The sequence below is a fragment of the Oryctolagus cuniculus genome, chromosome 10 (assembly GCF_964237555.1).
Source record: "Oryctolagus cuniculus chromosome 10, mOryCun1.1, whole genome shotgun sequence".
NCBI lineage: Eukaryota > Metazoa > Chordata > Mammalia > Lagomorpha > Leporidae > Oryctolagus > Oryctolagus cuniculus.
In genome coordinates this window covers 480,532-1,043,543 of record NC_091441.1, presented here as the reverse complement: position 1 = coordinate 1,043,543, position 563,012 = coordinate 480,532, and the positions used below count along the sequence as shown (strand labels likewise).

General features: G+C 56.8%; 3 protein-coding genes, 1 long non-coding RNA gene and 2 other non-coding genes across 19 annotated transcripts; 3 read left to right on the top strand and 3 right to left on the bottom strand.

The window, feature by feature from the left end:
* The first annotated feature begins 62,860 nt into the window (after positions 1-62,860).
* On the top strand, positions 62,861-79,472 carry SALL3 (spalt like transcription factor 3). Of its 3 annotated transcripts, XM_070049846.1 has the most exons (5): positions 62,861-63,838; positions 73,671-76,562; positions 76,779-77,110; positions 78,019-78,273; positions 79,092-79,471. In XM_070049846.1, the coding sequence occupies exons 1-5, from the start codon at positions 63,757-63,759 to the stop codon at positions 79,164-79,166; spliced, it is 3,636 nt and encodes a 1,211-aa protein (XP_069905947.1). In that variant the 5' UTR covers positions 62,861-63,756; the 3' UTR covers positions 79,167-79,471. The 3 variants fall into 3 exon arrangements, with proteins under 3 accessions (XP_069905947.1, XP_069905946.1, XP_069905945.1); XM_070049845.1 differs by having other exon boundaries at positions 78,019-79,467; XM_070049844.1 differs by having other exon boundaries at positions 73,671-77,110; positions 78,019-79,472.
* Positions 79,473-92,738: 13,266 nt separating this feature from the next.
* LOC138843937 (uncharacterized) lies at positions 92,739-107,573 on the bottom strand. Its single transcript, XR_011379150.1, has 2 exons — positions 107,302-107,573; positions 92,739-92,975 (listed from the first exon to the last, which is right to left on the bottom strand). It is a non-coding gene; the product is annotated as an uncharacterized lncRNA (long non-coding RNA).
* On the bottom strand, positions 104,364-104,468 carry LOC127489266 (U6 spliceosomal RNA). The gene has a single exon (XR_007917237.1). It is a non-coding gene; the product is annotated as a U6 spliceosomal RNA (small nuclear RNA).
* A 16,272-nt stretch (positions 107,574-123,845) lies between the features above and the next one.
* Positions 123,846-369,662, top strand: ATP9B (ATPase phospholipid transporting 9B (putative)). 4 transcript variants are annotated; one of them, XM_051840449.2, is made up of 29 exons: positions 123,846-124,077; positions 143,204-143,377; positions 157,687-157,837; positions 160,783-160,896; positions 172,063-172,171; positions 189,332-189,390; positions 197,747-197,798; positions 209,253-209,347; positions 225,038-225,118; positions 237,148-237,223; positions 242,892-242,968; positions 281,286-281,446; positions 296,025-296,167; positions 314,330-314,442; positions 317,592-317,840; positions 335,888-336,049; positions 337,274-337,366; positions 342,210-342,293; positions 342,433-342,603; positions 344,014-344,112; positions 346,376-346,465; positions 347,858-348,002; positions 348,526-348,590; positions 349,052-349,207; positions 349,840-349,904; positions 355,047-355,155; positions 364,585-364,642; positions 365,532-365,735; positions 369,276-369,662. In XM_051840449.2, exons 1-29 carry the CDS (start codon positions 123,956-123,958, stop codon positions 369,410-369,412), a joined length of 3,414 nt encoding a protein of 1,137 aa, XP_051696409.2. In that variant the 5' UTR covers positions 123,846-123,955; the 3' UTR covers positions 369,413-369,662. The 4 variants fall into 4 exon arrangements, with proteins under 4 accessions (XP_051696409.2, XP_069905943.1, XP_069905944.1 ...); XM_070049842.1 differs by lacking the exon at positions 225,038-225,118; XM_070049843.1 differs by lacking the exons at positions 237,148-237,223; positions 242,892-242,968.
* A 15,976-nt stretch (positions 369,663-385,638) lies between these two features.
* On the top strand, positions 385,639-497,515 carry NFATC1 (nuclear factor of activated T cells 1). Of its 9 annotated transcripts, none has more exons than XM_070049841.1 (10): positions 385,639-386,037; positions 396,088-397,186; positions 414,182-414,341; positions 430,047-430,249; positions 432,015-432,187; positions 433,278-433,418; positions 443,861-443,916; positions 447,558-447,690; positions 459,192-459,556; positions 495,798-497,515. In XM_070049841.1, the coding sequence occupies exons 1-10, from the start codon at positions 385,911-385,913 to the stop codon at positions 495,798-495,800; spliced, it is 2,460 nt and encodes an 819-aa protein (XP_069905942.1). In that variant the 5' UTR covers positions 385,639-385,910; the 3' UTR covers positions 495,801-497,515. The 9 variants fall into 9 exon arrangements, with proteins under 9 accessions (XP_069905942.1, XP_069905936.1, XP_069905935.1 ...); XM_070049835.1 differs by having other exon boundaries at positions 459,192-459,845; XM_070049834.1 differs by having other exon boundaries at positions 459,189-459,845.
* Positions 497,516-518,154: 20,639 nt separating this feature from the next.
* LOC127489262 (uncharacterized) lies at positions 518,155-524,985 on the bottom strand. Its single transcript, XR_011379149.1, has 3 exons — positions 524,867-524,985; positions 524,203-524,258; positions 518,155-518,923 (listed from the first exon to the last, which is right to left on the bottom strand). It is a non-coding gene; the product is annotated as an uncharacterized protein (transcript).
* Positions 524,986-563,012: the final 38,027 nt, after the last annotated feature.

Sequence of the window (563,012 nt, the reverse complement as noted above, 5' to 3'; positions counted from 1 at the left end):
GCAGCTCTCCGGAGCCTTGGAAACCCCCCGCTCAGAGCAGAAGCTCCGGCGCCTGCTGCCAGGGCCGGGGAAACGCGGCACCAGCCGCGGGTGCAGTTTCTTTGGGTGGAGAGAATGTTCTAGAAGCGACTCCAGTGACAGACTGCACAGATCTGCGGTGAACTGACACCACTGAACTGTGTACTCCCAGGGGGTGTCCTGGGTGCTGTGTGCCTGCTGGCTCAGTCACAGCTCTCCCCCCTCGCAGGCCTGTCCGTGTCACTGCTGTCCACAGATGCAGAATCCACACGGCCTGCCTGGGATGCTGGCTGACAAGTTTCCCTCCCGCGTCACACGTTGGAGCTCAGTAAGAGCGCCGGGTGCTGGGCAGAGGGCTGCACGCACATCGCCGGGGGAGGAGACGGCACCGTGACCACAGGACGGCTCGCCGGCAGACACGAGGACGCTCCCAGGTCCCTGCCAGCTTAGCGACAACGAGGGCACTTTAGGCGCTCTGAAGACAGCGGCAAACTGCGGGGGAGAAGCCTACGGCTCGAACGCACGCCGAGAGGCAGGCATCGGCCGCCTGCAAGTGTGTCAGAGGGCAGAGGCTGCAGGGGACACCTGTCAGGCACCACACGCATGTGCACGCCCACACGTGTCTGTCCACACAAGCACAGCTGTGTCAGAAGGCAGAGTCTGCATGGGGACACCGGTCAGGCACCACACGTGTGTCTGTCCAGGCGAGCACGGCGGGCACAGGCTGTGTCCCTGCATTGCCCACGTGTGTCTGTCCGGGCTGTTGTGTCCCCAAGTGCCCCTGCAGCCAGCTCCACGCCTCGCATTCATGAAAGCATCCTGAACAGCGTGCAGGGCAGGAGCGTCTGAGGAACCCCTGTGGGGGGCTGGGCCGAGCACCTGCGGAGCTGACGGGACGTGAGAGCGAGCGGTTTGCGTGTCGGGACTCCATCCTGGAACCCAGAGGTTTGTGCTGGTCTTGTGGGATCTTCCCCACAGGGAGGCTTTCTCAGAAGAGCTCCTCGCTCAGCTGCCCAGGCTGGCAGCTCGGCGGAGCTTGTGAGGGGCTCGGGGCAGCAGCCTGTGCTCGGGGAGTGCAGAGACTGCCAGGAGCTCCGTCTGATGGGAGCCTAACCCGGGCGCACTGTGGGCGCAGGCAAGGCCAGAGCCCCGGGCTTGAAGTCTCCGTCTATCGGGACGTCCCTCTCCCCTAGACCTGACCACAGCTCTCGCCTGCAGCTTCCGGGGTCGGGCCCCATCTGCCTGGGCCCCATCCTGCCTGGGCCCCATCCTGCCTGGGCCCCAGGACCTGGGAAACAAATCACCTTTTTCCAGAAGCGGCCATGACACAGAGAAGCCAGAGAGAGATGCACAGCCTGAGCCGCTCCTAGCATCCACACCCTGGTTTCCAGTGTAGACGAGACAGAGCCCTGCCCTCTACCTCTACCTCTACCTCTGCCCCCTGACCCTGCCCCCTGCCCCCTGCCCCCTGCCCTCTGCCCTCTGCCAGGCCATGCTCATCAGAGTCCTCCGTCCTGGTTCAGGGGGTTGTGAATGCCTCCAAACCCTCTTGTGGCCAGAGTTAAAAATCAGTCATTTCACGATTTAAAGAACACACTTAATTCTATTCGCTTTTGGTCTCTATAGGAAAGGATACATTGGTAAATGAGCCTTTAGCTTTGTCAAGTACGAACAAAAAGTGATAGATTCACCACCACGTTCTGGAAACGCCAGTCTGCTGCTCTCACTCAAGTCGCTGGCAGAAGGACGCAAGGCCCAGCGAGGTGACCCTGAGGCCACCGCGGCAGAGCCCCGAGGGCACAGCTGGGAGCGGCGACAAGGGCGGTGCCAGCAGTGACGCGACCACAGGCTGAGCAGCTAATGCACACGGCCTTGGGTGCTTCTACCCTATAGGTGCCTGGCCAGCCTGCACAGGGTGAGGCCCCACCTCCACCCAGGAGGAAGACAGCGCCAAGGCCAAGGCTACGGCATCCTCGGCAGCCAGCGTGAATTCCAGCTCGGCCCTGAGGTCATGGCCACAGCTGACTAGGCACAACACCAACACCAGCGTCTGTGACCAGGGACAACACCAACACCAGCGTCTGTGGCCAGGGACAACACCAACACCAGTGTCTGTGACCAGGGACGACACCAACACCAGCGTCTGTGGCCAGGGACGACACCAACACCAGCGTCTGTGGCCAGGGACGACACCAACACCAGCGTCTGTCTGTGACCAGGGACCACACCAGCGTCTGTCTGTGACCAGGAACAGCACCAGCGTCTGTCTGTGACCAGGGATGACACCTACCCGGCGTCTCTGTGACCAGGAGCGGTAATAACGCCAGTTCTGTGAGAAGGTGACGGAATTGAAAGGCTGCTTTATGTAGAGTCTGGCGTTTTAGGAACATGCAGGAGCCGGCATTTGACCCAGCCCCTGGACCCCTCATGGCAGTACCTGGTTCGGCTCTGCTCCAGCTCCTGGCTCCAGCTTGCGAGCAGGCAGACCTGGCCAGGTCAGGTAACCCATGTGGGAGACCTGAATCGAGTTCCAAACGCTCAGCCTTGGCCATCGAGGGCGCAGGCATCTGGGGAGTGACGCGATGCATGGGAGTTTTCTCTCCCTGTCTCGGTCTCTCTGCCAACCAAATAAATCAATCACATATTTGAGAGACGTGCACCGTTAGCTTCTATCGGAGAGAGCGTCTCTGAGCCCAGTTCCCGCAGACACGGCTTCTCCATGATGGCAGCATGGCGATGGCCAGGAGGCAAACGCATCCTCGTCCTCCACCAACTCCACCCGCCTCCCTGCTGAGCCCAGCCGTGGGTGGCGCCCGTCTACACGGGGTGGAGGCTGCCACCATCTCCACCAGGGCTTTCTCCATTCTCAGCCATCTCTGAACGCGTGTCCAGGTGCTGCGTGCCGGAGAGCTGGCGACAGCCAGCAGGGACCGTCAGCCGCTGCCTGCCCCATCTCCCAAGGGAAGGGGTGACAGTGGGTGCCACAGAGCACAGTCCTCCCAGCCACCAGGGTCCCCTCATCAAACAGCAGCCCGGGGACCTGGGCCCCTGCTGCCAGCCACGCTGCCACCAGGCGCTTGGAGCTTCAGCACCGGGCAGCAGCAACGGCAAAGCAAGCCCACTGAAGCAGTCACGGCCAGGACCCCACCCTGACCAGGACCCAGCCCCTGCTCGCTGGCCTCCTGCAGCACCCCCAGCTGCCCCTGCTGGAGAGGCCCCAGCCTCTGGAGGGCAGCTTGGCCGTCAGCTTCCCCAACAGAGCCTCCTTCTGGGACATGAACGAGGCAGGTGCTGTCCCTGACTGGCCCCCTCTGGCCCTTGCAGGTGCCACTGTCCACTTGCCAGGCTCACCCAGGTTGCAGACCAAGCCACGTGGAGTCTCTGGTCTTGAGACACCCGTTCTAAGCAAGCTGGCTTCTTCCGAGGTCCCCCCAGCTCACTTTTCTGCAGTCTAAGGCATAGCCAGCAGGGAAAGTTCTTGCAGCAGCTGTCTGAGTTCCCTCCGTTCCTCTCGCAAGCCCCGCCCCAGTGCAGATCGTGCATATTTCTCTGCCCCACATTTGGCCCCGTAGACGCTGCTGTGCGTGCGGATGGCACGGGTAAAAATGGTTCGCTTTCATTTCTGCGTCTTTAATTTTATGTTTGAGCTCTGCATAAAAATAGCTTGTAATTGCTTTTTGACAGTAATAAGCCTAAGATTGTAACTCAAAATTTTGAGATATTATGTTCTTTTGTAGTTGTATTCAATGGAAACATAGTCCAATATGGAACTTAACAAAATAACTCCAGCTTGTGCAGTCGCTACATTCCACGGGGGCCATGAAAGTTACAGCGCACCACGAGAACTAACGAGGACTCACTCTTATTTTTGACAAAGCTCATTGTTAGCATGGGAAAACCGTGTTTGCCCAAGCTGCCGTGGCAGGAGACAGTCCCACCCCACTGCCCCCTGGCGCGCACAGGACACGGGCAGCAAGAGTCCCCTCCGTGATTCATCCGGGAACTCGGCCAGAGGGTCCGCAAAGCGTACCCGTGGATATGCGTAAAGAAGTCAGAAGGCAAGAGCCGAAAGTGTTGCTGGTCCCCAACCAGGAGCCGAGCCGGCGCCGCTCTGCGGTGCGGTGCTGAGGCTCGGCTCACACGTTTGTCAAGGACACAGACCCGCAGGGGCTCCAGAGACCTGGGAGAGAACTCTGAATGACGCGTCACAGCACCCAGTCCGCACACGTCACTTGTTCAGCCTGAATTTCTGCCACGGACGCCCACCCGGCATCTCAGTCACAGCCAGGAGGGAGCCACCCGGGCCCAGGGAGCTACTGCTCCATTTTGCTGAATTCGCACGGCTGCCATTGTCCCCAGCAGCAGCTTAGAACGTGTTTCCAGATACACGGGTGATCATCCGAGCGCTGGCAGGGGAAGGCGGCGTGAACGGCGGAAGTCCGGGGGCATGGAGTGGAGTGGAGCCGAGGACCCGGAGCGAGCTCGGGTCCAGAGCGGCTCCAGGCTGCAGGCCGGCCGGTGCTGACAGCCAGTGACAAAGGGAAAAGGCAAGGCTTGGTGGGGCGGGACTTCCTGCCAGGCGCCAGAGCACCAGACTCACCACGTTCCGACTTGAAAACAACTGCCGCCTCGCCAGTGCGCATGTGCAATTTGCCCTGTGAACTGAGCTACCTTTGGCACAGTTCGGCCAGCACAGGGCAGCACTCAGCGTCCACCCAGCCCTGAGGGTCGGGACAGACCCTGGGCACCACTGCACCCCGAGCCCCAGAATTCAGGCACCCAGGGTTCCTTGCAGCCCTTGGGCCGGCCACAGTGCACCCGAGACCCTGGTTGCCTCGCGGCCTTTACCTTCACGCGTGTGCACGGGAGCGCCCGTCGCTGTGAGAGCGCAAACCCAACATTTGAGTGACACACACTCAGCGTCCGTGTCTCTGGCCATCGAAGCAGGTTTTTCCCCTCTGCGTTGGCCGCAGGAGACCTGCGACTGCAGGAAGCCCTAGGTGGGGCAGCGTCAGGGACCACGGCTGGCCGTCTCTGTCCTCCCCTTCCGTTTACGCCTGGCCTGAGGGCTCAGTCCTCCAGATGGCGAGAATTGTCCCTGCACCAGCTCTGAGCTCAGTTAGAGTCAGGTTCTCCCAAAGAAGGAATCCCTCGGGGCACCCAACACTTTGGGACCTGTGTTCAGGGTCTTGTGCTGGGGCAGGGGCTGTGACGCAGGGGTGAGCCATGGCCCGCAAGGCTGGCATCCGGAAGGAGCACCAGCTTGAGCGCCGGCTCTCTGCTATGGCCTAGGAAAGCAAGGGAAGACGGCCCAAGTGCTTGGGTCCCTGCACCCTCATGGAAGACCCAGACAGAGTTCCGGGCTTCAGTCTGGCCCAGCCTGGTCATTGCAATCACTGGGGACTGACCAGCAAATCAGGCCCAGCCTGTCCCCGTCCGGCCACCGTGACCTCACTCCCCACAGTCCTGGAAACCCCAGAGTCGGAGGGACCAGCCCTGGGCAGAGCCTGGGTGCCCTGACAGATGAACCCGAGGGTGGAAGCTCGCTCTCCGTCTCTTTCTGTCTCTCCCTCTCTCTAAATCTGCCTTTCAAATATATAAAGTAAATATTTCTTAAAAGATTTATTTATTGACTGGCGCCATGGCTCACTTGGTTAATCCTCCGCCTGTGGCGCCGGCATCCCATACGGGCACCAGTTCCAGTTGCCCCTCTTCCAGTCCAGCTCTCTGCTGTGGCCTGGGAAGGCAGTGGAGGATGGCCCACGTGCTTGGCCTCTGCACCCACGTGGGAGACCTGGAGGAAGCACCTGGCTCATGGCTTCGGATCAGTGCAACACCGGCCGTGGTGGCCATTTGGGGAGTGAACCAACGGAAGGAAGACCTTTCTCTCTGTCTCTCTCTCACTGTGTGTAACTCTACCTGTCAAATAAAAAAAGATTTATTTATTATGTATTTGGAACACAGAGTTGTGGAGAGAGAGGGAAAGGCAGAGAGAGGTCCTCCTTCCGCTGGTTCATTCCCCACAACGGCTGCAATAGCCAGGACTGGGCCTGCTGAAGCCAGGAGCCAGGAGCTTCTTCCAGGTCTCCCATGGGGGTGCAGGGCCCAAGCACTTGGGTCATCTTCCACTGCTCTCCCAGGCACATTAGCAGGGAGCTGGATAGGAAGTGGAGCAGCCGGGACTCAAACCGGCACCCTCATGGGAGGCCGGCATCACAGGCAGCTGCTTTATGCTACACCACATCGCCAGACCCAAAATAAAATTAAAAAAAAAAAAAGAAAGAAAAGCACTCTGGAAGCATCCGGAGCGTGCACACAAGTGCCTGCCTGTTCCTCCCCACCCCTCCTCGCGCTGCCTGTCCTGTGACTGTGTGAGCAGCCCCTCCCACTGAGGGTCCAGACGCCCCAGCCTGGGGCCGGGCGGGCACAGAGCAGCATCCCAGGGCCTGCGTTTGTTCCAGGGCATTCTCCCCTCCCCGGACGATAGAAAGACACGCAGCAAGCACTGCTGTAGCTGACCCAAGACTGGACGCTCAGGGAATGAGGAATTTTGTAAAGCAATACAAACTCTAACCTGCTCTTCTCAGATCAACGTTTCCCATTATTCCTGCCACACTGCTAGCCTTTTCTACTGACTGTTGGGTTTTGATGATATTAAAGAGTTGAGAGCATGTTTTCCACACTAAGAAAGTAACAGAAATAGAGGTCTGTGCATAGCGGGTAAAGCCACCATCTGCAGTGCCGGCATCCCATACAGGCACTAGTTGAAGACCCGGCTGCTCCACTTCCGATCCAGCTCTCTGTTGTGGCCTGGGAAAGCAGTAGAAGATGGCCCAAGTGCTTGGGCCCTGCACCCGCGTGGGAGACCTGGAAGAAGCTCCTGGCTCCTGGCTTCAGTGCAGCTCCAGCTGTTGTGGCCAACTGGGGAGTGAACCAGCAGATGGAAGATCCCCCTCTTTCTCTCCCCCCTCACCGCCACCTCTCTGCAATACTGCCTTTCAAATAAATAAATAAATCTTTTTAAAAAAGTAACAGAAATACATTGTGATAATGTGCCCAATTGTTTCACGATTTCAATGTTACTTAGCTATATATATATATACATATATATATATATATATATATTTGACAGGCAGAGTGGACAGTGAGAGAGAGAGAGAGACAGAGAGAAAGGTCTTCCTTTGCTGTTGGTTCACCCTCCAATGGCCGCCGTGGCCGGTGTGCTGCGGCTGGCGCACCGCTCTGATCCGAAGCCAGGAGCCAGGTGCTTCTCCTGGTCTCCCATGGGGTGCAGGGCCCAAGCACTTGGGCCATCCTCCACTGCACTCCTGGGCCACAGCAGAGAGCTGGACTGGAAGAGGGGAAACAGGGACAGAATCCAGTGCCCCGACCAGGACTAGAACCCGGTGTGCCGGCACCGCAAGGCGGAGGATTAGCCTAGTGAGCTGTGGCGCCGCTAGCTATATATTATAAAACCGAAATTTTATGGTTTTCTGATACAACGTAACTTATAAGATGAAAACATACCCAGAGACCAGGATAAGTACCTGGCTCCTGCCATCGGATCAGCATAGTGCGCCGGCCGCAGCGCGCTAGCCGCGGTGGCCATTGGAGGGTGAACCAACGGCAAAGGAAGACTTTTCTCTCTGTCTCTCTCTCTCTCATTGTCCACCCTGCCTGTCAAAAAAAAAAAAAAAAAAAACCATACCCAGAACACCTATAGTGCATGTGAGGTCTAAGGTTTAAAAGTCATTGTTCCAGCAGGTGTTTGATCCGCACGCCACGTCACAGCGCCTGTGCTCTGTTCCTGGTTCACACACGGCTTCCCGTCAGCACGTGGGACACCTGGATCCAGTTCTGGGCCTTGGCTCCAGACTGGCCTGGGCCCAGCTGTTGCGGGCATTTGAGGAGTGAGCCAGCACATGGAGGATCTGCCTCTGCCTGTTTTCAGAGAAGTTTTTTTTTATTTAAATGTAAAAACAGGGTCAGGGACAGCAGCATCCCACATCAGAGTCCTGGTTGCTCTCAGCTACTGCACTTCTGGTCCAGCTTCCTGCTAACGCGCAGCCTGGAACACAATGGATAAAACCCGAGTGCCCGGGCCCCTGCCCCCACGCGAGAGCCCGGGTAGAACTCCCGACTCCAGGCTTCAGCCTGGCCCAGCCCTGGCTGTTGTGGGCATTTGGGAAGTGAACCACCTAATGGAAGACGTGTGTGTGTGTGTGTGTCGCTCTACCTTTCAAATAAATAAGTAAAGTTTCTTTTAATTGAAAAATACAAAAGCAGACAGACCGGACTTTGAGGTCCTCTCCCGACTACTGCCTGCCGGCTGCCCCCGCACCCACCCTGCCCAGGGCCGCTTCTCCCGAGTGGAGTTTTGTGCCCTTCTTTCCCCAGCCCGTGGGCCAGAGCACGGTGAGCCCCTGGGTTTGCAGGCCAGTGCCCGCCTCGCCTGTCGCGGCCGCTCTAGCCCAGCTGGCGACGCTGTTCTGAAACCAAGCAGAGGATGCTCAGGTCAAATCCTCTGTGAGAACGTAAAACGTGAAGCAGTTGGAAGATGGCGATAGTCCAGAGAAGGCGCTTGCAGCATGCGTGACCGAAAAAGCTGCTCTTCGTGTGCTTTATACGGCAACGTCCTTAGATCAGAGTTTTAAATTTTAAAAAGACGTGAACGAAAAGCTGGGGCACTGAATTTGCTTCGCGGTCATATTAAAGGTCTACGTGCATTGACGTAAAGAAGTCTGTGAGCTTAAAAATGGCTGTTTCAAGAAACAAAACAGTGTTACATAATAGACGCTTCTTCATTTAAACTTGCACCTGAAATACAGCACAGCGCTGCCGCCTCAGAGCCAGCAGCATCTCCCTGCATCTGCTCTTCGTACTTTTCTGTACGAATTCAACGTTTTGCAAACGGCAAAGTCAAAAGTTGACTCACAGGCAAGACCCTGAGAATCAAGTCAACTCACTCTTCACAAACACCCAACATCCCCTCCAGAACAGGGCCGGTTCCCTCTTTAAAAAAATTCATTTATTTTATTTTAAAGTCAGAATTACAGAGAGTGAAGGGGGGGAGAAAGAGAGAGAGAGAGAGAGAGAGAGAGAGAGAGAGAGAGAGAGAGGTCTTCCATCCGCTGGTTCACTCCCCAGAAGGCTGCAACGGCTGGAGCTGCGTTGATCTGAAGCCAGGAGCCAGGAGCTTCCTCCAGGTCTCCCACATGGGTGCAGGAGCCCTAGCACTTGGGCCATCTTCACTGCTTCTTCAGGCCATAGAAGGGATCTGGGTCAGTAGTGGAGCAGCTGGGACTCGAACTGGTGCCAGTTGGATGCCAGCGGCGCAGGCCTTGGCTTTACCCAGCAAGCCACAGCGCCGGCCCTGCGGGTTCCCTTGGGAGACTCCTGCCGGCCGCCCCACGTCCTGCAGCCGTGAGAATGCAGTGTCAGTGACCCACAGCAGCGGCTCTGCTCTCCCTGCAGGAGACCCAGCTGGGCATCAACCCCGCACGCCCCAGGGGAGCGGGAGCAAGGACCGAGCCCACCTGCCGCCCCCTGCCCCACGTTGCACCTTGCACATCACAGGTGTCTGGTAAGTTAACTGAATATGACTGCTAATCTGGTTAGCTACTGCCGCAAGCACACAAAGCCAGGCCATGGATTAGGAAACCCCCGCGTGTCCTAGGCCAGGGTGCCGCAGGATGGGCCCTGGGCCCTGCCTGGGACAGGCCACGGGCAGATGACTCAGGGACCCCGCCCCCAGCAGCACTAACCGCTGTCAGTCTCCCCTGGGAGACAGAATGTGGCTGGGACCCGGGCAGGCATGGTGGTGGCTGGGAGCAGGGAAGGGCAAAAGCCACAAAATCAAATGGGCTCAGACAGCGGCTCCCTGGGACTGAGCAGCGCTGGGTGGGGGCAGAGCCCTCGAACCCCTGCACTGCCCCACACGCTGAGCTGCCCCATCCAAGAGTGGCGGTCCCAGGAAGTGCGGCTGGGGCCAGGCGGGGGCCTAGAACCTCTCCACCCTGGATCCCCCTGCCCAGGCACCCCGTGACCGCCTAGAGCAGCGTCCACTCCAAGAGCGCAGAAAACGAACTCCCAGGAGAAAGTCCCAGATGTGTGAGACGCCCGAGACCGGGAGGGAAGACGGCAAAGCCACGTGGGGAGGAGCGGTGGAGTGGGGCAGGGCGGCGGGACCCTAAAGCAGGCACCGTCTCAGCCTTCAGAGAACCACGCAGGACGCTGCAGGACGGAGGGAGCAGGCAAACACAAAACGGAGTGACCGCAACACGGAGAGGAGCTGTCGGCCGCTGAAACGAGGCCTCAGTGCAAGGGCAAGGTGAGGATGTCAGAGACGCCGCGAGGGAGGGAGCACCCTCCAGGAGATGCCACGAGGGAGGGACCACCCTCCAGGAGACGCCGCGAGGGAGGGAGCACCTTCCAGGAGACGCCGCGAGGGAGGGAGCACCCTCAAGGAGACACCACGAGGTGGACCATCATTGTGGGTACTAATCCAGGCCCTGTGTCATCCCCAGTCTCACACCAGTGCTGGAGATTTAAATTTTAATTCAGATATTCTTACAATTCCGGTATACAACACAACCTAAGAGAACGGTTGTCGAGAAAGTGCCGGACTTCCTAAACACATATTCTGGTGGTTCCTAACTTCCTGTTTCCAATCAGGTGTTGAAGAATACTTCCGTTCTTCACACACAAATATTAAAACTTTCAAAAGGCGTATCTTCAATAAATGTTTCTTCAGGACAGAACACGGAGGGCAGTCAGACTGAAAATGTGTGCAAAATCTGAGGCCACTTTTCCCGCACCGGGCGCCTGGATTTCATGACTGCCACCTTCGGGCTGAAAAGCCAAAACTACAATCTAGTGTTCAATTTCATTCAAATCGCAGGTTTAAATGAGAAAGTAAGACTGTGTTCTGCCGTCCTAAACAGCACACCTTCAGCAAGAGACTGACAAGGCTTTTGTGATCTAAGAATCCCCACCGTGCCATGTCCTCGTCATTTCCAGGGAGACACCCCACACAGGTGAGGCCCAAAGGCTCAGGGACCCTGAGCAAACCGGCGAGAGGTCTAGGGCAAAGCCTCTGGGCACCAGGACCAAGCTGCACACGGCCTCGGAGACCAGGGAGGGAAGGCGCCTTCCAGGACACACGCAGTCCCCGTGCGCCCAGCACCGGACCTCACCACCACTGCGCGACGGCGCGACCTTGTCCACGGAGCTGTGAGACCCAGTCTCCAAAGAGGTAAAGAGTGTAAGGTCATCCTCTGGGCACGTGGACCACGGACAAGACCGCGTGACCCCCGCAGGCTCTGCTGGGAACCCAGGTAAACGACCTGTAGAGAGCTCCCAGCTCCTCGCGCCCCATCTGTGTGGCCCTCCCCACCCCCTCCCCACTGCTCCCCCCCACGCCTCCCCACCCCACTCCACCTCCCCGCACCCCCTCCTCCTCATACTCTGACCCCCCCACTCTGCCTCCTCGTCCCCCCAGTCCCCCTGCCCCACCCCACCCTGCCCACAGCCCCACACTCTGCCTCCCCACCCCCATCCTCCCCATACTCTGACCTCCCACCCCCCACCCCACTCTGCCTCCCCACCTCCTACCCCATACTCTACCTCCCCACCCCCACACTGATATTCTCTTTTTCCTATGTTTTGTTATTTTACCTACAATCTCGAACCTTTTTGGAACAAGCCATGCGCTAAATATGTATTTGTGTACGCCATATATGTAAATGAGGTGCAGAAGCTGCAGTGATCATCACCTCATCATCTCAAGCACGCATACTAGGCCTGCAGACTTGCGGATCTGCTGAGTTTCTTATGAACGCGATGAGCTGGGTGTTTCCATCCCTCAAAAAGTACAAAATCAAAATTAGCAAATGTTGACAAGGACGCCTATAAAACATAGTGTTAAGTGTACATATATGTGCACACAAACACAGGGTCGTTGCATGTCTAATTGCTCACTGGGCTGTTGGTGGAATGTCCTTTGCTTTGGAGAAGAGCTTGTCCACTGGCTGGACATTTCCACGCCCAGGAACACGAGCCAGTTACAATCGAGAAGAGCTCCCCTCAGGTACTGGAAAGTTATACTTCATTATTTCTAGAAACCAGAACATGACACTGGAGAACAAGCCAAAGAAGAGAGAAATGTGACACTGGCGACACCAGCAAATCAGGGCATAAAATATTTACACGCCAGGAAGGCGATGTGGACGCACCTTCCATACTACCCTGCCTCTGCCTGCAACCGAGGTCTCCTAGTGTCGCCCCGGGTGCCCCCAGCACTGCAGCAGCCTCTCCTGGGGCTGCCCCAGGCCCCCAGGTGCTGCCTCGGGTGCTCTGGGTACTGCCTCAGGTGCCCCCAGTACTGCCCCAGGCCTCCAGGTACTGCCTCGGGTGCTCTGGGTACTGCCTCAGGTGCCCCCAGTACTGTCCCAGGCCTCCAGGTGCTGCCTCGGGTGCTCTGGGTACTGCCTCAGGTGCCCCCAGTACTGTCCCAGGCCTCCAGGTACTGCCTCGGGTGCTCTGGGTACTGCCTCAGGTGCCCCCAGTACTGTCCCAGGCCTCCAGGTGCTGCCTCGGGTGCTCTGGGTACTGCCTCAGGTGCCCCCAGTACTGTCCCAGGCCTCCAGGTGCTGCCTCGGGTGCTCTGGGTACTGCCTCAGGTGCCCCCAGTACTGTCCCAGGGCTCCAGGTGCTGCCTCGGGTGCTCTGGGTACTGTCCCAGGTACCCCTGGTACTCCCCCAGGCCCCCAGGTCCTGCCTCGTGTGCTCTGGGTACTGCCCCAGGTACCCCTGATACTCCCCCAGTCCTCCAGGTACTGTCCCAGGCCTCCAGGTGCTGCCTTGGGTGCTCTGGGTACTGCCTCAGGTGCCCCCAGTACTGCCCCAGGCCTCCAGGTGCTGCCTCGGGTGCTCTGGGTACTGTCCCAGGTACCCCCAGTACTGCCCCAGACCTCCAGGTACTGTCTCAGGTGCTCTGGGTACTGCCCCAGGTACCCCCAGTACTGGCCCAGGCCTCCAGGTACTGTCTCAGGTACTCCTGGTACTGTCCCAGGTACCCCTGATACTCCCCCAGTCCTCCAGGTACTGGACCAGGCCTCCAGGTACTGTCTCAGGTGCTCTGGGTACTGTCCCTGGCCTCCTGGTACTCCCCAAGGCCTCCAGGTACTGCCTCAGGTGCTCTGGGTACTGTCCCAGGTACCCCTCCCCAGGCCCCCAGGTCCTGCCTCGTGTGCTCTGGGTACTGCCCCAGGTACCCCTGATACTCCCCCAGGCCTCCAGGTACTGCCCCAGGCCTCCATGTACTGTCTCAGGTGTTCCTGGTTCTGTCCCAGGTATCCCTGATACTGCCCCAGGCCTCCAGGTACTGTCTCAGCTGCTCCTGGTACTCCCTGAGGCCCCCAGGTACTACCTCAGATGCTCTGGGTACTGTCCCAGGTACCCCTGGTACTCCCCCAGGCCCCCAGGTCCTGCCTCGTGTGCTCTGGGTACTGTCCCAGGTACCCCGATACTCCCCCAGTCCTCCAGGTACTGCCCCAGGCCTCAGGTACTGCCTCAGGTGCTCCAGGGACTGCTCCAGGCCTCTAGGCTACAGCTGGGCTTGGAGCTGAATTCAGTTATCAACAGTTGGCTCCGGGGATGAAGACTGAATCTCGCTCAAAATATGTTTTAAACAGTGAAGACACATTTCCCACAGCAACCCCACAGTTATAAACAGGCGGCGACAAAGCTGGCCAGGAAAATGTCCTCCGACATGCTCAGCCAGCTTTTCTGGGCTTTGTAGCTAGGGACGAAGTGGCTAAGTGGCCTCCACCCTCTGTGTGAGGGAGAGCAGAGCCGGAGGGGCGGGCGCTCCTGCGGAGTGCAGTCGGGGTCGCCCTGCCCCTGCCAGAGGGGGCGCCGCGTCCAGACACAGCTGGGGCAGCCCTCACCAGGGCACCGGGAGGCCCTCCACGGCCACTGGTGAGTCCCAGCTCACAGCTCTGGGGCCCTTGCTTTGGAACCCACAGTCTCTGGCAGAGCTGGGCCCCGAGCCACGGAATCTGCCACGGACACCGACTGCCTTACGTCCCCACAAACCACGGATGGCAGAGACAGTGCGACCACAGGGCGGGGGGGACCTGGCAGTGCCACATGAGGGCCAAGCTGTCTCTGAGAACCCAGGGTGGTGGTCAGTGCCCATGGGCTTGCCAGAGCAGCCCACCCCCACAGCGACCCACAGGAGCCAAATGCAGTCTCAGCCCTTCCCGCTGCAGCCCCGCCCAAAGGCACGGCGAAGTCTCCCGTGGCCAGCCAGCGTGCAGACCACACGTGGCCCGCAGAGCGCCCAGTGCTGCTCACTGGCTCGGTAGCCCCACTGCTCCAGACACTGCATGGTGAAGCCCCTCTTCTCCGGCGGGCACTGGAGTCCAGACACACACCTGGGGGCCCTATAGACACGGCCTCCCTGTCATGCATGGCATCAAGACACCCACGGACCTACCCTGACACAGCCACGGCACACTGATGCACAGCCGGGCACACTGAGGGCACACTCAGCACACTGAGGGCACACCCACAGCACACAGGGCACACCCAGGCACACTGAGGGCACACCCACAGCGCACAGCACCCGAGTCCCGTGTCCTGGTATTCCTCCCAGTACAGGGAAGACAGACTCTTGCCTTTGCACTAAATTTTATTTTGTTTATTTGAGCAGCAGATACGCAGACAGACAGACAGAGCTCTTATCTGCCGGCTCACTACTCAGATGCATACACTGGCACCTGGCGGGGCCGGAGCCAGGAGCCAGGAACTCAACCCAGCTCTCCCACGTGGCCGGCAGCAACGCGGTTGTCAGAGTCGATGCTGCTGCCTCCCAGGGTCTGCACCGGCAGGAAGCTGGAGTCGGGAGCCAGAGCTGGGAATTGAACCCAGGCAGTTCGATGTGGGATGAGGGCGTCTTAACTGCTAGGCCAAGCACAGCTCCCACGGGGCCTCTGATTCTTCAGGGAGAGGTGCATGCCTGTGGTCTCTCAAGAGCCAAGTCCCCCACCCAGTGAGCCACGCCCCCACCCCATGAGCCATGCCCCACCCATGAGTCATGCCCCCCACACCAAGAGCCACGCCCCACCCGTGAGCCACGTCCCACCCCGTGAGCCACGCCCCCATCCCATGAGCCACACCCCCACTCTGTGAGCCACGCCACCACCCCATGAGTCATGCCCCCCACACCACGAGCCATATCCCACCCCGTGAGCCACGTCCCACACAGAGCTCTGACCACTACAGGCCGCTGGCCTGCAGCAGCTGCCCAGGTCCTTTGTCCTTTTCATTCCAGATGAGTGCACTGTGGCTCTGCCTCTCCTATCCTGAGAAACGGAGTCCAGACTTCTCGCTCTCCTGCAAGGAAAGAACCAGGACTCCACACAAAGCCACGGGCGGGGCTCAGTGTTCATTCCCTCTCATCGGGGACTCCCGTGCCTCCACGCCCACGGGGCTGCTCCGTCCTGCTTCTCCCTCGCTCCTCCCCAGGGCGTCCCACGGGTGCTCCATCCTGCTTCTCCCTCGCTCCTCCCCAGGGCATCCCATGGGTGCTCCATCCTGTTCTCCCTCGCTCCTCCCCAGGGCGTCCCACGGGTGCTCCATCCTGCTTCTCCCAGGGCGTCCCACGGGTGCTGGAACCAAAGACGTCTCGGCCTGAACGGATCTCCATAGCAGCTCCAGCGAGGGAGCCTGAGCCTGGTTTAATCCTCTGTGGCCAGTTAGGAAATTATCACCATTCAAAACACTGCAAACCAGGAATTGCTATCTGCATTTTATAAAGGAGGAATACAGCCCGAAGAGGTGCAGGAACTGCCCTGGTCTTGCCAGCTCTAGGCCTGAGGGGGTCACATCTGGGCCCAGGTCTGCCTCCTGATCTCCCCTGCCATTCAGCGCCGCACTGTGGAGACCAACGAAGGCTGGGCAGGGTCAGCTGAGCTGGAGAGTGGAGAGCATCGGTCAGCGCAGGTGGTCACTCAGTTACATGCTAGGGGCTGCAAGGGTAGACGGACGGATGGAGGGGTGGGTAGATGAATAGATGACAGGTGAAATGACAGAAGGGTAGACAGCAGGTAGATGATGGATAGATGGTCAGATGATGGTAGATGGGTAGATGGGCAGTTAGATGACAGATGGTTACAAAAATGATAGACGAATGGATGGATGGACAGACGGCCGATGATACATGGATAGATAGGTAGTAGATAGATGATGAACAGGTCGATGGATGATGACAGATGGTAAGATAAATCATGGACAAATAGATAGTAGACGGATGGTGTATAGATAGGTAGGTGGATGAGAGATGTATGGATAGACAGGTAGGTGGATGGATATAGGACGGACTTAGATGAGTGATAGATAGTAGATAGATAAGGTAGACAGGTAGGTGGATGGATAGATGACAAATGCATATAAGTGTTGGATGATGGGCGGCTAGATAAGTACGTAGAGGGGTGGACAGAGGGAAGGGTACACGGCAGATGGTTCAATAAATGGTACATGGACAGTTAGAGAGATGATGGATAGACAGGCAGGAGGAAAGGTACATGATGGCCAGATAAGCGATGGATGGATGGATAGACAGCAGGTGACACGTGGGTAGGCGGGTAGCAGATAGATGGTGAATAGGTCGATGGATGCTGCACAGATGACAGATGCTTAGATATGTGACAGGAAGGTAGGTAGATGGATGGATAGATGACAGACTTAGACCAGTGATGGATGATGGGTGGTAGGTAGGTAGGTAGATGGAAGGAACATGACAGGTGGCTAGATAAGAGATAGACGGATGATGGGAGCTCGTCAGATGGCAGATAAGCAAAAATTCCATTTTATCAGTCTCCGTTTGTGCTCGCTTCAGTGGTGGCTTGTGTTCCGCACACCAGCTTGCTGACATGTGGCCGAAACCTTCTCTGCAGAATGAGGAGTGGTGGCGCCACCGTTTGCACAACCCGCAGGCCACGAGCACTTGCAGGGATTCTCATTTTCGGTTTCTTCAGAGCAAAGGAGGAGTCTGCCTGCAGAGAACCATGCTGCTGGTCGTTCTGCCGCTGGCCAGCACGCAGCCCAGGGAGCCAACGTCACCCCAAAAGCACGCGATTTTCCCAGGAGCGAGGGAGACACCTCCCACCCACAAGCGCAACACAGCGCTTCTTCGGAGACTTAAGAACACTCAGACTTGCCCTGGGGATCGCAGGCGTGGCCGCCTGTCTCAGCTGCCCTGGAACACGGAGGAGCAGCAGGTCGGTGGCCCAGGAAGAAACCGAGCAGGAATCGTCCAGGTAGACACGCTTCCAGTCACCTGCTCCGTCTCCCTCGGCCCAGTGTGGATGGAAATACACCACTGGGAATGAAACCTAAATCCCGTCTCCAAACACGGCCTCTCGTGTGACAACCAGGCCACCTGCGACACCGCACACGGCTGTTACCAAATCTTACAACGAAACCACTTCCAAACCCCAGAGCACTCACGGCTTTGGCTTGACTGGGATTAATTTCATACAACAAGAACGCACACAGAACAGGTGTTCCGTCTGAACCTGCCAACAAACGGCCACTTCCTCCCGCCTTGAGTGGTGGGAGGGACGCCAGGCGTCCCGGCACTCTTTGCTTTCTTTCGATCTTCGTGCGAAGGAGCAAATGCTCCGGTTCAGCTCAAGCCGATCACCTACAAGCCCCTGAGCCTCACCAGACCACGGGACAGGCAATGCCCAGTCGCCCCTGGAGAGGGGAGAAGGCAGGAGATAACGGGGTACACTTCAGACCTGCACCCACCCCTCCCTGCATCCTGTCAGGGGAGAGCACCCCACGCTCGCTCTCCCAGCCGCTGGCTAGCAAGCGACAACCAAATGTCCCCCGAGAGCATCACCAGGGCTTCTGCCAGGGACCCCTGAAGCCGTCCGTGGGACATCAGCCGGTCGGCGATGTCAGTGGCGATGAGGGAGGCGTGTTTGCAGGGTAATAAGTCACCAAGTGGTCCTCCTCCTGCCCGGCGCGGGTGAGGGTCCATGGGAGCCAAACCAAAGCGAGGCGGAGCCCCCTCCAGTGGGTGTAGCTTAACCGTGGAGGGGAAAACCAGACTCTGCCCTGTCAATCAATGACCCTGGGTAATGAGTGATTCTGGTTCAACAGTAGCTGTTCCGCCGGCCACTTTCCCTGTTCAAACTTCCCAAGCGCTTGGCTAAGTGGAGCTGGCAGATAGCACTCGGCGAGCTGAATTCCTAACCAGAGGGGAAGCAGGTGGAGGGCAGGCGGGCTTCTTCAGGTTCTTGCCCAGAAATCGCCCAGGTCCACAGTCCGCTCACTCACCAGCTTTGCCCATTCTGACCACAGCGATTCCCTGAGCCGCAACCTGGCCAGGTCCCCCCCCAGACCCCCTCCCTCCAATTCTTCAGCCTTGGGAACAGCAGGTGCCTCTGCCTCGGTCCCAGGCCCTCTGCTGCGAGCCCTGCTTGTCCCAGGAGTTGCACATCACGTCCACTCTGCCACGCCCGGCCACCGTCCCCTCCTGAGTAGGGGCAGCCACCTTTCCCACCAGGTCCCTCTCAGTGAATAAACATGGCAGTCACCACCCATGCAGAAATAAACCAAAACAACCCCAGAAAAGGCGGGCTCGTGGGGAGCAGGTGTGGCTGCCACAGCGCTGTCAGGAGCCCTGCCGGGCCAGCTCCCTGCTGGTGCTCCCGGGCAGCAGCAGAGGACGGATGCCTGCCTGCCCGGGCCCTGCCGCCCACACGGAGGCCAGGATGGAGCGCCAGGCCCTACCTTCAACCTGGCCCGGCCCCATGTGGTCCCCATGGGGACTGAACCGCCCAGGGACGACCTCCCCCGGCCCTGCCTCTCTGCCTTTCCCATACGTGAATACATAAATCTTTAAAGCGGCTGGCTCCTCAGCCTCCCTGCCACAGAGCCCTCTCGCCCCGCCACGTGCCCCTCTCCCCGGCCTTGGCCGCCACGGTTCTCACCACTGGCTTCCTGCTTCTCCTCCAGAGATCTCCGGAGTCTTGCCTCCGCCCAGGCTGCCGTGGGCTTCTCTGGGCGCCGGTTCTGTGGGCCTGTGGCTCTGCTGGACTTCCCAGGCTGCCCTGCTGCCTCATGACCCCGTGACCCCTCTGCGGATTGGAAAGCCCGGATCTGAGCCTCGGCCCAGCTTCCCCCTCTCCGAAGGCCGCAGCTCTGCCAGGGGTGGGCCAATCTCTCACCTGTTTGCCGAGCAGCTCTGCCTGACGTGCGCAGGGGCAGGAAACCAGGCGCCCCCGACAGCCGTCCTGTCCCTGAGTGTCCGGAGGGGGGTTGCCACGCTGGAATCTGGGGCCCTCCCGGTGGCTCCCTGCCCCGACCTCCCCCACTCGCCGGCTCTGACCCCTGACTCTCATTCGCTTCCCCTTCGGTCTGAATGTTCCGTCAGCGTCCTCCCAGCGAAACGCTTGGTCTGTTGGCAGCCACAGAGAGACGAGCCTGACCACACCGCTCCCCTCCACTCCTCCCTCAGGAAACACTGCAAACCCAAGCACAGCCCAGAGTGCTCCCTCCCCGGCTGGGACACTGACACTGAGTGCTCCCTCCCCAGCTGGGACACTGAGTGCTCCCTCCCCTCCCCAGCTGGAACCCTGAGCGCTCCTTCCCCTCCCCAGCTGGGACCCTGAGTGCTCCCTCCCCTCCCCAGCTGGAACCCTGAGTGCTCCTTCCCCTCCCCAGCTGGGACCCTGAGTGCTCCCTCCCTGGCTGGGACACTGAGTGCTCCCTCCCTGGCTGGGACCCTGACACTGAGCACTCCCTCCCCCTCCCCAGCTGGCACCCTGACACTGAGCGCTCCCTCCCCCTCCCCAGCTGGCACCCTGACACTGAGCACTCCCTCCCTGGCTGGGACACTGAGTGCTCCCTCCCCGGCCTGGACACTCTGCTCCTGGACCTTGGTGTCCAGCCAAGGCAGCTGCTGGGCTGGCCGGTGGCTGGGGACCCCGACCTCCCCCTCCCCACTGAGTGTGCACACCTTTCTCTGGCCACTCAGCAGGTGTCTCCTCCCTCCCCCCACGCTGAGCTGGGGCACCGGTCTCCCTGCTGCGCTCAGAGAAGAGCCGCGCGTGCGCCTGGCACTCAGTCATCACTGAGGGACGTTTCTGGAATAAAGCAGCAGAGAGACTGAGTAGGTGGACGGCTGTTGCGGCTGAAGGGTGAGTGGAGGGGATGGCTACAGCTCTTTTCTGGATGGTGGGGGGCTTCCCCTTTAGGGCTGCCTCATTAGGGGAGGGGTCTCCGCACCCCTGAGACAATCAGCCGAGTTCAGGAGCTTGGCTGACAGCTCTGCCCTGGATAAAGGCAGCAGTTTGTCCCAGGCCCTGCCCAGGGCTCGCCGAGCGCCAGCTGCTCTGCGGTGAGGGTGGCCTGGGAGCTCTGCGCTTCACCAGGTCCTGGGGGTGGCTTCCAGGCCTCCGCTGAGCTGCCCTGAGAGGGACACCAGGCTTCGCACCTGCCCAGCACGGGCGTGAGGGCACCTGGAGACCACAGAGGGGCGGAGGTGACAGCTGGCTGGGGAGCAGCGCCCCAGGGAGACTGAGGCCGCATGCAGCCATCCGGCATCCGGCGCTTCCCCAGGGCAGGGGCGGAGCCCTGGGCCCCCAGATCTTTAACAGCAATTTCTGCAGCGATTGATCGCCACGCAGTAACTGGCACAAACTCCGAGGAGTTCGAGATAGCGACGTCTTCGATACCACACAAGTCCCTCCCATCTGTTCGCTTCCAGGAGGAAGTTTCTCGGTGTTCACATCAGCGGCAGAAGAAAACCGGACGGCGCTGAGGACGGACACGCTGCAGGCGGGGGTCCACGGCCCCAGGAGGGGCCTCCTTCCCACCAGGCCCTACTAAGATCATTGATCACTGCTCATAGCATCATAGCATGCAACCATGGGGTCAACTCGCACTGTGGCCATCACAAGGATAAAGCCAAAATATCAGAGCCTTTTTTAAACAGATATATATTTTTTAAAAGATCTATTTATTCATCTGAAAGGCAGAGTTACAGAGAAGCAGAGGCTGAGAAAGAGAGAGAGAGAGAGAGAGAGGTCTTCCATCGGCTGGTTCACTCCCCAGGTGGCCGCAGCAGCCAGAGCTGAGCCGATCCAAAGCCAGGAGCCAGGAGTCGAGACACAGGGGCAGAGAGCAAGGAGGCCTAGTGCGCTGTCCAGTGGGGCCTTCAAGGGAGCAGCCAGGAGACGCGCCCAACGCACCCAGGACCAGCACCACAGGGTCCGGGCGAGAGCAGCATCTGAGCTCAGAACCCAGGAACGTGAACTTGACCTAAAGTGCCCTGGGAGCCAGCGAGGGCGGGGGGGGGGGGGGTGTAGCACGGTGGTGGGGAGAGAAGGGGGGGTTAGCACAGCGGGGGAGGGGGGTAGCACGGCCTGGGGCTGGGCGGTTTTACAGAGGGGCGCACCAGTGCCAGCCCTCCTATGTATCTGACCACCAGGAAGTTCAGGTTCAGGGAAGCCGCGTCCTCCGGGGGCACGGCTCCTAGGCCCTAAGCAGACGGAGTTCTGCGGTGCGGGTGGCACCAAGGGAAGAAACGCTCACCTTTCCTGCTCTGGGGCTGCTGTTGGGTCCTCACGACCTGCGCTGCCCGCATGACCGGGAGCTGGGCTCCTCCCCCTCTCCCGGCCTCGGTCACCGCTGCCCTCCGACCCCAGAGGAAACCGTGGGAACCGCTGGCCGTGACTGTGTGGACATTCGCCTGTTCTGGGTGTTTCCTGGCTGCTTGGCCCCCGAGGCCGAGCGTGATGTCCTGAGGCCTGCGAGCTGCAGAGCGCCCTGAGTGAGCTTCACTGCTTCCGTGGCTGAGCCACGTCCACGCAGGCACGGGCCACGTGGGGCACCCGTCGTCGGCTGGCGTCCCCCGGCTGTCTGCTGCTTGGCACTGTGGGCCCCGTGTCTCGGCCGGCTGGCGCCCAGCAGCGCTGTGGCTGCCATCTCCACCTGCATTTTTGCTTTGCACCTGCTCCCTGGAGGCCGCTGTGACAGGCGGCGGTACTTCCTGTACCTGTGACAGGCGGCGGTACTTCCTGTACCTGTGACAGGCGGCGGTACTTCCTGTACCTGTGACAGGCGGCGGTACTTCTGTACCTGAGCTTGGAGGGGCCCTGGAGGCCCGCCTCCTGGACAGTCCCCAGCTCTGGATGTGGCAGACACAGCACCGCCCCACTCACCCAATGCTGCTGTTCTCGATTAACAACGAGAAAGTACTTCAGTTGTAGCTCTCTGAACCCTGCACCCTGCAGAGACGTATCCTGGAGCTCTGGGCGTACTGCAGCGATGAGCTCCGCCAGCTCCGTCTGTCCACGTCCAGCCTGAGGCTCCGCCTGGCCCTGCCCTCGGTGGACGGCCTCCCGAGAGCATCGGATGACCCCGTGGGGCCGCGGCTCTGTCGGGGCACCTGGCAGGTGCCCTGCTGATTGCGTCACTTCTGAAACTCTGGCCCTGCCCGGGGTGCTCCTCCTTAGCCAGGGACCCGCTGCTCTGCTGTCTGGGCCGAGGTGTGGTGAGGGCAGGTGCTGTGTGGGAAAGCCCCGCCCTTGAGTAAAAGGATCCGGGGCCCTGTCGGGGGCTCGCGCTCCCCGCGATGCAGCTTCTCTCAGATGAGGTCCCTGCCAGGCGGCAGAGCAGTGCTGGGTGCCAACCCCTGCCTGCAGTCCCCAGGGACCTGCTGGAGGGCGAACGGAGCCCTAGCTCTGAGCTCCTGTGCTCGGCAGCCCCGACTGCCACGCGCGGCCCAGGAAGCCCTCAGCACAGAAGGGCAAGCCCGCAGGCACCCTCTGCCGTCGCCACCGCCCACCCAGGCACTCGTCTGACCCAGACGGTGGCTGGCGCTCTGAGGCCACAAAGGCCAGCTCACACACGTGTTTAGCTTGGCTCCCAAGAAACAGCCTTTCCCAAGGCTCCATGACAGAGCAGGCGTCACGTGTGGAGAGGGACCCTGTGGAGGGAAGGGAAGGGAAGGGAAGGGAAGGGAAGGGAAGGGAAGGGAAGGGAAGGGAAGGGAAGGGAAGGGAAAGGAAGGGAAGGGAGGGGAGGGGAGGGGAGGGGAGGGGAGGGGAGGGGAGGGGAGGGGAGGGGAGAGGAGAAGAGAAGAGAAGAGAAGAGAAGAGAAGAGAAGAGAAGAGAAGAGAAGAGAAGAGAAGAGAAGAGAAGAGAAGAGAAGAGAGCATGTGGTACGGAAGAAGCCAGGCAGGAGAAACATCGTGGGTGACACCAGGTGTGATAGCTGAGGATAGGCAACATGGGTCTATGGAGTGGAAGTCACAGGGAAGGAGAGGGCATTTTATTTACTTATTTATTTATTTGAGAGACAGAGGAAGAGAGAGAGAGAAAGAGAGAGAGAGATAGGTCTTCCACCTGCTGGATCACTCCTCAAATGGCCACAACGGCCGGAACTGAGCCGATCCAGAGCCAGGAGCTTCTTGTGGGTCTCCCACGTGGGTGCAGGGGCTCAAGGACTTGGGCCATTTTCTACTGCATTCCCAGGCCATAGCAGAGCTGTATTAGAAGAGGAGCAGCCGGGACTAGAACCAGTGCCCATATCAGATGCCAGCACTGCAGGTGGTGGCTTTACCCATTGAACCACAGCACCAGCCCCAGGAGATTGCATTTTGAGACAGCCAGGCACAATAACATTTTATTTTTGGCTAAAAACTTCACCTTCAATGAAGGAATACAATTAACAGCCAAATTCCCAGCTTGTTTCTTAGAGCTAGAAGCTACAAATGTAACATAATAACCTAATTGTTGCTATTAATCTCACCTCTGGTTTTCTTCAAGTTCTAGGTAGAGTAACTTCCCATAGATGGGCTGGAACATTGTCCCGTGGTCAGGACGCCCGAGATGGCGGTAACTGAGCACACCCCTCGCCTGCAGAACAGACCGTGACTGATGCCGCACCCAGGGCTCGCATGGCCACAGGCCACTCGGCAGGGGGGGCCGCAGGGACACAGGCCGCCTGGACGTTACAGCGGGCGGAATGACTTTCCCGCTACATAGATGCAAAGATTGAGAGACATGGAGATGACAGCTATGGATAAAGATACAGTTCAGCCAGAAAGACTGACACAGACCAGGTATAGATTCAGAATATTGATATGGATTAGACGTAGATAAGATATTGATACTGATTATATAGACAGAGATATTGATATGGCTTAGGTATAGATACAGCCTACTGATATTTGATACAGATACAGATGCAGATGTTGATATAGGTTAGGACAGATGTAGATACTGAATAGATTATAGACACGGATTTTGATAGAGAGTAGATGTGTAGATACAGATATTGATATGATTCTATACAGCTACAGGTATGGATATGGATATAGACAGACATGAGTCTGTGTAATGATTCCGTTAAACCTTGTTTTTGCTAATGTCTGTCTCCTACACAGCATTTTCCTTCCTTGTTAGGCGATTCCTATGTGGCACCCCCACACTCACCCAAGGTCTCACCGAATTCTCAAGCAGGATCAAGAGGCACGCGGGGCGGCGCCGGCTGAGTGACCGCCCGAGCCCGAGCCCGAGCCCGAGCCGCCGGCCAGCCAGGGTGCACGCCATTCACCCTCGAGGCGCTTGGCAGCTGCTGAATGGCTGTCTGTGGCAGTTTGGTGGAAACAATAATAATACATTATAAATCAATGAAAATGAAGTTTTTGCTGTGATAATCTGATATAGATTTGCCGACATTTGTATGAAATTCAATTCCGTCTGATTGCATCAGCATATGTTTCATAGCACTTCGAGCGCTATTGATCTTGAAGGCTCTTATCCATATGTCTAAATTATTTCTGCTGTGCCTCTGCACCACTGTTTAGAAACAACCTGGGTAAACCAGAGCCATTTATTCCATTCCCAGTTGTTTTTCCCCGGTTCACTCCAGCTAAATGCTCAGGTCTATATTTTGAGTGGAAAAAATGTCTTTTTAAGAAAATCTTCCTCCCTTTAACAGCAGCTAATGTTCAGCTATAATTGTAATGTGCCTATTTCCATTTTTAACATTTATTGTTGTCATTATTGTTATTATTTCCATTGTTATCATTTTCCGAGAGCATCTGACTGTCACGAAGGGTCACGTTTGCAAACAGCACTTTAAATGATTCTGGAATCCACAGCTACATATTAATCTCCTTCCTGAAGAAACGTCGTGTTTATGCATCTTACCGAGAGCCAATTAGTAAGTGAAAATGCCCCATTTCCATCACAGACCCGAAAGGAGAAGCAAACCCAAGCGGGAAGCCCCCGCCCGCAGAGCGCCGCACGTCCTGGAACGCAGGCCGTGGACTGCACCGGCATCTGGGGCTGGGACGGCGGCTCACGGCTGCAGGCCGGCGCCCGGGACACCGCAGAGCCAATCCCCTCCTCCAGGGTATCTGGTTAACTTCGCCTTTTGTGGCGGGAACATGTGGGGAGGGAACGTTATTATATTCATTTGATGAGGCATTTCCGCTTTCAAATGCAATCGATTTCTAGGCAAATGCACCAGGCAGGTAGCAGCCATATGGCCTGAAAGCACGTCTGGGGCGTCCACGCTTCCAGCGTGCGAGCGGCCGCAGCCTGAGCAGGGACACGCGCTCCGGCACAGCTCGTGTCTTCCACCGAGCGACGCATGGGCTGTGGGCGGAGCCCTGGCTTCAGCCGTGACGACAGCTTCTGCCAGGAAAAGAAAGTGCAGTGCTCAGTCCTGCACCAGGCTCCAGTACTCAGTACTGCACTGTGCTCAGTACTGCCCCAGTGCTCAGTCCTGCCCCAGTGCTCAGTGCTCAGTCCTGCACCAGAGCTCAGTCCTGCACCAGGCCCCAGTACTCAGTACTGCACTGTGCTCAGTACTGCACAGGCCCCAGTGCTCAGTCCTGCACAAGTGCTCAGTGCTCAGTCCTGCCCCAGTGCTCAGTCCTGCCCCAGGCCCCAATACTCAGTACTGCACTGTGCTCAGTCCTACCCCAGTGCTCAGAGCTCAGTCCTGCACCAGGCCTGGAAGCACCACGCTCTACCTCCAGGGGCGATTTCCGACTCCTTCCTGTGAGACAAAACCCCTCCGGGTGTCACAAACCATCTCCGACCGTTCCCACGCTCCCCTGGACACATCCGGCTGCAAGCGTGGGGTTTCCACTGCACAGCGCAAAGAGCGAATCTGATTCTATTTCCCACCGCACCACGAGTTTGCCTTTTCCTCCGCGGCCCCTAATTTTTAAGTGTGTGGTCTTACGGAGGACAGCCACGGAGACAGTCACTGGAAGTCAGCTGGTGCCCTCTGCCTCCTCGGGGGCAGGGTCCAGGCACCCACTTCCCCAGGAGCACCCAGGGAAATGCAGAGGGGACAATGGACGGGGCCTCGAGAGGCCGCCACGCCCGGCCGCCTCCGACTGATTCAGCCGAAACAACCAAGACAGATGGCGGGCTCTGCCAGCCCCCCTCCCCCCGCACGTGTTCCGAGGTTAAATAAGCCCTGAACTGAGGGGAGAGCACGTGGGAGCCCGCCCCGCTCTCCTGTGGGGTTGGGGTGGGAGCCACTCAGCGTCACTGATGCTAGGACGCAATTTCTTTGCAAAATAAACAGACAGCTTTGGCAAGCCACCCGTTTCAAAGTCACACGTTACAAATGCACGCACCTCCCCAGAGCCGCCATCCAGAGCTGCTTGGCCAACAACAGGCCTTTGCTGCATCGCATCAGAGCCGATGGAGCTGGCAAAAGCCTCGGAGGGCACGCTCAGATCAGGGTCGGAGGTGTGCGGGCAGCGTCGCCAGCCACCCCCTCTCCGCAGGCACAGGCCGGCCCTGAGGATTTGAAGCAAAGTTCTGGTGGAAAGCCTGTGCTCCACCGGTCTGACTCAAGTTCTCACCTTTACAAAACGCCCTCACAGCGTGCAGCCACGTCTGCCAGACGGCAGCTCTGGGACGGCCACGCGACTGTTAGGACGATGGCGGCAGAGCGAACCTGAGCGCGCTCCTCCTGGGAACTTAAGAACTGAAGAAATCAGACGACCAAAAGCCAGACCGCGTCCAGCCACCACGCGGGTGCGCAGCGCCAGGCGTCGCACTGCCGCGTTCCAGGCATCCTGCTGCCAACCTGCGCGCTTCTGTCACCTGGCCCTGAAGACCAGCACCTGGGTCACCATGGTTACGAACAGCCTCCGACCACCACTCCGGCTTTTTGGGAGGACTCGGATGGCTCTCAAGCTAAACATTGCACATGGGAGTTGTGTGCGGCTGCTCTCGGAGTGTCTCTGAGCTGGTCCCTCTCTCCACTGCCCAGTTCTTCGGGGCCTCGCAAGCCTGTCGCTCTGTTCTGTGACCTCCAGGACGTGCCGGAGCCGGGTCTCTACTGCACGAATATTTCCTCATTTTAGAACCCGTGCCAGCCCGTGTCTCGGTGCACACGCCCTGTGCCGCCAGCAGGCTGTGTGCCCGGAGGACGGGGCCAGACCCGCCCCTGACGTGGAAAGCTGGGGCTCCGTGACGTGTGTGCTGAGGACCTTGCCTGCCCGGAAGCCCACCAGCCCACGCGTGCACTGGACACTGAGCAGCTGCTTCTGCTTTCTAAGACTTGTTGATTGAGAGGCAGAGTTACAGAGAGAGAGAGAGAGAGAGAGCGAGAGAACTTCCATCCACTCGTCACGCCCCAGATGGCTGCATTGACGGGCTGGGCCAGGCCCAACCAGGAGCTTCATTCAGTCTCCCCTGGGGCGGGAGGGGCAGGGGCCCGGCACTTGGGCTGTTTCCTGCTGCTTTCTCAGGGAGCAGCAGGGTGTGGGTGGGCCGCCAGCATCCCAGGCAGCGGCTCAACTGGCAGTGCTACCACCACGTGTGTCGCGCAGGCGTGGTGGCATCCCCGGCACCTTGGTTTTCCATGTGCGGCAAACCCAGCAGAGAGTGTGAGATGGCCACAGGCCCGAGGGACCTGGCTTGGATCTTCTGTCTGAGGCCCAATCCACTCCGGGGGTCCTGACACGGGTGGAGTCCGGGTGGGCAGTGGGGAAGCCAGCTCAGCTCAGCTTTCGGTGAAGCAAAGTGGCGAGGAGGAGTGTGGGGAACACAGAGCTGAGCTCCCGGGCTCGCGCCTGCTGTTTTCACCATCCCCACCCTGTTATTAAATAGCCTGCATCCGCCTCTGCCCGCCAGGCCGACCCTGGGGGGAGCGTGCACTCGGCCTCCCTGGAGACTCCGCGTCTGCTCCCAGGGTGGACAGCGCGGCTGGGACCGACCCACCACAGACACGCTCAGAAGGGCACGCGTGGGCGCGTGCACACCCACCCACACCGCGGCCTCACACTGGCTGCGCAGCTCCTGGGGCTGCTGGCGCGTGCCTCCTGTGGGGGGTGGGAGCGTCCTTTGTCGGTTTCCAGAAGAAAATAACACGCAGGCGACCCTCTCCGGCCACCGCACACACCCGGCAGCAGCTCCGTGACTTCGCAGACCCGACGCGGGGGCTGCCCCGCCACGCTCGCCTCCCTCCACCCCTGCGCACCCCCGCTCCAGGGCTGCCTCTCTCCCCACTTCAATCTTCCTCATCGCGCCCTCCCATTGTTATTCACTCTGCTCACTGCTCCCAGCACCCCTGACACACTGGACGTCGTCTGAAACTGCAAACGACAGGATGCAATAAGCCAGGGGCAGCAGCAATCCAGGAGAGTTCTCCATTCACTCCCGCGCCTAACTCTCTGTCTTCTTATCCTACGTAGAAAATAAAAAAATCAATACCCCTCACAGGCTTGATAAAAGCGCGGGCCGCGGACAGCAGGCGCGCTGGATATAGTAAATTAAAGGCATCAAAATTTTCCAGCCAAGTCTGCCTGCAGCCTACGAAAACTAACAGCGCTGTCTGCCGGGCGTCCATCAGGGCGCGCTTTATCCTATCTGTGCCCCATCATCTGGGGGAGGAACACGCAGCCATGCCCGCGCCCCGGCCTCGCAGTCTGCAGGGGCGCACCGCCGGGAAAGGGGCCGGCGCGGGAGCAGAGATGCCAAGGTCGGCGCCAGGGCGTGGACAGCAGCCCTGGGCCTGCTCTGCCCTCCTGGGGAGCCGACCACAGCCCCTGCACCCATGCCTCATGGAGAGCTCCCGTCTGAACGGCCCCGCTGGGCGCTGTTAGCAGGGGTCACTCCTTCCCTCTACCAGCGGGCAAGGGTGGGCACAACACACATGGACCACATATGCATCACATGGACCACACACATCACACATGCACTGTACATGCACCAAACACAGCACACACGCACCACAAATGCATCACACACATACTACACACGCATCACACACGCCGCTCACACCACAGATAGCACTACACCACTCACCACGAGCCCCCGGGGGAGGTAGGGAGTCACCCACCAGAGCCTTCATCACTGCCTCTCGGGGTCTGCACTGCAGGCTGGAGCCAGAGGCCGGGGCCGGAGCCAGCATCGACCCCGAGCCCTGTGAGGTGGGCGTGGCCACCCTCACCGCCAGCCAGCACCACCCCATAAATGCCATTGTGTCGCGGGTTAACCCGGGTGGCAGCAGCACCCCCCAGGGCCTGGGGCCCGAGCGGCCTGAGCTGAGCTGCGCCCTCTCGGCCGTGGACGCCTCCCAGTCCCCAGGAGCCCTGGGCTTCTCCGCACACAGCTGGGGAACACCTACCGCCTGGGTGTGGGTGCCAGCAGACTCCAGGCCCTGCACAATTCCCCGCTGCGAACGGCTCCTGAGACCCAGAACCCTGGGCCATGTGGGAGACGTCACTCCCGCAGCCGGCCCTTCACAGCTGGGGGGAGAAGACAGGGCAGGGACTGGCCATGCCTTCCTGGGAGTGTCCCAGGCAGACACAGGGCCCTGACGTAGCACACACCTCTGCCGCCTGTGAGCTCTGTTCTCAACTCTGCTTCCCAGAAAGCAGACTCCCCCAGAACGTCGGCAGGGCTCAGCCAAGCTTCCCTGCTTGCTCCCTCTCTGCCCCCCCCTTTTTTAAGATTTATTTATTTGAGAGGCAGAGTTACAGAGAGGCAGAGGCAGAGAGAGAGAGAGAGAGGTCTACCATCTGCTGGTTCACTCCCCAGATGGCTGCAATAGCAGAGCTGCGCCGATCCAAAGCCAGGAGCTTCTTCCGGGTCTCCCACGCGGGTGCAGGGGCCCAAGGACCTGGGCCGTCTTCCACTGCTTTCCCAGGCCATTGCAGAGAGCCGGATCTGAAGTGGGACAGCTGGGACAGGAACCAGCGCCCGTGTGGGATGCGGGCACTGCAGGCGGAGGCTTAACCACAGCACCACCGCCCTTCCCCCACCGTTCCTTGCTCCTGTCCTCGTCCTCATCCTCACAGCCTTCCCTCTGCTGCAGATCTGGCCGTCGAACTCTCTAGGGAGCCCAACCCCAGGCCTGGGGCAGGCGCCGTGAGGCAGGCCAGGGGGCCGGGCAGCTGCAGAGCCGGCTCTGCTCCCAGGTGCACTGACACCCCTGCCACAGGGCCCACACGTGTGGCCTGCAGGCGAGGGGCTCCGTCAAAGGAACCTCAAGAACGACCACACCTCGCCTCCCTCTGAGCCATGTGCATGAGGGCGCGTGCGGTGGGGAAACACGCAGAGGAAGGCAGAGGAAGAGGAGGCGCAACAAGGAACTGAGTTGAAAGAACGGCATGAGGCCAGCACTGTGCCAGAGCTCCTGGCTCCTGGCTCCTGGCTCCTGGCTCCTGGCTCCTGGCTCCTGGCTCCTGGCTCCTGGCTCCTGGCTTTGGCCTGGCCCAGCCCTGGCTGTTGTGGCCATCGCGGGGGGTGAACCAGCAGATGGAAGCTCTCTCGCTCTCTGTAACTGTCTTGCAAAACAGACAAATAAATCTTTCCGAAAGTGAATCGCTGCCTCTGCAATGGATTCGCCCTCCAGGGCAGGTCACGGTCTCCAGCGCTCACTTCCTCACTTGTCTTTGTCCCTTCGCTGTGGCCTGAGAGGGCGAGCGCACGGGGATGCCGATGGCTGCGGCACCAAGAGCACAGTCACTCCCGCGGCCTCACCGTGACGGCCGTTGGATTCGAGGTGTCGGGCGCTGGGGGGGCAGCCACGGCCGAGCTGGGGTTGCCGATGTGCAGCCAGGATCTCAGAAGCAAGCCACTCCCCTCGAGATGAGAGAGGGAATCTCTACCATCCACTTCCAATATCAGCTGTAATAAGCATGTCACTCACACGTCAAGGAAACAGAAGGAAATTGAAAGCATCGCTGACTCCAGCGCGGAGCCCCACCCCGGCACTGTCATCAGTACTTTCTCATCAAGGGAAGACTTTCATCCAAACCTGCCATCAACAAGAACGGGGGGCGTGACGGCGTGGTGAGGGGCCCTCACGGGAGCCCCTGACTCTGATCCTGCAACACAGCACTCGGTGCCCCCAGGATCCGGCCTGCACCTCCCCTGCCTCACCCCTGCCCGGGGCCCCTGCCCTCCCTCTCCTGCACCCGGGGGAGCCGCTTCCCGGCCAGCAGGCCCACCACGCTCTGTTTTTGGTGCAGTCCGTTTCACCCTCTTGTCTGGTTGTTTCAGGGGCTTTTAATCACAACTCCTGCAGACTGATCAATGACAGATATGAGCAACAACTTTTGCATGCTAACAGTGCCGGATTTTTTATCTGAGATAATATTTCTCTCTTAAAAAGCCTCTGCACGGCTATGTATTAATTAAAATCTAAATACTAAATATTGATTGATGCGTTATCAGGCCATAGCAGTTGGGTCCTGCCACATTGATTTTTTGCTGTGATTTATTATCATATTTAAGAAAAATCATTTTGTGTGATTATACGAGGAAATGGACTTCAGGGAGGGTGTAATTCTTTTGTATCACTCCTGTTGTGTGGAGGACGGGCCAATTCCTCAGCGTGGCCGAGATGGCTGATAGCAGCGAGGCCTCCACGCTAATGCGTTAAGCCTGCTTGGTCTTGTCATTAGGAAGAATGGGCACGAGGATTACCTCCTTAATCACCGCGGAGATTAACAGACGGATGAGCCCAAGTTCGGAAAATCATCTAGTTATTAACCAGCGTCGCCTGTTATCACATTAATAACGGTGCGGCAGGCTCCTGTCGCGACCGGACCCGGCACAACGCCCGGCCAGCCGGGGTGCGGCCATCATCAGCCAGTCCTCCTTGCCGGGCAAGGGTCAAAGCCAGGGCGATGGGGAACAGAGGCACACGTCTGTGTGAACACAGGAGCTGGACGTGGTCACAGGGCACCTGGGCATGTGGGGTGAATCATACGTGAACATAAACACACGGGCACTGGGCGTGGTCATGTGTGCATCTGAGCACATGGGATCATACCTGAACATAAACATGCTGGCACTGGCATGGTCATGTGTGCACTCAAATGTATAGAATAAATCATACATGAACACAAACATATAGGCACTGGATGTGGTCACGTGTGCACCTGGACATATGGGTTGGATCATACATGAACACATGTGTATGGAGTGGATCATACATGAACATGAACACACAAGCCCTGGGTGTCATCATGTGTACACCTGGGTTTATGGAGTGGCTCATACATGAACATGAACACGTGGGCACTGGGCGGGTCACATGTGCACAGGAGTACATGGAGTGGTTCATACATGAACATAAACATACTGGCACTGATGTGGCCATGTACACACCTGGGTTTATGGAGTGGATCATACATATACATAAACATACCAGCACTGGGTGTGGTCACATGGGTGCCTGGGTTTATGGATCATACATGAATGTGAACACATGTGTATGGAGTGGATCACACATGAACACGTGGGCACGGGGCATGGTCACATGTGCACCGGGTGTGTGGAGTGGTTCATTCCTGAACAACAGTTGCCATCCAGAGAGGAAGGTCTGTGGTTGCTTCGGACGCTGCGGTTCACGTCACCCCCGGCGGCTTCTGGGAGAGAGGCGACCTCGGGTGCGGGAGAACGCTTGTCCGTGCGGATCCGGAGCACAGCACGAGCCCGACAGCCGCTCTGGAGTCCCTGGGACCTTCCGCTCCGTCTCTCCCCTCTCATTTGCACACTCCGTGGTGACAAAGTTCACTTTTATCTTTCCTTGCTCCCCAAATGTCTCCCACCCATCACCTTCTCTTTCTACCCAAATGAAGAAGAAGAAGAAGGAGGAGGAGGAGGAGGAGGAGGAGGAGGAGGAGGAGGAGGAGGAGGAGGAGGAGGAGGAGAAGGAGAAGGAGAAGGAGAAGGAGACACACCACCTGCAGCCTGTGGCCACCCGAGACTGGTTTTCCGCAGCTGCCAACTCTGTTTCAGCAGTAAAACCTCCCTCATCCCCGACCACTGGCGCTGCAGAGGCTCTCTCGGGTGCTGGGGCCTGAGCTCCTGCCCGGCCCCCTGTGCCGCCCCAGTGCTGCTGCCGTTACGGGATGCTCTGCTGCCAGGCTGCCAGATCCAAGCACCAGGCTTGTCGCAGGTCCCTAACGGGGTCATGAAACCAACACCAGGGAGCTGGAGGGGAACAGGGGAAAAGGACCACCGTCAGGGCAGCACATCACCACCACACTGAATCCACCCTGCGCCGTCCGAATTTCTCTCCAATTCCCTGGGTGTCCAGCAAGTAGACGTTAACAGCATCAAAGACAACTTGGGAAAACTTTCAAGTGCACTAATCTTGCACATGCATAGCTTGCATCCAGAAGAATGAAAGACTGAGAATGACGGCGGGAGGGGAGGCACGGCTGCTCCCAGTGAATGCACCCACCAGGCGGGCATTGTGCCCATCAAAACGCTTCCTGAACACAACAGGGGAGGATCCAGAGGTGAATCCAATGCCACCTGAAGTGCTGGGAGCCAAGGGTGGCGGCTAAGGTGCCAACCCCCTGGCGGCAGCAGGGCTGGGGAGCACACACCTGCTGAAGGGATGAGCAGAGCCGCACCCGGCAGGCCAGAGGGCGGGGCCTGGTCTCCCAGGCAGAGCACAGGTGTGGAGGAGGCAGGTGGGCAGAGAAGGCAGGTAGCAGGCAAGGGCCTGGAGGGAGGCAGCGGGCAGCAGGGCCAGAAGAGGTGGGAGGTTCATGTCAGTCACAGGGACTGTGCACTTCATACATGTCCCCCACAATGCATTCGAGTCAGGCCTCCTGTATCAGACAACGGGAGCCTGAAGCTAACTTGTGGGATTCTTCCATTGGAAAAGCACTAACCTCAGCCCACCGATAAGAGCTGCTTGTTGCGGCTGGCGCTGTGGTGTAGCAGGTAAAGTCGCCACCTGCAGTGCCAGCATCCCATATGGGCACTGGTTCGAGTCCCAGCAGCTCCACTTCCAGTCCAGCTCTCTGCTATGGCCTGGGAAAGCAATAGAAGATGGCCCAAGTCTTTGGGCCGCTGCACCCACGTAGGAGACTGAGAAGAATCTCCTGGCTCTTAGCTTCAGATCGGCTCAGCTTCAGGCATTGCAACCAACTAGGGAGAGAACCACTGGATGGAAGACCTCTCTCTCTCTCTCTCTCTCTCTCTCTCCCACCTCTCTCTCTCTCTCTCTCTCTCTCCCTCTCCCTCTCATTCTCTCTCTGTATAACTCCGACTTTCAAATAAATAAATAAATGTTTTAAAAAAAGCTGCTTGTGTCCCCTGTACCATGAGACTGGATCAGGAACCTGGGGTATACAAACAGACAGCTCCTGGATACATCTCACATGCACAGAGCCCAGGTGGGCAAAGGATACTGAATGGCCATGGATGGGACCTATCGTACCCAGGGATCACTGCTTCTACAGGAGTCCCCCTCACACCCATGCATGTACCCAGGGAGCCCCCCTCACACCCGTGCATGTACCCAGGGAGTCCCCCTCACACCCGTCATGTACCCAGGGAGCCCCCCTCACACCCATGCATGTACCCAGGGAGCCCAGCTCACACCCATGCATGTACCCAGGGAGCCCCCCTCACACCCATGCATGTACCCAGGGAGTCCCCCTCACACCCATGCATGTACCCAGGGAGTCCCCCTCACACCCGTCATGTACCCAGGGAGTCCCCCTCACACCCATGCATGTACCCAGGGAGCCCAGCTCACACCCATGCATGTACCCAGGGAGCCCCCCTCACACCCATGCATGTACCCAGGGAGTCCCCCTCACACCCGTGCATGTACCCAGGGAGTCCCCCTCACACCCGTGCATGTACCCAGGGAGTCCCCCTCACACCCATGCATGTACCCAGGGAGTCCCCTCACACCCGTCATGTACCCAGGGAGTCCCCCTCACACCCGTCATGTACCCAGGGAGTCCCCCTCACACCCGTCATGTACCCAGGGAGTCCCCCTCACACCCGTGCATGTACCCAGGGAGCCCCCCTCACACCCGTCATGTACCCAGGGAGCCCCCTCACACCCGTCATGTACCCAGGGAGTCCCCCTCACACCCGTCATGTACCCAGGGAGTCCCCCTCACACCCGTGCATGTACCCAGGGAGTCCCCTCACACCCGTCATGTACCCAGGGAGCCCCCCTCACACCCGTCATGTACCCAGGGAGTCCCCCTCACACCTGTGCATGTACCCAGGGAGTCCCCCTCACACCTGTGCATGTACCCAGGGAGTCCCCCTCACACCCGTCATGTACCCAGGGAGTCCCCTCACACCCGTGCATGTACCCAGGGAGCCCCCCTCACACCCGTCATGTACCCAGGGAGTCCCCCTCACACCCATGCATGTACCCAGGGAGTCCCCCTCACACCCGTGCATGTACCCAGGGAGTCCCCCTCACACCCGTCATGTACCCAGGGAGCCCCCCTCACACCCGTCATGTACCCAGGGAGTCCCCCTCACACCCGTCATGTACCCAGGGAGCCCCCCTCACACCCGTCATGTACCCAGGGAGCCCCCCTCACACCCGTCATGTACCCAGGGAGTCCCCTCACACCCGTCATGTACCCAGGGAGTCCAGCTCACACCCATGCATGTACCCAGGGAGCCCCCCTCACACCCGTCATGTACCCAGGGAGTCCCCTCACACCCGTCATGTACCCAGGGAGTCCCCCTCACACCCATGCATGTACCCAGGGAGCCCCCCTCACACCCGTCATGTACCCAGGGAGTCCCCTCACACCCGTCATGTACCCAGGGAGTCCCCCTCACACCCATGCATGTACCCAGGGAGTCCCCCTCACACCCGTCATGTACCCAGGGAGTCCCCCTCACACCCGTCATGTACCCAGGGAGCCCCCCTCACACCCGTGCATGTACCCAGGGAGCCCCCTCACACCCATGCATGTACCCAGGGAGCCCCCCTCACACCCGTCATGTACCCAGGGAGCCCCCCTCACACCCGTCATGTACCCAGGGAGCCCCCCTCACACCCATGCATGTACCCAGGGAGTCCCCCTCACACCCGTCATGTACCCAGGGAGCCCCCCTCACACCCGTGCATGTACCCAGGGAGTCCCCCTCACACCCGTGCATGTACCCAGGGAGTCCCCTCACACCCGTCATGTACCCAGGGAGTCCCCCTCACACCCGTGCATGTACCCAGGGAGTCCCCCTCACACCCATGCATGTACCCAGGGAGCCCCCTCACACCCATGCATGTACCCAGGGAGCCCCCCTCACACCCGTCATGTACCCAGGGAGCCCCCCTCACACCCGTCATGTACCCAGGGAGCCCCCCTCACACCCATGCATGTACCCAGGGAGCCCCCTCACACCCATGCATGTACCCAGGGAGTCCCCCTCACACCCGTCATGTACCCAGGGAGCCCCCCTCACACCCATGCATGTACCCAGGGAGTCCAGCTCACACCCGTGCATGTACCCAGGGAGCCCCCCTCACACCCGTGCATGTACCCAGGGAGTCCCCTCACACCCGTCATGTACCCAGGGAGTCCCCTCACACCCGTCATGTACCCAGGGAGCCCCCTCACACACGTGCATGTACCCAGGGAGCCCCCCTCACACCCGTGCATGTACCCAGGGAGCCCCCCTCACACCCGTCATGTACCCAGGGAGCCCCCCTCACACCCGTCATGTACCCAGGGAGTCCCCTCACACCCGTCATGTACCCAGGGAGTCCCCCTCACACCCGTCATGTACCCAGGGAGCCCCCCTCACACCCGTGCATGTACCCAGGGAGCCCCCCTCACACCTGTCATGTACCCAGGGAGTCCCCTCACACCCGTCATGTACCCAGGGAGCCCCCCTCACACCCGTGCATGTACCCAGGGAGTCCAGCTCACACCCATCATGTACCCAGGGAGCCCCCCTCACACCCGTCATGTACCCAGGGAGCCCCCCTCACACCCGTGCATGTACCCAGGGAGCCCCCCTCACACCCGTGCATGTACCCAGGGAGTCCCCCTCACACCCGTCATGTACCCAGGGAGCCCCCCTCACACCCGTCATGTACCCAGGGAGCCCCCCTCACACCCGTCATGTACCCAGGGAGACCCCCTCACACCCGTCATGTACCCAGGGAGCCCCCCTCACACCCGTGCATGTACCCAGGGAGTCCCCTCACACCCGTGCATGTACCCAGGGAGTCCCCCTCACACCCGTGCATGTACCCAGGGAGTCCCCTCACACCCGTGCATGTACCCAGGGAGTCCCCTCACACCCGTCATGTACCCAGGGAGTCCCCTCACACCCGTCATGTACCCAGGGAGCCCCCCTCACACCCGTGCATGTACCCAGGGAGCCCCCCTCACACCTGTCATGTACCCAGGGAGTCCCCTCACACCCGTCATGTACCCAGGGAGCCCCCCTCACACCCGTGCATGTACCCAGGGAGTCCAGCTCACACCCATCATGTACCCAGGGAGTCCCCCTCACACCTGTGCATGTACCCAGGGAGTCCCCTCACACCCGTCATGTACCCAGGGAGCCCCCCTCACACCCGTCATGTACCCAGGGAGCCCCCCTCACACCCATGCATGTACCCAGGGAGTCCCCTCACACCCGTGCATGTACCCAGGGAGCCCAGCTCACACCCATGCATGTACCCAGGGAGTCCCCTCACACCCGTGCATGTACCCAGGGAGCCCAGCTCACACCCATGCATGTACCCAGGGAGCCCCCCTCACACCCGTGCATGTACCCAGGGAGTCCCCCTCACACCCGTCATGTACCCAGGGAGCCCCCCTCACACCTGTGCATGTACCCAGGGAGCCCCCTCACACCCGTGCATGTACCCAGGGAGTCCCCTCACACCCGTGCATGTACCCAGGGAGCCCCCCTCACACCCGTCATGTACCCAGGGAGTCCCCCTCACACCCATGCATGTACCCAGGGAGCCCCCTCACACCCATGCATGTACCCAGGGAGCCCCCCTCACACCCGTCATGTACCCAGGGAGCCCCCCTCACACCCGTCATGTACCCAGGGAGCCCCCCTCACACCCATGCATGTACCCAGGGAGTCCCCCTCACACCCGTCATGTACCCAGGGAGCCCCCCTCACACCCGTGCATGTACCCAGGGAGTCCCCCTCACACCCGTGCATGTACCCAGGGAGTCCCCTCACACCCGTCATGTACCCAGGGAGTCCCCCTCACACCCGTGCATGTACCCAGGGAGTCCCCCTCACACCCATGCATGTACCCAGGGAGCCCCCTCACACCCATGCATGTACCCAGGGAGCCCCCCTCACACCCGTCATGTACCCAGGGAGCCCCCCTCACACCCGTCATGTACCCAGGGAGCCCCCCTCACACCCATGCATGTACCCAGGGAGCCCCCTCACACCCATGCATGTACCCAGGGAGTCCCCCTCACACCCGTCATGTACCCAGGGAGCCCCCCTCACACCCATGCATGTACCCAGGGAGTCCAGCTCACACCCGTGCATGTACCCAGGGAGCCCCCCTCACACCCGTGCATGTACCCAGGGAGTCCCCTCACACCCGTCATGTACCCAGGGAGTCCCCTCACACCCGTCATGTACCCAGGGAGCCCCCTCACACACGTGCATGTACCCAGGGAGCCCCCCTCACACCCGTGCATGTACCCAGGGAGCCCCCCTCACACCCGTCATGTACCCAGGGAGCCCCCCTCACACCCGTCATGTACCCAGGGAGTCCCCTCACACCCGTCATGTACCCAGGGAGCCCCCCTCACACCCGTCATGTACCCAGGGAGCCCCCCTCACACCCGTGCATGTACCCAGGGAGCCCCCCTCACACCCGTGCATGTACCCAGGGAGTCCCCCTCACACCCGTCATGTACCCAGGGAGCCCCCCTCACACCCGTCATGTACCCAGGGAGTCCCCCTCACACCTGTGCATGTACCCAGGGAGTCCCCTCACACCCATGCATGTACCCAGGGAGTCCCCCTCACACCCGTGCATGTACCCAGGGAGTCCCCCTCACACCCATGCATGTACCCAGGGAGTCCCCCTCACACCCGTGCATGTACCCAGGGAGCCCCCCTCACACCCGTCATGTACCCAGGGAGCCCCCCTCACACCCGTGCATGTACCCAGGGAGTCCCCTCACACCCATGCATGTACCCAGGGAGTCCCCCTCACACCCGTGCATGTACCCAGGGAGTCCCCCTCACACCCATGCATGTACCCAGGGAGTCCCCCTCACACCCGTGCATGTACCCAGGGAGTCCCCCTCACACCCGTCATGTACCCAGGGAGTCCCCTCACACCCATGCATGTACCCAGGGAGTCCCCCTCACACCCGTGCATGTACCCAGGGAGTCCCCCTCACACGCGTGCATGTACCCAGGGAGCCCCCCTCACACCCGTGCATGTACCCAGGGAGTCCCCCTCACACCCGTGCATGTACCCAGGGAGCCCAGCTCACACCTGTGCATGTAACCCGATCCCCTGTTGCAAAACAGCCATGGAGAAAAATTAACCTGGCCAAAACGCAGGTTGCTCCCATGAGCCCTCCCGGGGCCCCACCTCCCACTGCGCAGCCGTGGTGAGTTGATGGTGACTCCTGCAGAGGGTGTGTGTGGCGATGTTCACAGAATGCGAGAAGGCAGGGGCAGCCCTGTCACTCACTGGGAGAGCAGCATTTGCCCTCCTGTCTCTGGTGGACCCTGAGCGGGGTTTGAGGACTGGCTTGCCCCTCACCGGGCCAGTTCCCTCTCATCCTCACCCGCAGTCCCACCCGTGTGAGCGAGTTCTGGCTGCCGGGTCCATGGTTCAGTCTTCTGTTTGGCACCAGAGCCTGCCTGGTGCCTGGTGGCTCTGTGCTGCTTCCCAGCCAAAGTGGGCTAAGTGTTTGTCCCCAATGTGTTCACCTATTGAAATTCTCACCCTTGGGGCCAACACTCTGGCGTAGTGGGTAAAGCCACTGCCTACAGTGCCCGCATCCCATATGGGCACCAGTTCGAGTTCCGGCTACTCCACTTCCGGTCCAGCTCTCTGCTGATGGCCTAGGAAAGCAGTGGAAGATGGCCCAAGTGCTAGGGGTCCTGTACCCACATGGGAGACCTGGAACAAGCCCCTGGCTCCTGGCTTTGGCCTGGCTCATTTATTGCCATTGCAGCCATTTGCAGAGTGAATCAGCAGGTAGAAGACCTCTCTCTCTCTGTCTCTCTCTCTCTCTCTCTCTCTCTCTTTCTCTCCAACTCTGCCTTTCTTTTTTTTTTTTTTTTTTTTGACAGGCAGAGTGGACAGTGAGAGAGAGAGACAGAGAGAGAAAGGTCTTCCTTTGCCGTTGGATCACCCTCCAATGGCCGCCGCTGCAGCCGGCGCACCGCGCTGATCCGATGGCAGGAGCCAGGAGCCAGGTGCTTTTCCTGGTCTCCCATGGGGTGCAGGGCCCAAGCACCTGGGCCATCCTCCACTGCACTCCCTGGCCATAGCAGAGAGCTGGCCTGGAAGAGGGGCAACCGGGACAGAATCCGGCACCCCAACCGGGACTAGAACCCGGTGTGCCGGCGCCGCTAGGCGGAGGATTAGTCCAGTGAGCCGCGGCGCCGGCAGGGTTCATTTTCCACAGACCCTGTGCAGTCCCTCACACATGGGTTTCCCTGTCTGTGTGGTGGGTTGCAGTGTGTGTCTTTCTGTGGGGTACGTTCAAAGGCAGCCCAAGGAGATGGAATCGGTGGGGGGGGGGGCGCTGTGGGGTGATGAGGTCAGGAGGGAACAGCCCTCAGGGATGGGGTCAGCGCCTGGTGAACCCCAGGGAGCCCCTCACCCCTTTCCCACCATCAGAGGGCCCTCACCAGAACCCGATCTTCGGGCTCCGGGCTCGGGAGAAGCCGCGGTCTGCCTGGCCCTGCGGTGTAGCCACTGCAGCCAGGACACCAGGTTAAGCACACTGCTGGGGAGCTGCACGTCGGGCGGCGAGGGGCAGCCGCGGCCACTCCTGTGCCCCCGGGCTGTGTCCACCGAGACCATGCCTTTGCCCACAGCCCCTCGGGCGTGGGCGTGGGCGAGACCGACGTCTGCTCAGCGTCCAGATCACCCACGTGGGGACACCGCAGCACAGCGCCTGCCCCAGCTGGAGCTCTCCACGTCCCTAACCAAAGTCGCCGTTGGGCGACCAGGACCCTCCGCGCTCCGGGCCCCCAGCCGGAAGTCGTGGACCAGCAACCCGGGCCCTCCATGGAAACAGACCCCCGGGCGTGCACATGCTTTCCCGCGGGACACGGCCCCGCTGAAGCCTGGAGCAGAGGACTCTGCTAGGCCCGGGGCCGTGCTGCCGTGGACACGCCCACAGCCCAGTGCCGTGGCTAGGGGACGCGGGCACACAGTGCCAACCTGCCGCCGGCTGCTGCTCCACCCTGCAGGGAGCCCCCAGTGCCAGCTTCCGCCCCGTCCATGGGAGCACTTGCAGAGCAGGACCGTGGACAGTCCTGTCACACACCTCCATGGTCCGGCTTCCTGGTGGGCGAGGGCAAGCTGATCAGAGCAGAAATAACCGCCCCCAAGATCTCAGCCTTAAACACCAAAGACCATCCCGGTGTCCGGGTGGAGACGCTGGACAAGGCCGTCCTGGCCCGGCCACGGCCCTCGCAGCCACATCGGAGGAGGGGGACGGCCTCTCCTCCTCCGGGTTGGCCGGAGCGCTGCCCGGTGGACCGGGTGAACGCGTGGCCTCCGTTCTCACCCTGACACATAGAGAAGATTTACAAGCTTAAGGGGAAAAGAGAGCTTGAGACGAAACCATGTTTTCAGAAACACAGAATCCACTGCTGCCGCTGGGGTGCCCAGCCCTCTCGGCGCCTGTGCCCGCGGCGGAGCTCGTGCTGTTAGCCCGCTCTGGGCCGAGACGGCCTCGTCCTCGACCTACCCAGCGAGCACCGCCACACCGGGGCTTATTCAAGCTCTTTCCCAGCCGTGAGCAGGGAGCTGCAGCAGAAGCAGAGCAGCTGGGACTCGGACTGGCGCCCACACGGGAGCCGGCTCTGCAGGAGGAAACAACCCACCACGCCACAGCCCAGGCCCGGGAGGGGCGTTCTGCTTGTCCTGCACCACCCGGGAGACCCGGATGCACCTCCAGGCTCCTGGCTTCAGTCTGGCCCAGCCGTGGCCACTGAAGCCATTTGGAGAGCAAACCAGTGATGAAAGATCTCCCTCTCCCTCTCTCTCTCTCTGTCTCTCTCTCTCTCTCTCCCTCTCTCTAACTATGCCTTTCAAATAAATAAATAACTCTTTAAGAAGTAAAAATAAAAAGGGGCAGAAACCCAGAGGTTTTCTCAGCAACCAAAAGAAAAGCTGAACCGAGGCTGGGGAGAGCTGGCGATCCAGGTGGGAGGGAGCCTGCCCCCCCCAGGCCAGCGCTGAGACCCAGGACTGCACACCTGCCCCCCCAAGGCCAGCACTGAGACCCAGGACTGCACACCTGCCCCCCCAAGGCCAGCACTGAGACCCAGGACTGCACACCTGCCCCCCCCCCTCAGGCCAGCACTGAGACCCAGGACTGCACACCTGCCCCCCCAGGCCAGCACTGAGACCCAGGACTGCACACCTGTCCCCCCCCAGGCCAGCGCTGAGACCCAGGACTGCACACCTGCCCCCCCAAGGCCAGCACTGAGACCCAGGACTGCACACCTACCCACCCCCTCAGGCCAGCACTGAGACCCAGGACTGCACACCTACCCCGCCCAGGCCAGCACTGAGACCCAGGACTGCATACCTGCCCACCCCCAGGCCAGCACTGAGACCCAGGACTGCACACCTGCCCCCCCCTCAGGCCAGCACTGAGACCCAGGACTGCACACCTGTCCCCCCAGGCCAGCACTGAGACCCAGGACTGCACACCTACCCCCCCCAGGCCAGCACTGAGACCCAGGACTGCACACCTGCCCCCCCAGGCCCGGGAGGGGCGTTCTGCTTGTCCTGCACCACCCGAGAGACCCGGATGCACCTCCAGGCTCCTGGCTTCAGTCTGGCCCAGCCGTGGCCACTGAAGCCATTTGGAGAGCAAACCAGTGATGAAAGATCTCCCTCTCCCTCTCTCTCTCTCTGTCTGTCTCTCTCTCTCTCCCTCTCTCTAACTATGCCTTTCAAATAAATAAATAACTCTTTAAGAAGTAAAAATAAAAAGGGGCAGAAACCCAGAGGTTTTCTCAGCAACCAAAAGAAAAGCTGAACCGAGGCTGGGGAGAGCTGGCGATCCAGGTGGGAGGGAGCCTGCCCCCCCCAGGCCAGCACTGAGACCCAGGACTGCACACCTGCCCCCCCTCCAGGCCAGCACTGAGACCCAGGACTGCACACCTACCCCCCCAAGGCCAGCACTGAGACCCAGGACTGCACACCTGCCCCCCCCAGGCCAGCGCTGAGACCCAGGACTGCACACCTGCCCCCCCCAGGCCAGCACTGAGACCCAGGACTGCACACCTGCCCCCCCCTCAGGCCAGCACTGAGACCCAGGACTGCACACCTGCCCCCCCTCCAGGCCAGCACTGAGACCCAGGACTGCACACCTACCCCCCCAAGGCCAGCACTGAGACCCAGGACTGCACACCTGCCCCCCCCCCCAGGCCAGCACTGAGACCCAGGACTGCACACCTGCCCCCCCCCAGGCCAGCACTGAGACCCAGGACTGCACACCTGCCCCCCCTCAGGCCAGCACTGAGACCCAGGACTGCACACCTGCCCCCCCTCCAGGCCAGCACTGAGACCCAGGACTGCACACCTACCCCCCCAAGGCCAGCACTGAGACCCAGAACTGCACACCTAGGACTGCACACCTGCCCCCCCAGGCCAGCACTGAGACCCAGAACTGCACACCTAGGACTGCACACCTACCCCCCCCAGGCCAGCACTGAGACCCAGGACTGCACACCTACCCCCCCCCAGGCCAGCACTGAGACCCAGGACTGCACACCTGCCCCCCCCTCAGGCCAGCACTGAGACCCAGGACTGCACACCTACCCCCCCCTCAGGCCAGCACTGAGACCCAGGACTGCACACCTGCCCCCCCCAGGCCAGCGCTGAGACCCAGGACTGCACACCTGCCCCCCCAGGCCAGCACTGAGACCCAGGACTGCACACCTACCCCCCCTCAGGCCAGCACTGAGACCCAGGACTGCACACCTGCCCCCCCAGGCCAGCACTGAGACCCAGGACTGCACACCTGCCCACCCCCAGGCCAGCACTGAGACCCAGGACTGCACACCTGCCCCCCTCAGGCCAGCACTGAGACCCAGGACTGCACACCTGCCCCCCCCCCAGGCCAGCACTGAGACCCAGGACTGCACACCTACCCCCCCTCAGGCCAGCACTGAGACCCAGGACTGCACACCTGCCCCCCCCCCAGGCCAGCACTGAGACCCAGGACTGCACACCTACCCCCCCCCAGGCCAGCACTGAGACCCAGGACTGCACACCTGCCTCCCCCCAGGCCATCACTGAGACCCAGGACTGCACACCTGACCCCCCAGGCCAGCACTGAGACCCAGGACTGCATGCCTGCCCACCCCGCCAGGCCAGTCCAAGCTGTCGGCCCAGGGCCAGAGCCACTCTGAGAAACACAGCAGCTTTTCCCAGTTCCTGTTGCTGGACCCTGCAGTTGTAGACAAGACAGCTGCCCAGCTCCAGCCCCGTGGCCAGGAGGGCGGCACACACGGCCTGGGAGGACGGGATGGGCATGGAGCTGGGAGCGGAGCCACGTGGTAGCCAAGCGCAGCAGCTGCAACCAGGCTCAAAAACTCATCACTGACGCTTGGTGCAAACACACGTGAGGTTTGGTGGAATAAAAAAATCAAGGTCCTGTGATTGCGTTCTTTAAAGATTCCTTTATTTATTGGAGAGGCAGAGTTACAGACAGAGGGAGGGACAGAGAGAGGGAGAGAGAGAGGTCTTCCATCCACTGGTCACTCCCCAAATGGCCACAGTGACCGGAACCTGGCTGATCTGAAACCAGGAGCCAGGAGCTTCTTCCAGGCCTCCCACGTGGGTGCAGGGGCCCAAGCACTTGGGCCATCTTCTACTGCTTTCCCAGGCCACAGCAGAGAGCTGGATTGAAAGTAGAGCAGCCAGAACACAAACCAGCACCCATATGGATGCCAGCACCACAGGTAGAGGCTTAACCTACTGTGCCACAGCACCGGTCCACATGGTTTCATTTTAATTCTCTTTAAAACGGGTGCCTTGTGACAAAATAACAGCAACTACGATCCCTCTGCGCCGATACCCCGTGGGCTGGGAGGCATCTATGGAGGCCAAGATTCCGTGCCACGTGAGGAGGCAGGAGCACCTCCGGCTGGTTCCCGTGCCAGTCATAAGCACGGTTCTCGGCAGGCCGTGCTGGCGTAGACACCAAGCAGGGGCCTCCCTGACCCGGCCCAGCACGGCCTTGAACTCCACAAGCACTCCAGCCGCCTTGGGCGTCAGTGCCCCAGCACAGAAGTACAACCAGCTCAGTGCAAACACGTGAGAGCGTCTACACGGCGTTCCTGTCTTACCACATCTACACCGCGTGCATTTCACATCATAAATTCTGTCTCTACATTTTTTGGCCAAAATCTGCTTTTTCAAAATGAAATCAACAGTGTGAGCAAAACCAAACAATAAAGTGGGAAACACAGCAAAATAAATTTTGCATTTTTACTTTTCAAAGATATGAAGGATGTGTGCCTCAGTATAAGACAGTTTAATATTTTGCACACACAGGTGCCGCCCAATTTTTTGAAAGATTACTATGGAAGCAAGGATTGGGATTAGGGAATATTGGGGTATATAAGTCAATTAACAATTCTTCATTTATCCATCTCATCCAGCGGCCTCCCTTGGGTAAAAGACTAATTACTTGCCTTCCAAAAGTTCAAAGACTAAAGAAATCGACCAAAAAGTGAATTACAAGGGTCTATACTCTACAGAAAATATTAGTCAATGAAATGTGCTTTTCACAAAAACATGCCGAATCAGCCCTTTTAAAAAATACCTGTGGACTACAAGAGTGAGCAGACCAGCTGCCGCAGGATGCTTGCGGGATGCCTGGGGAGTCAGCCGTCTGTCCGTCCGTGCGTTCCACTGCGCTGCTACTTCCTCCTCGCCTGTTCCGTGCTCCCTCTCCTGGTGTGTCCTGCACCCCTTCCTAGCCTGCTCCTGCCCGCCTGCACCCACCAGAGTACGTTTGCTCTGGTGTTTCCTGTGTTGGTTTGCTGCGTTGTTGGGTTGGTTTCCTATGTTGCTTTGCTGTGTTTGTTTCCTGTGTTGTTTTGCTGCATTGTTGTGTTGGTTTGCTGTGTTGTGTTGTTTTTCTGTGATGGTTTCCTGTGTTGGTTTGCTGTGTTTCCACAATCACCAATGACAGCTTGCTTCTGTCCTGTAATTCCAAGTTCGCCCTCCATTGCTGTGGTCCTGGGTACATAGCCCTCACTAACAGTACCACTGCTTCCTGTGTGTTGCTGACAGTCAATAACCATTTATTCCAAATGTTATGGGAATTAGCACCCTCAGCTTAAAACACTGGTGTCCTAATATTACAGGAAAAATGTCGCACCTGGAACCAGGACCGCACTAGCTCGGAACAAGGTTAAGCAACCTGTATCTATTTTCCAATCGGGAAAAAAGGATTTCACATGTGAATACAGATGGGCAAAGGCACAGTTCCACCTGACAAGAAACTCTGACACAGGCTCCAAACACGGAGTCTTAATGTGGACACGAAGCGGCCAGGTCCCGCCCCCGACTTAGGAACTGGAAACTCTGCCACGGGCAGCACCGCTCACCCCTGCACGACACAGAGGGCACATGTCCACCTACGCCAGCCTGCGTGTGTGTGTCCACTTGGTAACGAACAAGAATCATTTCCTGTCCAGCGCCAGCTGTCCACATGGGCACCCCCTCGAGTGTCCTGGTTCAGTGCCTTTCCGTCTCCCAAGCACGCGGACAGCTCGCACTCCCTGGGCTGCGCCCCGCAGCTCCACCTGGAGCCGCGGAGTCGTAGCTGGGGTTCCGCTGAAACAGGGCAGGCAGGCGCGCCACGTCCGACAGAAGTGACCCCACGATAGCACTGCTGCTCCCTGGGGCTCCCGTCTTTCTGAGGGACAGCAAACAGCAGAGACAGGTCGGTGAAAGGTGATTACGGGGGACCCTGGCCGCAGCGACAGGAGACTCGCTTGGGCAGAGCCCTGTTCTCCACCCTCACGGTCCTCTGCAGCACAAGATGGCCTGGAAGCCGGGGTGGCTCCTGGGCGCCACCCGTTTCCGCTTCGAGTCACAAACGCAAGTTTCACGGGCGAGGATGGAAATTAAAACTCTCCATTTCCATTTACGTAATTCCCCCAAGACCGAAATTTAAAACACAAAATCCATACAAACCCAGTAATCTAACCGTGAACTCGGACAGTCGTCTCATTATCTCATTAACTCTGGGTCTGCAGCCCCAGAACTTTTATCTGCTCCTCCCACCTTCACGCTGCCCAACTCGCACTCACGTGACACAGGCACCTCGTTCACTCACACAGTGGCACACACGCTGTCACTCTCACATCCACTCGCATGCACCCACACTCACACGCACACACCATCCACACATACACTCATACTAACTCACACTCACGCCTTCACACACTCATGTCCACACATCTTCATACACACACTCATATACACTCACAGTCACACACATTCACGTACACTCACACACTCATGTACACACATACACTCACACACATGTACACTCACGCTCATGCATTCACTCACACACCTGGTCACCTACATTCACATGTCACACTCACACATCCCTTTTACATTCTTACACACATATTCTCACCCACAAACGTACACATGCACATATACTCATGCACACGCTGCTCACACATTTGCACGCACACACCTACACTCACCAAAACTCACACTCATTCTCACACTCACACTCATACCTACTCCTTTGTGTTAATCAGACAATGATTTTTCATCCATCAGTAGAGTTCATTTTATATAGTTTCCTCTTGGAGGCCGGTGCTGTGGCGTAGACGGTAAAGCCACTGCCTGCAGTGCTGGCCCCCATGTGGGCACTGGTTCAAGCCCCGGCTGCTCCACTTCCAATCCAGCTCTCTGCTGTGGCCTGGGAAAGCAGTGGAAGATGGCCCAAGTGCTTTGGCCCCTGCATCCACATGGGAGACCCAGAAAAAACTCTGGGCTCCTGGCTTCAGATCAGCCCAGCTGTGGCTGTCGCGGCTATTTAAGCGAACCAGTGGATGGAAGCTCGCTCTCTCTCTCTCTCTCTCTCTCTCTGTGTCTGTAACTCTGCCTCTCAAATAAAGAAATAAATCTTTAAAAAAAGTTTCCTCTAGAAATATAAGTACACTTTTAATAATATATAAATTTTCTATTGTTCTTAAAAAATGTTAAACTGGGGCCAGCGCTGTGGCTCCAGTGCCGGCATCCCATATGGGTACCGGTTCTAGTCCCGGCTGCTCCTCTTCTGATTCAGCTCTCTGCTATGGCCTGGGAAAGCAGTAGAAGACGGTCTAAATGCTTGAGCCCCTGCACCCACGTGGGAGACCCAGAAAAGCTCCTGGCTCCTGGCTTCGGATCGGCGCAGCTCCAGCCGTTGTGACCAGTTGGGCAGTGATCCATCGGATGGCAGACCTCTCTCTCTCTCTCTGCCTACCTTCTCTCTGTGTAACTCTGACTTCCAAATAAAAATAAATAAGTAATGAAATTTTGAAAATACTAAACTGAATCTCCACCAGACTGTAACCCTAAAGTGAGTTTCGAAGAAAACAAAAAGTGCTGTTTAGATTCTAATGAAAGGGACATAAGTTCCTTTGACGGAAGTTTTTTTTGTTTGTTTGTTTGTTTGTTGACAGGCAGAGTGGACAGTGAGAGAGAGAGACAGAGAGAAAGGTCTTCCTTTTGCCGTTGGTTCACCCTCCAATGGCCGCCACTGCCGGCGCACTGGGCCAGTGCACTGTGCTGATCCGATGGCAGGAGCCAGGTGCTTCTCCTGGTCTCCCATGGGGTGCAGGGCCCAAGCACTTGGGCCATCCTCCACTGCACTCCCTGGCCACAGCAGAGAGCTGGCCTGGAAGAGGAGCAACCGGGACAGAATCCGGCGCCCTGACCAGGACTAGAACCCGGTGTGCTGGCGCAGCAGGCGGAGGATTAGCCTAGTGAGCCGCGGCGCTGGCCCCTTTGACAGAAGTTTTGCTGTTGTTGGTCTTCCCATGACATTTGTCAATTGTATTTTTTTAAATGTATTTGAAAGAGCGACAGAGTCAGACACAGAGGGAGGGAAACCTCTTCCACCTCTGGTCACTGCCCAAACACTGCCAGGCCAGACAGGAACCAGGTCTCCACGTCGGGGCAGGAAGCAAGAACTGGAGCCCTCGCCTGCTGCCTCCCGGGGTGTGCAGCGGCAGGAGGCTGGATGGGAAGCGGAGCCAGGACCCCAAGCAGTCCGAGATGGGACACAGGTGTCTTAACCACTGGCCAGACACCAGCACCACACCCTCGGCATTCTGAGTCGGTTCCGCGAGCCAGTTCTCCCCCAAGTCCATCACAACCACCGCGACCCTGGGCCCCACAGGCTGCAAGCACCTACTCTGGCCCCTCTCCCCCCTGCACAGACACTTCGAGGCCTTCTTGCTGTTTCCGCCCTCAAACACTGGCGTCCATCCTGAGACGGACGTACAAGTGAACGCTTGGTGGGATTTCTTGGGTGATTTGCAGCTGCCGTTCTGTGGCTCTGGACCTGAGAAACAAACTCTTACCAAGGAGCCTGGCCACAAAGCAAGTTCCGTTTAGGCAGAAGCTGCCCGGTCGTGGTGGGGTGGGGACAGTCTTCCCCTCGGGAGGGGGGTCCATGGAGCAGAGAGAAAGCCAGACTTCCCCTGCCTGGGACCCCCATCAGTGCCCAGCGGGGCTCAGGCCAGCGAGGGAACGGCCTGCAGGCCAGGCTGACCCCCCCGGCACCACCTACATGTCTTGTGCCGCCCTCAGCAGCCTGGCCGGAACCAGGGTCCTCCCACCAGGGCAAGGCCTGAGCGCACAGCTGTCCCCCTCTGTCCCTCTCTGCCCTGAGTGGCTCAAGCCAGAGGCTGCAGCCAGTTCCCCTCCCCCTCCTGGACACACCCAGTGCAGCCAGCAGCCTGCAAAGCCCCCTGCGCTTGGTGACGAAGGGGTGCACAGCCGATCGTGGCTCCGCTCACTCCACAGGGAAGATTTCTTGAGAATCCCACCCTCACACGAGAGCAAAGTTCAGGCCTCAGAGGGCGCGGTGGGGCCTGAGGCCTCCCCAGTGTGAAACCCAAGTGTCCTATACTGGCAGCAGGTGCCACAGCCGCCCTCCCCGGCACCCTCCCCCTTCCTCCCCCACCGGGTGCTGACCAAGCAAACAGGCCTGTGCCCTGCCTCATCCACACTTGTTTGCACTCTCGACCCGCTTCCCTGGGGCTGGGGTCCCCCGTGACCTGCCTCCACGCACCGGAAGCCAAGCAGCCTCACACTCCGCTCCCCCTGAATTGAAGCCCCAGTCTCCATCCGCCTCGCAGTTCTGAGCCAGCACGGCCAGCCGGCAGATCCTGCACCTGCTGCACCCCCGCCCCCGCCACCATGTGGCTGCCCTGCCTGTCTGAGCAGCCCCTCTGCCCGCATTCCAGCATGGGGCCACCACCCCCACCGCCACGAAAGGGCACTTGGCGACGTGGGCAGACGGGGGGTGCTGCGGCGGCCCAGAGAGCAAGCACAGCCCCCACCGCCCAGAGCTCCCCTCTGTGGGGGCAGAGACGCCTCCCCGTACTCCACCCAGAGCACAGGAGGCTTGGGGGCAGGCAGGGTCTCTGCAGACAGGCGCCGAGCACTCTGCACTACAGCAGTGACCCCCCCCGGACCCCAGGCACTCTGGCCAGCACCAGCGCGCTGGACACAGATGCTGCCCGGGGACAGTTCTTGCAGCCATGTGGCTGTGGGAAATGCCGCCTCACACTGACCACAGGCTTGTGGGACCGCAGGAAGTTCCAGGCCCTTTAGTAGGTGAATACGCACGAGACAAGCCCAGACAAGATGTCTCGGCCATCGGCTGCACCGGACACCGGGCCAGCCTGTACCTCTGCACCCCGAGGAACGCCTCTGCCACCCAGCGCACTGGGGCTGCTGCCCGTCAGCTGCTTGGTTGGCTTCTGAGAGCTCCGTCAGCAACAACAGCACCAGGGTGACCCACGTAAGCCACACACACAGACCAGTGCAGCCAACTGGAACCCACGAGGCTGCGTCCACGACGGGGCGCAGGGTGTGGGAGCACCCTTTGGGAGCACCGAGGGTGCGCTCCAACTTGGTCAGCTTCATGCTGTGCATTTCGCCCGAGACGGGGAGAGGGAAAACAGGCTTCCACGCCCACCGTCAGCCTCTGTACCCGCCTGCCGTCAGAGGGCACCACGTCCCCTCTCTGCTGAGCACAGTGCGACAAAACCTCAGAGGGTGACCTCGGCCAGGGCGCCCGGCAGTGCCTCCAGGGCATCCTGACACCAGCATGTGTGATTTTCCTAACTCGGATGACCACCCTCGCCTGCCTTTGATGGCACTTTTGTTTTAAACAATGTGGGTTTTTTTGTTTTGTTTTAAAGATTTATTTATTTATTTGAAAGTCAGAGTTACACAGAGAGAGGGAGAGAGAGGCAGAGAGAGAGAGAGAGAGGTCTTCTGTCTGCTGGTTCACTTCCCAAATGGCCACAACGGCCGGAGCTGAGCCAGGAGCCAGGAGTTTCTTCCTGGTCTCCCACGTGGGTGCAGGGGCCCAAGGACCTGGGCCATCCTCCACTGCTTTCCCAGGCCACAGCAGAGAGCTGGATTGGAAGTGGAGCAGCCGGGTCTCCAACCGGCGCCCATATGGGATGCTGGCACTGCAGGTGGAGGCTTTACCCACTACGCCACAGCGCCAGTCCCTCAACGGCACATTAAAATCCCAGGGACCGTTACTGTGGCACAGGTGATTAAGCCCCCACTCCCATATGTGACTGTGGATTCGAGTCCTGGCTGCTCCACTCCTGATCCAGCTGCCTGCTGTGGCCTGGGAAAGCAGCAGAAGGTGGCCCAAGTCCTTGGGGTCCTGCGCCCACGTGGGAGACGGGGATGGAGCTCCTGGCTCCTGGCTTCAGCCTGGCTCAGCCCTGGCTGTTGTGGCCATCTGGGGGGTGAACCAGCAGATGGAAGACCTCTCTCTCTCTTTCAAATACATAAACATTTTAAAATTAAATGCATATTTATATATGAGTGCACACACCTTTACACAAATAGGTATCTGTGTCCTGAGTTTGTTTCCTGAGGAAAGTGATTCCTCAGCACAGAAACCTGGTCTCGCCCGGTGACCCTCCTGGTCTTCCTCCAGCCTCCAGGGGCAATGATGGCGTGCAAAGATTAAGGGTGGGATATTCCGGAATATTCCAGAAACAGTTCCTCTGCTGTACACTGCACACCATGCTGACAACGCGCTGAAACCTCACAACACCTGGCCTGTCCTGTGCAGGTCAGAACTCATCCCTTGGCGCAGTGTACACCGGCCGCAGGCCCCACCCACCAATGAGCCACTCTGTGGCCTGTGGGTGCTCAGATCAGCTGTCCCAGTACCCCAGTGCTTGGGTTCAAGTGAGCTTTATTCTACTTAAAAATGGCCCCGAGGGGCCAGCGCTGTGGTGCAGAGGGTTGATGCCCTGGCCTGAGGTGCCAGCATCCCATATGGGCACCGTCTAGTCCCGGCTGCTCCACTTCCGATCCAGCTCTCTGCTGTGGCCTGGGAAAGCAGTAGAAGATGGCCCAAGTCCTTGGGCCCCTGCACCCATGTGGGAGACCTGGAAGGAGCTCCTGGCTCCTGGCTTCAGATCGGCGCAGCTCCAGCCATTGCAGCCATCTGGGGAGTGAACCAGTGGGTGGAAGATCTCTCTCTCTGTCTCTACCTCTCTCTGTAACTCTGTCTTTCAAATAAAGGTAAATCTTAAAAAAAAAAAAAAAAAAAAAAAAGTCCCCAGCACAAGACAGCACTGCCGGCGACCTGGACACACCAAAGAGCAGCGGGAGGCACCTCCTTCCGGTGAGAGCTGAGAGCTCCTGCTTGAGCCGGAAGGCAAGCGCAGCACACAGGTCCCGAAGACCCGCAGGGAGCTGGGCCCTCGGTATCTGCGCAGGAGCACGGGTGCCTGTGCGGGGCTGGGCACTCGGGGTCTCGGCTGCTGCTGTCCACCCGCTCTGTGCACCTGCGGCTGCTGGAACGAGCACCTGTGATTCCCACAAACACCCACAATCGTGCAACCACATGGAACACCATGCAAGAAGCACGTGGCACAAAACTGTGGCTGCTGACGCCGTGAGCCTCTGTGGGGCAGAGCCACAGCCTTCCCGCCATTTTGTCCCCTCTCTGGACACACAGGGGCTGATGCCTCGGGCCGATCCTCACTGTGGCACACGCACTGCAGAGGCAGCAGACACACATCCTGTGAGGCAGACTGTCCACGGGTCCCGGGGGAAACACCAGGGCCCGGGGTGGCACCAGGGCTGCGAGGAGGCCGCGTCCACCCTGGCACTGGGCGGTCTCCCCAGCACAACCCACCCCTCCCCGACCCGCCCACTTAGGCACCAGTGGCTGTCCTCACATTTGTGCAGTATCCCCAGGTCTCAGCACCCCTCGGAGCGAGGTCCTGACCATGTCCAGTGTGGCCACATGGGGTCCCGGGTCAGCGGGTGGCCCTGGCTGTGCACAGCTGGCCCCTTCAGGCACTCTGAGAACCTGCTGGCTCCCTCTTCTCTTTGGCTCCTCTGGGCCTGGCCCAGGGCCATCTTCCCGCCCCACACCCTCACGTGGCACGTTCAGTCTGCCCACAGGTGGCTGGTTCCAAACACGGCGTTCTTACCGGAGGACCCCTGAAAGGCTGGGAGACAACCAGAGGTGCTTTGTGCAGAGCCTGAGCGTGGCCCCCGTGAGCCCAGATGCAGCTCTTCCCACGGCCACCCAGGGTGTCCACGTACAGCCCCCGTGGCCGTGCATGAGGCTGGGACTCCTGTGGCTTCCATTTCCTCCTCCATCAGGGGCTGAGGGGGTCCTTGAGGGTCCAAGGGGACACAGCACAGGGCCACGGACAGCAGTCAGGGCCACGGGTCGGGGTGAAGAACCATTTGGTGACAAATCACAGAGAGCTAAGATTCTCCCTTGGGATTAACCGTTCTAAAAAAACGCAGAGAGAGGAGCCGTGGGGATGACAGCCAGAGAGCTCCCCCTGCAAGCAGGAGAGAAAGAAAGCAGAGTGGAGCCCGGTGAGCTGGGTTCTCAGCAAGGAGCAGGGGGCCGGGTGGCTCCCACGGCACCCAGGGCAAGGAATGGCATCGCCGGCACAAACTCGGCTGCAGAAGAAAGCCGCTTCTGCTAGGAAGCCAAGCCACGGGAACCCTGCAGGAGGCATGGAGCCCCGGCCCTGCTGCTCGGAGCTCCTGTGCAGGGGGGGACCGGGGGTGGAGGGGCCGAGGGAAAATGTGGAGCAGAGCCCTGGAGAGCTGCAGCCCCAGGGCTGGGCCCTGCTCCTGGTGATGCACCTGTTACAGCGGGCACACAGCCCCGAGCTGACACACCCTGGGCACTCCAATGCCACCACCGAAGCTATGCTGCTGCGTCTGTAACACAGGTTAGCAAGAGAACGGCCAGAGTGGGAGAGAGGAGAAGGCACGGGGCAGTGCCTGCCACGGGGTGGGCAGGAACCAGGAACCAGAACACCTGGAGGGCCCTCGGCACCACCACCCTGGGTACCCCCGGGAACTGAGCAGACGCTAGAGGGTCGTGTGCAGCTGTGTGCAGCTGGCCCGCCCGCCCCGCACCCCATCCTACACGGGGGTGCTCGGAGCCGCCTCCCTGGTGTCCACTGCAGCTCTGGGGCCTCCACCGTGCTTCCTGACCTGCGTGTTTGAAGCTAGTTAGGAAATGAACGTTTCTTTTTAAAATCTATTTCTGTTTCGGAAGGCAGAATGACAGAGAGCGAGCGAGATTTTCTTTCATGCCTTGGTTCACTCCCCCAAATGCCTGCAACAGCCAGAGCTGGGCCAGGCCAAACCCAGGAGCCAGGAGGTTCCTCTCCGTCTCCCACTGGGTGCAGGTGCCCAGGCCCTTGTGCCCCTTGACAGGGAGCTGGATCAGATGTGGGGAGTAGCCAGGGCTCCAACCAGGCGCCCGATATGGGATGAGGGTGTCCGAAGCTGGGCTCAGCCCACTGCGCCACATGCACCCCAGGCGGTGAGAGCACAGCCATGTGGCCTGGCTGGGGCTGGGCTCAAGGGGCGCACCAGCTGCCGCCTTCGGGGTTCACAGGACCAATGTGGGGGTGCGAGCTCAGAGCCGTGCTGAAGTCTTCCCTCAAGGCTGGCTGCCCCGAGACACAGGCAGTGCCAGGGCGCAGCAGGTGAGGCCGCAGTGTGCAGCTTTGTGTCCTGGCAGCTCCACTTCCAATCCAGCTCCCTGCTGATGCACCTGAGAGGCAGCAGAAGACGGTCCAAGTGCATGGGCCCCTGCACCCACGTGGGAGACCTCATGGAGTTCCAGGATCCTGGCCCAGCCCTGGCTGTTGTGGCCATTTGGGGAGTGAACCAGCAGATGGAAGACTTCTATCTCTATATCTCTCTTTCTCTGATGTTCTGCCTTTCTCATAAATAAATAAATCTAGAAAAAGGAAGAGGAAGGAGAGAGGGACAGACTCCTTCGACCTTCGACACACAGTGGACAGCTTCACAGCAGACAGGGCTCTGGCCACTGGGCTCCGGGGACCTCTGTCACTCACAGCCCTGATGCCACTCCAGCCTCCGATCTCCCGGTAGCCCTGGGAACCTCCCGGTAGCCCTGGGGACCTCCCAGTAGCCCTGGGGATCTCCCGGTAGCCCTGGGAACCTCCCGGTAGCCCTGGGAACCTCCTGGTAGCCCTGGGGATCTCCTGGTAGCCCTGGGAACCTCCCGGTAGCCCTGGGGATCTCCCGGTAGCCCTGGGGATCTCCCAGTAGCCCTGGGTACCTCCCGGTAGCCCTGGAACCTCCCGGAGAAAGTTTGGGTTTGGCTCACCTGGTGCTTGCCTGCCTCCAGCCCTCGGTCTCTCTTCTCCAATTCTCACACCTGCCCACAAGTGTCCATGGCCTCCATCCCCTCGCTCTCCCTCTCGCCTACCACACCCGAGCCGCCTCTCAGCTTCCGTCCCCCCACCCCCCTCTCTCTGGTCTATTTTCCATCCTGGTGGATCTGATTTGCAGGGAACAATCTGTCCTTGGCCACAACAGCCATGGACACATCCACCGCCCTAAGGACACCTTCACCAGCTGTGCCATCAGGACACCAATGATCTCCCTACACCCACACCCACACAAACACACCCACACAAACACACCCACACAGACACACCACACACACACACCCCCACACACACACACAACAGCCATGCCCAGGATGCCGGCACTTCACCAACTGGGCTACCAGGAAGGCACACACACGTCCTGCCTCCCAGGGCCACTGGCTAGGGCTCCCTCCCTGGTGGCAGGAGAAGCTTCCCAAAGCACAGCCACAGCCTGGCAGCACTCACCGAGGACGCCGAGCCCCCGTGCCCCTGGAGACCTCATGAGCCTGGCTGTGAGACAGCGTGTGGCCTTGCAACGGCGGCAGAATCGGCCGCTCACGGGAGACCTGCACTTACTGCCCTGAAAAGTGCAAGGATCCTCTCTGAGGCCAGCGACAGCCCAAAGCGTTCCACGGACGAATTCTGACTTTCTCATTTATTTATTTGACAGATAGATTAGACAGAGAGGGAGAGACAGAGAGAAAGGTCTTCCTTCTGTTGGTTCACCCCCCAAAGGGCCGCTATGGCCGGTGCTACACTGATCCAAAGCCAGGAGCCAGGTGTTCCTTCTGATCTCCCATGCGGGTTTGGGCCATCCTCCACTGCACTCCCTGGCCACAGCAGAGAGCTGGACTGGAAGAGGGGCAACCGGGACAGAACCGGCGCCTCTATGGGATGCCGGCGCCGCAGGTGGAGGATGAATCAAGTGAGCCCCGGCGCTGGCCCTGACTCTCTCAGTTCTTAAGGCAGAGCACGCCTCTGAACGTGTCAGAAGTCAGAAGAATCCACATTCTACCCAGGAGTCCAAATGTTTACAAAGAGGGCCTGCATTTGGCACAGCAGGTTAGCACCAGCATCCCAGACCAGCGATGGTTCAAGTCCTGGCTGCTCCACTTCCCATCCAGCTCCCTGCTGATAGCCTGGGAAAGCAGTGGAAGATGCCCCAAGTGCTTGGGCCCCTGCACCCGCGTGGGAGACCTGGAAGAAGCTTCTGGCTCCTGGCCTTGGCCTGGCCCAGCCTCAGCCATTGCAGCCATCTGGGGAGTGAACCAGCAGATGGAAGACCACAGTCTCTTCCTCTCTCTCTCTCTGTAATGCTAAATAAATAAATCTTTGTAAAGAGTTATAAAGAATTCCTGTGTGTGCATGCGTGTGCACACTTTCCTTGGCCCACCGTGAGGTAGGTGACCTGATTCTAATCCCTTTGGCTTTTGCGGCTCCTCTCCTGGTCTGCTGGGTAAGGACTCCCAGCAGGGTCCCGCCAAGACGCTCACCCCCACCCCTAGCGCTCCAGGGTCTTGCGCCCCCTTCCAGGCCTCTCCTGAAACCCTGGCCTTCTGCAGAGCCTGGCGCCAAATCCAGAGACCTCGTCATCAAGACAAGGCTGCGTCCAAGTTGTGCCCACTTTTCTGAAGACCGAACAGGTTAGGAGTCCGGGTTGCTCTCCAGCCATGGCAATGGAGAGGGGGTGCCCAGTCTGCCGGCCTCGCCGCAGTGTGCGCAGGGCCGAGACCCCTTCTGCAGCCACATTCACCTCCCACACCCACACCCACGACCCCAGCCCCACAAGGACCCGGCGGCCGTCTGGGTCCTTGCCAGGCCTAGCAGGGCTGCGAAGCCCTGGAGGCCTCCACCGAGGTCCAGCCCTGGAGGGAGGGAGAGAGGGCGTGACGGGGAGCAAGCTGGACGCTGGCCCCAGGGTGCCCGAGAGTCTGCCCTAGAACCTGGACAGCACCCCGGGACTGGACCGATGAGGGTGGACGAGGTGGCTTCCTCCGGACACAAGAGAGCGGGGGCGACCAAGGGCCCCTGCCGCCCCCACCCTGCAGCCGAGCTCACTGGGACACCAAGGCCCCATCCATTGCTCCTCATGGGCAGGAGCCATTGGGTCTTTACTTCGAAGGCCCGGAAGCTCCCTGCACGCAGACTGCCCATGGAGGACAGAGGCGACGCTAGCAGGTGCAGGCACTGGGGAAGGTTCGAGGAGGCGCAGGTTGGGGTCCTCCGCTTGCCCCGAAGCCCCCTGGGCCAGAGCGCACCCGAATCCTGGCGCTGGGCCCGGCCGCATGAGCAGAGGCGCCCGCGCGCGGCCGCCCGCGCAGTCACACTCGCGCCCGGCACCGCGCGGCGCGGGGGCGGGGCAGCCGCGAGGGCAGGAAGCGCCTTTAATTGGGGGAAATGCACACGAATTGCACGGGCCGCCTTTGAAGTGTGCCGGCGGTCGGCGTGGCCCCTCGGCGCCGGCCGGCCCACCCGGCGAGCGCCCAGGGCAGCGCGCATCTCCGGCGAGCAGGAGGCCCTCCTGCGGCTCCCGCGCCGAGGCCTGTCCCGGCAGAGGCGGCCTCGCCCGGCCAGGCGTGCGTCCGCACCGCGGGGACAGTCCGCTCCCCGCCCCCACCCGCCTTTCTGCTTTCCATCATCAGCAAATAAAGATTAGCCGGAAGATTATGGAGAGCGTTTTCGGGCCGGCGCTGATCTTTATTCCACAGGCTTTGTGATGATATTGATGATGATGATGGTCAAGTGGACAGTTTGATTTTTGTGTTTGGAGCTAGTTATAAAGAATCAATATTATATCAAGGGGTAACTTTCGTGATAAAGGACTTTAACCACTGCGGCTATTCATCATAAGTCTGTAGCAAGCAGATAGGTCAAAAGAAATTATATTGCACTAAACAGAGAGGCTTCTTATCTCTCACCTACCAGGGGAATCAGGGACAAGCGGATCGATACAGTAGCTGCTGTATACTTCTTGCAATTATCAATAGCTGATTTCGCCTTTTGAGGCCTGCATCTATTAATGCAAGCTAATAATAATCGTTTGAGCCTCCCTGTGGCGCTCGGGGCCGGCGTCACTCGTGGCATCCCGGGAGGCGCGGCGCCCCCGCCGAGCGCCGCGGGCACCAGCGCTGGAGGCCGCGCGCGACGACGGCTGCACCCGCAGAAAACACTTGGGCGTGTTTATGGCTTTGCGGGAGCCAGGGCAGGCGTTGCACCGCTTGGGCAGGGCGGTTCGGAGCGTTAGGGTCCTCAGCAGGGCACTTCATTTTTCTGGAGAGCGTGGTGGTCAAGAGGAACCACCGAAGCTGGGAAAAGGCATTTTCAGAAACCCGTACCTGCAATTTTTGGCTGCATGTTTCCCAGCCGCCCCCGCCCCCGCCCCCGCGTGGAAGAGCAGCATCTTTGTAATTGTCACTTGGCATGCTGTTTGCGTCGGGCCGTGGGACACCAGGCACAGATTTCCGGCTGATGGAAACATTTATCATCGTGACTGCCCCGGAGTGGCAGGTGGTGTTATCAATTACCTCTTCTTACCAATAATAATATTAGTATGGTAATATCTTTGCTCCAGTGAGAACCAATTAGCGGTCACTTGTCACGGCATTAAAGACACAAAAAACACGCTGGACTTAACCCTAAGGATCTGAAACAAAAGTTAGGGGCGGGGAGGAACAGAGAGAGAGAGCGCCATTGAATGGAAGAAAGGGACGGGAGGGAGGGGGAGGGGAGGCGCAGGAAGCCCTAACATTTGGGCACTTTTTGCATCAGGAGCCAGGGAAACGCACGCCCGGCGCTGAGAAGCCACTGCACCGGCGTGAGCCGCTCGCGGCCGCAGCCAGGTAGCGAGCTCCGCGCGCTCTGCCGCCGCCTCTGGTCCAGGCGATCTTGATTTCTGATGTATCTGAATGAATGATACGGATTAAATCAAACCTAATTACACGTTCCACTAATGTAAAGCATACAGTATTAATCGGTAAAGAATATTATTAAGCAGGCAAAATGATAACATGTCGCCTGTTAAGAAGGAACCGGCGCTGGGAGAGGGAAGATGACAAACAAATTGGATGAAATTGCTGGGCGCCGGAGACAAGGTACCACGGTCGTCGCCTCGGCAGAGGTCACGTGGTGATGGCTCGTGCGCCGTGCGCCCAGTGCCCCTGCCTCGGGGCGCCCGAGCCGCGGCCCGCGTGGTGCGTGGACGCGTGCGGCCGGCGCGGCGTCCCTTCGCAGGACGCGCGGACGCTTCCCGCAGAACTTTTCGTTTCTTCCAGAACGACAAAGTTTCGGCCGTGGGTGCGGGAGGCGAACGGACAGCCTCGGTTTCCCACCTTTGTTTTTAAAAGACAGCCCGTTCAGCCAAGCCCGCCTTTTAAAAGGCGCGCAGCTCGGCCCGAGAGACGCACGCAGGCTCCCGCCGCTCGTGCGGCCTTCCCAGCCCCTGGCTCCGAGTCTCCTCTCCATCTTCTTCACGCAACCCCGGCGCTGCCTGTGCCTGGGGAGACGCGGAGCCCGCCCCTCGTGAACCTGGGACGGAGCCGCACGGCCGGCCGGGCCCACGCGGCGCGCCCCGCGCGCTGGGGTCCACGACGACCACGCAGCGCCCAGTGGAGCCGGCAGGACCCTGACCCTCGCCACCGCTCCCGCGGCGCCTCTGCAACCTTGCTTGCTTCTTGCAAACACAGGGCCCGGGTCTCCGGTTTGTCTGCACTGGAGGGGCATAACAGATCCGCCCTCGACCACACCGCGTAGGAAATGCAGAGCAAGTCCACGAATCCGAGCGTTCACCGGGAGGCCCCAGGCACCTCGCGCCGGCCTGCCGCAGGGAGGGGCGGGGTGCGGCCGGGCCTGCCCCGAGCCGCGGGGAGCCGGGCAGCAGCGCGCGCAGAGCGACCCTGGAGGCGCTGGGGCCGCGGGGCCAGGCCGCTGCGGACGCCGCAGGCTTCGGCGCCGTGGGAACCCGCGTGGGCTGCTGCTCCCCGAAGTGTGTCGGCAGAGAGAGAGAGGAAGAGAGAGAGGGAGAGTTAGCCGGGTCGTCCTGACGATGGCATTCAGCAGCAGCCGCCCGCCCCAAGCGCCTTCCCTTCCAGATGGCCCTTCCGCCGCTCGCGGCCACTTCCCCAAACTGTCGGCCCCGTCGGCCCTGCAAGGGGCCCCGGCCCCACGGCCCCGGCGCCCGCTCTGCCTCGGCCGCGCGCGGCGTCCTCCAAGTTCGCGGCGCGCCTGGGACGGACGCTCACGTCCAGCCACTCTGGAGGCACTGCGCTGCGTGTGGGACAGCTCCAGATCCGAACGGCTTTTTTTGGCCTTTCTTTAAAAAGAGCAAGCGTCTCCATGAATACGCCCGCCGCAAAGGCACAGCAAAACCAACCTGCAGGAGTTTTTTTTGTTTTTGTTTTCTTTTCTTTTTTTTTTTTCCCAGAAGTGGCGCTGGGGACTTCCCCGAGGCGACTCCAACCTGTGCGCTTCCTTCCGCTCCGGGCTGTCTGAGCTTTTCCCGAAGCCCCGGCTGCGGCTTCGCGGGACTCACTCGGGAGCGGGCGGGAGGCCGCGGGCTGGGCAGCTAGCTAGAGGCCGGCGCTGGCCCGGGTCCCCAGGGGGTCGGGGGGTCTTCACCCGCCCGTTGGACCGCACGGCCGTGCAGGAGGCTTCGCGGCCCACTGGTCACTGCTGGCCTCCCAAGGCCAGCGACGCCGGGGGAGGCCGTCAGTGCCGGAGCTTCGCCCCAGACAGCGCAGCGCACAAGGGAAAAATAAGAAATTTAGGAAAGGAGAAAAGGCAGACTGGGGCCAGGGGCACCGGCTCGGGCGCGGCGGCGGCGGCGGCGGCGAGGCCCGAGGCACATCCTGGCGGCTGCTCGCGGTTGGAGGACACGCGCGGGCGCGTGTGCGCGGCTGCGGGTGGAAGGGCGCGCGGGGGCGCGCGCGAGGGGGCGGGTGCGTGTGCGGGGCGCGTGCCGCGTCATCTGCTTGAGTGTGCGGGGCTGCTCCAGAGGCGCGCGACTCCCTCACCTCCCCCCCCCCCACGCAACCCGGGAAAACCCCAGCACACGGTGGGCCGCGCGCGGGACTTTTGTGCGGGCTCGGAGAACTTTGTGGCGCTCGCTGCTCACTCCGCAGGCTCCCGGGCTGCGCGCGCCGCGGTTACCAAGCCCGTCGCGAAGGGGAACTGGGGGAGGGGGACCCCAGGGCCCCGCCGTCCCCGCCCTTCCCCGGATTTCAGCTGCAGACCCCGGCGGGCGCGCGCGGGGGCCCGAGCGGCCCTGGTGGCGGCGGCGGGCGGGGCGGGCGCTCCGGAGTCGGCGGGGCCCGGGGGGCGGGGAGAGAGGGGGTAGCGGCGGGGAGGGGAGGGGAGGAGCCGCGCGGCCCGCGCCGCTTCCGAACCGGAAAGTTGGTCTTGCCGAAGTCCCGCCGGCTCGGCGTGCTCACTCCGCTCCGCTCCGGCCGTGAGCCTCCGAGCCCGGCAGGCCGCCGGGGCAGCCCGCGCCGGAAACACGAGCCCGGAGAGCAGGTCCCGAGAGCGCGGGCACCCGAGCCCGACCGGGCGGCCAGCCGAGCGACGCCGCGGCCCGCCGCCGAGGAGCGAAGGCGGCCAGTCTCCCCGCGCGCCCGGAGCGCAGGCGGCGCGGCGCCCGAGCGGCCCGGGCGAGACAAAGGCGCCGGGCCGGAGCCCTGCCCGCGGCCGCTCGCTCCGGGAGGGGCCGGCGGCGGCGGCGGCGGCGGCGGGGGGGCGGCGCGGGGCGCGGGCGGCGGCGCAGACGCTCTATAAAGGGGCGAGCCCCGCGCGCCGGCGGAGACGGCGCCGCGCGGACGCCGCCAAAGTTTGCTGCCTGCGCCCTGCGGAGGGGCGGCCCCGCGCCGCAGCCGCGCCCGCCGGAGCCGCACCTGGGCTGCCGAGCCGCGCGGCGCCGGGGCGCGGGCTGCGGGGCCCGCGATGTGACGCGGCGCCGGGCAGCGCGCGCCCGGGTCCCGCAGGCGCCGCGGCCCCTCCTTGCCGGCGCGGCCGCTAATTGCGAGCGCGGCCTCATTTGCATAGGCCGCCCGAGTCCGCTGGAGGCCGGCCAATCGGCGCGGCCCTCGGCTAATGGCCATGCATTATTCACCAGCCTAATTGCTCAGCCCCATGCGCGGCCCGCGCAGCCGCCGCCGCCGCCGCCGCCCCGCGCCCCGCGCCCCGCGCCCGCCCGGCCGCCCCGCGCCCGCCCCGCGCCGTCCCCGCTGATGCCGCTGCCCCGCGCGGGGTCCGAGCGCCGCTAGCAGCATGTCTCGGCGCAAGCAGGCCAAGCCCCAGCACCTCAAGTCGGACGAGGAGCTGCCGCTGCCGGACGGGGCTCCGGAGCACGGTGAGGCCCGGGGCGCCCATCCGGGCTGGGGGCGGGGTGGGGGGCGCGGGAGCGGCTGCGCGCGTCGCCGCGTGGGAGAAAGTTCCCAGGTGCCCGCGCCGCGCGGGGCCCGGGCCAGGCAGCCTCGGGGACCTGGGTCCGCTGCCGAGCGCGCGCGGCCGCGGGAAGAGTTCGGGCTAAGTAAACTTGCTCGGCTCCTCGGAGTTGGGGAGCTGAGCGCGGGCGTGGGGACCGCTTGGAGCCCGCGGGCCGGGGTGGAGGGTCCGAGCGGCCGTCCCCGTGTCGCCCCGGGCCCCTGCGCCCTGACGCGGGGCTGGACCGTGGAGCCCCCAGGGCGCTAGCGCACCCTGGCCGGGCTGAGGGCCGGGCGCCCCCCCTCCGCCCCGGGGAGGCGCAGCACCGGGGGACGCATCCCGGACTCGCCTTCCGCCGCGCGCGGGCCGGACGCTGCCGCCTGCCAAGCTTTGTTCTGCGCCGCGCGCCCTGGCGCCCCGGGCGGTGCACGGCCGGAGCCGGCCCGGGGCCTACGCGGCCTCGCGACCCCGGAGCCCCGGTCCATCGTGCGGCCGGCAGGGCGCCCGGGGGACCCGCGTGCCACGCGCCGCGGTGACAGATCCTCCGCGGGCGGAACGCAGCGTGCCTTGGCCTTTGCCTCGTGGCCGACTGGAGAGTTCCGCCGAGGCCGGCCCCGCCGCGCAGCGCGGCTCTCGCGTTCGCTTGTTTGTTTTTGCTTAGTTTTGTTCTTGTTTTTTTTAGTGGGTTCCAAGGTTGTTTCTCAGTCTCGCCTGCCTTCCCAGATGCACCGAAATCGGGCGCCGGCGGCTCCCGGGCCGTGGTTTCGCTCGTAGCGACGCCCGCACACGTCGGACACGCAGGGGAAGGCGCAAGTCAGACCCGCAGGGCTGGGGAGGGGGCGGCTGTGGCCGAGCGCCCCCCTCCAAGTGGGCAGCGTCCGCGGGGTGCGCGGGGAAGGGGAGCGAGCGACGCGGTCCCTAGAAACAATGGCCGGGTCGCGAGGTCGGAGCCCCCGCAAGTTGTTCCCAGGCCCGCCCGGGTCTTTGTCCCGCGGGGAGTCGGGCCCTGCGAAAGCGAAAGTTGCGGGCTCGTGCGGTGGCGGCGCGGGGTCGCGCCCGCGCCCGGGCGCCGGCGGGAGGAGGCTCGCGGGCCGCGGGGTCGCGGGGCCGGCGCGGCCGAGGCCGGCCGCGGGCGCGCTGAAAAGCAGCGCTTGCATATGGTGGGTGGATTACGAGAAAGAGCCTTTTTGTCATGGAAATGGATTTTTTCTGTTTTGTTTACTTCATCACACAGAATTTCTCACACTTGGTTTGTTTTGTATCGCCCTCAATGACTACACGATCAAATGAATGGATTTATTTCTGCCGAATGAGAAACACAGTCTCCCCTTCAAAAGAGGGACATTGCATCCCAGCGAGGAATTTTAAAGCTGCATTATTGTGGCTCCTGAATGGCTGAAAATCGGCTTTCACAGCCGCCCCAAAATGCAACAATGTAAATACTTCTCGGCTTTGTGGGGTCGCGATCGAATGTGCGATGCCTCCTCCTATTAGCACATATTTTAATTAATAGCGCGGACCCCCGTATCTCCTGGCGGGCGGGCGGGCGAGGCTCGCGGCTCCTCGTGGACCGCAGCCCAGGAGTGCGAGCTGCGCGCAGGCGGAGGACGCGCGGCCTGGGCGGGCCGGGTTCACCTGCGCGCGCCGCGCCGGGGAGGCCCCTGCTCGCTGCTCGGGTTTGCGGAGCGGCGCGGCACGGGCAGGCTGTTTAGTTATTCATTTATGGCTCCTCGCTGGAGGAGCCGAGTTTTTGTCAAGCTGTGTTTCTCGGGACTCTGCCTCAGTCGCTGATGGTGTCTTGCGACAGGCCAGGCACAGCCCCGCGTGCAGCTCAGCTGTGGGCTCGTGTCCAGGGCGGGCTGGTGGAGCTGCGATTCCAAGTTCTTTCTGGTTCGGCGGCTGGAGGCTCTGCTTCTGTTGAGTCGGGGTGGGCTGCGTGCCTGGGGCTGGTCCTGAGTCTCAGCTCACCAGACCCACTGAGTACCCGTTCTTGCAAGACGGATGGTGGTGGCCACGAAGTCAGCCCAGCAGCAATGCGATCTCCCCCAAAGTTGTGTTGTGAAGTGCGGTGGGAATCAGCGGCTCCCCCAGGAAGCCAGCTGGAAGTGAGCGGAGGTAGTGCACCCTGCTCCACAGGCAGAGCAAATCCTTGGCCTCGCTGGGAGCAGCAGGTCGCCGGCTGTGGGAGACACCCTGTGCACGCACACGGGAAGCCAGGCGGCGCGCTCTTGGGGGGCCGAGGCGCACACCCCGCCAGTTCCCAGGGAAGCCTGCCCTTCAGACAGCATCGCGACCTGTTTCTGTTGCAGGCTCGCGATGGAAAGGCGCTGGACGCAGCTAGCTTGAGGGCCATCCAGACCCAGAACCGGTGATTCACGGGAAGTGCTGAAGTTACCCTCCTGGTAAAAATTCACTTCAAGGCTTCCCCCACCGAAACTGTCTTTCAAAATTATTCGCAGGTTATTTCATTCTTAATCTTAGCAGTAAATGTGATACAGTTTTAGGGATTCACTTAAATGTGTGTCCCCAGTGATGAAATCCCTGGAGCCAGCTGAATATTTTTGTCCAGAGGAAAAAAAATTAATTAAAACTTCCGGTGAGAGTGCAGTGCTTCACAGCCCCGCTAAGAACTTGGGGGATGCGTTGCTCTCCCCAGCAGATAGAATCCCGTTTAAGCTGCCCTGTTCTTAGAAAGAAACTGTGCCTCTGAGGAAAAACAAAAGCATATTATGATTTAAAGCAATTTACCATCCTAGATTTTGTTGGCAGGAACTGCATCAAAGAGTTTTTATTTTCTGCCAGTTTACAGTACTTGGCTATCTTTAAAAAATCCTTTTAAACGTGGCGAGCGAGCGATTGAGGAATTTGCCAGTGGAGTTCACAGACTGTGTTTGAATTAAGGGGAAGGAGGCCACCCGTGCTGGGGAAGAGGGCTGTTCTTTTTATCTGTCTATGCATGGTTTGCCCTCACTGCTCCACACACATGGGCAATTCAGCATACCAAAGGGAACAATGCAAGGAGCCACTTTCCAGCTCTCACAGGCGCATTGTTTTCTGGGAAACGCGAAAGGTAAAGAGTGAGTCGTGGGGGCAGGGTGGGGGGAGGAAAAAAGAACTTGCAAACGCCCTTTCTAAAATAATATTTAGAAACTTAAGTTACTTAAAAATGCACCTCGGTGCTCAACAAAACGGCGTGCCAGTTCTTTCCCACCTCAGAGAGAGAGCAGATTATGTAACAGAGTTAGGGGATTTTTATGTACATTTTAAACTTCCGCAGCACGTGGATAATCCAGTATTTTTAGATGTGCTCAGAGCCAGAAGAAGGTATGGCATTAACAGCAGGAATTACTTAGCAAGCTGATTATTTTTTGTATACAAGATGATGGCCAACGCAGGCAGAAGTGGGTCAGATTTCATTTTCAGCTGCAACCCGTAAGCAGCTTTCTTCTACCTCCAGGTAGCTGGAGAGCGTGCGCCTCGCCTCAGCGTGGGTGCCCGCGGAGCGGCGGCGTCTCTGCAGCTTGCCGTGTTGGAACCCAGCACTTAAATGTGAACATTGCGCTGGCGAGGACCCTTCTAACTGCCAGTGAGGTTATGCAGCATCTTTCGTGCCGCAGAATAATTTCAGGAAGCATGATTTCCTAAAGCAGTGTGATGGCGGGGAGGTTTTCGTCGTTGCTGGCTTTTGATTTTTCCTCCGTGAGTTCTTGACTGGTTGCCAGGATGAAGTCGGGGGCTCTTTGAATCTCGTGGTTCTGCAGCTGGGGCCAGTGTTAAGTTGTCACACATTTCACACGGAATCAAACAGGTAAAAAGCTACGTAGAACTGGAGGCTTTGCTATCACCTGAAATAAACTTTTTGGGAAGTTCGAGCTTAGGTTCTTCTCCCGGAATCCATCACAAGTGTGAACCCAGGCGGAGCTGAGTCAAGATGGGATTTCCTGGCAGAGGAGAGAGGCTGTCGCTGCCGGCACAGAACGGAGTGGGCTCTCCTTGGACAGTCAGACTGTTTTGCTTTAATGAATTAAAGGGAAGCCTTCTCCGGGCGGAGACAGCGTCCATCCGCGGGCGCCATGGCGGCAGTGAGCGCGGGCAGCCAGGCAGGCTCGGTGTGGCACAGAAAGCCTTTTTGTCTGACTCTGAAAAGGTAGTGTTGCCAGCTTCCGGCCGGCTCTCCCTGAAGGTGGGTGGTTCCGAGGCTCGGGCCAGCCTTGCTGACCTGACCTCCCGCGCTTAGTCCTGCCAGCGGCGGCCGCTGCATGTCAGGCTCCGAGTGTGGTCGCGCCTCTGTCGCTGACCTGGGCCACCGGACTGGCCACCGCTCTGCGAGGTCAGCCACAGACTGTGCGGGGCCGCCCAGCCGATCAGATGCCTTTGGAGGCTGGCAGCAGCCTGGATAGTGCTGGAAAGGGGCTGAGAGAGCCGCTTCTCCTGTCCTCGCCGCAGCCTGACCCGTGTAATTAACCCTGCAGGTGCCGGCACCTGTCTCAGTCCGTCGGCAGTCCCAGTCTTCTGGGGTGACCCTTGCTGCGCTGTCTCCGCAGTCTGGCCCCCGTGACCCAGAGCAGTGGCAGGACAGTATTTTGCAGGTGTGCAAACTTCGCCCATAGCAATGAAGCAGTGCCTGCGTGACGTGCTGGCAGATGCTGGAAGTGGCCTGGCCAGCCGACCCCGCGTGAGCCTTGCTTCTGGCCTGCCTGTGTCTGGACACGCATGGTGCACACAGGCCTTTGCGTGTCTACATGGTTTTGCTCAGGTATTTATTTCTGTGCATAGTGGATTTGAAGAACAGCCAGTCACAAAACAACACATTTAATTTCACATTCTCATCTCTGCACCCGCGTCCTCTGAATTTAAACTGTCACAGCTGAACTAAAGTGACTCTGCAAAACCTTCTTCTGCCGAACTCGGCGGACTGGGTGCGGTCTGTGTGGCTCTCGTTAGGCGCGGATGGGGGACCTGTGTGCTCCGTGTGAGCGTGGCCGCTGCCGCAGCCGCCGGGGTCGGAGAGGGGACAGCCGCACATCCTCCTGCGGGGATGCCTGGGAGGGCGGACAGCAAAGCTTAGCTGAGCCGCCCCTGCCCCCGCCCCGCCCGCGCCCGCGGATGCCCATAAAGGAAACAGTGCCCCCTCCCCCTCCATACTTCACCCACAGATTAAAGGCTGCAAATGTTTGAAACAGAAGACAGTCGGTGCCTGTGCCACAGGTGGTCCTGACTTAACAAATTTGAGATGTGGACCACTGAGGAGAGGAGAGGGAGGATGTGGGGGCCGGCGCTGGCTGAGCAAGGCAAGAGTGCCCTCCACCGTTCAGCTCGCTGCACACAGGCTCCGAGGGCTGGGGACAGGGACAGAACATTTTTCTATTGCGTCTGGAATTTCTTCTACATTGTTAAACACAGTAGGGGTCTCTATTTGTCTCCTCCTGCTTCACAGCTTGGGCTCAGTATGTGATAATTCATCTTTCTTTATGGGATTCAGAGCTATCATAAGGAGTTAAAAAGAATTAATTTGCAAGAAAAAAAAGTGTCTCCTAAGGATCTAGCAAAACCTAAAAATGCTCCCTAGATTTTTGAGAGCCGGAAAGGCGAGAGAGGAAGCCGAAGTCCCGTTCCCAAAGACCCACGTGGCGCCGAGTTGCTGATCAGGTGGAGAAGTTAACCGGCCCCATCGCCTGGAAACAAGGTTCCCCTCGTGTGTCAGTTGCCATGAATTAAAGATTAGCAACGAAAGTGAAGCCGTAGGAGCTCTGAGGGGGGGAGCGCAGTCAGAGGGCCCCCGCCTCCTGCCTTGCGATGTCCTTGTGACTCGTCGGCGTCCCTGCAAGGCTCCAGGAAAGAGGAGGAGGAGAGGCCTTCGCCGGGACCCGTGTGGCTGTGGCTGTGCCAAGATCGCCGCAGCTGGAAGCACTGCCTGTCCCTGTCACGGCCGGCATTGCTGTAGGGACAGGTGTACCCGTCAGCCCGCCCCCGGGAGCTGAGGCTGAGCGCACAGGCTGGGGTCCCAGGGCGGGAGAGCCTCCCCTTGGGGGAGGGGAGTGTTTTCCCGAGCAGTCGGAGCCCACAGACAGAAAGTGCACCTGTTTCTGAGAGCCGCCCCTTCCTCAGGAGCCCTTCCCTGCACCTGGCCCCCGCCCCCAGCCTGAGCCCACGGAGCCCTCGCTCGGGAGCTGTGAGCGCTGGTGGAGTCAGGAGCCCTGAGAATCCCAAGTACAAACCACAGATTTGGAGTCCTGCAGGTTAAGCAGAAATAGTGCGTTAGCCTCTGCAGTGCAGGTGGCCGTCGGGACAGCGTGGCTCGCGTGGGCTCCTGCCAAGCGTGGCACACACGCGGGGCCGCTCTGGGGGAGACCAGGAGGGCGGCGTGGGTGCTGAGCAGTGTCACCTGGTGGATGGGTTGGCACATTTCTCGTCTTGTTCTAATGTGACCTCATGGGTGCTAAGATTCCTCCCCAAGCCCTGGCCTATTTTTTATGTGCAGGTTCAGGTAGCTCCGTTGTTGAATAGTCAGTGCAGAAAAAGAACCCCCTGGCTTAACGATGGTGTTTGCGGTGCTCTGATTCTCCCGCGGAACCCGAGGGAAGATGAGAACCGCGTTAGAAATGCATTTCCCGAACTTGCTCGAGTCCTTAGGGTGCCTCTCCCCAGACTCGCTTTGTCTTGGACTGGGTGTGGTAGCTCAGGTTTTGAGCTGGTCCCTCAGTTTAATGAACAGATGGTTGGATCTTTTGAATCCGACACAATATTGGCTTCCAAGATGGCAGGATTAAAGGGCCGGGCAGGCCCTGTGACAAAATGCGGAGGCTCCGGGGGCGGGGGGCTTCCTGGTGTGGAAGGCGTCCAGAGCCCCGTGAAGCCGGGGCCAGCGGGGGTGTGGTCCCTTCTCCGAGTCGCAGAAGGCATGAAGTCCAGCGCGGTGTCGGCCGTGCCGACCGCAGCGTGGAGACTGGCCGCCGGGCGGTTCCACGGTGCTCGTCCTCATGGCCAGGCGGAGTTCTCGGTTCTCCGCTCCGCCCGTGAGATGCTGCGTTCCCCGCGTTTCCAGGCTGTCTGGCGGAGTCGTGCTGCTGTGTGACTTGGGGCTGCTTGTGACATCCTGACCTTGGGAGGCCACGGCGGCAGGGATCGATCGTGGACGTGGTATTGGCGTTTTGCAGAAACCCGGTGGCAGCAGAGACGGCACTGGTCCTAATTTGTGTTTGGAAATATGGACTGTATTGAACCGTTCCCTCACTACTGCAGTTCCTGAGACTTGCTTCAGTCAAAAGTCAAATTATGAAGCTTTGCTTATGGAACCCAACACTTGTCTCGCCCAAGTTCATTCACACCGTGGACCGGAAGAGTCCGGGTGGTCGGAACGGGACGCCTTTCCTTGCAGAATTTCCTCCTCTAGCTTTGGCGGAGCATGCATGGAGGAGGACTGCGCTTGGACAAGATCACCTCCTTTGAATTGAGGTGATTGTCACTCATGATCGCGTTAAACAAAATGATTTTTATTATTCAGCAGCAAGTGCCTAAGTCTTCTAGGCAAAGTGAGAAACAGTTATGACCTAGAAAACCCACCAATGGGAACAAATGAGATTACCTGTGGGAGGGCCTTCCCAATAAATGCGTTTGTAAAAAAAAAAAAAAAAATCCCTAGGACCTAACAAGGGGATGGGAAATGTAACCCTTGAACGTGCATGGGAACCAGTGTGTTTGGGTCCGGGCCTCTGGGAAGACAGCAGCCTGTCTCTGTCCATGCAGCACAGAGAACCTGGGGAAGGTGCCGTGTGCACTGGCGGTCTGCTCCGGCCAGCGCCCCGCCCACGGTGACCCAGAAGCCAGCCTTCCCAGGGCGCTGGCCCTCCGCGCCCTCCGTGCAGTGAACGGCATTCTCTTGATGAGCTGTAAGAATGTACGTTTACATGCAAGTGGTTTTGTGTACCACATAGGCTGTGCCTCTTTAAGTGGCTCTGTGTGGAAGCTCGGGACGTGAGCGGTATTTGTCAGGATGTCCTCCTTCAAAAAGGCACTGCAAACAGGCTTTTAAAAGTCACGCTGGGAACCAGCGGAGGACGCCTCTTCACCTCCTCCTCGGGGGCCGCGGCAGTGGCTCATGCATGCCACAGGGCCTTCCAGTGGCTCTGGGGACTGCGTGGTGTGGAGGCCCGGGGAGCGTGTCGCTGTGACGGACGAGCGTGGCCACGCCGAAGCCCTGCGTCCTCAGCAGGCACTGACCGTCTGCGTGAAGGTTTAGCCTCTTGGGTTTGCGCGGGCTTTGCTTTTGGTCTTCGCCCTGTCCCCTGACCTTAGCACCTTTGCGATGAGACTCGGCGCAGGGGGCAGCCTGCAGGACTCTGCTCGTTTATTTTGTTAGTGCGCCCGTCAGTCTAAACCAGCGGTGCCCTTGCTCCCGGTCAGCGCCCTGCTGCCCACCTTCCACCCAGGCCTCAGACCGCTGGCCCCAGCCTGGGCCTTCACGGCCAACTCGGGCTGCAAGATCTGACAGCTGTCCCCTTCCAGGGCCGCAGCCGGGGAAGGGAGCGCTAACAGCACTGCTGATGGCCGAAGGCATGCATGTGTGTCACTGGTGACGTCCTCAGGACGGCAGCAGCCTGGCCCCGGATCCCTCTGCTCTTTTCCAGTAGGAAGACACTGGTGCCTTCACAGGAAATCACACATCTTTACTGAACCCGGTGCCCAGTGCCTGCCCCAGAGCCCCGGAGAAAAGCCGTCCGCTGCTGTGACAACGGGGTGGTGACGGGGGTGCGGGTGAGGCAGCTTTATTCTCACCCTCGGCCACGCACCCTGCGCCAAAGCGCTGATTTCCGGCTGTCGCTCGCTTCTGTTTGAACTGATTCAGTGCTGTCCTCGCACCTGAGTCGGCGGTACCCCAGCAGGTGCAGAGGCTCCGGGATACTCAGAGTGGTGGTGGGCCCTGCGTTTCACCCCAGCAGCCCAGACACTGGGGCTCGAGGTGCTGCTGTGCGTTGACTTTATCTGAGCAGGTGTGGGTCATTCGGGAGCAGGTGTGGGGGCAGCGGCAGGGGCAGGGGCTCCCAGTCGGAAGGCTGTCCGCCCCCCAACCCCCACCCCGTGTAATTCGCTGCGTCTCTCTATGGGAACGGGTGAAAACAGGTACAGAAAGTGTGTCTGACTGCAACAGTGCTCATGTTAAACATGTCAACATAAATGAACTTTAAATGTTTAATTTCTAGTTTGCTAACAAACCGCTGAACTCGATTGGCTAATAACAATAGCGTGTAATTTTAGTTCATTTTGCCAAGAAATATTGCATCTGACGGAGCCGATTCATTTATTAAACGTGATTAATTTTAAGCCCAAGGCCACACTGCTGTTCCCTTGGCACAGCCTCCCCCCCCCCCGGGGCGGGGGCCTGAGGCTGCCGGTGGATCCTGCACCGAGGACCCAAGGCTGCTTTCCTGAGCAGGGGGTGAGGCACGCTGGGTTCTGTGCCGCCTTTGCAACCAGAGCCTTCAGCTCAAGTTTGCTGGGCCACTGAATGCCTCCCAGACCGGCGTGGCTGGGCGAGGGCTGGCCCAGGGCCTGCGCGGCCCCGTGCAGGCCCCTGGCTTTGTGGGAGTCACAGGCAGTGTGGCTGCCGATGCTATGGCGACATCAGCAAGCCGTGGCGTTGTGGCATTTCGCGGTGGGCAGGGCCTCGAGGTCCCATCCAGGGCGCTGAGAGAAGCAGGGGCCATGCGGGAGGCTTTGCGGGAAGCAGACGGGCACTGACGCAGTCTCTCCTTTTGCAGCCGCGGGGGACGGCGCCGAGGGCGCGGACAGCGGGACCGAGAGCCGCGGCGGCGGCGGTGGCGGCGGTGGCGGCGGCGGCGAGGACAGCAACGTGTGCGCCAAGTGCTGCGCCGCCTTCTTCCAGTGGGCCGACTTCCTGGCGCACAGGAAGGCCTGCACCCGCAGCCCGCCCGTGCTCATCGTGCCCGGGGATGCGCCCGCGCCGCCCGCCGCCGACGGCCCCGCGCCCTCACCCGCCAGCTCACCCGGAGACCGCACCGACAGCGAGGCCGCCGACGAGGTGGCCGCCGAGGGCGGGGATGGCGCCGACGTGAAGGCTGCGGCCCCGGAGGACGGGGATGAGCCCATGGACGCCGCGCCCTCGGGGGACGCCCCCAAGGTGCCCCTGCCGCCAGCCCCCGAGCCTGCCCCCGCCGCCGCTTACGGCTTCCCCAACACCAACGTGACCCTGGAGACCCTGCTGAGCACCAAGGTGGCCGTGGCGCAGTTCTCGCAGGGCGCGCGCACAGCTGGCGGCGGCGCGGGCGCGGGCGCGGGCGTGGGCGCCGTGGCCATCCCCATGATCCTGGAGCAGCTCGTGGCCCTGCAGCAGCAGCAGATCCACCAGCTGCAGCTCATCGAGCAGATCCGCAGCCAGGTGGCCCTGATGCACCGCCAGCCCCCGCGGCCCGCGCTGAACCCCACGGCGGCCCCGGCCGCCCCCACGTCCACACCGGCGCCTGGCCCGCTGCCAGGGCTGGCGGCGCCCCCGGCCCTGCAGCTGGCGGCTGCTGTAGGCCCCGCGCCTGCTGCTCCACCCTCGGCCCTCGAGGCCGCCGCGCACCTGCCGCAGCCCACGTGTGCGGCCGCTGGCTCTGGGGCGCCCACCGAGTCGGTCGGGCCTTCGGCCTCCGGGCCTGCGCCCGCCTCAGCCACGCCCACCCCGGTGTCCAGCACGGCGGCCAGCGCCTCGCAGCCACAGAATGCCTGCACACCGCCGGCCCTGGGCCCCGCGCCCCTGGCAGGTGCAGCCTCGCTGCCAAGCGCGCTTCTACCTCAGACCTCCTCGGGCAGCGTCATCTTCCCCAACCCGCTGGTCAGCATCGCGGCCACCGCCAACGCCCTGGACCCGCTGGCGGCCCTCATGAAGCACCGCAAGGGCAAGCCGCCCAACGTGTCCGTGTTCGAGCCCAAGGCCAGCGCCGAGGACCCCTTCTTCAAGCACAAGTGCAGGTTCTGCGCCAAGGTCTTCGGCAGCGACAGCGCGCTGCAGATCCACCTGCGCTCCCACACGGGCGAGCGGCCCTTCAAGTGCAACGTCTGCGGGAACCGCTTCTCCACCAAAGGCAACCTGAAGGTGCACTTCCAGCGGCACAAGGAGAAGTACCCCCACATCCAGATGAACCCCTACCCCGTGCCCGAGTACCTCGACAACGTGCCCACCTGCTCGGGCATCCCCTACGGCATGTCGCTGCCCCCCGAGAAGCCCGTGACCACCTGGCTGGACAGCAAGCCCGTGCTGCCCACGGTGCCCACGTCCGTGGGGCTGCAGCTCCCGCCCACGGTCCCCGGCGCCCACGGCTATGCCGAGTCCCCCAGCGTCACCCCCGGCAGCCGCTCCCCGCAGAGGCCCTCCCCCGCCCCCAGCGAATGCACCTCTCTGTCCCCGGGGCCGAGCCACCCCGAGCCGGGCGTCCCCGGGACGGCGGCGGCGGTGGTGGCCGCCGAGTCCCCGCAGCCGCTCCTCAGCGGGGCCTCCCTGAGCAAGAGCGAGCCCGCCAGCCTGGGCCTGCCCTGCACCAGCGCCAGGGCCGGGGACCCCGCGGCCGCGTCCCCCTCCGCGGCCGGCGCAGACGGCGCAGCCGCCAGCCTGGGCAGCCCCGGCCTCCCGGGCGTCTCCGACCCATTCAAGGCGCAGTTCCCTTTCGGAGGCCTGCTCGACTCTATGCAAACGTCCGAGACCTCAAAGCTGCAGCAGCTGGTGGAGAACATCGACAAGAAGATGACCGACCCCAACCAGTGCGTCATCTGCCACCGCGTGCTGAGCTGCCAGAGCGCCCTGAAGATGCACTACCGGACGCACACGGGCGAGCGGCCCTTCAAGTGCAAGATCTGCGGCCGCGCCTTCACCACCAAGGGCAACCTCAAGACGCACTTCGGGGTGCACCGGGCCAAGCCGCCGCTGCGGGTGCAGCACTCCTGCCCCATCTGCCAGAAGAAGTTCACCAACGCCGTGGTGCTGCAGCAGCACATCCGCATGCACATGGGCGGGCAGATCCCCAACACGCCGCCGCCCGACGGCCTCCCGGACGCCATGGACGCCGAGGAGCGGGGCGCCGAGGCGCTGAGCGGCTGCGAGGACGAGCTGGACGACAACTCCATGGAGGAGGACGCCGAGCTGAAGGACGCGGCCAGGCCGCTGCTGGCCTTCGCGGGCTCCTGCCCGCCCTCGCCGCCCTCCGTCATCTCCAGCATCGCCGCCCTGGAGAATCAGATGAAGATGATCGACTCGGTCATGAGCTGCCCGCCGCTGCCCGGCCTGAAGGCCGTGGAGAACGGCTCCGGGGAGAGTGACCGCCTGAGCAACGACTCCTCGTCGGCCGTGGGCGACCTGGAGAGCCGCAGCGCGGGCAGCCCGGCCCCGTCCGAGTCCTCGTCCTCCCAGGCGCTGTCCCCGGCCAACAGCAACGGCGAGAGCTTCTGCTCCAAGTCCCCGGGCCTGGGCAGCCAGGAGGAGCCGCCCGACATCCCGCTCAAGACGGAGCGGCCAGACAGCCCCCCGCCGCCGCCTCCGCCGCCGCCACCATCGGGCCCCGGGAACGGCGGCGCCCTGGACCTGACGGGCCACCCCGGCCGGCCGCCCATCAAGGAGGAGCCCCCCTTCGGCCTGCTGTTCCTGAGCCGCGAGCGGGGTAAGTGTGCCGGCGCCGCGTGCGGGATCTGCGGCAAGCCCTTTGCTTGCAACAGCGCGTTGGAGATCCACCGGCGCAGCCACACCAAGGAGCGCCCGTTCGTCTGCGCGCTCTGCAGGCGCGGGTGCTCCACGCTGGGGAACCTCAAGCAGCACTTGCTGACGCACAGGCTGCGCGAGCTGCCTGCGCAGGCCTTTGACCCCAACTTTGCTCTAGGTCCCGGCCTGGTCGCCAGCGCCACACCCGCCATGGTCAAAATGGAAGTCAACGGCCACGGCCACGGCAAGGCCGCCCCGCTAGGTGAGGGCCCGCCGCTGCCGGCCGGGGTGCAGGTCCCCAGCGGGCCCCAGGCCGTGATGAGCCCGGGCCTGACGCCCATGCTGGCCCCCCCGCCACGCCGGACGCCCAAGCAACACAACTGCCAGTCGTGCGGGAAGACCTTCTCCTCGGCCAGCGCCCTGCAGATCCACGAGCGCACCCACACCGGCGAGAAGCCGTTCGGCTGCACCATCTGCGGCAGGGCCTTCACCACCAAGGGCAACCTCAAGGTAAGAGGGCGGCGGTCTGCAGCCACCGCGGCTCCTCACCCAGGCCGTGCGCGCAGCGGCAGGGACGAGACGTCAGGGTGCGTGTGTGTCACGTGCTGCGATGGCTGCCATGCTTGTGCCGCACGTGCCGGCAGTGTGCTCTATGCATGTGTTGTGTGTGTGGCCCATGTGCGTGTGTGTGCAGGTGCACACGTACGAGGCACGCGTCCCCGTTACCTGTCAGGGAGAGGAACGGGGCTCTCGCCCTCTCCCGGGGACTCCCAGCCTGTGAGGGACGTGTGCCTGCCACTTGACAGGCCACGGCAGGAGGCTGGCTTGACCTGCACCACGTGCCTTTAGACCCCCTGCGCAATACCTGATGCGAGGTGAGGCTTGCCCGGAAACTTCTGGAAGCCCGTGGCAGGGGCGCGCGGTGGGCAGCTGCGCAGCGTGCAGTCCTCGCGCACCTGCCCCGGGAGGCGGTAGGCTCACCCCGCCCAGCATGCCCAGGGAAGTGCAGGCTTGCAGGGCGGGCTCTGGAGACCTGGGCTCGGGCACCGTCCGATCGCCAGGCCACAGTGGCCCCAGCAGGCCTGCGCTGTGAGGCCTCCTGGTTTGAGAGAAGCGCGTTAGGGTGATGTTCAGGGTGGGGTGGAGGCGGAGAACCAGCGGACAAGGCCTCCCCGGGGAGCCCTGCAGGGTTCTCTGCAGCCGGAACCATTCTGCTGCTGAGTTGGTCACTGGGCAGGTCACCTGTCAACTGACCATGGGCGCCGCCCTGGCCTCTGTGTCCGGGGGAGTGCAGTGTTGTGCCTCAGGGGCGCAGGAGACACCCCGTGTTTTGTTGCCCACAAACAGAGCTTGGGCTGGGGCGGCCCCGTGGACCGTGCCCGGACTTGCTTACCTGTGGGCCATCTCTGTGTCACCAGGTGCACATGGGGACACACATGTGGAACAACGCCCCCGCGAGGCGTGGCCGCCGCCTGTCCGTGGAAAACCCCATGGCCCTGCTGGGCGGCGATGCCCTCAAGTTCTCGGAGATGTTCCAGAAGGACCTGGCAGCCCGAGCCATGAACGTGGACCCCAGCTTTTGGAACCAGTACGCTGCCGCCATCACCAACGGGCTGGCCATGAAGAACAACGAGATCTCCGTGATCCAGAACGGAGGCATCCCCCAGCTCCCAGTAAGTCTCGGTGGGAGCGCCATTCCCCCGCTGGGCAGCATGGCCGGCGGCATGGACAAGGCGCGCACCGGCAGCAGCCCGCCCATTGTCAGTTTGGACAAAGCGAGCTCAGAGACGGGGGCCGGCCGCCCGTTCACGAGGTTCATTGAGGACAACAAGGAGATTGGCATAAACTAGCCGGAGGCGCCGTGACCCGCCCCACCATCCCGCCCCCGTCCGCACCCTGACATTTGAGCAGCAGGCCGTGGGCCCTCATAGCAGAAAACAGTGTCGTGGCAGCTGCCAGGAGGCCGGCCGGGCTGGGCCGTGCTGGACAGCTGTGCCGGCTCGTAGGTAAATTTCCGTCAAAGAAGTGCTCGGAAAACCGCTGTAGGAGCAGAGTGCACAGCCCGGATCCCCCAGAACCTAACAGCCCCGCAGGGCAGAAAGGGGGTCCGGCTGGCGGGCTGGAGACTGGGACTGTGCTGCGGGAACCCTCCACCCTCGGCGGGGGTAGGTGGGGCGGGGGGTCCTTCCAACGCCCCGTGTTGCGACAGTATCTTTGTCCGTAGTATTTATGATGTTAAGATTACGCGGGTACCTGACGGTATAACAGCCCCAACCTGAAATGACGCTTTTGTACTGCAGAATACATCTGGCTATGTGATTTTTTTTTTAAAGCAAGATTTGTTTTACTATAAATAAGTGGATTATCTCAGTGCAGGCAAAATTGTGAAGTTTCGTTGGGAAAGATAGCATGCCTTTTGTGTGCAAGCACCTGTCAGTAACAAACCTTTTTTTTTTTTTTTTTTTTTTTTTTTTAACTTAAATGTCTGTAGCTGCTATGTGGACCGTTGTTCTCGAGTGTGGTCTTAGCCCAGGGACTGGGGAACAAGTCACAAACATCACCGTAAATTATTCACAACATTATGAGCCGTTGTGAGTAAATATTTCACATTATCAAAGCTGTACAATAAAAAGGTAATGTTTGTATAATGTGGTTGCAAACTCTTAATTTACACTACTGCACTGTTAGTATGTTGTATTAGGGAGGTTTGTCTGTAAGCTCAAAATCTAAAAAGATGTCAAGTATTTACTTTGGTTTCAAGAAAGTGGGGAAAAAACCCTTGTAGTTTCCTGCTTTGTCTTAAGGGCAGATGCTGGGAAATCTGCCACTCGCAGGGCACTTGTCAGCCGCTCTGTCCCTTGATGATTTCACATCAGTTTCCCACGAGCCCCAAGTAGAACCGCGACCACCCCTGGGGAGCATGAGCACCCTGGGGCTGTGACGTCAGCACAAGCCAGGAGATGTGGTGTAGGCCTGGTCTCCCTGGAGTCCCATGCCTCTGTCTCCACCGCCAGGAGGCACTGGGCGTCGCCCGGGGACCTGAGGGTCTGTGCTAGGTGCGTGCCAGGCTCAACTTGGGGGTCTTCATTCCGGCCTCGTGTCGACTTCTCAGACGGAACCAGAGCAAGCACACTGTCTCGTGGTCGCGCACCACCCGGCCCGACGCTGACCGCGGCTTTGCCTGCGTGGAGTCGAGGCCTGCCTGGAGTCGGTGCCGGGGGCGGCATTGTGGGTGCCACCCCATGGCTCTGACGCCAGGCACTTCCGATGGCAGAACTGCTCCAGAGAGAGCATGGGCAGCTGGGGCAGCGCGAGGAGCGGCGTGCCCAGCAGGGCGTTCCACAGCGGGGGCCGCCTCTGAGGCACGCGCAGAGCGGCCTCCGGCTCACGCAGCCACACCAGCCCAGGCACTGCAGGAGGATGGCGGTTTCTGTCCGTGTGCCCCTGAAGGAAGGGCCCCCACTGCTCCCCACTGCTCCCGGGCTGGTCGTCTGCATCCCACCACTCCCCACCGCTCCTGGACTCTCATCCGCCCCCTTCCCACCCCCTACCACTCCCTACTGCCCCCCACAGCTCCCCAGCCGCTCGTCTGCCCCCCCCACTCCCCACCACTCCCTACTGCTCCCCACTGCCCCCGCCCCCCACCCCCTACCACCCCCTACTGCCTCTCACTGCTCCCCAGCCGCTCATCTGCACCCCACCACTCCCTACTGCTCCCCACTGCCCCCCGCCCCCCCACTGCTCATCCCCCCCACCCCCTACTGCCCCTCCCTGCTCCCCACCGCTCCCCGGCTGCTCGTCTGACCCCCCCACCACTCCCTGGCTGCTCATCCGCCCCACACCACTCCCTACTGCCCCCCACTGCTCACCGCACCCCTGCTGCTCTTGTCGCCCCCCCACCCCCTACCACCCCCTACTGCCCCCCACTGCTCCCCACCACGCCCTGGCTGCTCGTGTCGCCCCGTCCCTCTGAAGGGGTTTTGCCCCACCACTGCTCATCCGCCCCCCCCACCCCCTACCACCCCCTACTGCCCCTCCCTGCTCCCCACCGCGCCCCGGCTGCTTGTCTGACTCCCCCACTGCTCCCTGGCTGCTCATCCGCCCCCACCACCCCCTACTGCCCCCCACTGCTCCCCACCGCGCCCCGGCTGCTCGTGTCGCCCCGTCCCTCTGAAGGGGTTTTGCCCCACCACTGCTCATCCGCCCCCCCCACCCCCTACCACCCCCTACTGCCCCTCCCTGCTCCCCACCGCGCCCCGGCTGCTCTTGTCGCCCCCCCACCCCCTACCACCCCCTACTGCCCCTCCCTGCTCCCCACCGCGCCCCAGCTGCTTGTCTGACTCCCCCACTGCTCCCTGGCTGCTCATCCGCCCCCCACCACCCCCTACTGCCCCTCCCTGCTCCCCACCACGCCCCGGCTGCTCTTGTCGCCCCCCCACCCCCTACCACCCCCTACTGCCCCTCCCTGCTCCCCACCGCGCCCCGGCTGCTTGTCTGACTCCCCCACTGCTCCCTGGCTGCTCATCCGCCCCCCACCACCCCCTACTGCCCCCCACTGCTCCCCACCGCGCCCCGGCTGCTCGTGTCGCCCCGTCCCTCTGAAGGGGTTTTGCCCTTCCTCTGGTTAGTATCTCAGTGCACATGGAAGTCCTCTCGGCTCCCAGGGACGCGTACGTGATGCAAGCAAAGAGTAGCGTGAAGTGTTACAAACGAGACAGCTCCCGCAGGCGCCCCAGGCCAGCCCCGTCCTGTGCGGGGGCTGCAGGGGCCCTGCCGCTGGCTGGGAGAGACCTCGTTTCCATACTGCAGCCTGCTGGGGGCTGGGGCTCCGGGGACAGCTGGGGATGGTTACCTGGGTCCAGCATTTATTAAATCTGTGGCTTCACACACCCACTGGTGCAAACGGGTGTCTCAGTCCAGGTTACTGTGTTTGTCATGGAATTGAATGAATGCAGGCCGTGGTATTTCTGAATCGCATTCCGCAATGGAAGAGGGCATTTGCGGCGTTGCTCACCGAGGGCCCTGGGCAGCCTGCAAGCAGCAGGGTCTGAGCGGGTCTGCGCCTGAGCCTGAGCCTCCGGGCCATGGAGGAAGAGGGCACAGACGGCGCCAGCACACCTGGGACTTGGTCACGTGAGAAAGTGCACAGGTGAGGCAGGAGCCGGCCCCGCAGGGGAGGGCAGCAGGGGGTGGGCTTCGCCTCACGGGTGATGCGGAGGAGGCGGAAAACTATAAATGATTCTTTTAATTAAGTGCCACGACCAGAGGCCGCGGCGGCTGCTTCCTCTGCTGGGAAGGGCTGGAGGTTTCCGCCCCGCGGCACGCGCCGTCCCCAGGTGGCATTCAGAGCTGGCGTAGCCATCGGGGCACAGGAACAGCTAACTCAAGAGTGGAAAGGAAACAGCAAAGACGCCACAGCATTGACATGGATGGCAAGGAGAAGGCAGGAGAGGGGCCTTCGCCTCTTGACTGTCGAAGATGTTGGTGTTTCTTTTTAAAATGTATGTATTTGAAAGAGAGCGAGAGTGTCCATCCACTGGGGACTGACCCAGATGGCCGCAGGAGCCAGGACTGGGCAAGGCTGGAGCCAGGAGCCAGCAGCTTCACCGGTTCTCCCAGGCCATCAGCAGGGAGCTGGATGGGAAGTGGAGCAGCCGGGACACAAACCAGTGCCCACACAGGATGCCGGCAGCAGCACCGGCCCCTGCAAAGGTGTTTTTCTGACGCCAACTTGGTTCCTGAGCCTGTGTATGACGGAACCAGAAACGGCCTCAGAATTGCGATTTGGGCGCATCTCCAAGTTCACCGGATGTGATGACGTCGCCGCTGTCTGATGGCTCCTGACTCCCCGGCCACGTTGAACCGGCTTTGCCGGATGCTGCCTGCACCGAGCGCAGCCAACGTGGGGATCTCTGTCCTCCGTCCCCGCCACCCTCCCCTCCTCGTCCGTGTGTCTCCAGGGAGGTCCAGAGCCCGGACAGCCGCATGTGCCCCCGCGGGTCCTGAGAGGGAACCGGCGCTCGCTCATTCCTTGGGAAGTCTCAGACATGGCGTCCACTGAGAAAGCGGGCGTGAGGTATGTGGGGGCGGGCCTGGGGCTGATTTGTAACCATGAGAAAATGTGGCTGGCAAAATATTCTTTAACTCCAGGTGGAAAACTAAACTCCCCCTCTTCACGTAGGAAAGGAGTAGTGGGTGCGAGTTCTCAGCGCTCCCACCAGGAAGGACACTTCCTGCTCTCCTTCCAGCATGTTCCTGATGGTCAGCGCTGGTCCACAGGTCCTCCCGGGGCCCAGGGCTGCCCGCTGGAGTGAGCCGGTGCTCGTCACCCTGGCTGTGCGTGCAAGGGCCAGAGCCCCAGCCCGCCTGTACCCTGCCTCATCCATAGTTTATGATACTCAAATTCTTTCCTTTTCTAAAATTCTATTGAAAAAAAACTACCACTAATACACACCTTTCCGTTCCTTGTAGAAATCCACTAGACAGACCGATGGTGGTATTTATAGAGACAGGAAATACGAGTGATTGCCTGAGAACATTCTTCCTCAGAAATGAAAAATATATTGTAAGTGACCTTGCTAGAGTCACTACGTGGAGTCATCTCTGGACCAGGAAAAGTGTGTTTGTAGCTTTGTCTTTATAAAAAAATTACAAAGCACTGAATTCATTGACATGTGATGTGTTCAAGGTAAAATAAACCCAGTTCTGGAATATTATGCTTGCTGCACTTGCTGTTAGAAAAGAGACGTTTGAGGCTGCGTTGCGTTTTCCCGGTGTTGCTGCTCGGCGAGACGACTGTGGGCGGCAGAACGTGCAGCCCACAGCAGGCGTCTGCCTGCTCCCCGTGCACGTGGAGAAGCTCCCGTGGTGACGGTGCCGGCGGGAGCGCCCCCATGTACACCCGGCCTGTATCTCACTGGAGTTCTCTGGAGGGGTCACCGCTTGTCGTTGGGACAGGTGTCTGGCTCGCCCGTGTGTGACTCCGCTGTCACTGAATGCGGTGAGGGGACGAGAGGAGGAGGCAGGCGCGCTTGTGTCCAGCAGTCAGTGCAGAACGAGCGGTTCAAGGGTCAGGCTCGCTGTGCGTGGGTCAGACACGGGAATAAACGCATTACGCCGGGGTCCAAATGCGGTTATTTGTGAAAACGGGGAACTCTCCTGTTCTGTAGCCTCGTCCGTCCCCCTGCTCTCTCAGCCTCATCCGGTGGCTGTTCCGGGGAGGAGTGCAGAGCAGTGCCTGCGGCCTGCGCTTTCCGGGGAGGCTCGCGTGGGGCTGCACCTGGCCGGCTGCAGGGCAGCCCGCGGCCTGGGAGAGCGCCGCGCCTGGCACAGCCTCCGATGGGGAAATCCTGCATGGATTTCACATTGTTTTGCACCAAAATGAATTCATCTTTCCCTTCCATTTCTCCACAAAGTTCGGGCGCCCCCTCCCCCGCATCCCGGTGTCTTCTGGCTGCGCATGTGCTTGCGACTTTCAGGGGCAGAGTTCCATTCTGCCAGGAAGTCCCCGAACAAGGTGCCGACCCACGCTGTACCACTCCTGCAGGCGGGCTCGGGATGCGCGCAGTGCAGTGACCCAGCCGTCTACGTGGCACCTCGCAGAACTGTCCTGGTAACAGGAAGCCGGTCCTGCCGAGGCCTGAGTTCTGAAGGCGACATCTGTCTGCAGACACTTGCTGGATGATACGTTGAACCAGGCTATGATCCCACCCAAGAAGCTACCAGATCTTTAATAGCAAGGAAAGAGCTGTGTTGACCTCCCAAACTGTGTGATTCAGGAAAAAGAACTTTATCCACAATTTTTTAAAAAGATTTATTTATTTGAAAGGCAGAGTTACAGAGGGGCAGAGAGAGAGAGAGAGAGAGAGAGAGAGAGAGGTCTTCCATCCACTGGTTAATTCTCCAGATGGCTGCAATGGCCAGAGCTGCGCTGATCCAAAGCCAGGAGCCTGGAGCTTCTTCTGGGTCTCCCACACGGGTGCAGGGCCCAAGCACTTAGGCCATCCTCCACTGCTTTCCCAGGCCACAGCAGAGCACTGGGTCAGAAGAGGAGCAGCTGGGCCTCGTTCCGTTGCCCACATGGGATGCTGGCATTGCAGGCGGCAGCCTCACCCGCTACGCCACAGCGCCACCTCCTTATCCATAAATATTTCTGAAGAGTTTCTTTCTTAGCAGAATGCTAAATAAACATTTTTCACACTCTGAGAACACTGCAGGATCTGACTCAAGCGCCCCGAGTCAGCAGGGAGTCCCCAGCACATTCACAGTTCTCCCTGAGCCACTCAGCGACCCTCGTGTCCTCGTGTGCGCCGCTGCCCTTAGCAGAATGTGGCTCCCGTGTTTCCAGTGAGGCTTCAGCCTCGTTGCTGCCACCTTTGTCACCTGCCTGCGCAAGGCGGGGGGACCAGTTCTGACTTGCAGTAACGGTTCTGTTGTTTCCAAGGAGGGCCTCAGGCTACGCTCCCACCCCCGTTGTAGAAACGTGCATTTCATGGCCGGACTCGGTATGCGATGGAAGACAGCCCGGGAGTTTTTCTCAAGCCCTGAAGCAAGCGGACGCAGCCTGAGACAGCCGGTGTGAGTATGGCTTGGTCCCCACACCCTCAGTGGTCAGCCCAGCGGGGCACAGGCGCGAGCATGCTGCCTTCGGAGGCCGCCAGTGTGCCTGAGAAGGGTCCAGGGCTCGGCCCACACGTGTGGCCTGCGTGGCGGTCCGGGGCTGCTGCAGGTCTGAGCTGACCACAGTCTGGGCTCCCAGGGACTCAGGGCGTGGGTGGTGGATGCAGCGAGCGTGGCTTCAGGGGCATTCAGTGAACAACGTGGTCTCTGCAAAACATTACTGCGGCGTTTGCAGTCAAGAAGGGTCTACGCACGAGAGAGCAGCAGAGGACGGTGCGAGACCTGCAGAAGGAGCCCTGCTGCCTGGGGTGAGCGCTCACTCCCGGAGACCTGAGCCCGTCTTCCCCTGCACGTGGTAGGAAACAGTTCCAATGGCTTCCTCTTTATTCTCGTGGTTAGGAGACATCTCCGTCGTCCTGATAACAGCTTTATGTACCTGAAGCTGAAACTCCAGAAGGCGAAACTCGATTCAGGCCAGCGAGTATCCGTCCAGCAAGATCTGTCCAGCTGCACTTGGGTAGAGCCTGATGCATTTTGCCTTAGATAAGAAAATGTTAGTTTTTCTAAACTTGATAGAAAACGATTGGTGTACGTTTACAAATCTGGCCTAACTGTTGGATCGGGGACTGTCAGTATTTCACAAGGATTTAAACGATCGTACCCTCAGTGTTGTTTGCTTCCCATGCCTTTGTAATTAGCTAGTCGAGGGCTTTTGCTCTGTGCTGGAGTTCGGTTAGCAGGCACTCACAAGGTCAGGGGCTCACGTGGTCATAGACACGTGGCCAGAGGCACTCACGTGGTCAGAGGAGCCTTGGTCAGTGGTTCTCATGTGGTTAGAGGCACTCACGTGGTCAGAGGGGCTCATGTGATTAGAGGAGCTCTTGTGGCCAGTGGTGTTCACATGGTCAGAGACACATGGTCAGAAGTATTTGTGTGGTCAGAGGCATTCACGTGGTCATAAGTGTGTGGTCAGAGGTGCTTACATGGTCAGTGGTGCTCACGTGGTCAGAGGCATTCACGTGGTCAGTGTGGTCGTGGTCAGAGTGTGGTCAGAAGCGCTCACATGGTCAGTGGTGCTCACGTGGTCAGTGTGGTCAGAGTCATTCACGTGTTCAGTGTGGTCAGAGGCACTCACATGGTCAGTCATTCACGTGGTCAGAGTGTGGTCAGAGTCATTCACATGGTCAGAGTGTGGTCAGAGGCGCTCACGTGGTCAGAGCACTCGTGGTCAGTGTGGTCCGAGGCGCTCCCTGCTGTGGATGTGACCCCTGGGACACTGATGAGTCCCTGCCATGCGACAGCTCCCTTGCTGGCCTGTTCCTGAGAGCTGCAGGCAGTGCCTCTGATTTTTAAACAGGAGTTGGCATCATTTAGAAACCAAATGTAGAGTGTTCCCAGCTCTCTAGATGGGGACTCCCCCAACCAGGAAAAAGAGGGGACGTGACAAAGCAAGCGCCCAGGTGACACAGGGAGGATTGTGCAGAGCACCACCGCTTCTCCCTGTCCCCTGCCCCTGCCCCTGCCCTCCTGGGGCCAAGGTCTGAGCCAATGGCAGATTCCAGTCGGCTTCTGCAGGTAAACCCTCCCCCCTTGCTTCCTTAACTCGTCCACATCCTTGGTGAAGGGGTTTTCACGTGCATGTGACTTTGCACAGGTCCCGGGCCATGCACCCCGGGTCTCCGATGGAGGAAGGGCAGCCGGGGGTCACACAGACGTTCCTGAGCCCCGGTCTCAGCCGTGTGCCCTGGAGGGGCCTGAGTTCCAGATTCTGTAGCTCGAGCCGTGTGGAGCAGCACGAGGACCCTCAGCCAGCCCCTGTGCCCCACCAGCTGCTGGGGATCGGTCCCGGCAGAGCAGCCCTCTGGGGTCCCGGGTCTCAGCCCCTGGCATGTGAGAGGGCAGTTCAGCCGTTCCCTGTGTGTGGCCGAGTGCAGCAGAACTGAAGGTGTATGACCGTGCACCGGCTGGTTCTGCCACCTCCATGAGAGCTGGAGGGGACAGAGTGGGTGCCCAGGATGGGAGACCTAGCCTGGGAGGCAGGATCCTGCTCTGAGAGGGAGGGCCCCTTCTAGGGCCCCGGGGACTGATGGCCCACAGCGCGGCCTCTGTCACCCGCAGAGAGGGTCCTAGGGTGGGCACGATGGCTTACCCCCAACTAGAGGCAGACAGCCGTGCTGGGGCAGCGTATGGGGGTGTCTGCAGATGCAGGCCCTGGGTGGGCCTGTTGCCTAGTCAGGCCAGAGCAAGTGGCAGGTGCACCTGGTCCAGCTGTGTGGTCTCCCTCGTCCCACATGGAAGTGGGTGTCCCCAGCCCGTGTGCCACCGCAGCCACCGTCATCCTTGGGAAGTGAGGACCGCGGTTTCCTGCGTAGCCCCACTGTTGTCTCCCGTGCTCCTTGTCAGGCTCGGGACACTGCGGCCCAGGGTACCGGCCACGGTCACAGGGAGCTCGAGTCCCGAGAGCCAGCTTGCCGCCAGCCAGAGCTAGTGCTGCCTGCTGAGCACACCTGGAGAGCTTAGTACAGGACCAACGTGAAAGCCAGCAGCACCGCCGCCTCCCGCGCACAGGGAGTCTGCAGCGGGGACACCCAGGGAGGACCAGAGAGGACCACCGCTGATTCCCACACCATCCCATCCTGCCCAGCCCGTGACTGGGTGAACAGATGGTGGAACGAGAGGTCGAGGATTGACTGGCTGATGCTGCTAGCTCTTCCAGGCCTCTCCCCGGAGCACATGCCAGGTAGGAGGCGACAGATGAGCCGGGTGCCCACCCTCAGAGAAGCTGCGTTTAGCCAAGTGACAGCCCTCACCGGGGCCTGGGGTGTTCTGTCCTACAGGACGGCACTGGAACCCCCTGGGCCCTGGTTAAGCCACACTGGCCCGGGGAGCTGCACATTTGCTCTCAGAGGCTCTGCCGGCCACTCCAACAGGTGGGATCAGATGCCCAAGGGCGGAGCCCGGGTGCCGGCGGCCACCTGGAGAGCCTGTTGGAGCGCAGGTCCTGCCTCACAGGGCCTGCACAGGGACTGCCCTGCAGTGCCAGGCGTGGGGGAGGGGAAGGCAGTCTGTCTTCAGCACCACCCCCGGCCTCCACTGCCCCGGGGCCCCTTCCCCAGGCCCTTGTTCTAGCACGGAAGTTGGCACTGGGCTGTGGATCACAGAAACCCCACTGAACACTTACATGGGTTCTACTGTCCCCCGCGACCTGCAGTCCAGAGCTCGTGGCTGCTGGGGAAGACTTGGTGGCTTGTCCTCACACTGCTCCCTCGTGACCCCAGGTGGCTGCGGCAGTCCCAGGTGTCACACACATGCTCCACGCGGGAAAGGAGGGGAGGGCACGGAGCCTGGAGCCCTGCCTCCCCACCCCGCCATCTCGGTCACACAGTCAAGGCTGTCTGAGAATTCCCCTCTGCAGACTCTGCCCAGGTCTCTAGGCTGCCCCGGGGGAGTGACGGGGGTGATGGTTTGGGGACCAGCAGCTCCTCCACGCGTCTGCCTGCTGTGCTGGGCAGGTCTCGCTGGTCCCTGGCCAGCAGGATCCCCACCCCCACCCCCGCTGCCTCCGCCCCGCCCTGAGCGGGTAGTGGGCGCCACGCCGACCCCCGAGGAGCACAGCTGTGTGAGAGTCTGGGGCTTGAATCCCGTGTCCTTCCTACATGTGGGACTGTGTGGCCACAGGCGTGACTCGTGGTCTGTGCACCTGAAGATCAGGGTTTGGGAACAGGGCCCAGGGCACCCCCTCACTGGGCCTGTAGGGATGGCCGCAGCGGCCGCGGGCCCCTTGGCAGCGCCGTATCGCCCCGCTGAGGTCTCCCATGGCGTCTGCAGAGCCCTGAGGTCTGGTGTGCAGCCTGGACACGCTTCTCCAGCAGCCCGGTGACGGGCTGGAGGTCGCCAGGCACAGCAGCTGGTCAGTTTCCTCGTGATTCCTAGCAGGGCGAGCTGAGCGTGAGGGCGCGGGGCCCTGCACACTGCCCCCCAGGTTCAAGCACCTGCACACCCAGGGGTCAGGCGGGCTCGGCCCTCTGAGTGGGACAGGGAATGTTGGAGTCTTTGAGGAGGATTAACCCTAAAATGTGGGTGTGGAGCCAGGGGTCCCCACACTCAGCCCCAACACAGGTGCTGTCAGTCAGGACCAGAGGATGCCAATCAAGGTGGCCTCCCCACAGCCTCGCCTCTGGCACCGAGCAGCTCTGGATCCAGGAGACCCCGGCACCAACGTCCGGGGTGTCACCTGCAGCTGGCTTCAGGCCTGCGTCTGCTCATGGTCTGTGCGTTCTGGTTTCTCCATGAAAGGGACACCCGCATGGCCCATGGCTGCCGCTGAGCCAGGCGCCTGCTGAGTGTCGAGCTGCGTGAGGTCCTAGGAGGTGCTGACAGCGCAGGCCCGCGGGCAGCTGAAGTGTTCGTGGGAGATGCTAAACCCCAGTGAGAGTCCTGCATGCACAGGGCGGCCTCGCTTCTCTCCCCGTCCTGAGCCAGCCCCACCCTGCGTGGAGCAAGTGCGATCACTGCCGATGCACTCACAGCAGGTTAGATACGCGGGCCGAGGGGGCCTCTGCTGGCCGGGTCTGCGGAGGAACCGCTTGCGCCCGTCCCTTCCTCCCTCTGCCCTTCCTGCAGGGAGTGGAGTGGTGAGCTGCGTCACATCTCTGTGCCTGGTCTAACGGTAGGGGAACTGCAGGTGGAGGTGAGGATAACTTGAAAAGAAAAGGATATTACTGGTAAATGTGCTGGAAGCCTTGCAAATTTGAGAGGATAAATTGAAATTTTACAGGACTAATGAGTTTTTGAAAACTGTTAGCCAGGCTTGTCCAAACCATTCTCTCCCTATTTAAGATTTTCTAAATTAGAAACTCAGAAATTTCAGTAGCGGTTTTGGTCCTAGAATGGATAAACAGCCCCAAGTAGATGGTGTGTTTCCATTTATTAATCTTACATTGCATCTCGCCTCCACTGGAATCATAGAGTGCTGTTCCCACGGCCCTGGATGGTTTGCTCAGAGCTAAGATCCAGATACTTTGTAACCATCGCTGGAATTCGGCTGTCAAGAACTGAAGTCTAGGCACTTGCATTGAATTGTGGAGGTGTCCTGGATCATTTTCATATAAACCTAAAATTTTGAATAAATGCTGTATATGTTTTAAATCACTCTTGGTTATTAGGATCTTGACTTTGATATTAGGCTTTAGTCTGTGTCAAATCTGAACTCGAATTCGTCACTGGGAGCTATTGTGATCTGGAGCCAAGCCTGCTGCTGGTGGTGCTGGTGGTGGACCATCGTACGGCTGGACTGTTGTGCAGGTGGACCGTCACACAGGTGGACCATTGTATGGGTAGACTGTCACGCAGGTGAACCATCATACGGGTGGACCACTGTACAGATGGACCATTGTATGGGTGGACCATTGTACAGATGGACCATCGTACGGGTGGACCGTCACACGGGTGAACCATCATACGGGTGGACCGTTGTACAGATGGACCATTGTATGGGTGGACCGTCACACAGGTGGACCATCATATGGGTGGACCATTGTACAGGTGGACCATCGTACGGGTGGACCGTCACACAGGTGAACCATCATACGGGTGGACCGTTGTACAGATGGACCATCGTATGGGTGGACCGTCATATGCTTTGGGTTGTGTAGGCAGCCCTCGCCCTTGTCACAGCTGTCCACCTGTCCTGCCCAGCCTGTGTGTGCCTCCATGGTGGCGCTGTGTGGCAGCCTGGGGGCAGGAGCTAACTGGCCTGAAACACGAGTTTCTTGCCAAGGACATGGGAGACTAGTTAGTCCGTTCCAGAAACTGGGTGTAAAATATTTTTCTCCTCCTGGAAATGTTCTTAAGTGAAATACAGATAAGTATTTATAAGACTAGGTTGATCACAGTGTATATGGGAAATAACTTGACAAATAATCAATTCCAAATTGTGCATTTTTGCCTTTTGTTCATTTGTTGCCGTGTGAGAATCGGCGGCGGGCCGGGGCAGGGCAGGCATTTGGCTCAGTGGTTGGTGTGCTGGCTGGGATGCCCGCAGCCCACGTCAGATCCCTGGACTTGATTCCTGGCTCTGGTCCTGACCCAGTCTCCCGAGAGGCCGCAGATGACGACTCGGGACGTGGATCCCTGCCACCCGTAGAGGAGACCCCAGTGGAGCCCTGGCTCCTGGCTTTGGCCTGGCCCAGGCCCGATCACTGAGACCACTGTGGGAGTGAACCCACCATGGGAGATCTGCTTCTGTCTCTCCCTTCCCTACTCCGTGTGTGTGTTGCTCTGCCTCTCAAATAAAAATAGAATTTTAAAGCATTAAGCGTATCTATTTATTTTTATTTATTTGAAAGGCAGAGACACAGAAAGAGAGAGCTCTGTCATCCTCTGGTTCAGTCCCAAAATGCCCACAGCAGCTGGGGCGGGGCTAGGCCGACGCCAGGAGGCAGGAATTGAGTCGTGTCCCACGTGGGTGTGGCAGGGACCCACGCACTTGAACCACCACCTGCTGCCTCCCGGAGTGCACAGCTACAGGAAACAGCAGGGCTCAGTCCCAGGCACTGTGATGCGGGACGCAGGTGTCCCAGTGGAGGCTCAGTGCACCGCACCTCACTTGCTCCTAAGACATGTGTTTAGTAACAGAGCTATTTTGTTGATGTGTCAGGAATCTCTCAGATTCCCATCGAGTCCTTCACCCAGACATTCTTCGTACTGACTTTAAAGCTGGGATAACCTACCCTGAAACGTGCCGATCATCTTAGGAATAAGCAGTTCGCACAGATGCCCCCTCCCTCTCTTTAACTGAGGCTGTGGACTCCTTCCTTCCCCAGAACAGGTCATAACCCATTTGTGGACCAATTTAGTGGCTCTGAAGTCACTTTTTCCTGTTAATGACAGGAAAGTGAGCAGAAAATCCTGGACTGCAGGGTAGGTTGAGCTGTGGGTCCCTTCACATCACACACGTGTGCACGTGGGTCGGGGTCCCATCTGGAGCGCTTGTGTGGACGGTCTGCTGCCTCTCACTTGCTTCCTCGGCTCTGTGGTTTTGTTGCAGTTGCTAGTTTGTGTAGTAAGGGCTAAGAGGCTGCAGATATGGAGCCAACGGCAGATTTGGGCTCCATCACTTACAAGCTGTGCAATCCCCAACGAACCAACGTTTCTGCCTCAATTTCCTCATCTATAAAGTGGGCACAACACTGGCACATCCTGGACAGCCTCCTCGTGAGGACTGCATGACGGAGGCCAGAGCAGGCGTGCAGTACCACAGGAGCATGAGCGGTTGGCCCCTAGTCACTTCTCAAGTGATCTATTGCTCCAGTATTTGCTTAGTTATTTTTTCCACCTTTTAAAAATTTTCATTACTATTTGCTTCATCCATTAATTATGTCTCATTTTTTTAGCATTGTGTTTGGAGTTTGTTTCTAGAGGAAAACCTGTATTCCTTGATATTAGAATCGTTTGTGCACTAATGAAAACATTTTGCAATTCTTGAGATAGAAGCTTTATAAGGTATGAAGAGGAGTCATTCTCATTTGGATTGAAATATATTAACATCAATGTAATGAGATTTTCAGCTGCGGAGTCGTTCACTGAGTGCACGCATTGTTGAAATAGTGGCAGGGGCTTTCACGTGTTAGCTGGGCTATGAATCTACGTGGAGAAAGGCCGTAAGCTCCTTGGCAGCGAGATGATGAGATCAGTCACTTCTAAGGTGAGACATGGAAGAGCGAGCAGTGGATCCGTCTTGACTTTTTGAAGTGATCTGTAATTGACACAGGGAATTTAAAGAGCTGGAGTAGCTATACCAGAGAAATACAAAGGCATGATGCTCTGTCCAGCCGGAGGCAGCACAAGATTCTGAAACAATCACAGATTCTAAGAAGGCGAAAATGGAGGAGAGTGATGTTATTTGCAGCATCTGTCGGAGTGTAAGCTCCAAGTAGGTGAAAACCGTCGGGGTCTTACTGTTGCGGGTCTCGCCCAGCCCGCAGCGGGGAGGACCGTGACCTGCCCGGAAAGGACGGCTGTGACTTCTAAACCCGGGCCTGAAGGAAGGAGGGAGGCACGTTCTAGAAAACTCCAAAGTTTAAGGACCCAACACGGAGCAATCGCCTTAGCACACACGGCAGCGCTGCAGACCGGAGCTCCTGGGCAAGTTCGCACTTTCTGAGGCCCCAGGAGAGGCCCGACCTCCTGGGAGAGGCGGGGCAGGAGGCGTGCGTGCTCTCTCCGTGCACTCCGCCCAGGAGGAGGACCCACCTGCACAGTGGTACAATGCCTCTCTCAGCAGCACGGGCAGAAAATTACATACGGGGTTTTGCGAAGGTTTGCGTGACTGAAGCACTTAGGAGTGCTCTGAGGAGCAGAAGCCATAGCAGAACAAAACCCCTGCCCCTGACTCAGCTACTGTGGTTCCCTCAGGCAGTGACAGTGATGCCGCCCGGGCTCCCAGCCCAGCAGGAGTGACGCTGCACCCGGGACCCTGCGACAGGAGGGATGCATCTCTGAGGCCCCCGAGAGGACGGATTTCTGCCCTGGCCGTGGCCTCAGAGGCACCAGGACAAGCACCCGGCGCTCTCCTGGGGTGGCTGGTGGCAGGACCACGCCTGCAACCACTTCAGAAATGGATGACTTTTCTAAACATACAGATGCAAGAACACTGAAAGTATTAACGACTGCAGCGTAAGAGGTTGGATCGACGATGACGACGTGGGGCTGGCGCTGTGCTGTAGCAGATTAAGCCTCCGCTTGCAATGCCACATCCCATGTGGGCACCAGGTCGAGTCCCAGCTGCTCCACTTCCCGTCAAGCTCCCTGCTAATGGCCTGGGAAAGCAGCAGAGGATGCCACAAGGGCTTGGTCCCTGCACCCACGCTGGGGACCCAGATCAAGCTCCCGGCTCCTGACTTCAGCCTGACCCAGCCCTGGCAGTTGCAGCCATCTGGAGAGTGAACCAGTGAATGGAAGATCTCTGTCTCTCCCGCTCTGTAATTCTGACTTCTAAATAAAATAAATCTTTTCTAATGGTAATGGTATTTGCATTCACAGATATCTCTTGTGCTTACCAAAGACATGAAGCAGCCACATTGACCTTGCAGGGCTCAAAACAACTAAAGCAGTAGACGTCGGTGAGCTGCCTCCCTACTCTGTGACTACTGACGGGGAGCCCCGCCTTGCCATGGAAGCACTGCCAGCTGTGTGTGACTCCCCTAGCTGCTGCTTTTCCAGTTGTTGGGAGTCAGGGGTCTCTGGCTGCCCAGGAAAAGCGCATCTCAGGGTCTCTCACTCTCAAGGAGGCTGCGAGTGCTACTGGCACCGGCCACGCTGTGTGGGGAGGACCTTCCCCGGGTGCTTCCGCACAGGGCCTCCCTGCCTCGGGGAAGCCTGGATCTAGTCCACACCAGGGCTGCACCTGCCCTCCTCCCCCAGACAGGGCTCAGCTGACGTTGGATTAGATCAGATGACCCTTGAATCAAAGCAATCCTTCTCTCAACTCTGAATTTCAATATTGGCCTTGTCTGCTTTAGTCTTTTTCAGCCCTCGTGTAAAGACCCCTCATGCCAAAATGGCTGCACCCCACGTAAGTGTGGTTGGTGTCTATTTACGGCGTGGTGGAGCCATGGGTGGAGCTGCCACCTGGAACCCCAGCATCCCACGTGAACACTAGTCCACATCCTGACTGCTCCCTGCTGAGGAGCCTGGGAAAGCAGCGGAAGATGGCCCAAGTACGTGGGCCTCTGAACCACCTGGGAGAGCCAGATGCAGTTCCAGGCTTCTAGCTTGGGCCTGGCCCAGCCCCAGCCATTGCAGCCATTTGGGGAGTAAACCAGAGGATGGAAGATAGCTCGCTCGCTGGCTCGCTCTCTCCCCAACCCCGCCACCCCCATAACCCTGCCTTTCAAATAAGTCTTTGAAAAAGTGTGTGGTGCAGGGGGAAGCACGCCGTGTGCAGGACCTCGGGCGGGGACCCAGTGACCCAGGACAGCGTGGAAGACAAGCACCATGCTGATTCTCTGCTGCAGAACGTCTCGGAGCCTGAGCAAAGCGGCGCCCGCAGTCCCCAGAGACAGCATTGCAGCTGCATGTTCACAGAGCCGCACCTGGAACCCCACTTGGCCAGGCCGGTGCTGTCTGGCTGCCCCAGGCGAGGCCACACGCGGACAGGTGGGTGGGCAGAATCCTGCTCTGAGTCACCTCCGTGTGCTCCATTCACGGGCCACGCTCAGACTGGCCTGTGCGAGCACCCTGAGACTGGGTCGCAAAACCCCACACTCTGGGGGCTGAGGCAGCAGCACCCAGAGGCCAGAAGTTCGAGACCAAGTTACCTCCAGACCACGCCCCCTCGAGGCTCTGAGAGGACCCTCCCTTGCCTCCTGTAGCTCCCGAGGTGTTGGCCGGCTTGTGGCTGACCCCTCCCACTCCTGCCTGCATCTTCCCCAGACCCTCTGCTCCCTGGTGTGTCTGTGTGCCCCCCTCTCATCTCGTCATCACCAGGCACTGGGTTGAGGGCCCCTGCTCATTCTCACATCTGCAAGACCCCAGAGGTTAGCATTTCTGCCTTATGGGGAACACAGCTGGCCACATCTCTGCCCAGGTCCTGGTGGGCAGCAGATGGAACCCTTGAGGAGTCTCAGAGAAGCGACTGTGTTCAGAGTCCAAGCAGGGCGGTGGCCAGCCTCCGTGGAGCCCCAGGAGAGCTGTAGCAGGAGGGAGGACCGGCAGGAGCCGTGGACGTGGACAGTGCCCAGACCACACCTGGCAGAGTGGCTGAGGAAACGCGTCCCCAGCCTCTCCTCCGCCCAGCTGTCTGTCTGCTGGCCGGCTCAGAGGGCATCCCCGGCGGGCAGCTACCCAGGGCCCCGAGCGCGACAAGAGCAGGTTGCAGATCTGTGCCAAGAAGGGCAGCTCCAGCGTCGACCTCTGGGGCAGAGCTGGGAACTGATGGCTCGCAGGCACACAGGCGCCTTTGTCAGTTGTCCTTTGGACTTAGGTTGGCTGTGGTTTGTCACCCCCAGACCTAGACTCCTAGCTCCTATGACACCCTGGACCCCCACGAATCCTTGAGGCTGTGTGCCGGTCTGAGCATTTGTGTCTCCCGAAAGCTGGGTCCCACTGTGATGGAGCCAGCTGGGGTGCCTCATCGAGGGGCCTGTGCACACATGGAAGAGGCCTGTGGTGCCCGCTCGCCCTTCTGCCAGGTGAGCACACGGGAAGAAGGCGCCACGAGGAAGGCCCCGGCGGACACTGGGTCTGCGGGAGCCTCGGCCTTGTGATCTCTGAAACCGGGAGAATGACCTCACTGGTTTGGACTTGCCCAGCCCCGGGCTCGTGGCTGTAGCAGCCGGGGGCCTGGGACACGGTGCTCAGGTGCTCGCAAGTTCCATAGCAGCATCTGTGACCCACGCACGCCCAGCGCACGGGCCTGGCTGCGGCCACGCAGCCTTCTTGCTGGGGCTCCCTCTGAGAGCTCCCCGCGCTGTGGACGTCGGCCTGCCCGCGATCCCCCACCCTCACCCCACCTCTCCTGGGTGTAGCGGGGTTAGAAAGCCCACTGTTCCCCTCATGCCTGGGTTCATTGTTCTACCTGCACACTGACTTCATAGGCAGCAACGGAAGAAGCGCCTGTGGTACCAAAACAGACCTGAACCTGAGCTCCCAGGGAGGCCCCCCTCCCTTCAGCATTGCGGCTCCCACCCACAGCACACAACAGCCCCGGGAAACCAGGACGAGACTGGCCTGCAGGGCGCTGACCGGGCCGAAGCTGTGCAGCAGCAACGCGGGGCCTCTGGCCCTTCCTGGCTTAGGACCTGCAGAGGCCCCTGGGCCAGGCATCCCAGCAGGTCCAGATCCTCTTGCAGCCCTGCTGTCCTGAGGTTGTGAGCAGCTGAGCCTGACACAGACACTCCTCTCTGATGGCCCGCCGTGCCTGACCCTCTCTCGTTAGTGCTTCTGTCCCCAACCACGCCATGGAGCAGGCGCCCCTGCTCAGGATGCCCAGGGCTGAGCAGTCAGGGCAGTCGGCTCTCCCTGTCCCCGTGTAGCCCTTGGGGGGCCACCCAGTGCTCCTCCGCTGGTTTTCCCCTGGGTGCAGGAGGAGCAGTGACTGCCAGTCTACTGTTACTGTCTTGGCAATGACGTCGGGGGTCTTGCTAGTGTCTGGGACACAGTAGGATCCCTGCCGTGGCCCATGCTGACAGGTTGGCCCCCAGGTTCGTGGATGCTGGCAAAGACGGGAGACTCAGGTCACAGACAAAGCAGTCTGCTACTGGCATCGACTGAAGGTAGCCTGAGTCTCAGCGTTTTACACCAGTTCCAACAGGGCAATGCAAGAGGGCCAGGTGTGGCCAGGGCACTGTCGCATGGCAGGGCAAGGCCAGGTGTGGCCAGGTCACAGTCACGTGGCAGGGGAGGAGCCCTGAGCTTAGGGACAGTGATCGGTGAGCCAGCCTGCCTGGCCCCAGAGAGGACAACGGCTGGCCACAGGGTGCCCACTGCCCTGAGGGAGGCACTGTCTCCACCTGCCATGCCCCCTGCCAGGCCCACCTTCTTGAGCAGAGGGTGAGTGAGAAGGGAGCCCGCGGCCCATGGGAGCCAGCAGCCCCCATGCACAATGCCCTCCTCCACACAGGCACAGCTCGTTCAGCCAGGGGCGTGGGGTAAATGCATTTCTAGCGCTGTCAGGTATTTAGCTCGTTCAGCAGTTGGGGGCGGGGTGGTAAATGCATTTCTAATGCTGTCAGGTATTTAGTTTTGTAGAAAATCAACTCTCACTCCTACTAGCTGCAAAGACAAGGCCTTCCATCCAACACCCTGAATAAGGTGCAGGGCCCAACCCTTCCCTGGTGAGACGGACGTGGAAAGTAAACCAAAAACGATGCCACCCCTGAACCCTGCGGATGACGGCCCCAGCTGCCGTAATAACGGCATTGGAGTCTCTCACGATCGTCACTGCCGAACCCACCGCCTCTGAACGACACTGGTGGGAGATTCCTTCCAGGTGGACTGAATCCGTCAGCTTAGTGAGGAAAAGCAACGAAGCCTGATGCGTTCCCACGCCACCACTCTCCCTCCCGGTGTGAGGGGAAATATCCCCAAAGACGCGCTCCTGGTGAGCTGTGGTGAGCGCAGAAATCGAAAGAGAAACCAGCTGGGCTAGCCAAATCCACCTCCCACAGGGACGCCCTGCCCTGGGGCCGCCATGTGTGGAGTGGGAGGGGCTGTGCGGCCAGCTAGGGCAGGTGCAGGTCCAGGCACCCTGCGGTCCAGAGCACGGCTCCCTCCTGCCCACCCAGCTCCCACCTGACTCCTGCCCACTGGGAGGACCCCAAGGCCCCTCAGAGCTGCTGCAAGCTGTACGGCAGCCGTGACAATGCGGGCACGTTTGTGTCAGCGCTTTCTGCCACATGAAGTTACCTCTCGTCACAATCTCCCACCCAGCACAGTGACCATTGTCACAGTCCCACTGACTTCATCATTCAGCGTGGAACCATTTTTACCAATAGATACCAATAGATACGTGTCTGCGGAGGCACTGTGGGTACGTTAAGTGATACGTGTCTGCGGAGGCACTGTGGGTATGTTAAGTGATACATGTCTGCGGAGGCACTGGGTACGTTAAGTCAACTTCAGTCAAAACTCGACTCCCGCTGTGCGTGCAGGTGGAGGAGGCTCAGTCCCGGCCCCCCGGTCTCCTCCCAGAGCCCCCAGCAGCAGGGCAGCCTGGTGTGCTGGGGCCAGCAGGCAGCAGGATTCTAACACAGGACGCAGACAGAGGAAGACTGTCCTTGCAAGGGAACTGACACGGGAAGAGATCTGCGCACAGACGGCCGATGCCTGCTAGTTCCTGGCCGTCTTGAACAAGTTTAAGAAGAGGGCCATTCGCTTAGCAACATTCCTCTCATGACCAAAGACAGGGGCAGAGCCAGGGGGGCCTGCGAGCTCGGGAGAAAGCAGACGGGGCTCTCTGTACACCCGCAGGCCGCTGGCGTCACCTCCAGGGGCTCAGCTCCGCGAGGTCGCTGACCACACCAAGTTCTCACTGAAGGCGACTGTGGATCAGGGTAAAAATCATTGTCCAGCGTAATTCCCCTGCTTTCCCAGAGCAGTTCTGCTGCAACTAGAGCTGCCGTCTCCCCCTTGCTCCGAGGCTGCTGGTTTGCAGAACTGCCACTGTGAAAACAGAGCTGCTTTTAATTCAGTTGCCACGCTTCCCACCGGGTTATCTGCAAATTGTGCTGTTTCTGTTTATGTGACATGAGCAGTGTTCGGCAGGAAACACCATGAAGTCCAGGGCCGGGTCAGCCAGTGGCCTGCAAGGGTGTGGCCACAGGGATCCCCTCAGGATCCTGGCAGGAGGCAGTGCCCCTGGAACAAGGGGCAGGCAGTGCAGAGGAGGGCAGCTGCCTCCAGCAAGGTGACCCCACAGCATATACCTTGTACATTGCAACTTTGTCACCTCAGATCGCAGAAGCAAAAGCACAGAGCTGTCCTAGAGCAGGTCTACAACACATTGTCCTTAAGAAATTTAGGATGTATATATATATGTACAACCACATTCACAGATAAAACCTGTTAGGATGTGTGCACATGTACAACCACATTCACAGATAAAACCTGTTAGGATGTGTGTATATGTACAACCACATTCACAGATAAACCCTGTTAGGATGTATACATGTACAACAACATTCACAGATAAAACCTGTTAGGATGTGTGTATATGTACAACCACATTCACAGATAAAACCTGTTAGGATGTGTGTATGTACAACCACATTCACAGATAAAACCTGTTAGGATGTGTATACATGTACAACCACATTCACAGATAAAACCTGTTAGGATGTGTATATATGTACAACCACATTCACAGATAAAACCTGTTAGGATGTGTATATGTACAACCACATTCACAGATAAAACCTGTTAGGATGTGTGTATATGTACAACCACATTCACAGATAAAACCTGTTAGGATGTGTGTATATGTACAACCACATTCACAGATAAAACCTGTTAGGATGTATACATGTACAACCACATTCACAGATAAAACCTGTTAGGATGTGTGTATATGTACAACCACATTCACAGATAAAACCTGTTAGGATGTGTGTATATGTACAACCACATTCACAGATAAAACCTGTTAGGATGTGTATATGTACAACCACATTCACAGATAAAACCTGTTAGGATGTGTGTATATGTACAACCACATTCACAGATAAAACCTGTTAGGATGTGTATCTGTACAACCACATTCACAGATAAAACCTGTTAGGATGTGTATCTGTACAACCACATTCACAGATAAAACCTGTGAGGATGTGTATACATGTACAACCACATTCACAGATAAAACCTGTTAGGATGTGTGTATATGTACAACCACATTCACAGATAAACCCTGTTAGGATGTATACATGTACAACCACATTCACAGATAAAACCTGTTAGGATGTGTGTATATGTACAACCACATTCACAGATAAAACCTGTTAGGATGTGTATATGTACAACCACATTCACAGATAAAACCTGTTAGGATGTGTGTATATGTACAACCACATTCACAGATAAAACCTGTTAGGATGTATACATGTACAACCACATTCACAGATAAAACCTGTTAGGATGTGTGTATATGTACAACCACATTCACAGATAAAACCTGTTAGGATGTGTATATATGTACAACCACATTCACAGATAAAACCTGTTAGGATGTGTATCTGTACAACCACATTCACAGATAAAACCTGTGAGGATGTGTATACATGTACAACCACATTCACAGATAAAACCTGTTAGGATGTGTGTATATGTACAACCACATTCACAGATAAAACCTGTTAGGATGTGTGTATGTACAACCACATTCACAGATAAAACCTGTTAGGATGTGTGTATGTACAACCACATTCACAGATAAAGCCTGTTAGGATGTGTGCACATGTACAACCACATTCACAGATAAAACAGGTTAGGATGTATATATGTACAACCACATTCACAGATAAAACCTGTTAGGATGTGTATATGTACAACCACATTCACAGATAAAACCTGTTAGGATGTGTGTATGTACAACCACATTCACAGATAAAGCCTGTTAGGATGTGTGTATATGTACAACCACATTCACAGATAAAACCTGTTAGGATGTGTGTATATGTACAACCACATTCACAGATAAAACCTGTTAGGATGTGTATACATGTACAACCACATTCACAGATAAAACCTGTTAGGATGTGTGTATATGTACAACCACATTCACAGATAAAACCTGTTAGGATGTGTACATGTACAACCACATTCACAGATAAAACCTGTTAGGATGTGTGCACATGTACAACCACATTCACAGATAAAACCTGTTAGGATGTATATATGTACAACCACATTCACAGATAAAGCCTGTTAGGATGTGTGCACATGTACAACCACATTCACAGATAAAACAGGTTAGGATGTATATATGTACAACCACATTCACAGATAAAACCTGTTAGGATGTGTATATATGTACAACCACATTCACAGATAAAACAGGTTAGGATGTATATATGTACAACCACATTCACAGATAAAACCTGTTAGGATGTGTATATATGTACAACCACATTCACAGATAAAGCCTGTTAGGATGTATACATGTACAACCACATTCACAGATAAAACCTGTTAGGATGTGTACATGTACAACCACATTCACAGATAAAACCTGTGAGGATGTGTATACATGTACAACCACATTCACAGATAAAACCTGTCCATGCACAGACATACCTGCATCACACATAGCTAAAGATACGTACACGAGACTTACAGATGCTACATATATACACACTCACATGTAACATCTACACATATCTCCTCCTGACTATATATATAAACATATACACACATGTAAATATCAACACGTGTGAGCACATGAATACATGCGCACACACATGAAAGATCCCGGGAACATGTGAGCATCCGTACGTGTGCACAGAGTCCACAGGGAAGCATGGTCAAGACCAGCAAGACAGTTGTGAAGAATGTCTGAGTTTGATGCTGTGTCGCTGAATATCAAGACACAGTGTGAAGCTGATGAGGACGGCGCCGTCCCAGTGGGACGATGGAGCAGCGAGGCCAGCACACAGCTCACTTACGACCAGGTCAGGTTGCAGAGCAGCGGGTTGGGAGTGGTCACGTACCCACCCGTGCTGGCCAGTGGAGGTCCCCAGGACAGACTGGGGATGAGGCCACAGCACCTGCCAGGACTCTGCCCCCAGGGCGATGAGGAGACGCGCTTGCCCTTCCCCTTCCTGCTCAGACAGCTGAAGCCCTGGCTGTCCCACAGGAGACAAACACGGGCACTCTGCAAGGCCAGGAGAAGACAGCCAGGCCAGCTGGGACGCCGGCACCTGGTGTCCCCGGGGCGAGGCAGTGAGCCCACCCACAGCAGAGGGGCGGCAGCACACAGGATATGCTTTAGCCACTCCCCACAGAATGGCGTCCCTGCCCCTCCCACCCGGCAGCTGCTCTCACTGAGGCCCTCTGCAGCAAGGTCGCCCCCAGTGGGGGACTCAGGACAGCCATCGTCCCCCAGTGGCAACATGGCCATTCCTGCAGTAGCATCTGCTGTGGCCATGAAGGAAGCTGGGACCCCCACAGCTACCCAGCAGTGCCGGTGACAGGTCCTCCTCCCAACCCAGTCTCAGAGGTCCACGGAGGCCAGGTGAGGGACCTGGATGTCTACGCCCACACTGCTGCTGCAGCCGTGCCGGTCAGTTCTAGATAAGACCCAGGAGCTCGTGGTTTCAATCCGAATCACGAGTCACACCGAGAACCAGGAAGCTGTCAAACCATGAGAAAAGGACTCCAGGAGGTGTCAACCCCAAGATGAAAAAGTTCACGGAATCACCTGACCCAGATTTTAAAGCATCCGAATGCGCCTGGCAAGGCTGCGGAAGATGGTCCGAACAGTTGGGCCCCCGCCACCCACACGCGAGACCAGGATGGAGCTTCTGGCTCCTGACTTTGTCCTGGCCCAGCCCTGGTCACTGCGCCATTTAGGGAGTGAACCACAGGATGGGAGATTTTCTTTCTCTCTCTCTCTCTCTCTGCCTCTCCCTCTCTCTCTGCCTCTCCCTCTCTCTCTGTAACTCTGCCTTTCACATAAATAATCTTTAAAAAAAAAGATGTTAAAGCATCCGTGACAAAAATGCTTTAATGGGTGATTACAAATACGCTTGAAACAAATGAAGTAATGGAAACAGAAGATATAATGAAGAACCAGATGGAAAGCTTAAAATTGAAAACTATGAAAATCAAAATAAAGAGCTCAGTCAATGGTCTCAGTGGAGGAATGGATGACACAGAATAATAAATCAGCATGCTGGAAATGGAAAATAGAAATTACCAAATCTGAAAAACAGAGAGGAAACAGAAACATTCACTAAAAAAAAAAAGGAGCCCCAGAGACCTGCGGAAGTGTAACCAAAGATCCAGTGTTTACCAGGAGAGAGGAGAAAGAGGAAGAGGCTATAGAAACACTCAAAGAAGTAACAGCTGAAAACTTAAACAAATTTACCAAGAGACGACCTGATAGAGTCAAGAAGTTAAGCAAATCCCAAACAGGATAAACTCAGATCCATACGAAGCCATGTCATAATTAAACTCCCGAAAAATACAGACAGAGAAGAAAAATGACACCTTACCTGCAGGGGAAAACGACGACAGGTGCCATCAAAACCCACGCAGGCTGGGGAAAGCGGCAGGATATTTCCCAGGCGCAGAGAGAACACAACGTCACAGAAGTGGCCCCCAGGCCCGCAGGGAGCTCGTGCCAGCTGCCGGCCCACGTGCTGTGAGGGGGGGCTTGGCGCAGTCCTCCCAGGAGGGAAATCCCAGGAGAGATTTCTAGAAACCTTTTATTGAAGGTACACCAACTTCATGCATGTCACACACACAAAACTTCAGGACACAGCGATTCCCCCATCCCTCCCTCCCTCCCACTCTTCTTCCTCCTCCCTCTCCTATTCCAACTCATTTTTTACTAAGATCTATTTTCAATCAGCTTTATACACGTTATTAACCCTACACTAAGTAAAGAGTTCAACAAACAGTATGAAGAAAAAAAAATGTTCCTTAACCGAAAAACATGGAACAGTTCCCGAATTTGTGTGCCATCCTGGGCACAGGGGCCGTGCTAATCTCTCTGCATTGTTCCAGTCTGTTGTACACGCGCTGCCGAAGTGAAACAAGAGAAGGGATCTCAAAACGCTGAGGAGGAGGAAGGACAGGACAGCGCGTGAGAGAATGCACGGGGCTTTCATGTTTCTCTCAGGTTGACCAAATTACATCTGACAGCCCAGGAAGCCTAACACGGTCAGATGTGGCTGTAACAGCACAGACATGCTGGAGAAAATCATATTCTACCCAGCAGATGCGAAGGGATGCGTGCTCCATGATGCCCCGGCGACAGTCATGCTAACGTTAACGGCTCCTGCGGGGTCCTTTGCGGCACAGGCGATGGGAGCAGGATGCGCCCACCCTGTGGGGCTCCCTGGGAACTGACTGCACTCACGGAGTTAGAAATACGCTCACGCGGCTCGCACCGGTGAGGCGGGGGAGCAGGGCAGCAGTGACCCAGCATGCTCTGGAAGACTGTGCCGCCTCTGGGGACAGAAGCTGGGATTCACACCTCGAGCATGGGGCCCAGGACAGTGCAGCCAGGCCCACGTGGGGCGACTCAGTCCTAGCAAGCGTGTGTTAGAATTTCCACGTTTAATTATTATTTTTCTTTTTTATTATTGATTTTAAATTCACAAGACAGACCTTGTGAGGCAGTAGCACCCGAGTTCCTGTGAGGCCCTCGGTGCGTCTCCCCCATTAACTTCCTGACTCAGTCTCTCACCACGCTTCCCCCGGTCTTCCCTGAACTCATTTTATCTCTGCCACCCTCACGGCCTGTGGCAGTCAACCCTCTGTTCACCCTGCGCTCCCCCGTGCAAGGGAGAACATGCAGGATTTGTCTTTCTGTCTGGCTGTCACTCAACAGACTATCCTCCAAGTCCACCCATTTCCCTGCAAATGGCAGGATTTGGTTCTTTGTTGTCACTTTAAATTGTAAGGCCTCTTGCAACTAGACATGAATCCAGCTTTCCCCGGGTCTGCAGTGTTATTCTGCACACGCCATCTCCTGACACCATCCTTTCTTTCCTCTTGAGGAGGAGAGGGCTGTTAGCAGCGGATCTCCCGTGACTGATGCTGCAGACGGGCTTGGAGTCGGCCCCGTCGGGCCCACCCTTCCCTGCTTCGGTGCGTGTGGCTTCCTGGGAAGGGCCCGGCCAGGCTGGAACCCCTATTCCTAGCCGCGCAGCTTCTGCTTAATGGAGCAATCATTTGTACGTCTCAGTGGACAGAATCAAAGGGTGATCTGCGTTTATTCCAGGCAATTTCTCCTGTTGTTTTTCTTAATCCAAGAGTATTAATATTCTCTAACGAGGATTTTTTTTATTTTGAGATCTGCTGTTAGGAGGGTGCTCACCCTCCCTTCTTTCCTGGAGCGCCCAGCAGCCGTGAACAGCTCACTCCAGGTCGTAACGCACACAGCACGTGAGCAACTTCCTGTAAAGGGACGAGGGTGAGAGGGCATGTGCATGTTCTCAGGACGGTGGAGCTCTGAGGGTCGCAGGGCCGCCAGCCCAGCCCAGTGACCGGGATGGCCTCTGGTCTGTCGTCCCGTGCAGGCCAGCCCTGCTGTGTGACGGGGCCCCGGTATTCCAACGCCCATGCGGAGGGAGCCACGCATCGTGACAGGGCGGTGTCTGCTCTGAGCTCGGTGCAGGATGTGTCTCTCCCACACACCTTGTGAAGTCAGTACCGTCACTACCCCTTCTTCAGGTTAGGAGATGAACACTCGGCATTTGAAGCTGCCTTCAGCCTCGTGGCACTCCCGAGAGCACCATGGGTTACCACGGCTCTACTGGAGTCGCCCTGGAAGGCAGCCAGGGTCCCCACTCTCACTGTGTCTGCTCAGACTCACGCGGTCCGCTCTGGAAACACGGCCTCACGTGCAGCACCAGCGTCTGTCGGTGCATGAAGGACCTCGGCTCCGTCATGTTGGACGGCCTGGTTTCCCTTGGAGGAGGGACTGACCAAGATGTCATCACCATGGAAAATCATGCTGGCTCTTTGTTCTTAAAATATTCAATTAAAAAAAATATCCTAGAGCTGGGGAGCGGACAGTGAGTGGTGCTCAGGTATCCCGCTGCACAGCGTGAACTTTTTTTTAAAAAAGGATTTTATTTATTTATTTGAGAGGTATAGTTACAGAGAGAGGTCTTCCATCCACTGCTTCACTCCCCAAATGGCCGAAATGGCTGCGGCTGTGCTGATTCGAAGCCAGGAGCCTCTTCCAGGTCTCCCATGTGGGTGCAGGGGGCAAGGACCTGGGCCATCTCCCACTGCTTTCCCAGGCCATAGCAGAGAGCTGGATGGGAAGTGGAGCAGCCGGGACTCGAACCTGGGCTGCTGGCAGCAGAGGCAGAGGCCGAGCACACTACGCCACAGCGCCGCCCCATCATTAACTCCTGAATACCAGGTGATGTCGGCTCCCCGAACTTCGTGAGGTTTCATCTCCTTAAATACAGCTGAAAGTCAACCTGCCGTATTCTCTGCTGTGTATTGTTTGGCAAAACTTCGCAGTACAGTGGAGTTGTTCGTTTTAAAAACCAAAGATGTTAAAATACTGCTGCACATCTGTGTGGCCTGCTCTCAGAAAGCAATTCAACATGTCTGGAAAATTAGAATCGCCAGCTCTCTCCTAAGGAAGGGCCCGGGGGGCGGGGCACGCAGCCGGCCAGCTGTTCTCAGGTCCGGCAAGGCCGCGGGCCGGGACACCGGCCGTGCGTCCGGAGGGGACAGGGGTGGGTGCCTGGGTCTGCGGACGGCTTCGAGGGCCACAGACGACCACACACCTCTGGACACTCCAAGGGCAGCAAATTGCCCTTTGCAGCAGCCCAGAGGGAAGACTGCTGAGCGTCTGGTTTCCTCCAGCGGAGTATTAAGAACAGAAGTCTCCCACTCACCCTGGAGGCCATCCTGACGGCTCAGGCGGGAGACGCCCGGGCGAAGCAGCAGCAGCGCCCGCCGCCTCGCAGCCAGCACGCGCGGGGCAGCCTGGGAGCGCACAGCCGGCGTCGCGCGCTTCCCGCCAACACCCGCGGGCCGGCCCGTGCCGCCGCGGGGGAGCCTGGGAGCGTCCCGCGAGCCGGCCCGTGCCGCCGCGGGGGAGCCTGGGAGCGTCCCGCGAGCCGGCCCGTGCCGCCGCGGGGGAGCCTGGGAGCGTCCCGCGAGCCGGCCCGTGCCGCCGCGGGGGAGCCTGGGAGCGTCCCGCGGACCGGCCCGTGCCGCCGCGGGGGAGCCTGGAGCGCACAGCTGGCGTCGCGCGCTTCCCGCCAACACGCGTCCATGGCGCGTCCCGCGGGCTGGCCAGCAGAGGCGTCACCAGAGCGGGCAGAGAGCACCCCGAAACTCCGACGTGCCCGCACTGTGAGGAGACGGCTGTGCACCGTGGTGAGGCCACGCGCACCCCGAAACGCCCACGGGACCTCAGGGCGCGGCGCCCCACGAAGGGGCAGGAAGGGATGTCTAAGGGAGAGGCCCCGGAAGCAGTGAGGGGCTGGAGTCGCGATTTCCGCGGCCACCGAGAGGAGTGGGGGCGCGGAGTGGACAGGGCGGGCGGCCGAGTCTGGGGCAGTGCCGAGGGCCCCGCGCCCCTCGCAGCCCCACGGCCGCAGCCACTCTCGCTGGGCGCGTGGTCGGAGAGGCGCTGACTGGGCGGACGGAGCCCGGCCTGTGCGGGGGCTCAGGGCTGGGGTCGTCCGGGAGAGAGGGCGGAACCCGCGCAGCAGCCCCGCCCGCCGGAGCCCCCGCAGGATTGGGAGGTGGGCCGGGTTGCCGGACTCCTCTTGGGAAAGCCCACCTTGGCCTGTGACTGGCACCCGAGCCCGCCAGGGAGACAGGAGTGGAGTGAAGGCTCGTCCCGCCACAGCTCTGGGCCCAGGCCGCGGCGCAGCCGGGTGATGCCGGGTCTCACCCAGAGCGCCAGCGCCGGGGGCAGCTGAGAGTACTGAAGCAGGCCGCGGCACAGCCGGGTGTCTCACCCAGAGCGCCAGCGCCGGGGCACGGCTGAGAGTACTGAAGCAGGCCGCGGCGCAGCCGGGTGATGCCGGGTCTCACCCAGAGCGCCAGCGCCGGGGGCAGCTGAGAGTACTGAAGCAGGCCGCAGCACAGCCGGGTGGTGCCGGGTCTCACCCAGAGCGCCAGCGCCGGGGGCAGCTGAGAGTACTGAAGCAGGCCGCGGCACAGCCGGGTGATGCCGGGTCTCACCCAGAGCGCCAGCGCCCGGGGCAGCTGAGAGTACTGAAGCAGGCCGCGGCACAGCCGGGTGATGCCGGGTCTCACCCAGAGCGCCAGCGCCGGGGGCAGCTGAGAGTACTGAAGCAGGCCGCGGCGCAGCCGGGTGATGCCGGGTCTCACCCAGAGCGCCAGCGCCGGGGCAGCTGAGAGTACTGAAGCAGGCCGCGGTGCAGCCGGGTGATGCCGGGTCTCACCCAGAGCGCCAGCGCCGGGGGCAGCTGAGAGTACTGAAGCAGGCCGCGGTGCAGCCGGGTGATGCCGGGTCTCACCCAGAGCGCCAGCGCCGGGGGCAGCTGAGAGTACTGAAGCAGGCCGCAGCACAGCCGGGTGCAGCCGGGTGTCTCACCCAGAGCGCCAGCGCCGGGGCAGCTGAGAGTACTGAAGCAGGCCGCGGCACAGCCGGGTGATGCCGGGTCTCACCCAGAGCGCCAGCGCCGGGGGCAGCTGAGAGTACTGAAGCAGGCCGCGGTGCAGCCGGGTGATGCCGGGTCTCACCCAGAGCGCCAGTGCCGGGGCACGGCTGAGAGTACTGAAGCAGGCCGCGGTGCAGCCGGGTGATGCCGGGTCTCACCCAGAGCGCCAGTGCCGGGGCACGGCTGAGAGTACTGAAGCAGGCCGCAGCACAGCCGGGTGATGCCGGGTCTCACCCAGAGCGCCAGCGCCGGGGGCAGCTGAGAGTACTGAAGCAGGCCGCGGCGCAGCCGGGTGATGCCGGGTCTCACCCAGAGCGCCAGCACCGGGGGCAGCTGAGAGTACTGAAGCAGGCCGCGGTGCAGCCGGGTGATGCCGGGTCTCACCCAGAGCGCCAGCGCCGGGGGCAGCTGAGAGTACTGAAGCAGGCCGCGGTGCAGCCGGGTGATGCCGGGTCTCACCCAGAGCGCCAGCGCCGGGGGCAGCTGAGAGTACTGAAGCAGGCCGCAGCACAGCCGGGTGTCTCACCCAGAGCGCCAGTGCCGGGGCACGGCTGAGAGTACTGAAGCAGGCCGCGGTGCAGCCGGGTGATGCCGGGTCTCACCCAGAGCGCCAGCGCCGGGGCACGGCTGAGAGTACTGAAGCAGGCCGCAGCACAGCCGGGTGATGCCGGGTCTCACCCAGAGCACCAGCGCCGGGGGCAGCTGAGAGTACTGAAGCAGGACGCGGTGCAGCCGGGTGGTGCCGGGTCTCACCCAGAGCGCCAGCGCCGGGGCGCGCCTGAGAGTACTGAAGAGGCCGCGGTGCAGCCTGGGGTCTGACACGCGGCAGCTCTCAGGGCTACACTGTAACCCGGCTACACCGACACAGACAGCACAGCCTACGCTGTCGGCTGTCGCCCTTTCTCCCTCGCAGTCACATCGCAGCACGCAGCATCTGGCCTAAGTAAACACTGCGCTTTCTGTCATGAAATATCTAAAAACAACATACCAAACCTTTTAGTTTTTTTAAAAAACCATGAAGCCAGGAGAAGCATTTTTGCATTCTGACACAAAGGAAACTGCTAATGCAGCTGTATGTCCTTGTACACAATTAATAGGAAAATTTAATTTTGCCTCATGTAAACTTGCTCAGCTGTAAACAAACAAGCCATCATGGAGATTAGATCAAATACGAAGCGCATTGACTGCGCGCTAAAGTAAATAATGACATCAGGGCAAATCAGAGCCCGCAGATGTTGGAGAGGAGGACGGCCTTTTGCATCTTTATTGAGATATAAATTACATACCGTAGAAGTCATCCATTTAAAGTGTACGATGCCGTGGCTGGAACATATTTAGGGAGCTGTGCGGCCCCCACAGTCCAGCATCAGAGCTTCTGCCTCCCTCCCCAGCAAGGCCCCAGCCCCTGGCTGCAACTCAGCTGCATTCTGCCCCCGCAGATTCACTTCTACCTAACTGGAGTCCTCCAACACGTGTTCTGAGACAGAAGGGTTTCCACTGTAATTTCAATAGCTGCATACCCATGGTAAGAAACAGGTTAGCAACATCAAGTGTGTTCTTAACGAGAAGCAGTGGCTAGGAGCCCCATCAGATGTCAGATGCCTGGGCGAGATCTCAGGAGGCCCCTGTCTACCACCCGTCCAGAGCTTCAGAGGGGGCGGGGGAGCTGTGTGCCCATGCCCCAAGGGCATGCTGGGATCTCATGTAGCCTCCCCTGACTCAGCAGTCACGAGTTCCTCGACACATGCTGCTGATTTTCTGAAGACTGGCACGCTGTTTTGATTTAAGATGTGTCTATGGACGCACACACACCCAAACACACCAGTTTGAATGTCTGGTTGCCGCCTCTGGTGACCCCCATACCTACATGCAAGGTACTGCATTGGCCTCATTGCAAGGATATTCTGTCTCTCATTACATGCATCTTAAAGTCTGGGAAATTTTACTCAGCCTTGGGGGAAACTCAGGAAAATAGCCCGTTTTCCCACCAGCTGAATTCTGACGACAGACCTCTTCCGTGTGTGCTGTGGTTGCATCTTGCTCTTCCAGGCCACTGGCTGGCCCTCGCCCATCAGCTGGTGAGACTGGGACCACTGACCATTCAGCGTTTCCTTTTCTCCCAGTAAAGACAGATCAGAAATTTCCCGTAAGGCAGTCTTACACACGATCAATTTATCAGCCCAGGCAAAGGCCGCGCGTCATGGCAACAGCTGATTGCCACAGGCACTCCTTTGTCCTATGCTTCCACTGCAGCTCTAACCCCCTAACTACTCTCGGGAGTGTGGAGAACATACTGACCCTGTCCTCCCTCTCTGTCGTTCGGCCTTTCAAATAAATAAGTACATATTTAAAAAAACATACTAACTTTTCATTCATCCAATTTGGAAAGAGCTTTTCCTTTTTTAAAACCAAAGAAGAAATGATGTCTGCATCTCAGTGGAACAGTGTTGACGTCTGTTGAATGAGCCCAATGTGTGGTACTGAGTACACAGTGAAATGATGGGGGATGACAGCAGAATGGCTGCCACGTGGCCCGCGTGGCTGCGTCCGCACGGAAGCAGAAGGGACGCTCCTGTGGAGCAGCCGGTGCCGGGGCTGCACGGACCTCTCCCCGGCCTTTCCCGCTCTTCGTCCTGTAAAAGGCGGGAAATGTGCTGCGTTTCCTCTTAGCGCCGCCCTCATGGGCGGCTGAGCTGCTCGCACTCACTCATCAGGGCGGAAGAGCCGGCCTCTGACACCGCCAGGTCTCCCAGTGCTTCGGGGAGCAGCGGTGCTTTTGGCTTTTGCCTAATTACAAAAAGGGACTAGCCGTCCACTGTCAGCAAAGACTGTACCAGGCGTGGGACTGAAGGCACTGAACCTCGGACAGGCTGGCGAGGCAGACGTGCAAGCCGAGGAGCGCCCAGGCAGCGGCTCCCGCCCTTCCCCTCCGCTGCGGAGCCGAGCGAGCGCAGAGCCGCCTGCCTTCCGCTCCAGTGCGGCCCTTGCTGGCTGAGTCAGCAGAGGTGAGGTGTGGGCTGGAGAGGGCCAGCGGCCCTTGACACAACCTGTCCACTGGCCCACCCATCCGCTTGCTGACAGAACCAGGCGCTGAAAAGGTGCTAAACGCTTCAAGTGTAATCCAAGCGGTGAGAAAGCCCCGGAGGGGCGGCTCACACACAAGGCGGCGGAAATGCTCTTCACAGGAAGCGGGTCTGTGGACACTGACAGCCCAGTGCTAGTGCTCACACACACACACACACACACACAGGCAAAGGTGCCGAGTACAATTCTGGAATGCGCATTTCATAGAGAAGAATGAAGATTTTTATGTTAGAAGTTTCACACCTTTTAAGAATAAAAATGTCCATCATCCCACTTTATTATAAAAAGCACACTCTGTGTAGACAAAGAGAAGGATCCCACGTCTGCAAGCAAAGGACGTCTGCAGTTTCAGTCTTATCATTTTACTTCTGCTTTATGCTTTTCTACAATATGCATATTATTCTTGTGTGGAAAGTTCTTTTTAAAATAATGTGGCCGGCGCCGTGGCTCACTAGGCTAATCCTCCACCTGCGGCGCCGGTACTCCCGGTTCTAGTCCCGGTCGGGGCGCCGGATTCTGTCCCGGTTGCCCCTCTTCCAGGCCAGCTCTCTGCTGTGGCCCGGGAGTGCAGTGGAGGATGGCCCAAGTGCTTGGGCCCTGCACCCCATGGGAGACCAAGAGAAGCACCTGGCTCCTGGCTTCCGATCAGCGCAATGTGCCGGCCTCAGCGGCCATTGCGGGGTGAACCAACGGCAAAGGAAGACCTTTCTCTCTGTCTCTCTCTCACTGTCCACTCTGCCTGTCAAAAAATAAAAATAAAAAATAACATGGAAAGTGCTGCTTCTGTCCACCCCCAGATGTGGCTTCCTTCGCCCTGCAAGTGTGGTTCTCAGAGGTGACCCTGCCATGCTGGTGGTGACTCTTCCAAAGCTCTTTGTCACCAGGCTCCAGGCCTCCCGCTGTGCCCACCTCTGCCCTGGGATGGTCAGGCTCCAGGCCTCCCGCTGTGCCCACCTCTGTCCTGGGGTGGTCAGGCTCCAGGCCTCCTGCTGTGCCCACCTCTGCCCTGGGGTGGTCAGGCTCCAGGCCTCCTGCTGTGCCCACCTGTGCCCTGGGGGCTACCAAGAAGAGCAAGGGAGACCTGGAGCTCAGGTTTCTACACACACTACCTACCCCCACCCCACCCTGCCCATAATGCAACAGGTGCCAACTGGTTGCACACAGAGTCCAGCCTTTATCGTGGAGTGCAGTTATGGCCACGTGCAGTCAGAATTGTCTCTCTGCCCTCTGTGGACAGGTGTCCGGTCCTTTCAGTCTCAACTCAAACTAAGGTTTGCACAATATGAATCCTCACAGACACTGCCTCGGGCATAATAAGTGCATGTGATTCTTCGGCTAAAAGACTGTCCACAGCGAGTACATGTAATTTGTGTGGTGACAACTCGTCCCTATCCTTCCTGGGAAGAAAGGGACACTGCTGTGCAGGGAACGGATCTGGGCAGGGTCAAGTACCCGTGCTTGTGCTTAATATGCGGCTCCTTTCAGAAGACAGATGCAAATTATACCCAATAAAGTTATTATCAATAATTGCTGCTTCTCGTCTCCTGCGTATTCAGTGACTTGGAATGGGAGGAGAGGCAGAGGTGAATGAGATGCCTGTGAATTATGAATCAGGGCAGTCGGATGCCCACTGAAGCTGGAAATGTATTTTCAAAGATTAGTAATAGCAGCTATGAAATCCAGGGTTGATTGACTCTGAGCTTTCGCAGGCGGGAGTGAGAAACGCAGCATTCAATACTCTGTGGGATTCTCACACCATCCTTGTGGATTCACGGGGGTCTCAAAGGAGAGGCAAATGAGGCGTTTGGTTTTCATAGATTAATGGCCAAGAAACAGGAGCCGGCTCAGGTCTTAAGAAGGGGCCAGCGGTTTTCTGAACGCACCTGCTGGAGGAGTGAGCGGGCGGCTCGTCCACTGCAGCAGCGTTGGAGAGCCCAGTGCAGGGAGTTACCTGGGGGAGGTTCTACCAGGCGCCAATAGGCAGGATGGCAGGAACACCGACAGTGCCTGGAGCACAGTGCGCTGGGCTCGGGGCCTGTGGGTCTCCCAGGAGGGTTGCCCAGCAAGAACCTAGAACCCCGCTAGCCAGGTTGTGCGGAGGGCAGCTCTGAGAGCCTGCAGTGCCAAATCTCAAAGGCTTCACTCAGGGCACAGAGCAGGGCCAGGCCGTGAAGCCAGGCCATCGCGCTTTCGTCCTGGGGCCCTCTCACTGCAGGTGAGCCCTGGGAGTAGGATGAGCATACCTGCAGGGCACAGGGAGCTGTGGAAAGAGCAGGGTACACAGAGCGCAGGCTTGGCAGCTGGCTCGCCATGTCCAGCTGGGGGAGCAGTGACGCAGCGCGCCCATCTGTAAGCATGCACAGCCTGACAGCCAGATGGGGAGGCTGAAACCTAGTCAGCGACTGGCCCGCAGGCGGCTAGACTGGAGGAGATTCCAGCCCTGGAGTTTGAAGGAGCAGGGTGGCCGGGGGCCAGGCTCAGGGAGTGGGCAGACACCTCCTCCAGTGGGTGTAGAGTGTCAGTGTGCAAGGGGAAGCCGATCTGGAAATCTGACACAGCAGTGTGCCTTGCGTCCCTAAGTGGGTACGTCTGTGCTTCGTGTCTTCGCCCAGGCTGGACTCCCACCCCCTGGTTTTTGCCAGGGCTGTGCGTGGTGCTGTGCTTGGACTCAGCCTGCCAGTGGCATCTCAGGCCCTCACTGCCGACTGGGTGAGAGTCCATCGAGTCAAACAAGCCAGAATTTGGCCGTAACATTTTACATTTCTGTGCATGGCCCAAACGATCAGGCATGGGTGCCATGTGCAGCAAGATTTAAAGCAAAAGCGGGAAGCAGACTGAGCATGTGTGAACTCCATCAGCCAGGCAGCCTGCACCCTTCCGCAGCTGGTGGGCAGTCGCCTCATCCGTTAACTCTGAGGCCCCCAGCGACAGGCTCAGGACAGACGTATCTGAGCTTGTCCTGGGCTTGGGGTGGTGGTGTCACGAGACACCCACAACAGGGAGAATGCACACAGAAGACGTCTGAGGACCGGCATGCCTGCAGGGCACAGCAGCCTTTGCTGACCGTTTACAAACCCTGGAGGTTGTCGGGGATTCGCCATCACATCCTCACCGTGAAGGTGAAGAGAAGCCAAAGGAGGCCGGGATGGCGGGCTGGGGTGGAGGTGGGAGAGGGCAGGACCTCGGCCCCCACAGTGCCTGTTGTGTCTGGGCTGGGCCCTGCTGGCTGATGCCTCTGCTGTGGTTAGGCCAGCCTTAGACTTAGATGTTGGTGGATGACACGGTGTGGCTGGGCATGGGCAGGGGTCCCTGCTGGCAGACGCAGGGTGCGTGACAGTGGTGGATTCAGCGGCTGCAGCCAGGGTGGCCACCGGAGCGCCCGTCACTGCTCTGCTGCTGCTGGCACCGGTGGCCACGACCTTGATGTTCTCTGAGGTTGCTGGCATCAGTGACCATGACCCTGATGGTCTCCGTGGTTGCTAGGGTAGTTTCCTTTATTCTTCTCTTGGTTTCCTTGCCAGCTTCAAGGAACATCTTAGAAGAAGGTTCACCGCTGGGTTGGCTGTGGTGATCTGGGCCACGGATGGAGCCACACTCAGTCCCAGGTGAAGCTGGACAGGCCCAGGCACCCCACACGCTGCATCCGACCCCTGGCCTTCAGAGCCACGTCCATCTGCCGACACAGTCAGGGATGTGGGTCCTCGGGACAGCAAGGAAGCATCGCAGTCGTGCCCTATGGGGACACCGCATTGGCCTGGGCAGGGAGACAGGAGTCTCCCAGAACCCTGAGGGAGCTTCACTCAGGCCTGGCGCCCCCTTGCCCTACCCACTCCCTGGTCTCCGAGGCCCACCAGGAAAGCATGGCAGCCCCAGTTGTAGTCTCTGTCCAGCTGTGCATGGCCAGTGGGGGCCAGGCAGCTACGATGTTCTGTTGTGGCTTGAGGCAAAAGCTCTTGCTTTGGTTTTGACCTCCAATCTCCGTACCCCTTCGGGATTTAGCCCTGGGTCTGACAAGAGCTGGGCCGTGGACCACGTCCACATGCAGCATGCTGAGCTGCCAGGCCTCCCCGACAGAGCCCACTCCTCCTCCTGGGCTGGACCCCCTTGCCTCCTCACCCAGGGCCCCCTCGGGTCTTCTCCGTTCTACACCTTTCCTGGAACACAATGTGCGTGCTGCACAGTCCACTTACGTGGTGTTTGGTGGCTCTGTTTATTCAACCTGTTGTGTAACCACCACCACACTAACCCTTAGGACCCTGCACCACCCCCAAGCCCGACCCCCTCCCAGCTCCCTTCCCTCACGCCTGTGCATTAAGTCGGGGTCTCATCACTAAGAGACCCAGGAGGGGCTTCTCAGGAAGGAGGAAGGTGTCCCTGGGCTCCCCATTGTGGGGACAGAGTCCAGTATCGGGTGAACCATTAGTCTGGCATCTGGTGAGGGAAGAACCAGAAGGAGGACCCCACAGGGGGCTAAGGAGCTGAGAGAAGCAGGAAGAACCCTCTTCCTCTACTCTGTAAGAGACCTCTCCTGGGAACGCCATTGCGGGTCCATCATGGGCTCTGGCCCAGCACCCTTGGCCAATCTCATGCAATCCCATGCCAAAGCACTACCTTCAGACCCTGCAACTGGAGTAAGTTCCATCCATAACCCCTTAACCACAAGCATCAGACTTTGGGGGACAAACCCCCGTACATGAGCCTGTGAGGGATATTTGAACTATTATCCAAGCCATAACATCGAGGCAACCACTAATATACTTTTTATTTTTTTAATATTTTATTTTATTTATTTGAAAGAGTTACAGAGAGAGGTAGAGACAGAGAGAGAGGTCTTCCATTCCCTGGTTCACTCCCCAGATGGCTGTAACGGCCAGAGCTGTGCCGTTCTGAAGCCAGGAGTCAAGAGCTTCCTCCGGGTCTCCCACGTGGGTGCAGGGCACAAGCACTTTTGGCATCTTCTACTGCTTTCCCAGGCCACAGCAGAGAGCTGGATTGGAAGTGGAACGGCCGGGACTAGAACCAGCGCCCATATGGGATGCCGGTGCTTCAGGCCAGGGCTTTAACTCGCTGTGCCACAGCGCTGGCCCCTATACTTTCTTATTTATTTATTTATTTATTTATTTATTTAAAAGGCAGGATTACAGAAAGGTTGAGGCAGAGAGAGGGAGAGGAGAAAGGAGAAAGGAGAAAGGAGAAAGAGAGAGAGAGAGAGAGAGAGAGAGAGAGAGAGAAAGTCTTCCATCTGCTGTTTCACTCCCCAAATGGCCGCAGCAGGCGGGGCTGTGCCAATACGAAGCCAGCAGCCAGGAGCTTTTCCCAGGTCTCTCATGCAGGTGCAGGGGCCCAAGGACTTGAGCCATTTTCTACTGCTTTCCCATGCCATAGCATAGAGCTGGATCAGAAGATGATCAGCTGGGACTCGAACCAGAGCCCATATGGGATGCCGGCAATGCAGGTGACAGCTTTACCTCTACGTCACAGTGCTGGCCCCCACCAATATACTTCTGGCTCTAAGGATCTGTCCGTTCTGGACACTTCGCAAAAGTAGAATCATAGGGTTGGTGCTGTGGGGCAGCAGGTTAAACACCACTTGGGACGTGCATGCATGGCAGGTGAGGGCGTCCATTTGAGTCCCAGCGCCTCTGCTTCCAATCCAGCTTCCTGCCAATGCACCCAGGGAGCAGTGGGTGATAGCTCAAATACTGGGGTCCCTGCCACCCCCATGAAAGGCCCGAGTGGAGTTCAGGCTCCTGGATTTGATCTGGTTCTGCTGTTGCAGGCATTTGGGGAGTGACCCAGCAGAGAGAAGATACCGCTCTCGCTCACGTCTCTCTGCTGTTCTCTCAAGTAGATGAAAATAAGCAAATAAACATTGATAAACAAAGACACCAGCATACATGATGTGGCCTTTTGCGACTGCCTCTTTGACCTGGCATCAGGCTTTCAACGTTCGCCCATGCTGTGTACCCGGGTGCGCTTCTTTCCTCTTGTTCCCCAAGAGGATTCCTCATGTGGACATCACCGTTTGGTTACCATTTGCCAGCTGGCGAGCACTACCTTTCAGCCGTGGTCCACGTGCTGCTGGAGACGCTGATGCGCAGGCGTTCGTATGTGGATTGCTGGGTCAGACGGTCGCTCCACACGTGGTTTTCTGGGGAGCCCTGCGACTGTTTACAGTGGCTGCACTGTCTTACCCAGTGCTCTTGCAAATAGACTTGTGGCCCATTCCCCCCAGACCATAGATGTGTCAGGCATGTCCACAACCTGCTACGGCTGCAACTAGAGTGACTGTAACCGTATGGACACGGTGTGCTTGTCCTGTTTTCCCTACACTTCCTCTCTGCCTGGCATGTTATTTTCTTCACAAGATATTCATGCACCCGGGTATTTTTGTCTCTATGAAATAATCACACGGAGGTGGGCATTTGGTGCAATGATTAAGACGCTGCCTGGGGGCCGGCGCTGTGGCGCAGTAGGTTAATCCTCCACCTGTGGCGCTGGCATCCCATATGGGTGCTGGTTCTAGTCTCGGCTGCTCTTCTTCCGATCTAGCTCTCTGCTACGGCCTGGGAAGGCAGTAGAAGATGCCCCAAGTGCTTGGGCCCCTGCACCCATGTGGGAGACCTGGAAAAAGCTCCTGGCTCCTAGCTTCGGATTGGCGCAGCTTGGGCTGCTGAGGCCAGCTGGGGAGTAAACCAGCGGATGGAAGACCTTTCTGTCTCTGCCCCTCTCTCTCTGTAACTCTACCTCTCAAATAAACAAATAAAATCTTAAAAAAAAAAAAAGATGTTTCTTGGGACACCCACATCCCTGTGGAGGGCCTGGGTTCAGTTCTTACCCCTACTTCCAGTTCCAGCTTCCTGCTAATGTGGACCCTGGGAGGCAGCAGGTGGTGGCTCAAGCACTTGGATTCCTGCCACCCACATAGGGGAGACCCAAACAGAGCTCCAGGCTTCAGGCTGGTCCAGCCCCAGCTGTGGCAGGCATTTGTGGGCATGAACAAGCAAGCAACGGGAGATCTCCTCCCCCCCATATATACATATACATATACATATACATATACATATACATATACATACACATACACATATACATACACATATGACTATCTGTTTCTCTGGAGGTTTTCAGTGGCTGAGCTACGTAACAAATGGCTAACCTGGGAGTTGTTTCTGATGCTGTAAGTAACATGCTTGGACATGGGCTGGAGTGGAACTGTTGGCCTCACACTCAGGTCGGAGGCTGTGCTAAGGTGCAGAGGGAGGCCGGGGATACCACGTGCAGTTCTAGTGCTGCCGGCTGATGGGTGGATGTTGCGGTGCCACGACATTTGTGCTCGTTCTTGGGTGTCTGGTGGGTTTTCACTTCAGTGATGAGAGGCAGATGTTATCTTCCTCTCCTCCAACTCCCACTTGCGGAAGAACCCACAGTAGCAACCCCAGCCCTGCTGCAAGCTGGAGCTCCGTGGACCCACTCCTGGCCTTTGCCGCTTGCATTTGTCCAGAAAGATCTTCAAGTTACTTATGCTTTAGTAGCGCGTGTGTGTTCTCTCTCCCCATATAAACTAAAACCTCACTTATATGATACTCTGAGCAGAAATGCTATGCTCACAAAGCAAACAGGTGACTTCTGGTTTTCCCAAATGCAGTGTTTTGCACACACCTCAACATACAACATGGCAGTGCCGGTTCCCTCTCTCTGGAACTCTTCAGGAACGCTTCACTGTGGAGTGTCCTGTGCAGGGTCTGTGGGCTCCACAGTTTGCAAAAACTCAGCTTGGCAGCAGTGAGTGATTCTGAGCATTTTGAAGTGATTAGCTTGCTCCGCTTGGTGCAGCAGAGGCAAAAATTAAACAGTAACCTAAGCATGTCCCCCTTTTAGAGCTATTCTGAGAGATTTCCTGTTCTTGTCATTGCCAAGGTTGTGAGTTGTGCCTAAAAGAGACTCTGACGTGCTGATCTCAAAGGCAGAACCTCCTGCTGACCACAACTTTGTGACCCTGATTGGCCGAGTGACCCCAAGCCCCAAACACAAGCACATGTACACAGGAAAGTGGGATCCCGTTCATTTAGCCATCAGAGCGCCACTGAAACTCCACGGCAAGCTATTAATTACGTTCGTTCACTTTGAGAGGAAAGTTGAATCATCTATGGCACATTATAGATTTTATTTATTTATTTGACAGGCAGAGTTACAGACAGTGAGAGAGACAGAAAGGTCTTCCTTCTGTTGGTTCACTCCCCAAATGGCCACAATGGCTGGGCTGTGCCGATCCGAAGCCAGGGGCCAGATGCCTCTTCCTGGTCTCGCATGCGGGTGCAGGTGTCCAAGCACTTGGGCCATCCTCCACTGCTATCCCGGGCCACAGCAGAGAGCTGGACTGGAAGAGGAGCAACTGGGACTAGAACCGGCGCCCATATGGGATGCCAGCGCCGCAGGTGGAGGATGAACCTAGTGTGCCACGGCCTGGTGTGTCGGCCCCTGTGGCACATTACAACGGAGAAATGACGGAGCTGTTTAAAGGAAATTATGAGCCCTCTGGGAAATTCTACTAAATGCACTTCACCGGCCTGGCACTGTGGTTCAGGGGGTTAAGCAGCCACTCCCAGCACCGGCATCTCATATAAGCACCAGTTCAAGTCCCAGCTGCTCTACTTCCAATCTGGCTCCCTGCTAATGCCTGGCTCCTGGCTTTAGCCTGGCCAAGCCCTGGCCGTTGTGGTCACTTGGGAATTGAACCACCACATGGAAGATCTCTGACTCTATCACTCTGCTTTTCAAATACAGAAGAATCTTTTTTTAGAATGTACCTCATCTAGACCCAAACAACAGGAAGGCTCTTTCTCAAGTCCTTGGGTATTGTGGGATATGAAGGAAGTTCCATCAGTGCCACCTGCACACATAGACTGTATTTCACTTAAATCCCTCCTTCAGAAAAACGAGACACTAGAATAGGATCACTGGCTAAAAATAATTTGATTTTAGATTATGAACGAGCTATAATTAATGTGTGATCATTATGCGGTAAATTAAACTCTTGTCCTATTGTAGTTAAGTTTTTCTTCCTTAACAATCCAGGCAACATAAACCTAGAGGGAACTGTCTTCCTCTTTTGAATGTACTTCTATTCAAGGAGCAGACATGATGTTGGAAGTCTGGTATTTCGGTCTGTCAGCAACAGACTACTAACCAACCAAACCAACCCATAAAACCAGTCAAGCAACCAATCAAATCAACCAGCTAACCAAGACACTAACAGCTAACAAAGACCCTCTTGGTGATTAAAAAAAAAAACCCTGCAAATTCTTTAAAAATATATTTATTTATTCATTCATTTATTTAAAAGGTGGTGTTTACATAGAGGGAGGAAGGTGCAGAGAACGTCCATCCGCTGATTCACTCCCCAAATGGCCACCACAGCCAGGGCTGGGCCATGCTTATGCCAGGAACCAGGAACTTCTTCCCGGTCCTCCACATGGGAAGATGCTTGGGCCGTCTTCCTGCTTTAGGAGGGAGCTGGATCAGAGGCGGAGCAGCTAGGACCGGAACTGGTGCCCACAGGGGATGCCAGCACCACAGGCAGCAGCTTAACCCACTATCCCACAACGCCAGCCCCAAGACCCTGTGCTGACAGCTGCCTGAGCCCTTCAGCAGGCTGTGGGCCCAGAGGCAGGGGTGTAGAACCAAGAATGAAGCCAGCTGCCTGCAGATTCTGGGCCTGCCGGGCCCCCTCTGAGGGCCTGAGATGCCCAGGAAGCCTGGGTTCTGGTGGCAGGTGGAAGCGGCAACTACACTGTTGAGGTAGGAAGATGGTGATGAAGGCAGGGGAGCACCGGCACCCCTTATCTCTCTCCCAACTAAACCCTTCCTGCCAGCCTAAATCCTAAAGCTAAGAAAGACGACTAACAAAGTCAGCAATCAAATCTTTCTACCGCAGAGAAATCAAAGAACAGATGGGGATGGGTAAGAAGGCACTGGGGAGGAACCTCAAAGACAAACCAGGGCACTATCGCTCCCGCCGCTTATTCCCAAGTTGGAGCAAGCGAACCCACACGCAGGAGCTCAAGGGGGTTCGAAAGCAATGCTAAGTTGTGTGGAGGAAGGGGGGGTGGTGCGGGGGCGGCCCTGCGGCCACACCTTCCTTTTAGGTGGGAGCTGTGCCCAGCAGGAGGCGTCCTGGCTGCTGGGAGGGATCTCTGGCAGCCAGCAGCTGGCTGAGGGGCAGGTGAGCCTCCCGGGACCTCCAGGCAGGAGGGCTGGGCGTTGGGACCGCAGGTGTTCTGGGGCAAAGGGAGTCCTGTGATGGTCAGTTTCATGTGACAGTTTGACCGTGGGATGCCCCCATAGCCTGTAAACCTCCTTTCTCTGTGTGGCTGTGAGTCAGTGGGCTGGGCCAGCAGATGGCCCTCACCAAGGTTGTGTGGACACCCAGCACACAAGGAGCTGGACAAAGCCACAGTCTGCCTGGCTGCTTGTGCTGGGCCCTGAGCTCCGTGGTTTCTGCGGCCCTGAGACCAAGATGCGAATCTACACCACTGGCTCGAGCCTCGGGCCTAGGAATGACACCACTGCAGTGGGCAGGCGGGGTCTGACGGTCACCGGGGTCAGCAGATGGTCTCAGCCCTCACAAGCAGGTCAGCCAGGCCTCACAACGCCTTCACCCCAGGGAGCTTCAGAAGGTTCACGGAAAGCGTGTACTGTGACAACGGCTTTGCACGGAGTTCAGATTTCTCTTGCACGAAAATGAACTTTTAATTGCATTCCCACGGACTTTTCGGAGCGCCCTCGTCTGTTGGTTTTCTCTGGAGGCCACCCCGACCCGGGCTGTGGGTCTGCTGCCCCGAGGCAGGCGGTGGGGAGGAGCGGTCAGTCCCATGTTAGGACAGCACCCACGAGCTTCTTATAAAAATCTGAACACGTGTCCCGGCTGCTGCACTTCCCAGCCAGCTCCCTGCTAACAGCTGACGAAGACGGCCCAAGAGCGCCCACGCGGGAAGCCCCGGTGAAGCTCCTGGCTGTGGCCTGGCCCAGCTCTGGTCATTGTGGCCATCTGGGAGCGACCAACGCAGGGTTGGCCAGGAAGTTTGAAGCTGCAAATTCATAACTTACATCATTAGTGTACACACTGAACGTTAGCAGTAAACCAACCAAACAGCGGAGCCCGAACCCCCGGAGGCGCAACTGGAGCCTCCGGAGGTGCCCTGGCGGAGGGAACGCCCTGTCTAGAACAGGACAACCTGATTACGTTCACATCTACGAAACAGGCCAGGACGCGGGAACGGAAAACGTTCGAAATGCAAGAATGGGGGCGCAGGGCTGCAGCCTGGACGCGGGAGAGGAACCGGCCCGGGGGCGCGGGCCACGCCAGGAAGGCCCGAGAAGCCCGCGCCCGCAGGCCGGGGGCGAGTCCACGCCCGAGGAGGCCGGGGCACGGCCTGCAGAGCCTGGAGCCCGCAGAACCACCGCTCCCCGCGTCCAGCGCGCCCGACGCACGGCTCCCGGAAGTCAGCCGTCGACGCGCGCGCTCCGCCCGCGCCGGGGGCGGGGACAATCGGAGCCACGCCCAACGCTCGGGGCGGGGCCCCCAGCGCCACGCCTCCCACGCCCGGCTCTCGCCCCCGGGGACGACACCGAGCACCGACGCGCGGCGCCGAGGGCGTGGCCTCGTAACGCCACGCCCTCGGCGCCGCGCCTTCGCCGCTCGCTGGCGTCATCGGGTGGCGACGCGCAGGGGGTGGGGCAGGAGCGCGGGCGGCTCCTTGGCCCGGCCGGAGTTGAGGGGAGAGTAGGGGAGGACGCGGCGGGTACGAGGGGGCGGCCCAACATGGCAGACCAGATTCCTCTGTACCCGGTGCGCAACGCCGCGGGGGCGGCGGCCCCCAACCGCAAACGCGCGGCCTACTACAGCGCGGCGGGGCCCGGGCCGGGGGCCGACCGGCGCGGCAGGTAACGGCGGCGCCCCGGGAGGGAGGCGCGGAGAGGCTGGGCAGTGAACGGGGCGGCGGCAGTGGAGTGGTTCACGGGGAGCGCTCTCACACCTGGAGCATCGCCTCTCGGCGTTGGCAGGAAAGCTGCGCTCTGCCCCCGCGTAACTGGAAGACCCGACGGGGAGGGCAACGGCACATCCACCCGGCGTGCGGGAGGGAAGCGGGCTCGTGCTCCACAGCCGCCTGGCCTAGCTGCCCGGAGCCCCGACGGCTCACCGCCGGCCAGTGGGTGCTGTGGGGTCCCTCACGGCGGGGCCAGTGGGTGCTGTGGGGTCCCTCACCTCTGGGGCCAGTGGGTGCTGTGCGGGGGGGTCCCTCACCTGTGCTTGGTGGGTGCTGTGGGGTCCCTCACCTGTGCGTGGAGGGTGCTGTGGGGTCCCTCACCTGTGCGTGTGGGTGCTGTGGGGTCCCTCACCTGTGCGTGGTGGGTGCTGTGGGGTCCCTCACCTGTGCGTGGAGGGTGCTGTGGGGTCCCTCACCTGTGCGTGGAGGGTGCTGTGGGGTCCCTCACCTGTGCGTGGAGGGTGCTGTGGGGTCCCTCACCTGTGCGTGGTGGGTGCTGTGGGGTCCCTCACCTGTGCGTGGTGGGTGCTGTGGGGGTCCTCACCTGTGCGTGGTGGGTGCTGTGGGGGTCCTCACCTGTGCGTGGTGGGTGCTGTGGGGGTCCCTCACCTGTGCGTGGTGGGTGCTGTGGGGGTCCCTCACCTATGTGTGGTGGGTGCTGTGTGTCCCTCACCTGTGTGAGGTGGGTGCTTTGGGGTCCTCACCTGTGTGTGGTGGGTGCTGTGGGGGGGTCCCTCACCTATGTGTGGAGGGTGCTGTGGGGTCCCTCACCTATGTGTGGTGGGTGCTGTGTGTCCCTCACCTGTGTGAGGTGGGTGCTGTGGGGTCCCTCACCTGTGTGTGGTGGGTGCTGTGGGGTCCCTCACCTGTGCGTGGTGGGTGCTGTGGGGTCCCTCACCTGTGCGTGGTGGGTGCTGTGGGGGTCCTCACCTGTGCGTGGTGGGTGCTGTGGGGGTCCTCACCTGTGCGTGGTGGGTGCTGTGGGGGTCCCTCACCTGTGCGTGGTGGGTGCTGTGGGGGTCCCTCACCTATGTGTGGTGGGTGCTGTGTGTCCCTCACCTGTGTGAGGTGGGTGCTTTGGGGTCCTCACCTGTGTGTGGTGGGTGCTGTGGGGGGGGGTCCCTCACCTATGTGTGGAGGGTGCTGTGTGTCCCTCACCTATGTGTGGTGGGTGCTGTGTGTCCCTCACCTGTGTGAGGTGGGTGCTTTGGGGTCCTCACCTGTGTGTGGTGGGTGCTGTGGGGGGGTCCCTCACCTGTGTGAGGTGGGTGCTGTGGGGTCCCTCACCTGTGCGTGGTGGGTGCTGTGGGGTCCCTCACCTGTGTGTGGTGGGTGCTGTGTGTCCCTCACCTGTGTGTGGTGGGTGCTGTGGGGTCCTCACCTGTGCGTGGAGGGTGCTGTGGGGTCCCTCACCTGTGCGTGGAGGGTGCTGTGGGGTCCTCACCTGTGCGTGGTGGGTGCTGTGGGGTCCCTCACCTGTGTGTGGTGGGTGCTGTGGGGTCCTCACCTGTGCGTGGAGGGTGCTGTGGGGTCCCTCACCTGTGCGTGGTGGGTGCTGTGGGGTCCTCATCTGTGCATGGTGGGTGCTGTGGGGTCCCTCACCTGTGTGTGGTGGGTGCTGTGGGGTCCCTCACCTGTGTGTGGTGGGTGCTGTGGGGTCCTCACCTGTGCGTGGTGGGTGCTGTGGGGTCCCTCATGTGCGTGGTGGGTGCTGTGGGGGTCACCTGTGGTGGTTCCCAGGGCTCCCCGTAGGAGCAGCTGCACTGGTAGTTCTCTCAGTGGCTACCTGCAGGGGGTGGTTATTTGGAAACGAGGAACCCATTCCAACGCAGGTTTCCATCGCAGTCTGAATTCACCTGTTTTTGCTTTATGTACTTGAAGCTCATGTGTGCACACGTTTAGGGCGCTTTGGCTTCTGGGGGTTGTTCCTTGCGTTGCGGTGTAATATCCTCTCTGTCTCTGACACTCTTCTCTGAAATGTTTATTGGATGTTATTGGATGTTAGTGTAGCCTCTCACGCTTCTTTGGATCAGCGTTTGTGTGATGTGAGCTTTGAGCTCGCCCATGTTGAAATCCAAGTGAAGAAGTTTGCTGGTTTGTGTTTGTATGCACTGCCAGCATCTTCTGATGGTTGCGTCTGGGCCATGTGTATTTATGGGGGTTACTGAAGTGTTAGAACTTCTTGTGCGTTTGTTTCTCCTGATACTCCTGTGCTCCTCTTTGCGTTACTTGGTTGCCTTCTTGGTTTCCGTGCGGGGTGTGTGTGTGTGTGTGTGGTGTTTTCAGGGGTTTGCTCTGTATCACAGCAGGCCACTGTGAGGTATTGGTTCTCGGGTGTGTCACAGCACACCTAACTCCCCCAGGTGCCTTCTGCCCAGGCCCTTTTCCCTGTGTCCAGTGTGTCCACTTTCAGGTTCCCTGATTCTGCACGTGCATCCATCCAGTGGGCTTTTATTTCTCAGTGTTTTCTCTCTCTCTCTCTCTTTTTTTTTTTTTTAGTTTTATATAATTTGTTTCAAGATAATTTATAATTGATGGCTGAAGCATTTTTTTTTTTGTCAGCTGCTTTAAAATGGGTGTCATTAATCCCGGTGTCTGAGTTATTACAGTGTTGGTGACTGTTCTGGTTGTTTCTGATTGTGTTCTTGGCATTTCACATATTTTGTTGGGGGACCCTGGATTGACTTATGTCCGACTTTAGCTGGTGACCACCTGTTGATGCTTAGCCAGTAGACCCTGGCCTGTAGTTGCGGGCGTGTTCCAGTGACAGTGCACTGTTATCTCAGGTGCTCAGTCTGTGTCCTCGTTCTGCAGGAGTGAGATGGCGGGCTTTCCCAGCTTGGTGTCTCTTGGCAAGAGATGGAAGCAGGCCCTGGGGATGAGGAGGCTTCCTCGGTTGGGCACTGGCTGTGGCTGTGTTCCCTGTGCCGTGTGCCTTTGGCTCCTGGTGTCTGGGTAGGAGAGGAGTCTCAGAGTGTGGATGAAGTGAGGTCTCTCGCATGTCTCCTGGCTGGAGAGATGAGCTCGGGTTTGCGGGTACACAGGCCTGCTGGGCTGGCTGTGTTGTGGCAGGATTCACCTTACCAGTGCTGCCTGTGTGCAGCCCTTCCCATCCCTGGGGGGAGAGGGTCGTCTCCTGCCGGGGAAGGCAGTTGCTCCTGGAGGCTTCTCTGCTTCTCTTGCAAGTAGTGCTGCTTCTGTCCCATCTGGGGGCGGGGATGGGACTTCCATTGCTAGGGCGGGGATTAGGGACCTTTGGGCCCAGGTGGCTGCCTGCTGTGAGCTGTGCTGGGCCCCAAGCTGACCCGCCTTCCTGCTGCTGTTGCCTTCTTACCCCCAGTGAGTACTTCTTTGTTTAGCTCTTGCTGTGTTTCCAGAGTTCTTAGTTGGACTTACTGGGGAGGAGCAGGGAGTAATGGGTCTCTGCCATCTTTTCTGTAAAAAAATATGACCAGAAGTTGTGCTTCTATGTTATTCTTTGAAATTGAGTTTTATTTTTGTCAGGGTAGCACACGTACATACATAGCTACAAAGCTAAAAGGTGGTGACAGGCTCCTGGTGAGACGCTGTGACTGTCCCCCGCGCTCATTCTCCGCCCCAGCCTTTCAGGCCAGACGCCGTCATGGGACCTCCCAGTTCATCCTGGCGCTCAGCCTCCACGTTTCAGGGACTGCGTTGCTGGTTCACTGACGTCCCGAGCGCTGTGCGTGGGAAGCCTTCCTGGCTGCTCGCCTCCTGTCGAGGCTGTGTTCCTGCTGAACGTTGCATTCCGAGAACATGTGGCAGTGAGGATCAGATTTTGTGCCTGGTCCTTGGCCCCTGGAGGTGGGTTGGGAAGTATGCTCTCCTCTCCTGCTTTTCTGGAAGACAGCTGTATGGATGTATGGAGTTGGTGTGAATGTCCTATCCATGTTGACAGAGTTTCCCAGTATAACCACCTGGGTCTCCAGATTCCTTTTTTGAGTGTTTGAAATTCGCAAAATCAGATTCTTAATCGTCACTGGGCTTTTCAGGTACTTTCTGCTGGGTGTGTTGTGGTAGTTTGTGTTCTTTGAGGAATTGATCTATTCTTAGTATTCCTTTCGTATCCCTTTGAAGTTACTTCATTCAGAAGTTGATGATTTGTGTCCTCTGTTGATCAATCTTGGTAAATGTGTCATCTTTTCAAAGAGTCATCTTTTATTTGCTTATATTTTGTGATTTTTTTTAAAGATTTATTTATTTGAAAGTCAGAGTTACACAGAGAGAGGAGAGGCAGAGAGAGAGAGAGGTCTTCCATCTGATGGTTCACTCCCCAGGTGGCCGCAACAGCCGGAGCTGCGTCAATCCAAAAGCCGGGAGCCAGGAGCCTCTTCCCAGTCTCCCACGTGGGTGCAGGGGCCCAAGGACCTGGGCCATCCTCTGCTGCTATCCCGGGCCATAACAGAGAGCTGGAGCAGAAGTGGAGCAGCCAGGACTAGAACCAGCGCCCATATGGGATGCTGGCACTTCAGGCCAGGGCGTTAACCCTTGTGCCACAGCGCCGGCCCCTGTTTGTGATTTATTAATTTCTGTTATTTATTTTTTTCCTGCCTTTTGCTTACTTTAAGTTTGCCCTTTTTCTCAGTGGGAGCTTACATTATTGATTGGAGACTTATTTTCTAATGTGTTTAGCGCTGTAAATTTCTTTCTCAACATTAATTTAACTGTGTTCTACAAATTTTACTTTTTCCTTTACGTTTCTTTTTTCATTTGAAAGGTAAGGAGACAGAGTTCCCATCCACTGGTTCATCCCCTAGTTGCCCACAATGGCCAGGTCTTGGCCAAGGACAAGGCCAGGAGTCTGCACACAATCCAGGTCTCCTATATGGTGTCAGGAACATAATTACCTGAGCCGTTCCCACTACCTCCTAGGGTCTGCCATTAGCAAGAAACTGCAGTCAGGAGCTGCTAGGCTAAAGACCTTCAGCTTTTGACATTTTGTTTTCCTTATTGATCTGTGGATTATTTAGAGTGTTGTTTAGTTTTTAAGTGAAAAATTACCACTATCTTTCTGTCACTGAGTTCTAAGCTGAAGCAGTTGTGATCAGGGAACACACTGTGTGCTTTCAGTTATTTTCTGTTTGGTGGTGGTTTACGTGTGGCAAGGACATGGTGTATGCTGGTGTATGCTGGTCAGCATTCCTTGGCTCTTGAAAACAGAGTGGCTTCTGCTGTTGGGGGGGTGTTCTGAAATGGTGCTTAGATCCCGTTGGCTGATGGTCTTGTTGAATTCCCCTGTCCGTACTGGTTTCCTGTCTGGTTGTCCTGTCAGTTGAGTGGGTTGTTTAAAGCCTTCAGCTCTAATTGTGATTTGTTGATGCCCTCTTGTCGTTGAATCTGTTCTTTGTGGATTGTGCAGGTCTGTTTGGAATTCCTGTGTGTTCCTGACAGATTGCTGCTTTCATCCTTCTGTGGTCCCCTGGCTGTCTCTGCTGGCATTTTAACTCTGCAGTCTGTTTTGTTGGAGCATGCGGCCACTACTGCTTCCCTTTGGTTACTCTCTGAGCACTGACTTCCCGTTCTTCTGCTTTCAGTTCACTTACATGTGAAGTGATTTCTTGTAGTTGCCATGTGGTTGCTCCAGTGTCTGCCTCTTGCCTGCGGTATTTAAAATACTTCGTTCATTGTGCTATTTTTAATTTTAATTTTTAAGATTTATTTATTTGAAAGGCAGTGTTAGAGGTCTTCTGTCCGCTGGTTCACACCCCTAAGGGTCATAATGGCTCATGCTGAATCAGGCTGAAGCTGGAAGCCTGGAATTCCCTCTGATCTCGCAGTGGGTGGCCGGGTTGGTTGGCCCTTGTCTGCTGCTTTCTCAGGTGCATTCTCAGAGAGCTGGATTGGAAGAGGAGTAGCGGCACTCAGACCACTGCTCAGAGAGTGCCAGCGTTGCAGGCAGCAGCTTAAGCCGCTGCGCCACAGTGCCGGCCCCTCTATAGCGCTTGATGTATCGGGCCTCATGTCTGTCCTTTTATTGCTGTGTTGTGGGTTTTGCTTGCTTGGTTCTGTTTCTTTTTCCTGTCCCTTTATGAGTTACTTGAACATTTTTTTTAATTCTATTTTTGATTCATTTGTATGCTAATTGTTGTATTTCTTTGTTTAGGTACCATTGTGTAATAGCTCTGGGAATTACTGTATGTATATGTATAATATATATAATATATGCATATATGTGTGATATATATACATATATGTAGTTACATATATACATAAAATATACATATATATAAAATTCATCACAGTATACTGTTGATATTTTCACAGTTTGAGTAAAGCGTAATATCTTCACTTCTTTACATCCCTTCATCCCCTTTGTTGGTAATATAATTCTCTTGTAAAATTATATAAACTGGGCATGCGTAGAGGCCTCTAACTGTCTCTCTTATGTGCAATTAGAGCCACCAGATTTTCGCTTTGTCCCTCACACGAAGGCTGTCGTATGGACTCACATTTTGTCCTGTTTTCTCGTTTCCTGCTGTCCACCGCCTGATTTCTCTTCTGTTGGGTGACTCAGAAGAAGCACACGGTCTTGGTTTCCCTTCATTCGAGGCTGCCTCTGGGCCCCTTCATGAAGGGGAACGTCACCAGACACAGCAGCCCCTCTCCCTGTGGGTTGCTCTCCTCAGCGTCTGTCCCCTGCATTAGGAAATGTTACGTGGGGAGTTTCAGACACAGTTCACTTGTTATGGGGAATTGCACAGGTCAGCAGTTCCTAAGTGTTAGATGGGTAGTGTGGTGACAGTCACGCTGTCTGGGACCCTGGCTGCTGTGTTCGTCACCCTGTTCTGGTATTGACTGTCGCGGTCTCACAGTGTTCAAGGTGGTGTTCAGGTAGCTTGCGTCTTAATCGTGGTCCCAAAGCTCAAGAGTAAGGATGCTGGCAGTTTCATTACAATGTATTGTTAGAGTTCTCTTTTATTGTTAGTTGTTGCTGATCTCTTACTGTGCCTAATTTATGAATTAAACCTTGTCTACGTATAAGAAAGATGGTGGCCGGCGCCGCGGCTCACTAGGCTAATCCTCCGCCTAGCGGCGCCAGCACACCGGGTTCTAGTCCCGGTCGGGGCACCGGATTCTGTCCCGGTTGCCCCTCTTCCAGGCCAGCCCTCTGCTGTGGCCAGGGAGTGCAGTGGAGGATGGCCCAAGTGCTTGGGCCCTGCACCCCATGGGAGACCAGGAAAAGCACCTGGCTCCTGGCTCCTGCCATCGGATCAGCGCGGTGCGCCGGCTGCAGCGCGCCGGCCACGGCGGCCATTGGAGGGTGAACCAACGGCAAAGGAAGACCTTTCTCTCTGTCTCTCTCTCACTGTCCACTCTGCCTGTCAAAAAAAAAAAAAAAAAAAGTAAAAAGAAAGATGGTGTACATAGGGTTTGGTTTATCTGTGGTTTCAGGTATTCGTTGGGGGCTCTTGGAGTGTGTCCTGCATGAATTAAGGGACTGCTGTCTAGGATTTGGGGATGAAAGTTCTTTCCGCACTTGAAAAAATGTAATGGCCCTTATTTTCTGGCTTCCGTGGTTTCTCTGGGAAGTCCACTCCCACTGAGCTGTTCTCTTCCTGAGATGAGCTGTGGCTTCTCTCAGCGCTTTCAGGCTTCTTGTCTGTGACCTTCAGTCGTTTGATTATGGATCATGATGTGGATTTCTTTAGACTTATTTTGTTTGTGGCTTACACAGCTTCTTGAATCTCTAAGTTGGTCTTGTCACATTTGAGATGTTTTCAGCCATTGTTTGAATACTTACTGAGCTTCACCCTCTCTTGTCTCTCCTGTCACCCTGATACACCCTGTGAAGTCTTTCCTGTAGTCCTATGGGGTCCTTAGTTTCTGCTTAGTTGTTTCAGATTCATTTCCTCTCAGATTAGGCAATTTCTGCTGCTCTGTCTTCAGGTCACTGATTTTTCCCCCCTTTTGTTCTGTTGTTGGGCCCATCCTTTATATATGCTTATTCTTTTAAAAATTTATTTATTTGAAAGGCAGAGAGACAGAGCAAACGAGAAACAGAAAGGTCTTCATCCATTGGTTCACTCCCTTGATGGCTACAACAGCCAGATCTGAGTCAGGCTTAAGCCAGGACCCTGGGACTCAATTTTAGTCTCCCAAGTGGGTGGCAGGGGTTCAAGTACTTGGGCCATCTTTCACTGCTTTCCCAGGTACACTAGCAGGGAGCTGGATTGAAAGTGGATCAGATGACACTTGCACCAGTGCTCATATGGGATGCTGGTGGCACAGGCAGCAGCCTGACTCACTGTGCCTTAATGCTGACTCCTATTATGTATTTTAATTTCGAAATCTCCAGCTGATTCTTCATATTAGCTGTGCCTTTACTGAGACTCTGCTTCAGTTGTTACAGTTGTGTTCTTAGATCTTTGTCAGATAATTTAGGGTTCTGAGTACTTTTGAATTTGGCATCTGTTGCTTCTCTTTTCTTATTGGTTGAAATGTTTCTGGGTTTTGCTCTACTGAATCTTTTGTGTTCTCTATGTTTTGAGTATTATGAGGCTCTAACATTATTTAAATCTTGTGTTTTATTAGCCCTCCTCTGATACCATGCTGGGGGACGCTGCCTTGTGACTTGCCAGAGCTGAATGAAGGGCCAGGTGCTCTTCAGAGCCCCTTGGGCGCTGGGGGCGGAGGTGGAGTTGGGGCCACGCTGGTCTCTGCTGCCCTCTGGCTGGGAGGGCAGGCGTGCGTGGCAGTCACACTCCTTAGACTGCACTGGCCTCATGTGGGGGTTGTTACCTCGGGAGGGAGTTTCTGCTGCTTGCTTGGGCTCCTGTGACACTGGTAGGAATGGGCCTTAGTTCCTTGGATTTGGGTGGGGGCAGGGAACATCTGGCCCTTGAGTCGTATGAGACCCATAAAATCATTTGGTCTGGCCAAGGCAACCACAGGTGGGGCTCAAAATTTAACAGCAGGCTAATTTTTATGTCAGTAATTTTGTATAGCCTGTGAATGCTGTTAGAAATATCTAGACGGTCCTTGGCGAAAAGAGGTTCCCCATCCGTGGTTCAGGGTGTTAGTAACTTTTTACCAGAGGCCATTGCTTTAGACAGAGCGCCTGCACACGGCCCAGCAGACCAGGTGTGAGTCACACAGTAGAGTCACTAATGCTTGGTGCCGTGCCATCGAGCTGAATGGGAAGACCCGTTCCCCAGGTCAGCCTGCGCCGGCGCGGCACGGGGCAAGTTGAGAAATGGAGTTGGTCTGCTCCTCTGGCTCTGCTCCTGCAGCTTGGTGCCTGTGAGGCCCCTCAGGGCAGCCTTCTCAACCCTCCTCACCGGAGTCACTGACAGTGCTGTTTTGTTTGTTTTGTGTGGAATAGGAGTGAGGCTGTAGCATCCTTGTGCCTGTGTTGGCTGGAGGTCCTGCTCCCTCAGGCTCCTCTGGGCCCTGATGAGGAGGGCTGTCCCTCCCTCAGAGCCGGGGTGAGGGAGCCCAAGGGGCGCGTAAGTTTTCTGTCCTGGTGGGGTGTCCCCTGTCTGCTGCACCCATACTTTCTCCTGCTCATGGATTCTGTAGTGCAGTGTGGGCTGCTCGAGGCAGGAGGAGGCACTAGGGCTCGCCGCTGCCTCGCTCCCTAGCACTTCTCCAAGCCCCAGCATCTAGATTTTAAAGATTTGTGGTAGAATACACCTAACATGGGATTTACCATTTTAACTACTTGTGAGTGTACTTTTGTCTTAATATATGACACACACTCCTTTTTGTACTTTGAAATTCTAAAGTGAATAAAGTTTTACATACAAATTATGATTTTTCTAATATTTCTGTTTTGGGAAGTGCATGCTATATGATATAACTGATGCAGCCTACCGGTGCACAGTGGCAGTTGAAGCTGAATGACTGTAATTAGAGAAGTAGCTTTCCTCAGGGCTGGGCTTTGTCTGGTGAGCTTCAGAAGCAGCTTTCCTTGGTCATGTGAAGTGACATTTTGTTCTTGTGTACGAGGAATTGTAGTGATGTATTTTTTAAAGAAACATTTATTTATTTATTTATTTGAAAGAGGGGTGTGTGTGTGTGTATGGGGGGAAAGGGAGAGCAAGAGAGATCTTCTGTCCAGCTGAGAGAGGGAGAGGGAGAGAAAGAGAATGAACATCTTCCATCTAGCTGCTTCACTCCCCAGATAGCCACAATGACCAAGGTTGGCCCAGGCTGAAACCAGGAGCTTTTTCCAGGTCTCCCACGTGTGTGCAGGGGCCCAAGGACCTGGGCCATCTTCCACTGATCTCCCAGGTGTATTAGTGGGGAGCTAGATCAGAAGTGGAGCTACCAGGACTCGAACCGGCACTTTAGTGGGATTCCAGCATGGCAGGTGGTGGCTTTACCTGCAGTGCTAGCCCCTGCAGTGATGTATTTGGAAGGTTCTTAGGTTTTCCTTGAAGTGAAAATATTTTTATTTCTTTATAATTGTACCAGTTTAGGATACAAAATACTTGAAGATAGTTTTGGTAAATTATTACTAGTTGCATAAAAGTTTTCATCACTGAGTTTGTATTGTGTGGAAGTTTACAAGAGAAAAATTAGATGTGGCTTGAGTATGGCCAGGGAGGAGTGTTGTGTTGTCATTTGTCCGAAGGTGAGTGAGTTGTGCATACACACAGCTCACAGCTCCCTGGCAGTTCACGCTCAGTGGGACTGGTTTCCCAAAGTCGCGTGACATTGATTGCTATTTCACATGTGGATAGCTGTATAAAAGTATCTGTTAGTGTGGCATGCTTCATTTCTGCGTTTAACATTACCTTTGCAGATGAATGAAGGATGAGAGCCATTGGCCATCTCACTGTGTTTATCCATGTCCCTGCCTTTTCTTTCCTTTTTCCGGCAGTGTGGCTGTTGGCCCTGCCTGGAGCCATTTTCAGTGTTATCATTAGTTAAACTATAGTGTTTAAAAAGCCACTCATGCTGAGAGCAGATGGCTATTGTCTCATTATCTGTAAAATATTAGTGTTTCTTAGTAGAAGCAACACAAATTTTTTAAATGCTAGTTTGTTCGCTCTGAGAGTCTATACACAGTTTTCTCTGATTCTTAAACATTTACAATTATAGTGACGACCTAACAATACTTTATTAGTTGTAAAAATGCAGCTTTCTCTTTGCTGTGATGGTTCACAATTGATTAAATTTTTATTTTTTAATTTATTTTAATTTTTTTTTATTTGAGAGGGAGAGATGGAGAGTTAGCTCCCAGGCGTTAACCAGCTCTTCAGGTTAACTCCCCAGATGGCTGCATCAGCTAGGGCTGGGTGAGGCTGAAATTGGAGCCAAGAACTCAACTCTTAAGTCTCCCACATGGGTGGCAGGGACCCATCTGACTGAGTCCACTTCCCAAGGTGTGCATTAACCAGAAGCTGAAATTAGGAGCATAGCTAGGACTTGAACCCAGGCACTTTCTATAAATGTGGCTTCTCAAACATTTGGCCTGAAAAGCTTTTTATTTTTTAAAGGTTTAAATTTTTTTTTAAAGATAAAGAGATATCGTTCATCCCACACACTGGATCATATGGCAGCAACGGCTGGAGATGGGCCGATCTGAAGCCAGGAGCCAGGGGCTTCTTCCGGTTCTCCCACGTGGATGCAGGGGTCCAAGTTCTTGGGCCATCTTCTGCTGCTTTCCCAGGTGCATTAGCAAGGAGCTGGATTGGAAGTGGAGCAGCTGGGACTCAAACTGGTACCCTTACAGGATGCTGGTGCCACGGGCAGCTGCTTAACCTGCTATTCCACAGTGCTGGCCCCCTAGAAATGGTTTTTTTTTTTTTTTTTTTTTTTTGACAGGCAGAGTGGACAGTGAGAGAGAGAGACAGAGAGAAAGGTCTTCCTTTGCCGTTGGTTCACCCTCCAATGGCCGCCGCTGCAGCCGGCGCACCGCGCTGATCCGATGGCAGGAGCCAGGAGCCAGGTGCTTTTTCCTGGTCTCCCATGGGGTGCAGGGCCCAAGCACCTGGGCCATCCTCCACTGCACTCCCTGGCCATAGCAGAGAGCTGGCCTGGAAGAGGGGCAACCGGGACAGAATCCGGCGCCCCAACCGGGACTAGAACCCGGTGTGCCGGTGCCGCAAGGTGGAGGATTAGCCTATTGAGCCACGGCGCCGGCTTGGTTTTTGAAAAGCTTTATTTATGGGACCAGAGCTGTGGCAAAGTGGGTAAATCCACCACCCGCAGTGCCGGAATTCCATATGGTCGCTGGTTTGAGTCTCAGCTGCTCCACTTCCGATCCAGCTCTCTGCTATGGCTTGGGAAAGCAGTAGAAGATGGTTCAAGTGCTTGTGCCCCTGCACCCATGTGGGAGACCCAGAAGAAGCTCCTGGCTCTTGGCTTTGGATCCGCCTAGCTCCGGCCATTGCAACCATTTGGGGAATGAACCAGTGGATGGAAGACTTCTCTCTGCTTCTGCCTCTCTGTAATGCTGCCTTTCAAATAAATAAATAAATCTTAAAAATAAAAGCACTAAAGAACTAATACATATTAATTATATGCCTGTTGAAGGAGTAAATGATGCTTGAAGCCTTTTTAAAACAATAAGCTTTATTTATGGCGTTGGCACTGTGGCATAGCTGCCACCTGTGATGCTGGCATCCCATGTACGTCTTGGCTGTTCCACTTGCGATCCAGCGCCCTGCTAATGTGCCTAGGGAAGCAGCAGAGGATGGCCCAAATGCTTGGGTCCCTGAGCCCTATGTAGGAGACCTGGATGAAGCTACTGGCTCCTGGCCAGATGGAATATCTCTTATTCTGTCTCCTCTCCTCTTTGTGACTCTGCATTTCAAATAAAATGAATCTTTAAAAAGAAAAAGTCTTATTTATTTATTTGAAAGGCGGAGTGACAGAGAATCGGTGGAGAGGGGCGGCAGGGGGAGAGAGAGCTCTGTTGACTGGTTGACTCCTCAAATGGCCACAACAGCCAGGGCTGGGGCAGGCTGAAGGCGGGAGCCAGGAACTCCGTCTGGGTCTCCCAAATGGATAATAGGAATCCAAGCACTTGGGCCATCATCTTCTGTCCTTCCAGAACATAAGCAGGGAGCTGGATGAGAAGTGGAGCATCCAGGACTCGTAACCAGCACTCGGATACAGGATGCCAGTGTCACAGGTGGCGCTCACAACCTGCTGCACCACAGTGCAGGTCACAACGTTATGATCCTTCGAGATTCATCTGAATGCTCAGGCCCACAATTTCTTGAAATCAGACATTTTCTGAGGGATCTATAAGCATTTCCTTTAAAAGGAATCTGTAGCCATTTGAGTGTAAGAAATTCTGTACACTTGCAAGAATGGAAATGTTTTACTTCAGATTTCTGCAGCTAACAGTATGAGCATGAAGAGAGTTGTTAATAAGGAATCTCAATTTTAGGCAACTTGAGAGTGTGTCCTGAGCTAACTAGTGGAGCAGCTTCAGATTCCTGGATTTGTGCTAACGTGGTGTTGACTGTTGTACCCTGAACTCTGATTTAAAAATTTCTCAGTTTATATGTGGCATTGGTGTGACTTCTTGTTTCATCAATTGATGTATTTTATAGAACATTTTAGAAACATCTAGCTCCAACCTTACAGTATGCATAGTTCACATAGAGGAAATCACTTCTCAGCCCAAGGACGGACTCCTCCTTGTGCCTTTTGCTTGTTTTTGCAACTCTGGGCAAGGCATGTTATGCAGGCAACATTTCTGTAATTTAGTTGCTTTGTTTTTCTTTACTGTTTTATTGTTTGTTTTGTCCTGCTGGCACATTACCTGAGAGTTGGTAATTTAAAAGGAACAGACTAACTTTGTGGATGTTGGAATTCCAAGATACAGGTGCTAGTGTCTGGGAGGCCTTGTTTGCAAGTGCTCACATGGCAGAAGGCAGAAGGGCAAGGTGTGTTTGATGAGGGGTGTGCAGGTTTGTTTATAGCACTTCTTCCTGTTGCTTTATTTTTTATTTTATTAATATGCAGGCAAAGGGGAAATGTTTTTATTTTCTTAAGGTTTGAGTATTAGGCATATTTTAAACTTATTTCTCTCTTTAAAATCAGTGGCTGCTCAGAAATGTCTCTCATCAGAATGGAAACAATGTAGCTGTTGGATACTTAAGACAAAGTGTGAATTTAAGCTAGCTGCTGTATTGACCTCCTCTTCCTTAGATACAAGTGAATCACAGGGCTGCTGGAACTTGAGTGTGCTGTGGGAAGTTGCTGGTGTTCGGAGTCTCTGGCAGCAGGCAGGTAGCTGGCTGTCCCTGCTCCTCTCAAGATGGCACTCCTGGCTTTGGTATCATCTGTTCTGTCGTCTTTGTTCACATTGTTTTTACTCGGTTCAGAAATATGTTTCCAGAATTATACTTAATTGCTGGAAACGTTGATTTTTCTTGAGTGACAAACCAATTAAGTGTATGTGACACCAGGCAACAAAGACACTTAGGATTCTGTGCTTATCCTGTCTCTGAAAAATCCATTATTCATCATCTTATTGTTTTTAAATACTGAGGTAAAATTTTCAATACAATAGGAAAATTGCTTTGGGAATGGAATAAATTGCTTGCCAGTTGAAAGGCTGCGTTTCTGAAGTGGAGGTGACTAAACATGATGCTGCTGCTCTCATTATCTTCCAGAGCTCATTGTGTGCTCGTCCAGCCTGGAGCTTGATGAGAATGTGACTTCTGCTAAAGTGTGACACTGTCGCCAGCCTAATGAGAAGGACTACGAATCTCATCTTGTTTATTATATTAGAATATATTTTGAATTTTAATTGTGTCTTCTGTAAATATTCATTTTCTCACTGGCTATTTTAAAAGTGATTTTATACAGAGATATAAGGAAAAATAACTTTTTAAGGGAAAATATTATTTGTTTTTAGGCATGTTACTTCATAGATCATGCAATTTTTATTTCTTCATTGTAAATTATCTTTGCTCATTTGTGAAAGAAATGAACCAAAAGCGCTTGTTTATTGATGTGCTTTCCTGTCCTGCTGTGTGTGTTTCTCTTCACTCTTTCTGGACGGTGCCCAGCATGCAGGCATCAGAGGGCAGGCTCTGTCTGTCTCAGCATCCCTTCCACGGCGTCCTTCCCCGTGGTCTCCAAGTGGAGGCTTCCTCAGCAGCTCTTTCTTGTTCTGGCTTTGGTCCTAGTGACAGGTATGTCCCCTGAACGATACCGAGCTTGTTCCATCGCTTGCAGCCAGTGGGAGGAGGGGCGGGGACTCGCATGGTGACAGCACTCCTGGAGTTGCCTGGTGGGTCAGAGTCAGGGGGAACGGAAGCGATCGTGATTCCTCCAGGTGCACACCAGGGAGCGGAATATAAACAGCCTTTACTCCGTGTTTTCCATTTTTTTATTCAAAAGATTGTGGTAAAGTATACGTAACAGCACTTAGCACGTGTCAGTGTGAAGTTCAACAGCATTAAATGAGTTTACACTGAACCGACAAACACTGCCGTCCATCTGCAGACTCCCCACTATCCGCCCCATCCAGCGCCTGGTACCTCCTCTGCTCTCCGTGGGTTTGGCGTTTTGGGCACCTCACACAGGTGGATCCATCCAGCAGTTATCTGTGTCTTTCTATGTTGTGTCTAATTTCACTCAGCATGATGTTTTAAAGGGTTATGTTGCAGGATGTAGACTGTCCGATTTTCATTTTTAAGGCAAAATAATATTCCTTTGTATGTTTATCCAGTTATGTATGGTTTTTTAAAAAATGTGTATTTGAGAGGCAGAGCAGTTCTCCCGGCAGGTACTCTTTTTTAACTTAATCCATCCAAGTTTGATATGTGCTATTTTTATTTTAATTCACTTAGAAATAGTTTCAGGTTTCCCTGAGACTTCCTCTTTGGTGCTCAGATTATTTAAAAGTGAGATTTCTTTACCCAAAGTATTTGTGGATTTTCAAGAAATCCTTTTGTTACTGCTCCTTTTTTTTTTTTTTTTTTTTTTTTTTAATCCACACTTCCTGTGGTTGTAGTTCTTGTATATTTGTTAGGGTAGCACTGTGGTCCATGATGTGGTCTGTGGGGTGTACTTGAAGAGTATTTTCTGGTGTTGTTGAATAGAATGTTCTGTGGATCTCAAGAAGTTTAAGTTAGCTGACAGTGTTGGTTTATATCTTTCAGTTTTTGTCTTTTTTCTATCGGTTATTCAGGGGAGAGTTTTGAAGTATTCAAGCACTATTGTGGATTTGTGTATTTTTCCTTCCATTTGTGTCAGTTTTAGAAGCTCTGGTAGTAGGTACAGACACACTGAGGGCTTTGAGATCTTACTCATACTTTATTATTATTATTTAGTGTCTTTTATCCTAAGAAATTATTTTTTAATGTTGCCTTTGTCTTAAACTACTTAGTTTTCTTTTTATTAAGTTTGCATTCTTTTTCTATGCTTTTACTTTTAATCTTTAGTATTATGTGCCATGATAGTTAGAGAGTGATTTTTATATTCCAGTGGAGACATTTTTGATAGTAAAACAAGCTGCTGTCATCAGGTGGGTAGAGGCTACAGATGCTGAGGAGAATTTTCCATGCATAGTGCGAATCCCCCGCCCCCCAAAATAAAGGAATTATATGGCAAAATATTGGTGGTGCCTTGCCACCTGTTTCTTGGGAAGCAGGATTGATGGTGACTGCGTTTGTTGGAAACAGTGAAGATGGTGATGCCTGTTTCTTAGAAGCAGTGTAGATGATGACACCTGTTCCTTGGAAGCAGTGTGGATGGTGATGCCTGTTCCTTGGAAGCTGTGTGGATGGTGATGCCTGTTCCTTGGAAGCTGTGTGGATGGTGATGCCTGTTCCTTGGAAGCAGTGTTGTTGGTGGGCTGCCTGTTCCTTGGAAGCTGTGTGGATGGTGATGCCTGTTCCTTGGAAGCTGTGTGGATGGTGATGCCTGTTCCTTTGGAAGCAGTGTTGTTGGTGGGCTGCCTGTTCCTTTGAAGCAGTGTTGTTGGTGATGCCTGTTCCTTGGAAGCAGTGTGGATGGTGATGCCTGTTCCTTGGAAGCTGTGTGGATGGTGATGCCTGTTCCTTGGAAGCAGTGTGGATGGTGATGCCTGTTCCTTGGAAGCAGTGTGGATGGTGATGCCTGTTCCTTTGGAAGCAGTGTGGATGGTGATGCCTGTTCCTTGGAAGCAGTGTGGATGGTGATGCCTGTTCCTTGGAAGCAGTGTTGTTGGTGGGCTGCCTGTTCCTTGGAAGCTGTGTGGATGGTGATGCCTGTTCCTTTGAAGCAGTTTTGTTGGTGATGCCTGTTCCTTGGAAGCTGTGTGGATGGTGATGCCTGTTCCTTGGAAGCAGTGTTGTTGGTGGGCTGCCTGTTCCTTGGAAGCAGTGTTGTTGGTGATGCCTGTTCCTTGGAAGCAGTGTGGATGGTGATGCCTGTTCCTTTGGAAGCAGTGTTGTTGGTGGGCTGCCTGTTCCTTGGAAGCAGTGTGGATGGTGATGCCTGTTCCTTGGAAGCTGTGTGGATGGTGATGCCTGTTCCTTGGAAGCTGTGTGGATGGTGATGCCTGTTCCTTTGGAAGCAGTGTTGTTGGTGGGCTGCCTGTTCCTTGGAAGCTGTGTGGATGGTGATGCCTGTTCCTTGGAAGCTGTGTGGATGGTGATGCCTGTTCCTTGGAAGCAGTGTTGTTGGTGGGCTGCCTGTTCCTTGGAAGCTGTGTGGATGGTGATGCCTGTTCCTTGGAAGCAGTGTTGTTGGTGGGCTGCCTGTTCCTTGGAAGCAGTGTTGTTGGTGATGCCTGTTCCTTGGAAGCTGTGTGGATGGTGATGCCTGTTCCTTGGAAGCAGTGTTGTTGGTGGGCTGCCTGTTCCTTGGAAGCTGTGTGGATGGTGATGCCTGTTCCTTGGAAGCAGTGTTGTTGGTGGGCTGCCTGTTCCTTGGAAGCTGTGTGGATGGTGATGCCTGTTCCTTGGAAGCAGTGTTGTTGGTGGGCTGCCTGTTCCTTGGAAGCAGTGTTGTTGGTGGGCTGCCTGTTCCTTTGAAGCAGTGTTGTTGGTGATGCCTGTTCCTTGGAAGCAGTGTGGGTGGTGATGCCTGTTCCTTGGAAGCTGTGTTGGTGGTGGGCTGCCTGTTCCTTTGGAAGCAGTGTTGTTGGTGGGCTGCCTGTTTCTTGGAATTACAAGAGGATTGTTGAACTCTGAATGGTATGGTGGTTTTTGAGAAGTTTTTCACTGAATAGAAAGTAAGGGAGTAACAGACAATTAACAGAACTTAAGATCATTTCCTATATGAATCATTATATCAACTCTGAATACAAACCACAGGACAGGTTCATACTTTTCAGTATAAATTCAACTGTGTTTTATCAAAGTCCCTTGTGCATTTTGACTGATAACTGTAAAGTTGTATATCGCAGGGCATTTAGATGTTACTTGAAGGTGTTACTTTTTTCTAGTATTAAATTCCAGTTGTATACTGGCCTGTTGTCCAGGGCTGGGGGATTTATAAAGAGATTTGTTTAGTTCACAGTTTCAGAGGCTGAAGCTGCAAATGCCATGGTGCTGGCTGTGGCGAGGGCGCCGGGCTGTCGCATCCCAGTCGCAGGCATCCTGGCAGGAGCGTTTGCGGGAGAGCTCACCTGGGAGGCAGGGGGCCAGAAGAGCTCACGGTTCCTCCTAGGGGCAGTGCCCTCGGTGACCTGATGAGTTCCCCCAGACCCCACCTTCAGGGTCCCAACACATGAACGCCGGGGGACTCAAAGCCACATCCAGACCACAGCAAGGTGGTTGTTTGTTTCTGTTGTTGAATACGGTGCACGGTGTTTTGCCGTCTGGGCCTGCGTCCCAGAGCTGCCTCCAGGATTATGTTCACAGCACTTGTAATGCAGGCTTTCTTTGGCAGCATTTCCCAACTATTTACCTGAGCTAACTGCAGTGTGGTCACTCTGAAGTGTTATTCATAGTTGTTTGCTTCAGCTGAATTCAGGCAGCTTAGTTTGAGGAAAAAAAATATGTAATTAGTAAAATTAGACCTGCTATGTTCTCAATGAAACATCTACTGTGACACAAGACTGGCTGACCTGTCTCAGTGCTGTTTCTGCCTCTGACTAGGTACCAGCTCGAAGATGAGTCTGCCCACTTGGACGAAATGCCTCTAATGATGTCTGAAGAAGGCTTCGAGAACGAGGAAGGTGATTACCACACGTTACCACGAGCTAGGCTGACGCGGAGAAGAGGAGGCCTGGAGTGGTTTGTCTGTGGCGGATGGAAGTTCCTCTGTAGCAGGTTGGTCACCGTTGCTACCCCATTTCCTACACAGCTTAGTTCCCAGGGCGTTTGTCAGCAAGGCTGGTGTAAAGCCAAGGAGGCCGTAAACGATGTCACGGAGGGCATTAAGTGGTTAGTCAGAATCAGACGGTGCTAGTCCAAGAGGAAGGGGAAGCCAGAGTCTTTATTTTATGGGAAGTTTTAAGTGGTAAAAAGCTGGAGAAAATTAGTGATTTTCTAGTTAGTGCCTAGTAGAATTCTGGCCACTGTTTCAATATTTACAGATGATGTTCCCTTGTTACTCAAAATGGTAGATTTTGGACCTATAAGATGCAGTTTAATAACACTGTAATTATGTGTATGTGACATGGAATAAGCCTCTTCTGTTAATGTAACTAGCTGGATATCAAGGTAAGAATTCCTCATGCTTGAGACAAATTCTCTGGCGGTTGAGGTACACTGGTGTGGTCTGCTTTGATTCCATTCTGCCCAAGAAGGCTCATTGTGCCCCTAGGTGCCTCCCCAGTGACAGGCATGGAGACAGGCAGTGGAGCCAGGCCTCGGACTTGGGCAGAGGATATCGAAACAATGTCTCGAGACTGATGGTCGTACCTTTGTTGCTAATGTGAATTTATATCCCTTTGTCCATATAAGCAAAGTAAATACCTACAGAAAAGTAGCTTCTCCATCATCCTTTGCGTTATCAGTTTAGAAGCTACAAAAAGATGGCCTTATACCTGATCTGATTTCTGGTCCTCTCACAGGGGGGCATTCAAGCCGTCTGTGGAACTGGAGGAGTTCTGAGGAATCAGGTGGAAACTGGCTGCACAGGAATAAGGGGCTGAGACTGAGCAAGGTTGAGTTCTTGTCCTGCTCAGCTTTTAATCAAATAGCAACCTTTATCTGGTGTAAGCTTCATATGAAGCAAACGTTTCATGGCTAAGCAATGTCTGAGAAATTTCTGATAGTGATATTAATTGCTAAGTGTTTTGATTTATTGAAAGGATTTTCTAGGTTACGTAGCCAAAATACCCAGAGTGTTCTTTCTAGGAAATTTTTTTGAAAGATTTATTTATTTGTTTGAAAGGCAGAGTTACTGAGAGAGAGGGAAAGACAGAGAGAGAGACGGGTCTTCCATCCACTGGTTCACTGCCCAGATGGCTGCAACAGCCACAGCTGGGCCAGGCAGAAGCCGGGAGCTTCCATGTGGGTGGCAGGGGCCCAAACACTTGGGCCATCGGCAAGGAACTGGGTTAGAAGTGGAGCAGCCAGATCATGAACCAGTGCCTACCAGGGGTGCTGGTGTCACAGGCGGTGGTGTTACCCGCCCTGCCATAGCACTCTGGCTCTAACTTCTGATCTTACCTTTATTTTCTTACTCATATTTCCTTTGAGTTTAATTTCCAGTGCTTTTTGTAGCTTGCTGAGGTGAATGTTAAGATCACCAGTTGTTAGAGGTTTAGTAGGGCTTGTTTGCCTCCAGCTCAAGTGGACGTTGAAACTGATGCCTTGGGGCTGGCACTGTGGTGCAACGGGTTAACGCCCTGGCCTGAAGTGCTTTCATCCCATATGGACGCCGGTTCTAGTCCCGGCTGCTCTTCTTCCGATCCAGCTCTCTGCTGTGGCCTGGGAAAGCAGTAGAAGATGGCCCAAGTCCTTGGGCCCCTGTACCCACGTGGGAGACTCGGAAGAAGCTCCTGGCTCCTGGCTTTGGATTGGTGCAGCTCCGGCCGTTGTGGCCATCTGGGGAGTGAACCATCAGATGGAAGACCACTTTCTCTCTTTCTCTGCCTCTCCTCTCTGTGTAACTCTGACTTTAAAATAAATAAATAGATCTTTAAAAAAAAAAAACTCTGATGCCTTGATATTAACAGCTGGTAGACTAAGGTTGGAGACTTGATCTAACCATACGTCTGGGAGGGAGGGCCAGTGGAGGTCACTGGGGGTGGTTCCTGCAAGAAGTTGATCTTTGGAGTTCAAGTTTGGACTAGGTCCTTTGCACCTGCCATGACCAGTCTCCGCGAGACCTTAGGACTCGAGCTGTTGGATCCTGAACTGTGACCTCTGAACTGTAAACTCAAAAAAGCTTTTCTTTCTCAAGAAGTATTTGTTGGGTATTTTAGTTAACGTACAAGAAGTGATTAATATACCAACTTTTCTCCCATTTTCTTTTCTAAAAACAGCTAAAAAAAAAAAAAAAAACAAAAAAAACAGGGGTGGGCATTTAGCTTACTGGTTAAGCTGCCTGCTTCCCGTATTGGAGTACCTATGTTTGGTACTCAGCTCTGGCTCCCAATTCCAGCTTCCTGCTAATGCAGACCCTGGGAAGCAGCAGTGATGGGTGAAATACTTGAGTCACTGACGTCTGCATGGGATTGCTGAGTTGGCCGAGTTCCTCCCAGCCTCATCTTGGCTCAGTTCTGGCTGCTGTAGGCATTTGCACAGTGAACCACCAGATGTGAACTCTCTCTGTTTATCTCTGTCTTTTATTCTGCCTCTCAAATAAGTAACGATGTAATTAAGTTTCAACAAATGAGCGTATGTCAAAACGTTTGTGGAAAATGGAGTTAAAAGATACATTTATTTTGGTACAAAATAATTGGGAATCCATGCATTTTTTCATGTAGTTACCTCCATGAACTTTTGAAACTCTTCAAACAGTATTTTATTATCATTCAGTTAAAAATATTTTCTAATTTACATGACATCCTGCTTCAACATGTTCAACTTACCATTATATTGCTTAGTTTCCAAACAGTTTTGATTTTTTAGTTACCTTTTTACAGTTGATTTCTGTTTTAATTCTATTATGGCCAGACAACACAATTGGCCCTCTCTGTCCAGATTCTACCAATGTGGATTGAAAATATTCAGGAAAAAAAGTACAGATTTTTCTTGCCCTTATTTCTAAAGCAATATAGTGTTAACAACTATTTGCATAGTGTATTCATTGTATGAGGATTGTAGGTAATGCAGAGATGACTTAAAGTCTATAAGAGGATGTATGTAGGTTATGGCACATACAGTGCTTTGTGTGGGGGACTTGACCTGCCTATTTTTGTATCCCCAGGGATGGAAGGAGTGTCGAATGTGTGTGTTCTGGAACCCATCCCCTGTGGATACTGAAAGATGACTGTACTTACAACTTAAGAGAAAAATTTTCTTTCATCTTTGTAGTGTGTTAAGGTTTGCTTTATGGACAACTTGCAGAAAATTTTCCACATCTAAAAATAATTGGGGTTTTTGATTGTTGAGTGCATTGCCCAGCATGTTACTGAAGTCACATTTGTTAATTATATTCATAGTTTGCTTGTTTACCAGATTTGGGTTCATTTCTGAGCATCATTATGAATGTGTCTACTTTCTTTGATTTTGTCAGTTTTCAAGAGATGTATGTATATATTTAAAATTAATTTTCACTTTATTTGAAAGGCAGAGAGAGAATTGATCGAGCTATCTTTCATCTACTGGTTCATTCTTTAAATGCTTGCAACAGCTGGACCTGGGCCAGGGCAAAACCAGGAGCCCAGAGCTCCATCCAGGTTTCCTACATGTTCTCTTTAAAAAAAATTTTTATTAGCAATAATTTTACATGTTTATGGGACAATTTTTTATTTTAGCTATTTTAATACATGTGTAGTAATAGTCCATTTTATTTATAATTTGCATTTTCCTAATGACGGGTGAGGATGAACATCCTAACTTGCTATTCAGAGATCCTTATCACTAAATGTCTTTGTGTGAGACCATTGTTGAAAGCACATATTATAATAAACACATGAATTTTTTTCCCGTGCATATAAAAGTTATGCTTATAGTACATGTTGGCTACTAGGTATGCAGTACATGCCTTAATTTAAAAATACTTGATAGCTAAAAGAGGCCAACAGAATGTCATAATGTTGCTTGTTGGAAGGTCTTGCCTTGGTTGATGGCTGCTGACTGGTTAGGGTGCTGGTTGCTGAAGGTTGGGGTGGCTGTGGCAATTTCTAAAACGAAGACAGCAGTAAAGCTCACCACATCAGCTGACTCCTCCTTTTAGGAAAGATTTCTCTGTGGCCTGCCATATTGTTTGATCTCATTTTACCTCCAGCAGAACTTCTCTCAGAGTTGGAATCAGTTCTCTCAAATGCTACCGTGCTTTGTCAACTAAGTTTAGATAATATCCTGAATCCTTGACGGTTGTTTGAGCAGTGTTTACGTCATTTTCACCAGGAAACATCCCCATCTCAGAGAGACCCCTTTCTTGCTCACCTGTGCTCTTCATCTGTTTTAAGTTTTATTGTGAGATTGCAGCAAACCAGTCACATCTTCAAGCTCCACTTCTCGTTCTTGTTGTCTTGGTATTCATGCTACGTTTGTGTGACTTCCTCCTCTCAAGTCTTGAGTCCCTCAGAGTCCATGTGAGGACTGGAGTCAGTTTCTTTGAAACTCCTGTTGATGTTGACGGCCTCCCATGAATCATGAAGTTCTTAATGGTATCTATGATGGCGCGTCCTCTCCAGGTGTTGCAGCTTCCTTTGCCTGGATCCTATAGAGAAATCACCATCTTTGTGTTACACAGTCTCTTCTTAAATACTGAGACTTGAAAGTCAAAACCACTCTCGGATGCCCACACTATGGAGCAGGTGTGCTAGCAGGCATGACCCTGCCTTCGGCATCTCCTGCCTTCTGGAGGGCAGTGGTGTTGTGAGAGGCAGCTTGTTTTGTGAGCAGTGGTCTCAACAGCGAGCTTCACCGCTCCGGCAGACCTCGTGGTGCAGACGTGTGCTGTCGTCAGGCTTTGGGTGCCACTGTGCGTGCAGGCGGGGCAGGTCTGGTTGAGTTCTTCAGTGCCCTGAGCTTCTGAAGTGGTGAGTGAGCACTGGCGTCTCCTCAGTCGCCCGCTGCGTTAGCCCTGATGAGGGCCAGGCTGTCCTTCGCAGCATGGAAGGCAGCCATTGTGTCTCCCTTTAGCTAGGAGAGCCCTAGATGGTTTTCTTCCAGCGGAGAGCTGTTGTGTGTACACTGAAAGTCTGTTGTTGTGTTGTGTTGCCTCTTCACCCGTTATCCTAGCAGGACCTTCCGCAGAGCTTCCGGTAGCTTCTGTGTCAGTACTCGCTGCGTCTCCCTTGCACTGTGAATCACGGAGATGGCTTCTTTCCTTAAAACGCATGAAGCAGCCTCTGCTGCCTCCACAGACTTCTACAGCTTCCTCTCCTTTCTCAGCTGCAGAGAACTGAAGACAGGTAGGGTCCTGTCCTGGGTTAGGCTTTGGCTTGAGGGACTCTTGTGGCTGGTTTGGTCTTTTGTCCGGACCACTAGACTTTCTTCCTATGTGCACGAAGGCTGTTTTCTGATCATTCTTGCATGTGCTGGAGTAGCACTTTTACTTGCCTTCAAGAACTTGTCTGTTGCAATCGTAACTTCGTTGCCACGAACCTTCACTTTGTAAAGCCACATTATTGACAACATGCGATAGAATGTTTCCTGTGTGTGGTTTGCCGTTGTTCTCTTCTGTCACTTGCCTTTCGTCCTTTGAAAGTGTCCATGGAAGATCCAAAGGTTTTAAATTGTGAGGTGCAATTTGTGGCTACATTTGAGGATTATGCTTATGGTGTCACATCTAAGAATTTTTTAAAAATCTATACATTCCTTTTTCCTTTTTTATTGAAGATTTTTTTATTTGTTTATTTAAAAGGCAGAGTGACAGAGAGAGAAAAAAGAGAAAGAGAGAGCTCTTCCATCCACTGATTCACTCCCCAAATGGCCAAAGCCAGGAGCCAAGAGCTGCATCCTGGTCTCCCATGTGGATGCAGGATCCCATGTACTTGGCTGTTTTCTTTTGCATTTCCAGGCCGTTAGCAGGGAGCTGGATTGTAAGTAGAGCAATGGTATTCGCACTGGTGCCCATATGGAATGCTGGTGTCGCAGGCAGCAGCTCAGCCCGCCTTGCCATAACACCAGCCCCACCTCTAAGAATTTTACTAAGTTCAAAGTATCAAAGATTTCTTCAAAAAGTTTTACAGTTGTAAATGTTACATTAGGATTTTTAAAGATTAATTTTTATATAAGGTAGGAGGTTGAGGTTGAGGTTCATTTTTGACAATGTGTGTCCAAATGTTCCAGGCCTGTTTTTTGTGAAGACTCCTTCCGCCACTGAATTGTTCTGTGCCTGTGCCAGCCGTGGGCTGTATGTGAGCGGAACCTCTCTGGGTCTCCTTTCTGTCCTCTCCTTGTGGTCTGTGTGTCTCTTCCCTGCCAGTACCACACAGCCTGGGCTGTTGTGTCTTCATCGTAAGTCTTAAATGGGGTGGACTGAGCTCTCCTACTTACTCTTCTTTTCCAAAATTGCCTTAGCCATTCTAGTTCCTTTGCCTTTCCATAGAAAGTTTAGAATAATTTTGTCCATATCCACCAGATTCCTGGTGAGATTTTCACTGGAATTGTTGATACTGTCTGTTACTGTGTGTGGGAATTGGTTCTTTATGAGGTTAAGTTGTCGTCTTCATCATGATCTAGGGCCTCCTCCTCCTTTTAGATAAGTTTTGATCTCTTTTATCAGCATTTTGTAGGTGTCCGTATGCAAATGTTCTTTCTGCTTCTAAGTATTTCATTGTTTTGAGTGGTTGTAGGTAGTATGACATTTTCAGTTTTTGTCCAGTGCATAAAAATACTGTTAGTTTTTGTGTATCTTTTATCCTGTAATTTTGTGAACTCAAGTTCTGTTTTCTTTTTTTAAAGACTTATTTTAGGTGTTTGAAAGGCAGCATGATAGACAGGGAAAGACAGAGATCTTCCATCCTCTGTTTCATTCCCTCAAATGACTTCAACAGCTGAGGCTGGGCCAGGCTGAAGTCAGGAACCTGGAACTCCCAACTGGGTCTCCCATGTAAGTGACAGGGGCCAATGTACTTGGGCCATCTTTCATTGCTTTCCTAGGCAGATTAGCAGGGACTGGATTGGAAGTGGAGCAGCCAAGGCTTGAACTGGCACTCAGATTGGGATGGCATCATTGCAGGTGGCAGCTTAGCCTGCTGTGCCACAGGTCTGGCCTCAGTGCTGAGTGTTTTATAGATTCTTTGGCATTTGCTGCACAATCATGTCCCCTGCAAGCAGCGGTGGTTTCAAATCCTCCTTTTTGCTTTGCCTGCCTTTTCTCCTCTGGCCTCATGGAGCTGTCTGGAACACAGTGCTGTGTGGAAAAAGGAGTGACGGGTACCTCCCCTTGTCTGTCTTCCGGTAGGAAAGCTCTTGATATTTCACTGCGGCATGTGGGGTTCCGCATCTGAATGTATCTTGTATTCAAAAGACGTTGGTGGTAGGGTTGGTGAGATAACAACGACGCTGCTATAACTGAAGACTCAGGATGGTGTGTCAGCTCTGTCAGGAGGTGCAAGTGCAGGTCTGTGAACGCTCATAGAGGATGGTGTGTCAGCTCTGTCAGGAGGTGTGTGTGCAGGTCTGTGAACACTCATAGAGGATGGTGTGTCAGCTCTGTCAGGAGGTGTGTGTGCAGGACTGTGAAGATATTAAAAGAAAGCCTTTGAAAGAGAATGGTTTTGGGGAGAAAAAGTAGCATTCTTTTTAGTGGAGGAAGTGTGGAATAGTGATCAAGAAGACGACTTTGCCTCTTATGAGAACGTGGGTCATTCGAGTGAAGACGTGGTTAGCACACAGAGGTGGACGGAAGAAAATGGGGAAATTTGGTCTTTCTTGGTAAAGATCATCCATGATCAGCAAAGACTGCTCGACAGTCCTGAATTTGTAGTGAACTTGGCATAGCCTTACGACTCTTACCCCAGGGAAGAGCCTGAGCAGACATGTGGGTGGGGAGTCATGGTTGAGGGTGAGTTAACAAGATTGTGGTGGGCAGAGGCTTTTTGGGTAGTGTTTCTTTACCTGTTAGCACAACCTCTGTGTTTGGGGACATTGGTGAAGCTCATGGGGCACACCTGGGTGTGTCCTTGTCTTCATCTGCGCGAGCTGTGCCTGGCAGGCCTTGGTCAGTCTGTGAATGACTTCCTGCCACACCTTTCACTCTCCTCATTCAGGTGGTGTCTGAGACAGGGGGACGTTGTTGCAGAGTTTAAACAGTGCACCTTAGGGAATCGCACTATCTATTTAGCAGCTAGATCGGTCTGTGTTTATGAATTTTCAGTTTTGAGGTTTGCCACTTTTTTATTTCCTAAATACCAATCATTATAAAATTCTGTGTTAATGACATTGGATGGTAGTTGAAAGATTAGAAAATACGTAAAAATAGTTTAATTATAGGAAGGAAGTGTTTGTGAATGTTGCAGTAAGTGTCGATTGTAACTGAGTTGTAAAGATTTCGATGCATTTCTGTTTGTAGATTCTGTGAGTGGTAAGAGTTATTTGAAAATTATTTTTGCCAAAAAATATTGTTATCTTCTTGAAAGACAGAGATGGAAGAGACTGACAGATCTTCCACCTGCTGATTCAGTCCTAGAATGTGTGCAAGCGCTGGCCGTGGGTCAGGCCAAAGCCAGGAGCCCAGAGCCTAATCCAGGTCTCCCATGGGAGTGGCAGGGGCCCAGCTGCTTGAGTCAGCCTGTGCTGCCTCCCAGGGTGCACGTAATCAGGAAGCTGGGATCTGAAGCAGACAGGGGACGCACACCTGGGCACTGAGACAGGATGTGAGTGTCCCAGTGTGTCCTGACTGCTGTGCCAGAGCCCGCCTCCAGTGTCACTGTGCGGAACTTCGTAGATTGAATAGGCTTTAATTTCTTTATACCTTAAGACTTTCTAATTTTTATTACTTGGTAAAAGTTCCAGCTTGGGCACTTTTTTTTTTTTTTCCCCTTATTTGAATGGCAGAGTTACAGAGAGGCAGAGGCAGAGAGACAGAGAGAGAGAGAAAGAGTCTCCATCCACTGGTTTACACCATAGATGGTCGCAATGGCCAGAGCTAAGCCAATTCAAAGCCAGGAACTTCTTCTGGGTCTCCCACGTGGGTGCAGGGGCCCAAGCACTTGGGCCATCTTTTACAGCTTTCCCAGGCCATAGCAGAGAGCTGGATTGGAAGTGGAGCAGCCGGGACTCGAACCAGCACACATATGGGATGCCAGCACTGCAGGCGGCAGCTTTACCTGCTAGGCCATAGCGCCAGCTCCAGCTTGGGCACTTTGGAAAAATGTTCTGGAATGTATCTTTTTAAACTTTTAGCCCCTTTCATACAGAGCCGAATCTACCTTTCTGTAAGTTGTGAGTCACATTGGTGTGTAATTCTCTGATCTGGGCTCATGTTACTTCTTATCAAAAGGCATTTTGTCTCCAGGAAGGTGGAAGCTTAGCATAGCACTTCCATATGCGAGATCAGATGGGATTGTCCCTCGTGCCCCTTGCCCTGTGCTTGTAACAGGGTCCTTTAGAGCACTGGGGGGTGGCAGCAGGAGGAAGCAGAGACACGATTATGTGGTAGAAAAATTGTCTAGTTTTGGGAGGCAGGAGAAGGAGGCTATCTAAATTTTAGGAGCTATTAATTAAGGCTGGTTAAAATTTTAGAAGACAGGATCTTGACATAGGAAAATGCTTTATTTACTTCAGAGTACTACTTTGCTTATACAGACATTTGTGAAAAGCTACTAATCTAAAACATTTTGAGAAAAAGGATAATTTGTGCACGATTGGATTTAGTTTCAGTTGAACCTGACAGTGTCAGACAATTTATATGTAAGAAGAGAAGGGATGTGGTTTTCTGAACAATCATTAGTTTAGAAAATGTTCAGCACACATGAAAGTGTTATTAAGTAAAACTTTGTTAGCTGGCACTACGCCTCAATAGGCTAATCCTCCACCTGCGGCGCCGGCACCCTGGGTTCTAGTCCCGGTCGGGGCACTGGATTCTGTCCCGGTTGCTCCTCTTCCAGGCCAGCTCTCTGCTGTGGCCAGAGAAGGCAGTGGAGGATGGCCCAAGTGCTTGGGCCCTGCACCCCATGGGAGACCAGGAGAAGCACCTGGCTCCTGGCTTCGGATCAGCGCGGCGCGCTGGCCGCGGCAACCATTGCGGGGCAAACCAATGGAAAAAAAAGGAAGACCTTTCCCTCTCTCTCTCTCACTGTCTAACTCTGCTGTGGCCCGGGAGGCAGCCATCTTGGGAGTGAGACGGTGGTCATCTTGGGGGGTGAACCTACAGAAGGAAGACCTTTCTTTCTGTCTCTCTCTCATTGTCCACTCTGCCTGTCAAAAAAAAAAAAAAAATAGAACTTTGTTATTTTCTTCCAAGGACCTTCCTTTGGTTCTCGCTCTGGTTTTTCAGTTTTGCCAGTGTTTTACAGGTTACTTTGCTCTCAACAACTCCTTCTGTTTTCCTCATTAGCGCTACTTCAATCAGGAATATGCATGCTTCTTATGTTACAGTGTTTTCTCCCTTCCTTCCTTCCTTCCATCCTTCCATCTTTCCATCCATCCATCCATCCATCCATCCCCCCTCACTCCCAGCTCCCTCCCTCCCTCTCTCCCTTCCTTCCTTTTAAGGTTTATTTTATTTTATTTGAAAGACAGTATTACAGAGAGACGAAGAGATCCTCCATCTGCTGGTTCACTCCCCAAATGGCCACAGGGACTGGGACTGTGCCGGACAAAACCAGGAGTCTGGAACTCCATCCACGTCTCCCACATGAGTGCCAGGGGCCCAGGCACTTGGGCTATCTCCCACTGCTTTCCTAGGTGCGTTAGCAGGGAGCTGGATCCATATGGAGCAGCTGGGACTTGGATCGGTGCTCATTTGGGATGTCTTATCACTGGCAGAGGCTTAACCCCCTGCGCCACAATTCTGGGGCCCCTGCAGTATTTTTTTATCTCTGGGTTTTCTGTCCTTCAATGTTAGCATGAAAGCTGTCTCTGTTCCCCTCTCACAGGATTCCATGTCTGCATAATCCAGTGCCAGATCCAGGGGAGCCCCAGCCTTTCAGACCTCCAGCCCGTCGTGAGTGTCTCCATCCACTCACTTGGGAAGCTGCCTGCGGCTTGTTGGTGGCTCCCTCACTGCCGCTTGACTCTGTCTGTAGCCAGAAAACTCTCATTTGTTAAAAGGTGTTGGTATCAAAGTAATGTGAATAGCTTTATTATACCTTGAAAGTCTAAGACTCTCATTGATGTGTGTGTAAGGCTCTGGAGAAAGCAGGAACAAGATGCAGAGTGTTAGTATTTCGTTGGCGTGAGGCTGATCCCGGGGAGGCCTGGGTCCCTGCAGCTGCTGAGTGCTGCTCGGGCGTGTTGCGCTGTGATCGCGGTGCCCGGGCCCCGCCGGTGCAGTGGTGCTGCACTTACAGTGTCTTGCTGTGAAAGTACGTGTTGCTGTCAGGTACACTCTAAGTTCCCCATGTCCTGGATTTTATGTGTTTTTGTTTTTGTTTTTGTTTTTGTTTTTTTCAGATACTTAGCCTCGCCTGTCCACTATTGTGTCTTAAACTTGTTTGACTTTTGTGAATTAAAACATCAGGTTAGATAAGTACATATCACAAAACCACAGTTCATGTCTGGGTACATCCCTGAGGAGTCGTTGCTGTCTTTGGTATGCTGAGGAGGGGTGTGTACACAGGGAGCAGGGGTTTCCCCTGTGGGACCTGCTCGTGGTGAGTTCTGCATGTGGCAGGGCTGTTCCGAGCCAGCTACGAGTGATGGGAATAGCCTGCCTCGGAGCCTGAGATGCACTAGTGTGGTGGAGGAGCCAGGACTCCAGTCATCTTAATTGCTGAAAGTTCATAGCCACGGGTGCAGCGGCTGCTCTGTGCGATGTCTGGGAGTGGCTGCTGTGTGCCGAGTGGTGCTGAGTGCTGAGTGGGTAGGATGGGATGCTGGGAGCAGGGAAGGCCTGCTCTGTGCCAGGTGCCATGCTGGCTCTCACGCTGTGCACAGAAGTGGCAACAAAGGCCACCTCCCTGCACTTATGTCTGGAAAGGACGTCAAGTCCGTGTGTTTCCCATGGAGTCATGTTGCCTGCTGATAAATTGTGTATCTGCATGAGCTGTTAGATGGCCAGGCACTGTGCTGTGCACACGGCTGACAAAGGCCTTGCACACAGCGAGAGCTGGCCACTGCTAATGTGGCCGGAGGAGTGCCGTGGCACCCAGGATCCAGGCTCTACACCGAACTGTGCCATGGACAGTTAAGTTGTTCAGTCTTAGAAAAGTCCCTTTCTTGTCTGGCCTCCAGTTTTCTCTATCACATGTGGGGGTTGGCGTGGGGATGGTGCAGTTGGGGGTGTCTGAGATGGTGATTAAGTCTGAAGTTTAAGAACGAATACCCTGGGGGGCCGGCACTGTGGTGCAGTGGGTTAAATGCCTTGGCCTGAAGTGCCGGCATCCCCTATGGGCGTCGGTTTGAGTCCCGGCTGCTCCACTTCCGATCCAGCTCTCTGCTATGGCCTGGGATAGCAGTGCTAGATGGCCCAAAATCCTTGGTCCCTGGCACCCATGTGGGAGACCTGGAAGAAGCTCCTGGCTTCAGAGTGGCATAGCTCCAGCCATTGCAGCCATCTGGGGAGTGAACCATTGGGTGGAAGACCCCTCTCTCTGTAACTCTGTCTTTCAAATAAAAAAAAAAAAAAAAATCTTTTTTTTTTTTTTAAAAGAATCCCCAGATACTTGTAGCACATGACACTAGGAGTGTATGCTGTAAGCAGATAAGGGTTGATAATTTAGGGCTGAGGTGTGTGGTGAGGGGTACGGCACGGAGGAGCCCAGGAGAGCCCTCAGCTACAGTCTGCATGGGCACAGGAGGGAGAGGGCTTGTGTGGAGGTCCAGGTTTCACAGTGGGAGCAACAGCAAGGGAAGCTGGGCATCTTGTCCTGTTTGTTTGAAGCCTTATTTAATGTTTGCTCCATTTAAGCATAAGCAAGATCAATGTTCAGTCTTCATTGGTATGTGTTTGACCACTCTGCTCCCCTCCCCCACCAAGAGCAGCCATGATGGAGATTCTCTGGCCGTCTCCACTAACTTCATCCATGCCCTCCCTGGCTTGCAGCTGTTGGGTCCTTGAAAGCACTTTAGTGAGAAGTGTTTGGGTTTGTGGCTTAACAAGCGATGGTAGGCAGTGCTGAGGAAGTTCCATTCTTACAGAGTTTGGTCGTCTTTGTCTACCCCAATTATGTCAGGGAGGTGGTGTGGGTAGGGGTGTCACCGGCTCGCTGGGCTGTCCCTGTAGCTGTCTTTCATGCCATCCCAAGGAAGGTCTCTCAGGCTAGTCTTGTGACAGTGTGCAGACGGGCTGCCCCCTGCCCAGTTTCTCAGATGGGATTGGAGCGTAGCTAGGAGTCAGGTGGGTACGCTGTGGTGACAGTCCTGGTGTCCCTTCACACACTCGCTGCCCGTTGGGAGTGCTCTTGTGGGGATGCTGTTTTTCGTGCCTGTGAAGTCACTTGTGCAGAATGACATCAGCATGGAAGGCAGCGTTGCGGGTGGGAGTTCCTGCATGGCAGCCCCGTCTTCCAGCCAGAGCTCTCTGCTGTCACTTGCTTGCATGTTGACTTTTCAGCTTGCCTTGTCACAAAGGTGGAGGATTTCTGTCTTCCAGAGCTGGCTGGACTGCATGCACTGGTAGAGCAGGGTCACCAGCTTCCCTTGTAAACCACTCTGAGTCTTTCTCTGCATTTTGGGAATTTGAATTAATCCAGATTCCTAATTCTGAAGTTCAGTTGATGGTTATTTTGTGGCTAATGTAGATGAATTTGTTACCTTTTCATTATTTTCTGAGATTTTTTTAAGAACTTTCCCACCAGAACCTTTATATTCTCCACCCCAGAATAAAGAGCTGCACGGCCAGCAGAGGGAAGAGTCTGCTTCTGACCCTGGCACTGTTGGAACCAAGCAGACTTAGAACCGGCACATTTGTGGACTAGATGAGCACTGCTGTGTGGAAACGGGGCGCAGCTCTCATGGCCACTGGACACCAGTGTCCTTGTTCAACACGGAATTGAGCCACGAGTCTTAATCGCCATAGTTAATGCTCCAGAACAGACGTTAATCTTAAGAGTGGAGAAAAATGATTCTTAAAGGAGAGAGAGAGAGCCACTGCCTAGATGACCTGACGTCTGCAGACCTTGTCCACGCGTCCCTGGGTGGTGTGTGGAGAATCACCCGTCACCCCCAGGTGTGCGTTTCTCACCTGGGAAGATAGTGCTCTGGCCTTCCAAAGCCATTGCATGTTTACACAGCGCTCTGTCAGCACAATTATGTTATGAGGTTTGTGTAACTGGTCTGTCTACAGAGAGCCTCTAATGATTAGCATCAGATACTGCTAGTTTCTGGTAAGTAATCAATAGTGGAATTGTTTTAAACTTTTTGAGAAAGCATACCCAATATGTATCTTTTGTTTTATGCAGTTGCTGTGATTGGCTGATAAATATTTGTCAAAGAAAGAAAGAACTGAAAGCTCGCACAGTGTGGCTTGGATGTCCTGAAAAGTGTGAAGAGAAACATCCCAGGAATTCTATAAAAAATCAAAAATACAATGTATTTACCTTTATCCCTGGGGTAAGACCATCCTGTTCTTGACGGGTTTTATATCAGAGGTTGCTGGGTTCCTGTGTCCTGGGCAGACCCCACCTGTGTCCACCTCAGTGTCCTTGCTTTCCCACCGTTGCTGCTTTGAATGGCTGGGGCATAGAGCCTGACTCGGGAAAACCTGCAGTTAAGCTACTGCCTTCAGTTCTTGATGAGTATCGTTTATATTATTGAAGCATGAGTATAATCCTATAGAGCTCATGAAGAAAAGCCAAATGAAGCCATCAGAAAATAAGGCATAAATTTTGTCTGGCTGGGAATTTATTTAGAGGGAAAAGTGGAATGTAATGTTAGGGCCTTCTAATCAAGTTCACAAAGAAAGTTAAATAATTGTTTTTTTAAAATAACACAGTAATTAAGTATTTATCATATAAGTATTTAAATATAGATGTCTGTGTTACTTCACATTATAAATTAGATCACTAGTTAACTTTAGTTAGATGTTAGGCAAAGTTTGAATACTGAAGTTTAAATATTTTATTGCCTTTTTGTTATTACTGATGGTTCTGGCTCAGATTATAAAATTGACCTTTTATATGTTTGGAATAGTTGAATAGTTTTGCATTCTGTATGTCAGCTGTTTTAATACATTTATTTCTCTTGCTGAAGGCAAGAAAGCTCATACTGCTATTTCTATATCAGGTTTTTTTTCTGTGTTCTAGGTGTTGACTTTTATTCTGTTGTGCAGGAAAAACTTCTGGTTATGTGGAATGGGGTGGTTTTTATCTTGCATATTTTAATTTAAGCATCATGCTGACTTTATATTGGGCATTGGTCCTGTTCTCCCTACCCCTAATCCCTGCCCATTCATTGGTTGGCAAATGCTTGGTATCTAATGTGCTTTTTTATTAAAACACAGAAAACTAACAACCCCATAATTAAAAGACAGATCTTTTGTCAGGATAATAAAGATGTAAACTGTCTTTCAAGGCAGATAAATATTCTCCTCTCTGTTGAATGAAGTCCCTGTTTTCTCCTTTGGTTTAAATTATTAAATACTCACAGGTTGGCTAAGCAGTATACAGTTTCATGAAGGTCGCCGGGTTCGTTCAGTAGATAGTAGAGTATTGATTACATAGTTTAAAGCCAGAAGTGCAGCTTAACTTTGGTCAGCATAAATCCACACAGCCTGCAGACCAGCTGCGCCTTGGAAATACCTGTTGATGTTTCTGTGCACTGATCCCCGTGTGCACATTTTTTTCCTTAGATTGTCTCTGAAATTAGTCTTTTCATCTAAAATGTAGTATTTTAGAAACATTTGGTAATTACACAGTAGGAATTCTAGCCATTTTTAGCACGAATGGCAGTTTCTGAATTGCTAATAGATATAATTTATGCTGAGATTTTAAAGAAATCACTGAGGAAAAAGGGAGCCTTCTTTCCTGCTGAGATTAATTTATGAAATAATACAAAACATTTTTAGACAGCAATTGAACATATTTATGAATATAAACATGTTATCAACGTAACTGATTTTTTAGCTTCACACGTAACTATATGATGGTGTGTATAACTTTGTTATGGAAAAAACTGGTTCCAGACTCTCAGTCAGCAGTAAATCCCCATGCTCTGTAGGACCTCCGTGCTTGCCAAGCACATCGATAGGCCGTCCAAGGGGATTCTGATTTCAGGCTGCAGGTTTGCAGGTCTGATTATGATTGCAGTGTGCTGTTTGAATTATTGATGTCTGTAAACATGAGTTTATTCCCTTGGTTTTCAATTAAAATTTCCTAATTTGAGGCATTTGTAAGTAGAAGTCTGTTAATATACTAGATTTTGGGTTTTAGTCTTTAAAGATGACTCTTTGAATTAAAAGTCAAAGAAAAACTTTCAGTGTTGGTATTCGTAAGATTTTTATTGAATGATGAGACTTGAAAATACTTTGAAGACAGCTGCCAGAAGACTAAAGAACCTGATAGGTAGCTGTCTTCCTGGATGTTGGTCTGTGACTTTACATGTTTTTATCTTACCATTTTACATGTTTCCAGGTAGATACACACTCTCAGGAGGTTAAAGCAGCTTGTCCTGTGATAGCACATCTGTGTATTTGGCTTGCACACTCAGGCTTTGTAAAACCTGGGCATCCATCTTAAAAATGTGACTAGTATAGCTGACTTTTTTTTTTTTTACCATTTCATATATGTAATGTAAATATGATTTATATGACTTTTTGATTGTCAGATTTTTCTAAGTTATGAAGATGTTTGTGTACTTACTGACTTGCTAACCTTGGGAAGGTTTTGCTGTTAGTGGCTTTGATGTGCATGTAATGATTTATAGCTGAAATTTATGAAAATGTCATTAAAGAAAAATAGTTTTACAAGAGGACACTTTTTTTTCTTTAAAAGACTTTAAAAGAGTTTTAAAAGATTTTCATTTATTTATTTGAGAGGTAGACTACAGACAGAGAGGGAGAAACAGAGAGAAAGGTCTTTGATCCGCTGGTTCATTCCCCAAATAGCTGCAACAGCCAGAGCTGAGCTGATCTGAAGCCAGGAACCAGGAGCTTTCTCGAGGTCTCCCACGTGGGTGCAGGGGCCCAAGCACTTGTGCCATCCTGTGCTGCTCTCCCAGGTGCATTAGCAGGGAGCTGGATTGGAAGAGGAGCAGCTGGGACTCAAGCCAGCTCCTATACCGGGTGCCGGTGCCACAGGCAGAGGCTCAGCCCACTGTGCCACAGTGCTGGCCCAGGAGAACATGTTTGACATAGTTCAGTTTATTTTGAATACCATTGGGGAGTGCCTTACTTTTCTTTCTATGTGGGATAGCTGCTGGAAAGCCACCTTCAAAACTGGTCAGAGCATATCCCCCCCTGTCTGATGGAAATGTAGTTGTATACTGTGCTGATTCTAATTATTGTGATGCTAATTTTTTGATTGAAAGGCTCATGTTGATTTTCTCTTTTTTCTTTTTAGGTTTTATATGAACAATTCAAGTTTTTCTTGAATCTCTATTTTCTGGTAGTATCCTGCTCCCAGTTTGTACCAGCATTGAAAATAGGCTATCTCTACACCTACTGGGCTCCTCTGGTAAAAGACAAGACTTAAAATTAAATTAAATGTTTTAAGTATGTAGAATATGATTTTAAGCTTTGAAATGGTTAAAGGGTGAATTGACCAATATGTGGTGTTGTAGCTGTAGGTCACTGGACCTTGTGGCTGCATTCTGCCGAGTGCCCGTGAGCCCTGCAGCGGGCAGCTGCTGCCTTGTGTGCCTCTAGGATCTGGGGGTCTCCTTTGCCCAAGAGGCTGCAGGTGTGCTGGCTAGGGAGGACAGTCATCATTGGCCATCTTGTCCCTGTCCTAGGGTCCCAGGTCATCCACACTGGCCAGCTCCCATTTGTATTGACGGAGCTGTTTGGGGGTGGTGCGGGGGTCGAAGGGTCTGTTGGGATGGGCTCTAGACCGCCGTGCATGGAGATGTAAACCTGAAAGTATTGGAATGCAGTTCAGAAAATTTCTCTCTGAAAGGCCAGTGATTCTGACGGATGAGTGTTTCCATTTAAAACACCCTCCATTGATGGTTTTATGCTGTGTGTTGGTGGTTTTCATTGATTTTCAGCTTGTCTAGACTGTAGAAAATGTACTGAAGAGTCTGGGTGGGAAATAGTGGCTGAGGCAACTCTGAGTGCAGTGCTCAGGGTCCCCCTCAGAACTGGCTCTGAGCTGCTGGCCTCGCTGTGTGTCCTCTGCATGCCCATTGCTTTCCCAGATAAACAGGAAAACAGGCCATGCTGAGGACTGTCTCGTGACTTCTCACTTCAGAGGGTACATTTGAGGAATGAAGATAACTGTATGTGTAATTTCAGTACAGAGTTACTGAATAAATGAGTGTGTGTGTCACTAAGTCTGTGAGACGGAAGGAGACGCTGTTGCTGAGTCTGGGAGAACGTGTCCCAGCACAGATCTGGAGGGTCTTTGGCGATGCATTCCAGGTCCTTCAAAGCAGAGTCAACATTTTTCTTTGAGGGATTTATTTCAAAATAGGGACTGATCAAAAGGACAAAGAATGTCCATTATGTCTTTTGATGATGAAATTATTTAAAAAGTCAAATGTCTAACAACACATTTTTTTAAGCTCTGCTGTGTTTGATGCACATGGTGGAAATCTGTATCTTTATAAATATTTAGAAAAAGTATTAATACTAAAGACTTTTATACTAGAGTCAGTGAAACAAGTGGGTTAAAATAAGTGTGGAATGAAACACGCACTCTGTGGCCTGCCAGTGTTAGTGGACAGAGACCAGGACGCTCGGATTTGTGTTCTGAGGGAGAAGACAGTCAATAAACAGAGTCACATGCGGAGGAGCCCACTGTGGCCTTGAAGAACTTAGAAAGTGGGTAAAATGGGGTCGGGGTGTAGGGGGTGATCAAGAAAAGCTCTCCATGGGGGTGATGTTGAAGGACGTCTGAATGAGACAGAGCTGGCAGGTTCAGCACGGGGAAAGCATGTTGGCGTGTTCCAGGAGAGCTGGCGTTGTCCCTCTGGGGTGCTGGGTACAGGAGCTTTGGTTGGAAGGAGGTCAGGGGATCGGGGATCGGTCCCTGGAAGGCTCTTGGACTTTATTCTGGTTGGGATAGGAAGCCGTGTGTTTGTGTTGACACAGATAAAGATACCTTGCAGTGTAGACAGCAGAGCTTGCAATTGCTGTTACAGCTGGGTCAGTATGGAGATAGGCTGTCTTCTCTCTCACGTTCCAGCCTGCTAAAGGTTACTTCTCTGCTGAATGTGAGATGATAATTGCTGTCTATCGGTCAATAATTTTACTAGTTATTTATGTGCCATTAAAACAATATGCAATATTGTCTTACACGTTTGAAAATTTTTCCAGTAGTTAAAGTGCTCTGTGTGTCCTATTGCAGCATGCGTTTTGGCTTTTAAATTGATCCATGTTGACACATGATCTACTTTGTTCATTTTTCGCTTTGCTCCAGTATTCTGTTGTATGAATGTTCACAACCGATTTTTCCTCACCCTGGGAAAGCGGACATTTAAATTGTTTCTAATTTTTCACTATTACAAACTTCTTGTAAAGAATAATTTGCTTGTAGATGATTCCTTCGCCTGTGTGGAAGAAATTCTACATGTTGTATCCTCCATGGAAGTCTGATTTGCAAAGTGCTATGTGTAGGGTTAAGACGTTGCTAGAGACAGCTTCGTCCCATATCAGAGAGCCTGGGATTGGGTCCAGGCTCTGCTCCAGCTTCCACGTTCCTAATGACATGCACCTTTGGGCGACAACCATGGTGGCTCAAATACTTGTGTCCTTGTTACCCATGGGGAAGACCTGGGTTGAGTTCCCAGCTCCTGGATTTAGCCTAGCCATGTCCTGGCTGCTGTGGGCATTTGGGAAACAAGCTAGCAGGTGGGAATCTGTCTCTCTGCCTTTCAAATAAATAAAATAAATAAAAAGTGTTTAAAAAATTTAAAAAGTGTTGATTTTTAGTTTGTAGAAATTGTAGAACAAAGGAAGAAGGGTGAGAATGTGGGTGGGAAGAATCACTATGTTCCTAAAGTTATATTTATGAAATACATGAAGTTTGTATACCTTAAATAGAAGGTTTCTGGGGGAGAAAAAAGAAGGAAGGGTAAAAGCCTATCCCAAAGAGGGAAAAAAGAAATTATAGAACAAGACGATATTTACTTATACTAAAAATACAACTATATTTGATTTTTATGTGCATATTTTAGCCCCTTTTTTATATCCATAGCTTCACCCAGTTGTTACTTACCACTTAAATATTATCTGCAAATTGCATTAAAATTTAACTTACTGATAGTCTGAGAACAGATTCTTAAAAATCTAAAGGAAAATTAATTTCATTTGCCTTTTGATTTTGTCTTTTGTCCTCATTAGTTCTGATTTAACTAGCTTTTGACCAAAGAGTACTTCAGATGGAGTCTTCATGAATTTTATTTGATTTGCTTACAAGATGAATTATCTGGCTATACTTGGATTGAAGTGTGAGTGTCTCTGTTCATGTATGCAGTCACACACAAGGTCTTTACACCAAGGCAATAAAACATTTCTCTGCTTTCTCCATTTTCATATGAGCACACATTTCCAGCTCTAGCTTCAGTTTTACGTTCTTTAGCTTAAGTTTTCAACCTCAGATTTTATTTTTAAAGATGTACTTACTTATTTGAAGGACAGGGTTAGCAGAGAGGGAGGGGGAAGAGAGAGCACAAGAGAGAATTTGCATCCTCTGTTTCACTCCCCAAATGTCTGCAGTGGCTGGGCTGGGCCAGGCTGAAGCCAGGAACCCAGAACTCTGTCCGAGTCTCCCACGTGGCTGGCATCTTTGCTGCTCTCCCAGACGTATTAGCAGGGAGCTGAATCAAAAGTGGGACAGCCAGGACTTGAACCAGGATGTAGGTGGCGGCTTACCTCATTGTGGCATTTGGGTGGCCCCAACCTCAAAATTGAAAACAAAAATTATTTGTGTATCTGAAGGGCAGGTACACACATGGCGTGCATACACACACACATGCACACACGCACACGCAGAATTCCTTTCCGCTGATTCATTCTCCAAGTGCTTCAGCAGCAGGAGCTAAGCTAGGCCAAAGCCAGGAGCCAGGATTGCCGTCCAGGTCTTCCACCTGGGTGACAAGGACCCATGCCATCGCCAGCCACATCCCAGGAAGCTGGAATTGGCACCTGGGCTGGGACTGAAGCCCAGGCACTCTGATAATGAGGTTGCCAGCATCTGAAGTGGTATCTTAACTACCACATCAAATGTTCACCCCATGTGTCAGATTTTTTGGAAGTATTTGATCATTTTTTGTTTTTTAAATGTAAGAATTGCTCTTATTGTATTTTTTGCTTAAGCACCTCAATAAGAAACTATTTCAGTATTCACATAAAGAATACTGTTATTGTTACTAAGACAAGTGAAAGATCCTCTCTCCTCTTACCATTTTAGAGTGCCTCCTGGTGCCTTGTGACTTACAAGGCTGAGTTCTCATACACCACGTGTCATCCTGTTAGATTTCAGAACTGGTTTACTTTTAAGAAGAATTTTCTTTTGTTCCTTGGTTTAAAAACAGCCCCCAATTTATGCCTTCTCTCAGATAACAAATGCTGAGTGTTGTTAGTCTGTATGCTTGCACTGTTAATAAGCCTTTAAACGTTGGATTGAACAACACTGTTAAAAAGTTGGTGTGCGCATCAAACTTGCCTTCACATCCCAGAACCAAGCTTAGGTTATTTGGCCCTTTGATCCAGGGTATTTTTAAGCTTCACAAACCTACAGGCATCTAGTACAGAAGATGTTTTTATTAATCTAGGCACAGTGAAAGGACTTCTCCACATACATTGAGTCTGAAGAAATGTCTTTAAGGAAGACTATTTAAAAGGATGCAGAATCTAAAACTTAAACAGTTTTAGAATCTGTGTTTAAGTCTGTTAATGGAAGGAAATATTTTTCAAGGATTTCTTTTTTCACAAGCTCTTGAGTTCTTGCTCTCTGTTGTGGCTCTTTTTTCTTTATTTTTTAATATTTATTTGAAAGAGTTACACAGAGAAAGGAGAGGCAGAAAGAGAGAGAGAGGCCTTCCATCTGATGGTTCACTCCCCAGATGGCTGCAATGGCCAGAGCTGTGCCGATCAGGAGCCAGGAGCTTCTTCCACGTCTCCCACATGGGTGCAGGGGCCCAAGGACTTGGGCCATCTTTTGCTGCTTTCCCAGGCTATAGCAGAGACTGCATCGGAAGTGGAGCAGCTGGGACTAGAACCGGTGCCCATATAGGAGGCTGGCGCTTCAGGCCAGGGCGTTAACCTGCTGCACCACAGTGCTGGCCTATAGTGGTTCTGAAGCACAGTTATGTAACAGCGTGCAATGTTGCTACATGCGGTTATGTTTTTGACATCTTTTCTTTGCTGCTTCTTCGAGTCTATAAAGTTGTTCATGAAAAAGGGATCAGTTGACATTTCCAGATGTATTTTAGCCAAAAACCTGCCATTGAAGCAAAAGAAAAAAAAAAAAAACACAAAAAACCCCACCTTACAGCTGATGTAAAATCATGTCTGTTGTCTGTTAATTTTTTCAAGGTTACTTCAAACTTATTCTGTTAACTAAAATTGAGATTTTTTTTTTAAAAAAACAATGGTTTATTTAATCTCTGTTCCTCTGGGCAATATTGTTGACTACCCTTAGCTCTCAACTAACTTCTGTTAAACTTTCTCATAATAGAAAAATTGAAAAGGAAGTGTTTCTTCACATTGTCATCATGTCTGAATGAAGATTACTTTTCATATTGTTCAGCTTTCAGAACAGTTCTTGCAAGAAAGGCAGTTGTATTTGGAATTACAGGTCTAATGCTTTCTCAACATTAATAAGGTGGAATAGATCTATCCATGCAGAAGATTTTTACATAAAGGAAAATCTGATTGTGGTTTTTTTAACACTGTCTTCCATACAGAGCGTGAGACTTTGTTCATACACAGTTGGCACATAAACACTCTCAGATTTCCAATCTGATGGTGAAATCTTCCCTGTAACCACCCGTTTTGTGGGTGTCTCTGCTTTGGGGGAGGGGAGTGGGTAAGGTGTGAAAGGACAAGTGAGTCCTATTTATTACTTGAGCCTGCTGTCCAGAGCCAGTGCTGTCCGCGGCTGTGCAGAGCTTCCTCATTCCTCAGGGAGAGGGGCAGGCCTGCATCTCCTCAGGTTTTTGTGATGTTTAGGGGAAGTAACTTGTTTAAAGTGCTTGGGACAGTGTGCAGTGTATGATACACACTCAAAGATGAACTGATAGCGTACCGATAGGCTTTCTTCTCCTTTCACAGAAATGTGTATGGCTTTGGCACTTGCCCCACGTGGCTGCTGGGGTGTGTGCAGACCCTGGAGAACGGCTGTGGCACAGCCCGGACCAGCCAGTCTGACCAGCAGCCTCAGGGTAGCCGTGTTTCACTGTGGCCTTTTGTTTCCAGAGTTGGTTTTTCTAGGGAGCAGTGCTACCGCTTGCTTAGATCTCTAACCTTGTTGGTACTGAGGTATCCATGGCAACCGGTAACTGGCGGTAACTGCCTCTGCCTAAGAGCTGCTGTGATCCCATGAAGGATTCAGGAGTTGCAGACACCTGAGGAGGAGACCCTCATTGTGGACTCTGGGGGTGAGCAAGGAAATGTGACGTCAGCTTCCTTCCCCTCCAGTCTCTTGTGCTCAGAGGTTGCCTGTAGGTTGTTCCTGGGGGTACATGAGCTGGGAATGGGTGTGATGGTAGTGACATCTCTTGGCTGCTGTTGATCCTACGTGTGAGTTACTTATTCAGATAAACCTTGGACTTGGAACTGTGTGCTAAAACAGCTCCTCCACTCCAGCAGTCCTTGACCATGCCGAGTGCACGAGTGCAGAGTGTTTCACTCTGGTTTTCAGAAGTTGACACCTGCCCCTGAATTCCGTCTTCGATGATAATACTCTTTTAGAAGCAGGAGCTTATTTTCATGGACTCTTTGAGTTCCAAGAAACACTACAAAATAGCACATTTTTGTGCTTTGTAATTAATGAATGCAGAGTTTAACACTTGCTATCTTTAAGTCATTGGCTTGAAGGGGTGAAAACTTGACTCACCTAGAGAGTTTAAATAACATTTATATCTGTGGCCTGTTCTCTGGAGATTAGGGATAAAGGTATACATTCCAGGTAAGACCTGAGCAGATCTGGGTTGTAGCAAATCTTCCCAACTGGTTATGATATACTTAACTGATTAAAAGCTCATTTAATGTACTATGTACGATATATAGATAAAATAGTCTTGGCCGTTGTACTCATTCTCTTGTTGCTAGGTGAGCTGGTGATTACTTCCTCTTCATGAACATAGTCTGTAATATTCTAATCCATGGGAATGGCTGTGTTTTCTGGATGTGAAGATGCGTGTTTTTCATGTGGCTGAAGTGGACTTGTGATTTATAAACAATTTGTATATACACAGTGGTGTTGTCTGCCGACCCAAGACCATTACAGTAATATAAAATAATGGAGCATCTTGAAAACCAGTGGGCTATTGAGTCAAGGGAACACAGTTCCTAGTTCTTCATATTTATGCTGGGATCTTTGATTCTTTTCCTTTAGGATATTTCAAGCTGCTTGATTAAATGTGTGTGAATTTTAAGTGTTCGGAGAATACTGAATTTCTTAAAGCTGTTTTTGGAGTATCTGTTACTTCGTCTTTTAACATTGATTTTGTTTGTTTCTCTTGCACTAGCTCTAGTTGTGATAGAGTGATGAGACGTGCTCAGGGTCTTCCTTATCTCCAGTAGTTTCTTTGTGTCTCAGCGGTCTCCCAGTGGGGGAGCCCCCATGATTCCCCAGAGTGTGCTCTTCCCTGTGTCCTGGTCATAGTGCAGAGATTTGCTTTGTCCTTAAAGTTGTGTGCTTCTCTCAACTCTCATCACCCTTCCTGGCGATGCCTTCCCCCAACACCAGGAACCGACGGGCTGCTCCCGCCATTTGTATTCAATGTTGAACTCAAGACAAAATAAATAGGACAGTAAGGCAAGCAAGAGAAGCAGAAGATATGTAGGCCCTGTACACAGGAAAACCCAAGGAGTTCCCCGCCACGCCCCCCGATAGACAGGCTGAAAACTGGGTTAGCAAGTATGTGGGACACAAGATAAATCTTACATGGTTATTTGTGTTTTGTACACTTGCAGTGACCCTCTGAAAGTGAAGTTAGGACAGCAGTCCATTTACAGATGCATCAGAAAGAAAAAAATACGTAGGGATATAATAGCTAAACTGCATAGTTATAGACTGGAAACACAGAATGTTTTGAAAAATGAAATCTGAAGAAATGGAAAATCATCCCATACTCATGAGTGGAAAGACAGTATTGTTAGGATGGCAGGGCTCTCCAGGCTGATGTGTGGCTCAGTCTAATCCTTATCAAGTGTCAGCAGGCTTTTTGTCCCCCCGGAAATGGACAAGCTGATCCCAAAATTGATATGAAAATAAAAGGTACCCAGAGTAGTAAATACATCCAGAAAAAATAAATCAAAGTTCTAATACACATACTTACTGTAGTAATCAAGACAGCACAATAATGACACAAAGAAGAAGACGTAGACCAGTGGAATATAATGAAAGAGTCTTTAAAAAAAACTGGTGCCGGCGCTGTGGCTCACTTGGTTAATCCTCCGCCTGCGGCGCCGGCATCCTATATGGGCACTGGATTCTGTCCCGGTTGCTCCTCTTCCAGTCCAGCTCCCTGCTGCGGCCTGGGAGGGCAGTAGAAGATGGACCAAGTGTTTGGGCCGCTGCGCCCACATGGGAGACCAAGAGGAAGCACCCGGCTCCTGGCTTCAGATTGGCGTAGCTCTGGCCATAGCGGCCATTTGAGGGGTGAACCAACAGAAAGAAGACCTTTTTCTCTGTCTTTCACTGTCTAACTCTGTCAAATAAATAAATAAAAATAAAATAAAGTTTTATGGCAAATAGATTTTTCTTTAGAAACTTTGAGAGACAAAGTTACGGAGAGGGAGAGGGAAAGACAGAGAGGTCTTCCAACTGCTGGTTACTCCCCAAATGACTGCAATGGTTGGAGCTGGGCCAGTCCAAAGCCAGGAGCTTCTTCTGGATGCAGGGGCCCAAACCCGTGGGCCATCCTCCACTGCTTTCCGAGGCCATTAGCAGAGAGCTGGATTGGAAGAGGAGCAGCCGGGACACAAACTGGCGGCCATATGGGATGCTGGTTTCACAGCAGGAGGCTTAACCAACTATGCCACAGCACCAGCCCCTGGCAGATAGATTTTTGATGAGGACATCAAGGTGACAAAAGAACAGTCTTTTCAATTCATGATACTGAACAACTGGAAACCCACTTAGAAAAGAACAGCGTTGGAGCTTCCTACACACATGCATACGGAGTAACAGAGTGGACTGTACACGCTCCTCTGAGGACTGCAGCTGGGGAAGGCCTGGGAGACAGATCTTCCTGACCTTGAACGTCAAAAGCCCAGTGAGAAAAGAAAAAATAAGTAAATGAGATTTTATAAAATAAAAAACTTATGCGTCTGAGGACACCATCAAGAAAGTAAAAAGAGAACCAAATGGGAGAAAATATTTGTAATGTTGTACTTAAAATTCACATAGCTAACAAGCTGTTTGTTCCAGAATAAATAGCTTTCCTGTCTCAGTGTCAAAAAAGCCCAGTAAAATGTGGGTGGAGGCTCTGAATGAAGATGGACAGATGACCCACAAGCACGTGAGAAGATGCTCAGCCTTGCTTGTCATTAGGGAAATGCAAATTAAAACCACCAGATACTACATCACACCCACTAGGCTGCTTTAATAGAGAGAGCACATTCAAGTGTTGGCAAGGTTGTGGGTAAATTAGAACCTTCATGGGTTGCTGATGGGATTGTAAAGTGGTACAACCATTTTGGGGAACCCCATGTGGCAGTTCCTCAAAGTGTTAAACACAGAGCAAACCCAGACACAGAAAGTGGGTCCCTCATTGCTGGGTCCTGGGAGGGGAGGGAATGCACAGTGACTGCCAGTGAGCATGGGAATTTCCTTTTGAGTGTGAAAATATTCCGGAATTGCATGTGGTGCCAGTTGTACAGCTGTGTGAAAGACTGCAGAACCGGAATTGTGCACATTCAAAGGGTTAATTCTGTGGCTAGTGCCTTATCTATCAGTAAAGCTTCCGTTGGAAAAACAAAATGTGTGCCCAAGGATCTAAGTGAGCGTCAGACTCTGCCCGTGAGCGATTGGTTACCTTCCAAAGGGCCTCTGGCAAATAATGGGGCACATCACCCATTTCTAGGCTTCTTAGTGAGCCCAAGAATGGCTTAGGGTCCTTCTTACAGCCATGCTTCCAGGAAACACAGGAATCCATGGGTTAAATTCAGATCAGCTGCACCCTGGTGGTTAAGGAGACTGCTGGAGTGGGAGGCACAGCCCGGTTTGTCTGCTGAGGGTCCGGTAGCATTGTGCCTCAATAAAGAGTGTAACCCAGGGGGCCTCGGGGGAGGACACCGATCCCTGGAGGACTGAGGTTGGAGTGTAGCATGCTGGCACAGTGGTGATGGGAGAGCTGAGGCGGGCCTGCATCCTGGAGGCTGTGGGAAGGAGCTGCTGCCTCGGGCATTGCCATGATGGCAGTAGCAGTGGGATGTGTGGGGACCTGGGCCACAGGCCCGAGGTTTGAGCCCCATCCTGGCAGTCTGGGGATGACTAGAGAAAAGGAAGCAGCCAGAAGGGGTGATCCTGGAGGCCTCGGGGCAGAGCATTGAGCAGAAGAGGGAGGTGAGCAGTGCTGCAGAGCCAGGAGGAGGTGGGGGGTGCTGAGGAGAGCTGGGCGGTGTAGTGAGGGCAGTCACAGTAATGGGGGGCCGTTCATGAGGGCTTGGGGCTGAGGAGACGTCCGGGGCCGGGTCGGGACGATGACACAGGCTGTGAGGCTGATCTTGGATGGGAAAAGGAACTGTACCCTCTGAGACCGCGGAATGGATGAGATAGCATTCAAGGGGCTTTTAATTAGTGAGAATACTGTTCTAGTAAAACGTGACACGCCCTCTCCACTGGCCCACTGAATTCCAGAAAAGGGGCTGAGATAAAAGGTGGTCATCGTTTCCCTGGAAGCAGACTGGATGGAGCAGGCCATTGTGATGGGTCGTGGCACATTGCTGGGACATGTCAGGAAATACACGCGTACCCTGAGAGACATGGTAGATTGCAGATGCGCAGAAGAAAGCATCAGGTTGTGAAGATTTTGACTTGAAAGTGAGATGGAGCGCTCTGCACTCAGCTGTCCCTCCTAGCGGTTTGTGAGCGAGGATCGTACCTGCGGATTGTTCTGTTCCTGAGTGCTTTTATTCTATCGGATTTAAATGGAGCAATTAAGTGTAATATTTTTATGTCAGTCATGGCTAATTTGATACTTGAGTGCCTCAGTGTTCTAAATATAATTCAGGGTTTATTGAAGACTGTTAATTTCCTTTTCTTTGGGTTACTAAGTATCTTCTGATAGGTCCCTTGATGTACATATTTTGGTGTGAACTCACAAAGTTTTCTTAGGTAACTAAGAGTTGTAAATCTTTCACAATGTATCATATTCCTTTTGTAATCTTTAATTGTTACTCTTTTTTTCATTTTGTTTTAGATAGTAATACAATTTGAAAGAACAGAGTAAAGCTAAGTAACAGAAATTTCCTTGTGGTTTTCTAAAATCCCTTGTTTGTTTTGCAGGGATTTGTCTTGGCTGTCACTGTCGTGCGGGAAGCCATTGATGAATTCCGCCGTTTTCAGCGTGACAAGGACGTGAATTCCCAGCTCTACAGCAAGCTTACAGTGAGAGGTTAGCACGCCTTTGCAGCCCTGCTTAATGCGATGGTCGTTTTAGAGTTAACAGGTGAACATCAGAATCCTGTTATGAAAACACTATGCAGCAGCATATGCATGCAATTCAGGTTGTTTTCTTTTTTAAGGGAAAGGTTTATTGTCGGGTGGGGAAAGCCCGAGTGGGGTGGGGGGCGAAAGAGTAATAAGAGAGAGAGGAATGAGGACACGTCTGGGAAGCAGGTCCTGTTATACCTTTGCAGGGGCAGGGAAACAGGAGCAGCGAATCTCATTAGGGTGGGGGTAGAGCTGGCACCTGTGGTTGGGCCATCTGGTCACCTGACTTGTAGCAGTGGCAATAGGCCACAGATGGTGCCACTGATAAGACTGAGCCATGGTACCAACATTCCCCTTTTTGTGTTTTTATGAAGCAGGCGTTGTATAGGATTACATTGGCCCAAAAGTCCAGGAGGGGCGGCAGGACGATGATCTGTCTTTAGAGCTACTTCCTGCTGCCATGGGGCGACGAGTTACTCTCTGCTGCCACGGGGCGATGTCTCAAGCTGCGATCTCCTGGGTGGGGAGCTGCGTGTATCCCTGGAGCAGCATTTGGTTGACTGCCTGGTTGGTGAAGGCTCTGGATTGTTCCGTTATCACCTCCTGTAAACACTTAAACAGACAAGGTAGTGTAAAGGCCAGGGTGAGAATAGCAGCCAGTGGTCCTAGGAGTGTCATTAACCAAGTGAGGAGAGGAGTTCATGGAGGAGAGGAAGTGAAGACTGTCTGATGGCCTGATTGGTTAACATAACAACACTGTTAAGGGCCATCTATCCCATAGTACCACGCCTCTTAGTGAGGTGATATGGTTTTGGAGAACTCAGATGGCATCAGCTGGGGTCTCAGGGGACCTAGTGACCTCCTCTTGAACTGTTGAGTTGTTTTGGAGTTGGTTGAGAGAACATTGAGGCCCAGAGCTGTTCCTGAGATCGCCACTGAGGAGACCGAAGCTGCAGAGCTGGTCCCAGCCAAGACTGGGAGAAAGGCCGCGCGCGTCCTGTACGCAGAGGGGTTGGTCTGCAGCAAAATTCTGAGCAGTCCCACAGTGGTAAGTGGGGGAGAGGACCATCAGTACACAGGTGTCAGGAGCAAGCCATTGATGTGAGAGTAAAGGCTATGATTACAAAGGAATGAGGCCCTGAGTGGGCTAGACAGGGTCTAGAACAGAGGACAGAGTCATTATTGAGGACCTAAGAAAGCTGCTGTCTAGACGACGAATAAGTTTTCCAGTTGAGAGGCAAATAGAAACAGACAGAGAGGCTTGATAATTATCAGGGGGCTTTAAGGCCTTGCCAGTTACGAGGCCCAGACCTGTTTCTCTTTTCACATGGGGTACATAAGGGAGGTGTGAACCTCCTTGGGAAGGCACCTGGTTGACTTCCGTTACCTACCTGGCCTGGGAGGAGAGCTGGCCAGGTAAAGGCAGGTGGCATTTCTAACAGGAAACTCACAGTTCTGCCTGCGATGTTGCTGACCCTACGTGGCCGTCTTTGGAAACTGGGCCAGATGAAGGGCTTTTCAGCTTAGAGCAAACAAGCTCTGTGGCTCTGACCTGAGCGTCCTTTGACTCCAGGGCAGGTCCATTTCCAGTGACCCAACTTTTGGTGGCAGAGCTGCCAGGGCTCTTCATAAGCTGACTTCTGCTGAAGCCCAATGTGGCTTTCAGTGTGGAAAGCCACTGCAGTGGACTGGCCCTCAGGGTAGATTTTTATTCATTCTCTAGATACTTGGATATATGTGTGTGAATACTCACATTTATATAGTTATGCATGTATATCTTTTTATCCACATGCATACACAGGGACACACCTGAATATGAATCGATATTAACAACTAACACACACTGTTACACTGCTTAGAGACCTGTGGACCCTCACTGATGGCTCCACATTTTCTGTGAGGCAGAGTAGTGCTTTATGTCAAACACATTCTTGATGTCACAGTCCTGCACCATGACTTACCGTAGCTACATAAAGAGATCTTTGGGGCCAGCATTGTGGTGCAGTGGGCTAAGCTGCCACCTGCAATGCCAGCATCTCATGTGGGCTCCACTTCTAACCCAGCTCCCTGCTAATGGCCTGGGAAAGCAGTAGAGGATGGCCCTGTTGTTTGGGCCCTGCACCCACATGGGAGATGCAGATGAAGCTCCTGTCTCCTGGCTTGGGCCTGGCCCAAGTTCTGGCCATTTGGGGAGTGAACCAGCAGATGGAAAATCTCTCTCTGTCTCTCTCCTCTATCTCTGTAACTCTGCCTTTCAAATAAATAAGTATTTAGTAAAGTGGGGGTGATGTTTGAGCATTGAAAGTGCATGCCTTGACCCAGTGTGGCAGCTGACACATGCGCCTGAGGGGCCTTCATCCCGGACCTGGACACCTGTTTCTCTGTCTCTCCTGCTCCCCTCCTCTCCCCTCCCCTCCCCTCCCCTCCCCTCCCCTCCCCTCCCCTCCCCTCCTCTCCCCTTCCCTTTCCTGTCCTCTCCCCTCTCCAGTCCTCTCTTCTGCTCCACTCCCCTCCACTCCCTTCCCCTCTTCTCTCCTCTCCTCCCCTCCCCTCCTCTCCTCTCCTCTCCTCTCCTCTCCTCTCCTCTCCTCTTTTTTTTTTTTTTTTTTTTTTTTAACAGAACTAGAGAGAAAAGTTACTGAAATTTATATGGTACTACAAGAGACTTAACCAAATCTTTGAAGTGTCACCTGTCTCTTGTAACACTGCTTTTCATTTGTATCTGTTAGTTGATAATATAATTTATCCAGTGAATAACATTGCTGTATTTTATCTTTAATTGTTTCTTATCATGGTGTAATATTTCATTATTTCAGTGTTCTTTTAAAACTGTCTAGTTCATTTTCTTTAAAAGATTGATTTATTTATTTGAAAGGCAGAGCTACACAGAGGCAGAGGCAGAGAGAGAGTCTTCCATCTGCTGGTTCACTCTCCAGGTGGCCACAATGGCCAGAGCTGAGCTGATCCAAAGCCAGGAACCAGGAGTTTCTTCTGGGTCTCTCATGTGGGTGCAGGGGCCCAAGGACTTAGGCTATCTTCCTTTTTTTTTTTTTTTTTCTTAAAGATTTATTTATTTATTTGAAATTGTTACACAGAGGGGGGAGGTCTTCCATCCACTGGTTCACTTCCCAGGTGACTGCAATGGCCGGAGCTTCGCTGATCCAAAGCCAGGAGCCAGGAGTTTCTTCCAGGTCTCCCATGTGGGTGCAGGGGCCCAAGCACTTGGGCCATCTTCTACTGCTTTCCCAGGCCATAGCAGAGAGCTGGATCGGAAGTGGAGCAGGCAGGACTAGAACAGGCGTCCGTATGAGGTGTCAGCACTGCAGGTGGTGGCTTAATCTGCGCCACAGTGCCAGCCCCTCTAATTCATTTTTCCTGATAGGGTTTAGAAGAATTGATTGTGTTTGATTTGAGTATTGTAAATTATTGTGGTTGGTGCTACTGAATGTTTAAGGCATAAAATTTCGTATTTTCTGGCAGTTGCTTTATAACCTCCCACTCCCCCAGGTTTCAGTGTTTCTCTTATTTTTTACAATCAGTTTGTTGATACTGTTTCATTCTGTCTCATTGATGTCACTAGAAGGTGAGTTTCGTGAGTGTCGGGGTCCTGTAGGTTTTGTGCCCACTTCCATCTCCCAGCATGTGTTAGCTCACACCCTCTGAGCAAATCCTACATTCCAGACTTCTTCAGCTGTCACCAGCAGTCCAGAGGGAGCCGGGGCTGGAGCTCCACCTGTGCCTCTGCCCACCAGCAGCACGTGTTGCCATGGACACACAACACCCTGCCAGTCAGTGTGCCGCGTTCAGTTCCTTTCATCAGTGTTTCTACATTTTCAGGGTAGTAACCTCTCATCTCCCTGGTGGTTTAGTTTGTAGCTATTGTGAATGCACTTGTTTTGTTGATTTCTTTTCAGCTAGTGTGTTATTAGTACATGGAAATGCTATGGAGTTTTGTGTGTTGATTTTGTATCCTGCAGTTTTACTGATTTCTTAGTTCTGACAGTTTTTAGTGGACTCTTGAGGGTTTTCCACATACCAAACCATGTCACCTGTAAGCAGGAACAACTCCGCTGCTTTTCCAGTTTGGAGGTCTTTTATTTTTGTTTGCTGCCTGATTGCTCTGGCATGGGCTTCTGGCCTTATATTCGATGGAGGTGATGAGAATGGACTTCCTTGTCTTATTCCACTTCTTTTTTTTTTTTTTGACAGGCAGAGTGGACAGTGAGAGAGAGAGACAGAGAGAAAGGTCTTCCTTTGCCGTTGGTTCACCCTCCAATGGCCGCCGCGGCTGGCGCGCTGCAGCTGGTGCACCGCGCTGATCCGATGGCAGGAGCCAGGTGCTTCTCCTGGTCTCCCATGGGGTGCAGGGCCCAAGCACTTGGGCCATCCTCCACTGCACTCCCGGGCCACAGCAGAGAGCTGGCCTGGAAGAGGGGCAACCGGGACAGAATCCAGCGCCCCGACCGGGACTAGAACCCGGTGTGCCGGCACCGCTAGGCGGAGGATTAGCCTAGTGAGCCGCGGCGCCGGCTCTTATTCCACTTCTTCGAGGAAGACCTCGCAGTGTTTTTCTCGCTGGTGTGGTGTTAGCTGTGAGTTGTAATCTAGTACGTGACTTCTGAGCCCTCTCAGGCTCCATGAGCACAGCGTCAGCCTGACAAGTCTCACGGTGACGTTGCTCTGTGCTCATGTCGCCTCACGTGCAAAGCCCCAGCCTGAGTCCATGTGTCGGTGACGGAAGGAGGCGTCTTGTGCCTGCCCCTTGCTTTGTTCCCGGGTCTGCAGAACTGGTTGCCTTTGTGTCTGCAGACTCCTTGCTTCCCTTGAACGTGGCTCTTGCAGGTGCCCGTCCTCCACAGCCTCTTTACTCCCGTTGCCGTGGTGCCAGTGCACCTGCCGTGGCTGTTCCTACGGCCTGTTCCCTTCTGCATCTGCTCGTCAACTGCTTTTCCACGTCCAGTCATTGGGCTGTCCCTTGTCCTGCTGATCTTCAATTTGATGAAGTCCGGTTTCAGTTTTTGTTTTTTTGTGCTTTTGGTGCTGTGAAGACTCTGCCCGACCCAAGTGCACAGGCTCTTCTGCTGCTTCTCCCATGCTGCTTCCTCGAGGTTGCGCAGTTTTAGGTTTTGCACTTACATGTTCCATTGTGAGTTTGGTACAAGATGAGGGTGTGAGTCCCTCTCCTGTGTGTGGATGTGGAGCTGCTCCCAGCACGTGGCTTGAGAAAACGCTCCCTTGCTGGTTCGCTGCCTTTGTGCCATGTGTGTTCCTCTCTGGAGTCTGCTTCCTCTCCATTCAGTCTGCTCATGTACCTTGAAGATAATGCTATGCTTTCCTGGTGACTGTTGCTGTATAACATTCTGGACATCAGGTAGTATCCACATTCCAGCTGCGTTCTTCACTTCTAGGATTGTTTTGACCAGGTTAAGGGTATTTCTGTGTGGCTGTTGAATCAGCTTGTCAGTTACTACAAAAAGCCTCATGAGATCTTGATAGGGTTGTGCTGAGCCCAGGTGCCCGTCTGGGGCATCCTGACATCTTCATAGCTTTCAGTCCTCCAACGAGCCATGTGGAGCTCTTTTTTTAAAGGTCTTATAAAATTTCTTTATTTGGCACACTTCGCTACTCTTTCAGCGTTAGCTGCCTTCTTTATGTCTGCTTTTAAGATTTTCTTTTTGTCAATGTTTTTTTTTTTTTTTGACAGGCAGAGTGGACAGTGAGAGAGAGAGAGGGAAAGGTCTTCCTTTTGCCGTTGGTTCACTCTCCAATGGTTGCCACGACCAGCAAACCACGCTGATCCGATGGCAGGAACCAGGTGCTTCTCCTGGTCTCCCATGGGGTGCAGGGCCCAAGCACTTGGGCCATCCTCCACTGCACTCCCTGGCCACAGCAGAGAGCTGGCCTGGAAGAGGGGCAACCGGGACAGAATCCGGTGCCCCGACCGGGACCAGAACCCCGTGTGCCAGCGCCACAAGGCGGAGGATTAGCCTAGTGAGCCACGGCGCCGGCCTATCAATGGTTTTAAACAATTTGATTATCACATGCCTTAGCTTAGTATAATTTTATTCATATTTCTAATAGTTGGAATCAATTTTACATCTTGAACCTTTGGATTCTAATTTTATTAAATATGGAAATTTTTTAGCTTTTATTTATTCCAATAGTTTTCTGCCCTCTCCAATTTTAGGGGTTTCAGTTATAGCAGCTACTGGGCTGCTTGTGGTTGTCACACAGCTTACTAATATTTTTTCATTTTTCTTTCCAATTCTGGTCTGTTGCTCCTGTGTGAGCTCCCCTGTTCTTTCCTTCTGGTCTGTTGACTCCACTTGTGACTTTCGGAGCACTGTAGTTTGTATGCCTGTTCTCATCTTTGTTTACTAATTGTAGCATTTGTGTCAGGTTCACTTGAACCATGGTTCTCCTCAGAGGGGTCCTGCATCCCTGCTTCTTTGCATGCTTGGTGTTTAAAAAATAGTTTCGATTCTGCTCTTAATTATTTTAAAATTTATTTGAGAGGCCAGGAGACAGATACATATGTATGTATGCATGGTGCCAGAGGAAGAGGTGGTTGCTTAGTCAGTTACCAGCTGGTTTATTCCTCAGGTGCCTGCACCTGCTGGCTCTGGGGCAGCCAGGAGCCAGGGCCCCAGTGTGTGCTCCCAGTGGGTGGCAGGGATGCAGGCACGTTAGCCGTCCACCACCCGCAGCCTCTGAGCATGTGGATTGGCAGGGAACTGGAATCGGTCAGGGCTGGGACTCAGACCCACGTGCCCCAGGTAGGGTTGAGGTGTCCTAAACAGCATTTCTTTTTTTAAGATTTATTTTTTTATTTGAAAGGCAGAATAGAGAGAAAGGGAGGAGGGGGGAGAGAGAGATCTTCCGTCTGCTGGTTCATGTCCCAAATGGCTGTAATGGTCGGAGCTGAGCTAATCCGAAGCCAGGAGCTTCTTCCTGGTCTCCCATGTGGGTGCAGGGGCCCAAGTATTTGAGCCATCATCTGCTGCATTCGCTTGCTCATTAGCAGGGGCTGGATTAGAAGTGGAGCAATCAGGACTTGACCTGGAGCCCGTATGGGATGCCAGTGCCACCGGCAGTGGCTTCACTTGCTACTCCACAGTTTCATCTCCTCCCCCCGCAACTGGCATCGTAACTATATGCCAAACACCCACCCTCAGAATTCACCCCTAAGAGTGTATAATTCATTGAAATTAAAAAGACATGCATAGTTGTGCAGTCATCACTGTAGATGAATGGGATCCTGCATGCCGTGAGTACTGAATCCTTGTTTGTTCTTTCCTACTTTTCCCTCTGTCCAGGCAGCCACAGCTCTTATCTCTGTGGAGGTGCCTTTTTTGGACATTTTATTTATGTGGGATCACACAATATAAGGTTTTTTGTGTCTTAGTATAGTATTTTTGTTCCTGGATTCCTTCCTGTTATGGCATACATTATGCTTGGTTTGCTTTTTTGTCTGAATAACATTCTGTTGTATGGGTAGACCATAGTTTGTTTATTCATTTATCATTTGTTTGGCCCCTGGAGTTTTGTAATGTGTGAGTTAGGAGAAATTAACATCTCTGAGTTTATTTCATGTATAATACAGAGAATAACAAAAAGCTGTTTTGTGTGTAAATTTTTTTTTTTTTTTGGACAGGCAGACTGGACAGTGAGAGAGAGAGACAGAGAGAAAGGTCTTCCTTTTGCCATTGGTTCACCCTCCAATGGCCGCCGCGGCCGGCGTGTTGTGGCCAGCGCACCGCGCTGATCCAAAGGCAGGAGCCAGGTGCTTCTCCTGGTCTCCCATGGGGTGCACTGCCCAAGCACTTGGGCCATCCTCCACTGCACTCCCGGGGCATAGCAGAGAGCTGGCCTGGAAGGGGGGCAACCGGGACAGAATCCAGCGCCCCGACCGGGACTAGAACCTGGTGTGCCAGCGCTGCAGGCGGAGGATTAGCCTAGTGAGCCGCGGCGCTGGCCATGTGTAATGTATTTTTTTTTAAGTAGGTTGAGATTATTCTAATCATTATCACATTTCCACATGTGGTGGATCAGCAGGTAATGTAGAAACTTTAGCTGTAAAGGGATTTTTTGTTGAGATATTATTAACTAGAGAGGGACAGTGTTTCTCTTGAGGAATTCAGTTTTTCCTTATTTTCAAGGGTGTAGTTTTCAGATAGTGGAGTGCGTTGTTTAAAGTTACAGTCTAATCAGTGTGTCTAAGCACATGCCTCCTGTGACGCGCTTGCACCAGACAAGGTGGGGAGCGCTTGCGTCTTCCCGGGGCTGCTCTGCCTCCCTTTCTCAGGCTCCTCCCCGTACCTGAGCCCTTGCTGCTTTGACTTCTTCACTGCAGATTGGCTATGCTTTTTCCCCCCATAAATTTATTTATTTATTTGAAAGAGTTACAGAGAGGGAGGGAGAGAGAAAGAGAAAGAGAGAGGTCTTCCATCCATTGGCTCACTACCCAAATGGCCACAACAGCTGCCAGGAGCCAGGAGCTTCTTCTGGGTCTCAAATGTGGGTGCAAGGGCCCAAGCTTCCCAGGCACGTTAGCAGGGAGCTGGATAGGAAGTGGACAGTCAGGACTCGAACTTGTACCCATATGAGATGCTGTACCACAGCAGCGGCCATGCTTTGCCGGGGGAGTGTGCACTCTTCCTTCAGCACGCTCGGGCTTCACACCCAGGCGCCTCTGCTTTGGTGCCGGGTGGCTTCTGTTGCACTCTTGATTCCAGTGTCCTCGGTTCCCTCTGCTCCTGGCGATGGGAGCTCAGCTGCTTGGAATTTGTCATCCATGGTCTTTTGTAGACATAAGGGATTCTTTTTAGGAAGTTTTTTCCCCCATTTTCTTGAAAGGTTGAGAGAGAGAGAGAGAGAGAGAATGCGCGTGAGAGCGTGAGAGAGAGTGAGAGAGAGAAATTTCCTTCTACTGGTTGCAGCAACTTCCCAGTTGGCTGCAACAACTAGGGCTGCGCCTCGCCAAAGCCAGGAACCCAGAACTCTGTCTGGGTCTCCCACATGGGTGGCAGGAACCCAAGTAATTGGGCAGTCACTGCTGCCTCCTCCCAGAATGCATTTGCAGGAAGCTGGATTGAAATAGATGGCCAGGACTCAAACCATCACCCCAGTGTGGGATGGGTGTGTTCCCACGTGGCAGCTCGAGTTACAGCATCATACACCTGCCCCAGGTTTTTATTTCTGTTGGACAAATGCCTAGAGATGGAACTGCCTGGTCCCAGGCAGGGTGACAGTTAATGTCTTTTCTTTTTTCTTTTTCTTTTTTTTTTTTTTTTTTTTTTTTTTTTTTTTTTTGACAGGCAGAGTGGATAGTGGGAGAGAGAGACAGAGAAAGGTCTTCCTTTTGCCGTTGGTTCACCCTTCAATGGCCGCCACGGCTGGCGTGCTGTGGCCAGCGCACCGTGCTGATCCAAAGGCAGGAGCCAGGTGCTTCTCCTGGTCTCCCATGGGGTGCACTGCCCAAGCACTTGGGCCATCCTCCACTGCCTTCCCGGGCCACAGCAGAGAGCTGGCCTGGAAGAGGGGCAACCGGGAAAGAATCTGGCGCCCCGACCGGGACTAGAACCTGGTGTGCCGGCGCCGCTAGGTGGAAGATTAGCCTAGTGAGCCGCAGTGCCGGCCGACAGTTAATTTCTTGAGAGCTTCCTGAGTGGTCCCAGCACTCTGACCGCTGCAGCAGTGGGTCACGGTGACTGTTGTGTCTCCCACGTCTGGTCCTCGCTGAATCGGGAGCTGTCATGCTGCCCTCAGAGCATGTGTGAGTATGCCCTCGAAAACTGTGAGGCATGATGGAAGCTGAATGCTGGATACTAGCACAGTGAACTTTTTCTTTATTGGCTATTGTTACTCTTGCTGTGGTTAAGCTATGTTACAGATAGGAAAGACAGACAGTGTGAGTATCTGTGAACTTGTTTTTGTTTAGTATATCGGGCATGTAAAGGTCTTCTGTTGCAATTGTCTTCTGTAAGTGGGGTTTTGGGAATTTTTGCTTAACTACTTACTATCATGACATTCAGAACTTTTCAAGAAATGGTAATTTCCCATTGAGAGCTACTGAGGGTACACTTTTATAACCTCAGAAAAGTATACAGTGTCTTTGTAATGTCAACAGGCAGATCTTGCCGACATGAGATAATACTACCCATTCAAAATTCTTGGCTAAGGTGATTTTGTATTTAACAGTTCTCCAAAACATCTTGAACAGGAATAGTGAGATAAATGTAAATCTGTAATAGTTGAAGAGTTCTGAGCTTTTTTAATTCATGATAAAAGAAAACCCTCATAGTAATATTTAAAAATCTCTGTGGAAAGACATAGTATATGCCCTCATGGCTTAGTGGAGTGTGCTTTAACTCTGTGGAGTGCGTGTTTTTTTTTTTTTTTTTTTTTTGTTTGTTTGTTTTTTGACAGGCAGAGTGGACAGTGAGAGAGAGAGACAGAGAGAAAGGTCTTCCTTTGCCGTTGGTTCACCCTCCAATGGCCGCTACGGCCGGCGCGCTGCGGCCGGCGCACCACGCTGATCCGATGGCAGGAGCCAGGTGCTTTTCCTGGTCTCCCATGGGGTGCAGGGCCCAAGCACTTGGGCCATCTTCCACTGCACGTGGAGTGCGTGTTTTAAATGCACTGTGTTCCCGTCTTAATTGTGTTTTGCTGCTTTCATACTGTGCTATGAGACTTCACATTACATGTTCTAGGCGCAAGTCCCTTGTCAGATGTGTTGGCGTATTCTGTCTGCTGATCTGTTTTCTGTGTTCACCAACGCCACACTGTCTGGACTCCTTGAACTTTTATAGTACGTCTTCGATTCTCCACCTTGAGTTTAATATTTTGGTTATGTGAAGTCCTTCATATTTCTGTAAATGTTTGAATCAGCATGTCAGTTTCTACAAGAAATCCTGCTTGGATTTTGATGGAGATTTTATTGAATTTGTGGATCAGTTTTGGGAGAATATTCCTTAATTTCTGCAGTGTTTTATATTTTTCTGCATAAAAATATTTCATGTTTTTCGGTGCATTCCTCCTAAGTAATATTTTCTAATGATATTTTAACTGGTATTGTGTATTAGTTACACTTTCTGGCTGTTCATTGCTAGTATGAGGGTATATCCAAAAGTTTGTGGAAAATGAAATTATGAGTTTATTTTGGTGCAAAAATCTGAAGCTCATGCATGCAAGGAGTTCACAGAAAGTCCATGGAAAAGGTATGTTATGAAAAGCTCCATGAATTTCAAAAATTTATGCGCCTAAATAAACTTATCTTTTAATTGCATTTTACATGGAACTTTTTTTTAAAGATGTATTTATTTAGTTGAAAGTCAGAGTTACACAAAGAGAGGAGAGGCAGAGAGAGAGAGAGAGGTCTTTAATCCACTGGTTCACTCCCCAATTGGCTGCAACACCCAGAGCTGTGCCAATCCGAAGCCAGGAGCCAGGAGCTTCCTCAGGGTCTCCCACGTAGATGCAGGGGCCAAGGAGTTGGGCCATCTTCTACTGCTTTCCCAGGCCATAGCAGAGAGCTGGATCAGAAGTGGAGCAGCTGGGTCTCGAACCAGTACTCATATGGGATGCCGGCGCTTCAGGCCAGGGCATTAACCAATGGTGCTATAGTGCCGGCCCCATCTGTGAAGTTTTTGAAGTTTGTTCACACAGCTGCATTTGATTGTCATGGTCATCTTTGTTTCCTGTGACATTCCAAAACCATGTTTTTTACTCAGGTATGTAGTTTCTTGATAGATCTTCACCAGTTTCTCTGTAGGTGATTAAGTCTTGCATTGCAGGCGGGAGTGAGGCTTCCGATGCAGTGCTGTTGAGAGGCACGGCCCTGCCCGGCTGAGAGGTGACCCCAGGCCTGTGCGCTTCCCTGCCTGGAACCTAGAGTTTGAGCCCCTGCTGAAGGCTGTTGGGGGAAGAGCCGCTGGGCAAGTGCAGATCTTCTCGTCAAGGCCTGCGTCCGGCTGTCTTCGTTTCCCCTTGTCATCTCTGGGGAGGCCTGCCCTGCTTTTGGGGTTCAGGTCATGAGTCTTCTTTGTGCTCAGCTCTCCAGTGGGCTGGAGACTACTCCCACAGCGTATTCTGGTGGGGAGGACACGCTCGCCTCTCCCCGCTAAGCTCACTTCATGCCAGTGAGAAGCGACAGCAGGTCCCGTGCCGCAGCCCAGAGCCCGTGCGTTCAGTGGGCTCTCCAGAGGTGCTCACTTCCTTTGCACCACGGCTGACCTGCTTCCTCCTCTTACACTCTGTGTGCTCGGTTGGGATGTAAGTAGCGACCACATCTCTATCCCTAGCTGGTAATGTCTGTGCTCGTGGGTGTGTCTTCTGTGCTTGTACTCTTTAAACCACTGTGATGCTGTCTCATTCTAACTGATTAGAGTGGCAGGCGTGCATTCCCTGTGTGTCGTGACATGGGTTAATTTTAGGTGTTTTTCAGAGTACACACTAAGTGTCATGAAAGCTATTTCAGTTATGCTTTGAACGTGTCATGGGATCTGATATTTAGAAGATACTCAGATTTGGATACTTGAATATTTTAGTGTTGTAAGCGGCTGGAGGCTGCTTCCATGTGTAGTCAAGGAGGTCTTCAAAGGGAGGGTTTCGTTAGAGCTCCTGAGCAGCCAGGGTGTCCTGCAGGTGTGGGGTGTTGTGAGCTGGTAGGGGTAGGGCAGATCGGGGAATGGTGGGCAGGAGAGGATGCCTGGCAGGCAGTTCGGGGTCAGTGCTGAAGAACTTGTGTATGATACAGATTTGAGTTATCCTATTTTGTTTTAGATTTATTTATTTATTTGAAAGGCAGAGTTACAGAGACAGGGAAAGAGAGGAAGGGAGAGAGATTGATGTTCTGTCCACTCGTTCATTCCCCAAGTGGCTGCAGTGCCTGTGGCGGGCCAGCCTGAGGTCAGGAGGCTGCAACTCCATCTGTGTCTCCCATGTGGGTGGCAGAGGTGGGAAGTGGAGCAGCTGACTCTGACCAGCACTCATGGGAAGCCAGCATTGCGGGGGTGGGGGGGGGGGCTTAACCCTCTGTGCCACAATGCAGGCCCTGAATTATTTCCCAAGTAATTATCAAATAATGGAGAGTTTTGGATGGGGATGAGCAATGATCCTTGGTTCTTTTTTTCCCCTGTTAGTTCATTTGGATTGAATGAGGGACATGATCGTCACAGATTCAGCGGAGAGGAGAGTGGCAGCTGGGTTGGTGGGCAGGAGTGTGTGTGAGATGCTGTGAGTTGCTTGTGGATGACTTCAGGAGAGCTCAGGAGAACACATCAGTGCTTGCTTTCTTTCACTGAGAGGGGAAACACCCGTGTTCTTATGCATTTGAGCCAAGGGTTATTTATTGCCAGAAGAAGGGCATAAGGGAAAGATTTAATTGGAGTAGCTTAGCGGTAAGTACTGTTGTTCCCTTACTTGGTAATATTCACTATTTCGTTAGAAAGGAAAAAGCTGGGGCCGTGGTTGTGTAACAACCACATGGACACCAGCATCCCTGTCAGAGCACTGGTTTGAGTCCCAGCTGCTCTGCTTCTGACCCAGCTCTTTGCCGACGTGCCTAGGAAAGCAGCTGAGGCTGTCCAGACACCTGGGCTCCTGCCACCCATGTGGGAGGCCTACATGGAGTTACGGGGTCCTGGCTTCAGCCTGGCCCAGTCCTGGCCACTGTGGCCCTCTGGGGAGTGAACCAGTGGCTAGATGGATCTCTCTCTCTTTCTCCCTCTCTCCCTCTCTCCCTCTCTCTACCCCTCCCTCCTCCTCTCCCCCTCCCTCCCTCTACCCTCCCCCTCTACCCTCCCCCTCTCCCTCCCTCTCCCCCTCCCTCCTCCTCTCCCCCTCCCTCCTCCTCTCTCCCTCTCTCCCTCCCTCCCTCCTTCCCTCCCTCCCTCTCTCCCTCTCTCCCTCTCTCCCTCTCTCCCTCTCTCCCTCTCTCCCTCTCTCCCTCCCTCCCTCTCTCCCTCCCTCCCTCTCTCCCTCTCTCCCTCTCCCCCTCTCTCCCTCTCCCCCTCCCTCCCTCTCTCCCTCTCTCCCTCCCTCCCTCCCTCCCTCCCTCTCTCCCTCTCTCCCTCTCTCCCTCTCCCCCTCTCTCCCTCTCCCCCTCTCTCCCTCTCTCCCTCCCTCCCTCCCTCCCTCTCTCCCTCTCTCCCTCTCTCTTTCTCCCTCTCTCTCTCTCCCTCTCTCCATCCACTCTCGTTGCTGTACCTTTCAGATAAATAAATAATTTTTTTTTAAAAGTAAAATGCCAATATATGATTCTGAGTGAGTACCTGACAGCAAATGGAATGGGTTTTGTTTTTAAGTTTATTTTCGTCTACTTGAAAGATAGAGTGACACATACAGACAATACACAGAGAGAGAAAAAGGTCTTTCAGCTGCTGGTTTAGGCCCCAAATGGCCACGGCAGTTACCCGGAACTCCTCGTGGTCTCTGACATGGGTGGCAGGAGCCCAAGTATTTGGGCCATCATCTGCTGCCTCCTGGGGCGTGAATCAGAAGTGGAATAGCCGAGACTCCAGCCACGCTCTGATACGGGAAGCGTCACGTGCTGTCCCGCAGGCCGGCTGCCGAATGTTGCAAGAGAAGGATGGCATCAAATGCATGTCCTGCGTCTTTCTCACTGTTGCAGTGTCACCCCACACGCGTGTTGCTGAGCTCTGTCTTTTGTGAGGGCAGGTGGCATGGTGTGTTGGTTGTGTGCTGTGACTTGCAGAGTGGCTCTGTTGTGTCTTTCTGTGGTCTCACAGCTCTGCCTGCAGTGTGCACCTTGGGTTGGCTCTCAGCCCAGATCCATCTTTTGGTTTAGGCTTAGGCTGTTCACGTGAGGAGAAGGTCGCTGGATGGGAGCCTTCCCAGAAGTCAGGTTTGTGGGGGCAGGGCTTCTCTGTCTTCTCTGCTTGCTGCCCTGCAGGTGCTTGGGCCGAGGAGGAACAGCAGCGTCCTGCGTGCAGTGCTGAGCTTGCTCAAGAAGTCAGGCGCTGTGGAACGTTCGACCAAGTCCTCAGCATTTAAAAACGTGTGCTGTCCTGCTCACATGCGTGAGGCCCGTGGTCTCACTGCCTTGTTACCATACTGTGTTTAGTCTCGTTTGTAGCATGATATTAAAGTTTTGAGAACTTTTGCTCCTGCATTTTACCATAAATCTTCTTTTCTTAAACACAAGTAAGTTCTATAAAAATGGAATTAGCGATCACTACATGAGGGTGCTTCAAAAAAGAATGGAATTGAAGATGAGCGTAGGGGTAGGCATCTAGTGTTCATTCAGGATGCCACTCAGGACACCGCGTCCCGTGGCAGAGCGTCTGAGTGCTGATCCCAGCTCTGCTGCTCACTGCAGCTTCCTGCTGCTGTGCGCCCTAGGGGGCGGCAGGTGACTGCTCACGCAGCTGGGTCCCTGCCCATGTACAGGACGTGAATTGAATCCCAGCTTCAGCTTTTGGCCTCACCTGGCCTGCCTGTTGCCAGCGTTGGTGGAGTGAACTAGCAGATGGGAGAGCTCTGTCTGTCCTTCCCTTTCAAATAAATAAAAATAAACGAAAAGAAAAGTTCATTTTGGCACAAAAGCTTTTGAAATTCATGCAGTTTTTCCATGACACACATTTTCTATGAACTCTTTTAAGTACCCTCAGGTACATTATGTCTGTACCATGTGACAGAATAGTAACTCTCTTAGGAATCTAATTCTTGATACAGGAATCAGAGAAAGAAGATTGGTTTTCTGTATTGCAAAATATTTAAACACTTCTAACCACATTACATCGTATGACAGTAGGTGTTTTTCTTCTCTTTGTCAGCTGTTCTATAACAAAGAATGTAAAGGAAGCATTATCAGATAGCTAGGAGAGAGAGTAGTGATAGAGCAGGGATCTGATCAGTGGCGTATCTCTACTGTTGGGGCTTAGGTACCAGCCTCATGATAGGGACAGTGTAGGCGCACAGCTAGAAGTGACAGGTAATTGAAAGATATCCTTTTGTCAGTTCCCTGTGTGGCTGAGTGTAGATGTATATTTAGTACCACAAACTTGGCTCTAAAGAGGAGGGCTGTGTGATTTTCTGAATAAAAAGATGCTCCAGCCCTTATAGGCTTGTGTTTGGGGAACACAGAAAATAACATAACATACAAAAGTTTGGAATCCTCAGAACGTAACTTTATGAGCAATATGATACCACTGCAACTCAACTTCAAGAGGTATTTTGGAAAGGTTTTATAATCAGTTGAATATGGGTATAAAAGTCAGTATAATGACTGGTAGTGTAGGGTTTTGATAAAGTGATTTGAACTCTTCTGTGTTAGCTGTCAGAGTAATCTGAATGTAAAACAGATGAACCTTTCCCCTTGTTAGAACAGGAGTTACAGGAATGTGAAGCAGCCGGTCCTGAGAGGGAGTAGGGGGCCGGGAGCGAGCCCTGGAGGAGAGGGGCAGAGACAGAGGGGCTGGGTGAACTGTGGGCCCTTTCACTCTCTGAGGCCGAGGTCTCAGGTTGTATCCTAAAACTCATCTACTTACTCTGCGTTTCATAGATTTAGTATATTATAAGTTACTGTTCTACATTAGATGCTAGGTGTGCATAACTTAAGTTTTTTCTCAGTATAATAATTGAAGAATTACTTTCAGTAGTAAAGCTTTAGTTTTTAGTCCTATTCTGTGTTGGTAATGCTACCAGTGGAGGGTGATTTTTACATGAGTTTATAATTTTCTTAATTGCTGTTTTCTGTGAGTTATGTGCCAGTCAGTGCCATTCAGAAATAGTAATGCATGTATTGTTACATCTTCAAGTTATTCAGTTATTAGATTCTTATACCTGATATTTCTGATTACTGCTAATTTATTGAAAACTGGAATTTTGAGAAAACAGGGGCTCCAAATGAGGGTCCCCTTCTAACTTCCATGAAGACATTCTCTCTGAGGTTCCACCAGGGGAGAATAGATTACTTGTGTTTGGTAGTTTACTAAAGAAATTAATTATTAGTGACTGTATCTACTTGAAATCATATGTGTAGAGAAATTTCTGATTTTTTTCCTGAAAGTTGTTTTTAAAGTCAGTATTTGCCTGTGAAAGTTGAAATCTGCTGTGCTGTTGTTTGTTGTTGTTGATTATCCTTCTTCTTCTTTTTAAGGTAAAGTGCAAGTTAAGAGTTCAGACATACAAGTTGGAGACCTCATCATAGTGGAAAAGGTTGATGCATTTTTAATATATTTTAGACCTTTATATACCAGTTACTCACATTTAGCCTGAATGCAAGTACCTTGAATCTGAAGGAAATTGAGAAGGTATTTGAAATCCTAATGTCCTCATGTAAGACTTGATGCACATGAAGAAAACCAGAGTTGTGCGTGTCCTCTCTGTTGCTGGCGCCTGTTTCGCTGCACGCAGGTAAAGCCCAGTGTTGTCTGACAAAGGACTTGGTGACTGCCTAATGGTGCCACGTCAGCATTGCTTCGTTTGACCAAGCGGTTGGGTTAGAACCTATTTATACTGCTACAGTGTTCAGAATTTTGTTTACAGATAGTTTTACTGGGCGTAGTTCTTGGATGTGATTCTTAGAGCTTACATTTAAAGATGGGAAGGTGGATGGAAGGAAAGGAGTTCTAGAGAACAAGAAAGGAGTTCAAGTCAGCCTGGGAGGCCACTGAGGAAACAGCAGGGCAGGGGTGGGCTGGGTGCTCCAGGGCTGCGGCCACTGGATGTGTGCGAGCGCCTGCCGCCTCCTACCGCTGATGACCAGTGCTGTGCACGCCGCACACCTGTGGACGCAGGAGAGGCTTTCTTCTTCTTTTTTTTTTTTTTTTTTTTTTTGACAGGCAGAGTTAGACAGTGAGAGAGAGACTGAGAGAAAGGTCTTCCTTTTTCCGTTGATTCACAAACCCCCCCCAAATGGCCGCTACGGCCGGTGTGTTGCGGCCGGCGCGCTACACTGATCCGAAGCCAGGAGCCAGGTGCTTCTCCTGGTCTCCCATGCGGGTGCAGGGCCCAAGCACTTGGGCCATCCTCCACTGCCTTCCCAGGCCACAGCAGAGAGCTGGACTGGAAGAGGAGCAACGGGACAGAATCCGGCGCCCCGACCAGGACTAGAACCCGGGGTTCTGGCGCTGCAGGCAGAGGATTAGCCTATTGAGCCGCGGCGCCGGCTGAGAGGCTTTCTTCTAATGTGAGCTCCTCCACCTGTTGTGACATGAGACCATCATACGTGCTGCACACACGCCTGCACGGAGAGAATGCACTCTAATGTGTGCTCTTCTGCCTCCCCCTGTGAGTGATGTGAGTGCTGTGCACACTGCACGTGTGTCTGTGTGTGAGACGGTCATTCTAATGCACGTGTGCTTTTCTTGAGTGTATGTGCTGTTGATATCTCTTCCTGAAATGACCTTATTTGTGTACTATTTAATGTCTTTTTTTTAAGTGTTACATTATTTATTTGAAAGACAGAATTACAGAGAGAGGTGAAGCCAGAGAGAGTGAGGGGTCTTCCATCTGTTGGTTCACTCCCTCTGTGACCACAATGGTCAGAGCTGTTTTTTTGTGTTTTTTTTTTTTTTTTTTTTTTTTAAGATTTATTTATTTATTTGAAAGTTTGAGTTATGTAGAGCGAGAGAAAGAGGTTTATCATCCACTGGTTCACTCCCTAATTGGCTGCATCTGCCAGAGCTGTGCTGATCCAAAGCCAGGAGCCAGGAGCTTCTTCCAGGTCTCTCATGTGGGTGCAGGGGCCCAAGGACCTGGGCCATCTTCTACTGCTTTCCCAGGCCACATCAGAGAGCTGGATGGGAACAGTTTTTCCACTCGTGTACATAGTGTTCCCATGTATGGGGACCAGAAGTCAGTAACCCTTTCACCATCAGGTTTCTGGTGGCTCCTTCCTGTTACTGTCACAGGACACACGGTTAGCATGCCTCGACACAGATCTCTGCACACTTGCTGTAGGTGTGATTCTGACGAGAGGTAACAATAATTACACCTCTTTTATTTTTTAAAACATCAGAGTTAGCTTCCCGCTTGTGTACAGACATCTTGGGTCCAGCCATTGCAGACATTTGGAGAGTGAACCATCAGATGGAAGACCTCCCTCCTCCTCGCCCTCCCCCTCCCTGGGTAGTGACTGCGCTGTGTCTGAGAGCAGTGCGTGTGGAGGTGTAAGGTAGGCGTACAGTGCTCAGTCTTCCTGTGGACATGGGATCTTCTGGGGGCTGTAGTTGCAGTGTGTGGAGGGAAAGAATCTAATCCTGGTAGATGACCCATAGTCCACAGTTCTCCAACAGTTGATCCTAGGCTTAACTAAATTTCTGTAAAGTCTCAGCAAGTGTTTTTTTTTTAAAGACAGATAGTTTTTTTTCTAAAGCTAATTTGAAAGATACAGGCTGTAGAACAGCTGAGGTGAGCTTGACAGTTAAATAAAAAGGGTTCCCCCTGCTGTGCTGAAGCTCTCACACATCCCCACTTCCCATCAAGGCAGTGTGGCTGGAAGGGCATGTGACCCGTCGGTCCTTCCCGACAGCATAGTGTGCATGGAAAAAGAGGAGCAAGGACTCAGCGCCACAGAACCCAGAAGTTGACCCCCCCAAGTATACACGCATGACTTTTGACAAAGTTGCAAAGTTCTTCTCGGAGAAAAGATTTATTTATGTATTTATTTTTTCCACAAATGGGGCTGGAGGATCCATAGGTTAAAAAAAAAATCATGGAATTAATGAAAAATGTGAAACCCTAACCAGTTTGGTGAAGAAAAAAAGAATGGATATTCAGAGCATAGGTCTAGGAAAATAGTTCTTAGACTTGATACAGAGAATAACACATACAAGAAAAATTGATGCATTTCATCTCATTAAAATAAAAATGTGTACTTTGTGGAAAACCATGTAAAATGATGAAAAAGCAAGCTACAGATTGGGAGAAAGCATTTGCAAGCTATGTATCTGTCAGATGCCTACTGAGAGTATGTAACTTATCAGAACTCAACAGTTGAAGAAAATTAGAAAATGGGCACAAGATTTCAAAAAGACTTTTTGCCACAGAAATGTATAGATAGAAAATAAACACAAGAGAAGAAAATCATCATTGTTCATCATGGAAATGCAGATTAAAACCCTGAAGTATCATTACACATGTATCAGAATGTTTAAAAATGGGGCCAACATCCAGTGTTTGCAGCGCATTTCTTGTGGGAAGATCAGTTGGTGTAGTTATTCCAGATAAGTATTTGACACTTTTTTTAAAAAAACATTTTTTATGTTTATTTGAAAGGAAGAGTGAGAGAAAGAGAGATCAAGGTCTTCCACCCGCTGGTTTGCCCCCAGATGGCTGGGCTGAAGCCAGGATCCAGGAACTCTCTCCAGGTGTCCCACATTGGTGCCAGGGGCCCAAGCATTTGAGCCATCCTCTTCTGATTTCCCAGGGCATTAGCAGGGAGCTGGATCAGAAGTGGAGCAGCTGGCACTGGAACCAGTGCTCCAGTGTGGGCTGTCAGTGTTGCAGGTGCTTCACCTGCTGCACCACAAGGCCAGCCCCTTGCTACGTTTCTCAAAGAAAGTAAGTGTGTAGCTGTCACATGGCCCATCAGTGTGCTCCTGCCTGCTTACTGCGGACATGTTCATTTGTTTTGGTACCTCTGCATTATTCCCAGAAGCCAGAAGCAGTGCAGATTCCCTGAGTGGGTGACAACGGAACTGCTGTATATCCATGCCGTGGTACCAGCAGGACAGCGCAGGCTGCTCCGTGCCACCTCAAGGAAGGAAGAACGGAGAGTAGCCAGTACTAATAGAAATTCTCTTGTTCACGTGGGACTGCCTCATGGAAGATCAGGCGGAGTAAGAGAATAACGAATATGGTCTTACAGTGAAACCCAGGAAAAAATCCCATGTATAACCTCATCAGGAAGAAAAAAATATTTGAGTAAATTTAGCAAAAGAAGAGTGACCCTTGTCCTCTGGATGCTGTGAGCACGCTGTGGGCCCCTGGGAGGCCTGAGTAGCTGAGGACATCAGAGGCTCTTCCCCGGCAAGGCAGCCCGGGCAGCTGGGGCCTGCAGCCACTGATGGGCTGAGGAGGAGCCTCCTACCCAGACGGAAGGACCCAGAACAGCCAGAGCAGGTCTGCGAATACACAGGTGCCTGCGTCTCAGACCGCAGTGCAGAGATGCAGCCGTCAGGATGGCGTGGAGCTGGGGCCAGCTGAGGGTCCCTGAATGAAGCCAGAAATCTAGGGTTAATGGCGTTTTGATAAGAATGCCTAGACACCTGGCCAGATACTGTTTCTGAGGTTCATCCCTCTTGCTGCTGGTTTTCTGCCTTTGACCCATCCCGCTGTCGATGTGATTTGGGTTGGTCTGACCCTTGCCTCTTCGGAAGGATCTCTGGGTGTCACTGACTGTGCCCTTTGCACACAGTGACTGTTGGATGCGGGGTGTAGGAGCACATGTCACTGTAGTGCACACTGTGCCGTATGTAGCAGTACCTACCTTCACATGTTTGCCACACACTGCGTTCTCTGTCGTTTCAATGTGGCATTTCTAGTGTGTATGTAGTAAGTGCAATTTCAGTGAATATTTCTTTTTATAAGACATTTATTTATTGGAAAGTCTGAGTTACACAGAGGAGAGACAGAGAGAGGACTTCCATCCGCTGGTTCACACCCTAATTGGCCGTAGCAGCCAGAGCTGTGCCAATCTGGAGCTGGGAGCCAGGAGCCTGGACCCTCCTCTGGGTCTCCCACATGAGTGCAGGGCCCAAGGATTTGAGCCATCTTCTACTGCTTTCCCAGGCCATAGCAGAGAGCTGGATTGGAAGTTGAGCAGCCAGGATTCGAACTGGCACCCATATGAGATGCCAGCACTGCAGGTGGCATCTTTACCCACTATGCCACAGCGCCAGCCCTTCGGTGTATATTTCTATAAATTCTAATAATTGGGGCATTTACCACATGATTGTGTGTGTGTGGAGCCTGTTTTTCTTCTTGTTAATTGGTAGCTTTTTGTGTGTTGCAGTTGTCTTTCCCCTTGCTTCCTGGGAGGCTCTGTTGAGCAGAAATGAATTTTGATGGAATCTGCTTCATTCACCTTCTTGTTTATGGTTAATTTTGTTTTTTTTCAGTTGTTGGTGTTGGTTCAAAAATTTGTCCCTACTCAAAAGTCTAAAAATATTCTTACAGTGTTTGATGAGTGACAGGACAAGTCCTTGAATAAGAAAAGGTCCGTATTACCTGTCAGGCAGTTGTTGTTTTAAGATTTACACTTGGAGCTGTAATTCAGATGGTTTTCATCTTTCGATTGAGTAGATCTAGGCCTCCGTGGACCCCATTTTCTTAGCAGTGTTTATTACAAAGACCTTCATCTCACTGATCTGCAGAGCCGTCTTCCCACAAATCTGTGTCCGTATACCTGTGGGCCTATGATTAGATTCTCTAGCTTTGCATTGTTATCAGCCTATCGTGTCTAAATCACACTCGTTTAGTCTAACAGTTCTGATAGGTTGTGAGGTCAATCTTGGTCATTCTTAGCCTTTGTGTTTCCCTATATGCATGAGGAAAACTTTGTCCTTTCCGTCAAAACACATGCCAAGAGTTAAATATATTGATTAATTTATGGGCATTTGACATCACTATACTGCACATTCTAATTCCTGCACTGTAAATGTGTTCTATTTAAGTTTTATTTGCCAGCAATGTTTTATGTAGTATGTATTCTTTTAAATATTTATTTTACTATTTGAAAGAGTTAGACGGAGAGAAAGAGGTCTTCCATCTGCTGATTCACAATGGCCAGGGCTAAGCCAGGCCAAAGCTAAGAGCCAAGAGCTTCACCCGGGTCTCCCACGTGGGTAGCAGGGGCCCAAGCACTTGGGCCATCTTCCGCTGCTTTTCCCAGGCCATCAGCAGGAGCTGGATCAGAAGTAGAGAGGCCAGGACGTGAACTGGATCCCATATGGGAAGTTGGCATCACAGGTAGCAGCTTTATCTGCTACACAACAATGTTGGCACCTGATGTATTTTTTAAAATAGAGATGATGCACAGCTTTTGTTAGGCTTATTCCAATGTTACTTTTTTCTGTTTACTGAAATAGGCATAGTTATTTATTTACTTGTTTTTTAAAGATTTATTTTCTATGAAAGGCAGAGTTACAGAGAACGAAAGGGAGTGATGGAAACCTTCCATCTGCTGCCTCACTCCCCAAATGGCCACAATAGCCAGGGCTGGGCCAGACGGAAGCCAGGAGCCAGGAGCTCCATCTGTGTTTCCCATGTGGGTACAGGGACCCAAGTATTCGGGTCATCTGCTGCTGCCTTCCCAGGCACATTAGTGGGGAGCTGAATTGGAAGTGAAGTAGCGGGGACTTGAACTGGTGCCCATATGGGATGCCTGTGCTGCAGGTGGTGACTAGCATGTTACACCACAGTGCTAGCCCCTGAAATAGGCATATTCAAGAAGAGACTTATTGTATTGCTTTTTGTTTCTGGTGTGTGTGTATATATATATATATATATATATATATATATGTATATGTATGTATATATATATATGCATGTGATTGTGTGCGTCTTTGCGTGTGTGTTTTGTTGTGTATTGTGTACATACGTGCGTGTGTGTTTTCTGTGTCATTTAGTTCTGCCTTCACATCTGCTTCCATAGTGTACTTTCTGGTGGGTTCAGTGGCTTTTTTCCTTTTGTGTTCAAATGTTTGTGTATCTGTTCTGTCCTGTTGTATGCATTGAATTGTGTGTGTTTTCCTGACTTTGGCTGTTCCACTCATTTTTGTATGTCACATCTGTATTACCATTCAATGAAATGTTCACTAACTTCCTTGGTGGTTTCTTCCTTGGTTTGAGTATTCTTTAGTCTTTTTTTTTTTTTTAAATATATTTATTTATTTGAAAGAGTTATAAAGAGGCAGAGAGAGAGGTCTTCTATCTGCTGGTTCACTCCCCAGTTTTGGCTGCAGTGGCAGGAGCTGAGCCAATCTGAAGCCAGGAGCCAGGAGTTTCTTCCTGGTCTCCCATGCAGGTGCAGAGGCCTAAGGACTTGTGCCATCTTGTACTGCTTTCCCAGGCCATAGCAAAGAGCTGGATTGTAAGTGAAGCAGCCAGGACTCAAACTGGCGCCCATGTGGGATGCTGGCACTGCAGGCAGCAGTGTTACCTGCTATGCCACAGCGCTGGCCCCTATTCTTTAGATCCTAACCCATCACCCACCATTCCTAGTATGAGAAAGGGAGTAGCCCTGTGCGACAAGTGTTTCTTAGCTTTCATAAAGCAGATTTTTTTTTGTTACTGTCGACAGGTAATCTTTGTTTTAATCATGTGCAGTTAAATTTTTGTTTAGATCCCTCAAGATATATATATTTCACGAAAATTATGTGAAGTATTGTTATAATTACACATTTTTCTTTAAATTGATAGATCTTTCACACTTGATATAATTATTTGCAATGATGATTAAATGTATGAGTAAAAGTTTTTATATGCCATGTAATATGTTTGAGTTTTTCATTTTTTCTCTAATAAGAGACTGTTACCACAGATTGATTGTGGGACTTTTCTTTTCAGCTTAGTCATGCATTTACTAGTTACTCACATTTATGAAGTGCGTTGTTTTTGACCTGCTGTGTTGTGTGCCGGGCACTGGCTCACTGTCCTCGCATTCCAGGGCAGCATAGTCCAGTGGGGAATACAAAGTTTTTATCAGGCTGTATTTTATATGTCAGTTACAATGCAACAAAAGCCACAGAAGTGCCAATATTGAACATTTTCAGACATGAAATATTCTTTTTTAAAGATTTATTTTATTTATTTGAACGGCAGAATTAGGGGAAGAGAGAGAAAAATCTTCAGTTTACTGGTTCACTTCCAAAATGGCTACAACAGCCAGGGCTAGGCCAGACTGTAGCCAAGAGCTTCATCTTGGTCTCCCATGTGAGTGCTGGGGCCCAAGCACTTGGGCCATCCTCTGCTGCTTTCCCAGACGCATTAACGGAGCTAGATCGGAAGTGGAGCAGCCTGGACTCAAACAGGCTCCATATGGGATGCCAGCACTGCAGGTGATGCTTTACCTACTATGCCAGAACACCAGCCCCAGGAAGTATTCTTTTTTTTTTTTTTTTTTTTTGACAGGCAGAGTGGACAGTGAGAGAGAGAGACAGAGAGAGAAAGGTCTTCTTTTGCCGTTGGTTCACCCTCCAATGGCCGCCGCTGCAGCTGGCGCACCGCGCTGATCCGATGGCAGGAGCCAGGAGCCAGGTGCTTCTCCTGGTCTCCCATGGGGTGCAGGGCCCAAGCACCTGGGCCATCCTCCACTGCACTCCCCCAGGAAGTATTCTTAAAGTCATAAGTGAGTGCTATTTACATGGCTTATATATGGGAAAATTCATAGGATTTCCATTAAAGTGTGATTTAGTATACTAATTTTTATATATAAATTATAAATTGTAGTTATTTCATTAAAAGTTTTATTATAACCTTAGTTTTTGCTAGCTATTTCTACTCTGGAATGGAATAGAGTTAATATGTAGGCCTGCACATAATTAACATTTTATATTGTTGTTTGCAGAACCAGAGAATTCCATCAGATATGGTGTTTCTTAGAACTTCAGAAAAAGCAGGTATTTTTTTACTTATTTACTATTTTACATTGCTGATGATTTAGTAATTTGACAATTTAATTTTCATTTTAAAAGGTAAAAGTAAAATTTAAACTTACTGAAATTTCTTTCATTGAAGTATTGGTTTCTAAATGACTTTTAATCGCTGATATTTGAAAAGATGACTTTACCATATAATGTGTACTTAAAAATAATCCTGTCAACCTGTCCATCCGGTGAGAGCATCCACTCAATATTAACAGTGACACATGACCAAATAAGTAGCAGTGTGGCTCACCATTTGCTCTCTCTGCATCCACCTGGGGTTGCTGGGCTGCAAGAGGGAGGGAGACTTGGTTGCCACTTTTAGAGTACATAGGTTCTGTAGTAAGGAGAAATGTCAGGGCCCCGTGGGAGGGGCGACTGCTGAGAGCTTCATAGGAAAACGACGCTTCTGTGAGCTCCCCAGAGTCGCGGGGCTCCAGAAGGGAGTGCCGAGCTGGAATCCCGTGCGGTCTGGCGGAGCTGTGCTGGGAAGCCGGAGCCCTCGGATCAGGTCTGCACAGGTCTCAGGCCCCGGGCGGGCGGCGCTGCTGAGAGGAAGGCTGCAAGCCGAGGCGTGGCCGCAGCTCCCTGCCCGCCACAGCTCCGGCTTTGATGAGTAGATGAGCCATGTTCTACAGGAAGCTAGCCTGCGCTGGTACATGGTTATTTCTAGTATGAAGACCCTGGAGAGTTGTGCGTGAGATCTCTGGGCATTGCTTTACTGTTTCTCCGTTTTTAAGCAGTATACTTGAATGGCTTCCCTCAGACAGAGAGCGTCCTTTCTGCCCCCAGAGCCTGTGCCGCTGAGGGGGCCCCAGCTCCTCCAGCTCCATTGTCGTCTGGCTAGAGGTGTTTACACACCACCCTCCCCACCCCTGGGGACTCCTTGCAGCTCTCTGGCTGCCATCCCACCCCTCTAGAACAAGTGGTTTGTCCGTGATTTCACCATAGTCCTCTGTGTCGGTCGGTGTGAAATTTGAATGGTCTTGGCTTTCGTTGTCATTGTGTGCTAATCATCCTTTGGGACCTGCTGGGGATCTGTGGCACACTCAGCAGTTCAGTTGCTGCCTTTTATTGGAGTCTTTAATCCATTTCTACTTAACATAATCAGTGTGAATGGGATTTATCTCTCTTTGTTTTCTACATATCTTAGAATATATTTTTTTAAAGATTCATTTATTTATTTGAAAGTTACAGAGAGGGGCCGGCGCCGCGGCTCACTAGGCTAATCCTCTCTCTGCGGCGCCGGCACACTGGGTTCTAGTCCCAGTCGGGGCACCAGATTCTGTCCCTGTTGCTCCTCTTCCAGGCCAGCTCTCTGCTGTGGCCCAGGAGTGCAGTAGAGGATGGCCCAAGTCCTTGGGCCCTGCACCCCATGGGAGACCAGGAGAAGCCCCTGGCTCCTGGCTTCGGATCAGTGTGGTGCACCGGCCGCAGCGCACCGGCCGCGGCGGCCACTGGAGAGTGAACCAACGGCAAAGGAAGACCTTTCTCTCTGTCTCTCTCTCTCTCTCACTGTTATAGTAAGTTATAGAGAGGGAAAGACAGAGACAGACACACACATGCACACGTGTGTGCACACACACACACACACACAGAATCTTCCATTCGCTGACTCATTCCCCAGATAGCTGCAATGGCCAGGACTCAGCCAGGCCAAAGCCAGAAGCCAGGAGCTTCATTTGGGTCTCCCACGTGGGTGCAAACACTTGGGCCATCTTCTGCTGCTTTTTCCAGCTCATTAGCAGAGAACTGGATTGGAAGTGGAGCAGCTGGGACATGGGCCAGTGCCCGTATGGGAAGCCAGTGTCACAGGCGCCGGCTTTACACTACGCACAGCCGTGGCCCCTGTTGTGTTTTCTCTTGTTACTTCAGCACTGCCTTATTTTGTTTTAAATAAATACTTTCTAAGGTACTGTTTTAATTCTCATCGTTTTATCACTATATATAGTTATAGTTGCCCCCAGGATTATAAATAACACAGCCTATTCTTAGCTAAATTTAATGTTTTTCTTGAGTACGTGCTCCAGAGACTGCTAGAGTTCTGTGGTTGTTTGCTGGGGTTCTGGTGATCTTCTCCTGCAGTCGTGGGGAAGTGGATTTTCATATTTGCTGGGGTTCTGGTGGTCTTCTCGTGCAGTTGTGGAGAAGTGGATTTTCATATTTGCTGGGGTTCTGGTGGTCTTCTCGTGCAGTTGTGGAGAAGTGGATTTTCATATTTGCTGGGGTTCTGGTGATCTTCCCCTGCAGTCGTGGGGAAGTGGATTTTCATATTTGCTGGGGTTCTGGTGGTCTTCTCGTGCAGTTGTGGAGAAGTGGATTTTCATATTTGCTGGGGTTCTGGTGATCTTCCCCTGCAGTCGTGGGGAAGTGGATTTTCATATTTGCTGGGGTTCTGGTGATCTTCCCCTGCAGTCGTGGGGAAGTGGATTTTCATATTTGCTGGGGTTCTGGTGGTCTTCTCGTGCAGTTGTGGGGAAGTGGATTTTCATATTTGCTGGGGTTCTGGTGATCTTCTCGTGCAGTTGTGGAGAAGTGGATTTTCAGAGGCTTTGTTCCACCCTCCCTGCTGACGTCAGCTGTTTGCTTGTTTGTGCTGTCTTTACAACAAAATATTTGCATTTGAGAAATGCCCTTTTAATGATTTTGGGAGAAATATATGTGAGATTACAATCACTATTCCAAACATGGAAATGGTTTTGGGTAACTGGCTTAAATGGACAACCTTCTATATGGTGTGTTAGAGGTGAGTTATGGACAGGGCCCAGCCTGCCGCAGGTGGAGATGCTGAGAAGTGTGCATTTTACAGGGAGCAGTCTGCGCATTGGTGAGCTCAGTGGCCTGGTGTACGATTTTATGACTGACAGCCGTTTTGGAAACTTGTCTGCTCAGTAGTCTTCTCACTGTGTCCTTGCTGTGGAAGAGTGGGACAGCACAGCATAAATGGAATATTAGCGCAGTAGGCCAGTGGGATGCTCTCCATGGTGCTAACCTCAGATAATTAAGATAATATCCCAGTTGAGCATGTCGTAAATAATCTCTAATTATGCCTTGCAGTCCACTTAATAGTGAGAATTACTCTCTGTAGTGAGAGTAATGGTCATTCACTATTTTGAGGGTCATGGATTCCTTTGAGAGTCATAAGAATTACCACCTTGTTCCCCAGAAAAATGGACTTTAAATGCACATATGCTCAATTGTGGATTGTTTTAATATTCTAGAAAGTAATTTATGGATTGTGGGCTTAATTGTCTGTTTTAACTTATAGTTCTCTTATAGTCCTTCGTATTATTTTTTCTATCAAATTTAAGTTGTTAAAGTAATTACTAATTGATCACATTAGATATTATGAAATCAGATTACTATTTCATACCATTCTTCATCTTTTTTAAAAAAGATTTATTCATTTATTTATTACTTGAAAGGCAGAGAGAGATCTTTCATCTACTGGTTCACTCCTCAAATGGCTGCAATGGCTGGGGCTGGGCCAGGCTGAGGCCGGGAGCCAAGAGCTCCATGCTGGTCCCCCACGTGCGTGGCAGGGAGACGAGTGCTGGGCCATCCCCCACTGCCTTCCCAGTGCATTCAGGGCCTGGATTGGAAGGGGAGCAGCGAGGGCTCAGTCGGAGTTCCATTGTGGCTGCTGGCTTTGCTGGCGACAACTTAGCCTACTGTGCCAAAACATTGGTCCCTGTTTCTCTTCTCTTTAAGAAATGCTCTAAGTAGCACCCAAGCTGTACATGATGCGTCATAATATTACTTTCAGTCAAGGTTTGTTAGCTTTCAAAACTGTTTTTTTGTGATTTAATGATTTCAGATTTTCTTACTGCCTAGCTTTGTGTTTTCCAGAGTGCTGCACCGTGTTCAGCATCTGTGGGTGTTCTCGACTGGCACTCTGACTGTTGTGGATTGCTTTCCACTGTCAGGTTTAAAAACCTCACAGTACCGTGTTTATCATCATGGAAATCTTCACACTGTAGGCAGCGTGGAAGTCCTAAGTGCGTGCAGTGTTCGCGTGCGGGCCGTGGCCGGCTGTGTTGGAATGGTTGGTCTGCGGCATCGTATTGACTGCATCCATACAGAGTGTTCTGGGCCAGGAGCTGACTGTTTAGAATGTAAATGAAGCTGCTGAAGACTCTGGTGACTGATGGCTTAAATTCCAATTAATCAATTTCTTCATCAGTTTCTTAATTCAGATCAAATATTTCCTGAGTGCACACAGTTCTTTTAGAGGTATTAAGAGAAATTAATGCTTTGGAACTAATTTTCATCAATCTTTTATAAATGCCAATATCTTTTTCGCTTGTCTGCTAAGTGATGACATAAAGGTTTAAGTGTTGGGACATTTTATAGTAGCGTAGCTGTCACTGGTTAGTGGGATGAACCGTAGGTAAATGGCACTCTGCTCATCTCATCCACATCATCTCTGTTGCACTGTTCATCTTGCCGCCAGCTTAAAAATTTCATGAAGAAGTTACTAAGTCATATAAATGCTTTAAAAATTGAGTTTAACAGGAAATGATGTGGTATGATTGAGGCCAAGTCGATGTTTCTGGAGCGTGCGCTGTGGCCCATCTTCCAGTGCTGTTGGGGCTGACAGTGCAGGCGGGCGGGGCGCTGTCCCCTGGTGGCGTCCGCCCCGTCTTCAGCACTGCCGGCGTGGTGTAGACACTGGCTGATCTTCATTTACCCGCCATAAACCTGTCCTTCCCCACAAACTCTTGTCAGTTATACAAAATAAGATGAAATATTCATAAGAAGTCTGTAATGGGATCTGAGCAGGCCATTGAATAATTCACTCTTGGCGAGAATGACTGGCATCGGTTGTAGCGGCGCTCTGTTACGGATCACCAGAGTCCCATCCGACGGTCAGGTTTGCCAGCCTGATGTTGCTGCAGTCGTCTTTTCTCTCTATACTGGTTAAAGTGAAGGTAGTAATTTTAACTGTGCTTGAGGAAAAATAATACCGGATCATTCCCCCATGTGTCAAAGTAGCATATAATTATTTAACCTGAAGCATGTCTTTTTTTGGTAAAGGAAATAAACTTCATTGTTTCCAGAGCTAGTTAGTCTGACCCTTCTGAGACACTGTGAGGTCTCACCTGTTGCTATCTTGTGTGTTCCCGAGTAGGTAGCGGCAAGCCAGGCCCTGGGCGTGTCAGCATGCAGCATGCAGAAACTGCAGACTAGCCCGTTTTCAGCTCCCTTTGTATTCTCTGTTAGAATACATACACACATTTTTTTTTCTAAAAGATTTATTTATTTGAAAGGCAGAATTAGAGAGAAGGAAAGACAGAGAAATCTTCCATCCACTGGTTTACTCCCCAACTGACCACAACAGCCAGCTAGGCTGAAGCCAGGAGCCTAGAACTCTGCGTCTCCCACGTGGGTGCAGGGGCTTGAGCACTTGGGCCATCTTCTGCTTTCCCAGGCCATTAGCAGGGGGCTGGACTAGAAGGGGAGCAGCCAGGACTGCAACCAGCACTCATGGAATGCTGGCATCACAGGCGGTCACTTACTCTGCACACACAGCACTGGCCTGTACATGCACACGTACTTAAGTGAAAAAGTCAGTCTTGAAAGAAGATTCAGGGCTGGCGCCGCGGCTCACTAGGCTAATCCTCCGCCTTGCGGCGCCGGCACACCGAGTTCTAGTCCCGGTCGGGGCGCCGGATTCTGTCCCGGTTGCCCCTCTTCCAGGCCAGCTCTCTGCTGTGGCCAGGGAGTGCAGTGGAGGATGGCCCAAGTGCTTGGGCCCTGCACCCCATGGGAGACCAGGAGAAGCACCTGGCTCCTGCCATCGGATCAGCGCGGTGCGCCGGCCGCTGCGTGCCGGCCGCGGCAGCCATTGGAGGGTGAACCAACAGCAAAGGAAAGGAAGACCTTTCTCTCTGTCTCTCTCTCTCACTGACTACTCTGCCTGTCCAAAAAAAAAAAAAAAAAAAAAAGAAGATTCACCTTTAAATGAGTGTGTGCTGCAGATTGTCTCGTGCTGCTTCTTACACCATCAGCCCTTGCAGATTGTTCACATTCCCATTCTTTTTTTTCTTTTAAAGATTTATTTATTTAATTGAAAGTCTGAGTTACACACAGAGAGAGAAGGAGAGGTGGGGCGGGGTGAGGGGTCTTCCATCCACTGGCTCACTCCCCAATTGGCTGCAACAGCCAAAGCTGTGCCAATCCAAAGCTAGGAGCCTGGAAGTTCTTCCAGGTCTCCCATGTGGGTGCAGGGGCCCAAGGACTGGGGCCATCCTCTACTGCTTCTCCAGGCCAGAGCAGAGAGCTGGATTAGAATTGGAGCAGCTGGGATATGAACCGGTGCCCATATGAGATGCTGGCTCTGCAGGCTGTGGCTTTACCCACTACGCCACAATGCTGGCCCCACTCATTCCCATTCTTTTGACAAATAATACAGAGCTATTTGTTTAGCTGTAATTAGGTGTGTTTTTCATAGTGTGTGTAACCAGACAAAAGTCTTTCGGATGTATCTTTAATTGATAATGCAGATGATTAAAAAGTCTTCATAGTTCTCCCTGTTACTATTAGTTCATCTTTCTGAATTTCCCAGGCCTGTTTTTGTAGTGGTAATGCTCATGTCTAAGATAAATTGCAAGAATTGGTAAGGTTAGATTATGTGGGTAGGCCACATTTTGGGCACTGAATTGCTGATGGCAATTTGCTGACAGTGCATCAGTCAGGAGAGAAATGATTCGTGTTCTGTTCTGGGAGAGTGAGAGCGAGGGAACACTCCGCAGTGTGCAGAACTGCGAGCTCATTGTGGGGCAGGGTCCTCACTTAGCCCCTTTGCAGGTGAGCCCCCTGTGAGCTCTGGCCTTGTCCTCACCCAGCTGTACAACAGAAGCATCCCCGTCCTTCCTCTTGGGAAAACCAACAGTGACTCCGGAAGTTGTCAAGTGTGAATTGTTCCTGGTTGAAAACCAGGAGAGGACTTTTTTTTTTTTTTTAAGATTTATTTATTTACTTGAAGACAGAGTTACAGAGAGGCAGAGAGAGAGAGAGAGAAAGTCTTCCATCCACTGATTCACTCCCCTTTTGGCCGCAGCGGCCAGAGCTGAGCCGATCTGAAGCCAGGAGCCAGGAGCTTCTTCTAGATCTCCCATGCAGGTGCAGGGGCCCAAGGACCTGGGCCATCTTCTACTGCTTTCCCAGGCCACAGCAGAGAACTGGATCAGAAGTGGAGTAGGCAGGACTCGAACCATCGCCCATATGGGATGCCAGCACTGCAGGCTGCGGCTTTACTCACTTACGCCACAGTGCCTGCCCCATAAATGAGTCTTAAAAGGCTTCTGCTACCCCCACTTTGCAACATTTTTGTATTGTAATTCCAGCTCCTCAGTCCACCCTGACAGTCAGGCAGAGGCAGACCTGAGTTGTTGCTGTCAAGCACATGGCTTTGCAGTGCAGTGGACTTCGTCATGGTGTTCCAGCTGCAGAGCGTGTGCTAGGACGTTAGCACCTCCAGGGACCTGGTGTCTCCTGGGTAGACTGTGACTGGCCCTCGGGTAGAAGGTGCTCAGGAGCAGCAGTAACTCTCTGGGCAAGCGTTTGCATGCTGAGTCTGTGATGACCACTTCCCGGATGTGGAGTCTGATGTTGGTTTCTCCTTCTGGGACTTCTAGGGTTTCTTTCTGAATGGGCCAGGCTCCCAGGAAGTACCCGTGTGTTAAATTCCTCCTTGTCCCTCAGGCTTCTCCTTGTCACTTATCCCAGTCCTTCTCTCCCTCATCTGTTTCCCCTGGGCCCTGCCCTGGAGGTTCAAGGGCAGGTGAGAGCGAGGAGGTCGCGGAGGCGGTCCTCGGCCTTGCCCAGGAGACCTGGGAGATGGTGCGCTCTTTGTCTGTGTTATTGGTGTTTCTCACGTAGTCCTCCATCAGGATGTCAGGATGCGTCTCTGCCCTCTCTGGAATGCTCCCAGTGACATAGAGTTACATATAAGGGTTATGGGTGAATGGGATAATCAGCTCCATTCTCCACGCTTCTTCCAGAACCTCTTTTCCCCATTTATTGTTCTCTCTCTGTGTATTCAGTTACCCCATTAAGATTAGCAGGAGCCTTGGAACCTGGAAGGTTCCAAGGTGTTCAGTACGCACTGACACACGTGCAGAAGCAGTGCTAGTGTAAGTGTGCTACAGAGCACAGCCATCTGTCTGAAGTGCATATTCCCAGAGTTCTTACTGAATGTCTCCCATAATTCTTGTAAAATCTTCCTCAAGTCTTCATTTACTTTTTTTTATTATTATTATTTTATGTATTTGATTGAGAGGTAGAGTTACAGACAGAGGGAGAGACAGAGCGAAAGGTGTTCTGGTTCACTCCCCAAATGACTGTAATGGCCAGAGCTGGGCTGATCCAAAACCAGGAGCCAGGAGCTTCTTCTGGGTCTCCCACGTGGGTGCAGGGCCCAAGGACTTGGGCCATCTTCTGCTGCTTTCCCAGGCCATAGCAGGGAGTTGGATCGGACGTGGACCAGCTGGAACTTGAACTGGTGCCCATATGGGAGTCCTGCACCACAGCTTTACCAACTAGGCCACAGTGCTGGCCCCTGCTCCTCTTCTAATCCAGCTCTGCTATGGCCTGGGAAGGCAGTGGGAGGCGCTCCAGTGCTTGAGCCCCTGCACCTGCGTGGGAGGCCTGGTGGAAGCTCCTGGCTCCTGGCTCCTGGCTTCAGATGGGCCTGCTCTGGCTTTGGTAGCCATTTGGGGAGAGAACCAGCGGGTGAAAGGCCTTTTCTCTCCCTCCCTCTGTCTATAACTCTACCTCCCAAATAAATAAAATATTAAAAAAAGATTGAACAATAGCTTTTAAAAATGCTCTTATTTTGAAATAATTATTGACTTCTTGGAATCTGCACAGATTGTGTGTGGACATGTGTGTGCCCTCCCCCAAGGCCCACAATAGAATGGCCTGGCCCTGGCCCCACGTGCCCTGCCTGGCTCAGTCGCTGGTAACACAGCAACTGCCCTGTGTTAAGCCCGAGGGTCTTGTCCATCCCTTGTCTCTTGTCCTTGGCCACTATTAATTTATTGTCCATCTCTGTAACACTGTCATTTCTGGAATGCTGTGTGAATATTTCAGCAAGTCTGTGTTGCCCTCATGGCTAGTGTTGTTGAGTGTTTTATGTGTGTATTTCTCTTTCATGAAATGTCTCTCTGTGTGTTTTGCCCATTTTCTAATTGGATTGTTTTTTGTTTTTTCACTGTTGAGTTACAAGAGTTCTGCATGAGTCCTTAGTCAGATACACGACCTGCAAATGCTTTTCTGATTTGAGCTTTGTCACTGACCATTCTGTCTTCTGCCAGCACCTTCAGAGAAGCAAGATCGTAATTTTGTAAATGTCCAAGTGGGTTTTTTTTTTTTTTTCTCTCTCTCTCTCTCAGGAGCTTTTCCACCAGGCCAGAGGGGAGATGGTTCTCTGCTTATGTTTTATCCCAGCTGAAGGTGGGCAGAAAGCTGAGCGACCACCCTCTGCACCCTCTGTGAAACGACAGGTCCAGGAACTGCTGTACACATGTGTACACATGGCTCTCCAGGAGAGCAGAACCTGCCCAGGCGCCACTTGGGGACGCTGGGCTCCAGGAGCCGCAGTCTGAGGCGCAGAGCCGGGCCTCCGTGCAGACAGTGGCAGGGTCGGGGGTGCAGGAGTCCTGCAGGTGGACGGTGCAGAGAGGTAGTGTAGGGCATGGGCGATCAGCTGAAGCCTAGCCGGCGGTGGTGGTGCCCTGGCGTTGGTCAGGAAGAGGCCGTGACCGTGTGGGTGTGTAAGGAATCCCAGTCATTCACAGTGTCTGCCTTGGGATAATTCATGTTGTGAGTGTGTGTTCGTGTGGCTTTTTGTACCTGTTTTATTTTTTAAAGATTATTTTATTTATTTGAAAGAGTTACAGAGCAGTAGAGACAGAGAGAGAGAGCTCTTCTATCAGCTGGTTCACTCCCCAAGTGGCCACAATGGCCAGAGCTGCGCCGATCCAAAGCCAGGAGCCAGGAGCTTCCTCCATGTCTCCCACATGGGTGCAGCGGCTCAAGGGCTTGGGCCATCTTCTGCTGTTTTCCCAGGTCATGGCAGAGCTGGATTGGAAGTGGAGCAGCCGGGACTTGAACCGGTGCCCGTATGGGATGCTGGCACTGCAGGCGGCAGCTTTACTCACTACATCACAGCATCAACCCTGTACCTATTTTATTTTACAATTAAACTTTTTTCAAAAACACCAAAGTAGGTTGAATGAGTTCTCTCTATGTTTAAACTTTGAATTTTTTATGCTCTAATCACTCCTTTTGTTTTTTAGGAATTGCTTTTTTTAAAATTGTTATAATTTGGCTTTCTAAATGTTGTGAAATAAGTGTGATTTCCAAGTGAACAATATAAAATAAGTTATATTCAGAAATATCTAGCTTCTATTCCTATCCCTCTGCTTCCAGTGTTTTCTCTGTAGGTGTTATGCACGTGCGTAGCTCTGTACACGTGCACCCAGATGCACACACCCACACATATACAGAGATATGTGCCCGTGGAAACACATGTACATGCAGATACACAGTACAGACATGCGGATGCACATGCATACAGATGCACGTACACCCGTACACGTACACACCCATACACAGATAAACATGCACACACAGACCCAGAGATATGCAGTCACACACGTGCGTGCACACACATGCATCCTCTGTAATGGTTAGGTATCATGCTGCACATAATACTGCTCACCTGAATTTCTCCCTTGAACAGTGTGTGTCCCGGAGACTGTCCCACTGTAGTGCGCTGGGATCGCTCTGGTTTCCTCGATTTCCTTTTTAGAAGGCTGCTGCCTGTGCCATGTTTTCCTCGCTGGTTCTTTAGTGCTGCCGTGAGTGTCTGGCACCATGTCCCCGTGTGCTTTACTCTTGTCCTTCAGATGGGCGCTGAGAAGCAGGGGGAGACAGTGTGGACACAGGGTAGATGGAATCTTTTAATTTAACATTTTCACCTGTTTTAAACTTGATAGGGGTGTGAGTAGGGCTGAACTTTTGTCCTGGAATGTGTGGTGTGTAGTGGAAAGACTAATTCATGATTAGCAAGCTAATATCATGTGCTCGTGGATATTTTATGTGTATACTTTTTAACTTTACCAACATACATATTAGAGGTGAAAATCGCCTATTTAGTCATTGTAAAATAAACTATGAGTTGATATTAAATTTTAATAGACAAGAACACCAAATAAGAAATAAGTGATCAACTTAAAAATCACATGACCTTTTTCTTTTCAGCTAATTGTTCTGTGAGTGACTAATATCACCTAAAATAAAGACTTCCAGGGTTTCATTCCGTGTCTCACTGTGTCCTGCTTGTGCTTTGGGGGTGCCTGTGGCTCAGGAAGAGCCTCTGTGACAGAGCAAAATGGTCACTTCTTCTTTTCTGCCCCCAAGGTTCGTGCTTTATTCGGACTGATCAACTGGATGGCGAGACCGACTGGAAGCTGAAGGTGGCAGTGAGCTGCACGCAGCGGCTGCCTGCGCTGGGGGTGAGCAGCTCTCTGGTACCCATCTGCCCTCTCGGTGGTGGCTCCTAGGCGGTGAGCGCAGCGCGGTTTGTGCCCACCAGTGAGACCTGGAGAATTTGCTTTGTGATTTCTTGATTCCTAGTGAGCATCGTCACAGATGGTGCCAAAGTCATTTCCAAGGTGCCTGAGTACACAGCCCGTGGTAGGTGGCTCTGAATGTTCCTGTTGGCTTGATACTTGGGTTTCTTTCCTTCCCTTCCTCTCCTTCCACCCTCTCTCCCACTGATGAGTAACGTTTAAATGGAGAATTTTGGGTGGGGATCTGGTGACTGAGATGGGATGTTACCGTGGAGGCTGTAGAATCGACACTGGCTCAGCCTGGCCTGGGACGTTCACTGCGTTCTCTTGGGCAGGATAGGGAGGAATGTGTCACCAAGCCTCTGAGCTGGGGAGGAAGGAGAGGCTGACGGTTCCTGAACTTACAGGGCTCTCGAGAATCTCTCCCCAGTGATAGAATCCCCTCAACTGGGACATGTTTTTTTTTTTTTTTTTTAAGAAAGCCATAGTTGAAGCCATTTGGTGTTATCTTGTGTTAGTTCATACATAGCACTGCTCTGAATGTGAGAGCTTTGTCTTGCATATTTAATGGAGAGAAAAGAAACACTGAGATTAGGCACTTGGATCCAAGCAGTTGTTGGTCAAGGAAAGGGAAATTGGTTCTCTAGACTAAGTTACTCTCTTTAGTTTGGTTGAATTGGTAGACATGGCCTCCTGTGTGCATATAGCAGACGATTAACTGCCGTCACAGCAGGAGCCTCCTTGTTCATGTGTAAGACTCAGACATATTTTGATTATTCATGCATTTCAGCGATGCTTGTATATCTATAGGTCTAATTCATTCTTTTATGTGTTGTATGTACCTTTTCTGGTTTTTTTTTTAAGATTTACTTATTTATTTGAAAGGCAGAGTTACAGAGAGGCAGAGGCAGAGAGAGGAGTTGAGGGAGGTCTTCCATCCACTGGTTCACTCCCCAAATGGCCATAACAGCCGGAGCTATGCCCATCTAAAGCCAGGAGCCAGGAGCTTCCTCCAGGTCTCTCAGATGCATGCAGGGACCCAAGGACTGGGTCATCTTCCACTGCTTTCCCAGGCGTAGCAGAGAGCTGGATTGGAAGTGGAGCAGCCCGGACTCAAACCAGCGCCCAGATAGGATGCTGGCACTACATGTTGTGGCTTTACCCACTTCACCATAGCGCCGGCCCAATGTGTACCTTTTTTTTTTTTTTTTGAAGATTTATTTATTTATTTGAAAGAGTTACACAGAGAAGGAGAGGCAGAGAGAGAGAGAGACAGAGGGAGAGAGGGAGAGAGGGAGAGGTCTTCCATCCCCTGGTTCACTCCCCAATTGGCCGCAACGGCCAGAGCTGCGCTGACCTGAAGCCAGGAGTCAGGAGCTTCTTCCGAGTCTCACACGTGCTTGCAGGATCCCAAGGACTTGGGCCATGTTCTACTGCTTTCCGAAGCCATAGCAGAGAGCTGGATTGGAAGTGGAGCAGCCGGGATTTGAAGCGGCGCCTGGCGGCGGCTTATCCACTTCGCCACAGCGCTGGCCCAGTGTGCACCTTTTCTAAAGCCCATTGGAGACTAATGAGACTTCGGTCTTTACTTGTCCACTTATTCATCCTCACACGCAGCATGGGCCATGTGGGTGCTGTCATGCAGTCAGTGTCCTCTTCTCTTCCTCCTGGTTTTTGGAACCCTTTAAAAATGTAAAGTTCTGGCCGGTGCCTTGGTTCACTAGGCTAATCCTCCGCCTGTGGCGCTGGCACACCAGGTTCTAGTCCCAGTTGGGGCGCCAGATTCTGTCCCGGTTGCCCCTCTTCCAGTCCAGCTCTCTGCTGTGGCCCGGGAGGGCAGTGGAGGATGGCCCAAGTGCTTGGGCCCTGCACCCCATGGGAGACCAGGAGAAGCACCTGGCTCCTGGCTTCGGATCAGTGCAGTGGCGGCCATTTCGGGGGTGAACCAACAGAAGGAAGACCTTTCTTTCTGTGTCTCTTCTTTCTCTCACTGTCTAACTTTGACCAAAAAAAAAGTAAAGTTCTTGCCTCTCAGATTGTGCAAAATGAGTACAGGCTTTGGACCACATGTCACAGTTCTCTAACCTGAGCTAGAGAGTGACTCCTCTGAGGCCACCAGCCCCCTCCAGCCCCTTTTATGGGGGGACAGCAAGCAGGTTCTCCTTGGTCGACAGAGGATGTAGCACGATGTCTTCCTTCACACAGCTTCTCGGAAGTGCCGTTGTTCGGTAACTGGATGCCACAGTTTCAGGGAGGAGTTGTGACAAATATTTTATCACTAGCAGTGTATGATTGCTAACCCTTGTCGTGTAAAATATTTGGTATAGATACTGAAGAACATACCCCCAGTTGGGGTTGGCGCTGTGGTTCATCACGTTAACCCCCTGCCCTGAAGCACTGGCATCCCGTATGGGCATTGGTTCGAGACCTGGCTGCTCCACTTCCGATCCAGCTCTCTGCCATGGCCTGGGAAAGCAGTAGAAGATGGCCCAACTCCTTGGCCCCTGCATCTACGTGGGAGACCCCGAGGAAGCTCCTGGCTCCTGGCTTCGGATTGGCACAGCTCTGGGTGTTGCAGCCAATTGGGGAGTGAACCAGTGGATGAAAGAACTCTCTCTCTCTCTCTCTCTCTCTCTGCCTCTCCTCTCTCTGTGTAACTCTGACTTTCACATAAATAAATATATCTTAAAAAAAAAAAAAAAAGGACATGCCCTCATTTAGAGGAGCAGTGCGCCGTGCTGGTCTGCTTTGCTGTCCTCTGACTGCTGGTGGGGTTGCGGTCCCCACCACATGGTCAGGCAGAGGCGGAGAGGCGGGACTCCTGCCCTGCAGCTCACCATTCACTTCACCTGTGTACGGGAGCTCGCCGGCTGGAGGTGCCACGTGCATGACCGTGGTGTCTTCCAAGTCAGTAGAACCTGACCTTGCAAGCCTGTGTGTGTTTGCAGCTTTTCCTTCCTTGTTCTTTCTTCCACTTCTACTCTGTACACCATGCGGTCTCCTTCAGTCCCCGGCCAGAAGTGGTTTTTTTCTTAAGCAGGCAGACTGCCGTTGTGGAGCAGGGTTTCTCATCAAGGCATGTAGCACGTAGCGTCCCAGCCAGTTTCTTTGTTCTCTTGGTCTATTATGTCTTCATGTCTTCTGACTGTTCATTAAAAATCTGTAGGATGCTCCATATGGTTTATATGCTCTGTGTTGCTGTAACATTTGAGTGGTTGGCAAGTGCAGAAAGGCAGGTTTTCCTGGATCAGCCGATGTGGGACAAGGAGAATCGGGCGTGGTGTTGACTCCTTGTTGACAGTGGCCTCACTCGTGCCCATGATGGGGATAATGGGCAGCTCCTAAATCGTGGTGTTGTGAGCCTGGTGCAGCGCTCGCCCACCTTGGGGCACATGGGGCGGGTGCAGGCGGCCGCTGCTGAACCACAGGGCAGTTTTCCAGGATGGCAGAGCTGTGAAACAATCCCTCAGCCATGAAAAAGTGCTTCATGCTGTCTATCCTGGCCGACATTCACTGTTGCCATTGTCATTCTGACAGTTGTGGTTTTGAGTTTCTGTAATGTCTGCTAATGCTGAATACTGTTTTGTGTGCTCATCTGCCACCTGCATGACCTCTGGGCCAAAAGGTTTGCTCGTGTCTTCTTGGTGGCTGCCAGGTAGGATCCCCATGCTAATGTCGTGAGCTGAGAACACGCTTGGGCTGTGAAGCTGCAGTTTGCGTGGGCCCTGTCTGTTTCTCACCTGCAGTGCTGCACTGGCTGACACCTCTGATGCAGTTGGAATGGAAGTGACACTCTCTGGTTTACATCAGGGAAGCACTCAGTGTTCCTGTAGGCCAGCAGTGGTGGCCTTTCACAGTCCCCTGCACAAGTTGAGGAAGGCTTTTCTGGCACTGCATCGAGGAGTGCGTTGGTCATGCCTGGGTAATGGGTTTCAGATGTTTTCTGCATTCACTGAGAGGACCCTGTTGTTCCCCCCATATCTCTGAGTGTGCGACGTGCTATGGGGACTGATGCAGTGTTACACCCACCTCATGTTCTCGGGACGAGCCCCATGTTTTCATGTCGTACTCAGGATTGAGTTTGCTGTTGTTCCATTAAGCATGTTTTAGGCTGATGTCCATGAAAGGTGTTATGGGTGTGGTGTGGCTTTTGTTTGTGTCTTGGTGTGATACCCAGGGTTGTGTTTCCCTCATAAAAGGAGTGGAAGATCTTTTTGCCTCTTGTATTTTTTAAATAGTTGGCCTAAGATTGTTGTTATTTCTGTTTTATGTTGGACAGATTCACCTTTAACCACCTGGGTTTTGTTAAAGATTTAATTATTTATTTGAAAGACGGACTGATAGAGACAGAGTGAAAGGTCTTCCATCTGTTGGTTCACTCCACAAATGGCCACAGCAGCCAGTACAAGGCCAACCCAAAGGTAGGAGCCAGGAACTCTATCCAGATCTCCCACATAGGTGACAGGGGCCCAAGTACTTGAACTGTCTTTTACTTTCCCAGGTGCATTAGCAGAGATCTGGATTGGAAGTGGAGCAGCTGGGGCTCAAATTAGCACTCCTGTGGGCATTGGGATGCCAGTGTCATAAGTGGCAACCTAACCCGCTGCACTACTGTGGTGGAATGAGAAGGTCATGCCAAGATGGCCGCTGGCAAGCGAATCCAGCGCAGCACACCACGACTCCCACCACTGGCTGGTACACTTTGTTATGAAATATGACTAACCATTTGAGTAAAATAACTATGCTTAATGAAAACATTTTAATTTTTTTTCAAGATTTATTTTATTTATTTGAAAGAGTTACAGAGAGAGGTAGAGACAGAGAGAGAGGTTTTCCATCTGCTGGTTCACTCCCCAGATGGCCGCAACGGCTGGAGCTGTGCCGATCCAAAGCCAGGAGCTTCTTCTGGGTCTCCCATGTGGTTGCAGGGGCCTAAGGACTTGCTATCCCAGGCCATAGCAGAGAGCTGGAAGGGAAGAGGAGCAGCCAGGGCTAGAACTGGTGCCCACATGGAATGCTGGTGCTTCAGACCAGGGTGTTAATCCGCTGCGACACAGCGCCGGCCCTAAGCCTTTTAATTTTTATAAGATTTATTTATTTATTTGCATTTCATAAGTACTACTTTAGGAAAACAGTGATTCTTCCCAGCATACCCACCCTCCCATCCACTCTCACACCTCTCCTTCTCCTCCCTCTCCCATTCTCAGTCCGATTTTCCATTAAGATCCATTTTAATTAACTTTATACACAGAAGTCCAACTCTATACCAAGTGGAAGGTCCAACAATTTGCATGGAAAACAAAACAAAACAAAAAACTGTTGCTCAACAGTCGAGACAAGGGCTGTTCAAAGTCATTGCATCTTGAAGTTAATTTCACTTCTTCATTTTTTTTTTTTTTAGAATCTTAATTAAGGAAGCACTCAAGAACTTTTGCAGTTACTTAGACATAATTATAGTACAACTCTTTGAGGACAGAGGTCCTGCATGGAAAGTTAACGCACAATAATTCTTGTTGTTAATTAACAATTAACACTCTTATGTATGATGTCAGTGATCACCAGAGGCACTTGGCATGAGCTGCTTAAGCTATGGAAGCCCTTTGAATCCACAAATTCCCTCAGTGTTTAGACAAGGCCATAAGCAAAGTGGAAGTTCTCTCCTCTCCCTTCAGACAAAAATATATCCTTCTTTGATGACCACTTTTTTCCACTGGTGTCTCACCCACTGAGGTCTTTCATGTAGGACATTTTTTGCCACAGTGTCTTGGCTTTCCATGTCTAAAATGTTCTTGTGGGCTTTTCAGCCAGACCAGAATGCCTTAAAGGCTGATTCTTAGGTCAGAATGCTACTTAAAGTGATTGTCATTCTATGAGTCCACTGTGTGGACTGCTTCCATGTTGGTGCATTCAATCATTTTTGATTCTATCTATTACTATTACCAGACCTTTAATTCTAGCCAGATGGTCACTTTAACACTTAAGATGGTATTTTTACAACCTAGCTTAAGGGGATTTGGGGTCCCATGGCAAGTTTTTAAACTGTACCCTTAGAAGTAAATCCATAGGAATGTATGCAGAACTGTACAGCTTCACAGTTACAGGCTTTATACACTTCATAATTACAACTTTAGGGACATGGTGATTCTTCCCACCATGCCTGCCCTCCCAATCATACTCCTACCACTTTTCCTCCTTCCCACTCTTAGTATTTTTTTTTTTTTTACTGAGATCTATTTTCAATTAACTTTATATACATATGTTTGGCTCTATGTTAATAATTCAGCAAATAGACTATATATATAACAATGCTGTTCCTCGACAGTAGAGACAAGGGCTGTTCAAGTCATTGCTTCTCAAAGTCCGTTCCAAGACTACAGATCACCTTTTAGGTGCTCTGTTATCACAGGTCAGGGAGAACATGTGGTATTTGTCCCTTTGGGAATGGCTTATTTCACTAAGTATAATATTTTCCAGTTTCATGCATTTTGTTGCAAATGACCAGATTTCATTTTTTTAACCACTGTGTAGTATTCCATAATGTACATATCCCATAATTTCTTTATCTAGTTTTCAGTTGATGAGCATTTGGGTTGATCCCATGTCCTAGCTGTTGTGAGTTGAGCTGCTGTAAACATGGGGGTGCAGATAACTCTTTCATATGCTGATTTCGTTTCTCGTGGGTAGATTCCCAGGAGTGGGATGGCTGGGTCGAATGGTAGGTCTATATTCAGATTTCTGAGGGACTCCATGCTGTCGTTCCCCAGCAGCGTCCCTCACCAGGAAATCAGGGAGCCCTGAGCTTGTCGAGCCTCCACAGTGACTGCCCAAAGTCTAGCCACAGCCTGAGCCTTCCCACACAGCCTCAGTGCTCTTACAGTCTCGGCATTCTCACAGGTCAGGCACACGAGCCTCCCACATCACAAGCACCCAGGTCAGGCACACGAGCCTCCCACATCACAAGCACCCAGCCCCCGTCTGTTCTCCCTGCCAGACTCGGAGCCTCTGCCTGGCTGGTTGCTGAGCATGGACGCAAGCAGCTGGTGCGGATGTTCGTATGTCAGCAACGGCTCCCACTCTCTCGGCTTGTTACAGGACACTGTTGCAGGGTGATCAGAGAGAGAGAAACGCCCTCCCCCTTCTCCTCTAGTTTGTCAGGTACAGTATCCCCCACAGGGCTCCAAGGCAGATTTCCTCCTGGCATTTACTGCAGCTTTATCGCCAGTGGCCTGGGCTGCTGCAGTGTGGTCTCACCTCACTCTCCTAAGCTGGTGCGGAGGCTCTCAGCTACTGGGATCCTGATTGTGCGTGTCCACACCCTCCACGTAGGTCTACTGTGTCCCTCCAACCTGCATGGACTTTCCTCTGCCGTTTTCCCCCAACTCTTCCCTGGGACTGTACTCTCTCCACTTTTTTAAACTATCTTTTCCTAGACTAGAGTGGTACGCTGTCTCCCTACTCTGACATTGTAATCCAGTATATTTATTTAGCACTTTAATTTTTATATGAGCATAAAATCAAAAAGCAGTGTATCCTAGAAAAAAAAGGAAATTTAAAAGTATTCTGATTCATTACTCAATTCAAATTTGTGACTTTATATCATTTTGTTTATTTGATATTGATCTTTTTTTCATAGACAGGAAACTAGTTTTACTGTTTGGTTTGTCCTGTTTCAGCCATGTGCCTGAAGTTGTGTAGTTGTCCCTCCTTTTTCTTCTGTGTCTTGATGTGATAGATGCGGAGCATGTTCTGTGTCCAGCACTATGTGTCGTCACAGCGTGGTCCATTCAGTTGTGGCCTTGTGCCTCCAGAAGGCATCCTGAAGCTGTGAGGTCACCACTCTTGGCACTTGGTGGTCAGAGAAGGAAGAGTTGTCTTCTTGCTGCTTTGCTGCTGGCGAGAGCATGTGGACGTTTGGGAAACGGGTTTCTGTCTTTTGTGATCAAGCAAATTTATTAACAACCAGGAGGCCACAGTAATTTTCAATAAATCATGACTTGCTGATTTATTTCAAAAGATCCATATAGCAGTAAACAATACCATTTACATTTAATTAGTTTTATTGAACGAAAGGCCATTTTATTGGTAATGAACCACATGTTATGATTAAGGGTGTATTTTAATGACCTTTAAGTAATGCAAACAAATGTTGCCCTTGACCTAATAGCACAAGCTTTTCTGCCTTATTGAAAACTTCAGAATGATTTCTAAATTATCATGAAAAGCTCCGAATGACATTCTCATTATTGTGCCATTATTCTGGCATTTGATGTCTAATATGCTAGATGAAATGTTTCCCTCTCAGTGCCCCTGTGCGCAGACCTGAGGGCTTGCTGGCTTTGCTTCATTTGCATGTGTCAAAAGGCAGCTGCTAGGTGAAACTTTCTTGCTTTGAAAATCACTGTGGCAGTGAAGTGCGTACTTGCTAGGTGATTCTCAAACGTGCCTTGTCCGTGGGGTCCCTTTGGCTCCTTAATAACGTGCTAACAGTATTTTCGTAAGTCTCAGACGTATCTCCACTGGTGTAAATGAGCCTGACTCAGTTAACTTGGAAGTCCGTGGTTGTGGCCTCCTCCTGAGTCTGAGCAGCACCAGTGCCAGGGAGGGGCTAGTGTGCTCCCTGCCCTGTTCTTGGGGGGTGTGGCTTAGCTTTCTTAAGCACGGGTCCTCTGGCAGGTGGTGGGGCAGGGGCAGGGGAGTTTCCTTCCCAGCAGCAGGGTCTTTGAGGAGGCTTGAGCGAGAATCTCACGAACAGTGGTCTCTACACCCACGGGACAGCTCCGCCGGCGTCTTGAGCTCCATCTTGCATCAGCATCTTCCGTGGACGAGAGTAATCTGGGGGGACTCAGCACTGCACCTCGTTCCTTCCTCTGATGTTGGAAGCATCATGTTCTATGTTTTTTCTCTTTACTGTCAAAGACTAGAATGGGAGGGATTGCGTGGCGTAGCAGTTGAGTCACCCCTGGGTGACCAGCATTGTGTATTGGAGTGCCTGGTTTGAGTTGTGGCTACTCTCTTTTTTATTTGAAAGTCAAAGTTACACAGAGAGAGGTCTTCCATCTGCTGGTTCACTCCCCAATTGGCTGCAATGGCCGAAACTGTGCTGATCCGAAGCCAGGAGCCAGGAGCTTCTTCTTGGTCTCCCACATGGGTGCAGGAGCCCAAGGACTTGTGCCATCTTCTACTGCTTTCCCAGGCTATAGCAGAGAGCTGGATCAGAAGTGGAGCAGCCAGGACTTGAACTGGCACCTATATGGGATGCTGGCACCGCAGGCAGCGGCTTTACCCGCTACGCTACAGCGCCAGCCATGGCTACTCTCTTTGAATCCAACTTCCTGCTAATGTGCACACTGGGAAGAGCAGGAAACCCAAATTGTGTTCCTAGCTGCTGGCTTCAGGTTGGCCCAGCCCTGGCTGTTGTGGGCATTTGGAAATAAACCAGTAGATGGAAGATCTGTGTGTGTGTGTGTGTGTGTTTGCATTTCAAATAAAATGGAGTTGAATAAAGACTAGAGTGATCCTCTTTACTGAAACTTGATTGATACACCCCAAGTCAAGCAGAAGTTTTCCTCCTCCGCTCGTCAGCCAGAGGTGGATGTCCCAGACATGTCCTCTTCAGTGTGTGACTTTGCACAGCAGGCCCAGTGGCTGCTCTGCCTCTGTGCTGGCCAGCAGCAGAGGGGGAGGAGGACACAGTGAGTGCTGCAGCCAGGTGTGGCCTCCCCCCAAGCCCGTCCACTCCGTTTTCCCTAGTTGGTCATGTGGTTGTGGCCAGCTGTGGTACATGTTGAAGAAGGTGTTCTGGTGTGAAGACCCCTGCCCGTCTGCAGCTTAGAAGTTCTCATTGGCGGGGAGCCGGGGAGACAGGTGGACTGTGCCCCAGCAGGCCCTCCGTTGCCCTGCCTCCTACATTGCCTACTGAGCAGGCTGCACTGAAGCTGCTGGGTCTTCTTGCCCTGAGAATACGTGGCTCTCCTGGCGGTTGCCCTCGGGGTTTCCGTTCTGGTGACGTCATTTACTCTAGGCTAGTTCTTCAGGACACTGAGCTCTGGATACATTTGTGTGTTCCGGACACTTACGCTGGAGAGATTGTAGCAAATGGAAAGCCCTTCCATTTCCCACCACCTCTACTAGTGACTGCTTTCCACTTTTTCTTCCAAAGCCTGGGCTGGTCCTGTCCCTCCGAGCTTTCCGGAGACCCTGATAGCTCTTCAGTCCCTCCCCCTTCCCTGACCTTCTCTTCCACCTGGTCGCTTCCCGTCGTCCCCTAAGGCTTGGAGCCTACTGCGTTCCTCAAGTCTTCCTTCAGCTAGCTGTTACTTCAGCTTTGGCTTAACTGAATATTTTTGGAGTTCTGTTTTAATTTAGCTGTTGACTTTGTAGCTCTACCTTTTTCTGTAGTTTCCACAGGTTGTAATTTGCTTTCAATTTTAAGTGTTTTGTGAAAAGTTAAAATTGTATCACTTCACATACAGTGTAAGAACCTTGTCACTGAATAGATCTACTGTATCCTGCATCTCCTATGTGCTATACTTCTAAATATCTCCTGTATTTGTCTGTGTTATAAAGTGCTGCATCACAGGTTCATCTGCATTTTAAAGAAATCAGAGGAAAAATAGAATTTTAATTTCCCTCCTGATATTTACCCATTTCTGTTCCCCTCATTGCTTTTTGAAGAGCTGAGCTGCTTCTCCCTTAGCCCAGCACGTCCCTGAGCATCTGCGTCATGCATGTCTGCTGGAAGTGAGACCGCGTCTCGCCTGTGTTCTCAAGGATAGTTTTGCTCAACATTGACTTCTTTATGGCCAAGCTTTCTCTGCCTCTGTAACACTTTAAATGTTTATTCTGGGGCTAGTGCTGTGGCATAGCAGGTGGGGCCGCCTCTTTCGGTGCCGGTATCCCATGTGGGCACCGGTTCGAGTCCCAGCTGCTCCACTTCCGATCCAGCTCTCTGCTGTGGCCTGGGAGGGTAGTGGAGGATGGCCCAGGTCCTTGGGCCCCTGTGGCCATGTGGGAGAGCCCGGGGAGACTCCTGGCTCCTGGCTTGGGATTGGCACAGCTCTGGCCATTGCAGCCATCTGGGGAATGAGCCAGTGGATGGAAGGACCCCCCCCCCCCCCGCCTCTCTCTGCCTCTCCTTCTCTGTGTGGCTCTTTCAAGTTAATAAATAAATCTTTAAAAAAATGTTTATTCTACTGTTTCCTGCTTCTTTTCATGAGAAGTTAGTGGTATTTTGATAGTTGCTCTGCTGTATGTAACCTGTCATTTTTCTCTAGGTATTTCTGGAGTTTTCAAAATCTTACTCTGTCTGAGGTTTTTCTGAGCTGCCTGAGTCTGTGCATTTTTGGCTGTCTGCAGAGTTGGCGTATTTCCAGTCACTATTTCTTCAGGTAGCCTACCTTCCCGCCTGCAGGAAGAATCACAGAAAGAGAAGGAAGCAGAGAAAGAGACCTTCCATCCTCTGGTTCACTGCCCAAATGGCTGCTGGGGCGGGGCCCCGTTAACACCAGGAGCCTGGAGCTCCATCCAGGTCTCCCACATGGGTGCAGGGGCCCAAGCACTTGGGCCATCTTCTGTTCCTTTCCCAGGCCATAGCAGGGAGCTGGATCTGTAGTGGAGCAATGGAGACTTGAACCAACAATGCCCATTTGGGATGCTGGCATCGTAGGCGTTGGTCTCCCTGCCAGGCCACCGCACCAACCCCAGAGAGCTCCCCTTTCCTACTCTCCCACCCCCTTTTAAGCCCAATTATGAGCCTGCTGGGTGTCTTGAGATTCCCTCCCTGGCTCTGCCTCCATGTCCATCTAGAGATCGTTCTTCCTGTGCTCTGGCAAACCCCCTCTGCACCTGTCTTCGGTTCACCACCTCTACTCTGCTGGCTCCACTCTGCTGTTGGATCCATCTGCACGATTCATTTCACATACTTAGCTTTTGCAAGTCTACAATTTGCATGTGATTCTTTTTTTTTTGTTTGTTTGTTTTTCTTTTAAGCGTACTTTCTCCTTCTCTGCTGTGATTTCTTGTTCATACTTTCAGGGCATATTTTTGAGAATTTCAGTCTTCAGGGTGTCATGAAGCTGCTTTGACATTCTCATCCCTTACCTTGGATCTCTGATCCTCTCATGACTGGTTTCATTGACTTTATTTCTAGACTTTGGAACTTGTGGTTTGATTGATTGATTGAAAGACTGAACGACATAGAGGATGGAGGGGTACTGAGGAAGGAGAGAGAAAGAAAGAGTGAAACCAAAACAGAGACAGAGATACGGCTTTTCACCTGCTGTTTCACTCACCAGGTGGTTACAACAGCAAGTCTGGGCCAGGTTGAAACCAGGTTCTCACGTGGGTGGCAGGGACCCAACACTTGGGCCATCATTTGCTGCCCTCACAGGCACCTTAGTAGGGAGCTGGATTGGAAGTGGAGCAGCTGGAACTTAAATTTGGATTTTATCTTCAACTTTATTAATGACGCATGGATACTGGATTCTGTTAGGTTTTTTGAAGAATGTTGGCTTTTTGTGCGTTTGACTTTGTTGTAACAGGTTGTTACTTGGATGGAAACTTTGTTGATGTAGCTGAGCTGTGCTGCCTGAAATCCGCCCTGACCAGGAGTGCTTCATGCTCAGACTGAGATTACACTCGCAGGGGAAGGCCCTTGTCCGGTGCCGGCCTTCAGAGAGTTCAGTTCCATTCTCGCGTTCCTGCTCCTGAGGCCACCCTAACCTCTGACCTCTGCTTCTTCATGTCTGGGATCTGTGGGTTTCCACCTGAAGCGCGGCAGTCACACTGGCACATTCCCACATGCTTCCCCACAGAAAGGGAGCCGTGACCCTGCAGGTGGCAAGCCGCTGTGGCTGTGGTCCAGATGTGAGGACTTGTCCTAGGACGTGCAGGTCTCAGAGTCCCTCCTCTGGGCTGTGATGTGTCACAGCAGAAGGGCTGGGTGTGGAGTCCAGAGGAAGCCAGCGCCAGTGTCCAGGGCTGCTCTCCAGTGGAGTCACAGAGGCGCCAGGTCAAGACCAGTGGGTGACATTTTCTCCTTCTGCTGGGGGAACTACTTAGAGCTTTATCCCTTGGGAGCGTTGCTGGGGGCTGGTCACAAAAGCACCAACCAAGATTTCAGGATCCCAGGAGGAAAGCAGCTTTGAGGATGAACCACATTGCTGTGCACGGCTGTAGCACAGTGAGCCTGCCTCCTCTCAGAAGGCTGGGAGCCCTTCCTGAACCCCCATTACCGAGCCTCCTCCTCAAGGGCCACCTTGTGCAGGCCCTTCTGAAGGCCAGGGCCCTGGACCTGCGGCGGGAAGTTGTCTCTGCGTGGCCTGTCACGCTGGCCTGTGTGTCTGCAGCCCAGTTGTGAGTGGTATTGTTGCTTGTGGGACCTCACGGCACCGAGCGAGCCTGCCCTGTAGTGCTGGTCTCAGGAGCACCCGACTGGCAGGTGGAGCAGGGCCCGTGCACCAGCAGTTCACTGAGACTGGTGCTGTGGCGTGCGAGCACAGAGAGCCCGCTGCCCGTCTGAGTGGATGTGCGCACAGTGGCAGCAAGGGGAGCTTCTAGAACAGTTCTGAGGGACAAAAGTCATTTAGGCTCCCTTCTTCAAACTGCCCTGTATCAAAATTTTTTTTTAAAGATTTATTTATTTTTTGAAAGTCAGAGTTACACAGAGAGGAGAGGCAGAGAGAGAGGTCTTCCATCCGCTGGCTCACTCCCCAGATGGCCACAACGGCCGGAACTGCGCCAATCCGAAGCCAGGAGCTTCTTCCGGGTCTCCCACACGGGTGCAGGGGCCCAAGGACTTGGGCCATCTTCTACTGCTTTCCCAGGCCATAGCAGAGAGCTGGATTGGAAGAAGAGCAGCCGGGACTAGAACCAGTACCCATATGGGATGCCAGGGCGTTAACCCACTGCGCCACAGTGCTGGCCCCAAAATGTTTTAAAAAAAAAATTATTGGAAAAGTAAAGTGACGTGGATAGATAAGTCTCCTGTATACTGAGTCACTCACTGCTCAGGTGCCCCCAGCAGCCAGGGCTTGGGCTTGGTTGGGCTGAAGCCAGGAGCCAGGGACTCTGTCCAGGTCTCTCCCATGGGTAGCGCAGGCCCAGGAACAGGGAGCTGAATCGGAAGCAGAGGTAGAGCTCCACCCAGGCCCCCAGGACGGAACGTGGGATCCCACACTGTAGCTTAACCCCACACGCCCCGCGTCTGTGACCAAGTGTCGGGTCCGTTTCTTCTCTGTGTGACAGAATCTGCTGCTCTGCTTGGCAGCCATGTGCCTTCACACCCCTTCTTTCCCCAGATGTTTCTTTCATCTGGAAGGATTCTGTATGCAGGAAGTACAAAATTTCTTTTTTCTTTTTTAAAGGAAAACATTTTTTATACACCTTAACCAGCACTGACACATCATGTTTAAGAATCATTCAAGAAGAAATTCTGAATGTTCAAACATTTTCAAAATGCCTATATAATCTCCACCCCTTTCGTCCTAATGGTTTTTCCTGGGAAAGGCCCTCTGCTTTCTGGGTCCTAGCACCCAGCCCTCAGGCTGCCTCTCTGGGAAGTGAAGGTGGAAGTTTGGCCACTGCTGCTGCCAACTGCAGCTGCTCTGGGTGGCCATGCACCCCGTTCCCAGCACTGAGACTCCCCTGGGACATGTGGGGCTCCCATCCCTGCCATGTGCCTTCTCAGCTGGCTGCTTTGGCCAGGGCCGCAGTTAGGACCCTGGGCTCTGTGACTGACAACAGCTCAGTTTCAGGTGCCTGGCCCCGCAGAGAAAAGCCCTGTGTCTGTGGTATGTTCTGGTTCCTGGCTGCTCAGGGGTCTGACACTACAGCCACCCTGCTCTCTGAGCCATGCGTGGGAATCTGTCTGCTCTCAGCGTGGCCACCACAAGCCAAGACTGAGACGGCCTCTGGCAGACAAGACCCCCCCTGAATCAGGTCACTGAGCACTTGGTGTGCACATGACTCCAGCCTCGTCTGTCTTGGTTGCACCTCCAGAGTGAGAACCACGTGGAAGCCCGGTGACGGGCGCTTGCAGAGCACCTCCCCAGTGGTTGGTGCAAGGCGCTGCCAGAACCAGGAGAAGGCGCCACACTCTGCTGAACTAAAAAACGCTTTCTTTAGTTATCTTCTGGCCTAAGTCAGAGTGTTGGCACACAAAATCTAAGAAAATCAGGGGTCACTTTTGGTAAATGTTATATGGGTATGAGAAATATTTTTTTTTGACAGTCAAGTGGATAGTGAGAGAGAGACACAGAGAGAAAGGTCTTCCTTTTTCCGTTGGTTCACCCCCAATGGCCACTGCAGCCGGCGCGCTGCAGCTGGCGCACCGTGCTGATCCGAAGCCAGGAGCCAGGTGCTTCTCCTGGTCTCCCATGGGGTGCAGGGCCCAAGGACCTGGGTCATCCTCCACTGCACTCCTGGGCCACAGCAGAGAGCTGGACTGGAAGAGGAGCAACCGGGACAGAATCCAGCGCCCCAACTGGGACTAGAACCCGGTGTGCCAGCGCCACAGGCGGAGGATTAGCCTAGTGAGCTGCGGCGCCAGCCGAGAAATATTAATTAACATTAATTTGCAACTGGAAGTGTAATGTGTGGTGACGTTGTGATTAACTCCAGCGTTCTGTATTGCAGGACCTTTTTTCTATCAGTGCTTACGTTTATGCCCAGAAGCCACAACTGGACATTCACAGCTTTGAAGGGACTTTTACCAGGGTAAGTCACAGCTGTTGTGCGCTGCAAACACATTTGCTGTATGTATAAGTTGAAATTACTGAACCTTTTTTTTATTAATTTATTTTTATTTTACTCACAAGGTAGAGAACAGAAAAGAGAAAAAGTGATACCCCATCTGCCAATTCACTCCTTAAATACCTGCAACCACCAGGGCTGGGCCAGGGCCGAGCCAGGAGCTCACTCAGTTCTCCCTTGTGGGCATCAGGGATCCAAGTACCATCACCACCTACTGCTCTCCAGGGTGCACACTCGCAGGAAGCTGGTTCAGAGCCAGGGCTTGAACCCAGGCACCCCAAATGGGGTGCAGGCATCACAGAAGGCCCTTCGGGCCCAATGCCTGTCTCCCCGCCTGCTCTGGAGACAGTAAGAGTGATGCAGTCAGAAGCTGCTTAATTTTTTTTAATTTTAAGAGATTTATTTATTTCATTTGAAAAGTATAATGAGAGGGAAACAGAGAGAACCATCTTCCATCTACTGCTTCACTCCCCAAATGCACGTGACACCTGGAGCTGGGGCTGGGCCAACCGAAGCCAGGAGCTAGGAGCTTCATCCATATCTCCCTCGTGGGTGCAAGGACCCAAGTACTCAGGCCGTCTTCCACTGCTTTTCCAGGGACATAAGCAGAGAGCTGGATCTGAAGTAGAGCAGCTGGGACTGGAACTGACACCCATATGGGATGCTGGCATTACAGGCCACGGCTTAACCTGGTGCGCTACAGCATTGGCCCCGGAATCTTTCTTTTTAAAGCTGTATTTATCTGAAAGGCAGAACGATAGGGAGAAACGGATCTTCCCTCTGGTGGTTCACTCCCCAAATGCTGTAAATAGCTGAGGTTGGGCCACATCAAAGCCAGGAGCCAGGAGCTCCATCTTGGTCTTCCATGGGTGGCAGGCACCCATGTACTTGGGCCATTATCCACTGTCTTTGTAGACAACATCAGCAGGAAGCACATCAGAGGCGAGGCATCTGAGACTCAAACTGGCACTTGAGGGCTGACCCCCTCGCTGTTGGGAGGAAGTCAGTTGGCAGCAGACGCTCACACTCAGCACAAGCAGCAAGAAGAGAACAAGGCCATGTTCTCGGGCGCTGCAAGGGAAGAAACCCTCAGCCTCCACGGAAGCTGCTTCTGCAGGTCAACAGAGAATGGTTTTCAACACACACAGTTCAGGGCGGCTGTGCTTGGCCAGCAGACAAGATGGGACTTCCAGGGAGGTTTCCTGGCCAGCACTGCAAGTGGTCATCTAGTCTGAGAGTTGGCAGAGGTAGGAGACTGCATCGAAGGCAGTGCCTGAATGTCCAAGAAGCAACAGAAGCACCTCACCGGCTGTTGGCTTGGTTCAGGGTAGTCAGAGCCTTGGTCCACATCTGATGAGTTCAGTGGTGGGAGCGGAAAGAAGGTGGGGGCAGGCCAGGAGACCCCAGTGCTGGCAGTAACATGTACAGACCTTACTAGGAACCAAAATGAACTTTTTAAAAAAGAGATTTATTTTATTTATTTGAAAGGTAGAGTCAGAGAGAGGTCTTCCATCAGCTGGTTCACTCCCCAAGGGCCCCAGTGACCAGGCCTGGACCAGGCTGGAGCCAGGAGCTTCTACTGAGTCTCCACTTGGGCACAGGGGTCTAAGCACTTGGGCCATCTTCCACTGCCTTCCCAGGCCATTAGGGAGCTGGATTGCAAGTAGAGCAGCCGGGACACGAACCAGCCCCCATATGGGATGTCGGCATTGTAGGTGGCGACTTAACTGACTGCCACAACGCAAGCCCCAAAGTGAACTTTCCAGCCCTCAGTTCAAGCTGATCAGCGTGTGCAGTGAGAGCGGCAGCACACGCAGTTGTTTCTGCGTTTAAGAAATGTTTTCACGTAGTCTCCATTGTATCTAAAACTAATTCTCTCAGAAAGCTAAATTAAAGAAAGGCAGAGATACCACAAGAAAAAGCAGAGAGAAAACACGAGTTACAGCCTTGGTATTTAACAGAACAGAATCTCGGTGGAATTTGGAATGAGACAGAGATGCTGTGGAAATGAGAGCCGTTAGAAGGAGACTTGAAAATCTGTTGGTTGGAAGTGGTCAGGTAGGCAGACAAGCTGAGGAAGGTGCGGGTGGATCTGCCGATCTGCTGAGGAAGGTGCGGGTGGATCTGAGCTGCAGTCAGGAAATTGCTTTTTTTTTTCAACTTCTGCTGATGTTCGTTTCTCGGTGTGAATGGGACACCAGAAAACATGGATTGTGCGCTGTGTACTGAGAAAGCCACGGGTTCCATGTGCAAGCAGCACCGCACTCTGGACAGCGATGCAGCACAACCAGGAAAGCAAAGGCTGCACGGTTGAGTCCGCCTGCTCGTACGCAGGAGAGCATGGGGGTGCTCACTGGCGCTGCGGCTCTCCCTGCTGCAACAGGCCTCTGTTCCTAGAGCTTCTGTCTGCTTTTCCTGCTTCCACTCTCTTCTACTCTGTTCTGCCTTTCTTTGCTCTCTTTTTTTAACTTTACTGAAACTGCATTTATTTATTACTGAAGCTACTTATTATCTCATAAAGATATTTGAGCCATGTTGTCTCTAAAGCCGTTTTCATACTGTGTCTGGAGTGGTTGCTGAAGGTCCATTTTTTTTTTCTTTTTAATTTTATTTTTTGACAGGCAGAGTGGACAGTGAGAGAGAGAGACAGAGAGAAAGGTCTTCCTTTGCCGTTGGTTCACCCTCCAATGGCTGCTACGGCCGGCGCACCGCGCTGATCCGATGGCAGGAGTCAGGTGCTTCTCCTGGTCTCCCATGGTGTGCAGGGCCCAAGCACTTGGGCCATCCTCCACTGCACTCCCTGGCCACAGCAGAGAGCTGGCCTGGAAGAGGGGCAACTGGGACAGAATCCGGCGCCCCGACCGGGACTAGAACCCAGTGTGCCAGCGCTGCAAGGCAGAGGATTAGCCTAGTGAGCCGTGGCGCCGGCCCTTTTTTTTTTTTTTTTCCTAAATATTTATTTATCTGAGAGAGTATGGAGAGAAGGAGAGAGAGAGATTGAGATCTTCCATCTCTGGTTCACTCCCCACATGGCCGCAGTAGCTGGTCTGGGCCAGGCCAGAGCCAAGAGCTTCTGGGTCTCCCATGTGGGTGCAGGGCCCACACGTGTGCCATCCTCTGCTTTCCCAGGCCATGGGTAGGGAGCTGGGTCAGAGCTAGAGCACCCATAGTGGGTGCTGTCCCTGCAGGTGGTGGCTCCACCCACATGCCACAGTGCCGGCCCCTCGGTTGGTGGGTTTTGGAAGGGTGTCAGCTGTGCCGCTGGCTTTCTAGGGCCAGGGCTGAGTCTTCCAAGGCATCCTCCCCACGGCCTTTGGCATTGTGTCCCCAGTGGTGGTCCCTCAGCGTGTGATGGCCCGGTATTCTCTCACATACGCACCCCTGTGACCACCTCAACTCCACGAACAAGTGGACTTCTGTGAGGCTTTCTTGAAGGTGATGGTAACCATGCCATTTCCTGGAAAGTTGCAGAAGTGCCGAGATAAACCTGCGAAGCCGTTGCCATCCCTGTGCTTGTCTTGGCAGGGGAGGGAGGGGAGCCCCTTACTGTGCAGCCGCCCCTTGGTGCGTGTGGGGCCTGGAGACATCAGAGTCTGCACACGCTCCAGGCCCTGTGAGACGGCGTCCTGTTTGCTTATGCCTGCATGTTGGGATCGTTCGTCTCTGGATTGCGTGTAATGGCTAACAAAGTAAATTCTGGACAAATAGTCTGTTGTTTAGGGAATAACGTCAAGAAAATAAACTGCATAGGTTCAGTACCGCCGTAACCATAGCCTTTGAAGGAGACAGGAGGTGACGGTGCTGTGGCAGTGGTACTGCAGCAGGAGCCCTGGGGGTGGAGTCAGAGGGCAGGGGCTGCAGCAGGAACCCTGGGGGTGGAGTCAGAGGGCAGGGGCAGCACAGGTAAACGCCAGTTTGGCTTTCTGGAGCTTCCTGGAATGTGTTTTTCTGAACGTTTCTGGCTTGGGTGGTATAGGTACGAGGGCTGGGTGTGTGCATTGTGATTTTGCACAGTGGGCACAGTCGCCTGGGTCTCGGCCAGCTTTCTGACCTGATCATCCTCGCGAGGAGGAGGACTGCTCAGTCTCTGTGGGAGCCCCAGACTGTGTGCACTCCGCATCTCCTCTGAGTGGAGGGTGCTCTGGCGAGCCCTGCTGTGTTCCTCAGTGGGCGTGGGAACTGCTGGGCCCTGGCCACATGTAGTTCCCTTGGTGCTGGGGTGTGACTGTGTCCCCTGGGGTCCGTGTGTGGGAACTTGATCCTGAGGCTGCAGTGTTGGGAGGTGGCACACGGACCGGCAGGGGTCTGTCCTTGTGAGAGTGGGTTCCTGATAACGGTGACTTTGGTCCTCACCGCTTCTCCCCTCTCCTGAGTTCCCACCCTGTGACGCTTTCTGCCATATTTGGACCCTCAACTGGGTTTGCCCCTTGATCCTGGACTTAGCTGCAGCGCTTGTGTTCAGTGGCACCAGCAGGCGGGAGCACCGCACGCGCAGCCGCCTTCACTCGGGATTTGAATGACAGCCTCACGGTCCGTTGGGTGGGTGGCCCTGGTGCAGTGCAGCCTCCTCCTCAGCCTTGCTCTTCAGGGGAGTCAGGTGCAGTGCCGCCTCCCCTCGACCTTGCTCGTCAGGGGTCACCCAGTGCCCCGTATTGCTTGTGCTTCCCTTTTTCATATGTGGGCCCGCTGTGAGGCTTGGGCGAGGTGTGCAGGCGTAACTGGCTGTGAGTGGGACTGGCACCGGCCCAGGGTGGGTTGAGGTCTGTGAGGAGCTCTCGCAGCCCCTCCCAGGGTAGGGTACCACCCACACACAGTGGGCAGCCTTCCGTGGCTGGTCCTTTCATTTGTCTTTTCCCAGCTCAAAAAAGCCAGAAACCCAAGCTCATCTTGTAGTTTTACTTTTGCGCCTACCTGCGTGTCTGATTTTTCCTTTTCCCGTGCTTTAGAGTGTGTGAGCATCCCCTGAGGATGAGCAGGCTTCTACTTTTGAGTGCTAGGCACTGGCTGCTTCAGGCTGAAGCAAGGGTTCCCTCATATGGTGGCCACGCAGGCCCGAATCTTGCCACAGAGGGAGAAGGTGGCGCCTTAACCTAGGGCATGGCTGCGCTGTTTCCACAGAGGGGAGCCTCTGCATCAGAAGCGAGATGCGGGGGAGGGTGCGCAGTGACCTCCCAGGCCCCAGTGTAGAAGGAATCTTGGGGAGGCGTGGTGCCCCCTGCTCCCGATGCAACCCTGGGAGCAGCAGCGGCTCCTGCACTGACCTGACCTGCGGGGTGCAGACACTAGGCCTGCCTGGTGGTGGGGATTTGGTAACTGGAACGGGGAGAGAGACTTGCTTCGGGCTCTTAGTTTAATAACACTAGGAGTTACTGCAAGTTCTTAATGACTGAAATTCAAATGAATAGCCTTTTGTTGCCTTCATTTGATGGCTTGTTACAGTTTTGTTTTTGTTTTCTTAAATAAGTCAGTCTGTAGGTCTGGATTATTTAAGATGCAAAATCTTCATCTTTGTGCATTTATGAAAAAGGGAGAAAAAGACATGTTAAATAGTTAGTTTCATAACTAGGAAATGGAACTCAGTTATTAAAATTTATCAACAACTTTCTTATAAAATGGTATCTTTATTTTTTAAGATTTATTTGTTTATTTGAAAGGTAGAGTTACAGAGAGAGAACCTTCCATTTGCTGGTTCAGTCCCCAAATAACTGCAATGGCTAGAGATGGTCCAATCTGCAGCCAAGAGCCAGAAGCTTCATCTGGGTCTCCGATATGGGTTCAGGGGCCTAAGGACTTGGGCCGTCTTCTGCTTTCCCAGGTGCATTAGCAGGGAGCCAAATCAGAAGTGCCGCAGCCAGGACTCGAACAGACACCATATGGGATGCCAGCACTGCAGGCAGCAGCTTTACCTCCTACGCTGTAGCACCAGCCCCCAAAATGGTATCTTTATTTTCCGTTTTTATGTTATAATAGGGAAAAGAGAAAGTATATCTTTTCATGTCAGCTTAAATACTAAATAAAACTCAGGAAATGAATTCAAAGTTCCTATGGCAGTGTGCAGAATCCAGTACAGACACACGCACCAGGGGTGATGTCTGCTCTTGTTTGCCTCCTGAGGTCGGGGCAATCCCAGGTACTGACTGTCTCATGGTTCAGCGTTGTGAAGATTCCTATTCTTGTTAAACTCACTGTTGAAGACCTCAGCAGGTGCTCTCTGGGCGTCTGGAGTCTGAGGCTGTAGCAGGTTTGACACTTGGTGGTGTTGGTAGTCTTCATCACATCCCACTCGCTGTTGTGTGTTTTCTGCTGTGATTGCTTTTGCAAATCGTAGGACACGCCTCATTGTTCATGAGTTTCCAATCAAAATTCTCTTAAAGTACAACTCTTATTTATTAAACTTTATTTATAAAAGTATACACTTTCAAGAAAACAACTTGAAGTTGTGACATTTTGTGTTCTCCCTACAAAGCAGATTTTATCTTTTCTTTCTTTTTAATTTATTTGAAAGGCAGAGAGAGAGAGAGAAATTGATTGATTGTCCACCTGTTGGTTCAATCCCCAGATAGCTACCACAGCTGGGGCTGGGCCAGGCTGAAGCCAGGAGCCAGGAGCTTCCTCCAGGTCTCCCATGGGGGTGCAGGGCCCCTAGCACTTGGGCCATCTTCCACTGCTTTCCCAGGGACGTTAGCAGGGGGCTGGATCAGAAGTGGAGCAGCAGGGACCCAAACTGGCACCTTTATGGGATGCTGGCATCACAGACAGCAACTTATCCTGATTTTCTCTCTTCAAGGGAGAAGGAAGCCCAAAGAGGAAGTTATTTAGAGACTTCCTATTCTGTACGCCCTGGGTTGGTAAAGGGCTACCTTTCTGGGTAGCTGTCAACACTGGAAGAATGTCGCGTGGTTACTCTGCCGTGGCCACTGCAGAACTGAGCAGGAAAAGCATGCGTGCAGTGCATTCTTCAAGCTCCGTGTGCGGCGCGAACACGTTCCCAGGATTCAGCAGCCGCAGCAAGGCGACGGGAACCGGCTTGCATCTCTGAAGCTGAGTTGTGGGAATCTGTTCGGGCAGTTCTAGAGTGGTACGCAGTGCTTGTATTGCTAATGCCTCGATTTCAGTTGGAGGTTGCTTGCGGCTCGACAAGGGGGAAATCCTAGAATCAAGGATGGACGTGCTCATCAGTTTTTAAGGGGAACCACAGGAAAGGTGTGGAACTAGTAAGATGCTACCATGTGTGCCTCTGTGGTAACCTGGTAGCGGGCGGCCGCAGGTAGGGCTACAGAGAGAACTAGAGGAGGCACGCGGGTCACGGGCTGGCTCCCCAGAACAGCAGACCCTGAACCTCAGGCAGAGTTCTCGAAAGGGCCTGGCCTCTGCCCTGGGCACTGCGACTCAGCGGGGCGCCTGTGGTAGGTGGAGGCAGAGTTGCAAGCTTGTTCCTTTATTTCTTGATTTACTGGGCAAATCTGCATGCCTGTTCTGTGCTGGGTACTAGAAGGTAAAGTCAGTCCCCTGAGTACATAGCTTATGATCTTAGGGGTTGAAGAGTACAGAAACTGCTGAGATACAGCGCAAGTAACTCAGAGCACGTTGTGGACAAGAATTCCGCGTGCTCCATACCTCACACCTTACATGCCCGAGTCAGCGGTTAGCCTATCTGGGCCCCTGGTGTATGCAGTTGGCTGGAACTTCCAGACAACATAGGATGCATCATAGTTCTCTAGGTCTATCTGGAATCCATTGACGCTCTGGCACGGTAGCTGTCTTCAAACACACAAACACCTGTGCGTCGTGCCCAGGTGCTTCACACTGTGCTACACTGACCAGGCCAAGGGGCAGAAGCACTGTGTCTGGGAAGCAGGAGTGAGGTTGTGTAGAGTTTTCTGGCCAGCAGTTGTCAGAATTAGACTCTAAGGCCATCTGTGTGAAAGCATCCGACTTCGATGCTTCCACTGGGTCCTGCCATCCAAGCACACCGGCATCTAAGCCACAGAAGCTGCTCGTTTCTCTCTGCTAATAGCTGATGTTTTTGTCCTGTGAACCACAGAAGTCAAGGAGAACGCCTGCTTTTTCTGGATTACTTTTTCTGGATTAGGCAGTTTTTTCTCAAGAGTACGCACAGATGCTTGTGTGTTTATAAAGGCAGCTGCTGTGTCTGAGCTTCATTGGATTCAGACAGACTTAGAAATTTGTAGATACGTTATCACCCTAAGTATAAAATTATATAAAAATAAAGTGGTTAGAGCTCCGTCATCCTAATATAAACACTATTATTATTATGATTTGAAAGGCAGAGCAACCGAGAGAGAGAGAGATTTCCTCCATCTGCTGGGTCACTCTCCAGATGGCTGCAACGGCCAGGGCTGAACCAGGCTGGAGCCAGGAGCCAGGAGCCTCTTCTGGGTCTCCTACATGGGTGCAGGGGCCCAAGTATTTGGCCCTCTTCTGCTGTTTTCCCAGGCTGATTAGCAGGAAGCTGGATCGGAGTCCTGGAGCAGCCAGGACTCAAACTGGCACCCATATGGGATGCTGGCGTCACAGGGCAGTTTTATTCACTATGCCACAGCACCGGTCCCTATTTTTCTTTTGCATTTCCTATTCAAGTGTTTTTCCTCATAAACAGACATTTGTGTTGGGATCTGTAAGCCTCAGTTTTTTTTTCCACATAAAAGTATATTTCCTTTAGAATTTTTCATATTGATAGGCTGTTAATTTTCAATAGATTTAGAAAACTAAAACGACTGAAATGCATGAAAGTATGTAACATGTAACTGAACAGAGTGATTCCAAAGGGACGATTTGGTTGAAAGTGTTGTGAATCTGCAGACACTGACGCTGCTCGCACCCTGGGTTCAGCGTGCCGGAGGGCGAGCTGTGCTAATCACGCTGTGTGTACACCGTTCCTACCTTCTCTGGCCTCGGTCCACTTCCCTCGTACAGAACACTTGTTTGAATTGCTTGTGGGCTCCCTGCACTTCTGCCTGCCTTGACGTGCACCGTCAGTGCCCTGCTGTGCTGGCTTCCGTACACACCGAGCTCCCACCTGGAACCTGTGTCTTAACTCTTTATCACCACGGTTTCTAGCGTAGGGTGGGCTGTCAGTCAAGGTCCTGAACACGTGTTTGATGAGTTGAATGAACTCCCTTGTTCCCAGGTAATAGGACCCGGGCATTGTGAAATTACATCTAGTGTAGGTTCTTGAAAGGATTCTTTTGTTTTTGTTTGTAAAAGCAGCAGTACTCCACCCGCATCTCAAACACTAGCTGGCGTCCCAGTCTTCATGCCCACCAGTTCCGGGAAGCTCAGGTGATGCTGTGGCAAGGTAGGGATCTCTGCAGGGCTGAGTGATCTGAACAGAGTCCCCGGGGCTTCTCGTGGCCGCTGGTCCTGCTGTCTTTGCACAGGGGTTAGGATCTCTGCAGTGCTAAGTGACTGATCTGAGTACGGTCCCTGGGCCGTAGAGTGACTGCTGCAGACAGGGCGGCTGTGCACCGCACCCCTTTCGGAAACCATGACCTTCATGATTCTTGGCAGTCGCAGTAGAGAGAGGTTGAAAGCTGTTGGAATTGGTTTAGATTCTGTGCCTCAAGGTGAGTCAGGACTCAGTGTCAGCAGGTGTCTTCCTAGTAGTTAGCAGCTTGCACTGGACTCAGATCTTTTGCAGATGGCGTAAGGAGTGAGGGACATGAACCGCTGTTTCTGACACGCAGGTTACTGTGGAAAATGCGTTTTTAGGGTCTTCTGTCCTTTCCTTCCCAAATTTGATTTCTTTATTATCTTAGGATACATCTGGGTAGTGAACTACCAGTTAGTGATGACACAGAGCTGTTACCCTGGGTAGTGAACTGCTGGTTAGTGATGACACACAGCTCTTACCCTGGGTAGTGACTGCTGGTTAGTGATGACACACAGCTCTTACCCTGGGTAGTGAACTGCTGGTTAGTGATGACACAGAGCTGTTACCCTGGGTAGTGAACTGCTGGTTAGTGATGACACAGAGCTGTTACCCTGGGTAGTGAACTGCTGGTTAGTGATGACACAGAGCTGTTACCCTGGGTAGTGAACTGCTGGTTAGTGATGACACAGAGCTGTTACCCTGGGTAGTGAACTGCTGGTTAGTGATGACACACAGCTCTTACCCTGGGTAGTGAACTGCTGGTTAGTGATGACACAGAGCTGTTACCCTGGGTAGTGAACTGCTGGTTAGTGATGACACAGAGCTGTTACCCTGGGTAGTGAACTGCTGGTTAGTGATGACACACAGCTCTTTCTCACAGACAGAGCAGTTGTTTGCCACGTTGCTGTCCCTCTTTTTAGTGGTGCTTTTGTATGCAAGGTCATGATCTGTGGTATCTTCTCTTTTTTTTGACAGGCAGAGTGGACAGAGAGAGAGAGAGAAAGGTCTTCCTTTGCCGTTGGTTCACTCTCCAGTGGCCGCCGCGGCCGGCGCACGGCGCTGATCCGATGGCAGGAGCCAGGTGCTTCTCCTGGTTTCCTATGGGGTGCAGGGCCCAAGCACTTGGGCCATCCTCCACTGCACTCCCTGGCCACAGCAGAGAGCTGGCCTGGAAGAGGGGCAACCGGGACAGAATCCGGCGCCCCGACCAGGACTAGAACCCGGTGTGCTGGCGCCACAAGGCAGAGGATTAGCCTAGTGAGCCGCGGCGCCAGCTGGTATCTTCATTCTACCAAGATTTCCAGAGCCAAAGTAGAGACATCAAAAATTCTCGGATTTTACATGACAATTTTTGTACCTGAATTTGAACATTAAAAATGTGTGTGTGTTTTGTCTGTGCATGTAATGAGCAACATGCAGTTTGTATTTGCATTTTGCTTAGTGGATAGTATTCAAAGCAATACTTTTTACAAAAGATTGATTTATTTTATTTGAAAGGTGGAGTTAGGGATACAAAGAGCAAGAGAGAGGGAGAGAGAAGAGAGAGATCTTCCATCTGCTGGTTCACTCCCCAAGTGGCCACAACAGCTGGGACTGGGCCAGGCTGAAGCCAGGAGTGAGGAGCTTCATCTGCGTCTCCCACCTGGGTGACAGGGACGCAGACACTGGGGCCGTCTTCCACTGCTTTCCCAGGGACATGAGCAGGAAGCTGGCCCAGAAGTGGAGCAGCCAGGACTTGAATTGGTGCCCATAAGGGATGCCCACATCACAGGTGGCAGCTTAACTCGCTATGCCACAATGCCAGCCCCAAATAACATTTCGTAACAGGAATTTGAGAAGAATTACATCTCTCTTGACATACTTAATGCATGTGTGTGTGTGTGTTTTGTAGTGCTAACTACACTAGCATGTTCCTTTGTTTCGAGAGCACAGCGTGTCCTAAACCAAGGGCCAGGAGGAGAGTCCACCATGCCTGGGATGCAGTGTGAGGCACTGGTTCAGCCTCAGCTGTACTGGTGTTTTCCACTTTGCCAGGAGTGCTTTTATGAAAATTTGAAAATCATTAAAGTTAAATACTGAAACAGCTGAGTAAGAACATGTTCATACTTATAATATCTTTACTTTTTTAAAAAAATTTAAAGATGTATTTATTTATTTGAAAGACCTAGTGACAGGGAGAGAGAGACACAGAGAGAAAGGTATCTTCCTTCTGCTGGTTCACTTCCCAAATGGTTGCCACAGCTTGGGCGGGGTCAAGCTGAAGGCAGAGGCCAAGAACTCCATCATGGTCTTTCACATGGGTGGCAGGGGCCCAGGTGCCTGAGCCATCATCTGCTGCCTCCGCAGGCGCAGTAGCAGGCAGCCAGGATGCACACTGGTGCCCACGTGAGGTGCTGCCATCACAAGGGGCGGCTCCACCGCTGTGCCCGACGTCAGCAGTGTGTTTTTCATCCTTCCCTCTTAAGCTCTGATTTTGCATTGCATTTTCATTGCTGTTCAGTTGGATCTAATTTGTGGCCATGTCTCTAACACTGTAGGTATCTTAAGTGTATATAATTTTAAAAATAGCTGATTTGAAGTTTTTTTTTTCTCTGAACAGGAAGACTGTGACCCACCTATTCATGAAAGTCTCAGCATAGAAAATACATTGTGGGCAAGCACTGTCGTAGCCTCAGGTAAGAGTTTCTCCCGTGAGTGGATTCTCCTACGTACGCAACACTTGGTGTTTCTCAGAGTGCCCTGAATCACTTCCTTAAGGACCTCGTTAAACCAGACTGCCATTCAGCAGAGAGGGACAGCAGAGAGGCTGTGCTGCGGGTCACTTGCTGGCGTTGGGAGCAGGCAGGGATGGTGGAGCCTCCGATGGACACGGGTGCATTTGGCTGATTCTTTGACAGGCTTGTCTGTGTACCTTAATGAGATGTGGCACAGCAGCACTGGGGAATCCGGTGGTAACTACGATGGCTTTTCTCCCCTGTTCATACCCCCGGAGGGACTGAAAGAGGACAGTGTGTTTGGGGTGACCAGGGGAAGAGCAGGCCGGCAGGATTGAGAGGTCACGTCCAGCCGGGGCAAGGATGGGCATCCTGAAGGTTAGGGGAGTGTTACTGGAAGACGCTGGAGTGACCCAGCAGTTCAAAAGGAAGGTCTCTTAAACTGGCAGATTCAGAGGTAAATTTCTCTGGTGGTTACCACCTTATCGGAGATTACTCGATGCTGTTGATGACACTAGGACGGGTTCTTGGTGGAAGTTGGTTGGCGCTGGTGAGACAGGAGTGACACCTGGTGGGTATCCCCTGCTGGTGATGACACTAGGAAGGGCTTTGGGAGAAGTAGGCCAATGCCAGCCTGACAGTAGGATAGACCGTCAGCGGAATTTGGCTGAGCCTGGTCTGATACTGAGCAAGATGCCTGCTGGAAGTTAGTTGACAGCTCTGTGTCCTCAGAGGTGGGCAGGCCAGGTCCTTGGTTCAGGGTTCTGGGGGAAAGTCTTCCCACTCACACCCTCGAGGGGGCTCATCGTGCCCAGGAAGCCTCAGACTCAGGCCCCCTTCTCTTCCCACCCCGGAGGCCGTGGAGCATCCAGCCCGACAGCCGGTCAGGGAGATGGGCAGTGGCCAGCCCTGCCCCCATGAAGGATGCACTCAGATGCTCGTGTCCGTGGGCGATGGCAGAGCCCGGCGGTGCCTGCACTCTGGGGTGCGTGGTTCATCTCCCATTAGAAAGCTGATGTTTTTCTGTCGGCCTTGTGTTCTGTTTTGTTTCTAACTATTGATATTTAGTGTTTCTAACTGATGACCCGTGACTAAGATACTGGAGGATGCTGTGTTTTAACTACTTTTTTTCTGTTCCTGGGATCTTTGAAGCCCATGAGCATATTGGCCTCTGTCCCCAGTAGCACTCATTCTGTGGCCTTTCTCTCGAAGGACACAGAAGCAGCTGAGCCGAAGGCTTCCTGGACGTCCTGACTTCCATTCTGTGGAAGCTGCTGCTTGTGTCTGTTGGCGATGCACAGATCCGCTCCTGGCCTCCTAACAGCCGTGTGCCGTGTGGTGGCCCTTGCTCCGTCTTAATGCCACGGGACTTCTGGGGTGCGAGGGCCTGGGCGCTGCCATGCACGCTGGGAGTGCCTCAGGGCATCTGCTCTGGAGGGTAGCCAGCGCGGCTGTGAAATGTCAGGTGTCTTCAATGCAGACTGTTCTCTGTCTTCAGACCTTTTCAGTTGTGTCTGTCTTGATTTGAAGACACTGTTGCGAGCGAGCACACTTCCAGGCTGTCGTGTCCTGTGAGGCCTGAGAGACCTCTGAGGTGTCCCGGGGCAGCACAGGCTGCCGACGTCTCTGCGGATAAGTTGAGATCTTTCTTTTGTGGTTTGAAAGTGACCTCAGCTGAAGTCAGATTGGCTGCCCGGGTAGCATGAACTCGGGCCTTCCTTCCGGAGTGAGGACTTGAGCTAAACCCAGGGGACATTCAGGCAAGGGGAGAGCCCCTGCGGTGCCTGGCTCAGCGCAGGTCGCTGCGGAGAGCCCGGAGCTGAGCCTGCTCCTGGGCAATACAGCAGTGGGAGCAAGCCCTTGTCCAGGTGCTCCGTCTGAGGAGCTCCCCTCTGGACAGAGGTCAGAAAGCATTCGGTCTGGTGGTCACCTGAGGGGTCACTGCCAGCCACGCCGGGCTTAGGAACGGGCAGTGCAGTCGGGGGCTGGGCAGACAGGCAGTGCTGAGAAAGTTAGAGTCCAGGACAGAGTCTTGGAGCAGCGTCCCAGTCAGCCTGGGTGGGGGTCTCCTCCAACACCTCGACTCCCAGAGAGGCCCTGGGGCTGGGCAGGAGGAACAGATAGGAGCTCACTCCAGACCTGCTGTTCGCCTCGTGACGACTTTGATATGAGCACTTAGTGGGCCCAGAGCTGGGCGCAGACCCCCCGTGCCCCTCGTGTGCCCCTCGTGTGCAGTGCAGACTGGCTGCAGGGCTCCCATCTCTCCCTGTGTCTCTGGTCTCATCTAGTTGTTGACTTTCCGTCTTCATCAGACTGTTGTAGGCCTGGTACTGGGTTGGTGGTTAGCGTGTGGTACTCTGCCTTGTCTCTGTGCTGCCTGTGTGTTTTACTCCTGGGCCCAGGATGTGCTCTGGCAACGTGGGTGCGGCGTATACACTGAGGTTTGCTGAGCTGGGAGTTGTGTCGGTTCCCAGGCTGGTATGCGTGGGCCACTAGCATCTTTCTGTCCCGTGGTCTCGTGGGTTCTGGGTGCAGAACTTGTAGTTGTTAAGTATTTTGTTTGGCTTCTCGTCTGTCGCATATACATGTAGACTATGTATTTATTTATTTTAGTTAATTTTAAATCAGCATTTCATTGTCTCTTTGATTTAATAGCTTAAAGACATTAATGATTTTGGTAAAATGTTATAGGTTTTGTATTTTGTGTGTGTGTATAATTTTGGAGGAATCATTTTAATTATTTTGAATTTGTGGAAACTGGTTGATAATCTGCAATTAAACGAGACATCTCATTGATTAAAGAGGGTTGGAAAGTGTTGCCCTGTGTGGCTCATTTGAACTATGTGAGCTTAGTCTGCCTTGCTCTGTTATGCTTTCTAAGTCCGAAATATTTATATAAAAGAGAACGGAGAATACCTTTGTCCTCTGAATTTGACCTTATTTGCATTTTTTTGCTATTTTGCATTAGGATCATCGTTTGCTTAAAATGCAGCCATACTGTTTGTTAGGTGTTGATAGGATTTGGTAGTAGGAAGTCACAGTAGCTAACAGATTAGTCTTTCACAAGAGCAAAATTGTGATCGAAAGGGAGTTGGAAGTGCAGAAATGGACAAATGCTGACTTTGAATTGGGCAAAGGCATGAGTGTCCCACTGCACCTATCCCACTGCTCTACTCAGAGTGTGCGGGCCTCAGGTTCATGAGCTGGAATCAGCAGAGCTGTGGGCAGATCAGATCCTGTCCAGGCCCCCTGTTGTGGACATGAAGCGTCTGACTATTGCTTTTGGTTTTTAGCCAGTGTGACATGCGCGTGCGGGTCAGGCGAAGTGACTGACTGTACAGATCCAGTGCTCACAAAACTCACAATGTTGTCTTGGTATAAAGTGAACTAAAGTGCTTATTTAATTAGGAATATTAGGTCCCCATCATCCTTGGGGATTCTGTGAAAGGGTATCTGTCTGTCTGTGCTTGTGGTTTTAATACACAAACATATTCCAGAATTTGTCTTTCCCGATACGGAAGCTTCCCATGTTGGACCTAGTGGGAGGGGAGCTTAGTTTTATATTTAAAATATAGATAAAGTTTCTAATTATCCCATTCAAGTATTTCATTTGCTGGGAAATATTTAGTAACACCCATGTTTGTCCTGTGCTGCCTTCTGAACTGGTGCACACTAGAGGGTGTTACGTCTTGTTCCCTCCTATGGCTCAGAATCAACAGGTGCTCCTCTCCTGTTTCTGCCCTGGCTACTCTGTGGGGCAGTCCTCCAGCCCCTGCTCGCCCACAAGCACGTAGTCTTTGTCCGGGAGGGCAGAGTGCCCCAGGTGTCCCTGCACTGCCCTTGCGGGCTGTGGAAGAGCGCGCCTGTGCGCTCAGTGCCTGCCGTGCTCGCCGCCAGCAAGAGCCAGCGGGAGAGAGTGTGTGGGAGCCTTCGCGTCCTGGGCCTCAGGAGCTCTGCTCAGTGCCCCTCCCGTGTGCTGCGTCTCCTGCTGGCTGTGTGGGTGCTGGAAATGGCAGCTTGGACCCTGCTGACTGCAGTCTGCCTCAGCGTTGAGGACGACGGTCTGCAGCCTGATGCATCACTGTGAAGGCTTCTCTGAGACTTGTTCATTCTGCTGATATTAAAACATGAATTTATTTTCCAGTCCGCCTTGTTATGTTACTGGGATGGTTCAGCATTCATGGTGGTTTTGTGTTTGACTAAGTTAAACTCCCTTGGAAAAATAGGAAGAAACTGTTGATCAGTACATATTTAAAATTTTGCTGCATGGATGTAAAAGAATTTTACAATCTGAGCTTTTTGAAATCTTTATAGTATGACTGCTTTTTGTACTAGTTTTGAATGCTAAGGGTAGTGATCCCATGTAGCAAGTGTCTGTGGATGATAATACATAAAGGCAGTGTTCATGCACTTCGATGTGCTTATATGCCAAATGTGGGCTGACCACACCTCTCAAGAATGTGGTAAACCAAAGCTCACAGCCTCTGCCAGGGCGGGTTGAGAAGAAAAACATGGATCCTCTAGATTTCACTAGCACCTGAGCTGCTTCCATCTTCCTCAGCTTTCTAGAGAGGAAGCTGTATGTCACGTGACATACACAGTGTGTGCAGGTGGTCTCCACAGGAAGCCGGGAGATACCAGGCACGCTTCAGAAAGCTCACGGTGGGGTGGGCACTTGGCCTGGTGGTGAAGATGCCACGTAGCAAGCCCATGTCCAGTAATGGAGTGGTGAGGTTTGGTGCCTGGTGCTGACTCCCAGCTCCAGCTCACTGCCAGTGTGGCCCTGGGAGGCAGCCAGTGATTAGGTTTCTTCCACCCATCTGGCACACCTGGGTTGAGTTCCTGGCCCAATCCCAGCCATTGTGGCCATTAGGAAAGTGAACTAGAAGACAGAACACTTTTTCACGCACGCACACGCACACACACCTAACACACTCCCTCTCTCTTGCTGTCTCAAGTTTTTAAAAAGTTCATGAAAAATGGAACTAAAAGATAAGTTAATTTTGGTGTAATGTTTTTTGGAACATGCTCAGTTTTTACAGAATACAGATTTTCTATGAACTTTCTGCACTTCATAGTCTGCCTTGTTAGCATGTATGGCTAGAAAACCCATCTTTCACAGGCACACATGAAAGAGATTAACACTCTTAGATGCAAAATCAGGTATTTTTTAGTATCTTTATTACTGGTTTTCTTGCATACATCCTGAAGTGCCAGCAACCTTAGGATCCCGAGGGACACCTGGGTCCTCACGGAGGAAGTGGACACCTGTGCACATGACTGATGCACTTGCTGCTGCCTTGGTGTGAAGGTCACATGATAACGTGGTCTCTTAAGTCACCGTCAGTGGTGAGGTCACCGTTTCAGGAGACATCAAGGAGTGCCCCGTCACTGCTGTGTTCTCAGCGTAAAGGATACTAGCACAGGTTGTGAAGTTCTGTGTTGGTAGTTTTGTATTTGCTTAGTAAATCATTAGATTTTCTTGAAGTAGCTAAATTGAATACACTGTTGGGTAAATTTATGTAAAATCAGATAGTATAATATTTTCCATAAAACAGTTAACTGGAAAGTGTATCTCTTTGCTTACTTTTAAAATATTTCTATAAGGACCACTTTCGTATCTTTGCAGGTACTGTAATAGGTGTTGTCATTTATACTGGAAAAGAGACTCGAAGTGTAATGAACACATCCAATCCAAAAAATAAGGTAGGCTAGATGAAGGGGTGACTGCTCCGATGAACTGCTTTTCCTTCCTGAAAGAAAGTCCATGTAGCCCTGACTAGCTCTCCCACTCTGGCATAACACAAACGTAAAATAAAGTGACTTTCAAACATAATGTGATGTAAGATGGGGATTCTCTGTATTTATACAGCAACATTCTCCTAATTGTCTTGTCTAATCAGAGTTTTATGTGTCTTAAATTTGCATTGTTAGATACATAATTTGACAGTTAATTGTGGGTCTCTGATTTCTTATCTTCAATCTACTTATTTTACAATTTGCACTCTTTATTTTTATGTTGATGGTTCATTTTTAAAATAAAGTAATCATTATTAGTGTTTTATAGTATTTAATTGGATGTTAGTTATAATGTTAAACCAGCTTTATTTATTTCCATTTCAGAAGAAGCATATTAAAAACCAAGTTTTAGTTTTAAAGATGGCTTTTTTATACCCCTGCGATGGTTACTGACGCAGTCAGTGTGTGTGTCTGTAACCTGAGTCAGCAGAAAGCCACTGGGTGTTCTCCAGAGTCACTGTTCAATGGCACATTTCACATGATGAAGCTCAGTATGTGCCAGTGTGCTTCTCTTGACCATTAATTTTCCTCATTTTTATTTGAAATATAATTTATGTGTATTTAAGCAGAACAAAAATCCTCGTGCGGATTCACGCCCTGACTCTGTGAATGATTGATAGTAAGGGTTGCCTTTGGCTGGAAATTTTACTACAAAGCAGGAGTGAACTAATTCTTCAAGAAGTTACATCTAGGACAAGATGTACCCATTCTTTGTTAGGCTGAATACCATTTGAAAACAGTTAATCTTCACAGTTGGGAAAGCATCTGCAGCGGGTGAGCCCCTGCCTGGGCCTCTGGCCCGCCTTCCCGCAGGCGTGGGCTCGGCGGAGGGTGCTGCCGCACACGGGGCCACCGGTGAGTCCTGTGCTCAGCACAGCTCCCTGTGCATGTCCGTGTGTGACCCGTGTTCGCTACACCCAGGGGAAAATGCTCTTGTCACCTCGGTACAAATACTGATTGCACTCATGGGGAGACCTGTCTCTAGAATGCTGTTGTACCTTCCTCTTGCTTGAATATCAGCTGTACCTGTCACTAAAGTTAAAATTATCATAGGGAAATTATTGAACTAATACTGAGTATTAACCTAGTTAGAATCTTATCTGTATTAATGTATGTTTTCTCAGAAGTACAGTGACCTTTTTTTCCCTTAAGCGAGCAAACTAGAATGTTCTACAGAATGTACAAGTTCTAAGTGTTTTTTCTTGATCTTTTTATATTTACAATTATGTTATATTTGTGAATAAATTTAATTTTAAGTATTAAATTTAAAATATTAAAAACTAATACTGAGGCTTTTTTTTTTTTTTAAAGATTTATTTATTTGAAAGGCAGAGTTACAAAGAGGCAGAGAAAGAGAGAAACTTCTTCCATCCGCTGGTTCACTCCCCAAATGGCTGCAACAGCTGGAGCTGGGCCGATCTAAAGCCAGGAGCCTGGAGCTTCTTCCGGGTCTCCCGTGCAGGTGCAGGGGCTAAAGGATTGGGCCATCCTCCACTGCTTTCCGAGGCCACAGCAGGGAGCTGGATCTGAAGTGGAACAGCCGGGACTGGAACCGGCAGCCATAAGGGGGCCGGCCCTGCAGGTGGCAGCTTTACCTGCTGCAACACCATGGCGCTAGCCCTGTTTTTTTGTTTCTCTTTTTTTTTTTTTATAGAGTTATTTATTTATTTGAAAGGTAGAGGTACAGAGAGACAGGCGGAGAGAGAGAGAAATGCATACTGACTTTTAATGTGGCTCTTTTTTATTTCATCTTATTTTTCACTTCAATTTCTTCTTTTTTTTCTTTGATTCATTCTTTGCCTTCTCACTTTTCTTTCTGCTTCCTTACATCTTGGCTCACTGCACTCTTTACATAGGGTTTTGCTTTTTTTTTTTTTTTCCAAGATTTATTTTATTTGAAAGAATTACAGAGAGAGACAGAGACAGAGACATCTTCTATCCACTGGTTCACTTCCCCCAGATGGTTGCAATGGCCAGCACTGGGCCTGGCTGAAGCCAGGAGCTTCTTCCAGGTCTCCCACATGGGTGCAGAGGCCCAAGCACTTGGGCCATCTTCTGCTGCTTTCCCAGCTGCTTAGAAAGGAGCTGGATCAGAAGTGGAGCAGTCAGCACTCAAACCCGCACCCGTATAGGGTGCTGGCACCGCAGGTGATAGCTGTACCTGTTACGCCACAATGCCCGACACAGTTTTCATTTTGAGTTATTTGAGCGACTTGTGGCGTGTGGGACCACAGGTAAGGATTCTGATGCTGGAGTTCTGATTGCTGGGTGGGCACCCAGGCTTTGCCACTGTTTGACTGAGGCTGCTTGGCCTTGGGCAGGTGGTTCAGTTCTGCACCTTAGTCTCCTCTTGTGTGAATGGGAATGATGCCCGTATGTGACTGTTGGCGGTGCCATCACACATGCATTGCTCTTAGAAAAGACCTTGCCGCGTGGCAGATTCTTCATAGCTGTTAGCATGATTCTTTTCTATAAAATGAAATGTTTTCAGTGCCACGGATTTTCACCTCATGCATCCCTCGTGGCCAGTTGAGAATCCTTGCTGCATACCGAGTGTGGACGAAGTTCTGTGGGTGCTCCTGCATAGCCAGACGGACTCTGGGTGGCGCTGTGTCCTTCCCTTCCTCTTGCTGTCTGCTCGAGTGTGTGTGTGTGTGTGTGTGTGTGTGAGAGTGTGTGATAGATGTCTAGATTCCTCGGCGTTAGCGCAGCACAGTGTGTCTTGCAGTAAAGAGACCATCGCTGGACTTACTGGATTGCATTTGAACCCTGCTGTGCTCTCGCCAGCTTCCGGGCCTGGCATACAAGGCTTTACTACAGCTGACGTGCTGCCCGTCATCTGCGTGTGGGGCTCCCCTTCCTGTGTACTCGTGGCAGCCGTGGTCGCTGGAGGTTACGCTGTGAGTCTGTACCCCGGCCCCAGCGGGAGCACTGCAGCCCTGCCTGCAGCACGGGCAAGGCGTGGTTGTGGGGCTGAGCTCGTCCAGAAGAGCCGGCCTGGGGCGTGAGTGTCCGTGACAGCCCTGCTGCCGGGCAGCTCCATGGCCATTTTTCTTACCCTCGGTGACCAGATATTGCTGCAAATGAAGGAGTGATCTGAGAGAACTGATAGATAAATGTGCATATCTCATTAAATGTTTAAGAGTGCTGAATGCTAGTTTTATAAGAATAAACTTTGAACAAGGTTTGAGGCGAGCTGCGATGGGCAGACAGCATCCAGGACAACACCGATTTGGCCCCGTGGTGACCAGAGAGGCCGTGGCGTGTGCCTCCCGCTGAGGGGGACGGCGCTGCTTGCTGTGAGTCGTGTCTCAGGGCTCTCCGGCAGCTGCGTGTCCCAGCATGCTCTGGAGTGCTGTGCAGCCAGTATTTAAAGGGAAATCTAATTATTGACCTGCATTTCATTGGCTTTCTTCGGGGTGACGCAAATGTTCCTAGCACTTGGCGTGGACAGCTGGTACATAGACTATTGGGGGGGGCACTATCCTACTGCAGCCGGCTGCAGTTCTGTTTCGGAGTCCACCGTGTGGTTTGACATGGAAATGCATACTTCAGAGTGAGTACTGGCGCCCATTCAGGAGAAGCTGGGCCGTGGTGTGGTGATGAACTGCTCTGAACCACAGTGGAGTTCGCGACAGCAGTCTTTGCCTTTTGCCCAGGGGAGACACGGGCTGGCTTGTACTGCCCCTGCCTGGCCCCCTGTGGACCCCTGACGTAGGGAGACTGGCTTGGAAGAGTACATAGACTGATGCATGGCTTCTGCCAGCCAGCAAGATACTGGGAACATTCCATTGACTAAAGCCAAGCTCAAGGAATCAGGGTACAGCCCCGCGCCTGGCACTGGAGGAGGGAGAATTGGACATAGTTAATGAGCAGCCTCCGTGAGCACTTGGTCTCCGGGGTCTTCTGCAGTGTGAAGACGAGAGCCAGCGTGTGAGGAGTGCAGCAGCAGAAGCGCAGGGAGAGGCAGGGGGTGGAGGGGTGTCTCGGGAGGTAGTTGGTGAGCAGTGTGCAGGCACAGTGGGGGCTATTGCAGTGGGAGAAGAAGTGCCATTGGTACATTCGGCCAAAAGGAAAATACTCATAAAATAAAAGCCTTTGCAGTGGGTTTTTAGGGTGGAATTGAGGTGCAGGGTAGCAGTGGAGACTGTGTAAGGAGTTCGGAGGCAGAGAGAGTGAGGAGGTGAGAGCTGGGGTCACGGGCCAGGGAAGGGCGTATGGAAGTGTTTCTGTGGGCAGATTGCCCCAGCCACGGGGGACAATCAGTATCACACAGCTCGTACTGCTTTCATTAAAAAGAATAGATGGTCTTGCTTTATAAGGAAGAAAAGTGTTGGTTCTGTAGAAGAAAACGTTTAATGGCTGTCCAATCCTACCACACCCTGTGAAGGTGAGGTTATCTCAGAGGAGATGACGGAGCCTTATGTGGCTTACCTGGTGGGCCGTCATGGCACAGTGGGTCAAGCGTCCCATATCCGAGTGCCAGTTCAGGTCCCAGTCGCTCTACTTCTGATCCAGCTTCCTAGTAATGTGCCTGGAAAGAGCAGATATCCCAAGGTCTTGGTCTCTGCCACTTTCGTGGATGGAGTTCCAGGCTCCTGGCTTTGGTGTGGCCCAGTTCCAGCCATTTTTGGCGGGCATTTGGGGAATGAACCAGAGGATGGGAGATCTATATCTATATGTGTCTCTCTCTCTCTTTCTCTACTTTTCTCTTTGTGCTCTGCTTTTCAACTAAATAAATAAATACTTTTTTTTTTCCAGAAAAATGAAGGAGAAATAAATAAGTCTTTACAAAAATAAAATGCTACATGGGGCTGGCGCCATGGCTCACTTGGCTAATCCTCCACCTGCGGCGCCAGCATCCCATATGGGCACTGGGTTCTAGAACCGGCTGCTCCTCTTCCAGTCCAGCTCTCTGCTGTGGCCCGGGAGTGCAGTGGAGAATGCCCCAAGTGCTTGGGCCCTGCACCCACATGGGAGACCAGGAGGAAGCACCTGGCTTCTGGCTTCGGATCGGCGCAGCACACAGGCCACACGCACCGACCGTAGCAGCCACTTGGGGGTGAACCAACAGAAAAAGGAAGACCTTTCTCTCTGTCTCTCTCTCTCTCTTACTGTCTAACTCTGTCAAATAAAAAAAAAAAAAAATACTGCCCACATGACTTCTTTGATTTGTAGAAAATATTTATAGTCAATTTACATCTGTGTCTCCCTCTCCCCTCCCTCTTTTTTTTTTTTTTAAGATTTTGTTTATTTGAGAGGTAGAGCTACACACAGAGAGAGGGAGAAGGGGAGAAGTCTCCCATCTTCTAGTTCACTCCTCACAGGGCCAAAATGACCAGAGCTGGGCTGATCTGAAGCCAGGAGCTTCCTCCGCGTCTCCCACACGGGTACAGGGTCCCAAACACTTGGGCCATCTTCTACTGCTTTCCCAGCCATAACAGAGATCTAGATCGGAAGAAGAGCAGCTAGGATTCGAACTGGTGTCCATAAGGGATGCCTGCAGCGCAGTCTGAGGCTTAGCCCACTACGCCACAGCACTAGCCCTGCCTCATCTCTTTTCTTTACTTCCCTCCTTCCTCCTCTCTTATACTTAATATCTGCCTCCATTAGAGTGTGAGAAAAGGCCTGTGCAAAGTGCTTTAAGTTCTTAAGATTAAAAGATGTTGCAGTAAAGTCAATGCTGACTTTAGAAAAAGTCCTGATAACAGCTGAGGGAGTGAAATCGATTTGCAGACTGCAGGTCTGGGTGTGAGGCAGGTGCTGAAAGCACCAGTGAGGATTCCAGCGCCAGTCCAGGCTGGCCAGCTGCTGTGGGGTCACGAGGATGGCTGTCCTCAGGCTGTTGCTGAGCCACAGGGAAGCAGCCCAGCGGTGGGCCCAGGTTGGCAGGGTTGCATCGGGAGATGAGGCTGGAGAGCAGTGCAGGCCTGGCCCACATGACCACCACATCAAAGTGACCACAGAGCCAGTCTGAGCTAGAGGGAGCGCTGGAGCTTGTGAGGAGACCGGGGGACGCTGGCCAGTGACTTTGTCGAGTGTGGCAGTGAGAATGAGCAGCTGGATGGCTGCGTGCCGAGCCTACGGGTTCACAGATTCCACATGTGCTGCTGGGAGAGTGGCCTTCCCTTCCAGATACCATGCGTGCTGCTGGGAGGGTGGCCCTCCCTTACAGATACCACGCGTGCTGCTGGGAGGGTGGCCCTCCCTTACAGATACCACACGTGCTGCTGGGGAGGGTGGCCCTCCCTTAGATACCACGCGTGCTGCTGGGAGGGTGGCCCTCCCTTAGATATCACGTGTGCTGCTGGGGAGGGTGGCCCTCCCTTAGATACCACATGTGCTGCTGGGGAGGGTGGCCCTCCCTTAGATACCACGCGTGCTGCTGGGGAGGGTGGCCCTCCCTTAGATACCACGTGTGCTGCTGGGGAGGGTGGCCCTCCCTTAGATACCACGCGTGCTGCTGGGGAGGGTGGCCCTCCCTTAGATACCACGTGTGCTGCTGGGAGGGTGGCCCTCCCTTAGGTACCACGCGTGCTACTGGGGAGGGTGGCCCTCCCTTAGATACCACGCGTGCTGCTGGGAGGGTGGCCCTCCCTTAGATACCACGCGTGCTGCTGGGGAGGGTGGCCGTTGCTTCTCTTGGCCACACTACAGAGCAGGTAGGAAGGCAGATTGAGTGTGATCCCACATGTCCTAGTCTTCCCAGCACTGTGTCTTTTTTTTTTTTTTTTTAAGATTTAATTTATTTATGAGGCACAGTTACAGACAGAGGCAAAGACAGAAAAGTCTTCCATCCGCTAGTTCATTCCCTAAATGGCCAGAGTTGAGCCGATCAGGAGCCAGGAGCGTCCTCTGGGTCTTCCCACAGGATGCAGGGGCCCAAGCGCATCCCAGGCCACAGCAGAGAGCTGGATCAGAAGGGGAGCAGCTGAGAGGCAGTCCAGGGAGCACGCGGGATGCAGGCGCTGCAGGCACCACAGCCCCGGCTCCCACAGTGTTGTCGTTCCAGGAGCCGTGTTGACGGCCTTAGAGCCCGCTGTTGCTGTGGGGCTCAGCTGGTGTGAGTTCACCTTCCCAAGTGCCGTGGCCGGACGTTGACTTCCTGCTCCCCAGCGCAGGTGCAGCCGTGAGGACGGGAAATCTGCCCTGGAGCTCTTACTCTGAGCCGCCTCTGCTGCTTCCTCACATATTGCCCCTCCCTGAAGGCGTGGTCCTGGGTGTCTTTGCCTTAGAAGTAAAACGAAATTATCTAAATAATCCCTGCCACATAGAAAGGCTGATTGAGGGGCCAGCGCTATGGTGTCGCGGGTAAAGCTGCCACCTGGATACCGGCATCCTACGTGGGCGCCGGTTCGAGTCCTGGCTACTCCACTTCCAATCCAACTCCCTGCTACTGGCCTGGTAAAGCAGCAGAAGATGGCCCAAGTCCTTGGGCCCCTAATCCACATGAGAGACACAGATGAAGCTCCTGGCTTCAGCCTGACTCAGTCCTGGCCATTGTGGCCATCTGGGGAGGTGAACTAATGGATTGAAGATTTCTCCCTCTGTCTCTGTAACTCTGGCTTTCAAATAAAATAAATCAATTTTTAAAAAATAAAAATTAAAACCTTCATAAGGGGCTGCTGAGACTCTGGCAGAGACATAAAACAAGGTAGATATTTCTGCCCGGCCCCAGTCCTAGTGCACAGCGACTGTCACCAAGTCAGGTCCATACCACACCCTGTCCCCCACAGGACAGCCCAGCACAGCACCTGCTCCCTGTCCCCCACAGGACAGCCCAGCACAGCACCTGCTCCCTGTCCCCCACAGGACAGCCCCAGCACAGCACCTGCTCCCTGTCCACCACAGGACAGCCCCGGCACAGCCCCTGCTCCCTGTCCCCCACAGGACAGCCCCGGCACAGCCCCTGCTCCCTGTCCCCCACAGGACAGCCCCAGCAGAGCACCTGCTCCCTGTCCACCACAGGACAGCCCCGGCACAGCCCCTGCTCCCTGTCCCCCACAGGACAGCCCCGGCACAGCCCCTGCTCCCTGTCCCCCACAGGACAGCCCCGGCACAGCCCCTGCTCCCTGTCCCCCACAGGACAGCCCTGGCAGAGCACCTGCTCCCTGTCTGTCAGCCCCTGGGGGCTCCTGCTGGACCCCTGAGCTCACACCTTACCAGCAGACCCCAACCACACATCTTAGCGCCAGCAGAGGTTCGTGTCTGCAGTGAGGCTGCCTCAGCCCATCCTCTTTTCCCCTGGAAGAGCCCCCCAGGCCCCTCACTGCCACTCCCACTGTTCTAGGCCTTGGGGTGGTCTCCCCATCAGGCTAGACTTCCTTGAGGAACAATGCTTTGTACTTTGAGAAATAGCCTCCCACAATTGAGCAGGTGGTAGCTACTTAATCAGTTTTGTTATCTACTTCATAATGTATATCTTTAATTTTTTAAAAAATTCCTGTCTCAGAGATAACCAGATATAGTGAACTTCCATAGCTTCCAGCTGCAGGTTCATTCCCCGAATGCCTGCAGTAGCCAGAGCGCAGGCCAGTGCAGGTGTCCCGTGTGGGTGGCAGGGACCCAGTTAGTCACTTCAGCCATCACCACTGCCTCCCAGGATCAGCGCTAGCAGGAGGCTGCAGTTGGGAGCTGGAGCTGGGTGTTGAACCCAGACTTTCCAACGGGGTTTGCAGGTGGCCTGAGTCATAATGGCTAGGCCAAACGCATACCCCACAACATTTGTGTTCAACTTGCTGTCTGCCTTGGCTTATAGCCTCAGAAGTCTTTTGGCTGATTCTCCTTTTTATCTTTGTTTTGACCTTGTGTGTTCTGTTCTAGCTACTTCTTAAAAAGAAAAAAAAACCTCATGAAAGATCTCAGACATACAGAACACTGGGGAGGTGGTGTGACCCCTTCGTCCGCCCGCCCAGGGCCTCAGTCTGACAGACCTGTGCACATTCACCCTCTCTTCTGCTCAGATGGCATGCCACTGTGTCCCTGAGTAGGTTCTAAAAACAAAAACAATTAGGGGACTTTGATTAGCTGCTGCTCTGACATGCTTCATTCTTTCTGTGGCACTGGGCTGTCACCATGCTGCAGCTAGTGGAGGTGTGAAGTGAGGCCCCAGAGTCGGCCACGCCAGCATGCCATCTCCCTGCGCTGCTCCGCCCTGGAGCAGGACCTGCACATGCAGACGCTTGATCCCCAAACCCCCTCCTGCAAGATGAGGATGTCTCTTGTCTCCAATTCTATTGTTTCCCTAGCAGTCACTAAAATCAGAGATTAAAAATAAATCTTGGCCGGCGCTGTGGCTCACTAGGCTAATCCTCCGCCTGCGGCACCGGCACCCCGGGTTCTAGTCCTGGTCGGGGCGCCGGATTCTGTCCCGGTTGCTCTTCTTCCAGTCCAGCTCTCTGCTGTGGCCCAGGAGTGCAGTGGAGAATGGCCCAGGTCCTTGGGCCCAGCACCCGCATGGGAGACCAGGAGGAAGTACCTGGCTCCTGGCTTCGGATCGGTGCAGCGCCCGCTGTAGTGGCCATTTGGGGGGTGAACCAACGGAAAAAGGAAGACCTTTCTCTCTGTCTTTCTCTCTCACTGTCTAACTCTGCAAAAATTAAAAAAAAAAAAAATGAATCTTACGGGGGCTGGTGCTGTGGCATGGCAGGTAAAGTTGCCACCTGCAGTGCCAGCATCCCATATGGATGCTGGTTCGAGTCCTGGCTGTTCTATTTCAATCCAGCCCTCTGCTATGACCTGGGAAACTAGCAGAAGATGGGGCAAGTCCCTGGGCCTCTGCACCAATGTGGGAGACCCAGAAGAAGCTCTTGGCTCCTGGCTTCAGATCGGCCCAGCTCTGGCCATTGCAGCCATTTGAGGGGTGAACCAGCGGATGGAAGATCTCTCCTTCTCTCTCTCTCTCTCTCTCTCTTTCTCTCTCTCTCTTTCTCTCTTTCTCTTTCTCTCTTTCTCTCTTTCTCTTTCTTCTTCTGTTCTCTAAAACTGCCTTTCAAATAAATAAATGAATATTTAAAAATAAATTTATGTAAATCAAGATTTAATTAAATTCAAAGACTCTGAAAAATGCCTTAATTCATTTTGGATTTGGCCATGACATTGGCGCTTGAAATCCAATTATCAAGTTTAAATAGCTGGAACGTACAGCTTTGTGTCTGTTGTAGAAACGTATTAGATGTTTGTGTGTATATAAAACATGTTTTTTTGCCAAAATGGAGATTAAGAATAAATCCTGTAATTTTGTGAAATGGAGGAAATTTCAAAGATAATCAAAATCTTTATTTTTTAAACAATTTATTTCCTTGAGAGGTAGAGTTACACAGAGAGGGAGAGACAGAGAGAAAGGTCTTCGAGGGGCCGGCACTGTGGCATAGCAGGTAAAGCCACTGCCTGCAGTACCAGCATCCCATGCAGGCACCAGTTTGAGTCCTGACTGCTCCACTTCCAATCCAGCTCTCTGCTATGGCCTGGGAATTGTGGCCAATTGGGGAGTGAATCAGTGGATGGAAGACTGACCTCTCTCTCTGCCTCTCTTCTCCTTGTAACTCTGACTTTCAAATAAATACATAAATCTTTAAAAAAAAAAAAAGGGCAAAAAAGAAAGGTCTTGCACCTGCTGGTTCAGTTCCCAGATGGCCACAATGGCTAGAGCTGGACTGATCCAAAATCAGGAGCCAGGAGCTTTTTCCAGGCCCCCCACATGGATGCAGAGGCCCAAGCTCTTGGGCCATCCTCCACTGCTTTCCTAGGCCATTAGCAGAGAGCTGGATCAGAAGAGAAGCAGCCGGGACATGAACCAGTGCCCATGTGGGATGGCGGTGCCCAGGCTGAGTCTTAGCCTGCACCGCAGTGCCAGTCCCAGTAAACAAATTCTAAAGCCAGATGAAGAGTATTCCTCCTGACAGTGCTTGCTGAGGGTGGATCTAAAAGGAGATAAGCTCTACTCCTAGATTGAAGTTTGTGTTTTAAAACTGACCAAAAGTTCTAATTTCTCAGCAGTTACTTTTATAATAATATTTGGCGAAAGTTTAAATGACAAGGACTACAACTTGAGTAATGGACTGCTTTATAAAACCTAGCCTGAGACATATTGAATAAGATGATACTTGATTACATTTAAGAGGGAAAAATTTCTTGCAGGTTAAGAAAAATCAATCATGACAGGTTGCCATTTTCACGCCATTCATAATAATAAGCTGCTTAGCACCAGAACATCAAGGATAGGATGATAATGCAGACTGCTCCCAGTGGTTATTGTGATCCCTTGGGTGTATTGATTTGTGTGCTTTCAAATGTCTCATTGACAGGGAGACAGGTGACAGGTGCCATTACGTGAATTAGAGCCACTTGTCGTCGTCTGAATTGTTGCAGAGGCATTTCCAGATAATAGAACAAAATAGAATCCACTCTAGTGTTCTTTGCAAGTTGAAATATCAAGGCAGTTTTGGAGAATAGCTTTCTTATTTATAAAAGGGACAGTTTATTAATATTTTAAAAGTTCTGATGGTTGGTATTAAAATATTACAATAGAAGAACTAAATACTTTCCTCTTATGATTGCACACCCATGAAATTTCTCTAACAGTTGACTTCTTGAATAATAAAAATATTTTGGGTTTAAATACTTGTTTAAAGATGGGCTCGTAGGCTTTCCACAGAGCTATGTGCTGTAGAATATAGTGTTACAGTCAATCCACAGAGTTAAAAATACTCCTGGGATGCCTTTTTAGGCAGCTGCCATGACTGGACAGACGATGGTGTAAGACGAGAGGAGGGCCAGCCTGCGTGCGTGGCCTCGGCAGTGGGGACGCGAGCCTCACCCCCCACTTGCTAGCCAGCCCACTTTGCTATTGTAGCTGCTCACAATTCAAGGCTGTATGTCTTCATCGGCAGTGCGAGCATAAATAAACTTGTAATTTCAAGGAAGCAGTAAAGAAGCAAAATGGTAAATGTTGAGAAAGCAAGCCTGATGATAGCATCTGGGCCATAATGCTCTATCCATATACAGCAGGTATCTGGACTAGAAAACTGGGAATTCTGTCTGGAAAAGCCTTTTAAATATGAATTTGTTTAAAAAGCAGGAATTCTCAGTTGGAAGCACAAGCATATTTATGGTTTACTGTAAGAACTTTGTATCACTAGTAAGACTTTTTTTTTTAAGATTTATTTTCTTTATTTGAAAAAGTTACAGAGAGAGGTAGAGACAGAGAGGTCCTCCATCTGCTGGTTCACTCCCCAGATGGCCACGATGGCCGGAGTACGCTGATCCAAAGCCAGGAGCCAGGAGCTTCTTCCGGGTCTCCCATGTGGGTGCAGGACCCCTAGCACTTGGGACATCTTCCACTGCTTTCCCAGGCCATAGCAGAGAGCTGGATCAGAAGTGGAGCCACCAGGACTCGAACCGGTGCCCATATGGGATGTCAGCACTGCACGCCAGGGCTTTAACCTGCTACACCACAGTGCCAGCCCCAATAAGACTTAGTTTTACATAAAGTCCTAAATAAGAAGAGCTTACTAATAATTTGTTGCATGTTAAATAATTATATTTGACATTGTTCCTCACTTCTAAGCACTGCAGCTAAGCTCTGTATAATCAAAATTCTTAACAAAAAGTATGATACATTCAATAAGCAGGTGAGGTTTTTTTTTTTTTTTTTTTTTTTTTTGTTTTTTGTTTTTTTTTTTTTTTTTTTTGTATTTGACGGATAGAGTTAGACAGTGAGAGAGAGACAGAGACAGAGAGAGCAAGCTCTTCCTTCTGTTGGTTCACTCCCCAAATGGCCACAACGGTCAGCGCAGGTGAGTGTTTTGATAACTACTTTTTGGACTCCATGATCCCTTACCCTAAGACCATAAACACTTAAAGATTTATGGAGCTTTGTGCCTGTGCTAATGGCTTACGTATCCTGACATCTTCCTCAGTCATCGGGCAGTGTTTCTGAAACACTGAGAACCCCGGTGAACAGGAAAGCCAGGCTCCTTTGGGCAAAGTGAGGATAGAGAGGGAGGCTGTGAGCTTCGCTGTCACTTTTCAGTCCTGAGTCGGTGCCCTGCCCGGGAGCATTAGGGTCAGGGTCAGGGCCAGCAACCTTGGAAGGACCCCCATCAGAGATGCGCCACATGGTTGTGCAGATGGGTCCTGGTGGTCTCGCGGTACCAGCCGCCTTGTGCGCTGTGGGTGGGGAAGAAGGCCCTGTGGTTCCCTTACGGCCCTGCAAGGTCTGTGGAGCAGGATGGCACGTGCTGCCCCCTGCGCCCCTGTCATGGTTGTGTGCAGCCTGCGGGGAGAGGTGCACGAGGAACTCAGGACTGAGGGGAGCACACAGGAGCAGGCAACGTGGTCCTGGCACTGCAATATATTTTTAAAATATTCCTCAAAAACAAATCTTGCATCTGGTTTCCGCTTACTCATTCATATATCTGAAAGTAGATTCTAGATTCTAGAGTTTTGTTTACTTTGATTTTTTTTGACATTTGAGTAGCAACTATACCAAATTAAAACGTGTATGATAAACTTGGCATGAGTTAAATCAGTTGTTCTGTGCAGTCAGCGTTGTTGATAGCTAATAATTACTTGTTGTAAAACTGTGAAGCAGATCCTGGGGTCTGGGTTTCCCCTGTAGTGAGATGTTAAGGGCCAGTGCTGCACCCGAAATGTTTCTGAGAGGTCTGTGTTTAAACTGCTGAACACCCTCATCAAATTGAAATGACGTTTTTGAGGCATGTATGTTAGAATGAAATTCTTGGAACTCTGCTGTTTGAACAAATTAGAACACAAAAACTATCAAGGGTTAGACATTCCTCTGTTAGAACTGCAGTGTAAGTTGGAGTTGATGGTCTGGCTGGTATATTTTTTTCTAAGATTTTCAGAAGGCAACAGAGAAGGTTAAAGAACACAGGGCATGTGAGTGGGGGCCCACCAGTGCCTCCTCCAGGGCACAGACCCTCCCAGTCCCAAAAGTGTTGGCGAGTGTTAGTTGAAATATCAACTGCTTAATATCCTTGAAACCTTCATGTGTGTTGGCATCATGGAAAGCCCCAAGTCTGGCCCCGCCCACTGCACAGCTGTCTGGTCCTGAGCCTCTGCCGTCAGGCGCCTGCTGCAGCTGGGCCACGGTGGTACTGCAGGTGAGTGTGAGGAATTCAGGACGGCGGGTGCTGCAGAACTGCTGCAGGTGTCGCTGGTTCTTGACAGCTGCAGCCTACCCAGGGAGGCAGTGTAGCTGAGTGGTAGTGTCAGGTGTCTTACCGGGGGTGGGCTGGTTGGGTCAGCAGGCTGGAGCCAGTGGCCTGTTTGGTTGATGAGGCAGAGGTCGAGAGTGCTTATCAGAATGCTGGCAGGTGACGACCCTCAGTGAAGACTCGCCGAGCTGTTTCCTACTCCTGGACGAGGCCTGAGTGCTGGTGAGAGTGAGGTCTGCACAGTGGGGTGACCAAGGCACTTGTGTGAATCGGCTCTGGTTTCTGAAGTGCTGTTACAGACAGTTTGGGAATATTCTTTTTTAGTTCTTATTTTTTGAAGCTAATATAGTACAGAAAAAACCATAATTTTGAAACAAGTGACATTAACAGTTAATAACGGGTGGGCATCATGGTCACATCCCATATCTGGCTTGAGTTCTGACTGATCCACTTCCCATCCAGCTCCCTACTAATGCTCGTAGGAAGGCAGCAGACGGTGGCCAAAGTGCATGACCCCTGTCACCTCTGTGGGGGACCAAGATGGCGTTCCTGGCTCTTGTCTTTGTCCTGGCCCAGCCCTGTCAGTTGGTGGCAATGTGGAGAGCGAACCAGCAGATGGAAGATTTTTTTCTTATGTCTTTCTCTGTCACTCAGCCTTTGAAATAAATAGATCTTTAAAAAAGAAATAAAGTACAAGTTAATGGCGCTGGGGTTGGCATTGTCATTCAGTGAGGTAAGTCCGCACACTGGCATGCCGTATGGGAGGGCCAGCTGGAGTCCTGGCCGCTCCGCTTCTCGTCTGGATGCCCGCTGGTGCACCTGGGGTGGCAGTGAGTGATGGCCCGAGTGCTTTGGTTCCTGCCGTGCGTGTGGGAGACCTGGGAGTCTGCCTGGCTCCTGGCTTCAGCCTAGTCCAAAGCTGACTGTTGGAGGTATTTGGGGAATGAGCCAGCAGATGGAAGATATCTCTTTTGTCTTTTGAATAGATGAATAAAACTTTAAAAGAAAGCTAACAAATTTGTATAAAAAGTTTTCCCCCTAACACTTGAAGAATTTAAAATGATTTAGGTATATAGATACACAGATACTTGTTCATATAACTTTTTTTATTGTTGTTTATAGAACTTTGACAATGCAAATATGTCTTTTCACTCCTTTTTGGTAATGGTTTCTTTGGTGAGAGGTAGAATGTTAAAAACTTAGGTAAATTTACATGCCAGCTTACCTCTTTCTAAATGCGTGCATCTCGAAAATGCCCCACATACCTGGTACCTGTTGACTTGGAACTCCTCATTCCCATCTGTCCCCACCACACCTCACACCAGGAGAGCAGGCTGGTGTGTGTCTGTCCCCACCACACCTCACACCAGGAGAGCAGGCTGGTGTGTGTCTGTCCTCCCACCACACCTCACACCAGGAGAGCAGGCTGGTGTGTGTCTGTCCTCCCACCACACCTCACACCAGGAGAGCAGGCTGGTGTGTGTCTGTCCTCCCACCACACCTCACACCAGGAGAGCAGGCTGGTGTGTGTCTGTCCTCCCACCACACCTCACACCAGGAGAGCAGGCTGGTGTGTGTCTGTCCCCACCACACCTCACACCAGGAGAGCAGGCTGGTGTGTGTCTGTCCTCCCACCACACCTCACACCAGGAGAGCAGGCTGGTGTGTGTCTGTCCCCACCACACCTCACACCAGGAGAGCAGGCTGGTGTGTGTCTGTCCCCACCACACCTCACACCAGGAGAGCAGGCTGGTGTGTGTCTGTCCTCCCACCACACCTCACACCAGGAGAGCAGGCTGGTGTGTGTCTGTCCTCCCACTACACCTCACACCAGGAGAGCAGGCTGGTGTGTGTCTGTCCTCCCACCACACCTCACACCAGGAGAGCAGGCTGGTGTGTGTCTGTCCCCACCACACCTCACACCAGGAGAGCAGGCTGGTGTGTGTCTGCCCCCACCACACCTCACACCAGGAGAGCAGGCTGGTGTGTGTCTGTCCCCACCACACCTCACACCCAGGAGAGCAGGCTGGTGTGTGTCTGTCCTCCCACCACACCTCACACCCAGGAGAGCAGGCTGGTGTGTGTCTGTCCTCCCACCACACCTCACACCAGGAGAGCAGGCTGGTGTGTGTCTGTCCTCCCACCACACCTCACACCAGGAGAGCAGGCTGGTGTGTGTCTGTCCTCCCACCACACCTCACACCCAGGAGAAGATCTCTCCACGATGTCACTGCAGTGAGCTGCCCCACCCCGTGCTGGGGGCTGCTAGCTCCTTCCTCCCTCCTACCAGCCTTGAAATGTGGAACAAAATGCAATAATCTGTGTCCCTTCATTGCTCCTACCCAGCCCTGAGCCCCATGAGACCCCTTCCTGGGTGTTGTCACCACCAGAACTCTGTGCCTGAGCGTCACACACTCTGGCCCGCTACCTTCAGTCCATCATGGTAACCAGTGTTTCCTGTGGTGGCAACAGAAATCCTCCCAGGTCTCCCATTCACCCGCGTCCTTTTCTTCTGCTTCTGTCAAGGGTCAAGTTGTAGATTCAGGCTGCCCCCGACTCTCCACCAGATAGCTCAGCAGCTGCTCTCCCAGATCCCACCACACCCAGCCACACAGAGTCTTGCTTATGCAGTGTGCAATTGGTACAGACACTGGTCGAAGGAACTGTGCTGCTCTTTTAAAAAAAAAAAAAATATATATATATATATATATAGAGAGAGAGAGAGAGAGAGAGATTCATTTTGAAAGCGTTAGAGGCAAAGACAGAGATCTTCCATTCACTGGTTCACTTCCCAGATGGCCACAAGGGCTAGAAGCTTCATCCAGTTCTTATGTGGGTGAAGGGACCCTAGCACTTGGGCTGTCTTCTGCTGCTTTTCACAGGCCATTGGTAGAGAGCTGGTACTCGAACCGGCACCCTTGTGGGATGCCACTGTCGTAGACGGTGCTTTCCCTGCTGTGCCACAATGCCGGCCCCGTCTGCTGCTCTTACATGGGCCCCAGTATCCTCCCTGCACCCCACCAGGCCCTCTCTCTGTCCTGCATCCATCATGCTGCTCGGCTTGCTCTGCTTGGCCTGAGACATGTGTGGTCAGTGAGGACCCTTGCCTATCTTTGGGAGTCTTCCTCCTGCCTCTCCCACTGTGCTCCCAGTTCTTGAGTCTGGACTCCTGTTCTGAGTGGTGCTCAGTGAACCCTGGGGGACAAGCTGAGTCAGCTCAGGATGGCTGGGTGTCCGTCTCTGCTCCTGCGAGGTTTTAGCTCCCTGGTCCTGTGTCACAGGCCCCTCACACAGAGTGAGTGTAGGCCAGCCCAGAGGAGGAGCAGGAGACGTGGATATGGTGTGTGGAGGAGGTGACAGTTAGAAGTGCTCTGCAGAGCGATGTGAGCGCTGCAGTGTGTAGAGAGGGCAGGGAGTGCCCGCTGCTGAGCCGACGTCCGCTGTTTTCTGGGCATCTCTCCTGCATCGTCTCTGTCCAGGGGTTCAAGTCGGTTACTTTCTTCAGTTGATGCTCATGCTGTTCCCTCGTTGGCCTCTGGGAGCCCCTTTGAGCTGGTTTTCTGTGAGCTGTTATGTACTCATCATTCTGTGTGTGTGCTCTCTTTCCCCAGAAAGATATGTCAGGCTCATTTGGTCCTTTTTTGCCCTTGTCCTGGGATCAGCCCAGGGCTCCTTTTGGCCAAGAATGGTATTCAGGAGTGGGGTTCTGGGAGCTGGGCATGCTCGTTGATGTGAGCGTGTGGTCGTCCTGCCCTCGCAGTGCATATGCAATGGGACACATGGACACACGGGCAGTGGGGCGTGTGGGTGAGTGGCAGGCAAGGTTTATGGGTGGGGATATGGGTGGGTGGGCCGGGCGGATAGGTGAGTGTGTGAGCAGGTGGATGGATGAATGTGCATACAGAGATTTAAAGCTGTACTTATTTTAATTGTGATGTTGAGCACCAGGAGTTCAGACACTTCAGTTCCAATTCAGGTTCACGTGCTTTTGTGTAGTTCTCTTCCCACGTTGCAGCTCCTTTCCCTGACAGTGAGAACCGTGTGTCAGTCCTTGGTGGGCTAGCGTGTCGTTACCTGAGCACCCCTTCTCCGGGACTAGCGGGCTCTCTCCCTAGGAGCACCCCCTTCTCCGGGACTAGCGGGCTCTCTCCCTAGGAGCACTCCCTTCTCTGGGACTAGCGGGTGTCTCTCCTTTCTCTGTCTGGGCTCCAGCATCCTTCCCCAGACCCCCACTTGCCGTTCCTCCTTCGTCCATTTGTGCGGGCTCCGGCACCCACCTGGGGCTGTGCCTTCTCAGCACTCCCTGGACCTTCCTGCCACGGCATGTGCAGGGGAGCTGTGTTTCGGAAGGAGTGTTCTTACACCTGTTCTAGCAGTGTTGTCTCTGCTTCACTTCTTGAGAGCTAAACCACTTCTTTGTTCACTTGGTATGCTTTAACAGACCTTGCAGTATGTTCAGGCAAACATGTTGGGTGTTCAGTAACTGCTGATTGGCTGAACGAATAAATTCACCATTGAGTGAATCAAAGGAGGACATATTCGAGCTGCTGGAATCCTCAGCTCTGAAGATAACCTTTCAGAAGGTGTGGAATATTATTTGTCCTCAATTGACTTAAAGCATCAATGTGTATAGCATTCTCACCTTGTGTTCTAATACAATTGCTTGATGAGCAGTATTATTTTACCCTGTGTTTGGCAGGTGTCTGCCAGTCTCACAGGCTACCCTCCCCTGGAAGGTTTGGATCCATGATTCACCATCAGAGACCCTTTGCTTTCCAGAGAAACCCTGGCTGCATGCAGGCGCTGGGAGATTGTAACTGTGGACTCCATCCCTGGTCTACCACAGCCTCCAGACCGCGGGTTCCTAGCAAGGAGCTTACTGAAAGCTTTTCCTATCCCCTTTCTAAGTGGCAACATCTGTGCTATCTGTCCTTGTCTGCATCAGAGACAGATCTGTCCTGAAGATATTTATAGTCAAGAGGGAATTCATCCTGTGAATTACCTCAGTGTTTTTCATAAACTCTTTTTTTTAAGATTTTTAAATTATTTATTTGAGATATAGTTAGAAAGAGGGAGAGACAGAGAGAAAGGTCTTCCATCTGCTGGTTCATTCTCCAAATGGCTGCGATGGGCGGATCTGGGCCGATCTGAAGCCAGGAGCCAGGAGCTGCTTCTGGGTCTCCCATATGAGTGCAGGGCCCAAGCAGTTAGGCCAACTTCCACTGCTTTCCCAGGCTATAGCAGAGAGCTGGATTGGAAGTGGAGCAGCTGGGACTCGAACTGGTGTCCCTATGGGTTGCCAACACTGCTGGCCAAGGCTTTAGCCCACCACACCACAGTGCTGGCCCCTAGAGTAAACACTTAATAAAATGACTTATTTTAGCTATGCTGATACTAGATTTTTTTTAATTAATGTTTCAAGGTAAACAGCCTCACAGTGAAAAGATTGAGAAGTTTGGCCTAGAACTCGAGTTTCTAATTCTGAAGCGCACAGGCAGATTCCTGTTGACTCTGGTGGTGCAGTGTTTCTTCGCTGCGCTCGTCATGCCGGCTCGTGCTGTGCGGCACGGAGTCACGTGATTGCAGAATTGTGTGTGTCGTGGACACTTTTCCACCCCCACAAAATAAATACACAGAGATTAGAAATGGAAAACATAAAGTTCATTAACCTGTGAAAATGAGCAAGTTCTGCGTGTTATAATTGAGAGATTTGTTTTCATTGAATATTTAGTCATTCAAGCATCAATTTCCTTAAGTTAAAGTCAATAATTTGTTTTGTTACAAAAATTGTTTCATCGCCTTAAGATACAGACATGGTCTGAAATGTGCAATTTAGAGAGCAGAATTTTCATAATGGATCAATTTAATATGTTTTTAATTTCAAACAGTATAAAGAAAAATTACTAGTTCCAAGGCTCAGTTGCATCCTGTGATGATGCGGTTGCCCATCCTCCGGAGGAGGCTGGCACCGCATCACGTGGGCGGAGTGTGGGCTCAGACGCAAGGAGAAAGCAGGCAGCAGTTTCCTGTTGGGAGACATTTTCTGAAACTGTGTTCTGGATAAAGGGTTGTAGCCTTCTTAAGGGTACTTTATGGGTGCTAGCCCACTGAAAAATGAATGAATTCCCTGACATTGTTAAATGTCCATGCTATTTGTGTTATTTTCATGATTTAATTTTCCTTACTTTAAATCATTTTAAGGTATATAACATGCCATATTGTAATATATGTCCCATTTTTATTTTAAGACCAAGTTTAGCATATTAATGACTAAAAAAACCTCAAGATCTGAATATATTTTATATATAAAGTACATTTTGCATTGTACAGGCGAGATATATCTGTGTAGTATTGTAAGGGTTGTTTTTTTTTGTTTTTGTTTTTTTGTTTTTTGTGTTTTTTTTTTTTTTCTTTTTGGTTTTTTTTTTTTTGACAGGCAGAGTGGACAGAGAGAGACAGAGAGAAAGGTCTTCCTTTGCCGTTGGTTCACCCTCCAATGGCCGCCGCAGCCAGCATGCTGCAGCCGGTGCACCACACTGATCCAATGGCAGGAGCCAGGTGCTTATCCTGGTCTCCCATGGGGTGCAGGGCCATCCTCCACTGCATTCCCGGGCCACAGCAGAGAGCTAGACTGGAAGAGGGGCAACCGGGACAGAATCTGGCGCCCCGACCGGGACTAGAACCCGGTGTGCCAGCGCCGCTAGGTGGAGGATTAGCCTAGTGAGCTGCGGCGCCGGCCTGTAAGTTTTAAGAGTAGTTTGTTTTCCCCATTAAAATGAATGTAAGTAGTCTGAGTATAAAATGTGTCGATTTGATGTTTGATTAATGCTACAATATTAGTTGATAAATTTTCCTTGGCCAGTGTTTTGTCATTTAAAGAAAATATTTACTTGAAAGGCAGAGCGACAGAGAGAGTGAGAGGGGAGAGAAAGATCTTCAGTTTGCTGGTTCCCTCCCCACGTGTCCTGGAGACAGGAATTCCATTCAGGTTTTATGGGGGGGCGGGGGCAGGAACCTAAGTCCTTGGGCCACCTTTGCAGACACATTAGCGGGAAGTGCAGAGAAGCCGGTTCTTGAAGCTGGCACTCCGATGCGGGTGTGGGTGTCCCTGCGGCATGTGACCTGCTGTGCCACACTTGCTCTTTTGTCACCATTTGAGGGTTGGAGCCTTCATTTGTCAGTGGTTCAGACTTCTTTGACTTACTGTTGAATCTGAATTTCTGTGTTTAAATTGTTATTGCAAGGAAACTGTGTAGTCTGATACTCAGCTTTTGAGTTTCTGAATAGTTTGTTAAAAACGTTCTGGGCCTGGTGCTGAGGTGCAGCGTGTTCCGTTGCTGCAAGTGATGCTGGCATGCTGTGCCAGAGCGCTGGCGCCAGTCTTGGCTGCTCTGCCTGCGATCCAGCTCCCTGCTAGTGGCCTGAGAAGGCAGCAGATGATGGCCCAAGTGCTTGGGATCCTGCACCCACGTGAGACACCCAGCCATCGTGGCCATCTGGGGAGTGACCTAGCAGATGGGATCCCTCTCCCTCTCCCTCTGCCTCTTCCCCTCCCTCTCTCTGTAACTTTGCCTTTCAAGTAGAGATCCTGCAAGAACAGACAGGCATTGCAGACTGTAAGAGCATGAGGAGGTGCTGGAATTCAGCAGCACGGAGCAGAAATGAGAAAGGCCCTTGATGGGCTTACTGCTAGACCAGAACCATGAGCTAGAAGATACTAGAAACTTCCCAAACTGAAAAGCAGAAAGAAAACGGAGCTGGAGGCAGGGCAGGGAAGGGACGAGCAGGCTGTCGAGAGCGCCAGCTCTGAAAGGCGTGCGCTGCAGGTGCAGTCCGAGCAGGGCGGGGGCAGGAAGGGAGAGGAGTGCGGGCAGTCCTTGGAGTGATGAGTGTGACGGACACCATCCACAGGCAGAGGAAGCTCGGGAGACACCAGAGCCTGTCTGCACACGTGTGGCCCGCAGACTTGAGAAAACATCAGGAGGAGGAATCTTGAAGGAAGCCAGAGGAAGTAAGAGCAGGGGCCTGCAGAAGGCGCCTGGCGCCACGTGACGTGGTGTGCTGGCCACAGGCTGGCTGTGGCTCTCCAGTGCCGGGAGGGGGAGAACGGTTGTTGACCACCTGAAGCCGTAGTGCACACAGGAGGCTGAGATCATCTTGGAGCGGGAGGGGTGCTGGGGAGTGAAGGGGAGCACAGGGGAGGTTCTGATCGGACCAGGCTGGCGGAGTCCAGAATCCAGAAGTTAATGGGCTAGTTTTTTAAAACCTGAGGGCTGCGGCGTGGCATTGCAGCATAGCCGCTTAAGCCACGGCGTGTGACACGCTACTGCAGCCATGTTGGAGCACCCGCTTGGGTCCTGGCTGCTCTTCTTGCCATCCGGCTTCCTGCTGATGTGCCTGGGAGGGCAGCAGATGAGGCTCACGTACTCGGTCCCTGCCACACGTGTGGGAGACCCTAATGGAGCTCCTGCTTCAGGTCTGCCTGGTGTGGCCGCTGGGGAAGTGGACTCTCTCTGTCCCTCCCTTCCTCTCTGTCAGTTTGCCTTTCAAGTAAATAAGTAAATAAGTCTTCAAAAAAAAATGGGAGTTTAAATTTCAACACTTCTAGGTTTAACACGTTCAAATCATTTAGAAGTGGAATTCCATTTCATGGAATTAAGCAACGTGCATCCTTCCTGTTTGATTTCTTGTGTGGTGGTATGCAGGTGAGACATTCCCCAGGGGCTGTGCGCCATGTGTGAATAACCCGTCACTGCTCCGATCTGCTGTTAGGAGCTGCTCTGCTCCAGCACTGTGTACTGTGTCTCCTCATGTTCCTGCACGCTCTGGGGAGTAGTGTCGCTGGATCACGTCACGTGTCCATATATGTTTCGCACAGCTCCAGTTTCCCAGGGTGATTGCAGAAGGTTTTTCTCTTCTCAGCTGAGCTGGAGAGCAAAGTTTCTCTTCAGCCGTGTGCACAGTGCCTGCTTTATTCTACTGTTAGATTTTAGCATTCTAGTGGATACTTAGTGGTTTCTAAAATGTATTTTCATTTTTGTATATGTGAAAGGCGGAAAGACTCAGAAAGAGGGATGGAGACAGATGGATCTTCTGTCTGCTAGTTCACTTCCCCAAATGCCCTCCCCAGCTGGGACTGAGTCAGGCTAAAACCGGGAGTCCAGAATTCAGTCTGAGTCTCCCAAGCTGGTGTCAGGAGTCCATCACCTGCTGCTTCCCTGGTGTGCTCGTCAGCGCAGATCCAGGACTCCGACCAGGAGCTGCAGCAGGACGAGGGTTTCCCAGCCAGCGTCCTAACTGCTCTGCCAAGTGACTGCCCTCCCCGTGTGTGCAGTGTTCAGTTTTCATTCAGTGATGTCTGAGGAGGTTGAGTTTCCTTGGTGCAAATGTTGGCATAGTTGTCCAGCATCTTGGTATGAGAATCCCCAGGCCAGTTCTTACCTGTACTGCTAGGGGGTTTCCTGTCAGCCTGTTGGGCAGGAGTGCTTGCTGGTTGTGTGTGTCTGTCTGTCTTTTTGGGTGGTTGCTGTATGTGGCTGATGGGTGGGAGCCCTTGCTGGTTGTGTGTGTGTTACTTTCTCCTGATGGGTGGTTGCTGTATGTAGCTGATGGGTGGGAGTCCTTGCTGGTTGTGTGTGTGTTACTTTCTCCTGATGGGTGGTTGCTGTATGTGGCTGATGGGTGGGAGTCCTTGCTGGTTGTGTGTATGCTCTTGTCCCCTACTCTGTTGCTTACCTTCTCTCTTTGTGGTGTTTTGATAAATAGCAATTCTTAGTTCTTGTGTAATCTAATTTACCAGTTCTTTCTCTTTTGGTGAAAGAATTCTTTTCTAACTTAGGTTGTGAAGATACTGCATTATGTTCTGAATCGTAGTGTTTGCCTTTCTCAGCCTTTGAACACCTGGGTTCGTTTTTTGTGGATGGTGTGACATGATGACTAGGTTTCCATTTTTCCTGTGTCTGTGTGCAGCTCACTCCCGCTAATCGTGGACAGTTTGACCGTTGCCCTGCAGTTGTAGTTAACCTGGGAGCCACAGTTTGTGCACCACGGTTTCTCTCTGTGCTAATGCTGTTTTAGATTAGGACTACATTTAATCTCTGCATGTCTCTGGAGAGAGAAATTTCTAAAAGATCAAGTCTCCTGGGGACTGGCTTTGTGGCACAGCAGGTTAAGCCTCCACTGTGATGCTGGTGTCCCGTGTGGGCACTGGTTCAAGTCTAGGCTGCTCTACTGTTTTGTTTTTTTTTTTTAAGGATTTATTTATTTACTTGAAAGTTAGAGAGAGGAGAGGCAGAGAGAGAGGGAGGGAGAGAGGTCTTCCATCCCCTGGTTCACTCCCCAGGTAGCTGCAACTGCCAGAGCTGTGCCGATGCGAGGCCAGGAGACAGGATGTTCTTCTGGGTCTCCCATGAGGGTGCAAGGGCCCAAGGGCTTGGGCCATCTTCCACTGCTTTTTCAGGCCATAGCAGAGAGCTGGATCAGAAGTGGAGCAGCTGGGACTGTCTTGAACTGGTGCCCATATGGAATGCTGGCACTGCAGGCGGCGGCTTTACCCCCTATGCTGGCCCAGACTCTGTGCACACTGCTCAGGCCATTATTGGCAAACAGGAAGATGGGGTGTGCTTCTGGCTGTTAATAGGGATTTAACATCCTCTTTGAAGAATGAGTTCCTTTAAATTCTACTGTCTTGTCATGTGTAAGCTGAGAGGAAGTGGGAGACACGTGAGCCCCCTGCAGTGCACCCCTGTTGCAGTCTGGAAGCAGTGTGATTCCCTGAGGGACACTCTCCCACCTCTGCGTGCTCTTGAGGGTGGTGCAGGGGAGGGTGGCCCATCACGCTTTCAGCACCACGGGGCCACGCTCCTGGAGGGTTCCTACAGCCAGCTACATCCTCAGGGCTGTGCCACGCACGGGCCTGCGGGCCAGCCTGGAGGGAGACCAGGGCATCTGCCCTTCAGCTGCTTTGCAGGATGTCCCCGGTGAAGTGCTGGCCTCGCGGTGGGCCATGTGGGTTACAACATTTAATCATTTTATTTAGTCTGTTCTTTTCTTGAAATGTAGTCATTGATGTCAGTTCAGCAAGTTTCACATTTAAATAAAGAGAGCAAAAGAAAGCGTTTTGATGAAGCACATTTGAGCAGTGTTTATTGCATGAGCCGATGGAAGCTTGAGTAGTTAATAGACAGTCCAACCAAAGACATCACACTAAGAAATGAAAATGGTTTCATTTCCATTTTGGACCAGCGGGCTCATCAAACCACAGCAGTTGGCAGTGTCAGGCCAAGGAGGCAGAACCCACGGAAAAGCTGTTTGGGGGGTGCACACACTGCGTGCTTGTTGGCCAGCACCTTGCCTTAGGAGTGAAATGCCGAGGGCGGTGCTTGGGGCAGGAGCTCGCCATGGAGGGCCGCGGGCCCCAACTCACTGTGGTCATTGGGGAAAGAAATCAATCCATTATCAATTAATTTGCTGAAAATTTGGATCAAAAAGTAGGCCATTTTGTGTGTTAATTATTAGTATGGGAGTAATCTCCTCAAAGTATAGCCATGAATGCATTTATTTTCTGTTCATCTTGAGCATTTCTGCCTGCATTTCTCTGCACACAGAACATAGACAAATGGAAAGTGAACCCCCCACCGCGCCCGGCCGGCCTGCCCCAGCGGAAGCTGCGGTCCAGGATGCCTGTGCACTCCTGTCCCGGTCGCTTTGCTGTGAGGGGCCGTGAGAGCGAAGGCTGAGCTTGGATCCCCAAGGCCTGCACCGTGGCAGCTGCCTGCCCTGTGCTGCTCCAGCCCCAACAGCGTCCCTGTCACTGTCTGTCCTCCTCCAGCCTCCCAGTCCCTCCCTGGGAAGGTGGCTGTGGGAGGCCTTCCTATAAGCCATGTTTGCCCAGAGCTGGCACTTGTTGACTCTGTTTTGCCATAAGACGATTCACTGATTACTTGGATTTTAGGTCTTTCAGCTCAGGGCCACCTTTTTGTCACTGTGTGGCGTGCTTGTTTTTCACAGCTAACATGTGTAATTACATTTGAAATGAGTGCGCTCCAAGTGCTTCCACAGCATCTTGATATCGGTGTTGTGACCTAGCAGTTGTCTTCTGGTGGCTGAATAATTAACTTGCTCCTGAGAGCTTTTGAGTCTGATGGGGCCTCGCACAAGGGCCTCCTTGTGGAAGGTCTGCTGTTTCCAGTGACCCTGGCTACCATCTGGTGCAGTTGCGAGTTTGCTGCCGTCCGCTTGTCTGCTGGCACCTGCATGCCACCATCCCTTGTAACCAGGCTCTGTGAGCAGGGCTCAGCCTGCCGCGGCTCCTCCGTGCGCCCTGGACAGGCCTGCAGCAGAGGCGCTCCAGGCTCGTTTGTGCTCCAGCACCTCAGGTAGCTAGAAGGGTGACATTTTGTGAAGGTTATCAACTCCCTAAATCCAAGAGCTTTGTCTGTTTTATGATGGTTTTAATGGTCCTGGTGCTTAGGCTTGCGAGACTGTTTCCAGGACGTCTTAGGGAAAATGCTGTAACCCTCTTGCCTGAGCTGAGCTTACTCAGGGTGCGAGCCTGTAGCACCGTATTATATTAATGTATTTTGCTTGTCCTGGTCTGCAGTCTACACTGTCCCCTGTGGCACCCGCACAGCTGACGTCCTGTGCGAGGAAGATGTGTGTATCAAACAGTTTGCAAGATGCAGCAGCTGTGTTTCCCTACACCCCGGGCTTCCTGACATGCATCATTAAACCTTATTAGCCACTTCCTTTACAGAGATTCTTGTAGTCTTGAACGTTGCATATTAACATTTTCTGCCCCTCCAACTGGAAATTATTTGCTTTATTGTAGAGTGTCAACTTGCTCTAGTTTCTGATGCGTTCTAATTGGTACTTTAGAGTATAATCATCGTGAGATACCACGCCATGCATTTCTTTATTTGGAAATTAATACAGACCTTTTCACTTTATCTGTCAATCTGAGCAACTTTTCAGACAATTCCCAACTCTCGGGGTTGCTTACAAGCCATTAAGTATGAAATGGCTCATACAATGTCTCTGAAGACATAAAGTAGCACAAAAATTTTAGGTGGTTTGAAATAGCATTACATTTTGCCAGGATACCAGCAATAAACCTCTTAATAGACAGTTCCAGTAATAAAAGGGTGACGAGGCAATGTGAAAAGTTTATTTAACCATTTCACCCTTACGATAAAAATTTTCAGCAAATCTGTGAAATTCCATCTTCTCTACAAAACAGAAAAAGAATGCAAGTGATGAGCTCTGTGGCTTTTAAGGACTAAGTCGGTGACTCGGGGTCAGGTAAGACCCAGTGAGGCTCCCCTCATGTGTGTTCACTCTCTTTGCGGTTGCGTCTGCGTGTGCTGTGCTGCCGTAGGAACCTCACATCACCCACACTCGCGGGTGGTTAATAGCTAGTTAGGCAGATGTGTGCGTGGGGTGCAAAAGGTGCAGGACCTGGAGATGTTGTAATTCTCGCGTTGGAACACTGGTTGGCATTTTTATATCTTCACCTATGTTTTTAATGTAAGTAGGTGATAGGATTTCATTACCAGGGAATCTAATGAAGTAAATGAAACAGTAACCACAGTTTGGTTTCCAGCAAATACCTCAGTCACATATCGAGTTGGAAAATGACTCTCAATTGAAAAATACTCAGGAGTGGTTTTATGCAGTGACAGGTGCCAGAGAGCTGGAGAATGGCTCCTGGGTCCTGCGTGTGTACACAGTAAGCCAAGGGTGCTGGAGGCAGGGGCACCATCCCGAGACAAATGCAGCTTTTGTGTCCTGTGCCACGCTTTGTGGTACAGTGCTACGCGTGCTACCAGGATGTTTCAGACAGGCTAAACGGAACTCCACAAGAATTGAGCAGATAGAAATTGAGGAATTTTCCCATTCATTGGCATTTTTTGTTGCTGCTCCACAGATGCTGGTACCTTGAATTAGCAACGTCAAATGCTGTTGGCTAGTCTCTCTAGTCCTCAGTGGACAGGGCTGCACAGAATCTCACTGTCAACAAAAATTTTAAACTAACGGTGTTTCATGAATGCTCTTGCACCAAGTGTCTTATACTTAGTGATGTGCCAAAGAGCAGATTTAGATGACAACACTCTGAAATTAATCACTGTGCAAATGTCTGGCTTTATTACAGAAACCCATGTCCCATTACCTCTTAGGAAGAAATGCTGGGGCCAGAGATTAAAGTTTCACTGGTAAATCAATGACTTCGTTGACTCATAGAAATTTAACCATTCGCTTTCCTGAAATTTCTTTTTTTTTTTTTTTTTTTTTTTTTTTTTTGACAGGCAGAGTGGACAGTGAGAGAGAGAGACAGAGAGAAAGGTCTTCCTTTGCCGTTGGTTCACCCTCCAATGGCCGCCGCGGCCGGCGCGCTGCGGCCGGCGCACCGCGCTGATCCGATGGCAGGAGCCAGGAGCCAGGTGCTTTTCCTGGTCTCCCATGGGGTGCAGGGCCCAAGCACCTGGGCCATCCTCCACTGCACTCCCTGGCCACAGCAGAGGGCTGGCCTGGAAGAGGGGCAACCGGGACAGAATCCGGCGCCCCGACTGGGACTAGAACCTGGTGTGCCGGCGCCGCTAGGCGGAGGATTAGCCTATTGAGCCGCGGCGCCGGCCTCCTGAAATTTCTTAAGAAAGATAAGCAGGTGGGAAGCTGTGCCCTGGGTGCTTCTGCACAGTGGGGCTGCTTAGCTGTCACTCGCTCTCTGCGTGCAGATTGCCAGAGAACTTTGGAGGAGAAGTGATCCGATCGGTCCCTCTCCTCTCTGGTGCAGCATTTCCAAGCCACGTGCAGGAGTCATGCCTTTGGCACCTCGCATGCTGAATGCCAAAAAGGCATTGAATAATTGTTTTTAGCTTTTTGAAGAGTTCACTGTGCTTGGGAATTTCAGAAGGCATGAGAGCGGAAGCCCTGGCCATTCACTTATTATATATGATTTGGAAATTTCCTTCACAGTTGTGTGTGTGTGTGTTTTTTTTTGTTTGTTTTTGTTTTTTTTTTTTTTAAAGATTTGTTGATTTACTTGAAAGTCAGAGTTACACACAGAGAGAAGGAGAGGTCTTCCATCCACTGGTTCATTCCCCAATTGGCCGCAATGGCTAGAGCTGTGCCAATCCGAAGCCAGGAGCCAGGAGCTTCTTATGGGTCTCCCATGCGGTTGCAGGGGCTCAAGGACTTGGGTCATCTTCTACTGCTTTCCCAGGCCACAGCAGAGAGTTGGATCGGAAGTGGAGCAGCCCGGGTACGAACCAGCATCCATATATGGGATGCCAGCACTGAAGGCCGTGGCTTTACCTGTTATGCCACAGCACCAGCCCCTCCTTCACAGTTTTAAGTGGAGCCCAACCTTTTAACATTAATCTGCTCTCTATTCAGTAATAAATTGTGTAAATTAAGCAAATATTTAAGTGCTTTCTGCCCTCCCACCCAGCCCCACCCTCACCCTGAGAGGAAAAAGCCTCCCTTGGGCACGCTTCCCAGAAGGGACTTTGTGCTGAACAGTGTCAGCTCCTTAGGCTGTGCGGGAAGTCCTGGTCTTCCCTTCCTTGCTGTCAGTTTCAAACTGCGGGTAAGAGCCTTTCTTTTGTGTTGTTGGTATCAGTGTTGTTACTAGAAAAATCTATTTTGTACCTCTTGGGTTGGGGTGGGGTTGGGGGTGGGGCAAGATGGGGCACTCCCATGCTGTGTGGCCTCATCATGTCGTAAAGAACTCAGCAGAGATCCCTGTCCAGGCGCACTGAGGTCCAGTGGCCCAGGTGGCTGTGTCGCCTGTCCCGGGTTTGTCCAGAATGCCCCACCCCACTTATAACAGGGAGGACTTGAGAGTAGCTTAATACTATTTATTGAATATCTGTTACAGTAAATATAAAATTACCAAAGTAAACTGCATGTTTAATTAGACTAAGTTGGAAACCAAATGCCTGACCTCAGATTGCACTTAGGTGAATGATGTTGAATTGTCTCGGTCTCTGGTGTCAGTGGATAGCCTCAGTTATTGAACTGATTATTTCAAATTACTGGGTGGTCTTGGCAAAACCACTTAAAACTGATAGCTTTCTACCTTGTCCAAAAAAATAAAGTAATACATGATGCGTCATCAGTTTGCAAGCGTAAATCTTCAGAGCGCTTTACAGTCCCTGAGCCGAGTCTGCAGCCATGTAAGCGGTACTGGGGGCACGCACCCAGATTTTTATTCAGGGATCCAGCCCCTCTGCCATCAGGATGTTAAAGTTGATGACATCTGCCCTGAATTAGGCAGAACCTGGAGTTACAGAGGGTAATGCTTTGTCAAGAGTACACCAAACGCTGGTAACGTGTGGAGTTGGTTGAATTAGAGATGCAATTAGACTTACTAGGCCTACCCCCAGAGCAGGCCTTCAGCGTTCAGGGAGAACACATGTCGGCCTTGAGCGCCCCCTGCTGGCCATCTTGACGTTTGCAGAGGCAGCCAGGAGTGCCCCTGGAAGGCATCTTGCAGCAGCCCACGCAAACTGTTTTCAGAGTAGTGCTGGACTGAGAATGAGGTTGAGAGAGTTTCCTCGTGCCCCAGGTTCTCAGACAAACCATGGACATTACTGTGAAATAAGAGCAGGAGCCACGTCCTTTGGAAAATGTACAGGTGTGCCAGCGCCGCGGCTCACTAATCCTCTGCCTGTGGCGCCGGCACCCCGGGTTCTAGTCCCGGTCGGGGCGCCTGATTCTGTCCCGGTTGCCCCTCTTCCAGGCCAGCTCTGCTATGGCCAGGGAGTGCAGTGGAGGATGGCCCAAGTGCTTGGGCCCTGCACCCCATGGGAGACCAGGAGAAGCACCTGGCTCCTGCCTTCGGATCAGCGCGGTGCACCGGCTGCAGTGCACCAGCCGCGGCGGCCATTGGAGGGCGAACCAACAGCAAAGGAAGACCTTTCTCTCTGTCTCTCTCTCTCTCTGTCCACTCTGCCTGTCAAAAAATAAAAAAAAAAAAATGTACAGGTGTGTCTTGACTTGGAGTCATGGGTTCTGTCCTTTGTGTATGTAGTATGTAGAGTAGAAGTTAAATTTCCAAATAGTTTCTAGATGGTTTTCACAGACTCATATTTGTTTTAAGTATGGTTTTGATGTGTCGCAAGTTGAGAATATTTGAAACAATTTATAATAATTAAAAATTTTAATTTACCGTTTATTTTTAAGCCATGATATTGCTTTCCACCTGACTGACTTGCTGTATTGATTGTACTTTCATGAAGATTCTGGTGTCAGTAACAGCTGTCAGGTGGCTCCCGACGGGACGTAGCTGTCCCGCATGAACCCGTGAGGAGAGCATGAGCTTGCAGAGTGCATCTGAGCCTTGGGGCTGTGAGTGTGCTGCTTTCTAGCATGACCTGGTGAGTGGGCTGTGACGCAGGCAGTGCGAGGGCCACGTGGTCTGCAAGGCCCACCTTGAGAGGACTGGGCTCGCAGATGTGCTGCGTGGCGTGCGGATTGTAGCCAGCTGACACTGGGGCCTGGCAGTGTGCTGTGCAGTGTGCGGCCCCAGCGTGTGTGATGTCTGCAGAGGGTCTCAGTTTGCATCCCGTCATCTCCTGACTGTATTTTTTATGCTGGTATTGAAAGTGGTTTTATTTCCTTGTTTGGTAATTATCCTCACACAATATTTCTTGTTTATATATGAAAAATACAATGACCTGATTGGTTCTTAAATACTCAAGGAAAAGCATTCTGTGTAAGTACTGTATAGTGAACAAGAGAGAAACTTGAATTCAGTGTAAGGAATAGTCAAGCAAAAGATGTTAGTGAAAATGTAGGTTATGAAATGTTCTCTTACAGAGGCTTTAAGAAGTCTTGTGTAAATACAGATTTTGATCCTGAAGAATTAATCAAAATATTGTACCATGAGAAATTGTCTTACTGCTGCTGTTTTCAGGAATTTTGAAGCGCAGAGTATCGAGCCACGAGGCTAGAATGGCCGAGAGAAACGCTTCCTATTTCGCAGCTCACTGGGGCGATAAACAGCACAGCTCAGGCGCGGCTGTGGTGCGTGGCAGCCTGCGTGTGCTGCGCTGAAGACTCAGTTCCTGTGAAAGACGGATAAATAAAACAAGCCTAAGGACAGGAGGAAAAAAGGCTATGTAGCATCACTTCTTAAAAACAGATACTTTTCATTCACACTCCATAAGGAAAAAGCTACTTCTGTAAGATTCAGTGGTTAGATTTAGTATGTGCATTTCATTTATTTGAAACACAGAAATATAAATGGAGGTCAGAAAATTACTTATTTTTTTCTTCTTAAGATTGTACTAGAAGTGGAAAATACGGGGCTGGTTTGTTTCAAAGAGAATTAAAAGTAGTGCACTCTTTATAACAATTTTAATTAGGTCAGAGCTTAGCCCTGTCTCGATTTTGGTTCACAAGCCACATTCTGAATGATAAAGAACTGATAGGTTGTCCAGTGAATGGTTTAGCCCGTAGAAGATGAATGCCATTGACAGTTTTCTTCCTTATGGAGTCTTTCATGTATAAAACTCTACTTCTGCTCATGTAGAGTTGTCTTGAATGAATTGGGCCATAGACTGGGGGTTTCCTCTTTGTCAAATTTTGCTGTATTCACATGGAAAATATTGGACAAATTGAAATAATATTTCGTCTCCTGTAAAGGTTTAACTTGGCTCTTTGAAATTCTGCTTTTTATTGTGCTGTTCTAAACCACTGCTGTGTAATGAATAAGTTCACACGCGTGTCAGAGTGATAGGAGTACGACTTCAGTGTTCACATCCTGCAAACCCAGGGCTGAGGTCACCGTCAGTTGGTGGTGTGTCTGGCACTCCTTCAGTCACTGATGGGGTCTGTGGTTTTGTGACAGCAGACTTTTGTTCCTGTGTGGGTGTACATGGGCTTCTCAGGAACTCTGCTGTGGTAGGAGTTTTAACTTTGAGATGGATTGGAGTGGTGCTGTGTTACGGAGATAAGGTTGGGTTCTCATTTGTCCACGCATTCCCTTAAAAGAAAATAACCTGACTGATCTTTTCTTGATTAAACAGAATACCGTCTTACCCTCTGTTGTTGGTATAAACCATTATTTTACTGAGAACCATTAGCTATTTAAAACTTGGTACATAAATTAAAGAGGCGCTAAATGGGTTTGTGATCGTTGCCATTAGGAGCCTTTTAGATTATGCAGGCAATTATTGTGTTCATTATCCTACAGCGGCCCCTTTGCACTGCCGTCGTGGTTGTCTTAGACATTACGTACAAATTTTCCCTTGGAGATTAAAATTTCCAGTCGCGTATTTAATTTTGTTATCACAGTTGATTCAAATAAAACAAATATTATGACAAGTAGAAGAAAATTTGCTTTACTAATATGGGAAATTACAATAAATCTTGAAAATTGCCTCCTGCTATACCTAATTTACTTTTTTTCCTTTTTTTAATTTACCTTTTCTTACGCTGTCATAATTACTTCAAGTGATTAATAATATATTTTATAGGTGAAAAGGTTTTGCAGTCATGGCGAAAGGTATTTGTTCTGTTCATGTATCTAAGAAATTCTCTAAAGAAGAAGAAATTTACACCCAGACTCTAGGTACCATCTTCTTCATAGGATTCATGCTTTGTAAGTTAACCAGTTTTTGTTTGTAAATAACTTGAGTTAGTTTTAGATGAGCTGGAGATACTTTTAAGGATATTTCAGAGCAACTGAGTATGGAGAGATTAACTGGAAGTGGGTTCCTTTTCTGTGACACAGCCATGTTGGGGGGTGCGTTCCGTGAGGTGGCCGTGTTGAGGGGTGCGTTCCGTGAGGTAGTGTGTTGAGGGGTGCATTCCATGAGGCGGCCGTGTTGAGGAGTGTGTTCTGTGAGGTAGTGTGTTGAGGGGTGCGTTCCGTGAGGCGGCCGTGTTGAGGGGTGCGTTCCGTGAGGTAGTGTGTTGAGGGGTGCGTTCCATGAGGCGGCTGTGTTGAGGGGTGCGTTCCGTGAGGCGGCCGTGTTGAGGGGTGCGTTCCGTGAGGTGGCCGTGTTGAGGGGTGCGTTCCGTGAGGTAGTGTGTTGAGGGGTGCGTTCCGTGAGGCAGCCGTGTTGAGGGGTGCGTTCCGTGAGGCGGCCGTGTTGGGGGTGCGTTCCGTGAGGTAGTGTGTTGAGGGGTGCGTTCCGTGAGGTGGCCGTGTTGAGGGGTGCGTTCCGTGAGGTAGTGTGTTGAGGGGTGCGTTCCGTGAGGCGGCCGTGTTGAGGGGTGCGTTCCGTGAGGCGGCCGTGTTGAGGGGTGCATTTTGTGAGGCGGCCAGGTTTAGGGGTGCGTTTCTGTGAGGTGGCCGTGTTGGGGGTGCGTTCCATGAGGCGGCCGTGTTGAGGGGTGCGTTTCTGTGAGGTGGCCGTGTTGGGGGTGCGTTCCGTGAGGCGGCCGGGTTGAGGGGTGCGTTTCCCCCACGGTGCGGCCACAGGAGAGCCCTGCTGCAGCTGTGTTCGAGGAGGAGGCGTGCGCCATGCGAAGGCTACCTGAGCGCCAGCAGCGCCCACGGTAGAAAAGTCGTATTTTCCTCAGCCGCAGTGGGGACGGCTTTTCTTTAAGTTAACGGGAAGACAACATACAGTTGGCTTTAAAACTGTTACGCTCACTGGTGCGGCGTTGCCCACATCTGTCTCCGTCAATTAGAAAGGTATTAAGGCTGGACATCGCCCCGTCAGCTGCAGTGGGCTGCTCTCACTGTTTCCATCCTATATGCTGGCTTGTTCAAAGGAAACTTTGTATTCATTTCAGAGTGTTTTGTCCGGGCTTTTAGTCTTTCACGGCCATGATGCCGGGGAAAGTGTGAGGTGGTGGTTATGCATTTTGCAAGACAGTGATTCTTTATTTTATTACAAAAAAAGACCAACTCTGGAAGGCCAGATTAAATCATTCCTTTCACTTTTTAATGGGATTTGGATGAATAGAGTAAAATATGCACTTTGCATTCATTGATAGCATCTTTAGGTTGAGGTAATTGAGCCTTTTTTCCCTGACTGAATGAATAATGACTTCATCTGATCCCCAGCGAGGCCTGAAACTTAGGCCGCCTTTGTCACAGCGAAAGGATCCGGGCTTTGAAACATGCTCTACTTCCCTGGCTTAATTTTTCTTCATTTTAATCCAAAAACCTATTTTTCTCAATAATTCAAGCATAAACTATGTAGTAGTTGGGGTAGCGGAAATTGCACGATATTTGTCCTCGTTGGTCTGCTTTCTAAATGGAGCTGATAAATCAGCGCCCTGGTCCCCCGCGGCGCCTTCTCAGGCGCGGGGACGGCACTGGGAATGCTCGGAACCTGGCAGAGCGGGGCCCTGTCCAGACTGGCCGGCCGCTGGCAAAATGTGTGTCTTACTGGTTTGGTGCGAGAGCTCGAGATGGAGGAGGCTGGGCGCTGCTGCGGGCGCGGCGCCCCGGCCACTTTACTGGGCGGCAGGGTGCTGCCCTGCTGTGAGCCAGAGGCCGCAGGCTTCCCGGGGTGCGCGGCGAGCTGACCGCTGCCTGTGTTGCTGGCAGCGCAGAGAGGGGTTTCTGGGGGCGGCCGAGCCCCTGGTTCAAGGCCCACTGCAGTGGAGCAGATGCATCCGATACAAAATGGCTAACAGTCTTAGTTTAGCGTTTCCTTGGGAGTCTCAGGTGGAGATGAGACCGCCTTTTCCTAGACTCCGCAGCTGGGGAAGTGGGAAAGCGCCGGGACGGATGGCCGGACGCACAGCCCACCTTGTCAGGCCGTCGGTACCCACCACTCTAGATTCCGACCCAGCCCAGGCTCCAGACCGGTCAGTCGTGCTGCGCCTGGCTTCCGTGCCCGCCAAGTGCGGCGTGAAGAGGTGGCGGGGGCCTGGTGGGAGGAGCACGCCTTCTGTGTCAGTTCCCTGTCGTGACGTGCGTTGCTGGCTCCGTCTTGTGTCGCCTGTGATGCTGGCTGCTGCTTGCCGATGAAGTGTCACAGTTATCTGGTGTTCATGACGCTGGAGTTGGGCACAGAACTTACCTCTCTCCTGAGTTTTTCTCACAGCTGCACTTAAGGGACCTCCTGACAAAAGTTTTGGTTTTGGTTTTCTTTCTACCGGATTCCAGTGGAGTGGTGAGAGTTCATGGCATGTATTCATGAAAACCAAAGTGGCTGTGGGAAAGGCTGGCTTTGTCGCTAGAGTTACACGCTCTCACAAGGCTCTGAAAAGTAAGTTCTTCGTGGGCTCAGCGATCCTCAGCATCCTGCTGCTGTTTCCTAGGCTTTTGCAAGCACGTTGTTTTATTTACTCTTTCTCAGAAGTTGTACCAGGTAGAGAAGTTCAGGTGGCAGCGAGACGCCTCACCTGTGGGGTTTAGTCTTCCATACTGTCCTGCAAATCAGTAGTTAAGTTAAAGGCACACTTTCCTGACCACAGCAGCACCTCACCCTGGTCGCCTCCCAGGCACCCGTGCCACCTGGTGGAACCACATACAGAAGACAACAGTGAGGCTGAAATGTTGAAGGAGGTTTCCCACATTCACACTGTTAGGAGGCTGAGAAGCTGGGTTCAAATCCAAGTTCTTGTAGGAACAGGAAGTGGGTGGGGCCTGCTGTGCCCTGGGACCCATGCTTTATCTCCTGCCATCCTGAACCCTGTAGGAGGACACAGGTGTCTTTCCTGTGTTACAGAAAACTGTAGCTCAGTGGCACATCCATCGTTTGTACTGGCCTAAGTTCTGCGTCATGAGGAATCTTTTTTTAAAAAAATGTATTTTTTTTAATTTACTTATTTGAATGGGGTGAGAGAGAGAGATCTTCTATCTGCTGGTTCACTACCCAAATGGCTGCAACAGCCAGGCCTGGCTCAGGCTGAAGCCAGGAGCCTGGAACTCCATCTGGGCTCTCACATGGGCGGCAGGGACCCAAGTACTTGAGCCATCATCCAGTGCTTCTCAGGTCATTAGCAGGGAGCTGGTTTGGAAGCAGAGCAGCTGGGACTTAAACCAGCACTCGCATATGGGACGCAGGAGTTCAAACTGCTGTGCCGTGGCGCCTGCCCCACGGTGAGGAATCTTCGTGGCTGTGCCGTGGCGCCTGCCCCACGGTGAGGAATCTTCGTGGCTGTGCCGTGGCACCTGCCCCACGGTGAGGAATCTTTGTGGCTGTGCCGTGGCGCCTGCCCCACGGTGAGGAATCTTCGAGGCTGTGCCGTGGCGCCTGCCCCACGGTGAGGAATCTTCGTGGCTGTGCCGTGGCGCCTGCCCCACGGTGAGGAATCTTCGTGGCTGTGCCGTGGCGCCTGCCCCACGGTGAGGAATCTTCGAGGCTGTGCCGTGGCACCTGCCCCATGGTGAGGAATCTTCGAGGCTGTGCCGTGGCACTTCTGCTCACTCTGATTCTGAAGCCATCCTGCAGCACTCACGCCTTGCTGGGCCCACCCCCCAGTGTTGTGTCATGGTCTTTCAGGGGTGGAACTAAGCAAGAAAAAACTGTTGGCACAGATTGCTAGAGCTTGAAATTACTGCTGCACGCCTCCCAGAAGTGGCATTCTCTGTAGCTTGTAGAACGCGAGCTGTTGGGCTGCTGGTTCTCACTGTGTCCAAGAACCGTACAGAACACAACACAGCCAACAGCCTTCCCGCTCGCGTTTGGCTCAGCGAATAAATGGTGCACAGAGTGAACCTGAGCTTCCTGTACCTGGTTGGCGTGAAGACGGTCTCATCGCAGGCTGACGGCTCTGCTGCATCAGAGAGCCAGTGGTCAGGTCGGGCCCACAGACAGGGCCTCCCCTCAGTGGAACCTCACCTGGAGAGCGTGCACCTGCCGTGCTGGGTGCAGGGCCCCCGTCCTCCATTAGGGAGAGCGCGTCTGAGTGTGCTGTGGCGCCTTCTCTGGCCTTGGGCTCTGTCAGCAGTGCTCTGAGCGTCACGACTCCGCTTCAGACATCCTGCCCGAGTCTGTAAGAGGTTCCCCTGGAGAAAAGGGAAGTGGGTGCGTTTTGTGTTTCGTGACGATGAAGGCCAATACCCGCACATCACCGTTCTCGCGTCCTCTCAATCACAGTGGTGCATGACTCCTGTGGTTCTCTTTCAGGTTGGCTTGTTGGACCTGGAACTCAACCAGCTGACAAAGGCACTGTTCTTGGCTCTGGTGGCCCTGTCCGTTGTCATGGTAACCCTGCAAGGCTTCGTGGGCCCTTGGTATCGCAATCTTTTTCGGTTCCTTCTTCTCTTTTCCTACATCATTCCCATAAGGTAGGTTTAAAGGATTAAATGTCTGGCTTCACATGAACATGATGTTACTGAAATGAAATTTATCTTTCTGAGTGAAAAAGTAAATTACCCAGGCAGGCTAAAGAGGAAGGGGCCGGGAACGCTCCCGAGCCTTGAGGGGCCTTTCCGTGGAAATACTTTTTTGTTAGAATAATCTGGGGATCTGACACTCTGCTCTTTAGGAGCCTGTTGGTGATGGAAGCTTCAAAATTGGGAGGTTTTTCTTGATAAAACATAAATCTGAATCTGACAAAATAATTTTGTTGGCTGCTCGTCGGCTTTCTCGTCTCAGTGCCCTTGGAGCTGCGGCCGTGGCTGACACTGCAGAGTTATCTATATTTTAAAAAGCGTCTAATATATCTGTCAAGTTTGATAATGTCTTGAGTAAGGCAGTCTTTTAATATGAATAATTTTTCAAAATGATAACCCGTGTATCCAGAGACTGGCATATAAATAGTTAATATCAGATGTCTCTAATTTAAAGACTGATATTTACAATATAAATGTTAGTAAGTGCATTTTAAAGTGTTTAAAGAAATGGTATTTTTTAAAAGATAATTAAACCAAACACTTAGGGTAAAGTATGAGTCCACAGTGGCCACTTTTTGTACCAGAATGGAACAAAGCAGCAGAGGGTGCTGGGCTGAGTAGCTGCAGCGTCCGCCTTTTGCACAGTAGGGGCAGCCTCGCTGCTGTCTGCTCTCCAGGACACTGCAGCCGTCGTGTACGTCAGGCTGTTCCAGTTGTAGCTGTGCCGTCCACTGGCCGGCCCCTTCTTGTCACTCAGACCCCACTGCACACACCTTCCTCTGTTTTGTTCTGCTGTTGCTCTTGCTGTTGACGGCCCCTCTCCATCCGCTGAGCTCCAGGCACCAGGGGCTTCATTTGGCTGAGTCCTGTGGCCAGAACAGTGTGTGGTGTTGGTGGGAACTCCTTCAGTGATGGTTGAGGGAACCCATTCCAGGGTCCTGTGCTGCCCTCAGGGTCCGAGCCTGTGTAGATCACCAGAGGTGTCCTGAGTGCCACAGTCGGCTCTGGGGACAGTACCTCTGTGCCCAAAAGAAGCCTTGGATGTGTGGCGACGAGCAAAGTGTGGCTACAGAACACCAGGTCTGTTTCTGTGACAGGCCAGCACTTCAGAGGCTGTGTGTTCAGATGGGGGTCCTCCATGCAGTTCCCAGGTCGTCTACATCAATGTGGACCGCAGGGCCCTGTGTGTGTCCCAGGGCCCTCTTCACCTTGTGCACACCAACACTGCCCTCCCCTGAGTCCCTGTGTGCACTGCCCTGGTCTCTGACTTCATGTGGCTTTAACCAATGTAAAATCATTTATACAGCAACCACCTTAGTGATGGTGTTTGAAATAAAACCTGAAAAATATAATTCTTACTGTTTCCATTGATCTCTGCTTTTCACTCACATCTAAAAAGAGGAGACACAACTCAAGGCAGCGGTGGCGAGTGCCGTGTTTGGGGCCCAGCCGGTAGCAGAGCAGACACTGCTGCCATGGGGTGAGAGGCGGACACATGGCGTAGCAATGGCCACTGCCGTGGAGTGAAGCAGGGCGTGGGGACAGAGGGCACCGTGCAGCCTGGTGACCGTGAGCTGTGGCTGTTGGGAAGGCGCGGGGCCGTGTTCAGAGCAGAAGGAGGGCGAGCGAGCGCCCGAGACAGCGCCCGCCTGCGCTGCAGACTTCACCACAGCTCCCATCTCTGAGGCAAACACGGGATGCTGTCGAGCATTCCTGAGTGTGTCTTCTTTGCTCCCACTACGTTTACGATGTATTTCCGCGTTTCACAGTTCTGGAACCTCATGCGAGCTCCAAGACTCCTGTTTTAGGCCATGGAAGGCCGAATGAGAGCTCCCTTCTTATGGCTAGAGCACCTTTGTCGTTGATTGACAGAAACCGTTGAACAGCACTGAGGTTTCTGTTGCAGGTTTCTAATAGGAGTTTTATTTCTCTGAACTCTCTTTCTTCCTATAGTACAGCAGCAGTATACGTGAGACAAGATCTTCCTTTAACCAGTCAACAGGGAAAACGAGTTACAGTTCAAGAGTGTGTACGTGCTGTAAGCATGTTGGAACTAAAGCTAATTTTCAAATTTAAATAAATACATGTATTTGTAGTAAAATATAGAAAACACATTATAGTAAGAAAAGAAAAGATATACTATTAGTGAACTGTCTCCGGATGAATTCTGTGAAACCTCAGGTATGTGTGCGCCAGCTTTCGAGGCGGCTGTGTGAGCGTGTGCACCAGTGAGGGGCGGCGCCTGTGTGCGTCTGTAGCTGTGAGCGTGTGCACCAGTGAGGGCGGCGCCTGTGTGCGTCTGTAGCTGTGAGCGTGTGCACCAGTGAGGGCGGCGCCTGTGTGCGTCTGTAGCTGTGAGCGTGTGCACCAGTGAGGGCGGCGCCTGTGTGCGTCTGTAGCTGTGAGCGTGTGCACCAGTGAGGGGCGGCGCCTGTGTGCGTCTGTAGCTGTGAGCGTGTGCACCAGTGAGGGGTGGCGCCTGTGTGCTTCTGTAGCTGTGAGCGTGTGCACCAGTGAGGGCGGCGCCTGTGTGCGTCTGTAGCTGTGAGCGTGTGCACCAGTGAGGGGTGGCGCCTGTGTGCGTCTGTAGCTGTGAGCGTGTGCACCAGTGAGGGGCAGCGCCTGTGTGCGTCTGTAGATGTGAGCATGTGCACCAGTGAGGGCGGTGCCTATGTGAGTCTGTGTGTCCTTTTTTACATCCATGCAGAGCACAGAAGTCCCAGTCTTCCCGCACGCGTGGAGAGACTTCCTAGACAGAACTCTGAGCTCACCTCTAGCTCCCCAGTGTCTCACGCCTGCTTCTTCAACATGACACGGTCCCTTCCCTTTCACAGCCCGAGAATGCAGCGACACAGATTTTACAGGCGAGGACGACTGTAAACTGTAAGGCGGGTGAAGCAAACACACAGTACAGTGCAAATCCCAGCACAGCACCCACGAGTTCATGATTGGAGCCGACCGGCCCCTCCGAGTCCTTGACCCAGCAGCACAGCACCCATCACTGCCAGGTGTGCCCCCACCCTGCGCCAGGCTGTGCAGCTCTTGGGCTCGTACTTCCATCTGACTGTGTTTGGGTGTCCTTCACCCAGCCTCCCTCTATCCCCCCTTCCTCACCCTTCCCAACCTCTAGCTCACTGTCCAAGTTAACTTCCACACACGAGAGCGAGCGTGCAGTATTCATTGTTCTGGGTCTGGCTTAGTTCATGTCACCCAGATCCTGTTTGCTGCAGATGTCAGGATTTCGTTCTTTGGCGTGATTGAATACTATTCCATTGTATAAGCACACCACCTTTTCTTTATCCATTCGCGCATTGATGGACATATGGGTCTGTTTCAGCAGCAGAAGCAAAACTGAACAAACGGCGTTCATCGAACCAAGCTTCTGCTCTGCAAAGGCAAATCAGTCAGCAGAGGGAGGAGACGACAGAATGGGAGAAGCTGTCGAGTGTGCATCTGACGAAGGATTAACATCCAGAATATACAAGCAACTCAGAAAGCTCAAAGCTAACAATCCTATTAAGAAATGGGCGAGGGCCGGCGCCGCGGCTCACTAGGCTAATCCTCTGCCTTGCGGCGCCGGCACCCCGGGTTCTAGTCCCGGTCGGGGGGGCGCCGGATTCTGTCCCGGTTGCCCCTCTTCCAGGCCAGCTCTCTGCTGTGGCCAGGGAGTGCAGTGGAGAATGGCCCAAGTGCTTGGGTCCTGCACCCGCATGGGAGACCAGGAGAAGCACCTGGCTCCTGGCTTTGGATCTGCGCAGCGCACCAGCCACAACGTGCTGGCCATAATGGCCACTTGGGTGGTGAACCAACAGAAAAAAAGAAGATCTTTCTCTCTCTATCTCTCTCTCTCTCTCTCTAACTCTGCCTGTCCAAAAAAAAAAAAAAAATGGGTGAAGGATCTGGATAGACATTTTTGAAGAAAAAACCCGCACTATCACCGGAGTGCTCAGTATCAGAAATACAGGTCACAACTGCAAGGCGGTGTCGTCTCACTCCAGTCCGAGTGCTGCGGTCAAAAAGAAGAAAGAGCAGACGCTGGCAAGGGTGTGGGGAAGAGGAGGCTTCACACCTCTGGCAGGAATGCATGTCAGCGCAGCGCTGGTGGAGGCTCCTCCCACAGCTGAGGCTGACACCATGGCCCAGCCGCCCGCCCTGTGGGTGCAGGTCGGGAGGAGGAAGGGCACCTGTGTCTCCATGCTCAGTGCAGCACTACTTATGCGGTGCTTGACTCCCATCCTCCCGTGAACTCGCTGAAGCTACCTCACACAGGGTCCTGAGTCAGAGCGTTAGGGCTCACGGTTTTTTTTTTTGGTTTTTGGTTTTTGGTTTTTGTTTTTTTTTTTAAGATTTATTTATTTGAAAGGCAGAGTTACAGAGAGGCAGGGCGGGGGGCAGATCTTCCATCCATTGGTTCAGTCCCTAAATGGCCACAGTGACTGGGGCTGAGCCAGGCCAAAGCCAGGAGCCAGGAGCCTCCTCCTGGTTTCCCACATATGGGCAGGAGCCCAAGGACCCTGGCCGTTGTCTGCTGCTATCTCAGGCACATCAGCAGGGAGCTGCAGTCAGGACACAAACCGTGACCCATAGGGGATGCTGGCCTCACAGGCCACGGTTTGTATCCCTTGTGCTGCTGTGCCACAGTGCCGGCCCAAGTCCTGATATCTTAAGGGGCTTTTAGATTTAAGAAGTTTAAACCTTATTGAAATTCCTCTGAATAGAATAAAATATGTGCAGTTACTGAATATTATTTACATTGCCTTTCAAAGGAAAATATTACCAGGTTTCACTTTTACTTCTGCAGTTCTGAAGTGAGCAGGTGCTGCCTTAGCCCCGTGTACCTTCCATGACCAAGAGCCGTCAGAGTTCGGTACGTGGGTGGGCCCACAGCTCCTGGTCACTTAGTCCTTACCTCTCTGTGTGTGCTGCAAGGTGCTCTGTGATGTTGGGAACACAGCCGTGTTCCAGAGCTGTGAGTGACAGATGGACGGTGCTGGCTGGAGTAGGAAGGAGGCCCCTCCAAGAAAACACTCGAGAACCCGGTAGATACAGCGTCTTCCTGCAAAGCCTGAAGTTGACAGACTTCTGCAGTTGGGGAGCTCTGTCAGTTTAGGTTCCCTTGTGAGACAGTTCCTAGGTCTCTGCCACTCTGACAGGCATCTTTAGTAAGACCTCATTTTCTAGGTAGGACGCCTAGTGGGAAGAGACCCAGGTGTGACATTCAGCATTGGTGATCTGGGGAATTTGCACGTTTCGGGTTGTAAAGATGCTCGTGTGGGGGGATTCGGTGTTTGGAAAGGATGCACTGAAGAGAAGGCCAGGGGTGTGTCTGGATGCCTCTGCTGAAGGGATGGATGCGGTGGCAGTGCAGGAGCACCTCAGCCTCTGGGCGGAAGCCAGGGACACAGATGGGCTCCCTGGAGGAGGGCTCACTTCATCAGTCCAGGACGTGTGCAGGCAGAGATTGGACTGCACAGAACAGAAGCAAGGCGAGAGAAGCCTGTGAGACTCTCAGGAGTCGATAGGCAGGAGACAGCTTCTCGGGAAAAGGGAGGAATGGCTCTAGGGCAGCGTTGGCCGGGGCAGTTTGCAGGGCTGTGGGCTTCTCAGAGGGCAGCGCAGTGAGCCACAGGGGTTATTCTGGTGCGACACGAGCTTGGTCCCGGTGGCGCCTGCGTGCCTGCCAGTCTCTGCTTACCCCACTGTTGGGTTTTGGAAGCAGATGACGTCCTTTCTACTTTGACCGATCCACAGGTGGAGAGCAGCTTTGCTCAGGACAGGCCGTCCCCCAGGACTTGCCCACATCTGATACAGATGTTTCTATTAGGAGATGCGAGGCATCGGAACTGATAGGATTTTTACTGGGTTATTTGGATGGGGTGAACGTGTTGTGGAAATCTGGGGAAGGTCAGGTGACTCTAGTGGGCTCAGTGATGTCCCCCGTGGGCAGTGCCCACCTGAGATCCAGATGTGACCTTACCTGGAAGTAGTCTTTGCAGGTGTATTTCAGGATCAGAGTGAGCCCTGAGTTCAGTGCTCAGTGTCCTCTTGGGAGGCGCAGGAGCTCTCCAGGGAGGCGGTGTGAGGACAGGCAGAGACTGGAGTGATGCGTCTGCAGACCAAGGGCTGCCAAGAGTTTCATGCTGGCTCCTTCCCCGGGTGGTCCTGCATGTGTCTGCCCAGTCTGGTTCTGCACATCTTGGTGTGTGCCCTTAGGTTCTTTTAGCAATGTGGTCGTCGAGAGTTGGCGCCTGGGTCCTGAGAGCATAGGTTGGCATCCATCCAAGCAGAGGGCCAGAGGGGCTGCCTGGAGACCATGTCCTGGCCGTCCTTGGCACAGGTCACTGTGTGCAGGGCCTTGCGTGCCTCCTGTCACCTCCACTCCTCTCATCTTCATCATCAGGAACCCTGGGACCTAGGTCTCCCACACCCACTCAGGGGTGTCCTGAGGCAGGTGAGGGTCCTCCTCATTCCTTCTGAACCTGTTCTTCATGGCCCGGGATCTCCTGTGCTGAGACCACACTGGATTAGCCCTGTGTCTGTGGCCATGGATGGTCTTAGCATGCAGTCCTGGCAGGAATGCAGGTATGGGTAATGCACCTGGCCACAGCTGCAGGGGCCTGCTCCCCGCCCATGCAGCTCCAGGTCCACCTTTTCTGGTCCTTCTGAGACCTGGCCATTACTCTAGTTGCTCACGGGGTCCCTGCAGTGCGTGGCATTTTATGGATGCTATCGCTGAGCTCAGAAGCAGCACGTCCGTCACTGGGCTAGGATCCTGGAACTAGTGGGCGTGGTCATGAGAGATGTGTACTGCCCACGCCTGACAGGAACCTGAGAGGCCTGGGTGCCCATGCCGCCTCCCATGGAGCAGGAGCTCGTGCGTCCTTCGGGAGGGAAAGGCCTGGAGAACTCGTAGGGTGATCTCATTCCCCAAACATGGCCTGTGCTTTCTCGCTGTGGCACAGAACACGCGCATTCCTGTTCACGTTCCTGCTCTCCCTGGATACTGTTCCCTCGAGCTGCTTCATTTCACCCTTCTGACTGCAACAGTCCAGGTCATGCCTGCCCCTCAGCCAGCCACCTGCAGGCTCAGGCAGCTCTCCCACTCCTCCAGAACGGTCTCTTGGTGTCCCTTCCAAGGAGCTCAGAGTACATCTGGTATCTTTGACCTTGCAGTCTGTTTCCGTGATTCTTTCCAAAATAGCATGCCGTGTGCATCTGAAGGGGTCCCACATCCTGTCACCTGCAGTGTGTCACAGCTGGACAAAGGTCTGGGCTTAAACATTCTGCGAAATTAGAACTCAGAGTACGTGCAGTGAGGGTATTTGCTCTGCCAGCGTCATGCCTGAAGTTTGAGCATTCTTTGAGGTTTTTAACATCAGAAGGCAAATTGGTGTTTCCTTTGCAGTGCAGGAGCTTCTTAGCCTCATGGAATCTCGTTTGTCTATTTTACTTTGATTTCTTGTGTTTCTGGGGTGTTTCCAAGAAGTCTTTGCTTATGCCAATGTCTTGTAGAGTTCACCTCTAGTAATCTGATGGTATGAGTTCATAGATTTAGGTCCTTGATCCATTTGGAGTTGATGTTTGTGTGAAGTGTAAGGTAGGGATCTAGTTTCGTGCTTCTGCAAGCAGAGATCCAGTTTTCCCAGATCCAGTTTTCAACTTTTTGTTGAAGAGACCATCCTCACTCCAGGGATTGCTTTGTGCTCCTTGTCAAAGATTCGTTGGTTGTAGATGTGTAGATTGGTTTCTGGGGATTCTGTTTCGTTCCGTTGGTCTACATTCTGTTTTTGTGATTGTTTTGTGCCAGTACCAGACTTTCTCTATTACAACTGTCCTGTGTAAGTCTTGAAATCTGGTGTTACGATGCCTTCAGCTTCTTTTGTTCTTGTTTAAGATTGCCTTAGCTATTCGGGGTCTCTTGTGTTTCCATATGAATTTTAGCATCATTTTTCTTCTACATCTGAGAAGAATGTTGTTGGTGTTTTGATTGGGATCACATTCAATCGCTAAATTGATTTCAATAGTGTGGACATTTTGATGATATTGTTCTTCCAATCCATGAACATGGAAGATTTTTCCATTTTTTATGTCGTCTTCTATTTCTTTATTTAATTTTTTAAAAAAATTTTCATCATAGAGATCTTCTACCTCCTTGGTAAAATTTATTTCAAGGTATTTAAAATGTTTTTGTAGCTATTGTGTAGGGGATTGATCTTACAAGTTCTTTCTCAGCCATGGCATTGTCTGTGAATACAAAAGCTATTGACTTTTTATACGATTTATTTATTTATTTGAAAGGTAGAGTTTCAGATAGAGGCAGAGAGAGAGAGAGAGAGAGAAAAGTCTTCCATCTGCAGGCTCACTCCCCAAATGGCTGCAGATGGGCAGGGTTGGGCCAGACCTAAACCAGGAGCCAGGCACTTCATCCTAGTCTTCCATGTGGGTGCAGGGGCCCAAGACCCTGGGCCATCCTCCGTTGCTTTCCCAGATACATTAGCAGGGAGCTGGATCAAAAGTGGGGCAGTAGGGACTCAAACTGGTACCCATATGGGATGCCGGCACTGCAGTTTGCGGCTTAACCTGCTGCCCCAAAGCTAGTGATTTTTGTGTGTTAATTTTATATCCTACATCTTTACCAAACTTTTTTTGGAGTTTCAGTAATCTCTTAGTGGAGTCGTTTGGTTTCCCTTTATATAGGATCTTGTCATCTGCCAACAGAGATAATTTGACTTCCTCCTTTACATTTTTTATCCCTTTGATTTCTTTTCCTTGCCTAATGGCTCTGGCTAAAACTTCCAGGACTGTACTGAATAACAGTGGTAGAGTGGGCTTCCTTACCTGGTTCCAGATCTTAGTGACACTGCCTTCCACTTTTCCCCATTTAATATGATGCTGGCTGTTGGTTTATTGTATATTGCCTTGATTGTGTTCAGAAATGTTCCTTCTATACCCAATCTGCTTAAGGTTTTTATCATGAAATGATGTTGTATTTTATCAAATGCTTTCTATGCATCTATTGTGATAATAATATGGTTTTTATTCTTAAGTTTGTTAATGTGATATGTCACAGTTATTGATTTGCATATGTTGAATCATCCCTGCATACCAGGGATAAATCCCACTTGGTCTAAGTAATCTGATGGTATCAGTTCATAGATTTATGTTGTGTTGTCACATTTGATTAGCTGGTATTTTGTTAAGGATTTTTGCATCTGTGTTTATCAATGATATTGATCTATAGTTCTCTTTTTTTGTTGTATCTTTTTTAGATTTGGGAATTAAGGTGATGCTGGCCTCATAGAAAGAGTTTGGGAGGATTCCCTCCCTTTCAATTGTTTGAGTAGTTTGAGAAGAATTGGAATTAGTTCTTTAAAAATCTGGTGGAATTCAGCAGTGAAGCCATCTGGTCCTGGGCTTTTTTTTGTTAGGAGGGTCTTTATTACTGATTCAATCTCTGTCTTGGTGATTGGTCTGTTTAGGTTTTCATTGTCTTTGTGCCTCAATTTTGGTAGTTGGTATGTATCCAGGAATCTGGATTTCCTGGAATCTGGAATTCCTTCTAGATTTCCCAATTTCTTGGCATATAGCTGTTTGTAGTAATTCCTGATGATTTTTTATTTCTATGATATCTGTTGTTACATCTCCTTTTTCATCTCTGATTTTACTGATTTGGGTCATCTCCCTCTTCTTTTTTTTTTTTTTTTTTCTTTTTGGTTAATTGGGCCAATGGTGTATCAGTTTTGTTTATTTTTTCAAAAAGACAGCTCTCCATTTCTCTGATCTTTTACATTTTTTGTTTCAATTTTGTTTATTCTGCAATTATTTCTTTACTCTTACTAATTTTGGGTTTAGTTTGCTGTTATTTTTCTAGGTCCTTTATTTTTCTAGCTCATTTATTTGATGCCTTTCCAATTTCTTGATATAGGCACCAATTACTATAAACTTCCCTCTAAACACTGCTTTTGCTGTATCCTGTAAGTTTTTTTAAAGATTTATTTATTTATTTATTTATTTTAAAATCAGAGTTATACAGAGAGAGGAGAGGCAGAGTGAGAGAGGTCTTCATCCAATAGTTCACTCCCCAGTTGGCCGCAATGGCCAGAGCTGCGCTGATCCGAAGCCAGGAGCCAGGAACTTCTGGGTCTCCCACACAGGTGCAGGGGCCCAAGGACTTGGGCCATCCTCCACTGCTTTCCCAGGCCATAGCAGAGAGCTGGATCTGAAGAGGAGCAGCCAGGACTCAAACCAGCGCCCATATGGGATGCCAGCGCTTCTGACCAGGGTGTTAACCTGCTGTGCTACAGCGCCGCCCTCCTAAGTTTTGATAGGTTATGTTACCGTCTTCATTTGCTTCCAGGAATTTTTTTATTTCCCATTCGATTTCTTCCATGAGTCACTGTTGATTCAGGAGCAGGCTGTTCAGTTTCCATGTGTTTGCCTGTTTTCCAGAGATTCTTGAGTTGTTCTAGAGATTCTTGAGTTGTTCATTTCCAGCTGTATTCCACTGTGGGCATGGCATGATTTCAGTTTTTTTGAATTTGCTGAGTCTTGCTCTGTGGCCTACCATATGGTCTGTCCTAGAGAATGTCCTATGCACTGATGAAGAGAGTGTGTATTCTTCTGCTGTGGGGTGAAATGTTCTGTAGATATCAGTTAGATCCATTTGGTCCATACTGTAGATCAGCTCTGTTGTTTCTGTGTGGATATTCTAATTGATCTGTCCATTTGAAATCCCTCAGTACTATTGTACTGGAGTCTGTATCTCCCTTTAGATCCATTAACATTTCTTTTAAATAAGCAATCACCTGTAATTGAGTGCACATACATTTATTACAGTCAGATCTTGCGTTAGCGTGGAATACCTTTTCCCGTCCTCTCACTTTGAGTCTGCATGTGTCTTTGTTGGTGAGGTGTGTCTCTTGTAGGCAGCAACTAGATGGGTCGTGATTTTAATCCATTCAGCCAGGCTGCGTCTTTTGTTAGAGAGTTTATGCCGTTGCATTCAGGGTTCCTTGATAAGTAACAGCCTGCTTGGCCCTGCCGTTTTTCTGTAAATACTCGTATCGTCTGCTTTGGATTTCCTTTGTCCTTTTACTAGATTTTCTGCCTTCACCTTCTTTCCTAACGGTGACCGTGTTTCTGTGGTAGCACATCCTTAAGCATCATTTGTAAGACTAGATGAGTGGTGACAAATTCTTTGCGTTTCTGTTTGTTATGGAAGATTTTTATTTTACCTTCATTCATAAGTGAGAGCTTTGCAGGGTTCAGTGTTCTGGGCTGACCTTTTTTTGTTTCTTTTCTTTCTTTCTTTCTTTTAAGACTTGGACTATGTCTCTTCATTCTCTCTTAGCCTGTAGGGTTTCTGATAGGAAATCAGCCATCAGTCTAATTGGAGGTCCTCTCTGAAGGTAATCTGACATTTCTCTCATGCAGTTTAGAATCTTTTCTTTATGTTTTACTGTGGAGAGTTTGACTACAGTGTGTCGTGGTGAAGATCTTTTCTGGTCATGTCTATTAGGAGTTCTGTGTGCCTTCTGTACCTGGACGTCCATTTCTTTCTCCAGATTAGGGAAGTTTCTGTAATTATTTCACTAACTAGGCCTTCTAGTCCATTCTCTCTTTCCATACCCTCAGGAACTCCTAAGAGCCATGTATTGGGTTGTTGGATAGTATCCCATAAATCTCAAACACTGTTTTTAATTTTTCTAATTTCTCTTTTTCAATCTGACTGTCCCAAAAGGACAAATACCGTATGTTTTCCCTGATCTGTGGTAACTTATAGAGTACATTAAAAATGTAATGTATAATTATTTGCATTGCAATCTGCATAAAATTATTGTGCATAAACTATTGAGAGGAAATGGTGTAAAGTCTAAATGAACTTAATTATTATTTTCTAACCACACGGGAAATCAGATGTTACATTGTCATTGATTGTATTTCATTGAAAGAAATTATGAATGACTAGTTATCTAAAAAAAGCAAATTAGCATTTGATCAAAATATACAAGAATCATAGTGCCCCCTGTACAATACTACTGCCTTAATGGAAGAAAGATACATTTTACTTAGTAGTTTTTGCTAGTAAACCATAAACTTGCATTCTGTGGTTGTTTTACTTTTTAAAATATTTATTTATTTGAAAGGTGGGCAGGGTGTGGGGGGAAGACGGGCACCCCTGCTGGTTCCTCCTCACAAGTCCAGGAACTCCGCCCGGGTCTACCACCTCTGTGCAGGAGCCCAGCCACTGAGCCGCACCCTGCCTCCCGGGGCCTGCATTCGCAGGAAGCTGGAGCCGGGGGCCAGAGCCAAGGTTCAAACCCAGGAACTCTCTTATGGGGCGCAGTTGTCTCAGTGCACATCTAAGCCGTAGGCCAGGCGTCATGCAGAGTCTACTTAACTTTCATCACCCCAAGATGATCTCCACCCTTTTCTTCACGAGTGACTGCTGCTGCACACAGCCTTGAAAGGCGTCTGCTCATCCTGAATGTCCCAGCGGTGACTGTTGTGAGATGGCAAGCCTTCACACTTTCTGAGAAAGCAGAATTCAAAAATAGTACAGATTTTCCATGAAGTTTGCAAACCCCCTCATATGATACTCCATGAAATAATAAGTGTTTACAACTCTGCTGCAACAACAGGAATTATTTCATTTTATTTGACAGAGTTAGACAGTGAGAGAGACAGAAAGGTTTTCCATCCGTTGGTTCACCCCCCAAATGGCCTCCACGGCTGGTGCTGCGCCCATCCGAAGCCAGGAGCCAGGTACTTCCTCCTGGTCTCCCATGGGGTGCAGGGCCCAAGCACTTGGGCCATCCTCCACTGCCCTTCCGGGCCACAGCAGAGAGCTGGCCTGGAAGAGGAAGAAACGGGACTAGAACCCTGCGCCCATGTGGGATGCCGGCGCCGCACACGGAGGATTAACCAAGTGAGCCATGGCGCCGGCCCCAGGAGTTATTTTATTAAACTACCAGTCAATTGTGATTTGAAGAAAACAAGTCCCAGAAGAGCCTTGAAGGTGCTGCTTTGGTTTCTGCTGCTCTAGCCCAGTGGCTGATGAAGCTCTTCAGAAATGTGGCCCAGCTAAAGACAAAAGCCCACTTGTTAGAACAGCTAAGTCAGGCCGACCCTTCCAAATTCACTTAACCAGAACCCAAAAGAGCACCACACACAGCAGAAAGTCTTGCTTTTCCAGAGTGCAGACCTCTGGTCTGGGCAGTTGAGCTGTGGGAAGCTCGTCGAGGGGCCCACAGCCCTTTCCGTGCCAAACTCCTTACCCTGTGCCGTGCCGAGCACGGCCGCACACCGAGCACCTTGGCAGCCTGGCTGCCTCCCAGCTTCCGTCTGTGTTTACTTTAGCCAGGTGTCCTGTGCCTGTCACTTTGTGTGTCTCGTTCATAGAGAATCCTTCTCCAAACCCAAATCAGAGTTCCTGTAGAATTGGCTCTCCTTTCCTGTCCTCAAAACTTGTGGTCACTCTAAACCCAGGCTGAGCAGTTCTGCTCTCAGGTACTGGCTGGCAAGGATGTCCCTCGTGTTCCTCAAGCCTTGCCCCACATCGGGCGCCCTCCAGACTCCACCTGGGAAGCCCCTCGTTCCCCCTTCCCCGCGGCCGAGGGGCAGGTTTCACGCGTTCCAGCTGTGCGTGGGACCTAGTTCGCCACCTTGCACGCCAGCCCCTCCGGGCTGCCTGTGTGCTGCCTGGAGCGTCGTCCCGCAGAGCAGTTCTGAGCGGGGTTTTCCCTCGGTTTGTTCTCCTAACAGGATCGTGAACAGCCCACAGCGGGCACAGCTACGCTGACTTGCGATCATTTAGCACTCTTTGACCTAGGTAGTCTTCAGTGACACAGGCTACAACTCAAGATGATTTCCAAGTGTGGGTGCACTGGCTGGTTGAGCCATCTGGGTAGAATACCCGGTCTCTGACCCCACAGCGTAAGTGCACCCTTGCTACTGAGTGACATGTAGGGAGACCTGCGCTGCAAAGAGCCACTATGCCCACGGTGGAGCAGCCTTAGTGGACATTCTTCCATGGTCACTTTGTGGAGTCGCAGGCCTGGACAGCCATCTCTGCAGGACCGTGACAGCCGAGTGGTCCCAGACAGGGCGACAGTGCAGCAGGCGTCTCAGGCGGCAGTCTCCCCAGACAGCCTTAAATGACAGTGTTACAAACAGTCCAGAGCAGAGTGACCAGTGTCTTTGCATTTCCTGCATCGTACCTGTTCTTGAGTTTCTTGGTTAGCACCTGAAACATAGGAGTCCTTCAATTAATGTTCACAGAAGGAGCAGATAGGCCTTCAGACACGGATGCTGTCTGGCAGCGTGGGAATCTCCGTGTCAGTTAGAGTCTTGCTGGGGCCTTTGTATCGGCTCCCTCTTCCTGCTGTGTCTGTGGGAGCCCTTGTGGAAGGACGGAGCAGGGTTGTTTAGGTCACCTGGGTCCCCACAAAGATCAGAGATGATGCGTATGAATAAGTGTGATGTGAAGCCCTGAGTCCCTCTTATGATTGCCACCACTTCTCCTTGGCAGTTTGCGTGTGAACTTGGACATGGGCAAAGCAGCATACGGATGGATGATGATGAAAGACGAGAACATTCCCGGGACAGTCGTTCGGACCAGCACCATCCCCGAGGAGCTAGGGCGCCTGGTGTATTTACTGACAGACAAAACAGGTACCGCTCGTGCTCACTGTCCACCTTGGAATGAACGAGACTCCTGCAGTCTGTGCGCACATGTGTGTGCACATGTGCGCTCACCTTGTGACAGCATAAGGAGTTCTCACTCACACTTTGCCTTTGAAGACTGTCATAGAGTTTCATCTTCTAGTTTACATAGTGTTATCAGATTACCAAAATGTCAAAATTATGGAGTTTTAACTGACACATTCCTGCATCTAGAACTTTCCACAGTCATGCCGGCTTTAACTGCCTTTGGGATACCTTTTTAGTGGCGTCTTAAGAGCAAACACCACACATTTCTGTATCCTAGAATTAATGTGTGTGAGCTGTAGTAAGAAAATAATGTTCGAATATGTGAATTTGGTATTTCGGCAACACAGTTCTCCAGCAGAACTTTACCAAAAAGTACACCTCACAGCTCTAGGCCTCATGCTCTGTTTGTCCTTATTTTGTTGTTTTTTCCTTTTTACATCCAAGAACTCTGAGATTTATTTATTTTATTTGAAAGAATTACACAGAGGAGAGAGAGAGAGAGGTTTTCCATCCAGTGGTTCACTCCCCAATTGGCCACAATGGCTGGAGCTGCACCGATCCGAAGCCAGGAGCCTCTTCCAGGTCTCACGTGGGTGCAAGGGCCCAAGGACTTGGGCCATCTCCTGCTTTCCCAGGCCATAGCAGAGAGCTGGATTGGAAGTGGAGCAGCTGGGTCTCGAACCGGTGCCCATATGGGATGCCAGCACTTCAGGCCAGGGCGTTAACCCGCTGCACCACAGTGCAGGCCCCAAAGAACTCTTGTCAATCCATACTGTACTAAATAAGAGGCAAACAGATAGAACCTAGAACTATAATAAAAGCTTTATCTGAGAGTTAAAATTCCTCCTTGAGTCATGATTTAAATTTCAAGTAATTCTTAGTGAATTAGAAGTAAAACTTATAACATGCTGAAGAAAATGTTGTCTTTAAAAATTCAACTTCTTTCTTTCTTTTTTTCTTTTTCTTTTTTTAAAGGCAGTGAAAGAGAGGGAGAGGAAGGGAGAGACGGAGATCGATCTTCCATCCATTGGTTTACTCCCCAGATGCCCACAGTGGCCAGGACCGGGCCAGGCCAAGCCAGGCCAAAGCTGGGGACCCAGAACCAACCTGGGTCTCCCACTTAGGAGGCAGGAACCCAAGCACTTGAGCTGTTACCTGCTGCCTTCCAGGGTGCAGGTTCTAGGGAAGTTGGAGTATTGAATGCAGTTAGAATAGTGGAGGATTTGACTCACCAGTGCACGCCATAAAGTAAGAAAATGGTAGAAGGTTTAGAAAGGGAGGGAACACCTGTTAGCAGACGTATTTATACAAAACCTGCGTAAGTGGACATATAAGTATTGTTAGAATTAGTTAAGCCAGTTTAGCAAGACCCACACAGAAAACTATGGATTATCCCACCCAGGCTGTCCACCCTCCCCTGGCCTGCACTCCCCGTGCCTGCCCAGGCTGTCCACTGTTCCCTGGCCCACTCTCCCTATGCCCACCCAGGCTGTCCACACTCCCTGTGCCCACCCGGGATGTCCACCGTCCCCTGGCCCTCTCCCTGTGCCCACCTGGGCTGTCTGCATTCCCCATGCCCACCCGGGCTGTCCACCCTCCCCTGGCCCACGCTCCCCACGCCCACCCAGGCTGTCCACCATCCCCTGGCCCTCTCTCCCTGTGCCCACCCGGGCTGTCCGCATTTCCCGTGCCCACCCGGGCTGTCCACTGTCCCCTGGCCCTCTCTCCCCATGCCCACCCGGGCTGTCCACCGTCCCCTGGCCCTCTCCCTGTGCCCACCCGGGCTGTCCGCATTCCCCATGCCCACCCGGGCTGTCCACCGTCCCCTGGCCCTCTCTTCCTGTGCCCACCCAGGCTGTCCGTATTCCCCATGCCCACGCAGGCTGTCCACCATCCCCTGGCCCGCGCTCCCTGTGCCTGCCCAGGCTGTCCACCCTCCCCTGGCCCACGCTCCCCATGCCCACCTGGGCTGTCCACCGTCCCCTGGCCCGCATTCCTGTGCCCACCCGGGCTCCTGTGTGTGCGATGCTCATTCTACTGAGAACACGTTGCCTTTCTGGTTGCTGCCCCGTTTCTTTCTGGTGGCTTCAGGAGTTTTTCTTGATGTTTGGTTCCAGAATGTGACTGTGCTGAGCTTGGCATGGCCCTCGGGCTTTGTGCTGTTTGCAGGAAGCACAGAGTGCTGGGTCTGCCGGTGGAGTCACCTCTGCTGAGTGCGCTTAGGCTTGACTTCTTGCAGCTCCGCCATCTTCCCGCCTCAGACCCCACCTTCTCCCCGCTCCCGGTTCCGTCTCCTCCCTCTGCTCTGAGAACTGCGTCAGGTGCCCACGTGTCCTGTGTGATCCTTGGCTGAGCTTGGGCGGTGCGGTGCGGTCTGTGTGCTTGTATTTTCAGGGCTGTCTGTCTACCTGCTTCTTTTCTGTATCCCTTGCTTGGTTGCCGGCAGTTTCTGGGGTTGATTGTAGAGCAGCCTTCTGATGACTCCTGGCAGTTCCGATGAGGCCAGACCTACCCTGAGTGTCGCGGGAGCACAGGGTCAGGGCCGTGCTCTGCTGGTGGGGACCCAGGGTCCCTCAGGCGCCCTCCTCGCCCCGGGCCCCGCCGTGGGCCCCTCTTGCAGCACTTCCTGGTCGCTGGTGCTGCCTCTCTGGACCTGGGGGCAGGGCCTGCGGTCCCTTGATCCCTCAGGTCAGCGAGAGGTGTTTCCCAGCAGCCCTCCGTTCTGCCTCAGTTTGCACACGGGCAGCCTACGCCTGAGAGCACGCCGCAGCTGCGGAGCGCCGGCTCCCCCCGCGCCTGCTGGAAGTCGGGGTTCTGCGTGGAGGGCTGGGGGTGCCGCTTTGCAGCAGGAGCAGTGACAGGGACCGGGGTTTGGCTCCCCTGTTGCAGTGTGAGTTGGAGTCGTGTCAGGATCAGTGTTGGTGCCGAGCTCTGCTCCCATCTTGTTCTCCCCATGCTGCTTCGCAGACTGTAGCCTGATAATCATCTCAGCTCACTAGGTTTTATATTAATCAGAGAGACTCCCAGGCATTTTGTTGCTTTTCTAAAAAGGCCTTTTCATACCAGAATTCGGTGAAGGACTGAAGCTGCAAGCGGCTTAAATATTCAAATCTGGAATTTTTTTCTAACCTTTCTCAGTAAATTACAAGTTTTATCTCTGTACCGGCCACCTCAGCAGTTACAGCGTCTCTGGAGACTCCTGATCCATGGCCTGGCCTGGGTGTGGCCCTGACACTTCAGCCACACCTGCCACTCCCATCACTGTCACTCTTGCCAGTCAAGTGGCCCCCGCATCCTTCCCCAGGTCCCAGGAGTGTGTGGAGGGTTCATTGTTGCCAGGGCCTCTGAAATGCATATCAGAGTGAACCCAGAATGGCTGCCCCACCTTGCCTACATGAAGGTTGCTGCGTCTGGTGAGACCGGCACCCGTCTGTATGGACTGCTCGGCTGTTTGGTTCCAGGAGCATGGATAATTAGGTTCTTTCTCTTATGCCTTCTTTTGGTTTCCTGAGCGGGTCCTGTCCTCTGCTCTCCCCTCGTGCCCGGGGTTTCGGCGTTGGTCACCGTCCCCTCGTGCCCGGGGCTCGGCGTAGGTCACCGTCCCCTCGTGCCCGGGGCTCGGCGTAGGTCACCGTCCCCTCGTGCCCGGGGCTCGGCGTAGGTCACCGTCCTCTCGTGCCCGAGGTATCGGCGTAGGTCACCGTCCCCTCGTGCCCGGGGCTCGGCGTAGGTCACCGTCCCCTCGTGCCCGGGGCTCGGCGTAGGTCACCGTCCTCTCGTGCCCGAGGTATCGGCGTAGGTCACCGTCCCCTCGTGCCCGGGGCTCGGCGTAGGTCACCGTCCCCTCATGCCCGGGGCTCGGCGTAGGTCACCGTCCCCTCGTGCCCGGGGCTCGGCGTAGGTCACCGTCCCCTCGTGCCCGGGGCTCGGCGTAGGTCACCGTCCCCTCGTGCCCGGGGCTCGGCGTAGGTCACCGTCCTCTCATGCCCGAGGTATCGGCGTAGGTCACCGTCCCCTCGTGCCCGGGGCTCGGCGTAGGTCACCGTCCCCTCGTGCCCGGGGCTCGGCGTAGGTCACCGTCCCCTCGTGCCCGGGGCTCGGCGTAGGTCACCGTCCCCTCGTGCCCGGGGCTCGGCGTAGGTCACCGTCCCCTCGTGCCCGGGGCTCGGCGTAGGTCACCGTCCTCTCGTGCCCGGGGCTCGGCGTAGGTCACCGTCCTCTCGTGCCCGGGGCTCGGCGTAGGTCACCGTCCCCTCGTGCCCGGGGTTTGGCGTTGGTCACCGTCCTCTCGTGCCCGGGGCTCGGCGTAGGTCACCGTCCCCTCGTGCCCGGGGCTCGGCGTAGGTCACCGTCCTCTCGTGCCCGGGGCTCGGCGTAGGTCACCGTCCTCTCGTGCCCGGGGTTCGGCGTTGGTCACCGTCCCCTCGTGCCCGGGGTTTGGCGTAGGTCAGGTCTTGCTGCTCACTGCAGAGGTTCTGGCAGTGTGCAGGAGGAACGGGAAGTTGGGCGTCAGAGGCCGAGTGGAGGACCTGAGGCAGGCTGTGGATGCCTTCTGAGTGGCCTGAGCTTAACTGAGAGGCTTCGGCGCGAGTTGTTTTCCTAAGAGCCACCCGTTGCCAGCATAATTGTAAGGTGGTCCTCCGTGTGATTGTAAACTGGGTTTGTGCTTTGTCAATAAGCTTTTTGACAGGAAGCGTCTATCACCCTGGCTCTCTCATCTGCTGCAACAGAATAGAAAATGAAGTATCCCAATAATTGCATTATAGTTTCCTTCTTGTGGACAAGAAAGCAGTGCGGTATAATTAGGTTTGATTGGAGTGCACGTTTCCGGTAAGATCTGAAATTAATGATGTTGCTATAGTGACACATCTGCGGCCACCAGTGCGTGAAACATAAAGTAATTCACTGGATGAGAGCAGACAGCTGTTAGCCGCACGCTGCACAGTGTGTGGACACTGACCAGAACCTAGGCGGAAGGCAGTAAATGAACAAACGATGCTGTAGCGGGAGGACGGGCGGTTTGCTCTTAATCTGCTGGGAGAACTTTAATCTTCCCACGGTTGTATTTGACAGTGCCGTTGTTTAAAGAACAATGCTGCAGAGAACTCATAAATTTTAAAGCTTAACTCAGGCTGCAGCCTGTTAAAGCAATACATTAATTCCTTTGTTAGGGAGTTTTTATCTTCATGTAGAATAAAGCCATTACTAGAAACACCCACTAAAACAACAGGTTTTGGGGGGATTCACATTTTAATTATAGCATCCATTACCCAGAATGCCATGTTTTTCAGATTTGAATCCCGTTTCAGTGTCAGGGGTGTGTCGTCATGAAGGGGAGGTTCCACTCTCACAGTTGGTAAGGGCCTGCGTGCTTGCCAGAGTCTCCAGGAAGGTTTAGGAATGTGTCTTAATCTCCTGTGTGTCAGGACAGCTGCCGCTCCCTGTGTGACGAAGCTCACTGTGGTGGTCAGTGGAGCAGCGCACTGCTGTGTGTGCTGCGTGGGGCCTGCTGGGGCTGCTTGAACAACTTAGCACGTGCAGCCATGCAACACAGGCGTCCAGTCCTGGGAGTCCTCAGGAGCCCTGACGCACCGCGTGTATCACAGTCATGGCAAATAATTTCAGAAATGAGCGCTAACTGAGGTTTGAGGCATCGGTCTCCTCACGTTCCTTCCTGGTAGGATCTCAGGAGGTTTGTGCTTCGATCCCTTGACTTCCCCAGATCTTCACAGGCGTCCTGTTGCTCCTGTAGCCAGTGTCTCTGAACTGCAGGCGGGCACCCCCTGTCTCTTGTTGTGACCTGGCAGGGTTTGGGCGTGAGGCCACAGCACCACCCGCAGCACTGATCTGCCTCTCGAGCCCTGTCTCTTCCCAGCTGTGGCTGGCGGCTGCTGCCACCCACGGAACAGCGCGACTCTCAGCCTGGTTAAAGGGCTTTCAGAAATCACCCACAAACCTCTGTGCACAGATGTGCGCAGCACAGCCCCAGCCCCCTGTGCCGTGCTGGTGGGCTCGGCTTCTGGCGGCTGAGTCCATTCCTCCTTTCTCAGAGGTCCCGGTGTGGGGCCCGTAATTTCTTGTGTATTAAGAGGAAAAAGGTGTTGAAATTATGAAAAGTGTAAAGGGCTTCCAAGATTCCTGTTAATATGTGAGGAGACTATGGAAGTGAGCCCCACTCCCCATGGGAATCTCTGCACGCATATCCCCGTTCCTTTAACCCAGCATGTTGTAGATGTATTTATTCAAATGGAAAAGTTTGAGAACTTCACTGTTGATTCAATGAGAAGTGCTAGTGATTTGTTTGGATATATCAGTTTTAAGCTACTTACAACATGATTTATTAGCAACTTCGAAATTTTAGAAAATGCAGAGTTATTGTTACAAACTTGTTTGCTTCACGAGAAACCCTTAGGATCTGTTGCTGTGCTAGACAGTACATGGCATGACCACTATAAAACTCTCGTCCCACTCTTGAGTTTAAAACATTCTTATCACCTCAGAAGGCAGCCCCTCGCACATTCGCAGCCACTCTCCATTCGCAAGCCCCTGTCCCACAGCCCAGGGAACCCCTCATCTGCTTTCTGTCTCTGGGCACTTGCCTGACATGAGCATTTTCTGCAAATGAAGCCACACAATATGCAGTGCCCCGTGGCTGGCGTCTCCCTGAGTGTGAGGATCCAAGGTTCATCATGTTGCCGCATGTGTCAGTGCTCCACTCTTCTTTGTTGCTCATTCATTCATCAACTGATGGGCATTTTGGTTGTTGCCTCTTTTTGCCAAGGCAATTAGTCAGGCGAGAGGAAGAGGCATCGGTGCTGTAAGGGAGAGCAGAGCCATCAGTTTGTATGTGACATGGGCTCGCATCCAGGGTCTTAAGAAATCCTCAAGAATCTGTTAATAAAAAATTTAGTCAGGTTGTAGGATACAACATCAATATGTAAAAATGAATTTTATTTCTGTAAAATTGTACTAGCAATGAAGTATCCAAAAATAGAACTAAGAAAACAGTTCCATTTATCAATATTTTGGCATCTGTATGTAACCATAGAAACTCTGTGGTCTCCTGTGTTTTCAGGGGACCTTTGTGCCTGTGTAGAATTACTCTCCAAATGGCTGCACAGCATGGTTAAGGAGCAAAGTACTCCAGCGTCACTGAGCTTGGAACTGTGTCACAAGCTGAACAAAGGACAGCTCACCAAAGTGATGTGATAAAATAGAGGTCACTTTAAAACCCAGTATCGTCTACCTAGAGATAGAATGCAGCAGTTACAATGGTGCGGCTTTGCTTTGGGGCCAGGATTTGTATTGAGGCAGTTACAGGGTAAAAAGTGGTCAAGGAGGGAGTTGTAGAGTAGGGAAACAAGGCCAACAAACCTTACCTGGGCCCAAAGCCACACAAACAATATAAAAACTTAGGACGTGTGTGAGATGGTTGGAAATTGGAAGTCTGACTTGCTGTTTGATCTGGAGGGGTAGTTGTTGGTTGTTTGGGTGTGATAATATTGGGGTTCTCTTTACGTTAAAGAGCCTGTCCTGTGGTAATGATCCTGTCGTGCTTGTGGGTGAACAGACGTCTCAGGGCAGCAGGGCCCAGGCTCAGGGGAGAGGCCCCCACCCCGCGGTCCTTGCCCAAGGGCACTGGTGGACCCGGGCTTTCAGGGTGATGTTCTGCCCAGTCTGGGCCGTCAGCCTCTCTGAAGGATGGAAGGGGTGGAGTGAGCACGCGTTTGCTCCTGTTGTCAGCTCTTGCTTTTTGGCAGTTCTCACAGACACACTGAGATGCGATTTCCTGTTTGATTTGTTTATTCTATCTGTAGACAGACACAAACATGAGACTGACACCTGCATGCCATGGGCTATTTCCAGTGTGTATTCCAGTTGTTTTTAACCGGGAAAGTGGGAAATTTGACCATTGGACACCCCCAAAATCCACATTTTTCTCTTTCAACATGTTCTCTTACTAAAGTCTCATGAATATGTTGGCCTGCAGCGTGGAATTGGCACATAAGTATGCTTATGACCATCTTGCCCATTCATTTCTTGCAAGATAGTTGTATACTAAGTCTGTAAAATTTCCCATCCAAAAAAAAAATGTAAGCTTTTGTTTTCTGAAGTTTTTCTTACTCCTTTTAGGCCCAGTGGAATATGAAGGGAATGTCACATCCAGGGGCGGGGTCTAAACACACAGAGAGCAGCTGTCCCTCCTGCCCCTCCTCATTCCTTTTTAAATGTGCACGTCCTTAGCACAGCTCTGCTGGCAGTGCGCAGAGTCTGCTGTGTTTCTGAGAGCAGGTGCGTCACTCTCAGCACTGGGGTCTCAGTGTGTATTCACCGAGAGCAATGGTGCTGGCGAAGAGGTGAGCCCTCCGGGAGGTGACCCCTGATAGGGCGGAGGCCTCAAGAACGGGGCCAGTGCACTTGTAACAGCGCTCGGGGGAGCCAGGGGCCCTGTGTGCCCCTGCAGACTCCGTCAGGAGTGGGCCCTCAGCACACGCAGCCTCCAGGGCTGTCAGAGGCAATGTTGGCTGCCTGTGCCCTGCCTGTGAGGACAGCTCCGAAGGACGTCCTGGCACAAATACCCGTGTGTTTTCTCTGAAGATGCTGTGTTGCTTTTGAAAATATTTGTATGTTGCTAAGTCTATGTTAACATTACACAGTAACAAAATACAGATTTTGTAACAAATCTGAATGACTTTTCATGGTAGCAAATGATTTTGTGTAGAAAGTCCTTCTGCTGTTTTGGCACGGTCTTGCCAGCCGTGGAGTCGCATGACAGTGGCTTCATCAGGTTGTGACCCAGTGGCTGGCTGTCTACAACAACATCATGTGTGCCTTCTGCCATCCTTTTTCCCCTTAATTACACGTCTTTTCATTCTTTATTCTTTTAATCACTACTTTATGGCTCCTGTGTGTGAGTCAGCTTCTGGTGATAGAGTTGGTGATAAAATGGACACCGGCTCATGAAGGTTCTGGTCCCACAAGGAGACCAACAGAGAGGTGGCACAGGCAGGGTGGCCCTGTACAGAGAGAAGGATGGGAATGCCACAGTGCCCAGCAGAGTGTGGTTCTGCCCTGCAGCGCCTTGTACTGGCATCCTGTCATATGTGTGTGCGTGTGCGTGTGTGCAAGTGCATGTGTGTATGTGTGTGCATGTGCATGTGGGTGTGTTGTGAGCACAGACTTTGTAATGAGATAAATAGTGTATGGAATCTTACACATAGCTTCCTGTGCCTTTATTGGGACCTTAGCTACTTAATTGAACATCAATTTCATCATCTATAACTAGGAATTTGGCTCTGCCAGTCAGAAATTTTCTTCATTTAATTTTTCATAGCATTGTAATTGTTCTTTTTTTGAAAAAGAGTTATTTATCTGAGAGTGTAATCACTTCTCAGCGTTTTGGCTAAGAGCAAGTGTTATGAGTTTAATATCTGAGAGGGTTACAGAGAGAGAGAGGGAGAGACAGATCTTCCATCCACTGGTTCACTCCTCAGATAGCTGCAACAGCCAGGGCTGACTCAAGCCAAAGTCAGGAGCCAGGAGCTTCATTCAGGTCTCCTGCGTGGGTAGCCGGGGCCCAAGAACTTGGGCCATCTTCCAGTGCTTTTCCGAGGTCATTAGCAGGGAGCTGGATTGGAAGTGCAGCAGCTGGGACACAGACTGGCACCCAGGGGATGCCAGCATCATAGGCAGTGGCTATACCTCCTACATCACAATGCCGCCCTCTGTAATTGCTCTTAAGAGAACAGTTTGTTATACTTTAAAGCATGTTGTATTATACTTATTTTTAAGAAGACAAAGTGTGGCTAACCTGACGTAGGGTTTCATGTATTACCTTAAGAGACTCTGCAAGCTCTCTTGTAGTAACTGTGTCTAATCTTAACCTAATCTTGATGGCCTTGACAGAATGGGAGTGGCGTAAAATGGCTTCTCAACATTGCCCTTGAATGAGTCAGTCATCTCCCACAACACTGCTTTTTAAAACATTTAGTGAGAGGGAGAACACCTGCCGGGGTGGCGGATGTCCAGCTCATGCACGGGCCAGACGAGGCCCATGAAATCTCTGGTCTGGCCCTGCCTAGGCAGCCGCAGGTGGGACTTGAAACCCAGTAAGTCTGTGGAGGTCATTCTGTGTGGCCTGAGAATGATGTCATCAGTGTGCACATGGCCCTTGGCAGGAAAAGCTTCCCACCCCGTCGGACAGAGGACAGCCACGGCAGCCTTGTGCCTGGTTCCTTTGCCGTGGCCTTCGGAGTCTCACTCCTATTGACTGAGTCCTCCCGTGTATTTCTGGTTGTGTGTGTTGGGCATTCAAAATAAACTAGGACTCCAAGGTATGCTGCATGTGGTATTTATGTACCTCAAGAGATTTTGATCATCTTCTCATAATTTTTTAAAAAGATTTGTTTATTTGAAAGGCCGAGTTACAAAGAGAAAGAGGGAGAAAGACAGAGGAAGAGATCTTCCATCCACGGGTTCACTCTCCAAATAGCCTCAGTGGCCAGGATTGGCCCAGCCCAAAGCCAGGAGTGTAGATTTCCATCTGGTCTCCCACGTGGGTGCAGGGGTCCAATCCCTTGAGCCGTCTTCCACTGCTTTCCTCGGTGCGTTAGCAGGGAGCTGGATTGGAGCAGCTGGGACCTGAATCAGGACCCATGTGGAATGCCAGCATCACAGGCTAAGATTTCCCCACTGTGCCACAACTCTGGCCCCATAATTTACTTTTAAGCACAGTCTTTAATGTTTAAGTTATGTAAATTGTATATGTAGGTGTGGTAAAAACGTGGGTATATTTCTGCACAGCTGTTTGCCTGAGTTGTGTAACGTCAGGATGTTCATATCATCTGAAGGACATGCTGAGCTGTTGCTTTTATTACTTTGTGTTACTTTGAATCACCTGCTGGTCAAACATATTTGTTCACGTGCTTTGGTAACAGCATCCATGTATTTCAGTTCTTTTGCCCTTTATTTTCTACATAAGTGGAAAAATGAATATACTGATACCACTGATAAGTATAGTTCTTAGAATCTGGTGTGAGAGCGTAGAGATAAGTTTGGGAGCAGCTGGGTAAAGTTAGAGCCCACACTGCTCAGCTTTTTTGTGTGTTTGTCCCCCACGCGGGTGCAGGGCCCAAGCACCTGGGCCATCCGCCACTGCTTCCCAGGCCACAGCAGAGAGCTGGGTTGGAAGAGGGGCAGCTGGGACTAGAACCACGCCCATATGGCGGAAGATTAACCTGCACCACAGCGCCAACCCCAAGAAAGGTAACTGTTTACCCCTTCATGCAATGAATATGGGGAAACGGAAGTATACACTATTGAGGAAAAATGCTCATTAGTCTGATAGAAAATGCACAGGACTTGCATGTTGAAACTACAAAATTCATGAAAGAGGTCAAAGTCGATGTAAATGAGTAGAGGAGATTCCTATTGTGATTGAATAGGATTTGGCTCACCAACACCTAATGGGTTGATGCTCACGGCCGATAGATCGGATGAGGGTTTGATCCAGTGAGCAGGTGTGGAGCTGCCTTGCCGTGGAGTCACAGTGGTGTTAACAGGAGAGGCAGACGGTGGGCAGGAACTTTTCCCTGTGGCCCTCTGCTGCCAGGCTCGTGCCGGGTCCTCTGCAAAGGCCCCTCCCCCCTCCATGGCCAGCCTCCACCAGATCTCTGGGGCTGCTGCTCTTGGACTGTGCAGCTCGAGAGAACACTGGACAGGGAGAAGACCCTGCCCGTCACTGACCAGTGGGGGACTCACATGAAGACCCAGCAGATGCCTCTGCACCACTGGAACAGTTACAGTGACAGGCCGGGGGCGTTGTGCAGCACTGCAGGTGACACCACTGCCTGCCACGCCAGCATCCTGTGAGTCCCAGCTGCTCCACTTCCAATCCAGTTCCCTGCCAAGGCACCTAGAAAAGCAGCGGAAGGTGGCCCAAGTTCTTGGGCCTTTGCCACCCATGTGAGAGACTCGCCCAGGGTGCCAGGCTCCTGGCTTCAACCTGGTAATCCCCGGCCATTGCAGCCACTGGGGAGTGAGCTGATGGAAGACCTGTCTCCCTCCCTCCCTTTCTAACTCTATGAATAAAGTAATTTTTTTAAGAAGTGAAAACAGGACAGTGTCAAATGTTGACGTAGAAATGGGGCGACTCAGGATGTCTTGTGCTTTTCTTGTGGGGACATGGAGTGGCTGCATGTCCCCACATTCACACTCCAGGAACTTACCCCAGGGATGTAAAAGCTTGGGTCCAAGCTAGCGCTATCCCATGGGGGCACTGATTCATGTCCTGGCTACTCCACTTCTGATCCAGCTCCCTGCTAACACCGGGGAAAGCAATAGACAATGAGCCCAAGTGACTGGGCCCTTGCACCTGCATGGGAGACCTGGAGGAAGCCCTTGGCTTCAACCTGCCCAGCTCCAGCCATTGCAGCCTTTTGGGGAGTGATCCAGTGGATGTAAGACCTCTCTCTCTCTCTCTCTTCCTCACCCTCTCACCCTCTCACCCTCTCACCCTCTCTCACCCTCTCTCACCCTCTCTCACCCTCTCTCACCCCCCCTCCATCCCCCTCCCCGTAACTCTGACTTTCAAATAAAATAAATCTTTTTTTTTTTTTTTTTTTTTTTTTTTTTTTTTTGACAGGCAGAGTGGACAGTGAGAGAGAGAGAGACAGAGAGAGAAAGGTCTTCCTTTTGCCGTTGGTTCACCCTCCAATGGCCGCCGCTGCAGCCGGCGCACCGCGCTGATCCTGGCAGGAGCCAGGAGCCAGGTGCTTTTCCTGGTCTCCCATGGGGTGCAGGGCCCAAGCACCTGGGCCATCCTCCACTGCACTCCCTGGCCATAGCAGAGAGCTGGCCTGGAAGAGGGGCAACCGGGACAGAATCCGGCGCCCCAACCGGGACTAGAACCCGGTGTGCCGGCGCCGCAAGGTGGAGGATTAGCCTATTGAGCCACGGCGCCGGCTAATAAAATAAATCTTTAAATAAAAAAAAAAACCTTAGGTCCACAAATACCTATACATGATAATTTATGTAGCATTATTTGCAACAACCAAAAACTAGATACTACAGTGTTACTTAATGAGTGATGGTTAAACAAATTATACTTGACTGTACTGTGGAATACTACTATGCAATGGAAAGGAAAGAATGAGTGAAACTCACAAGTACTTGGGTAGATGTCAAAGGTGTGAAACTCAATGGAAAAAAAGAAAACAACCTCCAAGGGTCGTGTTGTGAGTGACTTCAGTTATAGAAAATACTTTTTAAAAATCAACCAGGCTGATGAATCTTTTATTTGTTTGTTTATTTGAAAGGCAGAGTAATAGAGAGGGAGAGACAGAGAGATCTTCCATCTGCTGGTTTATTCCACAAATGGCCACAATGGCCAGGGCTGGGCCAGGCCAAAGCCAGGACCCCAGAATTCCAGCCGGGTCTCCCACGTGGGTGGCAGGGGCCCAAGCACCTGGGCCATCTTCCACTGCCTTCCCAGGTGCATTTGGAGAGAGCTGGATCAGAAGAGAGCTGAGACGTGAACCGGCTCCCTAATATGGGATGTTAGCAGGTAGCAGCTTAAACCCACCATGCCACAATGCCTGTCCCAGAACACTCAGGATGTTAAAATTGCTCAGATGGAGAACCAGAGAATGATTGCCGGTTTCTGGGTCAGGGAAGGGTGTGGATATGACCACAGAGGGCAACCCAGGGAGACCTTGGTGGAGATGGAATGGCTGTGTTTTGATGGCAGAGGTGGAGACACTAGTCTACACCTGTGGTAAAATACCAGTGTCAGCTTAGCTACAGTTACAGTAACCGCTGGGAGAAGCTGGGGAGAGAGAACCTAAGAGGGCTCTTTGCTGACTTGGTTACTTTCTGTGAATCTAAAGACTGCTCTCAAATAGAAAAATATGAAAAAGGACTTGGGTAGCAGTTCTGGTTAAAGGGAAAGTACTCAAATTTCTATTCATTGCAGTATCTTCTCTTAACTAGAACAAGGCTCACATAAAACCCCATTAAACTTTTGGCCATGGTTTCACCAATATGTCTGATAGTTATTGTTTAAACCAGAGAACTGTAATTACATGATTCTGCAGCCTGTCATATTCTCTGAGAACACATGTACGTCCCCTCCCAGCTGCCCGCTACCACAGAGCGAGGTCCAAGCAGGTGCCCTCACAGGCCTGAGTCCTGGCCCCAGGTGCAGTACCCAGCCAGGAAGGGAGATAATCTATGTGAAAATAGCTGATAACAGCCTTCATTGTAAGCATGCTAACTTTAATCTTTACTCTTTTATCTGCCCCAGAGAACCCTCCCAATCGCTCACGCCTCAAATGCCCACTTCTTGCAGCTGAGCCTGGGAGCTCAGCACAGGTCTCCCACATGGCTGGCAGGAACTCAGTTCTTTGTGTCACTGTCCTTGCTTCCCGTGGTCTGCATAGCAGGAAGCCAGAGTCAGGTACCAGAGCTGAGAATCAGACCTGGATGCAGCGGTCTCAACTGGTGTCTTAATGGCTAAAGTAGATATGCACACCAGCGTGCCAGTTCTTAGGACTACATGACAGTTTATAGAATGCCATAGCTGGAAGTGTGTGGTCATTCAGGCACTCACCCACACTGGGCAGGTGAGACACGCGATCCTGCCCAGGCTGGAGTACGTGAGCTGTGTAGTGAGTGCAGCAGCACCGTGCGTCCCAGACCTCGCCTGTGCTGCCTTGGCTGGGTTGCCCGTGGTTTACTTCACCCCTGTCTCACAAGTAAAGTGTCTTCAAAGTTTAGCTTTGGAATGACCGGTGCCATATTGTTAACATTTATTTTTAATGCAAACAGCTTCCATACTGTGATTATTTTAAAACTTTCTGAAATATAAAATAACATATATTGGACATGGTCCCAAAAGATCTTTCTAGAAATAGCTAATCTCTTTTTTCTTTTTTTTTTTTTTTTAATATATTTTTAAGCTTTCATTCATTGAGAGAAATACATGGGAGAGTGAGACCCCTGTCTATAGGAGAGAGGTAAATTGGTTCACACCCAGTACCAGGAACCAGCCACATGGAGGAGCATCTAGGCCAGGAAGCATGGGGCGGGTTGCCCAAAGACCACATACCCTGAGGCACAGGGCCACACTGGTCCACGCTGGCAAAAGGCCAAAGGAAGGAAGGGGTGGGCACACCGTGTCCTGGGCTTTTTATCCACTTTCAAAGGGGAGTGGTTAATTAACCTGATTGGCCAGTGGGTGCACAGGTGTGGCCAGGTCAGGGCATGGGGTTACACAGCTGAGGGCTTCCAGCTCACAAACCTAATCAGTTTTATCCTGTATGCCTGCCTACATCATTCTCCCCTCAGAGACTCCGTTCCCTTAATCCTAAGGGATGTTGAGGGATGTAGAATCATCATCTCTTCTGTAGCTGCTTCCTGCTTATGAGGGGCACAGTGCAGGCCCTGCCTGTCCAGGGTCTGGAAGTCTCTGTCTGTCTCATCTAACAAATTTGCTTTGTGAGCTGGAGCAGTCTCGGTCATTGTCAATGTCTGTGTCCCCTGCATGGTCAGCTACTCCCAGAAGTGGAGTTTTGAAATGTACAAGTTTGTGAATTAGCAAATGCAGAACTGGAACAAAACCAGTTGCAAGTAGAATATCCCAAAAGATGGGAAGAGCTTACCTTACAGACTCCCAGATAGTGGGTGGTGATAGGCTACCCTTAAGTAGATTCTAAACCCATTTAGTTTGAACATAGAGACTTAGAATAGAAGAACCCATCAGGTAGCTTTGTCATCAGTAACAGTTCCCAGAGAGAATCGAGAGAGGCAGGAGCAGCATGCTTGCCTCAAGGAGCAAAGGCAAGAGCTTTGCTTATCCTTGACTTTGACGAGGTCTCGCTGGCTTGCAGAACAGCCAGGCCTGCCTTTCGCATTCACCTGTGAAGACCTGCGAGGTCGACGTTTAGTCCCAGTTGCACGGAGGGGGTCGTGCGCAGTAGCACCTGGTGAGGCCCCTTTCATTTAAGCTGCAGCTGCTCTGAAGAGGATCGTCTTATGAATGGCTTGCTCAGGAACTCGTAATGTTGGAGTTTCTGTCAGAACTCCTTAATTCCTTGGAACACCTTCTGTAGCTCCCTGTTCAGCACAATGTGTCTGCATCAGGGGCTTTTTAAGCAAATATAGGGCTTAGAATCCAAATCCTAGAACCCATATTCGTGGATTGCTGTCAGCAGCAATTCCCAATGTTGGAGCTTTAGTTAGAAGCTCCTTAGTTCTCTGGAGCAGCTTTTGGAGCCACCCTTTTCAGTACAGAGTCTGCAACAGGGCCTTTCAAAGCTGTATCAAAGCTTGGAACCCAAATTCCACAGAGTTTTGCCGTTCCCAGAAATCGCCTCAGCTGCCTTCTAAATATCTGACCTTATGTTAAAACATACGAGATAGGGGTCTCACAGAGACGTGTATCCAAGATTCCACGTTTGAGACAATTAACTTTAAACAAACACCTGAGAATACAGGCAATGGAGTGTGACACTTCGACATAACTAGAACTTATGATGCATAAGAATATCACACACTAGAACAAGGTAAATCTTTGGGATCAAGTTTTACCATTAATGCTAATACTGTAGCTGTTTGAGAACTGCATGGGAAGTTAGTACACGGTGACTCCTGTTTGTTAATTTAACAATTAACACGCTTCTGTGTGGTGTCAGTGATCTCCCGAGGCTCTTGACATGAGCTGCCAAGGCTGTGGAAGCCTTTTGAATCCATAGACTCGGTCAGTATTCAGGCAAGGCCATAAACAAAGTGGAAGTTCTTTCCTCTCTGGAGAAAAGTACATCCTTCTTTGATGACCCCTCCTTTCTGTAAGGCCGCCACAAAACACACCAAACGCCGGAGTAAGGGAAAGAGTTTATTGGGGGAAACTCGACAGACTGAAGGGGAAGGGCAAAGAAGGAAGAGAGGGAGAAGGAGAGCATAAGAGAGAGACACAGAGACAGATAGACAGAGATCAGGAGACACAGAGAGAGCTTGAGCCATGTGTTCAGGAACAGGTCCTTTTAAAACTTTGCCGGAGGGCGGGCAGGGAAGCAGGAGCAGTGAATCCCATTAGGATGGGGGTGGAGCTTGGCACCAGTGGTTGGGCCATGTGGCCACCTGGCTTCCAGCAGTCGCGGCGGGGGCTAGAGCCTAGGATGGTGTCAGGGTACAGATCGCGCCACAGGTAAGACTGTGCCGTTTTCCTAACACTTTCCACTATGAGCACGTGCAGGCTGTGCTGCAGGAACTGTGCCTGAACTCTGGCTTCCTCTGCGCCTCCTGCACATGCCCATGTTATATGTGTTTTTGCATGTATGTCTGATATTTTAGAGACAGGGTGAGAGAGCAAGCTCCATCCCCAGGCTGCCTTCCCTAATGCCCACAACAGCTGAGGGGCTAAAGCTGGGATCCAGGAGTTCAAGGCAGGTCTCCCAGCTGGCTCATGGAAACTGGGTTCCTGGTACCATCACTGCTGCTTTTGGAGTTGGGCTCTGGAGCCAGTCAAGCCCACGCGTCTTCCTGCCCAGTGTGTGTGTGTTTCCAGCAGGTGAGATGCAGTCACACTTCTCCCTGAACATGTGGCCTGCTTCTCCTCCGTCCTCCTGCCTGGCCCGGCTTCTCTCAGGAGCCTGAGAGAAGAAACAGATGGTGAGGGTGAAACACGTCTCGAGTGTCTGACTCCTTTCAACTAAAAGTACTGGGTTTTTCAAAATAGGTCTTTTTACAAGTGACAGACACTTTAATTTGGGGCTACTTGATGTCCTTTGCAGGCAGTGCTCTGTGTTGCAATTAGAAAGACAGTGACTCCGTTTTCCAGTTTCATGCCTGTCTCTTTCAGGAGACAAAAATTGCATTTGTGCCAAATAGATCTTCACAGACTGGCAATGACCAGGTGCCTCACATATAGGCCCTTTCTGTTATTCCAAGTTGGACACACTAGGAAGAAACTTCTCCCCTCGCTGCTGGGATCAGAGTGGCCGCAGAGAGCGCTCTCCAGTCCCAGGCGGGCATGGATGCTCTCGTGGAGGGAAGAGTGTGGGTGTGGTCCCGGCCTCCTCTGGGGCCTGCCTCTGTTAATGTCCATTGCGGTCACCTTTGTCACAGGAACCCTCACCCAGAATGAAATGGTGTTTAAGCGGCTGCACCTGGGCACGGTATCCTACGGCACGGACACGATGGACGAGATCCAGAGCCACCTCATGAACTCCTACTCACAGGTGAGTGACTTCTGCGTGCCACGTGCCCTCGAAAGGGCGCACGGCTGTTAGGCTGAGCCTGGGGCGTGCTAACCTGCACATTAGGAAGCTTCGTGATGGTTGGGTTTTTTATTACTGTGATCTTTCCTCGTCAGTCCCAGCAAGTGGAGGCTCCCCCTTAGGGTAAGCATAGAGGACATGCGGGCTGGAGTCATTTGCCCAGAGTAAGTTTTCTTGGTGAATCTTCTGGCCAGAGCCGCTCCACAAACGTGCTGCTCTGCACAGCGTTCGAGAGACTGCCCTGGCAGCTCGTCTCCTGGCCAGCCCTCTGCGTCTTTCCGTCTGAGGCCGACCTCAGAGTGCTCTGAGCATGCGCGTCTCAGCTCCTCAGCCCTGGGTGTAGGGTGGGGTCTGACTCACCAAATCATTTTGAAAAGGTGACACTCAACTGCATCAGAACTGATAAGGACTCTTTTCCTAAATCTGATCTTTTCATGGGGCTTTGCAGGAGCTGTCCAAGGTTACAAGAACAGGAATTAGCCTGGAGGTCACACCCCTGCCAGAGGTTTGCGAAACAGTGTCCCTGGCCCAGTCCCTGGCCAAGTGGCTCTTGTGTGAGCCTCGGTCACACTTAGATCACTGAGGGTGAGTGTAGGCCTGGCCCCACGTCGTGTTCTGGCCCATTCATTGGGGGTTCTGTCACAAGTGGAAGTCAGGATTCTAGGGAACCTACTTAAAATGTGGTCTGTGTCAGGAACCAGCACTCTCGGGCTTCTGGTCAGCCTGTCTGCGGCTAAGTTTGAACACAGGGGTCCACGACAGTGTGCCCAGGCCTCCCTGGTCACACGCGTGGAGAGCCTCCCCGGGCCATCACAGCCCAGTGCTGCTGCCCGACTCTGAGGGCGCCACGCATGTCGTAAGCTGCCTGGTCTGTAGATCGTCACATGGCCAGTAATTTGTGTCAGGCTTAATTTTGGGTAGCATGGGCTAATGATACTTTCCCCTTGCAGTTTTTGTCCCTTTGACAGAATTCAGGAGTGGAAATTGAGTCGTGAGGCCTGTGTTCAGGCTTCTGAAAGCCGTCTCTCCCCTGAGATAGCTGCCAGACTGGCGCACACTTTACCCCGAGATGTGGCCGGATGAGGCGCACTCTTAGGTGTGATGCTGCACACACAGCCACGCACTTTGTCGTCTAGCTCTGATTCACGCAGACGCTTGAACCGGCCTTCTCCCAGGAATCTATGTCTAGATTAAAATGGTACCATGTAACATCTGTTTTTTAAAAAATTAATTTATATTACCTGTGAATGTTATTTTAATAGCTCTCAATAAGTATTTTATTAGGAAAAAAATTAAAAGCAGGAAAGAAGAAGAAACATTATAATCAACATTGATGGCAGAAGCAATCAACATTTACTTTTTAATTTTTTTGCTGTTTATTTGTAAGAGGACTTTTAAAAATCATTTTTACTAATAAAAGCAGTCTGTTAGATAGTTACACAGTGCTTTCTCTGTAACACCGATCCTGTTTCTTTTTTCTGTGCTGTTTTGCTATGAAGATGACAAGGGTGGGCATTGGCACAGCACTGAGGCAGTTCAGGGTACCCTCGTCCCATGTCGGAGCCCTGGCTCCGCTTCCAATCCAGGTTTCCGGTAATGAGCACCCTGAGAGGCAGCAGGTGGATGGCTCATGTACTTGAGCCCCTGCCACCCGTGGGGGAGACCTGGACCGAGGGCCACCCTCCTGGTTTTGGACTGACCCAACCCTGCCTGTTGTGGGCGTCTTGGAGTAAACCAGGGGTTGGAAGATGTCTGTCTGTCTCAATTTCTGTGTCTCTGTTTTACTCTCCCTTTCTATGCTTTAAATTAACAATAAATACAAGCTTTTTTAGAAAGATGGCAGTAGTCTAGTAGGTCCACTGTAACATAACACCAATCTTTTGTAGCCTGGTCTCTACTCCCGCTGGAAGCCCTTGGTGTGGGAGAGGACATAGTCTTTCATGGAATTTGTGGAATTCAGTGACACCAGCACCAGCAGGCATGGCATAGTTCAGAGGGAGGTGGCGAGCTGGGTGTGTGCTGCAGAGACACGCCGTGAGCAGGGAGCAGGTGCGGTGGGGAAAGGGGGCTCGCTGTGAGGTGATGCGGCCGGGTGCCAAGCCAGCCCCTCACTCGACAGCTCTGTAATTTGATAGCAGAAGCTTGCGGTTCAGTGACTCTGCACACCCAGGCCAGGCGCCAGCACCCTGGTGTCTAAGGAGGATGTTGGGTACCACTCTGAAGTTCACTGTTGGGTCAGGGAGCGTCCTCCCACACCGTCACCAAGGAGAAGGTGGTGACAGTCATGCCTCGCCAGAGCAGGCGGCACCTGACGGGCCCTGGTGCTCACCAGCACGGAGACAAGACCCGGGACCCCTTCCCTTCGGGTGGGACTGTCCCTTACAGAGCGGGCCATGCGGATTCACAGGGTGGCGGATGGTGGTGAGGGGCCACGCGGGGATGCTTTGCCTGCTTCAGCTTTATACTGTTTTTGTACAGCATTTTTTTTAAAATTTATTTATTTATTTTTGAAATAGGGAGAGACAGAAATGGACCTTCCATCCACTGTCCACTCCCCACGTGGCTGTAGCGGCCAGCGCTGAGCCAGACCAAAGCCAGGAGCCAGGAGCTTCATGCCGGTCCCCCATGTGGGTGGCAAGGACCCAAGCACTTAGACCATCTCCTCATGCTTTCCCAGAGCTTCCACAGGGAACTGGAAGTAGAGCAGCTGGGACCTAACCAGCGCCCGGATGGGATCCCGGCGTGGCAGGCAGTGGCTCTGCCTGCCATGCCACAACACTGGCCCCTTGAACAGCATTTTTTACAGAAAACTGAAAGTGTACGAGTATCCACTGCAGCTCGTTCTTTGTAGCTCTGTGTTTAGAAGTAATTGTGAGCGAGTGTGGGGAGAGTGAATCAAACAAAGGAAATGATGCGAGCTGCAGTATTGCAGCAGATGCTTCGGCACATCTGACAGCTTGGAATGTCGAAGTGCTGGGCAGTGCTAAGGTAAGGAGATGACTCATGAATCGACACGGTGTAGGAGAGGTCAGAATAAAATCAGCCCTCCGCGTGCAGAAATAGTGCAGGAGAATCACGCAGCGGCTCTTGTGGGCGCCCGTGTCTTACAGGTGCATTCTCAGGCTGCTGGGAACACGCCCGGGTCAGCTCCGCTGAGGAGAGCGCCGTCTTCCGCCCCCAAGATCAGGAAAAGCGTCAGCAGTCGGATCCACGAGGCGGTGAAAGCCCTCGCCCTGTGTCACAACGTGACCCCTGTGTACGAGTCTCGGGCTGGCGTCACGGGGGAGACCGAGTTTGCCGAGGCGGACCAAGACTTCAGCGACGAGAACCGCACCTACCAGGCCTCCAGCCCCGACGAGGTCAGTCTGTGTGTCTCAGGGAACCCTACCCACAGAGTACCCCTGCCCCAAGCCCTCCCACGGCCACTGCAGAGGCACAGGAACTGGTCTGGTTTGGAGTGGGGAGCAGCCAGGGGCATGCTGTAGCCATGGCGCTGAGACCGCCAGCTGTCTGTGGGCCACCTCGACACGGCCCGCACAAACACCTCTCCGAGCACCTACAGCTTGGTTACAGGAAATAAGCTGAGGACAGTCAGGGAGCTTTCCAGGTGCTTGTACAAGGCCAGGCCTGACACAGCTGCTGTTACTCAGGCTGCGTCTCAACTCCAAGTGAAGCATCTTAGATTTCCAGGTATTTTGCCAGAGTTTGCATGCAGCAAGCCTCTTCCAAAATGTAAATGCTTTCAAAAATGTACAGAAATTTGTAAAGTCTTAGCTATGGAAAATTAGTCTTTTATTTATTTATTTTTAAGAGAATGCCTGTAACAGTTGGGGTTGGCCAGGGCTGAAGCCAGGAACCAGGGACTCAATGCAGGTCTCCCACGTGGGTGGCAATAGCCCCGTACCGGGTCCTCACTGCTGGCTCCCAGGGTCTGCATTAGCAGGAAGATAAAATCAAGACCGGAACCAGCACTCAAGCAGGCACTCTGAGAGGGACCCCAGGCATGTTACTGCTCGGTGAAGTGCCCACTGCCCACCTGGCCGGCTGCTGCAGTCTTGGTCTACGTGTGTGCAGAATCAGCCAGGCACTCAGAGGGACCCCAGGCGTGTTACTGCTCGGTGGAGTGCCCACTGCCCACCTGGCCGGCTGCTGCAGTCTTGATCCACGTGTGTGCAGAATCCTTCGCGCAGTTTCACGCTCACTCTGCCCTCTGCGAAGGAGCCAGACCTGCCATGAAGCAGTGCAAACTGGCTTCTCGTAGACTTTGTGAACGGTGTCATTTCAGTCAATTTAAGCAAAGGCACCTAGTGTTTCAAAGGGAGGAGTCTGGCGCTCTGCCGAGCGGTTTGTTGGAGGATAGACCGCTTCCCCAAGACGGCAGTGCAGGTGAGAAGCTGGTGCAGCCCACTCCCACCAGCGTGGCAGTATGCAGAGCCAGGCAGGAGCAGGTGAGGAGAGGCTGAAGAACTGGAACCTGCACGCCCAGCCACTTTGGACAACCATTTGGAAGGTCCTCAAACAAAGAAACGTGGAGATAGCAGGTGACCCAGCAGCTCCCAGATGTGTACCCAGAGACGGGAGAACATCTGTGCACACTACCATCATAGCAGGACAGCCAGCAGGCACTCGATACGTGGGTAGACAAAACTCGTCCCTCCCAGTCATGAAAAGGAATGAAGCAGTATCACACAGGACGGTGTGGGTGGACCTTGGAGAAAGGATGCCAGCCATGGCGTGTTTCCCACACAGGCTGTCACACACCTGCGTATCAGGTACCCAGGGCACACGCATCCCTGGGACAGGAAGTGCATTGTGGTTGCCAGGGGTTTCTTTCTGGGGAGGTGAGAGTGTTTCAGTTGGTGGCGTGTTGGTTACACACACTGTGGGTATACTGAAATCCACCATGTTGTACACTGCAAGTGCTCATGTTATGCTACACGAAAGGTATATTGGCTGGCGCTGCGGCTCACTAGGCTAATCCTCCCGGCGCGGGCACACGGGTTCTAGTCCCAGTTGGGGCACCGGATTCTGTCCTGGTTGCCCCTCTTCCAGGCCAGCTCTCTGCTGTGGCCCGGGAGTGCAGTGGAGGATGGCCCAAGTGCTTGGGCCCTGCACCTGCATGGGAGACCAGGAGAAGCACCTGGCTCCTGGCTTCAGATCAGTGCGGTGCGCCGGCCGCCACAGCCATTGGAGGGTGAACCAATGGTAAAGGAAGACCTTTCTCTCTGTCTCTCTCTCTTGGTCAAAAAAAAGAAAAAGGTATGTTAAGACTATTTTAAGAGAAGGTGTAAAGTGAGTTTAGGTTGTTTGAACGTAGAAAGAGTAGAAATGTTAAGATGCATGACAAAGATTAAACAAATTCTCAGATTAAAAAGCTGACTGTGCTAGCTGAGTTGCTCAGCTACTAACTTCTGATGCCTCCCACAGTGGGAATCCAGGCACAAACCCCTGCACTCCTGATGAGCACATAGGGCACACGGGCTGAGAGGAACAGAGGCAGAGGGGCGGGGGAGCCCTCGTCCCGGTGCTCCGCTGTGCGTGCCTCCAGGTGGCACTCTTGGGAGGTGGGGCCTAGTGGGAGTTGCTCAAGCCAATCTGGGGAGTCCCTGGAGGGGAATTCTCCCAATGGGTTACCTTGGAAGCCTGAGTTTGGACCCCCCACTCTGCTTCCTGCCAGGTGTGTGAGCCTTCCTCTGCACCTGCCCCAGCACCCGCCGTGGCGCCCCCCCCCCCCTGCCGAGTGCACCCTTAGCCCCAGACCCGCCGTGGCGCCCCCCCCCCCGAGTGCACCCTCAGCCCCAGACCCGCTGTGGTGCCCCCAGAGTGCACCCTCAGCCTCTGCACCTCTCTTTCTTTGCTGGGCCACTTGCCCAGGTATCCTGTCGTCTAACACAGAGCTGACCTGCGTGCTGGTCACAGACTCTGCAGTGGAGAACAGCACCCTGGCCGTCCAGGTGTGGACGTGCAGGTGAGCCGTCCTCACCTGTGGGAGCTGTGAGTTGAGAATGTTGGGAAGCAGAAGCCTTTGCAGTCTGTGGCTGTCACTGCAGTTGGAGACCTGAAGCCGGGGAACTGGGCATGGTTCTGGAGGTCGCCACCGGGGGGTGTCTTCTCGAAGCCCAGGGTCGCAGGTCTGGGGTAGGCCAAAGCAACACTGCGCTGAGGACCCCCAAGCCCCTCGCATCTGCACTCTTGGAAGCGGTGACCGAGGGGACGTCGAGAGTTGCAGTGAGAAGGAGCAGGGAAGGGCGTCCTGAACGTAGCCGCACATTTCACCAAGTGCAGGGCAGGATTGTTGAAAAAAATGTTTATTTTTAAAGCTTTAGCTACCTGGACATTTCCTGTTTTGTTGCTTAGTCAAGGTATTATCTTCCTCTGTAGCTAATACAGTTTAGAAATGATGGCAGTGTCATCAGCCAGCTAAGAGGTTTTTATATGGAGGTGGGAAAACAGTCAAAAAGATGAAGTGGGGTTTTTTAAGCACTTTTAATAAAACAAAATGTGTTCATTCATTTGAAAGGCAGAGTTATAGAGAAAGAGGAAGAGACAGCGAGAGAAAGAGGAGAGGGAGAGAGAGAGGGGAGAGAGAGGAGAGGAGAGGGGAGAGAGAGAGGAGAGAGGAGAGGGAGAGAGAGAGAGGGGAGAGAGAGAGGAGAGGGGAGAGAGAGGGGAGAGAGGAGAGGGAGAGGGAGAGGAGAGGAGACAGAGAGGATAGAGAGAGAGAGGAGAGGGAGAGGAGAGGGGGAGAGAGGAGAGGGAGAGAGAGAGGAGAGAGAGGAGAGGAGAGAGAGAGGAGAGAGAGAGAATCTTGCATCTGCTGACTGACTCCCCTGCTGCTCCCAAGGCCACAGCTGAGAACCGGGCACTGCGTTCAGGCCTCCTGTGAGGATGGCAGCCACCGGCGCTGCCTCCCCAGGTCTGCAGGAGCTGGAGCTGGTATTGAACCCACATGCTCCAGGGGGGGACATGTGCATAGTCAGTAGCTTCTTAACTGCTGGGCCAAACATCCAACCCCCGGAGTTGTATTGTTCAGCAGAGAAGGGTGGATGCAGTGGGTAGGTGTGGTGCTGTGGTCCTTGATGGTGGCCGTTCTGTCCTGGGATTCTTGGGCTTGTCTCCGCTCTGTCCTCAGATGTCCTTGGGGCACGTGGCTGTCCAGTTGTGCTCTGTGTAGGGCTTCTCTCTCCATTCATGTCACAAGTCCTTTGAGAAGAGGCGCACACTCTCATGCCGTGTTGTGTCATGCTCATCTTCCTGGCGAGGGTCCACAGGCGTTAGCTGACCGAGGGACACGAGGGCAGTCTTGTTTAGCGCACAGTGAGCCTTCAGACCAAGTTAGCAGAAGTGCCTGTAGCAGCATGCTGTGGCCCAGAGCTGCGGAGCAGTTTGCCTTCGGGGGTCGAATGGAATGATGGTAAGAACTTTGGCTCCCTCTTGGGAGGCCCACTGCTGGCTCTCTCCCTCAGAGGTGCGTAGTTTGTGGATGGGGATGAGTTGGATGTTGTAAGTTTCATGCGGGGAGATGAGAGCCCCACGCTGTCCTGCAGCGGTCACCAGTGTCTGCGTCCTGAGTCCTTTCAGCGTTGCCTGGTCCTCCCCCAGGTTCTGTCTTCAGATCCTGTCAGCCAGCGCACGCGCACAGTTCTCTTCTCACCATCCTCCGTCTGACATCTGGAGTCTGTGTGTCTCCATGTTTACGCTGGACCATAGGAAACCTAAGAAAATCCATCCGGGCAGGTCTCAGCACGTTTAAGGTTCATGAATGTCATCCTCTGGCACCCCAGGGCAGGCTGTGGTCACCGCTCTGAAAGCAGCGAGCCACCTTCTCACCAAGCAGGGCCGAACACTCGGCTTTGTTATAGCATTCTAGAGGCATTCCCAGGAATTTCATGTGATTGAACTGAAAATAAATTATTCCAAGCCAGAAGCATGGCAAACACAATTGTTTTTCACAGGGAATATCTCATTGAAAGTATAAAGAGTACTGTATTGGGGCCAGCGCTGTGGCACAGCGGGTTAAAGCCCTGGTCTGAAGCACCAACATCCCATATGGGTGCCGGTTCTAGTCCCAGCTGCTCCTCTTCAGATCCAGCTCTCTGCCATGGCCTGGAAAAGCAGTAGAAGATGGGCCAAGTCCTTGGGCTCCTGCACCCACGTGGGAGACCCAGAAGAAGCCCCTGGCTCTGGCTTCGGATCAGCATAGCTTTGGCCATTGCGACCATCTGGGGAGTGAACCAGCGGATAAAAGACCTCTCTCTCTCTGTCTCTACCTCTCTCTGTAACTCTGTCTTTCAAGTAAATAAAATAAATCTTTTTTTTTTTAACTGTACTATGTATTTACCTTATTTACCTACCACAAAATACAGATTCTGTTTAAAAAAAAAAGGCATGAGATTCTTTTTAAAACAAAAATATTTATTTGAAAGTCAAAGTTACACAGAGAGAAAGAGAAGCAGAGAGAGAGAGGCCTTTCATCTGCTGGTTCACTCCTCATTTGGCTACAATGGCCAGAGCTACACCAATCCAAAGCCAGGAGCCAGGAGATTTTTCTGCGTCTCCCACACAGGTGCAGGGGCCCAAGGCCTTGGGCCATCCTCTACTGCTTTGTCAGGCCAGAGCCGAGAGCTGGACCAGAAGTGGAGCAGCCAGGTCTTGAACTGGCACCCACATGGGATGCCAGCACTGCAGGCGGCAGCTTTACCTGCTACACCACAGTGCCGGCCTCATGAGATTCTTTTATCTTTGAGTTTTTATGTGTCTTTACATTTTTAAAATCTTAAATTCAGAATTCACAGTATAGAGCAATCCATTGATTCCAAGATTACTAAGAATTTAGAGAGATATACAAAACTGCTCATTTTACATTTAAATTTGTTACTTGTTTAAAATTTCTTTGCACTTTGAAAACTGGACAGTGATTAAAAGTAGCAGAGCCTTAAATAACCTGGGAAAATGCCTCACACATATTTTGAGTCTGAAAATGGAAACAGGGCCCATCCTGATTTTTAAAGAGCTCCATCGATGCAGTGTTTGGTCCCTGAAGGCCCAGGGAATCATCTAAACGGGCCATCATTCCGCTTCCTGAGCTCCGCTGTGGTCAGGCCGACGGGTGGTAGCCACGCTTCCCAGCCGCCACAGCGCCGCTCTGGGCGCGTTGTTTATTGAGTGGAGTGCTCAGAACCTTGCAGCCTGGAGCTCTGTCTAGGGGCTGGGTCGGTGGGTGCTTTCCCTGGAAGCTCGGCTCTGACCTGCCACAACTATGCGGTTAGCAAGCAGCCTTGCCTCTTCCGAGGCCTCGCGCAGGCACACGCCCTGGGACCCCGGTGCGGGGGCTCTGCTCTGCGGTGAATCTCAGAACCGTGCCATCTATTCACCGGGCCCTGGTCCTCAAGTCTGGCAGACCACGCGCGCGCGCGGTTCCTCACAAGAGACGCTGTCTTCATTTTCATTGCTGGAGTCAGAAAGGGCCTTTGTCTGAAAGAAAGGTGCACAGCTGCGTTTTGATGACACAAGTGATGGAGTCCCGGGGGAACTCCCTCTACAGAGGGTCCCGGGCGGCAGAGGTGCCGAGTGCTTGCGGCACGTGTCTTCCTGGGTGGGATCAGGCGCAGGAGGTCTGGACAGTGCTGGAGTCCAAGCGTGTGCACCTGATCTGTGTTCAGCGTGGGGAGCCTGCCTGTGTCCTGGTGGTTTTCTTATGCTGGGGATCAATATCCCATTTTCTCCCAGAGAGCTGCCTCCCTTGTCACTGCACCGGCAGACTCGGTGCTCCCTGAGATTCCTTCACAGCTCCACCGCCCCCTCCTCGGCTGTTCTCACCTGCTCTGCTGCAGTGGCCAGAAGTCCTGGGCAGGCGTGGTGAGCTCAGGAGCAGGCCCTGGGCCTCAGCGGTCAGCAGCACGGGGATCAGGACGTGGGGGACAGGTTCTGTAAAGACCTGTGTTCTGGTCCTGAATGGTTGGTTGGCTGTGATTTCTAGAGACTGCCTTCTCCTGTGAAGGAGCTGCCTGTTAGAATTCTCTGCCCCCATGGCTGCCTTCTCTCACGTCCTGAGTTCCATAGGTAAATGTTATTTCAAGGTGCAGCTGCCATGACCTCACTCCTAGCTTTCTGTGCAAAAATCAGCAAGAATGAATCACAAGCCACAAGTGGGTTATTCAGAAGCAGAGGGGCAGTGCATCCCTAATAGCCTTGCTCACGGGCTCACAGAGGGAAGCGCGGGTGTATGTGGTGTGCTCTGTTTGTAAATTCATTTTATTGTGTGTGCCTATCGAAGCAAGACTAATTGTGGTGTTTGTCAATACATGTGCGAGGGCAAGTCATTGCCAGTGACACGAAGCCTTCACTCGGTGACCTTCAGGACCAATGGAGAGTAAATACTGCGTAGCCTGTCGGTGACTATTGATCAGCAGTTTTTCCAAATGATCAAACTGCATTTTACATTAATAATTCTATTAAATTATAACAATCACTGTAATAACCATGATCAAAAATGGCAAAATGTCAATAATTTAATTATAATTTATAAAGTACCTAGTAAAAATGTATGCTTGGCGTTTAGCTGGCGGCTACATGCATGTTATTGCTAATATGAAAGAAGGAAATTTCTCCCAAGTTTTCCAAGAATAATAGCACAGAAATTTCTGGGTAACAGAACTGAAGAGAAAAAGCAGCTGTAGCACCTTGCACCACACTGCGTCTCCTCCTGCGGTGGGGCTGGCTGAACCCTGCCGTCCCGGGCGCTCGGCCTGGAGAGGCACAGCTGGGTAAGCAGATTACCTACGACAGAGATGGCTTAGGTGAGCTGCCGAGTGGCCTGTGGAGGAGATTCGGCTCAGGCTCCCACTTGAACATGCTTTTTGCATTGCACATTTTAATTATTTTGTACGTTTGTATTTTTTACTGATACCACATTGCATTTTTGAAATCCTGAGAGCTCAGTAATCAGAAGCAGTCATGTGAAATGCACCCCGGCGTTGAGTCCCGGCCTGTCTTTCCGCAGGTTGTGGGAACTTCTCTGGGGCCATTTCCTGTGGTGATGGGCAGCAGCTAACACCGTATTAACAGAAGCACGCGCTCTCCCAATCTGTTTTTCCTTGGAGACCGAGGAAAGTGCCCGGTCCTCTTGGAGAGCTGTGAATACGACCTGACAGTGTGGCCAGCGCCACGTTTGGCTGCCTGGCTGTCCTTGAGAGCATCCAGAGGAAACAGAGAAGGGCATTCGCACCTGCTCACCCTCACCCTCAGGAACGGGGCGCTGCACCCTCAGCTTTCGCATGCATTTCCTGCTGGGCATCTCCAGAGGTGCTAGGAAATGTGTGTTGTAAGGTGCAAACTGAAGAAGCTGCATGGCTTTCCAATTTTTTTGCATCAGAATACACATGCCTTTTAATCCCCTTTTTTTCTTGAACTTTTGAAGGGCCCTTGGGTGTGCTGTGGACACCTGAAAGACACTGTGGGAAGAGGCACAGCAGCTGCTTCACAGGCCCCACCCCCAGGCGAGCTTGGGGCAGGTGTGCCACGGCGCACTGCGCTCAGGCCCGTGTGTCAGAATGAAGAGTGAAGCCGGGAGTGTGGCATTAGACTAAAAACGTCCTGAGAGAAATGGGAAGAAAGGTGAAAACATAAACGTAATATTGCAAAAGCAGTACATTCAGAAGCCCATTTTTTGAGATTCTATTGAGTGGTTATGTTACTGGTAAGAAATAGTCTGCAAAATAGTGAATACATGTGAAATTATGCATGTGAAAAAATATGTAATAAATAGACTCAAATGTTTAAGACAGTGTTAAACATAGCCTCAAGGCTAATATTTTTTGAAGATCTCAGTAAAATAACTGTGTCCTGGAAAAATATAAATAAGCAAAATTAAGTATAATGAAACTTTAATTGGCCAGAAAATAATTTTTAAAAAAACAAAACAGAGGCTGGCGCTGTGGCATAGAAGGTTAAGCCTCTGCCTGCAGTGCCGGCATCCCACACGGGCACCGTTTTAAGTCCCAGCTTCTCCACTCCTGATCCATCTCCATGCTGACGCACTTGAGAACACGGTAGAAGATGGACCAAGTCCTTGGGCCCCTGCACCCATGTGGGAGAACCAGAAAAAGCTCCTGGCTCCTGGCTCCTGGCTCCTGGCTTCAGATTGGCCTAGCGCTGGCCATTGCAGCCACCTGGGGAGTGAACCAGTGGATTGAAGACCTCTCTCTCTCTCTCTCTCTCTCTCTCTCTCTCTCTCTCTCTCTCCTCTCTCTCTCTCTCTCCCCCCCCTCCTCCCTTCTCTCTATTTCTTCCTTTCAAGTAAGTAAATAAATCTTTAAAAATAATCACCAAGAACACTTTTATAGTTCAGTGACAGCCACAAATAAGTCCCACACTATGAAAACTTTTCTAGAGCAAGGAAAAACTTTAAAACCCTCTGCTTCACCCTCCGAAGGCAGTTTCATCTGAATCCCAACTCTGACAAAAGATACCGTAACCACTTACGCAAGAAAAAAGGGATTTTCAGACAAGTTTTATGAATGGAGATACAGAAATCCTAAAAAATAGTGTCAAACTTTACAGTCTCCTAAAAGAATAATATGCCATGCCCAAGTAGCCTTTATGCTAGGATACAAAGATGACTCAATACCAAAAAATATAATAAAATATAAATATATTAATAATGTAAATAATTCAATATAAAACACACACTGATGAGACTTTTGACTCTGGTAGACTTTGGGGAAAAAAGGCATTTGAGTTAAAATTCACGACACATTCCTGACCAAAACAAGCAAGCTGTTGCAAAATACCTGATCATACACATGCAGAATGCAAGACACTTTGCGTGACCCAGGATCCCGGCCTCACCCTCACACCAGGTGAAGCCGTCAGCCATCGTCATGAGGGCGCAGAGTAAGACAAGGGTGTCTGTTGTCACCGGCACCGTGCAGCACTGTCCTGGAGCAGTAACAACTATCACCACCTACGCAGGGCGCCATCTGCAGGCCCACAGTCACGCTGGAGCCAGCCTGCTGTGTCCACCACGGCGCCCAGCCGCAGAGCCACGGGTGCACTTCTGCTCCCACACTAAGTCTTCGAACAGCTGCTGAGAGAGGCGCCTTCGTCCTATTGAATAACAGAGGACAGGGACAGTTTGGTTTCATTTAAATCCCAGGATGATTGTGTTGAGTGTCAATCCTGGCTCCCCAGCAGAAACGCTGGCGAGTTTTTAGACTGCTGGTCTGTGGGTCTCCCTCAAGTCTACTGAGCATTGCTTAATAAATCAAGAAGTAGATGCACACTTTTACATTATAGAGTATTGCTCATCTGCACTGTAGAGATTTTGAGTCAAAACTTGACACGGAGGGAGGCTCTTTATCTTTTTTTAAAAAAGGTGTTTTGTTGTTTTTTTTTAAGTTACAGAGAAAGTGGGAGACTGAGATTGCATCCGCTGGTTCACTCCCCAAATGGCCACAACAACCAGGTCAGGCTGAAGCCAGGAGCTTTTTCTGGGTCTCCCACGTGGGTGCAGGGGCCCAAGCACTTGGGCCATCTTCTGCTTTCCCAGGCCACAGCAGAGAGCTGGATCAGGAGTGGAGCAGCCAGGACTCGAACCGGCACCCACATGGGATGCTGGCACAGCAGGCAGCTGCTTTACCCACCACACCACAATAGCAGCCCCAGTAATCTGTCTCTATATTAGGATATTAATCCAAGATCTTCACATTGGGACATCCTGGGAATCTGCACACCGTGCTGAGAGCCTGGCCAGTGAGCAGGAATCTCTAATTGCAGGTGATTTTAGAGAAGCCACTCTAAAAAAAAAAATTGTTGATAGAGAACCAGTTTCCTGTATTTCATAGATACAATTCTAAGAACATAACCAAACTCTCCTCCTGGCCTGGCCTGGATCCAAGAGCAGCCACTTTGTGTGGTGGGTCAGTTTTCCCATCAGAGGAGCCAGTGACCTCGGCTCCCCCCACCCCAGGCAGCCTGTAGTCCTCTCTGAAATACCCCAGAGGTGTCTCAGGTTCTGTGTCAACTACAGAAATTTTATTTTAAAGTAAGAGCTGAGGTGGCTGTGGTAACCTCTACCAAAACATGTAATGAAAAATGATGCTTTCTCTAGACTCTTCCAAAAAATAAAATGGGAAAGAGCACTTCTCAGCTTGTTTTCTGGTGCCTGTTAACTCGACCCCACAGTCAGACCAGTATCACCTAAGAAGGTTGCAAAAATCTATGACAGAATATACAAGGATCGAGGCCAGCAACGCAGGAGAGCGGTCACAGTCCCTGGCGTGCATCTTCTCCGAGGAACGCAGGCTTGGCTCCCAGCCCCAGTCCCTCAGTGTGTGCACTTCACCAGTAGAGCAGCAGAGAGGAGTCACGGATCGTGTCGTAGATGCAGAGGACAGGGAAGCGCTTAAGCAATCAGGCACCTGCCCCAACGAAGCCCTCAGTGGACTGGGGATAGAAGACAGCGTCTTCTGTGTCCCAGAGAGCGTCAGTGAGGAACCCGCCGAGAGCCTAGGCCTCCTGTCACCCCACAGCCACTCAGGACCGCACCACGGCATTCCCAGAGCAGGAAGGCGAGGCGGGACAGAGAAGACTGTCTTGTTCCTCATGATTATCGCCAAAGACTTTGCCAAAAAGCCACTAAAATCTAACAGTGAACTTTAGCAAAATTGCGCATTATGATGTCCTTATACAAAAGTTACTCATGTTTTTATGTAGTAGCAACAAGCAACTGGAAATTGAAAATTTATAATATATCATTTACAAAGCACCAAAACGTCATGAAGTATTTATAAGCTCTAACAAAATGTGCAGTATTCAAATACTGGAAACAGCAGGAAGAAGAGTGGAGTGTGTCGTGCTCACAGGCCGGGAGACTTCACAGGTGTGTTTGTGAGATGCCAGGGGCTTGCTGCAGGCTAAGGGCCCTGCTCGGGGGCCTCACCACACGTGAAAAGTGACTCCAACCAGGCTGTACCCAGGTGGGAAGCCTGAAGTTAGACCATTTCTATCAAAAAACACAGGAGAAATCTTGGTAGCCTTGAGTTAGGGAACGTTTTCTTGACACACAAAAAGCACAAATAAAAAACATTGATGACGAGTAAAAATACTGTGTTCTTGAAAAGACATGGATAAGAACATGGCAGCAGGCCACAGACTCGTGGGAAATTCATGCAAAATGTGCATCTGACAAATGATGGACCAAATATATAAAGAATTCTCAAAGCTCAAGAAAAGAAGAGCCCAATTTAAACCTTGGCAAAGGGTTTGAAGAATTATTTCACCAAAAAGAGATGTGAACCTTGACCGTATAGTGCTATAAAAACAACTGATGGGGTTTATGTAAAAGTGTGAGATCCAAGGCAACCACGTGCAGGGATCCAGACACAATCATGGTAGGTGGAGTTGTGTGCCCTGGGGGAGCAAAGGGCCTGTTTCTGATAGGTTGTGAGGAGTCAGACACAGCCGCCAGCATCTTGTGACGGCAGGAGGTCAGGACCCAGCACGCTGATGGAGACACGGCAGGGGGCACCGGAGCCCGCACTGCTCCAGCAGCAGGGTGAATAGAGCAGAGTGGGTTACGGTCCAGAGTGTGAACTGAGGTGCGGCAGTCCACATGGCACAGGCACACAACTGGGTCAGTGCACGCATGGACGATACAGACACGGCTGGGCCGGTGCACGCGTGGGCGATACAGACACGGCTGGGCCGGTGCACGTGTGGGCGATACAGACACAGCTGGGCAGGTGCACGCGTGGACGATACAGACACGGCTGGGTCAGTGCACGTGTGGGCGATACAGACACGGCTGGGCCGGTGCACACGTGGGCAATACAGACACGGCTGAGCCAGTGCACGTGTGGACGATACAGACACAGCTGAGCCAGTGCAGCATGGGTGATACAGACACGGCTGAGCCAGTGCAGCATGGGTGATACAGACACGGCTGAGCCAGTGCACGTGTGGGCAATACAGATACCGCTGGGTCAGTGCATGTGTGGACGATACAGACACAGCTGAGCCAGTGCGGTGTGGGCGATACAGACACGGCTGAGCCAGTGCACGTGTGGGCAATACAGATACCGCTGGATCAGTGCATGTGTGGAGGATACAGACGTTCAGGAGGTGTGGCCTGTGACCTTCTGAGTTGGGGTGAGTGCATGCTCAGGAGGTGTGTGACAGTGTCAAGTGCAGGGTCAGGAGGTATGTGACGGTGTCCTGGTCAGGGTGGGTGCACACACAGGAGGTGTGGCCCATGACCTTCTGAGTCAGGGTGGGTGCATGCTGAGGAGGTGTGGCCCATGACCTTCTGAGTTGGGGTGGGTGCACGCTCAGGAGGCATGGCCTGTGTGCTGGCACATCACTGTTGGCTTGCAAATGCTACAGGAGCCCCCTCCTCCATGTACACCTTAGAGAAAACCACCAGATTTCAAACTTTTAAAAAAGTTCTTTGGCCTTTTTCATGATATTTTACAGTAATTGGTTAAAAATTCCTCTTCATCTTTGGCATTTAATTTAGAGTTTTCTTGCGATTGGCTTCCGTGGAAGACACCAGGGAGGCTGCCGACGGGCGTGTGGCTTCTGACCTCACTGGTCTCTGACGCGTGAGGGGCAGGTTCCCGCTGACCCCTGTACCTGGTCTTGTGAGACTGAGATGTGTTAGGGGAGAGGACAGCACCTCTCAGGGCACAGCTGCCCTGCCCCTGCCCAGCCTGTTCCCCAGGTCCCATGGCCGCTCTGCAAAGGGCCAGGGGAGAACCGTTCTGGTTTGCTTCCAGGAAAGACGAAGATTAGTGTCGGAGACTAGAAGGTGGAAGGGGAGGGGTCAGACGTGGCTGCTCGTAGTTACCACAGACCCAAGGCGCTGATGGCCTGGAGGCGGGGTCTCGTCTCTGTGGGGTGACGCAGCACCCAGTGGAGAGGGGCAGCAGCCAGGTGCACCTTCCACTGCTGTTGAGTTCCACCCAACACGTGTCTTTTCCTCTTCAGAAAAAGCGTGGTTGCTCTTCTCTCAGTGCTGAGGCCCACGATGCAGGTAGTGGCCACTTGACACTGCGGGACACTGTGTCTTGCTGCAGCTCCCTCCCTTGCAGAAGTAAAAGACAAACCGACTCCCCACCCCCCCCACCTGACCCTTGCCCTCTGTTCTGACACCCAGGCCACTCCGAGAGTGGGAGAGAGCGTGCCTAGACTGGGGACAGCCCTTCAGTTTGCTGTGTTGCCAGCGTTAGGTGTGAGTTATTTGGATATTAAGTTGGTTATGGATTTGGTGCACTGGTGTGGTGTTCTGTTAAGTGGAGATAAAATGCAAAGGCAAACAGTGTGCCGTTTCAGGATGCACAGGGCCTGGCACGCCGTGGAATCGCTGACTCAGCTTCTCTCAGGCAAGGATGTGCTGTGTGTCCAGTTTGCTTTCATGTCTGCATTCAGTGTCACCAGGTTTTAGGTTTCTGTCTAAGCACCCCGCCCCTGTGGGAAGAACACGTGAGGGTGGTCCCCGTTTCCGGGCCACAGCCCTGTCAGGCTGGAGCGTCTGCCGGTGTCCAGGGCAGTGAGCATCTCTGGGGGGCTGAGCACATGGTGTGGGCTCTGCAGCAGATGAGCTGGAGGTTCCGCATACCCTCATCCAGAGTGGTTTCCTTCGCTGGCATTCGCCTGTAGGCCTAATCCAGAAGTGGCTAATTTATGTTCTCCAAAGAACGCTGCCCTGCACCAGGGGCGGTGATTAAAGAACCGCCATCTTAGGAAAAAGTCCAGCGTTCGTTTTTCCTGGGTTGGTATTAGAGTTGCCCCCAGGCTGAGTGCTGACCGACCCTTGGAGCGCGGGCTGGGTAGAAGCAGCTGCGTGGTTTCTGTTGCAAGCTGCTGCCTCAGGGGGGTTGTGAAGCCGAGCTTACACAGTGAACAGTCACCAAATGCGGCGGGACACCGTGAGGTGCGCAGGTGCTCTCGGAAGGGTGCGGCTTGTGGGTCACAAGGGCGGCGTCACCTTTTGCCGTGTAAACTGAAAATTAACCTTGAGAGTATTGGGTCGTTAACAGCTTATAGAAGAATTTTGTTGGGAAAAAAACGTGCAGTACCACGTTGGTTTTACGTTTGCAGTGGTGCTGCAGGATGGCGGCCGCGCCCCCGCTCTGGAGGTGCTGTGGTTCCTGTCGTCGCCCACGTGCCTTTTTTTAGCACTGTGAGTCAGGGCACGTTGCCATGCTGTGAATTACAGTCCTGCGCCCTGGGCCCCGGTGTCCTGGTAACGCGCGGGGAGGTCGGGAGCCGGCGGCTCAGCACAGCTGTGCCTGGGAGGCAGGGGCGGGCCAGCCCCGCTCTCGCCCAGTGACACGGCCCATGCTGCTGCAGCTGCCGTTGGGTGACAGCCCTCCCGAAACCTGGGGAGCAGAAGCCATTTTGGCGTCTCCTGGTGAAGCCTTCTGGGGAGTCAGGAGAGAGGCCTGCAGCCTGGCGGAGTCATCGGGGGTGGGAGTCACCACCTTTCTAAGACCCACGGAGACGAGGAAGGACGCTCGGCAGCATTTCTGTGGCATTTGACGAGCATTAAACACCCAGCGTGTTGCTCTTTGTGAATTATCTTCTAGGAGGCCAAGACAGGGATCGTACTTAGACCAGAGTCAGAATCCGCTAGTGTCTCTTTCGCTCCTTTAAGGAAAGAGCACCAGCTCCGTATCAGGAGCGGGGAGCCTCGGGCTTGTCAGGGTGACATCGGGCGTCTGCTGGAACAGACGCTGTCCCCCAGATGCCACCTGAGACCCGGGGTGTCACCAGCTCGTGTTTCGGGTTTGTCTCCAGAACGTGGGTGCTCCTGCTGTGGTGCGTTTCTCCCTTGATGCCGTGTAGGCACGGCCACAGCCATTCACAGCCACCACATTAAGCAGAACGGGCCAGGCCAGGCTTGTTCCTTGCGTGTCCCTCCCGGCCAGGGCTGTGGGCAGGGGCAGGTGACGCCCGCCTCCCTGGGCCTGGCGCATCTGTGCGGGGCTGGGTAGGACCCTGGCGGGTTGCCCTGGAGACTGGATGCTGTGTTTCTCCTCCATGGGAAAACTCATTAACTGCATAGTGTTGTCATAGCCTGATAATAGCAGTAATTCTGCAGTTAAGTCTCTCCTTGGCAAGCTAACATCTAACATTTTGCTGTCCCTGAATGGTGAGCTGACTGTATGATTCTATTAATTTAAATGAAATGTGTATTTCTAAATGATAAGTTTGGGCCGAGGAGAAATTCAGACGTGTGTAGCTATTCCTACTGCAGAAAGCAGGTTGTGGAGTTGTGTCCAGCGGCTGGAGCTGTGGAATGAGCCATGGGAATGGCCAGACGAGAGGCTGGAGCCCAGGGTGTCTGAGCTACCCCTGGGCAGGGCCGGGGAGGAGTCCTGAGGCTTGAAGGGGCAGTCGGTGTGCAGTGTGCAGCGTGGTGTGCAGTGCATTGCCCTCTGTTGGTGTGGCGGGCACTGGTTGTGGACTGTGCTGGAGGAGAAAAGGCACCTCCAGTTGCCTTCTGGGGTGCGGATGAGGGAGGGAGGTTTGCTTCCGCTCTTATGTGCCTCCTTGATAGAATGTGTTTCTGATGTAAAGGTTGATTCGCGGCTGTGGGGCTACAGCTAGAGAGGAGCAGGAAGTTTTCGGGTTCTGTGGCACAGTGGGGTGACCATAATGTCAATGTGCCACGTACATGTCCATTTAAAAAAACAGAAGCTAGGACTGGGGATGTTTTCACTGTGCACACGTGTTACATGCTTGGACAGCTAAAATATATTTGCCTTGATTGGATGTTCACAGTGTATACCTGTAAAAGGACCTCATAGTATCCCATAAATATGCACAATTTTGTGTTCATTTTGAGACCTTTTTGGCCGGCACCGCGGCTCACTAGGCTAATCCTCCGCCTTGCGGTGCCAGCACACCGGGTTCTAGTCCCGGTCGGGGCGCCGGATTCTGTCCCGGTTGCCCCTCTTCCAGGCCAGCTCTCTGCTGTGGCCAGGGAGTGCAGTGGAGGATGGCCCAAGTGCTTGGGCCCTGCACCCCATGGGAGACCAGGATAAGTACCTGGCTCCTGCCATCGGATCAGCACGGTGCGCCGACCGCGGCAGCCATTGGAGGGTGAACCAACGGCAAAAGGAAGACCTTTCTCTCTGTCTCTCTCTCTCTCACTGTCCACTCTGCCTGTCAAAAAAATAAAAATAAAAATAAAATAAATAAAAAATAAAAAAGACCTTTTTAGTAAAATACAGGGAAAATCAGTAACTGAGAACGAGAGTGCCAGACCTCCCTTAGTATTTCACCGCCTGCTTTCCTGGGACTGTCCTGTTCCACTTAAAGTATCCAAAAATTGCTTATCCACACTGGTGTGTCTGTGTCTGTCTGCCTGCAGCCCCGGCTGCCTGCCTGAGGGGCGGGGAGCGGCGGGGAGCGGCCCACCACGCTGCCCACACAGCCCTGCTGCAGCTCTGCAGGCAGGGACGTGTTGAGTCCCACGTGCCTCTGCTGCTCCGGCCCAGGCGCCCCCTCTCTGCACCGTGGACTCAGCACTAACAGCAGTAGAGCCAGCCGTGAGCCCTCCGACGCGGGAAGACCTTCCTACGTTGTTCTGCAGAGGCTTGCAGTTCCGTCTGCCCGCGTGTAGATGGCTTCTGTGAGCAAGAGTTGAGTGCAAAATCCTCACGTTTTGCTGATGACATGAGCACCCAGAACCAGCCCTCGGGGACCCCGTGGGCGGCCTCCGTCGCAGCCACATTATTGATGAGGAAACTGGGATCGAGAGAGTGCTGGGCTCTGCTCAGAGTCCTGAATCCTGAGCTACACAGCTGCCCCAGACCAGAGCAGTCTTATCATTTTCCTGCAGAATCAGTGTGAGAGCCCAGAGGACAGACATGGGGTCAGGAATACACTGACACAGGACGGGATTTAGAATGTTCTTGATGGGATTTGAGTGTTCAAAGCCTAAGGCCGGAACAAGCTCCTCCTGCTTAGGTGGCGAGCAGCGTCAGAAGAGACCGGCCTGGGCCCCAGGATGCAAGCGAGGGTTGTTGGCAGGTGTCGGCACTGCCGAGCACGTGAGGGACTGCCTTTTCCTGGAGTCCCCTGAGAACCAGAGGCAGGGGCCTCAGCAGCTCACACTCCAGGACTAAGTGGCCGGGGCCCCCTCCAGATTTCGAAACCGTCTGGCTCTCCAGAGCTGCGAGACCAGCACTGCAAGTGCGTCTTTGTGACCTTGGAGGCCTCGTGAGAAGTAAGACCAAGGGACCTTGTGTCCTGCTGCTCGCCTGTGAAACACTGTCCAAGGTGCAGCCTGAGGTGGCTGCAGAACCAGACCTGACTTTGCCGTGTCTCACGAGGGGCTCCCGCTCGCTGGTGTGGCTTCCACGAAACTCAGTGGCCTGCTATCTTGCTGTTCCCACAGGTTGCGCTGGTGCAGTGGACAGAGAGCGTGGGGCTCACTCTGGTCAGCAGGGATCTCACCTCCATGCAGCTGAGGACGCCAGGCGGCCAGATCCTGACCTTCTGCGTCCTGCAAATGTTCCCTTTCACGTCGGAGAGCAAGCGCATGGGAGTCATCGTCAGGGTAGGCATGGCTTGCTGACGTCACTCACGGGGATGGCTGGAGCGTGCCACATCCATTCTTTCAGCCACGCCTTTTGAACGTTTGTTTATTGTTTAAAATAAAGATTTATTTTATTTGAACGTTACAGAGAAAGGGAGAGACAGAGATCTTCTATCTGCTGATTGACTCCTTAGATAGCCACAGCTGTCAGGCTGAAGCCAGGAACCTGCACTTCCTTCCAGGTCTCCCACGTGGGTGCAGGGGCCCAAGCACTTGGGTCATCCTCCACTGCTTCCCCAGACCATTAACAGGGAGCTGGATAGGAAGAGGAGCAGCAGAGACTTGAACCAGCGCCCATGTGCTGCCAGCATTGCAGGCAGCAGCTTTTCCTCTGTACCACAATGCCAGCCCCAGTTTGTTTGAAAGGCTAAGTGACAGAGAGACAGAGACAGAGAGAGAGAGACAGAGACAGAGGGAGAGAGAGACAGAGAGCTTCCATCTGCTGATTCACTCCCAGCATGTCTGCAACATCAGGGGCCAGACCTGGCCAAAGCCTGGAGCCAGGAACTCCATCTGGGTCTCCTACATGGGTGGCAGTATGTGAGCCATTTTTCAGTATTTTAAGATCCAAAATTTTCCCAAAATAACAGTTAAATATCTTCATAAATGCAATATGCTTATATTTTGTTTTAAAGGAAAATCCAGTAACTCATAACTGAGAAGCTAAGGTAGACACCTAGTGATAGAAAGTAACTCTCCTAAGACTTCTGCAGGAAGAGCAAGTAAATTGTGTTGTTACCAACTTCTGATCAACTGAAAATGTTGTTTCATTTTCAACTGAAGTAGCAGTCCAGAAAGTTTCACTGAGTGATTTATGACCATGAAATTGCTACAATATACTGCTACTAAACTGGTTTTTTTTTTAACAAATAGCAAAAACTTATTTTGGACTTTGGCTAATCTGTGAAGCATTCAGTCAAATCAAAATTTTTAGAGAATTAATGCTTGCATTGCAACCCTAGTTTATATGCTAACAAATTACAATTCAAAAGCTTCCAACGCTGCCTCACAGAGAGCGAGGGTACGTTCTCTGGTCATTGTGCTCTGCGTGGAAAAATACATGGACGGCTCCCCACAAAGGAGCACCTTCACCAAGGATTATTTTTCTGGTGCCTTTTCTGTGAGACCAGCATTACCTGCAAGAACCAGCGCCACCCAGGCGTGCCTGTGCTCACTGTGTTGCAGGACGAGTCGACAGCGGAAATCACGTTCTACATGAAAGGCGCCGACACGGCCATGGCGGCCATCGTCCAGTACAACGACTGGCTGGAAGAGGAGGTGAGTGTTTTAGCACGGTCAGTGAGCAGGGGCAGAAAATGTGTATCCCAACCAGCAGACACTGGTACCGCTGTAATAAATCAGGCACTGAAATCTCAAACCACACACAATAGGTTGCCCAAGATAGTATCACGTTTCCGCTAAATTATTTTAAATACTTCGAGTTCTCAGTTGCATAAAGCATGCAGGGTAGAAGCCATACGCACCTGTGAATTTTGTGTTTGTGTCCATATAAATAGGCAGTGCTTTCTTGTGTGGGTAAGCACCGCGGGTGTGTTCAAGTACATCCTCCAGGAAGCAAATTTATTTACGATAGCAGAAACAGACGCTCACTGCAGAGTTCTGAATACTCGTAACATTGTGTATGTAACCAAGGTTATATTTTTATACATTTATTTTGTAAGCTAAATATTTGCAAGGAGACTTTAATTGGAATTTTAATCTAGTGCTAATTTGTGTATAGGATTTACCTAAAAATAGAAAATTAGTTTCAGATACTATCCCACAGGGCATTAGGTTTGCCCTAAACAGCTGTGACTTGCAGGCGGCCCCATGTGGTTGCATCCCTTGCTGTGAAGTGCATGTGTGAACCAGGGGCTGGGTTTCAGAGGGGACGAGAGCCATCGCTGTTGTCAACAGGACCCTTTGTGCCACGCGCGCAGCTGTGCAGGTGCTCACGTAGCTGTGTCCCGCTGTCAGCCCTCACAGATGACCTGTCGATACACCTGCCACGCCCCGATGTTCGCAGTGGTATTGGCAGCACGAATCAATACCTCCTTCAGGGCGCTTTGATTTAATCAGGGACGTGAATACATTAAGCTCCCTGAAGACCTAGTAAAATGCCATAAAAATTACTTTTGGTCATAATGACGTGCAATTAATTGTAAAATACTTGTTTAATTTATTTAGCTTTATGAGGTCAAATCAATAAATGTCTTGCAACAGACAGATAATGTCAGATTGATTTTCACAAAGATAACTTTATTAAAAACACTCTGTACGTTCATTTTTTTCAACTTGCATTTTCCTTCCAAAGATCTCATGACCTTCATCAGTGTCTGTCATGAAAGCACTGGGGTCTGGCAGGCCGTGGCTTTGTGAGAAGACAAAGCTGAGCAGCCCTCGGAGCCTGCATGCACAGAGGCTCTGCCCCCGCACCTGTGCTCTGCGTCTCAGCCAGGCCAGCTTTCGAAAGCCTGCAGCAGGCTTGCCACGAGGTTGCCCTGGGTCGGCTGAGGGGTCGCTGCGATGGGCCTGCTTCCCCCAGCCCTGACGGGAGACAGCACGGCCCCGCCTCGCCAGGGCGCCGGGTCGTCTGCCCGGGGCCTCGGCCATCCATGAGCAGGGTGGGGGTCTCGGCTGGTGCGCGGCCCAGGAGGGGCTGCTGTGCCCGATCTCACAGTGCTCAGCAGACCCTCAGAGCTGGCCGGCTTCACAGGGAATCGCCAGACACCCCTGAGTAGCTGCAGGCTTCTGTTTACCGACTGACATCTGACCACTGAAAGTGGCCTTGGGAACACGCGTGTCGGAGGTGACGAGTGACCGCTGTGGTCAGGGGGCCAGCGTGCGTGCTCCCGGAGCAGTGCTCCTGTCCCCAGTGCCGAGCGCACGAAGGTCAGAGGCCGTTCCCACGCTTCACCGTCACTTCCCGTTGCTGCCCCAGACCCGCCGCCAGGCCCCCGCACACGTGTGTGACGAGGTCACGGGTTGCCGTGAGCTTTATCAGGCTGTGCTTTTGCTCCTCCCGCCGTGCAGTCTCGTGGCCGGGCTGCTGGCGTTTGCTTTCCTTCTCGTTCAGAACGGTGTCGTGGGTTCATTTCTTGGGGACGTGTTTGTCGACGTGCATCCTCACATTGTTCACGCTCATTTTCATGTGGATGTTGTCACTCGGCTCCTCTTAGCTCCTCGGGTTGGAGGGGATTGTCCCCAGTAGCATGTTGCCTCCTGGTCCCGCCTCCGCCAGTCCCATCCATCACACGGCCTGAGGGCCTGAGCTGCGTCCACCAGCCTGGGCTGCAAAAGTTGCCCCATCTCAAAAAGTGGCCGCTTCATGTGCTGTGGAGAACCTGCTATTCTCTACGTTAGCAACACATGCCCAAAGCTCGCGACGTGTGCTGGGGGTAGGGCTTTGAAAGCATCATCATAACTTGAAATGCGTCCTCAAAGCTGAAATTTGAGAGGGTGCCCAGCACAAGGGATGAGCAGGTGCGCCGTGTGCGGGTGCTGTCCCCACCCCAGTGCCCGGGCACTCGCTCTGGCTGGGGAGACTCGGCCAGCCACAGTATCAGCGGTCCAGGCGCTCCGAGAGCATGGAGTTCATTGTGCTGCCTGTTTCTTTTTTATAAAGATTTATTCATTTGTTTGAAAGGCAGAGTTACAGAGGGAAAGGGAGAGACAGAGAGAGAGAGAGAGAGAGAGATCTTCTTCCACCTGCCGGGTCACTCCGCAGATGGCTGCAGTGTCCTGCGCTGGGTCACGCTGAAGCCAGGCACTGCATGTGGCAGCTGAACCCACTATGCCACAGCACCTGACCCTGCTCTTCTTCTTTAAATTTAGTTTTGTTTTGTTTTTTTAATAAATGACTTTTCTTTTTTTAACAAGCAGAATTAGACAGTGAGAGAGAGAGAGAGAAAGGTCTTCCTTCCATTGGTTCACCCCCAAAGTGGCCGCTACAGGTGACACTGCGCTGATCCGAAGCCAGGAGCCAGCTGCTTCTCCTGGTCTCCCATGCGGGTGCAGGGCCCAAGGACTTGGGCCATCCTGCACTGCACTCCTGGGCCACAGCAGAGAGCTGGACTGGAAGAGGAGCAACCAGGACAGAATCCAGCCCCCTGACCAGGACTAGAACTTGGGGTACCAGCTCTGCAGGTGGAAGACTAGCCTAGTGAGCCGCGGTGCTGGTAAATTTAGTTTTTATAAAGCAAACTTCCCTCCATGAAATGCTAGCTTTGAGGTTTAAAGCTTAGGCCTGCATAGCTCAGGTGGCCCTCAGTCATGAGCGCTCACTGGTGTCTTCCTGGTAGAAGAGGGCCCCTGTCCCTGAAGGGGTGCAGCGGTCCTGCTCCCCAGGCTCTGGCCTCCATCCCAGGCCAGCCCCACCCCCAAGATGGCCAGCACTGCCTCATGCCCAGGGGGCGGTGGCAGCCCTGGTGAGTCCCAGCACCTCTCTGAGCAGGGCTGCTCGGGGTTTCCCTGGCCAGGAGGCAGGGCTGGGCCCACAGGAGTTAGGAAGGTGGTGTTCCTGGCGTGTGCTACCTGGAGATTGAGACCCGGCCCCTGTCCACACAGCCATCAGCCAGGTGCACACTTGGAAGTGCAGGCAATGTGCCAGGAGCATGGGTCAGATGTGGGGAGTGTGGGGGACGTGTGGGGGGTTTGAGGGACGTGCAGGGACGGTGGGTTAGGTTGGGGGTGTGGGTAGCATGTCAAGAGGTGGGTGATGTGCAGGGAGTATATGTGACGTGTTGGGAGTATGGGCAGTGTGCAGGGCGTGTGGGTGGCGTGCAGGAAGTGTGTGTGACATTTTGAGAGTGGGTGGCGTGCAGGGAGCGTGTGTGACTATTGGGAATATGGGTGGCGCGCAGGGAGCATGTGTTACATGGTGGGAGTGTGAGTGGCATGCAGGGAGTGTGTGACGTGTTCGGAGTGTGGGTGGTGTGCAGGAAGCATGTGTGGCATGCAGGGCATGTGGGTGGCGTGCAAGGAGCGTGTAACATGTTGGGAGTGTGAGTGGCATGCAGGGAGTGTGTGACGTGGAGAGTGGGTGGCGTGCAAGGAGCATGTAACATGTGGGGAGTGTGTGTGGCGTGCAGGGCATGTGGGTGGCGTGCAGGGAGCGTGTGTGACGTGCCAGCAGTGGGTTTCTCTCCCTGAACGTGCAGTTGACTGTCGGCATGCTCACCTCCAGCCTGTGTCTTGAATTTGTGCATCTAAAAGGGGAAGTGCTGGGTTTTTTGTCTGGTGCTCTGTGCTTCTAGAGGCTTCTTGTCCATGACATGTGTCAGGTCCCATGCTCCCCTCTGCACAGAAGGAAGGGAGGCCCTGTAGCTCTGGATTCTGGCGCTTATCCCGCCAGGCTCAGCTGGTGACACTGCCTTTGCCTGTGTCTGCAGTTGGGGTGGCCAGCAAGGCCAGTGAGGAGGCGTTACAGCAGAGCCGCAGGGAGAGTCGGCATAGGGCATCATAGCACGGGGCAGAAACAGCTTTCAGACCCAGACCCCAGGTCTCAGCTGCTGCACCACGTGAGGCCTCCCCACCAGGTGTGTCCCCATCCCACCGCTGTCACCTCCTCCTCTGCTGGCTGCAGACAGCCTGGTGCCAATGTCCAGCATGCAGAGAACCCCTGCTGTGACTGTGAGGAATTCTGCTGAGCTCAGGGTGCCCCGAGGTGTCCATCTCTTGACCTGCCATCTCCCGGGAGCAGCCGGAGTGTGGGTGTCACGTAGGTGGGGAGCAGAAATGGTCACTTAGGTAAATGAGCACTCTTCTGGAGCCAGCATTATGGCATGGTGGGTTAATCTCTGCGCCACAGGCATCTCATATCAGAGTGTCGGTTCCAGTCCCAGATGCTCTGGTTCTGATCCAGCTTCCTGCTCATGCACCATGTCACTGTCTTTCAAAAAGATAAATCAATCTTAAGACAGAAAAGAGAGCTGTGCCTCTTTTGTGCAAGTGTGGCCGGTCTCTTCCTGGAGCAAAGGTCAAAGGTGCAGCTGTGACATCCGGGCCCTCCACCCCCTCCCACCCCGGGGCAAGCCACAGGTGCACTGTCAGGGAAAGCAGGGCAGGACCCAGCTTTGCCAGAGGGGCCGAGAGGCTGCCAGTGACTGTGGTCTCTCTGCAGTGCGGGAACATGGCGCGCGAAGGGCTGCGCACCCTGGTGGTGGCGAGGAGGGCGCTAACAGAGGAGCAGTACCAGGACTTTGAGGTGAGCCCATCACTGGCCTCCACGCCCGTGCCTGTCTCTGAAGCTGGGTTCATCACGTCCCCGTCAACTGTGCACGCGTGTGTCTCCGCGTTTCCGCGGCTCTGCGAGGTGTTCAGAGTATGTGTGCGTCTGTCCACAGAGCAGATACAGCCAGGCCAAGCTGAGCGTCCATGACAGGATGCTGAAGGTGGCTGCGGTAGTGGAGAGCCTGGAGCGGGAAATGGAGCTGCTGTGCCTGACCGGCGTGGAGGACCAGCTGCAGGCCGACGTGCGGCCCACCCTGGAGATGCTGCGGAACGCGGGCATCAAGGTACGGCACGCGCCTCTGGCTGTCGGAGCTCAGGCAAGCCTTGCAGAGCAGCGGGGGTGGGAGTGTTTGGTGCACGGGCCACACCCCGCCCCTCATGCCTGGGACGTGGCTGCCAGCTCACTGCTGGAATCCCTCCCCCTCTCCTGTGTTTCCCAGCGACACACGTGTCAGCTGCCCCCAGCCGAGCCACGCGTGCTGCCAGCCTCCCCTGGGGCTCCTCACGCATCCCTTGCTGTGTCATCCCAGGCCGAGCGTCCGTGTGCTTCCTGCCGGAGCCGTGTGCTCCCCCCACCCCCTCCATTCAGTGTCTGCACACAGCCAGGGTGAAGCTCGTAGCAGGCCATGCTCGTTGGGTGTTAGTGTGGGAATCCAGGTCTTGGGCTGGCTCTGGGTTCTCGGCACCTTGCGTTGACAGAAGCTGGGTGTTGGGGCATGGGGTTGTCACAAGCCCGCCTGTTGAGTGCTTCCAAGGAGTGCGAGCGGCACACAGGCCCAGAGCCCCACACCCTCTCCTGCCCACCCTGCACCCCGCAGTCAGCAGGCCCAGAGCCCCACACCCTCTCCTGCCCACCCTGCACCCCACAGTCAGCAGGCCCAGAGCCCCACACCCTCTCCTGCGCACCCTGCACCCCCCAGTCAGCAGGCCCAGAGCCCCACACCCTCTCCTGCGCACCCTGCACCCCCCAGTCAGCAGGCCCAGAGCCCCACACCCTCTCCTGCCCACCCTGCACCCCCCAGTCAGCAGGCCCAGAGCCCCACACCCTCTCCTGCGCACCCTGCACCCCCCAGTCAGCAGGCCCAGAGCCCCACACCCTCTCCTGCCCACCCTGCACCCCCCAGTCAGCAGTCTGACCGTCGGAGCACAAGCGTGCGGAGCACTGGCCCTGCCCCCACCCCGGCTGCTTGCAAACCGGAGGCTGCCACGCCTGCCCCCCACCCGCACCCGGCTCGGGTGTTTTGGGCAACTGGAGCACGTTGTCGTGCCACCGACGTTGCTCTTGCAGCTGGCGGTTTTTCCTGGGAATGGTGGGCCCATGCTTGTGTGCCGGCCACCAGCTGTGCCATTGCCTTTCTCGCGGTGATGCTCAGTGGCCGGGGGAGGAGGCGGGATGGCACTCTGTGGTGTAAGTGTCACACCACCGACGGCTGGGCTCGTCTGTGCTGAGGACAAGCTTTCCGCTCAGCCTCCGGGACTTGGGGCTCAGCTTTTGAGGCTGCAAAGTGTCAGCTGGCTTTAAAAGAAAAACTCTGACACTCGGGTAGAGAGAGCTGAAGGGAGCCGTGTCACGCGTGGACACTCATGTTGCGTCCACGTCTGGGCTGGTGTGAGTGATGCTGTGACCGTGTGTGGAGGGCTGCACGTGGGGCTATGTTGTTGAAGTTCACCTGTGTGAATTGTGTCGCTCACAGATATGGATGCTCACCGGCGATAAACTTGAGACCGCGACCTGTATTGCCAAAAGTTCACATTTGGTGTCTAGAACACAAGACATTCATGTTTTCAGACCAGTAAGTTTGTATCTAAACCACTTTGTTTTTGTTTTTAAGATCAGTGTATGTATTTGAAAGGCAGAATTACAGAGAGGCAGAGAGAGCGAGGTCTTCTATCTGCTGGTTCACTCCCCAAATGGCCGCGACGGCCGGAACTGCACCTTTCCAAAGCCAGGAGCCAGGAGCTTCTTCCGGGTCTCCCACGCGAGTGCAGAGGCCCAAGCACTCGGGCCATCCTCCACTGCTTTCCCAGGCCACAGCAGAGAGCTGGGTCGGAAGTGGAGCAGGCAGGACGCGATCCAGCACCCATAAGGGATGCCAGCGCCTCAGGTAGAGGCTTAGCCCCCTATGCCACAGTACCAGCCCCCTTACTCAGCTTCTAAAAACATGTTAAAGATGGATTTCTTGTAGCGAGGGACAGTCAGTTTGATCCACAGGCCAAGAGAGCTCTGGACTGACGAGTGCTGTTGTGTGTTTATCACTGTGCGCACACAGTGCTGCTCTGTCCGACTTGTGGACACAGGTGTGCAGGACACCGTGGGTGTCAGCGGGGTGTCCAGGACCGCTGGCCCAGCGGCTGCCAGTGCCGTGACACATCTCCCTCAGCTCAGCTCCCACGTTTGCTGCCTGCATCATAGGACTAAACTTAATTCAGACAAAGATGCACGGTGCTGACCGCCGGCGAGTCCGTGGTCCGTGCGGAGTCTAGGAAGCCCCTGCGGCTGCGGAAAGCTTTGCCTGCCATTCGCGTGTGAGCGTGGTTCGTGCTGCAGCACCAGAATCGCAGGCTGCAGCTGACGGCTGAACTGCGAATGCTTCTGGTGAAACCTCAGACCCGTTGTGGTTGACCTTTCAGTGTGACAGCACCACAGGGCCGGCGTGGAGCAGTGGGCCGAGCTGCCTCCTGCAGGGCCAGCCTTCCAGGTGACACCAGCTGGGGTCGCAGCTGCTCCACTTCTGACCCAGCTCCCTGCTGACGCGCTTGGGAAAGCAGTGAAGATGGCCTGAGTATTTAGGCGCCTGCACCCACGTGGGAGATGCAGATGAAGCTCCTGGCTCTCTGCCATGGCCTTCTAGGAGTGAACCAGTGGATGGAAGAGCTCTCTCTTGTCTCTCCCTCTCTCTGTGACTCTGCAATCCAAATAAATAATCAATCTTTAAAAAAAAACACAGTTGAAGTTATTTTTTCACAGTATAACCTACCTGGTCAGAGATGGGTCTAGATAAATGCGGGCCACCTGGGATTTGTGTTTGTTCCCACCTGGAGAGGACGTCCAGGCCGCACCTGTGGTTCTGAAACGTCTACATTCCAAATGGAGTGATAGCTCAGGAGTATGGCTTACTCTTTCTTTAAGATTTATTTATTTGTTTGAAAGACAGAGAGAGAGAGAGAGAGAGAGAGAGAGAGAGAGAGCGATCTTCCATTCACTGGTTCACTTCCCAAATGACTGCGGGAACTGGTCATAGCTGGGGCTGGGCCAGGTCGAAGCCAGGAGCCTGGGACTCCATTCAGGGTTCCCATGTGGGTGCAGGGGCCCAAGTACTGGGCCATCACCTGCTGCCTTCCCAGGTGCAGTGTCAGGGAGCTGGATCAGACGTGCAGCAGCTGAGACTGAAACTGGCACTCGGATACAGGGTGCCAGTGTTGCAGCCATGGCTCTGCAGGACAACGCCAGCCCCAATTTTACTCTTTCAGATTATTTAATCCATCAGACAGCAACCAAGAATTAGTGGAATAGCTTGAAACTCACAGCAGAGGTAGCAGAAACAGTGTTTAAATATATATAGCATCCTCAGCATGTTACAAAGAGACGTCTTTCAACAAAAGCTTGATTTAGATAATCCTGTCTCTGACCTGATATCTAGCGATGAGGAGGCCACCTTGCTGGGGCCTGATTTGTTGAAACGCATCCTTCAGACTTGGGAAAGTCAGCTTATCCCCACCCCCGCGCCGGCCCGTCACCTGGACTCAGTGCCCAGCTCCTGGCTCCAGCCTGGCCCAGTTCTGGTCGTTGCAGCCATTTGCAGAGGGAGCTGGCAGGTGGGCGATCTCTATCAATAGATGGAACTCTCTGCCTCTCCAAAAGAAAAATTGCGTGATGGAAAAACATTTTGAAATCTACACACAGTTCTTCATAATGCAGGTTTTCCATGAGCTTTATGAGGGCCCCTCCCAAACCAGCTCACCGTTTACCCCGTTCTGAGACTCTGGAGTGCCCTGTATTTGTCAGTGCTAATCCAGGTAGCACAGCACGTTAACCGGCACTGCTTCCCTGGAAAGGTCGCCAGTCGGGGAGAGGCGCATCTGGAGCTGAACGCGCTCAGGAGGAAGCATGACTGCGCGCTGGTCATCTCAGGGGACTCGCTGGAGGTGAGACTGGCCCGTGCCCCGCCCTCCCGCTCCGGGCCGCATCCCCGGGGTTCGAGGTGGGCTGGTGCAGGCTGATTGCAGAGCCTGTCAGGTGGTGGGCCTCGTGCTCCTTGCTCCCCGCCCCGCCCACCTCGCCGTCTTGCCTGTGGGACCCAGGTTCATGGCCTCCGTCTGTGAAGCCAGCATGTGCATGTGTGCCCGTGGGGTATAGGGGGCGGGCACTTCAAGTGGGAGAAGGTCCTGAGGGCCCCAGGAGACTGCACAGCAGATGGCCACGTCCACCCTGTGCTCCCTGTTTCCTTCGTGGGTCTGGCCTGGGCAGAGGCGGCTGGTCACTCCAGGCCTTTCCTGCCCGGCAGCAGGCTGTCCTGCAGGTCCACAAGGCCTGGTGGGGGTCAAGGGAGGTGAAGTAGCAGAGTTGTCAGTGCTCTCCTTAAGCCCTGTGGTCCTGGGGTTCGCAGCCCGGCTCGGGCCATGGCGCAGTCTGCCGGGAGGAAGTGAGCTGCCTCGGCAGGGGCAGGCTGGGTCCACGTCACTGAATTCTGTGCCGAGATGGTTTTGTTTTCCCGCCTGTCCGTGTCTGGTGAATTACGTCCTCACAGTAGGAAGGTGGACAGCGGCACCTGCACCAGGGCTTGGAGAGGTGCTCACCATCCTCACCTTCCACGGAGGGCAGTGGGGACGCCTGCTCCCTTTGCAGCAGCCCTGGTCTCTGCGTGGAGCCAGGTCGCGTGGCCCTGCCGTCTCCCCAGTCTCTGCGTGGAGCCAGGTCGCGTGGCCCTGCCGTCTCCCCAGTCTCTGCGTGGAGCCAGGTTGCGTGGCCCTGCCGTCTCCCCAGTCTCTGCGTGGAGCCAGGTCGCGTGGCCCTGCCAACTCCCCGTCAGCCGTGGGGTCTTCCCTGGGTGAAGGGCACTGTGCCGTGTGCATGTGCCGCTGTGGTCAGTGTGTGCGTGTGCATGTGCGTGTGCCGTGTGCAGCCGTGGTCAGTGTGTGCATGTGCGTGTGCATGTGCAGCCGTGGTTAGTGTGCTCCTGTGCGTGTGTGTGTGCATGTGCAGCCGTGGTTAATGTGAGCGTGTACAGGTGCGTGTGCATGTGCCACATGCACTTGCAGCCGTGGTTAGTGTGCTCCTGTGTGTGTGCATGTGCCATGATGTGCATGCGCAGCCGTGGTCAGTGTGTGTGTGTGCACATGTGTGTGCGTGTGCAGCTGTGGTCAGTGTGTGTGTGTGCACATGTGTGTGCGTGTGCAGCTGTGGTCAGTGTGCTCCTGTGCGTGTGTGCGTGCGTGTCAGTCACCGGCACGCGGTTTGAACGGCTGGGCCAGGCCATGCCCAGCAGTGGGGTGGTCAGCAGCCACATGCGGGCAGAGCTGACGCGGTCGGTGTTGCAGGTGTGCCTGAAGTACTACCAGCACGAGCTCGTGGAGCTGGCCTGCCAGTGCCCCGCCGTGGTCTGCTGCCGCTGCTCGCCCACCCAGAAGGCCCACGTCGTGAAGCTGCTGCAGCAGCACACCGGGAGGCGCACGTGCGCGGTCGGTGAGCAGGCTCAGCCCCGGGGGTCGGCGCACGCAACAGGAGAGCCTGCGTGAGTGACACGCAAAGGCTGATGCTCTAGCATTGACGGGCAAAATTGTGTGCCAGCTCTGAAACTAGATTGATGTCATCTGCGTTCCTGGCAACGTTTAAAACGGCTTCTGGTGCTACAGCGGAAGACATGGGGTCCAGTGCTGTGTAGCAGGCTAAGAGGTTAAGCCGCAGGTGGGATGCCCACACTCGGTACTGGAGGCCGGGGCAAGTCCTGGTGATCCAGCTTCCTGCTAGTGCAGCTGGGAAGGTAGCAGCAGAGGGCCCAGTGCTTGGGCCCCTGCCAGCCCTGTGGGAGACCCGGATGGAGTTCATGGCTCCTGGCTTCAGCCTGGCCCAGCCCCAGCTACTGAAGCATTTGGGAAGTGAATCAGCAGGTGGAAGATCTCTGTCCATCTGTCTGGCATTCTGTCTTTCAAACAATAAGTCCTACAAGGAAGATGTGATGATGGACAGGCGCTTCTGTGCTCCTCAGGTGATGGCGGGAACGACGTGAGCATGATCCAGGCGGCGGACTGCGGGATTGGAATAGAAGGAAAGGTGGGTCTGCTCTTTCCCGGCACGGACTCACAGCTCACGGTCAGGACGCAGCACGTGGTCAGCACGTGGTCAGCGCGTCCCGGTCAGCAGGGAGGAGGCATGCAGTGGGCGTGTCCCGGTCGGCAGGGAGGAGGCGTGCAGTGGGCGCGTCCCAATCGGCAGGGAGGAGGCTGCAGTGGGCGAGATCGTTTTTTAAAATTTGAGATAACTGAGGTTTGGGCAGCTGGCTGAGGAGGCCCAGGACGGGGGTGCTGTGCCTATCCCTGGTGCCATGCCTGCCTCTGCCTGATTTCTGTGCTACCAAGAGATTCCTTACACCAAATTCGTGTGAAGCACCTCCTCAGTGCATCCACCCTAGGGCCGTGGGCCCTGTGCTGTCACAGCTGTGCAGAGAGCTCACGTGGCCTGCAGTGGATGGGGCGTGCGCCCTGATGCCCGCATGCTCTCCACTCTCTCTGCAGGAAGGCAGGCAGGCCTCGCTGGCGGCAGACTTCTCCATCACTCAGTTCAGGCACATCGGCAGGCTGCTCGTGGTGCACGGGAGGAACAGCTACAAGAGGTCCGCCGCACTCGGCCAGTTCGTCATGCACCGGGGCCTCATTATCTCCACCATGCAGGTGCGTCCGCTCCTGGGTTCCGGGGGCTGCGGGGCTTATGCTTGGGGGGATGCGCATAGCGAGGCTGAACGGGGACCCGTGACTCTGACGGCTGCTGTCCTGATTCCTGGTGTTACCGAGGCTGACTGGGGACCACCCTGGTTCCTGGTCTTACCGAGGCTGACCAGGGACACCCTGGTTCCCGGTGTTAGCGAGGCTGACTGGGACCTGTGGCCCTGACGGCTGCCGTCCTGGTTCCCGGTGTTACCAAGGCTGACCGGGGACCACCCTGGTTCCTGGTCTTACCGAGGCTGACCAGGGACCACCCTGGTTCCCGGTGTTAGCGAGGCTGACTGGGACCCGTGGGCCTGACGACTGTTGTCCTGGTTCCCAGTATTAGCAAGGGTGACCAGGGACCACCCTGGTTCCCAGTGTTAGCGAGACTGACTGGGACCCATGGCCCTGACGACTGCCATCCTGATTCCCGGTGTTAGCGAGGCTGACCGGGGACCACCCTGGTTCCCGGTGTTAGCAAGGCTGACGGGGACCCGTGGCCCTGACAACTGCTGTCCTGATTCCCGGTGTTAGCGAGGCTGATGGGGACCCATGGCCCTGACGGCTGCCGTCCTGATTCCCGGTGTTCTCTCTTTAAGGCTGTGTTTTCTTCCGTCTTCTACTTCGCGTCGGTGCCGTTGTACCAGGGGTTCCTCATGGTCGGGTGAGTTACGTTCAGTATTTACTGTACCCGTGAAATCATTCATGAAGCAGCTTTTATACTGAAAGTTGTGTGTACGGTACCGAGTTTTCTGGGCAGTCCTCCCGCGGTCCATGTTGGGAGTGGGTGGCACAGATAGGAGAACTGCTGTTCCGCTTGGGCTTTCAGGACAACTCCGGACACTTGCTCCCCTTGGTGACCGTGCCGTTAGGTTTCTCACAAGGTTTTGTTTTCAGGAACTGTGTCAGAGCTGCAGTTCATGAAAGCTCAGGGACTTCCTGCCACTGCTCATGTCCCATGTGACATGTTCAAGGACTGCCTGCCGTGGTTACACCTCAGTCAGGGACCACACGCCATGACTCACACATCAGTCAGGGACCACACACCGTGGTCACACCTCAGTCAGGGGCCACACGCCATGGTCATGCCTCAGTCAGGGGCCACACACCATGGTCATGCCTCAGTCAGGGGCCACATGCTATTGTCACACCTCAGGGACCACACGCTGTGGTCACACCTCAGTCAGGGACCACACGCCATAGTCACACCTCAGTCAGGGACCACACACCGTGGTCACACCTCAGTCAGGGGCCACATGCCATGGTCACACCTCAGTCAGGGACCACACACTGTGGCTCACACCTCAGTCAGGGGCCACACTCCCTGGCTCACACCTCAGTCGGGCCACACGCCGTGGTCACACCTCAGTCAGGGGCCACACTCTCTGGCTCATGCCTCAGTCAGGGGCCACATGCCATGGCCACACTACATAACACACTAGGGCTCCACCTGCCGTAGCTCACACCCTGTCCAGTGTGCTTGGGAATCACCCATCTCAGGCAGTTGGAGGCTGTGCAGGTGATGTCGCTGGGAGACACGAATCATGGCCACGGCAACAGCTGCCCTGGTGTGTGCAGGCCGTATATCCTTGCTAGTGACACAAGTAGCCCGTGACTGTGAGTTAGCATTGCTAGATGGTTTCTTCCTGGAGCCCATGGAGATGGGTGGCTTCAGAATGCCAGCCCCCTTGTGGCCTACGGGAGGCCTGAGCTCCACAGCTGAACAGAGCTGTGGGGGCTCCTGCTTCCAGTGTGCGTGGAGCAGAGGGGACGGCTGTAGACTTCCAGCCCACTCAGCTGGAGAATGTGATCCAGTGTGGGAATGAGTGGCCGCGGCTGCAAGGATGCGATGCCTCAGAGAAGAGAAGTGATTCTAGAACTGCTGGCAGAAACAGCAGAGATCCGGGAGCCCTGGGAAGACAAGGTTTCTTAGGCACCGAAAGCATGAAAGATGAAAGAAAAATTGGCAACGTGAACTTCATCAGAATTAAAGATTTTGTCCTAAAGACCAGCGACCAGCAATTGGCACAGTGGCCAGGCTGCCACGTAGGATGCCCACGTTCAGGGTGCCTGGGTTCAAGTCCCAGGCAACCGGTGATGGCTCTGGTAGCAGCTCCCTGCCAACCATGTGGGAGACCTGGATTGAGCTCCTGACTCCTGGCATCCACCCTGGCCAAGCCCTACAAGTGAACCAGTGGTTGGAAGTTCTCTCTTCCTGTCTGTCTCTCTGCCTCCCAAATAAACAAATACGATTTTTTAAAGATTGATTGATTTGAAAGGCAGAGTTACAGAGAGGCAGAGGCAGAGGCAGAGAGAGAGAGAGAGAGAGAGAGAGAGAGGTCCTGCATCCACTGGTTCACTCCCCAATTGGCTGCAATTGCCAAAGCTGTGCCCATCCAAAACCAGGAGCCAGGAGCTTCTTCCAGGTCTCCCACATGAGTGCAGGAACCCAAGGACTTGGGCCATCCTCCACTGCTTTCCCAGGCCATAAAGAGAGATGGATTAGAAGTGGAGCAGCCAGGTCTTGAACCGGCGTCCACATGGGATACTGGTACTGCAGGCAGAAGCTTTATCTGCTACATCACAGCACCAGCCCCAGTATATGATTTTAAAAGCATACAGATAGGTAATATTCAAAGTGCAAATATCTGACAAAAGGCTTCGCTTCTATCTGGAAATTTTAATGACCTTCAAGTCAGTGATAAGACAGCTCAATTTTTTTTAAAAGGTTAAAAGTCTGAACACATCACGCAGAAGATAAGCAGATGGCTAGAGAGTACATGGAAATAACATACGATGTCATCAGTCATCAGGAGATGTCAGCGTGACGCAGCTGCAGGCCACTGCAGAAGCCACACTGCCAGTGTGCAGGTGTTGGTGGGGTGTGTGTTGCCAGGCAGGTGTGGCCAAGGATCCTGCCTCCCTTTGCTCAAAAACAAACAAAAAGGGGGAAATGTGGTGGAATGAGAAGGCCATACCAAGATGGCCGCTGGCAAGCGTCAATTACTCAGGAATGGCTTCGGAACCCACCTGGCAGCGGAGCCTGCCTGGCAACAAGCAGTGATGGGTTACGGCATAAACCGCCCCTTGACCGGATTGGCTGCCTTGGCTATATAAGCTGCTGTACCAACTGAAATAAAAGAGTCTGCAGGCTGCTCGCCTCAGGCCCACTTTCCCCCAACTCCAGGGTCTATGTGGTCACTCTGCGCTTCTTACCCCCACTACGCTCCTTCTCTCAGAACGAATCCACAGCAACAGTGTGGAGCCTGGCTCTGTGCTGCTGCAGGAGTGCCGAGTGCTGGAATTCTTCAGAAACCAGCCTGGATCCAGTGTTTACCCGGATGTGAAGACACTGACATCTGTACAGAGCCGTACATCAGTGTCGTAGCTGTGTTTCTGATAACCAAAAACTAGGAAAACCCAAATGACCACCAGTGAGTGGACAAAGAGCAAGCTGCTTACATCTACTGCAAAATGCCACTTGGAAACCCCACGCCCCGAGAGCCGGGCGTCTGGAGTTCGTGCTATGGGATCCCATTTATATGGTCCCAGTAGCAGTAGGAGAGACCGCGGAGCCCCACGGGGCCTTCTGGGCGATGGCGGCACTCTGTGTCCTGGTGCTGCAGGAGGCCACAGAGCATTTGGCAGAGCTCAGCAGGCTGCACCCTGGAGGCTGTGTCTTCGTGCAGCCATGTTTCTCGGAGCCCGAAAAGCTGGAGGGATTTCTTGCACAGGTAAAGAGAGTTCTGCATTCTGCAGAACAGTGGTGCCACGTGATCCCTCCTGGTGACCTCGAGTGACCAGCCGGGTGAGTGGGTGCCCTCCCGTGGGGCGCGAGGCTCCAGCAGCGTCACGAGGGATGGCCTTGCTGACTTCCCAGTAGCTGGGTACTTCTTGAATTGCTTGGCCTTGTTAAGTTCCTAAATTCTCAGGGAGAAAAAAAGCAACTAAAGATTTGGAGGAAACTGAAAGTTTTATATAAGTTTAACCTAATGAAGAAGATAAAGGCTGAATTTATAAAACACTCAGAAGCAAACATGTTTCGTTTAAGATTTCTGGCCAGTAGTAACCCTGCAGGAGTTACACTGACACGAAGTAGAGAGTGTCTACATTGTGACCGTGGACTTCTCCACTGCAGTGTGGCCTTTGGTTTCCAGGTGTCCCAGGGCTGGAGGACAACCCGACGTCACGGTTGATCTGTCCTGGTTCTCTGCACTGGGTGCGTGAAAATGAGATTTTTAAAGCCCAGTTGCACTTCTAGGAAGAAGGCATGGATGTGCTTCTCCCTGGTCCTCTAGGGGGCACACTGCACACAGAGTGAGCTGCAGAGGGCAGGGGGAAGCAGCATCGCCAGGGCCACCAGGAGCCTGCTGGGCTCTGGCACACTCAGCTCCCGGAGCCAGCGACCTGGGAACACCGGCAGGCGTGATCCCAGCACAATCCCAGGCCTCAGCCAACAGCGTTTGAGCAGCGAGTGCTCTGCTACAGCCGACCTCCTCACCTCCTCAGGAGCCCAGACTCCCCACCTGATGAGACAGGAGAAGCCCTGGCACCCTGGGGTGGTCGATGGCGAGTAGGCAGCACCAACAAGGAGCGCCCGGCAGCATGAGCCCACCTTCCCGCTGCAGCAGCAGTGGAGCGAGAGGTGTGGACGCAGTGCTCAGAATGCGCCAGGTTCAACCCAGAAATCCCAGCGAGCTAAGAGCCAGGGAGCTCTACACGTGGAAGCAAAGGACAGGCCTCCGAGGCCGCCCTAGGGCAGGGGTGGCGTCCTCTGATGGAAGTCCTCAGGCAGCCACGTGGGATGCACAGGACACGGGTGGGGCGCACTCGGACTGGAGCAGAGCCGGCAGGAGTGGAGGAAACAGAGTGCAGTGGACAGGAGGCGACCCTGGAGGGACTCAGCGAAGCAGAGGACAAGACAGCCGGTGTCTCCGTGGCCACTCCTCCACAGCCATCTCCACCGCCTAGGGAGGACTCCCCTGAGACCCGTGCACATCCGCCCATGTCCTGCCTTCACTGTCCCCTGGTGCTGGGGTGGCAGGCGGTGGGACCTGAGGACAGAGCTGAGGTGTGGCACGGGAGCAGTCTGCCAGGTGCCGAGCAGGGGCTCCACCGTCACCGGTGCTGACGTGTCTCTCCCGTGTCAGCCGGCAGTCATAACCCGGGTGTCGTCCCGGTTGGCACTACTGTGCAAAGGAAATGAAAACTTGTGTTCACCCAAAAATATGGGCAGTGCATGCTCCGCAGCAGTTTTATTTGAAATAACTAAAACCCGCGGGCAGCCCAGATGTCCGTCAGGGTGAACACATGGCCCAGCAGGCCGCAGTTTCCCAGCCCCACAGAGCGGCCCCTGCGGGAGGACAGCAGAACAGGGTGGAAGCAGCCTGCCCCGAAAGGTACAGGTGGCTGACTCAAGATGGCAGAGACAGAGTGCAGGTGGGAGGGAGCAAGGGGACAGGGGCTTGGGTGCCCTGAGAGGCTGCAGGGTGCGTCCCTCAGGACTGGGGCAGGGGCCAGGGCCTCGTTCTGTGTGAGTCTTCAAAAACGTTTTCACCTGGGAGTGTTTGTGCTTCTCTGTTGCTGGGCCGTGGGACACATCCGTGGAGCAGGCTGTAGAGGGGCTCGTGGGTGCGGTGCAGGGTCTGTCCTGTGGAGGCCCCGGCGTGCTGGCTTCGAGGGAGGCCGTGCTCGATTGGCAGCGGTTCCGTTCTGCTCTGGTTCTGACGCTCTGACCTGCACTTCTGGAGGGGCGTCACCCTCGCTGTGCGCTGCTGACTCACGTACTTTCTGCCTGGTCTGTAAGGTACGCCACTGTGTACACCATGTTCCCCGTGTTCTCCTTGGTGCTGGACCAGGACGTGAAGCCGGAAATGGCCATGCTGTACCCGGAGCTGTACAAGGACCTCACCAAGGTAGGCACCCAGCAGGCGCCGTGTTCTGCCACAGCCGCCGGCGGGGAGCACCCTGCGCGTGCTGGGCTTTGGTGGGTTTTTGGACAATTATTGTCTGCATCCAGATGCTTTCTGTTTATCCTCATTACTTTTGGCGCTTTCCTTTCGCGTTAAATTTCTAAAGGGCCTTCCCCCCGGGAGAAAAACGGCTCTCTAGCGCCGGCAGTGACGCCCTGGTGCTGTGCTCAGATCAGAATAAAGTGGGCTGCAGGCGTCGGTGGGCTTCAGTGAACTACGTAGAGGGACCCCTGGTGCCTGGGCTGCATGCCCAGCACGCCCCGCAGCAGGACCTGAGGACCCACTGCCGGGGTCTTCGCTCAGTGGACAGTGCATTTCTGTTCCTGAGAGCCCTGAGAACACCTGCCCCAGGGAGTCCCGTGAACCCAGACCTGCAGAAGATTCAGTCGGTCAGCATGAAACTCTGAAGACTGAAGTGTTCCTGAAGGAGGCCTTGGTTTATCACCGTCTCTATGGAAGCCTATTTTGGGACAGGAAGTACAAGACCACAAGCGGACGAGAGGTCATGTGTCCAGAGGCAGACTGTGGGACTTCGCACAGGCCAGCATTCCCGAGCCCACTCGGAGCACAAACCCCACCACCTCCGCTGCAGTTAGGGTCACGCCTGCGCTCGGAGGGTGTCGGCTCCATGCCCAGAGCCGCCCAGTGTGGCACCGGGAAGAGAGGGCTCAGGCGTTGAAGTCCCCTGACAGTCACCACTCGATGACTTCGGGGCCTGGTGGAATACAGATGTCAAAGTTCCTGGAGAAAATGCAGAAAGCCATACTGCCTTTTAATCTGTTTTACCTTGTAGTATAAAATAAGACATAAACATTGTTGTCATGGTGATAATATCCTATGACTACCAGGAGAAGTCACCATACATTACATGTATTACAAGAAGAAAACAGGCTTTTCCGTTTAATAGCCTTCGGTGCTAAACCATTGTGATAGCGTGAAGCAGAGTGCACCAGACACCCAAAGCGAGGCACCGTCGTGACAGCTCGCACACACCTCACATCCAGAGACAAGCGCTCTCGAAGGCCGCATCGCCACTGCGGGGGATCCGTTCTCCTATTGGAACGTGAGACCAGACGAGCTGTCCTGGCACAGGGGACGGACGCAGGTGTTAGGGCTGGCGCAGCAGCAGCCACACGGCAGACACAGACGGTGGGTGTGGGGGTTAAGGTTTAGGTTGTACTCATCTTCCCGCCTGTCTGAGTTACTGTAGCAATGAGCAGGTGTTTGTGGCCACAGAGGCAGCAAGGCGGGCGGGCCCGGCCCCTCGTCAGAGCCACCGAGTTGCTGTCTCCGTTGAAGGGGTGACGGTGGAGACTCAGCCGCCTGAGGGCGGGACACTGTTCCTCAATTTTTTGACAAGAACTCAGTAGCTCATTTTCTCTAAGTTCCTCTTCAATACCCCAAACCCTATGCCTTGTACCTTTTTAGTATCTCTTTTATAAAAAGTCCAGCATGCTTCAGGCCCTTTGAAAACAAAGGAGCTGTGACGTACTCAGACTCTAAAGCTGATAGAGTGGAGTTGTCTTCACTGAGTGAAGCTCTGCGGTCCCGCTGAGCACTTGGCCAAGGCCCTGGGGACCCAGCCCTGTGCGTCCTGCCTAGGCTCAGCCCAGGCTCGGGTGCCGAGACCCTCATCTGTCTCTGGAAGGTTCTGTCCAGGCGAGTAAAGGCAGAAGTTTAGCTGCTCTCAGCAAGTCTGCCTTCTGGGTAGGAGAAGAAACCATGGCCTTCCTGGTTACTGGCCGTGGTAGAGCACACGGCACGGACGTGGTCAGAACTGCACTGCTGCTGTGTGCCGGAGGCTCTGAATGGCAGGGAGCACGTGGCATGTAGTGTCCCGTCTTCAGTGTGCGTCTTGCCATGCGTCTGTGTGGTCCACGAGTCCTTGTGGACGTCATGCCTGGGGTCAGCCATCCTGAGCCCACACCACTGTTCAGTACTCTAACACACCGCGCCTGCACACAGCCTGTGTCGGGTCAGTGTTGGACAGAAGGACGAGGAGGGAGTGATCCATTTCCGAAGCGGCATTTCCTTCTTCCTCACCGAAAGCTGTGCGTCGGCAGCTGTGTTGACGTTCCTCGTCGGGAGCTCAGCTTCTGCTCTGAGTCACTGTCCCCGGCCCACGATGAGCTCAGTCACGTGGGGCGGAGCCGACACACTCTCCTCTCCTGGCTGCAGGTGTCTCCCTGGCCTTACAGCACTGTGTGTCTGCGCTCAGGGCTGGCCTGGCCAGCAGCACACATGGTCCTGGCGTGTCGTAGACCGTGGCAGGAATTGGTTTCTGGTCCATAGGCTTGACTGTGCTGTGGTTACAGCGGCAGTGGCTGTGGCTCTGCTGCTTGAAGAGAGCACGTCTCCGGGATGTCAGATCATTCACGCAGCCTTGGGACTGGTGGGCACGGACTTCCAGGACTACTGCAGCATCTTCTGTTTTCTCTAGAATGTTCTCAAAATTATGTTATCTTTTGAAATGTGTGTCTGTATAACTTTAAAAACAACAGTTATTAAGGCAAGAAATGGAAATTAAAGCCTTGGAAATTAGGAGGAGATAGAAATATCTCGGCAGGTGACATAATTGTGCATACAGAAAATCCACAAGGAGTCCACCAAAACAAAACAAAACCTTCCTCTGGTAAGTTCAATAAGGTTTAATAAAACCTTATTAAAAGGGGAAAAAGGTCCAAGTCACTTCTAATCCAATACACTAGCACTGAATAATTGGATACGAAAAGATGTGAAACACCACTCACAATAACCAGGAAGAGTGAAATACTTGAGTATGCCTCTGAGGAAAGATAGATGCAGAGTCTGTGTGCTGGGAAGTGGGGGGCGCTCATGGAGAAACTTGAAGACACAAACGGGTAACAGACGGAGAGACGTGGTGGTGCTGAACAGTGAGAAGCTGATCCTAAAGCTTACGTAAGGAGGCAAGGGAACTAGAACTGACAGCAGTTTCGAAAAAACCAAAGTTGCAAAGCACATTGCCAATTTCAAGACTTCTTAGAGTAAAACAATAACTGTGACGTGTGTCGTTGTCAAAGGCGGACACGGAGCCCAGAACAGGAGCCACAGGGCCCCCGCCTTTTCCAGGGAGGTCCTGCAACGGGGCACCCAGCAGCAGCAGCAGCAGCTCAGCCCTCACCGCTTGTAAAGACCAGTCATCAACCTGCATGGAGAACTGTCAGCTTGTAAAGCAAGTCAAACATGGGAAGGAGCACGCGTGGCCTCGTAGAGCAGGGCGCAGGAGGGAGCACGCGTGGCCTCGTAGAGCAGGGCGCGGGAGGGAGCACATGTGGCCTCGTAGAGCAGGACGCGGGAGGGAGCACGTGTGGCCTTGTAGAGCAGGACGCGGGATAGAGCACACATGGCCTCATAGAGCAGGATGCGGGAGGGAGCACGCGTGGCCTCGTAGAGCAGGGCGCGGGAGGGAGCACATGTGGCCTCGTAGAGCAGGGCGCGGGAGGGAGCACATGTGGCCTCGTAGAGCAGGACGCGGGAGGGAGCACGCGTGGCCTCGTAGAGCAGGGCGCGGGAGGGAGCACGCGTGGCCTTGTAGAGCAGGACGCGGGAGGGAGCACATGTGGCCTCGTAGAGCAGGGCGCGGGAGGGAGCACATGTGGCCTCGTAGAGCAGGACGCGGGAGGGAGCACGCGTGGCCTCGTAGAGCAGGGCGCAGGAGGGAGCATGCGTGGCCTTGGGTTGGGTGGACCAGGGGTCAAAGGCATGATCCGTGAGGACAGGAAGCGGCCATTGGGAGTTAACAGTCTCTGAAGGTTTGCTCTGTGAAAAATGCTGCAAAGACATTGGAAGGCCAGCCACTGGGAGAAGAAATTTGCAAGTCACACCTCAGCTGTAGGACTGGTTTCCGTGATGCCTGAGCACCCCTCAAATCCAGCAGGAAAACAACCCAGCTTCTGAACTGACAGCACCAGAGACGTGCAGCTGTCACGGAAGCGTATGAAGACACCCTCTTCCTTAGGGGACTGCAGCGGCAGCCACGGTGACACTCCCGACATGCCTGTTCAGTGGCCCACGTCCAGAACACGGCCATGCAGAAACCCGGTGCAGACGTCACACAGAGCGCAGCATGGCCGTTTCTCACAAAGCTAACCAGATGCCTGCCCACAGATGTTTATGGCATCCCTGTCGTACTGCCGCAAACCAGAAACAGCCAGTGTCCTTCTGCGGGAACTGGGTTGGCTTCCAGCACACGTGCCCCAGGGAGCTGGGGGAGGTAGAAGTGCACCTGGCTGTGCAGAGGCCAGCTCAGGGGCTCCCTGATTCTGCTTACCTGAGAGCTGGGAGCCATGAACCCACAGGGCGGGGAACAGGTCAGCTGCTATGAAAGGCTGGGGATGGAGAGGGTGGCCATCTCCTCCCTCCCCGGATGTGTCTGGAGCCCTGGTGAGGCGAGGAAATCAGGGGCTCCTACATAAGATGAACCGGGAATCATCCTGCGCAAGCTCCCAGTGGCCAGAATTGACAGAAATTGAGCAAAACACCTAACAATCATGTTATAACTAAAGAATAAAGGAACTGTCCACCCAGTCTGTACTGACACACAGAGGGAAAGCCCCTTTGGGGAGAATCCCAGCGATGGACGTGAAGGACCCAGGGGGCAGGAAGGTGCCAGCCCAGCTCCGCCCCTGCAGTGCTGTTGGCGAGAGTCTGCACTTGGTGGGCAGAGTGTTGAAGAAGCAGGACGTTCGTGCTGTCTGAAAGTGTCTTCTGGGGGCCGGCGCTGTGGTGTAGTGGGTAAAGCTGTCACCTGCAGCGCCGGCATCCCGTGTGGGCGCCAGTTCAAGTCCTGGCTGCCCCACTTCCAATCCAGCTCTCTGCTATGGCCTGGGAGAGCAGTAGAAGATAGCCCAAGTGCTTGGGCTCCTGCAACCACATGGGAGACCTGGAAGAAGCTCTTGGCTCCTGGCTTCGGATGGCGCAGCTCTGGCCATTGTGGCCAATTGGGGAGTGAACCAGTGAATGGAAGACCTCTGTTTTTCTCTCTCTCTGCCTCTCCTCTCTGTAACTCAGACTTTCATATAAATAAATAAATATTAAAAAAAACAACAACAGTATCTTCTTCAAGAAATCGGTTAATTACAGAGGGACAAACAAGTGAAAGTGCAGACACCCAGTAGGTACCATCTTTTTTTTTTTTTTTTTTTTTTTTTAAGAGAAACGGAGGGAGGTCTTCCGTCCACTGGTTCACTCCACAAATGCCCCCCACAGCTGGGGCTGGACCAGGAGCCTGGAGCTCCATCTGGGGCTCCCACATGTGTGGTAGGGCCCCTGCACATACTAGGGCCATCATCTGTGCCTCCCGAGATGTGCATCAGCAAGAAGCTAGATCAGAGGTGGAGTAGCCGAGACTAGAACCAGGCGCTCCGATAGGCAATGCAGGCGTCCCAAGTGGTGGCTGGACCGAGTGTACCCTCACACACCCAGCAGGTGCCACCTTGACCTCACGATTGTGAAAAGTAAACACGTGGCCTGTTGGTGTGGAACCCTTTGTGGGCAGGCATGCCCTCAGCAGTGGCCTTCCTGGCTGTCTAGGCATCAGGAGACATCAGACCTCAACTGAGGGTCTTTGTATGAAGCCACTGATCATAAAAGAGCAGGCAAGAGCCAGGAACTGACCAGATGGGCCTGGTGGGGTCCCAGGACCGAAAAGGGCATTGTGGGAAGTGGTCACATCCAGGTAGCTGAGTCGCGTTGTGGCCATGTTGACTGCTCAGCTGAGGCGAGGCCGGTGCCGGGTCTGTGTGGACAGCCTGCTCTGCTCCCGATCCCGCGGATCTGCAGTGGCCCCGAACAGTAGGATTCCACGAGTAGTCAGAGGCAAGGAGGCCGTTGCAGTCTCCCTGGAGAGATGACTAGAACCCACTTGCAGAACTGCTGTCGTGTCCTTCATACGCAGCAGGTGTCTCCCCTGGCCGACCTGGGTGCAGATCCACTCGGGGCAGGAAGCTCCTGTGGCAGACCTCAGTTTGTCCGGGCCCCAGCTCTCCTCCAGTTTGTGCTGAACATTCCCAGGCCCTGTGTGCTCTGAGCTGCATTTAACTGTGTGACATTGTGAAATTGAACCCACCCGCTGAAGAACGAGCAATGAGACCTTTAGGAAGTCACCATTAGTGGAGAGATGTAAGTGCCAGTGGAGTGGGCCGCAGGGAGCGGACGGCCCGGAGCCCTCTGCTCATCCCTCCGTGCTCTCTGCTAAGGGGGCGAGGCGTGGACGGGGGCCTCACAGCCTTGCCCGCACAGCTCGTGTGGCCCAGGGGAGACCTGGGAAAGCACAGAGGGACAGCAGGTTGAGCTGCCACACAGGACGCCCACATGCCGTATGGGAGTAGGAGCTCGAGGCTCAGCTCCCTGCTCATGCACCTGGGGAGGCAGCAGAGGACAGCCCAAGGGCTCGGGCCCCTGCACCCCTAGGGTGGACCTGGGTGGGCTTCCTGGCTCCAGCCCAGGCCAGCCCTGGCTGTGGCGGGCATTTGGGGAATGATCCAGCAGACGCATGACATCTCTGTCTCTCCCTCCCTCTGTCATCTGCCTTTCAAATAATTTTATGGAAAATGAAATTAAAACATAAAAGTATTAACATTTTGTCATCAGGAGCTCCATCAAGTTAAGACCCTTTTAGAAGTCATGACACCACCATGTGGCCCTTCTCTATGGCCCTGGGGGTCCTGCAATGTAGCCTTGTCCATGACGTCTGTGTTCTGTTAAAGACAAATGGGTGCCCTTTAAAGATTCCCCAAGATTAGGAGACAAAAAGGAAGAGACATTCAGCACTGTAGGGTGGGTGCCTAGTGTTCCCCAGCCACACTGCCCCCATCGGCCAGCTGACAAGAGGGACAGCGTTGCTGGGGGGATGGGGCTCTGCGGGCGCTTCCCGGGGTGTGCGTCCGGTGCAACTTCGGCTGACTTTCTGGAAACGTTCTGATAGGCGCATGTTGTGGTCTTTGGCTCCCACAGCCCGCCAGCGTCCCAGCTGTGCCTGGACCACGCCCCCTCTGCGTGGCTGTTGCGTGGATGGTGCCTGGTCTTTGGGGTGGTACTGGGGAAACCCTGCTCCGTCTCTTGTTCCTGTTCTCCCAAGACACTTCCCTGCGTCCCCGCGGATGACGGCGCCCTCCCTGAAGCTGTGACAGTGTGAACGCACTCACAGAGCAGAGTGTGCTCCGCTTTGATTTCCGTGCCCTCAGAACTGTGTGTGCTGAGCCGGCTGAGCTGCCCGTGGGGTCGGCTGTCGTCTGCCGCTGGCATCCGTCCCCCTGGTCAGCACACACAAGCTTGATTTGTCCCTCAGAACTGATGGGGTTTGATCTTCCACATCCTCTCACGATTCTTACTTCTAAAGGTTTACTGTCTGAAAGGAGGAGAGCTCTCCCAGACTCACTCCTCAGATGGTCACGACAGCCAGCGCCGGCCAGGCCCAAGCCAGAGCCAGGAGCTCCTTCCAGATCTCCCACATGAGTGGCAGTGGCCCAAGTATTTGGTCCGACTGCTGCCTCCCCAGGCACGTTAGCAGGGAGCTGGATTGGAAGGGAGCGGCCATGACTAGAACCAGCACCCTCGGGATGCCGGCATCACAAACAGCGGCTTAACGCGCTGCCCCACCACTCCAGCCATCTTGGCATGGCCTTCTCATTCCACCACAACCCATCCCTCCTCCACACAAGTGTGCACTTGGGGAGTGCTGGTGTCCTTGGGGCCCTGTCCCCCTGGGCCTTGGACAGCATCAGCGGTCTCCCCGGGGCCCACCTGTCACGTCCACTTCAGCAGGACTCACATTGCTCACCGCCCGCAGTCCCGACTGGATCCTGTTCAGACGTGTACCAAGTACACGTTTCCAAGTACTGAAATCTGCGAAGTGCGCACCGTTCTCCTTTCTGGTTCCCAGAAGTGGGACCTGAGTCAGCCGGGTTCATTAGGAGCGTGGAGACGCGGAGGAGGGGTGTGGCGGCTGGCGTGACCCCAGGCAGCCCTGCTGTGCACACGCCACGCCTGGGCAGAGGTCCCTGTTGAATCAGTGTTTGCTGCATCAAAGAGTGAGTGATCAGGTCTGTCAATCAGTGACACCTGCCTCCACGGAAAACCAAGGGAAAGGTGCGTGGGCCCTGGCAGAGCGAGTTAGCACACACAAGGCGTGGGACGTCGGCTGCTTCCGGGAATGCGGTGCCTGTGAGAGTCCAGGTTGAGGAGCAGGGGCTTGCTCACGTGACCAGGTGAGGGAGGGGCGCCAGCGCCCCACGCTCCTCCTGCGGGCTGGTGATCCGCGCACCCCGCCAGAGGGAGCCTCGTCCTCCCAAAACTCAAAGCATGTCCTGTGTTTCCAGTCCTTCGATAAAAAAGGCACGAACTCACCTACGGGGAGGCCAGAGAAACGGACTCGGGAGATAGGTACCAAAAACTTAGAACCTGCGTCTCCATAAGCCTCGGGGTGCTGAGCTTCCTGCCCACGCTCGTGCAGTGGGCGCAGGCGGCGCCGACAGCGAGGAGAGCACCAGGCGGCTCCCGTGGCGCCGTCTCTGCCAGGGCTCCGGCACGGCTCCCGTCGCACTGGCGTCTGCTGTTAGGATGGCGCGGTCTGTCTTGGCAGGTCCTCCTCAGACAGCCAGGGCCCATCCAGACTGCTGGGCGCCGTGCCCCTGTCCTGAGGCCGAGTGCGGGCCCACGGTCCCTACAGGAGCTCTGGACGCCTGTCCTGCGGCAGGAGCCTGCGGCATCGCCAGGCCTACACGGGGCTGCGCGGCTGAGAGAACAGATGGGCGGGTGCCAAGAAACCTGAGCGTGTCCCACGCCCCCACGAGCGTGACTTCCCACACGCATCGCCCTCAGGGAGAACGTGGCTGACCCCAGTGCCTGGGAGTGTGGTCAGACGAGAGACCAAGAGCCCATGACCCCGTCTCTGCCCCTCCCATATCACCCTCAGAAACAGGGATGTCATCGCACAGGAAACCGTGCGGGGGCTGGGGGAGGGGGTACTTAACGAGCGTCGTTCCCGGCAGGGATTTAAAGGATGTAAATTTGTACTTTGGGACTTTTTCTTACGGAAGAGCTTTTTCCTTTTCTGTTTTTTTCAACTAAAGAAACTAAAATACATATAGGAGTATTTGTTCCCAGGAGATAAACGAGTTAGGGAAAGTCGTCTGTCCCCTGGTTCCTATAGGTGCCTGACGTCAGCTCTCAGTCACTAAGAAACCAGGGACCAGAGGGAGAGCCCGCCACGCCCCTCGCTTGCTCCCACCGGCCAGGCAGGCAGCAGCTCGGAGGGGCGGGGCCCGGGCGCCTGGGGCCTGCAACAGTTCGAGCGCACGCGTGCCTGGCCTGTTGCTCTCTGCGCTGACCCGACTCCTCTGTGTGTCCTAGGGAAGAGCCCTGTCTTTCAAGACCTTCCTCATCTGGGTTCTCATCAGCATCTACCAAGGTGAGCCGGCCCGGGAGCCGGGTGCTCCACGCCCAGGGCAGCGTCAGCAGCTGCAGACTGCTTCCTGGGGCAAACATTGCTTCCTGTTTGTCTGCAATCAACGTTCCAGCAACGTGGCTGACCCCAGTGCCTGGGAGTGTGGTCAGACGTGAGACCAAGGACCCAGGTCCCTCAGTCTGCCCCTCCCACGTCACCCTCAGAAACAGGATTGTCATTGCACAGGAAACCATGCTGTGTGTCACTTAAAAACTAGTTAAGAGTTAATTCAGAATAGCTTTAATGAGCATTTATCCCAGTGGAACTCCCTGCACGATGGTTTTCTTCCAAGATTTGAAGTCGGAATTCTGTCCTGAGAAGTCAGCAGCCTGTGGGTGCCCAGCGCCCCGGAGCAGGGAGAGAGGCTGAGGGTCCCGCTGGCCGGTGGCCGCGCCGTGTGGTGCTAGGCTGCAGAGGCCTCTCTGTGCCCTGAGTGGTCTGACCAGAGCCACGTCTTACTCTGTCCGCAACCCAGAGTTTAAAGAAGTCGCTCCTCAGCGTGAGGACGAGGTGTGCCCGACCCCGTCCTCGGCCTTGGTGTGTGGGAGGCGGAGACAGGAAGAGCGTTCCTCCCGCGGCATCCGGGACTGAACCCGAGAGTGCTGGGAGCCAGGACCTCCGCCCAGGTCTCCCACGCGGGTGGCCGGGACCCAAGGACTTGGCCGCCAGTGCTGCCTCCCAGGGTGTGCAATGGCGGGAGGCTGGGTCAGGAGCAGAGCTGGGACTCGCTCCACTCTGACACGGGGCGTGGGCAGCACAGACATTTGACCCTGTGGCCGTCAGTGGGTGGCCGCTCTGGGGCACGCGTGGGTTGTCCTGATGCGGCCTCGTGCCCTGCCTTGCCGTGTCTCAGGTGCCATCCTCATGTACGGGGCGCTGGTCCTCTTCGAGTCCGAGTTCGTCCACGTGGTGGCCATCTCCTTCACGGCGCTGATCCTGACCGAGCTGCTGATGGTGGCGCTGACCGTCAGGACGTGGCACTGGCTCATGGTCGTGGCCGAGCTCCTCAGCCTGGGCTGCTACGTGGCCTCCCTGGCCTTTCTCAACGAGTACTTCGGTAAGTCCCTTCCTGAATCATTGCTAGCGATGTGGCATCTTATGTTTTTTATTGTTACTTCTTGATATATTGTCTTAAATTGCAGGTCCCAATAAAACCTGCATCAAAAAGTTTCACAACCCAAAAGCTTATTTTTGTGAAAAGATAAAGTTCTTTGCAATATTCAGTGGTTAGGATTTTCACCATGTCGGCTTCTAAGTGGTCAGGCGTTGTGTCTGCTTCCAGGAGTCCACCCCTTGTCCCTAATGCCGGGCAGAGCTTGTGCTGTGGGAGGCCACGCCCCTCCCTCCTCCCTGGCTCAAGGGTTGACAGAGCATCAGGGTGGCGCTGGGGCGGCCCTCACGCACCCCCCGGGCCTGTGGCCTCAGTCCTGGGTACGTTGCCCACACCCCTACCCAGGGTGGCCCCGATGGCCCCGTCTTCACGCCTGCCTTTAGGTTTTACAGTCTGCGCTGAGAGGAGAGGGATGTTTGGGCGGGCCTGGGGGAAGGTGGCCCTCAGGGCCCTCGGGCGTCCGCGCCAGGGTCATGGGGGCAGGCGGGGTCCCTGCGTCGCCTCACACTTCAGGAACGTCGTCCCGAGCTGCCCAGGACTGCGTCCGTGCCCCTGCTGGTCTGGTGTTCACAGAGGAGACCCCAGCACACCCTGCTGGCACCAGCCACGTTCAGCAGCAGCTCCGGGCCCCGTGTGGTGGTGACAGGGAAGCATGGGACCGTGTGAGGAGGCCCCGCCAGGCAGGGCTCCCGGGCGCTGGAATCTGCATCTCCGACCTCAGGGACTGAGCCACATCGGACGGGTCCAGACGCTGCCAGGCAGTGCACGTGCCCCACCAGCTACGGCTGCTCAGTCATCCTGCGGCCTTGTGTGTCAGGAAGGAGCCCTCGACACGTTTCCCGTGGATCGCCACTGCTTTGGGTACCAGGTCTCCCATCCTGGCGAAACACAGGTGCAGAACACAAAGCAAGACACGGACCCTGGAAAAGCCAGCTCACGTGCCACTCTGTACCGGGAGTCGTCACCACGACCAGGGCACCTAGGCTCTGTGGTCCCGGGCCTCTCCGAGAACCAGGCTGGCAGGGCGCCGAGGTGTGTACGTGCCGAGACAGCCTGGGCCACCGCCGAGTGGTTCCGTGAGGCAGTCGCCCCGTCAGGTGTCTGAAGAGCCGCGTGGCAGCGGCGTTGGAACCACGGCGATGGGTGTGCTGCAGTCGCTTTCGCTTTTCTGCGGGGGCTCTGTTTGCCTTCTCGTTTGCAGTGGGTCTGTGCGGCAGCCGCGTGAAGGCCGGCGTCTCTGCTGTGTCCTTGGTTTCGTTCCAGTTCTGTCTCGGGCCAGCGGTAGGCAGACTTTGTGGTACCCAGATTCCGGGGCCCTCACAGGGAAGGTGCCGTCTGTCTCAAGGGTGTGAGCAACTTAGCGAAGCTGAGTGATGAAGATTCTTCACTGATGGAGAGAAAATCCTGCTCAGTGCTGCCTCTCACGAACGCTGACGCCGGAAGCACGTGCTGCCCTGCGTGGGCACAGGCCGAGGCGGCCGCCGGCTTGCCTCTCACTTCCGGAACATTCCACAGCGTGCTTAGGAGTGCATCCCGACTGTTAGCCCGCCCTGGGCCTCAGTTGCCTTTGAGGGGTTGGTGGGCAAGCTCTGGGACTCTCAAAGGCTGGGTGCTCTGTGAGGGACACGGAGGATGTGGCCCCCACATCTTGTCCCCCATCCCGACTTCGGTCTGAGGGCCCCTGCCTCCCTGCCCAGCTGAGCTGCATCCGTAGCAGGGTTCACAGGCCTTTCCCGTGAAGAATGACCTAGCGCTTTCTGCCGGTTTTGCCCCGGGAGCCAGGGTGGAGCCAGGGTGGCGGCCGAGAGCATCTGAGGTCGGGCAGTGTGTGCACCCCGGGGCGGGAAGTGTGTGTACCCGGGGAGGACAGCGTGTACACCCGGGGAGGACAGCGTGTGTACCCGGGGAGGACAGTGTGTGCACCCGGAGAGGACAGTGTGTGCACCCAGGGAGGACTGCGTGTGCACCCGGGGAGGACAGTGCGTGCACCCGGGGAAGACAGTGTGTACACCCGGGGAGGACAGTGTGTGTACCCGGGGCGGGCAGTGTGTGTACCCAGGGAGGACAGCGTGTACACCCGGGGAGGACAGCGTGTGCACCCGGGGAGGACAGTGTGTGCACCCGGGGCGGGCAGTGTGTACCCAGGGAGGACAGTGTGTACACCCGGGGAGGACAGTGTGTGTACCCCGGGGCAGGCAGTGTGTGTACCCGGGGAGGACAGCGTGTGCACCCGGGGAGGACAGTGTGTGTACCCCGGGGCAGGCAGTGTGTACCCAGGGAGGACAGTGTGTACACCCGGGGAGGACAGTGTGTGCACCCGGGGAGGACAGTGTGTACACCCAGGGAGGGCAGTGTGTACCCGGGGAGGACAGCGTGTACACCCGGGGAGGACAGTGTGTGCACCCGGGGCGGGCAGTGTGTACCCGGGGAGGACAGCGTGTGCACCCGGGGAGGACAGCGTGTGTACCCGGGGCAGGCAGTGTGTACCCGGGGAGGACAGCGTGTGTACCCGGGGAGGACAGTGTGTACCCGGGGAGGACAGTGTGTACACCCGGGGAGGACAGTGTGTACACCCGGGGCGGGCAGTGTGTACCCGGGGAGGACAGCGTGTGTACCCGGGGAGGACAGCGTGTGCACCCGGGGAGGACAGTGTGTGTACCCGGGGCAGGCAGTGTGTACCCGGGGAGGACAGCGTGTGCACCCGGGGAGGACAGTGCGTGTACCCGGGGAGGACAGTGCGTGCACCCGGGGCGGGCAGTGTTGTGTACCCCGGGGCGGGCAGTGTGTGTACCCCGGGGAGGACAGCGTGTGCACCCCGGGGAGGACAGTGTGTGTACCCGGGGAGGACAGTGTGTACCCGGGGCAGGTAGTGTGTACCCGGGGAGGGACAGTGTGTACCCGGGGAGGACAGTGTGTGTACCCGGGGAGGACAGTGTGTACACCCGGGGAGGACAGTGTGTGTACCCAGGGAGGACAGTGTGTGTACCCGGGGAAGACAGTGTGTACACCCAGGGAGGACAGTGTGTGTACCCGGGGAAGACAGTGTGTACACCCGGGGCGGGCAGTGTGTGTACCCGGGGAGGACAGTGTGTGCACCCAAGTCCAGAAAAGGTGCTGCCAGCTGCCCTCCAAGCCTGAAAATCTCGTTGTTGGTAAAGAAGGGAGCGGCCGGTCTGGAGGCAGAATGGGCAGTCACCCGGCAGCCCTGGTTCCTGCCGCCGCCGAGACTGACGCTGCGAGGCCCCTCGTGTCGGGGACGAGGCGTTTGCCAGTGCTGCTGGTGTGCAGTTTCTCCTACGCTGCTCTCGTCCCTCCTAGCACAAGGAGAGGCTGGCGCCGGCCCAGGGAAGATACTCGGGCTGTGTGGGTGCCCCGGCAATGCGTGCGGTGGGCGTGGAGCCCCAGAGGGAAGCCTGGGAGGCCCGGGGCTGCCTGGGGGGATCCCAGGGCCGGGGCTCTCTCACGCCCGCCTGCCTCTCCCTACAGATGTGGCCTTCATCACCAGCGCCACCTTCCTGTGGAAAGTGTCGGCCGTCACCGTGGTCAGCTGCCTCCCGCTCTACGTCCTCAAGTACCTGAGGCGCAAGCTGTCGCCGCCGCGCTACTCCAAGCTCACCTCCTGAGGGCGCGGGGAGCCCTCGCCGGGAGGGGCAGGGCCCTTGCAGCCGCGTGGCAGCTCTGCCTTCCTCGCGTGGCCGACATTGAACTCCACGGGAGCTGCTCAGTGCGCAGGGAGCCCCGCCGCTGCGCTCCGCAGAGGGCTTCTCCCCGGGCGAACTGAAGCCGAACCCACGACTTGCTAACGAATTCCTTCTTCGATGTTACAATACAGAGTCACTCCTGCCTGAGAGAAATAAAACCCAGACCCGTGGAGGCCAGCGTCGGTGCCGCCCGCCCATCAGGTGTCGGGGGCGGTGTCTGAGCTCTGCCAGCCGGTGCACCCCGGTGCACACCGTGGACCCTGTGTCTGTGTGTCTATGTGTGTGTGCCTGCCTCTGCCCCTGACCCTGTACCTGTGTGTGTGTGTGCACCTGTGTGTGTGCCTGTGTGTCTGTGTGTCTGTGTCTGTGTGTCTGTCTGTGTGTGTAGGCCCCTGACCCTGTGCCTGTGTCAGCTGTGGCTGTTTCAGGAGTGAGCCAGCCTATGTGCCTGTGTCTGTGTGTGTCTGTGTCTGTGTCTGTGTGTCTGTGTCTGTGTGTGCCTGTGTGTGCGTGTCTCTGTGTCTGTGTGTCTGTGTCTGTCTCTGTCTCTGTGTGCCCCCGACCCTGTGCCTGTGTCTGTATCTGTGTGTGTCTGTCTGTGTCTGTGCCTGTGTGTGTGTGTCTCTCTGTGTCTGTGTCTGTGCCTGTGTCTGTGTGTGTCTCTCTGCCTGTGCCTGTATCTGTGTGTGTATGTGTATGTGTGTCTGTGTGTGTCTGTGTGTATGTCTGCCTGTGTCTATATCTGTGTGTGCCTGTGTGTGTGTGTATGTGTCTCTGTGTGTGTCTGTCTCTGTGTCTGTCTCTGTGTGCCCCCTGACCCTGTGCCTGTGTCAGCTGCGGCTGTTTCAGGAGCGAGCTGGCCTGTGTGCCTGTGTCTGTGTGTGTCTGTGTGTGCCTGTGTGTGTGTGTCTCTGTGTCTGTGTGTGTCTGTGTCTGTCTCTGTGTGCCCCCTGACCCTGTGCCTGTGTCAGCTGTGGTTGTTTCAGGAGCGAGCCGGCCTGTGTGCCTGTGTCTGTGTGTGTCTGTGTGTGCCTGTGTGTGTGTGTCTCTGTGTCTGTGTGTGTCTGTGTCTGTCTCTGTGTGCCCCCTGACCCTGTGCCTGTGTCAGCTGCGGCTGTTTCAGGAGCGAGCCGGCCTGTGTGCCTGTGTCTGTGTGTGCCTGTGTGTGTGTGTATGTGTCTCTGTGTGTGTCTGTGTCTGTCTCTGTCTCTGTGTGCCCCCTGACCCTGTGCCTGTGTCAGCTGCGGCTGTTTCAGGAGCGAGCCGGCCTGTGTGCCTGTGTCTGTGTGTGTCTGTATCTCTGTGTGTCTGTGCCTGTCTCTGTGTGCCCCCTGACCCTGTGCCTGTGTCAGCTGCGGCTGTTTCAGGAGCGAGTCAGCGTGTCCAGCCCCAGCCTGCTGGGGTTTTCTGGAGCCGGGCGTCGTGGGCATCTGTGTGCCCACTGTTCCGGTGTGTTGGGGGTCTTCCACGTGATTTTCCCGTGACTGTGGGCCCCCACCACCCCGACGTCGCTGGGGAGGGCCCGGCTGCGAGTGGAGCTGCCCCACCCGCCCTGGGCCGCCTGCGGCAGCTGTGCAGGAACCTGGCCCCTACCACTGTGAGACGCGGTCTGAGAGGACGCCGTTCCTCGCGTCCACCACCAGGGGTCGCTGCGTGCTCAGTAGTCCCTCTGGAGCCCCAAAGCCGCTGACCGACTGCTCTGGACTTCACACTCTCCTCCTCTTTGTTCTCTTTCTGCAGCATCACTTGAATTAGGGCCTGGGTTCTAGAGCTCTGGGGCCCTCTGCAGCCAGGCCTCGGGTGTAGGCCCGGTTCCCTGCCTTTCGCTCTGCACAGGAACGAGCGGGCTGTGCTGTTGGCAGGCACGGCCACAGCACGGGGTGGATGAGCTCGGCAGCGGACGTCGTGAGCCACACTGGACACCGCGCCCGAGAGGCACGAGCCGGCAGAGGTGGCCGTGCAGGTCCCAGGAGCGCGTTTGGGGCCCGCGTCCCTGTGCGGGAGTGAGGCGACCCCGGGCAGGACGGGCGTGGGCGTCGGGGACGCTGGCTGTGACCAGAGACGGCTGCGGAGGGAGGGGCTGTGACACTGGCTGCAGGCCGGGCCTGGGGCTCCCTGAAGTCAGGTGGGGAGCAGGGCTGCCGCGGCGCGCGCAGCGTGGGCTCGGACGTCTGTCCCGGCTGCCTGCCTGGGGAGGCCGTGCAGCCAGGGCCGGGCTTCGGCAGGGCGGCCTCGCTGCCCACATGCAGGGAAGTGACCGGGTGGGCCGGCCTGGGTCTCCGTCTGCTGGGAGCTGCAGGACCGGGAGCTACTGTTCCACTGGGCACGTGGTTTGCGAGCGTCTGCCACGTGGGCAGCACCCTTGGAGAGCAGCTAAGTGACCCGGAGATGGGTGCTCTGAGGAGCTAGAACCCGGGGCCGAGCGACCCGCGGACACTCCTCAGAGGGGTGAGGAAGCTGAGCAGAGCCAGAGCCAGCAGGGGGTCCATGACCAAGACCACGGAGGGGGGGGGCTCCGTGACCAGGAGCACGGGGGAGGGGGGTCCGTGACCAGGAACACTGCAGGGGGGGGAGCTCCATGACCAGGAGCACAGTGGGGGGGCTCCGTGACCAAGAGCACAGGGGAGGGGGGTCCGTGACCAGGAGCACTGGGGGGGGGGTCAGTGACCAGGAACACGGGGTTGGGGGGGCTCCGTGACCAGGAGCACTGGGGGGGGTCAGTGACCAAGACCACGGAGAGGGGGGGCTCTGTGACCAGGAACATGGGGGAGGGTTCCGTGACCAGGAGCACGGGGGAGGGGGGTCCGTGACCAGGAACACTGCAGGGGGGGAGCTCCATGACCAGGAGCACAGGGGAGGGGGGTCCGTGACCAGGAGCACGGGGTTGGGAGGGCTCCGTGACCAGGAGCACTGGGGGGGGGGGTCAGTGACCAGGAGCATGGGGTTGGGGGGGCTCCGTGACCAGGAGCACGGGGTTGGGGGGGGCTCCATGACCAGGAGCACTGCAGGGGGGGAGCTCCATGACCAAGAGCACGGGGGAGGGGGTCTGTGACCAGGAGCACAGGGTTGGGGGGGCTCCGTGACCAGGAGCATTGGGGGGGGCTCCATGACCAGGAGCACTGGGGGGTCCATGACCAGGAGCATTGGGGGGGGCTCCAGGAACATGGGGGAGGATTCCGTGACCAGGAGCACGGGGCAGGGGGGTCCATGACCAGGAGCACTGCAGGGGGGGCTCCATGACCAGGAGCACTGGGAGGGGGCTCCATGACCAGGAGCACTGGGAGGGGGCTCCGTGACCAGGAGCATTGGGGGGGGCTCCATGACCAGGAGCACTGGGGGGTCCATGACCAGGAGCATTGGGGGGGGCTCCAGGAACATGGGGGAGGATTCCGTGACCAGGAGCACGGGGCAGGGGGGTCCATGACCAGGAGCACTGCAGGGGGGGCTCCATGACCAGGAGCACTGGGGGGGGCTCCATGACCAGGAGCACTGGGAGGGGGCTCCATGACCAGGAGCACTGGGAGGGGGCTCCGTGACCAGGAGCATTGGGGGGGGCTCCATGACCAGGAGCACTGGGGGGTCCATGACCAGGAGCATTGGGGGGGACTCCATGACCAGGAACATGGGGGAGGATTCCGTGACCAGGAGCACTGCGGGGGGGGCTCCATGACCAGCACTAGGGCGGGGGGAGCTCCATGACCAGGAGCACTGAGGGGGGGCTCCGTGACCAGCAGTGCTGGGGTGGCCCTGAGGTGGGGCCTAGTGACCTGAGGGGACAGTGAGGGTGGAGGTGCAGGCGCAGCCGCTGGGGAGGCGGGGGCGGTGGGCGGGTGGATGGACAGGTGCATGGAAGGGTGAGTGGGCACCCGGTGGGTGGATGGAGGGCTTTTCTGATGCTTTGATAAGAGACAGTTATTTGAAAGGCAGAGTGACCGAGATGTGCTGGTCACTCCCCAAATGCCCCAACAGCCAGGGCTGAGCCAGGCTGGAGCCAGGAGCCCCGAGCCCCGTCCTGGTCTCCCACCTGGGTGCAGGGCCCAAGCACGTGGGTCGTCTTCGGCCTTCCCGGGTGCCTAAGCAGGAAGCTGGGTTGGAAGCAGCCCAGCCGGGACTCAGCTGCTCTGCCGGCGGCTGGGGGAGCCCGGAGGAGCCCGGAGGAGCATGGGTGGTAACAGGAGGGACGAGGCGTCGGGGAGACAGACCGGCTACGGCCCCGTCCCCGCGGGTGTTCCAACGCGCGTCCGCCGTGGTTGGCAGCAGCTACGCAGAAGCCAAGGCACGGTGCAGTGCGGTGGTCCGCAGGGTGGGCCCCCCGGGGGCCAGTGAAGGTGGTCCTGGGGCAAAGGCCTGGGCCATCGAGTGGCTGCCGCCCAAGGGACAGCGCACTGAGGTCCAGGGACGCCCCGCAGAAACTCCAGTGAGCAGGGCAGTCAGCAAAGCCGCACACAGCGCAGCCAAATGCAGGCCGCGCCGCACTGTGCAACCCGCCGTGGGCCCCGGGGCCGTGCAGAGCGGGGTCCGCCCTGCAGGCCAGCCTGGTGTCCCTTGCACCGCCGTGCACAGGGCCGTCCACAGGTCCGGCTCCCGGCCGCGACTGGGGACACCAGTGGGGAGGGCGGCCCAGGTCTGAGGACCCCACACAACTTCCTGTGGACACGGCAGTCTGCACGCCGAGGGCAGGGCAGAAGGGACATGGCCAGGGGGGCGGGGGGTGGGGGAGGCACAGCCCCTGGGCCACAGTCACTGCAGACCCGGGCAGCACACCAAGACGGGGGTGGACCACCTGGCGGCAGGGCGGGCACCTGGGCTGGCTTCCTCTGGGCCCTCAGTGTGGGGCACGTGGGCTGTGCACAGTCCCAAGCCCCTGGGGAGCCCCCCTGAGCCTTGAGGACCTCAGGGAGAGCCGCCTGCAGGGATTCGGGGTGCTGCAGGCCGCGTCACATGTCCTGGTGTTGACTGGTGATCTGGCACACACCCAGGGTCCAGGTGCTTCATGAACCTGCTGGGCAGGCTGAGGCCAGGAGGACGCTCGTGCCCCAGCTCTGCCTTGGGCTGCCTGTCCCTGTCACTCCCGCCTGGAGCAGGGGGCGCCTGCCCTGTGTTGTGCTCCCGGTGACCTGAGGGACCCCTCTGGCTCTGCACCCTGGTCCTCCCAGGGCCATTGGCAAGGGGCTGACGGCTGCCCCCAGGGTCCTGGGCTCGGGACCCAGCACCCCCGGCTGCTGGCCAAGACTCTCACCCTGGCCGGGAGAGGCACGGGCAGGGCCTGGCTGTTGGCGATGCCCACACAGCCAGCCCAGGGGCCCGTAGCAGCACCAAAGCCACACAGCTGTGCTCCCTGGGCCCCCCCCCCCCGGCTCTCAGGAGACGCTCCCTGCACAGTGACAGTGAGGACAAAGGGCCGGCCGGAGGGGGACAGAGGCGAGGTCCTGGGGGAGCTCCCCTGACAGTCACTGTCCCTGCTGCACCCGGCACCCCAGGGAGCACCTGAGGGAGGCACTGCTCCCCGGTGTCGCCGTCCCCCACCCATCTCAATGTGGCCACCAGCGGGCTGTGCTGCCCTGGGACAACAGCCCAGGGGTGCGTGAGGCGCAAGGCCCACCCCCTGTGCCCACCGTCACCCCCAGCCCCGGCCGGGGCGGGAACTCCGGGCCCCTCACACAGGATGCTGCCGAGTGCCGTGGGCGGGGCCTGACGCTGCGTCCCCGGGAGTCTGCAGCGTGGGGCACGCTGGGAGTCGGCGCATGCCCCGCGCCCACCCATGCACGGCTCATTCCCTGGCAGTGGTGTTCTCGCCACGCTGGCAGCAAAACGGCTGCAGTCTCAGGAGTTTCCAGAAGGCGGCGCTGCAGGCCCAGAAACCGCGCCCTCGAAGCCACCTGGCCGCCCCAGAGACACAAGGGTCCCTGGACGCACCTGTGTGCCGTCAGCATCCATCACTGCAGAGCCCCGGGGCGGGCACGGCCACCCCTCACAAAGGCCTCGGGGATCCCCCAGGTCTTGGTGGGGGCGACACAAGCCCTCCCTGTGGACGGGGTCTTCCAGAACGCACCGGAGGGTGCTTTTAGGCCTGGAAGGGAAGCCGGGCACGTGCAGCCCAGGCCCCTGGCTGGGGAAATTCTGCCGCTGGGGCTCCAGGGCAGCCCAGGGCCAGTCGGCCTCCCGCCCGTCTCAGCACCTGTACCCCTGACGGGGCCTGGCGCAGCCGCCTGTCCCTGCCACCCCTCGTGGCGCAGCCTCGCCCTGACTCGGTTCCCCCTGAGCAGACAGCTCAGCACCTGCGGCGGCTGTCCTCGGGGCCAGCTGTGGGCTCGTCCCGGGGAACAGCACCCTGACTCCTACCGCAGCTGGGCCGGGCTCTCCTGGGCAGACCCCAGGGACAGCCTTCCAGGGCGCCCGGCGGCCTGCCCAGGCGTCCGTGACGTGAACCTGGGGCTGCGGCGGGCGTGGCCATCACCTCTGTCCTGCAGCTGTGCTCCGACGGCCTTTCTGGCTCCGAAATGTCCACTTGCAGCCAGGTGCCCTCCCCTGAGGCCGCTCCAGCTCCCTGACTGCACCGCAGCGCGGGGCTCAGCCGGGACAGTTTCTGGAGACCGGGGCCACCCCCGTCCCCGCGCCCAGCTCTGCAGGCCAGTGGAGGTCTGCAGGGCTCAGTGCTGTGGCCCTCGCCCCCCGACAGGCCTGGCGGGAAGAGCAGGCAGCCAGGTCAGCTCAGGGCGAGGACCTGGGCCAGGAGGTGACCAGTCTGAGGGCCAGCGCCCCACCTGCCCCAACTGGCCTGCGTCCCGGGCCAACAGAGACGCTCTGGGTGGGGCTGTCCAGGTGGGAGTGAGGGGTCTGTGACACAGAAGCATAGCCCATGGGACGAGGACAGGGACGTGGCCAAAAACAGAGAGGCAGCGGGGGTGGGGGTGGCAAGAGAACACAGCTCACTCCGCCATTCTCCCCGGCCTGGGCACAGAGCCACGTCACAGGCCACGGTGGGAGGAGGCGGCTGACCAGAGTCCTCGGCTAGGAAACGGGCGGTGCCTTAGAACCCCGTCACGCACACTTGAGGGACCCCGAGTGGGAGGGGATAGGGCCGCGGCGAGCGGGGGACTGACACGGCCAGCATTGAAGCCCTGCCTTAGAACCCCGTCCCACGGGGTGACTGCCGCCCAGCCGCGTGCGTGTCCACCCCCTGCTGCCCTGTGGGCTTCAGGACGGCCCTGGCCCCCTCGCAGCTCACGGCACCACGTGGGTCCTCAGGAGGTGCCCGGGAGCAGGCCCTCGGTCAGGAACCCAGGCCCAGCGGCCACCCGCGCACCCCGGTCACCCTGCATCCCGACCTGGCCGGTGCACCGCACCTGATGGCCCTGGGAGGGGAGCGGCACTGGGCATCTCACCCCCAGGCCCCGGCGCAGCCCTGTCCCCGGAGCCTGGAGAACAGGCAGACACCGAGGGTGCGAGAGCAGGAGCCCCCGCAGGCGCTGCACGCCCAGGGGCAGGCGAGAGCTGCACCGGCGTGGCTGTGCCTGCGGCAGACCATCCCAGCGTCACGGGGGGGGGGTCACTGCCCCCTGCTGCCACGAGCAGGAGCCCGGGGAGGCCTTGCCGCGAGGGACCGGCCCGGCCCTCACCGAGCCAAACGCCCGGGGCACTGCTGAATGGAGACCAAGTTCTGGCTGGAGGCGGATGGTGGTGACGGCTGTGGGGCACTGCACCTGTGCCTAGTGGCCCTGGGCTGTGCACGGGGCAGGACTAAGATGTCTGACCACAGCTTCAAGAAAAGAAAACCCCTTGGGGCCCACACTATGGTGCGGTGGGTTAAAGCCCCGGCCTGCAGTGCCAGCATCCCATATGGACACTGGTTCGAGTCCCACCTGCTCCACTTCCAATCTGGCTCTCTGCTATGGCCTGGGAAAGCCACGGAAGATGGGCCAAGTGCTTGGGCCCCTGCACCCCTGCGGGAGGTTCAGAAGAAGCTCCTGGCTCCTGGCTTCAGATCAGCTCAGCTCTGGTCATTGGGGCCATTTGGGGAGTGAACCAGGGGATGGAAGACCTCTCTCTCTGCCTCTATCTCTCACTCTGTCTTTCAAATAAATAAAAAATCTTTAAAAGAGCGAGAGAGAGAGAGGAAACCCCCACAGAACTGAGTGTGGAGCAGGTGCAGCCACAGGTAAGGGCGCACTGGGCACCCCCACCCAGACCCGGTCACCCCCTCAGAAAGGCGCCCACAGGTGCGGAGGCAGCTGGGGTAGGTCTGGGATGTGGAGCCTTCCCACTCTGGGAGGACCCCGACCCCAACTCTGAGAGCCAGGCCCCTGCAGAGCCCCCCCCCCCCATCTTCTGGGACATCAAAGGGCGTCTCCTGCAGTTGAATGGAAACGAGTCTGAAACACATGGATTAAATCCCTCGAAGGTCACTCCCGTGTAAAATTAATGGAAAAGGGCCTGGCAAGCCTGCCCAGTGGTTTATTGAAGCAGAACACTTGAAAAAGAGCCGGGGAAGCAGAGACCCCAGGCACTGCGGGATGACGCCCCCGCGGCCCTGCGTCCGGCTGCTGCAGGTGCCCAGGGCCCACGAGAGGCCACCGTGGCTCTGACTGCCGTGAGACGGGCAGACTCGCTGCTCGCCGCGCCTGGGCCAGCCTTGGCGCCTGGCCCTTCCCAACCTGCTCGCTGGGGCTCCAGGGCACATGGGTGGCTGGGGAGGTGCAGGGGTTCGAGCGAGGAGGCGTGTGGGGCGCGGCAGCGTGCGGGGAGCTGGGTCTTTCAGGGGTGGGGGCTTTGGGGGCCTGGAGGTGGGGTGCGGTATGGGGAGTGGGCTGCACGCTCATGGCCACCTCCTGTGCTTGGCAGAGCTGACTCAAGGCGAACGAGTTCTGGGCCTCTCGTGAGGGCACAGCGGGCACAGGGCGGTCAGGTCGCGGGGCCCCCAGGGCAGCCTGCTGGGCGCACAGAGGCCGCAGCCCCGTGCCCACTGGCTCAGCCCCGCTGCTGCCTCCAGAGAGGGCCCAGGGTCACTCAGGTTTACTGTCTCCAAAGCTGGGCGCTGAGTTCCCAGGGGCGGTGGGGGGCACAGGCAGCTCTGTGGTGCCCCCCACCAGGGTGAGGGCTGCCAGGGGAGGAAGGGCGGGGGTGTGGTCCTGGAGGGGACATCGGTGCACAACACCGGGCCTCCACCGGCCGCGGCTGCTGCCGGTGTGGCAGGAGAGGCGCGGGGCCCCAGAGGAAGGGCGCAGGCACCGCAGGCCACGGCCTCCCCTCCCCCCCCCCCTCCGCTGGGGGCGACACAACCGTAGAATCGCGGCTGCATCTGCGGCCACCTCACAGGTGTTGGGAGGGAGGGCAAGAGTCGGCCCACGTCCCCGACCCCACGACAGCCCCAGCGGGGGGGCGGGGGACACTGGACTTCACGCTCAGGCTGTCGGCACCGGCTTCCAGCACGAGAGCTGATGTGCTCAGCGGACCTGCTCCTGGCGACTGTGCTAGCCCCACCATGGAAGCCTGCGGCCACGGCCGTGAGGGCGGGCAGCCAGGGCAGGTCCGTCCGTCAGAGCGGCCCCCCCCCCCCCCCCCCGCCGCCACAGCTCCCTTCCAGGGCTCTGGCCTGCAGCAAGGGCCGACGCCAGCACTGAGGCCGCCCCGGCGACCCCGGCGTGGGGCCCTCTCCCGCCCAGCCCCACTCCTGGGCAGGACAGGGAGAAGATGGGTGCTGAGTGATTCAGGCCAGGAGGGGCCAGGCCCTGGGGTCTCAGGGGCTGTCACCCCCATGCCCAGCAGTCCCCGGGGGCAGGGGGCAGTCAGAGTGATGCTGCCACTGTCTCAGAGCCTGTGCTCTGGTGCGGGGGACAAGAAGTGAGAGAACAAGCAGAGAGCGAGCGAGTGAGCGAGAGCGAGCAAGAGAGAACGAGCGAGCTCTCCGCGGGGACAGACTCCGCTGCAGCAGGGCAGGAGAGCTGACAGCAGGCCACTCAGGCAGCGCAGGGAACGGGCCACCTGTGGAGCTGACGCAGCCCCGCCCCGGCCGCAGGCAGGAGTGCTTGCGGGAGGCAGCCTGGGACTCGGAGCTGGGGGACAGGCCTCAGGCACAGACCCCGAAACCACGGAGGCGGAGCCACCCCACAGCCGGTTTGCAGAGAAACCCAAGGCCCGGGACACTGCCGAAACCACCCGAGCGCCGGCGGCTCCGCGTGCAGTGGACAGCTGGGTGTGGCCAGGGTAGGGGAGCAGCCTGGCCCTCCCCGCGCCTCGCAGGGCCTGAGCTCCACTAAACAAACAGGGAAGCAGGTGGCAGTGGCAGCCCCACCCGGCGGAACAGGAGCCCAGAGCGGCCACCACACACCTGCTCACCGAAGGGGCCAGTGTCCAGAGAACAGCCCGGGGCTCGTGGAGAACAGAGGGTGTGCTCCATTCACAGACACACGTGCACAACAGGGCCTGCCTGTGAGCGTGACGCAGGCCGGACCTCAAAGCGCCGCTTCCAACCCAGAGAAGCAAAGCTGGCCTGAACGCGTGGAGGCTGCTCACGCCAAGCGAAGACCGTCAGCAGAGCCAGTGCCTGCGGAGGGAGCCGAGGAGACCCTCGGCGTCGGAGGCACAAGCAGACAGCTGGCTTGGTTGATCGGCAGCACAAGAACCAGCAGCCTGAAGACGCAGCAGTAGGGGTGCGGGGTGCCGGGGCCCGGGACAGAGAGCAGGCAGACTGCCGAGAACGCGGGCGCCGGGAAGGGCGCCCCAAGCTCACCAGGGGAGAGGGTGAGACCCGACCCGAGCGGGCGGCGGGAAACGGTGCGGATCCCCTGGAATCCGTGATGCGCACACCCAGGAAGCCGGCCCAACTCCCGGTGAGACCGCGAGGGAGACTCCCAGAACAAGCGTGGAAAGTCACGGCAGTTTCCAAGGCAGGAAAACAATGTGTCCCTCGCACGGGCGTCTCCCCAAGGCTCACACCTGACTCCTGCGCGTAACTACAGCGGCCAGAAGGCAGTGGGACGACGTCCCAGTGCTCAGAGAAGACGCGTCCTTCCAAGAGCGGAGAGGGACTGGCGCTGTGGCACAGCGGGTTAACGCCCTGGCCTGCAGTGCTGGCATCCCATGTGGGCGCCGGTTCGAGACCCGGCTGCTCCACTTCCTGTCCCGCTCTCTGCTGTGGCCTGGGAAGGCAGTGGAAGATGGCCCAAGTGCTTGGGCCCTGCACCCACGTGGGAGACCCGGAAGAAGCTCCAGGCTCCTGGCTTCAGATTGAGCCAGCTCCAGCCTTTGGGACCATTTGGGGAGTGAACCAGCGGATGGAGGACCTCTCCCTCTCTCTCCCTCTCTCTCTCTCTCTCTCTCTCTCCCCCTCTCTGCCTCTCTGTAACTCTGCCTTTCAAATACATAAACAAAAATCTTCTTTACAAATTTAAGAATTCTGGAAAGCAGAGTGGAGGAGAAGTATTTTCTCAGCAGCACTGGTTGCTGGCAGGTCCACCCTGCAAGTCGTGGTGGAGGCAAAGGTTCCGGGTGCAGGCAGACACACCGATGGCGTGGGCTCCTGTCGGGTGATTTTCTAAGAGCATACACGCGTGTGTCCTTCTCGTAACCCACGTTAGAAGTGATTACGCAAAGCAGCATGCAAACGATGCAGCGTTAGGCCGGGAATTGTGGACACGTGACATGTATGTGTGTAATGTCTGCCAATACGAACACAAAGGAAACGGGCGGGAGCAGAGTGTAGGAGCCACAGGAACCGACTGCAGACGGCAGAGCGGTGATCCCTGCTGTGGGTTGTGGGGGAGGGAACGGAGGCACGGGGGATGCCACCTCGTGCCCTGGGATTGCGCTGGCACAGGCGCGTCAGGCAAACTTGCTCCAAGTGGACAGCCCTGTCCCCACTGCGGCCACACCCACCAGGGCAGGCGGACTGGACCCTTGAATCAAAAGGCAGAGCCCGTCAGACTGGGTCAGCTCCACGGAGCCCGTGGGAGGTGCGCACAGCGGGGGATGGAAGGGACCGCTCCTAGTGCCGGGCGGCACAGTGCAGGGAGCCGCTGCCAGACACGGGGCATGCCCGTCGCCATCGGAGGGCCGCAGCGCAGGGAGCCGCTGCCAGACACGGGGCATGCCCGTCGCCATCGGAGGGCCGCAGCGCAGGGAGCCGCTGCCAGACACGGGGCATGCCCGTCGCCATCGGAGGGCCGCAGTGCAGGGAGCCGCTGCCAGACACGGGGCATGCCCGTCGCCATCGGAGGGCCGCAGTGCAGGGAGCCGCTGCCAGACACGGGGCATGCCCGTCGCCATCGGAGGGCCGCTCCAGGAAGACAGCGATCATGAACAGGTGCGCACCTCACAGCACCTCACAGCACAGCCCCAACACCCGCGAAGCAACACCGAGTTCTTCCCCAGAGCGCGCGTGGACGCACAGCCAGCAAACCGCAGACTCCAGCAGGCGGCTGCGCTGTGAACCCCGGAGCCCTGCCGGATCCTACAGCTCTACAGCCCTGGTCTTCTTCGGGGACCGGGCCGGTGTTGGCCACCACAGCCGGCAGGCGGAGACGGGGAGGCAGGCCGAGGCTCCCCGAGAGCAGGTGGACAGCAGAGAGCTGGGACAGGGCGAGCCTCCAGGCAGGTGTGAGGGAAGGCCTGGGGCGAGCCGCTCTTGGGGTCCTTCCTGGCAGGGGTGGGGAGAGCCCGGGACAGCAGGGGCCTTGTGAGCAGCCTGATGGGCCCTGACCTGTGCTGCAGGGTGGGGATCTGACCAGCAGCTGGGCGGGGCTCAGGCAGAGCCAGACAGGAGGCAAACTGCAGGGTGTTCGGCAAGGGCGGGCTGCGTGCGGGGTCTCCCCATGCCTTCTCCATGCATCGCCAAGAACAGCGACAGAAGAGTCCCCAGACGCTGACCCCCGCTGTGCGCCTCAAGCTTGCGGACCAGTAAGTGGACAGCCCTGTCCCCTCTGTGGCCGCTTCTTCGACCCTCATCTCCAGCTCTGGCTGCACGCTGCGCCCCAAGCAACTTCCGAGCCTCCCACGGTGGACACGCTCCTGCCACGCGGGGCGCCTGTCCGGCAGACGTGGCTCTCCTGGGACAGACACCGCCATGGCACCGCGGGCGCCTTGGCTGAGGCCGCCGGGCAAGGAAGGCATGCCCACCGGGCGCAGGCAGCGCGGGTGGGCCCCTGTCCTCCAGCCCCGCCACCGGCGCACCCGCGGCCCTCTCCGCCCCGGGCCCCAGTGCGGGGCGGGGCTGGGGAGGCAGCGTGGCCAGGCCGATGCCCCGCGCGAGTGTTTCGGACGGGCGGACGAGCTGCCCAGTGCGCCCCGCGCGAAGGTTCCGCGTCCACAGAGCCTTCGAAACGGTCAGCGTCGGGGTGTGCGCGCCCCAGCAGTCCCCAGAAACAACGGGGGGCTAAAAATAGCCTTGTTTTCTGTCCTCCGCTCCTTTTAACTTCGTTAGTCATCACCGACTCCTAAAATAAAACCCGCGCAGCGTCTCTCCTGGTAGCGGCGATAAACAAACCCCGGAGGAGCCGGCGGACCGCGGCGCGCGGCAGCGCGGGGAGCGCGGCCCGGGCGCCGCCGCCGGCTCGGGCCCCGCGCGCCGCCGCCTCCCGAGCGCCCTGCGCCCTGGCGAGCGGCCACCGTGGCCCCGGCAACGGCATTAAACAGAGGGAAACAGACCCGGGATTCCGTCACCCGGCGGGACAGCAGGGCACGCAGACCGGCAGGAAAAGAGCTTTTCTGGCCGGGGCGAAAAATTATTTATGGGGGGAGTGGAGTGGAGGGAGGGCGGGAGGAGGAGGAAGGGGAGGGAGAGAAGGCGGAGGGGGAGGGAGAAGGGGAGGGGAGGGGGCAGCAGGGGGAGGAGCAGCAGCTGCCCCCCCCCGCCCCACTCCGGCCCCGCCCAGGCCAAGGGCACCGCGGCCCACGCTGTCCCGCGCGCTCACGGTAGTCCCGGGCCGGGCGTGGCTCGCGTGAAGGCGCAGGCACCGGGCGGAGCTGTCCCCGGAGACTCGCCCGGACCCCACTCCGCCTCCCCGGTGCCCCGGACGCTCGCCCGGAGCCCCCTCCCGCGCGCGTCCCTGGGCCGCGCTGGCCCCGTCGGCGGGGCGGGGCGGGGCGGACGGAAGCTGCGGGCGGCGTCCTGGCAGCCTGGGCGGGGAAGCCGGCGCCGGGCGAGAGGAGGGTCCTCCGCGAGCAGCGAGGGGCGCGGCCGACGCGGCCCTGGCCCCCCCTAGCGGCGGCCTCTCGGGCTGGCAGCAGCCCGCGGCCTCCGCCCCCTCGGGGGCCCGGAACTCCCCCCCTCGGGGCCTCGGCACCCTCGGGGGTCTCGTCCCCCACCCCGCAAACCTCGGCATTCTCGGGGATCCCGCCCGCCCACCCTCTACTCGTGCACCCTCGGGGGTCCTGCCCCCCCCGCACCTCGGTACCCAGGGGGGTCCTGCCCCCCCACGCACACCTCAGCGGTCCCGTGCCTCCCCTCCCACCCATGCACCCTCGGGGGTCCTGCCCCCCCCCGCACCTCGGCACCCAGGGGGGTCCTGCCCCCTCACCACACCTCGGCGGTCCCGTGCCTCCCCTCCCACCCATGCACCCTCGGGGGTCCTGCCCCCTCACCACACCTCGGCGGTCCCGTGCCTCCCCTCCCACCCATGCACCCTCGGGGGTCCTGCCCCCCCCGCACCTCGGTACCCATGGGGGGCCTGCCCCCTCCGCACCTCAGCACCCTGGGGGTCCTGCCCCCCCACGCACACCTCGGCGGTCCTGTGCCTCCACTCCCACCCATGCACCCTCGGGGGTCCTGCCCCCTCCGCACCTCGGCACCCTGGGGTGCCTGCCCCCACCCCCCACCTGTGCACCCCCGGGGTCCTCCCCCTCCCCACGCACCCTCCTCTCCAGGGGACGCGCAGGGTCTGCAGGTGACGGCGCCCGGAGAGCGCCCGGCACGGCCCAGGCTCGGCGGTCCCCGGGGGCGGCGGGTTCCCCGCCGCAACTGGGCTGCGACCCGGTTGGAAAAGAAGCGGCCGTGGTTCCGCCGGGGGCCCGCACTGCCGGACAGGCGCCAGCTCTGACCCGCAGCTCCGTGTACCCTGGTGTCACTCGGGTCCGCACCCGGTCGGCGAGCGCCGCCACCGCTGGGGCTGAACGTCGCGCCGGTCGCCTTTCGCATTTCCCGAGGTCCGGGGAGCGGAGCCTGGGGGCGTCCCCGGGCACACGACCCCCGCGCGCCTTCTGCAGTTCCAGGGCCCCGCGGCGCACACTCGGTCCGCTTGGGGGTTATTTTTATCGCACACGGGTGTGGGGCGGCAGATTTATGACCCCGGGATCCCGACGTCGCAGCCGCCGCGACTCTCACCCATCCGCCCCCACCCCGCCGCCCGCCCTCCTCCGGCCGGCGAGAGACCGCGGCCCCGTCCTGGCCGCCAGGCAGCGGCGCGCAGAGCGCAGAGCGCAACGGGAGGCGCGCGCGGAGGTCTCCGGGCTCCGCCCGCCCGCCGGCCGCTGCCCAGACACCCCTCGGCCCCCGGGGAGGCGAGGGCAGCCTGGGGGCCGCGGCCGGGGACGCCGCTGCCTCGACCTCCCCCGAAACGCGGCCGGCGCTCAGGACGCGGCGACACCGCCCCACGTCCCCGTCCCGGGACGCCGCGCAATCTGTTAGTAATTTAGCGGGACGGGAATTTCCTTCCCGAGCCTGCCAGGGGAAGCGCTTTTCCAAATTTCCACAGCGGGGGAAGCCTGCGATTTTACATAATGACTTCAGCATGCGGGGCTCGCTCCCGCCCGCCCCGCCCCCGCCCCCTCCCGGGAGCCCAGCGTGGCTCTCCCAGGTCCCCGGAGAGGACCCCCGCGTCCGGCGCGGCCCGGGTTCCCCTCGCTCCCCTCCGCCGCCGGGGCACCCCTGCCCCCGCGCTCGCTCCACCGCGCGGCTCTGCGCTCGCCCGCCCGCCGCCCCCCGGAGCCCCCAGTCGCGCGCCCCTGGCCTCTCCCGGGCGCCCCCGTCGCGGGCCGGCGAGCTGCGGCCGCCGCGCGGGGAGGGCGGCGCTGGCGACTCGTCCCCCGGGCCCCGCGCCGGCTCGGGCGGGCAGGGGCGTGATGTCACGGCAGGGAGGGGGCGCGGGAGCGGCGGGGAGGCGGGGGAGGTGTTTTCCAGCTTTAAAAAGGCAGGAGGCAGAGCGCGGCCCTGCGTCAGAGGAGCCTCCCAGCCTCGGACTCGCGGGCGCTGCACCCGCCGAGCGCGCACCGGGCGCGGCGCACGCCTCCGAGCCCCGCCACCGCGCTCGGGTTCCCCGGCCGCGGCCGGCCTGCCGCGCGCAAACCGCCACGTCTTTCCGTGGCGCGCGGTGCGGGGCGCCCTCGCGCGCGTCCGCCGGGGCCCAGGTCCCGCTTCCCCGGCGCCGGCCCGGGGGGCGCGGGGCGCCCGCCCCTGCTCCCCTCGGCCGCTCTCGCCGCCGCCGCGTGGATGCCAAGTACCAGCTTCCCAGTGCCTTCCAAGTTTCCACTCGGCCCTCCGGCTGCGGTCTGCGGCAGCGGGGAAACTTTGGGGCTCGCGCTGCCCGCCCGCGGCACCATGAAGTCGGCAGAGGAAGGTAAGCCCCGCGCGGCCGCCGCCCCCTGCGCGCCCCGGGACTCCCCTCGAGCCGGGCCCCCGCCCCCGTCGCAGCTCCCCGGGCCCCCGCGCCCCGCCCGCCCGCTGCGCGGGTCCCGGCCCCCGGGGCAGCCGGGCCGGCGGCGTTGAGCTCCCGTGGAGTTGCCCGGGCCGGAGGCCGGGTCCCCTGGTGTTTCCCGGAGCGCGCCTTCTTGTCTCCTCTGGCTGGCTCTGAGTGCGCCGACTTGGCCTCCTCTGGGGCGACCTCGCCGCGGATCCCGGCGGCGGAAACCCAGCTGCAGCGCGAGCGACTTGGGGACGGGGCGAGGTTAGCGCCGTCAGCACCGCAGGGGAAGCCGCGCGCGGGGGGGGGGGGGGCTTCCTAGGATGGGAAGGCTGCCCCGCTGCTTCGAGCAGCCGCGCGGCCGGGGTCCTGGCGTCCCGCGCCCCCGCGCTCTTGCGCAGCTCCAGGCGCAGGCGCCCGGGGTCCGAACACGACCCCCGATTCCAGCCTCCGGGCCTGGGCCGGATCAGGGCGTGCGGCCGAGGTCGGAACGTCTCCGAAAGTTTGAAAGCGGACCGCCGGTGCCGAGCTGCCGGCTTGGCGCGAGAAGACTCGGCGGTGGCGACCTGCGCTCGGCGCCCCGCTGCGGAGCAGCCTTGCAGCCCTGGCCCCGTGCGCCCGCGGGTGGCTCCCGGTGTGTGTGTGGGGGTGGGGGGGGTCCAGGCGAGAGACCCTGCTCGGAATCCCGTCCGGCCGGGAGCGTTTCGCTGAAGTTAACTTTTTTAAAGCTGGCAAGCGTGCCAACGCGTGGCGAGCGCTCTGGAGTCGGAGACAGGCCGCCAGCCTCCGACAGGCGCTGTGGTTTCCTGCCCGGCGCCGGCACACGTGCGGCGGCTCCCGGGTCTGGAGGCCCCCAGACCCGCTCACTCAGACCCCGCACGGTCCCCCGCGCCGTCCCACCGTGCGCTTGGGAGCAAGGGCGGGAGGGGCGGCCTCGGGTCGGACCGTCTCTTGTCCGTCTTAGGACCGGCTCTGCCGGCCCGCACTGCTGGGGGCCTGGTTTTCAATGCCCGCAGATGCAGACCCGCCACCGCGTGCAAGTTGCGGGTCTCCTGGAGCCCAGCCTCTGGGGCGTCTGCGCTCCGCCCTCTAGCGAGGGGGCTGCTCTCGCACCAGCGGGAAGGCCCCTGGCGCAGGCGGTGGCCTTTTTCATGGTTGCTACCCTAGAAAAGCGAGTTTGAAACGCCGCTGCTAACGGGTGGCGCCGGGGACTGCTCAGTGTCCCTAGCTTCACAGGAGTGCGGAGCTGGACCACGCAGGATGCGCAGGGGGCGGTGGGCGGGAGGAAGCGCGAAGCCCCCTCCCTTGCGAGCAGGCCCGGCGGCTCTGCCCGCCGAGGGCCTCAGCACCCCCGCACTGCCCGCCAGATGGTCCAGCGCTCCGGAAGCTCGCTGGGTGCCCTTTCCCATACCTCTGCCTCTCCTCCCAGAGGGACACAGAGCATGGCAGGCCCGCAGGTCGCCACCCAGCCTGGACCAGACGCCCATGGCCCCGCAGAGTGGAAAGAAGCTGCCCTGGGCCCAGCCTCTCGGCTTGGAGGCATTGTTCCCTAGTCTGGATCGGAAGACCGGGATAGTTTGCAGCCTGCTCTGCCATGCCCAGGGCTGGAGCTCGGGGCCCACGAGCCCGCCGCAGCCCCGCGGGAGCAGCCCCGGGGGGAGCCGGGAGCTGGGTGGAAGTCCAGACCAGTAAAGCAGCCTCAGCCACAGCCAGGCGCCGGTGGGGGGCAGAGGTGCAGGGCGAGTATCCTGTGGCTGCCCCCGGTAAGGAGGGGGCCCGGCCAGGCCCTCACCCCCGCCCCGGACCTGGGGGCCGGGTGCACAGGGAACCTGGGAGCCCGCGCTGGCCGGGCAGGTGAGCCGGAAGTCGTCATCTGGACAGGACGGAAGGCTGCTGTTTGGGTGTGATTCGCAGTGCAGCAAAAGTGTCTGGGTGTAGCAGTGACAAGGTGGCTGGAGTTATTAAAAAGGACGGAGAAAGGAAAACGAAGCTGGGGCGTCTCGGCTGCGGCCAGAACTTGACTTTGCCCAGGGTCAGCAAAAACAGCGCTCCAGACCCAACCGGCCCTGCGGCCGGTCTCAAAGTGAGGACTGAATTAGAAACCGAATTAGGCCGCACCTAGCGCCTTAGCCTGTGACAGGGGAGCGCCGGTCACGGGAGGGGGTCTGGGCCCAGCGGGTGCTGGAAGGGGACCCCCTCTGGGTGCTGGCTTTCCTGGTGCGGCGGCAGAGGCGGAAGGAGGAGCCCCGGAGGCGCAGGCCCAGGGCGGCAGGGTCAGAAGGGGCCCAGGGCTTCCTGACTGCCCGCTGCCCCCTCTGACTGCTTGTGCCGCAGGCCCCTCGCGGCCGGGCAGCCACATGGCCGGGTAGCCGCTGCTCGGCGGGCACTGGGAGCCGGATCCGGGCGCAGGGAGCCGCTTCGGAGCGCCTTCGTGTCCAGGGCACCTTCAGGGAAAACCTGGGCGAGGGTCCTGGGACCGCCGCCCCCGAGGTCATCGTCGGAGGCCAGGCTCGCTCGGAACAGGGGGCTCGAGGGCCCCCGCGGCTTTTCTGGGAACTTTTTAGAAACACGCGGTGCATTTGGTCGCCGCGCTCCGGTCCCCCCGGGGGAGGGACGTCACATCGGGCGCTCCAAGCGGCCCGGGGAGCCGGGTGCAGGCGAGGCCCGCCCAAGCCCCCTCCCAGCCGCCAGGGCTGGCCCGAGGGGCGGCCTGGGGGGGGGTCCCCGCCCGGGGGGTTCCCCGCCCGCAGCCGGGCACGAGGCCGAGGCGTGCGCTCGCGCGCGGGCAGTTTATTTAAAACTCGGAGCAGGCGGCCGTGAGCCGCTTGTTTATGTAAACCCGGAAACTCGGCGGGGCGGGGACAGGAGGCCCGGGGAGGGGACGGGGAGGGACCAGGGAGGGGACGGGGAGGGGACGCGGAGGGCCCGGCGGGGGTCACGGCGCGCGCAGGACGCGAGGCCGGGCGGGCGCGGAGCCGCGGGGCCGACATGACGGGGCTGGAGGAGCCGGAGTTCGACTTCGAGTTCCTATTCGAGTTCGACCAGAGCGCCGAGCGCGCCGCAGCCGCAGGTGGGTCGGGCCGGGAAGGAGCCGGGGCGGAGACCTGGGGGCCCGGTGGCGCACCCCCTCCCGCGCGAGGGCCCGGGGCCCGGGGCCCGCGCCCCTGCTCCCGGGCGCCGCAGCACAGGCGCAGGCCCGGACGTCGGTGGCGAGCGCGGGGTGGGCTCGGAGGCCGCGCGCGGGGCGAGCTGCGCCAGCGCGCAGGTGGTGGCCCGGCCCCCCTCCGCGGACTTCCTGGCTCCGGCCGCCGCGGGGCCGCGCGGCGGCGGAGGGCGCCCCCTTCCCGGGTGGCCTGCGTGCGGCGCAGGACTTGGACGTTGCGGGCCGGGGACAGATGGTCAGTGGCGCTGCCAGAGGGCAGCGGGACGCCGCCTTCCGAGCGCCTGGCCCTGCCCTGCGGGCCGTGGGCGCACAGGCCCGGGAAGGCCCGCGCACCTGCGCTGTCCGGAGCCTGAGGCGCCGGTGCCAGCGCCCTGCTTCTCCCCAGCCGCCCACTCGGGACCCGCCCCTTCCTTCCATTGCTCCGGTCCCTGTGGAAACTAAAGACTCTGGTTAAGCAAACACCCCCTGGCCGCCCCGCACACACCGCGCCCCGGGCGCTTTCCTCACCTTCCTCAGGTTTCCCTTGGTCCCCGGTGGCCGGGGACACTGCGTCCGTCCGCTCTCTTGTCACCCAGTGGCCTCCTTACAAACTTCCAGCGTCGTGTTCCTTTAGAGAACTGTTCCGAGCGGGCTGGCGGTGGTTTGTTCCCTGCCGGTCCCCGGGCAGCCTCTCTGGCATCTTGTCCCGCGGCTGCGGGTGCCCGGCAGGAGCCGTGGAGGGACAGGGCGGCAGCTGCGGGCCGACGTGGGGCTGGCGTGGACGCCGTGCCTGGGCAGTGGAGGGTGCTGGTTTCCTGAGCCAGTTCCGCCTCCACTTCCGCCTCTTTCCATCCCCTCAGCGGCAGCCTGACCTCCCCTGCTGTGCGAGTTGGTCCCAGCAGGTCCCGCACTGGGAACCCCCGCCCTTCTGCGGGCCGTGGGCAGAGCCTGTCCCGAGGGATGAAGCCTGGGCACAGCTCCTGGCGCTTCTGTGGTGGTCCGCAGTGGTCGGGCCTTGCCCTGTCTGGGTGACGTCCATGCGTGGCCTGTGTATGGCCCAGGCGCCCAGCGAGGGCTCAGGGCTGCCCCAGGGGCACAGCTGTGATCTCAGCTTGGCCTCCCCGAGGGAGGGCGGTGGTCCCCCAGCAGGGCTGGGCCTTGGGGTGCTCAGGGAGGGGTCGTGTGGGCTTCTCAGAGCAGGAACGCTGGGCGTCAGTGGGGTGACAGCTCTGGGGGCTGCCCCAGACTACGGCCCACTCTGAGGGGGTTGTTACTCCGACACCCTGGGGTGGGGTGGCCTCCCGAGCCGGGCCACAGGGTATCAGGACAGTCCTCCCGGCACATGCCAGGTGCCCTGGTGGAACCAGGAGTCAGACCACCTGGATGGCCGCGGTGCCCTGTTCAGAGCCTCCTTTTGCGGGGCTGGGCGGTTCCCCGGCAGCGTTGGCGGTGTCTGGGCCACGCCACGCACGCGAGAACTCCAGGAGGCGGCGCCAGGCAGGGCCCAGTGTCCCCGCTGTGGGGCCAGGGTGCCTGAGCGGAGTGGAGCGGCTGGGGCGGGGGCAGCCAGGGCCGGGAAGAGCCCTTCCGCTTTGTGGTGTTGGAGGAAGCTGCTAGACCCTTGGGCGCAGATGGTGTGAGGGTGCGGGTGTTTTTCTCCGTGTTAGCATCCCCGAGTTACATTTTGGTCATTAATGATTCAATTACGCCGGTTATTCACATCACGCTCTGATATTAAATTAAGACCTGAAGGTCTCCAGCCCCTAATGGGTGATAGAAACTGCTTCTGGATTGAGCCTGGACATAAATCAGTGAGTGGGGGAATAGTTCTGAGATGGACAGCAAAGCAGGATGCTTTGAGGGTTTGCACTAAGCACTGAAATCCCTGCGCCCGGGGCTGCCTGCTGGCCACGTGCTGCCTTGCAGGCGGTGGGCTCGGCGGGGTGGGGCGGTCAGGACCCCCGCCCTCCACATTGCACTGGGCACGAGGGTCTCCAGTACTCGTGCCGGTGATGGAGTCTCAGTCACCCTGTGCTGGGAGCAGGGCAGAGCTGTAAAAACAGCCTGCCCCGGGCAGGACAGGCGAGCAGAAGGCAGGGCCGTGGGCTCCCGCGGGAGGAGGCCCCGCTCCCTCCCTGGCTCAGGAAATGCGTGTGGCTGCTCGGCCGCCAGCTGGGAGGCGGGTGTGTCCTGACGCCCGCCCCGGGGCTCCTGTTTTCTAAGTTATTTTGGCCTGAAGGCTGCCAGCACTGTGTCTCCGTGGCAACTCAGGAGGAAACTGGCCAGGGCCTCTGGGCCTCGGGCTGGAGCCTCCGGGCGGCCGGCACCTCCCTGGCTCTGCAGGGACAGCGGTGGCACCGCCCTCCAGGCGCTGCTGGTGGCTGTGGGGTCAGCGGTGGGCGCCTGCAGGGAGGGGCTGGCAGCTTTATTTGCAGCAAATGCCGGGGAGCCCACGGCTGCTGAGCGTGGGGCAGGCCGGGCCGAGGGGGAGCACCGAGTTTGGGTAAGGGGCGGGCTTGGCTGTGTGACCGGGAGACTTCCCGGGGCCACAGGAGGCGAGGGCTAGCTTGCACTCACACAGCTCCCGACAACAGAGAGCCAGAGCTGCCGCCCGAGGGCTGCGGGCCCGGGCTGGACGGAGGCCTCTGCAGGTGACAGCCTGCTCCCCTGCGCCTGGTTTGCTGTGGCAGGGCGTGCTCCTGCTTTCGTGAGCCTCTCCTGCCGTGGGGCGTGGCCTGCCAGGTGCCCTGGGCACCGAGAGCCAGGTGCCGTGCTGGGAGCTGAGCGAGCCCCTCCCGTTGCGTTTCCAACACCTGCCCGACCATCAGCGCACTTGTGCCCGTCACGGCCTCCACTGCTGCGGCCAGAGGCGGTGTGGGCAGCTGGAGGAAGGCCCTGGCTGCCGGCGGCCCCTGTTCTATTTCTAGCCTGGTGTCCGGCAGCTCAGCCGTGCGGAGGCTCAAGGGGGTGTTCCTTAAAGTGAAAAGTAAAAGCTGAGCGTGAGAGCCCTGGCTCGGCGTGTGGGACGGGCGAGGGGTGGTGGCAGGGGCTGTGGGGGGCACTGCGGGGTCACCCGTGGCAGGCGTGGGCGGCCGGTCCCTGGACAGAGCGAGTGGAGGGCAGTACCCTCTGAGCCCAGGGGTGGCCGGTGTGGCAGTCTTCCCTCCTGATGAAATGACGAGGCCAGGCTACAGACAGACTCGGTGGGAGCTGGCTGCAGACCCGCCGCCCCACGCGCTGGCGTCCACTCCCGCACCCCCAGACCGTCACGTGCCCAGCAGGGACAGAGCCGTATCGGGAGGGCAGGCCGCACCCTCCCTGGTCTGTGTTACATCGCCCCGTGTGTCCTGTGCGCTCCACTGGCTGCTCACCTGCACTGCGGCCCTGGCCGCGCCGCCTCACTCTGGTGTCACCTGGTGTGACAGCAGCCCGCCCGGCCCCAGGGTTGTAGGAAAGTTGCTGGGAATAGTTCTGTTCCATGCAGGCGCGGTCCCTTTGAACAGCGAAATAGTCAGATTTGCATCCGGTTTAGGTGGAAAATAAAACCCAAGTCGGTGGGGGTGGGGCCTGCCTCTGCCTCCCAGGGGGGTGGGCCCCGACTGGCGGAGCGGCCCCTGCCTCCCAGGGCTCTGGGCTCCTAATGAGGTCTGGGCATGTAAGCTTTCATTTTGCAATTTGCTTAATGAAGGAAAGCCCAGGCGTAGGTGAATCTTTTTAAATAGGGGCTTTATGCTTTTCCCCTTTTCCTCGCTGAAATACTTTGGTTTAAATAAAGGCCCCTCTTGGGATGTTGGGGGCCCGTGGCCGGCCCCAGGCACTTCCGTTCTCCTTGGCTGGGCCCCTCGTCTCCCAGCCCCTTCCCACACCTGGGGACAGTCGGTACTGCTACCCTGAAACCTGCGGGGCCCGCCTCCCCGTGCCCCCACTGCAGCCAGCGTCTCCTGCACCTGGGCTCTGTCCCTGCGTCCCGGGGGGGGGGGCAGGGAGCCTGTGTGGGGCGCAGCACCTGCGGGTTCTCTCCACCTCCCCCCACCCCAGCCACTGCTGCCCACCGTGGGTCTCCACCTTCCCCCACCCCAGCCACTGCTGCCCACCGTGGGTCTGCCAGGCACAGTGCCTGCGGGTTCTCTCCTCCCCCCGCCCCCACTACCCGCTACGCCACTGCGCGGCCTCGTGGGTGTGTCATTGGTCAACAAGGAGTGGCGCTGAGGAGCCGATGCAGTGCTGGGCAGCCCCCAAGGCCCTGCTGCAGCCACGGTGCATGGGGGGGCCGCCTGAGCAGGGAGAGGCCCCTCAGCACCTTCCCTCCCCGTGCCCCATCACGGTGCCCCCCACCCCGTCTTGCACCTTCGGTCAACCTCATGCAGCTCCGTGGAAGCCCTGGGCGCCCTGTTGGCGGGGCTCAGGGGTGCCCAGGGGCCATGGGTTTGATGGAGGAGGGGGCTGGTTTGACCCACTGAGGCCCCCAGGGAGGGCTGGAGCTGATGTCAAGTGGTGACCAGACGTGCTTTGTACAGACTTCAAGGGGCTCCCAGCCTCGCCGGAGCCTCCAGACGCAGTCAGCCACCAGGCAGTTTTTAGTAAGAGTGCAATTTGTGTTTAGCGCTAGATCACGGTGTTCCGTGTACAGTACCCAGTGAGTGTGTGATTTCGGGTCCCAACCAGGAGGCAGGCTGCAAGCAGGTATCAGAGTCAGGCCGGGCTCTGGCCATCTCCCTGGCCCCAGCAGGTGTGGCTGTGGCTTGTCCAGGAATGGCCAGCGCTGAACCCAGGTCTCCAGGCCTGGCGGGCGGGGCCGGCAGGGCGCAGGTGTCCTGTGCGGGCGCGGCTCCACCACCTGCAGGGGTTCTGCCCAGCGTGCCTGGACTTCTGGGAGGCTGAGGGGTGAGGGCGCGGTGCCGTGCCGTTTGGGGACCGTGAAGGGTGCTTTTGGCCAGGGAGCTCTTAGCTGGTAAGAGTCACAGACTGGCTTCCAGACTGGCTGTCCGGGTGCCCCTTCTGGAAACCGGGGACAGTGGGCCCAGGTTTGGGGCAGGCAGTCATGGAGGCCTGCGGGTGGGGGGGGGTGGCCCGCAAGTGCTGGCTCTGAACCGGGGCTCCATGGAAGGCGCCCTGGATCAGCCCTGTGCAGGCCCCACCCCGGGCTTCCCGTGGTGCAGTTTCCGTGGCTGAGAGAGCCAGGCGTGCGTCTGCTGCAGTGTCACAGAAAGGCCCCCAGGTCGCCCCCCCCCGCCCCCAGCACGGCGTCTGTGGAATTCCGTGGGCAGCAGTCAAGGCTTCGGAGCTGCGGCACCGAGGCACAGCCAGCCCCCGGGGAGTCCGAGGCGCAGCCGTGCACAGAATCCTAGCGTCCAGGAGATGCGCTCCTGGGGGAGTCGCCGGCACTGGGGACCCCCGCACCTCGTACCCCATTGCCTGGGTTCCAGCCCTGGCCATCCAGCTCCCCGCTACTGCATCTGGGAGGGCAGTGGCCCCTGCTCAGGCTCCGGGCTCCAGCCCTGCCTGTTGAGGGCATCCGGGGAGTGGACGGCGGAAGGGCCATCTCTCCGGGAGTGGACGGTGTTAGGGCCGTCTCTCTCCGGGAGTGGACGGTGGGAGGGGCGTCTCTCCGGGAGTGGACGGCGGGAGGGCCGTCTCTCCGGGAGTGGACGGCGGGAGGGCCATCTCTCTCTGGGGAGTGGACAGCGGGAGGGCCGTCTCTCTCTCCGGGGAGTGGACGGTGTTAAGGCCGTCTCTCCGGGAATGGACGGCGGGAGGGCCGTCTCTCTCCAGGGAGTGGACAGTGTTAAGGCCGTCTCTCCGGGAATGGACGGCGGGAGGGCCGTCTCTCTCCAGGGAGTGGACAGTGTTAAGGCCGTCTCTCTGGGGAGTGGACGGCGGGAGGGCCGTCTCTCTCCGGGAGTGGACGGCGGGAGGGCCGTCTCCCACGCTCCCTGCCTCCTTCAGTCCGCCCTTTGGCTCAGTCAGCCCTTACACAAGGTGCGTCCCTGGGCCGAAGCCAGTCCCAGAGCCTCCGTGAGAGGACTCGGAGTCTGTTTTATCCCACGCCGGAGGCGCCCGCGCTGTTCGCAGCCAGCGGTTAGGGCACCAGGCCGTGACTCGGGTGCCGCCACGTGACTGGGTCTAGGGCGCTGTGACGTCATTACCGCGCCGGGACGCGGCTCAGGTGCCGCCACGTGATTGGGTCTAGGGCGCTGTGACGTCATTACCGCGCCGGGACGCGGCTCGGGTGCCGCCACGTGATTGGGTCTAGGGCGCTGTGACGTCATTACCGCGCCGGGACGCGGCTCGGGCGCCGTGACGAGACGAGGGCTCTGCGCCGTGATGAGGATTAGGGCGTGGGACGCGACTAGAGCTCCATGGCGTCATCGGGCTGCCGTGAGGGCGCTCGGGCTGTAGAGCTCGCGCTGCCTTCGCCCCTTCCCCGCTTCCCTGCCGCACTGGAGCCGTGGGGCGAACCCAGAGGCCCCCGCTGAGGGCGCCGTGCAGCGGAAACCACCCTGTCAGAGGTGGCGGGGAGGCGAGGGGTGAGAAAGTGACGTCGCGTGTGATGTGCGTCAGAACGTAAGCCAGACACAGTGTGCGAGTGTGTGGTCGGGGGCCTGAGGTCCACGCAGGGTGCTGGGGGAAGCCACACCGGGCAGAGAGGAGGGGCGGGGCCCTTGGCCAGAGCGGACCCAGGCTTCGCGCTGGGTCAGGTGCGGCCGCTGCCGCCGGCTGACCTCAGGGGCTCTGGGGCTCGGGCCTGGCCTGCTGGCGGCTGGGCGGCCTGGGCTTGCTGGCTCGGGCGGGTGTGTGCTTCTTGGGGACCTACTTCATGCCGCTCTTTCTTGTCTCCCTTCCAGAACACTATGGCTACGCATCCTCCACCGTCGGCTCCGGCTTGCCTCTGCCCGCGGCCCATGCCTCGGTGCCGGCCCCGTGCCATGACCTGCAGACCCCCACCCCAGGCGTCTCCGCCGTCCCCTCCGGGACTCACCCCTCGGGGTACGGAGGAGCCGTGGACAGTGGGCCCCCGGGCTACTTTCTGTCTTCCAGCACCGTCAGGCCCAACGGTGCCCCGGCCCTCGAGAGCCCGCGGATTGAGATCACCTCGTACCTGGGCCTGCACCACAACAACAGCCAGTTTTTCCACGACGTGGAGGTGGAAGACGTCATCCCCAGCTCCAAACGGCCCCCTTCCACGGCCACGCTGAACCTGCCCAACCTGGAGGCCTACCGAGACCCCTCGTGCCTGAGCCCGGCCAGCAGCCTGTCCTCGCGGAGCTGCAACTCGGAGGCCTCCTCCTACGAGTCCAACTACTCGTTCCCATACGCGTCCCCTCAGACGTCGCCATGGCAGTCTCCCTGCGTGTCCCCCAAGACCACGGACCCCGAGGAAGGCTTTCCCCGGGGCCTGGGGGCCTGCAACCTGGGCTCCCCCCGGCACTCGCCCTGCACCTCGCCCCGTGCCAGTGTCACCGAGGAGAGCTGGCTGGGGGCGCGTGGCTCCAGGCCCGCCTCGCCCTGCAACAAGCGCAAGTACAGCCTCAACGGCCGCCAGCCCTCCTGCTCGCCCCACCACTCGCCCACGCCGTCCCCGCACGGCTCCCCGCGGGTCAGCGTGACGGACGACAGCTGGCTCGGGAACACCACCCAGTACACCAGTTCGGCCATCGTGGCGGCCATCAACGCGCTGACGACGGACAGCAGCCTGGACCTGGCCGAGGGCATCCCCGTCAAAGCCCGCAAGACCGCCCTGGAGCACTCCCCCTCGTTGGCGCTCAAGGTGGAGCCGGCTGGGGAGGACCTGGGGAGCACCCCACCCGCGTCCGACTTCCCGCCCGACGAGTTCCCCTTCCAGCACCTCCGGAAGGGCGCCTTCTGCGACCAGTACCTGTCTGTGCCGCAGCACCCCTACCAGTGGGCCAGGCCCAAGTCCCTGTCGCCCACACCCTACATGAGGTGAGTGCCCACGCCCTACCCGAGGGAGCAGTGGCCGAGGATGGGCCCCGGGGGTCTGTGAGTGAGACCTGTGGCCGAGGGGCCGCCCGCTCGCCTCCTCTTGGAGGTCACGTTTGCAGGCGAGGGCTGCCTGCGCACAGCCAGCCCTCGTGTGCCTCCTGGTGCAGATGGGGCCTCGGCTCCACAAGTCCCCAGAGCTGCCGCTGGGCCCACAGCGCTCGGAGAGCAACACGGCCTCCGTCCCTGGAGACGGCGCCTGCTCGCTGGCCGTCTGCTGCAGGCGCAGGTCTCGGGTTGTTGGTTTCTCTTGTTAATGGGGCGAGGGCTGCTCGTGCTCCTTGGGGCCTCCTTGCCCTGCCCAGTGTTTTTATTTTTAACTAAACGGCTTCCCCAACAGGTGGGCCTCCGATGACACTGGCAGCGCCTTCTGCTTCAGGGTTTTATTGGAGGCAAAGACGTCCGCAGGCTCTGACCTCGTCCCCAGGAGCCCTTGAGACAGGCACCCGGCTCTGCACGCAGCCGGCCACGTTCCAGGCGGGGTGGGAGACCAGGCCGGGACGGCTGAAGCAGGCACGTGGCAAGGCTGCTGCACACAGGCGCCATCTCCGCTCCTGGGGGATTTGCGGCTGGAGCTGCCTGTGGCTCCGTGGGTTCCAGACAGGAATGCGCCCAGCTGAGTCCTCTCTGGGGAGGGGACGGTGCCACTCCCATCCTGCAGCAGGCTCACTCCACCCGCCGGCTGGCCTGCCGTCGAGGGTTGGAGTCAGTTCAGATCATGGGGTAGGCTCCTCCTGCCCTCCCCGGTTTCCTCTCAGTGCTGTGAGGTTTACTTGTTTATATGTTTTCAGTGTATTTGAAAGGCAGAGTGACAGAGGGGGAGAATTTTCCATCTGCTGGTTCACTTCCAAAATGCCTACAACAGCCCAGGCTGAAGCTGGGAGCCCGCGACTCCCTCCTGGTCTCCCATGCAGATGCAGGGACCCAAGCGCTTGGGCCGTCTTCCACTGCTTTCTGAGGTACATTAGCAGGGAGCTGGATCGGAAGTGGAGCAGCTGGGACTCAAATCCACACTCCAGTATGATACGCCAGCATTGCAGGCAACACCGCTGTGCCATGGTCTTGCCTCCATACCGTGAGGTTTAAAAGGCTGGTGTGCTTAGCGTTGGCATCACAGGAAGTGTACCTTGGAAACTGTGTTTCATGCATAAATGTGGGAATTTTTTTTTTTCGACAGGCAGAGTGGACAGTGAGAGAGAGAGAGACAGAGAGAAAGGTCTTCCTTTTGCCGTTGGTTCACCCTCCAATGGCCCGCTGCGACCGGCATGCTGTGGCCAGTGCACCGCGCTGATCCGATGGCAGGAGCCAGGTACTTCTCCTGGTCTCCCATGGGGTGCAGGGCCCAAGCACTTGGGCCATCCTCCACTGCACTCCCTGGCCACAGCAGAGAGCTGGCCTGGAAGAGGGGTAACCGGGACCGAATCCGGCGCCCCGACTGGGACTAGAACCCGGTGTGCCGGCGCCGCAGGTGGAGGATTAGCCTAGTGAGCCGCGGCGCCGGCCTTAAGTGTGGGAATTTAAAAATCACATTTGAAGGCATTTAAAAGTGAAAAACTCCTCGTGTCTGTGGCGTGGCTGCTGTGTAGGAGCCACCACACCGGCCAGCACCAGTGCTCCCCAGCAGTCACACACCTGGCACCTGTGCCCTCGCACCTTCGTCACGTAGAGCCCAGCTGTCGGTGTGCGTGGCAGTGACTGCACCCTGAGGAGCCTCGGAGAGCTGGTGAGGATTCAGGTCACCCTGGTTACTGTCCCCCGGCTTCTGTTGCAAAGCGTCAGAGACAAGTGGCTTCCCCAGGACTCTCTGGAGGCCTGAGGCGTGGGAGGGAGAGAGGGAGGGTTGCGCAGCCTGTCCTTTGTGGGGCAAATTGTGCAGTGTCCAGATGGCCCTCATCCAGAGGACTGGGACCCACTCTTGTGACCCCATCTTAATGGCATGTAATTGAGCCCTCCCCGACAGTGTGGGATAGGGACAGAGTACCCCCACAGCCCAGCCCATCCCAGCAGTAGTGGGGGAATGAGCTGGGGGCGGTGTGTGTTGTGTAGCAGGTAAACCCGCTGCCTACAATGCCAGCATCCCACAGGCTCTGCTTAGTGTCCTGTCCAGCTCCTTGCTGATGGCCTGGGAAAGCAGTGGAAGGTGGCCCATGTGCTTAGGCCCTGTTGCCCTCGTCGGAGACCTGGTTGAGGCTCCTGGCTCAGCCTGGCCCAGATCCGGCCATTGCAGCCACCTGGGGGGTTAAGCCAGCAGTTGGAAGATATCTCTCTCTCTCTCTCTCTCTCTCTCTCTCTCTCTCTAACGGTCTTTCAAATAAATAAATCTTAAAAACACAAAGAAAAGAATGAGCTGGTCCCTGGCTTTCGCTGTGTGCTCAGCGGCGGGCGGGGCGTCCTCGGGAGCCCCCATGTAGGACTGCCCTCGTCGCTGGGTGGCTGGCAGGCCTGGGCTGCTGGTTTTTTCCTTGGCTTTGGGGTATTGGCAGCAGTCGTAGGCCAGGGGTCTGTTCTCTTTATCTCACGGCCACAGGGCTCCTCGTCAGATGTGAGCCCGTGGGGTTCCTGTGTGCTAATGCACACACACACGTGAAGGGGCGCAGGGTCACCTTTTCCCACTGTTTTGATTCCACATCAAAAGGTGTTTCCTGGCGGCTGGCGATGTGTTTCCAGGTGACCTCAGGCCCGGGGCCCCGGGTCGCTCTGCCGGCGAGATGGAGTGACCACACTTCCTTCCCTGGCCGTGCTCAGCGGGTGAGCAGCAGGCCTCGCGGCCCGGCGCTGGTTGACGTCAGCAGGATCTTGGACAGCGCGATGAACTGCTGTATTTCCAATTATCTCCAAAGTTTGGACTGGAGGGTTTGTCCCAGCTCGCCCATCTTCCCCTTTCCTGGGCGCAGTGCCGCTACCCTGTCGCTCGTGTCCTGGTGCCGAAAGGCGCTCTGTAGTGAAGGCGTGCCGTGCAGCGTCCATGGCGCCCTGTCCACACCTGGCATGTTGGCAGGCCCACGGGGGCTCAGGAGACGACACGGCGCTCTTGCCGCGGTTGGGGAGGTGATGGTTTGTGAACTGGGTGAGCACCTGCCAGGACTTCAATTTTGGTTACTTCTGTCCCTCAGGCTTGGGTTCCTGACCTGCTGGATTCCGCTCCAAATACCAGACTTTTTGGTTCCCTCTTCTAGTACCAACCTGTGGCTGTGCGCTCTCTAAGATTTATTTTATTTGAAAGGCAGAATTACATAGAGAAATAGAAAAAAAAACTTCATCTGCTGGTTCATTCTCCAAATGGCTGCAACAGCCAGGGCTGGACCAGGCCAAAGCCAGGAGCCGGAGCTTCTTCCAGGTCTCCCATGTTGGGGCAAGAGCCCAGGCACTGGGCCATCTCCACTGCTCTCCCAGGTGCGTTAGCAGGGAGCTGGATGGGAAGTGGAGCAGCCGGGACTTGAACAAGCAGCCACAGGGGAGGCCAGCACTGCAGGTGGCAGCTTAACCTGCCGGGCCACAGCAGTAGCCCCCGTGTGGCCACTTTATAGTGACTCACTTCTTCCTGCAAACAGCTCTCGATGTGATCAGGGCTGTGTGTGCCGCGCGAGCCCCGTGTCCATGGGAAGTGTGTCTGAGCGCCCCTTGGGCCAGCTTGATGGGAGTCTTGCCCACATGGCAGCTTATATGTTGTGTGAATGCCAGGCACCAGCTTCAGGGAGCGCCCCCCACTCCAGCCAGCCAGAGTTCACCCGGATCCTGTGAGGGACGGAGCACACCGGTGTCCTGAGGTCCTGTGAGGGACGGAGCACACCGGTGTCCTGAGGTCCTGTGAGGACAGAGCACACCGGTGTCCTGAGGTCCTGTGAGGGACGGAGCACACCAGTGTCCTCAGGTCCTGTGAGGGACAGAGCACACCGGTGTCCTGAGGTCCTGTGAGGACAGAGCACACCGGTGTCCTGAGGTCCTGTGAGGGACGGAGCACACCGGTGTCCTCAGGTCCTGTGAGGACGGAGCACACCAGTGTCCTGAGGTCCTGTGAGGACAGAGCACACCAGTGTCCTCAGGTCCTGTGAGGGACAGAGCACACCAGTGTCCTCAGGTCCTGTGAGGACGGAGCACACCAGTGTCCTCAGGTCCTGTGAGGACGGAGCACACCAGTGTCCTCAGGTCCTGTGAGGGACAGAGCACACCAGTGTCCTCAGGTCCTGTGAGGATGGAGCACACCAGTGTCCTCAGGTCCTGTGAGGACAGAGCACACCAGTGTCCTCAGGTCCTGTGAGGACGGAGCACACCAGTGTCCTCAGGTCCTGTGAGGGACAGAGCACACCAGTGTCCAGCAGCTGTCTGTGTGTGTGTGTGGGGGGGGGTCCTTTTTAATGGCAAGTTCCAACTTTTGATGTCTGCACCCAGTACTCTGGAGGTTGCCTTTAAGGGGTAGTTACACGAGGATTTGTACTTAAAAAGAGACAGTAGTTTCGGAGAGGCAGGAGGATTTTGATCTGAGTCTGCTTGCAACATTGACTGCTGTGTTGATGAGTTGAATTCATTACAGGACACATTGCTGTTGTGAATTGAGTTTGTAGAAAGAAGTAGAATTTCTTTTTTTGTTTTGGTGTATTTGAAAGGCAGAGAGAGAGAGAGAGATCCTCCATCGCTGGTTTGCTCCCCAAATAGCTGGAATGGCCACAGCTAGGCCAGGTGAAATCCAGCAACCAGGAACTCCATCTGGTTCCCCGACATGGCTGCAGGGGCCCAGACACTTGGGCTGACTTCCTCTGCTTTCCCCGGCGCTTTGCAAGGAGCTGCATTGGAAGTGGAGCAGCGGGGACTCGAACCGGCATCCACTGTGCTGCAATGGCTGCCTGAAGAAGGAGAATGTCTGGGGTGTGGGCTTTCCTGGAGCTTCGCCTCGGCATCTGCTGGGATCGGGGACCAGGAGCCATGCATTGCGCGGTGTTTCAGGGTTGGGCTGCGTTGAGCATTGCAGACACGGTGGCTCTGATGCTCTGTCAGTCGGCGGTAGCTGCGGGAGTTCTGGTGACCTCCGCCGCGTTCTGCAGTTGCCTGCACGTGCCAGGCTCTCAGTTGGAATGAGGCTGTCTGTGCCTCTTCTGGATTTGGGGCGCTGCTTTGTGTCATGCAGGACAGAGGCTGAGGGCCCAGGAGGTATTCCTGAGTCCCCCGCTCCCTGGCAGCCTGAAGGACTGTGAGGTTTCTCTCCCACTCAGCTCGGCCCTTGGGGCTCTGTGGCCTGTGAGGGCTGCAGCCCTAGGGGTGTCCCTGGGTGCTGTAGGCGAGCCCAGCAGAGCAGGCCAGGTAAGCGCAGGGGAGGGGCTTCCTGCTGCGCACTGAGCGTGTGCGTTGCATCCTGGGAGAGTCAAGGTGGAGGGGGCGAGGTGGCACGGGGCTGGCAGGACTCGGGGGTCTGCGTGGTGAGGAGGCAGGCCTCCCGGAGGCCAGGACTGGACTGATGACCCCAGAGGAGGGGTGCCGGGTTAGTCAGTCACCGGGATGCGGGAGGGACTCCTGAGGCCGACCCTGGTCCCGGCCCACGGCCTACCCAGTCCACGATGAGGACCTTGCCCGTGTCCAGCTTCTGCTGCAGGAGTTTGGCTGTGATGGCTACGGAGTTGAGGGGGGTGGGGAGGAGAGGACACTTTCACGGGCTGGGCCCAAGGCATCTCCAGAAGCTGTGCTTGCTTTGCTCGCGGTCCCTGTGCGCCCTCCCACCCGAGGGGGAGCCAGCCCCAGGCTCAGCCTCAGACTGCCGCTGCCCAGCCCTGGTCTCCCACTGCCGGCGGGCGGCTGCTCCCAGGGCGAGGCCTAGGACAGGCCCTGCCAGTCACACCGCCTGGCTCCGGGCGTGGAGGCTGGGTCCTCGTCGCTCTCCCTCAGCTCCTGTCAGAGTGCTCCCGCCCAGGGGTCCCGTGTGTTCACGGCCGTGACGGTGGCTGTGTCGTTTTGTTCGCTGGGACCCCAGAGGAAGGTGCAGTGGAGTCCTGACCAGCCGGGGGAGGTGGGCCGTGAAGCTGGGCTCTGTGCATGTGCGTTTCTCACTGCGCTCCTGGGAAGCCCCCAGCCCGGTGCTGCCTCCTGGTTTTGCAAGCAGCCCCTGTGGCCCTGGCCAGCAGGGAACAGTCCTCACGTCCTCCTGTCCGTGCCTCGCCGACTGGTGCTGTGTGGACAGGGACGCTGTCAGACTTGGGCAGCATCGAGTGGCGCTGGGATTCAGGCTGTGACAAGCACAGCCCCAGCTGGCACCCAGCCCCTTCCTCACCCCTGCCTGCAGGAGCCCTGGCAGGCTCAGCACCGTCATCCCGAGTCCCGGGCAAGTCGCAGCAGGTAGTGGGGGCTGCAGCCCTGGCCTGAGCTTTGTTTCCTGTCACCAGCGCCGGAGCGTCCCTCTGGGTGGGACAGGAGAGGGAGACCTGCCAGTGGCCACAGCTCCTGTGGAGAGGGGCTGCCCGCCCAGCCTCTCCAGGCTCCCCTGGGAAGGAGCTCAGAGCTGAAGACGGGGACCCAGAGGAGCCGCCGTGTGCCAGGGACGTGGAGAGGACGGTGCCTCCTTGCTGAGCCACCCTCTGAGCTGGGAGTGTCCGGGCAGCTCACGGCTTTCCGAGCCGCGTTGCCTGGTTGTCTGTGTTTACATGGAGTTCACAGCTGGCACTTGGAGGGTGCGCCGGCAGTCCCGGTTCCCGCCCTGAGAGCTGGGCCCGATGGGTCCCGCCTGCGCCGCCGCGCTCTCCCGAGGCGTGTGTGGAAGAACGTGGCTCTGGTTCCTGCTTGCTCCCCTTGCGTTTTCCTGTGAACATTGATTATTAGCCAGGAAGGGAGAAAGGGAACTTGGGTGCTTCCGTGTTCCTGGCGAGGATGGCGGAGTCTGGTAGCTTTACGGCGGATTCTAAAGTCGCGCCCCTGGGGCTGGGGAGGGCAGTGGGCTCCTGCCTGGCCCTGCACACATTGGGCCCTTGTGCGGGTGGCTCCCGTGCCCACGGATGGAATGGGGCTGTCGTGGCTGCGAGGTGGGACCGGCCGGGCCCCTGGGGCTGGGAGCGGCACAGCAGCCTGCGTGTCCTGGGCTAGGGTGACAGCCGCTCCCGACTCTCAGTGCCACCAGGGAGTTCAGCTGCCAGTGTTTCCTGGGTCCTGGAGCAGCAGCGTCTCACGTGCTGAGGGCTTGCCCTGAGTGACAGGCGTCACGCAGTCTCAGAGGGAGCGGCGGGGGGCCTCCGCTGCGTGTGGCGTGCTCCGCCTGAGCTTCTGCACAGCACGGTTGCTGCCTGTCCCTGAGCCCTGCTGTTGACCCGTCTCCTGGGCGAGGACGCTGCAGAGAGGAGGCGGGAGCGCCGGGCCCCCAGGCGTCGTCAGCCAAGGTTGCGCTCTGCCTGGGCTCCTGCATCAGAGCTGCCGGCAGCCCTGCCTGCCTGACATGTGGCTCCACCCAGGCACAGCGTCCAGTCTCGCTGGAGGGACGTGCAGGCCACACTCCAGAAGCCACGAGGCACACGGAGAACAGAGTCCACGTGTCCAAGGTAGCAGCGGCTGGGATCCTGGTCCCTGCCACCCTGCTCTGCTTCTGAGGCTCACCGGCTGGAAGGGCCACCCTGCTCCTGGCCGCGTGGGCTGCTGTTTCTGGAGTGGGGTGGCCTGCCCCAGCCCCAGGGCAGTGCCTGCACGTGGCCCGTGGGAGCGTGTGGTCACTTGGAGTAGTTTTCCCTCAGGTGATTGGGGCCAGTGTTTTCAGATCCTGGGGTTCCTGGGGGTGTCGAGGCCAGACGGGGGCACCCTGTGCCTTAGCAACACCCAGCACTCTTAGCTTTCTAGTCTCTCTGGTGCTGGGGGAGTAACGTGCTTCTTTGATACACCCCTGTGGATGATTCCAGAAGCAGTTGTCCTCACCGCAGTGCAAAGCCTGCCAGCACATCTGGGAGAATTTGCTGTAAACTCGTCTTTAGCAGCAATTGCTGCTCTTTAGCAAAACCCCAGGTTTCTGTCGATCGCATCCAAAGCCGGTCCGTGCAGGGAGCGCCGAGAGCGCGAAGCCGGCCTGTGCCGCTTCGCTGTCGGTGCAGTCTGCTCCCGACTTCCGCGAGAACCCGTGTGACGCCGCACTTCCGTTTTTGATTTTTTAGTTACTACGAGCAACCCGGGCAGGTGTGGTCTGATGTGTTCCAGGTCTCATTACTAAAGCTTAACCTAAGTCACAGCAGGTTAGCTGTGACTGTGGACACGGCTAGGAAGGTGCATGGGGCCTGGGCAGAGCCTCCCTGTGCAGTGACTTCCAGGACACGGAATGGCAGTCTTCCATGGGAAGTCCCCCCAGGAGACATTCCTGTCGCCCCACTGTCCGTCCATCCACCTCCATTCAGTTGGGCCTTCCTCTTTCTGTATCCCTCGCTATTCTGCAGTGGGAGAAAGTCCCCCTCTGCCCCCGCTTTCCTGTCACTGGGGTTGGGAGGCACAGGTGCCCCTGTCCTGTGGTCTCTGCTCAGGGGTGCAGCCCTGAAGGACCCCCCCCACCGCTCCCTACCGTGAGTTGTAGCATTCGGAGGCTGGTTCTGTCCTCCCCTGGGAGGCAGGAGACTGGGCTGACCTGAGTGGAGGAGACGCCCCAGGGAGCTGTCAGCTCTGGGCTGGGAGGAGGGGCAGATCTGCTGCAGCTCTGAGGCTCCCCTGGCCCAGGACCTGCAGCCGGAGAGGGAGGGCAGAGGTGGGTGGCAGGGCCCTGCTGCCCACAGCTTGTGGAGTTTCCTGGGGGTAGGGCTGGGGTGTGTAGAGCAGGAGTGACCGGGAGGAAGTCTGTGTCCTTGGAAGCTTTCCACAGAAAGTCCTGACTGCGCCACTTGGAGCAGACGCCCCCTGCAGGTGCCGCATGGCCTGTGTTACAGGGTTCAGATTTGCAGCTGGCTTTGAATTCCTGAGCCAGGTGCGCCTGACCTGCATAAAACTGCCCGCTGGGGCTGGGGACAGAGGCTGCCCGCCTGGGTCAGGTTTCCTGGCCGCTCTCCTGTGAAGGTCATCTGGGCTCTCCCCAGCACAGGGCACAGCATATGCTGGGGAGAGAGGCAGAGTTCCTGCTGGGGCCAGCTGTGCCGCCCAGGACTAGAGTCAGTGACAGCCGGGGTGGGGGCAGCTCCTCTGTCCTCAGTCCCTCCACAGACACCTGGTCTTCCACTGTCCAGCTCCTGGCTGGCTGGTGTCCCTGTGTGTCAGTCGCAGCACCCGTCCCCCCGTGGGTGGAGCGTCCTCCGCCCTGGTCTGCGGAGGACGAGGCTCAGCCTGGATGCTTCCAGGCTCTGAGAGTGGACTGTGGCAGGCAGGTGCCAGGCAGCTTCTCCCAGCGCAGGCGCAGAGGTCTGTAGGTTCCCAGGGCACCGAGACCTCTCCCCAACTTGGCACTACCCTGCTCGTGGTGGCAACGAGAGGCACACTTAAGGGTTTTGTGAACGGTCTGTTCTTGGGTCATGGATCACAGCTGGGCCATCTGTGAGTCTGCCTGGGGTCTCTGGAAGGTGAGAGGCAAGGCTTGGTGGGGTGAGGCACTGGGACCCTGCACAGTTGGGTGTCACGTCCCAGGCTGATCACAGAGATGGGCAGAGTGGGCAAGGCGTCGTCCACACCCTACACCCATCAGGCTCTGCCAGGAATGAGGCTTTGACCCAGTGCTGGGCCATCCCCAGGAAGGCCGACCTCTCTGGGTGGGAGGAGCTGACGGGGCCAGAGGCTGCCTGACTCCTTGGGCCTGTGTGGGACCTGCTGTGTGGTCCTGGGCTCAGCCTGGACTGGAGGCTGCCAGGGCTGACACCCCCTTCCCCACCCCCACTTCCTCCCTTCCCCCCTTTCTGCCTCACCCTCCTCCTCCTCCCTCATCCTTTTTTAAGTTGGGGGAGGGGCCCACAGACAACAGTTAGGATGCCTCTGGTGGCTGACCTTGAGAAAATGTGCCTTAGCTTGCTGAAGTGTGCTGTCACTGTCTCTCCTTCAGGCAGATGTCACTCCTGCGAGCTGACCTGTTTCTTCATCTGTCTCAGAGTCAGAGATCATACATAGACTTCATACCTTTCTTTCAAGGGGCAGGCACACAAAGTTTAACTCCCGGGAAGTTCAGCGTGGAAGGGCTTGCGTGTCTGCCAGGAGCACCGGTGCTGAGCATGGCCCGAGACTTGCCACCAGCCGCTCAGAGGTGCTCCTGGTGGGCAGAAGCCCCAGGGTGGGGGGAGGTGCTACACCCCCCACAGGGAAATGGCAGAGGTTAAACTTGAAACTTAAAAGGAAGTTTGGTGGATTTTTTTGGTTATAAAAATAGTATCTTTACTGTGGAATTTTTAAAAAGATTCTATGTACTCACCTAAAAGGCAGAGTGCGGAGTGACAGAGGGAGAGATGAGGAGAGGGATAGAGAGAGAAAGAGAAAGAAGGAGACAGCCTTCCATCATCTGGTTCTCCCCCAAATGCCCACCGTAGTCAGGGCTGAGCCAGGCTGAGGCCAGGACCCCGGAGCTCCATCCGGTCTCCCACGTGGGTGCAGGGACCCATGCACTTGGATCATCTTCCGCTGCTTTCCCAGGCACATTAGCAGGAAGCTGGATGGGAAGCAGAGCAGCTGGGACTCAGACTGGCATTCGCATATGGGATACTGCTGTTGTAAACTTGGCTTACCCTGCCGTGCACAACATCTGTACCTGCTGTGCCGTGTTTTTAAAGGGGGAGTGAATCCTTGATACTCCTGACTTGGAATATCACAGTGATGGTTTCAGTACTTTGTAAAATTGATCAGGAAAATGTTTGGTCTTTTACTTTTACTGCACAAGTTTTTTTTTTTTTTTTTTTAAGATGTATTTATTTATCTGAAAGGCAGAGTTACAGAAAGAGGGCGAGCTTCCATCAGCTGGTTCACACCTCAAACGGCCACAACAGTCATAGCTGGGCTGGTGTGGAGCCAGGAGCTTCCTCTGGGTCTCCCACGTGGGTGCAGGGCCCAAGCACTTGGGCCATTTTCCACTGCTCTCCCAGGCACATTAGCAGGAAGCTGGATCGGAAGTAGAGCAGCCAAGAGTCAAGCCTGCGCCCATATGGGTGCCGGCGCTGCAGGTGGTAGCTCTGTCACAGCACCGTCCTCCTCTGCAGACAGTTTTAAGCCCGCAGACTGAGAGAGGTGCGTGCCTGAGTCCTGTGCAGCCCTCGTCCAGGGACTGCAGCCCGTGGGTCCCCGCCTGTCCACTGGGTAACCCCGTCACTCTGCCCAATCCCTGGCTTCAGATAATTTTCTCTAAATGCTTCCATGTGCTTTTTGCAAAGGTAGGAGCTCGTTTTCAGAAGTCAGTTATGATACGGTTAACTCATCAAATAAATAATTTAAAGTAATCCCTTAATATCATGTGGGCAGTGTTCGGAGCTCCCCGACCCATCATTTCCCTAGACTGTGCCGACGGTCACGGCCGGCTCTCCGCTGTGCCTCCCTCTTCCTCCCGTGTGGCCTTGGTGTGGGAACGCCCCTTCCTCGCGGTGTCATTTGCCGCCTTTCTCTCCAGCAGCCCTTGCTTCTTCCTTGCATTGGCACGGCCCCTGGGGCCTCACGGGGACACTGGCTCCCATGGGCCCGTGGGCAGCGGATGTCAGTGTCCCTCTCGGCACGGGTGGTCACTGACAAAGCAGGCCTGTAATGAGCTCGGGTTCCACCGAGCTGTCTCTGCAATGAGTGCCGGGGGTTTCATGGGGTCCTCAAGGTGCCGTGACGGCTCCGTCCCTCCTCGGAGCCTCGCTAAGGCACCGGCCACACCTCTTTAAGGCTGGCTCTCATCTGGATGGCGCGGGTGTGTCCTGGGCCTCCTGGAGCAGAGCTCAGGGAGCAGGCTGAAGGCCACATGTCCTCTCCCACCGCACTGTCGGGCGTCTGTGTGGGACCCAGATGGGCGCTGCTCCTGGCGGGGGAGGCTTTGGCCCTGCGGGTACCTGGGTGGAGGCTGGGCTGTCACTCCAGCCCTCGCCGCTCCGGCTTCTCCATGGCTTGTGCAGTGCGCCTCTGTGAGGTGCGTGCTGCCGGTCGGCAGGGTCTCCTGTGCTCACCCACGCAGCAGCTGCGCCCGCACGTGGGTGGACAGAAGGGCAGTGCAGCTGCAGTCCCCTGGCTTTGGATCCAGTGTGTGGGTGGTCTCCCCGCAGGGAGCAACACTCTGAAAACCCCTCACACCCTCCGTGTGAGGGGACACAGGTTTGACAGGGAGTGGGGTTTTTCTCACGGGAAACAGCCGGTGGTGGCTGAGAACATGGTGATTCAAACAGGGAGGCCTCTTCCTGCACAGTGCCCACGCACCGCCCTCTCGCAGGACGCGGTGCCCCTCCCCCACCCCATGGGGAGGACGGCGTTGGCCACGCGCTGCAGGTGTGCTCAGGTTCCTGAAGCCCCCTGCTCTGTGACCTGTATCCCATCATGGTCCCAGTAGGCACCCAGGTGCCCCCCTGAGCCACCTCCCCGAGAGTTCACCCCGATGAAGCCGCCAGCAGGCGCCGGGGCTGTGCTGGTCACAGGATTTGGCGTCTGTGTTCCAGCACCGGAACGGGCATCTCAGAAGGTTTATTGTTTATTTTGTGATAGTGACAGTCACAGAAGGCCTCCAAGAGCTCCATGTCCCACTGCGGTTCACTACAGCCAGACGTGGACTGCGGGCGTCCTGCAGAGACAAGACTCCTCCCTGCTCGCGCCCGCTTCCCCTGCCTCTGTGATCCCAGGCAGCTCCGCACTGGGCAGGCCCCGCTGCACGGGAATTTTGAAGCCACCCAAGCTCAGGGGGCAGCCCGGGCCGAGCTCAGCACAGAGGCTGCCTGGGAGGAAAGGTGTCCCCCTTCTCCGTCTGGAGTGTCTAGCTGCCGTGTGCCCCACACTGGGACGGGAATGGGGCCGTGCTTGGCCCGAGGCCTGTGCAGTCTCTAGATTGTGCTCTGTGAGTGACCGTCCCGGGCAGATGCCTCCCGTGCCGCACGGTGTTACGGAGTGGGCAGCACGGGGTGGCCTCTCCCGGAGGTGGCCGGCTCCCAGGGTATGCTCAGCGAGACAGCAAAGGACAGAGTTCGGGCAGAGGCCGAGGTGCCGCAGTGGCTCCGGTGACGCTGTGAGCTGTTTGTTCTTCACGCAGCGTGTGGTTTCCAGCCTCACTGTTCCAGTGCCGTGTGAAGAAGCAGGCAGCACAGGAAACGCGCGGGGGCGTGGTGCCGGCAGACGCTAGCAGCACACCAGGGCTCACGACGGCCCGTGTGAGGAGCGGCCAGTCTCAGCTCGGCACTCAGCCCTGTGCTCGTCCCAGCACGGGGCTGGGACCCGCTCCTCCGCCCACAGCAGAGGGCGGGAGAGGCAGTGCCTGAGCCACTTGTCAGCCAGGCGCTGAGACGCACGCAGCATGACCTTTCCCTTGAGGCGAGGAGGGGCAGCAGGTCCCGTCTGGCGTCTCGATAGGTGCAGCCTCTGCCAGACCCCGGGTGTTGAGGCCCTGTCTCTGGATGCTTCCGTGTGTCCGACTTCCTGGGTCTCTTTGCACTTGTTTTTAGGTAGGAAGAAGCTGGAGGTGAGTTTGAGCAGTACAGCTGTGCCAGCTCTGAGCGCAGGATTTCAGCAGGTAGATCGGGCTTCCCAGAGGAGTCGGCCAGGGAGGGCTGTGGGCACAGGGCAGTGCTGCGCCGTCCCACGTCCTCCGGCTGAGCTGCTTGCGGCGCTGCCACGTTCCCACTGAAAACTTGCAGCCCGGACGTCCTCCCAGGTCTGTGTGACCGCGTCCACTGCGTGACTGTTCTCCCTGTGCGTTGTCTGAGCGGCTGCGGAGCGCGGGAAAGGCCTCGCCGGGGGGGCGCCTCTGCCTTGGGAGGCGTGTGTGCCTTTGTCGCACGGGCGGCCTTGCGCTCTCCATCCGTCTGCCTCGCTCAGGTCGCTTTCTCTTTCTCTCTCTCTCTCAGTGTTCCAGGAGGTGGATGAGCCCACCTTTCGTTTCGTACTTGGTGTTTATCTGGTGGTCTTCCTCCTGGCTCAGCCCTGTGTGAGATCACAGGGCAGAGGGGGGCCGAGCCTGCTTGGGGCTGGGCGTGGGGCCGTGGGTGCCTCCGCGGACTTCGCCAGCTCGTCCCAGACCCACCGTCTGCGCTGAGCCCCGCACGGGCCCCTCCCGGCACTCTTGCGGCCTGGCCCCTGCACAGTTGTTTTCTGTGCCCGGCAGTGCTGCCGGAAGCCGGCCAGCGGTGCTGATAACCTCACATAGGAAGCAGCTCTGGAACTGCTAGCCACATGGCGCGCTTCCTCTCAGGAAAACTGTCACCTGATTGCTATTTCATGTGGCCCCAAAGCCGCGGGGGCTCCCCCACCCTGCTGACCTCTGCGGGCTATGGGGCGTCCGCATGGCTCTTTGTTCTGGGCAGGCAGGTTCACAGAGATGCGGGCTTCCAAGGCCAACAGGGCGGGGGCTTGGGAGCAGTGCCCGGCGCTCCCCTACCTGCTGGAGAAATCCGCTCCGTGTGGCGAGCCTCAGGAACCCCCACCCCAGGGCTAGCATGAGGGGCACTCAGGGAGCTGTGTCCCAAGGCTGTGGCCATGCAAACAGGGCCTTGCCCCTGGCCCCTCCCTGGCAGGTGTCTCATTGGACGTCCTAGGTGCGACCTTCATACACCATGGCCCCGGAGCCGGGAGGTGCTCTGACCTGAGCCAGGGGCCACACGGCCATCCAGTGGACAGTTGCTCCCACCCCCTCAGCCCCTGCCTGCCCATCTTGGGTCCCCTGCCACAGGCCAGAGCCCCTGGCCCCTCTTGAAGGGTCCGTATACACAGGCAGCCTTTGCATCCATGTGTGTGAGGGTCGTGAAGTAGGTTGTCCTTTCAAAGGGCATCTCAGATATTGTGCATTGTTAGAAATCACATTTGATTCCAATTCAGATTGATCCATGGGCTGATTTCTGCTTTTTTTTCCTTAAGATTGATTTATTTGAAAGGCAGGGCCACACAGAGAGAAACAAAGAGACTCTTCCATCTGCTGGTTCACTCCCCAAAAGGCTGCAACAGCCAGGGCTGGGCCAGGCCAAAGCCAGGAGCAGGAACTTCATCTGCGTCTTCCACAGGGGTCGCAGGGGTCAAACGCTTGGAATCTCATCGCTGCCTTCCCAGGCACACAGCAGGAAAATGGATGGGGAGCAGAGTAGCCGAGACTCACGCGGCTGCTCTGATGTGGGTGCTGGTGCCACGGCGCTGGCCCCGGGCTGGGTCTTTTTAAACAAACCTTTATTCTCACCCATCTTGGTTTTCAAATTGCCTTGGGGCTAAGGCAGGTCTGGAGAAGCAGGGATGGGATCCCTCGGCGTTGGCGATGCCATGAGCCTGTGGATCCCTGGTGCCCCCACAAAAGGTCACCGCCCCACTCTCCACCCCCAGCTGCTGCTGAGTGGACCTGAGACTGAACCTGGAGTGGGAGTGGGTGGGAAGCTGCCAGGTGCCGGACGGCAGGGCCTCCATGGGGCAGTGCCGAGTGCAAATGGAGAGGTGCACAGGGCCACAAGGAAGGAGAGACGCTGGCCCTCGTGGCTGTCTTGAGCTTGGGTACCTGCTAATATGTCCTTGGCAGCTGCTGTGCGCCGCGCGTGTCGGTGGGCCTGGGGGTCCACAGGCTCTGCACGCCTGGGGCCGTTAGCTGCATCTGACCGGCAGGGCCCAGCGGAGCCCCGCACATTGTCCACTGCCTGCCGAGTTGCTGTGCGGAGCTGTGGGGCGCAGACTGAAGGGACGTCCACAGGCTCTGCACACCTGGGGCCGTTAGCTGCATCTGACCAGCAGGACCCAGCGGAGCCCCGCACATTGTCTACTGCCTGCCAAGTTGCTGTGCGGAGCTGTGGGGCGCAGACTGAAGGGACCTCTGGCCGCAGAGATGTGGGCCTGCTGGCAGGAAGGCTGGTGCTGTGTGCCCTGGTCACTGCACAGCAGGTGGCCGGGACTTCCAGGCTGCAGGGACCAGCGCCCCCCACTGAGCACAGCCATCTCCCCAGGCCAGAGGAGCCACAGAGAGCTCAGGGTGCCTGAAATGCTGCAGAGAGCCAGGCCCGGCCCTCCACGGAGGGAGCCCGGGCTGCGCAGGGTCTCACGGCCGCTTTTCCCCGGAGGCTGTGCTGGTGTAAAGGACAGAGCCCTGGCGTCTGGGAGCCTTGGCTGCCAGGAGCTGGTCATGCAGCCCCTTAGTGTCCAGGGACAAGCCAGGGTCAGCGTGGTGTTCCCGTTTCTTCTCCGCCCTTGGGTGTGTGCTGCGGGAGTCATGCACTCTAGGATGGGGAGGGGCCGAGAACTGGGCTCCCAGCACTTCACCCAGGACCGTGGCTGTTTGATGGGCAAGAGCTTGCCAGTGAGTCCTGGGGCCTCTCTGGGGAGAGCGCGTGGCTTACAGCAGTCCATCTGCCAGTGACGGTGGCATGGGACCACACTGGAGAGGGCCTCCACGCCACTCCAGAAGTACCGGCAGGCCCATGACCACACAGCGACAAGACAGCCATTGGCTGTGCCCAGACCTTTTTTTTTTTTTTTTTTTTTTTAAAGGATTTACTTATTTGTTTGACAGAGAGAGATCTTCCATCCACTGGTTCACTCCCCAAATGCTACAATGGCTGGAGCGGTGCCGATCCGAAGCCAGGAGCTTCTTCCTGGTCTCCCATGCGGGTGCAGGGGCCCAAGCACCTGGGCCATTTTCCACTGCTTTCCCAGGACATGGCAGAGAGCTGGATCAGAAGAGGAGCATCTGGGTTGTGAACTGGCGCCCATATGGGATGCCGGTGCTGCAGGTGGAGGCTTAGCCCACCTCACCACAGCACCGGCCCCACGTGCTGAGATTTTTTTAAGCCACTTCAGTAAGGACATTATCTAAGATGGTGAGGGCCAGCGAGAGGACCAGGGCTGTGCTGTGCTGGGGTCCTCATGCGTCTCTAATGCCCGTCTGTTCCATTCCAGCCCGTCTCTGCCAGCCCTCGACTGGCAGCTGCCGTCCCACTCGGGCCCGTATGAGCTTCGCATCGAGGTACAGCCCAAGTCCCACCACAGAGCTCACTACGAGACGGAGGGCAGCCGGGGGGCCGTGAAGGCGTCGGCCGGAGGACACCCCATCGTGCAGGTATCGCACTGCCACCACTTGCTGCCTCCAGCAGGAGCTGGTGCTCTCAGTCCTTGGGCGGCCTGGGGGCTCGTCTTCTGCCTCCCATGCCGCCTCCCCCAGCCGGTTTAGCTAGACGGGTCCTGGTTCTGTGCTCGATTGAGCAGGCGAGGAGAGGGCGCGTATGGTGTCTGTCATAGAGGCCATGTGCAGGGGTGACTGGGGTGCTGTGAGCGCTTCCTGTTAGATTACATTCTTCACTCACGGCCTTGCACGTTTGTGGCGCTGCTTCCCACGTGTGGTCCCTCACCACCCCCTCCGAGGTCATCAGAAAGGCAGATCTCCAGGCCCATTCCAGGCCTGCTCAGTCTGCATCTCTGGGAGGTGAGCGGGCCATGCCATCAGGGTGTGGGGGCGGGCCCCTGCCGGGAGGGGAGACAGACTCTCCTCCGTGTACCCCCAGTGTGGCGACCCGGGCCCACAGCCCTGTTGTTTAGATAATGGTGCCAGCTGGAAGGGGCACGCAGCAGGGGCCTGGACTTGTGTTTGACTGTTTGGGGACATGAAGGGCTGTGTGGGCAGGGCCTGGACGCAGATGGCAAGCAGCCGGCGGCACACTTCAGCAGCACTTGTGGGAATGTTAAGGTGGTGCTTGTGGCCCTGTGTTTGATGCTAATTATGACCTGGGTCGAGAGCCCTGCCAGGTGGGAGGGCAGTTGGCCATTTCAAGTCTCTGCCTGCCCAGGTGGAAAAGGTCAGGCCGAGCCCGCGTTCCGTGGCCCTCGGTAACCACAGTCATTACCTGCCCTTCTTGCTGGGGTTCTGAGAGTGGAAGTGCATTATTGCGATGAGGAGGCAGGCCAGCGCAGAGCAGCCAGAGGGGAGCAGCGGGCAGTGAGGGCTGCAGCCCCTCCCCACGTCCATAACAGCCGGGGCGGGGCCGCAGGCTGGGCTGGGTCTGAATCTTCCTGGTGCTGATGGGGGGGGGGGTGGTGAGAATTACAGCAGAGAGTGTGTCACAGCCACGGCCACGCAGCAGCTGCTCGAGGCTGCCGCAGCTCCTCTGGTCGTCTCTGTCTGTGTCTGCACGTGTGGGCACAGCAGTGCTGTCTGTCTACACTGAGTGTCCTGACACTGTGGGCACAGCAGTGCTGTCTGTCTACACTGAGTGTCCTGACACTGTGGGCACAGCAGTGCTGTCTGTCTACACTGAGAGTCCTGACACCATGGGCACAGCAGTGCTGTCTGTCTACACTGAGAGTCCTGACACCGTGGGCACAGTAGTGCTGTCTGTCTACACTGAGAGTCCTGACACTGTGGGCACAGCAGTGCTGTCTGTCTACACTGAGAGTCCTGACACCATGGGCACAGCAATGCTGGTCTGTCTACACTGAGAGTCCTGACACTGTGGGCACAGCAGTGCTGTCTGTCTACACTGAGAGTCCTGACACCATGGGCACAGCAATGCTGGTCTGTCTACACTGAGTGTCCTGACACTGTGGGCACAGCAGTGCTGGTCTGTCTACACTGAGAGTCCTCACACTGTGGGCACAGCAGTGCTGTCTGTTTACACTGAGAGTCCTGACACTGTGGGCACAGCAGTGCTGTCTGTCTACACTGAGAGTCCTGACACTGTGGGCACAGCAGTGCTGTCTGTCTACACTGAGAGTCCTGACACCATGGGCACAGCAATGCTGGTCTGTCTACACTGAGAGTCCTGACACTGTGGGCACAGCAGTGCTGGTCTGTCTACACTGAGAGTCCTCACACTGTGGGCACAGCAGTGCTGTCTGTTTACACTGAGAGTCCTGACACTGTGGGCACAGCAGTGCTGTCTGTCCACACAGAGAGAGCAGAGGCTTCGGGAGGAATTTTACAACTCAGACATCTGTAGGATGCCGAGGAGAACTGTACTAACTGGTGGGTGCTGGGGGGGGGGGGGCTTGGTCCCTACGGAACCCGTAGCATTCTCGTGTGGGGGAATTAACCGTTTGCACGGTCTTTTGCTGATCTGCTGGGATGCGTGGCGGTGCAGGTATGACGTGAGCAGTTGCAGGAGGGGTGTGGGAGTCCATCTGGCTGTCGGCTGATGGAGGGCAGACTGAGCACACGTCGGTACGCTCGCTCTTGCAGAACGAAGGGAAACAGGAGGATCCCACAGCCACCGTCAGCGCAGTGCCACCACTCCCACGTCTGTGCTGGCCGTGGCTGCCGCAGCCCCGGCACCTGAGCCTGGGCTCCCTTCTATGGCGCCTGGGGGGTATGAGGCAGGCCACAGAGTCTACCTGTGCGGGAGCCGTCTCGCGGTGGACCTGCCGCTGGGCCTTGGCTTCAAAGCCCCGTCTGTAGGCGCGTGGTTTCTCCTGTGTGCAGACTGTGCTGCTCTGCAGCTGGGCCCACTTTCCTCCACATTCCCACAAGTCTCCATGAGACCAGAGCCAGGACCTTGCGCAGGGTGGCAAAGCCACAGCAGTGCCCCAGAGGGAAGGCGGCGGGAGGAGGGCCGGGCTCTGCCGCGGGCGGCCTGCAGTGCAACGCAGCCTGGGCCCCGAGACCCCAGAACCAGAGCCGCCACCCTCTCTCCAGTACACACAGTTTTATTTCTTTAAAGATTTATTATTATTTTATTTGGAAGGTAGAGTGACAGAGAGGGGCAGGCAGATATAGTCCATTCACTGGTTCACTCCCCAAATAGCCTCAATAGCCAGGCTGGACCAGACTGGAGCCAGGAGCCTGGAACTCCAACATGGGTGCAGGCCCAGAAGCACTTGGGCCATTCTCCGCTGCCTTCCCAGACACAGGAACGGGGAGCTGGATGGGAAGTGGAGCAGTGGGACTCGAACTCGGGACAGTACTTGAGCCTCACCCTGGCCCAGCCTCATGGGGGTAAAGACTCTTGGGGGCTGGCTGAGCGTCACTCACCTGCCGTGGTGGGTGCAGGCCTGGGGTCCCTCCCTCCCTCCAGGACCTGACCCTTCTCACACGCCTGCTCGTCCCGAGGCCGTGTCCTCCCACGCGTGGAGACTGGTGCCTCCTGCTCTGCCACAGTTCTGCAGATGCGAGCGTGCAGAGAATGAGCCAGTGTGGCACGGCCACGGGAGGTTCTCAGCTGTGAGATCTGGCAAGTGACCCCGCACAGGCCTGGCCACGCTCCAGGCGCATGTGGGCTATGCGGGCCCCAGCCCACCGAGGGGTGCCCCCCACAAGCACCCACTCCATGACTTAGTGAGAAACAGGGCTCTTGTGTCCGTCTCTAGGGTGGGGGGCTGGCCTCGCTTCCTTTATGTAGTTGAAGCAAAGACAAAGGATTGTGGGTCACCTGGACTTGACCTTCTCAGTGGCACGGATGCCCCCGAGTCCACTCAAGGGCAGAGCTTCTGCCTGGCCCAGCCAGGCCACAGCTCTGTGTGGGCCTGCAATTGGCAGAGGGGCCGAGGAGGTAGGAGACGCAGAGCCTGTTCTGGGTCTGGGCGTTGGCAGCAAGGACCCGGGGGGACAGCGTTGGTCCCTGTGCTCCCAGTCCACCCAGGTCTCTTCAGAAGGGACGTCCCTGGCAGGTGGCATGGCCACCCTCCCAGTTGTTCTCTGCCCCGGTGAGTCTGTGGATGGGTCCTGCTCCCGGCATGGGTCAGGACTGGGGGTTCCCAGGGTTCTTGGGTTCTGGGCACTGCTGCCTCCTTTCCCATCTCGCTCCCCACTCACTCACTGGTCTGCCCCTGTGCCCCACAGACCTCATCAGTGAGGCCACAGCCAGCTTTGGCCGGTTCCTACCAGAATGGTCTGGGGGAGAGGGGCAGCCCAGAGGCCTCAGCTGCAGGGTTGCCTTTTCTGGGTGCGGGAAGGCTTTCCCATCCTGGTGTCTTCTTGCGCCATCCGGGATGTTGTGCCTGGAGGAGAGCTGGAGCTCCAGCCCCACACGCCTGTGGGCGCCTGCGGCTCCCGGGGCCCAGGCCTTGCTCCAGTCGCAGCTGTCCCTGCCTGCTGTACAGCCCTGCGTCCCAGCGCCTGGTCCGCAGGGCCCGCAGGTGTGAGGTGCCCCTCAGGGCGTCGACAATTTCCCTGTGGCCTCTGGGACATCCAGGAGCACAGGAGCTCCTGAGGGTGTAGCCTGACCTCTGACCCAGGGGTCAGAGAATTCAGCTCCGTTTACTGAGTCACCAAAACAACGCGCCTGATAGCATCTGGCCCATCTCTCAGCCGGGTCCACGTGAATAATTAACGGCCACAGAAACGTGAGCCCAAGGAGCCCTGCCCAACCCCAGCAGCTTGGAGGTTTGTGGTGGCTCTGTGAGGCCGCCGCCTGGATCAGCAGGGAGCTGGGGCAGAGGCCGGGGCCCAGGGGAGGGTGTGAGGGGCCTCGAGGCCACTGCGGGGCGCTCCGTGGACGACCTGGCTTGTAGGTTGACCTTGCCCGCAGGCACCGCCAGCACCGTTTGCATCTCGTGAGCAGAGTGACCGCTGCGGACCAGGCTCCCTGAACGCCGTCCCGAGGGGCTGCAGCCCCTTTGCAGTCCAGGCTGGCAAGGGCAGGCTGCGTGTTCTTCCCAGGGCACTCCCTCTGCCGTGTGTGCCACGCCGTAGCAGGCCGGAGGTGCTCCTGGAATAAATTAGTGCTTGGGAGAAATGGCGTGGGCCCCATGAGAAGCCAGGAGCCCGTGCAGCGCCGGGAGATGGAACCGAAGCCGCACGAGGTGGGAACTAAAAGGCGGCCTGACCCCCAGCCGGATGCCCCGCGGCCCTGCCGCCAGGTGCTGGCTGCCCTGCACAAGCTGTAGGTTCGTTTTTTATGGCTCTGCCTCAGCGGCATGACAAGCGCCCTCTCCCCTTTCAGCGCCACGTCCAGGCAAATCGGCACGCTTTCCCCAGCTACAGGCACAGGTGCTGGGCCCTCTCCCCTCGGCACACACAAGCCAGGCCTGCCCGGACACACACGGACAGTCACAGAGTGACCAGCGGGTGGCCAGCAGGGGCCGGGTCCCTGGGATGCGTGTCAGGGTCAGGTTTCATGCAGACGCGGGTCTGCCGTGCACTGTCCTCCCTCAGGTGGTGCAGGGCGACGCACGGGCTGCAGGAAGGTGCGGGGGAACAGGTGCCCCAGGGTCGGTTTCCTGCCAGGGTTGGGGGCTGGCCACCAGGAGCTGCTCCCAGCTGGGGAAGCGGGGGAGTTTGGCTGAGGTCTGCCCCGTGCGGTGGACGCAGTACCCTGCGGCCGGCTCTCGCTGGTCTCAGCGCCATTCAGAGCTTTTTTCGTCAGCACAAGAGACGGAGGCCGCTTCCTCGTGGCTCATCTGTCCACCCAGAGCAGTCTGTGGGTGCCGGGCAGGGGACACCCTCTCAGCAGGAGCAGCCTGCGGTCAGGGTCACTCACGCCGCGTCTCCTCACTGCCTCAGGAGGCTCCCAGTGCCCCCAGAGGCCGAGCAGGCCCCGGGCCTCTGTGCACGCAGGAACACCTGCTGTGGCTCCCTCACCCTCAAAACCCGGTGATGCAGGAAGGGCATGGGCACGGTTTACCTGTCAGCTGAGACAGGCGCCTTTCACGAGAACCACCTAACACGCAGGGCGTGCTCCCCGGCTCCTGTGTGTGGTCAGAGCGCCCTGCCCAGGTGGACATGCAGTCGCCTTGGAGCACTGGGGGGCTGGAGGGGGCAACCTGGAGGTGGGCGTGTCCGTGGTGCGGGCGCCTGGTGTGGGGTGGGGTTGCTGGGAGGGCCTCTCCGAGTCGCAGATCCCACAGCCTCCATACCTTGTTCTGGCCTTGCCTCAGCCATGCTTGGGTCGCTAATGATCCAGTGCCAAGGCGCGACTTCCAGAAGGTTCTCCTTGGTCCTCCCCATAGTGCGCTCAGCACAGCGCACAGTTGCATTGACCAGATGCCCCCCGAGAGCTCTGAGAGGGGCCGTGCCCGGGGCAAGGCGCCTGCTCGGCAGGGTGCAGGCCGGTCGTGCTGAGTGGACTGAGTTGTGGGGAAGAGTGCTGCGTGGGCCAGGCACTCCTCCGGCAGCTCCCCGTGTGAGCCCAGCCGCCCCTCCCCCGCTGCGTCACTCAGAGCCTGGTGGGCTTCCCGGTTGGGCACAGGTGGGCGCGGTGCTCCCCGACAGTGGCCTTCCTCCTGCAGGCTCCCTGGCGGGGTGTGCTGGTGGGGCCGCTGCCCTCCACGGCCCTGACCCCTCCCAGCACCTGGTGTCGGACAGCGAGGCTCTTAGAAACACGCTGCTTCCGGAAGGCTGCGGTGTCTTCTGGGGGCAGGCGCGCGGGTTTTAGCACGCTCCAGGCCCAGCTCCCCTGAGCCATGTCTGTCACGTGCGGTTAATGAGCCCCGACAGGTCGTGAGGACCGTGGGGCTCTGGGGCTGCGTTCCTAGCTGTGTTCTCGCTGAGCGCGGTCGGGCTTCTCAGCATGTTGTAATTGGAAATGCCAAACGCGGCGCTTCGGAGGTGAGCGGGGCCCGTGCTCGTGGGGTGTCTGCAGCCCCCATGGGCTCTCCAGGCAGATGTGACTGCTCTGTCGCTCGGGCTGCGCGTGGGTGGTGAGGTGGGGCTGGCGGCAGGGTTCAGGGTGCGCCCCATGCCCTCGTCCCAGGAGGGGCCGCCATCCACACCACCCCCCGGCGGTTCCGGGGCTCCTTGTTCTGGGGCTCTCTGCGGGGAGAGAGCATGGAGGCGCAGAGCTGGCAGGCTGCCGCTGGGCGCGGTGCGCGAGGGCAGCTCCCGCCCGGCCGTGTTCCTGCGCCTGCCGCTCCTGTCAGCCCTGCTGCTGCTGGCAGCGGCGCCGTCCCCCTGCTGGCCTCCGTGGCAGGCTCGGGAGGGCTGGGTTTTCCCCAGCTCCTGCCTGCCCACGCACCTCGGCCACCTCTTACTTCAGTGCCCACACCGCAGGGCACCAGGAGTGCCAGGTAACCTGCGTCTTGGGGCAGCTGCCAGATCGGAGTGGCCGGCACCTGCGAGCAGGTCAGCCCGGACTCTCGAACCCTGACCACGCGGCGTCTGCAGTAGCGCCGTGAAGGTGCAGAGCCGTGAGCCCGCCCCGTCCCTTCTGGAAACTGCACAGCCTGCCGCCTCCCACAGACCCGACTGCGGTCCTGTCCCAGCGCGTGCAGACGCGGGCCAGCCCCGGCCTGGTGCTGGGAGGGGAGCACTCCCGAGACACAGCATGCTTCCCGCTCCGCAGCCCGCTGGCCTGGTCCTGAAGGTGGCCGCAGAGGCCGGGCGGGGACGGGGCGGGCTGGGGGACTGCTCACGGCCCCTCCTCACGCAGCCCGCTGGCCTGGTCCTGAAGGTGGCCGCAGAGGCCGGGCGGGGACGGGGCGGGGTGGGGGACTGTGCTCACGGCCCCTCCTCCCGCAGCCCGCTGGCCTGGTCCTGAAGGTGGCCGCAGAGGCCAGGCGGGGACGGGGCGGGGTGGGGGACTGTGCTCACGGCCCCTCCTCCTGCAGCCCGCTGGCCTGGTCCTGAAGGTGGCCACAGAGGACGGGCGGGGACGGGGCGGGCTGGGGGACTGCTCACGGCCCCTCCTCACGCAGAACACGTCTGGTGCCTTTGCCCCTGCTGTGGAGGAGCTGCTGATGGTTAGAGGCCTTGGGAGGCCTCACGGATGTAGTAAGCACAGTGGCCCAATGGCCCAGCAGGAAGTGGCCACGCAGTCACGCCCCAGGAGCAGGATCCCGCGTGTGGCTCCACACCTGGGCACTCAGTGCATGCGCAATGCTTAGGCTAGCAGACTGCAGAAAACCCTTGCAAGTGGAATGGAAAGATCAGTTTTGTAGTGCAGAAGGTTTTTGAAATCCACACAGTTTTTTCTTCACAGGCATTTTGCACAGACTTTTGGACCCCCCCGCACCAGCGCTCCTCTCGGTCCTCACGGTCTTTATTTCCTGCTTCCTCAGAGAGGTGGACAAGCCCCGCCCACACAACCGTGAGAGCACGCCCCTCCTGGCAGGCCTGCAGCGAGGGCAGCTTTAAATCACGGCCGGGGACACCACTGGAGAACCGGCCTCCAGCCGTGAGCTGCTGCTCTCTGCGGGAATAAACACGGCATAAATCACTGTGAGAGTTTTACTCGTCGGAGAACCCTCCGGGTTAGGTGACACTCAGTGCTGCAGGCTCAGCATAAGTGTACAGATGCACACACACACACGCACAGTCCCACACATGCACAGGTGTGTACAAGCACACACACTCCCACACATGCACAGGTGTGTACACACACATGCACAGATGTGTCCTCACGCACACACACAGTCCCACACATGCACAGGTGTGTACACACACACAGTCCCACACATGCACAGGTGTGTACACAATGCACAGATGTGTCCTCATGCACACACACACACAGTCCCACACATGCACAGGTGTGTACACACACATGCACAGATGTGCCCTCACACACACACAGTCCCACACATACACAGATGTGTCCTCACACACATGCACTCCCACACATGCACACGCACAGATGTGTCCTCACACGCACAGATGAGGGAAGACCTGCAGGTGTCCTTTGCCCCAGGTGCCTTGCTGTGGCAGGAGGCCCCACGTGCAGGGAGCCCTGTCCTCACTGCTGTGCCTTAGCCCAGTGCCTGGAGCCTCCTGCCACCTAGAGACTGCTTACAGGACCTGGGGTCTGCCTGGGCTGGCAGGATTCGCTTGGTGGGCACAGAGCCTGACCCACAGGGTGGAACGAGAGCGAGACACAGCAGGAGCCGATGTCTGCCTGCCTCGTGGCGGCGCTGCTTCTGCCCGCCAGTGAGGCGCTTGTGGAAGGTGTTGTCCCCTGCCTGGCTCTCTTCCCTCCACAGACACCCCGTGGCGTCCGAGGCAGAGACCAGCTGCAGACGCTGGTCCCAGCCCCAGTCTGGCATATCTGGTCTGCCGGCCTCGCTGAGAAGCGTCCACTCTGTGAAGTTCAGGGTCCTCGGTAAAAGCTTTGTGGTGTGAGCGTCCCCCGTCTGGAACTGTCTTGCCTGGCACACTTGGCCTCCTCCCACCCAGGGGGCTCCAGCAGCTAATAGGGTCAGGAAGGTGGGTCAGGCCAGGCCCTGCCCCGAGGGCTTGGGGACTGCCTGGGTCTCTGTGTCTATAGGAGGCCAGTGTGTTGCCACTGCTGGAAAAGGTGGAAATAAAACTTGAACTAAAACAAAAACGTGGGGCCGGCACCGTGGTGCACTAGGTTAATCCTCCACCTGCGGCGCCGGCATCCCACAGGGGCGCCGGTTCTAGTCCTGGTTGCTCCTCTTCCAGTCCAGTCCAGGAAGACCTTTCTCTCTGTCTTTCTCTCTCTGTCTATAACTCTACCTGTCAAAAAAATAAAAATAAAAATAAATAAATAAATAAATAAATAAATAAATAAATAAATAAAAATGTGTCCTCTGGTCCTGCAGAGAACAGTAGCTGGGCCGTGAGTCAGGATTCTCATGGAGGTGCCTGTGTGAGGACACGGACGCTGCACACGAGTTCGGAGCTGGTGCCCTGCACGTGTCAGGAGCCGTGCCCTCCAGGGCTGCGGGAAGCCTCCTCCTCCAGGGACCCGTGTGACTCCTGCCCGCGCCGCCCCAAGGGTACCACGCAGGGGCTCCCAGGTGGAGGGCGGCTGGCTGGGCCTTGCCTGTTCAGAGTGTCCTTGGGTGGGGGTGTGGCCGTGCTGCCGCGCGCTCTCCCCTGGGCCCCAGGAGCTTCCAGATGCGCTCTGCAGTCCACACTTCCCGGGGCTGTCTCCTGAGCGAGGGAGGGAAGCACACAGACACCCCCACCCCCACCCTGCGAGGAGGGCCGGCAGCTGGCTCTGGATCGCGGCCACACGGCTGCCTCTGGTCCAGGAGCCCAGCAGAGCCGAGACAGACAGGGGCGCAGCGGGCGGGCAGAGCTGGCCTGCCCTCTGCGCTGGCCCTCCAGGCTGGGGTCTTCTCTCCTGGGGCCGGGGTGGCTGCTGTGTACCCCGACTCCACCACAGTCCTGCCTCACTTTCTGGTGGAGTTGTGTTGCCTGCTTTGGTTTTTTTGTTTGTTTGTTTTGACAGGCAGAGTTAGACAGTGAGAGAGACAGAGAGAAAGGTCTTCCTTCTGTTGGTTCACCCCCCGAAATGGCCGCTGTGGCCTGCGCGCTGCGCTGATCCAAAGCCAGGAGCCAGGTGCTTCCCCCTGGTCTCCCATGGGGTGCAGGGCCCAAGCACTTGGGCTATCCTCCACTGCCCTCCCGGGCCACAGCAGAGAGCTGGCCTGGAAGAGGGGCAACCAGGACAGAACCCGGCACCCCAACCGGGACTAGAACGCAGGTGGAGGATTAGCCAGGTGAGCCGCGACACCGGCCGCCTGCTTTGGTTTTACATTTGGGGTCTGAGGCCAGGCCTGCTCTGCCCATAATTTGGGTCCAGTCTGCCCAGCTGTGGGCTGTCTGAGGGTCCCACTGGCTGAGGGGTTTTCAGCGTCCAGTGGTCTCATTGCCCCAAGGAGGCCAGGTGGCAGCTGTTGTCAGTCACCTGACACGGGGCTGTCCCCAAGTGGTGGGGCTGCTCAGGCCACCGGGCTGGGACTTCAGCTAAGGGACCTAGCCCCCAGTCACCCTTGAGCAGGCTACTTTGGGGTTTGGCCCCGGGTGGGTGTGGCAGGGAGAGCAGGCCAGAGGTGGGCATTGGAGGCTGGGGGGCGTGGCTGCCACGTTTCCTCTCACCCCGTGGTGAGCATGGGACAGGTACACAAATGTCACAGAAATGATTTGTGATATGGGGACTAATGGCCACCTGGAAGGAAGCTTACTCTCACAACTATAAGGCAGACTCCTGGCCTCCAGCTGTCTGTGGAAAGTGGGCACATTTCACGGTGCCAGGGACACCGTCACAGCTGCTTGCCCGGCTCTGCCCGTGGCCGGGAGAGTGGGAAGCCCAGGCGTTTTCTCTCTGCTCTGAGACAGTGTTGGGCCAAGTGGCAGTTCCAGACACCACCCCAGGCCTCCCTTGTCCTCTGACGTTGCACGGAGGTGAGGCCACAGTGGCTCAGGTACGCCCTGCTCTGCTCAGGCTCCCGGTGCCAGGACAGCCAGGGGCTCCTCCACACCCCCCAGGGAAGGCACCCCCCAAACAGCAGGTTCCAGGACAGCCAGGGGCTCCTCCACACCCCCCAGGGAAGGTACCCCCCAACCAGCAATGCCAGAGGTGGTCTGGCTGAGGGGGAAGTGAGACACGGGTGAGTGCTGTGCTGCCAGTCCTGGGAGTCAGGTGGGTGCTGTGCTCAGTCCTGGGGATTAGGTGGGTGCTGTGCTCAGTCCTGGGGATTAGGTAGGTGCTATGCTGTGGTTCCTAGGGGTCAGGTGGGTGCTGTGCTCAGTCCTGGGGGTCAGGTGGGTGCTGTGCTCAGTCCTGGGGATTAGGTAGGTGCTATGCTGTGGTTCCTGGGGGTCAGGTGGGGGCAGTGCTCAGTCCTGGGGATGAGGTAGGTGCTGTGCTCAGTCCTGGGGATTAGGTAGGTGCTGTGCTCAGTCCTGGGGATTAGGTGGGTGCTGTGCTCAGTCCTGGGAGTCAGGTGGGTGCTGTGCTCAGTCCTGGGGATTAGGTAGGTGCTATGCTGTGGTTCCTGGGGGTCAGGTGGGGGCAGTGCTCAGTCCTGGGGATGAGGTAGGTGCTGTGCTCAGTCCTGGGGATGAAGTAGGTGCTGTGCTCAGTCCTGGGGATTAGGTAGGTGCTATGCTGTGGTTCCTGGGGGTCAAGTGGGTGCTGTGCTCAGTCCTGGGGGCCTGAGGGTCACTTGTGTTTTCGCTGTTCCCCTGATTTCTCTGTTTGGCTTGTGTTTTTAGTCTTTGCGCTCTCTTAATAGGATGTGCATAGGACAGCCTGCCTTAGTGTTTAGGTTGCATTCACTTGGCCCAGGCTTAAAGGGACCCCTTGGTGTGTGTATGGCACAGAAGTCCAGAACGTGGGACAGAGCTGGCACATGGGACTCCAGGGTCCCACTCTTGCTCTGTAGGGGTCCACTCTAGGATGGTGCCTTTGAAGTAGAAGGGAGACCATGACGGGCCGCAGCCCAGGGCCACCCCGGGCACCCCTCGTTGCTGCGGTTGGTTATGAGGGGACCGAGGCACGGCCGTGACGTGACGTGACGGAGGCCCAGGGCAGCACGCACATCCCTGCAGCGGGCCTGGCGGGCGTGGAGCCGGTTAGAGTGGAGAGAAGCCGGTTAACCGGCTGGGCTCCTGCCTCCCCGAGCCCCCTCTTGCGGTGTCGAGAACACCGCTCTTTCTGGGCCCGCACCAAGTCGTTTCTCTCGGTGCTTGCGGCTCTGCTCTGAGTTCTGGGAAGGCTCTCGTGTGTGCTCATTGAAAGGTGGGCGATTAGCGGGCTCTAACCCTGCACTGCTTCCACCCTGCGGCCCCTGCCTGCGTTCCAGCCCCGTCAGTCCCCGGCCTGTCATCCACCGTGTACGTGCTGAGGTCGGCACAGGAGCTAAAAACAAACATTCTAATGTGAGGAGGCCAGCGCCGGGCCGTGGAGGGGAGTGATTCTAATGTGAGGAGGCCAGCGCCGGGCCATGGAGGGGAGTGATTCTTTTTTTTTTTTTTTTTTTTTTTTTTTTGACAGGCAGAGTGAACAGTGAGAGAGACAGAGAGAAAGGTCTTCCTTTGCCGATGGTTCACCCTCCAATGGCCGCCGCGGCCGGCGCACCGCGCTGATCCGATGGCAGGAGCCAGGTGCTTCTCCTGGTCTCCCATGGGGTGCAGGGCCCAAGCACTTGGGCCATCCTCCACTGCACTCCCTGGCCACAGCAGAGGGCTGGCCTGGAAGAGGGGCAACCGGGACAGAATCCGGCGCCCCGACTGGGACTAGAACCCAGTGTGCCAGCGCTGCAAGGTGGAGGATTAGCCTAGTGAGCCGCGGCGCCGGCCGGGAGTGATTCTAATGTGAGGAGGCCAGCGCCGGCCGTGGAGGGAGTGATGCGTTTTGTTTAGCTTAGGGGGAGCAGAGAAGTTGTTGCTGTGACAGGTGACTGTACTGATGCCGTCGTGACAGGCACTGTGTGTGCCGGAGGCAGAAAACCCGTGTGCTGGTCACGGGAGGTATCTTACATTTCTTTTCTTGAAATGAGCTTCGCGTTTTAAATAATAGATGTTTACCTCCCAGGTTAGGCCTTAAATATCCCATTTTCACTGAAACGGCATGTTTTTTAAAGGCTAAAGTTCTGCCTCCTATTCACAGTTCACACACATCCGAGCTGGTGTGGGGGGCAGGGGTGGCAAGGGGAGGCCTCGGGGACTCAGTTGCCATTTTACAGTCATCCGCCCTGGCCAGGCCCTGCCGGCTCCCACAGGCCACCTCCTGTTTCCTGGGGGGCTTGGCCCGAGGCTCGTTGGCCTGTCCCTGCGCTCAGTTTCACCGAGTGGACCCTGAGTCCCAGCCGGAGCGAGGGTTTCCGAGGGAGTCCAGAGGGCCCCACGGCTGGGGTCCCCGAGGCTCTGTTGCAGATGCCCTTGCCTGTGTGGTGTTTCCGTGGGGGACACCCCCGTGGGGGCACCTGCTCTCAGCTCACAGGAGACCGGCGCCTTCCCGCAGCTGAGTGATCAGCAGCCGTCCTCGGGGGCGGGGCCTCGCCGCAGGCAGACTTGCCAGTGTCTGCGGGGATGGCTGCGTGGCCGCCGCGCACCCTCAGGCTCGGCACCCTTCCCGTCTGGTGTCAGACTCCTGTGTGCCGGGGAGGACACTCTGCTCTGGTTGCGGGAATCGGCCTGTCAGTTTCAAGGTGGTCGAGTCTGCAGGTGTCTGGGACCACGTCACCGGCAGAAGGTGACACTGGTGTCCCCTGCCGTGAGCCTGGCAGAGAGCTCGCAAGCACAGGCTGTGTGGTGCGTTCGTGGGGGCCCTGCGTGCCCTGTCAGTTCATGCCGTGACCAGAGGCTGCGCCGGGCACTGTGTTGGCCTCTCGGCTGCAGCTTCTAGTGTCTGGCACTGGTTTCTTGTGGACACGGGCAGGCAGGACTGAGAGCTGCTGGGACTTGATGGTCCCTGCTGCGACTGAATGTTGACGCCGTGCCTCCCGCGCCTGCGTGGGGGAGGAAAGCCGCGTGCTCACTCCCACGTGCACTGCTTCCTGCGTGACTGGGGTTGCCTTCCACACTTTGGCCACCGCCGTGGTCGTGGGGCAGTGCCTGTTTGAAGTGGGCTCACAGCCGGCGGCCTTTCATCTTGCGGGTCCTTGCTGGCCGCCCGCCAGGTGCCAGCAGCTCCGCGGAGTTAATGAGCGTCACGGTGCCGCGGCCGGGCCTGCATCAAACCGGAGTCCCGGCCGCCGATCTTCCCGCGAGGGACGTGTGGGGCCAGCAGCCTTGTAAAAGCGGTGTCCACTGCCCACATCAAACCCAGCAGCCGCTAATTGAGTGTGTGATTTTCTGCTTCCTTGTTAACATGTCCCTGTCGTTTCCAAATTGGCGTGTTAAAAGGAGCGCCGCGAACCTGGGAGCGCGCGAGCTGCTGTGCTGTGGCTCCCAGCGCCCCGGCTCCCCTCTCCTTGCTCAGCTCCCTCCCCTGTAGCACGTTTTCAGGGCTGGGCGTTCCCCTTCTCTACGCCAAGACTTGGGGTATCCCCCCCCAGCCTTCTGCCTCCTGGTCAGCGTTTCTGACGCCAACAGCCCTTGGGCCCCAAGGTCACCTCCCACCATCTCAGCAGTTCCCATGGCCTCAGGACGACAGCAGCCATCGCTTGCCTCTCGGCCGTCTGTCCTCTGTGGCTGTGGTGACCTGAGGAGGCAGAGGCTGAGCCGTGGAGCCCTGGGGGCATGGCTGGGCGTGACTTGTGGGAGTCTAGGGGCTGGGAACCAGCAGAGGGGCCTGGGCCACACCTGCAGGGCCCACCCTCCCTGCCTCAGCAGGTCTCACTCCCTGGATGCAGTTTTGCAAATCCTCCCTGGGGAGGAGTGGGGGGTGCCAGCCCCTCTGAGTCAAGGACAGGGCTCCTGGGGTTTGGCTCCTGGGTTTGCCGTGGGCCGTGCAGGCTTGGAACAGGTGACACTGGGGCCACTGGCCTTGAAAGCAGCAGCGTTTGCGACACCTATCGCACTCAGGCAGGTGTTGCTGTCTGTGACAGAGGTTTTAAAGCTAGCCTGGGGGACGCGGCTGCAGAAATGGCAGGAGGGGCACTAGTTGGTATTTATTGGGCAGTGTGTGTAGTATTACCAGTTGGGATTGGGCGTTGCTGTGCTTGGCTTGGGTTTACCTGCAATGGGAGCATGGGGTCAGTGTGGCAGGACCCCTCTGGGTCTCAGGGAAGTGAGCCCTGCGAGTGCACAGCACAGCTGTGGCCTGTGCCACATGGAGAGGAGGCCACACAGTGCCCCATTCCCATGCCCGGGGACAGGAGTGTGTTTTCTTTCTCACCAGCTCCTCGTCCAGGCGGGAGTGCATGCATACGTGTGCGTGCGTGTGTGTGTGCGTGGGTGCACAGTGCATGTGCAGGTCCTGCGGGAGGGGCGTGTAGTGCACACGTCTGCCTGCACGTGTGTGCGCACCTGTAGGTGGGAGTCCCGTGTGGGCTGCAGGCGCGTTCGAAGCCTCACCCCAGTGTTCGGGACCCTCTCTACGTGTGCTGTTAAAGCAGGCACCAGCGTTCTGTTACCGAGCAGTGCAGGGGCAGGGGCGGGCACTTCACAGGGCTGTGCGTGTTTCCTGTTGAATCGCTCTCATAGAAGTTTAACTGATTCCCAGCAGTCTGTGCGCATGGTGCTTAGTGGGCGTTTGTTGTTCTCTTCCAGCTGCATGGCTACTTAGAAGATGAGCCTCTCACGCTACAGCTGTTCATCGGGACGGCAGACGACCGCCTGCTGCGGCCCCACGCCTTCTACCAGGTCCACCGGATCACGGGCAAGACCGTCTCCACCACCAGCCACGAGGCCGTTCTCTCCAACACCAAGGTCCTGGAGATCCCGCTGCTGCCCGAGAACAACATGCGAGCCGTGTAAGCCTGGGCAGGGCCCCGGGCGGGCAGGGGGCTCCTGGCTTTGCTCTCTGTGTTCTGACTTCCTGGGGCTCCCCAGGCCCGACACCTGAATAAACTTAGCAGATACAACGACCGTGACGGGCTTGTTGCTTTCCAGGGTCTCAGCCACACAGCTGTGAGCGCCTGGCTTCTAAACAGGACATCTGTTTGTGTCGGAATTCAGCAGTGCAGATTAGGAGAAGGGTTAAAATGCAAACGTTGAGCAAATTAAGCGGGTCGTATGTCTGGCTAGAATGGTCATCCTCAGTGTTACCCACGTGGCCGGTTCTGGCTTGCAGAGTCCACCCTGACATCTGGCACTGCCGTCAGCCCAGGAGTCCACTGCAATCAGCTTAAAAAGTGGATTTATCAACAGGCTGCTAACAACACAGGGCATCGATTAAAAGGCGGAGTTACAGAGAGATGGGGAGAGAGAGAGAGATCCCCAGATGGCCGCAACAGCAGGGCCAGGGCCAGGCTGAAGCCAGGAGCTTCTTCCTGGTCTTCCATGCGGGTAGCAGGGGCCCAAGGACTTGGGCCATCTTCTGCAGCTTTCCCAGCCACATTAGCAGGGAGCTGGGTTGGAAGTGGAGCATCCAGGACTTGAATCGGTACCCATATAGGATGCCAGCACTGTGCCACAATGCGGGCCCCCTTGAGCAGCTATTATGTGATGTGCCTGTCCACCCCAAACTGTGAATGCGGCAGAAGAGAGAGCTCTTTGTCCCTGTGTGTGTGGCAGGGGCAGGTCTGGCACACAGATGCGTGAGCCCCGAGATGCAGTCATGAAAACGTGTGGTCAGAGTGGGCTGGGAGTGCATGGGCTGCCCCGCTGGACGTCAAGGAAGCTGTCTCTGGGAAGGAGATGTTTAGCAGAGAGGGTGTGCGGGAGGGCCCGCCCTCGGGCTGCAGGTGCAGAGGCCCTGGGGCGTTTGTCGGCTGCCAGTATTTGAGGGAGAGAGCACAGGACACAAGGCAGGTGGGAGCCACAGTGTGTGGGAACCGCATGGGGTTTTAAAAGTCGTTGACAACTTTTAATCCCTGTAAGTGGAAAGCAAAGGGAAGCACCTGTTGGCGCTTGTGAGCTTGGTGGACTTCAGGCCCAGCCGGCGCCATCCAGAGCCTGGGCTGTCTTCGGGAGCTGTGTTTTCCGAGGAGCAGGCTGTGAGCAGAGGCTGGGGAGAGCCGTGGCTGCTGCGGTCACCCTGCGCCTCTGCTCCCGCCGAGCTTGAGAGAGACGAAAAAGCGGGTGTTTGTTGCACGGAGAACCGACCCGTGGCTCGTTTTCCTGGAGCCTGTCCTGCATGAAGCCGAAGTTGTTAAGTTAGATGAAGTTACATGAACTGCAGAAGAAAAGGCTTCCTGAGAAAGTGAGCGACCTTGACCTGAGTAATGGAAATAGTGACGGCTATTTCCATAAACCGGGCTTTCCTGGAGCTGCTGCGGGACAGAGGAGGTGCAGCCCTGGCCGCCCCTGCTGCCCGAGCTGCTCTGGGACGTCCCCCAGGCCAGCGCGGGGCCGGGGTCACGGGGCCAGTGTCTGGGCTGTTCAGGCCGGGGGTGGAGGACACAGGCGTCCCCGAGCTGCGTCTGCTCAGGGCTGCTGTGTGGGGAGCCCAGGGCTTGCTGGCACTCGCCGTGCGTGGTTTGTCCGCAGGCTGAGCCTGGCGTGTGTGGGAGGCGGGACCTGCTCCACGTTCTCACATCAGCAGCTAAATATGAGCTGTGGCTTCTGTTTCGGCAGCATTGACTGTGCCGGGATTTTAAAGCTCAGAAACTCCGACATCGAGCTGCGGAAGGGGGAGACAGACATCGGCAGGAAGAACACCCGGGTGCGGCTGGTGTTCCGCGTGCACGTCCCGCAGCCCAGTGGCCGCACGCTGTCCCTCCAGGTCGCCTCGAACCCCATCGAGTGCTGTAAGTAGACGCAGCTCGCCCTCCTGGGCAGCAGGGGCCGCCCAGGCCACACCTTGCCTGGGTGCACATGGGACTTGCGTCAGGACTGGGAGGTGTGTGCTTGTCAGGATGAGGGCGGCTGTGCACGGGTTTCAGTTCACACTGCGTGGGTGACCAGCCTGCCCCAGCCGGCACGCCCAGCTCTCAGCACCTGCAGGAGCCCCCGGGAAGAGCTGGATGCCGGGGCTGTTTGCGTGGATCAGGGAGCTGGGAGGAGGGTGTGTGCAGCTGCAGGGCGTGCGCAGAACAAGCCCGGACTCCCAAAGCCTCCCCGGTGGCCTCGGTTCTGTTTCTCTCATTAGCGTGTGGGCCACCAAGCACGGTGGAGGCTGCCTGGCCCTGTGCTGCCACCACGGCTTGGCCGACACCTTCCCGGAGCAGTGCGAGTTCACGGATCCCCTGCTGGCACGTCAGGCCCTGTGCAGCGCCTCGGTCCCTGTCCGGGCCCTGCACTTGGCACCTCGTAGCCACCCTGAGTCGGGCACAGCCAAGGCGCCAGCTGACCCCCAGGAAGGAACGCACATAGCTCGGCCAGGCCCCTGCTCCTCCCCTCGGACGGTCATCCTCCTTGGTCTCCTGCCTTCCCCACCCCTGACCCGGCCCCAGGGGTGGCCTCTGCTGGTGTCCCCACAGGGCCCCGCACTCTGTGCGCACCCACTCGAGTGGCAGTGGGTTGAGTCTTCTCCAAGTCTGTTTGCTCTGAGACGCATGCCTGAGCATGGAGAACTGGACGCCAACACAGACAGGTCCCGCTTGTTTGCGTGAGCACTGTGGCCTGGCTAGTCATGTCCAGTGGAAGGCCGTGGCTGTCTTCGCGTGGTGCTGGGGGCCATCAGGACAGAGTGTGGCCGCACTTGCTGTCCTCACACGAGCGGCACAGCCACAGCGCTCGCTGCACGGGCACACACAAGCCCTCATCTCACTGCGCTTGCTCGCGAGGGATGGACGTGCTGGCCAGGACCTCCTGGTGCATGCGCGTGCCCTCAGAGGTGCGGGGTGGGGCAGGCAGGCCCGGGAGGTCACAGTCACCGTCCTCTCCCATCTGCCGCAGCCCAGCGCTCAGCACAGGAACTGCCCCTTGTGGAGAAGCAGAGCATGGACAGCTACCCAGTCAGCGGCGGGAAGAAGATGGTTCTGTCCGGCCACAACTTCCTGCAGGACTCCAAGGTCATCTTCGTGGAGAAAGCCCCAGGTGTGTTTTTCAAACAGACCGCCCGAGGGTCCGCTGGTTGGGGTGCCAGTGGAGCTGGCTCCCGGCTGCAGCGCCTCGGCGCTGTCGTGGCCCATTCTGGCCTCGGCGTGCTGGTCTCGGGGGCGGCTCTGTGCGTCTGTTTGCGTCTCGTGCGGGTGGACCATGTGCTGCTGGGAGGAAGAACCGGAGCTCCCCGGTGGAGTCACCGGGGCTGTCCTCACACCTCTTACCCTCCGTGTTTAGGGAAGGTCTGAGAGACATTTGTTTTTCCCACTGGGGGTCCTATGCCGGCTCTGCTGAGCCCCTGCGTGCGGGGGGGTCCCTCCACACCCCTCCTTCAGGAGGTGAGTGGGCACGTGCACCCCCACCTGGCAGCTTTTGTAGCCCCTGCCTGTGGTTTTAGTCTGTCCTTGGTGCCCACGACATGGATGCCACAGGCCAGGTGTGCTGCTGTTCTCTGTGTCGTTGGTGGCCTTTAAGGCCAGGCTGTTTGAGACAGGAGGAAGGACCTTCCTGCCCGTAGGCTTGGCTCCCCCAGGGGCCCCAGGGTCTCAGCCAAGGTCTTGTGCTCACGTAGGGCCAGCCGGGAAGGCTCTGGTGCTGTTGTGAGTTTGGGGGTGGGGGTGTCCTAAACCATTAGTTCCTGGTGCCGTCATGTCTGTGGCTCTGGGCCCTATGCACGGAGCACAGCGCCTGGGTGAGCTGTGCACCCCAGGACAGTGGCCCCATGCAGACAGTAGCCCCAGGGACGTGGGGACCCTGTGGACTCCAGGGAGAGGGCCTGGGCAGACAGGAGCAGGACTCAGCCTGCAGGCTGGAGAGGGTGAGCCTGCCACGGAGTCACGGCTCCACATGCAGGTGGGTGAGCACGGCTGTCTTGAGTGGGCGAGAAGGGTACCCTCCCTCCTCGCTCCTGCCTCGCCCCTCCCCGCAGGCGCCGCTCGCTCCTCGCTGTGGGGCGCCGCGTCCCCTCCCACCCAGGGCTGCATCGGGTGGAATTTTCCCAGTGGGCAGCCGGTGTAGTGCCCCTCTAATCAGCGAGGCCGCAGAGGCCGCTGCCTTCACAACGCGGCTTGATTCTGTGCGGCTTGCAGGAAGCTCACGTGCTTCAGTTGGAGTGGTTCAGGCTCACGTAGAGCTGGGCCTGCCTGTGTAATCATGTGTGTAATTGGAAAATGTGTCCGACCTTGTGGGCAGAGACAGAGTCCCACTGCTCCCTGAAGGGAGGCGCGTTCCCGTGTGCACGTGCTTGGGGGCAGCACCTCCCCGTGCTCTGCTCCCAGCCCGTCTCTGTGATCCGACCCGCCAGAGCCACACACACACACACCCCCACCACGGCCCCGAGCCTCTTCCCGCCTGCCCCGGAGGTCAGGGCTTTAACTGCCCGAGGGCAAGTGCTGAGTAGGTGCTGTGTAGACAGTGCACTGGGGCGGGCAGGCACACGAGTAGATGCTGTGTAGACACATTGCACAGGGGGCAGGCACACGGGTAGATGCTGTGTAGACACAGTGCACTGGGGCAGGCAGGCACAGGAGTAGATGCTGTGTAGACACAGTACACTGGGGGCAGGCACACGGGTAGATGCTGTGTAGACACAGTGCACTGGGGGCAGGCACACGGGTAGATGCTGTGTAGACACAGTGCACTGGGGCGGGCACAGGAGTAGATGCTGTGTAGACACAGTGCACTGGGGTGGGCAGGCACAGGAGTAGATGCTGTGTAGACACAGTGCACTGGGGGCAGGCACAGGAGTAGATGCTGTGTAGACACAGTGCACTGGGGCAGGCAGGCACACGGGTAGATGCGGTGTAGACACAGTGCACTGGGGGCGGGCAGGCACACGGGTAGATGCTGTGTAGACACAGTGCACTGGGGGCGGGCACAGGAGTAGATGCTGTGTAGACACAGTGCACTGGGGGCAGGCAGGCATACGGGTAGATGCTGTGTAGACACAGTGCACTGGGGCGGGCAGGCACAGGAGTAGATGCTGTGTAGACACAGTGCACTGGGGCGGGCAGGCACACGGGTAGATGCTGTGTAGACACAGTGCACTGGGGGCGGGCACAGGAGTAGATGCTGTGTAGACACAGTGCACTGGGGGCAGGCAGGCATACGGGTAGATGCTGTGTAGATAGTGCACTGGGGCGGGCAGGCACAGGAGTAGATGCTGTGTAGACAGTGCACTGGGGCGGGCAGGCACACGGATAGATGCTGTGTAGACACAGTACACTGGGGGCAGGCACACGGGTAGATGCTGTGTAGACACAGTGCACTGGGGGCAGGCACACGGGTAGATGCTGTGTAGACACAGTGCACTGGGGCGGGCACAGGAGTAGATGCTGTGTAGACACAGTGCACTGGGGGCAGGCAGGCATACGGGTAGATGCTGTGTAGATAGTGCACTGGGGCGGGCAGGCACAGGAGTAGATGCTGTGTAGACAGTGCACTGGGGCGGGCAGGCACACGGATAGATGCTGTGTAGACACAGTACACTGGGGGCAGGCACACGGGTAGATGCTGTGTAGACACAGTGCACTGGGGGCAGGCACACGGGTAGATGCTGTGTAGACACAGTGCACTGGGGCGGGCACAGGAGTAGATGCTGTGTAGACACAGTGCACTGGGGCGGGCAGGCACAGGAGTAGATGCTGTGTAGACACAGTGCACTGGGGCGGGCAGGCACAGGAGTAGATGCTGTGTAGACACAGTGCACTGGGATGGGCGGGCACAGGAGTAGATGCTGTGTAGACACAGTGCACTGGGGGCAGGCAGGCACACCGCTAGATACTGTGTAGACAGTGCACTGGGGGCGGGCACACAGCGCGGTGCCCAGCGCTGGTCACTGTGCTTCCGTGTTTAGATGAACTTGGGCGTCGACACGCGGGTGTATGCGTATGCAGAGCACGCACTCAGAGCAGACCCAGCGTCCGCGTGGTTTCTCCCTTCTCGTCTGGCTTCTTAGGCAGAGCCGTCAGCTGTGACCCTCCACATGGTAGCCTGGACACCTTGGTCTGGTCTTGAGCTTCTCCTAGCCATGTGCGTGTGCGTGTGCGTGTGGAGATGTGTGTGTGGAGATGTGTGTGTAGAGACTTTGGGTTAAATTAAGACCACAGCTGCCCTCTCCTCTCCTGGTGAGGTTGCCTGGTGCACTGTCAGTTCCGGTTCTCTGAACTGCTGCCTGCAGGCGGAGCCGAGCACTGGGGGAGGCAGCGTGAGCTGGGCCGGAGGGACTGTGCCGCGGCTCCCGGCTCTTTACCTGCTGTGAGCCCCACTGTGCTGGGCGCTCTGGGCTCTCTCAGTCGCCCCTGGCCCCAGCGCTTGGCCTCCAGGGCTTAAGCTGCTGACAGCAGCTCCTCTGCCCCGGTGGGCCGGCAGGAGTGGGCGCTGTGCCCTCGGCGGGCACCTCCTCCCTGAAGTGACTCAGGTGGGCGTCGGGGGCAGGGTGGCGCTGGCCTTGCCGGGGAGAGTGCTTGGCCCTTGGTGCCAGCACTGGGCAAGTCGGGCCCATCGCCCTCGGGGTCCCGGATGCTGGCCCATCTGCATGTGGCCAGTCCTCTGGGGAGCCTCCAGCAGGCAGCACAGGGCTCTGGCCACCCCACGACGGAGCGCGCATGGCAGCCCGTGGCTCTTCCTGGGTCTCTTGCTTCTCTCGCTGTGTCGCGCCAGAGCGCTCGGTTGAGCTAAGCCTTTCTCTGCCAGCCTCGGCCCAGGGGTCTCCATGTCAGACGCAGCTTCCGAGGGTTCCCAGGGAAGTGTGAGACCTGGGGACAGTCAGGCCTGAGGGCCCAGGCCAGGCGAGCTCTGTGGCCTCCTGGGGCCCCAGCTTGGGGCCGGGGGGGGTGGTCAGCTGCAGGAAGCCACAAGCAGCACCCCCTTCCCTTCCCTCCACGTGGTTGCTGAGTCGCCCGGATCTGTGAGTCTGGCGGGGGTGTGTGTGTCCTTTCGGCTGCCCAGTGTGAGTGTGGACAGGGAGGGGACACCGCGTGAGGTGTGAACTCCCTCTTGCTTGGAGACTAGGCCCAGACGAAACCGAAGGGAGGAGCCAGGCTGTGGGGGTGTCCAGGACAGGTGAAGGAGGCCTGTTGTGGGTTCTGCCGGGCAAGAAACCCCAAGGTGCCCCTGCCGTACTCACTGCCAAGTCCAAGGCTGGGGGACTCAGTGGTTCCCGACGGTCCTGCGAGGTCATCGGTGTGACAGGGCCAGGATGGCTTCTGCCTCTCAGGGGTCCCCTTCTCCACAAGGGCTCCTCGAGGCTTTGCGATGTCCACCAGGGCAGCCAGAGCAGGAGGTGCGGGCCTCTGCAGGCTCAGCAAGTGTCCCCCCAGCCCCACCCCAGGGTCAGGCCATGCAGGGTGGGCGTGCAGGTGAGGGTCCAACAGCCAATGGCAAAACCAGATCAGAGCCCAACCCAAGACAACAGACCCCGCCCTCAACCCTGCACACAGGCCGCACTCTGCCCCTGCCACGGCGGGCACAGCTGAGGCAAAGCTGCAGGGGAGAAGAAGGGGCAGGGTGGGCAGGATGGGCACTGATGCAGGTGCTCCTGGAAGCATGGCTGACCGAGGGCTTTCCCCGGAGGTTCTAGAGCCTTCCGCACTGAAGAGAGTTCTGCGTGTGGCCTGAGGACAGGCTGAGGGCTCACTGTGAACTCAGCCTGTGTTTTGAAAGTCAGTCGTTAAGTTTGATTTATCTGAAAGACAGACAAATCTTCTATCTGCTGCTTCCATCTCCAAATGCCTTTGGGAGCCAGGACTGGGCCAGGCAGAAGCCAGGACCAGGAACACACAGTGAGTCTCCCGTGTGGGCGGCAGGGGCCCGAGTCCTTGAGCCAGCACCTGCTGCCTCCCAGGGTGCACGCTACCAGGACGCCGGGTCGGAAGCAGAGGAGCTGGAAGGGATTTTAGCCAAGGCACCAGGCGCTCACCCCATTTCAGTCTGACAGAACGGGGTGCCCACGGCAGGGCTCCCAGAGGCCAACAGAGTGGCTGTCGCTGCTGCTAGAGCGCCCAGTGTCAGAGCAGTCAGGGATGAGGGTGCCGCCACGCCGGGCCTCTCCCCACACCCCACAGGCGCCAAGTGGTGGTCCCTTGTAGGCAGGAGCTCTCCAGAGCTCCTGTGGGAGCAGCTCTGTCCCCAGGCTCCAGAGAGCGTGACGGCTGGGAGGGGAGGTCGGTGTGCTGTGCACGGACACGTTCACACGTGGGAGTGGGAGTGTGGGGGGTGCGAGTGCTTCTGTGTGCTTGCACACGTGTGTCCTGGGCGTGTGTGTGCTTGCACCCTCTGGAGACCTTGCAGAGGGCACCTGCTGCCCCTCCGTGCTGTGCCAGCAGTGACCAGAGCTCTCGCGTCCCCTGAGATCTTCCCACTGTCGTGGCGGTCCCAGCAGGGGCCAGGCAGCCAGAGTGGGCTGTGTTTCACCTGCTCTGCTGGGGGACTGCCACTCACGTGGGGGGCCTGCACGCAGTCACCTGCTCCCTCGAGGGTTTCTGGACGCTTCCTGTGCACTCACCAGGTGTCAGTGCCACGGACGTGGAGCCACTCAGCCTGAAACTACGGCTTAGTGTGTCGGAAAGCATCCTCCTTGCATTTCCCTGGTGCTCAGCAGGGCTGCAGTGCCATGAGCCTCGCTCACACACGGCAGCATTCGTCATGGAATAAAAATACCACGGTGCTGATCTGGTCAGGCGGGGCTCAGGCCGGGCCAGCAGCGCGTGGCTGTGGGGCTGGATGGAGCTCTGCTCACTCTGGTGTGGGGACAGCCGTGGGCAAGGGGGCCGTGTTCTTAATGGCCCCGGGTGAAGGACTGGTGCGCAGTCCCCAGCTTAGACTATAAGTTGCACGTGTCTCAGGAGGAGATGAACTTGGAGTTTTAGCTGTGATGGAGCCCATCCCATGGGACCTTCCCTGGTGCTGCCCAGCCAGCACAGGGCTCGGAGCCAGCAGGTGCCACCCTGACACCTCCCGGTGCCCAGGGCCGTGGCCACAGCCAGGTGCTGGGGAACTCAGTGCTGACTGGCTGAGGACTGGCCTCTGGACTCAGAGCCGCCCAGGGCCGTGGCCACAGCCAGGTGCTGGGGAACTCAGTGCTGACTGGCTGAGGACTGGCCTCTGGACTCAGAGCCGCCCAGGGCCGTGGCCACAGCCAGGTGCTGGGGAACTCAGTGCTGACTGGCTGAGGACTGGCCTCTGGACTCAGAGCCGCCCAGGGCCGTGGCCACAGCCAGGTGCTGGGGAACTCAGTGCTGACTGGCTGAGGACTGGCCTCTGGACTCAGAGCCGCCCAGGGCCGTGGCCACAGCCAGGTGCTGGGGAACTCAGTGCTGACTGGCTGAGGACTGGCCTCTGGACTCAGAGCCGCCCAGGGCCGTGGCCACAGCCAGGTGCTGGGGAACTCAGTGCTGACTGGCTGAGGACTGGCCTCTGGACTCAGAGCCGCCCGCAGAGAGCGCAGGTTGTAGCTGCTGGTCAGGTGTCGGGGTGGGGGGAGCACATTGACCCCGTGACCCTTGGAAGCTCTTCTCCGCTGGCGTGGGGACCTGTGGGGTGGGAGCAAGGCAGGGCCTGCCGGGTTGCCTTTGCCTTTCCCCTGCGTAGGGGGAGTGGCCCAACGTGTGGCAGGGGCCAGGGCCAGAGAGGTGTCACCTGTGAGCCGCTCTGCGATGGTCCAGCTCCTCCCAGCTCAGCCCTGGGGCTGAGGAGTGGGCGTGCCGAAGGCATCGCCACACACCAGCCTCCCTTCTAGGTGGAGCAGCAGTGGCTTCCTGCACAGAGGAGCTAGGCGTGCGCCCCTGCCCCACAGGCGTGCTAGGCCCTGCCCCACAGGCGTGCTAGGCCCTGCCCCACAGGCGTGCGCCCCTGCCCCACAGGTGTGCTAGGCCCACGGCAGCTGCACTGAGTGCTGGCCCACAGTCCCGGCAGGCACGTGTGTCTGCGCTGTGGACCCCCTCCGCACAGAAGCCTGCACCCCGAGCAGCCCCTCCCCAGCCCGCCGAGCCCGTGCTGTGGTCTGGGCACTGGCCCCTGTGTGCCATGCCCATCCCTCACACAGCCTCCTCAAGGTTCCTCTGTGAGCAGGTGTCTGTCCTTTCTACAGCTGAGCAGTGTCCCCTTGTGTGCCGGCCACATTCCTTTGTCCACTGGACAGCGCTGGGCGTGGGCAGCTCCCCGGTGCTGCTGTCGTGTGTGCAACTGCCGTGGGCACTCCTGACAGGTTTCTGGGTGGATTAGTGTCCACCTCTGGTGGGCACATGCCGGGAGGGGAGCTGCTGCCCCCCAGGGTGGTCGTGGTGTCTTGCACATGTCCCTCTGTCGCTCCTCTCCTGGCACCCTTATTTGGGATAGTGCTGGGTGGAGCTCTTTGTCTCATCTCCACCTAGCTGCCTTAACAATGTGGTGGCCATTCTATCTCTCTTTTTTTTTTTTTTAAGATTTATTTATTTATTTGAAAGGCAGAGTTACCTACAGGTGGGGGTGAGGGGAGGTCTTCCATCTGCTGTTTTGCTCCCTAAATGGCTACAGTGGATGGAGCTGCACCAATCTGAAGCCAGGAGCCTGGAGCTTCTTTCTGGGTCTCCCACGTGGGTACGGGGGTCCAAGCACTTGGGCCATCTTCTACTGCTTTTCCAGGCCATAGCAGAGAGCTGGACTGGAAGTGGAGCAGCCGGGACTTGAACCGGTGCCCATATGGGATGCCGGCACTGCAGGCAGCAGTGTCCCCGCTCCACCATAGCGCCGGCCACCTCGATCCATCTCTGGTGGGCATGTTCAGGAGGGGGTGGCACAGTGTCAGTGTCCAAGTGCCAGCCGGGCTAATCCCAGAGGGCCGGTTCCCTTGCAGTGCAGCACCGTGCGGGAGTCGGAGAGGACAGGGCCGCTCGCTGTCCCGAACGAGGGGCTGCCGCCTCCTGCTCACCCGCTGCGGAGCCTCCCTCGCTGACACCCTGAGGGTCTCCCTGGTCACTGCACCGCAGACAGGCAGCTCTGCAGTGCCTGCGCGTCTGCCCTCCTGGTCACAGCGGACAACGTGCCCCAAAGGCTGCCATGCCTCTGGGCCTGGGCCAGGCCCCCAGTCCCCTGTGCCCTCTGTGTGACTGTGCCACCCCTGCAGCTCCCGCTCATTAACCCAGTGACCTCGCGGGCCTGGGCCCGCCCCTCCCCCGGTGGGAGAGCCCGACAGGGACTCAGGCACCCGGGAGGGCTGAGCCCTGAGCCCTGGCGGCCGGCCCCAGCAGGACGAGAAGCAGTCTCAGGAAAGCTGGCGGCTCCGAGGTGGCTCTTGCTTCCTGCTCGGAAACAATGTGTCAGCCCAGCGCGCCTGCGGGGCCTGCGGGCCAGGCAGCGGGCGTGGCGGGGAAGCCTTTCCGATGACTCAGCCGCAGGGAATCCCCTGATGGTTTGGAACATTTTACTCCGGACTGAGAACCTGGGAGCTGCTGATAAGGCTGAGGCACAAAGGCCCTTTCAGCGCTGACCGCTCCCTCCTGCTGGAGGCCTCGGCCTGCACGTGGGCTCCGCTGGGGAGAGGCCTCGGCCTGCCTGCGCGTTGCTGCTCCCCAGGGTCGCCCGAGGGCAGGGGACCACCTGCAACTTCTAAAACAAGGAGCGCGAGCAGCCGCTGTGCCTGCCGAGACACAGAGAGACAGGAGTCGTCCATCCGCTGGTTCACTCCCCAAATGGCCACAATGGCCGGGGCTGGGCCAGACCGAAGCCAGGAGCCTGGAGCTTCTTCCAGGTCTCCCACACAGGTGCAGGAGCCCAAGGACTTGGGCCTTCATCTACTTCCTTCCTAGGCGTGTTAGCAGGGAGCTGGGTCGGAAGTGGAACACCGGGGCTCAAGCCGGCACCCACGCGGGATGCCGACGCAGCAGGCCGGGGCGTCGCACACTACGCCACAGTGCCCGCCCCATGTGTTTCTGACGTAAAGGACAGCAGCTGGTTCGTGGTCTTGAGCAGAAATGGAAGAGCGAAAGGCCTGTGCCCTGGGCTGTGTGCGGGGACAGGGCCGGTGTCCGAGGGCGCCCGTCGCCCGGCTGGCAGGTGCCCTGGGTCCAGGGAGCTGCGTGGTCGCCTCTGCCTCACGTCTCTGTCGCTTCTCTGTGCTTCTCAGGCACGAGAGGCCCGTGTGCTTTGTGGTCGCCACGCCAGGCTGCGGCGGTGGGCTCTCCAGGACTGGCGGCGCTCGCAGCTCCTCCCCCGGGCCCCGCACTCTGCTCCGTGCCTTGTTGTCCAGCCCCAGTCCACACCTGGACACAGCAGCGCCCCCTGCCGGAGCGTGTGACTCGCAAGTGAGCTGCTTCCGGGTGCTGGCCGAGGCCCCCCTTCTCAGTCGCTTTCTTAGTGAGACTCTAGTGTGACTGCAGCCAGGCGGGGCCCGGCCAGGCAGGTGGCGACACCACAGCCGGTCACGCAGGGGTGGGGCAGAGTCAGGCCTTGTCCTAGGAAAACTCACAAGTTGCTTTGAAAGAAAATAGAGACTTGGTCATGTGAAGGGCAGTTTGACGTCTGTAAACACGGGCAGGGAGGGGCCCGGCGGTGGTGTGGACCTGTCTGGATTGCACCGCGGGGCCGCAGGCACAAGGGAGCCCCGGGACTCCCCGTGCTCCTTCCCCAGAGCCCGAGAGCGTGCTGCCTCGTGAGTGAGCGGCTGTTTTCCATGGAAGAGGGACGGGGCCACCCCTCTGGTCGAGACGTGCTTTGTCCCCAAGTGGGTTTGTCTGGTGCGGCTGAGGCTGGGAGCCCCCATGTGACCCCCGGCTGCTGCCCGCCCAGCGCAGGGAGAGGAAGGGGGGTCCTGCCGGGCTCAGCAGTCAGGCCCGAGTGTGAGCATGCAGACCCGCGTGCGCGGCCCGCAGCTGCGCCTGGGCACTTCCTGCACGCTGGAGGAGGGAAGAGGCCCCCAGATGAGTCCCCGAGTCCCGAGGAGCCGGCTGGCCGGGGAGGGCCTCGAAGGCGCAGAGCCCGCGGCAGCCTTTCATCTGGGAGCCCGCTGGGCTAGGGTTAAAAATCCCTCAAGTTTTGCACTTCTGGGTCCTGATGCGGCAGTGAGTGGTCAAGAAAGGCTTTCCTCGTGCCCCAGGCCATTCCCCTGAGCGGGGCCGGGGCCGGGCCTTGAGTGAGGCCTATTAGGGTCGCTCTGGCTGCTTCTGTCATATCCTGGGGACGGGACCTAGAGCCAGGGCTGCACTCGGAGGCCGCACACCTCCCGCTGTGTGTGGGGTTGGGGTGGAAGGAGCCCCCGGCACAGGTCTTTGGGCCCTACCAGGTTTGCAGTGCCCAGCATTGCAGGCTGGGCCCGTGGCTGTCCCAGCCTGGAGGGCCAGCCGTCTTTCCGGAGAGAGTTCATCCCCTCCCCACTGTCTGGGGCCCTGGGCCTGGGTCACGGGGGAGGAGTCGGGGTGCCCTCCACTCACAAAGTAACAGCCTCGCCCTGCCCTGCCTTCCAGATGGCCACCATGTCTGGGAGATGGAAGCCAAAACCGACAGAGACCTGTGCCAGCCGGTGAGTACCCTGCCTGCCCTCCATGGTGCACGGGCCCCGGTCAGAGGTCAGGGAAGCCGAGCACTGTGCACTCAGGACAGAGAGGATGCTGGGCAGGGCCTCAGCCTCTGCTGCCAGGGAGCACGTGGCGCCGGCTGTGCTCCCATCCCTGGTCCCCCATGGTGGCTGCCCACAGAGGCCACGTGTTCCCAGCCTCCCACATGGGTGCCCAGCACTGGCTGCCCACGAGCAGACTTCAGCTGGAGAGGCCGGCAGTGAGCGAGCGTCACCCCTCCAGGAGCCCGGGACCGAGGGCAGGGAGGCCACTGGAGCCGCTGAAGCCAGAGGCTGAGGCGCTGCGGCTCCGTGTGTGCACGTGGCGTGTGTCACAAGGTGTGCTGCACACGCCGCGTCACACAGCATCCCAGTGCCTGACAGTGATGACCGTTTCTACCATTGGCTGATTTTACAGACTATTTTTAGATCTTTATCTGAAAGGTGGAGAGACTGCAGTGCAGGCAGAGCTCTTCCATCCGCTGGTCCACTCCCCAGATGCCCGCCACAACCAGGGCTGGGCCAGGCCAAAGCCAGGAGCCAGGAACTCCGCCTGGTCTCCCAGCCTGGCTCCTGGCTTTGGATCGGCGCAGCGCACCCACCATAGCAGCCATTTGGGGGGTGAACCAACGGAAGGAAGACCTTTCTCTATGTCTCTCTCTCTCTCTCTCACTGTCTAACTCTGCCTGTCAAAAAAAAATAAGTAAAAATATTCCAGATTTCAGGTCAAAATTTACTTCTTTATGGAGATCTTCTTGCCGTTTCACAAGCACCTGTGCCCATACCAGGACAGCATATAGCGCCTGTTTAAATCATCTACATCCTCATACATGTTCTTTGGGCCCCATGCCGGGGCCCAAGCACCCTGGTCGTCACCTGTTTCCTCCCAGGGCTGGAGTCTGGAGCCAGAGCCGGGGCTTGACCAGGCACTCTCATGAGATGCCGAGCCGGAGGCCTGGCCCGGAGACTGCTTGTCTGAAGTCAGTGTTGCCTCTCCGCCGCCCCAGCTGGCATCGCAGAGGTGCATCCTCCTGTCTCCAGGAGTCAGCCGACAGCGGGGTCTCCGTCTGTGTTTGCTGTGCTCAGAGCACTGATGGGTGAAGGGTCGTCACAGTCGCATTTCCATCCACTGTTTAATTCTTTGAGTCTCAGAAAAGTGATAGGAACTTTAGGTTAATATAACATCAGGGCTAGCAAGTGCTGTTTTAAGAAATTCAGAATTCCCCAAGCTCCATGCTCACTCTGCCGACCATGGAGGTGTCTGGGTGGCCTGTCACATCGTCTGCACGTGCCACCACACAGCGTAAGCGGAGGTGCTGTGGTTCCAAGACTTCCTAAGGACAGAGGGCTGGGCTCTTACCTTGCCCTTCCGCAGCGGGAGGGGCATCAGAACAGGGCAGGGAGCTGGCCTTACCGAGCCGTCTCAGTCTGTGTGTCCTGGTGGGGGAGGCTCTCCGGGCATCCCAGCATCTGCCCGCTGGTCTCGGGCCTGCCCACCCTGCCCGGCTGCCCGCTGGTCTCGGGCCTGCCACCCTCCCTGTTCTCGCTGCAGCTCTGTCTCAGAGTCCTCTGCTGTGTGATGCACACCCCACAGCAGCAGGTGCACAAGCCCCTGCCTGCCCCCAGGGTCCTCTGCAGCCCCCAGCTTCCACTCAGCTGACTTTCTTGCCCCCCTGAGTGGCCCCAGGGCAGGATACACACGTGGGTACAAGTGCACCATGTTGCAGATGTCATTTTTTTCTTTTTAAATAGGATTGACTTATTTACTTGAAAGAGTGATGGGGAAGGAAGGGAGAGATCTTCATCCACTGGTTCACTCCCTAAATGGCCAGGGCTGGGCCAGGCTGAAACCTGGATCCAGGAAAGCCATGTGGGACTCCCGCGTGGGCCCTCCACTGCCTTCCCAGGAGCAGTAGCAGGGAGCTGGATCGGATTCGAACCAGTGCTCTGACGAGGCATGCTGGCGTCGCAACAGCGGCTCAGCCCGCTGCCCGCAGTGCTCACCCCGGAGACGCTTTTAAACAAGATGGTTGTGTGTGCAGGCAGCTTACGAATGGTCTGTAACTAAGTGTGTGAGCTTAATTAAGACAATGGACTTTCTCACAGTGACACTGAGGTGTGTTGCAGGGCTGTGCCAGTGCACCTGGGAGCTCGCTGCTCTGTGGCCAGCATTTCCTGTATTTCCTGCCACACTCCTTCCGTAGCTCTTCCTCCCCTGCGTGTCTGAGAAGCAGGCTCCAGCGGAGACGGAACTTGTGTCCTTTGTGTGCTGAGAAGGCTGATGTGCCCCGGCCTGTGCCCACACGGGGCGTGGCCCTCGGGTCCCTGGCATTCACAAGCCTGGCCCCAGGGGCCCGACCGCACACCGCTGTCCTTCCTAACTCACTCACGTTCACAGTCAGCCTGAGCAAGGTCCTTGCTCTCTTCATTTCCTCTGTGAAGACCAGCTCCACAGTGGCGGCCAGGGGCCAGCGCCGCCTGCCACGTCTCCTTCCGTGGAACTGGCTCAGAGGGTGCCAGTGCTCTGGGTCAGACGCACGCAGCTCCAGTGACACCGCCCCCCCCCTTCGTGGGGCCGGCTGTCCTGCACTGTGGCCTCCAGTGTCCATGTGTGCGTTGGCTCTGAATCTTCCGGATCACCCCGATCTTTCTGAGACACTGAGGAGGGCGCCAGAGGAAGTGAGGTTAATGACAGAATAGTTTGCCAGGAGCAGGTGCGGCCCCGGGGGTGGAGCTTGTGCTGGGTCCAGGGGTCTGTGGGTGCCCAGCTGTGCCTCCCCCTCCTGAACCGGCTTGGACCTAAAGTTCTCAACAGTTCTCTGTGTCTGATGTTCTAAAATTTCATTACCACGTTCAGTCAATTTCACTGTGAAACTGGGAAATAAGCTACAGCTAATCACACTAACAAAGAAGTGAGACAATGGATTCTCTTCACATGTTTTCCCTGCTTGTTAGGCTGAAATCACACGGGTTGCAGGCATGTGAGGGACACCTGCCCCGCCCCTCGCGCCTGGTTCGAGCAGACAGGCAGCTGGGGCCTGGGCGCCCCCGGCCCCGCCCCCGCCCGCGATCTTCACGTGCGGTGCCAGCCCGGCACAGATGAGCACTTGGGAGAGCAAGGTTGCTGTGAAAACGCTGCGGGGTTTCACTTTTACAATGCGATGAGGCCACAGCGGCCGCCGCACGCGTCCCGCGCTCCCAGCCTGAGTGTGGTGCCAGTGCTGCGGTGGAGCTGGGGTCTGCGCCGGCTGTTGGGCCAAGGTCACAGCCCCCGTGCTAGAGCCAGTGTCAGTACCCAGCTGCCCTGGGGCCTCACAGGTGCTCCAGCACACGGCCGTGCTTTCCATGCATTTCCTGCTGGCCACCGAGCCGCGGTGGACGGCACAGCCAGCCTCGTGCCAGGGCAGCAGCCGTCTGCTGTGAAAGCCCACCCCGGGCCCCGGGGTGCCAGGCAGCCCGGCCTTCGGTCCCAGAGTCTCCGGGGCTCAGGGCAGAGGGCCCAGCCCTTCTCAGTGGCCTGGTGGCTGCCCCGAGCGCCTTCAGGGGCCGCTGCAGCTGTGGCCGGGATGGTGGGGGCTCACTGCCTCCTGTCTGCCGTGTCTCCCCAGCACTCCTTGGTGGTGGAGATCCCGCCCTTCCGCAACCAGAGAATCACCAGCCCGGTGCAGGTCAGCTTCTACGTGTGCAACGGCAAGCGGAAGAGAAGCCAGTTCCAGCACTTCACCTACCTTCCCGCCTCGGGTAACTCCGTCTTTCTGGCTGTGAGCCAGGCGCGGGCTTGCTCTGCGGGGTGGTGTGGCCGTGGGCAGCACGGGTGTGGTGCACGTTGTCCCGAGAGGAAGACCGCCTCCTCGGGAGAGGCCAGCTTGTGAGGCCTGCCCTGGCCTCCACTCCCCTGCTGGGCCGTGGTCGCAGGGGTGCGCCCTGTCCGTCGCACTGTCAGAGGCCGAGACCTGGTGCAGGTGTAGAGTCTGTAGGGTAAGGGGGGACGGCAGGCAGCCGTGGCCTCTGCAGTGCCGTCAGCGTGACCCTGTGCTGTTGGGCTGAGCACCCTCCTCCCTGCCCTGCCCGTCACACGTCTCTCGGGGCAGGTCCTTTTCGCTCAGACGGAAGGGGGGCCCTAGGGTCCTGGCTTCCGGGGAGGTACGGAGCACAGGCGTCGGCGCCATCCTTAGTTTCCTGTGCATCCTCCGTTCTCGTGCCTGTCCTAGAACCCAACCTGTGTCATGTCAAGAGGGAAATTTTATACCAAAGCTAACTGCAAAATCAGCTACGTTGTTATGTCAATAAAATCAAGATTGTATTTTGAAGGTTTCAGTTTTCATTTACTGTAGACCAGTTAATAAGAACGTCTTGGAATATCCACGCTGGCATGAGACTCTGAGGATTAACTGTCCAATTAGGCGCGTGCCGGGTTCTGTTGCAGAGTTGCAGGAGTGCAGGGCAGGGACCTGCTGCCGGGGGAGGCGCGGCGGCATCAGCCGTGTGGTCTCAGGAACCCCCGAGGTTCTTGGAATGAGGAACAGAGCAGTTAACAAGGTTTTGGAAATAGAATAGTTGTGTCCTAATGAAACTTGGAGTGTGGTTGACCAAGAATTGACTATTTTAGGGAAAACGTAGACTTTCTAAAGAAAAAGCATGTTGTGAAGCAGCACCAAGAACAGCGCGGACGATGGTTGTCCTCGTCTGCTCGCACTCCGTGGCCCCTGCCCTGCCGCTGCTTTACGCAGCACTGAACCTTAGCGTCAGAGGCGGGCGTGGCCTGTGCATGTCCCGTGCGTGCCCTTTGCAGGCAGGAGGCCGGGGTGCCCCAGATCAGGGAGCCAGCTCAGCGCCCCTGTGTCTGCCCCAGCACGCCCTCCCTCTGTTGCACGCCCAGGGCCCGAGGCCCCGTGTACCCCGGCACACTGCTGCCCATGGCCCCAGCCTGCTCCACACAGCAGCACGTCCCCCGCCTCAGCTTGGTCCCGGGAGCCGCGATCCCCTTCCTGCCTCACGACACTGAGCTCCTCCGGCAGTGACCCCAGGCCTCGTGGGACTGCGTCCCACTACTGCCTGCAGGCTGTCCGAGTGTGATCTTGAGGATACAGGAATGGCCGGCAAGTGGACCCGAGGTGTGCACCCACAGCCTGGGCCGAGGGCCGGGCACTGCCAATGGAGCGTTTGCGCCTGGGCTTGGCACTGCCCCTGGTGAGGTGACCCTTGGCTGTGCCCTTGGTAGAGCTGACTGCTGTGCCGGGACAGCCGACCACGCTTGCTGGGAGAGCGTTGCTGCGTTCTGCGTGGTTCTTCTCCGCAGACCTTGGCGTGGGGCAGCACAGTTTACCTGCACGCACCTGCACCCCTCTTCTGTAGGGGGCCAGCCTGTGGCAGCTGCAGGGTCTGCTCACTGCAGGCGCCACCCCTGTGCCCCTTCCCACGGCTCAGGCGGCCCAGGGCAGCAGTGGGGGGGGGCAAACCCGCCCGAACCCCCATGGGGTTCAGCATCGGGCACGATCAAGTCTCCTTCAGGCTTTCCTTTGGGACCGGGTGAGGAAGCTTCCCTGCCCGTCTCACGTAAACCAGGCGGCCTTGGGTTGCTTGTGGGGCAGGGACAGCGCTGGCCTGCAGCTTCTCGCACCTGCATCACTGAAGGCCAGGCCGGAGGCCACAGGGAGCCCGCCCCGGGACACGGGGCCCCTGCCCAGCCCCTCCTTCTGAAGGCAGCACACTCCCCGGGGCAGGCTGTGTGGCCTGGGGTCTGTGATGGGCCTGGAAGGTCAGTGGGCTTCCATTCAGCCTGTCCCAGGGGCCCGGTGCTCAGTGGGAGCAGCTACCCCTGCTGCTGGGACCCCTACAGGGAGCATGTGCGGCCAGAGAAACGCGTGTGTGCAGCCCCTGCACCTGTGGAGGTGAGCACCGGTGCACAGCTGTGGGGGAGTCACCCCCCCAGAGCCCCAGGTGCACAGCTGTGGGGGAGTCACCCCCCCAGAGCCCCAGGTGCACAGCTGTGGGGGAGTCACCCCCCCAGAGCCCCAGGTGCACAGCTGTGGGGGGTCACCCCCCCAGAGCCCCAGGTGCACAGCTGTGGGGGAGTCTCCCCCCGGAGCCCCAGGTGCACAGCTGTGGGGGAGTCACCCCCCCAGAGCTCCAGGTGCACAGCTGTGGGGGGTCACCCCCCCAGAGCCCCAGGTGCACAGCTGTGGGGGAGTCACCCCCCCAGAGCCCCAGGTGCACAGCTGTGGGGGAGTCACCCCCCCAGAGTCCCAGGTGCACAGCTGTGGGGGAGTCACCCCCCCAGAGCCCCAGGTACACAGCTGTGGGGGAGTCACCCCCCCAGAGCCCCAGGTGCACAGCTGTGGGGGGGGGTCTCTCCACCCCCACCAGAGCCTCAGGTGCACAGCTGTGGGGGGGATTCCCTCTCCCCCCAGAGCCCCAGGTGCACAGCTGTGGGGGGGTCTCTCCACCCCCACCAGAGCCTCAGGTCACAGCTGTGGAAGGGATTCCCTCTCCCCCCAGAGCCCCAGGTGCACAGCTGTGGGGGGGTCTCTCCACCCCCCCCAGCGCCCCAGGTCACAGCCATGGAGGGGTGTCTTCCTCCCCCCAGAGCTGTCTAGGCTTCTCGGTGGTGGATGCCTTGTGCCTGTGCCTGCATTGTCCTTGGGAGGAAGAAGGAGCTGTGTGGCCGTGGTGTGGGGCCAGGAGCCCTGTCTTGAAGTAAGGATCTCCAGGGCCAGGCCCGGCTCTGCGTCAGGATTCGGGTGCGCCAGTCTCATTTGGTTAGGTGATGGCATCCACGTGGCCTGGGGCCCCTGGAGGCAGCTGCTCCCTGGCTCAAGTCGGGCAGGGCCTGGGGCTCTTTACAGAAGCAGCCCAGCTGTGATCAGAGCTTGGCGTGCAGCCAGTGCTTCCCAGGACGGAGCAGTGGGTGCCGCATGCTCTTGGGTCTTTTTTTTTTTTTTTTTTGACAGGCAGAGTGGACAGTGAGAGAGAGAGACAGAGAGAAAGGTCTTCCTTTTTGCCATTGGTTCACCCTCCAATGGCCACCGCGGCCGGCTCACTGCGCTGATCCAATGGCAGGAGCCAGGTACTTCTCCTGGTCTCCCATGGGGTGCAGGGCCCAAGCACTTGGGCCATCCTCCACTGCACTCCCGGGCCACAGCAGAGAGCTGGCCTGGAAGAGGGGCAACCAGGACAGACTCTGGCGCCCCGACCGGGACTAGAACCCGGTGTGCCGGTGCCACAAGGCGGAGGATTAGCCTAGTGAGCCGCGGCACCGGCCCTGCTCTTGGGTCCTAGGACGGAGCCGTGGGTACTGTTTGCTTTGTGTCCTAGGACGGAGCAGTGGGTGCTGTTTGCTTTGTGTCCTAGGACGGAGCCGTGGGTGCTGTTTGCTTTGTGTCCCAGGACGGAGCCGTGGGTGCTGCACGCTCTTGGGTCGTAGGACAGAGCAGTGGGTGCTGCTTGCTCTGGGTCCCAGGACGGAGCAGTGGGTGCTGCACGCTCTTGGGTCCCAGGACAGAGCCGTGGGTGCCGCATGCTCTTGGGTCGTAGGACAGAGCAGTGGGTGCTGCACGCTCTTGGGTCCCAGGACGGAGCAGTGGGTGCCGCACGCTCTTGGGTCGTAGGACAGAGCAGTGGGTGCTGCACGCTCTTGGGTCCCAGGACGGAGCAGTGGGTGCTGCTTGCTCTGGGTCCCAGGACGGAGCAGTGGGTGCCGCATGCTCTTGGGTCGTAGGACGGAGCAGTGGGTGCTGCTTGCTCTGGGTCCCAGGACAGAGCCGTGGGTGCCGCATGCTCTTGGGTCCGCCAGGCTCAGCTCTGTTGTCTGACTGGTGCCAGTCGCCCGCCTGCAAGGGCTGCATCCCCCTGCGGGCTCGGTGCTGCCGCTGTATCTCCTGGCCCCTGTGTGAGCGAGCGTGGCCTGTGTTGGGAGGTCCCCTGCATGGCCAGACCCTCCGCAGGACACACTGCCCTGCTGTGATGAGACCCACCTGTGCCTGAGGGGCCAGGAGAGAGGCGGGTGCTGGCCTGCAGATCCCTCAGGTTGAACAGCAGTGAGGCAGGAGTCGAACTTCACGGAGAGGAGCCAACTCCACCCCCGGCGGCTGCCGGTGAGCCCCGCGCCTGGAATCCGCCTCCACCTGGAGGGGCAGGCAGGGGCCTGGGTTTCAGTGTGGTTCATGCCGTTGGGTCCGGAAATCATAGTGCCAGAGGGGAGGCCCACAGAAGGGGTGCTGGGCTCAGGCTCGATGGAGCACAGGGCTGCTGGGGGCGTGCTGGTGACACCGCGGGCCTGCAGCCAGGCCAGGGGCCCAGGCCTGAGCCCCAACGGGCAGCTTGTCGATTGAGGCTCTGATCTCAGGAGGCCTGGCTGGCGTGTGTGTGCCCAAGGCCGCAACAGCAGTGTCCTGTGGATGCACTGTGGCCAGCAGCCTGCGCGTGCACTGCCCGGCCAGCCGCAGTCCTCCGGATGCCTAGCGCCAACCCACACTCAGCTTCTGCTGGCTCAGCCCAGAGCCTGCACCCGTTCTCTGGTTTGCACATCTCTCTGTGTGTGCTGGGCACAGCCCCTCGGCTGCCACCTTCCCAGGGGACGGTTTGTGCTTGGAGCGAACCAGCCCCGTCCGTGGTGGAGCCGGCCTGCGGCCGAGGGGCTGTGCCCAGAGAGAGCAGTGGGGCCTGCGCTCCACCTCCACGTCCCGCCCTCCCTGACCTCTTCTCGGAGACAGAAGCCTTCACTTCTGTGGGGGGACCTCCAGCCCGCTCCCCCCACAGCCCCACCGTCAGTGCCCAGAGCGCCGCAGGGGACTGGCACTGCTCCCAGCCAGGGTCTCTTCTGATGAGAAACTGAGTCCGTGGTGATGGTGGGAAACAGTGGGCAGTGGGCCCATGGTGGCCTTGGGTCAGCTCAGAGGTGAGCCGGCCACTCCAGCTGCTGGCGTCTCCTGCGCTCAGCAGTGTGGCTGGCCCTCTGGACGTGTGGACATTCTTCCAAGCCAACCTGACCACAGGACAGCCGCGTTGCTGTGTGCAGGGGACCTGGCGCCCCACGTCCCCTGCAGGCCTGGCTGGGCCGGCGAGGCTCCTGCTGTGGTCTCCCAGGTCCCCGGGCGCGCGCCATTCCAGCCAGAAAGTAAGGAGCCCATTTTCTCTTTTCTTTTAGTTTTACATATTTATTTGAAAGGCAGAGTGACCAAGAGGGAGAGAGATCTTCCGTCCGCGGATTCACTCCCCAAATACCCACAGCGGCTGGGGCTGGGCCGGACTGAAGCCAGGAGCCAGGAACTCCATCGGGGTCTCCCGCGTGGGTGCAGGGCCCAAGCACTTGAGCCATCACTGGCTGCTTTCCCAGGTGCATTAGTAGGAATTGGATCGGAAGTGGAGCAGCTGGGGCTCGAACCAGAGCTCTGCTGTGGGGTGCCAGCGTATCGAGTAGTGGCTCAGCCCACTGGGCTGTATTTCATGTTCTGCTCCCACATATTAAACCTCACGCTGCAGAGGCGCTGAGAACCAGCGCTCACCGGTGAGGGTCCCGCTGCAGAGGCCACAGGTCACTGCCTGGAGCCCGGCTCCCAGCAGGTGTCCCTGTGGTAGAAGGACTCAGACTGAGATGACCAGAGAGGCATGGACCCCTAATGCTAAGTGATAATGCAGGCATCCTAGCCACCTCACAGGAAACGCACACACGTGCACACACATGTTTACATGTGGACACATGGACATGCACACACCAGCACACACGTGTGTGCGTGTGGACATACATACACATGGACACGCATATGCTAGCACACATGTATGGACACATGGACATGCACACACTAGCACGCAGGCACATACATGTGCGTACATGCGGACACACTGACATACACATGTGCACACGTGTGCACACGTGTGGACACATGCACATACACTAGCACACACATGTGTGTACGCGTGGACATACATACACATGGACACACATACACATGGACACACATATGCTAGCACACATGTATGGACACATGGACATGCACACACTAGCACACACGTGTGGACACATGGACATGCACATACTAGCACACAGGCACACGCATGTGTGTGCGCATGGACATACATACACATGGACACACATATGCTAGCACACATATGTATGGACACGTGGACATGCACACACTAGCACACATGTGTGGACACATGGACGTGCACATACTAGCACACACATGTGTGTATGCGTGGACATACATACATACACTTGGACACACGTATGCTAGCACACATATGTGTGGACACATGGACATGCACACACTAGCACACAGGCACATACGTGTGTACATGTGTACACTAGCACACATGCACACACATCCGTGTGGACACGTGTGCACACTCACCATGAGCTTCCTTGGGCCCTGCGTGTGCAGACACAGGACAGGATGTGAGGGGGAAATGGCCCCACAGACTTCAGATATGAGGGCGGGCACAGCAAGGGGACAGGCGCCGGCGTGTGCACCGTGTGACCCGAGGACAGACCCTGAGCTGGGTGTGTTGTCCTGCAGGGGTCTGGGAGCCACAGCGGGGGTGTGGTCAGCCAGGGCAGGAAGGACCATGCACGCTGCAGCCGAGCGGGACGCGGGCTGGGGGCTCTGCCTGGGGACCTGCGGGTCGGGGGCCGCCCAGCTCTGAAGCAGCTGCGGTCAGAAGACCCCGGGGGCCGGCGCTGTGGCTCACTAGGCTAATCCTCTGCCTTGCGGCACCGGCACACCAGGTTCTAGTCCCGGTCGGGGCACCGGATTCTGTCCCAGTTGCCCCTCTTCCAGGCCAGCTCTCTGCTGTGGCCCGGGAGTGCAGTGGAGGATGGCCCAAGTGCTTGGGCCCTGCACCCCATGGGAGACCAGGAGAAGCACCTGGCTCCTGCCATTGGATCAGCATGGTGCACCGGGCCGGCCGCGGCGGCCATTGGAGGGTGAACCAACGGCAAAGGAAGACCTTTCTCTCTGTCTCTCACTGTGTACTCGTCTGTAAAAAAAAAAAAAAAAAAAGACCCCGGGGAGAGGCGACCCCTGTGTCCCACCTTGGGGGCTACCAGAGGCGTGAGCCCTGGACACGCAGCTGCTCGCAAGGACGCTGCTCTCCATGGGCAGCCTGACAGCTGCTGGGAGCGACCCTGTCGTGCGGTTCTGGCCGTGTGGCCTGTGCTGACCAGCTCTGCACCAGCTGCCCGGGTCAGCGGCGGAGTCTCCGAAGCTGTCCCCTGGAGGAGAGCCGTGGGCTGGTGCCCCACAGACAGCAAGACCGTCTGGGTGGGGGCCTGGCTCCCGCCCGGTGTCAGGCTCCTAGGAGGGGCGGGGTCGGCCGTGTGGGCCTTAGGGAAGTCAGCCCTGAGTCTCTGACCCCAGGAACCCTAGAGCAGGTGCCCGCAAGGACGGATGGAGCGCGCAGCCCCGCCTCTGGCCTGATCACCCTGGGCCGGGGTCCCCCGCCCCCCGGCCTGTGGCTGCAGCCCCTCCGCCCTTGGACAGCCCCAGGCTGCAGTCACGGCTCTGGCTGTGGACGCTGACGCAGTGCGGGCAGGGAGCCGGGACAATCCCGCCTTTGTTTCCCAGGCCCCGCCTGGAACAGACGGCTTTTGTTCCCGCGCAGGACGCACCTGGTGAAGTAATTCAAGCTGAGGCGTTTGGGGTCGCTCAGCGGCGTGGTGAGCAGGGAGGTCGCAGGCCCGGCCCAGCCTCCCGCCACCACGCTTGGCACCCTGAGACCTGGGCCCCCGCGCCTCCAGGCTTCCGAAGGACACGGCGTTGCTGCTCGCCTGACCCCGCCCACACCACGCAGGTCGGGAGTGGGGAGCTGCTGGGTGCCACACGCCTCACTGCTGTGTCCGTGGTGGGCGGGGCCAGCTGCCTGTCTCATGTCCAGGGAGGTGGCCTGGCAGACAGCGCCCTGCGGCTGCCCTGCCCTGAGCTGTGGCTGTGCCCTCAGGGAGGCGTCTGCTGCGTGTGTGCCGGGGGCCTGGGGCTTTTCTGTCCCTGTTGAGTCTTTTGGGGGCGGCCCTGGGGGCTCCGCCAGACCCAGACGGGGACACAGGCCAGCGAGGTTTGCTGGGAGAGCTGACCTGCAGCCTTCCTGCTTTCTCCATGGACAGAGCCTGGCTCACGCATGGCCACCGCATATGGACGCAGGATTGCCCCAGGCCCCTCCTCGTCGGGTCACAGACCAGGGTCTTGCGGCCAAGCCGGGTCCTCGGTGCACAGGAACAAGGGCCTGGGGCTGGGGAGGGGGTAGGCGAGAGGGGCCCAGGCGCCGGCTGCCTCTGCACCACGCGGCCCAGGGAGGTTGAGGGAGACGTGGGGACAGCTGTCCTTTCGCACAGGGCGGGCGCCTGGTCTCCGCTAGGGGCCCGGCACTAGGAGCCCGTCTGTGACGTCCGCTGGGCGAGCCGCGGAGCTGAAGGCTCCGCTTGTGGCCCTGGGGTGCTGGGGGCTGGCCCTGCAGCGCTGAGGGCTGGCCCTGCCCTCTGGCAGCCTCAGCGGTGTGGCCCTGCGGCGCTGGGGCCTCAGCAATGGTTTGTGAAACCCCAGCTGCCTGTGGCCACACAGGAGGTTTCAGAAGGGCCTGAGGCGGGCGTGGCGTGGACAGGCGGGGGCTGACACCTGCGTGGGGCACTTGCCGTGACCTACGTCTGTGCACCACGAAGGCCCCGGGGAGAGGTGCATTGCCTGGGGCGACGGCTGGGAGAGGCAGCTGGCCTGCCTCGCCGTGCCCACCCTTGCCCTGTGGGGGACAGGACCAGGCTTGGGGTGTCGGGTGCCCAGGAAGCTCTGGCTGCAGGCTCTGGGTCATGCTGTGTGCACCTGGCCCGGGAGCCCAGGGTGCTGCCCCCAGGTGTCTCCCAGGGGGCCAGCACTGTCTCCGGGCCCAGCCCTGGACTGGCCGTTCAGGGCCCAGGGCGTGTTCCGTCCGTAACCACATGCCTGATGCCCGTCCCAGAGGACAGGGCAGGGGTGCGGCTAGGGTCTCACTGCTGCCCCGCCTCAGCCCCAGGGGCTTCCTGTCACACGGCGCCCCCCAGGGCTGGCAGCACAGGCCCCAGAGACGGGCAGGGAGGGGCAGTGCTTGTGCCGCAGGGCCCCTGCCCACCGCGGGGCGCAGCCCAGCGTGCCGGTCCTGGGTTTGCTCTGCACCTGTAGGTAGGAAGCCAGGCTCCGGCAGCACCGCAGGACGCGCTTTTCCTGTGGAAAGAGTCGCTGGTGCCCCGGCACCCTGGACCCTCTGCGTCACCAGTGCCGTGGGCGCCAGGTGGCCTTGAACAGGCCGCAAAGCGACCGCTCTCACTGCGAGGCGGACGCGCCTGGTCCGCGCGGTGCCCAGCCTCTGTGGCTTCCGGCGTCGGTGGCCTGGCCCGGCCTCACTGCCTGTGATGGGACGGTGGTCGCGCGCCGGAGTCTGGGCCCGGCTGGGAATCCGGCGGGAGGGCGATCCCGTACTTAGAGCCTGGCCTTTGCCGTATTCACGTCCCTGGGGCTGTTTTCAGCGACAGCTGTGCCCACAGTGACCAGCTAGCTGACCACGTGCAGGCCTCGCCAGCCTGGACGCAGGGCGGCTCCTGGGGCGCCCCCTGCAGAGCCGCAGAGCTGGGGGCGGGCTCGCCGCCGACGCAGCCCTGAGTTCCAGACAGAGGGCCTTCCAGTGCTCACAGGCCCTGCGTGGGGAAGGGGAGGCCCCAGCCAGGGCTGGGCGCCGGCCGCCTACCCATGCTGGGAGATGAATTGGGTTACGACGCTGTTTCCTGTTAAGTGTGAGGACGTCCATCTCGCTCTTGGCAGCCGTCCCCGCCCCTCCCCTCGCACAGCGGTCTGGCGAGCCTCGCGGGGAGCCGGCCCCTCCCTGTCTGCCTGGCAAGAGACCCAGCCCAGGAGGGGCACCCGCCGCCCCGTGGCCAGGCTGGGCTGAGGGAAGCCGTGGAGGCCCCACCGATCAGGCCTCCTGGAGGGCACGGCTGGAGCAGGGACTCCACGGGGGTCTCCACGACGGGCGGCGGCCTGGCCCGGCCATGAGCAGCCCCTGCCTGCCCTGTGTGGCCAGCACGCCCCACCCCTCCTCTGCTAGCCAGAGCTGGCTCTGCAGGCGTCCAGGGGCGCAGGCCACTGAGGATACACCCTCCCACCTGTGTCAGAGCCAGCACACAGGCCGTCATCCAGCACACGGGCACCCCGTCCGCCAGGTCCAGCCTCTGCGGGCCGGCCCGCTCCCCTGACTGAATGGGGAGGGGCCCCAGTTGAGGGTCCCACTGGGAGCGGCCAGTGGCTCACTGGTTGGACGCAGCACCACTGCCTGTCTTCAGGGCCTTGGCACGCAGGGCAGCCTGGCCGTGGGCCACAGCACCACAGCCTCTGAGCAGTGAGCAAGGCTGATGGGCAATCCTCACTCCAGCTGTGGCTCCACGTGTCCCTGGGGGCACAGGAAACCGCCCCCCCAGCCCGGGGCCAGCGCTTGCTGCCTCACTGCTGCCCACTGTCCAAGTGCAGGGCCGGTGAGCAGGGACCAGGAGGCGGGTGCGGGGGACAGCATGGCGGGGCCCCAGCCATTACTGCCGGGTGTGCCCGGCAGCCTCTGTCGCCGGGACCCATCGGCACTTCCCGGTGAGGGGCGTCTCTGGTTAGCACAGGCCTTCCCACTGCACCCGAGCTTCTGGAAGACGCCGTGTGTATTGTTCACAGCTGTGGGTGACGCAAGGCACCCAGCCTGATGGGGAACAGATGTGTCGGCATGCTGGCCAGAGCGCTCCGTGGGAGGCTTCTCTTCTCTGGACGTGGGGCACCTGGGCCACATGTGGTCACACCCCCGGGTGCAGGGGCCCCGGCCCTGAGCCAGGAGCCTGGGGCGGCTGTGCCAGGCCCCAGCCTGGCGGAGCTCATTAGGGCCCTGGGGCAGGTGCTGTGGGGCAGAGCTGCCAGGAGCAGACAGGGCTAGGAGGCGCTCCCGGCACGGGAGGGGCCTGCTTAGTGATGACGGCCGGCTCCGTGTGCCTCGCTGGTGGCCGGCGGCCGTCCGTGGCGTGCTCGGGGTCACTGGGCTCTGGCAGCAGCAGCAGTAGCAGTGCCTCCGGGTCCCCACGTCTGCCACCGTGTGCCGTGTGGGCTTCGGCCGCAGTCGGCCCGGGGTGGCTCCCGTGCGGGCTCCACGGCCCACGACTCAGCACTGTTGGGGGCGGAGGCCCCTTCGGGGTTCGCTTTGTCCCGTGAGCCGTCTGCAGCCTGCGCTGAGTGGACTTTTTCTCGTCCTAGCAGTTCCCATTATAAAGACGGAGCCCACCGATGACTACGAGCCTGCGCTGACCTGTGGACCAACGAGCCAGGGCCTGAGCCCGCTCCCGAGGCCCTGCTACAGCCAGCAGCTCCCCGCGCCGCCCGACCCCGGCTCCTGCCTGCTGGCCGGCTTCCCCGCCTGCCCTCCGCGGGGCTCCCTGATGCCAGCGCCGCCCCTCACCAGCCCGAAGCTCCACGACCTGTCCTCCGCTGCCTACACCAAGGGCCTCGGCCACCTGGGACTGCAGCAGCCGGCCGGAGAGGTGCCCCCCGTCCAGGAGGTGCCGGGAGCGCTGGCCGTGCACCCTGGGCCACCCGAGCAGCCGGCCCCCGTCCTGCAGCCGCAGGTGAGTCCTCCTCCAAGCAGTAGCCGCTCCCTTGGTCACCAGCACTCACTCTGTCCCAACAGCCCCTCTTGTCAACCTCCGCCCGCCACCCACGAGCCCCACGGCCAGGCCCTCCCTCCGGTGACCGGCCACCCACAGCACCGCCTGCCGAAGGTTCAAGGACGTGAGTTTGCAGCCGCTGGGCCACGGCCACTGCCAGAGGTGCGTGAGGACAGTAGTAATTTGGCCCCTATTCCTGTAACGGTCAAGCGTGAACCTGAGGAGTTGGACCAGTTGTACCTGGACGATGGTAAGTGCCGTGGCCACACCGGCGTGGGCCCCAGCGCGTGCGCTCGGTGCTGTGCCGCGTCAGCTCCGTCTGGTGAACCGGCGGTGGGGTGGGCAGAGCAGAGGCCATGGGTGCCGGCCCAGGACGTTCAAGCTGGAGGGAGGGGCCCCTGCCGGACGTGGCTCCCGCCAGGTGCCCTGGGTCGTGGCATCGTGAGGGCGCCCGTGCCCGGTGATCCGTCGTTACGTGATGGCCTCACTGCGAGGAGCCTGGAGCTTGGTGGGTGGGGACAGCGACAGAGCTCTGCTGACCGCGCAGGGGACACTGCTGGGAAGGGCGGGGCCTGGAGCCCCTGCCACGGCCAGGCCAGGCTGTGAGTGAGATCTGTGAGCACCGCGTCCTGCAGTGCTGATGAGCACAGGCTCGTCCTGCTCCTTGCGTTGTGTGTGTGTGTGTATGTGTGCCTGTGTGTATGTGTGTCTCCATGTGTGTCTGTGTATGTGCGTATGTGTGTGCATTTGTGTGCCTGTGTGTATGTGTGTCTCCATGTGTGCCTGAGTGTGTGTGTGTGTCTCCATGTGTGTCTGTGTATGTGCGTATGTGTGTGCATTTGTGTGCCTGTGTGTATGTGTGTCTCCATGTGTGTCTGTGTATGTGTGTATATGTGTGTCTGTGTGTGTGCCTGTGTGTATGTGTGTGTGTCTGTGCCTGTGTGTGTGTATGTCTGTGTCTGTGTGTGTGCCTCTGTGTATGTGTGTCTCCATATGTGTGCCTTTGTGTATGTGTGCCTATATGTATCTGTGTGTGCCTGTGTGTGTTGCATGTATGTGTGTGTCTCCATGTGTGTGCCTGTGTGTATCTGTGTGTATGTGTGTGTGCCTGTGTGTGCATGTATCTCTGTGTGTATGTGTCTCCAAGTGTGTGCCTGTGTGTATGTGTGTGTCTATGTGTCTATGTGTGCGTGTGTGTGTGTGTGCCTTTGTGTATGTGTGCCTGTATGTATCTGTGTGTGCCTGTGTGTGCCTGTGTGTGTGCTGCATGTATGTGTGTATGTGTGTCTCCATGTGTGTGCCTGTGTATGTGTGTATCTGTGTATGTGTGTGTGCGTGTATGTGTGTGTATCTCTGTGTGTATGTGTCTCCATGTGTGTGCCTGTGTGTATGTGTTTGTATCTGTGTGTGCGTGTGTGTCGACATGTGTGTGCCTGTGTGTGTATGTATGTGTATATGTGAGTATGCACGTGTGTGTGCCTGTGTACATGTGTGTCTGCATGTGCATGTGTGTGCACATACTTTATAGTCACTCCCCTCGTGTCCTGGCACACTGTGGCCCAGGGAAGCAGGCACTGTGACGCGCACATGGCCCGTGTGCCGTGCTGATTGGCAGCTGACCCACAGCCGGGGCCGTCTGTCCTGTAGGAGTCAGTGCCGTGTTCCCGGGGCCTGCTCAGAATGCGTGTGTGAGGTTGGGGGCGTCTGCAGGGGCTCTGGCGGTTTTCCCAGATATGAGCACCAGACCAGGGTGCACGCCTGGAGCAGGGGGCCTGGGGCAGTGTCGGGACACCCATGCACGTGGCCTGCCAGCTTCTGAGGTGGGGGCTCCAGCCCCCTCCCTGCGGCTGGTCTGCGGGAGCTGTGGGCCCAGGTCCAGTGCCCCCCCGGCTCCCACTGTTCCAAGGGCTCGTAGAGGGAAGAGTGTGCAGGAGCCCCTGGCCCCACGGGAGCTCAGCACCACCCACTCCCCAACAGGCGCCTCCCCTGGGAGCAGGCGAGCGTCTCCAGCCTGCATGGTCGGGCAGCAGGAACCCTGGCGCCGGGGTGGGCAGGGGCTCCCGTGCACCGCGGTCTCCGTTCCCGTCTGCTTCAGCGCCGGTCACTCCGCGCCTGCACCCCGACGTGAGGCTGTCAGCTTCTAGCAGGGCTCCTGCATTGCTTGTGTCAGAAACCGCTCGGCCCTGAGCCCAGCGCCCAGTGCCGGCCTTGAGTGAGCGCGCCTCTGTCCACCCCCGGCCGTCCCAGGCCTGCGCCTCCCTTGATGGCCTCGGCAGCATTTGGCAGGCTCACCGTGACCGCAGGGCAGTGCCAGCGGCATAACCTGTGCGTGCAGGCGCACCGAGTGCCCTTCTCATGGGACGTGTCCGCCCAGCGGGAGACTGGGCCACAGCCACCTGTCAGTCGTGCTGCGCAGCTTCCTTAGCACACACAGATCCTGCGTCTGCCCAGCCGGACGCTCTGCCCGGGCGCGCTCTCGGTTTGGGGAGGATACCGGTGCGTGCGCCTCCAGGGCCGCGGCTCTGCTGTCCCCAGAAATGCTGGTGTCGCCGTGCTGCAGCTGGGGGTGCAGAGGACAGGGCACGTCCTCTCTGTCCACCCCTGCCCAGGCCTTGGCAGTGCTGAGGCAGGACAGCTTTGCAGAGGCGCCGTGCAGCTGGCCCTGGACTCCCACCCTGGGCAGCGGAGGCCAGACGCAGCGTTGTCACAGGTGCGGTGTGGGCGGGCCTGTTCCACGTGGTAAATGCGGCGCTGGCACGGTCCTAGCAGGAGTGTCGTGGGGACGTGGCTGGAGGGGAGGGACCTGGCCTTGTTCCACAGGTCAGGGCTGGGCGAGAGAGCTGGCCTCGGGGCCCGCCGGTCCCCGGGGGCTGAGAGCACAGATGTGTGCCCTGGGGTGTGTGTGGGGGAGTGTCCATGTGCACGGGAACGCTGAGGCCCGGCCCAGTGGCAGCCCGACTGCCTCAGCCCCTGGGCACCTGGAGCCACCTGCCACGAGCAAGCTCCTCTCCCAAGTGTAGGGGCCTTCAGGACCCCGCCCTGGCCCCGCCCGAGCCCCCGCTGACCGGGTGGCCCTTCCTGGGTAGCTTTTCGCTCCTCAGCTGGCGGCACCCCTCGCCGCCTGGGCTCCACCACACCCCTGGTCAGAGAGGCCAGCCTCGGCCCAGCCCCACGTGCCCCGCAGGCCCCTCGGGCCACAGCTGGGTCCTGGGGACCCTCAGGCAGACCAACGACCCGTCTGTGCCGTCCTCTGCGCGTCTGCTCTCCTGTCACAATGCTGTGCCACCCGCTCAGAGTGGAGGGCTGGGGTCGTGGTGGAGGCCCTTGGCAGCAGCTGACAGTTCCGTGTGGATGTGGGGCTCCCCGGGTCTGGCGGGGGCAGACGGTTCCTGAGGGGGTCCCAACCCTCGGCGCTGCTGGGCTGGGGACAAGGGCGCCTGCTGAAACCCGTGTGCAGCCACCTCCTCCTGGGCGCGCACCTGAGGCTGAGGGACGCGGGGTCCGGGCCGCAGGGGTGGGGTGCACCTCCCGGCCCCCGAGCAGCAGCCCCGTCCGGGCCGTGTGGCAGGAGACCCTGCTCGTGAACCTTGCCGCTGCCTCTGCAGGGCTTGCTGGGGTGGGCAGGGGCAGGAGCTGCGGGGGGCACTTGTCGGGGGCAGCCTCCACCTGCAGACCCCCTTGGACTCCCTGGGTCCTCGGGTCTCAGAGCCCATCCTCACGTCTGGGCAGGTGGGTCCCCGGTCTGTCCCTGAGGGCCCAGCATGGAACACAGACCTGCACTGCGGGCAGGGGACCCAGGTCTGAGGGGGAGGGGCGGGCAAGGAGCCCAAGGGTGGCCAGTCCTCTGCTGGCGCCCAGTTTCAGTGCTGTGCGTGGCTGCCGTTGATTTAAATTCACCGGACAGAGCCCCGGGTGGGACCCCGTGGAAGCCTGCAGCCCACAGCGGAGTCCCCAGCTCCAGACTGGCTGTGCTGTGCACTCCGCGTGGCACCGGGGCACTGGAGACCCGGCACTGGGCCCAGCTGCGGCAGGAGTTTGGGGAGGGAGCCAGTGAGCTCTCTCTGTCTCTGTGTGTCTCTCTCTCTCTCCATAGCCCCACCCATCTCACAAATAAGTAAGGTGTGCCCCGCGCCCTCAGAGCGGAAGTGGCCAAGAAGCCCATGGCCCATGACTCGGCAGCCTGGGTCCCGGTGAGGCCAGGGCGGCCGGGACGCAGGTGGAGGCTGTGGGGGCCTCCTGCACCCCCACCCACCGCACAGGCTCCCTGGTTGTTTATTGATGTAGCCTGAGGTGCAGCTCAGTGGGGGGGTGGGGGCAGATCCTGAGCTCCGGGGAACCCAGGCTACAGCCTCCCAGGGAGGGAGCCCAGAGAGAAGCGGAGCAGCGGCGGAGCCGGAAACGCGTCCATTCCAAGTGGATCTGACGGGACGAGGTCAGCGCCCTCACCGGCCTTCACTGCAGGGAGCGAGGTGCCCGTTGGGAGGGCAGACTTTATTCACCCCTGGACAGTGCAGGCCCGGACCCTGCGCCTTGGATGCAACGTGGGCCTCGCTCCCGCCGCCGCACTGCCGTCTCCTGCACGCTCCCACTGCGGTGCTGGCCAGGGCCGGGGGTCTGCAGAGCCACAGGCGGGGGTGCACGGGGACCAGAAGCGGCTCGGCGGCCCCTGTGGACGGCTGGCCTCGCCCTGTGGCTCCCAGCTGTGCTTTCTTTTCTTTGTTAAAAATTATTTATTTGAAAGAGTCACCATCTGCTGGTTCTCCAAACGCCCGGGGCTGGGCCAGGCTGAAGCAGGAGCCTGGAGCCCCAACAGGTCTCCCACGGGGGTGCAGGCGCCCAGGCACTTGGCCGCATTCCACTGCTGTCCCAGGCGCATTAGCGGGGAGCTGGGTCGGAAATGGGCGGGGCTCAGACTGGTGCACACAGGGTGGCGGTGCTGCAGCCTACCCGGCCCCTCAGCCGTGCCTGCTGAGGTGGACAGCCAGGCCTGCCCCTGTGGCCCAGGCGGCGAGGTGGGCTTGGGGGCAAAGCCAGGCCCAGCAGGAGTGAGAAAGAACTTGTTTGCACGAGAGAACTTTGAAAAGTTCTTCAGAAAACCTTATGAAAAGTTCGGTTTCCGCTGCCCCGTGCAGTCTCCTCACACGCGTGTTCCAGGAGCGTCTGAGGGCCCTCGTGGGGGTGCTGCTTTGGGAGTCAGGTGGAGGGGGTTAGTCCTGCTCCGCACAGCCGGCCTCGGGCGCCCCCGCGGTGGGGTGCACTCTCAGGCTGCCCACAGGCTGCCTCCGGCTGCTGGGCACTGAGCCACACTCCCGTTATCTCAAAACCCAAGCCGGCAGCTTTCAGATGTCCTGGTTTCCTCAGTTACGCGTGCTCTCGGGTTTGGTTTCAGAAGCTCCGGGTCTGCAGGCTGGCCTGCCCAGGTTAAGGTGCCCACAGCCGCACCAGCGCCCGGCGCCGTCCTCCTCTCTGGCTCCTGACTCCAGCCTCCTGCGGACACAGAGCCGGGAGGCGCAGGGGGCTCCAGTGCCTGGGCCCCTGTCAGTCACGTGGGCGGAGCTCCCGGCTCCCAGCACCAGCCGGCCCAGCCTGGCTGCTGTGGGCATTTGGGGAGGCAGCCAGTGGGTGGGTCTCTAGCACCTCTCCCTCTCCCTCTCCCTCCCTCCCTCCCTCCCTCTCTCTCCCTCTCTCTCTCTTATCTCTCTATCTCTCTATCTCCCTCTGTCTCGCTCTCTCCCTCTCTCTCCCTCCCTCTCTCCTTCCCTCCCTCCCTTTCTCCCTCTCTCCCTCTCTATCCCTCCCTCTCTCCTTCCCTCTCTCCCTCTCTCTCTCTCTCCCTGTCTCTCCCTCTCTCCCTCCCTCTCTCCCTCTTTCTCCCTCCCTCCCTCTCTCCTTCCCTCTCTCCCTCCCTCTCTCCCTCTCTCTCTCTCTCCGTCTCTCCCTCTCTCCTTCCCTCTCTCCCTCTCTCCCTCCCTCCCTCCCTCTCTCCCTCTCTCTCCCTCTCTCTCCCTCTCTCTCCCCCTCCCTCCCTCCCTCTCTCTCTCCCTCCCTCTCTCCTTCCCTCCTCCCTCTCTCCCTCTCTCTCCCCCTCTCTCCCTCTCTCACTCCCTCCCTTTCTCCCTCTCTCCCTCCCTCCCTCCCTCCCTCTCTCCTTTCCTCTTTCTCTCTCTTCCTCCCTCCCTCTCTCTCACTGGGTCTCTCCCTCCCTCTCTCCCTCTATCTCCCTCTCTCTCTCCCCCTCTGTCTCAAAAAAAGTGTTTGGTCTGTAAATGCATTTAAGGATGAAAATCTCTACTTTGCTTCGTAAGAGGTAGGCTTTCTAAGGTAGCGTGCAGAGTTCTCGAGCGTGAAGTAGCCACAAAGGCACCTTTTTAGCACATTGGTGTAATGGACCTCAGGTTGTTTGAAATGTAGTTTTTTTAGAAGCTGGGCCCGGAAGCTGTGCGGGAACTCTTTTCCAAGACCCTGGTACTTCCAGGCGCCGCGCACTGAGGGCACCAGACCGGGCGCCCACTGTGCTCCTTGACTTGGGTGCAGTGGGCCTGGCAGCCCGCACACGCGTGCGCGCGCTCGGCTCCCGTCCGTGTGCATGTGCTGGGAATGGCCACAGCTGCTGACGTGGCCCGGGCGCCTCCCCGCCCCCGCCGCCTCTGCCACAATCGGGCCTTTCAGATCCCTCCAGCACCCCGCACCCCTCAGTCTTTGATGTCATTAAAACAACAAGCAGGTAGACGCGGTGGGGGCAGCGTCTGCTCCAGTCTGGGCTGTGCTGTGCGCGGCTCTCCCGCCCGCCCCTGCTTTCCTGAGCCCAGGCCGCTGGGAGAAAACAAAAGGGTTTCCTCATGGAAAGTCTTAGGGAGCTGGCAGGGCGCCACGCCGGGGCCTCCCCGCCGACGCGCGGCTGCGCCCTCACGTAGCCGACACAGGCTGCGAGTGACGGGGAGGCGGACGGCTCAGCCGTGGAGTGGTTCCTCAGGGCCGCGCTGCGACGGCTGGCCGGGAATCAGCCTGAAATCCCACGCGTGCCGCCTGGACGCGGGGGGCTGTGGGCGAGGGAGACCAGCAGGCTGCAGACCCGTCCCTGGGACACCCGGGCACACGCCGGCCGCCACAGCCCAGCTCCTGTGTAGCTGTCTGTCGTGTGGGCCCCGTGCAGGGAGGGTGTTGGTGGGAAAGCCACACGCGGTCCCACGAGGGTCTCACTCGGGGCACCTGCTGAAAGCCCGTGCAGGGCTCTGGCTCCAGGGCAAGCGGCAGTCATGGGGCTGTCCCCGAGAGGAGCATCGTGGCCGGGGCGGGGTGGGAGGCGGCGCTGAGCAAGGCTGTGTGCCAGGAGCGCCCTGCTCCTGTGCGGAGCCCCTGCCACGCACGTGGCCGTTGTCAGTACCGGCAGCTGTGATCGGAGCTGCACCGGCTTCGAGCACTTAGCGGAGCTCGTGGGAAAGGAGAGAAGACGGCTTTGGGGCAGAAGGTTTCCAAGTCCACGCTCACGAGTGGCCTTCAAGGAGGAAGGGAAACTGTCAGGAAAGAAACTGCACGGATTTCGTTTTTGAGGGGCACCAACATGAACTTATCTTGCTTTGTTTAAAAAGATGTATTTATTTTTATTTGAAAAAATTACAGAGAAAGAAGGAAAGACAGATTGAGAGAGACAGATTCTGCAGCTGCTGGTTCACTCCCCAGATGGCTGCAGCGGCCGGGGCTGGGCCAGGCCAAGACTAGGATTCTGGGATCCAGCCCAGTGTGGGTGCTGGGCCTGCAGGGGGCGGCACGGGGCGTGGAGCAGCCGGAACGTGGAGAGCGACCACGCGGACGGCAGCTTAGCGGCTGCAGTGCTGGCCCTGGGTTCACCTGTTTAGTTCTGTGTCCCCATGAACTTGAACTGCCCTCGCATTTCTAATCCAGATCCCACCCTGAGTGCAAGAACCTTGTGTATTCAGAAGGAGCATTCCAGCACCGGTAGCCCATGTGGGCGCCAGTTCAAGTCCCGGCTGCTCCACTTCCGGTGCAGCTCTCTGCTGTGGCCCGGGAAAGCTGTGGAGAATGGCCCGGGTCCTTGGGCCCTGCACCCACGTGGGAGACCCAGAAGAAGCTCCTGGCTCCTGGCTGTGGATTAGCACAGCTCCAGCCGTTGCAGCCATGTGGGGAGTGAACCATAGATGGAAGACTCTCTCTCTCTCTGCCTCTGCCTCTCTGTAACTCCGTTTCAAATAAATAAATAAATCTTAAAAAAAAGGAAGGGGATCCAGTGGCGTCGCCTTCAGCTCTGCTGACCTGCCTGCCACCTCGGCTGTCCCCTCCCTCGCGGGCGCTGGAGAGGAGGCGCTGGGGCTCCGCGGCCTGGCAGAGGCGCTGGAGAGGAGGCGCTGGGGCTCCGTGGCCCGGCAGAGGCGCTGCTGTGGAGGTCTGCGGCGTGTCTGCCGCTGCCTGTGAGCAGGCGTGGAAGGTGGCGGCACGCGGCGCCCTGCGTCTCCGGGTGCCGTGAGCACTGCTCGCCTGCTGCACGGCGGCTGGCACAGCTCCCTCCCGGAGCTCGGCGAGCAGGCTTGCTCTGTGCCCTCCGCCCCCACTTCTGCTCTTGGAGAATGCGCACTCACGGGAGCGCCTCCCTGAGCTGTGTCCTGGACAGAGAGTGGGAAACCAGGTCCACTGCTGGCCGCCCTCCGTGCCTGGCGCCTGCAGCGAGGGGCCACATGGCGAGGGCTCTGTCCACAGGGGCAGCCAGGGCCTGGGCACCACCCAGCACTCGGCCGGCCCGCCCCGGTGCCGAGCATGGACCCTTCCAGGGGCTCTGGGTCCTGAGGAGCAGAGTGCCTGACTCGTGGATGCACGTGGTGCCCAGGCGAGGACAGGGGCAGCTGGAAGTGGTGGGAAAGCCGTGCCCAGTGCAGCCTGACACATCCGTGCCGGCAGCCGAGAACCCAGTGGGAGCAGCAGTCAGCAGCTGACGCGGCCGCTTCCCAAAGTGGCTTTGACGTGCGATGTCTCGTTTCCACATTCAACCCCTGGAAAATCCCGTGGCCAGGCCAATCTGCCCGCACAGCATCGGCTTCCACAGAAGGACGTTGATGCCAAGGTCAGCCAGGACCCCCGCCTGGCCTGCGGCTCCATTCCACAGTGCCGTGGCAGCCGCGTCGCGGCTCCGCTGGTGAACAGTTCTCCCCCAGAGATGGGCCGAGCATCCCCGGGGGCACTCTGGGGCCCACTGTCGGGGAGGACCACCCAGAAAGCAGCAGAAACACAGGGAAATCACCAAACCAGCCCAGTTGGAATGTGGAGAGTGACCAGACGGACGGCAGGCAGAGGGGAGCTGCTCTGTGACGCGCAGTGGACCCAGCCCCCTGCCCGCCACGCCCCTGCAGCCGCTCCACCAAGACCCCGCCCTCAGTGCAGCTGGGATTGGGCCACACGCAGTGCTCCCGCTGAGGACTGGACAAGAGGCCCTGTCAGTCACCTCTGGCTGACCTTGAGACCCTACAACACCAGCCGAGGGCCAGCGGGCTGGGACACACGGGCTTCCCTGAAGGAACGTGGAGGCTGCCCGCCCAGCTCCAGCAGGTAAGGCAGCCTTCGGCTGGTAATTAGGGGCCATGAAGCCCGACCAGCCAGGGTGAGCCCCAGCAAGAGGAGCGTGGTGGTCACACCCTGCGGGGAGCCGGGAGCCAGGAGACCAGCGGCGGCGGCGGCTGTCTGCTGAGGAGGGGTCGGTCCCAGTGCAGACGCCGCGTGTGCTGTCCCGTTCTAAACAAGCTGTGAGGAGGCCCCACACAGGCGTCCCTGAGAGCGGCCATCACTCGTCCAAAGAGCTCGTACCCCTCGCCAGGGAGAACGTCATGAAGAAGTAGAAATTGTGTTTTTGAAGAGCCAGATAGAAGTTCTGCAGTCAGAAAGTGTGCCTGCGCAGTAGAGTTGGCGGAGGAGAGCCAGGTGCCTTGAAGGACGCTCAGTGGGTCACGCAGCCCGTGGGACAGAAGAACGGGGAGAGGACGCTCAGTGGGTCACGCAGCCCGTGGGACAGAAGAACGGGGAGAGGACGCTCAGTGGGTCACGCAGCCCGTGGGACAGGAGGAACGGGGAGCGGACGTTCAGTGGGTCACGCAGTCCGTGGGACAGGAGGAACGGGGAGCGGACGTTCAGTGGGTCACGCAGTCCGTGGGACAGGAGGAACGGGGAGAGGACGCTCAGTGGGTCACGCAGTCCGTGGGACAGAAGAACGGGGAGAGGACGCTCAGTGGGTCACGCAGTCCGTGGGACAGGAGGAACGGGGAGAGGACGCTCAGTGGGTCACGCAGTCCGTGGGACAGAAGAACGGGGAGAGGACGTTCAGTGGGTCACGCAGCCCGTGGGACAGAAGAACGGGGAGAGGACGCTCAGTGGGTCACGCAGTCCGTGGGACAGGAGGAACGGGGAGAGGACGCTCAGTGGGTCACGCAGTCCGTGGGACAGGAGGAACGGGGAGAGGACGCTCAGTGGGTCACGCAGTCCGTGGGACAGGAGGAATGGGGAGAGGACGTTCAGTGGGTCACGCAGTCCGTGGGACAGGAGGAACGGGGAGAGGACGTTCAGTGGGTCACGCAGTCCGTGGGACAGGAGGAACGGGGAGAGGACGCTCAGTGGGTCACGCAGCCCGTGGGACAGGAGGAACGGGGAGAGGACGCTCAGTGGGTCACGCAGTCCGTGGGACAGAAGAACGGGGAGCGGACGTTCAGTGGGTCACGCAGTCCGTGGGACAGGAGGAACGGGGAGCGGACGCTCAGTGGGTCACGCAGTCCGTGGGACAGGAGGAACGGGGAGCGGACGCTCAGTGAGTCACGCAGTCCGTGGGACAGGAGGAACGGGGGGCGAAGAGAAACAGTAGAGCCGCGGGGACAGCAGGGACGCCGTCTCGAGCACAAGAGTGAGTGCGTAGGGAGGCTGGTGCCGCCTGCAGAGCCGGCATCCACACGGGCGCCAGCGCGAGCCCCGGCTGCCCCTCTTCCAGCCCAGCTCCCTGCTGATACTCCCGGGAAACAGGAGGATGGCTCAGGTGCTTGGGCCCCTGCACGCACATAGGAGACCCGGAGGAAGCTCCAGGCTCCGGGCTTTGATCTGGCTCAGCCCCTGCCATTGCAGGCACCTGGGGAGTGAACCAGCAGATGGAAGATTCCCTCTCCCTCTCTCTCCCCCTCCTCTCTGCCTGTCCCCCCCGAACTCTGCCTTTCAAATAATAAATCTTTTTTAAAAATCTATACTTAGGCCGGCGCCACGGCTCACTAGGCTAATCCTCCGCCTGCGGCACCAGCACACCGGGTTCTAGTCCTGGTCGGGGCACCGGATTCTGTCCCGGTTGCCCCTCTTCCAGGCCAGCTCTCTGCTGTGGCCCGGGAGTGCAGTGGAGGATGGCCCAAGTGCTTGGGCCCTGCACCCCATGGAGACCAGGAGGAGCACCTGGATCCTGCCATCAGATCAGCGCAGTGCGCTGGCCACAGCACGCCGGCCGCGGCGGCCATTGGAGGGTGAACCAACGGCAAAAGGAAGACCTTTCTCTCTGTCTCTCTCTCTCACTGTCCACTCTGCCTGTCAAAAAAAAAAATCTATAATTAAGGAGAGTCCTAGAGAGAGGGGAGAAAGGGAGGAGAATATTGGAAGAAATAGTGGTCGGAAAACTTCGCAGATTTGGTGGAAACCATGATTCTCTGCACACACAAAGGTCAGCCAGTTCCAGGCAGCATGAGTTCGAAGAGATGTCTGTCACCCCAGACAGGCAGGTGTTGAAGCAGCAGAAGCACCCCGGCCCCGACGGCTGGGTGAGCGCAGTGGCTGCGTTCTTGTCGGAAGCCGATGCTGGGGGCTGGGGGCGCCAGGTGACTGCCCACCGGAGTTCTGGCTCCAACAGAGGTGGCCTTGAGAGATGAAGAAACAAAGCCCGTGTGTGACGGGCCGGTGCACAGTGGGCTACTGGGCCGGCCCAGAGACCCCGGGAGCCCCGCGGGACCAGGCAGCACAGCAGGGAGGCCCAGACCTGCACAAGACCACAGAACTCTGCTGCCAGCTTCACTGCCCACGAAGAGGGCAGCGCCGAGGGGGCGGGGGCGTCAGAGCCGTGCTCCCAGGCACCGGTAGGGGAAGGGTCAACATGAAACAGATCATTCGGAGGAAGATGCATGTGTTAACCTTCAGGAATAACGTAAACAGCATATCTGTGCGTGTGCGTGTGCGGAGCAGGCATCTGGCATGACCGCCACAGTGCTCCTCGGGCTGCCTGTGTTCACAGCAGAGTGCCTGGGCTGAGCCCAGCTCTCGCTCCTCACCCACTTCCTGCCAACGCAGACCGGGGAACAGCAGGCGACGGCTCAGCTTCCTGTCACCCACGCGGGAAACCTGGATTGAGTTCCTGGCTCCAAGCTTCAACCCAGCCCTAACTGGGGTACTGGGGACATCTGGGGAGTGAGTCAGTAGATGCAAGGTTTTTCTTTCTCTGACTTTCAAATTAATCATATACACGTGTATGCACTTATACTGTGTAACTGAAACGTGTAAAGACACTACAAGGATAAGGCATTTATATTAGAAAATACGTACGTGAAACACAAGGGATGCAGCAGCAAAGGCAGCGTGGTGACAGCACAAAATCTCACAGGACGTGGGCGACACACAGCCGAGTGCCCGGCGTGAGCCCGGTCATCCACCAAGTGTAAGCGGACGAGAGACTGCAGGAAAAGGCAGGGGCTGTTGCGGGCAGAGGACGAGCCTGGCGGGGCCGGGGGTGCAGAGCAGAGCGTGCTGGCCCCAGGCGGCCGGCTCAGGCGAGGCAGGGAAGCCAAAGCTAATGATTGGCAGATAGCGGATCCCCGAGGCACCACGCAGCGCGGGCAGAACTGGAGTCCGCAAGGGCGAGGAGCACCCACTCCCCCAGAGGATCCCGGGCGCAGGGCAGGGCACGGGCGGGGCCTTGCGGGTGGAGGCCAGGGCCCGCTTCCTGCTTTGCCCTAGAGCTGGCCTTAATGCTTGCGAACTTCAACTCTGATCACATGGAATTAAATTGGGAGTCAACAACAGAAATTAGGATACTTACAAACATTTGGAAGTTAAACGCCGTGTTCTTAAATAAGCCATGGCTTAACGTACGAAGGCGGCGAGAGGTTCCAGCCGAAAGCAGCTGAGGCGGCGGCCAGTCAGCGCGGGCAGGACCCTGCTTTAGGGCATTCGTAGTTCTCTGTCAAGAAACGAGGGCAAGCTCGAATCAGTCGTCTCAACGTTTTCCCCAGAAACGATGAAAAAGAGGAGGAAGCTAGACCCAAGCAGGAGGCGAGAGCAGAAGTCAACGCAGTTGAACAGCAGAAAATCCGTGAACAGCAGATTATTCTTGGAAAGGAACAGCAGAGCTGCCGCCGGCTGTGGTGTGGTGCGGCAGGTGCAGCCAACGTCTGGTGCCTGTTACAGTCCCAGCTGCTCCACTTCCGACCCGGCTCCCTGCCACTGCCGCTGGGAGAGCGGCAGGAGACAGCCCGAACCTTTGGGCCCTGCACCCCCTGGGAGACCAGCATGGCGCTCCCGGCTTCGCGAGGCTCAGGTCGGCCTGTGGCAGCCATCTGGGGAGTGAGCCGGCAGCTAGGAGACCTCTGTCTCTCTGTCTCTCCTTTTCTTCTGTTCTGCCTTTCAAATAACAAGTCTTAAAAATTCTCATTAGTTTGATCAACAGAAGGCATGAAAAGGAGAATTACAGGGACTCCTAGAGAACGTAAGAGATTAGAAAGGAAGATCTGACAACGCAGAGTAGAGCGGGAAGTTCTTAGAAGGAGCCATTTACCGAAACTGACCTGAGAGTGACAAGGACCGCTGGCCCATAGCAAGCAGAGAGAAGAATTTATAATTTTTTATTTTTTTTTATTTTTTTTTTGACAGGCATAGTAGACAGTGAGAGAGAGAGAAGGGTCTTCCTTTGCCGTTGGTTCACCACCCCCAACGGCTGCTGCGGCCGGTGCACCGTGCTGATCCGAAGCCAGGAGCCAGGTGCTTCTCCTGGTCTCCCATGCGGGTGCAGGGCCCAAGCACTTGGGCCATCCTCCACTGCACTCCCAGGCCATAGCAGAGAACTGGACAGGAAGAGGAGTGACCGGGACTAGAACCCAGGGTGCTGGCACCGCAGGTGGAGGATTAGCCTATTGAGCCGCAGCGCCGGCCCGGATTTATAATTTTTTAAAAGATTCATTTATTTGAAAGGCAGAGTTAGAGACAGGGAGAGACAGAGAGAGAGAGAGCTTCCATCTGCTTCACTCCACAAGTGGCCATAGCAGCTAGGGCTGGGCCGGGTGCAGCCAGGAGCCAGGAGCTTCTTCCCGGTCTCCCTCATGGGTGGCAGGGGCCCAAGCACTTGGACCATCTACTGCCTTCCTGGACCATTAGCAGGAAGCCGGATGGGGAGTGGAGCAGCCAGGACTCGAACCAGCCCCCATATGGGGTGCCGGCGCTGCAGCTATGCCACAAGGCCAATGCCGTGGATGGATAATTTAAAGTCTCCCCAAAGGGAAAAGCCCAGGTGCAGAGCTGCTCTCTGGACTCTTGACCCAGTGCAAGGAGAAGAGCCACGCTGAGCGCTGCACAAAGCCCCCGAGAGCGCCAAGGAAGAGGAGCCCCCCTGCCTAATCCCATGAGGTCACATGACCCTGGCAGCGAAGTCAGAAAACGCACAAAACAGGAAACTGCACGTGAAGCCCAGCAAGGAATGGCAGCGCTGAGCCGACGTAGAGCCGTTGGCTTTAGCCCAGCCCTGCAGGGCCGCGCTCACCTCTGGCGGGCATCTCGGCAGAGGAGGCCGTCTTCCTCAGTGACCAGAACGGCGTGAGCATCGCCCTGTGGCCTCCCCAGGTCACTCACGGGGCGGGGTGTCCACTTCCACCCCGGCCAGCGCAGCCAGGCACAAGAAAGAGGTGTCCGGGTTGGAAAGGAAGGAGCAACGTTGTCTTCGTTGACCCACGGCCTGAGCTTGCCGCAAAAATCCTAAAAAAATCCCAGGAAACGTTAAAAAAAAACTATTAAAACAGACCAACAAGTATAGCAAGGCTGTGAGATAGGAGCTCAGTATAGAAGCCAACTGTCTGTCTGTGTACAACGGATAACCCAAAAATGAAGTCAAGAAAAAATCCTATTTCCGTAGCATTAAAAGGAGTAAAATACGAATGAACGTCACTGAGAAGTGCGGGACTCAGCACCGGGGAGTGGCCCAGTTGGGGGCAGAGGCGTCAGCCAGGCCACACGGCTCATTTTCACCAGCCTCATCTACAGTCACTGCAGCCCCCGCGCAACCCCAGCAGGCTTTGGCGTGGAGATTCAAAGACCAGAGTAGCCACAGCGTTCCTGCCACCAGAGAACAGAGTTGGAGGACTCGCACTCCCCGACGGGAAAGCTACGTGGAGCACCGTGTGGAATCAGCACAGTACACGCAGCTCACCGGAGAGTCCAGGAAAACCCCCGGGCTTATGGTGAACTGATTTTTAAAAAATATTTGAGAGACAGAGCTACAGAGAGAGGGAGAGACAGAGAGAGAGAGATCTTCCATCTGCTGGTTCACTCCCCAAATGGCTGCCACAGCCAGAGCTGCGCCGATCCGAAGCCAGGAGCCAGGGGCTTCTTCCTGGTCTCCCACACGGGTGCAGGGAGCAAGGACTTGGGCCATCCTCCACTGCCTTCCCAGGCCACAGCAGAGAGCTGGACTGGAACTGGAGCAGCTGGGTCTTGAAGCATCGCCCATATGGGATGCCAGCACTGCAGGTGGCGGCTTTACCCACTACGCCACGGCGCCTGCCCGGTGAATTGATTTTTGACAAAGGTACTAAGCCACTTGACCAAAGTACAGAATAGCCCATTTAACAGCTGATGCTGAGACGACGGCGTATATCCATGAGCAGAAGCAGTACAGACACACACAACTGAGCACGGGCTTAAATGTAAAAGTTAATAAAACTTTTTACAGTAAATGAGAAAATCATCAAACCTTGGACTAGACAAAGATTTCTTAGATATGACACCAAGAAAACAGTCCATGAAATAAAAATTTGATAAACTGAATATCATCAAAATTCAGTTTTTTGTGCTTCAAAAGATACCTTTAAGAAAATGAAACAGCAAACAGTACCTGGAGGAATGTATTGTAGAACAGCTATCTGATGACGGGCGCGTATCCAGAACATAATCTCTCTTTTTTTTTTTTTTTTTTTTTTTTTTTTTTTTTTTGACAGGCAGAGTGGACAGTGAGAGAGAGACAGAGAGAGGAAGGTCTTCCTTTTGCCGTTGGTTCACCCTCCAATGGCCGCCGCTGCAGCCGGCGCACCGTGCTGATCCGATGGCAGGAGCCAGGAGCCAGGTGCTTTTCCTGGTCTCCCATGGGGTGCAGGGCCCAAGCACCTGGGCCATCCTCCACTGCACTCCCTGGCCATAGCAGAGAGCTGGCCTGGAAGAGGGGCAACCGGGACAGTATCCGGCGCCCCGACCGGGACTAGAACCCGGTGTGCCGGCGCCGCAAGGTGGAGGATTAGCCTATTGAGCCACGGCGCCGGCTCATAATCTCTTTTTTAAGATTTATTTATTTATTTGAAAGTCAGAGTTATAGAGGCAGAGAGAGAAAGGTCTTCCATCCGCTGGTTCACTCCCCAAATGGCTACAACGGCCAGAGCTGCACCAATCCAAAGCCAGGAGCTTCTCCTGGTCTCCCACGTGGTGCAGGGCTAAGCTCTGGGCCATCCTCCACTGCCCTCCCGGGCCACAGCAGGGAGCTGGGCTGGAAGAGGAGCAGCCAGGACTCGTACTGGCGCCCTGTGGGATGCCGGCACCATAGGCGGTGGCTTTACCTGCTACACCACAGCGCCGGCCCCCAGAATACATTCTTAAAAAGAACATTTGCAGTTCAGTAATAGATAAAGAAGCATACTCCAAACCTGACTTTTGTGTAAAAACAGGCAGAAGATTTAATAGAAAACTCTCCAAAGAAAACCTGAGTGGAAGAAAAGTCAGTGGAGAGGCGCTCAGCACTGCGAGAAGAAATCACGGTGCCCTGGGGCAGCCTCTGGGAGACCCCGGAGGCCCCGGAGGCCCTGGCAGCGGCCGGCAGCGCCGGGCACGGGCACAACCACCTCCGCAGCCTCTCGAGCTCGCGCCGATTTGCTGCCCGAGCGGTCAGTTCCCCTCCCAGACACCTCCCCAGGAGCAGCGAGTGCGTGCCTCACGACGGCTGGGCACTGGGGCCCCACGGTGTGGGCAGACGGGCCACGGATGCTGTGTCTCATTTACGTGGAACGCAGGGGCACCGTCGGCTGCAAGTGGGCACCAGGGCGCTTCCAGGTGCCAGAATGTTCTGGAACCGTCTGGTGGTGGCTGCACAGGTGGGGAACTTATCAGCGCGTCCCTAGATCGTGCCCGGGAATGGTGGGTCCTGTGTCGTGTGCCGCGCCTCCAGGGGGCTGAGTTACAGGAGGAGCGGCAGCTTTGGGGCACATGTGTCAGCAGTGGGACGCTTTGGGCCCTTTCTGTAAACATAGCCAGGCTTGAAGCCACACCGGCCGTGGCCCTCGGCAGAGACCTAAGTCCACGAGGTCTCCTGCGCAGACCTCTCCCTGGTCCCCAGGGACACGGCGCTGGTCTGGTCCCACCCAGCCGGAGGGAACCACTCCGTCACCGTCCATCTCGCCTCTGCGCAGGGCGGCTGGCAGTTGCACAGACGCACGCTGGGGACGGACGTCAGCAGAGAGGGCGGCTTCCAAGGCCAGGGCGTGGTCCACCCACCTTGGGCCAGCTGCTGCATGGGCATCGGGAGAAAATTCTGATTGCATTTGTGCGCAGAACCAAGGGAGTAACGTCTGCACAGCCCGGCTGTTCCTGTTCAGCTGGGAGCAGCGCCGCCCCCTTCTCTCTGCACTGACTCTGGAGCAGGGCTCTTCCTTCCGTCCAGATCAAAGCCTCGAGGTTCACACGAATTAAGGGACCAAGGGCTGTATTCCTCCCTTGAACTCAACTTTATCAGGCCCTGGGGACCCTAACTAATCACAGCCCGATTTGCAGGACAATGGGCCAGGCTGCCAGGCCCCCTCCCCGGGGTTATCTGCCGGAACCCGGGGCCCCCGCAGAGCAGGATGCGTCACTGGTCACTGTGCCCAGGGACCCTGCCCGTCCCCACGCCCAGCCGGGCCTATCAGCCCTCCCAGATTCGCAGGGCCTGGAGAACAGCAAGGCTCACAGCCCTGGAGGGACCGGGCTGGCCTCAGGGTGGACGTCCTACAGGTACGGCCGGTGTGTGCCGGAGGCTCTTGCTCCCCGTGCCCACCGGTTAAGAGGATTGGTTTCAGCTTAGCCTGGGTGACGTCAGGCGAGGTTCACGAAGCTGGGAGCTGCCCCAGCACGGCCATGTCGGAGGCTGGTGGCAGCCTAGGGCCTGAGGGCATCCTGTGCCAGGTGCTGGCAGGGAAGCTGCTCAGCTCTGAGCCGCCGCCCCCACCGGGTGCCTGCTCCCCCAGTGACAAGGGACAGGACGTCTCGGGGCACTCTCCTTCCCCACAGCCTAGCCAGCCAGTGAGCGTCAGGGTGGGAGGACACACTCTGGCCCAGGCCCTCGGTACCGGCCCGGCTGAGCGTGGCGAGGCGGCTGTGCCGTGTCTGCTGCTCTTGGCTGCCTCCCTGCTTTCTCGGCGTTCTGCCCCACAGTTCTGCCCCCTTTCCTCTGTGTCCACGGCAGCGCTGCCAGCAGCTGTAGGCGGCCGTGTGTCACTCGGATTAGGAAGCTCGGCTGTACAAGATGGCACTGCTGTTGACACTGTAGTAAGCGGCTCCGTGCAAGCGAGCGTCCGTGGTTCTGGTGGGTTTCAGGTTGTCTCCGGGGAGTCCCAGACGCCCGGCGGGGCAGTCACTTCGTCTTGGCAGAGGAGGTGCTGGTGGTAGGAGGGAGCGAGACGCAGACCCGGCACGGCCGGCGAGGAAGCAGCGGGGTCCCTGGGGTTCTGCAGGGCCTCGCCCGCCGTCTACAGGCCCCACTGGAAGGACAGGGTGGCCGGTGGGGGGTGGGGGGGCTCGTGCATTCTAGTTAAGAAAAGAGCTCCGAAATGCCGGCCAGCCGGCCCAGGCTACCAGCACAAACCTGCCATCGTGTCAGCGTGCAGACGCCGGTGTGGTACTGAGCTGCTCGCTCTCTGCCTCGCTGTTTCCCCTCTCCTTGCTGTCTCCCATCAGCATGTCAGCTCCGATGCTTCTCACTGGGATGCAAGGGGCGTGTCCTTTGTGCTCGGCCAGCTCCGTCCTGGCGCAGCTTCCTGTCACGAGCAGCAGGATCCGAGGGCAGCAGGGGCGCGTGGAAACCGTGGTTCACTGATGCCACGGGTGCGCGGGGCTCGATGCCTGGACAGGCCACTTCCTGTTCCTCATTCTCCGTCAGGCCAGGCTGGCAGCGGGGTCATGGCCTTTGGCTCCTGAATATGCCAGAGTCCACCACACATCGTAACTTGACCCCAGCTCCCACATTCTCTCTGTGACCTTTGGGACTGGGCGTTGCTGCCCGCAAACCCTCGGAGATGGCGCGGTTCACGGAGACCCGTGGTGCACCTGGCTCCTCCCTGCCGGGGTGCAGGGACAGGGGCCTCTGTCTCCCTCTGTGGCCCAGACACCGCCCTCAGCGATCCTGGGGTCTCAGTGCCGGTGGCCCAGCAGCGGCGTTCACAGAACAATCTCGTCAACGTCCAGTCTTCATCACACATGTGAGCACTTTCCCCTTGATTTTATAAAATATGTATTTATTCGAACGGCAGAGAGAGAGAGAGAGAGAGAGAGGGAGGGAGGGGTCTTCCATCTGCTGGTTCACTCCTCATGGTGCAATGGCTGGGGCTGGGCCAGGCCAAAGCCAGGAGCCCGGAGCTTCATCCAGGTCTCCACACGTGTGCGGGGGCCCCAGCACGTGTGCCATCTTCCACTGCTTTCCCAGCCATCAGGGACCCACCCAACGCCCAGACGGGCTGCTGGGGGCTGCAGGGGGTGGCTTAGCCACGGCACCAGAACGCCGGCCAGGGCGCCTTTCTTCCCCGTGTGAAGCTGGGCAGGGAAGGAGCCCTCTGCACCCCCACGACACTGACCTGTGCCGCTTCCCTCCGAGGTCAGCCTCGGCCCTCAGTCTGCAGTGGCCCCTGCGCTGGACACCGGTCACTAAGCACCGCCTTCTCCATGGACACCGGTCACTAAGCTCCGTGTTCTCCCCTGGACACTGGTCACTAAGCACCATGTTCTCCCCTGGGCACCGGTCACTAAGTACCACCTTCTCCTCTGGACACCGGTCACTAAACTCTGTGTTCTCTCCTGGACACCGGTCACTAAGCACCACCTTCTCCCCTGGGCACCGGTCACTAAGCTCTGTGTTCTCCCCTGGACACCGGTCACTAAGCACCGTGTTCTCCCCTGGGTACTGGTCACTAAGCACCATGTTCTCCCCTGGACACCGGTCACTAAGCACCGTGTTCTCCCCTGAACACCGGTCACTAAGCACTGTGTTCTCCCCTGGACACCGGTCACTAAGCTCTGTGTTCTCCCCTGGACACCGGTCACTAAGCACCGTGTTCTCCCCTGGACACCGGTCACTAAGCACCGCGTTCCCTGCACCTGGGACTTTCCTGACGCCTTCTTCAGAGAAGGAACTAGCAACCCGTTTTCCAAACGGAGAGTGCAGGGCCGCCCAGGAGGGCGTCCCATGAGACCCAGACAGTGCCCAGCCTCCAGGTCCTGTTGAAACTCGTGGGAGAGGTGGAGGGAAGATGGCTCCCCGATTACCCTGACCCTGTGCCCCCCAAATATGCATCTTTATTAGTGCTGACTCAAGAAGCCTGCTAACACTCAGGATTCCTTTGTCCTGGGCGAGGGAGGCCTGTGCAACCCGAGACACAGCCGATCCCCGGCCCCTCAGTGTGAATGATGAGGGCTGAGCAGTGGCCTGGGAAAGTGGTCCTCCCGAGGGAGCCCGGCTTGTCCCCGACACAACTTCCGGGCCACTCCCTTCTCGTCTGTTTCTGCATGGCAACCTACGTGTGCCCCTGCTGCCTGGCCTCCCTGCCTGCAGCTTGGGAGCAGCCGTGGGTGGGAGAATTTTCCCCAGGAAGGAGCTTGTGAGACTGGAGGCCCCTTCACATGTGGTGCCCCCTGCCCGGGACGCTGTGGCTAGGAGCAGCTGCCCCGTGGCCAGCTGGGGGCAGCATCTGTGAGGCCGGGTCGCTGCGCGGGCCTTGCTGGGCAGTCACCAGGGGCCGTCGTCATTACGTGAAGCCAGTTAGCACGCGCACATGCTGGGCCCCGTGATTTGATTTAGAACTAAGGAAAGCTCCAGTAATGTGCAATTACAAGGAACTTAATGGCCATTTATACCGAATGCAACCTCCATGGCACCCTAATACACTGTGATGAATCGCTCATTATGTGCGGTGTTGGAATAGCCTCCGTGTAGATTAATAATTGGATAATCAATAAAAAATTCAATCTGGGTTTGTTTTCCACTCCAGGGTCAGTACGGCCCTGTCTCAGGGGCCTGCGTTCCTCCAGCCCTGCCTCGCTCTCCGTCCTTTTGTTTCCCGAGTCAGGAATTTCTGACAATAACTTAGAGGCCGAGGCACGCACTTGCTTCAGGCCTCCTGGGACTCTGTGCTCAGACGCCGTGGAGGACAGCAGCAGGCTCTGCCGCCCGTCAGTGTGTGCACCTCGGGGCGGCCTCAGCCCAGGGCTGGGGGCACAGCCAGGACCACTTGAGCTGCACAGTGGGAGCGAGGCTGCACCAGGTGCGAGAGGTGGCCTGGCCGAGCGAGCAGGCTCGGGCCGGGGTGGGGGAGGGGCTTGAGGGGAGCAGCACCAGGGACGAGGGGGGGACGGGGCCTCCTGAGAGTGTGGGGAGGGTCTCCATGCAGGTGCAGGGCCATCTGCTGCTGCTTTCTCAGGCCATAGCACAGAGCTGGATTGGAAGTGGAGCAGCCGGGGCAAGAACCTGCGCCCATATGGGAAGCCGGCGCTGTGCCCAATTCCATTTTACACTAATTTTTTGGAGCACTTAAAAAACTGTGTCACTCCCGGGTTCTAGTCCCAGTTGGGGCACTGGAGTCTGTCCCGGTCGCTCCTCTTCCAGGCCAGCTCTCTGCTGTGGCCTGGGAGGGCAGTGGAGGACGGCCCAAGTGCTTGGGCCCTGCACCCCATGGGAGACCAGGAGAAGCACCTGGCTCCTGGCTTTGGATCGGCACAGTGCCAGCTGTAGCGGCCATTTGGGGAGTGAACCAACGGAAGGAAGACCTTCCTCTCTGTCTCTCTCTCTCACTAACTCTGCCTGTGTCACTTGCTGACAACAAATACCTCTGCAAGTGTTTATTAAAGATTTATTTACATTTGAAAAGCAGAGAGAAAGAGTATCTTCCATTCACTGGTTCACTCCCCGAATGTCTGCAGTGGCTGGGGCTGGGCTGGACTGAAGCCAGGAGCCAGGAGCTTCCTCTGGGTCTCCCACACGGGTGCAGGGCCCAGGCACTCTGCCCTCTCAGCCTCACTGGTCTCTCCCTGTGTGGCTGCTGCCGAGCTGTGTGACCCCACGCCCTCTCACCCCTGCATTTTCTCACTCTCACGCTTCAGGGTGGACACACCTGAGGCAGTGCTGGTCAGTCCCAGCCCCAGGAGCCCTAGGTCCCAGCCCCAGGAGCCCTATGTCCCAGCCCCAGGAGCCCCTACGTCCCAGCCCCAGGAGCCCTAGGTCCCAGCCCCAGGAGCCCCTACGTCCCAGCCCCAGGAGCCCTAGGTCCCAGCCCCAGGAGCCCTAGGTCCCAGCCCCAGGAGCCCCTACGTCCCAGCCCCAGGAGCCCTAGGTCCCAGCCCCAGGAGCCCTAGGTCCCAGCCCCAGGAGCCCCTAAGCAGAAGCAGCTTCATGTCCCGTGCACACAGAACCGTGGTCTCTGGCATTGCTGTGGCCTCCTGGATGGCCAGCATCTTGCCTGAAACCCAGTGTCTGGTGCCGTCCACACCTGTGCGTGAAACAGGCACCCAGTGGTGGGACCCTGGGCTGGAGCCTGGTCGGAGCTGGGCCTCTGTGTCCTGTGGGGCGCCAGTGACCCCACGGGCTCAGCCCTGACAGCAGCACTGGCCGCTGGCTGTCCTCTGTCAGGGACGCCGGGCTCCCACGCAGGCAGCCGCGGGAAGAGCTCTGCTTCTCTGCTGCGAGCCACAGGACCCACACTCGGGTCCACTTGCTCCGTTTTCGGTTTCTCAGCGGCTGATTCTGTTGGAATGCAGTTTTATGAATCGGGGGGCATCTTCCTGTGCGAGCCAGGTGAGATGCGTGCCAGGGTTGTAACGATACCAGTGCCGACTGCTGACCTGGACCCAGTGGCCCTGAAAGCTCACGCCCCCAGGCACGCGTGGCTGGCGGCCGGAGGGACAAACCTGTTGGACTCGCGGCCAGCCAGCCCAGGCCACTGTGGCCGCGGGAGTCTCCCCACAGCGCGCTGGCATCATTCGGAGTATTCGGGCTAAATAAGGAAGCAGGCGCTACGGCAGGGAAATTATTCTGTTTTAATGGCTGACGGTCCCGCGTGACAGCAGGGTCATGTTTTATTAAACTGTGACTGTTGTCACTCAGCCCCTCCACTGTCCCATTCTCTGCTTCTAAAAATAGCAGGCCCCGTGGCGCTGGCTTATTCCGATGAGAGGGATAAAAATAAGGGGCTGAGGCAGGCCACGTTCCGGTGGGGCTGGGCAGACCCTGCTCCCACGTGGGCAGGGTCCGCACACCCACTCCCACTCCTGCCACCGCGCGGGGCTGCCTGGGGGGGTCATGCCGTGGAGTCGGGGCGGGGGGCTCGCCCTGCACCCACTCCCACGCCTGCGACCGCGCAGGGCTGCCTGGGGGTCATGCCGTGGAGTCGGGGCGGGGGGCTCGCCCCGCACCCACTCCCACGCCTGCGACCGCGCAGGGCTGCCTGGGGGTCATGCCGTGGACTCGCCCCGCACCCACTCCCACGCCTGCGACCGCGCGGGGCTGCCTGGGGGTCATGCCGTGGAGTCGGGGGGGGGGGGCTCGCCCTGCACCCACTCCCACGCCTGCGACCGCGCGGGGCCGCTTCCGCGTCCGGTCTGTGGCGTCACTCGCGGTGTGGTCACATACGAGCTCATCCCACCACAGCACCGCCGACGAGAACCGGCCAGGCCTCCTCCGTGTGCGAGAGGCCCGGGCGTCCGGCTCCCACCGGGGGCCGAGGTCTCCCGCGTTGGCCGCCGCCACAGGCGCGCGGGGTGCGGGCCCCGGGCGTCCGCGATACCACGGCAGCCACAGGCGTGTGTCCCGGCAGCTGGCAGGCGCGCCCGGGCCGCTCCACAGCCCAGCCTGGCCCTTCGGCCTCCCCGACACGCGGGACGGCGGCGAGGAGGAGGCGGGCGGGCGGCGCCTGTGAGCATGCGCGCGGCGCGCTGGCGGCTGTGCGCGTGCGCAGGATCCCGGCCCCGCGTGCATCTTGCTGGTGCTGACGACGACGGCACCCTCGGGGCGGTGCGGTGCGGTCGGAAGGGCTGCGGGTGCTACCGCGGGAAGGGAGCGGTGTCCGGGTCCCGCCCGGCCGGCCACGTGCCGGGCGGCAGCGGTCTGCGCTGTGAGGAGGAGGCTTGCAGACGGTCCGCGTGGTGAGCGGTACTCGCGTGGACAGACGCGTGTAGGAGGCGCGCCCGCACCCGCCCAGCCCGCTGTGTGCGTGGACCGCGGCGATGAGCACCCTGAGCCGACCTCATTCTCAAACACGGCTCCTGAGGAAGCAGGAAGGAGAGCCCAGCCCGCTTGTCAGGCCCTGGAAAGACGAAGCCGAAGCCGGTGTTGGCAGGCGTTTGCTGCAGGGAGCCGCAGCGGGGGCAGGCGGCGGCAAGAGCTGCAGCGGCCCGCCTGCGTCGCCGTTGTGTGCAGGGTGGGCTGGTACCAGGGATGAGCGTGTGGTAGTCCGGTGTGAGCACACGGGCTGTGTGCGCCCTGTGTCCTGCGGCCGTGTGTTGGGTCGTGTGTGTGTGTGTGTTGGGTCGTGTGTGTGTGCGTGTGGCGCTGTGTGTGAGTGCGTGTGGCGCTGTGAGTGCGTGTTGGGTCGTGTGTGAGTGCGTGTGGGCGTGTGTTGGGTCGTGTGTGTGGCGCTGTGTGTGGGTGCGTGTTGGGTTGTGTGTGTGTTGGGTCGTGTGTGAGTGCGTGTGGCGCTGTGTGTGTGTGTTGGGTCATGTGTGGGTGCGTGTGGCGCTGTGTGTGGGCGTGTGTTGGGTCGTGTGTGTGTGTGAGTGAGTGCGTGTGGCGCTGTGAGTGTGCATGAGTGTGCCGTGTTCTAGAAGCCGCTTTTCCTCTCGGCTTCCTTGTGTTCTGATCAGAGGTGTGCTCGGGCCTAGGGCGCGCTCACTGAGGGGCCTGGTTTCCCCCGCGTGGTCACTGCTGGTTCAGTTGAAGGGCATGCACCCCTGTGTTTGGAGCCCGTAACGCAGAGTCCTGCAGGAGCCCCGCCGTCACTCCGGGGTGTCCAGTAGAAGCTGGGTGGCCGGTGACGATGCCTTCGTGCCGATATGTGGCACTGGGCCCTCTCAGGATGGAGCGAGGTCTCCAACCGAGAGAGAGGCGGGTGGTGCTGGGAGGCCACATGGGGAAGCCGAGGCAGCTGGTGGAGTGGGGGTGCCGAGCCACGCTGCCTCCCTGGCCCCCCACCACCCCACTCTCCTCAGACCAGAGCGAGGCCGGGTCCCAGGGCAGACGGTGGGGCGCCACCCTCCGCCGCGCGCTCAGCAGAGGCCTCTGAGCTCCCAGCCCACAAACCCCACAGCGTTTCAGGCTGCGTGGGGCTCCCGTGGTACTGCCCCCCAAGCTAGGGTGGGAGACATGACTGAGAGGCCTGGCTTTTTAGCCCAGATGTGGTGTGTGAGCCGCGGCAGCGGGGATGCGCGTGTCTGCTGCCACAGAAAAGAGAATGCGGGACACAAGCCAGCTCCACGTCTGGAGGCACCGGCCCCTGAGCACGGAGGCCTCAGAGTGCCGGTGGATTTGGAGGAGGAGACCTCCCAGCCACTGGGGTCCTCCATACGTGTGCCCATGCTCATCTCCCGGCACCCACCAGGGCTCCCAGGCACCCACCCGGGGCCCAGTCTCCCCATGCTTCCTCGACTTTCCTTGTCAGTGTTTTGTAAAAATTTGCATCAAAGCCAGTGGGTTGGACATTGGCCTATGAGGCAACAGCCTGCGAGGACCAGAGGCTGGTGGTGTGTGAAGGCAGGGAGGGCTGCCCTGGTTCAGTCACTACCCAGGGTCTCAGCTCAAGGGCCACGGGCTGCCGTTCCCACGTCCCGAGCTCTCGGTGGTCTCCGTTGACAAAGCGGTAGAGACGGCGTCCACCTGTATGTCCTCTCAGGACTGTTGCAGGATGGGAAGTGGCGTGTGTGGCAGTGCTGTCAGGCGGCAGGGCGAAGGGCGCATGGATGCTGCCACTTGTCCCTGGAGATGCAGCTCGCTTGCTTTCAGAACCAGGAGCTCTGGGGGCAGAGCGAGGCATTGAGACAGGCAGAATGTGGGGGCAGCGTCCCCTGCCGTCCCGCTGAGCTCGCGCTGTCCTGGAGTCACACAAAAGCCCGAATGAAGCCAGAGAGGGGAACTGTGGAAGCTTCACTGCAGTGTGAGATTTTATTTTTTAAAAAAGATTTAATTACTTGTTTGAGTCAGAGTTACTGGGAAAGAGGGGGAGACGGAGAGGGAGTCTTCCATCTGCTGGTTCACTCCCCAGATGGCCACAACGGCCAGGGCTGGGCCAGGCAGAAGCCAGGAGCTTCCTCCAGGTCTCCCACGTGGGGGCAGGGGCCTAAGAACCTGGGCCATCTTCCCCTTCTTTCCCAGGCCATAGCAGGAAGCTGGTGCCCCGTGGGATGCTGGCACCACAGGCAGTAGCTTAGCTGTTGTGCCTCGGTGCCAGGCCTGGTGAGCCTGTTTCCGAGAGGTGGCCAGGAAGAGGCTGATGGCACGAGCGGCCGAGCGTTTCCCTTGGAGCTCCCTTGCTGGCTGCTTTGTGCAGCTCTCGTGCGAGCAGCGAGGGGTTCTTGTGTCACATGAGGAGGAACACATCCAATACTGACAGGTAGCCAGGCGCAGCATTGGTGAGAGCTGTAGTTTTAGTTTTCGTATTACAAATACTGAATGCGGTGGGTGTCTGGAGCAGCCGTGGGGACACCCACAGGCCCTGTCCTGGCTGTGCCTGGGCTCCCGTCCCGGCTCCAGCCTGCTTCCTGCTGACGCGAGCCCTGGGAAGCAGCAGGTGATGGCGCTGCCTCTTCTGTAGGGGCCCGAATTGAGCTCCTGGCTCCTGTCTTTGGCTGACCCAGCCCCATCTGTGTGGACATTTGGGAAGCGAACCAGCAGATGGAAGGTCTCACTGTCTATCTCTGTCTCTGTCTCTCGCAGAAAATGGAAACATTTTTTTTTAAATACTAGCTTAGTATTCCATTCCATTCCAGATACTTCACATAGTCTATGAAAAATGGAATTTAAAGATAGGTTTATTTTGGTTCCAAAATTATCCGAGATCCATGCACAAAAGGGGTCTTAAGGAAGTTCATGAAAAATGTGTATTTTTTAAAAATGCATGGGTTTCAAAGATTTTTGTACCAAAATAAACTCATCCTTCCACCCTATTTTTCTGCCAAGCATTTGAAATACCTCAAGATGCGTGTGCAGGCGGTGTGGGTGAGAGGCTCAGTGACTGGGCAAGGGTACCCTTGTCCTCCGTGTGTCCCTGAGACAGCAGGGCTCCAAATGGCCGCACACCAGTTTTAGAAAAATTAACAGTTTCCGCCCTGGGAGCGTTTCAGAGAAAAGTCGACTGCAAGGGAAAGCCCCTCCATCACATTCGGCTGTGGTGTAGCAGCTCCCACATCCTGTTGCAGGGCCCAAGCTGCAGCCCCGCGCTACTTCCTCTTTCAGGTTTCTGACAGGTTGTGCGGGTCACATGTTACCTGCAGTTCAGAATCCTTCCATAAAGAAAAAAACCCTGCGCACCAGTGGAAAAGCTGAATAAGGAGGTGGAAATTAGCAGCGGGCAGAAGACACTGTGGGAACCCGTGGGTGTCACTGACACAACCGCAGCCGAGGGAGAAGCCGCCCCGAAATAGCCCACAGGGGACTTTGACCCATGACCTCATGGGAGATAGGGGGGGGCCAGCCCCAAGCGCACCTGCTGCTCAGTGAGGGTCTTGGTCCCTCCTTTTCTCACAGGGTTGCGCTGAGTCGGCCTGAGTCGTGCCGTCCATGGTTGTGGGGCCCACGGCTTCCGTCCTGGGGGGCAGCTGATGCTGAAGCGTCGTGAGCCCGGGACCAGAGCGCCATCCCCCATCCACCTCCTTCCTGGCACCTCATGTGCAGCCCGCAGCGTGGTGTGGGGTGCGGGGGGGCTGCTGGCTCTTCTGAAACCACCTGAAACAGGTGCTCGCTTGGCAGGTTCACCCCACAGACAGAGAAAGCAGAGTGAGTGAGAGTGCTCACGGCCCCTGTCACCAACAGGACAGCTGGGGGCCACGTTGAGTGATTTCCCATCCACCCCCCCCCCAGGCTCTCCCTCGGCGATCAGGTGCACCAGTGGGCAGACGGGGAAGCCCACTGCTCAGGTCTCTTCCTCTTTTACCTTTGCAAGCAGATGTTGTTTTTCCTGCGGTCTGGGTGACCTTGAGGAGTCTCAGCTACTGAGCTGCGTCGCTTGGTGCTTCCCTCCTGCTCCATGGAAGTCACCAATCAGGACACCAAGCTGACTGCTGGTGCCCCAGGCCCCTCCTGTGCCAACACTGTCACCCTGAGACCTTCCTCCTGTGCCACCACTGTCACCCTGAGACCCTCCATGTCACCACTGTCATCCTGAGTCCCTCCTCCTGTGTCACCACTGTCACCCTGAGACCTTCCTGTGTCACCACTGTCACCCTGAGAGCCTCCTCCTGTGCCACCACTGTCACCCTGAGACCCTTCTCCTGTGTCACCACTGTCACCCTGAGACCCTCCTCCTGTGCCACCACTGTCTCCCTGAGACCCTCCTGTGTCACCACTGTCACCCTGAGACCCTCCTCCTGTGCCACCACTGTCACCCTGAGACCCTCCTCCTGTGTCACCACTGTCACCCTGAGACCCTCCATGTCACCACTGTCACCCTAGTCTCTCCTCCTGTGCCACCACTGTCACCCTGAGACCCTCCTCCTGTGTCACCACTGTCACCCTGAGACCCTTCTCCTGTGTCACCACTGTCACCCTGAGACCCTCCTCCTGTGCCACCACTGTCACCCTGAGACCCTCCTCCTGTGCCACCACTGTCACCCTGAGACTTTCCTCCTGTGCCACCACTGTCACCCTGAGACCCTCCATGTCACCACTGTCACCCTAGTCCCTCCTGTGCCACCACTGTCACCCTGAGACCCTCCTCCTGTGCCACCACTGTCTCCCTGAGACCCTCCTGTGTCACCACTGTCACCCTGAGACCTTCCTGTGTCACCACTGTCACCCTGAGTCCTTCCTGTGTCACCACTGTCACCCTGAGACCCTCCATGTCACCACTGTCACCCTAGTCCCTCCTCCTGTGCCACCACTGTCACCCTGAGACCCTCCTCCTGTGCCACCACTGTCTCCCTGAGACCCTCCTGTGTCACCACTGTCACCCTGAGTCCTTCCTGTGTCACCACTGTCACCCTGAGACCCTCCTGTGTCTCCACTGTCACCCTGAGACCCTCCTGTGTCACCACTGTCACCCTGAGACCCTCCTCCTGTGTCACCACTGTCACCCTGAGACCCTCCTCCTGTGTCACCACTGTCACCCTGAGACCCTCCTCCTGTGCCACCACTGTCACCCTGAGTCCCTCCTCCTGTGTCACCACTGTCACCCTGAGACCCTCCTGTGCCACCACGGTCACTCTGAGACCCTCCTCCTGTGTCACCACTGTCACCCTGAGAGCCTCCTCCTGTGCCACCACTGTCACCCTGAGACCCTCCTCCTGTGTCACCACTGTCACCCTGAGATCCTCCTGTGCCACCACTGTCACCCTGAGACCCTCCTCCTGTGCCACCACTGTCACCCTGAGACTTTCCTCCTGTGTCACCACTGTCACCCTGAGACCCTCCTCCTGTGACACCACTGTCACCCTGAGACCCACCTCCTGTGTCACCAGTCTCCCTGAGACCCTCCTGTGCCACCACTGTCACCCAGAGACCCTCCTCCTGTGTCACCACTGTCACCCTGAGACCCTCCTCCTGTGTCACCACTGTCACCCTGAGACCCTCCTCCTGTGTCACCACGGTCACCCTGAGACCCTCCTCCTGTGTCACCACTGTCACCCTGAGACCCTCCTCCTGTGTCACCACTGTCACCCTGAGATCCTCCTGTGTCACCACTGTCACCCTGAGTCCCTCCTCCTGTGCCACCACTGTCACCCTGAGACCCTCCTCCTGTGCCACCACTGTCACCCTGAGACCCTCCTCCTGTGCCACTACTGTCACCCTGAGACCCTCCTCCTGTGCCACCACTGTCACCCTGAGACTTTCCTCCTGTGTCACCACTGTCACCCTGAGACCCTCCTCCTGTGTCACCACTGTCACCCTGAGACTTTCCTCCTGTGTCACCACTGTCACCCTGAGACCCTCCTGTGCCACCACTGTCACCCTGAGACCCTCCTCCTGTGCCACCACTGTCACCCTGAGACCCTCCTGTGTCACCACTGTCACCCTGAGACCTTCCTGTGTCACCACTGTCACCCTGAGACCCTCCTCCTGTGCCACCACTGTCACCCTGAGACTTTCCTCCTGTGTCACCACTGTCACCCTGAGATCCTCCTGTGCCACCACGGTCACCCTGAGACCCTCCTCCTGTGCCACCACTGTCACCCTGAGACTTTCCTCCTGTGTCACCACTGTCACCCTGAGACCCTCCTCCTGTGTCACCACTGTCACCCTGAGACTTTCCTCCTGTGTCACCACTGTCACCCTGAGACCCTCCTCCTGTGTCACCACTGTCACCCTGAGTCCCTCCTCCTGTGCCACCACTGTCACCCTGAGACCCTCCTGTGTCACCACTGTCACTCTGAGACCCTCCTCCTGTGCCACCACTGTCACCCTGAGTCCCTCCTCCTGTGTCACCACTGTCTCCCTGAGACCCTCCTCCTGTGTCACCACTGTCACCCTGAGACCCTCCTCCTGTGTCACCACTGTCACCCTGAGACCCTCCTCCTGTGCCACCACTGTCACCCTGAGACCCTCCTCCTGTGCCACCACTGTCTCCCTGAGACCCTCCTCCTGTGTCACCACTGTCACCCTGAGTCCCTCCTCCTGTGCCACCACTGTCACCCTGAGACCCTCCTCCTGTGCCACCACTGTCACCCTGAGACCCTCCTGTGTCACCACGGTCACCCTGAGACCCTCCTCCTGTGTCACCACTGTCTCCCTGAGACCCTCCTCCTGTGTCACCACTGTCACCCTGAGACCCTCCTGTGCCACCACTGTCACCCTGAGACCCTCCTCCTGTGTCACCACTGTCACCCTGAGACCCTCCTGTGTCACCACGGTCACCCTGAGACCCTCCTCCTGTGTCACCACTGTCACCCTGAGACCCTCCTCCTGTGTCACCACTGTCACCCTGAGACCCTCCTCCTGTGTCACCACTGTCACCCTGAGACCCTCCTGTGCCACCACTGTCTCCCTGAGACCCTTCTCCTGTGTCACCACTGTCACCCTGAGACCTTCCTGTGCCACCACTGTCACCCTGAGACCCTCCTCCTGTGTCACCACTGTCACCCTGAGACCCTCCTGTGTCACCACGGTCACCCTGAGACCCTCCTCCTGTGTCACCACTGTCACCCTGAGACCCTCCTCCTGTGTCACCACTGTCACCCTGAGACCCTCCTCCTGTGTCACCACGGTCACCCTGAGACCCTCCTGTGCCACCACTGTCTCCCTGAGACCCTTCTCCTGTGTCTCCACTGTCACCCTGAGACCCTCCTCCTGTGTCACCACTGTCACCCTGAGACCTTCCTGTGTCACCACTGTCACCCTGAGTCCTTCCTGTGTCACCACTGTCACCCTGAGACCCTCCTCCTATGTCACCACTGTCACCCTGAGTCCCTCCTCCTGTGTCACCACTGTCTCCCTGAGACCTTGCTGTGCCACCACTGTCACCCTGAGACCCTCCTCCTGTATCACCACGGTCACCCTGAGACCCTCCTGTGCCACCACTGTCTCCCTGAGACCCTTCTCCTGTGTCTCCACTGTCACCCTGAGACCCTCCTCCTGTGTCACCACTGTCACCCTGAGACCTTCCTGTGTCACCACTGTCACCCTGAGTCCCTTCTCCTGTGCCACCACTGAGACCCTCCTGCACCCAACACATTACCCCTCAGACACATGTCAACTCATTAGAGGGATGCCTGAGATCTCTTTCTCTCTCTCTCTCTCTCTCTCTCTCTCTCTCTCTCTCTCACACACACACACACACACACACACACACACACACATTTTCCCAACATTTTCATCTGTCAGACTGCCCACATGCCTATAGCTGTCACCCTCAGAGCTGCTTCTGTCCCTATCAGCCTTCCCTCCCAGTCTCTCTCATACCACACTCTAAGCCACACCCCGTCCAGACCACCTCCAATCTCCTCAGTACTGCACCTCAGAAGCCCCCAATCGACGCCGTTATCAGCCCTCAGGGCTCCCTACCTGCACACTGATTCCTTTACGTCTTCTCAACTCCATTTCTACTACCTTCAGTCCTCCCTCAGTCCTCCCTCACTACCTCAGTACTACCCTCAGACCTCCCTCACTACCCCAGTACTACTCTCAGTCCTCCCCCACTTACCCAGTACTCCCTCACTGCCTCAGTACTACCCTCAGACCTCCCTCACTACCCCAGTACTACTCTCAGTCCTCCCCCACTACCCCAGTACTCCCTCACTGCCTCAGTACTACCCTCAGTCCTCCCTCACTACTTCAGTACTACCCTTAGTCCTCCCTCACTACTTCAGTACTACCCTTAGTCCTCCCTCACTACCTCAGTACTACCCTCAGTCCTTCCTCACTACCTCAGTACTACCCTCAGTCCTTCCTCACTACCTCAGTACTACCCTCAGTCCTTCCTCACTACCTCAGTACTACCCTCCCTCCCTCAGTACTCCCTCCCTCCCTCATGGCTCCCTCAGTCCTCCCTCCCTCATGGCTCCCTCAATCCTCCCTCCCACATGGCTTCCTCAGTCCTCCCTCCCTCATGACTACCCCAGTCCTCCCTCCCTCATGGCTCCCTCAATCCTCCCTCCTCATGACTCCCCCAGTCCTCCCTCATGGATCCCTCAGTCCTCCCTCCTCCTGGCTCCCGCAGTCCTCCCTCCCTCATGGCTCCCTCAGTCCTCCCTCCTCCTGGCTCCCTCAGTCCTCCCTCCTCATGACTCCCCCAATCCTCCCTCATGGATCCCTCAGTCCTCCCTCCTCCTGGCTCCCGCAGTCCTCCCTCCCTCATGGCTCCCTCAGTCCTCCCTCCCTCATGGCTCCCTCAGTCCTCCCTCCTCCTGGCTCCCTCAGTCCTCCCTCCCTCGTAGCTCCCTCAGTCCTCCCTCCTCCTGGCTCCCTCAGTCCTCCCTCCCTCATGGCTCCCTCAGTCCTCCCTCACTACCTCAGTACTACCCTCAGTCCTCCCTCCTTCCCTCATGACTCCCTCAGTCCTCCCTCCCTCATGGCTCCCTCAGTCCCCCCTCCCTCATGACTCCCTCAGTCCTCCCTTCCTCATGGCTCCTTCAGTCCGTCCTCCCTCATGGCTCCCTCAGTCCTCCCTCGTGGCTCCCTCAGCCCTCCCTCCCTCCCTCATTTTTACGCTCAGGCCCTCCCACCTCCCATAGGTGTTGATATTGACCTTCCTCACATCATATTATTTGAGTCCCCGCGCGCACTCCCTCACTGTTTACACTAGACTGGCTTGGGCCTGGTGCTCCTTTGTTCTTGGGTTTGAGAAACTGGTGACTCTCGGTGTCACGCGTTTGGACCCCCTCTCCTCCCCTCCCCTCCCCTCCCCTCCCCTCCCCTCCCCTCCCCTCCCCTCTCCTCTCCTCTCACTGAGATCGAGTTCAGAGCTAACTGTAGCCCTTGGGGGTGGACTTCGCCCCACGTAGCAGTTGTTCTGCGCTGCAGGCATTTAGTTTCTGGTTCCCTGCCTGCTGCCCGTGCAAGAGCACTGATCGGGACTCAACATGGGCTGCTTGTCTTGTCTGCCCTGCCACGGAACGCTAAGCCTGGGAGGGGCCTCAGGACCCCGTCTTTTTCTTGTCTTGTCTGCCCTGCCACGGAACGCTAACCCTGGGAGGGGCCTCAGGACCCCGTCTTTTTCTTGTCTTGTCTGCCCTGCCACGGAACGCTAAGCCTGGGAGGGGCCTCAGGACCCCGTCTTTTTCTTGTCTTGTCTGCCCTGCCACGGAAAGCTAACCCTGGGAGGGGCCTCAGGACCCCGTCTTTGCGCCTGGTTGGATAATGGGACATTTCCTGGGACAGGAGCTTGTCAGCCATCCACCAAGAGTAGGGTGCCACGCCACACAGCGGGTGTTGGTGTGGTGCCTCCCACCCACGCCGGGCTCTGTGCCCTCCTGCAGTTGTCAGAGAAACCCCGCTGCCTGTCCGACTTTTTTCCTAAGGAAGTGCCCTAACAAACTTGAGACTTGTGAGTTCTCTTTGTTGAAATGTTCTTTGATGCGGCTGTGGTGTGGCCATGTTAGATCAGATGTGCGCCTCTTCAGTAAAGGCCCAGCCAGCTCTGGGGGAGAATCATGAGGCCCCCAGCCCTGGTGTCAGGGCTCCAGCGAGGAGGGCGAGAGGGACAAACACAGGAAGTGGCTTCCAGGCCAGGGTGTGCACAGGAAAGAGCCTGCCTCCTGCCCCTGTGCCTGCTGCGCGCTCGCCAGGGCCTCGTGGGCCCCGCGCACTCTGTGTCATGGAAAGCGCCTGGAGCCCGGGAGCTGCCCGCGCACTCGGGGACAAGTTGCGTCCTGAAGGCTGGCTCCTGGGAGCACCTGGCACACCTGGGCCTGCTTTCTCATTAGCAGCTCCGAGCAGTCGCAGGATGGAAGGAGTCCGTGTTTGCCGGGCTGGCGGCCGAGCCCCTCTTGGAGACTGGCTTTGCGTGCAGTGGTCCAGGGCCCGGTGTACATCTTCAGGCTGGCATGGTTGGCAGGCAGGGTCTGAGAGGCCCCTCGCTCCCGGGGACAGCAGGCCCGGGCTGCAGCGGGGGCCCCTCTGGGCGGACACACTCCCCTCCGGGTGTTTGCAGCCAGGGCTCCGCCCCAGGTGCCAGCGAGCGAGCTGTGCCATCAGCCCTGACAGGACTCCTGGCTCCCCCAAGGGCGCGTCAGTGTTGTGATTGTTAGAAGCCGGCTGGGGGAGGGGAGGTGATGAAACACACGCCTGCCGGTGGCTCCAGGAAGCCGCCCTGGGCCCTCGAGAGGCACACGGGGTTTATCTGGGCGCAGCCTCCGGGCCCCAGCCAAGGGAAGCCCGGGCAGTTCCGTGACGCCAGCAACAACCCCCACCCCCGCCCTGCGAGCTGCTGGGAACAGGGGACCGGTGACAGCCTGCCTGTGACACTTCCTATCTCAGCGCCCATCAGGTGGCCGCGGTGGACAGAGGGGACGTTGTGCGCTGGTTCACTAAGGCTCTTGCCAGCTTCTGTCATTTCCTCTCCATCTGCCAAAAATCACACGCCAGCAGTGGGCGTGGCGGGCGTGCGGGGACTCTGCGATTGACCCCCTAGAGGGAAGTGAAAAAGGAAGCCTGGGCCCCTGTGTTTGTCCCGGCTCTGACACAACGGGGACCCTGCTCCCAGCCCGAGCAGGCCCCAGAGGCCTCCGTGGTGACTCACCTGTTTTGCAAGTCCGTGAACACATCGGGCAGGGACACCCTCGCCCAGCACCAGAGCACCGAGGTCCACACCTGGCGCCTGTCCTGGGCGGGGGCCCGTCCCGGCAGAGAGCCGTTCCCACCCCGCTCCCCGCCAGAGCAGGAGCTCGGAGGCCCCGGGCACTCGCGGCTGTGGTGGGGTCAAGCAAACGCCGGCCTGTGCTGTGCCGAGCCGAGCCGAGCACAGCCGACGGCGAGCTTGGCCGCCAGCGTCTCCTTGTGCCTTTTGTCTGCTCGTAGCTCCGCGTGGGGACGGCTGCCCTGACGCTTTCTCTGTTTCTGTTCTCACAGTAAATGAAATCATACGGAACGACCTGTCCAGCGCCAACACCCACTCGTAGCTCGCATGTTGGAGGTCACGCAGCAGCTGTGTGCCGGTTCGTGGGGACAGCTGAGCCCGGCTCCCGCGTCCTTGCCTGAGTGAACTGAGCACAGCTGGTGTCACTCGGAACTGCCAGCCTACCGAAAGCTAGGAGCTGCGGCGTTTGTCGTATGGACAATGAAGTCGCTTGCTGGCGTGGCGGGCGGGCGGGCGGTGGCTGCTGCCTCTCCTGCAGAAGTCATCTCATCGGGGCCGGCGGGGCGAGCCAGGGAGGACTGTGCAGCCGCCCTGAGGGGGCCGGCGGCGCCTGGCCCCACCGCGCCCCTGGACTCAGCACTGGAAGTGCCTTATTTACCCCGACCGCCGCGTTCCAGCAGCAGAACTGAGCGCTGAATTCTACCGCGAGAGTGTTTGTAGGAGCAGCAGTTATCAAACATGGCGTTGTGAGGCTTGATCCTTCGCATCAGTGAAGAGAACACAGGGGGGCTCGAGGTTGTGCGCGAGCCCTGGCGGGGGTTCCCTCCCGTGACTCGGCTTCTCCTGGGCTGTAGCATGCAACCTGGTTGCCTTACCCCGTGTGCTGTTGAGATCGTCCAAGCTGTCACCTCTGCTCTGTCACAGGTACTTCCTCCTCCGTGTCCCCAAAGCCACAGGGTTGCTACAAGCAGCATGCTAGGACCTCTGTTTTAATCTGGCTTCGAACGTAGCACAAGGAAGCTGAATAGCACAGACAGGTTACTGGACAAAACAAGGAATCGCTGTGCTCCAGGGTGACCTTGCATTTGCATGTGTGTACATAGATAGGCTTGCATTTATGGATGAGTGATGAGTAGCCCAGGTGGGGAGCCCGCGTTAGCAATAACCAGCATCCGTCTTGGGAAGCGAGCTAAGACCCAAAGTGGGGGTCTGTCCCCACCGCCACCCCTCTGACGGGCACGTGCCTGGGCTCCTGCACGTTCGGGAGCCCTGCAGACAGCCGGTGCCCCAGGCTGCCAAACGGCAAAATTGGAAAGTGACTGTAAATAGCACGACGCAAGGGGTGTAATATATTTGTTCAAGTGTAACGTTGTTCCACGAAGCCTTAGAGCCCTCTGCTTCCCCCAAGAAAACAGCAACCAAAAACGAGCTCCAGTCCGTAGATGCATGTGAGTTCAGACTAGCTACTGTCCTGTGTAGGTTAGTGTAGGTTTTACTACTGCGTTTTGTACAAGTAACTGCTTACTACGCGCTAATACTAGCAGTGACCTGTTGTTCCATATAACCAAAAAGCATGGTTTCGTTAAAACATGTTTAACTGATACTTGTGCCTTAGGAATTAATGCCCCCTTATGGAACAAGCCTGAACTGCACCCGCGGTGGTGTCCCTGTCCCTGCAGGTGGGCGGGCGGAGAGCTCTCCCCAGGACCAGTGACCTCCGAAACGTCTTTCGGGTGGCTCTGCCTTGCAGTTTCTGGCTCACAGAAAGAAACTAAAGCTGAAGCTGTAGTGTAGCGTTCGCGCAGGACCCTGGAGAGCTGGCGTGGGCCACGCGTGTGCGCCGTGGCCGCCCGCCCTGTCCCATTCCCGGTGTCCTAAGACGTGCATGAGCGTTTCTCAGTAGACTGTCACATGGGAAGGAGACGTGTGGTTTGCGTTTCAGCTGTCTTTGTAGTTAGAACAGACCCAATAAAACAGTATTCTTGCTGGACTGTCTGCGAGTGTTCGTTCTGGGTGTGGGAAGTCCCACGTTGTCCGTCAGTGTTTCTGCCGCGTGTGAGGGCTGCAAAGCTGCGCTGCCCACGACCCGGGGACGTGGGAGTGGCTCTGGCCGAGCGCCTTCCCGCTGCTCAGCTGGGGGAACCCCTCAGCCTCGGTGGGGCCGTGGCCCGATTCCCGAGCGCTCTAGGCAGAGCTTCAGAAACGCCCACCAGGCGAGGTGGGGATGAACTTTGGCTCCTGCCAAATATTTTCACTCAGAAATGTCCGGGGTGAGGCGTGGGCCACACACATACTCGCTGCACTTTGCTCATCGCTGCGGCGGGAGACGCTGGCCTGGGTGCCGGCCCCCTCGCTTCCCTGCGCCGCCCTTCTGCCCGCACCCCTGTCTCCTGGGAAAACGCTGCTAGCCAGTGTGTCAAGTTCAAGACTCTCGGAGACGCGCTTTGCTCTCCGACCAGAGCGTGCACTGGGCCCTGTTTCCTTGTGAGAGGCTGGCAGAGTGCGAGCAGCAGAGAACAGCGCAGCTCTGCCCGCACGGCTCGGCCAGGGCCTGGCAAGGGGCTGGGAAGGGATTGCGCGTGGAGGTTTGGGGGCGGGGCGTCCACGTTTTCAGAATGTCTGCGCTGCTGGAGCGTAAGGAAGACTGGTGCAGCCCCAGTCTGGTCCGGGCCGCACCCCGTCGGGGACGTCGACCCCAGGCGGAATGAGAGGAAGGTCCCGCACCCCCACCCCCGGCCCTGCTGGAGCTGCCTGCCTGGGTGTCCCGGCCTGTGGTTTGTATCATGAAGGAGACACCAGAAGCTGTTGGTTTCAAAGTCTGCTTTTTTAACCCCTTTCTCCACACCCCCCCATTCAATCTTTATATTCCAGAAATAAAAATGTAACCCATAACTAGATGGGTGGTCTCTGAGTGCTGTGACCTTGGTGACGAGGAGCGCGCTGAGTGAGCCGCGGGGCTGGGCTGGCCCGAGAGCTGCTGGGCGCCGTGTGCTGTGTGGCCATGCGTGCGGTGTCCTGGGAAGCCAAGAGAGGCGTTGCTGCCGGGGCAGGCGCCTTCCCAGGGCCCACTGCCTCTCGTGGCTCATGCCGTGGGTGCTGCACTTGGAGACGGCCGGGGCAGCCACGCTCAGCGCTAGACTCCGTCTGCTGGGCCCCTGTGTCTGAGGCTGCGTGAGATAAGAATTCTCGGGGTCCTGCCTTGTCTCACGAGCTGTCCCCTCCCCGCCGCAGCTCCACGGGAACAGCTCCCCCTGCTGACGCTGCCGCTGCCGCTGCCGCGTGCCGGCCACGGAACCAGGAGCTGGCCGTGTCTCCTCCGTGCCTACCGAGCACTGTGAGAGCGCGTTCTGTGTGGAGAGCAAGACCCTCCCTGCGTTGTTTGGGAGGACAGATGATGGGCGGAGGACGAGAGGGGCTGAGCTGGAGGGAGTGGACTCTTGGTTAAGAGCCATTGTTTGGCCGGCGCCGTGGCTCACTAGGCTAATCCTCTGCCTGCGGCGCCGGCACACCGGGTTCTAGTCCCGGTTGGGGTGCCACATTCTGTCCCGGTTGCTCCTCTTCCAGTCCAGCTCTCTGCTGTGGCCCGGGACTGCAGTGGAGGATGGCCCAAGTGCTTGGGCCCTGCACCCCATGGGAGACCAGGAGAAGTACCTGGCTCCTGGCTTCGGATCAGTGCGATGTGCCGGCCGTGGCAGCCATTGGAGGGTGAACCAACGGCAAAAGGAAGACCTTTCTCTCTGTCTCTCTCTCTCACTGTCCACTCTGCCTGTCAAAAAACAAAAACAAAAAAACATCCATTGTTTGCTCTCTCTGAGTAGGGGTGAAGTTCCCACGAGGTGCACATCACCCTTGCTGGGCACACAGGGGCATTCTGCAGCACCACCTCTGTCGTGGCCATGGCGGCTTTGCCACCCAACCCCGCCCTCTGCGCGTTCCCGGCCACCTCAGCTCCCCTCTCCGACTCTGGTGGTTCTGTAGCAGGTGAGCCACACAGCGTCGTGCTTCGGGGGTCTGTCCACACCACCTCCCGTGTCCTGGCTTCGTCCCTGTCCCACTGCACGGTCGATCTTCCCGGTTTGTCCAGTACCAGCTGGCAGGCACTGGGTTGTTGCCCCTCCGGGCTGCTGTGTGCATGCGTGCAGCTTTTCACGCAAGTCTGTGTTCAGGCCTTGGGGGCACGCACCTAGGAGTGGCATTCCTGGGTAATACGGTAACTGCTTAGCATTTCGAAGAACTATTTTCCCCCTGCTCCATGTTTAAATCACCCACCCCTAAGACAGACGTTGGCTCGCTAACCTAATTTGGAACCACATATGTGAAGCACATCATATTTCTAATTCTTTAAGCCAGGAGAATCGAGTTAGGTGCGTGATGACTGAGTGCGCAGAACTGCAGGAGACGGGGCCCTGGGACCCCGCATGCGTGAGCCGCTCCCGGGGCCAGCCACATCGCCGGGCGCCGGCAGGGGTCTGCACCGGCCGAGGTTCCCTGAAGCAGTCGACCCTTAGGTGGCAGCTTCTCGGCTCGGGGCCCAGCACCCAGCTCAGCCCCGCTCGCCTGTCCTGCTGCGTGGGTCCGTGGCCCACGGCGTTTCACGTGTGCGGGCCTGGGTTCCCACGTTCCTCAAAGTCCCTTCCAAGCCGTTTCCAAGTTTAATTTCAGCCAAAAGGAGGAAGAGCACAGATGAGGCTATTTAGGGGCAATTTGAGTCACCTCTGGAAGGGAAGGAGTTTGAGTGACTCAAGCCCACACTGTCCATCTCCCCAGTGGCCGCCGCCTGGCCCGGCCTGGCCCGGGGGCCCGTGCCCCACTCCCCTTGCCCTCTCCACCCACGCCGCTCTTCGGCCGGCTCAGGGCCCTGGAGATGTGGAGCCATGGTGCAGGGTGGCTTTGACACACCGCGGCTCCCCAGACGCACCCCTCTCCAGGAGGCCGGCCCAGGTCTCCGCTTCAGAGTGGCTCCCTCGGCTGGAGGGAGGCCATTCGAGGCCCCTCGGTGGCCCGCGGCTGCCGGCCCCTGCCGCAAGGGCTCCCGCGGGTCCCAGGTGCTGGTTCGCAGGGTGGGTGCTCGAGACGCCGGCTGAGACCCAGGCTCATGCGGCCCCAGCGTGCCCAGGGCGCAGAGAGCTGGGGTGTGCACGGCCACATCCCCTCCCCTTCCAAGAACTCCCGCTGGGCTCCCTGCTCACCTGTCCACGCCCGGGAGCGCCGAGCCTCCGCTCCCTCTTATCGAAAGACAGGAGCCATCTTGAGTCCTCCGCACAGCCGTGAGGCAGTGGCCGTCCCCGAGCAGTCCCCGGGACCCTGGGGTCCGAGGAGGCCCTGGCAGGGCTGGGAGGCAGCAGGGTGGGCAGGCTCACCTCCCAGGCCAGCCCTGGGCCTCCTTGCCCTGCAAACCCCGCCACTCCCGGCCCCCGGGGACTTGGTTGCCTCGGTGACTGCGTGGCCCCAGGGATGGGTAAGAGATGCAGAGCGGCTCCTTGCTGCTTCCACTCCCCACCAGAGCTGGCCACGTGGGGAGGCCACGGAGGCCCCAGGTGACGGCGAGCACCAGGCATGTGAGCAAGACAGAGACAGAGAGAGACAGGAAGGAAGGAGTGATGGGGGAGAGGGAGAGGGAGAGACGCAGTAACAGACAGAGACAGGAAGGAAGGTGTGGTGGAGTGAGGAGCGCGAACGCCGTGCTCCCTTCTAAGCCGATGGAGGACTGAGTTCTGCATGTCGGGGGAGGGTGCTGGAGTCTGGAATGGAGGCGCTCACACTGGTGGGCTGCCCGAGTGACGCCTCCGTGGTTCCTTCTGGGAGCCCGGGCCAAGCTGTGGGCAGGGGAGAGCCCCGGCGTCGCAGGTGTCTGAGCGGGCCTGGCGCGTGCCGGGACCTGCTGCCAGAGACTTCCTTCCCCCAGAGAGCCTGATCGCCCCTCCCCCCTTCTCTTCCTCCACTGCCTTTAGGGCTCAGGCCGCAGGAGGCTCAGGACAATGAGCAGGGCGAGGCGGGCAGTCAGGTGTGGACACAAAACCCACCCCTGCCCTCCCAGAGCAACACCGCCAAAGCCGACCATGCTTTGCCGGGCTGTACGAGGCCATCACTTTGCTCTTCAGGCTCTGGTCTGGTCTTAGGATCAGAGCAACACTGGCCCCAGGGTGAGCTGGGACTGCTGGTTCACTCCCCAAATGGCTGCAACAGCCAGAGCTGGGCCATCCAAAGCCGGGAGGCAGGAGCCAGGAGCTTCTTCCAAATCTCCCGTGTGGGTGCAGGGCCCGAGGACCTGGGCCATCTTCCATAGCAAAGAGCTGGATCGGAAGTGGAGCAGCCGGGACTCGAACTGGCGCCCTTATGAGATGCCGTACGCCACAACGCCAGCCCCTCATGCACTGTTTGTTATTTGGCCTATGTCTCCCCTTTCTGTTTTTCTGACTTATTGGATAAGCAGGGTTTGGGGGTGCCTGCGGCACCCTGGGCAGGTGGGGAACACCTTGCCCATCCCCCACCTCACAGGCCGAGGAGCCGCGGGCGGTGCCTGCCCACAGGCCCTCCCCACACCGCTCCCAGAACGTTCTCCCTTCGGAGATGCCGTGTCTGCCTCCAGCGTCCGAGTCGCGCAGGAAGCCTTGCTCCCTGGTGCTGGGCGCTTCCCGAGAACTGTGGACGCACAAGCAGCTGCGGAAGACCAGCCCCTCCCCCACACTCCCCCAAAGTGGGGCGGGCGCAGGCGCGGGCGTGGCCGCCGGTGCCTATTCAAGCCCACTAGATTTTTTTTTTTTTTTTTTTGGACAGGCAGAGTGGACAGTGAGAGAGACAGAGAGAGAGAAAGGTCTTCCTTTTCCATTGGTTCACCCCCCAATGGCCACTGCAGCCGGCGCGCTACGGCCGGTGCACCACGATGATCCGATGGCAGGAGCCAGCAGAACTCAGTCAGTGGTGCCCGTGTGTCGTGGGCTGCGCCAGCCCGGGCCGGGGAGCTCCCTTCTGCACTGCTCTGAGGGCCGTGCGCCTCGTGCTCGGCGCTGCGGCCGAGACCCTCTGGAGCGCGGCTGAGGGCGGCAGCTCCCCCTCAGGAGCGCCCTCCTGTCTCCCTGTTCTGTGTTCTGTGGACTTGGTTCCTGACGCCATTTCTGCACGTCCAACCCCACCCGCCAAACTCTACTCCAGCACTGTAGTTTTCAACTCTAGGATTCTGGTTTGGGTCTGTCTTTATACCCTGCGTGCTCAATCTTCCCCCGGCGTGGAAGTCGTTGTAACGGTGGTGGTATCTGGTGTAACGGTGGTGGTACCTGTTGTAATGGTGGTGGTATCTCTGTTGTAACGTGGTGGTATCTCTGTTGTAACGGTGGTGGTATCTGTTGTAACGATGGTGGTATCTCTGTTGTAACGGTGGTGGTATCTGTTGTAACGTGGTGGTATCTCTGTTGTAACGTGGTGGTATCTGTTGTAACGGTGGTGGTATCTGTTGTAACGTGGTGGTATCTGTTGTAACGGTGGTGGTATCTGTTGTAACGTGGTGGTATCTGTTGTAACGTGGTGGTATCTGTTGTAACGTGGTGGTATCTGTTGTAAAGGTGGTGGTCTCTCTGTTGTAACGTGGTGGTATCTGTTGTAACGTGGTGGTATCTGTTGTAACGTGGTGGTATCTGTTGTAACGGTGGTGGTATCTCTGTTGTAACGGTGGTGGTATCTCTGTTGTAACGTGGTGGTATCTGTTGTAACGTGGTGGTATCTCTGTTGTAACGCTGGTGGTATCTGTTGTAACGTGGTGGTATCTTTGCTTGACGACTCTGCCGTCTGATTCATGCTGGGCTGCTTGATCGCTTGAACTTTCTTCTCGTCATGGGGTAGAGTCTTGTGCTTCTTCCAGCACGTGCTGCTTTTCGGCGGGCGTCAGGCGCTGTGACTCTGACCTCCCGCACGCGCCTGTGTCCTTGTGAGCATGCTGGACTTCCTTCCAGGAGGCAGCCCGCCCTCCCGCCCTCCGGCTCTCACGCCTCGGTGAGTAGGACCCAAGCGGTGTCAGGCTGGGCCCAAGTTTTCCCTTTTGAAGCCAGTTCCTCGTGAGCACAGTGCTGGGTGCCGTGAGTCTGGCCACGCTGGGTCAGGTCCCCCCGCTGCCCCCCGCCCGGCCTGGGTTCCTCCCCAGCACGCAGGGGCTTCCCCGCAGACACACAGTGGCCGGAGACCCTGGCGGAGCTGCCGCGCCCTCCCTCCGGGCAGCTCCCTCCTGTCTGGGAACTCACCCTGAGACTCCTCACCTCCGGGGCCCTCTCCCTGCGCGGGGGGCCTGGAAGCTTCGCCAGGCCGGCAGCCGAGGCCTCGCCCTGCTCGCCTGTCCCCCGGGGCCGGCTGCCTTCCACAGCCTGATGTCGACCGTCTAACACATGTTTCATATATTTCGTCCGCTGTTAAAAGCTATTTTGGTGAGAGAGCAAATCTGGTCCCTGTTAGCCCCTCTTGGCTGAAAGCAGAGGCTCTGATCCCGGCATTTCAGGGCTTCCTGAGAAGGCCAGTTTCAGTGGGAGCAGTAGTGCACCTCCCTCTGCCTGCATTTTATGTCCTGTAACAATAATGCTATTCAAATGGAAACGGCCTGTCTGGCCAGGAGTGCGGCTCCTGATCACCAGCTCTGCCTTGGGGCCTCGTATAATTTTAATCGGAAGGGAAGCATCAAACAGAGGCTGAACAACAGCCCCAGCTGCCAAATATGCTTTTTACCTGGAGGAAGAACCAAAGATCCTGGGGAGGAGCCAAGAGGTTTCACAGAAGCAACAGAGGCAAAGCCGTGGCTGCGTCCCCCGGGCGTGGGGCCCGCGGCCGGGCTGCACGTCTGCGGGCTCCTCCCCAGCGCGCACCCGGCTGGCGCGGCGCCAGGGCAGCACCCGCGGCTCGTCTGTGTGTGTGTTTCGCCAGAGAGCGCAGCAGGCGGCCCCTGGGCTGCCCCTCGTTTCTGTTTCCACGCACTGCACCTGGAAGCCCTGTTCACGGGGACGACCTTAATCTGGAATTCGGAATAATTGGATATTAATGATGATTTGGCCGGGTGTAAGTTTACCTTTCAACTTTCTGGTGAGAAAGAGGTTTGCCAAGCGATTTAATCACTTAAAACAAGAGTGCAAGCACCACCCTTGTGGGAACTGTTTTAAAGACTTTGGGAACACTCATTGTTTGCATGCAAATGAGGCTGCTAATTATGAGATTTATTTTCCTATTCATTGGAGCAGGCCCAGCCGGACCTTGACTTGAAAATATGCTATTAGCAATTAGCACCTTAATGACAAACACTTGGAAGAAATAAAGCAGATTTTCAGAGGCCCTGTGATTCAGACCTGTCCTGATCTAGACTGTACTCAGCCTGGTTTGTAACCTGTCACGAATGTCACTCAGCCGTGGCTTCCAAGGTGTTTTCAGATGCGCTGTACCTCACGTGGCCCTCAAAGCTGCCCCCCGGGGGGGGCAGCGGCAGGTGGATCTTCTAAAGTGCCTACGCTGTGGGGGGAGAGGAGCTTCCTGACACCCGTCTGTCTATGCGTTATCCATCCATCCGTCCGTCCTTCTTCCCTCTGTCCACCTGCCCATTGGCCACTTACCCACCCACCTCCCTACCTACCCATCCCTTCACCCACCCATCTGTCCACCATGCATCTGTCCATTACCAACCTCCATACCTGCCTGCTCCACCCGTCTGTCCACCGTCTGTCCATTCTCCAGCCATCCATTATCCACCCGTCCAACCATCTACCCACCAATTCTCCACCCATCCACCCTTCTACCTACCAATTCTCCATCCACCCACCCATCCACCCGTCCACCCACCCATCCACCCACCCATCCACCCACCCATCCACCCATCCACCCGTCCATCCACCAGCCATTCTCCAGCCACCCATCATGCTGCGTCCGTTCCCTGTGCCTGCACCCATCCACTACCCACCGCTATCCACCTCGCCAGCCAGCCACTCCCATGGGCTGACATGTTACTTTTGTCGCCCACATCTTGTGAGAGCAGCCCACTTTTCAGAAGAGTTCACTGAGGCCCAGCGAGAGTAGGGTGCAGAGAGCAGCCTGCCTGGTGCAGGCTCCAACACCTTTGCCAGTTTGGCTAACCCAGGTTCTGCGCGAGGCGCGTCCAGAACACTGAGGCAGTGACGAGTGTCTGGCTTCGTGAGCAGCGCCAGCTGGAGCCGTGGAAGGGGAAAGCCAGGGGAGGGCTGGGGTGAGGTCCGGGGGTGGCTCTGCAGGCGCCCCCCCTGCCCTGCGGCTGCCCTTGCTGCAGACATCCTGGGGGTCCCTGCTGCCCCTCCTGTCCTGCAGACTCTGTCTCCGGGCCGACGTGAATCCCGCTGGGGCGGCTCAGCCCAGGTGGGGGGGCAGATTCTCTTAGGGACCAAGTCCAGGTCATTTCTGCACCCTGTCCTTGGGCCACAGGTCTCTGAGGAGGCCCCCGGGGCCCTGCGCCTCGCATCCTGCCTGTGTGGTGGGTGGGCTGGGAGCGCCCTCAGGGACTCACGTCCTGTTTCTCTGGAGCCAGTGCGGAGCCCTGCGCACTGACGAGCCTGCCGTGCCTGGGACGTCCCCGGGGTCGGGCCAGGGCCACGGTGCCAGGTTGGGAGAGGCACAGTAGCGGCCTGTGCACCACGTGTGGACCCAGGGACTGGGCTGAGAGGGCGAATACATGGATCAAGGTCTCGGGCTGGTGCCTACGCGCCCGCCTCGTCTGTGCCCCATGTTTGGTATCCTGTGCATGGCTCTCAGCGCCAGCTGCAACCTTGTGGTCGTGCGGCCAGTGGTGGGGACAGGGGGCCCCGCATGGCCTCTGGAGCTCCGTACCCCAGTGCTTCACACCCTCAGGCCCCCTACTGGCCTCCCCAAGTCGAAGCTGCCCATTTCCCCAGGGCTGGGGTTGGGTGCTGGACACTGAGAGGGGCACCCCAGCACCCACACCCACTGGGTTCTGGGAGACCCCTCCTCAGGCAGGGTGGGGCACTGGGGCGCTCCCGTGTGGCCGGGCTCTGCCTCTCCTTTTGGCTGCTTGCCGTCGCCCCAGGCCTGCGCCCTCTGATGCTAATACGGCACCCCGCTCTCTCCCGGGCCCCAGGTCAGGCTGCGAAACCCTCTCGGAGGGGAGCCCCTGCTGTGCACGAGCAAAGCCCACCGCCTGGCTGCTCGCCCTGCCCTTCTGGGTGTCCACGGCGGTCCTGGGCGGCCGGGGACCAGGAGAGAGGGCTGGGCCCGCTCCGCTCTGTGGCCCAGGGGTCCCCGCGACTCGGCACCTGCAGTCCCGGGCAGCTGTGCAGAGTAAAGATGGCTGCAGTCTTGTGGTGAGCCGTGCAGCCCCACCCCGCGGTCTCGGTGTGTCTGGGGGCGGCAGAGCTGGAGGTGGTGGTCTCCAGCCCACCTGAGAACTCTCGCCCCACCCCCCAGGTCATCGACATCCCAATCATCCCATTAACCAGAGATTCCCGAGTGATGAAATCCCAGGTGGTGTCGCGTCTAATGAGGAGCGGGGGAGGGAGCCTCCTGGGGGGGATCTGCACCACCCGCCCCAGCAGGGGGAGCAGAGCAGGCGCTAATTAGGGGCGAGTGGATGAGATGGGGCCTGTCCCGGACCGAGCAGCCACTCACAGGCGGGGCTGCCGGGCTGCCCAGGGAGCTGCCGTGTGCGAGCTGGGAAAGCGGGTCTGGGACCCGGAGCAGCAGCCGTGGTCTGGGGCACAGACAGAGGGCAGCCGGGTGCCCGGTGTCTGCACGGGGCCCTCCACTGCGCCCTGGGCTCCAGGACAGACTCTGGCTTTGTTGCGCGTGGGACTGCTTCTCCAGCGCTCACTCCAGCCGGAGGTGCTGGACATGGTGGCCACGGAGTGCAGGGCACGCTGGAGCCGCCACAGGCAGCACAGGGAGGCTTCCCCCGCAGGAGGCCGCCGACCTCCCTGGTCACACGCACACAAGACAGCCGGTGTCGTGGCCGCCTTGCCTGCGAGCCGGCCTTTCCAAACGTTCCTAGCCGGGATTTACTTTCTCTGCCGTGTCCCCAACCTGCACTGCTGTTCCCTGACTCAGCTCAGCTTCCGGGTCCCCGCTTCCGGGGGCCGCCCACCAGGCCCCGGAGGCGCAGGCGCCAGGGCTGTGCGGCGTCCGGCCCAGCAAGCTCTGTGCCTCCCAGTGGTGAAGCGGTCGGTGCTGGTGCTGGGGCCGCTCGTCAGCTCAGCCTCAGTTTGAATCCAGAGCCTCGTGCAGCTCCCCACCCTGCAGAGCGAGAGGCGCTCCCACTGCCCAAGGCCACTGCGCAGCCACCGGTCCTGCGTGGCCCCTGAGGTGTGGCCAGAGGGCTGAGCCCCGAGCACCCTGGTCGCCCAGGGGCCCTGCCCGTCTGCCCCAGCCCTGTGAGCAGGGCTTATTTGTTGCAGCTGATTTCTCAACAGTGTTGCAGTGGATTCGTTTCTGAGAGGAAGAGCGTGGTGGGGGCACCACACAGACCCCGGGAGTCGGGTGAAAGCAGGCTTGAGGCAAGCAGCCCGCGGACTCGTTTATTACCGTTGGAACCACATCTTATATAGCCAAGACCAGCCAATCTGGTCAAGGGGCGGCCTATGTCCCAACCAATCACAGCCTGTTGCCAGGCAGGCCCCGTTGCCAGGTGGGCTTCAAAGCCACTCCTGAGTAACTGACTCTCGCTTGCCAGTGGCCACCTTGGCATGGCCCTCTCATTCCACCACACTTATTCTTGCTCGAGATCCTTCATCCTTTTATTTTATTTATTTGAAAGGTAGGGTTAGAGACAGAGAGAGGGGTCTTCCGTCAGCCGGTTCACTCTCCGATGGCCACAACAGCCGGATCTAGGCCAGGCTGAAGCCAGGAGCCAGGAGCTTCTTCCAGTCTCCCACGTGGGTGCAGGGGCCCAAGCACTTGGCCATCTTCCACGGCCTTCCCAGGCCGCAGCAGGGAGCAGGATCAGAAGTGGAGCAGCCAGGACTTGAACCGGCGCCCATGTGGGATGCCGGCGCTGCAGGCAGCAGCTTTACCCACCACAGAGAATGCAGCTCCAGTGACAGGAGCCCCTGGGCTGGGCTTGGGGCAGGCAGAGCCAGGCTCCCTGCCACTATTGGTGGGTATGGGGGAGGCCTGGGCCCAGAGGGGGAGCTGCATTCGTGGGCAGGCCCGCCTCCTCCTCCAGGCCCTGGGAGACCCCAGCCTCCGCAGCACTCCAGCCCACACGTGGTTTCGTGCACGGTGACCCCCGCAGCCCCTGCCGCCTGCCCAGGGTCCCCTGTGCGCCCGAGGAGGTGGCCGCCCGTAGTCACACTGACACCACGCTGCCTACAACTCCTGCAGACCTCTGCTGCCTCTGCCATGGTCCAGGGCTCCGGGCCACGCCCCTGGGCCCGCCTGCCGGGTGCTGCCGGGCCGCCCACGTCTGCGCACGGTGCCACGCACATGGGGTGGGGGCGAGGTTCCCACGCACCCTCGCTCTGCGTGAGAGGCCGCATTATTCCCGTCCTCCGCGCTGCACCGCCCCAAGGACCCCACTTCAGAGAACATCAGCAGCAAGACGGTTCTGAGGACTTCGTAAAGGAAACTAAGGCAGTGGTCGGGGTTTCTGAAGGGACTCCCGCTGGGACATCCCCCGTGAGCCTCTCCCGGTGTCCCCCTGCCCACACGGCCCGCTCACCTGTGTGCTCCTCAACCACCCCTGCAGACAGCGCGCGGCTGAGGCAGGCGGCGGCACCCCGAGACCCCCTCAGCCAAGGGGGCGGCACTGAGCCCTGCGCCCAGGGGCCCAGGCGCGGCCCCGCCCCGCCTGCTCCGTGACAAGGCCCGGGAGTCTGCCAAACGCCCTGGCTCTTCCGGCCCTGTCTTCTAGCCTGCCCGGCTCTGGCACGGCGGACTGTCCCTGGGGGTGCTGCCCGCCCCCCGCACGTGGCTGGTGGCGACTGGGAGCAGCCCAGACGGCGCCCCGGCTCCCGGCGCTGCCTGCCCGTGGCCGGCCTGCCCCGACAGCTCGCCTCGCCTCGCCGACTGTGTTCCTAGACAAGGGCGCCTTGTCTCCCGCCCTTTCTTCTCGGTGGGCGAGCGGGCTTCTGTAGGTACCGAACGTGCGGTTTGCAAAGCAAACACTGCTCGCGCCTGCCCAGGCTGCGCCCTCGGCCTCCTGACGCCGCACCCCAGCGCAGGAAGCCGGAGTCCCCGCGCCCGGCGCTGACACGGAAACCCGTGCGGAAGCTTCAACCGCGGGGACCCGGAGACCCTGCTCCCCGGCGGCCCGAGGGGCGTCCCCCGCACAAGGCCCCGACAGGCTGAGCCGGCCTGGGGTCCCCGCGCCGAGCCCGTGGGGCGCGGACTGAGCTGTGGCGCTGCGTCCGCCTCGCCCGCCGAGCCGCGCGAGAAGAGGCGCGAGCCCAAGCAGAGGAGGCCATTCGGCCTCGAGCGGGCGGACACCCGGCCCCGGGGTGGCGCAGGCGGGCGTGCGCCCTGACTCCAAACCCAGCGACGCGGCCGTCTGGCGGCTTGACGGAGGCATGCTTCCAGAAGCTTCTGTCGAAACACTGCCGGCGCGTAGCTCCGCTGCTCTGTCACTCAAGTGGACGGACAGCGTCCGCAGCGTCCCCGCTGAAGCGAGCATCTGGGCCGGGACTGAGTGCGTGCGTCCCGCCCCCAGTGTGGGGCCGCATCCAATCAGAAGTCCCCACCGAGCAAAAGCCCGCCCTCTCCGGGGCGGCTCCCTCTGGCCCAGGTCTCCGCTTTGCTGAGTGTGGGTCCTGGTCAGTTCCGCGAGAGGCGGCCGCAGCAGCCCGAGAAGCGCGGTCGTCGAGTTTTGGTCGTCGTCCATGTTAGGATTTAGACTCCTGCGCCTCAGAGCCCACCGGGGTCACCACACCCCTATGCCCCCGGAGCTGCAGCCGCCGCCACCTGTCGGCCACCTAGCCGCGGCGTGGCCTGGGGCTGCAGCTCCGGGGCTCCGCCCTGGCCTGTCCACCTGCAGGCTCAGGACCGCTGGAGGGGACCCCTGGGCGGCTGCTTGCTCAGGCGCCTTCCCAGCCCGGGCCTGTCCACCTGATGTCCACGCTGCCGGCCCTGGTGCTGCGGCTTTGTGGGGAGAAGCCCTCCCCGTGGGCTGCCGGGCCGCGACAGAGCGTGCTCGCCCCGCACGCAGTGGGCTCGGGGCCAGGGCACTGACCGCCCGCCCCGGGAATGCCAGGGCAGAAGAGCAAGCTCCGCTGAGCCTTGCCCAGGACGCCGCGCGGCGGCCCAGCCCGGCTCCAGCGCCTCCGGAGCGGGGCTCCCACACGGACCCCTTGCCGCTGGGCTCTCCTTTGGGAAATGGGCCAGCAGTCGGAAGGGGTCGCGGGTCAGGCGTGGGCTGGATGTGGGCCCTCGGGCCTGTTTCTGAAGCTTGGTTGAATGGAGTTGGTGTTGTAGCAGGAACAGAGCACCGGATGGGGCGAGACACAGGAGGTTCTTCGTAAAATCTGCCAGGACCGTTTAGGATCTGCCTTATGGATTGAAATTAGGCGAACTGAGCTAAACCTGCCGTCGGTGTTGGTTCCCAGCGTGCACAGCCAGCCCTGGGAGCCACCGGCCCAGCTGTAAGCAGCGCCTCCTGGGGAATGCACCAGGTGAGTCAGGAGGGCTCCGCCCACGGAGTCACCTGTCTGCACCTGCCCGGGCATGGGGCTCCCCCGGGATTGCACTGACTTTCACGGTGAGGACAATGTCTAATTAAGCACCAGGGATCACCACGCACCGGCAAGGTGGCAGTGACGGCAAGAACCCAGCTGGCAACAAGGAGGTGGGCAGAGGCCGGCCTCGGGCAGCGTGGGGGCGCAGCGGCGGCCCGGCAGGCCCGGGGCTCCCAAGGCTCCGTTCCCTGAGATTGTCCTGGAAGGTCCCACAGGTCCAGCCTGAAGGACACGACGCCAGGACTCGCATCCCACACCCACCCTGTCCTTCATGCAGCAGCGTGAGAGGCAGAGGAAAAGTGGCAGGCAGAGGACAGAGGCAGTGGACAGAGGGGCAGGCAGGCAGGCAGCGGGCAGACAGATAGACAGGGGGACAGGCTGACAGTGGGGCAGAGACTCAAGTAGACAGAGGGGCAGGCAGACAGTGGGACAGACAGGTAGACAGAGGGACAGGCAGGTAGCGGGACAGACAGAGACAGGCAGACAGCAGGGCAGACAGTTAGACAGGGGGACAGAGACAGAGGGGCAGGCAGGCAGCGGGACAGACAGGTAGACAGAGGGACAGAGACAGCGGGACAGACAGAGACAGGTAGTCAGCGGGACAGACAGGTAGAGACAGGCTGACAGAGAGGCAGACAGACAGGTAGACAGAGGGACAGGCTGACAGCGGGGCAGGCACTCAGGTAGACAGAGGGGCAGACAGACAGGTAGACAGAAGGACAGGCTGACAGAGGGACAGACAGGTAGACAGAGGGACAGGCAGACAACGGGACAGACAGGTAGACAGAGACAGGCAGCGGGACAGACAGGTAGAGACAGGCTGACAGAGGGGCAGACAGGTAGACAGAGGGACAGGCTGACAGCGGGGCAGACAGACAGGTAGACAGAGGGACAGGCTGACAGTGGGACAAGCACTCAGGTAGACAGAGGGACAGGCTGACAGCGGGACAGACAGGTAGACAGAGGGACAGGCTGACAGAGGGGCAGGCAGGTAGACACAGGGACAGACACACAGACCAGAGAGGGACAGGCAGACCAACAGAGGGGCAGGCAGAGACAGAGGCAGACAGGAAGAGAACCAGAGATAGGGACACAGGCAGACAGAGTTCCCTGCCCAAATGCCTGCGTGACCGGGACTAGGCTGGTGCGAAGCCAGGACGTGGTCTCCCACATGAGTGTGGGACCCGAGTACCTGAGCAGTGGCAGCTGTCGTCGGGAGCCAGAACTGGGACTGGAACCAAGCACTCCCCATGGGACGGGGGTGCCCTGCGGCGTCTGGCAGTCACCCCAGGTGGCCGTGGCCTCGCGATCTCTTCCACCAACCACAGAACCCTCCCACGGCACACTAAGTACTGTGGCCGACGACGTGGGCGGGTTGCGCACTCTGAAGACCACGTGTATTTGAGTGGCACCCCAGTTTCGTGCCCACACTGAGGGCCTCACCGACTGACGGGTGTGTCCTGCACCCCACCCAGTGAGCTGTGACACCGTGGGAAAGACCCCTCTGCTCTGCCTTGAGCCGGGGTCTGGAGACGTGGGTGATGCGTTTCACAGCTCGGCTGGCGAGAAGTGACGCAGGAAGCCACGGCGCCTTGCCTCTGAGCTCGCACTGTGCTGGGTGGGCCCTGGAGATGCCGGCACCACCGCAGGCTGCGGACTCCAGTGGCCGCACGGGGAAGCGCTCCTGGGTTAACGGAGGAGCTGGATCTGCGCTCGCGGGGGCCTCAGGGCGTGGGAGGAGCTGGAGCCCAGGGAGGCCCTGGCTGCCAGCGGCTGCTCGCGAGTTTCCTGTGTCTGAGCTGTTTGGCTTGGAAAATGGAGGCGCCCGCCCGGCTGCAGTTCAACTTTGGAATCGCTGGCTGGCCAGGTGGGCGGGAGCCCTGGGGACTCTACCTTGAAGGTGATTGGACTGGCCTGAGCAGGACAGCCCACATCCGCCTGTAACGGACCTGGCCGCGGGTGCCCAACGCCGTCCCGATTCCTGGAGAGAGGAGAGACCTGGGGGGGTTCAGACGCTCCTCACGCCGCACCTGCTTTAGCGTCCCAGTGCCAGGTGACGGTGTGCGCAGCACGTGGCCGAGCCCCGGGCGGCCCCAGCTCTTGAACCAGCAGCTCCCGCTCAGATGCTGGGACAGGACTGCCTCGGGGTGGGGGGGCCACACACGGCGGAGCCCTGCCACCTGGAGGCCGTGGCTCCAGCTCACCCCCCCCTCCTCCTCCTCATTATCTCTATTTGGTCCACAATTTGGGAGAGGCCTCGTGGCCCAGGGAGGGACTGGAGCAGACCAAAGGCCACAAAGACCCCAGCCCACTTGGTGGAGTGTGGCCCGCCCCTCGGGGGTGTCATCTCCTTACTGGGGAGCTGCTGCGGGGGTCTGTGCAGGCAGAACCGAGGGCGCGAGGGCCAGCCGCCCCAGGACAGCCCTGCACCTGGAGGGTGAGGCCGCCTGCCCGCAGAGCAGGTTTTGAACTCTGGGAGACGCTCGGTGTCCCCGTGCTTCTGGTCCCGCTGGCAGGGGGCTGCCCTCGCACTCAAGGCCACCTCTGGAATGGAGCCCAGATGGAGAGGGGGCCAGAGGTGCCAGCAGCCAGGCTGACAGAGCCCCCGCCTCTCCGAGGAGCAGTGCTGGGCTCATGGCTGGTGGCAGGGAGAGGATGGCCTGGAGGCAGGCGTGGGGTGGGAGGTGGGCTGTCCCCGAGTGTGCTGCCCAAACCCGCTGAAGGGGGACAGGCAGGTGTGAGTGCCAGGCGTGGAGCCACGTGCCTTCTGGCACCCGGCCCAGGACTCCAGCCTGGGGACCATGGGGAGCCTGACCAAGTCCCTGTGCCTGGAAGGATCTCGGGCCTCCATGCTCCTCCCATTCCCACGGTCACGCAGGTTCCTGCCCGGGCCGCTGTGCTTGGACAGTCCAGCTCTTCCCGCTCACAGAAACCAAGAGCATCACGGGAAAGCATCCAGGTGCCTCGGAAGTGGACGGCGCCCATCCCGGGCCTGCAGAAGTGCAGTCAGCAACGACCGGCAGACGCGGGGCCTGGGCCAGCCGGGGCCTGGGCCAGCGGTGAACGGCGTCTCCCACGTGGCTGCTGCCCTTCCTGGTGAGCGCACAAAACAGAAGCGAAGGGCCCTGCACCCTGACTCCCGGACGTCTGTGCGTCACCCCCGGGGCGAGCACGTGGCAGGAGGTGAGCACGGGTGACAGAGGGGCACAGACAGGTGGACACAGAGGACAGGCGGACACTGACAGGTGCGAGTTGCTGGAGGTGGAACAGGGAAGGGAGGAGAGTCTGATGGCTCCCTGGTCGTGTGGTTGCTGGGACACAGGCTCCGCCAATGGACGCTGGGACAGAGGATGCTGGGACAGGGACACGGGACAGAGGATGCTTGGATGGGACACTGGGACAGGGGACATGGGACAGAGGACACTAGGACAGCAGATGTTCAGAATGGCGACACGTCCTAGCTGTGACGTCGGCAGACACACCGCCGCGCCTCCCTCCTGGCTCACTCAAGTGGGGCTGGAGCCTGGACTGCCCGCTTCGGGCCGCTGGCGGAGCCTCCCCGGGAGGAAGCTCCCAGCAGGGCGCCAGTGTGGGCGGCCTGAGGTGGGAGCCCCCTCCCCAGAGGCGAGGTCGGGGTGTCCTAGAGTCCCCGTTTCCAAGTCCACTTTAACTGAAACTCCGCGAGTCGCCTGGGAGAGGACGGCACACCCAGGCTCAGGGTTTGGAGCTCACGGCCCATGGACAGGCGTGGTCTGGTGGCTGATGCGGGAAAGAGAACAGCCCTAGGCCGGGAGGCGGCAGGGTGCGCGCTCGGCTGACCAACCCCACCCTCCACAGACGGCTGACCCCGGGCAGGGCAGCCCTGGCCGCCCGAGGCCTCCACTCAGCCACCTCCAGGTCCCCACCCTGCATCCCTCAGCATCAACCCAGGGGACATGGGACAGAGGACATGGGACAGGGACGCTGGGGACAGAGGACACGGGACAGAGGATGCTGGGACAGAGGACACTGGGAACAGAGGACGCTGGGAACAGAGGACATGGGACAGAGGACACTAGGACAGCAGATGCTGGGACAGAGGACATGGGACAGGGACACTGGGGACAGAGGACACGGGACAGAGGACGCTGGGACAGAGGATGCTGGGAACAGAGGACACGGGACAGAGGACACTAGGACAGCAGATGCTGGGACAGGGGACACTGGGGACAGGAGAAACGGGGACAGGGACACGGGACAGAGGATGCTTGGATGGGACACTGGGACAGGGACACTGGGACAGAGGACACTAGGACAGCAGATGCTGGGTCAGAGGACGCTGGGGACGGGACATTGGGACGGGGACACTGGAGATGGGGGACACTGGGGACAGGACACTGGGACAGAGGACGCTGGGACAGAGGACGCTGGGACGGGGATGCTGGGACAGGGGACAATGGGGACAGGAAACTGGGGACAGAGGACACTGGGACAGAGGATGCTGGGACAGGGACACTGGGACAAGGACACTGGGACAAGGACACTGGGGACAGGAACACTGGAGACAGGAGAAGCGGGGACAGGGACACGGGACAGAGAATGCTTGGATGGGACACTGGGACAGGGGACATGGGACAGAGGACACTAGGACAGCAGATGCTGGGACAGAGGACGCTGGGGACAGGGGACATTGGGATGGGGACACTGGAGACGGGGAACAATGGGGACAGGACACTGGGACAGAGGATGCTGGGACGGGGACACTGGGGACGGGGGACAGTGGGGACAGGGACACTGGACTGGTTCCCCCCAGTCTCACTCTTGTTCCATCTTGGGCACCCTCCTCCCCACAGGGCAGTGTCCACAGTTTGAGATGGCCTTGTCCTAGGGTCTGGCCCCCGTTCCTCGACCCTGGTCTCATGGGGGACCCCAGGCAGGGCTGGCCATGGCTCAGGCCTGTGCTCAGTGCAGATGGGCTGAGGCGAGAGGGGCCGGGTCCCTCCCCACAGAGCCCCTGCACCCCGCTGGGCCGGGCGCCTGTGTGCTCACGCCCAGGAGGCCTTGGCACAGGCGGCCCGGAGCTCCTAACCGTCCGTGAAATTGACATCTATTTACAGACACTACTGCCCCAGCGGGACTGGCGGTGCCCCCGCTCCTCCCAAGGCTGGGGGTGCAGAGCCACTCCCTGTGCGGGGACCCTCACAGCTCTGCGAGTGCTGCACCCCACTCAGGAGGTAGGCTGAGGCGGCCACACCCCCAGCAGAGCTGGTCACGTGACTGGGTATGGCCAGCAGCTCCTGGGGGTGGAGGAGGCAGGGGTGGCTGCCGCCCTCACCTGGGAACTGATCTGTGTGTGTGCACCCTGGGGCTGACCTGGACTGTGTGTGTCCTGGGGACTGACCTGGCCTGTGTGCACCCTGGGGCTAACCTGGCCTGTGTTAGTGAGCACCCTGGGGGTCACCTGGCCTGTGAGTGTGCACCCTGGGGCTGACCTGGCCTGTGAGTGGGCACCCTGGGGCTGACCTGGCCTGTGAGTGTGCACCCTGGGGCTGACCTGGCTTGTGTGAGTGTGCACCCTGGGGCTGACCTGGTCTGTGTGTGTCCTGGGGCTGACCTGGTCTGTGTGAGTGTGCACCCTGGGGGTGACCTGGTCTGTGAGTGTGCACCCTGGGGCTGACCTGGCCTGTGTGAGTGTGCACCCTGGGGCTGACCTGGCCTGTGTGAGTGTGCACCCTGGGGCTGACCTGGCCTGTGAGTGTGCACCCTGGGGCTGACCCAGCCTGTGTGAGTGTGCACCCTGGGGCTGACCTGGCCTGTGAGTGTGCACCCTGAGGCTGACCTGGATTGTGTGTGTCCTGGGGCTGACCTGGTCTGTGTGAGTGTGCACCCTGGGGCTGACCTGGCCTGTGTGAGTGTGCACCCTGAGGCTGACCTGGATTGTGTGTGTCCTGGGGCTGACCTGGTCTGTGTGAGTGTGCACTCTGGGGCTGATCTGGTCTGTGTGAGTGTGCACCCTGGGGCTGACCTGACCTGTGAGTGTGCACCCTGGGGCTGACCCAGCCTGTGTGAGTGTGCACCCTGGGGCTGACCTGGTCTGTGTGAGTGTGCACCCTGGGGCTGACCTGGCCTGTGAGTGTCCTGGGGGCTGACCTGGCCTGTGAGTGTGCACCCTGGGGCTGACCTGGCCTGTGAGTGTGCACCCTGGGGCTGACCTGGCCTGTGAGTGTGCACCCTGGGGCTGACCTGGCCTGTGAGTGTGCACCCTGGGGCTGACCTGGCCTGTGTGAGTGTGCACCCTGGGGCTGACCTGGCCTGTGAGTGTGCACCCTGGGGGTGACCTGGCCTGTGAGTGTGCACCCTGGGGCTGACCTGGCCTGTGAGTGTGCACTCTGGGGCTGACCTGGCCTGTGTGAGTGTGCACCCTGGGGCTGACCTGGCCTGTGAGTGTGCACCCTGGGGGTGACCTGGCCTGTGAGTGCACCCTGGGGGCTGTGTGCTAACGTGGTTGGTGTGGGGGATGTGCCCACAGCTCTGCCTGTGCCCTCCTCGCCCCGTTTCATTCCCTGCTGCACACTTCTGCTTTGCTTCTCCCTGTCTGCCACTCGGAAGGCTTTCGTGCTAGAAGTGACGATGACAGCGAGATTGTCTACCTGCTGCTTCTCTCCCCGCTGACTCGAGGGCTGTGGGGAAGTGGGGCCGACACCTCCCACACCCAGCCCATCCTCCACTCGTGACAGCGGGAGCCTCCAGCGTGGAGGGCCCACCCAGGCCGTCAGAACGCGGCGGCACCTTCAAAGCTGTCGATCCGGGCAGGGCTGTGGCCCCGCAGTGGAGACGCTGTCGGGCGCCTGGTTCGGTGCCGGCTCTGCCCTTACGCCAGCCCCCTGCGCACCTGGGAGGCAGCGGTGACGGCTCAGGTGCCAGACCTGGATGGAGTCCCAATATTTGTATGTCTCCAATAATAACAATAATAACAAACCCTGTTACTTTAACGAAATAAGATTAGACAAGGAGGCGGAGGAGCCGGACAGGGGTGCGCCGAGGAGGGCTGGGAACCCCCGGCAAGGATGCACCGGCCCAGCCCACGTCCTGGCACCAGAGCCCAGAGCGGGGCCTCGCTGCCCACGGGCAGTCGTACACTCGTCAGCCACAGGGCTGGAAGGGCCCGAGTCCCAGCGTGGGCTCAGCGGGACTTGCGAGGTGGGCGGCGGGCAGCAGGCGCGCCCTGGAGTCTGGGCGTTGTTCCAGTGGAAGCACGCACGGCAGTGTTAACCCCTACGTGGCTGGGGTCTGGGAGAAATCTGGCGATGATCAGACAGACTGCAGGCCTGAGAGCCGTGAAGGCAGATGTGGTACTGGGCTGGGCATGGAGGCCCACGCGGCAATGTGGCCAAGAGCAGGCCTGGTGACGGCCAAGGTCAAGACGCATTTGAAATGGAGCAGCGGGGTCCTCACCCTCGTTCTACCGTCAGCCCCCGGGGGCAGGGTCTTGGAGCCCCCACGGTTAACGCAGAGGCCAGATGCTGGGGGGCCGCTGGGGTCAGGGTCCCTGCAGACGTGACCCGGGTGACCTCGGGGCCTGACACGGCCGTGGGCCCCGCAGAGCTCAGCACGGGCTGCTGCCTTCGCCCACTGCAGGGGACAGGGCTGCTGTGGGGAAGGCTCCTGGTGCAGGCATCCCGGAGGTGCAGGGGGAGACGCTTCTGGAAGGATCCACATGCCCGTGCATCAGGGAAGGCCACCGGCCAGGCGTGCTGCGGAGAGGGGAAGTGCCAAAAACGTGACGGACAGGTGAGCGGCCCGAGCGTCGTTTCCACGGCCTGCGACTTTGTTCACGCCCTTACTCACAGTCGCCAAGACAGCTGTTCACACCACAGATGAGCCCCTGGGGCCCCGGCCGCTCCCAGCCGCCCACGGAGCCGCGGCAGCACCCCCAGGCTGCCGGGGGAGGGGAGGGGAGGGGAGGGGAAGGAGGGTCCCCGTGGCCCGGCCCCCACGTGGCTGCTGAGCCCTCCTGGTTGGGTAGCCCTGTGCTGACGGGAAGAGAAACGTTGGAGGCAGGCAGGTGAAACTGCAGACCTAAGTCCGGCACTGGCTTTGGGGCTTCCCTCCCAGGTTTTCCGTTTGGAAAAACTTTGTCTTAATGCATTCCATGCGTCTCCGTGAGGCAGGGAGATCATGGCATGCACAAAAAAGCTTCAAACAAAAGAAAATGCTTTTTGTCCAAGAGTTAAAATCCCGGTGAACAGCAGCTCGCCATGGCCCTCATCCAAACGGCCTCTCCCCGCCGGCGAGCCTGGCCCCGGGGCTGGGGCACAGCCAGCTCTCCCCCTCCCCCGGGAGCATTTCAGGGATGCAGGGCTCGGCCCCCGCCCTTGGGGCGGCTCCTGTGGGGACAGCTGGCTTTGCGAGGGAACGGCCAGGGTCCCAGCGTGAGCTTCACAGGCCTTGCGTGCGGCTGAGCCTTCCTGTGCTGCCTGCGTGTGCACAGAGCTCTCTGCGCGGGCCATGTGCCTGTGTGCACCCACCGTGTGCAGCCCCCCACCGCCCCCGCCGTGGTCTGCAGCTCGCTGAGCACGGGACGCCCCCAGGCCTCGACAGTGGACCAGGAAACGGGGTCACTGAGGGCCCAGATCTTATGGAAGCTGGCGGGGGGCACGTGGGCCCCCGAGACACCTCCAGCTGGCCGCAAGCTTAGCAGACTGGGGGCTGGGTGGGGGAGGAGCCCGGCAGGGTGGGGCAGGAGTGGCACCCTCACCCCTTCCCACCCACCCAAAATGGCCCCCAAAGTGCCCAGAGAGTGGGCACAGTGGCCGTTGAGGGCGGGAGCCCAGGTCAAGCCCCTCCACGTGGGGGTGTAGGGAGCGAGTGGGAGTGGGCGCTCAGCCTGTGTCACCCCAGCTGTGTCCAGCCTGACCTGGCCCTGTCCAGCCCGACTTCCAGGAGGACCATGGGGGGCCCAGGGGCTGAGCGTGACTGCAGTGAGCACATCGCAGTCCTGCCCTGGGTGACACGGCCGCCTGGCCCCGTGGGGATGAGCAGAGCAGGACACGGACTCTCCGTGGGGATGAGCAGAGCAGGACACGGACTCTCCGTGGGGCACCTGCCCATGACATAGAGGGGCCACAGAGATCTCCACTGACCCCCAAGGTGCGGGGGGGGGGGGGGCGGTGGCCTTCCCTGATGCACGGGCATGTGGAACCTTCCAGAAGCGTCTCCCCCTGCACCTCCGGGATGCCTGCACCAGGAGTCTGCCCCACGGCAGCCCTGGCCCCGTGCTGAGCTCTGCGGGGCCCACGGCCGTGTCAGGCCCCGAGGTCACCCGGGTCACGTCTGCAGGGACCCTGACCCCAGCGGCCCCTGAAGGCAGAAGAATCGACAGAGGCCCCCTCAGCTGGAGGGGCGCGTCAGAGAGGAAAACCCAGTGAAGTTAGGACACTGCTCATGTATGTGCACACACGTGCACACAGACAGGACACTTCTCACACTGAACACACACAAACACAGACAAGATGCTGCTCACACATGCACACACCACACACATGCACATGCACAGATAAGACACTACACATGTGTACATGCCGCACATATACATGCAGACAAGACCCTGTTCACACAGTGCACATGTCACACACGTGCATACACACACATACCTTTTCTCAGTGCACCTGTCACACACATGCAGAGAAGACACTGCTCACACACATGCACATCATACACACGCATGCACACACACATCCACAGGACACTGCTCACACACGTGCACATCATACACACGCATGCACACACACATCCACAGGACACTGCTCACACGTGCACATCATACACACGCATGCACACACACATACACAGGACACTGCTCACATGTGCACATCATACACACGCATGCACACACACATACACAGGACACTGCTCACACATGCACATCATACACACGCATGCACACACACATACACAGGACACTGCTCACACACGTGTCCCGGCACACACAGCTCCTCCTGCTCCGGCCTGCAGTGTCTGGGCTTCAGGGAGCACGGCGGGCAGTGCTCAGGTGGACCCGATCTCAGCCCCGGTCCCTCCCTCAGCAAATGCCCTTCCTTAAAAGAACCGTGACCGGAGCAGCCGACGGCGGCTGTGGCTGCCCATCTGCCGGGAGGGCGGCCCTGGCACTGCTGGGCGAGGGCGTCTCAAGTCTCCCGCTCCGCCCACCGGGTGCAGGAGCCGCCTGGCCTGGCACAGGTGCTGCCCTGCATCGAGCACGGTCTGTGGACCTGGAGCCGAAGCAGCCGCCTGGAGAAGGGACCCGATGGGGCCACAAGCCAGGCCCTGCTGGGAGCTGGGGGCACAGAGGGCCACGGGCCCTGCCCAGGGTGTGCTGGGGACCTGGGGGTGCCCTGAGGACAAGCCTGGCTCACCTGGAATCACGGCCCAGTGTCTCAGTTCCCTGGGCTGGTGACAATGGTTCACAAAACGACTGAACACAACTTGCTGTCTCCCTGTTCCACAGGCAGGGGTGGACACTGAGTGGGCTGGCAGCCAGAGCCCCTGTTCCCGAGAGCAGGGCCCGGCCACTCACCTGGCGCCCGCTCAGTGCCGCTGGCCCCTCCATGCTTGTGGTCCACCTGTGCCCTGGGGGGTGGGAGGAGGTAGGCAGGGAGCCCGAGCCGGCGCTGCCTCGGGGGCAGCCACCTGCCAGGAATGACAAGGGGTTTCCTGTGCATGGAGCTCAGGAGACGCCCGGCACCCGTGTCCAGCAGCAGGGCTGGGAGCCAGGGCGGAGGCAGGCCTCTCTGTCCACTGACGGGCACCCCCGCCCCACGCGGACTCCAGGCAGCCCAAAGCAGATGGCCCTGGGCCGGTGCAGGCAGCGCTGTGCGAGAGGAACAGCCCGGCCCCCGTGAGTGGAGACTGCTGCTGGCCAGGTCTAGGACGCCCCCAGAGTGGGCCCACACCCTTCCTGGGAAGAGGAGCTCGGCTCCCGGGCTAACTCCCAGTGCTCAGGATTCCAGGGAGCCCAGCAGGGCAGGTGGCCGGGACACTCAGGGAAGCTCCTGGGGCTTGTGACTCTGCCCCATGGAGCCCCTCCCCCCACCACACACACAGCCGGTGCAGATCCCCAGCGCACTCCCTGAAGACCCTGATAAAACTTGTGAATCAAAGACAGACCAGTCGGGCGAGCACAGAGTTCTCACAGTGAGGTCACGGAGGGCAGAGGCTCCCAGGAACCTGCCCAGTTCAGAGGCTGCAGCAAGAGCAGGCGGAGCCCAGTGTAGGCATCCCCACACGCACAAGTCCCCCAGCCCCTCTCTGATCCGGGCAGTCTGGATGGATTCCAGTGTCCCCAGCACAGCTTCAGCTCTCCTGGCCAAATGCACTGAGGGCTCCTGGCCACGTGCACTGAGGGCTCCTGGCCACATGCACTGAGGGCTCCTGGACACGTGTACTGAGGGCTCCTCAATCAAGTACACTGAGGGCTCCTGGCCACGTGCACTGAGGGCTCCTGGACAAGTACACTGAGGGCTCCTGGCCACGTGCACTGAGGGCTCCTGGACAAGTACACTGAGGGCTCCTGGTCACGTGTACTGAGGACTCCTGGCCAAGTGCACTGAGGGCTCCTGGATCAAGTACACTGAGGGCTCCTGGACAAGTACACTGAGGGCTCCTGGCCACGTGTACTGAGGGTTCTTTAATCGAGTACACTGAGGGCTCCTGGCCACATGCACTGAGGTCTCCTGGCCACGTGTACTGAGGTCTCCTGGACAAGTGCACTGAGGGCTCCTGGCCACGTGCACTGAGGGCTCCTGGACAAGTACACTGAGGGTTCCTGACCAAGTGCACTGAGGGCTCCTCAATCAAGTACACTGAGGGCTCCTGGCCACATGTACTGAGGGCTCCTGGCCAAGTGCACTGAGGGCTCCTGGATCAAGTACACTGAGGGCTCCTGGATCAAGTACACTGAGGGCTCCTGGCCACATGCACTGAGGGCTCCTGGACACGTGTACTGAGGGCTCCTCAATCAAGTACACTGAGGGTTCCTGGCCACATGCACTGAGGGCTCCTGGACAAGTGCACTGAGGGCTTCTGGCCACGTGCACTGAGGGCTCCTGGACAAGTACAGTGCAGGCTCCTGGTTATAGAGCAGCAAAAGCTGCTGGACCCAGCCCTACACCCTCCTCCCGGGTCTGTGGTCCAGGACCTTGGAGGGGTCAGGGAAGGGGCAGACTCGGAAGATGAACCTTCCAGTGGAGATTCTCAAAGCTCCCAAAGCAGCTGTGCGTTTGGGTGGTGAGGACCACAGTTCAAGTCCCAGCCTACAACGCCGGCACATTACGCTGGAGTGCCAGCTGGAGTCCTGGCCGCGCCACTTCCTATCCGACTCTGCCAGTGCACCGGGTGTGGCAGCAGGTGCAGGCACAGGGACCTGGGCCCCTGCCAGCCACGCGGGAGGCCCAGCGGAGTTCCTGGGCCCTAGCTTCGCCCGGCCCAGCCCTGACCGTTGTGGGCATCTGGGGAGTGAGGCTGCAGGTGGAAGATCGCTCTGGTCCTGTCACTCTGCCCGCCTGCGGCCTGGCGCGTCCACGTCGTCCCGACACCAGAAACGCACACACGAAGCGCCGAGCACTGGGTCTCTGAGCAGTCGTTTCTAGCTAAGGCAGACGTGCCGCGGCCCCGCTGAGGTGCCTCGGGGGCAGCAGAGCCTTTCCCGGGGGCTCGCGAGCCGAGGTGGACAGTCCCTCGTGCTGGCCCCTGGCCGCAGGCGCAGTCGCTACAGGACTTCGCCATCCGCAGGGCCTCAGGGTGGCCAGCACTGACTGCCCCGCTGAGCCCGCCCACGGGAGAGGGATTCTTCTTCCCAAGTTGCGGATGCGGAAGTGGCCGCAACACCAGGCACCAGGTCCGGCCCTGACGCAGGTGGGTCTGCCCCAGCCCCAACCCTCCTCGGCACCCCGGGGGCCAAGAGCAGCTGGAGCTCCCTCCCCCCAGCATGCACACCCCCTCAACGAGCTCCTCCGCCCGGCCCCGGCCGTCTCACCTGGACGTGTGAGGTTTGTCGCCGTGGGAGCACTCCAGTGGCTGTGAGCTCCACACCTGTGGAAAAGACAGACAGGGTGCTGGCTTCAAAGACAGACAGGGTGCTGGCTTCCCGGGCAGTCAGGGTGCTGGCTTCAAAGACAGACAGGTGCTGGCTTCCCGGGCAGTTGGGCGCACCGGGCGGCCCCAGGGGTGCCCCCTCCCATGTCCTCTGGTCCCTTCTGGGAACCCCACAGTCCTCCCCGGTCGCACTGCTCTCAAAAGCAAGCCGCTGGCCCTCCGGTCACCTCGGCCGCCCCAGCCTGCAAGCCGGCAGCCCGAGCTCCGGGAGCTCGAAGCTGCGCCCGGCGGAGTGAGGCCCCAGGCCAGGCGCTTGCCAGCCGAGCTGACAGAGGGCAGCCTGGCGGCCCCGATCCCCACAGGGCTGCTCCTGAACGCGCTGGCAGCCGCCGGCCTGGGGCTCCCGGCCCTGCTGTGGCTGCCCAGGCCCCTCGTCAGCAAAGCCGCCAAGCCCCGGCCCCTGGCCCCTCGCAGAGGGAGCCCCGGGCAGCTGTCCCGGCTCAGCCTCCCTCCCCCCGGTTGCTGTGAACCCGGGGCCACGGTCTGAAAGCGAGTTCTGTTTCAGCCAGTGGCGTTTGGACTGCACAGACTCAAAATTAGCTCACAGCGGTCCAGACGCACAGCACAGCTCGGAAACCACACGGGAGCCACGTCGCGCAGCAGCCAGGCCGGAATTTATCGCCGCGGCCGGGGCCTCATCAGGGCTGGGACGGCGCCCGCTGAGTCACTGCTGGCGCAGCTCGCAGCTCGGCGGAGCACGGCCTGCAGGCCAGACGGCAGGAGCCTGTCTAGACGCCCTCGGACGCCGCCCCGCTGCACCCCCCACCCCGCCAGCCCGGAGAACCCGGTCCACGCCCCCCAGCCCGAACGCCAGGGCCCCCCGAGTCTGCGCCCCAGGACGGGGGGCTGGCTCAGACCCACCGCAGCATCGGCAGGACCGGCCCCGGCAGCCGCTCCCGGCCGGACCGGCCACGGCACCCACACAGCCACACGAGACTGCGCCAGCGATGGCCACGCTCTCTGAGAGCGTCACTCACACCTCCTGTCAGGGCCACTTGTCACGGGTGTCGGGAAAATGCATGACACGCACGGGTGTCCAGCAAGTCCTGTGTCCTGATGTCGCGCGGAAACCCCAGAGATGGGGCCAAACACAACATTTCTGAGCCACGAGGGGGACGGGACACAGAGGGCCCACGAGCAGAAGGCCATGGCGCCCAGTGGGCAGCAGGCGGAGGGGCTTCCTGGGGGCAGTGGGCGGGGCCAGTGCACAAGACTCCAGGGGGGGCAGGGGGCGGGGCAAGTGCACAAGACTGGGGGGCAGGGGGCGGGGCCATTGCACAAGACTCCAGAGTGGGGGCAGGGGGCGGGGCAAGTGCACAAGCTCTCCAGAGTGGGGGCAGTGGGCGGGGCCAGTGCACAAGACTGGGGGGCAGTGGGCGGGGCCAGTGCACAAGACTCCAGAGTGGGGGCAGTGGGCGGGGCCAGTGCACAAGACTCCAGAGTGGGGGCAGTGGGCGGGGCCAGTGCACAAGACTCCAGGGGGGGCAGGGGGCGGGGCCAGTGCACAAGACTCCAGGGGGGGCAGGGGGCGGGGCAAGTGCACAAGACTCCAGAGCGGGCCACACTTCTTGCGGGAAAGCCGAGATCAGCACGCGGGTCAGGAACCCCTGACCAGTTACGGGGACGGGAGGAGGCCCCACCGGAGCAGCCCGGCAGGCCGACCTGTGCCGGAGGAGGACCCCAGGCCTGCCGGAGCCAGCAGCCGCCCTAAGCACACACACGCCCAGTGGTTCCAGGGCGGCCCGGCCCCGCCTGCAGGAAGGTCTGCAGAGGTCAAAGGTCGAGGTCAGGAGGGCACTGAGGCTACAGGCAGCAGCGGGGACCCAGGAGAACCAGAGGGGAAGCACCCATGGTCAGGGCGCCCAGAGCAAGGAACCCCGGGGAGACCCAGGGCCGCACACAGCGCCACTCAGTTTTGTCCGGCTGTGTCCAGTCCCCGCTGCTGGGCCCAGAGTTTCCCAGGAGGGCACTGCTGTGTGTGTCCCCAGCCCCCACAGCGGGGCGGGGGGAGGCGCCCACACCTGTGTCTTGGCACCGCCCGACCTCCGAGCTGCCCACTTCCTGTCTGCGACACAAGCACATGCTGTTTCCTCTCTAAACACAGACCTGGCCCACAGGCGTCTCGCTGGGTGCCGACAGTGCTGTGCCCCTCCTCTGGCCCCAGATTCAGGGAGAACCCCCACCCCAGGGTGTCCCATGGGCGCCGGCTCTCACACCCCAGATTCAGGGAGAACCCCCACCCCAGGGTGTCCCGTGGGCGCCAGCTCTTGCAACCAGATTCAGGGAGAACCCCCACCCCAGGGGTGTCCCATGGGCGCCAGCTCTCGCAACCAGATTCAGGGAGAACCCCCACCCCAGGGGTGTCCCTGTGGGCGCCGGCTCTCACACCCCAGATTCGAAGAGAAGCCCCAGGGGTGTCCCCGTGGGCGCTGGCTCTCGCGCAAAGATTCAGGGAGAACCCCCACCCCAGGGTGTCCCGTGGGCGCCGGCTCTCCCACATTGATTCAGGGAGAACCCCCACCACAGGGTGTCCCCGTGGGCACTGGCTCTCACACCCAGATTCAGGGAGAACCCCCACCCCAGGGTGTCCCGTGGGCGCCGGCTCTCGCACCCAGATTCAGGGAGAACCCCCACCCCAGGGTGTCCCATGGGCGCCAGCTCTCGCAACCAGATTCAGGGAGAACCCCCACCCCAGGGTGTCCTGTGGGCGCCGGCTCTCGCACCCAGATTCAGGGAGAACCCCCACCCCAGGGTGTCCCGTGGGCGCCGGCTCTCGCACAAAGATTCAGGGAGAACCCCCACCCCAGGGTGTCCCCGTGGGCGCTGGCTCTCACACCCCAGATTCAGGGAGAACCCCCACCCCAGGAGTGTCCCGTGGGCGCCGGCTCTTGCATCCAGATTCAGGGAGAACCCCCACCCCAGGGTGTCCCGTGGGCGCCGGCTCTCGCACATTGATTCAGGGAGAACCCCCACCCCAGGGTGTCCCCGTGGGCGCTGGCTCTCACACCCCAGATTCAGGGAGAACCCCCACCCCAGGGTGTCCCATGGGCGCCGGCTCTCGCACAAAGATTCAGGGAGAACCCCCACCCCAGGGTGTCCCATGGGCGCCAGCTCTCGCGCAAAGATTCAGGGAGAACCCCCACCCCAGGGGTGTCCCATGGGCGCCAGCTCTCGCAACCAGATTCAGGGAGAACCCCCACCCCAGGGGTGTCCCATGGGCGCCAGCTCTCGCAACCAGATTCAGGGAGAACCCCCACCCCAGGGTGTCCCCGTGGGCGCTGGCTCTCACACCCCAGATTCGGGGAGAACCCCCACCCCAGGGTGTCCCCGTGGGCGCCGGCTCTCGCACCCCAGATTCGAAGAGAAGCCCCACCCCAGGGTGTCCCCGTGGGCGCCAGCTCTCACAGCTTCCTAGCCAGACTTGTACTGGGGATCGGGACAGCTGGCCCAAGGGACAGAGACATGCAGGGACTGGGCTGGCGGCCGGGCCTCGTGGTATCAGTTGGTGGGTGTGGGGGTCTCAGGACTGCAGGCAGGAGGGTGCCTCCCAGCCACTTCTGCTGGTCCGCTTCTGACCCACCCCTGGCGCCACTGGGCCCAGCTCCATCCCAGGGACAAGCCTGGCGGGGTGGGGGACAGGCCAGGCCCCACCCTGCGTCCCGGAAGTGCTGGACCTGGCCTCGTGCTGCCCCGCCGGCACGTGCCTGCCACCCTCCGGAGCCTCCCCCACTGTTTCTGGGTTCGCCCGACCACGCGTCGGGGAGCAGAGAGTGAGTTGAGGCCTTTGGACCTGTTTGCTGTGAGAAGCGTTTCACTCCTGCTCAGAAAGGCGAAGAGGAACACCCGAAACTAAACACAGGCGCACAGGGCACGGAGGGACCCGGCCCACCTGAGTCTCTGCGAGGCCGAGGACAGGGTCGCCCACCCTGCCCCTCCCCAGCTTGCCCTGTCCGCGGCCCCGCCCCGAGCCGCAGCCCACCTGTCTCCCAGGTGTTCCTCTGATAAACTGCCTGCCTGGGCTCCCTGCCAAGGACCCGGGCGGACAGCACCGTGGAGTGCGGGTGTCCGAGCAGAGGGCCCGCGGCTGTCTCTAAAGTCCTGGCTGGGGGGCCGCCGTGGGCAGCCTCAGCACCACGGTCGCCTCTCGCGCCATCTCGGTATCGCCGATGACACGAAGCCACAGCTCCCAGGACGGGAGGCACAGAGGGGACAGCTGGCCCCTGCTGGAGGAGCCAGGGACTCCTGGCCTCAGCCGGGGTAGCTCCACGCACGGGAGCCTGGGTCTCCCACGTGTGTTTATCGAGTGCCCACAGGCCTGCACAGAGCTGGGCTGAGGACAGGCCGCGTCTCCCTCCACGGCGTTCCATGACGGGGGGCAGCTCGGGCTCGGGGTTCCCGCAGCCCACTCCCAGGTGCCGCCCGCCTGCTGGGGAGGTGCTAGCGAGCCAGCTGGCTCCAGAGCACCTGCGCCCGGCCTCCGGGGTGCAGGGCCGGCGGCCTCAACAGCTCGGACCTCCTGCTGCAGCCTCGGCTCCACGGAAACCCCAGGGCAGCTCCCGGCAGGCGCTGGTGCAGAGCTCAGGCCAGCGAAGCCAGCGAGGGAAGCGCGGGCATCTCACGTCCACGCGCAGGGCGCCCAGACCCCTGGGCTGGTGTCGTGCAGGGAGCAGGTGCCAGACCTGACATAAGCTCGCGGCCCCCTGGGGGCGCCTGGGCTCTGCACCTCACTTGGCGTGGACAGATCCCGCCCGCGTCTCTGCTGCTCATTAGCCTTGGCCTTGGGCAGTGGAGAGGGAGGCCAGTGCACCATGACTCAGCGTGTGGGGGCCACCCAGAGAGAGGGAAAACAGAGGGGCCCAGTGAGGAATGCAGACGCCCAGGCCCCAAGCCCCTCCCTCCAGCCAGGGGCGCCCTCTGGGACCTGCCTGTGCCCTCTGCAGCTGGCCAGCGCTGAGGGTCACCAGCCCAGCTGCACCCCAAACAAACAGCGGCAAAGGGTGGGAGGGGCCTCGCCTGGCCACGCTAGGAGCGGTGAGGGGCTGCCCCTGGGTTGAGGCTGGGCCCTGTGGGGGTGGGGCTGGGCGCACCACACACCTGTCCCGAGCTCCCTGTGGGACAGGGCTGCCACAGGCCCTGGGGAAGTGCAGAGAGGATGGGTGGCTAGCCTCAGACCCCGCCTCCCTTGCACGTGGCTGTGGGGTCTGGTTAAGGAAGAAACTGCAGGAAGCATTTTCCAGGGAGTTCACAGTCTCGAAGGAGCGGGAGCTCTGGGTGCTCCCCAGGTCAGGGGGCCAACTGAGTGTCCTCCTCCAAGGTGCCCCTGGGGGCCAGAGCGTGTGTCCATCCCAGCCAAGCGGGCCCGCTGCTGTGTGGGTAGGCAGGCGGCTAGTTAGGCCTGGGTGAACTGGAACCCTGCCCTGAAACGCAATGTCTCCTCACCCTCACCGCCCGCCTCGCACAGCGCACCTGCCTCTCACCTGGAGGCTGGAGCCGGGAGGCGGGGCCGCAGTGGGCACACGGATGTTAAACTCCGTGAGACGGCACCACGCCCGGCTGTGCGTGCGTGAAGACCCCGCCCTCACTCACGGAAGACGCTGAGAAGGGGGGGTTCTCTTCCCCACCGACCTTGATGGGGGTGCTGGTCAGCCTCCTGTCTCCTTGCTCGCTCTCAGCTCCCCACTCTCTCCTCTCCCTCTCCCTCCCTTTCTCCCCCCCCCCCCGCCCTGCCTCACTCCCCAGTGCTCTGGCCCACATGTGTGTCGGCGTCTCCTGAGGTCACACGTCCACTCACTACTAAACAAATCTGCTGACCTGTGCACCCACAGCCGCCTGCACTTGGAATTCTTACCTCTGCGAGTGGCAGGGACTCAGCCCACAGCCCAGAGGGGAGGAAGATGACACACGCGTGTGCTCCCAGCCCGGGGAGACAGACACATGCGTGTGCTCCCAGGATATGGGCACTGTGGACAGACTAACCCTAGTGACAACCGGGCAGGAGTTAGTTCAGCTTAGCGAGCTGGGATTCTTGCAGCCCTGCTGTGACATCTGTCTCTGTCTGTGTGATATGGCCACCTCCCAGGATGCACCTCTGGTATCCAGGCCCAGGGTGCACCCTAAGACCCCCCCATGTGTCTATCTGATTAAGGTGCCACCCCCTGCCCCAGAAAAGAGGCTCTGAATAGGGGAGGGGTCTCTTCACCATGGACCATCTTGGAGGTCCCTCCCTCTCCCACCTCTCTCGCTCCCTCTCCCGCCCCGTCTCTCTCTCCCCCTCTCCCTGTCTCCCTCTCTCTCTCTTTCTCCCCCCTCCCTGTCTCCCTCTCTCTCCCTGTCTCCCTCTCTCTCTCTCTCCCCCTCTTCCTGTCTCCTTCTCTCTCTCCCTCTCCTCTCTCTCTCCATGCCTCTCTCTCTCTCTCTCTCTCTCTCCCTCTCCTCTCTCCCTCTCTCTCTCCATGTCTCTCTCTCTCTCTCTCTCTCTCTGCCCCCTGGTCTCTCCCTCCCCCTCTCTGCCCTCCCTCCCCCCTCCCCCCGCCGGGTGTCTCTCCGTGTGGGCAGCCACACTGGTGCTCACTGTTCCGCGAGTCGTGTTCTCAATGACACTGGATATACTCACTGGCGTGCGCATTACTCTGGCAGTGTAATTACCATGTTGTATACTCATCCACGTCATAGACAGCCTGGGCCTGGGTCGCCTGGGCTTCGCGGTGGCGCCGGCGACAGCGGGCGAGCGACGGCACTTCAGCTCCGGACTCCGCTCGTCTCCCAGCCGGTGCCATGGCCGCCAGGGAGGACTCCCGGACTCCACCGCGGGCCGTGCTGCCGGCTCTGGTGTTCAGCGCGTTTTTGTCTGACGGTGCTTTCAACGCGGGGTGGGTTTGTTGGTCTGTAACTCCGTTGCCACGCAAGGAGCGTGGACTGTCGGGGAAGCGCGTGACAGCAGTGGCGTCAGTCGTCATGCTGTCGTGAGGCGTCTGCTCCACCCAGCAGTGGTGCAGCGTCACTGGGAAGCAAGCTGGGGTTCACGTGAATGAACGCGGCAGACTCTCGGACAAGCCTACGGAAGTGATCAATCAACCATCAATCAGTCTGGTAGGAGGGATCCACAGTGGAAGTGCGAAATGTCCCATTCACATCACAGAAGCCAGGGTAAGGCTAGGCGGCAACAGCAGGACAAGATGCAGGCCCCAGACACTGGTGGGTGCGGGACACCGAGCCAGCTGTGTCAGCCGTCACTTAGCCTGTCAGCAGCCCAAAGGCACCAGGGAAAGACAGACCGCAACAGTGGATCAAAACACAGCACCCCGAGGGGCCGCCGCCCAGGGGCGTGGCTGAGCAGGGGGGAGACGCCGAAGTCCTGTCACACAGAGGTGGCTCTGGCCGCCAGCTGTGGTTTCAGAAGCCAGCAGAGGACTCCGACGTCTCCACAGAAAGGCAGGCGTGTCCGGGGTGATGCGCGTGCCAGCACGCTCATCTGCTCATCACACAGTGCACAGTGCACGCAACAGGCGTGACTATCGTGTGTCAGTTAAAAATTGTTAAGTAGGGGCTGGTGCTGTGGCGTAGCAGATACCAGATGGGCGCCGGTTCAAGTCCTGGCTGCTCCACTTCCGATCCAGCTCCCTGCTACGGCCTGGGAAAGCAGTAGAAGATGGCCCAAGTCCTTGGGCCCCTGCACCCACGTGTGAGACCCGGAAGAAGCTCCTGGCTCCTGGCTTTGGATCAGCTCAGCTCCAGTCACTTCAGCCATCTGGGGAGTGAACCAGCAGATGGAAGACCTCTCTCTCTCTCTCTCTCTCTCTCTCTCTCTGCCTCCCTGTAACTCTGCCTTCAAATAAATAAATATTTTTTTAAAATAAACAAATAAAATTGCTAAGTGGTGGCAAGCGTTTCTTCTAATGGGTAGAATGTCCACGCTCCGTGGCGGAGCACCGAGCCCCACCCCTGGCTCCGCCTTGGGAGGAAGCAGTGGGGCTCCTGGGCTGTGTCCCCGCCCTCCATGGGAGAGCCGGATTGAGCTTCTGGCTCCCAGCTTCAGCCTGGCCCGGTCCTGGCTGTCGTGGGCATTCGGGGAGTGAGCCAGAAGGGGAGACTCTGTTTCTCTCTGCCTCTCAAATAAATAAACCTAAAATAATCTTAGAAAAAAGGCCCAAGTACATGTTGTCTACAGGAAACCCACTTTAAATATAAAGATGCATACGAGGCACTTCGAATGCTTCATGGAAAATGGAATCAAGACAAGTTTATTCTGGTGCAAAAAACTTGAAATCCATGCATAGTTTTTTCCAAATACTCATTTTCTACGAACTTTTGAAGGTTCTTCATAGAGTAAAAGCAAATGATGGAGAAAGAGATACCAGGATGACCCTAATCAGGCAAATGTGGGGGATAAGGTGACTCCAGACAGACACATTTCAGGGGAGCTCTAAGGACAAGGAGGGCCGTTACACAGGTCAGAGGGCCAGCCCTCCAAGAACACGTGACACCCCCCAGCACGCGTGAGCCTGCCAGCAGAGCGTGAGGACACACGGGGCAAACGGGTGGCCCTGCGAGATGACACAGAGGGGTCCACTGTCGTGGCCGGAGGCGTGGACACCCTCTCAGAAGGGCAGAGCCCGCGTGGGCAGGGCGGGACTCAGCACCGCCACTCAGCTGGGTGTGACTGGCAGCTGGGGTCACGTGGTCCAACGACAGCAGAACACGTTCTCCTCTGGTTCACGGGCAGGTGCCGCACGGCCGCACATACGACGGGGCAGAGATCAGCGTCTGCGCTCAGACCGCGTGGACTTAGCTGGAAACCTACGGCAGACAGAGAGCCAAGAAATCACCAAATACGTGGAAGTCAGGAAAACCTCTGATATCACACTGGCCAAAGAAGGAATAGCAAGATACGTTTTTAAATATTTTGAACTAAAAACACAATTTATCAAAGTTCAGAGGATACAACAAAGGCAGTGCCAAGAAGGAAATTCGTAGCACTGGGTGCGTATCTCAGAGAAGGAAGATCTAAAATCACCAATCAGCGCTTCCACTTCAGGAAACGAGAATCAGAATAAATTAAATCCAAATCAACTGAAATAAAACAAAGAATAAAAATTAGAGCACATATCAGTGAAACTTAGAGTATAAACAAATCAACAGAGAAAATTCATGAAACCAAAGGCTGTTTCTTTTTAAAAAAAAAATAATTACTTATTTGAAAGGCAGAGTCACAGAGAGGCAGAGGCAGAGAGAGAGATCCTCCGTCCACTGGTTTACTCCCCGAATGGCTCCAACGGCCGGAGCTGAGCCGGTCTGAAGCCAGGAGTCAGGAGCTTCTTCTGGGTCTCCCACGTGGGTGCAGGGGCCCAAGCACTTGGGCCGTCTTCTACTGCTTCCCCAGGCCACAGCAGAGAGCTGGATCAGAGCGGCACCCACATGGATGCCAGCACTGCAGGCAGCAGCTTTACCCACAATGCCACAGCACCGGCCCCACAGCTGGTTCTTGGAAAAGATAAATAAAATCACTGAAGTAGCCAGGCAACTAATCAAAAAAGCGGACAAGGAAGGGGCGTCCCTGCAGACAGTGTGGACATCAGAGGATAAGAGGTTCCTGTGACGATTCCATGCCCACTGTGTTCCTGGACGAAATGGACCAGTTCCCCGGAAGACACGACCTGCAAAACTCACCGGAGAGGGACGAGCCAGTCAGTATCCACCCAAGAAAGCTGACAAATGAAACTAAGAACTTTCCAAAACGGACAGCACCAGGCTTGGGTGATTTTGGTAAATTCTGCCCAACAGCTGAGGAAGGAATCCTATCAGTTCTGCACCATTTCTTTCAAAAGCTGGGAAGAGAGGGACTGCTCCCGACTCCTATGGTGAGTCCAGCGTCACCTTCATGCCAGAGACATCACAAGGAAACCACAGAGCTGTATCTTCATCGCCAGCGCCTGCGGCAAAAAAGCCTCAACAAAACATTAGCAAATCAGACCCCACCACGCACAGAGCTGATTCCGCACTACAATTAGCTGAGATTTACCCCAGGTATGCAAGGCTGGCTCAATATTCAGAAGCTAATTAGCGCAATCCATCACGCCAACAAACTAAGGAAGGAAAATGACAGCACTAAATCAGTGGGTGCACAAAAGCTGCTGACAAAATCCATTGCCCATTCGTGGTTAATGAAAACGCTCAGAAACTACGGAAACAGCAGCTCCTCAGCCTGGCGGAGAACACCGGCAAGCAGCCGGCCTCACTCTACCCAGAGCACCGTGGCGCTCCCTCCGAAGCTCAGGACGCGCCGAGGGTCCGGCTCTGGGTCTTTCCCACGTCAACCCTCGCAGCAAGACCCGGAAGGAAAGAAACAGCACCGGAGTCGGGAGGAAGAACTACAGCTCTCTGTCTGCCGACGGCGTTGTCTGTGCAGGAAATCCAGAAGAGCTGACCAAGGTCACGGGTTCTAAAATTGGTCCACCCCAAGTGTCCACTGCTGCCTGCATACCAGAGAGTGCATGGGAAATAAAGGTTTTGTAAAGATTTATTCTATTTATTTGAAAGGCAGAGTCATAGAGGGAGAGAGGAGATGCAGAGAGAGAGAGAGAGAGAGAGAGCTTCCATCTGCTGGTTCACCCCCAAAATGGCCACAACAGGGCCAGACCGAAGCCAGGAGCAGGAGTTTCTTCCAGGTCTCCAATGTGGGTGCAGGGGCCCCACCACACGGGCCATCCTCCACTGCTTTCCCAGGTGCGTTAGCAGAGAGCTGGATCAGAAGGGCAGCAGCTGGGACGTGAACAGGTGCCCACGTGGGATTCCACCTTCGCAGGCAGTGGCTCTTCCTGCTACGCCACAACACCAGCCTCAGAAGTAAAATTTGAAGTTAACAATGCAATACAACCTACGTTCATCTCCCAAGAAAGGAGATGTATTGGTGTAAATCTACCTAAACATGTAGAAGATCTGTATGAGGAAAGCCACGAGACGCGGATGAAAGGAATCCGGGGGCTAGCTAAAGAAGTAAATACACCAACAAATGTCCCCGGATAACAAGACCTGGCACTGTCAAGAGGCCGGTTCTTCCCAGATTCAGTGCAATCCCAGGGAAAATCCCAGCAAGTGATTTTGTGGCGTCAACAACCGTTTCTATGGAAAAGCAAAAGTCCCTGGACGGCCAACCCAGTACCAAGGACAAGGACAGCCGACGGAAACCCCGAGCCTCCAGACTTCTGCGGAACTACAGCCTTAGGACAGGGCGGGCGGGTGCAGCACAGAGCTGGACGGGGGCTCAGAAACAGACCCACAGCCAGCTGACCCCCCCCCCCCCAGTGCCCACAGTCAGCAGAGGAGCCAAAGGCGACTCGCACCAGCGGCAGGCTCCGTGAGAGACTGAGCCGCTGAGCCCCGTTACAACCCAGGGAATGAGAAGACGCGCACAGCCCGGGAGAGGACGATCGTAAACTTGCTGTCTGATGAAAGACTTCTAACACAGAGACTCCTAAAAGCTGACAGCTAGAAAACAAACAGCCTAATTAAAGCAGTCAAAGGCTTAATCACTTCCCCCAGCTAAAATAAGGATCCAGGACAGATCACATAGAAACACACTTCCCACACGTGGCTCAGCTCACACGTCTGCAGCACCCTCTCTGGGAGACAGGACGTCCACAGAGGAGGTTCAGTATCACCAAGCTTTGTGTTTTCACATCAAGTCGAGGTTTTCTGTTGCGGAAAGGTCACACGAATCCACAACAGGAAAAAGGGGTGTGCCAGGCGGCGCCGGGGACCCCTCGGTGGAGCCGGAGCGTGGGGCCTGGCGGGAGGTGCTGTGCCGTCAGGACCGTGCCTCCCGCCGCAGCCCTCAGGCTTCTGCAAGCTCCGCTCTGTTCTGTGCCAGCTCTGCTGGGAGCCTGGGCCACGGATGGCCGCCGGGGCACTTCCGAGGGGGCAGAGCGGCCCAAGGCGGCCAGCCGGGAGCAAGGTCCATGGTGTGTGCTGGGACCGTGGCTTTGCGAGGAGCCCACCAGCACCGGTCCTCAGCGAGGCTGGGAGCTCCGTGGGAAGCCTGCCCTGGGCACCTGCCGGGGCTGCGTCCCCTTCTGGAGCAGTCACACCTGGCAGATGACAGCTGTGCAGCCTGAGGGACCCCCCGGGGCAGAGGAGCCAGGCGCTGGGGCAGGGGATCCAACCCGGAGCTCAGCAGGTGCAGGCGTTTTTTACTCATTTATTTATTTGAGAAGAGAGTTGGGGTAGAGAGAAAGGGAGAGACACCCCCTCCACCCTCCGATTCCCTCCCCAAATGCCCACAACAGTGAGGGTTGACCGTGAAGGGTGGGCAGGGGTCTCCCCCACCCCTCCCGTGGGCTCAGATTAGCCGAGGTTAACACAGCGTCCAGCAGGCCCGGGCCCCAGGCTTTGGTCAGGGAGGCAGCCCGGGTCTCCCCGTGTGACACACGAGGCTGAGAACTGACTCCTGCGCTTCCCGGCCCAGACACGGCACCCTGCGCAGGACCCTGGCGGCCCAGGGCTGTCAGACCCAGGGCGCGGCTGACCACTTCCCTGCTGGCCCGCGGCAGCCCCCCACCGCTGCTGACCACTTCCCCTGTGACACCCCCGTGTGTCTGTCGGCTGAGAGCCAGGGCCCTGGTGCAGAGGACACATCTAGTGTCTGCAGATCTGGCCTGGGATCGAGGCACAGCAGAGCCAGGTCCACTCGGCCTCATTTCAAGTCTTTACAGAGGGAGACTCCTTTAGGAGAGGAAGGGGAGGGCAGAGGGCAATGGGCGGCGACACCCAGACCACCTTGGGCGGCGGCCAGCGGAACCTCTGTACAGATGGGGAGAGCAGGCCAGGAGGAAGAGGTGCTCTCCCAGGGGTGCCAGGGCCACTTTACCGTGGCCAAGCAGATGCGGCCAGCCTCCCTGGGGCTGCTCGGCCCCTCCTCACCAGGTGCCCCCCCCCCACCTCCCTGTGGCTCTTTTTAAACCTTTGGAGAGTTCGAAGGTCAAACTGGAAGGCTTCCCACAGTGAGGTAAACCCGCAGGTTTCCAGCCAGAGGGTCTGTAACCTGTAACCGGCTGGGGAAGTCGGCCCTCTGGACTCTCGCCCTGATCGGCGAGCTGACCTCCGGGAGGCGCTCCATCCCGGGCCGCGAGCAGCCGGAACGCTCCCCGCCCCGCGGTTTCTCACCCACGGCACCGTGCACGCGCCTCAGGCAGGCCTGGGCAGGAGTGTGGACAGAACATCGCAGTGAGGGAAAGGCGGGATTAACCCTCAGGACCCTGGCCTCAGACAGAGCTCGGCCCGCGCCGTCCCAGACACCTGTCCATCCAGGCGGTCCGTCCATCCAGGGCAGCTGGTCTGTCCAAGGGCCCGTCTGCCTGCTGCCCGACCACTGTCCACAGAGTGTCAGCAGGCTCCACACGGCTCTGACATGGTCCCCATATGGCCCCACACGGCTCCCACATAGCCCCACACGGCTCCACACAGCATGGCCCCCACATGGCCCCACACGGCTCCACACAGCACGGCCCCCACACAGTTGCCACACAGCCCCACATGGCCCCATGGCCCCACATGGCTCCACACAGCCCCGCAGGGCTCCACACAGCACGGCCCCACACGGCTCCACACAGCCCCGCAGGGCTCCACACAGCACGGCCCCACACGGCCGCCTGCCAACCCGGGGGAGGCTGGGCATGCTTGCTCTGACATCCCTGTCTTCCACGCGTGTTCTCGGGACCTGGCAAGCCCTGGTCGGAACGCCCCGGCACGGTTACTGTGAGGTTTGCCAACTCAGAGTGGGTTTCCTCAAAGCAAAGTTTGCACAGCCGGCTGGGGTGGAGCTGAGGCTGAGGGGGCGCAGGTGCCCTGTGCTGGCCGCAGTCCTGGGACCCCTAGAGGAGTGGGGCAGGCTGGGGACGAGGGGGACCCAGCCTGGAGTGGGGCAGGCGTGGGGACGAGGGGGACCCGGCCTGGAGTGGGGCAGGCTGGGGACGAGGGGGACCCGGCCGGGCCACAGGCAGGGGCGTCGGGTCAGACCCGAGATGAGAAGCCAGCGCCTCCCACAGGCAGAGGCCATGTGGCCTGCTAGGGAGCTCGGTGCTCGGTGGCCAAGCGACCTCAGAGCTGTGGGCGCTGGCTCCCCACTGACCCTTCTTCCGCACAAGTGTGACCCCGAAATCCCTTTTGGAGCAGATGAGCAGAAACGACCCAGCCACCAGGGCACCCCCCCCCCCGCCCGACACCTGTGCCCTTCCCCCACGGCCTCAGAGAAGCGGCGTAAAACAGAGCGCAGAGGCGTGCGCGTGCGCGAAAGCCCTCTTCAACAGCGTGACCGCGAGGCCGACGTGCCCTCGGCCACAGCAGCGCCGGCAGCTCCCGCGGACGCTGGATTTTCAGACCTTTGCAGCACCTGCAGGGTGGCACGAAACCACGATTTCTGGGCACACGAGATTCACCCGCCGCCCAAGAAATGCCAGGCTTCCTTGGAGGCCCTGACCCTGCCCTGAGCCGGGTCCCGGCAGCCCTCCGCAGGGGGACTCAGGCCCCAGACGGCTCAGGAGGGGACCCCGGCAGCCCCTGGGCGGAGCTCTGCTGCTCAGGCCCCAGCCCCCCCAGGATGCCCCCCAGGATGCCCCCCTCAGGATGCCCCCCCAAGGAGGCTCTGGCAGGCCCAGGGCTCACCTCCTGAGGGGCAGCCTGACTGCTGATGGGGCCTGACCCCTCCCACGCACTCAGCAACCACTCCAGGCCCCCGAGGCAGTGTGCACCCAGGAGGAGGCCATGAGCCTCAGGCCCAGGCCCCACCCCAGGGCTCTCTCTTGTTGAAGCAGAGACCAGTGGCCAGGGCGTGGCCTGTCCGCCCACTTCCCCAGGACACACTGCTCTCAGCCCTGACCGTCCCACATCCCAGGAAGCCCTCTTGTCAGACCCCTGGGCCGTCCAAGTGCCTTCAGGGGGGCTGGCCGTGTGGTGGGTGACCCAGCAGGCAGTAGACAGAGCACACACAGGAGCCAGGCGAGGTCCTGGCTCTGCCTCTCTGGAGCCGCAGGCGCGGCCGCTCACCGAGAGGCATCACGCAGCAAGAGGTGCCCCCCCCCCCCGCCCCGGTCAGGTCAGCTCCAGGGCAGGAGACGCCCACCCATGCCCCCGGGTCAGAGCCAGCAACCCTCCCCAGCTCTCCCTGGCTCTCTGGCCCCCGGTTCTGGGAGAAATGCGGCGGGGGAGGGGCGTGTTTCCACACCAGAGGTGCCTGGTCAGCATGCACTCGGCCCCCTGGCCTGTGGGCAGCGCGCCCCGGGCTGTGCGTCCGGCAGCCAAGCACCCCTCCCGGAAAGGGGCTCAAGCGCCTTTTCCTAAGACCCCTACCTCTGGGAAACGCCCCTCCCCGGGGTGACTCCACCAACCTTCCAGGGGCCCCTGGGGCCCTGGGCCCTGTGGCCCGACCCCCTCAGTGCCCAGTCGGGCTTATCACAGGACTCGGGCCCCCAGGGAGCCGGGCGGAGTTCACGGGGGTCAGGCCGCAGTCCGTTTGCATTCCAGGGGCCGTGGGTCCAGGCGCGGCCGGGGCGGGAGGGAGCGAAGGCTGGGATCTAATGACATTTCCCTTCCCTGAGTCCACCGATCGCACGCTAAGAGCTACTCTCCCTCAATCACACTCAGCCTCCAAGTCCTCTCCACCACGCACCTCTCGGAGATGCGCACATCTTTCCAAATTAGCCCTGAGCTGAGAGCGAGACAGCGAGAGTTGTGCTAATTTACTTACCCCAGCCGCGAAGCCAGCGCCAGGCTCGCATTTGCTTCCCGCGAGCCAGCATTCATTAAGTGTGGAGGACGTTCCGGGCCTCAGGGACACATCCTGCTGCCCACTCGGTCTCGCAGCCTCTGAGGTCAGAGACAGGAAACAGGGTGCAGCTCCCGCCCCTCCAGCGCCACGGGAGGCTCCACTCCCACGCCAGCTCTCAGCACCTGTTACAGCAACACGCAGGCCGCCTGCAGTGCCTGCTCCCGATCCAAAGAACCAGGAGGCTTTTCAGAGCCAGGGGCACGGGTGCTGACAACCACGCCTGCGACGTGCGGGGCCTCGAGCCCGCCCACCTGGCCCCCAGCCTGGCCACAGCGGTGCTCCTGGGCCGCTCCAGGTTCAGAGGCGCGGGGCGTTGGGGCCCCCTGCAGATTCCTTCAGAAACCTTTGAACGTGGTCTGGGAAGTTCCTTCCGCTGCGCTTCCATGCCGGGAGCTGCCCCCTCGGGCACGGGGCCATGCTGTGTGTCGGAGGCCCCACTCAGTCCACCCTGAGACACGGATGCGCAGATGCCCACGGGGGCAGGGAGGCCTGCAGAGGACAGCGGCCGTGCTGCTAGCTCAGGAGCCTAAAGCAGGAACAGGCAGGCAAAGAGCCCAAGAGAGAGACGGGCACGGAGGGAAAGCCAGGGGCACCGCGGCGGCCTGGGGAGGCGAGCGGCCAGCCCCCGGCACCCGGCACCCGGCACCGCGCAGGCCAGGCCCCACGCGGGTTCCCGGCGTCTGAGCGAGTGCGGCTCGGATTCTCCTTCAGTGAAGGGCACAGGGCACTGCCCGTGGGGCTCACCCACTCAGGAAAAGTCCTGGTCGTGGCCCCCAGTGTCCCCCAAAAGGAGAGGCCCACATAACAGGGCGGCTGTGACGGGAACACCTGTCCACATGACCTGGGGTCCATCGGGTCACAGGGTACAGGGCTCCCACACAACCTGGCTCACAGGCACCCCTGTTCTCTGACAGCCCGCTGAGCCCCGGGGCCGTCCTCCTGCAGTGTGGGGAGTGCTGGCGGGGGAGGGGCTGTCAGCCGGCCAGGTGCGCTCTGAGTGTGCGCTTCCAAGCATGTGTCTGCGACAGAGCGCGCTCCCCTTGTCCACTCACCAGATGCCCCGATGGCCAGGGGACCCAGGGAGCTGGTGCTCAGTCCCGGTCTCCCACGTGAGTGGCAGGGCACCTCCCAGGGTGCCCACTGGCTGGCAGCTGGGGTTAGGAGCTCTGAACCCCAGGCCATCTGATGGGGTCTGGGCCAGGGGCCGGCGCCCGGGATGCTGGGCAGCTCCGCTGGGGGCTGAGTTCAGCCTGGAGCCCACGTGCCCCGAGGTCCTTCCCTGTGTAGAAGCAGCTGCCAGCCATGCCCCTTCCATCTGGCCCTCACCCTGACCCACTCCGCCAAGTGGCCAGCTCTCGGGAGCCGCAGGGTGGAGGAGGCCCAGGCCAGGGGTGGCCAGTGCAGCCCAGCCTGGCCAGTGAGGGCCCAGGAAGTCCAAGCACCCGTCGTGCCCTCGGGGTGCCAGCCACGCCCCAGAGCCATCCAGGGGTCTCCTCGGACTGGCCCACGGACGCCCTCACACTCAGGGCAGGGCCCCCCCAGAATGGCCCATGGACACCCCTATCACTCAGGGCAGAACCCTCCCAGAGTGGCCCATGGATGCTCCTCACACTCAGGGCAGGGTGCCCCCCCAGAATGGCCCACAGACACCCCTCAGACTCAGGGCAGGGTGCCCCTCCAGAATGTCCCGTGGACACCCCTCACACTCAGGGCATGGCACCCCCCCGAATGGCCCATGGTTGCCCCTCGCACTTAGGGCAGGGCGCCCCTCCAGAATGGCCCATGGACACCCCTATCACTCAGGGCAGAACCCTCCCAGAGTGGCCCATGGACGCTCCTCACACTCAGGGCAGGGTGCCCCCCCAGAATGGCCCACAGATGCCCCTCACACTCAGGGCAGGGCACCCCCCCAGAGTGGCCCATAGACACCCCTCACACTCAGGGCAGGGCGCCCCTCCAGAATGGCCCGTGGATACCCCTATCACTTAGGGCAGAGCCCCCCAGAGTAGCCCACGGACGCCCTCACACTGAGGGCAGGGCCCCCCCAGAATGGCCCATGGACACCCCTATCACTCAGGGCAGAACCCCCCCAGAGTGGCCCACGGACACCCCTCGCACTCATGGCAGGGCCCCCCCAGAGTGGCCGTCTGCCCTGAGAGGAAAGGGCTCAGCTAGTTGTGTGGACGACTGGGCGTTTGTCCCTGCAGAGAAACAGAGCAGCGCCCGAGAGCAGGTGTGGACCCCACGGCAGCGTGGCGGGTGCCTGGGGGCTGGCACTGTTGGCTGTGGCGCCCTGCCTCTGTCGAGGGCCGCAGCTGCACACCAGGAGGGGCCGGAGCTGCCCCTGATCTTGCCAGAACCCTCAGCAGCAGGGAGAGCGGGGACCACTGGTCCGTTGCCGACAGCCTCTATCTGTCAGTCCTCCCTGTGCACTGACTGGCACGGCAGTCGAGGACCCGGCCACCTTCATGCCAAGACCCATGGCCAGAGACCCAGCTGTGGGGAGGAGCCCTGTGCGGCCCCCACCCCATGCCGGGAGACAGTGGCTCTTAGTTGTGGCATGCCAGCAGCCATGGCCCTGAGACAGCCACTCTCCCCAGAAGAGCAGCCAACAGGTGGCCAAGGACAAGGCCAGATCTGCAGGACGCTGGACGTGGCTGAGGGGTCCATAGATGTGGACCACTCAAAGTGGCCAAGAACTCACCGGGTGACCGCTGGCCGGGCAGCCACACCCCTCTCGACCTGAGCAAAGCAAAGGACACAGAACTATAAAAGTCAGATCTCAACTCTTAAACAAGAACATACATTTTTAAAATGAGCGTGTAAAAAGAGACTATAAATGAGCAGGTGTATTTAAAAAATAGCAGAAAGTTTACAAATGAAAAAACTGTAACCTGAGTGAAATCTCAGAGAAGGAGTTAGACAATAGGTTTCCTGCTCGCCTGCCACTCCCACTGTCCTCCCATGCATGACTGCAGCTGTGCCCATTCCACACGGGGCCACATGGGGCCACACGGGGCCACACGGGGCCACACAGGACCACACGGGGCCACATGGGGCCACACGGGGCCACACGGGGTTACACGGGACCACACAGGGTTACACAGGGCCACACAGGGCCACACAGGACCACACGGGGCAACACAGGACCATACAGGGCACCATGGGGCCACACGGGGCCACACAGGGTCACACAGGGCAACATGGGGCCACATGGGGTCACACGGGGCCACACAGGGCCACACGGGACCACACAGGGTCACACGGGACCACATGGGGCAACATAGGACCATACAGGGCAACATGGGGCCACACAGGACCACATGGGGCAACATGGGGTCACACGGGATCACACAGGACTACACAGGGCAACATGGGGCCACATGGGGTCACACGGGGCCACATGGGGCCACACGGGGTCACACGGGACCACACAGGGTCATACGGGGCCACATGGGGCAACACAGGACCATACAGGGCCACACGGGGCCACACAGGGTCACACAAGGCAACATGGGGCCACACAGGACCACATGGGGCAACATGGGGTCACACGGGATTACACAGGGCAACATAGGGCCACACAGGGTCACACAGGGCCACACAGGGCAACATGGGGCCACACAGGACCACACAGGGCCACACGAGGTCACATGGGGGCACATGGGGTCACATGGGACCACACAGGACCACATAGGGCAACATGGGGCCACACGGAGCCACACAGGACAACACAGGACCACATGGGACAACACAAGGTCACTCAGGGTCTCACAGGGCCACATGGGGCCGCATGGGACAACACAGCATCACACAAGACACAGTGCCACATGGGGGTCATATAGGGCCACACGGGGTCATAGGGGGCCACGCAGGTCTCAGGCAGAGCGGTACACAGGTACTGGCCCCAGAGCAGAGCCACTGAGCCTGGAAACGGATTTCTGAGAATCGCACGGCAAGCACTGAACCCCACGGAAGTCACTCGGTGTCGAGGGCTGCAGGCTGCAGGCCGGAGCTCACTTCCCTGGCACTCGCCGCCCTTCCTGGGGGCCCCTCGGCCTGGGGTGGGAGCAGCCGGCAGGTCCTGGGCCCCGGAGGAGGGTACGGAGTAATCTAGCCTTTGGTAAAACACAGCTATTTCCTCCTGGGGAGGAGAGCCCATGTGCCTGGGTATGACAGTCCCATGACCATAGCATGTTAGTGTGGTGGTAGTATGCCACAACAGCTGTGTGTGCCATGGCAGTGGCATGACATTAACATGATGTTGGCGTGGCTGTGGTGTGCCGCTGGCGTGACCATGGTGTGATGGTAGCATGAGAGTAGCATGGTCCTGCCCAGCCTCCCGCTGACAATTTAGTGCCCAGTGAGCCCTGGCCACGAGCCACGCCAGCCCAGTTCAGAGAGGAGCTCCGAGGGTGGCAGTGCCCCCACCCCACCCCACCCGTCTCCTCTGCTCCCACACGAGCAGCCGCCCGCTGCTCTGCCAGCACCCACGCCCCTGGGGCCCGAACACGCCTCCCGTGGACCCAGCTTCACAGGTGGGGAGCCGCCAGCCGTGCAGAGGAGGCGGGGCTCTGTCTGCGGCAGCACCAGGTGTCATTTATTTGTCTTCTCTTGGGTGCTGGGGCTCCTGTGGTGGCAGCAGTGGCGGTGCTGCTGGTCAGTCTCCCACGAGACCCTCAGAGTGACAGACACAGTGAATTCCACTCAGAGACCTTGGGGGCCGGCATGGAGGCGCCGACCACCTGCTGGGCCAGCATCCATTTGGGAGCACTGAGTCCCAGCCGCTCCACATCCGATCCAGCTCCCTGCTAATGCACCTGCGACAGCAGTGGAGGACGGCCCAAGTGCTTGGGCACCTGCCCCCACACGGGAGACCTGGATGGGATTCGTGGCTCCGCTCCAGCTGAGTGAACCAGCGGATGGAAGATCTTGCCCTGCCTGTGTCACTCTGTCATTCAAATAAATGAAATAAATCTTTGGGGCCGGTGCTGCGGCTCACTAGGCTAATCCTCCGCCTGCGGCGCTGGCACCCCGGGTTCTAGTCCTGGTCAGGGCGCCGGATTCTGTCCCGGTTGCTCCTCTTCCAGGCCAGCTCTCTGCTGTGGCCCAGAAGGGCAGTGGAGGATGGCCCAAGTGCTTGGGCCCTGCACCAGCATGGGAGACCAGGAGGAGGCACCTGGCTCCTGGCTTCGGATTGGTGCGATGCGAAGAGGGGTGAACCAATGGAAAAGGAAGACCTTTCTCTCTGTCTCTCTCTCTCACTGTCCACTCTGCCTGTCAAAAAAAGAAAAAAGAAAAAGAAGTAAATCTTTGAAAACTGCCCTCTGTGAGATTAACCCTGAGGTTTCAGCCCTTGGACATGGACCTTGCTAACACCCGGCTGGGCAAGTGGGGGTTCAGGGGGCACCTCGTGTTGCTGCCCAGGCTGGTGTCGGGCAGTGTGGCCATCACCCCTCCCAAAGGGACAGCGGGCAGGCAGGGCTGGTCCAGACCTGAGCCCCAGGCAGGTCCCTGAAAATCCGGGCTCGTCTGTGTGCCAAGGCCGACTGACAGCACTGCTGGCCAGCTGTCAGGCACAGCTCAGAATTCTGGAAAACTTGCGTCCCCACGGCTGCCTCCGAGGTCAGGCTTTCCCGGGGAAGTGGGTGTGACACTGACAAGCGTGACTTTCTGATTTCTGTGAGGAGATGTGTCGACACGTGCAGGACCTCCGTGACTCATGTTCCAAATGACCGTGACAAAGCCACGGGTGGGGGAGGGCGCCCGGTGTGCCTGAGGCCTGCAGGCCGCCCAGCTTCAGCTCCACGGGCAGCCTTGCAGGGTGCCCACGCGAAGGCCCCTCCCAGCCAGACCTCCGGCTGCGGGCAGAGCCCAGCGCCCACTCAGGCCGGACTCGGCCGGGTCACGAGGCCACTCCTCTCGCTAAGAGGTTTGCTACACTTCACACAAACGTTATTTATGTCGACACTTAATAAGCTGATTGTTATCTTTTTTTAAAAGATTTTTAAAAATGTATTTGAAAGGGAGAATTACAGAGAGAAGACAGAGACAGACAGAGAGAGATGGTCCATCCGCTGGTTCACTCCCCAAATGCCTCTAATAGCCAGGGCTGGGCCAGGCCAAAGCCAGGAGCCGGGAGCTCCATCCGGGTCTCCCACCTGGGTGCAGGGCCCAAGCACTTGGGTCGTCTTCTGCTGCTTTCCCAGGCCATCAGCAGGGAGCTGGACAGGAAGAGGAGCAGCCAGGACTTGAACCGGCGTCCAACGCCCCAGGAGGAGGCTTAGCCTACTACGCCACAGCGCCGGCCCCAGGTTTATCATTATCTTTGAGTGAGTGATCAATACGTATTTTGAGAATGTCTCAGCCCTCGGTGTCCATACGGAACATTCCAAAGCTGTGGCCTCAAGAGCAGGAAAGTTGAGGCCTCCAAAGCTTCCCCGGGGGCTTTCTGCTTACAGAGCCGCGCTGTCGTTCTCCACGACACGGACTTCAGACCCAGGGGGCCCCTCTCGGGGTATGAGGGGTCTGTCCTGGTCCTGGGTGTGTAGGGGTGAGGGCTGCATCTCGTGAGAGCCGGGGGTGTCGTGGAATCGGCTGTCACCAAACAGCCCCCTGAGCCCAGGGCCAGGCACTGGGGCCAGCAGGGGTGGCCTGGGTCCGTCCAGGCGTGTCCCCCGGTCTGCACGGCACCTTGGGCTGAGCGCTCTGCTCTCACGCCTCAGTTTCCTGATGTGTGGCGGTGACAAGGACAGAACCAGCACCCAGGGAGTGAGGACTTCATGCAAAGGTAGTGGCTGTGTGCAGCAGGGTTCCCACGTCCCTATGAAGTCCTGCACCCCTGTAAAGTCCCTGTACCCCTGTGAGGTTCTTGCACCCCTGTGGGATTCCCATGACCCTCTGAGTTTCCCGCACCCCTGTGGGGTTCCCATGTCCCCGTGGGGTTCCCATGTCCCTGTGGGCATCTCAGCAGCTTCGCAGCATCGCTGTGTGTGGTCAGGGAGGTGAGGCCGTGTCCAGGGGTGCAGGCAGGACCACAGAGGATGCCCCAGGCCCCACGCCCGTTGGTGGGGTGCCTGGCCTGCAGGAGGTCGTGAGCAGCTGTGATTCAGGGGTTTCCGGCAGTGAGGCACCCCAGGGCCAGGGCCAGGGCCAGCCTGCCTGCAGGCCCCAGCGGCAGTGGGAGGAGGTCAGGGCGGAACTGGAGCCAGAGAGGCAGGAAGGGCTGACCCCGGGGCCTCCTGGGCGGTCCCAGGGGCTCCTGGCTGGGGAATCCCCGCCCCAGGCACCTGAGGCTTCTCCACGGTGGGAAACCTGACCGTGGCGCCGGCCCCGCTGCAGCACACACACAGTGGACGGTGCCGCTGCTCAGACTGCGGGTGGCTGCGAGGACACCGCACGGGCCGCCCCTCCCACCACAGAGCCTGCGCTCAGTCCCAGCTCCACGCCCCGCGCAGCCTCCCGCTAAGGCACACGGGAGGCAGAGGTGATGGCCAAGGTTCCGGGTCCCTGCCGCCCACGAGGGAGACTGATGGAGCGGCTGGCTCCTGGCTTCATCCTGGCCCAGCCCCAGCTGTTGCAGCCACCTGGAGAGTGAACCAGCGGATGGAAGAGCGCGCGCGCTCTCTCATAAATAAATAAATAAAATAAGCTGTGAAGGTAACTGCACTTCCTGTGAATACATTTTCTGTGAGAAGCACCTTGAGGCACACGGGCCCTGCCTCGTGCTCAGTGTTCGGAAGAAGTCCTGCTGCTGCAAATAAAGGCGGCGGGCAGCTGAGTGGCGGGCGGATGGGCGGACAGGGCAGAAATGCTAATTGCAGAACCCGGGCAGGGAGAGCTCGGCTCATTACCAGGGCGGGATCACTCAGCTTCTCTGCAGGCTGGAGGCATTTCCATTCATCTTGTGAAGACGCGAGGAGCCATGTCCCCGGATGTCCCCTGCACTGCCCCTAACAAACGTCCAATCTGCCCTGCTGCTCGGACCTCCCCATGGCCTTTGCATTTTGGGGAACAGACCCCCGCCTCCCCCGAGACCCTCAGTGATCACCTGGGGCTGGACATTGGGCCTCCAGCCAGTCCACTCGGAGCGGCTTCTGGCACCAGGCGGGGAGAGCGTCCCTCCCACCGCCACAGGTCTGTGACAGTCTCAGGGTGCCGCGAGCCAAGGAGCAAACACCAGGTCACCTGGCGGTGGCATCCCCAAGCCCTGGATCAAACCTGGCCCTCAGGACACCCAGCTACCCCCATCCAAGAGCTCGTGTACCTGAGTCGCGGCTTAATGTCCCATAGCCCTGCCAGCCCTGCCAGGCTGAGGGACACCCCAAAGGTGTCCCCAGGAGTCCAGCCGGGATCTGCCGACTGCGCCTAAGCCTGCCGGTGCCACGACCTCATCTCCGTGCCGCACAGGACGCTGGGCCTAGGAGAGAGGACACCTGTGAGACCGCAACAGGCAGCCTCGGGAGCAAACCGCTGGCCCTGCCCACACGCGGCCTGAGCCCGCGGAGCAGCCACGGCCCGGAGTCCGGCTGGGGAGGGAACCCCCAGGGGAGCGGACGGTGTCTCACCCGCGGTGCGGGCGAAGCAGCCGCGCTGAGAGCACCCGTGACCATCCCAGCTTCCCCTTTCGGAGAAAAACCAGAAGTGGCCCCTTCCGTTTTCCTGTGGAGACCCTCGCAGGCGCCGACACGAGGCCTCTGACCGCCGGCCGGCGGCTGAGTCATCCCCGATCTGTTCCTGCGGGGCCAAGGGCGCCCTGTGACCCCGGGGGAGCGGGGAGTCACCAGAGGCGGTCCCTGTGCCCCGAACCTGAAAAACTGACTTTTATTTTTCTTGGATAAATAAGAAGAAAAATGAAACAAAGCTCCAAACAGGAAAATCCATTTAGGAGCAAGGGTTTGTGCGTCCAGCCAGGTAAACACACAGCCGCTGAAGAAACGGTGCAGGCCCAGCTCAGGAAGGACCGCCGCTCCGCCATGTGCCCTGTGACCCCCCACCCCAGGTCCTGCCCCCCCGCCTGCCCTGTGACCCCCCACCCCAGGTCCTGCCCCCCCGCCTGCCCTGTGACCCCAGGGTCCTGCCCCCCCACCTGCCCTGTGACCCCCCACCCCAGGTCCTGCCCCCCCACTTGCCCTGTGACCCCCCACCCCAGGGTCCTGCTCCCCACCCCCCTGCCCTGTGACCCCCCCACCCCAGGGTCCTGCTCCCAACACCCCCTGCCCTGTGACCCCAGGGTCCTGCCCCCCCGCCTGCCCTGTGACCCCCCTACCCCAGGGTCCTGCTCCCCCCCGCCTGCCCTGTGACCCCCCTACCCCAGGGTCCTGCTCCCCACCCCCCTTGCCCTGTGACCCCCCTACCCCAGGGTCCTGCTCCTCCTCGCCTGCCCTGTGACCCCCCCCAGTGTCCTGCTCCCCACCCCCCCTGCTCTGTGACCCCAGGGTCCTGCTCCCCCCCACCTGCCCTGTGACCCCACCCCCACCCCAGGGTCCTGCTCCCCCCCCACCTGCCCTGTGACCCCCCCAGGTTCCTGCTACCCCCCCGCCTGCCCTGTGACCCCCCCACCCAAGGGTCCTGCTCCCCACTCCGTCTGCCCGGTGACCCCAGGGAAAGCCTTGTGGGGCAGGGGTGGGGGGATGGTGTCCTGTGTGAGCTCAGCCCCTGAGCAGTGGGGCAGAGTCCCCCACACCTGTCCCCTGGCTGCACACGGGGCACGCTGTGGCCCTGATCATGGCCGCCGTGCTCTGTCTCCCATCTGCCCGGGGTTGGACCACAGGTGAACAGACAGACCAATGGCCTCTGGCTCCTGCCCCCACCAGCACGGAGGACACTCTCTGGGAGTTGGGGGCGTGTGCGGCTGCCATCAAGCAGAGTCCACCACGGCTCAGGGGAACCCAGACCAGGCCCGGTCACAGCTGCCTCGTCACTGTCCATGCTGCCCTCCCCTCGGGCGGGAGCTGCCATCTCACGGCTAAGAATAGCCACGGCTCCACCATGGCCACAGCCGCCAGGGACTCTGGGTTTTCCGCCCACTTCCGGAACCTGAGTTGGGAGAAGCCCTGTGTTTAAAGGGCCGTATTAGGCAGATGGCCTCCGGGCGTCCACGCAGCGCCTGGAACCTGCCCGCTGCCCCGGAAGCCCGCCTGGCCTGTCACTGGCCTGGCCGATGCCCAGCTGGCCATGTCCAGGAACCGCAGGGTCCGGCCCAGCGCAGACCCTGCTCCGTCACGTCCAAACAAGCGGGTGCCAGTCACGCCGCGGGATCCCCCACATCAGCGCCTCCACCTTCTCCCTTCTGCTTGACATGAGCCACCAGGGCTGTGAGCTTGCCCCAGGGGACGCCGGCCAGGGAGGCAGAGAGGCCAACAACTTGTTGGGAGAAGCTGGGGTGACCGCAGCCAAGGGGAGCACCCGGCCTCCCACAGGACGTCCACGCTGACATGAGAGCCCTCCACGCACTTCCCCCCCACCCCGGCAAGCTGCGGCCAGGAACACTGGGGAGGCCTGCGCAGCCCCCACCTCTGCCGTGGGGGAGGAAAGTCTGAGGCTGGCCAGGCTCTGGAGCAAGACCCTCCCCTCCCCTCCCTGGGACCCCTGCCTCTCTCAGCCCCGCCTCCCTGGAGACCCCCCACTGCCACCTCCCTGGAGCCCACCTCCCTGGAGCCCGCCTCCCTGGAGCCCCGTCTCCCTGGGACCCCGCCTCCCCCAACCCCTGCCTCTCTGAGCCCCGCCTCCCTGGAGTCCCCCCACCCCCCTCCCTAGGACCCTCTCTCCCTGGGGCCCCGCCTCCCCCGACCCCTGCCTCTCTGCGGCCCCGCCTCCCTGAGCCCCGCCTCCCTGGGACCCCTGCCTCTCTGAGCCCCGCCTCCCTAGAGACCCCCCACTGCCACCTCCCTGGAGCCCTCCTCCCTGGAGCCCCGCCTCCCTAGGACCCCGCCTCCCCCGGACCCCTGCCTCTCTGCGGCCCCGCCTCCCTGAGCCCCGCCTCCCTGGGACCCCGCCTCCCCGGGTCCCTGCCTCTCTGCGGCCCCGCCTCCCTGGAGTCCCCCCACACTCCCTCCCTAGGACCCTCTCTCCCTGGGACCCAGCCTCCCCCGACCCCTGCCTCTCTGAGCCCCGCCTCCCTGGGACCCCGCCTCCCCCGACCCCTGCCTCTCTGCGGCCCCGCCTCCCTGAGCCCCGCCTCCCTGGGGACACTGCTTGCCGCTGTGGGCAGATCTGGAGGCTGGGCGTGGGCGGGGCCCTCCCCCTGCAGAGCCCCGCCTCTCCTGCCAGGAGCTCCCCTCTCGGGCCACGTGGACGCCTGGCCAAAAGGGTCCCACCTGGGCCAGGCACGGGGGTCCCAGGCCCAGGCTCCTTCCTCCTGAACCGAGTGCACGTGGGCTGCTCTTGGATGGCCTCGGTGCCACCTGAGCTCTTCCAGGTGGATTCTCTGACGGGCCTGAGCCTGAGGGGTTCCCCTGGGTCCGGGCAGCAAGACCGGCCGGACAGGACCCCCACGTGTTGGGGGAGGCGCCTCTCGGGGAGCCGTCAGGAGAGGGCTCTGCGGGCGGTGTCGGCAGCAGGAGGCAGCCAGGCCGCCAGGGTCCGTGCCGCCGCCTCCTGAGGCGTCCGTCCCAGTTTGCCAAGGCTGGAGAACCCCACCCGGCCGGGCACCAGCAGGGAACAGGGGGCCACGTGGGGGAAGGAGGGGATGGGTCCCCACAAGGCCCTGAGCCTGCCCTTCGCTGCACTCAGCCTTGGCCCTGCAGGCTGGGCCTCCACACACAGGTGGTTGTATTTCTTGCCTGGGTTTTCAAAGATTTGTATCCGTGAAGCTCACTGGGGACAAGGACAGTGACAGTGTTGCGGTGTGGGCACATCTGTGAGGGTGAGCATGCGTGTGCACATCTGTGTATGTGTGCACCTGTGTACATGTGTAATGCGGTGGGCACATCTGTGAGGGTGAGCGTATGTGCACATCTGTGTATGTGTGCACCTGTGTACATGTGTAATGCGGTGGGCACATCTGTGAGGGTGAGCATGCGTGTGCACATCTGTGTATGTGTGCACCTGTGTACATGTGTGATGCGGTGTGGGCACATCTGTGAGGGTGAGCGTGTGTGCACACGTGTGTACATGAGTGCACATCTGTGACTGTGAGCATGTGTGTGGGACATTGCATGTGTGTGCACCTGTGTGAGTGAGCATTTTGTGGGCAAGCCTTGCATGACCGCGTGCATGTGTGACTGAGTATGTGTGTATTATGTAAGTGTGCACATGTGTTACTGTATGAGCATCCCGTGAGCACTGTGTGCACACATGTGACTGAGCACACATGTGCACTGTGAGCGTGACTATGTTGTGGGCAGGCATGGTGTGCCTTGTACATGTGTGCACCTGTGTGACCACATGAGTGCTGTATACACTTGTTGGGGTGTGCATGTTAGTTTATGAGTGTTGTGAGCAAATGTGTGCACACATGACTGTATAAGCACAAGTGCACTGTGTGAGTGTGCACATGTGTGAGCATTTCGAGAGCAGGTGTGTGCACACGTGTGACTGCATGAGTACGTGTCTCCTGCGTGAGCGTAGAGCATGCATGTGTGCGTGGATGTGTGTACGCAGCACGGAGGCATGCGTCTTCGCTTGCACCTGCTGTCGGAGTGGTGGCCAAGCCAGTGCCCAGCTCTCCCTGCAAGGACGCCCCCGGGCCGCCCCCGGCTGGGAATCCTCAAGAGTCGTTTTAGAAAAGAGCTTCTCCCGGGCGTCCGAGCCCACAGCCGGACACAGGCTGGAGACGGAGGAGCTGGGGCCCAGCCACAGGCTCGATACAAGTCAGCTCCGAGCCCCGCGGCACCAGCTCCCTACTGCCCTACGGCCAGGCTGTGGCTGCAAGGACACAGGCTGGACAGGGTGGGTGCTGGGCAGGCAAGGCCCTCTCTGGTCTCAGCTCCAGTCCTGACCCACTCACATCTGAGCGCTGTGCTTTCCTGGGGGAGGGGCACCTGCTCGCTCTGGAGACCCGGGGAGCAGGGGGACAGGAGACACCAGGGTCACCCACAGCAGCGCTGCCCCGAGCTGTCAGGTCAGGATTCATGTGTGCTGCTTCCAGCTGTGAGTGTGGCTGACTGTGTGCGTGCGTGTGTGTGAGCGAGACCATGGCTGTATGTGTGACTATGTGAGCATGTGTGTGTCTGTGTGTATGACTGTGAGTGTATGTGTGACTTTGTGTGTGATCGTGTGTAACTGTGCATGTCAATGTGTGTACATGTGTGTGAGCATGTGGCTCTGTGTGACTGTGTGGCTGTGAGTGTATGGCTGTGTGAGTGTGAGCATGTATGTGTGAATGTGATTGTGTGATTCTATGTGACTATGAGTGTGACTGTGTGTGGCTGTGGCTGTGTGTCTCTGTGTGAGTGTATAACTGTGTGTGAGACTGTGACTGTGAGTGTATGTGTGACTTGTGTGGAATTGTGCATGACTGCATGTGTGTGTGTGTGTGAGAGCATGTGGCTATGTGTGACTGTGTGTGTCTGTATGACTGTGGCTGTGGCTGTGAGTATATGGCTGTGTGAACGTGAGCGTGTATGTGTGAATGTGATTGTGTGATTCTGTGTGACTGTGTGTGGCTGTGACTGTGTGTCTGAGTGTGGCTGTGTGGCTGTGACGTGTGTCTCTGTGTGACTGTGTGACTGTGTGTGACTGTGACTGTGTGTGTCTCTGTGGCTGTGAGTGTATAACTGTGTGTGGCTGTGACTGAATGTGTGTGTGGCTATGTGTATGTGACTGTGCTATGCTTGTGGGTATATAACTGTGTCAGACTGTGACTGAGTATATGTGCGACTGTGTGTGGCTGTGTGTTTGTGACTATGTGTGTGTGGTTGTGAGTGTATAACTGTGTGTGAGACTGTGTGTATGTGCGGCTGTGGGGGGGATTGTGCGTGACTATGACTGTGACTGTGTGGCTGTGTGGCTGTTACTGTGCTATGATTGTGGGTATATAACTGTGTGTGAGACTGTGAGTGTATGTGTGACTGTGTGTGTATGTGACTGTGTGATTGTGAGTGTATAACTGTGTGTGAGACTGTAACTGTGTGTATGTGTGACTGTGTGTGGGATTGTGCGTGACTATGATTGTGAATGTGTGTGGCTGTGTGGTTGTGTGGCTGTTACTGTGCTATGATTGTGGGTATATAACTGTGTGAGACTGTGACTGAGTGTATGTGCGACTGTGTGTGTATGTGGCTGTGTGGTTGTGAGTGTATAACTGTGTGTGCGACTTTGTGGGGGATTGTGTGAATGTGTGTGACTGGTTGTGTGAGCGTGTGTGTGTGACTGTGTGACTGTGGGACCCCACATAGCCTGTGCCCGCCCACGGGCCCCCCACTGGAAAGCAGCTGGAGCTCCCAGCAAAGGCCGTGCAGGGCAAGCCCTTCCACGGCCCGCGCTCCCCACCTGCCCCCGACTTTGAAACCGGATTTCCCGCAGGTGAAGCCCTTGTCACCAGCCCAGCCTCCAGCTGGGTCGGACTCCACCCCTCCCAACGCAGGGACCAGGCCGCTTGCCCGTGGCCACGTGGGACCGGAGGCACCGTGAACAGGGTGCAGGCCGCGATTCTTCCAGGTCTGTATCCAGCGTCACTTTCGGCGCGTGCCTTCATTCTGGAAGTCATGCGTCACCCACGTTTGCAGAATTCCACTCGGTCGACTGACGCCTGCAATCACTGTGTTTACACTGACAGCCAACGCCCTCTCCCGGCAACTTTTCCACTAAAAATACTTCTGGGGGGCGGGGCTGTGCTGTGAGCGGCGGAGCTGCACCTGCAGTGCCTGCTCTGAGGTTGGGGGATGAGGTCCGGTCCAGGGGCAGAGCCTGGGCCTGCGCCTGTGCGTCCGGTCTCCTCCTGCCACCTCCTGCAAGTGGGGCCACAGCGAGGCCACCTCTGGGGACAGCAGGCCTGGCGTTGCCGCCTAAGGGCCTCCCCCATCCCTCCACGAATTCCGCTCCTCCTCAAACCCTCTCTGCTCTGTTTCCTTTCTTTTCTGTCTCCACAAGTGAGCCCCAGCTTTCCATGGAGCAGAGACTGGACGCCCTGACAGCGTGGTGACACTGGGGGTGCCAGGCACGGTGACACTGGGGGTGCCGGGAGTGGTGACACTGGGGGTGCCAGGTATAGTGACACTGGGGTGCCAGGCGCAGTGACACTGGGGGTGCCAGGTGCAGTGATACTGGGGATGCCGGGTGCGGTGACACTGTGGGTGCCAGGTACGGTGACACTGGGGGTGCCAGGAACAGTGACACTGGAGAGGCATGCCGGGTGCGGTGACACTGGGGGTGCCGGGTGCGGTGACACTGGGGGTGCCGGATACGGTGACACTGGGGGTGCCAGGCACAGTGACACTGGGGGTGCCGGGAGTGGTGACACTGGGGGTGCTGGGCGCAGTGACACTGGGGTGCCAGGCACAGTGACACTGGGGGTGCCGGGAGTGGTGACACTGGGGGTGCTGGGCGCAGTGACACTGGGGTGCCAGGTGCAGTGACACCAGCAGTGCTGGGAGTGGTGACACCAGTGCCGGGCATGGTGACACCAGGGGTGCCGGGCGGTGTCCTGCCAGGGCTCCCACACTGACCGCCTGGTGCCCACCGGCTTCTCTGCACAGGTTTGGCTCTCACCGTGCCTGGCGGAGGAGTCACCAGCACCACGTTCTTGAAGACCAGGAGCAGCGCTTGCCTAAGCCGCTGCTCATTCACTCCCTCCACAAGGGTTTCTGGAACCCGAGCGTTTCCAGCAGGTGCTTCACAGGGCGCCGCACGCAGCCAATCCGCCCCACACGGCCAGTGCGGCCACAGCCCTGGGACTCCACTGCAGCGTGGAGAGGCCGTGTGTAGGGTCTCTGCTGTCTTCCTTCTGCTGCCGCTCCCCACGGTGGAGCTGGCAGTCAGCGCGTGGGAGGGGGCGTGTCAGCCCTGAGACTGCGCTGAGAGAAGCTGCGACCTGCCAGGTCCAGTGTCCACCGGGAGGCAGGGCAAGAAGACATCTGACCTCACGGCGTGGCCATCAACACGAGCCACATGTGAGCACGGGAAGCCACTGAGGCTGCACAGCCCCGACTGCACACACAGGTGCGCCCCCGCACTCAGCACACGCTCACGTGCATACACACGTGTGCATGATGCTCACATGCACATGCACACACACTACACACACATGCATGCGTGTACACACACGGGCCTTGGAGGAGGACGAGGGGACCCCTCAGGGAGACGCGGGGGAGGAGTCGGCTGCAGAAAGAGGTTGGGGAAATGGACTCTGGCTCCCGGGTGACACGTTTCCTTCCCAAACCCGATCTCCTGGTTTCAAACCACTAGCCCCACTGAGCGCCGTGTGTGCCCGAGCTCCTGCCCTGGCCCGGGCCCCCTGTCCTGCTGTGCTCACGGGAGCACCCCACTTTATAGAATTCTACAAGGAACCAGCTTCCTGGCTGCGTTATCTGCAAAGTTCCAAATGACTCTTCTGCAGGGGCTCTCCCGGGCCAGCAGGGGCCCCAGAAGCGTGCTCCCCGCAGGGAAGGGGTCTCCACTGACCCCTCCAGGTCGTGCAGCCCGCCCTGCCCCCAAAACCTCAGCTGGGAGCCTCAGCTACTTTGCGGCTTAGCCTCCTCGTAAGTAAAACGGTGGCAGCGCGGACTTAGCGCTGGCTACATCCAACAATCATACAACACGAAAGCCAGTTATTAGGAACATGGAAATGCCCACACTGGATTCCTGGAGCGCCTCTTCTGCTCCTGCTGGCCAGTCTCAGAGAAGGGAGTCCCCACGGAGGGCCCCGCCGGCATGGCCCTGGAGCCGGGTCCCCACCTAGTGGCCGCCCGCCGCCATCGCACCCAGAAGCAGGTCGCCGGTTTTCTGAGAATGCACCTGGAGTGAGAGTGGGCGGTGTCACGGCGCAGCGAATGTGCTGGAACACGGAACTGGACATCCGAAAGGGCTGGAGGACACAGGTGTGTCCCCGTGTCCTAAAAGAGACGTGGCAAAGGCTTCAGTGTGACCAGACGGCAAAGCCCACCCCTGCCCTCCTGTGGCAAAGTCAAGTTATCTGAAGTTCTGCAAGGGGGTTGAAGTTCAAAGTATCCAGGGACCAAAGACCCAACAAGCAGAGACCGGCGCAGGGGTGCAGCCTCGCGGTGAAGACCCTGCACCCATCGCACTGCCTGCGTTTCAGTCCTGGCTCCTGCTCCAGCTCCAGCCTCCTGCTAGTGCGCACCTGGGAGGCAGCAGCGGTGGCTCCTGTCCCTGTGCACCTGCTGCCCCACAGGGGAGACCTGGATGGAGCTCCAGGCTCCAGTTTCTGCTGGTGCACACACCGGGAGGCAGTGGGATGGCTCACATGGCTGGGTCCCTGCCTCACGCCGGGAGACCCAGATGGAGCTCCAGATCCTGGCCTGGCCTAGATGTTGCAGACACTCGGGGAGTGAACCAGCAGATAGGTCTCTGTTCCTGTCTCGGTCTCGGTCTCTGTCTCTCTCCCTCCCCCTCTCCCTCTCCCTCTCCCTCTCCCTCTCCCCCTCCCCCTCCCCCTCCCCCTCTCTCCCTCTCCCTCTCCCTCTCCCTCTCCCTCTCCCTCACCCTCACCCTCTCCTTCTCTCTCTCCCTTTCAAATATAAATAAATAAAGTCTTTAAAGCTAGCCCCCAGGTGTTCCATTCTGTGTCTGTGACTTGTTCCTTTAAAGACGTTCTTCCAGGACTCCTCTATGCGATGCCCTAATAGGTTGTTTTTTCTTCTCAATTTTTATTTGTTCATTAGAGAGGCCAACACAGAGCAGGACAGAGAAGGAGCCGGCGGCTCTGTCCCGAGTTTCACTCCCCAGACGGGGGACTGGGCTGGACTAACGCCGGCAGCCAGGAGCTCCACCCAGTCCCCGCGTGCTGGCAGGGACCCAGCCCCTTGGTGCATTAGCAGGAAGCTGGAGTCAGGAGCCTAAAGCAGGCACCAAACCCCGGCCCCAGGGGGACACGGGCGCCTTAGCCAGCGTCTCCATGGCGGACGGCCCATCCCTCTGGCTTCTCGTGAGGCCACATCTCCCTGGAAGGTGCAGCCAAGGTGCAGGTAACCCGTCTGCAGGATGCAGCAGCTAGGGCCTGCGAGAGCTGGGGTGGGGAGGGGCTGGGAGACAGCTCCTTGCAGGATCCCCTGTTCTCACGGCCCAGCCCTGCATGGCTGCGTGGCTCAGGTGGGGCTGATCAGTGCAATTATCTTGAAAGGTCTTTGCCATAATTATTATCATTTAGGATCCAAGTGTTAACTTTTCCAGCTGAGAAGCAGCCCCAGGCTGTGTAGACAGGGCTACAGGTGTGGATGGAGCGGGACACAGAACCACAGGCCCTCTGCCCGCGAGGGCACACAAGTGTGGCTCCGAGGGTCCTGAGGCTAAGGTGGGGCCCCTGGACCCCCAGCTGTTCCCCAGCCCTACACGCGTCCAGCCGGCCTGCAGGCTGCAGGCAGAGGAGCGACCTGGCTCGCCCGGGCGGGGTAAGTGGCGAGGGCGGAGCCGCTCTGAGGAAGAAGGCCGCCCTGGAGCTGGGCACTGGGCGGGAGGCCCTCTTCCCTCTCACCGCTGTCCCCGAGACACCTCCCTCCTGGAAATTCACCCAACACATAGGCACAGCTGAACACACCGGCCCGGGACAAAAACGAACCCAGCCGCAAACGGCAGGAGTGCGGGGCAGAGCCTGCAGCCGAGCGGGAACCGGGAACCAGCGAGGCCCGAGACGACAATGACCAAGGCCCAGGCCGGGAGAAACGGTGTCCGAACAGAGACTTACAAATCTTCCCGCAAAGAGACACCCAATCCACATGGCCGCAGAGTGAGTTCTACCGTGGGAAGAAAAGAGAACAGGATGCCAGCCATGCACGGCTCCCCAGAAGACGCAGGGGTGCCGCTCGCCACCGGTCCTTGAGCCCCACCCCCTGGTGTGCAGGCGGACAAGACCACAGGTAGCCTCACACAAACACCCCTCGCGAAACACCGGGACCCATCCAACAGCAGTAGCGAGGGTTACGGAGCAGGGCCAGCTGGGACTTAGCGTCTGCAAACCATCACAGACACAGGGAGCAGTCAAGGACAAGGGGCCGGCGCTGTGGTGCAGGGGGTCCAGCGCCACCTGCAGGCTGGCATCTGGTACCCAGGTGCTCTGCTGCCGATCCAGCTCCCTGCTGTGGCCTGGGAGAGCAGCGGAGGACGGCCCAGGTGCTGGTGTCCCATCGCCCCCGTGGGCGACCCGGACGGAGCTCCGGGCTCCCAGCTTCAGCCTGGCCCAGCTCTGGCTGTTGTAGCCATCTCGGGAGTGAACAAGAGGATGGAAGACCTCTCTCCCTCCTCTCTCTGTCTCTCTCTGTCACTCTGCCTTTCAAATAAATAAATCTTAAAAAAAAAAAAAAAAAAAAAACACTAGACAAATGCGCAGCTGTTGGTGATGCAGAGTGACCTGCACTCTCTCATGGCTGCACACAGCCCTGCAGCCACCAGCCCGGCTGGAGAAAGGTCGGCCACACCCCCTGCTAGGACTAGGAGGGGCTCCCTCTCTCCACAAGGAGGGAGGGGAGGAATGGGGGGAGGTGCACAGAATTAAGAAAGTACAAAGTTGGGGCCGGCGCCGTGGCTCACTTGGTTAATCCTCCGCCTGCAGCACCGGCATCCCATATGGGCACCGGATTCTGTCCCGGTTGCCCCTCTTCCAGGCCAGCTCTCTGCTGTGGCCCGGGAGGGCAGTGGAGGATGGCCCAGGTGCTTGGGCCCTGCACCCCATGGGAGACCAGGAGAAGCACCTGGCTCCTGGCTTCGGATCAGCACAGCGCCGGCTGTGGGGGCCATTAGGGGAGTGAACCAACGGAAGAAAGACCTTTCTCTCTCTCTCTCTCACTGTCTACATCTCTACCTGTCAAATAGAAAAAAAGAAAATAAAGTATTCAGGTGACCTGATCCCTACATAGGAAAGCCTAAGAAACCTACAAAAAAAATTGAAGCCTGGTAATTGAGTTTATCAAAACTGCAGGGCGCGAGATGACGGCAGACCAGCCACACCTTACACCTGGACCCTGAGTTAGGGAAACACGCCCTTATCTACAACTGCACCAAGAACCCTCAGCGTTCACGGTACCGAGCAGACACCTTTGCTCACTGAAGGCCACAGCACAGGATTCTCCCATCGAGAACCACAGACGTGGAAGGTCTCAACAGCCGGAGGCCATCTGCTGCGCTGAAACACCCAGTGTTGTTTACAAACTGCCACAGATTCACAAAATCTGTTTCACCACTTACATGCACGTGGGAAAGATACAGCCAAAATAATTTTGAAAAAAAAATTTTGAGAACTTAGACTGCTTTTTTTTAATATTTTATTTATTTATTTCAGAGGCGGAGTTACAGACAGGAGAGAGAGAGGTCTTCCACCCACTGGTTCACTCCCCAAATGGCTACAATGGCCAAAACTGGGCTGAGCCAGGAGCTTCTTCCAGGTCCCCCATGTGGGTGCAGGGGCCCAAGGACTTGGGCCATCTTGCACTGCTTTCCCAGGCCACAGCAGAGAGCTGGATGGGAAGAGGAGCAGCCGGGACTCGAACCGGCGCCCACACGAGATGCTGGCACCACGGGCATCTTAGGCCACCTCGCCACAGTGCCGGCCCCTACGCTGCTGGATTTCCAACTTCAGGCGGAGTGGCAGTAATGGAGATGGCCTGCATTCGTGGTCAGGCCACACAGGAGGTCAGCGGAGCAGGCCTGGACGTGCTGGGGGTTTGTGCTCCGCGTCACACACCAGGGCACCGCAGCGAGAGGTCGCGACCCCAGCCACTCTCGGCCTCGGCCTGCAGCTGAGATACAAGCACGTGGGCCGTCCACCTGGGCCCTGGTTTTTACAAACCTCTCCAACACTATGATGGAAACCTGGCATTCGTCACACAGGTGCAAATTAGACGACGATTCGTCTGTAAATTACACATAAAATCTATTCGGGAGGAGTATTTACTCCAGCGGCAGTTAAAAGCACTGTGAAGAATTTCAGGCGTGTTCCCTAACGCTGGCCCCGCCCAGCAGCTGTCGGCACGGCCATGCCCAAGACGGCAGCCTGGTGTCTCCAAAGGCCTGTGCGCGACAGGCTGGTCCCCGAAGTCTCACATTCGTGCCAATGATTAGCATTAGTGGAGCAGGGGGGGCGTGTGACACGGTGTCCACGGCCCACTTGGGAGCCCCTGGCTCAAGCCTCGGCAACTCCGGGATTCCCATCCAGCTCCCTGCTGACACACCAGGGGAGCAGCAGAGGACGGCCGGGACACGTGGGTCCCTGCCACCCACACGGGACACCCAGAGGCAGTTCCTGGCTCCAGGCTTCAGCCTGACCCGGTGCTGGCCGCTGTGGGCACTTGGGGAGCGAACCAGCAGATGAAGATCTCTCTCCCACCACCTGTCACTCTGTTTTTCAAAAACATAAACTACACGATTTCTAATAATCAATAGTGGAAATAGTGGTGACTTAGTGAGGACAGGTGACAGCGCACATATGGGCACTGGTTCAAGTCCCGGCTGCTCTGCTTCCCATCCAGCCCTCTGCTGTGGCCTGGGAAAGCAGTGGAAGACGGCCCAAGTCCTTCGGCCCCTGCACCCACATGGGAGACCCGGAAGAAGCTCCTGGCTGGCCTTGGATCAGCACAGCTCCAGGCGTTGTGGCCATCCAAGGAGTGACCTATCGGCTGGAAGACCTCTCTCTCTGCCTCTCAACAATCCTTAAATAACAACGTCTGATGGGGCCAGTAGGCACTGCGGGCACAGGTATGGACCTGCAGGACGCCCAGGAGAGGAAACACCACGCCAGGAAGGGCAGTGACAATGTCAGCACTGATTGCCCAGAGGGGCAACGGAGTAGGAGAGCAAGAGCAATGTCACGTATATCCCCAAGGACACATGCACACACACACGCGTGTGCACACACACGCGTGTGCACAGGGCCTTCAATTAGTGGGAAAGGTGCGTTATGAAGAAAAAACCTGCATGGACTTCATTTTTTTTGCCCCAAAACATAGCCACCTTTTAACGCCATTGTGGCACCAACCCTCTGAGGGACCCCTGCAGTTCTTCCTCAAGCAGCAGCTGTGGCCTTGCGCCACGGCTCCCACGGCTCCCACAGCCACACGGCCACACGGGAGCCTTTGACCAACAGCCAGGCTGCTCACCTTTGAGACATCGGCTCTCAGTTCAGAGATGACATCGTATCTGGGAAATCTCAGCTGTGTTAGAGATCAGCCAAATGTGCCACTCAGCGGAGGGCGGGCCCAGACGAAGCCGACGCTAAACTGACAGCTGGGAGCCCCTCCGCAGGTGAGCTCTCGGCCCAGGTGAGGGGCCCTGCAGGCACTCTGCTGGCTTCAGAGGGCCACGGGGCCTTTCTGCCCGTCCGGAGACGAGGTTCTGAGTGAGGCCCAAATGTTGCTCCGTCAGCCGGGACTCAGCCGCCGGGACCACACCCCAACTCCACCTGTGCAGCCCTGGGCCCTGCCAGCCTCTTCCGGTCTCTGACTCCCACCCGAGGGTCAGGTGTGCAGCTGGTGCAGGCCCTGGGTGCCCGGGGGCCAAGCACCCTCGCCGTCTCCCAGAGGCCTGAGGCGAGGCCCACAGGTTTCCAGGACGAGGGTCTGGGGTGACCTGACCCACGGCTGCTCGAGTGGGAAGCGAAGAAGAGCTCAAAAAGAAACCACAAGAGAAGGGAAGCAAGGAGAGGTAACCGTGACCACCGCCTTTCCTCCTCGGCCCCAGAGTCTCTGCCACCCCACAGCAGCGGCCCAGGCCCCCCGCGAGGCCCCACGGACCAGCACTGCTCTCTCGTGCACCTGGTTCCCACGGCA

Coding starts and splice junctions, on each gene's coding strand:
- SALL3 (XM_070049844.1), top strand. CDS start 63,757: ATGTCTCGGCGCAAGCAGGCCAAGCCCCAGCACCTCAAGTCGGACGAG. Junction 63,839..73,670: donor GGACGGGGCTCCGGAGCACG/GTGAGGCCCGGG, acceptor CTCCTTTTGCAG/CCGCGGGGGACGGCGCCGAG. Junction 77,111..78,018: donor CCACCAAGGGCAACCTCAAG/GTAAGAGGGCGG, acceptor CTGTGTCACCAG/GTGCACATGGGGACACACAT.
- ATP9B (XM_051840449.2), top strand. CDS start 123,956: ATGGCAGACCAGATTCCTCTGTACCCGGTGCGCAACGCCGCGGGGGCG. Junction 209,348..225,037: donor AGCGGCTGCCTGCGCTGGGG/GTGAGCAGCTCT, acceptor TCTGTATTGCAG/GACCTTTTTTCTATCAGTGC. Junction 346,466..347,857: donor TCTCAGGGGACTCGCTGGAG/GTGAGACTGGCC, acceptor TCGGTGTTGCAG/GTGTGCCTGAAGTACTACCA.
- NFATC1 (XM_070049834.1), top strand. CDS start 385,911: ATGCCAAGTACCAGCTTCCCAGTGCCTTCCAAGTTTCCACTCGGCCCT. Junction 386,038..396,087: donor CATGAAGTCGGCAGAGGAAG/GTAAGCCCCGCG, acceptor TCTCCCTTCCAG/AACACTATGGCTACGCATCC. Junction 430,250..432,014: donor GAGAACAACATGCGAGCCGT/GTAAGCCTGGGC, acceptor CTGTTTCGGCAG/CATTGACTGTGCCGGGATTT.